Source organism: Eretmochelys imbricata, chromosome 1 (assembly GCF_965152235.1).
Source record: "Eretmochelys imbricata isolate rEreImb1 chromosome 1, rEreImb1.hap1, whole genome shotgun sequence".
In the NCBI taxonomy this organism is placed as follows: Eukaryota; Metazoa; Chordata; order Testudines; family Cheloniidae; genus Eretmochelys; species Eretmochelys imbricata.
This window is the reverse complement of record NC_135572.1, coordinates 257,764,638-258,190,469: the sequence shown is the minus strand read 5'-3', so window position 1 is coordinate 258,190,469 and position 425,832 is coordinate 257,764,638. Positions and strand designations below refer to the sequence as shown.

At 43.2% G+C, this 425,832-nt stretch overlaps 2 protein-coding genes and 1 long non-coding RNA gene across 4 annotated transcripts; 1 reads left to right on the top strand and 2 right to left on the bottom strand.

Annotated features, from left to right (window-relative positions):
- Positions 1-18,400: 18,400 nt before the first annotated feature.
- LOC144259329 (uncharacterized) lies at positions 18,401-21,693 on the bottom strand. The gene is made up of 2 exons (XR_013344835.1): positions 21,291-21,693; positions 18,401-19,475 (listed from the first exon to the last, which is right to left on the bottom strand). It is a non-coding gene; the product is annotated as an uncharacterized LOC144259329 (long non-coding RNA).
- A 184-nt stretch (positions 21,694-21,877) lies between these two features.
- On the top strand, positions 21,878-59,755 carry PARP12 (poly(ADP-ribose) polymerase family member 12). Its single transcript, XM_077828300.1, has 12 exons — positions 21,878-22,383; positions 32,335-32,470; positions 33,822-34,086; positions 36,210-36,311; positions 41,302-41,425; positions 43,107-43,284; positions 43,812-43,932; positions 47,305-47,401; positions 51,732-51,807; positions 54,033-54,163; positions 55,724-55,875; positions 57,167-59,755. Exons 1-12 carry the CDS (start codon positions 22,049-22,051, stop codon positions 57,475-57,477), a joined length of 2,028 nt encoding a protein of 675 aa, XP_077684426.1. The 5' UTR covers positions 21,878-22,048; the 3' UTR covers positions 57,478-59,755.
- A 3,692-nt stretch (positions 59,756-63,447) lies between these two features.
- TBXAS1 (thromboxane A synthase 1) lies at positions 63,448-368,329 on the bottom strand. 2 transcript variants are annotated; one of them, XM_077828280.1, is made up of 13 exons: positions 367,837-368,329; positions 305,122-305,215; positions 269,001-269,053; positions 235,345-235,441; positions 203,210-203,326; positions 191,975-192,063; positions 187,798-187,946; positions 185,982-186,112; positions 161,553-161,867; positions 76,724-76,812; positions 70,266-70,403; positions 66,764-66,926; positions 63,448-66,151 (listed from the first exon to the last, which is right to left on the bottom strand). In XM_077828280.1, exons 1-13 carry the CDS (start codon positions 367,932-367,934, stop codon positions 66,077-66,079), a joined length of 1,608 nt encoding a protein of 535 aa, XP_077684406.1. In that variant the 5' UTR covers positions 367,935-368,329; the 3' UTR covers positions 63,448-66,076. The 2 variants fall into 2 exon arrangements, with proteins under 2 accessions (XP_077684406.1, XP_077684415.1); XM_077828289.1 differs by lacking the exon at positions 367,837-368,329 and adding an exon at positions 314,173-314,252.
- Between the last annotated feature and the right edge of the window lie 57,503 nt (positions 368,330-425,832).

Below are 425,832 nucleotides of genomic sequence, written 5' to 3'. Positions count from 1 at the left end.
CCAGCCCAGAGCCTGCACCCCCAGCCCAGAGCTCTGATCCCCTCCCGCACCCCAACCCTCTGCCCCAGCCCAGAGCCCCTTCCCACAAGCTGAACCCCTCATTCCTGGCCCCACCCCACAGCCCTCACCCCTGGAGCCCAAACCTCCGCCCCAGCGCTGAGCCCCTCCCACATCCCAAACCCCTCATCCCCAGCTCTGTTGGATCACAGGCATCAACAATTTTCTTCAACTGCGTCACCAGAAAAAAAGTTTGAAAACCACTGCCTTAGTCCCTGAGTGGACTCATTGAAGTCAAGGAGACCGTGCATAGAGTAAGTTGCTACTAAATGTGAATAAGGGGTGTCATAATTTGGACCATAGAGAGAGAGGCTATTTAGTATTGTAAAAATTGGAATCTTCTAGGTTGAAAACGATTAGGAGTTTCCCAGGCCTAGTTCTTTTTAAAGAAAAGATGTGTCTTCATTTTGAGTTGGGAATCATTTTAGTGTTACAGTATCTGCACATCAAAATGGAGCTGTGAGGGGGGAAAATAAATAGACGCAGTAAAAAATGACAATCAAATGCTCTGTGTTAAGATAATTAAAAGAACTGAAACTACCTAAATACAAACATCATTAGATCATATGGGACCGTTAGTTGTCTTCTTTACTTGAAAAAGAGATGCCTGTCATTACTGGGAATAGGGTGGCCACAGCAATGAGAAGTGGATGAGCGGAGGTTAGTGACAGAACTGTAGCCAAGAGTTCTGAATTTTGAGGAGGCACTGAAAAGTGCAGGAGGAGCAAAGGTAATAAAAAAATATGGAGTAGGTCTATTTTACCTATCACAGGAAATACTGGTATTTAAAAAAATCTGGCACAAATAATGGGGTTTTATGCTTTGATGATACAAGCATTTGTGTGGTGTGATACAGCAGGGCCAGAGTGGAGTGGGAGAGTGGTCCCGTATTTTGCCAAAGCAGGTGCCAATCCCTGATCAGTTTAACATAAGGCAAGTCGTATCAGATTCTCTAGGGTTGCTTTCAAGGTCTCCAGAAACATTGGAAGCCAGTTTGTCATCCACCATCCGATGGTCGCTTGACGATGTCATTATCATAAGCAGATGCTGCTGAAGTTTCTCGAGGGGAGGTATATAAGCTCTAGGTTGATCAAGGCTTGGTTCCCTCTAAACTAGGGAAAGGTTACTACAGGTCAATTGGAGCACCTGTAGCCAATTAAGGCCCAGTCAGACAAGGGAAAAAAGAGAGATGACTAGAGTTTGGAGGAGTATTGCTGTGAACTGAAAGACCAGAGGACTAGAGAAAGGGAGACCTTGCCCAAGCAGAGCAGGGAGACTCCCCCTAGCATTGAGGACAAAGGGTAACCCTACCCAAGGGGGAAGAGGGTAAGAAGCCTGCGGACCTGAAGAGACTGGGACTGAGTAGGGAGTGGACCCTTACCCGCTACCCTCCTCTCCTGCCTTCCCGGGGCACTAGCGGAGCTCTTGGCACCCAAGAACAGGGGCATGGGGTGGTGCCCCAACCTACCCCACCAAGGAAAAGCATGGGACCCACCACAGTAGCATCAGCTGTTTGCCACAATGGACATAAACTGCTTATGTTTTGCAAATGTTTCCCTTATCATCAGGGAAGTGCTGAGGAAGCATTTAGAGTTGGGGAATTTTTATAAACTGGTGTTAAAGAATGTTCAATTCCATATCTCAATAGCGAAGTAGGAGATGTGTCAGTAATCTCTATACTGATTTCATGTTATTCAACTATATATTTATAGTTATTTGATGGACAACTTTGATTTATGTTTTTTTTTAATTTTATGTGAAATTATTTTCCTGGTTTGGCTTTTGCATGGCCTCACTCACCTCAACTTCATTTTAAGGTGCAAAAAACGCCATAATCAGAAGTTCCCTCATGTAATGGTTGACTGAGAAAAAAGGAATCAGGACAAAAAACTAGGAAGTTTGGGGTGGATGAATTGCCCCCATCTCTTCACTCACCATCCACACAAGATGAAATAGTCAAATATACTTTTAAAAAGTCTAATATTTCCTTAAAGAGAGGGACATAAAATTGTGGGTTTTTTTCACTGAATTAAGCTGTAATGCAAGAAAACTGACAGTTATGCCACACCTTAGGGTTTATACAATGCAAGCATTATGGAATTCCCCAACCCCCATCTAAAAACCGATCTCATAATTTCTCCTTTCACATTCCCAAGGTGGATTTGATAATGCTAGGATTTAATGCTAGGAAATAAATTTTTGACAGTAATGATGAATCAGACAAAAACAAAATAACAACTCATTAGTGAATAATATTTTTGATGTGACCACTTTAAAAGTGTACATTATTGAATATTTTAGTTTTTGTAAGAAAACAGGGAGAGAAGAAAAAATTGTTTAAAATAGGCATTTAGTCATTGTCCGTGGCTGCCCTACAAGATCTTACCAACTGTGCTATTAATCATTAACCAATTCAACTATTTCACTTTATGAAATACAAAAATCTACAGTAAAATCATGAAGTCTAAAGTGACAAAACATGGAATGCCCCAGTGATGTAAAGCCATTAAGCATGTTCATAAGCCCCTTCCTATCCAGGAAAGCACTCTTAACTTTAAATATGTGCTGAAAGTTAAGCTTATGCTTAAGTGCTTTTCTGAATCAGGACCTAATATTGCCATTCTGTAATAAATCATCCCCTTGTACAGCATTATGTATTTAATCACGTACTGTGGTGGCTAATTAGAATTATTTTTTTCAATATTCAAACACCCAAAAGGGTGCCAGGCATCTCACAGAAACAAATATAAATGAGGTCCTTGTGCCAGAGAGCTTGCAATCTAAATTTGACGTGACACAACAAGGAGAGTCATGAATAACAGGCCTGGCAGTCTCCAAACCAGACTGTATGTTTCCTTACTTTTCTCAGTTTAAACCAGACAATTCACATAATTTTGTGCAAGGTCTGTTCTGGGGCTGATCCTGAATCTCTTGTGTTGTGTGTGCAGGAGGAATGCAGGGCCCACCAAGTTAAGTGAAGCAGAACAGAACCACTAGTTTTTTTCCCAGTGCCTCTGATATGGCATTAGATATCAGTCTCCTTTTACACCGCCGCCCCATGCTTTGTCAGTGGATTATAAAATAATTAATTAACAGGCTGATGACCTGTATTTCTTGTTCCATCTCAAAAATCAGTTTTAATAGCTGCATTATATGGATGTTAAAAAGGCTTTTCAGTGGAAATGCCAAAAGACTCTGAAATAATTGTTTGGGCAGAAATTTTCCACACTAAATGATTGTCTCGGGCTGAATAATTTTAGAAAGCTTCAGCCAAAATGGTTCAAACATTTGTAAGAATGAGATTAGGGAAAAATATGGTTTTTTGCCCAGGTTAAAACAAAACAAAACGGTAGGACCATTTCTTTGATTTGTCCCTTGTGTGTAGGTATTATGACACAATCTTTAATTATATGACTACATACTATATTTTCTGCAGGACCCCTGCTTCATTTGATGTACCTGCTCTGAGGATGAATCAGGATGAAGCCTGTTGTCCATAGGACCTTCTAACTCATTGGAAGGTGTGTAGTGAATGAGGCAGGTGACTGCAGATTGAGAAAGGATGGTCTCATGGGTAAGGCAGTTGAATGGAGAAATGGATTCTATCCCTGCCTCTGCCATAGAGTTTCTGTGTGATCCTGGGCAAGTCCCTTTAACCAAATTTTTCACAGGTGGCCACTGACTGTATGTTCCTCATTTTTCTGCTCAACTTGCAACCGTGGAATCTGATTTGCAGAAGTGCATAGCACTCACAGCTGCAACTGAAATCAATGGAGCTGTGCTTTGAACATGTAAAGCGTATACAATGTTGCATAGTCTGAAAAATCAGGTCAAATTAGGCACTCAAAATTAGTGGATACTCTTTACCTTAATCTCTCTGTATCTCAATTCTCCATCTGTAAAATGGGGATAATACCAGCCCTCATCTCATAAGGATGTTGCAAAGAAAAATCAATTGTGAAATTAACTAAATAAATTAAATGTTTGTGAAGCACTGAGATATTGTAGCAAAACACATAGGAAAGCCCAGGAGGAGATTAATAATTCTGCATTCAAAGCAGGGTTTGAGTAACATGCGGTAAATAAGGCTTGGGCCACACATTAAACTGGGGATAAAATAAAACATCGAAGAGCTGCTCAGTAAAATGAGCACTGTCCATCCTGTGCACTGAATGAGGTGGGGTCCTGTGGAACAAATAGTATGTGATGTAATTAAAGATAGTATCATAATACATAAGCACAAGGAGCCAAGTTAAGATTGTGTAGGCAACCTTACTTTTGGCATGTCCTATCTTTTGATTGATTCACTTTGCAAACTTAATGTTCTTTTAGCCTCATTTTTCATGTTTAAATTATGTGTAAAGAAGGCATGAAAGGTTGATGTTTTGGGGGGAGAGTTGATAGAGGGAAGATGGGGTTGTTTTGTTTTAAAGGTTCCTTTCCACTTGTTTTTGACCTTAGAAATACATTGTGGATTAAAGAAAAGGAGTACTTGTGGCACCTTAGAGACGTTAGTCTCTAAGGTGCCACAAGTACTCCTTGTCTTTTTGCGGATACAGACTAACACAGCTGCTACTCTGAAACCTATCATTGTAGATTAAGTCTTATCTTCCCTGTTTTTACTGGAGGACTCCTCAGGAAACTGTCTCACTCCTCAAAAGGAAGAATGTAAGCATGGGTGGTGGGTAGGGGACGCTATGGGATGCTGTGGGTACTAGCCAGCCTGGGGCGGGGGCCGGTGGCCGTGGTTGGGAGGGCTCTGGGTTATGGGGTGCGTGGAAGGAACAGGACCTCGTGTGGAAGGAGCAGGGCTGGAGGCTAGCCTCCCCCAGCCAGTGGTTCACGTGCTGTCTTTGAGTGTAAGCATTTGAATCTTTAACAAAAAGAACTTTTCTCTCTCATGTTTGTTAAGAATAATACGTGTATTAATCAAAACAAACATTAACAAAAATGTCAATAGTTTAATTAAAAATTCCTTCACCTCTCAATTTCTCAGTTTCCCAACTCTTGTCTCTCTTAATTTCATAATTTCACACATTCTCTAATTTCACACATAAAGGGAAAATAAATTAAAAGGGAAATTAAATAGATTAAAAGGGAAAATAAATTAAAAATAAATTTCACTCATTCTCTAGTTTTACTCATGCTCTAGTTTCACACATAAAAGCATAAAGAGAAAATAAATTAAAACAAATGTCATCAACTTTGAGTGAAAATCACCCTTATTGCAACATGCATTTCCCATGAGAATGCTAGAAAACCATTGTAAATATACTTTTGGACGACCTATTTGACTCAGCAAAGTGTTTATTAATAAAGCAAGTTCTTCTTTTTCAATAGGACTTGAAACTTGCTAACATGTAGTACTACTATTTTCACATGCCAAAAGCACCATTGTCACGCCCCACATTTTACAAGGCTGGTCCTCTTTTTATTTTTATTTAAAGATTGTTTTAGAGCAAAAATAAATAAAACCAATTGTACAAAAATATATAATGAATCCTGGACTAAAGATTAGCTCCTGGAAAGAATTCTGAGCCTAGATTGTCCAGTGATTTGTTCCAAATAAACAATCATATATGGGACTAGCAAGCACACCTACCTAGTTGTACTGGGGACAAGGCCACTTCCCTCCTCTTGCCTGAGAACTCATCTTTAGCAACAGGGTGTATGAAACAACATGCTGTTCCCTTTGGCACTGATAGCAGGGTGCATTATACAGTGTGCTCCCTCTGATCCACATACAACATTCTGCCTTAGTACTACTCCCACTACACGAAGATTGTCTGTAAGCATATCTCCGCTTGGCTGCTACTACTCCAGTCATAGATGAATTAAACTACACATTCAAATATTATTATTCCTATTTATTATAATATCTATACTGTTTGACCTTTAGTTAAGGCCTCCTTTTCTAGGCAACTATTTTTGCTTGGTCCCATAGTTAGCTGTTTGAGATACTATGTGTGCAGGGGCGGATTTAGGGGCAGGAGATCCATGTGACATCCTTGGGTACTGGGCTTGTGGGGCGCTGGGCTCAGGGTGCTATTTTTGTTAGTGACAAAAAGGAAAATAGAATGTTTGAAGTAAAATATTTCAGGTATTCCATATGTGGATTCATTTTTCACTAACCTCCTAGAATGTTCTGGACCTTTGTAGAATCTCATGGAATCTTCCAGACTTTGTGAGAATTAAATTTTCCTTGAACCTCCTAAAATGTTGTCAACCATGCACTCGTGGGCATATAAGTGGCGGGGCATCACCAGTCAGTCGGTGAGATATAGGAATGAAGTGAAGTGAGAGCCCAGCTGCAATATTGTGAATCATGTTTTATTGTGTAATTGTGAAAGTGTACTTGTGTTTTAAGATTTGAAGAGTGCAAGTAGCAACAATAAAGGACATTTTTAATGAGATGCCAGAGATATTTATCAAACCCCTATCTACGCAACAATATAAAAGAAATACCAATTGTAATTGTAAATACCAATTTACTTTTTTGTCGTGCTTAGCACTTAAATGTTTGATGACTTTCTAAGACTGCGGAACACAAGACTTTTGCTCTGCCTAATACTTTCTGTTTTCCCCCATAGAAAATAAAAGATACCCCTGAAGAAGCCTTCAGAAGCTTAGTATAGGAAGCGAAAAGCTCATTTCCAATCTAGTTTGCAGCAAGGGGCAAATCTGATGGGAAAATATCTGAAACAGAACAACATAGACCTGGCCTTAGGCAGTAGCGAGCGTCCCAGTGCAGAAGAAATTGAGGAACAAGGCATAAATGATGGAAGTTCAATTACTAAGGAATTAGCAGATTTACCTGAAGATAAGGAATGGGAAATGTGAGGAAAGTGATGGAGAATTATCCAGTTTTCCTGGTGGTGTAAAGGAGAGTGATGATAAAGAAGAATGTAGCTCACATGAAAAGGAGAATAAAGACAAAAAAAATCTGGTTTATGTTAAAAGGAGAGAAATGAAAAGAAGAATTAACCTCTCATGAGGACAGAAACAGCACTGAGAAAAACTGCACACCACAAATTGCTACGTCAGATCCTGCCTTATGGCCGGCGGTCCTAAACTCTGACAATATTTATCATACAATTTTGAACAGGCCAGGCAAAATTGAGGATCTGACATTTCCAGTAAATGAGCAGAAACGACACTTCTCAAAGTCACACCATGAAAGGGTGCTCGAGAACGGTGAGAAACTGAATCGGCAATAGCTAGTTTACTCAAAATTAACTGACAAAGTGATCTGTTTTTGTTGCAAAATATTTGAAAAGAATGCAAAGTCGTTGCTTGTGCTTTCCAGGTACAATTACTGGCATAATTTAGCTGATGCTCTGAAGCAACATGAAAAATCACCTGGCCATTTTACGGCCTACTTCAAATGGATGGCGCTTGAGTCCAGGCTCAAGTTGAATAAATGCATAGATGCAGAAAGCCAGTGCATTACTAATGTAGAAACCAAGCATTGGAGGGACGTGCCTGAGCTTTTGATCTCAATCTCCCTCTTCCTTGCAAAGAATAATTTGGCTTTCCAGAGCTTGTTGGATAAGTTTTTCACTGAATATAATGGTAATTTCCTCAGTTTGGTAGAACTCCTTGGGAAATACGACAATGTCATGTGTGAGCACCTACCTTGAGTAGTTCGTAAAAAAGCTATGGACCATTACTGCAGCAAAACAATTCAAAATGAATTGATTGACCTTACGACAAGGAAGGTGCTTGATAACATATTGATGCGGCTCGGCAAAGCAAGTACTACATGGTAATAATGGACTGCACTCTCGACATTAGTCACAGTGAAAAGATGTCATTTACTGTAAGATTTGTTGACGACGAGGATGGCAGTATCCAAGTGGCACATCATCAGGGTGTTTTTTCTTTTTTTAACGTTGTATTAGAAGAGCTATTTGAAAGCAAACCAAGGTCTTTTGTTTCTGAAGAGTTCATTTGCCCCTGCTGCTTATTTGCCTGAAGCCATAAGCTGTTGTTTATGATCTCAAAATCATTTCCACAGCAACCACTTGTGATACTCCAAATGGAGAATTATGACTTCAAGTGAGGAACAAACAGCAGGAGTAAATTAATTCTTGGAAACCAAGGGCCTAAGTCCTGCACTGAAATACAGTTACTGACACCAGTGGGAGTTACTTGAATCCTGTGGCTGGAGAATAAGGCCCCAAACTTCTGTTTTCATGCTGATGAAGCTCTTCAGGTTTGTCTGGCATTTCAAATGTACAATTAGCTAATATCTCCAAGTGCATTTGGATAAAAACACTGCAAAATCTACCAATTTCATATGAAATCAGAGGCTTTTGCTATTCCCTCCCCACAACAAACATGTTTGATGAGATTCCCTTATCCGTTATGATGATGTTATGTCTTGGTGGTGGGTCAGGAGGCAAGGTATTAGTGTCTGGGGGCAACTTCTATACTGTGCAAAATGTCACCACGCCATGAAACAAAAGTGATTCAAATGTCTCGCAAGCACTGCTTGTCAGATATGAGACTGTCCTGTTAAAATCAGGATGATTGTAGAAAATCCAACTCTGTCCTTTGGTATCTTCAGTAGCCAGCATGGTAGGCCAGTTCCCCAAAGGCCCATTCCTACCTTCCCATCATTCAGAATGTGATTAATGTTGCCTGCTTTCTTTGTTACTTCAGGAGCTGCAGGCAGCCCTTCCCCCCGCCATAATGAGATAAAAAATATCTCCTGCTCTCCTTGTGTCCTTTAAGATATCCATTTCCCCCCACTGAGTGATAGACTCCAAGAGCTCAATTTATTTAGCTTAATAAAGAGAATGTTAAGGGGTAACTTGATTATAGTCTATAAGTATGTACATGGGGAACAAACATTTAATAATGGGCTCTTCTATCTAGCAGAAAAGGTCTAACATGATACAGTGGCTGGAAATTGAAGCTAGACAAATTCAGACTGAAAATAAGGTGTAAATATTTGGCAGTAAGGGTGATTAACGATTGGAAGAATTTACCAACAGGTGTCCATCATTGACAATTTTAAAAACAAGATTGGATGTTTTTTAGAAAATCTTCTCTAGGAATTATTTTTGGGAAGCTCTACGGCCTGAGTTATATGGAGGTCAGACTAGACCAGTGGTTCTCAAACTTCATTGCACTGCGACAATAAAAATTACTATATGACCCCAGGAGTGGGGACTGAAGCCTGAGCCTGCCCAAGCCCCACTGCCTCGTGGGAGGGGGGGCAAAGCCCGAGCCCCATCACCCCAGGTGGAGTGGGGCAAAGCCCAAGCTCAAGAACTTCTGCCCCAGGCTTAGTCTAAACCAGCCCTGGTGACACCATTAAAACGGGGTTGCAACCTACTTTGGGGTCCCGACCCACAGTTTGAGAATCGCTGGACTAGATGATCACAATGGTCCCGTCTGGCCTTGGAATCTATGAGTCAATTCATCTGAAGACAAGAGAATATAGCATGAAATGGATTTCCTTCCTGTATTTTGGCACTTACCATTTTGATTCTTTGTCAGAGGTATAACAGTTTTTCTCATGTTATTCATACTCTTTTGGATTCAGTCCTGAATGGGAACCAGAAGTGAAATAAAAGGTATATGAAAATTACAAAACCTCAGAAAAGGTTTGGGTTGAATTTGGCACTAACAAGAGTTGAAGCCGTGAGCATGGGTGGCAGTGGATTTTTTACTGTATCTAAGTCAGTTCGCTGATCCCTGATTAGCATAGCTATTGTTCGTGATGTAGAGTTTACATAACATACAAATAAAAAGGCACAGTTTTCTGGAACTGACGTGTCTAAACACAATTGGTTATTAATGAGGATAGCAGGATCTTTCTTCCCCTTCTCATAAATATACCCGTTCACACTGTCATTGGGGAAGTTGGAAGCAAATACTATTTAGATGGAAATTTGTATTTTGTTTGACACAGGATAAAACATAATGTGATCAGACCAACTTCTTGATTATTGTAAACAGTGGAACAAAATTAAAATGAACTTTTAGAATTCAATTACTGTATTTATATATTTGACAAAACTCATCTTTTGGTCTTAAGTAGTTCTGCAAGTTGATAAACTTTGCAAAAATAATACAAAAGTTAAAGCTGCTATATAAGCTCCTTACTACTTGAATTGTGTTAATTGACCATTTAAGGGTGTGTAAGGCAAATGGTGCTATATGAAAGATGGTTCTCTGGTAATTTGTGTGTTAAAGAAAACAGAACTGTCATTGACAAATTATCAGCAGGGAGGCAGATGCCATCAGAAGATGGAGGCTTAGCCAATTCATGAAAATGTATATTCTGGGTCAACATACATGCGAGCAGTTGAGTGATTTGGTGATAAATGAAAACAGGGTTGAATAGAACTGTCTTGAGCCAGCAGAGCTGTTCAAAACTTGGGATCTTGATTTGCAGTTGTTTCAACAAACTTGTTGTTCCAATTTGCTTCCTACTGTTTTGCATCCCGTCCTCCCAAGTGTCACCTTGAATTTTGACTTCAAATGAAGAGATACCAAAGTGGTAGAGAAGCTCAGCTGAGACTGCTGTATTTTGTTTGGTTTTTCACCACAATCATGAATTCCTCCTATGGGGAAGGAGGACTTGCTCAGTCCAGGTCTGCTCAAAAAGTTTGTGAACCTCAGTAAACTTGGACTGAGCTGTAATGAAATGGTTTGCTGGGAAAATTTTGTGTTGTTGTAGCAACACATGCTACCAGCCAGGTAAGCTTTTCATGAGTTGACTCAAAACCCTTTTGGGACCAATTCCTGCTTCTCTGTGGACACGTCCACACTTAAAAATTAGATTGACCTAGCTGTGAAAAAGTTCATGCCTGTGTGATGTAGTTAGGTCGGCCTAACCCCCTATGTAGATGCAGCTAGGTTGAAGGAAGAATTCTTCTGTTGACCTACCTACTGCATCTCAGAGAGGTGGTTTAAGTACATCAATGGAAAAAACCCTTTTGTCAGCGTAGACTACTGCCCTACAGTTGCACGGCTGCAGAGCCCTAGCTGTGTTATTGTAGCAACTGTAAACTAGACATACCCTGAGGGTCAGTGTATCCATCATCCTGTAGTCATTAGTTCCATGAGCCTCTGGGACAGAGACATGTCCAGAGATATGCCTCAAAATAGAGCTTTGTGAATAACTGATTTTTTTGGTTTGGTGGCCAAACCAAAAACATTTTTTAAAAAATTGTTTCAGGTCAACCTGAAACAACACTTTTTTGAATTGCTCAGCAAAATGAAAAAGTCAGAAATGTTTTGTGTCTGGGTGAACAAAATGTTTTGACTCAAAATGCTTCATTTTGGTTTTGAGATTTTTTTTTAACCTTTTTAAAAATAAAATAAAATGGATGTAAAATTCAAAAGGAAATGACGGTTTGAAAATGACAAAATGAAGCATTTTGACTTTTTGGGAATTTTTTTCTTTTTTCTTTCAGCAAAACAATTCAGCAAATTCAACATAAATTTGCAAAATGTTCAATTCAACCTGAATATGCATTTTTCAATGCAAAAAAAGTTTTGTCGGACAGATTTTGCCCAGCTTTACCCTAGAGTCCTTATGTTCAGCAAATGCACATAAGGGTTTCTGGGGAATGTCTTCTTGTCATCACAATAACAGAACTGGTGGAGATAGCTCTATGTTGCTCATTTAATGTATAAGGTGTGACTCCTCAGGCATAGGCTTGAGGGAGCAGCCATGCAAGATGCTCCTAGAAAACATTAAGAGTGGGAGCCTGATCCAAAGCCCATGGAAGTCAATGGAAAGACTCCCATTGATGCTAATGGATTTTGGATCATGCCACGGGAGAGAAGTGAAGGGAGCTGTCCCTATAAAAGACATCCAAAGTAAGTGAAGCAAGTTGGGATGGAAAGAATCTACTCTTGAGGGGATTGTAGGCCCGGAATGGTGCTTGTTTTTGAGGATGGGAGAGTCCGGGGGACAAGTGTCATGGGTCTGTATGGGAAGAAGACCTCTATGTGGATATGAGGATGAGTAGGGGGAAGAGAGAAGGCCTGATTGTCTCCTCCCATGCACCTTGTGTGGTTATTTACATCTGTGCAAAATGACTGTAACAATTCTCCAAAATCAGAATGGAACTATATTGATGACAGTTTAAATTACATTAGTAACTACATTATGAGCCACTTACTTCTGAAATTTTTTTTTAGTAGCAAACCCAGTTGTGATTTATGCCAGTGATCAGTGCAAACTGCAGGTATTGATTTTTTTGCATATATGTTGAGTTCATACAGAATCATTATTGCAAAATAAATAATTTTTGAAAGAACGTTCTGGCCTATGTTCTGACACAGTTTATGCTCTGAATTTCTGAAAATGAGTTAAATACGGATGCAGCCTTAGCTAATGTAGCGAACATACTATTATCAAGGTATAAGAGGATGCAAGACCACTGGAAAAGCCAACAGCCCCACAGTCTGGCTCCTCTCAAGTACTGCATCTAATCTCAGGCTGATGCTCTTAACTTCTTCTTTCAGACTATGTGCTTTAAAAACAATAAAGGTGTACCACTGTGAAATTCTTTTAAAATGGTAGGTGGCCTTTTTATATATGGAGGTGCATCTACTAGAGTACACAGAGCTCTGTGTAGCTCAAAAGCTTGTCTCTTTTACCAGTAGAAGTTGGTCCAGTAAAAGATATTATTACCTCACCCATCTTGTTTCTCTCATATCCTTTGCAAAAATCTTCCACATCGATACTCATAAGAATCCATTCTATATCTGTTACTAATTATAGATATTCTGTTTAGGGGAACTTCAAACTTCCATCTAGAAGTAGGTTTAAAAATGTGGGGGAGGGGATGTTGGCACCTTTATTATACTACAATGATGGATGCTTTAAAGATGCATATAAATACTTCAGCTGAAAAACCATTTAGTTGTCACACTTTTAAGGTGGATAAACTCAAGTGAAGATTAAATAGATTAAGTAATAAAGTTTCTGCAATTAAAATTAATGTCACTATTCATAAGTTTATTATTTGTAATGCATAAATATGAATATAGTGATTCAGACCCAAAAATATGTTAAAGATCATTTTTATGGTGCCACATTTCAGTTCTGGAATAAGATGTTAGCAAAGAGTTGCTGATTGAAACTGCTGTAACTAAGGCCCTGATCCTGTTATAAATTCCACGTGGATTAACCACTGCAATCTATACAGAAATCCATGGGGGCTACTTGAATGGACCTCACTGCAGGGTCAGCTCACAAAGTGGTAATTTATCATGGGTGTAATAAATCAAATGTAATTATGTCACAATTAACTTTAATGAAACATGTATGTATCCTTTTTTTTAATTGGGAGATTTAATTGGGGAGAAGGAGTTAGCTGCTTTTTTTCCTCCTTCAACTGGCATATATGCTGAAGAGATTTGATTTTGTAAACAAAAAGAAACTTACTTTCCCTTTCATACAAAATACTCCTAAAGAAGAGAAAAATATAATTTTGTTTATAGATAATTCATAGCTGGGGAAGTTGTATCAAATCTGTCTTCCTGAGGAACATGATGCTAAACAAACAAATAAAACTTCACGTGACCAATTTTATTATAACAGGAACATACTCCGGTTTACTTTTCGTATGAGTATACGGGGAGAAAAAAAAGGCTGCTTCCATTTAAGTGCAACTCTGAAAACTAGAAATCTTCTCTATGCAAAGCTGTATCAATGTTGGTTTATTTTGTGATTTAATTTTAGTGCCTGTGAAGAGTGCCAGATTGACAGCGCTGCTCCTAGAGACGCCCGAGAGCTGGGTCAGCACCCACAGCTGCAGTACAAACTTTCCTCAGCTGCAGTACAAACATGCTCCTGGGACCACCTGTTGTGGTAAGATGACAATTCAGTTTCAGTATTCATTCAAATCCTGATTTTTATGCTGAGTTTTCTGACAAGGGTGCCAGTTTTAATCAAAAATGGCAGTGTTTTGGTGTTGTGGAGATCTGTCCACCAGCACTTTCTCACAGCACAACGAGACAAGGTGCTTGTCCAGATTAGGGAAATTTGCACTGATTTAACTACATTGATTTAATTACACCAGTGAAATGCCCTAAACTAGACACATTACACTGGTACAATGAACGTTGGCAATTTACTAAAGTAAGTCGCAACGGTACAAATCTCATCTGATGCCTGGACCGTGCATCTGCACCTGACATTTGCACTGGTGTAGCTACATCTGGAAAACCTGGGGATGAAAAAAGCATATGTGTGCAAAATGTGTGTTTTGTGGGGGGAAGATGCATACTGAGTGCTTCCTTTGTAACCTTAATAGTGTTCTTTTAACATCATTTTTGTGTGTGTAATTATTATAGCAGAGCAAGAGCTCTGCTACAGTTAAGGTTAAGACCAGCTTTCTGTTTAAAGCTCTAATATTCTGTGTGTTCTAAAATCTACATGGTTTCTTGGATTGCCTTGAAATTTGGTGTGTCTCACTGGGGCATAGGTTTCTGTTGGAGAGCCAATTTGGGGGCTATTAGACCAGAGGGTTCCCAAGATACAGCCCTCAAAATAAATCCAGCTTTTCTAGAAGTTGAGAGATTTTGGCACCCTTTCTTTGCTCACAGATAGAGATCAACTCAGGGCTCAGACCATCGCAGCAGGGTCTCCAATACTTGAGGGTTATCCTCACAGAGTGCATGTCACCCATCAATCAGCCCTTTGGGGGAAATCAAATTAAAACTTTTTTTTAAAAATTGCTTCTCCAGTTAGGTTCCTTACGTGCCTCGTGCTTATTTGTGCATCTAATGGATTATACTGAGCATATGTAAACAGAAGAGTTAACATGATTGTTAGCCTTCAAAGTTTTACAGCAGCTGTAGCTCCAGGGCATTAAATAATAGCCTTTGAACCTGACCCAGCCAGCCAACCTCAGTCTGAGTCTTATCATGGGCAGAGATCTGGGGAAGGTTGGATGGCATGTTGCTTAAAAATCTGTCTTTGTCATGGCTTTGCTTTTTTAAAATTTTTGGGTGAATGTAATCAAAGTATTTTTGTTAAAAAAAATATGTGAATACTTGCTGGCAGGGGAGAGGCATTTTGGGAGTGGAGGAGGGGAGGATAGGGATAAGAGGGGTTTGGGGCTGTATTGAGGGGAAGAAGGATAAATAGGGATGGGTGGTAGAGGAGGTAAGAGGGGTTGTGGGGCTCAGGTGAGGGACGCATGGGGGTGAGTGGCAGCAGAGGTGCTCGGGGAGAGTAGGGGCAGGAGCACCTTTCAGCTCCACATTCTCCCCTTCTGAGTGTGCCAAGAGCTGGGGTGGTCTGAGCCCCACTCCTTACCTCCCTACTTTTGAGCTGGAATGTGGGGGTCCCTGAGTGTGCCTGAGCCCTGCTCCTGGGCTTACTGTGTATATATGCCAGGATCTGGGGCCCTCCGCCCCTTGAGAGGAGTCTGATCCCTCTCCATGTGCCTTCTTAGATGAGCCAGGATCTGGGGGCTTGGGGTGGAGGGAAGCCTGGACAAAATAGCATGGTAGGGGTTGGCCGGCTGGCCTGGAATGAACAGGACTGGTTGGTGGGGCTGAGTGGAGGAAGGGAGAAAGCTATAGAAACATAGAATAGAATAATAGAATATCAGGGTTGGAAGGGACCTCAGGAGGTCATCTAGTCCAACCCCCTGCTCAAAGCAGGACCTAATATAGGGCCAGGATCACTAGTTCACTTGGCTCACAACTGCACCAATGACCACTAATTCTTACCAAGCCTTCTTTCTGTTAAAAATAACTAGAAAATTAGATGGATCCCCCCCCCCCAAAGTTAACACAGAATTAAGGTTCCTTAGTGACTGCTCTTGTCTGTCCACAATGGTGAGTTCAGCAAACCTCAGACTTCAGAAAACCAGGAGGAGCAAGGGTGCAGCAGACTCAGGGGAAGGGGCAGGGACCTTGGGGGAAGGAGTGGAGTGGGACTGGGGCCTAGGGCAGAACCAGGGGTTGAGCAGTGAGCACCCTTTAGCACATTGGAAAGTTGGCGCTCATAGCTCCAGCCCCAGAGTTGGCACCTATGCAAGGAGCCGCATATTAACCTCTGAAGAGCCGCATGTGGCTCCGAAGCCACAGATTGGCCATCCCTGCTATTGTCCCTCTGCAAATTTGTGAACACAGTCAATCCCTTTCCTCTCTCTAAAAGTGCAAAGTTTCAAAAAGTTCGATTAATAGAAGATTATTGGGAGTGGAATAGATCTGGACAAGGAGAAGAAGTCTGGACATAAATGTGAGAAGGGAGGGACGGCAGTGGAAACCAAAGAGAAACTGTTTGAGCAGCAAATTTCAGAAGTCTTGAGGTCTTTCTGAGTGTAGCCTTCATTGATTTGACATCTACCATACCATTCTCTCACTAGAAGGGAAAACCTATAATGGCAGCAGGCCGTAAATGGAACCCAGTTTGGGAATATTTTAATGAAGTTCCCCTACCTGTGGGTAAGACAGGCATGTGTGCAAAATGCAAACAGTGCAACAAAGAAATGCAAGGCCTGGTTGCCTGAATGAAACAACATCATGAGAAGTGTTCCTTCTCAGGAGGAAGCTGCGTTGAAGATGATGAAAGAAACATGTCTGAACATGCAGGATCTTCAGGTTGGTAAACTTTTTTATTTCATACTTCTTCCTTAAGAACTGCCTGTCTTCCTTCTAGACTATTCCTGAATTCTCATGTTTGAGCAAAATATATAGTTGTTACTCTATGGTACTATCATTTTAGATGCAATTGTGATAAAAAATAAATAGCTGAAATAGGCAGATCTTCCTTTTACAATTTCACCTTTAAAGTAGTACTGATTGTCAGTGAATGCAATGAGTAATACTAAATAAGCAGTATGGTAATAATAATTAAATAACTGCATTGACTTATTTTGTTTAGGAGAATCCATCCTCAATATACAGGATTCTGAAGACTATCCACCCTCAAGAACACCATCACTTTCTATAGTTTCAGAGTTATCTGCCAATGATAGTATTTCAGTCACATCATATATGTCACATAGCCACAGTATATCACCTGTAGCAAAAAGAAAAAAAAATCTCCATCATCCAGAAACAACCATAGATAAGTTTGTGATAAGAACCAGCAGATTACAAAAAGAGGTAATTGATGAAAAAATTGCCCAGTTTGTTTATGCAGCAAACTCTGCTTTCCGTATAATTGAGAACCCACACTTCATTAACATGGTTCAGTCATTAAGACCAGGATACAGTCCACCCAACAGAGCAGATGTCGCAGGCAAATTGCTGGATAAAGCGTATGAAAGAGAAATTGAGCAGTGTGCAAAGGTCTAGAGGGTAAAATTGTTAACCTGAGTTTTGATGTGTGGAGCAATGTCCACAATGATCCTGTTGTATGTGCTTGTGTGACAACAGAAGAAGGGATTGCTTTTCTTACAGAAACAATAGATAAATCAGGAAATGCACACACAGCAGAATACTTACAAGAAGTAGCAGTAAAAGCTATAACAAACTGTGAAAAAAAATTCAAATGTCTAGTATGCAGCTTGGTCACAGACAATGTTGCAAATGTATCCAAGATGAGAAGAAATTATTTAGAAGAGAGTCCCAAGCTAACAACATATGGTTGCGGTGCTCATTTGACGCACCTCCTAGCCAAAGACTTCAGTGTCCAGAAATAAAGGCTAATGTTGTTGAAATTGCAAAATACTTCTGTAACAACAACTTTGCAGCAGCTGCTCTGAAAAAAGTGGGAGGAACCAAGCTAACTCTCCCACACGACGTGCAATGGAACTCAGTAGTGGACTGTTTTGAGCACTGTATCAAGAACTGGCCTAATCTGGTGAAAGTTTGTGAACAAACTTGTGAAAAAATAGATGGCATTGTCACAGCCAAAGTTCTCAACACTGGGCTTAAGAGAAATGTTGAACACATGCTGAGTACCCTGAAGCCTATTTCTGTAGCCTTGAACAAAATGCAGGGAAATAGCTGTTTTATTGCTGATGCTGTTGAAATTTGGAAGGAACTGAGTGAGATCTTAAAAAGAGAAATATGCAATGACAGAATTAAATTAGAAACATTAAAAAATGAGTGGGACAAGCACTGACTCCAGCTCATTTTCTTGCAAATATTCTCAATATTTGGTACCAGGGTCAAACCTTAATTGCTGAAGAAAAGGAGTTGGCTATGACATGGACATCCAGCAATCATCCCTCCATAATGCCAACTATAATAAACTTCAGAGCTAAGGGTGAACCATTCAAGAAATATATGTTTGCTGATGATGCTTTAAAGCAGGGGTCTCAAACTCAATTTACCTTAGGTCCAGTGCCTCAAATCCTCCCAGCGGGCCAATAATGTCACTGAAGATGGTGTTCAGAAAAGAAAATGTTTATATTGTATTTTTTATTTGGAATTTCTTAGAAATAATAAAACTGTCATAAAACTTTATACAATTCTTCACCTGCCAGAGAGTTTTTAATGTTTGCCAGTTACCTGGCAACACTTCAGTTCTGTCAGCTTGTTGATGTTTGGCCTCAGTGACTGAGCAGTTGAAACCTTCAGGATTGCAGCAAGGTGGGCATCAGATAGTTGTGTTCGGTATTTTGACTTGTTTATATTCACTGTGGAAAAAAGTGATGTTGCCTCCATGGCTGACTCTGCCTGGTGACCAGTGATGGTATCTCTGTCCCTCTCCCCCAGCCAATGGGAGCTGTGGGGGGCAGCGCCTCCAGCAGACATTGCCGGCAGCGTGTCTACCTGCATCTCTCCTCTGCGGGCCCGCAGTGGGGAGGTTCTTGGGCCGCAGATGGCCCGCAGGCCGGGACTTCGAGATCCCTGCTTTAAAGAAAGTCACACCAGTGAACTGGTGGAAGTCACTTAAGCACTTGGATAATCTCACTTTTAACAGCAGTAGCTTCTTCCGCCGGAGTAGAAAGAATATTTTCTTCCTTTGAACTAATTCATTCCAAATTGAGAAATCGTTTGGGACCTGAAAAAGCAGGAAAGCTTATTTTTCTTTTCCAGATTATGAACAAACAGGAAATTGAAGGTGAAGACGACCGAGTTAGATGCTGAAGCCAATATTTTAAGTTTCTCATGTTGACCTGGCTGACACAGTCAATTTAATTTTTGTTTTTTTTAAAAAAAAATATTTCATTTAACTATTTGAGTTAAAACATTTTTAATAAAAACAAACTTGATTTTAAAAAAACTTGAATGTTTAACTAAATTCAAAAATTCATATGCTTGTTTTGTTAAAATATTATACGTTTGCTGTTGAAGAAAAAAAATTCAGAATACATAACGTTGTTTTAGTTGAATAAAACAATTTAAATGTCTGTTTGGTGATGTTCTCCTCCTAATACAGCATGACAAGAAAATCCTCCAAATATTAATGGTTAACCTGTTGAATTGGAGATAGTTCACCTCCCAATGACTTCATAAATATCTGCTTCAATTACCTGTGGTAAATGAAATAACCAAACAATCATTAATTTTCTGACATAGCTGTAAAACTAATCTGAAAAGTTTTCAAAATAAATCACTTAAAAATGTATAGTGTGTACCTTCTAAAAATGAAACCTACATCTATCTCTGAGTTGTGAAGAATATGTATTAAGGTTTATAACAACCGACAAGAATGCACTTTTATGTAGAAATCCATGATTAAACTGAGTCTTCCTGGCTAGTGATTTAAATCATGATTTGATTTAAATCATATCCACCTTGACCCTAACTCCGCATTTCCTGGTTTTCTGAAATTTTGTTGAACTCTACATTCTGGAAGGACATGAGCAGTCACTGGGAAACCCTAATTTTTCATAAACAAAGTTTTTTTTTTGCCATGCATTTATATTATTTGTATTGCAGTAGTGCTAGAACAGTGTTTCTCAAACTTTTACACTGGTGACCCCTTTCACATGGCAAGCCTCTGAGTGACCCCCCCGCTTATAAATTAAAACAACTTTTAAATATTTTTAACACTATTATAAATGCTGGAGGCAGAGCAGGGTTTGGGATGGAGGCTGACAGCTCGTGACCCCTCATGTAATAACCTCGCAACTGCCTGAGGGGTCCCGACCCCCAGTTTGAGAACCCCTGGCCTAGAAGCCCCCATTAAAGACCAGAGACCCATTGTACTACACACTGTGTACGCACATAATAAAAAGGTGATCTCTGCCCCAATAAGAGTTTCCAAGCCACGTGTGTCACAATGTTGTGCCATGCTTTCATTGCAGTGCAATGAAATGGCATTGACCAACACAGGGGTGAGCAAACTATGGCCCATGGGCTGTATCCAGTCCCTCAGAACTTTGGATCCAGCCCTCCCATTGGCCAGGAATGGGGAACTGCGGCCAATGGGAGCTTTGGGGAATACCTGGAGGCGCAGCAAGGGCAGCGAGCAGAACCCTCTGCCCCCTCTCTCCCAGGGACCGCAGGAACATGGTGCCGGCCACTTCCGGGAGCAGCGTGGGGACAGGGCAGGTTCCCTGCCTGCTTGCCCTGGGCTTGGTGCGCGCTGCTGCCACCCCAGAGCTGCTCCAGGTAAGTAGCACTGGGCTGGAGCCCGAACCCCTCCTGCACCCCGCACCCCAACTCTCTGCTCAGAGCCCCCTGCCACACCCTGCACCCCAACCCCCTGAGCTCCCTGCCGCACTCCTCCTGCACCCAACTCCTTGCCCTGAGCCCCAGTCGCAACCACCCTGCACCCCAACCCCCTGCCCTGAGCCCCTGCCACACCCCGCAGCCCTCCTGCACCCCAACCCCCTGCCCTGAGCTCCCTGCTGCACCTTGCACCCCTCCTGCACACCAACCCCTTGCCCTGAGCCCCCTCCCGCATTCCACACCCCTCCCTGAACCCCTACCCTGAGCCCCCTCCTGTACACCACACCCCTCCTCTGCCCCAACCCCTTGCCCTGAGCCCCTTCCTGCACACCACACTCCCTCCTGCACCCCAACCCCCTGCCCTGGCCCTGCATGCAATTTCCCCATCCAGATGTGGTCCTCCAGCCAAAAAGTTTGCCCACCCCTGGACTAACAAGTAATAAATCTTAGCTCTTATATAGCAGTTTTCATCAGTAGATCACAAGGAGCTGTACAAAGGAGGGAAGTGTCCCCCTTTACAGATAGGGGAAACTGAGGGACAGAGAGGGGCTGTGATGTAAAAAACTTGATATCACACAGGGAAGCCCGTCCTGTGGGTGGGGCAATCATGTAATTTAGGTGACCTGGGTTTCAACCTCACCACCAGGAAAAACCGGACCAACTCTTTGTACCTGGGTACATGCTAATGACACGACTTATTCCATTTAAAGGTGGCTAATCTTTGAGAGCTGCTGTAAACTTCTTGAAGAAGAGCTAAACATGGAGGGCTGTGTGCACTAGACATGGCTCTAGTCAGCATCTCTGCTGGGTTTGTAGGCACGCCCCAGCTTGGGGGGGCGGAAAGGGAGCCAGGCCGCGAGGGATGGGTGAGGCTGGAGAAGCAGCATCAGGAGAGCGGGTGTGATACCAGTGTGGAGGGCAAAGTCAGTGGCAGCAGCGGACTTAGCGCGGGCCGCTGAGGGAGCCTGAGGCCAAGGCGTCAAGATGCTGTTTACGGCGCAGCGTGCTCGCCACCCCCCGGCTGCAGCGGCCCGGGAGGGCAGGCAGGTCCGTGCATTGGCCACCGGGCTGATCTGCAGCGGAACTTCCTGGAGGGGCGACTCCGCCTCCCCGACCCGCGGCGGCAGCTAATACAGCGGTGCCGGGTCACGGGTGCTACATGGGGACGCCCTCAGGCCGGGGGCGGCTCGGGCTCCCGCGGGGCGGGGGGGCGGGTAGGGTAGCTGCGCGAAGATCCGCTTTCAGTTTCGTTTCTCGGCGGGAGGTTCACAACAATAAATAGGCAAAGAGGCTGCAGGGAGCGCCGGGGCGGAGCTGCACTAAGTGGTCGGGGAGAGGGCCTCCTGGCGGGGCCGCCCCAGGCATTCGGAGTCCTCCCGGCGGAGCCGCACCAGGGGGCGGCGGGGCGAGGGGTTGGGAGCTGCCCGGGATGGCCCGCCCCGCGCTGCCCAGCCAGGCGCTGCAGGCGCTGTGCTCCGCCGGCGGCTCCCTGGAGCAGGGCGAGCTGGCGCGGCGGCTCCCGGCCCTGAGTCCCAGCCTGGACAACCTGTTGCTGGCGGAGCCGGAGCGGTTCACGCTGGTGACCCGGCCGGGGCCCGGCTCGCCCGGCGGCCCGCCCCAGGAGCAGCGGGTGGTGGTGGCCACGAGCGCGGTGCGGCTGTGCCCGGAGCACGGCGGGCCGGGACCCGGCTGCGGGGGCCAGTGCGGCCAGCTCCACGTCTGCCGGTACTTCTTGTACGGCAACTGCCGCTACCAGCGCACCAGGTGAGCCGGGGTCACCCCCGGGGTTCTGGGGACCCCCCCTCTGGCCATTCCCCTCTCCTGGGGGAGCCTGGATCCACCCCCTCTGGCCATTCCCCCACACCCCTCCCCTGGGGGATGGGCCCCCTGCCTAGGCTGGGCCCACTACATCCACTTCCATTGTCAGTGAGTGCCACCCAAACTGTTCAAGGGGGCGCCCCCTCTTTTGTGGGACAGACCCTCAGGGCTGCTGGGTCAGGACCGCACACCCAGTGTCTGCTCAGGAGTTGGTGTTCATTTCGTCTCCCCTTCCCACTTGATATATTTCAGTGCAAGATGTGGACATTGGGGGGGGGGGGGCTTTACACCTCAAAGGGAAGAGTGCAAGGGGGTGTGCAAATGGTTTTGTTTTTCTGATTATGGGCCTTGACTTTCAAAAGTTTAGAAAACCAGGAATTGATCATTGTTACTCACCAGGGGATAGATTGTTCCATGGTATGAGGAAATCTTTGCTATTTTTCTTCTGGGATATATGTTTTTTTCTTCCATGTGAAAGACGTGCCATTAGTTGTTAGAGCATTTAGTGCACTGGATGAGGTACACCATAAGTTGTGATAGGCATGTGTAGAACCCATGCATCTTGAAAGGTGTATCGTGGGGGGCACTGATCATCATAGTAGTGTGTCTGTCTGCAGGGTTTGCATCTGTTGTTCTGAATAGAGAAAGTGGATTTATGGCTTATTACAACAATCTGTAACCCACTAACCCCCTCATCCCCAGCTGCCATTTTCCCCCCTTCTGTCCTTTTCCTTCCTATAACTGGAGGGATGTTAATGGGCCCTTCACCTTGAATGGTGCCTTGAAATATCTGTTAACTACTTATGCTAAAAACAGTCTCTTCCACGTTGTATTTAGCTGTGATGCTCTGAGGAGATTCTCAGACTTAAGCCCTGTGTACACCAGCAAGTTTCTGTGCAGTAAAGCAGCTTTCTGCGCTGTAACTCCCGAGGTGTACGCACTGCCAAGCCACCTAGTGCACAGAAATTGTGCAGTTGTATTGCTCTAAAAAAACCAGAGATGTACAGCTTTGTGCGCTGGGGCTACAGTGTTGTGGTGCCAGTGTCGACACGGTGGCGATTACAGCGCTGCGATTGGCCTCCAGGAGGTGTCCCACAATGCCTGTTCCCACCTCTCTCTCGGGTCATCAGTTTGAACTCTACTGCCCTGCCCTCAGGTGACCAACCATGAGCCCCACCCTGTACATTCCTTCCTGTTTGCTCGGTGATGCATGTAGTGGTCTCAGCGCATCTGTCATAAATATAAAGGGAAGGGTAAACCCCTTTGAAATCCCTCCTGGCCAGGGGAAAGCTCCTCTCACCTGTAAAGGGTTAAGAAGCTAAAGGTAACCTCGCTGGCACCTGACCAAAATGACCAATGAGGAGACAAGATACTTTCAAAAGCTGGGAGGAGGGAGAGAAACAAAGGGTCTATGTCTGTCTATATGCTGGTTTTCTGCCGGGGATAGACCAGGAATGGAGTCTTAGAACTTTTAGTAAGTAATCTAGCTAGGTATGTGTTAGATTATGATTTCTTTAAATGGCTGAGAAAAGAATTGTGCTGAATAGAATAACTATTTCTGTCTGTGTATCTTTTTTGTAACTTAAGGTTTTGCCTAGAGGGGTTCTCTATGTTTTTGAATCTAATTACCCTGTAAGATATCTACCATCCTGATTTTACAGGGGGGATTTCTTTATTTCTATTTACTTCTATTTTTATTAAAAGTCTTCTTGTAAGAAAACCGAATGCTTTTTCATTGTTCTCAGATCCAAGGGTTTGGGTCTGTGGTCACCTATGCAAATTGGTGAGGCTTTTTATCCAACATTTCCCAGGAAAGGGGGGTGCAAGTGTTGGGAGGATTGTTCATTGTTCTTAAGATCCAAGGGTCTGGGTCTGTAGTCACCTTGGCAAATTGGTGAGGCTTTTTACCAAACCTTGTCCAGGAAGTGGGGTGCAAGGTTTTGGGAAGTATTTTGGGAGGAAAGACGCGTCCAAACAGCTCTTCCCCAGTAACTAGTATTAGTTTGGTGGTGGTAACGGCCAATCCAAGGACAAAGGGTGGAATATTTTGTACCTTGGGGAAGTTTTGACCTAAGCTGGTAAAGATAAGCTTAGGAGGTTTTTCATGCAGGTCCCCACATCTGTACCCTAGAGTTCAGAGTGGGGGAGGAACCTTGACAGCATCATTCCAGGTGGCCACGCCTGCTCCACGCACCAGGCGATCCCCCGCTTGGAGCAATGTTGAGCTGCTGAACCTCACTGGCATTTGGGGAGAGGAGGCTGCGCAGTCCCAGCTGCGCTCAAGCAGTAGGAATTATGATGCCTGCGAACAGATTTCACGATGCATGATAGAAAGGGGCCATGACCAGGACACATTGCAGCGCAGGGTAAAAGTGAAGGAGCTGCGGAACGCCTAGCGCAAGACGCGGGAGGCAAACCACTACTCCGGTGCTGCACCCACGAGCTGCCGGTTCTGCAAAGAGCTGGACGTGATACTTTGTGGCAACCCCACCTCCACTGTGAAGGCCACTGTGACTATTTCGTTAGCTCGTGTACCAGTTGAGAGTGGACCGAGCCAGGAGGAGGAAATCTTGGATGAAGAGGGGGAGCGGGACCCAGACGCAGAGGATGGCTCGGAGGCCAGAGATGCATGCAGCCAGCAGCTCTTTTCTACCCTGGAGGAGTAGAAAACCAGTCACAGCAGTTGGATCTTGGCGAAGCACAAACAGGAAAGGAGGCCCTTGGTAAGTGGATCTGATTTTGTGGGGGCAGGAGGGTTACAGAAAGCAGGCTTGTCTCCCACTGCATGCCTAGTCTGAGCTGCGGAACAGGCTGTTGATAGACTCCCTCACTTCATGAGAATCTCCCTTAGAGATCTCCAGGAAACACTCATGGAGATACTGGGCAATCTGCTGCTGCAGGTTCTTCAGCAGAGCTGCTTTGTTTCTTGCCCCATTAACGGTAACTTGCCAATGCCACTGTGCCGTCACGGGGGAGGGGAGGCATTGCTGCACACAGGTGAGCTGCATAGGGGCCAGGGCGGAAGCTGCAGGCTTGGAGAAGACCCTCCCTTGATTCCCTGCTCACCCTCAGCACCTCACCCTCAGCAGCGAGATATCTTCCATAATAATCATTCCTGTCCCCACACTTTCCACAGGATGTGATCATCAGGCCCCCCTACAGTGCTGGCTTTCCCCAAGAGCTACGTGCCCAGTGTACAGCAGAGTCCCGGAAGAGTGATTTACCCTGCTCCTGCGGCTACGCACTATTTTGGGGGGGCCTCGTGGCTCATGTATGCTTGCCTGGGGTCAGCCACTTAGTGACAGCTGTATGAGTACTGGCTGTGTTTTAAAGCACTGAGTCAATGTTGCAAACAGTACTGTTTCTGTAAAATGTTGCATTTAAACTTCACAGAGAGAACCTTGGGAGCCCAGCCTCCCTTATTGGCGGCAGAACGGCTGTGCAGAATTAGAAAGCGGCCACGAAGAACTAAGGAGGATTTTCTCCATGAGGTTATGATGCACTCCGCCGCCGAAAAACAGGAATTGAAGGAGTGGCGGGACAGTGAGAAGGGGGACCGAAAGGAGAACGCAGCACACCAGAAAGAAGCCATGGAAGAGCTCTTAAATGTTATGGAGCACTCAGTGGACACATTCCAGGCGATATAAGCTTTTCAAACCTAGCAGCTCTGAGCCCACCCTCCCCTGTAGCCACTGTCACAAAACTCTTTTCCACCCACACCCACCAGCAATACACTATCAACCTCCTGGCTCCATTCTCTACCCGCAGCATTTCACTCCTCCCTCCTCACAGTCCAGCAGTGTGGACTTCCACTACCCACTGCACTCAACACCCATCCCTCTGCAGTTTGGCCCTGTTGAAGTACAGCACCCCCTGCACTGTACTCCGAAGGAGAAGGTTGGATATGATCCCTGGACATACACAAATCTGTAATCATCCTGGGACCCCTCCTCCTCCTCTGGAGACCTTCTCTTCCCCCTCCCTGCTGATGTATTTTTGTCGTTTGACTCTCTCCTCTGTTTGTTGTCTTTTATTAAAAGAATTGTGTTGGTTTGAAAGCAATCTTTATTCTATTAAGTGAAAGCAAAAAGAGTACTGCAAAGCAACATACAATTATGTTAAACCCCCGTATTGAATCATGTGTACCAATCATCTCCTAGCATTACAAGCACTGCAATCCAGAGTATAGCAGCAAATATTAGTGGCTTTCAGCTTCAAATTGCTGCCTCAAGGCATCCCTGATCCTTATGGCCCCATGCTATGGCCCTCTAATAACCCCGGTCTCTGACTGTTCAAACTCAGCTTCCAGGCTCTGAGCCTCTGTGGTCCAGCCCTGAGGGAAGCTTTCACCCTTTCCTTCACAAATATTATGGAGTGTACAGCATGTGGCTATAAGCATAGGAATATTGTCATCAGCCATGTCCAGCTTCCCATACAGGCGTCACCAGTGGGCTTTTAAACGGCCAAAGTCCCTGCTTGCAGCTTCTTGAACAGGCCTGTGTTCCAAAAGATGCATATGTCATGCACCTTTCCAGACCAGCCTGCGTTAACGTCCATGAAACGCCCATGGTGATCCACAAGCACCTGGAGAACCATTGAGAAATACCCCTTGCGATTAATGTATTCTGTGGCTAGGTGGTCTGGTGTCAGAATTGGAATGTGCATGCCATCTGTCACCCTTCTGCAGTTAGGGAAGCCCATTTGTACAAAGCTATGCACAATGTCAGGTATGTTGTCCAGAGTCACGGTCTTTCGGAGCAGGATGCAATTAATGGCCCTGCACACTTCCATCAACATGACTCCAGCAGTCGACTTTCCCACTCCAAACTGGTTAGCGACTGATCAGTAGCAGTCTGCAGTAGCCAGCTTCCACAGTGCAATTGCCACACGCTTCTCCAGCGACAGGGCAGCTCTCATTCTCATGTGCAGGGCTGGGGCGAGCTCATCACAGAGTCTCATGAATGTGGCTTTCCTCATGCGAAAGTTCTGCAGCCACTGCTCATCATCCCAGACATGCATCACAGTGTGATCCCACCACTCAGTGCTTGTTTCCTGAGCCCAAAAGCGGCGTTCCACTGTGGTCAGCACCTCTGTGAATGCCACAAGGAATCTCATGTCGTAGCTACTTCATGTGGCAAGATCAAAGTCACACTCCTCTTGCCTTTGTAGTTTAAGGAATAACTCCACTGCCACTTGTGAGTTGTTGGTCAGAGCGAGCGGCATACTGGTCAGCAGTTTGGGATCCATTCCTGGAGCCTGAAAGAGACAGGGCGCACAGTACGCAAACCGTTGAAAGATGGTGCCAAATGCGGACGGAAGCACAGGGATTCCTGGGATATGAAGCAATGCATCATGGGGCATTGGGACTTGACCCAGGATGCCCTGCGACCCCCTCCGCCTTCCCACAAGTCTTAGCGGCAAAAGAGAAAGAGGTGCTCTGTGGGATAGCTGCCCAGAGTGCACCGCTCCAAATAGCGCTGCAAGTGCCACAAGTGTGAACATGCTATTGCACAGGCAGCTGACCGTGTGAACACAACAGCAATCTTCCTTCTGCGCTCTCTGAGTGGCGCTGCAACTTTGCCAGTGTAGACATGCCCAAAGATGTAAGCAGTTAAATTATTCACTCAACTCACTCATTCCTTTTCAACAAGAGATCTCTCCTTCCACCATCCACAGCCTACTATGTATCCACCCTTCTCCTGAGCAACCAGGAGATGCCTTTGAATTCTGGCCATGTTTATTGGTCTAATTAGGATAGATGTGGCTTTTGTAGATCACTTGTATCTGTTTTTATAGGGGCATGTGCAAGTGAGGGTTAGTGTTCAACTGTGAATGATGGTTGCACTGTGGTTTTTTTTATAATGTTTGAAAAAGTTATGTTAATGGTTGTATTTTTGTGGTTGTTCTAAATTTGATATTATTTTTTTGTAGAAATTATAGAAGTGTGTGTATGTAAATATAGCGGGAGGTAAGGTTACCCCTATTAGTTAATTAGGATGAGAGTGAAAGAACCGAGGAAAGGCGGGAGTTGAGTTGATTAAATAGCGAATAAAGTGTAGATGGAATGAATGACTTAAACATTTCTTTCCTTGTTTGCTAGATGGTGTTGTATCATATTAAAGAAGTTCTGTATTAAAATCACAAATGAGTTTGATTCCCCATAGTTTAAATTCCAAGGTATTACTAATTAAGAGGTCTCTTAGTTTTTGGTACTGTTTCTCTCCCTCTATGTGTGAAACTTGCAAGCTGCTAATTGCGTTAGTACATTCTAAGACAAAGTCTGTTCTCAAAGCAATTCACACAGAGAGAGACTCATAGAATAACAGAGTTGGAAGGGACCTCTGGAGGCCATCCAGTCCAACCCCCTGCCCAGAGCAGGACCAATCCCAACTAAATCATCCCAGCCAGGGCTTTGTCAAGCCTGACCTTAAAAACTTCTAAAGAAGGGGATTCCACCACCTCCCTAGGTAACGCATTCCAGTGTTTCATCACCCTCCTAGTGAAAAAGTTTTCCTAATATCCAACCTAAACCTCCCCCACTGCAACTTGAGACCATTACTCCTTGTCCTGCCATCTGCTATCACTGAGAATAGTCTAGATCCATCCTCTTTGGATCCACCTTTCAGGTAGTTAAAAGCAGCTATCAAATCCCCCCTCATTCTTCTCTTCCGTAGACTAAACAATCCCAGTTCCCTCAGCCTCTCCTCATAACTCATGTGTTCCAGTCCCCTAATCATTTTTGTTGCCCTTCGCTGGACTCTCTCCAATTTCTCCACATCCTTCTTGTAGTGTGGGGCCCAAAACTGAACACAGTACACCAGATGAGGCCTCACCAATGTCGAATAGAGGGGAACGATCATGTCCGTCGATCTGCTGGCAGTGCCCCTACTTATACACCCCAAAATGCCATTGGCCTTGGCAACAAGGGCACACTGTTGACTCATATCCAGCTTCTCGTCCACTGTCACCCCTAGGTCCTTCTCTGCAGAACTGCTGCCTAGCCATTCGGTTCCTAGTCTGTAGCGGTGCATTGGATTCTTCCGTCCTAAGTGCAGGACTCTGCGCTTGTCCTTGTTGAACCTCATCAGATTTCTTTTGGCCCAATCCTCCAATTTGTCTAGGTCCCTCTGTATCCTATCCCTACCCTCCAGCGTATCTACCACTCCTCCCAGTTTAGTGTCATCTGCAAACTTGCTGAGGGTGCAATCCACACCATCCTCCAGATCATTTATGAAGATATTGAACAAAACCGGCCCCAGGACCGACCCTTGGGGCACTCCACTTGACACCGGCTGACAATTAGACATGGAGCCATTGATCACTACCCGTTGAGCCCGACAATCGAGCCAGCTTTCTACCCACCTTGTAGTGCATCCATCCAGCCCATACTTCTTTAACTTGCTGACAAGAATACTGTGGGACTCAAAGCAATACTCTGTAACAACAGAAACAGCACCCAGAGACTCCCTGCCCTTTTGTTGTATTAACAATTGTGATTAAAATAGAGATAGAGGATGTATGTGGATGGATGCTTAGTGTGGATAATAAAGGAATGATCAGGGAGGTGCCAGCCTAAGAATCCAGTGTCCATCGGCTGAAGAAGGCGTCAAGTGGAAATAACCAGAGGACCCCTGGAGGGCAGGCTGGAATCCACCCAACAGCCTCAACAATGGGAGAACCAAAGAACAAGATAACATCTAGCAGCACGGAGCCGTCAGGAATGTGCTATCTGCTGATTGATTCAGCAACAGCATAATGAAGCAATTCCCATAGACTGGCATAGGAAGAAATTCCTATAAAAATGGACTCTAGAAAGTGAGAACTTTGGGGGTCTGATTCTGCAAACCAACTTCCAAGAGCATCAGATGAGCATCTGACAAGGCCCTGCTGCCTCCTCATGTCCAGGCCACCTGGCCAGTGGCTTGGCATGAGCAACTCTAAGGCTGGTAACTATGATAACAACCTTGCAGAACCTGTGTGTGTTTGTATGAATGAATGTGTGAATAAATATGAGATTGAATGGAATGTTATAGCTATAACTAAATGCTTACTATGATTTTTTCTGTATTCACAATAAATGTGGTATTTTGCCTTTTCCTCTTTAATAAGTTCTTGCTGGTTTTTATTTTATTGGTATAACAATGGAAAAACTATAGTAATTTTAACTTTAAGTTATGTGTGAATGCTCCAGTTTTTAAAATAAGCATGTTTCCTCCTCTACATGTGTGTTCTTGCAGAGACCTGATGTCTTATACCCCTTTGAAGAGGTGTGCCTCTCTCGCCCCTTTCCGTCTATTCTTCCCAGTTGTGTTCAGCCTAAATTGTTGCCCATTTTCCTACATGTTGAAGAGAGCGAAGAAGTGATTTAGGACTCTAGGTAGGGCCCTAGAGAGAGTAAGGTTATAAGGGGACAAGATGTGTGGGAAGGGCATGAGAGTTGATTAAGTTTGGGGGGAGAAGACCTCCTCTCAGTCATATACACCCATGCTTAAATTTGTCTCTGATGAGTTAGATTGTGGTCAGAATGGCACCCCCATTTGCAAATGGCTTATGGCTAAGGAAGCTGTGGAGCTGGAAACTCTGCTCATTATACTTCCCCTATGGCAATTGCAGTGCTAGTTGTACTTCTGGCCCCTCTGTGTCTGTGAGTGCATCTACCTCAGGTGTCCAGCCTCATGCCTTTACCGCTCGTGGGGTGGAATTTTGCAGTTCTCTCACTCCTAGTCTGGTCCCTGGCTACAGTATCCTGTGTATCAGTGGTGCTGGGTTTAGCCCCTGTCAGGGCCGTCCCTAGCAATTCTGGGGTCCTATGCATGAGCAGGGGGGGCTGGCCCCAGGCCGCCGCAGGGGTGGGGGGGGCTGGCTTGGGGGGCAGAGAGGAACCACCCACCAGCGGCGCGGCTGGGGGCGGGGTCACTGCACTTCCCGCCGCCAGTGAGTGCAGGCCCAGCCCTGCTGAACTCCTCAGGGGAGCGGGGGCAGGGCTGGGGCAGGAAGAGCTAGAGCAGGGGCGGGAGCAGCACGCAGCTGCCCAGGGCACCAGGAAATTTGGTGCCCCAAATTTCCTGGTGCTCTACGCAGCTGCGTACGGGTGAGGACGGCCCTGGCCCCTGTGCTTCTTCTTTCTTTTTTTTATCATGAGCCATTGTGTCCTTCCTGCTTGTTTTTCCATATTGCTTAGTATAAAAGGGAGGCTCTATGTTCATACAGTAAACATCCCAATAACCCAGGTCAACATACAGTATTACAGAGCAGCTCCATTTTTTCCACACACACCCTTCTGGTAGGAGGTCACTTTTAAAGGCTTGTGCTTACAGCTCCTAAATACTAGCTCACAAATAATTTACCCCAGAGTGATTCAGGATCACTTTTTGTTTAACCCTGAGAATTCGAGATCTGTCTGCAGCCTTACCTAAAGACCCTGATGGTTGCAGCATATGTGTGTGTATGCAGAATGCATTTCAGTCTATTAAGGAAGAACAAATGTTACTAACACAGTAAAATTGTCTACTACAGACAAGACCTCTGTTCAAATTTGAAGACTTTCTTTGCGACCACGAGGATTAGAGGGTTGATTTAAATGGGGGAAAAGTGGGGGACACAAGCACAAACATGCAGGAATTTAAAAGTAATCTTCAATTATGTGATTACATAGTTCACAAGATCCCTTATAGGCAGACTACTTAGAATCATGGAGATCCACAAAGACTAATGCACCATACAAATAATCACTTATATACTGATTGTGAATATTTTATGCTGCTCAAGTTTAGTAGTGTACTTGTGATAGGAGAGCTAGAAATATAAACCCTTATTCCTGCTTTTTCATCCTGGAGTGTAACTACCATGTAATCTAGTTACGTATCCTCCTTTATGTCTGGTTTTCTTAACCTGTAGGAAAGAGTGCAAGTTTGTTCATAACTTTCAGTCAGAGCATAACCTCCGTGTCCTAAAAATACATGGGCTTCAAAACTTAAACGATGATGAGTTGCGCCAGCTCCTGCTTCAGAATGATTCTTCGCTCTTGCCTGAGGTGAGTGCAATATATTATGCCCTTTGCAACTAGTATCATGAAAAGAAAGAATAATGGCACTGGCACACACTGTGATGGTGAGGTGTGTAGGCCCTGATCCTGCAACATTTGTAATTATAGTTAACTTTATTACTGAGAGTAATTTTACTGAAGTAAAATCAACCATGTGCGGAAGCATTTGCAGGATCAGTGTCTTGTTTTTTACATATTTCCTTCATGGCTCAGGCGCGGTACCTCATTACTGACCTGCAACACCCCTGCTGTTCTAATTTTTTTTTTTTAATGGATATTGCAGATCAGATTGAAGTGTATTGACCGAGCTTTATCGGAAATTGAGTCTGGAATATCAGGAGTGTTATGATTTAAGACTGAAGTGCATTAGCAGAGCTAGATGGTAGAAACTAGCTTTTCATGAGACCCAGGTTCATTCAGAATAAAAAATAAATCCCAAACACACAGGACTAATGGCTTTCAAGAAACTAGACATGCTAATTTAATAGCTCTTGTATCTTTTAAAAATGTTCTAATGTAATTTATACAATGATTTTTTGTATTGACTTTCTATAAATCTTTCTGTTCTTTAGTATTTAATCATCCATAATATAAATCTGTAGTACTGGGTGTTACCTGTTCAGAAAGGATTAACAAAAGAGAAACTCAAATGGTCTCAACTTGCATGACTAGAATTTACAAGGAAATTTAAATTCAAAACCTATCTTCTTAAAACACTAAAGATGAGAAATCAAGCACAGCAAAATTAGCAACCTAAAGAGTTGACATTCTTACAGCAAGAGCAACTCAACCATGCCAGATGTATACGAGTTAGAGTAAAATTCAATTTGCCATCATCGAAGTGGGCCTAAATGAGTTTGTTGCAGATGTTTGAGTCTGCCCAAAAGCCCATTCTAAACCAGGGGTACCCAACCAGAGCATTTCATAAGGCCTGTGGCCTGCTTCAACACAATATACTAATGGCCAATTCATTAGTATTTTGTCATCATGTTTACATCATTTTAGTTTACACAAGGGTGTAGAATGTATCTATGTACAGTATTGTCTGTTTATCTAAATACATACAAAACAAGCTGAATTTAAAATATAAATCAATACAGGCGACTTTAAATCTTATTAAAATATGTAGAATCTGTTTGGCCCACACAAGGTTATACTTAGTTTACGTGGCCCTCCTGTGTAATAAGTTGGGCCCCACTGTTCTAAACAGTAGCAGTGGTGCAGAAAAACCCTTATACATTTCTTCATGGCTTTTTGTTTTTGTTTTGAGTGTGTATGAGCAAGAAAGTGGCCAAAATCTACTACTTGCCCTCGAGTTGTTGTTTTTTCTCTTTCCCAGGTATGCATGCATTATAACAAAGGTGATGGACTCTATGGGTCTTGTACCTTCAAGAAGATCTGCACCAAACTCCATATATGCCAGTACTACTTGCAAGGAGAGTGCAGATTTGGCAGTAGTTGCAAGCGATCACATGACATTTTAAATCTGGAGTGTTATGAAAAACTGGAGAGGCGGGGAATGAGCCCGAACCTGATTGCCAAACTGCCTTCTATCTTCAGGAACATGTATGACATCAAAAATGGCGCTTCTTCACCATGCAAAGGTAAAACACTTATTCTTTTTAAAACATAAGGGAAGGAGGTGACAGTGAGCCTAGCATTAGCACAGATCTCTGCTAGATAGGGGAAACTGAAATTGAGACTTAGCTCTAGTTCTTATTAGGGGTTGCCAATTTGGTTGGACGTATTCCTGGAGGTTTCATCACATGACATAATCTTGAATTCCTGGAGACTCCAGGACAATCCTGGAGGGTTGGCAACCCTGCTACCAGGTGAGGGACCTTCTCTCTCTTTATAAACATCCCCCTTGTCAAATTCTTCTCTAGGGAGTAAGGACCATCACAAACCTCACCACTTTCCACTCCAAGTACAAGGTGAAGTTCTTTGACCTTTCCTTCTCTAACATAAACACAGAGTAACAGGTATATGTATATATTAAACAAAAAAGAAAAAGTCACACGGTGCCAAAACAAGAAACTCCATTGCATGTGCTTCTCTCTCTGGGGAGAGGATGAGAGGACAAACAACATGTGAGAGAAGCGTAGTCACATTGCTTAATGCTTTATGGCCAGCGTTCAGATACTGTGGTAATGAGTGTGGTATTAAAAACTTCTATAGAACAGAAGAGTAGGACTGGAAATGGGAAGAAAGGGATTCTTTATTATAGTTCTGGTGGAAGTGGGTTAAGCAGAGAGAGAACGCATTAAAGGAAGGGCAGGCTTTTTGTGTGTGTCTGAGATTTTATATACTTCTCCACCTTTCTCTTATCTAGGTTGTCTAGCATGAGAAGCCATGGAAAGCAGTGTCCTAATTGCTTCTAATAGCTTTAATGTTTTCTATTCCTTTTCCGCTTACATTTTTAAACTATGCTAAATTAATAAAAGGACTGCACAGTAGAAAAACAGAATGTGTAACTGCCATCTGATCACTCAGCTCTCTTGTGTACCTTTGGAACCACGGCAGTTCTAAATTGTGGACTCTGTGTTAAAAGGTGGCAAGGTGAATAGGTGTCTGGGATACCCACATAACTTGTGTGTTTTGAAACAATAAGGCTTTTACTCCACTGGTTGGGGTGATGTAGATATCTTTCTTAGTAAGCCAAGCAAGTCTGATTCATGATATTCTGTAACTGATCTGACTAAGAACTGACTAAGTCTGGAGAAGGGGACTAGGAGGCAAGCTTTCTGGGTTCTGTTTCCAGATGTGCCATTGACTGTCTGTGTAACCTTGGTCAAGTCATTTAACATCTCTCTGCCTTCTTTTCACTGTGTTTGATTCTGTTCTTGTATTGTATTGTTACAATACACCTAAAAACTGAATTCAAGAAACTAAATAGAGACCCAGAAGTCAAATTCAGAGGTGATGGGAAGGCTAAGTTATAGGCAATAAATAAAAATTCATGGTCCGTGACCTGTTCATGACTTTTACCAAAAATACCCCTGACTAAATCTCTACTTCTGAGGCCCTGCTGCTCCAGGCTCTCCCCTGGACTACTGCTTCGGCGGTCTGTGGGACCAGCTGCACCGGCTGCTGCTCCGGCAGTCCCTGGGGCTCTCCAGCAGCAGCTGGTGCGGCTGGCCCTGGGGACCACCGGAACAGGTGGCCCCAGTTCCAGCTGCTTGGGTGGCCCTGAAGTCAGCTGCACCAGGTGTTGCAGAAGTCACGGGGGTCGTGGAAAGTCACGGAATCCGTGACCTCCATGAAAGAATTGCAGCCTTAGTGATGAGTAAAGGTATCTAAGTTACATCTGTAAGGGAATCTAAGTTAGGTATCATTTACATGCTCAGGATCTAAAAATGTAAGTTGGACCAAATTAGGGACTGTCTATATTACAAAACAAAGAACAGGCTTATGTAATTGGACTAATGGCTTGGACAAAATGGCAAAGGCGTTAGTTTTGTTATGGAACATAGTTAAACCCCATCTATGCTGTAAAATGTAAGTATGTTATGACTTTTTGTTATATGTAGTAACTATGTGCCTGAATCTATTTTTGTTGTGGGGAGGCTTCACCTTCAGTCTTCTTGGAATTGGATCAGAGTCGTGTAGTTACCAAGTCTCTTCATGTGTGTCTTCTCTAAACATAAGTGCATTTTTTGGGAGAACTTGTTGAAACTAAGCATACAAGAGCTATTTATAAATGACACCTCTGTTTCTTCCTTTGTAGCAAGAAGAGACAGTCTTAGTCAGGTATCCCTGAATACAAATAGTAATGAAGAATTAGACGAGATCTGCTTGTACTACATAAGGAAAAGTTGTAGCTTTCAAGGTAAGTCGTCATGATACTAGCAAGTCGCATTAATTTTTCCTTTATCTTAGAATGTATGTGGGTCGGTTTTTTGTTTTGTTTTTAATTAGTTACCAAATAGTCCTATGGTATAGCCTGTGTAATGATTTTACTCAGTAAAAATGACTGGAAGCTGGTCTTCGCTTCCAAATAAGACCTTTTTCCTTTCTCCCCACCGTCCCTAGGCTGTACACTTTGCCACAAGGCCATTGTTGCTAGTCTCTTCCTCCATCTACAAAGGCTGAAACAGCACTGCTCCATGAAATCGTGACCCTTCTTCCTTTACCATCTATGCAGCCCTCATTTTGTTTCTAGTATTGGTCTTTTTTTTCCCCTTTACTTATGCTTGACACAGAAAGAATCTCTTGAGAACATCAGTTTGGGCAAACCCACACTGATTCTCTTTCCAGATCCCTAAGGTTGCCCTTGATTCTGTTGACTCTCCCTTCATTTACATCACTGTTATAATGTGGAGTCTATGTGACAGTTCCACCGCCTGCTGCCATGTATCCTTTCTCTTGTCGTATTGCTTGTTCTGGTAACCAGAAAACACCATACAGTACTTTTTATCACAGATGGTGTTGGCAACAGTCTTAACATAGTAGATTTTAGATTTAGTAGTAATCAGACCTGTCTAGTATGTACCCAAGAGTTCTGAAGGCCCTTAAGTATGAAGTATAGTCTCATTTTTAAAAAAGCTACTGTTCCAGAGGATTGAAAGGTAGCAAATGTTGTATCTGTATTTCAGAGAAGATGCTAGGGGTGATATGTGGAATTCCAGGCCAATAAATCTTACATCTGTACCCAGCTAACTGGTTGAAATGATAATTTTAAAATAGATGACTCAAACACCTGGAGGATCATTACATGATGATATGTTTTCTGCAAAGGAAAATGGTATCTCACTAATCTAATAGAATTCTTTGAATGTGTCAAACTGCACCTATATCCAGTAGCTGGCATTTTTTTTAGCTGTTCAAAAGGCCTTTGACAAGGTCCCTTACAAAACACTACTAAAGAAGCAAAATCGTCATGGGGTGAGAGGCAAAGTATTGCCATGGATCAAAAACTAGCTAGGAGTTAGAAAACAGAGTATGATTAAATAGTCAGCTTTCATCCTGGCAAAAGGTTAACACTGAGATACCTCAAGGCTATGTACCGGGTACAGAATTTAATATATTTATGAATGCTCTGGAAAAGGGAGCAAAGTAGCAGAATTTGCATATGACACAAGTTGTTTAGGCCTGGTCTACACTACATGGTTAGGTCAATGTAAGCTGCCATGCGTCAACCTAAGGGTGGAAGTGTCTACACTTAAATTTGGCTCCCGCTGATATAAGTGCCTCTCTACGCCGATTTAGTAACACCTCCCCAATGGCGTAGAACCACGGTTAGTGTAATTAGGTCGACGCAGTGTCAGTTTAGACACTGTTGCTTATGTTGACTGTTGTTGGCTTTCAGAAGCCGTCCCACAATGCCCCACACTGACAGTACAATCAATACAAGCGCTCCTAGTGTGGATGCGCACCACCAATACAAGGAGCCAAGTGCACGTGAACACAAGCAATATAATAACTGTGGTGGCTGTATGCTGGCGTAAGTTAGGTCGACATAATTGTGTAGTGTTAGACATGGCCTTAGATTAGTCAAGACCAGGAGGGATTGAGGAACTTCGGAAAGACCTAACTAAGCTAGGTCAATGGACGATGAGGTGGCAATTAAAGTTCAGTGTCGATAAATGAAAGTTAACGCACATTGGAGGGAAAACTTTTAAACTACTAGCATACTTTTCAAGGTTCTGAATTAACTGTGTTAGCTCCGGGTAGGAACCTGGGTCTCACTGTAGACAGCTCACTGTAGATCTCTGATTGATGCACAGCTGCCATCAGAAAACAAACACTGTTAGGATGGAATGGAGAATAACACGGGAACATTATAATGCCTCATATCAATTGTGTGGCCTCATCTGGAATACTGGGTATGGTACTGGCCATCCCATCTTAAAAAAAGATACGGGAAAGTCAAAGGGAGTTCTGAAAAAGGCAACAAGAATGATCAAGGGCATGGGAAAACTCTCATGAAGAGTAACTGAAAAGATTGAATTTCCTTTTCTTAAAGAGGTGACATGATAAAAGTAGATAAAATTAGCAAACAGTATAGACTAGGGTTAGTATGGTCTAGAGAAGGTAGATTGGGAGCTTGTGTTCTCCTGTTGCATAACACAAGAACAAAGAGATTTTTAATTAAATTAAAAAGTGGCAAAACTGATAAAAGAAATATTTTTCCGCAGTGTGTAATTACACTGTGAAACCTGTTGCTACAGAAAGTCATTGAGACTAGGAGCTTAGCAAGATTCAAAAAGGGATTGGACATTTATATGGATAACAAGAGTATCAAGAGTTGTCATGATTATTGCTAATACATTTTGGAAGGGATATTAAACCTCAAGTTTCAGGGCTTATGCAGTCTCTAATTATATCTCATTCCTATATCTAATGTGGTGACGTGGGGATGAAGCATATTATCCCATATCTGCCTACAGCAGGGTTCTTACACCTTCCTCTGAAGCAGTGGCACTGTCAGAGGCTGGATACTAGATTAGATGGAATGTAGGAATTACTGTACTGATCAGATCTGTGTCCCTAAGACACTAGGATAGTCTTGCTCCCTTTCAGTACTTGAGCTTGTCTACACACTGGCACTTTACAGCGCTGCAACTTTCTTGCTCAGGGGTGTGAAATCCCCCGCCCCCTCCCCCCGAGTGCTGTAAAGTGCCAGTGTAGACAGTGCACCAGCACTGGGAGCTACGCCTCTCATGGAGGTGGTGTTGTTTTTTTAATAGTGCAGGGAGAGCTCTCTCCCAGGGTTGGTGCTGCAACTACACAGCCACGTTAAAGTGCTGCCAGTGAAGACATGCCCCTTGTCTCTTTAAGGCTGTTTGAACTGTTATCTGACCTCAGCCTCCTCTCATTCCGAGCATCCTCCAACTTGTCAGGGTGAAGTAGCTGTTGCTGCTGTCTGTGTGTGGTTGCATGTCTCCTTCTCTGTTTCTATTCCTCGTTGCCATGTTCACCTTTCATCCTTTTCCCTGCTCATGGTCTCAGCCTGCTGCCTCTCTGCTGATGGTGCCTCTCTTCATAATTTTGTGCAGTGTGGTTTCTTTGACTTCAGCTGCTGTTCAAGGTCCTCTGCCTGTTGCTCTAGAATGAAAAACAGCTTGAACTTTGTGCATACAGACTTTTTTTGGTCTTTACTCTTCCTGGTGAGGAGTTTTATGTTGACTCAGTAGCTGTGCATATCTACACTTCTTAGTATGAGCCCTGTCTCAGTCACAAAATGCCTATATTGTCAAGAGGGACAGTGGTAGCTGTCCTGCAGTGGCTTGAATGTGAGTGCAGTCTGGGGCAGACTGTGCAGAAGCGGGGCACAAACCACAAACTAGTTGTGAGTTCTATACTTAGATTTCACCAACCAATTATCAAGTGTGAACTCCTCGGGCACTAAAACAGCGTTAACATAGAGTCACAGACTGTCTCCTTGGGTACTCCAATCTGTCTTGCCACCCAGGTGAGTTTATCTTTGTGATAGGTCGTCCCTTTGAGGATACAGACTAACACGGCTGCTACTCTGAAACAATATTCAGGTTACTCCCAGTCCAAAAGGACTAGTCACTTACTCCAGGGTCAGTTTCATTAGAGAACTCAAACCAGTGACGCTTGTAGCTAATCTATAATAATTTATCTAAAGACTTATTAACTAGGAAGAGGAAATAAGAGAGTAATTTACAAGGTTAAAGCAGGTAAACATAAGTACACAAATGGATTACAATTTTAGGTTCCAAAAGATGATAGAAGCTGTTTGTAATATTCAAGCTCTGTATGTCATTTAGTGCTTCCCCAAGCTAAGCAGCTGGGGATCCCTTGCTTATGCTTAGAAATCTTGCCCTCCAAAAATCCAAACAACATAGAGTTACTGTTTCTTCTTGTTAGGGACTTTTATTACTTCCTCCCCCTCAGAGTTCAAACTGATGGGATGAGTACACGCTTGGATCTCCTCTTCATTTGGTGGGGGGAGGAATGCAATTAACAGAGTCTTTGATGTTTCACAATGGCTCATTTGATTTCAGTGGGCCTTCTTGATGGCAGGTTCTAATACCTTCTGTAGAAAGCCAGAATTTTACATTAATTAATGTTTCTTTTCTGTTTGATAACTGACTGACTTACACAATTAAGTATTTGCATCGCAATCCTCTGTAATATCACCTTATAACATGGGGTGCAGATGTTGTCAGTGACATTAATACATAAAAGCATTTCATAAAGTCTAAACACTAAACACATTTTTATAAATCTAATACCTATTTTAAGAATATTAACACACAGGTTCCAGCATGATATTTGTTGGTGTTCAGTTGAGAGTTAGTGGCTTTGGCAGGAGCTGGCACCTGGTCTGCCAGCATCACAATGGTAAAGAGGACTGGACTGTTCGAACAGCATCAGCTTGGGGAGCGACAGATATTAACTCCGGGAACCTAACTGGGTCTCCCACTCTCATTGTCATTGTTAACAAGGTCACCAGTGTAATCTATTTGGTTGGAAAAAATATTTATTTAATCCACTGAGGGGATTTTAGTTCATAGTAACACATGACCTTATAGATTTAAAGCAAACACACACCCATCACCGCCACCGCAATTCCATCCTTAATAGTAGTTTTTCAACACAAGCAAAGAATGCGGTGGGACTACAGCAGGGGGTCCCTCCTGGTCACAACTGAATCACTTTTGTTGGCCAGTGTATGGAAGCTTGCATTGAGATGTCTGTGCTGTACCTATTCAGTAGGTGGACGCTTTCTAGTGCTGTGTACCTGGAACCTTCACAAGCATTAGATTCCAATACACATACCCAGAAAAATCATCTTGTGTTAGGCCATAGAACTAATACAGCTTCATTTCATTTTTACCTTTTTTTAGATAAGTGTATCAGAGTTCATTTTCATTTGCCATATAGATGGCAGATCTTGGAAGGTGCCCTGTGGAAGGACTTGAAGGATATGGAGAAAATTGAAAAGGCATATTGTGACCCCAGTAATAACAGGTATAAACTGTTAGTAATTTACTAATGTTTATGGTTTTCCTTCTAAAAGTGAAATACTGATCTAGATCCTTAGCTGGCATAAATTGACACAGCTCCATTAAAGCCGATACCTAAACTGCTTCATTTTATTTAGTGAATCAATGGGATTTAGCTGATTTACACCAGCTGACGGATCTAACCCCCTGATTGTTTGTTGTAGCCTGGGATCCATCTTGGGCATTTATGGGTTATGCTATAGACCTGAGTGACTAGCTCACTTGTTTGTTGTTCTGCACTATTGCAAAAAGGGATTATTTACAATGGAGATGGTGGGAAAACTTTTGAAGAAAATAATTTAGACTAAAATATTCTTGAAAATTTGTCCTGTTTTGACTAGCTGTTGTCCTGATTCATCCCTGCCTTTATGACAGAGTGCTTCTCCTTTACCATTGTAGTATCATATTGAGGTAGTGCATGACTCTTCTCTCATTCCAGCAAGGAGTCCTTGCAGGTAGGAAATGTGGGAGGATTAGAGCTGAGAGAGAGAGAGAGAGACAGCTGAGGGGCATAAGTAGCAATTGCAAAGGTGGGAATAACTTCAGAAAGCTTTAGAATTGCTATGGTAGTGCAAAGAAGATATTGGAGGAGACTCGTACTAGGGATGTAAATATCATTTAAAAAGCTAAATGGTTAACCAAGGTCCCTCCGGCCGGCGCAGGGTGGCCGGGGCTGGGGTCCCTCCAGTTGGCGCGGGGCGGCTGGGGCTGAGGTTGCTCCGGCTGGCGTGGGGCGGCCAGGGCTGGGAGTTAATGGTTGCGGTCAGTTAACAGTAAGCCTAATGCTAACCGGTTAACCTTTTACATCCCCAACTCATGCCAATATATGGTATAATGTACTGGAATATGTATATGGGTCACTTACTTAAAAAGGTCTCACATTCCACCTGGTCTCGGCTTCTAATGTCTCATGGTCTGAAAAAAGAAGAGCAGTACTGCTGCTAACAGCCAAGAGAGTCTCTGGCGTCTGTAGTGATGATGAGCTTTTGGAAGAAACCGTTGAAGTTCTGTTTCCCAAGTTGCATGTCTGTGGCTAGTGGCCACTATGTACTGGAAATAATAACGAGAGGATTGGAGCAGCTGATGAACATATCTGTTGATTAGCCCATGCTTATGTTGGATCAAAGCCTATTCAAAGCCTGACTTAAGCTATAAGTGAAAATGAGTTTTGAGGGTCTTATCCATTAATTCATATCACAAAATCACTGCAATATCCACAGTCTTCTGTTCCTGCTTTAGGGGGATCAAAAGACAAGAGGTGTTCCAGGTCAGAATATAAGGAATTAGCAGAAGTGTGTGTGACGTTTACACATACGCATTTTATGTCTGACTCAAGAACCACTATATCATGACTCTAATCTCTATAAGATATGATTTCATATAGATTTACAAAATTGTGTCTTAAACTTTGGCACCATATACAATACAAAATAATACACATGTATGGGCAGTGTAAGGGGTGAATAGTGATTGTTGTAGGAATCATAACTTTACACTTCACCCTTGGGGGCACTTACATTACTTTGACACTGGGCATAATATTTTGCATTATTTTTATGGATCTATGACTCAGAAGTTACAAGTAGGCTCAACTGACTGATGCTAACTTTTTCTTTTTTTTTAAATCCTTTGGCCCTCTCACACAGGTTTTCATACAGTGGCTTGCAGTATATATATTTTCAGAATATGACCTGTAGCTCTGCCAAAGTTAGGCGCCTCTCCACAGCATCATCCGTGACCAAACCCCCTCACTTCATTCTTACAACAGATTGGCTCTGGTACTGGAAGGACGAATATGGTGTGTGGCGTGAATATGGAACAGAAGTAAGTGTGTAGATGAAAGGCAGCTCCCCAACCTGATTGCATTAAATCTGTGGAAACTATTGGAAGCTATATGGGCTGTCTTTTTTATTTTAATAGTCTGTTGATCAAATTTGGGCTCAGAGGATTAATAATGGGATATGGAGACTTTAACTTTTAGGTTCAATGGCCCAGATACAGAGCAGTCAGAAGCGATGAAGTCATTACTGACTGACGTCTGTTCAGTGCGTTGTCTGAAATAGGTGCCAGGTATTTCCACCTGTTTTCATTGCTTGAAATGTAACCTTCTCTTTCCTTCAGTGTTTCTTGACATTCCAGATTAAGCAGCGCACTCTCCCGCTCCCCATTCCCATCTCCATCTTGGGAGTTGGGGAAGGTTTCTCTGTCTACCTGGTGGTGGATGGCCCTTATTTTAAAGGGCAGTAGCACACAGGCCTGTAAGACCACAGCCACCACAGAACAGATACTTATACTTTCTCATTTTGAGAAGATTAAGAAAAATCTTTCTTCTTTTGGTTCTGACCTGACAGGATGATGATCATGATGCTTCCACAGTATACAGCAGTGACCTGGAGCACGCTTATCTAGCAAAAGAACTTCCAACGTTGCAGTTCAAAGCTGGGAGACATGAATATGAACTCAACTTTAAAGGTACGTTGGGATTTTTTTTTTTTCTTCCTTTCAGATATGTTGTGTAAACTATGTTAATAGAGGAGAAGTTAAGATATTAATCTTACTTTGTGGTGGTCAAAGGAAAAGGGAATCCATTAAAGCTCTCAATACAAGAGCTAGGTTTCGGAGTAGCAGCCGTGTTAGTCTGTATTCGCAAAAAGAAAAGGAGTACTTGTGGCACCTTAGAGACTAACACATTTATTTGAGCATAAGCTTTCGTGAGTTACAGCTCATTTCATCGGATGAATTCAAGAGCTAGTCACCCTGAATAAACTGATGTGCCTATTTGGACTGAATTTTTTTTTAAATTAAAAAGCCTCCACTGCAAGATTCAGCTGATTTGTGAAAAGTTGCATTGTTTTTTCACACTAAGAGTGTGAAAGAATCATGGAAGAATCTGTAAACCAGCTTCCAACTTCCTTTTAAAAACAGGTTAACAGCTAGAAGAGAAATACTTAAGCAAAGCTTACTTTTCTTTAGCCACGAGTAAAGAAGCCTGAAAACTAGCTTAGTCTTTTCTCATGGATTTCTCATTCTGGTTATGGAAAGTAATGAGCCCTAAGGAATAGACTGCAAACCAGTTTCCAAGTTCTCTCACTACTGGTTTAAGGAGAAGAAAGCCTTTGCTTTTTTTAGTTTATAAATCTTAAACATTATTTACATATTGCTCCCACCGCTGTTAAATCACTATTAGGCAGGCTGGGCATTTCTTAATCTCTTCCATGTGGCTCTTTCTCTGTTAATGCCACAAATGTCCTTTTAGAGCCAGCCAGCCACCCCGCAGAATTGGGCTTAAACTAAGATGATTGTTTTTTTGTCTTTGTTTTAAATCATGCATCCATTTCCTAGTTGAAGATAGGTTTGGCATAGAGTCCAAACAGTCATTACTTAGTGTTTTACCAGGAGGTTATTGTGGAACCATTGCCACAAATAATAAACTTCCCCCTCTGCTGCTTTCTCCAGGAATCTAGTTTCAGGTGTGAAGTTTTATACACCTGAATCTCTCTCTTGCAGGGCAAAGGACAGAAGCCCCGGCTTCATGCTGATTCTGGCCTGTTCCAGAGGCTAGCATGACATCCAGTATAAATTAGAGCAGTCTTAAGGCCTACCCTAACTTAAAGTAGCTTTCCCACAGCCACCTACGGGCTGCTCTGTAATCCAGAAGAGCTGGAGTGTAGGTTGCTAGCAAGCAGAGTGGCCAGACCATGGCTCTGTCTGCCTGGGAAGGATGAAGTAGCGGGTTAACCATGTCAGGACTTAAAGCAGTGCTTCCAAGGTGACCAGATACTCAAACTTGAAGCTAAGACCACTAATTATCCCCTCTTATGAGAATTTACTCCCCTTCTCACCTCTTCCCCAGACCTGCTATCCATACCCTTGGATAAGCACAAACCACCTGGACTGGTCATCTGGCTCCACTCAGACTCGCTAGTACTAGTGTATGCTTGACTCTCTGCTACTGTTGCCTTCTACCCAGAAAAAGAGGCAAAAGGGAAACATGAACTTTCTACTGGAAGTTATGCTGGAACTCAGTCTATACACCTGTAAGTAGCATGGAGTTCCCATCCTGCTCTGAAGAGAGTATAAAACGCCTACCTAAACTACTTTCTGGTAACTTAATACAATGTAAACTTCACTCTGAGCTTACTCCCCAAGCTTAGCAATTCTAGGGGTTTTCCCTGCGGAGCCTCTTTTTCTCTCTCTCTCTTTCCCTGAAAGAGAGACCCCATCCCTTTTTAAAATCTGGTTGGGGATGATAGTATCCATTTGCTGGTATGACTTGACAACAGTTGCAGTACATGGTCAGGTAGCGTACAAGCCCTGGATAAGAGGATGACTCTGGAAAACCATGTATCCTTATGCAGGCACCAGAAGGAAAGTTTATCACTGTGCTGGCCCTGGACCAGCATGTGGACAAAGGGGAGGTGACTTACAGCTCCCTGTATTAGGGACAGCCAGGGCTTGGTTTGGCCCCAGGCATGGTCTAGGGTAGACCTCCGGCCTGTTCTAATTTGTGTCCCTCTGCTAATGTGGTGAGCAGAATTGCTGGATTAAAAATTCCACAGCCGCATTACCTCTTCCCTGACGTACCTCCTTTCTCTTCCTGGGTTGTCTCCTGCACTCCAAAGGTGTGGGGAGGGAATTTGCGGTGTTGTCATAAAGCTTTGCTAGTTCTGGGTCTTGCAACATTAGACACTTCTTCATTCAGGAAGTGGAGGCTGAGAACTGCCAGCCAAAAAATAAAAGTTTGATCAGGATGGGAAACGCAACTGAAACTTTCTACTTTAAATAAAGAAAGAAAGAAATAGAATAAAAAATTGGGAACTATGACCACCCTTTTAAAAAGTCACTTTATTGTTGGTAAGCATGATGCAGAATGGGTGCAGTTTTCCTTTAAGACCATTTATTAGAAAGCATCCTCATTCTTCCAAGTATCATGAGCAAGTTACTTAGCTTGTAGAGGCTATATCTATGTATTTTTAGTGTGCTAAGAGCATCAGATGAAAGCCAGTTACCTCTGCAAGAAATTAAGCTATTGTAGGTCAGTTCCTTAGAAATACTCGAGTAACCAGTGGGGGTTGTTCCTTCAATCCAGCTCTTTATTTTTTTGAACAAATACAGACATCTTTGCCTGGACAGCCCAAATGGTACAACATTCTGGCTTGTTTTCCAAAAATAAGGTTTCCGTTTTTATTTATATTTAAAAATCTAGGAGACTGGATTTTTTGGGGTTTTGTTTAGGGACAGTAAATGCGATACAAAGGCCTTGTAGACACACACAGTTTAGGTCAATGCAGCTGCATTGCTCAGGGTCTGAAAAATCCACATACCTGAGAGTCATAACTGTGCTGACTTAACCCCAAGTGTAGATGCAGCTAGATTGCTCAAATAAATTGGTTAGTCTCTAAGGTGCCACAAGTCCTCCTTTTCTTTTTGCGAATACAGACTAACACGGCTGTTACTCTGAAACCATTCTATAGAGGTGGTTCTTCCAGGTGAAGGTTGAAGCACACGATCAGAACAGTGTGGGGACACTTCCACAACTGCTACCTATGATACATCCATTCTCTCCATAGCCCTAGAAAGTGAAGTGAAGTATCTGTCATTTCCTCTAGATTTCAGAGCAAACCTATTTAAAAAAAAAATTTGAGTCAGAATTCTCCTATTTGATCTACATGGTAGACCTTGGCTCCTGTAGTCTGTGACGCAAATGGGAGTTTGCTGCATGTAGTAAGAGCGGGACATTGGCATCGTTAGGTGACAGTCTTGGCAGAGTGTCTTAATGGAGAATTTTGCCCCAAATGCGAAGATCGTTGAAAGAGAAATTTGCTGTCTGTGCTGTGTTTTCAGCCATGAATCAGAGAAACCTTCGCTATAAGACACAGAGAGAGGTTTGCAGGAGACCCAAATTCATCTCCCCGCAAGATGTGGAAAAACGGAGAACCAGGTAAACTACAGCTACTCTACTCTGAGGTGGTGGCTACATATGTATTCATGCAGTACTATGCAGTGTCTTGCAGAGAGAGTGTGAGTACTTAGCAAAAGTAAAAAGAGTGTTTTTAAGACAATTTGTAAGAGGAATTCATACTCTTGGAGGGAAAGAGAGGAGTGTATGTGAAGTGGAAAGAGTTTTAGATATGGCTGTACCTATGGGTCCCGAACACCCTACCTGACTGAGAAGAGGCTGGATCAAGATGAAAAAGGTTGCATAAGCAGATGGGAGAGAGGTCAGTTCTTTGGGGGCAGGGTCTTTTGTTGAATATGGCTGTAAAGGAGCTGGCACAATGGGGCCGTGAAATGTCTGAGACATCTAGGCACTACTGCACTATAAATGTTAATTATAATAATAGTGAGGTAGGATGGAATGTGTCTGAAAACTGAGAGCAATTTCAGATAGAATTCAACAAATGTGAAGGTAAGCAAGGATTAATTTCTGTATGTAATAGCCCACATGAGTTGGTTGAGTTCAGGATCCTGACACAGGGAAGAAAGGTAAGCAGCAGGATACGGACCCTGGACTTCAGGAAAGCAGACTTCGACTCCCTCAGGGAATGGATGGGTAGGATCCCCTGGGGGACTAACATGAAGGGGAAAGGAGTCCAGGAGAGCTGGCTGTATTTCAAGGAATCCCTGTTGAGGTTACAGGGACAAACCATTCCGATGAGTTGAAAGAATAGTAAATATGGTAGGCGACCAGCTTGGCTTTACGGTGAAATCCTAGCGGATCTTAAACATAAAAAAAAAGGTTACAAGAAGTGGAAGGTTGGACATATGACCAGGGAAGAGTATAAAAATATTGCTTGGGCATGTAGGAATGAAATCAGGAGGGCCAAATTGCACCTGGAGCTGCAGCTAGCAAGAGATGTCAAGAGTAACAAGAAGGGTTTCTTCAGGTATGTTGGCAACAAGAAGAAAGCCAAGGAAAGTGTGGGCCCCTTACTGAATGAGGGAGGCAACCTAGTGACAGAGGATGTGGAAAAAGCTAATGTGCTCAATGCTTTTTTTGCCTCTGTCTTCACGAACAAGGACAGCTCCCTGACTGCTGCGCTGGGCATCACAACATGGGGAGTAGATGGCCAGCCCTCTGTGGAGAAAGAGGTGGTTAGGGACTATTTAGAAAAGCTGGACGTGCACAAGTCCATGGGGCCGGACGAGTTGCATCCGAGAGTGCTAAAGGAATTGGCGGCTGTGATTGCAGAGCCATTGGCCATTATCTTTGAAAACTCGTGGCAAACGGGGGAAGTCCCAGATGACTGGAAAAAGGCTAATGTAGTGCCAATCTTTAAAAAAGGGAAGGAGGAGGATCCTGGGAACTACAGGCCAGTCAGCCTCACCTCAGTCCCCGGAAAAGTCATGGAGCAGGTCCTCAAGGAATCAATCCTGAAGCACTTACATGAGAGGAAAGTGATCAGGAACAGTCAGCATGGATTCACCAAGGGAAGGTCATGCCTGACTAATCTAATCGCCTTCTATGATGAGATTACTGGTTCTGTGGATGAAGGGAAAGCAGTGGATGTATTGTTTCTTGACTTTAGCAAAGCTTTTGACATGGTCTCCCACAGTATTCTTGTCAGCAAGTTAAAGAAGTATGGGCTGGATGGAAGCACTACAAGGTGGGTAGAAAGCTGGCTCGATTGTCGGGCTCAACGGGTCGTGATCAATGGCTCCATGTCTAGTTGTCAGCCGGTATCTAGCGGAGTGCCCCAAGGCTTCGGTCCTGGGGCCGGTTTTGTTCAATATCTTCATAAATGATCTGGAGGATGGTGTGGATTGCACCCTCAGCAAGTTTGCAGATGACACTAAACTGGGAGGAGTGGTAGATACGCTGGAGGGTAGGGATAGGATACAGAGGGACCTAGACAAATTGGAGGATTGGGCCAAAAGAAAACTGATGAGGTTCAATAAGGATAAGTGCAGGGTCCTGCACTTAGGACGGAAGAACCCAATGCACCGCTACAGACTAGGGACCGAATGGCTAGGCAGCAGTTCTGCGGAAAAGGACCTAGGGGTGACAGTGGACGAGAAGCTGGATATGAGTCAGCAGTGTGTCCTTGTTGCCAAGAAGGCCAATGGCATTTTGGGATGTATAAGTAGGGGTATAGCGAGCAGATCGAGGGACGTGATCGTTCCCCTCTATTCGACATTGGTGAGGCCTCATCTGGAGTACTGTGTCCAGTTTTGGGCCCCACACTACAAGAAGGATGTGGATAAATTGGAGAGAGTCCAGCGAAGGGCAACAAAAATGATTAGGGGTCTGGAACACATGACTTATGAGGAGAGGCTGAGGGAACTGGGATTGTTTAGTCTGCAGAAGAGAAGAATGAGGGGGGATTTGATAGCTGCTTTCAACTACCTGAGAGGTGGTTCCAGAGAGGATGGTTCTAGACTATTCTCAGTGGTAGAAGAGGACAGGACAAGGAGTAATGGTCTCAAGTTGCAGTGGGGGAGGTTTAGGTTGGATATTAGGAAAAACTTTTTCACTAGGAGGGTGGTGAAACACTGGAATGCGTTACCTAGGGAGGTGGTAGAATCTCCTTCCTTAGAAGTTTTTAAGGTCAGGCTTGACAAAGCCCTGGCTGGGATGATTTAATTGGGGATTGGTCCTGCTTTGAGCAGGGCTTGGACTAGATGACCTCCTGAGGTCCCTTCCAACCCTGATATTCTATAATTCTATGATTTCTTTAGATCTCTCTCTCTCTCTATAGTACTTGGTGCCTATAAAACACACAAAATAAACCTTTGAGTCATTGGTAACAGAAACAGCCTTTCTCACTGTTACTTAAGTATCTGTGTCCAGTCCCAACTAAAACTAGTATGGCAGTGTTTTAAAGCTACAGCTATGGGGGGGAAATAATTATCCGGTTGAGTGGGTGGTTTTTTGTTCACACCTTCTAGTTAGACTCTAAATAGAGTCATTCATTGCTGGAGTCAATTGATAATCTGGCAAGCATAGGCCACAAGGAGCTGGTAGGAAGGGGCAGAGCCCATCAGCAGGATTCAGGTCAGTGACTGGATAGGAAGTAATAATTAAATAATGGAGTACAGTATTTGGGAGGATTAGGAGCAAAAATGATGATGGGCATTTGTACCTCCTAAGGTAAAATAGTGTAGTAACTTAGCTAAACATGTTCTTTTGGGTAAATGAGTTTATGATGGTGATACATGGTTTAGTTTTTTGTAAATGAGAACTAAAGCACAATGAATTTGTGATGCTGAAATGTTTCCTAACCACTGTGATGCATACATAATAGGTGCCCCAATCATGCTTTTGTTGCTATCAGCTTCAAGCAGGATTTGAAGACAAACTTGATATTGTGGCTGTTAGGGACTAGAAAATAACGTTTTGGTATTTTGAAGCAGTACAGGAGTTCATGTCGGGGGACGCTTATATGCTCATTATTTCAGTCTTTTCACAGAATGCTCTGATATCAGTATGAAACCCCTATCTCTAACCTGTTATCTTTGGAAATATCATATATAGAATGCCAGAGTTGGAAGGGACCTCAGGAGGTCATCTAGTCCAACCCCCTGCTCAAAGCAGGACCAATCCCCAATTTTTGCCCCAGATCCCAAGTGGCCCCCTCAAGGATGGAACTCACAACCCTGGGTTTAGCAGGCCAATGCTCAAACCACTGAGCTATCCCTCCCCCAAATGGTTGAGTCCTGATTAGGCAGGTGGAATTGGATGTGTAATGGCAGATTGTTTATACTCAGTAGGAGGGAAACCATAAACTCTCACCTAGTGGAGACTGGGATTCAAAATTGCAGAAGGCCCAAGCAAAGTGAGCTTAATGGTAACAAAAGAGACTTAACCCCTAAATATTGGCTTTGTGTGAGAACTGATGACCTACACCAGAACTATTGGTAGTTTGAGCTCAGTTTGGAGATGCAACTCATACCAACAATTGACACTGAGTGCTTTTCTGTCATTTTATGTGCTCAGGCCCCAATTCAGCAAAGCACTTAGGCGCATACCCAACTCTAAGCATGGAAATAGTTCCCATTGAAATCAATAGGGCTCCTCTCATGCTTAAAGTCAGATATGTACCAAAGTGCTTTGATGACTTGGGGCCTCCATTCCTAATTAACTGACATGAGATTTGGAACACTTTTGACAGGATATGTTACGCATGCTGAACTGAAGATAGTTTTGAAGTGTTTAGATATATTGCGTTACCTTTTATTTAGTCTAAATTAGGCAAAACTCTTTCTAATGTAATACTCTTAAATATGATTTTAAAAAACAACAACAACAACAACTCTCTTGTAATATACAGTGGTGTTGAGCATTCGCAGGAAGAATCCATTCCAGCTCACTGGGACAAATCAGCTTTACCAGAATTGGGATACCAGGTACGGAGCTCTTAAGTTTTCCTGTCTGACCACATACAGCTTTCTTAAAAGGTAGGCTCTTCTTCGAGAGACTCGGCATATTCCCGCTTATGGGATATCGCATTACTGTATGGTGATTTCTGATAGAACTTCTTCTAGCGGTATCAGCTAGAGTGTTCTCATGCCCCTCCCCTCGGCGTTGTCACGTTCTGAGGGTGAGGCTTTATAAGGGGCAGAGTGCCCTCATCACCTCGTTTCCTTCCAACTGCGGGCCTGGCCAATGTGAACCTCTTTAGAACCGAAGCTTCTGTTGTGTTAGATAGTTAGTGTTAGTGGCCAGTTTAGTGAGTGATCTTATTTGGTTCTGTGTTATGGTGGAATTGAGGAAACAAAAGAAACTGGAATTTAAGAGGTGTGATTCCTGCTTGGCTGTCTTCATGGCATCTGATGACCGCGTGTGGTGCCTAGAAGAAGAACATTCGCCTTTTGGGTGGATCTTAACTCCCAGAGCATGTGAGGATAGGGCGATTCACCTGCACCTCCTTGTCCTGAAAGAAGCCCTCAAGGCCAGACCCTCTGGATCCAGTCCCTCCAATCTGAGATCCATAAGGCTAGTCTTGGCCCCCGTGGTTCCCAGCAACAAAAGACTGAAGGGTTCCAAGAAGCCGCATCCTCTGTCGGGGCCGTATCTGGTCCCTGCAGCTCCTGTAAGGCTGTATAGGGCTGGATTGAAGGTCGCATGGTCGGATACCACTGCCCCAGTTCTCATGGAAAGAATGAGTGACAGTTCGGTTACTCTTCCCAGTTCCGTACCTTGTGCTATACTGCTTTCCAGCTGTTTCAGAACTCTGCAACTGCAGGAATGGAGTTGGCTTCAATGTCCACTACCGGTTCCAGGAAGATGAATTTCATCAGTCTGTCATAACCGGAGTCGTCAGTGCCTTCAATTACAGCCGTTGTGACACCAAAGGAAATGAGGCACAAGAGCAAAGCAGCCACTGTTAGCAGTGCTGATTTCTATGCATCAGAGCTGTCTGAATCTGATGGATCAGTCAAAGGTTCTGTGTCCGTGATACTGATAGGGGGGTGCTGTAAAAGTGCTCTAGCTGACGCTGCTAGAAGAAGGTTCTACTGCAAGGCACCATGTGGTGGTGCATTATTTCATGTGTGTGAATATGCAGAGCCATCTTGAGCTCCTGTTACAGGTAACCAACCTTCATTTCAGTGTTGCATGTTCCCTTGTAGATGACCATCCCTTACATGATGTACTTACTATATTAGTAATTGCAATCTTGTGCCTGCTATCACACTGACATGGGGGAAGGTGGATCTTTGTACCTGCAAGAGCTTTGCTGAAGTCAGCGGGGCTCGATAGGCGTGCAAGGGCTCACTTGTACGTCCCTTAGTGCTCAGGGCTTTGGCCTAATCAAGAAGCAGTGACTATATTAACCTAGAGACAACAGCTGGTTAACGTCCCGCAATCAAAGAGGCGAGGCAGACCCACAAGGCTTTTCTGTGCCTTTATTTTATTTTATTTGGTTCTGCTGTCTTCTTTTTCCATTTGGTTGTAGTCCAAGGGCTCATGCATTCTTGGGCACTGGCACTAAATTCAGCAATACAAGATAGCTGTGGGTGGTGAGGCAAACTTATTTTACTTCTGTTCTCGGGTGGAGCAGGTGGGAGTGCAGTATTTTGTTTTCACCATAGGGTGTACTGGCAGGCGGTGATAGGCACGTTGTTCCTAAGGCAGGACATTAAAGATGATCTAAAGGGGGGGGGAAGGTTGGGCTTTTTGTTCCTGATTATGAAGCCAAGCAATGGAGAGGAGGAGGTAGTTTCTTAAATTGTGTAGGGGTTTTTGTCTTGCTTTTAAACATCTATTTAGTAGAGTAGGGGGAAAATTTTCACATTTCAAAAATTTGAAATAAAAAAGGAAAAATGTTGACAAATGTTTTGTGACTTCCTCCTCCCCCAGCTCTATTTGGCTACTGTGATTCACATATTGGAGAAAGAAAGTTTTTTGTTGAATCTTCAACTCACAATATTCCCCCACTCAACAAACCCTCAACAAATCTTCCAATAAAAGTAGGAAGGCTCAAGCTGATTTCATGGTGTTTCTAAGGTAAAATACAAGCAGGAACCACTCTCCCCTGACCCGCATTCAGGACTTGAGCAGTAATAATGTGGTGGTTTATGATGGCTCTGTAAAAGATAGGAGATTGGTTTATATATATTTTCTTTTACAGCTGATCAAACTTCTCAGCTCGTCTGATGAATACAAGAAGGTCCAGGCTGACTTTCAGCGCACAATGCCCAAAACAGTCATTCAAGAGATTCAGAGAATTCAGAACCCGACTCTTTGGAAAGTGTATCAGTGGTACGTGTAAAACGTTGCTCTAGTATATTTTCATGGTGTTAGTACGTGCTGCTATTGGTTATGTTCAGAGTCCTGTGTGAGAAGCCAGTATGCAGCCATGTAAACTGCTGCACAGCTGCTTTTTAGGATTTGTTTGACCACTGCTTAGCTGAGATCTGCAGCTGGCTGAGGCAGAACTCAGGCAAGATGGCGGTTACTCGGCTATTCAGAGCCCTCTGTGGGAGTAGCCCATCTCCCTGAGATATTGCTTGCAGATGAGGAGAGGCATTATCTCCCATGAGTTGCATTTCACAAGAACTGAAGTTTGGCAGCCAGTGAAGGAGATCTGCAAGTGCAAATGACAAGAGTGTGACGGGAGGCACTATTTGTCGAGCTGGGCCACCCCTTTGGCCCAGGGAAGGGCTGGTACATCCTATCACCCAGTTGTCGGGCTTCCCTGTTAGATAAGGTAATTGCAATGTGGTGGGCTCTGGACCCTGGGCAGGGCTGAGCGAGCAAACAGTCAGTAGCCCGTGAGACTCCTGACTGGGGTAGGCAGTTGGGATTCTGGCCCTCTGGGCAGGGCAGAACAGCAAGCAGCCTGCAGCCCCTGGGCGGGACAGGACAGAGTCGTAGTCCCTGAGCCTCTGGACTGGGACCGAGAGCAAACAGCAGCCACGCCTACTGGTCTGTCGGGTGTGGTAGGGGACCTCAGTCCCTCCCACTCCACCGGGTTCTGACCCAGGGCCCTATGAAGCTGGGGACTTCCCCGCTAAGGGTTTTGGCATCAGCTTCTACTACATCCCCTGGGTCACTTCCTACCACAAATTGCATCCCAGGCATCTCCTCAGCTGGTGGCGGCTTGGCATCCCCATCAACCTCCACAATTGGCAAGTTGCCTGCAGCATAATCTGGGTCCATGGGCTCTGCAGCTTGGACCGTCACTGGCCCCTCTGGAGGAGCCTGCAGTACACATCCCTCTTCCTCCACAGCCAGCGCTGACTGAGCTGGGCATCCTCCTGTTATCTGGCTCTTCCACTAGCAGCATGTGCAGCAGGGGAAAGAGGGCATGGCCTCCTGGGCCCACAGTGATTGGTCCGTCCCAGTTGGCCCAGTGCAGGGTTGGTACACCCCGTTATACAGAACTTCCACAGTTCTAGTTTAGGGAATTTCTGTAAGTGTTCAGAATGACTTCAAACTCCCCTCTGACTAGGCTTTCCGTCAGTAAGGTGTACATGGGATATTCCACCTCCCACCCCCCCCACAAGATATTTATCCAACTAGCTGGGAAGGAAGACTAATGTTTCTATTCTTGGCTACAGTTAGAGCCTTATAAATTCTTACACAGGTGTATTTGAGTACATGGTGCATCTCGCTTCTGTTTCTGTTTAAAGCAGGCCTTTTTAAAAGCATACTTTTGTGCAATTACTCACATTTAAAAAAGTATTAAAATATTTTGCAAAATCTGAGCACTCTGTAACACTCATCACAAATAATCTGAGTGCCTACCTCATTGGAACCTGTTTGGCTAAAATAATCTGGCTCTGCACTGTGGAATTTTGACGATGCTTTTTATTACAGGCAGAAAGAGCAAATGCTGAAGACTAATGGAGGAAAAGATGTGTGTGAAAGACTCTTATTTCATGGGACCAGTAAAAAGCATATTGATGCCATCTGCCAGCAGAACTTTGACTGGAGAATCTGTGGTCTTCATGGGACAGCTTATGGCAAAGGTAGTTCTCGAGCTTGTGCTCTGCTAACCTTGATTTAGAGAGAACTTTCTCTAGCCCAGCAGTAGTTTGAACTGGAGAATGGCAGAGGGAAGAGGCATTCACCTGAGCTAGGTGTTACCTGTATGCCTAAATGGGTAGTGTTAATGTTAACCACTTCATGTGGCAATGTAACAAACACACTCAGCTGGAGCTCAGGCACTTGTACAGACCTTGGCCTATGTGCTCCACACTGCAGTGTAAACCCACTTGTTTGTGTGGAAAGAAGAGGGGACAGGAATGCTTCCAGTCAACACGTCACCCACCCAAATTTAAGGTATGAATTTTTAACAGTGAGCGTCATTAATTATTGGAACAACTTCCCTAGGGGTTTGATGGAGTCTCTATCACTGGCAATGTTTAAATCAAGATTGGATGTGTTTTTTCTAAAAGATCTGCTTTAGGAATTATTGTGGGGAAGTTCTATGCCCTATGTCATACGTGAGGTCAGACTAGACCAGAGGTCTGCAAACTGTGGGGGGAGGGGCGCCCCACAAGGGCGGGTGCAGAGTAATGTTTGGGGGGGTGCGTCTGGGTGTGGGCCAGCCCCCACAGGGGGAAGGGGTTGCCAGCCAGCTCTATTCCTGGCTCTGGCAGCCAGCCCCAGCTGGGGTGCCACTCTTGGCCCCCTTACGCCTGTCTGTGTTCCTCCCCCCTGGAGCTGCGGCTTGTCTTCTCTGAACCCCAAGAGGAAGTGGTATTTAGTTGGTCTCTGATGCCATGCAAGTAAACTACACTCTGCTTCAGTATTCCTTCCATCCCTGGAAAATGATACAGTCCCTGCCACTGTTTACAGCAAAGGATCCACATATCAAGTGAAACAGAATGGGCTTTAATTTTTTAAACATTTAATCTATCGTTCCAGAGTTTATTCACCCAGTGGTTGTTTATGATGATTAGAACATTTTGGAAGGAAAGATACTTCAATTTCAAGCTTCCAAAAACTTACTATAAGCTTTGTGTGTGTGTGTGTGTGTGTGTGTGGTGGGATGGGTTTGGGGGCAAATAGCATACTCTCGGAAAGAGAAATTAGAAAATAAAAAAACACTAGTAATATCTAACATGTTTTGTGAAAAATCAAATTGTGGTAATACCTAACGATAAATTATGCTGGAAAGGATGCCTAACACACATGAAATTATTTACAAATCTCTCACCAGCTTCTGATTGATTCTCTCGGTAAAGATTAGGGTTGTTTTCTCAGTGTATTCCAGGAAGCCAGCAATCTTACCAACTTTATCTTTGTCTACTGCAGGAAGCTACTTTGCAAGGGATGCCTCGTACTCTGATAACTATAGCAAGACGGCCTCAAACATCAAGACCATGTTTCTGGCTCGGGTCTTGGCGGGGGACTTTACCCTTGGTAGCTCTTCCTATCTTCGTCCTCCCGCCAAGGACAGTGGAAACAATTTCTATGACAGCTGCGTGAATAGCCTTTCGAATCCGTCTATCTTCGTCATCTTTGAGAAACATCAGATTTATCCAGAGTATCTGATCGAATACATGGACCAGGCGGTGGCAGCTGCTCTGTCAATGGCTTCACATGCTGCTTATTTTCGGAATTGACTTAACTGAGGAGAGTTTTTTGTGTACATTTTCTACACATGTAGACTCTCTACCCTCTCCTTGTAACAGTAAGCAGGGCTGAGTATCTTAAGAAATTTTAGAAAAGACATAGTATTTTTATGAGTTTCTAAAATCCAGTCTTTATTCCTAAGTTTCTCTAGTGCGGCTAACTTGTTTTTCCCATTGTTAGTCTGTTCTGGGGGATTTAATAAATCCAGTAGATGTTCATATCATTCTTGCACTGTGAGATGAAGTAATAGAAAAGCAGGTGGTTGCGATGTCATATGAAATGCTTAAAAAAAAAAAAAAAAAAAGGAATTATGTCTTCATTAGTTCTCCCCTAGTGAAGTTAGCTGTGAAACTAGTTTGCCAGGGCAGAATCTGCACAAGGCTTCTTGTGGGCAAGCAATTTTTGTAATAGTTCCCTGGGGACTGTTGCACACATGGCCCTCCTGTGGATCACTGCTACCACATCAGGGTGACCTACATCCCTCTACTTGCCAAGGGTTTCTCCTCCTCATACCTCAGGCCTGCTAAGCCCCAAATGTGGGTTACAAAAAAAATAACACAGGAAGCTTTAAATCTGTGAAGTTACATGAGTTTGACTCAGGCTTTGTGGTGATTTGGTTGGAACAGCGGCAAGCTTAGGTGTGTAAGATGGGACACCGGAGCAGTTGCTGTGTGTTCTTTCTCCTCTCCAGCAGAACTGCTTCAGGCAAAAGATCTAAGAACTTCTCTTTTTCTTACGCTTTTCTCTTTTAGACTTGCCTGTAGGATTGATGTTTTTCTGACATGGTGTGAGAGATGTGGCAGCTACAGCTTTCTGCTCTTATCTGTTCCTAGTTGTCAGAGGTGGTATATAGATACACATTTGCATTTTTTTAAAAGCATGATTCTTCTTTAAGAATCAGTGTGGGGATCATGTTTATTGTCTCTGTAGCTCCAGGTTAAAAGAGTTTTTACAAGGCTGTTTTTCCTTGTTGTCAACCCTGCAAACTCAACTTGGGGATCTAAGCATTGAGTGAGGTTCTTTCCTCCTCCATCAATGCCAGTAATGAAGGTTCCATAGGTCATGTCGTTTGCCTTCAGTGACATCTGTGCAAACCCACTATATTCTGTGGGGGCTATACAGGTTTAAGTGATTGGTCCTGTAATTGGAATATAGAAAACAATTCTGTTGATGTATCAGAAAGGATAGAATCTAGTTCGCTATTTATCTTGGCTCTATTCATTCCTGTATGTTAACATGAGTCAAAAGCAATCAAAACTCTGACACTGAAATCAGCTTTCTAGTTCTTATAGATGCAAGGAACAGATAGACTGAGTAAATGTGCCATTTCACATACAGTAGTTGCATTTCAGAATAGAACTGCACTTCTGAGCTTTCCTCGCTTCTGGGAAGCTTTCCCCTTCCACCTGTTAACTAACGTGTGAATGAAAAGCCTAGATTTTTAATACGTTCCCTTCCAGGGTGTATTTCTGTGCAGGGTAAAGCTCTGTCCAAAAGCCTGCTGCAATATGGGAGAGCAGAAGAAACTTCAAAATCCTAATAATGCCTCTGATTATCACTAGTTACTTACGCTGCCTGGATCTCTTCTGACTTCTCTACCTATCTTCTGGTAAAGATTGGAAGCAAGTGCTAAAGCTGGAAGCATAGCAAGGACTGATTTAAAGGTTGCCCATCCTTGAACGTCAATAAGACTGTCCGTATGTACACAAAATAAACTATAGTGCCTAATGCCCTGCTGTGAACAGCTGAGCTACTTAGTTATGTAATGACGCTGCTGCAACTAACAAATGAATGCGTTAACTAGAGAGCTGTGACAATTCTGGATGAACCACTAAAGCTTTCACTGTCCGTACATGTTTGTCCTGGTAGGGGAGGGTATAATATGACTTTTATTGGTACCTTGAAACGTAAGCAGGTGTATATTTCTCATTTACAATCATGATATTGGTGACTGAAGCTTAACATTTGCATTGCTTGGAGAGAGGAGACTACTACTCAGGATCCTTACTCTCCTTTGTAATGGCTGGGAATGGTGGGCTTACAGCAGCTGTCTTTCAGTTACAGCGAACGTATTGGCTAGTCATATATTCTAAGTGCCTATGAGGAACAAATGTCTAACTGGAAGCAATCGGTAGCCCTATTTCTCGATGTTTTTAATGTTTGAAATTGAATCTTCTTCTTCCCAGCCGTATGTATGCTACCTTCTGTGGCAATATGCATGGCTCCTCTTTTTTAATGCAAATTAAAATATTTTGAACCGAAAACTGATTAAGGTTTGAGTCAAATAGTGGCCTCTTTGTATCCTCTAACCCTCTTTAATGTTTCTACCTAGGTGGATCCTTGTTTCTTACTGTGGTAAGTAGCAACAAAAGATTCACACTGAATGTCTTTCATGCAAAGCAGAGCAGTTTTTATTGTAAGTTTTCAAAGGCTGAGGAAGCTTCTCCCTCCACCCCGGGGAAAAACAGGCTTTGTTGCTTTTTTCATCTTGGGTACTGCAAATAGCAGCATGAGTTGCACTTTTGGGTTCTAGTGAACTTTCATGTTCAAGTTCTTACAAACTAAGGGAGTCTGTAGTGTTCTCTATGTTTACAGTGCAGTTGGAAATTATTGGCTTTTAAAAAAAGGTACCTCGTATGAAACCTAAATTATATGCAAACTTATGTTGACTGTCTCAAGCGATAGCCATAGCTCTTGAGTGTCTGGAACATGCGTGAGTGGTGTTCTAGAGTGGGATAATAGAGAGGTTGGGTTACATGGATTTCTGCCACCAGCCCTGTCCTGTGAAGGCATATGGAGGGTGGGCTGAAAGGAAAACTGGCTTGACAGTAATGCAGTCTGCAGCACAGTAGGGTACCTCAGCATTTTATGACCAACCTGTTGTCTATACTATGGAAACTGAGTCTACCTGTTGACTTAGTATTTCAGGCTTGCAGTGATATTCAGCTTCTGCCTTGATTTATAGGGCTTTGATAACAGCCATATCTTAGCAGTAAGCGAAGAATCATGTGGGGAGTGACAGGAGAGGCGTGAGCATTTTATCTTATGTTATTGCCAAGTCTGATACCTGCAGCCAGGGCCTGATCTGAGGGCTGAGTGGAGGCCAGGTCTGTTTATACATGAGAGGGAGGCAGCTCTGTCTGTGTGGTGTAGAGTTTTGTGAATGTTTGGATTAGAAGTGGGGACTATTAAGAAAAGATTTCCAGAGGAGGTGGTCAAACTCTCACGCAAGGCAGGACCTAGAAGCATGGACACATGGCCACCTTAAGGAGAGGACATCAGCAATCGTGAAAGTGGAGGTAACGGGAGACCTCTGTGGCTCAAGTTAAAGTACTTTATTTTGGGAGGAAGGTCAGGGAAATTTGGAGGTTAGTCAGCTGTTAGGGGGTAGTTAATTAACCATTGGATCAGTGCATGTCATAGAAAATGAACAGTAAATAGGTCAGGCCTCTTGTTCAAAAGTGCCTTGAATGATTTCCAGATGCCTTCTCCATTTTTAAGTGAGTATTGCTGTGGGAGTCAGCTCAGTTTTAAAGATAACTAACAATTGAGGAAATCCTGCGAACTGCTTGAATAGAGGTGGCAAACTGCAGCCAGGCAGAGAGCAAGCATCTCTGAGATCCAACTTGATGTCTGTCTAAAAAAAATTAGCTTGTTTCCTGTTGCCTGCTGCATAACTTTCCTCAATAACAAGGGATGAGAGATTCAGTTTTATGAGTTGACCTCTAACCCTTCCAATACAGGTGCTATTATTAAGGCCCAGGGAACAATAAATATATGCTAAACAAATCAGCATCTATGGTAAAGTTCAGGTGGAAATTCCATTTTACTCATAGAATAGAAAGCAGAAAATGTATATAAAATATTTATTTTGTGAAGTGACTTTGTACTATGCTGCAGAATTTTCCTTAAAATTTCACATGTAATCCAGAGTAAGAGTAATTCCCCCTCCTAAAAAGTGCTTTGTGAACTACTACGATGGCAAGGTTCTCTATCCCAATACAGTTATATAAAAATACACTTTTAAAGTGACAGCTTTTAGCATTGATTGCAAAATGTGAATTCCCTGAAGATGTTTCATTGTTAGTCTTTGCTTTCTGTCATCTGTCTGCAAGTGACTAGGACCTGTTCTAAAGTAGTCTCATGTAACAAACCTGCAGCCTATCAGATGTTTTAATCTAGTCCTCGAGCTTCAACCGGAGACCGGGGTCGAGGTCTTGCTCCGCTCCATGCATGATGTGGCTCCACGCGGCTCCTGGAAGCAGTGGTATGTCCCCAGTCTGGCTCCTACCTGTAGGAGCAGCTAGGGGGCTCCACACGCTGCTCCTGTCCCAAGTGCTGCCCCCACAGCTCCTATTGGCCAGGAACCACTGCCAAGGGAAGCTGTGGGTGTGGTGCCTGCGGACAGGGCAGCACGCAGAGCCGCCTGGCTGCGCCTCCCTGTTGGAGCCGGAGCGGTGGACATGCCGCTGCTTCCTGAAGCTGCTTGAGGTAAGCGCTGCTCGGAGCCTGCTCCCTGACCTCCTCCTGCACTCCAGCCCTGATTCCCCCTCCCACCCTCCAAACCCCTTGATCCCAGCCCAGAGCACCCCAAGCCCCTCATCCCCAGCCAGAACCCGCACCCCAACTTCATGAGCATTCATGGGCCACCGTCCAAAACGTTTGCCCACCCCTGCTCTAGCAGCATGGGAAGCCCCTGCCTCCTGAAGTTCTACCTGCTTCCACAGCAGCAGCCAGTGCAGCTGGGGGGCTTCTCTACTGTGGCACTGTGAGGAAAAGTTCCAAACTACTTCAAATTTCTAACAAATCAGCTCAACAACATGTCCAATTCTAGTTACGTCCCAGCAACGGGTGCACCTGCAGGCTTTGGCAGCCAAGAAGCTGTGTCTCTGCTTCTCCTCCTCTTATCGTGTGTCTTGTTAGGAAGCTCAGCTTTAGGGGCAGGCTGCTGTTTTCCCCTCATCCCCTTTTCCAGAAAAGTGGCAGATGGGATTGGAAAAGCTGCCTTGAGGGAATGACAGCTTCCTGTATCTCATCTCTGTGAGGAGAGGGAGCAACATCAGAAGGGCAGCTTGCAGTGTCATTTATTATCCCTTTTCAGACCCTCAGGGCACAGTTTGATGGCAAAGATGAGTTCATCTCCCCACCCTGTTTCATCAGTTATGATGCAGAACTCTACAAGGACAGCGGTGGAGTGAGGCTCATTAAGTGCTGTTGTATAACGAAGTTAGGGGTTGGCAAGCAAGCAACTACCATTTAAAAGGAAGCAGTAGGGTGCAGGACTCTTCATTTGTCCTGAGCCATCCTCTCTTCCTCTTAACCTTCTGGTTGCTATACTAGTCCAAAGCCACTGACTGCCTCCAAACAGAATTAACAAAACGGTGGCTAACTTTCAGATTCAGAATTCTGGCTTAACCTGCACCTGTGGGGAAAAACTGGCTACCTCAAAATGGACAAGTCACTACAGTTGGCACTTACTTCCTTTGCAATCAGCCCTGTATTCAGGGCTGGGCAAGCTGGTATTAACATAGTGGCTGAAAAGTCTTGCAAGACAGTCACTGTATTGTTAGTTAAGCCACGAACCTGCATTGGAGTGGCAATATACATGTCAGTTATAAGTTTCTGACTACTCAAGTCCCTTCAGTGATGCCTGTTTCCATGCCTTAGAACCCCATGCACCATATCAGTTATGCTGATCTGTTTTCTTACAATAATTTTTAAATTCCAGTGGACATGTGGTAGCTCCAATTCCTTGGATAAATATGGCAATAAATAGACTTAGAGGGTTTAGGCTCCAAAGTGTGTGTTTTAAAATGAAGAAAGGGAGGACCTACAGGCTGCAGGTCGGCGGGAGGAGGGGAAGCAGGAGAACACTGCTGGAAGAAAACTTGGAGGCTGACTTTCTGATGGAGATCGCAAGAACACAGTAAAGGACAAACACTTTTTCTTTAAGACAAATGGATGGGAAAAACCTTTAATGAGACTACCCTATACTATTCCAGTTTACAGGTATAATTTAGAATCACAACCACAAATAATATGCTATTGAAAAAATTGAGGCAAAATTGTGTATAGAGGTGCATGCTGCACCTTTTTAGATTAGACCATTAATTCAACAGCTCATTTCATAGGCACATTGAGTCATTTAAACTCCGGCATGGCAAAGCTGGAGTATGGATGGAGCATTAACTCTCAGGCCTATAATCCACAGTCGCTATGCTAGAACTCAAGCGAGAAGAAAATCTCATCACAGAACTAAACACAAGCCTTGGTAAGGAAGATGAGAGCATGACTTTTAAAAGTGTGGTCACAATGACCAGCAAGAGGTGAAAGCAGCATGCGCCAATCCCACCAGTCTCAACGTGTCACATGCAAGCAAGAAACTGTAGATGGGAATCATGGAGCAGCAGCAGTCTTCTAATCAAGCGCCTTTACTCAATATCATTTGTACCGCAGCTGCAGAGAAATATATTGCAGCTGGTTTTGTGTGTACCGTGCACAAGTGCTGGTGTTTCCTGTAGCATAGCTTTAGAAAAGAAGTGTGACTGGTTCAGCTGAGGCCCAAAGAGCACCAGGCTGGCTCTCCCTCCCTCCCAACTAGCAACAGATGTTATTTTTTAAAGGGCAGTCTGAAGTTACGTTTTATCAAAAGCTCACTGGGCTTTTTTAAAGTACTCATGAGTGCTCAGCTGGCTGGAACGTCAGGAAAATTTAATTTCACAGTGGAGGAAATAACCTATTTTTGGCAAAATGAATAAACTTCACCAACCTCCTCCTTTCTTCTTGTTCATGATCTCAGCCCACAGTGGAAACCAAAGTAGGGCCCTATGTTTAAAGAAAATAATATACATCTCCCCCGAACACTTGGAAGGCTGCCTCTTACCACCCCACACTCCAACTGAGACCTACCTTCTTCAGTGGATGGAACTTCCTCTAGTGATCCGTAATGTCCTCGGTGCTGCTAGTCTGCCTGGGAAGGGACCAGTGCCCACATCCTCAAAGGTGTTTAGGCTCGTTGACTTCCATTGAAATCAGTGGAATATCTCTGAGGATCTGGGCCACAGTTCCTTGAGGCTTAAGAAGCAGTAGAGGCTGCTGAGAATTCTAAACATGCTGCAGCTGTAATTAGTGTGAAGGATGCTCAGTGACGCTCCACTAGCCCACATAGGACCCAGGGGCCTGCAACAGGGACACACACAAAAACTTGGGCCTATGACAACTTTCTTCCTTTTTCTTAATTTTCCACCTAGGGTTGGGTATGGAGTAAACTCTCTGCCTCTATCTAGGTATCATGCGGCCCCCAAAACTGTACTTTGAGCCACTGCTGGGGTGGGCCAGGATGCAGCAGAAGAGACCGTTTGCTCCATGTGTGCAAATATGGAAAAATTCCAAACATGGAAAAATTTGCTTTTAGCTACTGCGGGCAAACGGTCCTGAAGAATCAAATAAGTGCTGTTGTGACTGTGAAGACATGCAGGCAGCCGCTGGGCCTAGCATTCACTCACATTCTTTCCCTATGTGGGTTGAGTGAGGCACACGTTGGTGAAGTGACTTGCTGCACGGTCGCCTAATGAGTTAGTGTAGCTATTGGAACTGATTTTCCTGGCTCCCAATCCTTGACTTTAAGCACTAGTGCATGCAGCCTCCTTCATTTCCTCTGCCCAAGTATAGTGCCAACTGAAATGCATAGAAAGGAAAAGCGTCATGCCATGCTGGGAAAACTCCTGCTGTGCCACCATCTTCAGGTCAACCCTAAAATTCCCCGAGTTCTCCTAAACACTTCAAACTTGTATATTCCAAGGTTCTCTAAATACTATTCAGTAACAGACAAAACTTAATAGCAGTCTACAACATTTTTTGGTCTGGTCCTGCTTATAGGATCTTAAGTGCTGTACAGACATTTACCATTATTTTAAAATCCATTGTAACAAAAGTTAGAGGATAATACGAGCACATTTCATCCAAATGTCTCAGAGTGCTTTACAAAAGGTGAGTAAGCATTATCTTCATTTGACAGGTACCATGAGGTTAGGCTGTCTGCTCAAGATCAGTCAACTGCAGGGTTTGGAGTAGGATCCAGGTGTCCTGATTCCTAGTCCTTGCTGTTACCACCACACATGTTGGCTTTCAGAGTTTGAGACTCAGATTTAAAGGTCTGTTGTTACAACGTGTTAGCTAACAAGTGATTGTTCAACATCTTATAAAAATCTACCGAAGGTGAGGAAGTGCAGACTGCTAAGATTGGAGCCTGGACAAACTCCCATGTAGATAAGTAAAATGAAGTGGGCCCTGTTACGACCACTAAGGCTGATGAAAAGTGGGAGGCTTTTTCAGAGACTATTCACAGTCATGGGCTTGGGTAAAACTTTCCAAAGTACTTAAGTCCCATTTTCAAAAGTGACTTAGGAGCCTGAGTCTCATTGAAAATCAGCAGGATTTTGGCCCACCCATTTAAAGTCCAATTGACTTTCAATGAGATTTAGGCTCCCAAGTCACTTAAGTACTTTTGAAAATGTTACCCCCAATCTATCAGCGAGCCACTGAACAATGGATCACCTCCTTGGAGGCTTTCAGAATGGGGTTTTTGCTCTATCGAGGTACTATCTTAACATAGACTCCGTTTTTTGGTGCTAATGACGATACAGATGTCAACTGCAAAGGAATCTGAAAAAGAAAATAAATTACATATTTTATACGCTTACTCTCTTTCACACAGTGTATGGTGTGGTGCATGCATGTAAAAGTTTCACAAGTACAAATTGATGTTTTCAGTTTCCTTTATGAGATTAACTCATACAGACGTCATGGAAGTTGTAAAGTGTCCATTTTATAGCCAGTTGTTGGCAGTATAATGGTAAAAATAATTTTTTTTTTTAGGTTAGGCAGTGGATGGCCAGGTATCTTACAAATCTAAATAAAATAAACTGCCGTAAGCTCTGGAGCTGCTCAATATACAGTAGGTGCAAACACAGAAGTACCAACGTACTCTGATAAACACACTGGTGTAAATTGACATAGACTATTTACACCAGCAGAGGATCTGGGCTGTAGGCTCTAGGGCTTAGAGAAGTTTGTTTTATTTACTAAATGACAAATCCAGTTATATTTTGATTAAAGTAATGTGATTCAGCACTGCTGCCACTTTTATTATACGCATATGCCTGTTAGTTTTTTTGCATGACTGCACTATGACACATCACCGGCCGCCTATAGAACAGTCTGTCAGTTCCCAAGAGAGTTGACAGGTGTCGTCCAAAAGTTTCCACATATACAAACCTGGGTCTCGGGACTGGTTTCAAATTTGAACTTCTGCAAGATCCGCAGCAGGGTCATCTTTATCTCCAGCAAAGCCATCCTCATGCCAATGCAGCTGCGAGGTCCTGCTCCAAATGGGAGGTATGTGAAGGGATGCTGCTGTAGTTTGGCCTCTGCTGTGAACCTGCAAGGTGGGCAAATTGGAAACCAGCTCAAAAAACGGTTTTCATACTGATGTGATATTTCTGCTCACATCTTGAGAAAGCTGGATTTAAATTGGTCTCAGTAAACAATTCTCAAGGGGACTGTTAGCAAATTCTGCTCTAAACTAAAACGTCCTTTGTCAATGCGTAGTTCTCCCGGCAGGACAAACAGACTTTCTTTGTCATTTTAAAAAGGATGTCTTCAATAAACTGCCCTCACTAAACACTCATTATCTGAGGAAACTACGGAACACTAATTCGGGCGTTATAGCAACCCAGACCCTATGCATAAACTAACGGCGAAATTACTGCCTGCATATGCCAAGAGCAAACTAATGAACTCTGATCTAGAATGAGCAAGAATGCTGCCCCTGCATTGCAAAAGCAATGTAAATTGGTAGAGCCTGCCTGGGATTCTCTTCAGGATGGACAATGAGAAAAACAGGAATATGAAAGCAGGGATCTGATTGGCTGGGGAAGAAGGCTCTTATTGCACAGATGTATCCCACTGTTTTATGTGTGCTCCATCCATAGAGGAAGTAGGGGATTTAGGTTTTTAGCTCAAACTGAAGGCATGCATGCTCTTAATTCTGGAGGTGCCCAGTTCAATTACTAGTGAGGACTAAGGTGGCAGTCATCCAGAAGAGGCCAGGGTAGCTAATTCTTTCAAAATACCTAATAAAAACATTAGAAATACACATTAGAAAAAAGGCACAATTTTTTAACAGCAAGGAAGAGTAACCTTTGGAACAAACTACCAAGGGATGTGGTGGAAACTCTATCCCTTGCAGTCTTACCTTCCAGAAAAGCAGCCAGTCTGGATTTGGAGTTTTAGCCAGACAAGGGGTTGGGCTCAGTGCACTCAGCAATCCATCTGAAATCTAGGGCCTTCTGCCCTTAAAAGCTATGAACATTCTAGAAAAGCAACAACATTTCAAGAGGTGCCATTGTACTAGATATCTGCTCTTACTGGGCTAGGCTCTCCCTTACCGTAGGGAGCCAAAGGCTGATGTGCCAGTACAGAACTGCCCTAATGCCAGCTGAGCCATCCACATACCTTTAAGGGCACTTGTACTGGGAGGGGGGCAATGAGCCTCCCCTCCACTTGCACATCCCTTGGGTCTGGAAAGGTCCAGAGAAAGGCAATGAACACAGCAGGACTTAAATATGATGAGAGCTTTTGAAGGCTATTTCAAGACTGAGATTACCTAGCCTGGAAAGGAAAAATCATCATGTGCTGGTTGTATTAATGGTAGCACCTAAAGGCCTCAAAGAGAGAGTGGGACCCCCTTGTCTTAAGAACTGTACAAACATATAGTGAGAGACACCTCCTGCCTCAGGACTTGGTCGAGGTATTCAGCATTATGGCATGTGTAGTGAAAAAATGTGTCTCCCCATTTTTGGTATGTCCCAAAATACAAGAACAATGGGACTAAAGGTCAGTAAACTTACAGATAACCAATTCTTCTTCATGCAACATAATCAGTCTGAGGATGGTTCACCAACAGAAGGCCAGAGAGAAAAATACCAGGGTTGGATTTTTTTTTTTTTTTAAAGAGAAAGATGCCTAATCTTATGACCGCTAACAATACTGGCAAACTATGCAAGCTAAGGTGAGTCTGGGTAATTGTACCTCCTGCTTCAGGAAGAGGTGAAGAAAGACATTTGCCTCAGCTTCACCACGCACAGCACTGCACATCTGGCCAAGTGCATTATAGTTCCCATCCCCCAAACACTTTCCTTTAAAGCACCGCTTACTGAACACTTCCAGAAGCTGGAGTAGATGATGTGGTCCAGTGGTCAACAGAAGACCCAGACATGACATCTGTCACTAGAAAGATCATTGCCAGACCTCTCATCTGAACCTGAGAATACAATACAAATGCTCCTTTCTCCTAAAAAGAGGTTTAATAGGCAGCAGGTTTAAAACAAAAGGAAGTATTTCTTCACACAATCCACAGTCAACCTGTGGAACTCTTTGCCAGAGGATGCTGTGAAGGCCAAAACTGTAACAGGGTTCAAAAAAGAATTAGATAAATTCATGGAAGATAGGTCCATCAATGGCTATTAGTCAGCAAAGGCATGGGATGGTGTCCCTAGCCTCTTTTTGCCAGAAGCTGGGAATGGGTGACAAGGGATGGATCACTTGATGATCACCTGTTCTGTTCATTCCATCTGGAACACCTGGCATTGGCCACTGTCGGAAGACAGGATACTGGGCTGGATGGACCTTTGGTGTGATCCAGTATGGCCATTCTTATGTTCTGACCCTGGTGCTGCCCCTCTTTATGGGCTAAGACAGAGAAAACAGACAACTAGTATACAGGATGGACTGTTCCAAGAGGATTCCTCTATACAAACCCACTTACATGTGTAGTTACATTAGTCCTTCAGAGCTATTCTTAGAAAGTCTGCATCACACCCAGTGTGTTTGAGAGGCTAGCATTTTGTACTAGAACTTTCACAAGATGGCAACTTGAGATGCAGGTCTTATCAGCCGTGTCCACTAAGCAAACCTGTGCTTCTACATAGTATTGGATCTGCAATAATTCCAAGAACACTTTTTGTCTGCTAACCTCTGCAGCTGCAGGATAGTCTCTTCTCCATGCAGTTGTTATACAAACAGAACTCCATTAAGACCCAGTTTGAAAGTGAGAAAAGCTTTACAGGAAAGTCTGTCCTGCAAGCAGAATGAAGAACTTGGACCCTATCCTGCTCCCACTGAAGACAAAACTCCCACTGGCTTCAGGTACAGGAGTAAGCCCCTAGCAGCACACCCAGACTGTTCCAGGATCTCAGACAGAAAGGCTGCTCTGAAACAGCCATGCGCTGGAGGAGAATTCTGGGTAATTATATGCAAATGAACACAATGGGTAGCCTATTTTTATTCCGAATTTCTATATCCAGGAGTGGCCAAAGTAGCAGCATTTGACCAGGGACAGGTTATACCCATGCCAGGTGGGCAACCACAGACATGGCATTGGTTCCTATTTAAGACTCATCTACCAGTAGCCAACTACTTTGGTGGAGGTAATGCTGGATACGGTGTCTACCTGCTCCACGTTAACAGCTGATTGCTGGGGCTGTGTTGGGTTCAGGAATTATGCAGCAAAGGGGGTTGCCTGGTGTATTCATTTGAATATCCATACACTGAATGCATTTCTAGTGCATGGGATTGGCATCCTGGGAAAAAACTGCTTACACACAGAGCACTCTTTTTTTATTAGCCACACAGGAAACAGCAGTTAAGGCAGGACTTTGTTCTAAATGGTCTAAATAAGGACAATGGTACAAGAGATGTTGAGCAGTATCCCACATACCTCTCAGGGACGAATTTCTCAGGTTCTGGCCAGAGCTCAGGGTTATAATGTAGAGGTCCAACTGCAATTTCTATTATGGCGCCAGCTGGAATATGCTGTCCCATCACTACGCAGTCCTTTGATGTCTCCCGAGTGAACCTGCAACAGTTAAATGTCACCGACCCCAGATGAGTAAGTATAAAAGTACAAAGGCAGGGTGTTGAAAGCAGCCATTGAATAAGTCATCTGTGTTGGTTTTACAATGATTAGGGAAGCAAGATGGTGATCACTAGTAGATAAGCAGAACAGCAGTTGCTTGCCGCACAAAGGGCATCTTCACCATAAAAATAGAGAGCATGGACTTTTCGGGGAACCGCAAATGAAATATGGATCCTTGCAGCACGAGACTAGGAGTTAGAATTCATCCCAAATTGGTAACTGTTGCTGCTCGATGAGGCTCTGGTAGCGCTATTATTAAGGTTGCCTGACACGTCCCATTATTAGACCGTTTTCCTTTGCTTATAACTTTGTCAAACCTTCCATTTGGACTCTGATTTCCCATGCCAGGCGTCTGCCTCAAGCTGAAATGTTTGAAAATTTCAGCCAAAATAGTTCCGTTGTTTCTGAGAACGAGGCTAAGGGGAAAATGTATCGTTTTGCCCGTATTAAAAAATTCTGGAGACATTTTCTTTGGGAAGTGCTAGCATCTCCATGCTCTTGAGCAGGGACTGACATTTGGGAGAGGTTGTCCTTTGTATCAGGGATGTACTGTTGCTGTCTTTGTGAAAATTTGGCCAAGTTATAAGCCTCTGAAAAATTGCAGTTTGCATATGCTCAGTAGAGACTTGCTAGAGTTTAATAGCTAAAGATCTCCAAAGATTGTTTGCACTGGGCATGCTACAGCCCAGGCCTGAGCAGGACTTTTTCTGCAATTGTAGCTCTGCGCTGCTGCAGGCTAGCTATAGACACTGTAATTGAGAACAGGGAGCACGTCTCTCTGGTGCTTTCAATGCCCCCCTGTTGTACTCAGGCAATGAGGGGGAGGAAGCATCCTGATTTGAAAGCAGAGGGGATAAAAACTAGACCAGGGGAAGGGATGCAAAGGTGAGGGGAGCAAATTGAGACAAGGAGCCTGGAGGGGTGGGGATGACTGGTACTGGAGGTTGGTGGACAGGAAAGAGGGCGATGGAAACTTGAACAAGGGGTAGAGAGATAGGGACTGGGAACTGGCTGGGAAAGCAGACTGGTACTGGCAGCAAAATAGGGGAGACAGATCAAATGAAGATTTAGGGACAGAGCTTGGGACTGGCTGTGCAAGGAGACTGGGAATCAGTGGGTTGAAGGGGACAGATCTGATGAGGAGCCAAGATGTGGGGGAAAGAGACTGGGATAAGGAGCTGGTGATGGGACAATGGGACTGGACAAGGATTCTGAGAACACAGACTGAGAACCAGTGGGGATGGCAAATGTGGTTGAAGGGAGAGGGTAGGAATTGGAGGCCAAGGGGGGGTCAGAGACCGAGCAGATAGTGAACTGGTACTGGCTGGGCAAGAAGACTGGGGACTAGGAGATGGGAAGGCATGGGGGGAAGTGGGAATGACTGGGCAAGGAGACTGGAAGGGTGGGGTGGTGGGCGAGTGGGATCGGGACTCTCCAGGGGAAAACTATGATTGGTCAGGCAAGGAGAGTGGGATTTGGATAAGAAACCTGAACTGGCTAGGTAAGGAGAATGGAATTGGGATGAGGAGTCAGGAATGGGGAAGAGAGAGGACTGGGGAGGGAACAGGGCAGAAGGGATCAAGTTTTGGGGGAAATGGGCAGAATAGTCTGTGCCCACAAGAACACACTGCCCTCCAGAGCTTGGGATGGAGCCGAAGATTCCCATTCTGAGCCTCACCATTTCTCTGTTGTCAGCAAAAATCTATGAAACCAACCGGCAAAGTGTCTCACTCTGATCCACAGACAGAATGGCAACCTACTACTGCTATCAACCATTTACTCAGCTCAGGAGGCAGAGGTCTGAGCAGCGGATAGGGTTGCCAACCCTCCCGGTTTTGCCAGGAGTCTCCTGGAATCAGGCCCTATCTCCCAGAGGCTACTGAAGCCAAACCAGGAGATTTTAGGTGCTAAAAGTCCAGTGGCGCAGCAGGGCTAAGGCAGGTTCCCTGCCTACCCTAGCCCCACGCTGCTCCCAGTGGGGGCAGGGGCCTCTGTGCACCCCGAGCACCGACTTCACAGCTCCCAGGGGCCCCAGGGACTTGTCAGCCACTTCTGGGAGCAGTGCAGGGCCAGGGCAGGCAGCCACCCTTAGCCCTGCTGCGCCGCTGACCACGAGCCATCCCAGGTAAGCACCTCCCAGCTGGAGCCTGCACCCCGCACCCTCTCCTGCACCCCAACCCCCTGCCCCAGGCTTAGCCCAGAGCCCCCTCCCACATCCGAACCCCTTGGCCCCATCCCAGAGCCTGCACCCCCTCCCGCACCCCAACCCCCTGCCCTAGCCCGGTGAAAGTGAGGGGGTGGGGGAAGGTGAGCGACAGAGGGAGGGGGATAGAATGAGTGGGGTGGGGCCTCAGAGAAGGGGTGGGGCAGGAGGGTAAGGGTGTTTGGGTTTGTGTGATTAGACAGTTGGCAACCCTAGCAGGGGATCCAAAGGTTCCAGCAATGCTGATGGCCCATGTGGGTATCAGTATGATGCTACATTATGGAATGTCTAGGTTTTTTTTTTCAGTTTGCTTTTTTATAAAGATAGGAAATTACTCACAGAAAAAATTAATGGTGCAAAATCAGAAGTCAGGAAATCCAGCATTAAGGTGCCTGTGCAACCTTAATTCTGCCTCCTTATGCATATGAATTATGATATAGCCTATAGGGGCTGGGACTAGGGGTGTGGAGGGTGCTGCTGCACCCCCTGACTTCAAGTGGTTTCCATCCTATCCAGGGTTTACAGTGTGGTTCAATGGCTCTTAGCACCCCCACTATACAAATTGTTCCAGCGCCCATGATACAGCCTTACATTAATGACGCCACAGTACTTTTGTCACAGGTCCCTCGTCCTCATTCACTGCACAGGATGGACCTTCTCTGGAAATGAATTGGGGTTGTGTGAAGGAGGCTGTTCTCTGTAGGATGCCTCCTTCATTTGCTGCAGTAGCTAGAAGATGTGTAGTGAATGAGACAAAGGATTGCAGGAAGAGAAAGGATGATCTTATGGGTAAGGCAGTTGAATGATGCTCTGGAGAACTGGCTTCTCTCCCTGCCTCTGCCACAGAGTTCCTTCCTGATTCCGGACAAGTCCCATATACCAAACTTTTCAGAGTTGGTCACTAATTGCTGTGTTCCTTATTTTCTGGGTCCCCAACCTGATACCCTGGGGTCTGATATCCAGAAGTGCTGAGCGCTCAGCTGTGACGGCAGTCAATAGGAGCTGGGCTTGGACACAAAGTGCTGTGTAATTCTAAGCATGCTGAAAAATCACGTGCTAGGCCCTTTCACTCAGGCATCCCAAATTAATGGACACTTTTGAGCTTAATCCATTTATGTTTCAGCTCCCCATCTGGAAAATGGAGACAGTACCACTCCCTCACCTCACAGGGGTGTGCGAAAATAAATTAATTAATATCTGTGACTCTCTCAGCTCTGTAGTGATGAGCTCACAGAAAAACCCACGAGGGAATTAATAATTCTGTTTTCAGAGCATAGTTTGAATAGTGTGCAGTAAATGAGACCTGGGGCCACACACTGAACAATGAGGATGAAAGAAAAGATGGAATAGCTGCTCACTAAGTGAGCACCGTCCATCCTGTGCACCAAATGAGGCGGGGTCCTGTGGAAAAAATAGCCATGTGGTCATGTCAGTAGAGACTATCATAATGCATACACGTAAGGGGGCCAGATTAAAGGTTAGCTTTATTCTGGCATTTCCTAACTTCTGAGAGCTTGACTTTGCAACCCTTCATAATGTTCTTTTAAGGGAGGTTTTTATGAGTAATTTCATGTTTCTATTACCATAGCAACTAGAGGCCCCAGCTCCTATTGTGCATTGTTATCTCCTGATGGCTGTTTGGTATCCTACATGTTAAATTAGTTTGATGGTCTCCTCTCATTAGCCACTGAAAATCACAGAAACTGCTACCAGAACTGGCTCCCTTCTTAGAGAGAAAGGATGGTCTTTTAGTTAAAGCGCTAGCCTAGCACTAGAGATCTGGGTTTAATTCCCGGTTTTGTTACAAACTTCTTGCATGACCTTGCACAAGACACTTAGGTGCTTTTGAAATTTTTACCCTAAGTGACTTAGATGCCTAAATCCAATTGAATTTCAAGCAATAAAAGATGAAGGGTAAAAAATTCAAAAGCACCTAGGTGCCTAAATCATGTGTGAAAATGAGACTTAGGTGCTTTTGAAAAATTTATCCTTCATCTTTCAGTGCCTCAATTTCCCAACTGTAAAATGGGGATAATACTTCTTTTCTCTCATCCTTCGTCTGTTTTGTCCACTTAGTGTGTAGGCTTTTCAAATTAAAGACTCTTTCTTACTATATGTGTGAATGGTTTCAAGCAAAATAGGGCCCTGATCTTGATTGGGGCCTGTAAGTGGTACAGTAATACAAATAATAATATATGAACAGTCTCAGCAGAAACCAAAGACTGCATGGACCCTGGAGGCCAAACTGTTATCTCATCCCTAAAAAGTGCTTCCTCCAGATCAGCAGTGACCTCATGACTGGGGTACTATGTGTGATTACTGGTGCCTGCCCTGTACCTATTTAGTGAATAAATAGAAGATTTCAGTCTCTAGGACTGCCACTTTGGCACTATTCACAGCATAATGTTCTCACTCACACAAAATTAAATAAAAATAGATAACTACGAACCAAAGCCTGGAGAAAAATATTGACAAGTCCTCCCTTTTGCTGAAAAGTGAATAGGATGTTGGTGAAAGGTACTGGACCACCAGCTCTGCAGAGTGAAGTTCTCTATTTATTCAGATTGTTTTTAAATATCTCTCACTCATGGTAGTAAAATTATTTTGTTTGCTATTGAATTTTCACTATTTCTTTAAAAAGGAAAGGAGGACTTGTGGCACCTTAGCGACTAACAAATGTATTTGAGCATAAGCTTTCGTGAGCTGCAGCTCACTTCATCGGATGGATTCAGAAGTGAGCTGTAGCTCACGAAAGCTTATGTTCAAATACATTTGTTAGTCGCTAAGGTGCCACAAGTCCTCCTTTTCTTTTTGCGGATACAGACTAACACGGCTGCTACTCTGAAACCTGTCACTATTTCTTTGTATTCTGGAGTACAGCACTATTCTTGTCTTATGTATCTGGCATCTTTGCAATGCACTGGGCCTTAGATAGAGATCAGGAACAACCACAAATGACATCAATGGAAGCTTCAAAATAACTTCCTTCTCTTCTAATTCTGTTTCCCATCTGACAAACATTGATTGTTTCCCAGTGTTTCAGACAGAGTTGAAATTCAAATGTCCCTGATGCTTAACAGGCACAGGAACTTCCATTTATATACCATGGATTTCAGAGTAAAATGTTGTCGTTTATGAGCAAGCATAATTAACCCTTATAACCCTGTGCAACTCCACAGAAAATCTTGGAAGATCCTGCCCTCAGGTCTTGGGGGTAAGTACAAGAGGGGTTAATTTTCAGCTATTTTATTTTAAGGTACTTGTTACCATAGAGTGGGATTTTCCAAAGTGCTCAGCATTGGCCTAACTCTACTCCTACTGAAATCAAGGGGAGCTCTACCATTGACTTTAATAAAAACAGAGTTAGGTTAATGCTGGTTTGCTTTTGAAAATCCCACCCCGAGACCTGAGATTTGTGTTCTGTTACAGTTTTGTGATCTTACACGGTTGGCTAATTTCCCCTCCACTTTTTTGAAATAAACACTTCTAAGCTCCCTGGGAAATTATTTTAATATCAGTTAAGGAAAATTTCGAATAACCACTGGATGGAGGCACTAGAGTTAGCTATAATGGTATAGTACAGTATTAGGGCAGAATGTTATACTACAGAATGAGCTATATATAGCACATAGTACAATTCATGGTTTTGAATACAGCAAGGGACATGCACAAACTTCAGAAGATCAGGGGTTTAATGGGGTGACTGGCCTACTAAGCCAGTAGGCTACGTAAATTCTATACTCTGATCTCTGAAGTGGAGCAAAGAAGAACCATCTGACTTCCTAAGGCTAGTCTGCTTCAAAGATACTGCTTCCCCTGGGCTTGGGGGACCCGAAGAACAGTGAAAAGAGACTCCTGACCAGCTGGCTTTGAAAAGGGTGCATTAAGCAGAGCTGCCTTAGCCAGTCTTCTTCATTCATTTGGCCCCACTGTATCTCTCAAGTGCACGAGCAGTACTGATAGCTACATGGAAGCCAAGAGCATGGGGCTTCCAAACAGATTGCCACTGTATTTATCTAATGATGTACTCTCTAGGCACTAGAGGGAAAAGGCATACCTGAATGCAGGTGGGTACATGCGCAATGTCTCTGCAATCACCATATCCAGGTAAGGGAGCTCTTGGACATTTTGGTAGTCAGGAACATCCTGGGAGAAAGGAAGAAAGAGATAATTACGTGCTGGAAACTGCTGGAGCTGCAGGCAGTGGAGGAGCTACCTTGGAGACTACTGACCAATGCACCCTGGAATGGTGCGCTGTGGTGAGTTTCTCCATGGCAAGGTCATGGCATTTGAGGGTGGGCCCACAGTGTGCCCAGTGGGACCTTTACTACAAAATTCCTCACAGTGGCAACAACTTGTGCTATTCCAATGGACCACAGTAGTGGATAGGGGAGGGGATAATTCTGTTTCCTCCCGTGGTGATCTCTTGTCCAAACCCAGTTTATTTGCTCTTTGTGTAGCAGATCTTGATTTGGGCCTAATTTACATAACCCTGAAAGTATACATTCAATTGATAGAAAGCATCATATAAACAAACACAACTCTGGCTCCAATGAATTTACATTCTAAAAAGGAGCCAACAGGGACAATAACAGAACAAACAAATAACAAAGCTCCAGCCCTACAACAGAGAGAGAGAGAACATTTCTCTCACCATTTCTTGTCTTGGAAAACTCACAGAGATCGTACATGTCATTATTCAGTTCTGTCAGCAGAGGGCAGAGAAAGTACATCTGAAAAGATCCCCAGTAAAGCTGAGTACGGTTTAAATTAAAGGATCTTGTCTCTTCTAAAATCTGACATGGAGCATATTAGGAAGAGACACTTACGCCAGGCTAGACTAAAACTGTGAAGATTTGGGGCCTCTGAGGTTCACACAACAGGGACTGGATTCTGTCCATTCTTCATTTACTACATCAGCTTTCATACATAATGCATATTTTATTGAATTTTCATGTGAAAATGTATGTTACATACTAAAAATACTAAGCAGAGAACAATTCCAGACGGTATGCAGACAATACGTACAATAAAATGAGAATGCCTGGCCGGGTTAGAACATCCCCTTTATTCAGAGCTAAGACAGCATGTGCCACTTCAGATTTTCCAAGGGCTGTACAAACTCTGACAGATCCTTCTATAAGGTAGATAAGTTCTATTACACTCATTCTTCAGAAGGGAAATATAGGCAGAGAGGCTACGTCAGTTATTCAAATCCACACCGGGCCCAAATAGGGCTACCACTCTTCTCTTATGTTAAAGGATGTCTCATCTCTAGTCAACACAATATGCATTTTGTCCCTTACTTCAGCAATAATCATTTATTGTTATTATTTCTATTACTATAGTGCCTACAGCCTTGAAACAAGACTGGGGCCCCATTGTGCTAGGTGCTGTGCAAACAGACAGTAAGGCCTTGTCTACACTACGAAATGAGGTCGAATTTATAGAAGTCGGTTTTGTAGAAAGCATTTTTATACAGTCAATTGTGTGTGTCCCCACGCAAATGCTCTAAGTGCATGTAGTCGGCGGAGTGTGTCCACTGTACCGAGGCAACCGTCGACTTCCGGAGCATTGCACTGTGGGTAGCTATCCCACAGTTTCTGCAGTCTCCGCTGCCCATTTGAATTCTGGGTAGAAATCTCAGTGCCTGATGGGGCTAAAACATTGTCACGGGTGGTTCTGGGTACATATCGTCAGGTCCCCCTTCCCTCCCTCCATCCGTGAAAGCAAGGGCAGACAATCGTTTTGCGCCTTTTTTCTTGAGTTACCTGTGCAGACGCCATACCACGGCAAGCATGGAGCCAGCTCAGGTAACCGTCACCGTATGTCTCCTGGGTGCTGGCAGACGTGGTACTGCATTGGTACACAGCAGCAGTTTATTGCCTTTTGGCAGCAGACCAGGCAGTATGACTGGTATCTGTCATCGACGTAGTCCTGGGTGCTTTTTTAACCAAACTCGATGAGGTCAGGGGCACCTGGGCAAATATGGGAGTGACTCAGCCAGGTCATTTCCCTTTTAAGTTTTGTCTCATGGCGATTCAGTCCTACCGGCAGTGCACTGCCTTTTAATCAGCAGCCAGGAGAAGACGATGGCCAGCAGTCATACTGCACCGTCTTCTGCCGAACACCCAGGAGATGACGATGGCTAGCAGTTGTACTGCACAGTCTGCTGCCAGCAACATGTATAAAGATAGATGAAGTGGATCAAAACAAGAAATAGACGAGATTTGTTTTGTATTCATTTTCTACTCCATCCCTCCGTGAAATCAACGGCCTGCTAAACCCAGTCAGAGCAACGGCAAACCATCGTTTCGCGCTCTTTTCCCTGGATTGCCCGAGCAGGAGCAGACGCCATAGCACAGCAAGCATGGAGTCCGTTCAGCTCACCACAGCAGTTATGACCATTGTAAACACCTCACGCATTATCGTGCAGTTTATGGAGAACCAGCACCTGAAAAACCAGGCAAGGAGGCGACGGAATCACGGTGATGAGGACATGAACACACTTTTCTCTAAAACCGCATTCCCCCCCAATTTGGATATCACGGTGTTAATGGGGCAGACTCATGCAGTGGAATGCCGATTCTGGGCCCAGGAAACAAGCACAGAGTGGTGGGACCGCATAGTGTTGCAGGTCTGGGATGATTCCCAGTGGCTGCGAAACTTTTGCATGCGTAAGGGCACTTTCATGGTACTTTGTGACTTGCTTTCCACTGCCCTGAAGCGCAAGAATACCAAGATGAGAGCAGTCCTCACAGTTCACAAGTGAGTGGCAATAGCCCTGTGGAAGCTTGCAACGCCAGACAGCTACTGGTCAGTCAGTAATCAATTTGGAGTGGGCAAATCTACTGTGGGGGTTGCTGTGATGCAAGTAGCCAACGCAATCATTGGTTGTGTGTCAAAGGTAGTGACTCTGGGAAATGTGCAGGTCATACTAGATGGCTTTGTTGCAATTGGATTCCCTAACTGTGGGGCTATAGACGGAATGCATATCCTATCTTGGGACCGGACCACCAGGGCAGCCAGTACATAAACCGCAAGGGGTACTTTTCAATGGTGCTGCAAGCACTGGTGGATCACAAGGGAAGTTTCAGGAACATCAACGTGGGATGGCCGGGAAAGGTTCATGACACTCACATCTTCAGGAACTCTAGTCTGTTTAAATGGCTGCAGGAAGGGATCTACTTCCCAGACCAGAAAATAACTGTTGGGGATGTTGAAATGCCTATAGTTATCCTTGGGGACCCAGCCTACCCCTTAATGCCCTGGCTCATGAAGCCGTACACAGGCACCCTGGACAGTAGTCAGGAGCTGTTCAACTATCGGCTGAGCAAGTGCAGAATGGTGGTAGAATGTGCATTTGGATGTTTAAAGGGTTGCTGGTGCAGTTTGCTGACTCGCTCAGACCTCAGCGAAACCAATATTCCCATGGTTATTGCTGCTTGCTGTGTGCTCCACAATCTCTGTGAGAGTAAGGGGGAGATGTTTATGGTGGGGTGGGAGGTTGATACAAATTGTCTGGCTGCTGAATACGCGCAGCCAGACACCAGGATGGTTAGAAGAGCACAGCAGGAAGCACTGAGCATCAGAGAAGCTTTGAAAACCAGTTTCATGACTGGCCAGGGTACTGTGTGACACTTCTGTTTGTTTCTCCTTGATGAAAACCCTCCCTCTTGGTTGCCTCTAAATTCCCTGTATGCCACCTGCCCTCCCACCTTCGATCACAGCTTGCTTGCAAAGGAAATAAAGTCACTGTCATTTAAAAAACATGTATTCTTTATTAAGTGATTATAAAAATAGTGAGATAAGTCACAAGTTAGTCCGGGTGGGGTGTGGGAGGAGGGTAGGAGGGAAGGAAAAGGCCACTTTAAAACTTCTTGAATGCCAGCCTTCTGTTGCTTGGGCTGTCCACTGGGGTGGAGTGATTGGGTGCTCGTAGCCTCCCCTTCCGCGTTCTTGGGCATCTGGGTGAGGAGTCTACGGAACTTGGGGAGGAGGGAAGGCGGTTAAACATGGGCTGCAGCAGCAGTCTGTGATCCTGCTGCCATTCATGAACCTCCACCAGATGCTGGAGCATGTCCATTTGATCCTGCAGTAGCCCCAGCGTTTCCTCATGCCTCCTCTGATCTTCCTGCCGCCACCTCTCCTCACGTTCATCGGCCACCGTCCTGTACTCTGCTATTGTGTTCCTCCACACAGCTCTGTCAGTGCCGGACGACTGCATGAGCTCAGAGAACATGTCATCACGCGTGCGTTTTTTTCGCCGCCTTATCTGAAATAGCCTTTGGGATGGAGGAGGGAGGCTTGAAACATTTGCAGCTGCTGGAGGAAAAAAAGGGAGTGAAGTATTTAAAAAGATACATTTTACAGAACAATGGCTATACTCTTTCACGGTGAACAATGCTATTCACATTACATAGCACATGTGATTTTGGTACAAGGTCGCATTTTGCATCTTATATTGAGTGCCTGTGGCTTTGGTGTTAGAGATCACACAAGCAGGGCCGGGCAACAGAATTCAGTTTGCAGGTGGCCATGATAAGCCATAGTCTTTCGGCTTCTGCAACCTTCATAACAGCAGCCCCCTCCTTTCTCATACCAAGCAAAGCCCGTTGAGTTGGCCATTTAGTGCTGCAGTTTTCTTGTTAATGTGCAGCAGCAGAAACCATACTAACCCCCTCCCCCAATCCAATTCTCTGGGATGATTGCTTTTCCCCTCCCCGCACCGCCTGGCTGGTAACAGGGAAGATCCCTGCTAGCCAAATGCGAACAGCTCAGCGCCAATGCCCTCCACCCACCACCACGTGGCTAACTGCAGGGAGGATTTCTTTTCAGGTGCAGGCAAACAGCCAAGTAGGCACGGCCACCTCTGAATGTCCCCTTAATTAAATTCCCCTATTTCACCCAGGTTAACATGAACGATATCACTCTCCTGAGGATAACACAGAGAGATAAAGAACGGATGTTGCTTGAATGCCAGCAAACACCAGAACCATACGCTGCCAGGCTTTGTCATGCAATGATACCAGATTACTTGCTACTAGCATGGCGTGGTAAAGTGTCCTACCACGGAGGACGGAATAAGGCTGCTCTCCCCAGAAACCTTCTGCAAAGGCTTTTAGAGTACCTCCAGGAGAGCTTCATGGAGATGTCCCTGGAGGATTTCCACTCCATCCCCAGATACGTTAACAGACTTTTCCAGTAGCAGTACTGGCCACGAATGCATCCCAAGTCCTCAGGGCTACTTAATCATTAAAAAACACTTGCTTTTATAACATGTATTATATTTTAAAAGGTACACTCACCAGAGGCCCCTTCTCCAGCTTCGTTGGGTTAGGAGGGTATTTCAGTCAGGGTGATAAAAAGATCCTCGCTGTCGGGGAGAACAGTTTGCTGTGTGCTCTCCCTAAGCTCATTCTCCTCCTCCTCATCTTCCCCATCTGCAAAATCCTCAGGCATGGCGGAGAGAACCCCATCAGCGGAGTCCACGGATAGGGGTGCGGTACTGGTGGCGGCCCCCCCTAGAATTGCATGTAGCTCAGCGTAGAAGCCGCATGTCTGGGGCTCTGTCCCAGAGCGTCCGTTTGATTCTTTGGTTTTCTAGTACGCTTGTCTGAGCTCCTTAAGTTTCATGTGGCACTGTGTTGCGTCCCTGATGTAGCCTCTGTCCCTCATGGCCTCTGAGATTTTTTGAAACGCTTTGGATTTCATCCTTTGGAACATAGTTCTGATAGCACAGATTCCTCTCCCCATACAGCGATCAGATCCAATACCTCCCGTTTGGTCCATGCTGGAGCTCTTTTTCGATTCTGGGACTGCATGGTCACCTGTGCTGATGAGCTCACCTGGCCAAACAGGAAATGAGATTCAAAAGTTCCCAGGGCTTTTCCTGTACACCTGGCCAGTGCATCCGAGTTCAGAGTGCTGTCCAGAGCGGTCACAATGGTGCACTGTGGGATAGCTCCTGGAGGCCAATACCTTCGAATTGTGTCCACACTAACCGTAATTCGAAACGGCGATGTCGATTTCAGCGCTAATCCCCTGATTGGGGAGGAGTACAGAAATCAGTTTTAAGAGCTCTTTATGTCAAAAAAATGGCTTCGTTGTGTGGACGGGTACAGGGTTAATTCGGATTTAATGCTGCTAAATCCGACATAAACTCGTAGTGTAGACCAGGCCTAAGTGCTGACAGTTTAAATGGACAAGAGAAACAAAGGATGGGCAGGAAGGAATATTATTAGCCCCATTTTGCAGACAAATAATTGAGGCACAAAGAGATTAAGTGATCTGCCCAAGGTCACACAGGAAGTCTGTGGCAGAGCCTGGAAATGAACTCAGATCTCCTGAGTCCAAATTCAGTGCCTTCCCCGTAATAGCATCCTTCCTCTCTGTGACTATGCAAATAATTCTACACTTTGATACACATATATTTAAGGCCCTTTGTTTTGTTTTTTTTTTTAACCAATTTTTACTGAGAAATTCCCAGGTTTTACAAAAGCTAATATTTGGTTTTTACAGATTATTTCCCAAATTTTGGATGTGGCTCAGTAACCTGGACAGACCCTGGGCTCCCCACTGCAGAAGGAGAGATGGTGGCTTGATAACCTGAGCGACCCAGGTAACCAAGCTGTCGTCTCTCCTTCTGGAGTGGGCCCAGAAGGATAAGCGGTGGAGGAGGCAGCATGAGTAGATGGTGTCTTCATAGCATTAAACCACAGCATTAAACTGCTTTTACTTTCAATACTCTTTTCTCTATTTGTTGTTTTTTTCCCACTGTCCTCCTGTTCCCTGATATTGACCCTGCTATTGACCCAAAAACTGTAAAGTTAATTTCAGCTGTTTTTTAATTTTTGTAATAAACTCTGATAAATTCCAGGGAATTTTTAAACAAAATAAAAACCAAAAACAAAGGGTATTGAATATATTACGTAATGTGTACGATTTTGTGTCTCTGCCCCTTAAAACTAACCTTTCCCCTGTATTTTCCACATAATTCTCTTTTTTTTTTAATTGTAGGTAAGCACACTGGCCCTTTTCCTGTGTTGCTTGTGCACTTAAATCTCCCATTGATTTCAATAGATGTTTTGGGTGAGCAAGGAATTTAGGATCAGGCCCAAAGTGAATAAGTGGCAGAGCTGAGAACAGAATTCAGTTGGTTCTGACTTGTAGAGCCACGCTCAGTCCATGGTGTCCCTCCTGTGAGTGCCTTGCTTACTTCTGTAGTCGCTAATTAACATAATTATAAGGTAATCTGATATAATAAGTAAGTTTTAATCCAAACCTTACATAAAGAAATAGTATTAAATGATGGAAAACATTTTTTTGCTATTTCAAATAGCCTCAGTTCCTTTAGGGAATTAGCAGTTTAGAAAGCAAAATAAAGCAACACAAACAGATGATTTTCCATGGAAGAAAATTGGTTTTGTTTACGTCAGAAAAAAGAGCCAGGCCAATAGCAGTAGAGTGTGAGCTCAACTTTCACTTGCACCTCAGTGAATTCATATGTCAGATGCTACATAATTGTTGGCATTTCCATGCTTCTAACTTTAAAGTAGCTGAACTTACTTCAGCAGCTGTGCACACGGTCTGATCCTGGACTGGGTGTCATCCCCAAAGCCAAACATCCCTATTTAGGAGGGACATTCCTGATATATTTTTAACAAAATAATTTCCATTCGTTTTTCGATTCCCTTTCTCAAAAAACTCTTTTAGCCCACTGTATTTCAAAGGCGTTGAAATTTGCTTTTCTCTCCAAATATCCTTAATTGCAGCTTTCAAATATTGGCAGGTATGCCTGAGAGGGCTGCAAGTTGTCATGCTAAGATGCCACTTGAAGCCCCTGTGTAGCCCATCTATACATTGAATGTCACGCAGTGCTGGGTATGTTTTAGTGCAGAAATAGATTCCTTTTTGGAGAAAGCAGGAATAAAGGAGGCACCACTCTGCATGTAATAAAACACCAGACATTTTAACGTTGTGACCATTGCCTTACACAAAGATTTACCTTACCTTAGTCAATAGTTTTCACAGTGGTTTTATCTCTTTTCCTTACTAATTTAGGAGTATAATCCATTGAGGTATTTTGGGGCATATTTCACTGGCTTATTTTTCAGGTTTATGGGCAACACATTCCTCCATCATCTCTCCCTTTGTTTTTTCAACCCTTTTTCTGTGACCAGAAAGTGCCTAACTCGCCAGATACTGAAGAAGTAAGCAAGATGGTCTTCTGGATAGGGTAGCAGATTAGGCTCAAGAGATCTTAGTGCAGCTTCAGTCTTGGCCACAAGCTTCCTGTATGACCTCAGGACCTCAGGCAAGTCATTTCATCGACACTGTTCTTCAGTTCCCCATCAGTAAAGTGGGGATGGTTCTTCCCTACCTTACAGCGCTATTGTGAGGATAAAGTTCATGAATGACTGCAAAGTGCTCAGACAATACAGTGCTGAGGGCCATGTAAATAGATAACACATTTTGGGCACTAATGCAATCTAAGCTCCGGATGCTGAAAGCTGTTCCACTCACGCAGACTCCTGCATGGAGCTCCACTCTCTGCACCTTCAGTGGAGCTCCATATGGGCACAGGAGTCTGCATGTTCAGATCAGCTTGTGGATCGAGGGTCTTTAACAGCCAAGGACTTATCCCCATAACCTCAGTCTGACTTTAGATAGTAAGATCCTCAGGGTAGGGCTTGAATCTTATTTCTTTTTGGAAAGCAATACTGAGTGCTACTTGAAAAAAGTAAATTCTTCCTAATGGCAATGCAAACATGCAGTAAGCATAGCGGTAGGATTCCTAAATACTAGTGAAAACAAATAGACTCCTTACACATAAATCAGCAGTTCTAGTCCATGGACAAATGGATACAATGCAACCAATAGGATTTGGAAAAAAACAAAATGAAAGGGAATTTAGCACTGGTTTAAGAAACTGGATTAACAGCAGTGGAAACTTAAGTTTTCTCTTTGTCTACAGGAGCACAGCAGATGCAGTACAAATTTTTCTCATACTGCCCTACCAATGTGTGTCCATCATGACTTGGAAGGACCTCTCTAGCAGTAAGAGGGTAATTCAGTCACCAGGATTCATTCAGTATTTGTCCTCTTTGTTGAGATGGCTAATAAGGGGCCAGTTAGTGCCTACTGTGTTTTTATGAGATATATCCATTAGGAACTGTTGGCTAGATCTGGAGCTCATGTAATCACTGTAGCTCCATGACTTACTACATTTGTGTGCACACGCACACCAAATCGCTTTACCATCCCCCCAAAAAGTGGTGGTCAGGAGGGTGACAGAAATTTGGGTACATAAGCAATACACCAGCATCAACCTCAAGGACCTCTCAGAAAAGAAAGAGCAAAATTGCTGAAGAGCAACCCTACCCACCACAGCCAAGGTCCACAAATAATGAGCAACATTTTTTGATCGTATGGCTCAAAGACTGTTAATTGATCAAAGAATCAGCCTGGGCACTTGATCTGGCAGATAGATGATTCTGGTGGTGTTGTGGGATTATCTGCTCCTAGCAGTGAGCAAATAATCCCGCAACACCATAAGAATCATCTGTCTGCCATACCCAGACTGACAGGAGCCAAAGAAACCTGAGAACACCAGATAATGTTAGAGCTGCCCCTCTACAACCTTTTTAATAACCTTATCAAGACAGGCATGACTAGAGATGAGATGGCACTTAGTGTGCATATCAATGAACAAAGATAGCTTCTTGAGCCTAAGCCTAACAACTGCTTGCTTGAAGGAAGCAGCTTTCCCTTTGCTAGATTTTACTAGCTACACTGAAATACTTGAATGTCCTTTAAGTTCTACACCCAAGGCCGGTGCAACCACTAGGCAAACTAGGCGGTCGCCTAGGGCGCCAAGTGGTTGGGGGCGGCCAAAAGCGTGCTCCGGGGAGGCAGTGGAGCGGAGGTGAGCTGGGCCAGAGGGGCGCAGGGAGGGCCGCCTGCAGCAAGTAACGGGGGGGGAGGGGTGGCGCACAGGGGAACCGTTCCCTGCCCCAGCTCACCTCTGCTCTGCCTCCTCCTCTGAGCGCGCTGCCCCGCTCTGCTTCTCTCCCTCCCAGGCTTGCGTGCCAAACAGCTGATTGGTGCTGCAAGCCTGGGAGGTGGAGAAGTGGCAGCGGCAGCATGCTCGGGGAGGAAGCGGAGCAGAGGTGAGCTGGGGCAGGGAGTTGCCGCATGGCTCCCCAGGCCAAGGGGAGAGGGGAGTTGCCACACGGCTCCCCAAGGGGGCGGCGGGGAGCCTCAGGGCGGGGGGCTGCCGCAGGGGGGGCGGCGGGGAGCTGCCCTGGGGGGGCACCTCAGGGCGGAGGGGGGGTGCAAGGTGGAAGTTTTGCCTAGAGTGCAAAACATCCTTGCACCGGCCCTGTCTACACCAAAGCCCTTCTACAACATTCAGTGTCTCAGGGAGTGAAACTGGGGATGACTTGACCAGGGAAGACTGCAAACTCAGATCTGCCATCTTGGAGTTGGCCCGTACAGAAAGAATTCAATCAATAGTGTTGGCTACAGGCAACAGAAACTTCCTCATAGCAAGAGATGTTTGATTTTGTTTCCCAGCGGATACAGTCTGGATTCAACATGCTGTCACCTATCCGGAAAAACTCAGCAGCTCTACATGGATACTATTGTGGGAGGAGAAAAAACAAATCATTTGCCTTCATTACAGCTACAGCATAGGATTAAAAATCTCTATGCAGTAGCCAAAGTGATTCAGAGTGTAATGACTGCCACAAGTATTCTTGCCTCCATCCAATACATTTAATCTGTCAGAGGACATACAATTTCAGGCTGGACTTCTGATTTATGCTATGATTTAGACACAGAGGTGTTAAAGTCAAAATCAGTCACAACAAAATGCAAAGCATTAAAAAAATGAATGAGGACATAAGAATGGCTATACTTGATCAGAGCAATGGTCCATACAGACCAGTATCCTGTCTTTCAACACTGGCCAGTGCCAGATGCTTCAGAGGGAGTGAACAGGCAGTTATCAAGTGATCCATCCCCTGTCATCCAGTCCCAGCTTCTAGCTTTTACCTTTATACATACTTAGACCGTCTTATAGTCAATTACACCTCAGTAAGGGGTAAGTGTGAGCTGGTGTAATTTACATTCCAAGGAGCTAGAAGAAGGTTTAAAAAGGTGTAGATGAAAGTAAGCTGTAGCCTACTGTAACTCACACCTTCTTACACTCTTGTTTTAGTTGCTTTCCTTGCTATGGCCCTCTCTTCTTGTTCATTGTCACACAAGTTACATTGACATAGGCCTACTCAGGTGCAGATTCAGTGGACCAAATTCAGAAGTGATGTGTATGGTTGACATATAAGTTACACACTGACAAGTGAGTGGGTGTCTAAGAGCCAAATTCTCTCAGCTACACAGGTATAAATCCACTGAAGCCCTGCAGTTGCATTGGTATAAGTGTAAGGAAAAACTGGCCCTAAGTAAGTGTTCATATGACAGTACAGTGGGAGTCTCAGTTAGTGTGACAATCCTGAAAAAGAAGCCAGAAGAAGGTGTAAATTTACAGCAGCTTTGACTCCATCTGAAGTCAATTAGGCCTTCCTCAGACTCAAAAACTCCAGTTCTTGATGGAGGATGGACAAGTGTTACCTACAGCAGGCTGCCTTTGTACTGTAAGAAAAGGTCATCACAGCCTGATAGTTCAAAAAGAAATATTCAATGAGATACAGAGATTTTTCTGTAACAGAAAAACAAACACATATGCATGCATCCTTAACCAAAACAGGCAGAAATTCATAAACACCTAGTTTACCATCAATACCTATGGGTGAATGAACGGAGAATAAAGTACAATCTAAAGTAAGCAGGAGAGAGAAGATCTAAAGGCAGATCTAAAGTAAGCAGAAGAGAGAGTCCTTAGGTTGGTTTATTCTACTGCAGGTCAGAGGCAGGTTACAAACCAAAAGAGGAGAAAGAAATTCTATAAACCAGTTCTGGCTTCAACCACACACAAACTCTGGTTTGAAGGACAGATTTTCTTGGGCTTAAGTACTCCCCATATACTAAGCCAGAATAACCAAACGTTGAGAGGGAGAGATAAAGGAAGGTTCTGCTGTTTCTGGATTCTTCCACAGCCATGGAGGAGGTGGCAGGATTTGGCCCTTGTTGTATAAGGACCTTCTTATAAATGGAGAGTGCCCAATCAGGTGGGTTTTAGAATTTGTCCTCTGTCCACTGGCATTTTTTTAACTTAGGGGTTGGGGAGGGAGAATAGTTCTTTTCCATAAACTGTTTCCTTTACTCCTAGAATTCCAGCTAGCTGAACATTTGAGACAATCATTGGCAATTACGTTTGTAGTGGGTCAGAGTGACAGAGTACAGGGATAGCCTATTTCTGGCATCCTTAAAACATTCTCCCATAACCTGGGAAGTCACTTCAATTCTCTCCCTAGGCTTGCCTCAGTCTGCAGAGATTAAGAGTCTCTCGCTAAGCTTGTCTGACACTATCAAAATTTCTACTTGGGTGGCAGAAATTCTGAATGGTGAAGTATCCCAGCAGGAGGGAGGCAGGGAGGAAATAAAACAGGAGAAAGGACTGCCAGAGGTCCAAAAGTCTCAATGAGAGAATTATAAAACTGGAGTAGTCTGTCCGAAGGGCATGTCACTAGTCCAAAGCACATTAAGTACATGCAGGACTTAATCTTTCCTGCCATGGAAGTGTTCCTCGGTGGTTACTAGAATAAAGAGGAGGGTTTTTCTTCCCTTCTCTCAGCAGACATTCATGGCGTCACATAAGAGCCAGATGATTAAATTAAATAATTCCTCCTTCAGCTGCTATTTTCTGTATGGAGGTGACTGTGCTTTAAATTGGGGTCCTGGATGTAAAAGGCCTGTATGTTTAGTTTAATCAAATGTTCATTTCCTCACATTTATGTTTATGTTAAAAGGGATCAGTGTGAATTTCCATGCTACAAATAGAGATCATCACGTGGGTTGGTCCTCCCCAATCTTTCCTCATATTTGTGGCTTTGCATACTATGCAGCCCTATGGACTGAAAGATAACATTGGCCCATGAATGCAGCATGATGAAACGTGCCATAGAGTGAACAGTCCAACTTTTAAGGAGAACTGAAATGCTTTTTTTTTTTTTAAATAAAAAACATTGGTAAATCGCCCTACTGTAGATTCCAAATTATGGGTCTGACCCAGTGACTTCCATGGGAGTCTTTCCATTGCTGCATCAGACTTTTGTGAATTAGTAGGTAGGAAAACACAGTAAAAAACTATTGTAAGGTTCCCCATCACTCAGTGTAATTATGACTCACGCTAACAAAGCTAGGGCAGTTTTCATCCTATGTCACAGGTATGTAGTACCCGATGCCTCCAAAGCCCCTTACAACCATTAAGTGAGGTACAATAACAAATGTCAAATAGTAACATTTGAAAACCACAGGTGGAAGATATTACAGATATTACACAATGTTTAACAAACATTAATTAGTTAATAATCCTCCCTCATTTGTTCGAGGTTCTGCAGCTAAAATCTCCATGTACAGATGGGAAAAAAGTGGGATGCAATAAATTTGAGGCTAATATTTTCCAACTTGACTGTCTAAGTCCATATCTAGACACCTAAATAAGTGGTCTGACTTTCAAAGGCATTAAGCAGCCAGAGCTCCCATTGACTTCAAAGACCTACTTGTGTGACTAAAGCAGGCAGAACTTGGCCATGAATGTGTAGCCTTTAAATGATATAAAATAATAATAGTGCTCAGCACTTACATACATCTGAAATGCAAACAGAAAAGGTCTTTCTTTGTTTTTTAGCTGCAAAGATGCTAAGTCAGGGCTTTGTGTTTGTCTTTCCAGAGGTCTTGATGCCACAAATACCTAGGGCAATGCAGGGAGCTGCATGCTTTTCAGCATTTCAGGCATCTCTTGGTACAGACCCTGAACCCTGTGCCTAGCAGGAATGTTAGGACTTGATCCTGCTCCCATTGAAGTCAATGGAAAAATTCCCAGTAACTTCTACAGTGCAGTGTCAGGGCCCCAAAGAGGAAATGATTTTCAAATATATTGTTTTAAAACACATAATAAATTCAATTACTATTGAGATGTGCACATACCAGAACTGAGTAGTGTATAACCCTTGTCCTTCCTCTTTCCCCTTGCACTGGCCTTAATGCAAGAAAGGGTTCCTATTCAAGTAAGCACTAGTTTGTACTTTCCCGAATAAGGGTAATTTTTAATTACTCTCATTTGTTGCATCATTTCTTAAATGGGACTATTTAGATTTTCAGGGAATGGAACATGTCAGACCTAGAGCTCATCAAAAACTTTTAGACGAAAACAAATTTTTGACAAAATGTGAGAAAATGTCCATTTCTGCTGAAATTTTTCAGGGTTTCATTGAAAATCTGAAAAATCCAATTTTTTTTTTTTAAGTTTGAATGTGGTAAATAAAATTCATTTCCTAATCAGCTCTAGTCAGATCTTTCATTTGCTCTAGAAAGCACCTGCTGTATGTCATATCAATAATAAAACAATTTAGGATTTATCAATATTGACTACAATTTGACTGTACTTAAAGAACTTTTGCATCCTCTTCCTCCATCCCAGAGAGGATCCTTTACACTAATGGTTAACCAGTCCAAAAACCACCCCCAAGTCCCACTCAGAATTCAGTCACACGGTTTGGTGTGACAAGCCCTGCTAGATACTTGTATAAACATGGCTACAGTGCAGCCCAGCAGAGATCTGTTTGAGGAGTTCTTCTCTTTTTCCCCTGCACTGTCTCAGACGCATATGGGTATGGAGAAAGCACTATGATTTCCCTAATCCTCTTCACACTTGGATTTATGGTGCCACATTCAGCGCTTCTTGTGTCTGCGCTTTCCTCAGCCCTGCTCCTTGTTTTCTCTTTCTGTAGAAACATCGAATGGCTGTCCCTCTGTTTATGATTTAACCTGCCCAATATGCCTGTCTGTCCCAACTGCACATCTTACCGATCCATAAGAGGGGAGAAAAGTTGAGAATTGTGTCTTTCTGGAACATACATACATACATAAAAGTGTAGAAAAAGAGATTTTAAAAGATTCAACTAATGGAGCCAGATTCTCAGATGATGTAAATTGGCACAGTGTCATTGAAGTCAATGGAGCAACATCCGACTTATGCCAGCTGAGTATCTGGGGTACTAAGTTCCAGAGTAACAGCTGTGTTAGTCTGTATTCGCAAAAAGAAAAAGAGTACTTCTGGCACCTTAGAGACTAACCAATTTATTTGAGCATAAGCTTTCGTGAGCTACAGCTCACTTCATTGGACGCATACTGTGGAAAGTGTAGAAGATCTTTTTATACACACAAAGCATGAAAAAATACCTCCCCCCACCCCACTCTCCTGCTGGTAATAGCTTATCTAAAGTGACCACTCTCCTTACAATGTGTATGATAATCAAGGTGGGCCATTTCCAGCACAAATCCAGGGTTTAACAAGAACGTCGGGGGGGTGGGGAGAGTAGGAAAAAACAAGGGGAAATAGGTTACCTTGCATAATGACTTAGCCACTCCCAGTCTCTATTCAAGCCTAAGTTAATTGTATCCAATTTGCAAATGAATTCCAATTCAGCAGTCTCTCGCTGGAGTCTGGATTTGAAGTTTTTTTGTTGTAATATCGCAACTTTCATGTCTGTAATCGTGTGACCAGAGAGATTGAAGTGTTCTCCGACTGGTTTATGAATGTTATAATTCTTGACATCTGATTTGTGTCCATTTATTCTTTTACGTGGAGACTGTCCAGTTTGACCAATGTACATGGCAGAGGGGCATTGCTGGCACACGACGACATATATCACTTTGGTGGATGTGCAGGTGAACGAGCCTCTGATAGTGTGGCTGATGTTATTAGGCCCTGTGATGGTGTCCCCTGAATAGATATGTGGGCACAGTTGGCAACGGGCTTTGTTGCAAGGATAGGTTCCTGGGCTAGTGGTTCTGTTGTGTGGTATGTGGTTGCTGGTGAGTATTTGCTTCAGGTTGCGGGGCTGTCTGTAGGCAAGGACTGGCCTGTCTCCCAAGATTTGTGAGAGTGTTGGGTCATCCTTCAGGATAGGTTGTAGATCCTTAATAATGCGTTGGAGGGGTTTTAGTTGGGGGCTGAAGGTGACGGCTAGTGGCGTTCTGTTATTTTCTTTGTTAGGCCTGTCCTGTAGAGGTGACTTCTGGGAACTCTTCTGGCTCTATCAATCTGTTTCTTCACTTCCACAGGTGGGTATTGTAGTTGTAAGAATGCTTGATAGAGATCTTGTAGGTGTTTGTCTCTGTCTGAGGGGTTGGAGCAAATGCGATTGTATCGCAGAGCTTGGCTGTAGACAATGGATCGTGTGGTGTGGTCAGGGTGAAAGCTGGAGGCATGTAAGTAGGAATAGCGGTCAGTAGGTTTCCGGTATAGGGTGGTGTTTATGTGACCATCGTTTATTAGCACTGTAGTGTCCAGGAAGTGGATCTCTTGTGTGGACTGGACCAGGCTGAGGTTGATGGTGGGATGGAAATTGTTGAAATCATGGTGGAATTCCTCAAGGGCTTCTTTTCCATGGGTCCAGATGATGAAGATGTCATCAATATAGCACGAGTAGGGGCGTTAGGGGACGAGAGCTGAGGAAGCGTTGTTCTAAGTCATCCATAAAAATGTTGGCATACTGTGGGGCCATGCGGGTACCCATAGCAGTGCCACTGATTTGAAGGTATACATTGTCCCCAAATGTAAAATAGTTATGGGTAAGGACAAAGTCACAAAGTTCAGCCACCAGGTTAGCCGTGACATTATCGGGGATAGTGTTCTTGATGGCTTGTAGTCCATCTTTGTGTGGAATGTTGGTGTAGAGGGCTTCTACATCCATAGTGGCCAGGATGGTGTTATCAGGAAGATCACTGATGGACTGTAGTTTCCTCAGGATGCCAGTGGTGTCCCGAAGGTAGCTGGGAGTGCTGGGCCTGAGGAGGGAGTCTACATAGCCAGACAATCCTGCTGTCAGGGTGCCAATGCCTGAGATGATAGGGCGCCCAGGATTTCCAGGTTTATGGATCTTGGGTAGTAGATAGAATATCCCAGGTCGGGGTTCCAGGGGTGTGTCTGTGCGGATTTGATCTTGTGCTTTTTCAGGGAGTTTCTTGAGCAAATGCTGTAGTTTCTTTTGGTGACTCTCAGTGGGATCATAGGGTAATGGCTTGTAGAAAGTGGTGTTGGAGAGCTGCTGAGCAGCCTCTTGTTCATATTCCGACCTATTCATGATGACAACAGCACTTCCTTTGTCAGCCTTTTTGATTATGATGTCAGAGTTGTTTCTGAGGCTGTGGATGGCATTGTGTTCCGCACGGCTGAGGTTATGGGGCAAGTGATGCTGCCTTTCCACAATTTCAGCCCGTGCATGTTGGCGGAAGCACTCTATGTAGAAGTCCAGTCTGCTGTCTCGACCTTCAGGAGGAGTCCACCTAGAATCCTTCTTTTTATAGTGTTGGTAGGGAGGTCTCTGTGGATTAGTATGTTGTTCAGAGGTATGTTGGAAATATTCCTTGAGTCAGAGACGTCGAAAATAGGATTCTAGGTCACCACAGAACTGTATCATGTTCGTGGGGATGGAAGGGCAGAAGGAGAGGCCCCAAGATAGGACAGCTGCTTCTGCTGGGCTAAGAGTATAGTTGGATAGGTTAACAATATTGCTGGGTCGGTTGAGGAAACCATTGCTGTGGCCCCTTGTGGCATGTAGTAGTTTAGAAAGTTTAATGTCCTTTTTCTTTTGTAGAGAAGCAAAGTGTGTGTTGTAAATGGCTTGTCTAGTTTTAGTAAAGTCCAGCCACGAGGAAGTTTGTGTGGAAGGTTGGTTTTTTATGAGAGTATCCATTTTTGAGAGCTCATTCTTTATCTTTCCCTGTTTGCTGTAGAGGATGTTGATCAGGTGGTTCCGCAGTTTCTTTGAGAGTGTGTGGCACAAGCTGTCAGCATAGTCTGTGTGGTATGTAGATTGTAATGGATTTTTTACCTTCAGTCCTTTTGGTACGATGTCCATCTGTTTGCATTTGGAAAGGAAGATGATGTTTGTCTGAAAACTTCAAATCCAGACTCCAGGGAGAGACTGCTGAATTGGATTCATTTGCAAATTGGATACAATTAACTTAGGCTTGAATAGAGACTGGGAGTGGCTAAGTCATTATGCAAGGTAACCTATTTCCCCTTGTTTTTTCCTACTCTCCCCACCCCCCCGACGTTCTTGTTAAACCCTGGATTTGTGCTGGAAATGGCCCACCTTGATTATCATACACATTGTAAGGAGAGTGGTCACTTTAGATAAGCTATTACCAACAGGAGAGTGGGTTTGTGTATGTGGGGTGGGGGGGAGAGAAAACCTGGATTTGTGCTGGAAATGGCCCAACTTGATTATCATACACATTGTAAGGAGAGTGATCATTTTAGATAAGCTATTACCAGCAGGAGAGTGGGGTGGGAGGAGGTATTTTTTCATGCTTTGTGTGTATAAAAAGATCTTCTACACTTTCCACAGTATGCAGCCAATGAAGTGAGCTGTAGCTCACGAAAGCTCATGCTCAAATAAATTGGTTAGTCTCTAAGGTGCCACAAGTACTCCTTTTCTTTTTGGAGTACAAAGTGCAGTTCTAATTGAGAAAGTGAGTATGGAAATGGAAACTTTTTACTCAGCAGTTGTTCAATTCAGTCACGGCTGCCGACGAGTTACTAAGAATGAGGTTGCTTTCTTTTTTTGTTTTTTATCCATATAAGTCCAGCAGAGCTAACAAAATTGCAGGAGAGTGAGCTAGATTATATTCTGGCTCATGCATCATACTAACTAGGTTCCAATGGCAGAGCCGCATTTTGGCCCAAGTTACACCTGTGCAAGCCCACCGAAGACAATGGGATGGCACAGGTGTAACAGAGGACAGAATTTGGCACAGGGAATCTTTTTTTTTTTTTTTTACTGGTAACTGTGCAGAAGCAGGAAAGAATTCATCTTAACTCTCAGATCTTAGGGTGGGTTTATATGGCTAGCAGTTAGAAAATATGTAATTTACTTGCACACTGAGCAGGGTCATTTCTAACAGCCTTTGGAATTAGGGACACAGGGTGGGAGGAGACCGCATAGGAAGGCAGAGAGAAAATTTTGAACCTTTACCTCATGGATCCCAAATCATCCAGGCTTGGACAACGGTTTGCAGCTCCTCCTGCTTTACAAGGAGGCCTCTTTCGCTAGTCTCTGGCCCTGTCTTGCCACTTAATGTTACTTGCTGCTTCCTGTCCCTGACCTTTCCCTTTTCCTCCCACAGTCTGTCTCTGTATCTCTCCTCTACCTTTCCAGTGCTACCTGCTTCCACCACTCTCTGTAGCCTATGTCTGCTACTGTCCTATTACCCTCCCCACCAGATTGTCCCTGCACCCAACATTTTGTTCTTTTTCCTTCTTTTTTAAAGCTCTATCCAGCACATAGCTTTAACAGTAAGCTCTGGGACAGAATGGGACATACAATAATGGAGAGGCCTTGAGTGACTCTGTAGTGTTGCCCAGATGTATTTGAACCAGCCCTGAAATGGAGCACATTTGATCTTCAAGCCACTGGGACCCAAACATGGCACCACCCAATGCGATTTTTACCAAGTGATTCTTCAGAGTAAAACTTCACTTTTGGCTATAAACAGGTGCCCAAACTATGCCCACTGGCAACTTGCTCCAACCCCCCTTATTTTCCAAACTCATTGCACTCAGTGTCCGCTGTAATAGCGGACGTGATGTGCAGAGCGTACAGCTCTAATAATGAATGCTCTATCATGATCTGAGGGGTTTTCGGTGAGGAACAAGATGGAGCACCGCCTATTCAGACGGTGTAGTTTCTCTGTACAAAGTCTGTGCAGTAAAGACAAAGGCAGCTACCAATATTTACAGTTCTACCAACCCCAGTTGTTCAAACATCATGAGTCAGGTCCCAAATTTAATGAGACTGCCTTTAAAGTCACAGGATTTTAAAACAATAATTCTGAGTGCTTTCTAGTTCCCTCCTGGCTTTTGAGCCAGCGTTCATGTTTTCAAGTTTATCTCTGAGATCATGACGGCTAGAAATTTTTTTTTTTAATGAAAGGGGGGGATTCTGGTGTATTAACCAGAGCTTATGGGTTTAAGAAAAAACACCAAATATCACAAGACTTATGATAAAATTGCAAGAGATGGCAACACTAGGGTCACATTTGGTCTTCCCTTTGGCCATCTGGTTCTGAAACAGTCAGATAGCATCACATGGGCCTTTTACAATGTGTGAGGGACCTGGAACTTAAAATGAATGACAACAACTACAAAAGTTGATCCCTCATCCTACCCCATCCCTCAAAATAGAGAATGTTTTGTACAACACATTTGGGCCGGGATTTTCAAAGGAGCCCATGGGAGTTAGATGCCAGCTGAGCACCTAGACAAAGTAATTGAGCTGGGGGAAGGAGGTGGGGGATTCTGCTGAGTCTAAAAAGCATATTGCTTCTTCTGGATATGAAAAAAGAAAAGTGAATCCTGGCTGCTGCTATTATACACAGAGCCACTTATCTACGGCTGAAGCCCAGACAGCTGTGTGCCTGCAAGTGAGGAAATTAAATTAAAGAGTCAAAAATGTAAACCAACAAAGGAAAAAACCCCACCCGATGATGTATAAATAGAGCTTATCTGACTGATGAAGGGTGCTTATTATTTCCTTTACTTTCACGTGTCTGGATAAAGGTAGGTTTCTCTTCCATAAGCAAGCAGGATAATCATTTGCCCCGTGTAGGACTATTGCAGAGAGCTGCATAGTATTTTTCGGTTTGGGCTTGTTTTCAAAATGAGGCCAGTGGCACAGTGACATCATGAGACAGTTACTGCCCTTATTTAAATATTGAGATAAATCACACAATATTCTATAGCAATGCTCCAAAACATTGCAACTTACAGTAGGGTAGAGGTCCTCAAGCTGTGGGGCCTGGCTAGCCCCCATGGGGGTGGGGAGGTAGCGCCACCCAGCCCCTCCCTCTGCTCCAGTTCCACCTCCAGCTGCATTCCCAGCCCTGTGCCAGCCCCCAGCCTCGGCCACTGACTGTGGCTCCATTCCCAGCCCACGGCCAAGGCTGGGATCAGAGCCACACCTGGCTGTGCGAGTCTGGCTGCCAGCCCCCACTGCAGCCCGGCTGTGGCTCCGATCCGGGCCTCAACCCCAGCTTTGGCCACTGGCCATGGCCCCGCTCCCAGACCCACACCCAGCTGTGGTCCCAGCCTCGGCCCCCTTATCCCTGTCCATGCCCCTCCACAGGAGCTGTGGCTCTGGGGGGCGGGAATGGGTTTGGGAGGGTGCGATCCTCAAAAGTTTGGGGATTGCTGCCATAGGGGGTTGATCCAGTCTATAGAATACTGTCATAATTTGCAACAAGTACGCTCTATTGAGTTTGGGGTGGTAAAGTATCAAGGAAAAGAAGAAATTTGGGACCATATTCTCTGTTTTTCCTGAGCTCTCCCTGATACAGGAAGAAAGTCAGTAGAGTAGCAAAAGTGGATTTAAGTAACTTTTTCACCACCTGTATTCCTGGCCCTGCCCACTCCAGCATTACAGGAGCCTCAGGTCTTCTCTGATTTAGGCCCACTAAAGGCTGTTCCACAACTTAGACTAGCCCAAGCACAACATGCGCCAGTCGCACCCACTGCTCCCTGGACACATCCTGGCATACCCTCTATCCTAAGGGGGCAGCGATGGAGGCTGCCATAGAGCCATTCTGGCATCTCTACAGTCTTATGCAGCAGAATTCCCCAGGGGAAATTACCAGGCTTACATGGTGTAAAGGGATCAAAGAGGAATGGTGGATGAGGATATTATTATTTAATATTTGTATTTACTGTAGCATCGACAAGCCCTAGTCTGAATCAGGCCCTCCCATTGCACCAGGTGCTATACAAGCACAGAACAAAAAACACAGGCTGTGTCAGTGACTCTGGGTGCTAAAGAGCCAGGGAGGGCTACAGCTTCCCTCCTGTGTCCAGTGGCCTCAATAAAAAAAATTCCCTTTGCGCCCATTATAGCTGAGACCTGTCTTTTCTCTACCACAATAGACTCTAAAGCAACTATATTACAAAAAACACACTGTCACAAAGCATGCGTGTGCGCAAGGTGCTTCTCGGCCTCTGTGCCATATCACTGCTGTGTCTCCTTTAAGCTACAAGAAAAGAGTCTTAAAAACACTAGGCAAATTAACAGAGCACACTAGTAGAAATTACAGTAAAGAACAGAATGATCAGTCACATTGATGAATGTGATATGTTGCGGAAGAGTCAACACAGCATTTGTAAAGGGAAGTAATCCTTCTATCAGAATTCTCTGAGGGAGTGAACAGGCATGTGGACAAGGGTGATCCAGTTAATATAGTGTATTTGGATTTTCGAAAAGCCTAGGTTCCACACCACAGGCTCTTAACGAAACTAAATACCCATGGGATAAAGAGGGAAGGCCCTCTCATGGATCAGTGACTGGCTGAAAGATAGGAAACAAGGGGTAGGAATAAATGGTCACTTTTTCACAATGAAGAGAGGTGAACAGAGGGGTCCTCCAAGGACCTGTTCTAGGACCTGTGCTTTTCAATGTATTCATTAATGATCTAGAAAACATTGTGAACAGTGAAGTGGAAAAGTTTTCAGAAGTCCAAAGCAGGCTGTGAGGCGTTACAGAGGGATCTTACAAAACTGGGTGATTGGGCAACAAAATGGCAGATGAAATTCAATACTGATAAGTGCAAAGTAATGCACATTGGAAAAAATAATACCAACTATACATATACAGTGATGAATTCTAAAGTGGCTGTTATCAACCAAGAAAGAGATCTTGGAATCATCATGGATAGTTCTCTGAAAAACATCAGGTCAATGCGCAGTAGTTGTCAAAAAGGCTAACAGAATATTAGGAACTATTAGCAAAGGGATAGAAAATAAAACAGAAAATATCATGTTGGCACTATATAAATCCCTGCTGCTCCCACACTTTGAATACTGTGACCAGTTCTGATCACCCCAACTCAAAAAAAGGTATGGTGGAACTGGAAAAGATTCTGAGAAGGGCAACAAAGATGATCAACTATCAATGATGGACTATAAGTCGGACAGGAAGCTGGCTAGATCGCCGGGCTCAACAGGTAGTGATCAATGGCTCCATGTCTAGTTGGCAGCCGGTATCAAGCGGAGTGCCCCAAGGGTTGGTCCTGGGTCAGTTTTGTTCAATATCTTCATTAATGATCTGGAGGATGGCGTGGACTGCACCCTCAACAAGTTTGCAGATGACACTAAACTGGGAGGAGTGGTAGTACGCTGGAGGGTAGGGATAGGATACAGAGGGACCTAGACAAATTAGAGGATTGGGCCAAAAAAAATCTGATGAGGTTCAACAAGGACAAGTGCAGAGTCCTGCACTTAGGATGGAAGAATCCCATTCACTGCTACAGACTAGGGACTGAATGGCTAGGCAGCAGTTCTGCAGAAAAGGACCTAGGGGTGACAGTGGATGAGAAGCTGGATATGAGTCCACAGTGTGCCCTTGTTGCCAAGAAGGCTAACGGCATTTTGGGCTGTATAAGTAGGGGCACTGCCAGCAGACCAAGGGACGTGATCGTTCCCCTCTGTTCGACATTGGTGAGGCCTCATCTGGAGTACTGTGTCCAGTTTTGGGCCCCAAACTACAAGAAGGATGTGGAAAAATTGGAAAGAGCCCAGCGGAGGGCAACAAAAATGATTAGGGGGCTGGAGCACATAACTTATGATGAGAGGCTGATGGAACTGGGATTGCTTAGTCTGCAGAAGAGAAGAATGAGGGGGGATTTGATAGCTGCTTTCAACTACCTGAAAGGGGGTTCCAAAGAGGATGGATCTAGACTGTTCTCAGTGGTAGCAGATGACAGAACAAGCAGTAATGGTCTCAAGTTGCAGTGGGGGAGGTTTAGGTTGGACGTTAGGAAAAAAATTTTCACTAGGAGGGTGGTGAAGCACTGGAATGGGTTACCTAGGGAGGTGGCGGAATCTGCTTCCTTAGAGGTTTTCAAGGTCAGGCTTGACAAAGCCCTGGCTGGGATAATTTAATTGGGGATTGGTCCTGCTTTGAGCAGGGGGTTGGACTAGATGACCTCCTGAGGTCCCTTCCAACCCTGATATTCTATGATTCTATGATCAAAGGTATGGAATGGTTTCTAAAAACTAAAAAGACTTAGGGCTGTTCAGCTTAGAAAAGAGATGACAAAGGGGGAAGATGACAGGTCTATAAAATCATGAGTGGTATGGAAAAAAAGTGTTATTTACCTTTCACACAGTACAAAAGCCCAGTGTCACCTGATGAAATTAAGAGGCAGCAGGTTTAATGCAACAAGAGGAAGTACTTTTTTCACACAACTACTACTTATCTGTGGAGCTCATTACCATGGGATGTTGTGATGGCCAAAAGAATAACTGGGTTCCTGGAGAATAGGTCCATTAATGGCTATTAGCCAAGATGGTCAGAAATGCAACCCCATGCTGGGCGCAACCCTACACTTTGACTGCCAGAAGCCAGGAGTGGAAGACAAGAGTGGATCACTCCAAAATTGCCCTGTTCTGTACATTACCCTTGAAGCTCTGGTACGGGCCACTGTCAGAGAAAGGGTCTGATCCAGTGTGGCAGCTCTTATATTCTTAAAGAACTTAATTTATCACCAGCAGTTACTAACGTGACATTGGAAATGTGAGGTCAGATTCTGTTCATGTGTATGTATAAGTTCATACATGTATGATGGCCTTGCAGCTATGGCCTGGAGCTAAAAGGCATTTGATCTGGGTTCAATTCCTGGCACAGCCTGAGTGACTTTAATTTCTTTGTGCTTCATTTTCCCCACCTGTAAAATGGGGATAATAATACTTTTTCCTTCTTAATTCTGAAATTTAGTTAATTTCTTAGTGGTCCCAAAATGCTTCGAGGAACTCAGCTGGGAGGCACTATAAAAATTCAGAGTATTATTATAAAGGATTACTGTTAATTCCACTGACTTCCTTTTTTAAATCACCAGTAAAATATCTATTAACAGCCAGTATTAATATTGAATTGAAGGAAGATTGAGAGGAAAGCTAAATCTTGAAAGGGCTCCAAGATTGTCAGCAGGTTGTTGATGAAGAACTGGTACAGGTTTTCCATATTTATTTTTTAAAAATGAGTAAATTTACCCCCTTCCCAGAGCTTTACTTCATGAGGCTCAGTCGCTGGAAAGAAAACAAGTAACATGGAGACACAAACCCAAGCTATTTCCTGCATCTGCATGAAGAGAATAGTTGTAATTGGAAGTTTAAGGGATCTGCTTTGATCACTTATTATTTATTTTGGACTCCATAGTTCCAAAATAGGATTAGGGATTGTGGGGAGGAAGGTGGATAGGGACTGACTCCAGCCCTACACCTCTAAATTACAAAGATTGAGTACATGAGGGGGGCATTTTTGCTGCGGCTGTTGTTGTGCTATCTTTCAGGGTGGACACAAACAGGGTCCTTTAGATCTCTGAAGCTGTTCCTTCCCCCCTAAAACACCACAATCCCGTCTTCAGATTGTGCTAGGACGGTCATATTCTTCCTCCAGCTGACAAGGCAAACTCAGTTCTTTTTCCCTTTTAGCCAACACTGCTCTCAGGTCAGGTGACAGGAAACACTACTGGAGGCAAGTATATGTCTGCTGTCCTTTCCTCTTCATAATCCAGGCACATCACTCCATCACTCCCTATAAGTGCGAGATAGGAGGATGCTGCCTAGAATGGAGGTCTGCTTCACTGCAACTCACAGTGTTACTAGCAAATATCTGCACCAGTCTGGACAATGCTTTTTTTCCTACCACGTGTTTCTTATTTCATTAAAGGGGAGTTATTAATCAGCTGATACAAGCACTGAACAGGCTTGCAATGAGCCCCGTGTTACCACAGTAACGGATGGAAGCCCAGTGTTCTTTATCAGTGGTGACATACTTGCTACTTGCTCAAACTGAAAGATGGCTTGTATTCACAGACTGCTATGTGAGACCAGGCTCCAGATAGTACACAGCATGCTCAGCTTAATGGGAAATGAAAGGAATAGAGACTTCTTTGTCTGATCTACTTGGTCTTAATATTTAAATATCAGAGGGTTACTAAATTAGAAAGCACAGGAATCTAGCACAAAGGCCTTTGTCTAAAATTATCTGGGTTTACTGAAGTGAGACAACAGAAGAAAATAAAAGAACTAGAGTAAAAACAACCACCACCACTAAGGTATTATTCTTTTCACTAAATCCATAAGCTGAACTTACACAGAAGGCAGCATTTCCTGTCTGTTTCTCTCTGACAATTCAATATGAGGGTATGAATACAGGTCAGTGTCCTTGGTGATATGGTAAACAAAGATAAGAGCTTTAAGTAATGGAATATTTTTTAACCCTCTATACGTCTCGCAGAATAAATACAATTGTGGAGTGCTATATTGCTTACTAAAATCTACCCAAAACACTTCCTTCGGAATACAACCTTCTTCCTATTCCTAGTCACAGAACATGAAACATGCATTTTAGCTAAAAGCCCCAGGTAGACATGGTCTGTGCATTTTTTACTTGCTCACAGAACAGCATGCATATACTCTAAGACATCCCGATAAAATATCGAATCTCTAACACTAGTCCAGCTCTGTTCTGGGTTAGGAACTTTAAACAGGTGTCTTCAATGGGCAACCATTACTATAAAAATATTTAGCCAAAACACCAACAGAAAACAGTGTCTTCCTTTCTTCTCACAAGATGTCTATTACAGAATAAGACACAGTAGGTGAGGTAATATCTTTTATTGGACCAATTTAGAGCTTTATAGAGCTCTTTTTCGGGAGCTTTCACCACCAGAAGTTACCCAATAAAAGGTTTACCTCACCTACTTTTTCACTCTCGTATTCTGGGACCAACAAGGTTACAACAACACTACATCTGACAGAGTGTAACAGAAGTGAAAAATATCTGCTTATCATCTGAGGTTTTTAGTAAAAGAGGGGCCAGTCGAAGGTCACAATTAGTAAGTTTTTTCCCCCCTCTCCAATATAAAAGCCCACGACCAGGAATGCATTGCTCACTTGTAGCTCTAACACAGAGGGACAAGGGTCTTGTGGCTTCAATGGCACTACTCAGTTAACCCCATGCTTAAGTGCTTTGCTGAATCAGGACTTAAGGCATTTGACTGTGACTCAGGACATCTGAGTTCAACTCCTGATTCTGCTACAGACTTGGGCAAACCATTCATATCCTCTGTGCCCCAGTTCCTCATCTGGAAAATGAGTATGATAATATTTCCTTTCTCTCAGATGCTGTCCGGGATCTCTTTGCAGCACTGATTTACAAGCCATTATTTTGTGGACTCCAATTCACCTCAGATTTATCTAGAACTACCAGTCTAGAAACACTAACTTCCATATGAACACAATGTCAGGACAGGTGGCAGATCAAAGGCATTTCTTGATCCACTCTACTTTCCCGCCTCGTGTCAGCAGACGATCACCAGCAGCTTGTTTCACCATAGAGAAAGTGGGGGAGTCTTCTCTGGGGGAGGGCTTTGCAGGCTATGACTAGGTTTAAAAAGTCAGAGTTTAAGGCCAGAAGGTACTACCATATCATCTAGTCTGACCCCTGTATATAACAGCCCACTAAACACCACCAGCCACTCCATACCAAACCCAACATCCAGAATTAGATCATAGTATTACAGATACCTCCAGAGACTAAACTGTTGTGTGCCACATACAGAGAACAGGAGGGACTGAGGTGCATCAATGCCAGAGGCCCCTGCAATGTTGCAATTTTTAAAGTACACTTGATGGTGGCAGCTCAGCTCAAAAGAGTTGCCAGGTCCAGATTTCCCATGACCTTGGGCTGTGTTGTGAAGCTAGTGATGCATTTGTTTTTTTAAAGAGAGCAGTAACTTGGGAGGTTACTATGGTTTCACACAGCATTCTTAACAGATTGTAAACAGGTCATTTGAAATCGTTTCTGTGACCTGATCTTGCCCCCGGAAGCCTGGATTACAGTTCCAATTAGACTACTTTCTGTTTATTTTTCTGAGCAAATAAGAACGCCTATTGGCTTCCAGGGCCCTGAAATACTTGTAGGACATGCATATGCTTACTTCCTTTACGCATGGATGTCACATCTCCTCCTCCCCTTCTCCCTGGTTGCCAGCTATTACATAGGTTGGATCAGGCGACTATTTGATGCCCACTCTTTTAAGTGTTTTTACAGCCTTTCTTTGGCAGGTTTCTTGCCAGAGAATCTGACAACACAGATTCTGCTGCCTGTCAAAAATAAATCAAGTTTTCCCAGGGGCACTCACTGACACCAAGAGCAGTGATGGAATCTCTTAACGAAGGTCAATACATACTTTGTTGGGGTGCCAGCCATTCTTATTCATAGGTTGAGTTCAGTGTAGACATGACTAATATAAATATTAGAATTGCACATTCCCACATTGTAGAGTGGTTATGCCAGAAGCAAGTTAGAACTGGATTTTTTGTGGGGGGCAAGAGTATTGTATTAAATGTATTAAAGTGGTATTAAATGGTATTAAAGTGAACACATACCACACCTGTGTTAGCAGAGGTGGGTCTGTACTATATGATCTGTAACAATATATGAGAGAAGTGTTTCTGTTAATGGCTCCCCCTTCCCTCCCCCCGGGAATGCTTTGGAGGGATCAACCATTGTCTCCCACTTGTCACTTCATCTGTTAATATTAAACAAAGGATTTTTGAGCACAAGTACCTATCTGATGTTTGATTGGTTTGGTGCTGGAATGATGCTAGGGCTGAGCTTTTGTTGTATAACGGAAGGAGAAATTAAGGCCTAATCCACATGAGGAAAGGTTTGCCAATATAACTACACTAGTATAACTCTACTGGCAAACTCACCTAGTGGAGATGCAGCTTATACCAGCAAAAGAGTGCTGGTATAGCTTATACCAGTTACCAAACAAAATAAGCTATCCTGGCAAAAGCACATTTTTGTCAATATAACTGTGTCTACACCATAGGCTTTGCCTATGTAGAAATATCATTAAACGGAAAAAAAAATCAACCTCCTGACTGCTACTGCTACATTGGAAAAAGTTTCTAGTGTGGACCTGGCTTAAGTGAAAGTGTGGCTCCTAGATATGGCAGCTGATTCCCAGCCCTGGATGGATATAGTATAGACAAACACGTAGGGTCAGATCATTAGCTGTTGTCCATGGGTGTAACTCCAAGGAAGTAAATGAAGCCAGGCTGACTGACATCAGCTGGGGGTTTGGCACATGATTTCTATGCAGCTCTTTAAAGATAACCTGCAAAGGAATTTTTAAAAATGCACATGTGCTCAAGGTGCCTCAGAAGCAGTATAAGGCCCCATGCCTTTGAAAGATTCCTGAAGGTTCATAGGTTCTGAAAGCAGAACCCAGCTGTTCAGGGTGAGCGGGGGTGGGCGAGAGGCGCTGGGAGGGGTGGGGGGGAGCTGATAAGGGGGCTGCTCAACACCCACTATATTTTCCCCGTGGTTGTGCCAGCCACAGTGCACCCACAGAGTTGGCACCTATGACTAGCATAGTTTTTGGGGATTGCACAAAGCTAGCTGGGGCATAGAAGTCAGCCCCCTGACTACATGAAGTGGAAGGAGGTGTTCTTCTGGGGTGAGACCTCAATCTCCTTCCTTGAAAGGGGGGCTTCTAAAATCTTATCACTGCCTTCATCAACACTGAAGATGACCAGTTAGACTCTCATTCTCTGACTCTCTCTCTCTCTCTCACACACACACGGAAAAATTCCCCAAGCCATGGAATCTATAATTCCTGTGTCAGAAACACAGCCCTAATCAGCTGAGATCATAGCTGACTCTTGGCTGGCTTAGTAAACTGCATTATTTAGAAATGGTAAACATAATGAATTACTAACATCATGTAACTTCTTGTCTCTAAAGTTATATTTTCACTCTCTGCTCCAGACAATTTAGGTTTTATTCTTTTTGCTGTCGCTTCTAGGGCAGGTTAAGGCATTGATTTCCCATGCATCTTTGGGACAAAAATCAAACTGGTTTGGGAAAGATTAGAATCCCTCCAAAGCCACTACCCATTTATTGTAGAACTAAACAAGAACCACTCCACATTTTGAAGTTCTGCAAAGGTTTGCATACTTTTTTATTTCCAGATTCTGGCTGGGATCAGAATTGGGAGTGCTGGAAATCTCATAAGAAAACCTGGTATTGTCAGATCTCAAAACCTAATTTTTCCAGACTCTGGAGTTTCACAGAATATCTCAATCCATTAAATCTCTTGAGGTTTCTCCCATCACAGATCATTGGGTCTTATTGTGACCTTAGTCAATGTAGCTAGAAAACTGAATAAAAACTCACTGAAAAACCCAGATGTTGCATTTGAGCTGAGCAAACATGGATTAATAAATTACAAAAACAACCCATAACCAGACAACCCCCCCCCCCCAAAAAAAAACCAGAATAGATTCCCCCATTTGTGTTTGATGCCAGAGAGAACATGTGGGGAAGAACTTTTGCAGGTGACTGTACGGAAGAGTGGTTCTTACACTGGCTTTGGGAATATCTCAGAGTAAAAAAGATCACTATCTTTCACGTGGACAGGCTGTGTTTCTTGTTCAGCAGGGAAGTAATCAGGTCTGGTAATTATGGCATTGTTGCTGGACCTGTGATACAATGGACATGAATGATGCTTGGGAATAAACCATTTGGTATGGCAACACTGAAAGAGAATCATTGACATTTGCTTGGGGTTACATGCCATACAGTTTAAGTGGGATCAGGCATTTACATCTCCCACAGGGATACACAGCACTCCCCAATGATACTGGTACTGTACCTATAAGAAAAAAAGCTCAGCAGCATTAGAAAGGAGGCCTGGCTTTCAAGGCAAATTTGCTTAAAGCATAAATAAGTGTCTGTGGGGAAACTGCTGCAGTGAAAGTTAATAACCATACATCCCTCATGGTATGTAAATGCACTGCATATTGTGATGAAGATGTGGCCCATAGCAAAGCAAGAAAGGAGAAAAAAAGTTTTTTTCTGCTTCACTTTATCTATTCAACATCACATTATGAGCTATAGGAGGTCCACTTTCTGATGCCAACAAGCCATCTACATTTGGAGGAATGGTTCAGCTGGATACCACTGGGGTAGTGCTGAAGGGAATGGTGGACATAACACCCACAATATGCTGCAGCAACAGCCGTGTCGATTTGCTAGCAGGCCATTTAAATTTGTCACAATCTAGAGACAGAGCTGGTCTTTGGAGAAAAAGCTGATATTTCTCTCTCTCACCCCCCTGTCCAACATATATATCTTCAGACATGATTTTTGAACCCCTTAAATCTTTGCCCAAGAAGCTGAAGTCCTCTGTCCACTGAATAAGTACAGAATGGGCTCCAGCCATGCAAGCTTCCCCACAACGTCCTGCCAATATACGTGCTTCAGGACCTGACAGGATCGTCTGGTAATGAGGAGAAGATAAATTAGATAGGAACTTCAGTGTCTGGTGGATATGAAGACTGAACTATCTACTGAGATATTGAAAGAAAGCCCCATACTAGTTTCTCTAGTCTGTCATGTTCCCAGTGCCAAATTATCCCTTAAAGGACATTTTCCAGTGTTTTGCGCAGCTTAATTTGAAAGACCTCTCTACTGATGTTGCCAACACTGGTGATTTGTTTGATGTGGACACTTGTCCATAAAGAACAGGTCTGAGACTACTAATTCAGTTCATCCCTGTCACTGAATATCATGAGCTACCTAGTTCTTATACTGCTCCATTACTGTGGTACCTCAGCATTTAATGTTTGTTAAAGTGGACACAAGAAGATCTCTGTCTCGCACTCTCCTTACACCACTGTGCAGGGAGTGAGCTGTTTTTAAGTATGTGTAGAAGTGGTAATCATAGGAAAGCTAGGTTGAAGGAATGGGTTATTTATTTCATTCTGAAGATTCATAATTACTCTGATGTCTTCTGGAAATGAGATCCACAATTGTAGGTCAGTTACTGAGAATGTCTCAGCTCCTGCACACACAAGCCTCAACTCTGGATGTTAATAATCCCATGGTAGCTGCCACAGGGGATCATGGTCACATTATGAGGTGGTCTCTCAGGTAACTTGGATCAGTCTCAGGGATGGCTTTGAAGAGGAGGACCAAACCCTTGAATCTGGCCCAGTATTATATAAGAATCAGTGAGGAGCAATGAGCTAATGTGTCTTGGATGTCTGTGTTGCTGAATAAGTGACTGTTGTGTTTTGAACTGGATGGACTTTAAGCCTCATGGTTTTATTCCTAGATATGGTGCAGTACTCCAATCAAGCCTGGAGATCACTATTGTGTGGACTGCTATGGCAAAAATATATACAGTTCAGACTGAAGTGGTGTGTTTCAAGTTACTACAGGCTTCAAGCTCCTAAAGTCTGTGGTTATATTTGGTCAAACCACTATGAACAGGGCCAAGTAAACAAAATAAATATTACAAGATATTTTATATTTAAGAGAAAAAAATGCATTGCAAATAAAGTGTTGAATGCCTCTAACATTTCAGTATAAAAATAACAGGCTTAGATTGTAAGCACTTGGGTGCAGGGACCATCTTTTTCTTCTGTGTTTGTAAAGTGCCTCGCACAATGACTAGGGAAAGACTGTTTTACAAAATCATGGCAGAAATAATGACGTACATTTTCAGACGTTGATGCTTAAAGTCAGGTACCAAACTGAGGCACCTGCGATAAGTAAGTGGCCTGATATTGGGCTCCTATTTGCTTCAATGGGAATTGCGTGTGCTCATAACCATTGGAAATTAGGCTGCTTTTTGGTGCTTAAATATGGATGTAGTTGCCTAACTTGGGGTACCTGAATCTGAAAATGTAAAAAAAATCATTCTTTTATACTATTGCTGTATCCTGATGCTGGAGTATTGTTTTCAACTTTCCAAAATGCAAAGAAAAGAAAATGAGACATTGAATAAAATTATAATCCAGCTACGTTCTACTCAGTGGCCTTCAACTGAGAATCTCCAATTTCTCTACAATCAATTAATGAAGCCTCAATGCACCTCCGTGAGCTAGGTGGAAATTAGTTTGCTTATCTGCCATGTGGATAAACTGAGGCACAGAGAGAAAGCAGTCAGCAGCAGAGCCAGGAACAGAAACAAGAAGTCCTAACTTCAGGCCCGCTTCTTTTAGCACTAGACAGCATTCCCTCTGTAAATAATAAACACCTGCCTCTCTGTCTTTATTCAGAGGAGAATGCATGGTGAGGAGGGTGATACTACTTTGTCTGAAGCATGGGTTCCCACTTGCCAATGCACAGTTAACCTTTTGAGAAGACCAACAGGATGAAAGCTGGCATATATCAACTATTTTTAAATTATGATGCATACATACATAGTAGTCAAAGTTTAATAAAAAACGAATGAGATTTACAGACGAGAGCAAACTGTTGCTCCTAAAAATGTAAATGGCATAATTTTGTCACTGATTTTGTCCTTCTTAAAACAGCCATAGCATCCAGCACTTTATTTTGCCTAGAAGGATGGTCAGACACATACCTCTGCAGAGGATGTGGATGCCAACCCTAGTTCTGAGCCAGCTGGCACTGGGTATGGAGGGGCAATGATGCATGAAGAGGTTGGCCCTCTTCTTTCCCTGAGTCTGAAAATGTCATTATCTCTGTCACCCACTCAAACTCCCCTGTCCTATGACTAAGACTTGGGATCCTAGGTCCAGTCTTTGACTTCCCACTCCGCAATGCAGTCACGCCACTCTACGGGATTAACTGTTCAGTATCTCACAGTGTATGGTTATCAGGATTAATTTGTTTCAAATTTTCAAAAATAATTAAACTGTACTGTATTATGTGAGCCGAATAAACAAAACCTTGTTGTTCCTTGAGATACCACCAGTATTGGAGAAATATGTGTTCTCATGTGCTGTTAGGGAACAGAGCTATTGAATGCCTCAGGAATTAGTAACTTTACATCTCCATTTACAAGATCTCCTCCTTGCTTCAGAAATTTGAGACCCAGGTCCTTTTCTGGGGCTGCGGGAGTCAGTTTGGCCCCCTACACAAGCTAAGGAAGCCCCAAGGTTCAGCCCTGTGTCAGCGGCCCCTAGGGACCATTGCAGGAGTGTCAAGGTGCATGGCCACCCTTGCTCCACCTCTTCCTCCCCCAGCCCAACACACTCCGGAACACCTCCTGTGGCTATTTCCTGCTGAGCCGGCACCAAGCTGGCAGAGCTGGCTCTGTGCCTGGAGTAAGGACCCCGTGCACTGTAGCTGATTGAGATGGAGTTTATGAGGTCACAGGCACATTCCAAAGAGGGCTACATGTGATGGGGGACTCCTTTCAGGGGTCATCCAGGCTGCTCACAGGTCAGTCAGAAGGGTCACTGAGGAGCTACATGAGGAGCCCCTCCCCCATAGCAAAGCATTTGTACTGCCTTCACAGCAACATAGCCCCTGCTAGTGCAGGGATTGACAGACAGGGCCCATGGATTAAATCCAGAGGGGCTAAGGGCTTTGTTTTTGGTTTTTATTTTGTTTAAAATTTCCTGGGACTTTGTATTTATTATAAAAATAGGCAAAAAATCAGTGCAAAAATTTAACTTCACAGTTTTGAGGTAAATATCGGGGTTAATACTGAGTGATGAGAGGACAAAAAAAAAAGAAAAGAAAAATAGAGAAAAGAGCACTGAATGGAAAAGCAGTTTAACACTGTGAATCATAGACTCAAAGAACTGGAAGGGATCTTGAGAGGTCATCTAGTCCAGTCCCCTGCACTCAAGGCAGGACTAAGTATTATCGAGACTATCTCTTCATGCTGCCTCTTCCACTTCTTCTGCTTCTTAGCCCTCTCCGGAAGGAGAGATGGTGGCTCGGTTACCTCGGCCACTCCAGTTCCCAAGACACCATTTCTCCTTCTGGAGCAGGCAGACAGGTCCGGGGGGGAGTGGGGTGTCCTCCTGCTAGGTTCCCTTGGGGTCTGTCCAGGTTACTGAGCAGCATCCAAATTTCAGGCAAAAAATTGGCACAAATCAAATAGCTTTTGTAAAACTGGGAAATTTTTGGTGAAAGTTGGTCAAACTGAAAACAAAGAGTCTTACCTATGTGGTAGCGTACAGGGCGACCTGGATTAATCAGCCAAAAATTCAGTATTAGGCCAGGTGCATTCCATCCTAACCCTGTATAATGGAACTGGAGTCTGAATCAAATTCAGACAGAGATACAAACTGTTAGCAGCCTGATGACTGACTGAAGCTGAAGGAAGGATCTCAAACAACACACAGAGGATGCCAGAATCCTAAATAGGTACCTAAATAATGTGTCACCTCGATTAAGTCAATAGCAGCTGGGATGAACACATGCCAGTAAAACAGTAAATACATGTCACAGAAATGGTTAACTCCATTCACAGCAGAACGAATGCTGGCTGTTTAAAATACTGATGTTGTGAAAGAAAGAGACAAAAGACCACTCTGCCTTTCCTCCAACTCTTCCTCAGTATTTACCCTGTCACACAATGGCCCTGCTTCTCCTTTGTATAAAATGGAGGATTTTGAATTCTATAATCCCTGCATGTACCCTGAGCAGGACAGAGAACATGCTGCAAAGAGGCACTGCATGGTTCTTCAGGACTACAGAGCTACTGCACATCAGCCTGCTGGATGCATTTAAAATGTGGCAGTTCTGGGTGACAAGGGATTGTGGCGACAAAAGGATTAGTCTAAACTGAAGCATCTCCCCCCTGCCATCTCCAAAACTGTGTATTAAAGTCTCACACACACTGCTCAGTGACAATATGCTGCAGCGAAAAGCCTGAATCAAACAGAGAACCTCTTGGAATTTGTTTTAATAAAACAAATAGCTTGCCTTGCTGAAGCAGCAAAGTGCAGTGTTCAGTGGAATGTCTTCTTTCATTTCACAAAGGAATTAAAAGATCATTGGCACCAGCCTTTGAACAGGCAACTGACTTCTTGTCTACACTGCCGAGACCGGCACTTTGTGGTGCCAGCTGCTTTTCCTTTCACCTCCTGCTCCCACCACTGTGTTTCTAAAGATTCCTTTCTAGGACCTCAATTTGGGACTATGATCACTTGATCCTAATGCCTGGGTCACTTGAACTCCTCCCCACAAACCATCAAGTATTAATAGTCTGGTGAGAATGTGTGCTTTTACTCACTCATACATTAATAAGGGAAGTGTCATAAAGGGCTTGGTTCTCAATTGAGCTTTTCAAGGGTTGAGCTGTTAATAAAGGTATTACTATCCAAGATAACATCTACAACCACACATTTTGTTTTTCAGATGTCTATAATTACCAACGTGCTGACTACATACCAGCTGTCCCTTCAAAGGACCTGCTCCAAACCTCCACAAACAGGCCTAACCCTGACATAGATTCCCCTCCCCCCGATGTAATTTTAGCCATTTTAATTGGAAAGAAGGTGGACACTAAGAGAGTGACCTATTTGCTGTACTTCAGTATCTGTCAATATATTTTGATTTAATTTAGGGGTTATTGAGTATGCATTTTTATTATGCCCTGACCATTTAATGACTCTTGCAATAACAGAAATGATATTGTCGATGATGGAAAAACAATAATTAGTTTAATGATTAATTGATATTTGTTGAAAACAACATGATCTTTAATATAATTTAACAATTGGTTATTGAGGAAAAAGTTGTGATTATTAATCCTAGATCACCTGGCTGAGGTGGGTTCATCAATTAACTATTAATTATTTTATTAATAGTGAAGAGATAAATAAGAGGAAATGTGTAATTGTTTAATCTTACAACTCCAGCTATAAGATTATCAATAACAGGTAACTGACTTAAAGAATGATCAATACCATTAAAGCCAATGTGCTAATTTATACCAGCGGAGAAGCTGGCCCTTTGTCTGTTGTCTAGTTTTCTTCTTAGACTGTGAGCTCTCTGGGGCATCTTCAGTTGGCATAAATCAGCATAACTCCTTTGAAGACAGCTGAGGTTCTGGCCCACTATGTGTGATTGGTGCCTAGCATAACAGGGTGCTACCATGATACAAATCGTAAGGAACAGTGAAGGATCTCTGTAGATCACCCAGATATTTAATTTTGTAAGGGGCTTAGGACCACAGTGGTGGGATTGGTATAAAAACCTAGAAAGATATTTAAAGATAAATGAATAATCAATCAATTATAGTTTGCAGAGGCATGAGTCATTTGACATCACATGGGCAGGGCTTTTGTCTTGACTATGTTAATGGCAATCATGAGGTATATAAGGAAATGAATGGGCTTATTTGTTTACACCCTAAAGAAGGTAGATGTCGCTAAACACTGATCAGGCTTCAGTCCTGCTGATTTCATTAAAACTGCTCAAAAAAGGAGAGTGAAGAGAGACTGATGCCTGCTAAAGAAGTTATTAAGAAATATTTTTCAGGCTTTCAGAAGTTGGCTGCACTTTTCTTTCCTTTGTGGATTTGTTCCCTCAGCTCTGTGTGAAAATCAAAAAGAAAAGGAGTACTTGTGGCACCTCAGAGACTAACCAATTTATTTGAGCATAAGCTTTCGTGAGCTACAGCTCACTTACCTTTGATAAGCTCATAGATCAGGGTGTATATTTCCAGATTAGGGGAAACATTCATCACCACACAATTTCTACCATTTACAGAAGAGCACTTCTGATTTGGGGAAAGGAGGGAGGTGGAACTAATAATTTTTCTACGAGCACCAACAGTTTACGTGGCACTATAAAAAAACAGTCAATAAAATAATCCTTCCCAAAATGTAAGAAAGCGCAACTAGACAGAAAATACAGGGACAAATCCTGAGGTTTTCCAGGAGCACTTAACTTGCCAGACAGAAATAATCCCGAAGCAGCTGATCCAAGGTCCCTCATAAAAGTCTTTTGTTTTGCATCCTTTTGCTGAACACTTTCCCCTCAAAAGGTCTGCATTGCTTCCCTAAGCTAATTGGAAAGGCTTCTATGGCATTCCTTTTGTATTTTTTCCAGCAGTCCCAATTCAAAGACCCATCTTGCTTTTTTTTCTTTCTTTTTTTAGCCAGGGGAGCCTAATAAAAAAAATGTAATTTACAAGGTGGAAGTAATATAACAGATGATGCCTTATGGGAAACCCCTTTGCTCTAATAAAGAGCCACTGGAGTCTTGGGACCATTCCTGGCTGGGGAGGGTTAATGGAAGCCCTGCTTTTTTGGATCACTGTGTTAATCTTGACATTTTTAAAGCAGATAACACTCTCAGTTAAAACATAAAAGGCTTTGCCTGCAGCACTGCCTGTATCACTTCTGTTACTCCATAAAGCTGAGGCATGGGAAGCTATAAACCACCCTGCAGTCACCCACAAGCACATAAAGGGCCTTCTCTAGAGAAAGCAGGCAATGGTAGCAGGAGTTAAAACCAGTTAAGACTATATAGCGCAATCCATTTTCCCAAAACATCCCTTTCATTCTATTTCTCCTCCCCCCCACCCCAAATCAATTTCAATCCACTCATCTGAAAGAGCCATAATAATAATAATAATAAATAATAATAAGGAAAGCATAGTCTAGCTGTGATGTGCTTTATTCCCATCCGAAAACCTTGGAGGTCAAGGCTGCATTGAAAAACCAACAACATTGCTAATATAGCATGGCAGCCTTGAGAAGTTAAACACGAGTTTTTTGCAGCAGCCATCAACAGGAATCCAAAAACAAACCATACAAAAATTGATTGCTTTGGGAAAATACCCCATGCTTATCTATAGGCAAGTTTCACATTTGCCTTGTAGGAGCACAATGAAAAATTCATTTCTCAAAGAAATTGGCACTGTGTAGCAGAATGGACACCCACTCAGGCCGAGAGGGGTTTAAGACAGCCCTGGGAGAGGGCTGGCGCAGAGCAGCCGCAGCTGGGGGCCAAGCCCCAAACAGACCCAGTAGGCCTTATAAAAGCCAGGGAAGCCAGGAGCAGAGAGCTAGCTCTCTTACTCTGAGAGGGAGGGACCTGGCTGCAGAGACCTGAATAGAGGATCTATCTTCTGCCTAGGATTACTTCAAGTCAAAGCTGCAGAAGCTATTGGAAGCCTGCATCCCAAGAAAGGGGGAAAAATTCATAGGCAGGAGTTGTAGACCAAGTTGGATGAGCAAGCACCTCAGAGAGGTGATTAAGAAAAAGCAGAAAGCATACAGGGAGTGGGAGATGGGAGGGATCAAGGAAAGCTACCTTATTGAGGACAGAACATGTAGGGATAAAGTGAGACAGGCTAAAAGTCAAGCAGAGTTGGACCTTGTAAAGGGAATTAAAACCAATAGTAAAAGGTTCTATAGCCATATAAATAAGAAGAAAACAAAGAAAGAAGAAGTGGGGATGCAAAACACTGAGGATGGAGTGGAGGTTAAGGATAATCTAGGCATAGCCCAATATCTAAACACATACTTTGCCTCAGTCTTTAATAAGGCTAATGAGGATCTTAGGGAAAATGGTAGGATGACAAATGGGAATGAGGATATGGAGGTAGATATTACCATATATGAGGTAGAAGCATAACTCTAACAGCTTAATGGGACTAAACTTGCGGGGGGGGCCCAGATAATCTTCATCCAAGAACATTAAAGGAATTGGCACATGAAATTGCAAGCCCATTAGCAAGAATTTTAATGAATCTGTAAACTCAGGGGTTTACCGTATGATTGGAGAATTGTTAACATAGTTCCTATTTTTAAGAAAGGAAAAAAAAAAGTGGTCCAGGTAACTACAGGCCTGTTAGTTTGACATCTGTAGTATGCAAGGTCTTGGAAAAAATTTTGAAAGAGAAAGTAGTTAAGGACATTGAAGTCAATGGTAAATGGGACAAAATACAACATGGTTTTAGAAAAGGTAGATCGTGCCAAACCAACCTGATCTCCTTCTTTGAGAAAGTAACAGATTTTTTAGACAAAGGAAACGCAGTGATCCAGTTTACCTGGAGGCTGGAGGGAGGTTACCAGTGGAGTTCCTCAGGGATCAGTTTTGGGACCAATCTTATTTAATCTTTTTATTACTGACCTCGGCACAAAAAGTGGAAGTGTGATAATAAAGTTTGTGGATGATACTAAGCTGGGAGGTATTGCCAATTTAGAGAAGGACCGGAATATCATAAAGGAGGATCTGGATGACCTTGTAAACTGGAGTAATAGTAATAGGATGAAATTTAATAGTGAGAAGTGTAAGGTCATATATTTAGGGATTAATAACAAGAATTTTAGTTATAAGCTAGGGACGCATCAATTAGATGTAACAGAGAAGGAGAAGGACCTTGGAGTATTGGTTGACCACAAGATGACTATGAGCCTCCAATGTGATATGGCCGTGAAAAAAGCTAATGAGGTCTTGGGATGCATCAGGCGAGGTATTTCCAGTAGAGATAAGGTGGTGTTAGTACCATTATACAAGGCACTGGTGAGACCTCACCTGGAATACTGTGTGCAGTTCTGGTCTCCCATGTTTAAGAAGGATGAATTCAAAAGAACAGGTACAGAGAAGGGCCACTATGATGATCTGAGGAATGGAAAACCTGTCTTATGAAAGGAGACTCAAGGAGCTTGGCTTGTTTAGCCTAACTAAAAGAAGGTTGAGGGGAGATATGATTGTTCTCTATAAATATATCAGAGGGATAAATACCAGAGAGGGAGAGGAATTATTTAAGATCAGTACCAATGTGGACACAAGAACAAATGGATATAAACTGGCCATTGGGAAGTTTAGACTTGAAATTAGACGAAGGTTTCTAATCATCAGAGGAGTGAAGTTCTGGAATAGCCTTCCAAGGGAAGCAGTGGAGGCAAAAGACCTATCTGGCTTCAAGATTAAACTCGATAAGTTTATGGAAGAGATGGTATGATGGGATAACATGAGTTTGCAATTAATTGATCTTTAACTATTCATGGTAAATAGGCCCAGTGGCCTGTGATGGGATGTTAGATGGGGTGGGATCTGAGTTACTACAGAGACTTCTTTCCTGGGTATCTGGCTGGTGAATCTTGCCCATATGCTCAGGGTTCAGCTGCTTGCCATATTTGGGGTTGGGAAGGAATTTTCCTCCAGGGCAGACTGGAAGAGGCCCTGGGGGGGTTTCGCCTTCCTCTGTAGCCTGGGGCATGGGTCGCTTGCTGGAGGATTCTCTGCACCTTGAAGTCTTTAAACCATGATTTAAGGACTTCAGTAAGCTCAGACATAGGTGAGAAGTTTATTGCAGGAGTGGGTGGGTAAGATTCTGTGGCCTGCATTGTGCAGGAGGTCAGACTAGATGATCATAATGGTCCCTTCTGACCTTAATATCTGTGAATTTAGTTTGGAGAAGGGCTGGGGAAAGGCCAAGGGAGCTGGGGAGCTCTGGCATAGGAAAGCCCCAGGCTGTGATCTTGGGAAAACACTTAGGCCCTGACCCTGCTTGAAGAATAGTGTGAGTGGACCCCTGCACCTACATGGAGCCCCATTGAATTCAGTGGGGTTCCACATGGGTGCAGTGATCTACCCACATGGCTATTAGTGGAGAATTGGGACCTCAGCCTTTTTACACTTCACTATCCCATTTGTAAAATGGGGACAATAATATTTCCTTTTCCCCACTCTTTATCTGTCTTGTCTATTTAGATTACTGTCAGCTTTTCAGGGCAGGTGCTTCCTCTTACTGTATTTTTGTACAGTCCCTTCTTCAACAGAGCCCTGATCTTGGTTGGGGACTCACACTGTTGTGACATTATAGGGTTGCCAACCCTCCCGGCAGTGCTGGGGGCATGGGCAACCCAAACACAGGGACATGCCAGCCGCTTCTGGAAGCAGCGCAAGGCCCTGCTGCACTGCCAACCAGGAGCTGCCTTAGGAAAGTGTTGCTCGGTCGGAGCCTGCACCCTGCACCCCCTCCTACACCCCAACCCCAGCCCGGAGCCCCCTCCTGGAGCCAGCACCCCAAACCCCCTCCTGCACCCCAACCCTCTGCCCCAGGCCTGAGCCCCCTCCCACACCCCAAACTCCCTCCCGGAGCCTACACCTCTCACCCCCTAATGCATCCTAACCCCCTGTCCCAGACCTGGGCCTCCTCCAGTACCCAAAATCCCTCCCAGAGCTTGCACCCCACACCCCCTCCTACACCCCAACCCCCTGCTCCAGCCTGGTGAAAGTGACGGAGGGTGGGGGAAAGCCAGCGACAGAGGGAGGGGGAATGAAGTGAGTGGGACGGGGCCTCAGAGAAGGGGTGGGGCAGGCGTAGAGCCTCAGGAAGGGGCAGGCAGGGGGCGGGGCAAGGGTGTTTGGGTTTGTGTGATGAGACAGTTGGCAACCCTATGTGACAATAATAATTCCATCATCAACATGAGTAAGGACTGCAGTGCCATTTTCCCAGAAAAACCTGATTCACTTTCTGTTCCCATGTACGAGCACAATACTACTGTGTTCCAACACTACAAAGGAATGATTAAGTTATGACTCCCTTCATGTGGAAAAAAGAACACAGTGAAAATATATTTAACCATATTAGTTTGTTTTTTGTTTAATGAAAACTAACTTTTGGGGCCAACACTACCAAGAAGGGCCCCTTTAATTTATCCATGAAGCAGCTAACAATGCAAGTGGAATTTGCACACAGTATAATTACTCTGAAAGTCAGTTTTTTATATTTTTAGGTGACATTAGAAACATATGTGGTCTAGCCAGGTGACTGTGATGTTCAAGTTGTAGGACAATGGTTAGCTATTGCAGTAATTTACAACCCCTTTGATCATTTACTAACTGAAAACTCTTTTGACTTAAGCAGTTCATTTTAGTTGAAAGAAACAAAAAAAAAAACAAAATTTTTCAGATATACATTTCTCTGGTCATACTGACACACCAGAGAAAAACAAGGAATTACATTCAAACATGCATACACATTCAACGAGGTTCAGGACTGCGTGGGCTTGCCTTACAAGGCTAATGCTGTGTGACATGGTGAGCGAGTCAAATAAAAGCAAACCAAGAAGTGGAAGTAAATGCTGTGGGAGAATTATGTTTCATCTGAGGAGACAGGACAAAGCTTGAAAGGCTACACTGCAGCCTTGAAAATAATATAAGACAGAAGGGATTGTGTGTGGAAGAAAAAATCTGCTAGTGGCTGCAACACTATGCACTTGAATAGCTACATGGAGAAACCAGGGGCCAAATCCTCAACTGGGATTAACTGTCATAGCTCTGAATGGGGCCAGAATTCAGTGAGCTTTAGCTCAAGCCCCTGGAGTGTGAGGTTTCCACCCTTTTAAAACACCCTCTTTCCGCTTTAAAGCTTACTTCTTCAGTGAAGCCGGCCAATATCCATCTAACAAATAAGAGGAGTGTTGTACTACTTATTGACAAAAGGTAGTAAAAATTCTCCCACTACTTTCTGATAAAACCATCATCTGAATGAGGGTGAGATTCTCACCCCTGAATGCTCTAAAAGCCCCGGAGAATCCCTTGGTGCAAACGCTGTGCGAGATAGACACAGGCTGTCCTCCAGAGACACTCTTGCAAGCAGCTTCTTTGGGGTGTGACCACATCACTTCGCGCTGTGGAGATTCTGGGCGGTGGTGCTGCCCATAGGGGAGGCTGACGTAATTTAGAGAGGCCTCCAGGGCTGTACCATTGTGACTACACAAGGGATGTAACACCCCCTGCTTGCGTACACATACATGTGCTAGCTCTCATCCAGCTAGCAAGAGTATAAATAGCAGCGTAGCCACCGTAGCACAGGGAGCGGCAACGGAAGCATGGCCGAGCAGCGCCGTGCCAAGCCAAGCACATGCCCGCAGGTTTCAGGCGCGGTTGTACTTAGCACAGGCTCAGCCGTGCCTCCGCTGCTGCTCCCTGTGCTGCTGCGGCTACCCTGCTACTTGTACTCATGCTCAGTGATGAGAGCGAGCACGAGTGTGTGTATATCAGCAGGGGAATCACAACCCTTGCTCATAGTGTACATGTAGCCTCGGTTACAACAAGGGCTGCTCCAGGGCACAAAAGGTGGCTTACAGCCACCTTAACTTCCTCCTCCTCCTCTCTTGGGCCAAGAGGCACAGCAGAGAATCTCAACCTAGGGCACAACTCTTTTGTGACTGGGATTTTCAAAAGAGCCTAAGGAAGTTAGATACTCAAATCTCACTGAAATTCAGTGGGAGTTTTCTGCTCAATGCCCTTAGGCTCTTTGGAAAAATCTCGGCCTGTATTGTTTGTCTGTTTAGACTGCAAGACCCAGATCCTCCAAGGTATTTAGGCTCCTCGGGGGCTGTGTGTTTGCATAGACCAAACAATTGCTGTCAGCACTCAACAAATAATATAACTCGCCAGGATAGTGCTTTGTAGAAGTTCTGAAACAGCACCCCTACTTCAAAGCAAAGAAAGTCACACGGCCACCCTCTAGAATAGAGATTAAGGGTATGTCTACACAGGGATTAAAAACCTGCGACTGGCTCACGGGGTTTGGGCTCTAGGACTGAAAAACTGCTAGGTAGACATTCGGGCCCAGGCTGGAGCTGGGCTCTGGGACTCTGTGTGGGTGGAGGGTCCTAGAGCTCAGGCTCCAACCCGAGTCCAAATGTCTACACAGCAATTTTTAGCCCCTTAGCCCGAGCCCTGCAAGCCCGAGTCAGCTGTGGCAGTACCATGGGGCTTTTATCCCTATGTAAGCATACCCTTAGGTGCCTAATTGCCATCTATGATTTTGAAAATCTCCCCCTAAAGCTATTGGCCCAACACTCCACTGCCTGGCATCCTGTGTCGTCATTTACACCTGTGCAAAGTGCGTGTAAAATGCTACCATAGCAGAGTCCTCCACTTACTTTCCTCGTAGATTCACAGATTCCAATGCCACAAGGGACCACTGTGATCATCTAGTCTGATCTTCTGTATAACACGGGCCAGAGAACTTCCCCAAAATAATTCCTAGAGCAGATCTTTTAGAAAAACAGCCAATATTGATTTAAAAATTTTCAGTGATGGAGAATCCACCGCAAGCCTGGGTAAATTGTTCCAGTGGTTAATTACTCTGAGTGGTAAAAATTTACGCCTTATTTCCAATCAGAACACGTCTAGCTGCAGCTTTCCGCCATCGGATCGTGTTATACCTTTCTCTGCTGGATTGAAGAGCCCATTATCAAATATACCTCAGTGGTAGCAAAAGTGGAGATAACTACACAAAGGACAAGGCCACGGAATCAGGATCTCTCTCTCCAGGAGGGCTGAGGGATAACATGAGGTAGTAACTGGACCTTAAAAGGGACCTCAGTCCTCTCAGGGCTACTCTAATAACCTATGCTGGTTGCAATGGCCTCTGAGGGACTATACAGATTGCACGGATTGCTGGAGCGCAGCAACTCCCAGCCACGTCCCTTCCCCTCCCCGACACCATCCCCTCCTCCCCACCATGTTTCAACATTCACCAGACTATGGGGAACATGAGGGGCAGTGGCATAGATCCAGCTGCATGGGGTTGGCACCACTCAGGGATTCCATATACCCTATGGAAATTCTCAGGTGGCAAATTAGCCCAACTTTCAGTCACCACAGCAGGCTTAGCATGGGCCAGTATCTGGTCCATATTTCAAAAATTGACATAAACAACCAGGAAATCTGTGAAAAACTCCAGAAACATCACAGCCGATTGTCAGAGAGTATGAAGTTGTGGGAAATCACCCCTTTAAATGTTTTTTAAAGAGTCATGATAAAGATAATTCTGGCTGCCATCTCACAGCACTGTACGGAACAGTAAACTGCATAAACCTGCCATAAACACAGACAGGGATATAATATTGCTGTAAATACCATTACAGCTCATAGAGTGCAAAATTACAATGACAGCCACACTTGTCTGTTGCAGTTTACAATTGTGTAAAATAGGGGTGTGGGTGTGATATGCTAACAAACAACAGGTATATATTTCAAAACAGTGCACAGAAGAAACCTATTATTTGTAAGAGAGATGCAGGCATGAGAACTGCTGGGAAGGTATTTCAATGTAGTCTCAAATTTCTGAGTTTAGCTCATATCATGGTAAATCAAATACTTTTGTCCCATTTTCCACGATCATATTTGCTTATTAGCCGTTAAAAAGAAAGGCAAATAAGACAGTGATTGAAGCTAATTTTGCACACACAAACAGAGAGTCAAAGCATCCCAGGGGACCTTATCAGTTTAACACAATAACCATCAGGCTGTTTCCTGTATGTAGCAGCTTAAGGTCTGCGGAAGTTTATTAGAGGCAGATGGGAAAGGAAACACAGTATCTTTGACTGACATGGTGTAGATATCTGAAAAGTGCTATTTATGCTTTCAACTTCAGTAGCAGCCAGAAAGAATCACTGTTGTCTTACACTTAATATTTCAATTAGCACTCTTGGAATGTTGTGCACCAATGCCAAAAAATTCATCTTTTTTCTATTATTCTTTACAATAAACATGAAAAACTATTACAAATGTTCAATGGACTTCACTCCCTCATCACTCTCCACTAGTGGCTATTAAAGGTTGCCTGGATTCAGTCAAGTTAAGTCACTCCCCACATCTCAAGACTTTTAAATTATTACTATTTGTTAAGCATTTGTATCATGCCCAGTGGAATTCCAGATGGGGCTTCAGGCCACGCTGTATACAGCTGTTTGATATTCTAGAGACATAGGCATTTCTCTGTTCTAATTCTTCTCCTTTCTGATTTGGCCTCCCTGGAAGCTCGGCAATGACAAAACGAGGTGGGTGGATCATCACACCATTTTGGTCTAATCACCCTAGTACATTACTAAATTAGGGGTTCTGGGAGAACTTGCGTGGGGGAGGGAGTAGCCTTTTTGTTTAACTGTAACCCTACCTACCAGATGATTAAGGGACAGTATTTCCAGGCTCAGCAAAGGAGTCTCTGTCCATTTGTTCTTAGCTGGGTGGTTAGTAGCTGTGATGCAGAACCTTAAGGTGAGGGTGAGGTACCAAAATGGAGAAATTGGGAAACATTCTGAGTTCTAACAGGGATATGGAGGACATCTTCTCCACAGGTGGAAACAAAGATTAAGTTAGCATTGATACGCCAACATGAATTTCTAGAGACGATCCACAGGGCTCAAGTAATCTGATTTAACTCTTCTTTTCTGAAGCCTGAGCACTGTTATCTGCACAACATCAAGACTTGGGACATGCAGCAGCACACACACTGTGATCTGTGTTTCATGGGTAAATCAAGCAGATAGAGAAGCACCTTAGGAAAACGAGACAGCGTGGCTAGTGTTTAGTGCAAAGGAGACTACAGTTCTGCTGCACAATGAGTTGCTGTCTTATCTCCTGGTCAGTTCGCTTCACTACCTTTTTTTGTATCACCTTGAAAACCAGCTTGAAGCCACTTTTAAATAGAAACCACTTTTTACTTTAAGGGAAATGAAGCTGTGTGAATACCCTGAGTAACCACATGCTTCTTCACCCGACTCCAGTATTAGACAATGAGCTCCTTATGATACAAACATGACTTACTTGCTCTGTAGAGCATCTAGCACATTTCTGAGTGCCATATAAAAACAAACAATCCACTTGGGCTCGCTATATGCCTGTGCAGCAGGAGGGGAGAAGATAAGGAGCCCCCTTCTTGCATGGCCCTCAGAAAGGGCAGGACAGAAATCCAGTCTCTGAGCTCAAACACACACAGGAGCTACTTCCTCCCAATACCCCTGGGGACACTCAGGGTACGTCTACACTGCAATTAAACACCCATGGCTGGCCTGTGCCAGCTGACTCGACTTGCGAGGCTCAGGCTATAAGGCTGTAAAATTGCACTGTAGATGCTTGGGCTCAGGCTGAAGCCCAGGCTCTGGGACCCTCCCCCCTTGTGGGGTCCTGGAGCTTGGGCTCTAACCCGAGCCCAAACATATACACCACAATTTTACAGTCCCATAGCCCAGCCCCTGTAAGCCCAAGTCAGCTGACATGGGCTATCACCAGCAGGAGAGTGAATTTGTGTGGGGGGGTGGAAGGTGAGAAAACCTGGATTTGTGCTGGAAATGGCCTAACCTGATGATTACTTTAGATAAGCTATTACCAGCAGGACAGTGGGGTGGGAGGAGGTATTGTTTCATATTCTCTGTGTATATATAAAGTCTGCTGCAGTTTCCACAGTATGCATCTGATGAAGTGAGCTATAGCTCACGAAAGCTCATGCTCAAATAAATTGGTTAGTCTCTAAGGTGCCACAAGTACTCCATTTCTTTCTGACATGGTGTGACACTCTGTACTGCAAAATAACACCCTGGAACCCCCATATTCACCACTGTGATATGATGACGATATGTTTTGTACAAAGTATACCTTGGGAAGTATCATTTAAAAAATTTTGATCTGTAGAACATTCATATCCTGTTGGATTGTATGTACTATCATTGTATGTGAAGCTCTGAAGTATTGCTATATGTGCTACTGAAATATGTTATGGGGTTAGGAGATGCCCACAGCTGGCCGTTCCTTACAACAAAGGAGCAGCTATCACTCGCCAGACAGGTGTTGATGGCCCATCAGGAAGAATCCACTATGCCAGAGAATCCTCAGAGAGAACACATACGCAATGAGGGCGGCCTAACCCCCATGTCACAGCAAGGATCTTTCTAGCAGCTGGAAGAAGTATAAAAGAGGGACAGTGACATCATCACTTGGCCTCTCTCTTCCCCATCTCAATACCAAGAAGATCATCTGGAAGACACAGACTGTGAACTGGGGAGATTGGTCCCAGGCTGGAAGGGAATCCAGCCTGTGAATTAGGAACTGGTGAGCTGCTGTAACATCTATTAGGGTAAGAGACTGCTTGATTGAAATCTGGCTTAGTCTGTTAAAGTTAGAATTGAGACTGCGTGTCTAGTTTTATTTCTTAGGTAACCTATTTTGATCTCTATGCCTGCTACTTATAAATCACTTAAAATCTGTCTTGCTGTAGTTAATACATCTGTTTTATATTTTACCTAAAACAGTGTGGTTTTGGTTGAAGTGCTTGGGGAATCTCCGCTCAGGCTAACAAGGGCAGTTGCACATCCACTACTCTTTTATCGGAGTGGCAAACTAATTAATGAGCTTGCACTGTCCAAGGCCGTCTTGAGCAGCGTAAGATGGTATATTTCTGGGGTGCAAGGCTGGTGCCTCTCACAGTATGAGTCATGAGAGGCTCAGGGAGCATTCATGCAATTTAGCAGGATGTGGATCTCCACATGCTAATGGCTGAGCGATCGGAGTGCCTGGATGGGCTGGCTGTTTGTCACTGGCATAGCTTTGTGAGAGAATGCACAGATTGGAGAGGTAAGGGGGCACAGTGGTCCCACAGTTCCAGGTTGCACACAGGGGATCCCATCACAGTGGTGCAGCGAGCAGGGTGAAATGCACAACTTGTTGTTCTGAGTGAGATTTTCACTTCATACACAGATGTAGAGATTTTAAGTCTGCTGGCTGTGAACAGTCAAAGAGAAGGTTGCAAGTTTGTTATTTTCTGTTTGCTTATTTCAGGAAAGGGAAATAGGAGCAGAAAGGTATAAAAATGAGTGAGAGTGATGCCGTTGCAAAGTTAGAGCTGTACAGACTGCAAGTAGCAGAAAAAGAGAGAGACTATGAGCGTCAGTTGAGAATGAAAGGCCTGGAGATGCAGGAGAAAGAGAAAGAGGCTGCCAGAGAGGAGACAGCACATCAGTGGGCCCTAGAGCTGAAAACCCAGTGAGGCTGAGTGATCACAGCACCTGGAGGGGTTTGCTGCTTGTCACTGACATAGCTTTGTGAGAGACAGTCCAGACTGGAGAGTTAAGAGGGTACAGTGGTCCCACAGTTCCAGGTTTTACGTCAGGGATCCCATCACATCTGGGCCAGGTGCAGGTGTTTAACTGCAGTGTAGACATACCCACAGTGGAGAGAGAGAGGGGCAGAGGGGAGGCGGAGCTACAGCTCTGTGCCCTGCCATGGCTTGTCCAGCAGAGCTGGTAGGCAGAGTGGAGGCAGAAGGGAAGGGGAGTGTGCTACTATAAAGGGGCTGTAGCAGTGTGCGGATGTGATGGACACAATCTTGGCCGACACACTGGGGACGGAACTGGGTGGGACCTCCAGAGTGAAAAGCATGATTTGCTACAGCTTGAGCTAAAACTCCCTAGCTAGCTGGGGCTGTAACGGTCTCATATCGTCTGCAGATCAGCAACAGGAGTGCCTGTAACACGTGCTCACCAGTGGGTTATGCACACATTTCCCCTGTGCACCAGGGTACGCCTATGCTCCCACTGGGGTAGTGCAGCTACACACCACCCTTACCACAGTCGATGTGCAATTTGTACAGACCTAGCCCTAATTAAATAAATCAACATGGAAAACGAGACGCCTCCCTCAGAAAACAGCTGCTGGACACAAACTGAGCTTTCCCAAGTGCACGCACGCATGCACACACGCATTTTTAATCCCCTCCCCCCAAATATTTAAAATAAAACCCTCTCATTAACATTGCCAGTACATTGAATCAAGCAGAATCCTACATGCCCCAAAATAAATACATCCAGTCTACTTAAGGAGGTTAAACATTATTATTACAGCTTGTTTTAATACTGAACACAAGCCGTACTTGGAAGTCAATTTTCAGAAGGGCCCCCACACCCACAGTGGGCTAGAATTTCCAGGGCTTACAAAGGTGCCTCCTACACAGGCAGCATAGAAGAGTGGCCAGATCTTCAAAAGAGCTCAGTATGCTCCATACCATAATGAGAGCTTCTGTTTGCAAAGGACTTTTGAAAATCTGTCCCTTATTCAGCTGCCTAAATGGGAATCAGAGGGGAAGATTTTCAAAGGTACAAATGGCAATTAGGTGCCTAACTTAGACTGGACTGCACTAGGAGCTAGAGAAGTCCGTGGCATAAAATAGACATCCCTGGAGCCTGTCTAACTTAAAAAAAGAACTAGATAAGTTCATGGAGGATAGGTCCATCAATGGCTATTAGCCAGGATGGCCAGGGATGGTGTCCCTAGCCTCTGTTTGCCAGAAGCTGGGAATGGGTGATAGGGGATGGATCACTGGATGATTACCTGTTCTGTTCATTCCCTCTGGGGCATCTGGCATTGGCCACTGTCGGAAGACAGGATATTGGGCTAGATGGACCTTTGGTCTGACCCAGTATGGCTGTTCTTATGTTCTAGGTTACAGCAGCTTTCCCCAGGCTGCCCTGGAGGCAGCAGCACCAGCCAGAATCCCCTCTTCATTGCAATCTGTGGCCTCACTTCAAACCCAGCCACCAAAAAGTCCCTCTTGCTCAGCCCCTTCAACAGGGCTTGTGAGAAAGTCATTGGAGGACAACTTGTGGCTGTGTTCCACAGCTCCTGCACCTCAGAAATTCTCTAGGAATTCAGGGGCCTAACTGCCATTTGCACCTCTGAAAATCTCCCCTAAACTTTCTTGAAAATCTGGCCCAAGTTATGCTGAGCATTTGAATATCTGGAATGCGTTACCTAGGGAGGTGGTAGAATCTCCTTCCTTAGAGGTTTTTAAGGTCAGGCTTGACAAAGCCCTGGCTGGGATGATTTAACTGGGAATTGGTCCTGCTTCGAGCAGGGGGTTGGACTAGATGACCTTCAGGGGTCCCTTCCAACCCTGATATTCTATGATTCTATGATCTGGCCTTGAGCTGAGTGCCCACTGCTGTTCCCACTGACCTCAGTGGCATAGGATGAGGCCTTAAATTACTGGTTAAATTTCAACCTCATGGCCACAGCCTCCCAAGTGGGGGAGAGGAGATGTGTTGCTATAGTGATACATAAACCTCTGAGTTAGGAGTGGTAGAAAATAAGCCAATCCCTCTGCACTTCAATAACATCATTGCACATCTGCCACGCCCTGTCCCGGAACAACCACAGTAGCTACTTTAAAAAACTGGGATGAAATGAGCTGAAATAGTTAAGGCGGGGGGAACACAATGTGAATCATATGGCTAACAAAAGGTGGTATGACACACACATACCCCCCTTTAAGAGGTAAGTGAGGGAAGACAGGTGTCTTGTGAATTATGAGTCAAGTGGGACAATTTAGGGAAAGTTTTAACTTTCAGAAAAAGAGACCAAAACCCATTAGATACATAACCTTGCAGTCTAATATGGCCATAAATTAACAACTGCACTATATTATGTAAATTTATGTTAAATTATTCACTATCTGTCACCATATCCCCATAAAAAATCTACATATGACATTTACGAAAAGTGACATCTTCTGATAATAGTTTTGCTATGTATTTCAATGGCTGCAAGTGCCTTTTAACCATCTTGACGGCTGCTGAGGCAAACACTGTACTTAACCAGAGGCACTTCTGGAGGTTTAATTAATTCATTACTATCCATGGATTCCTTCTCCAGGAGCTCACAGTCCATCTAAACTAGTGTCCTTAGAGCAGTGTCTTCTAATTTCAGTACCTGTTGGAGAGCAGCAAAGGACTGTACTAGTGTAAGGGCTAGACAGGTTGCTCTTTCACTCCAGATGAGGGTTGAAATTCCATAAAAATGTGAAGGCCTTGCCTATGCACCGGAACAGCCCTGATTCAGCAATTGCTGCAGCTTCATCAGTGCTGACGGCTAAATGCAGACAAGGACATACAAGGGTGGCTCAATCAGTGCAAACCCCAGCTCGCCCTTGTCTGCATTTAGGGGACAAGGGCAGCTACCCCAGTTGTCGGCTATTGATTGCTGAATCAGGGCTCATCTTGAGTATAGACTAGGCCAAACCATATGCACACACCACATTTGGCGAGAAATCCGAGGCTCTAAGGCATCATCTACAATGAGCGTTTCCTTAAAATTTCCAGCCCTGTGCCTCCACTGACGTAGCCCTGTGAGCGGTAATGATAAGAAAGCAGCTCCATGGGATCTCTAGAGTAGGCAGGGCACCAGCAGCCACCATCTTTTTACCACCACACCATTTGCATTTGTTCTGAACAGGATTACTGACACGGTGGTTAAGATGCTGGTACTTTGTCTATGCGAGTCTCTCATGGCTGCTATACCAGTAGTAGCGCAAAAGGGGAAATTTGTAAGACACCCAGTGTAGACCTGGCCTAAGGTTTTCTAGCAACGTGGAGACAAAACCTTGTCCCCTCTTTCATGGCCACAGAAGGAATGGAAATGGTGGGAATGGTTCTTCTGTGCAGAGGGAGCAGGGCTGTGAGGAGCCTAAATAGGGGGGTACAAAAGCCTGCATCCTGTGGAGACTCCATCTGTACAGTGGGCACTGTGCTTGCAGGATGAGGAAGAAATGGGGACAGTGGTGATGGATCTATCCTCTACCTGGATTCACCAGCTGCTGCTCCCCTGGAAGCTGGGAGGACAGCAACTTCAGGGGCTGTTGAAGCCTCAGGGTATATTAGGGTTTTCTGTAGCACAGGAGCACCTAAAGCTGAGAATTTCAAAAGTGCCTAAGAGAGTTAGGGACCCAGCTCGCACTGGTAGTCAATAGGAGATGGGGCACTGGCTCCCTTAGAATGAGATTTTCAAAAAGCCCCCAAGTGTAGTAACATTTGCAGAGTGGCCGCTCTGCCACTGTGCATTGTGTCAAAGGGACAACGCTATCCTTCTCAGGCAGGATCCCCCTTGAGATGAGCCAGGCTACCTGGGTTTGACACAGCATGAGAGAGAGGGTGGCGTTGATCTCATGGCTGCGGTCTCTAAAAATCAAGGATATCTGGGCGCTGACCTAAAGTCCACTGAAAAGTCAATGGAAAGACTCCTGTTGACTACAATGGGCTTTGGATTAAGCCTCTGGAGAGGAGAAGCAAAGCTTTATGGCTCACCAAGAAATGGGAAGGAAGCCCTATTTGTCTAGATCTTTCCTGATAAATGACTATAAAGAGATGGGGGAGGGACGAAGGACAAACAGATACAAAGAAAATGCAGATGTGTTTGCATTAATCTAAAAAACAGACAATAAACTCATAAAAATTATAATAGCAGTAATAATACTCAGGGCTGAGTGTCCCTAAATTTGACCTTGCAGTTATGCTTGGAATCATTAAGCTAACATTTCAGAGAAAGGAAAGGGGGAGATTATACATATATATATATATAAATAAAAGAGCAGAGGAATAAACAAGGTTTTGCAACAGCAGGAAGCTCCCTCTTAATTCTGAGATAATGAAATGCTTCTAACCAGACCCGACTGCTGAATATTACAAGAGCCATTATCTCGTGTGGCTTGCATGCAGCTTTATTTTCTGCTCCCCTGCATGCACTGAATATGATTCACAGCACAGTCACAGGAAACAGTCATTACTATTTATTTGGAGAGAGATGAGTGACTGTCCTAAATAGCATCCAACTGCACCTGCAATAGCGCAGAGTATCTTCTTTTATTAAACACATCCCATCACTCCCTCTGTGCAATATTCTCTCCCCAAGACCATTTGTTACTGTGCTGGTAGCATAGTTCAACAGGACAAAAAGAGAGATTTACAGAGGTCATTATAGCAGACCTAAAAACTGGGTAGTGAAATGCAGGCGTCAGTGACCCCTCCCCCCACCACATACAAAATTATTTGACAGAAATGTCAACTATCTGGCTTAGGGTGAGCATTCCCCTCCCTTCCCTTCACCTCCCCAATTCTTACTCTACCTCCACTCTTTTTATTGTGGACTGGGACATACCGGTACACACTGAATCCACTCAGCTCCAGGCAACAAAAGCCTGCTCCCCACTTCTATCCCTGTCCCAAATGCTTTTGCAGATCAGTTTCTCCATTCTCTTTTCAAGAAGCTACTTAGAATATCACTGCAGCAATTAATCTTTGGCTAGATGGAGAGGCGAGCAGCTTGCTCCAAAGCTCACTGCAGCCCCTTCTCTTTCTGCCGTTCAGCAGCCTGCAATGAAGTAGTGAAGCATCATGTCCTGTGAAACACTGCAGTTTCCACCAATGCCTTCTCTATGATATGTCTGGGCCTCAACTAATCCCGTCCCCCCAATCTTTGCTGCTGAAGTTCCATTTTTAGAACAGCAGAATTTGTTTGCGTTACATACATATTTGCAATGATAGAAAATTCAGAATAAATATTTCTATACTGTATACAGAAAATCTCTGTAAACTAAAATGCACTTTAATGCCTGCATATACTTCCCTTCCACACTTGCAGAAATAATCTCACTAGGATGCCCTCTTGGAATAGGACAATATAAGGCTTGCTTTTGAAAACAGAATATCCTAAAGGAAAATACACACGTAGGACTGGGGTGCTTTTCTATAGTGAACCTGGGGTCAGCTGGGCTCATCCTTGTAATTATTTGGCATCTTGTTTAAGCAGGACACAACTGTTATGAGAACTCATTTTCACCTATTTGTTTTGACTCCAAATACGAGGCCAACCAATGCAAAGTAAGCTTCCCTAAAAAGCAGGGAATGGTCCAGAATGTATAATGAAGAGGATGAAGAAGAAAGAGAATAAGAGGAAGTAGGAGTGATGGGGTACGGGAGAGATGGGGGGAAAACAAGCAAACAGCATGGAGAGGCACTGAGTGACAGTCTCTTTGGATAATTTTTAGCGTTGCCTATAATTTGTATATTTGGCACTTAGATCCCACAGTGACTCGCACAGTAAAAACACCATAGATAAACAGCTTCAACAGTGCGAACAAACTAACAAGGTTAATGCACATGATAGTAGCAAGTTCAGTTTCAATCCTGAAAATCACAATTAACAAAAAGGAGATATGAATGATCAGAGCTTTGAATTCTACTTTGACTTTTTTTCCTAATTGGATCCCCCTACATTTCCCCTAGCATCACCACTCTTGAAAAGACCCATATCAAGGCACCTTCCTTTCATGTGAAGTTGGGTTGGATACACTTTGGAGCTTAGCAAGTCCAGTCAACAGCCCAGAGAGGATGGGGATACTTGAAAGCAACAACAGACACTTCTTCCCCATGGGACTGAGCATGCTACCTCCATAATATTCCAGACCTTGGTGTCCCAGAGAACAAAGAAACTAACTATGCAGCAACTTCATTTCATTTTGCTAAAATATGGTCGAAACGGAAGTTTTCAGGAGTGCCTAAGGGATATAGGGGCCTTATCCAAAGTCTCCAGCAGTTATTGGTAACAATATCTTGGCCAGATTCTGTTCTCAGTTACAGCAATGTGCCTCCAGAATTTACAAAGGTAGTCTATACTTACTCCATTGGAACTGAGAACAGGACCACATAATTTTACTATCTAATGGCTGCTGGTAGGCTATGTGGAATGTGGGAGTAGTCCTGGGTTAGCTCTAAGAGGGATGGTGTTTACAGCACAACATGAAAAATTTGCACAACCTGCATCCCTATTGGCAGTCTCAGCCATGAGGACAGGGACTGACTGAGCACGGAGAACAAATTACAGTATCATATCCCTATGGGTTGACCTGCCAGGTCACACAGTTGAGGGACATGGCCACACAGCACGGCAGAAGCTTGAAATGCCATTGCCCATTCTGTACCTGTTCTGTGTGTAAGACATGCCAGCCTTCGTGGCTATCCACCTATCACGGTCCCCCAGCACTAAATTCTCTTTTGAAAAAACAAAAGTCGATTTTCATTTCAAATATACCTGACAGCTTATATATGGTGAAGGTGCTTCCTAACATGTGAACGCTCAGAGACTCTGAGCGGAGCAAGAACGGGTGCAAATTGCTTTTCTCCTCCCCCTTCCCCCCCCCCCAGTGTTTAAATGGCTAATTAACAGTTTCTGGAAACCAATTCTCTAAAGGAAGAGAGGGTACATTTTCAAAGCTACCAGCCTGTAAATGGAGCAGATCTGATTTTCTGGCAACTCTTCTAACAAGGTTTCTTTTTCACAGTATTTGTTTTATGCTTCCTAAAGAGCTGTCCCTAGCCTAAGTCCCAGCAGGGAGAGATGCCAGTGGAGTTTAATTACTTTCCACCTATAGGGAACATTCAAGCAACAGGGCTGCGAAAAAACTATATAATCTGATTAAAACAAATTATATGCATGTGCTACATTTTCCTAAGCAGTAGTTTAAAATGTTCCTTTCTTACAGGTCTCTTCAAGACTCAGGGCTAAATCTCCGCTGGTGTAAACTGGCCCCACTCCATTGGGACTTCAGTGAAGTTGCACCAATGTACACCAACACAAATTCTTGCCTACAATCAAAATAGGTAAATATGAGTGGTGGATATTTTAAAATGTTGGTTTCTACAAATTGGATACACCACAGTGCATGCTGGAAATAGGACTTATGCAGTTTCAACATGGGCATGGGCCCATGTTAATGCTGCAAAAGCAGGGTTAATATGGGGTTTGTGTTCCGGTGGTGTTCCCAGGTATTTGTAAATTCCACATGAACAGCAGCCTATGCCTCTGTAGATTATTTATGTCAGGCGCATGACTGAGTCGAGCAGAGGAGGGTGTGCAAGGGGGTTAAGGTGGTCAATGTTAAATGCAAGAATGAGAAGGGAGATCCTCAGAACTACAGTTACAGCAGAGGAATACACTGCCAACATCATCAGCTAGGCAGAGGAGAAGAAAGACTATCTGTGTAGAAAGAAAAGGAGTACTTGAGGCACCTTAGAGACTAATCAATTTATTTGAGCATGAGCTTTCGTGAGCTACAGCTCACTTCATCGGATGCATACCGTGGAAACTCCAGAAGACATTATATACACACAGAGACCATGAAACAATACCTCCTCCCACCCCACTGTCCTGTTGGTAATAGCTTATCTAAAGTGATCATCAAGTTGGGCCATTTCCAGCACAAATCCAGGTTTTCTCACCCTCCGCCCCCCCCCCCCCCCCCCACACACAAACTCACTCTCCTGCTGGTAATAGCTTATCCAAAGTGACCACTCTCCCTACAATGTGCATGATAATCAAGGTGGGCCATTTCCAGCACAAATCCAGGTTTTCTCACCCCCCCATCCCCATACACACACAAACTCACTCTCCTGCTGGTAATAGCTTATCTAAAGTGATCATCAAGTTGGGCCATTTCCAGCACAAATCCAGGTTTTCTCACCCTTCGCCCCCCCAACAAACAAACTCACTCTCCTGCTGGTAATAGCCCATCCAAAGTGACCATTCTCTTCACAATGTGTATGATAATCAAGGTGGGCCATTTCCTGCACAAATCCAGGTTCTCTCACCCCCTCACCCCCCTCCAAAAACCACACACACAAACTCACTCTCCTGCTGGTAATAGCTTATCCAAAGTGACCACTCTCCCTACAATGTGCATGGTAATCAAGGTGGGCCATTTCCAGCACAAATCCAGGCTTTCTCCCCCCCGGGAACACACACACACACACAAACTCACTCTCCTGCTGGCAATAGCTCATCCAAACTGACCACTCTCCAAGTTTAAATCCAAGTTTAACCAGAACGTCTGGGGGGGGGGATAGGAAAAAACAAGGGGAAATAGGCTACCTTGCATAATGACTTAGCCACTCCCAGTCTCTATTTAAGCCTAAATGAATAGTATCCAATTTGCAAATGAATTCCAATTCAGCAGTTTCTCGCTGGAGTCTGGATTTGAAGTTTTTTTGTTGTAAGATAGCGACCTTCATGTCTGTGATTGCGTGACCAGAGAGATTGAAGTGTTCTCCGACTGGTTTATGAATGTGATAATTCTTGACATCTGATTTGTGTCCATTTATTCTTTTACATAGAGACTGTCCAGTTTGACCAATGTAAATGGCAGAGCGCCACTAGCCGTCACCTTCAGCCCCCAACTAAAACCCCTCCAACGCATTATTAAGGATCTACAACCTATCCTGAAGGATGACCCAACACTCTCACAAATCTTGGGAGACAGGCCAGTCCTTGCCTACAGACAGCCCCGCAACCTGAAGCAAATACTCACCAACAACCACACACCACACAACAGAACCACTAACCCAGGAACCTATCCTTGCAACAAAGCCCGTTGCCAACTGTGCCCACATATCTATTCAGGGGACACCATCACAGGGCCTAATAACATCAGCCACACTATCAGAGACTTGTTCACCTGCACATCCACCAATGTGATATATGCCATCATGTGCCAGCAATGCCCCTCTGCCATTTACATTTTACGTAGAGACTGTCCAGTTTGACCAATGTAAATTTAAATGTAAATGTAAATGGCAGAGGGGCATTGCTGGCACATGATGGTATATATCACATTGGTGGATGTGCAGGTGAACAAGTCTCTGATAGTGTGATAGAGTCTTTGATAGAGTTTGTGTGTGTGTGGGGGTGGGGGGCGGAGGGTGAGAAAACCTGGATTTGTGCTGGAAATGGCCCAACTTGATGATCACTTTAGATAAGCTATTACCAGCAGGACAGTGGGGTGGGAGGAGGTATTGTTTCATGGTCTCTGTGTGTATATAATGTCTTCTGCAGTTTCCACGGTATGCATCCGATGAAGTGAGCTGTAGCTCACGAAAGCTCATGCTCAAATAAATTGATTAGTCTCTAAGGTGCCACAAGTACTCCTTTTCTTTTTGCGAATACAGACTAACACGGCTGTTACTCTGAAACCTATCTGTGTAGAAAGAATCCCAGAAACATTCCTCTTCGGAAATAATTATTTAAATCTGAAAAAGCTATCCATTTGATACAGTACACCTTTTCCCCAATGGTTCCCCATAGGGATGAGAGGGCCCCAAATAATGTGACTCCCATGCATTTGAAACAGGCATCTTAAAGTTGGATGTGACATTGGAGGGGGAAATCACTAATGTTTTGAAAGCTGAGATGAAAAAGACGCCTTTTCTCCACCTCCCCTTCAGGTGATCCATCTTCAGATCTCCACCTTTGCACGCCAAGATGCTGCATCAACAGTCAGTAATAGCTACAAGTTAACTAGCCAGAGAATGAAAAAGAAGTTGTGCACGTGAGCACTCTGCCAACTGGTTCAATCTTGATTGGTAGATGGCATTATATCCTGCATAATTACCTGCTGTATACCACAGAGATAGCCTTCCTACTAAATGAACACTGATATATTTAATAACTTGAAATATTCAAGTGTGACAAAATTATCAACACAACTAATTAAATATCTTGGAATAATAAGTTCTGATGACAAAATGTTCCACTCCAACACCTGCCATCAGACATTCAGGTTTTATAATACATAATAAATAATAACAATATTGGCCACTTATGCAACTTTTATCCCGAAGGATCTCTAAGCACTTTAGAAACATAGGTGCTGACCCTGCAAATACTTATGCATGGGAGGAACTTTGCACAGCTGAATAACTGGAACTACTCTTATGGATAACAGTTGCAGGATCAAACCCTTAAGGCCCAACCCAGCAAACTTTTACACATATGAGTAAATCTTACTCAGATGATTAATCACATAGATTTCAAAGGGACTACTCACATGAGTAAGGGTATGAAGCATCGGGCTCTTAAGCTGATAGACAAAACATGCATGGAGATAATGTCATCCACATTTGAAATGCAGCCAATCCTCCAGCGTACAGTAACAACAGTTTAGGGCATAAGATATTCTTCATTTCCTGCAACTGATACTACAGATGGAATTATAAGCTGCCAGCATGTAGCTGCAATTTGGTCAAGACACCACCGCTAACACCCTATTTTTGTGAAAAGTGCCATGTTTAGCTGCTACAGGAGAAATGTTGCCTTTCTGCCTGCTAGAAACAAGTGTCTTAAAGGAAGGAACTCCTGGGGGAATTCTGCATCACTACACATGCGCATAATTCATCTGCCTTGCATATTTTTATTTTTTTCTGCAGAAAATATATTCTGCCAGAAAGTTGCTGCAGTTCCGCCTTTTGCCCACCAGACGGCACTGTGGTGCTAGAACAGAGCAGCCGCTTCTGGCCAGCCACAGCTACCATATGGAAGAGAAAGATCCTGCCTTCTTCACACCGCCTGTCTGGCCAGGACAGAAGACAGGAGATGTGGGGAGACAGAGTGGGGCACATGGGACTGCTGGGGGGTCACAGGGTTCATAAGGGCTAGTGGGGGAGGACAGGGGCTGAATGGGAGTGGAGGCGCAGTGCCACAAGGGGAGAGGGTGCAGGGCCACATGGGGGAAAGGGGTGGCTGAGTGGGGGCACAGAAACACATGAGTACAGGGGGAGGGGGCGCAGGACCACATCGGGAAAGGGGGGTGGCTGAGTGGGGACACAGAGACACATGGGGACGGGGGGAGGGGTGCAAGGACACATGGGAACAGGGGGGAGTGGGTGTCTGAGTGGGGGTGGAGGGACACATGGGGACAGGGGGTGCAAGGACAAATGGGGGTGCAGGGACACATGGGCACAGGGCAGACTGAACTGAATGTGAGAGGCTAGGGGTCAGCCAGGGTCTGCATGGGGGAATCTCCCTAAAAATCCTCCCCCACCCCGCCCCCCAAAAACCTATTCCATACTTTTCTTACCCATGCCCAACAACCTTCCAATTTCACACCCAGGCTCCTTCTCAGCAATTACTTCCCTCTCCCTCAGTTCCTCCATTTCCCTTGACTCCCCCCCAACTTTGCACTGCATCTGAGAGGTGTTGGAAATACAGTTCTGTATTGAGGTTAAATGAATTATTACTCAGATCTGTATTAATATGCCTAGTAAGGAATTTATTTGTCAAAAAACATTTCCTGAATTTTTGTTGCTGTCTGTATTGTTACAGACATACTTGCTGACAGGTATTTTGAAATAAATTACCAAAACAATTGAAACTGGTTTGATGATCATGTCTTATTTTGAAAAATAAAATATGCAGAATTTTGCAGAATTTTAAAATATTGTGTGCAGAATTTTTAATTTTTTGGCACAGAATATGGTAGGGTTTCCCCAACAGCTGAAAGCTGTTCAAGGTGATTGAATATTTACCTACCCAGCTTCATCTGCAAGTTTCTATAGCAGGCAGACTAAGGTTCCAACTATTTGCACCTGTCTCAGATCACATCTCTGGGCTCACTGTTTAAGCACTGCTTGATTTTTATTTTATTCCTGAACTGAATTCTCCATGCCAGCTTCTAAGCAAGGAAAACTGCAGGCCTCTCTGAGTCACCAATGTGGCTCTTTATGAGCTGCCCACGAGACAGGTACTGCTAATCTGAAATGATGCCTGGTAAGTGCAACATGTAATTTCAGACTCAAGGCACCAATTTCCCAGTCAGTTTGTAGCTACACTATGTTACTGTAACAGGTTCTCAGTACAATTATCACAACATTTAGTAAGCTATTCATTTCGGAGGGAGCAGAGAGATGTTGTAAATGACTTTCATTTTGAGAGAATGAGGCATCTTTTCCCCTGGAAGAAATGAAAGATTGGGGAGCCCTTTTTGTTTACTTTCCACTGTTTTTCAAATAATATGATTCCATTTTTTGTTTTTAAAATATTTTACTTCTTAAAATCACTTAACAGGCAATGTTCTAAATGTAGGTGTGTTCCTTTTTGCAGCAATAGCATATGCTAGGCACAGACAGTTTGAATATTTTATATTTCATTAGATTTTTTTAAATAATTAACTAGTTTTAACTAGCGATACTCTAATTCTGCCTATGCAGCACATTTAACTGTAGATTATTGGACCGAGTATATCCTGTGCAGTTTTCTCTTCTCTGGTGACCCTAATCCTGGATTTGTTACTTCAACAAACCCCACTGGATTCTCTTTGGCTTCAGGCTACACAAAGCCTAAATCATAATGGAGAACAGTGCAAGCTCATTCCCACCCTGGTGCATTTGACATTCTGTATTAAACAGACATCTCCATTTAACATCTGGTGTGTTCATCAGATGGACTGAGAGACAAGGGGAGTGGGATAGTATCTTCTACTGGACCAACTTCTGTTGGTGAGAGAGATAAGCTTTCGAGCTTACACACAGCTCTTGATGGACTAGCTGTTAAGTCAGTAAGATTTCTCTACGTTTAAGAGCAACCATCTAATTTCATTTGACATTCTGACAACATTGGCTCGACTATGATATCCCCATAGAAGAGGTTAAGTTTCACACACCAGGACTTGGCTTATATGCATTACTGACACTAGTATAGAACTGGATAAGTAGGTGGGATGTACTGCCCTTTTAGAGGTACCATCCTTTGGATGATGCATTAAAATTAGACCCCTCATCCACCACCAAGATGGAAATTAAAGTTCCCCAACGCTCTTTTAGAAAAGTATCCATTACCCGAGTGTCCTGGCCCATACTTATTCTCTCAGCAGGTTCCAATATTCAAAGATGTTTGATAACTGAGGGCCAGATTTTTAAAGGTATTTAGGTGCCTACAGATAAGCAACTAGTGAGATTTTCCAAAGCACCTATCTACATCTTTAGGCACCTAAATACTTTTAAAAATCTGGCCCTGAGTGCATAACAGCTGCTGCACTAGCCTACATAGTCACTGTGTTACTCAAATTTAACTCATTACTTCTTCAATCTGAAACAGCACAAGCACAAAAGGCAATATACAAAACCCATTTCTAATTAGGTGGTTAGTTTCAGCTATTAAATTTTGGCTTGGTGAGATTTAAGAGACTGAAAACATCATGCTCCTGCCAGTGGGGCAAAGAAATGTGTTATTTGTCAGTACTCCCCACCTCACTGCAGCTGCTCCACTTACAGAGCTGTGCTGGCAAAGACAAGAAAAGAATACTGTGGCAAAAAGGGCTAACAAGGTTTGGTTGTATTAACAGGGGAACTTTGAGCGGGAGTAGGGTGATGGTATTACATCTTGTGACAAAGTTCCTGCTCTACCTTGGTGGGTCTGGCACTTATTGGCAAATTTGCTTGTCTTGGAGCTTCACGGCAGCCTTCAGCTTGGCTGTTTTTCTGAATTCACAGTCCAGGTCGACTCCTCCTGTGTCTGACCAGGAGTTGGGAGGATTTGGGGGGAACCAGGAGTTGGGAGGATTTGGGGGTTCCAGCCCAGGGCCCTGTGGAAAGCAGCTGTCTAGAGTGCATACTCAAACAGCCGTGCGACAGCTACAACTCCCTGGGCTTCTTCCCCATGGCCTCCTCCCAACACCTTCTTTATCCTCACCATAGGACCTTCCTCCTGGTGTCTGATAATGCTTGTACACCTCAGTCATCCAACAGTCTGCATTCTCACTCTAAGCTCCTAGTGCCTCTTGCTCCCAGCTCCTCATATGCACACCACAAACTGAAGTGAGCTCCTTTTTAAAACCCAGGTGTCCTGATTAGCCTACCTTAATTGATTCTAGCAGCTTCTTGATTGGCTGCAGGTGTTCTAATCAGCCTGTCTTAATTGTCTCCAGAAGGTTCCTGATTGTTCTGGAATCTTCCCTGTTACATTACTCAGGGAAAATGGACCTACTTAGCCTGGGGCTAACATATCTGCCTTCTATAACTCTCCTGTAGCCATCTGGCCCGACCCTGTCACACTCTGTATTTATCATTGGTGAGACTACTACTGGAATAGTGTGTCCAGTTATAGTGTCCACACTCCAAAACAGATGTTGAAAATTGGTGACTCTTCAGAGAAGAGGCACACAAATGATTCAAGTTCAAGAAAAGATGCCTGACAGTGAGAGACTTAAAGAGCTCAGTCTATTTATCTTACCAAAGAGAAGGGTATGGAATAACTAGATTGCAGGCTATAATTACCTCCATAGGGAGAAGATACCTAATGCTAAAGGGCTCTTTAACCTAGCAATCACAGGAATTACAAGATCCACTAACTGGAAGTTGAAACCAGCACAGTTCTAAGTGGAAACAAAATGCAATTATTATTTTTTTTTTTACAATGAAGCTAATTAACCTTTGGACCAGATTATCAAAGAATGTGGTAAATTCTCCATCACTTGGGAGTTTTAAATCAAGACCGGATGTGTTTCTAAAGATATGCCCTAATTCAACCACAAGTTGTTTGGCTTGATGCAGTAGACATCATTGGATGGAATTCTCTGCCCTGTATTATGCAGGTGGTCAGACTAGATAATCACAATGCTCCCTGCTGGATTTAAAATCTATGAAACTTGGCAGCACCAGCTGATATATAAAAACAAGATGGTGAAGAAATTGTTTCCTTGTCCCTAGAGATGGGGACCAAACCAGAACCCAGATTTGAATGCTGCTAAACTTGGGACAATTTCACACCTTCATGGTTCAGACCCATCTATAGTTCTCTCATGAGGAGAGATTGGAAGAATTCAGGATGTTCATTCCATATTGATCTCTTTGCAGCCTTGACTTATTCTCCATTCCAAACACAGTACTAGGACTCTTGGTGATGAATGCCAAAGGAGGAATAAAAGGTTTATTTAAATAAGCAGCCTGTGAACCTGAACACCACCGTATCTGGCCATATCACATCTCCATATCAGTGGGCTTTGCAACTGATCACTAGAGATCCCCTCACTGGCAGCACATATCTTCATCACTGCCCTACAAGTGGTCCAACACAAACTTTCTTCCTGTAGGCTTCAAGTTTTTAACAAGCAATTTGTTTATGCATGTCAGGGCTCTAGCTTCTGTCTGTGTAAGAATATAAAAGGGGGAAATGGAATCAGGGAAGAATATGGGACTTTTTAAATGCCATTTTAACCCATATACAAGGTGTCTTGTTCTGTGTAGGCTGTACTCCTTACATCAGAAACGGTGCATGTTGTTACAAAAAATATCTGTGCATTTGTCCCACATATAAAGCAGGAAGATCTACTAGAATATGTAACACTTTGTCTTTAACGTGGCTTCTCTTTTCCGTATGTGTTTTCTGAATTATTTGTTTGCCTGGAGTTGCATGCCAGATTTTTCTATGAATATTGCTCTCCTTAAAATAGTTGTATTGTAAAGCATTAGACATATATCCTTTGGACCTGGATCTTATTTACACTAAGGTCCCTTTACACTGTTATGGCTGTGTAGAGACCCTTGAAGTGTATGTAAATGTAAAGAATATCAAGCAAGAGTAGGGTGATGATATTACCTCTGTATATGGCATTTTGGTATGGTATGGTATGGTAAATTCCACCCAACCTAAAGAATGCCAATATTGTGACCATTTTTAAGAAAGAGGACAAGTCATGTGCAGGAATTACTAAATCATTGCCCTCCTCTCCATTGTCCAGAAGATCCTTGCTCTCATCCTTTCGAGCCATCTTCTCCCTCTTGCCAAAGATGTCCTTCCAGAATCCCATCTGGTTTCAGACCATTTCAGAACACCACCAACATGATTTTTGTTGCACGACAGATCTAAGAGAAGTGTCATTATTTATGACATTTACTGACCTAATTAAGGCCTTTGATTCCATCAGTCATGAAACATTATGGAAGGTGCTGTCTAGGTTTGGCTGTCCATTGAAGTTCATTCACTTTCTCAGGCTACTTTATGATGGGATGACCGCCACCATTCTCTGTAATGGATTGGAAAGGGACCTGTTCACCATCCATACTGGTGTTAAGCAGGGCTGTGTTATTGCCCCAACCCTTTTTTCCATCTATCTTGCCACGATCTTGATTCTTTTTCATGACTGCCTTTCTTCTGGAATTGGGACTGAGCATTGCATGGATGGCTAGATCTTCAACCTGCAGACTCTTCATTCTAAAACTAAGGTCACCAGGACTGTTATTATTGACCTTCAGTCTGCTGACGACTGTGCTACCCTTGCACACACGGAGGCTGACTTGCAGTCCCCCCTAGATCTTTTCTCAGGTGCATATCGTAGCCTAGGACTTTCCCTCAACATTGGGAAGACTAAGGTGCTCCACCAGCCTGCCCCAGCACAAGTTGCCCCCCTTCTCCCAGAAATTGTCATAGAAAATTCCTGGAAAACATTGAGCATTTCTTTTACCAGGGTAGCCACCTTTCCCAGACAGCTAATCTTCATGTAGAGATTGAACATAGGATCCATTGTGCCAGCACATCCTTTGGCATGTTGCTTCATCGTGTCATTATTGATAGAGATCTGCAGATGGAAACTAAGACCCTGGTCTATAATGCAGTAGTTATCCCCACTCTTCTTTATCGGTGCGAGACATGGGTGACGTACTGAAGCCATCCTAAGCATTTGGAGTGATACCAACTGCGCTGCCTTAGGAAGATTCTTCATATCACCTGAGAAGATCACCACACCAGTGCCAGCGTTCTCTCTGCAGCTAACAACACCAGTGTTGAGGCGAAGATTATGAAACATTAACTTCACTGGGCTGGCTATTGTGTGCTGATGGCTGATACTCGTCTTCTGAAGCAAGTCCTCTTTTCTCAACTTAGTCATGGTAAGAGGACCCACGGGGGACAGAGGAAATGCTACAAGGACATCCTGAAAGTAAATCTTAAGAAGGGAGGCATTGACCCCACGAATTGGGAAGAGCTAGCTGGCAATAAACTGCAATGGCATTGCATCATATACCAAGCCTCAGCTTGGAGGAGGAAAGAAAGTGTACAGCATCCTGGCCAACAGTTTTGCTTTCTCCAAGCAACCACCTGTCATGTATGTGGAAAAACCTGTAAAGCATGAATTGGACTCCTCAGCCATCTTAAGTCTCACCAATGACTTTTTTCCCCTGGCAGACATCATCCTCGAATTTAGGGATAACCACTGCCACCGCCGAATATGTCATACATAAATTTGCACCCACTGTAGGCCCATTCCCACTACCAGAGCAATGTAAAGAGGCATTAGTGAAAATGAGAATCGGGTGCTTGAATTGCAGGTACCCTGTGCACAGTATATATAATTTACAAAATTGAATTTTAAAATAATGAATGCAAAAATCTACAGACAGTTCAACAATCTTATCAATTTAAAAAGCAATATATTAAAGGCTGTTTGGCCAACATTAAGGATTTCTGGAGTAATAGAAAACTGGCAAAAACTTAATAAGTATTTAGAAAGTTAGCAAAGCAGATTTTTTTCTTTTCCTTAGAATATTTTATCTTCAATCATTAATTAATTTTCAAAATTCCACTCAGCATAACCCACAAGGTTGGGAAAGCCATCTTACGCCATTCAATTTTTTCTTAGAAAAGATTTTTAAATTTTTTAAACCTTTTTTGGTGTAGCAAGGGACATAGGGAAGGAAGAATGCTTTTGAGAGAGTAGGCCAGGAGACTGGAAAAGAGGACTCCTAGGGTATAGTCCCAGCTCTGTCACAGATTTATGCTGCAATCCTTCAAACACTTATGTGTGTGCTTAATTCATGCACCTGAATAGTTCTACTGAACTCAATAGGTCAGATCTTTGGCAGGCATAAGTCAGCATAGCTCCATTAAAGTCTATGGACCTATGCCAATTTACACCAACCAAAGATCTCACATGATTAAAGTTAAATATGTGTGTAAATCTTTGCAGGATCAGGACTTCACTCTGTAACATTGGCCAAAATATTTAATCTGTCCTCACCTTTAAAATGGGGATAATTTTACTTACAAGCCTCATAGAGATGTTATAAGGCTTAATATTTATAAGCACTTTGAGGTTACTGGATGAAGCACACTCATAGAAAGAAAAAAGTATTTTAAAAAAGATATTAGCCTTTGCCATTCACAGCCTTTCACTTCCTTGGGCAGGTGTTAGGAGGGATGAAATGGCAGAGCACTTAACACAAAGGGAAGGAAATACCTTGCATTACTCAATAGCCAGCCAATCATGGTGTGGCATCGACTAGCTCAAATGGAGGCTACATCTAGTCTGCTTTGGTCAAAAGGTTGGGAATTGCATGATGAGGTAAGTGTCAAGGGTGAGGGTGTAAAGCAGGAAACACGATGAAATTTTGACAGGGATGCAGAGGGATATCTGCCCTGATCTCTGCCTTGGAAAACAAAGAGAATATTTCCCTTTGAAGGATTGAATTTAGGGGCACTTGAAATGCATAGGGCTACAAGGATTACCAGAGTGAAGGGGCAGCCATGTCTGCCAATGAATAATGAACTTGTTTGTATCTTACAAAATAATAACTGCTCACCTCTGTCCCCTTAATATCTAAACAATATCTACCTGCTGGTGGTGCCTTCATGCTTATGTTTTTCATTCTCAAGGTGAGCTTACATAGGGTGACCATATTTTCCTATGCTGAATATGGGACACCTGGTAAAATTACTGGTATTCAAGTAAGTTCAACAGCAATCAATCAGAACTATGCAATACAAACATTCAAATTAACTGACCCCGTTAAGAAATACTGTGTAGCTGAATTCTTTTTATTTACTTTCTTATCTTTAAGGCTTTAGGGTTCACACGGGGAGGGGTGACACACACACCCCTTCCCTCCCTTCCTCCCCACACAGGGAGAGTTGACACACAAACTCCCATACACCTCTTTCACACAGGGGGGTGACTGACCAACTTGACACCCCTCATCCCCGGCCCAGGGCTTTCCACCCTCCATGCCTGGCTGGGCCTCCAGCACAGACCTGCCTCCCCTGGTACGTGGTGCTGCATCTTCCCAAGGCAACATATGGGAGTCGGGGGGGGAACGCAGGGTCATATGTCCCCCCTCCCCAGATTTCTGCCAGGGTTCACACCAGAATGTGGCCAACAGCAGTCTTTCGGCACTGTGTGGGAGGGAAGGGACGGGAGCTGCTTCCAGCCACGCGAGGGGGAAGGGATGACCTGGCCCATGTCTTTGCAGAGTTCATCTCTTCTGCCTCCCCGCTTCTCCTCCCCACCCCCGTGTGGCTGGAAGCCGCCTGTCCTTTCCTAGTGTTGACAGGCAGCTAACACCTCCAGGCTATTGCATAACCAACATAACCCAGCCGTCTGGCTACAGCACAGGCAGGAAGGGGTTAAGCCCTAAGGATGCATTGTGCACCAGGGCCCAGGGAAGACAGAAAATATGGGACAATTTGCTGTTTTTTAAGAAAAAGTCAGGACACCTGCAGCAGGGTTTAAATATGGGACTGTCCCTTTAAAAACGGGAAATCTGGTCACTCTACACTTACACTGCAATTAATAACCCACGGCTGGCCTGAGTCATCTGGCTGGGGCTCACAGGAGCTGTTTCACTGCAGTTACGGGCTCAGGCTGCAGTCCGAGCTCTGGGAATGTTCCACCTCGCAGGATCCTAGAGCCCAGGCTGGAAGTCTACACAGGAATGAAACAGCCCCACAGCCTGAGCCCCACAACCCCAAGTCAGCTGGCTTTGGCCAGCCATGGGTTTTTAATTGCAGTGTAGATATATGCTCAGAGGCACAGTTTTGGACCTCCTGTTCCCTATGCCAACATGCCCGGCAAACTGACATAATGTCTCAATTAGCTACCAGTGCGACTAAGATGTGCTTCCATTTGGCAATCTTTCCTCTGAAACAAAGTGAAAACTTTAATTTGTTAAGTGAAAATCACCTGGTGGAGGAAAAAATTAAAATCCAGCAACCCACCCCTCCCATCTTGACTCTACATTGGGTGCTTTAATCTTGGCTTGGGGTCTAAGAAGCTCAATGATGACTCTGAAGATCATTGTGATCTGAAAAGTGAAGTGAAAAAAATGACTGGTAAAAAGCTTGCTCTTTAAACTGAGAGACCCTGCTATAATGCATACTGGAAAAAGCACAAAAGTATTGCCCAATCAATGCAACTGCATTTTCACACCCAGTTAGAAGAAATGGAAACCTGTACTAAACAATGCTGCTTTGCATAAGTCCAATTACCCTCAATGATAAATTGCCTAATTATTTCAGCTCTGCAGTCTTTTCCACATACTTTATCCCTTTCTTCATAGTCACCGTCTGCAGAGCAAGAACATTTGACTTTTACTAATTAGTGAGAGGGAAAGATGCAAGACATTTAAAGGAAAGTGAATTTACTAAATCTATCTTATAGTTATTCTTTTCCCATCAAGGAAAAAAAAATCTTAATCATTTATTTAAAAGCCGCTCTGCTGGAAGCAAATTTTCTCCCTGAACACTCCATAACATCAAAATATTTACCTTTTGTTTTTCCATTCCCTGGGCAACTAACGGATTAAAACACAAGGTTAGATTAACACCTTGACATTAGCTGTAAGGTTCTCTATTTCTCAGGCTATTAAATCTTGGCTCCTGACTGCATAAAACCTTCATCATATTGTACCTTCAATGCATACAAAATTGATGCATACAAAAATGGAGCTACTGAGAGGTTTCTTTTTAATATCCCTTCCACACCCCTCCCCCTGTGGTTTATTGAAATCAAGAGCAATGAGGGGCGAGAGATAATGGACCTACAGCTCTGAACTTTTTTGATGATACACAATTTGTCTTTTTGGACTGCAAACATGTCTAACACAAAGAAAGGTGTTAAGCTCATTCAATTCCTGTTCCCAAAGTGATATGTGTGTCAATATCATTTTAACTTCTTCCTTTTTTGACCTAAGGGAATGTTACACATTACTGGAAAATATTACCTTTGTACCTTTTTTCCTATTCATTAACAAAAGTACCCTTGAAATTCAATTTCTCTCTCATTTTCATGTAAACCCAGAAAGTTTTACCTAGAACACAATCTCATTGTTTTCTAGGATATTAAAATGTGAATTTGGTGCTGGTGAAAAGTGCTGGTTCGACAGCCCTGAAGAATTAATTATTCTGTTCACGGAACGCATTCCACATGTGCAGAGACAGCATAAGCTTCCCTTCCCTGTCCTTGTCATATACCTCCATGGTAGCCAGGAGGGATAACCTATAGGAGCGAAATAGAAACCTAACTCCAAGTGCATTCAATCTGTGGCTCCCCTAACAACATTGCCAGTCCTGGTACCAGTTTTAAAATGGATTCAGACACTTGTCCATACATGAAGAGAGACAAACAGCTTGACACATAGCATCGCACCAGAGACGTTGAATAGTAACTACCCTCAATCTCTATTGACCTAGGCCCTTAGGCCCTCTCTCAGCTGCTGATATAGAAGTGATAGTCTTCATATCCTATTAACAATCATCCAAATCACACAGACACATTTTCGGAAAGTGGTCTGAATTTTCAAAAAATAACTAATCTCAGAGTCTCAATTTTTGGTTGCCCAATCTGAGACACCATAAAAGGGCCTAATTTTCTGCCCTCCAAAAATTAGGCCTCTGTTAGGTCTCTCAAATTTGGCCCCCATTAAATCAAGGCATCCAATATCACTAGTCACTTTTTGGCAATTTATGCCATTAATTTTTTTTGTTAGTAACCCTAGTGAAAATCCAATGTTCTTCAATTCTTTGTTCTCATAAACTATTAATCAGCGTGAAACAAAATAGTATTAAACAGCATGCACGCTGAGGGTTTTTTTTCATTTCCCTGACTTCCTCCCAACACCATTCCCTTTTGTCCCATTTTAATGGAGATATGTTTAGCCATATCACAGGAAGAACCCTAAACAGAAGAAAAGAAAATCCTAAACACTGAATCACAATTGTTTCTCTAATCCAACATTAAAAAGGCATCTTAGGATGGAACACGCAATAACAAAGCTTCCTGCTGTGTAGCATTATTGCATGAGTAAACTGTTAGAAATTGAAAATTAGGGTGGGGGCAGGGAGGGCAACATGGGAAGGTCACAGGAAGTTCACCCCATTAAGGTACTGCTTTACATAATCATGAAATGCAAACTAGTTTCCATTCCTTCTGGCAGCCGGTCAGTAGGCCTTCACTTTGTACACGTATTGACAAATAAATGGTCTGGTTGTTTTCTGTTAATATTACCTAATTTATGTACATACCTGGAGGAAAAATTCCACTTTGACCTAACACTCAAACCAGCTCGGATCATTTTTTAAGTTGCTAATACATTAAACAGGAGTTTAATTCCATCATGGTATGCTTCTGGGGATTTAATATTCCTTAACAAAATATCATCATCAGCCCAGCTTTTAGACTCTGGAAGTATAAAATAGGTAATTTAGGATTCTGTGCTGGACTTTTAGATTACAGAGTTCTCCTTTTCTTCCCTATAGCTCATTCACATACAGACACATATTGATTATTTACTGGTTAAATGTGTTACTTGAATTCTCCCCTTCCACTAGGAGAGCCCTTACTGAGAGAAGAGGTACCTGTTTCTCTGGAGTCTCAAAAACCCAAGGTTGTCTTGGTCAGGAAAGGAGCGACTTGTATCAAGATCTCCTCTTAATTTTAATTGCTGAGGCTTGAAGACATCTCAGGATAAGAAGGATTGATGGTAATGCATAAAGCAGACTACAATGCTACACCTGAAGCACTATTGATCCCCTGAGAAATCTTGTGGCTAATTTGGGGAAGAGGAAAGGATGCTGTTGTTCCAAGTAGAAGCAAATTAACATCTAAATTGAGAAGTTACATTTTTGCTGCTATTGTTTAGTTTGGTTACTGCTCCCCAGGAGATATGTGCTATCCTGATGAATTCTATTTCCAGTTAATGTTGAGCTTTTGGGATACAGTCTGGGTTCCATACAAAGAGAGGTATCATACAAAGCTCTTCCTCTCTTGTTGTTTTTGAATACCGCGAGGCCAGATGTTCCAGATTTCTTTGATTTCCTATATTCTAGTTTCTGTAGGTAATAAGTATGGCTGAGCCACTGTTCTTTTGGGTCAGGGCCCTACCCTTTCACCCCAATTTACTTACTTTGCATCACAACTCACATGACCTGCATTGCGGCGTTGAACCTAGTTACTACACATAGGACCTCATGCTTCTGGAAAGACTGCTGTTGGGAGACACTCTGCACCCAGATAAGATAATCCCATTCTGTAGGCATCATACAATATGGACAAAACTACATCTCATCACATATGGCTTCCCTGGCAGGGCTAGTACCTTACAACCATTCCAAGGCCTATGAAAGATGTAGGCGGCACAGTCAGCCAGCCAAGGAAATTTATTGTGGCTCCAGCTTGTCTCCTCATCTCTCTATGGCCCACCTGTCAAGTGAAACTCTGAGCATCCACCTGCCCTGCTCCTTTCCAAATCCTAGTTTATCTGTTCTCAATCTCCCCTAGGCATCAGTGTGGACAAGGGTTTCACTCCAGTCAGGCTCTCCCCTTACTCCACCTGCTGTGATGTCTGCTCTGCAAATAATCTGGTCTATCAGCAGATACAAAAGAGAAACAAAACACTGATATTGTTGTAGGTTTGGCTTACTCAGCCTATGATGGAAGTATATTGATTACCATATATTACCAAAATGGTGGACAAAAGAAATGGGGATCGAGAGTCCAACTCTCGCTTGATGAAACTAATTTTCTTTTAGCCTGAGAGAAAAATACGTCAATTTTCACTCCTCCAAGAAAAAGTCTGAAGTGGGGGAGGATTCCTTCAGTTCCTTCCCTTTTCAGCTAATCTAGGTAATCAAACTTATGAATTCCTAGGGTGTCCATCATCCTGGAGGTTGCATGATTGCAACTGAGCCCATTCTGTCTAAATTCCATGTCACTGGAATAATGTATTATTTAACATCAACGTTGTAGTGATGCTGGTTAACTATTCTGATGTCAAAATGCCAGGAAAATCAAGGGGTCAAAAATTAATCTCTCAACAGCATATATTATCCAAGGCCCTCTTTAGTATACCAAGTCACATGTAGAATTGCAAGCAACAGATAAGATTAGATTTCATAGGAAAGAGACGGATGAGTCTGTGTTAATTAGCTTGGCAAAGAATATACACATTTATTAGAAAAAAATTATACTCTCAAAAGCCTCTGGCCAATAATATAACCTTGAAAAATGAGGGCACTGGTCATGTCAATAGTTTCACTCCAGACTACCCTGCCTATTCATGGTGCTGCCCCAGTGGTCAAGTGAATTTCTCATATGCAGGCTGTCTTTCCTGTAAGGTTCCTAGAACAGTCAAAGAGACAAAAGAATGCATGGCTCCTGCTGGGGATTTAAGGTACTGACTATGTTTATATAAACTAATAATATACTCCTAAAAAACACTTCTAAAATTTCTCCTGATTTAGCAATCAACCAATGTATGTCTTTGCAGTCTAGTCTGAAATATTAAATAGATTGGAGAGTCCCGGAAACAGCAAGGATTTATGGTCCAGGAGTACTTATCTGGAGTGCAGGTTTGGAGGAAGGTGGTAACTACTGACACCTGCCTGTCAAAAATCATTTCATACATGTAACTCCTAACAGAATACATCGTATCTATCTAGGGTACTTATCAGGCCCTCATTACTGTAGTATCTGAGCACCTCGGAAGGTTTTTTAAATTGTATTTATCCTCACAACAGCCTTGTGATGTAGGAAAGTATTATTATCATCATCCTCATTTTACAGATGGGGAACTAAGGCACAGAAAGACTAAGTGATTTGCCCAAGGTCACACTGGTAAGTGAACCTGGATTTCCCCAAAATCCTTCCTCTCTAGAAGCTGACTGTGACAGCAAGTCCACACTCTACACACTGTTGCAATAATCTTTGTACACAGTATGCCTTGTGAGATTTCATCTGAAAACTCATAATTTATTGGTCAATATAGTCCTGGTAAAATGTGTGTGGCAATGTTGTATGTGAAGTTAGAAGATTTCCTTGTATGTTATTAACACATGTTCCAAACCACAGCAGACATTGGCAAACAGGTCTGTCTCAAACAAAGGAATGTGTGCTCTGCTTAATTTGCATTTAAGCAGTAAACAGAGTCATCAAGCAGGAAGGATTGACAAAGAAATCTCAGACAGGTGAGGAAAAAGCACCAGGGTACATCCTTCTTCTTAGACTTTTTGTCTCCAGAATCTCAGCTGGAAATTTTTTCCAAGAGGGGGGCTGATACTATAAAAAGAGGGACAAACACCCCAAGGCATCCCTCTTCCCTCCCCCTCTCTGTCCATCAATTCATTGCACCAGAAGGGACGAAGGTAGCAGCCACTGAGCTGGAGAAGGGGTCCTGGCCTAAGAAGTTTGATCAGTAAGATTGCTAATAGCATACAGTGAGAGAAATTGCTTGAATTTGAAATAGTTTGTTAAGTTAGGCACCAGTACCATTTTAACTTTATTTTCTTGTAACCATTTCTGACTTTTATGCCTCATAACTTGTACACACTTAAAATCTCTCTCGTTGTAGTTAATAAACTTGTTTTTATCTAATCCAGTGTGTTTAAATTGAAGTGTCTGGGAAACTCCATTTGGGGTACCAAGATGTGTGCATATTATTTCTGTTAATAAAACAATCTTTATATAAGCTTGCATTGTCCAGGAGGGGACTGGCCAGTATAGGAAATACATTTTTGTGAAAGATCTTGGATTGTGGGGGGGTGTTGAGGTCACCCTGCAATATAACCAAGCTGCTGAGAGCCAAGATATGACTGGCTGGCTGCAGGACACACACTGTAGGTAAAGTAGGTAGGAGTGCTTGCATGCTGGAGGCTGTCTGTAAGCAGTCGAAACTGGAGGCTACAGCAGCAATGCAGTGTAAAGGGAACCCCAGGTTTAGAGGGCAGGGGTGACACAGCTACTCATTAGCCTGGATTGCCCTGGGTATATCCCACTGACAGAGTGTAGAAACAGCTAGGAAAGATGTATTTTCTTCCCCTGCTCTGGCAATCATCATACAGAAAATATAAAAGTATCTAGAGACACAGATTAACATTTAATTATCCAGTGACCTTACCAGGAATGCAGAAATAGGCTCTTGTTTATTGTGGTCTAAGGATTTTACTGGGTTTTTGTTTTTAAGTAACAAAGCTGCTTACTGGCACCTGATGCTCACGTGAACGAGGTGCTGCTCTGAAACATCCTCTCCTTGCACAAATAACAAAATCAAAGTGGGCCTTTTCTTTGACAAAGTTGACAGCAAAATGATTCTTGCTGGTTGTGCTTATTTTGTGTGCGTTTGTGTATAAAATAGTGTCCCTCATCTGTGGAATTCTTCTTCCAAAGCCTATTTACGATACAGGCTCTCTTGACAAACGCAAGTCTTCACCCTCAGCATATTTGCTCAGCAAAGCTTAGTCTCTGTAGTTGCAAGTTTCGGAGTGTAAAGTGCCTTGAGATACAGCATGAAAGGCACCAGATACATGCAAATTGTTGTGGGTAATTCCCTGACAGTGGCATTTCTGTGACTTTCACCTCTTGTTTTTGCTAATACTCGGAGAAAGCAGCCTGTCTATTAAAGAGATTCACTGAATAAACAGCTTAAAATATAAAGTATTTCATTAGCAAACTGACACCATAATAAATACTTTTTCCTCTCACTGCTCCCTGGAAACTTTATGGAAGGGAAGAATTTTAAGTTGGTAAAGACGCCTTTATAACAAGACAAAAATATAATATCAAGCAGTATTTAGTTACATTACTACAATAGTAGGAAGGGAGTTCAAGGCAAAGGGCACAATCAGCTGGTGCCTATCAGCTTAGCTCCAGTTAAGTCAATGGAGCTATGCTGATTTACACGAGATAAGGATCTGGCCCCAAAGTTTGCAAGTTAAGCAATAAAAGAAAGCCTAGCTTGTGTCCAAATTATTTCATGAATTACTATAGCAAGTTCATGACCTGCAAAGGAGTGGCTATGTATCAATCCAGTCCAGCTCCTGGCTAATTTGCGACTCACCATTCAAAGCAGATTTATAACAACAATTAAGCAGTACCATTTTATAAATGAAATGATGATGTGTAATAATGTAGAGTAGGCACAAATCAATGCCAATGAAAAGCAATAAATGCAATTTAAACATAGGAAAGGCCAACATTTCTTTGTTTGATGTGCCAGAGCAACAGAATAGCAAATGTTTATGGGACAGAGTTTTTTCCTTTAAAAACATTCCTCCAAACTGCCTTTAAGCAGCAAGCTAAAATCCCAAGACCTTGAGTTTTTTTAAGATTTATGGGGTTACAACAGAAATAAACGACTGTTTTGTAGTTAAGACATTGGACTGTGAGTCAGGAGATGTAGATTCAGTTCCTGGCTCTTCTTGTGGGACTCCGGGCAAGTCACTGAAGGTATGTCTACACTGCAGTGAAAAACCCGTGGCTGGCTTGATCCAGTTGACTCGGGCTGACAGCAGGGCTTGGGCTAAGGGGCTGTTTAATGGTGATATAGACTTTGGGCCCAGGCTGGAGCCTGGGGTCTAGGGCCCCGCGATGTGGGAAGGTCCCAGAGCTTGAGCTGCAGCCTGAGCCCAAACTCCTACACAGCAATAAAACAGCCTTGCAGCCCGAGACAGCTGGCACAGGCCAACCGCAGGTGTGTAACTGCAGTTTAGACATACCCACAGTCTCTCTACTTCTCATCCTTAAAATGGGCATATTTCCTTTCTTCCTCCCTTTGTCTGTCTTACCTATTACATTCAAACTATAAGCATTTTGGGGGCAAGGACTGTCTCTTATTATGCGTAAGTACATGCTTAGTGCAATGGGGCCCTAGTTTTGGTTGGAGTTTCTAGGTATGTAAATACATAATAGTAATATACTGTATATTATTTAAAAACTAGAATGGAAGACCCCCAAGGGCTCTGTTTCCATATTTAATATTTTCCATTAATATTTGCTCTTCATTTTTAAAACACATTTACATTTACTTCCTTGTTCCTCCCAACCTCCTGTTCTCCCTCGCGTTTGCCTGGCCCTAACAATCTTCACAGGCAACCAGCGACAAGAATTAATGAGCTGTTATTCAGGTGGAGCTTCACCATAGCTCTCCTAGCTAGTATCAGCCCACTGAGGACTTAATCATTAATACAGTATTCGATTTTTTTCAAATTATTTCAGCATGGTTCCAGGATCAGCATCAGGTCCTTACTTACACTAGCCATACACAGTGCTTTATGTCATCAAAAATGCATACCAACATGTGTCAGTTGATCTCCATAAGAGCTCTGTGAGGCAGGTAGGTACATAATTCTTGTCCATATTTTACATGTTAAACTGAGAATCAGAAAGGTGAAGTGTTTTGGCTGAGGCCGCACAGTGAGCCATTTTTTCAACCAGGATCAGAATTCAGAAGGCTTCTTGCTCCCAGTTCCAGCCCCAATCCACTAGATTATGCTTTCTCCCTAAGATTAAGGTATGGGCACAAAAATACATTCCTAGCACCTCTTCTGGCTCTCTTCACCCTCTGAAGGGTGAACTGTCGAGACTCCAGCTCCTACCCTTCCCCCCGCCCCCAAGTTAGATTAATCACCTGATGATCTGGGTTGGATTTAAAGACTAAAGGGTGAACTGACATTGCTCATTTAAGAAATGTCTTTTGTCTTTTCTACAGATGACTTTATCTGGAGAGGGACAAATGGGAAGTGAAATGAAAGGCAGTAGCAAAACTGCACCTGTACCCCTCTCCCTCAGCTCTTTCCCTCATGTCTTCCTAGACTGTAAGGCCCTCAAGACAGAACTGGCAAAGGATTCTGAATGGCTGACAGGAATGGTTACAGAGCACATGTACAAACCCAGAAGGGGCCCGAGTGTAGCAAAAGAGAAAGAATAGAGTATGCAGCGGAGAGGAGTGGAGGTGAAGGAGGAATTGTTACTCCGACCCACTACATGCACTGTTTTCTGAGGGAAACTGATGGAGCAGCCCCATCCTAAGGCTGTCTTCCCTGGCAAGCTGCTCTGCAAGGCTTACTACAGCCCAGGTTAGTGGTAGCGTCTGCATTCACTGTGCAAGGGGGATAGACAAAGGGCCTACACAGGGGATAGGGAGCTCATGGCACTCTTCAGGTCTGAACCCAGGAGCCAACAAGGAACTGCTCTGTTCCCCTCTTTGTACCAGTCTCATTCTCATTAGCCTAGGTCAGGCTGGCATAAAGCCCCTGAGTGTGGGGGTAAGGGATGTGGGTGCCTCTTACTCCCGGGTCAGAAGGACCAGGATTGAAAGGGCTATATATGACAGGCCCACTCAGCTGGATCCCACAATGCTCTAGAAACACTAGTAAATGACTGTATTAACTACTCCTATCTATGCATAAATCACGTTGTTCACCACTGAAGTGCAGCCATCTCTGGGATGTAATGCAGCAGGTGTTTTAAGATCATACTGCAACTCTACACCACAGTTTAGGGCAATAAAAATATAACTGTACAATGCAACTGAAATTGCTGGGGGAATTGAGTAGGCATACTGCAATTACCTGACTATAAATTTGGCTGGACAGGACACAGCGTAACTGTTTAACATGTGTGCATCTATGAATAAGTACAGTCTTCTATTTATGTACTGGTCAGATACAACCTGGCCAGCTGCACCCATTTTGCCTGTTCTGTCCCACTGATGTTATTCTATCATGATCTTTAAATTGCAAAACACCTTGATTAAAGGTAAAAGCTAAGCTGAAATGTTGAGCATCGTTCAACTGCTATAACCTCTTCAGGTTTCTTAGTGACTTTGAGATCAGCGAGCCTTTGGGTCACATACTCCTTCCCCTTTCCCCCCCTCAACACGATACATTAATACATTCCCAGTTCTAAAAACAGTTTCTTCCCCCGTAACTTTTCAAATCATCTGTGAGGATTTTATTTTTTAGGCTAAATGTGGTTAATTACAGTGCTAATAGGATTGAACTGCTATACCCTCTTCCTGACCCTGAAGTGAATTCCTGGATCAGGGATCCTCTAACACATTAAAAAGATTAATTGTGGTTAATGTGGGTAGTAATAGGAAACCTTATGACAGGGGGCCATGCAGACTGGAAGCATGAACTTCTTGTTATTGAAGAGGACAGCTGAATGACTACAGTTCTGTTCCTCTTCTCCATTGTCATACAGCCATATATATGTTATCGGTAGCTAAAACTGAACATCAGTGAGGTAACAGGGGAAATGCTCTGCAAGGGGGTACTGACAACTGTGCATGTATTGCCTTGGTATCCAGACTGATGTCCACTATGAAATAAAGATAAGGCCATCAATCCCATTACGCGTATGACTGCATATTGAACCAACCATTTATTATGCTGTTAAACCACCCAGTTAATCTGTGTGCCGACCATTCCCATCTCCTTCTTTATATTCGACTCTGCCATTAAAGCCCTAGTGACAGAGCTTTCTCCAAATACCACAAAAGATAGAGCTATCGTGAAAATAAATTTGTAATAGGAACAAAAGTCAAGCATTACTCCTTTGAACCTAACAATAATAGAAGCTCAGAGAACACAGAAAGACAGAAGTGAATCACACACTGTGTCACAATGCCTACATCTACTTACAATTATGTAGAAAAATATAATGCATTTGTGTATGTAGATGTGTATGTGTGAGGAGAGAGAGAGAGTATATGTACACACACACACTCTTACTTGTATATATTTCATTGGATCCTTTTGGATGTCACTTATTTTCTTAGACTGTTAGTTCCTTGGGAGGGCACAGACTATATTTTCTTATGTGTTAATAGAATATCTAGCACAAATAGATTGTAATCCTGAAGTGCTCTGACTGCAACATAAACCAATAAATCATACCCACTGTAGGCCAAAGGGTGCCCTCAGTCACAACTTTGCAACTCCCTAGTGTCATCAATGAAGTAAAATGGTTCTGAGGGCAGAATTTTCCCCTTGTACCTGAGTGAAAGGAGTAAGATGCTCCACTTGGAGTGCAACAGTAGTAATAATAATCTAGAATTATAAACCGAGTCTTATAATTAGAACATAAGATGCCAGTGGCCTCTCACTGGAGTAGCTCAGCTCATATGCATGAAATGCGTGATTTTGCTGAGGAGAAAGCCTTATGGATCAGGTTGATGAATGTTTGTATTTCACTGCTATCACTTATATATACAGCCTTACAGCAAAGGAATCTTTCAAAAACTTGGGAAGGTACTGCTTAGAGGTAGAATTGCCACTCAAAGAATGTTTTGCATACAGGAAAGATGGAGGCAAATTTTCAAAGTATTCTGAGACTGGCCTTTACTTTTGCACAACCAGAGCTGGGTAAAATTGGTAAATTTTAATCATGTACATTTTTGCATATTCTAAAACTTGGATTTGCATATAAATAAGCTGCTCAGACATCTAATTACTCAATTTGCATGCACAAATGGTGCAAAGGTGAGTTTTGGGGTGCATAAGAAGTAAGCAACCCAAAATTGCATGACCAAAGATTTGAGCATGCAAATTCATCAGCTGAAATGAAGAAGGCTGTATCTAGTGTTATTTTTGTCCCACCAAAGTCCTGACTCATTAAAAAGCTCATGAAAAACAATGACGAAGACAAATACAGACACTAGATACTGCACACTATCTTATTAACAACTAGAGCAGAGAATTCAAGAGATCAAAATTTCTGGCGCACTGTGTTTCCATTGACTGTAGCCAAGGAAAAGTGGACTTTGGACTTGGCTTTGCAGGTACTGGAAGTGAAGAAGGTATCGATATAAAATGTTTGTTTTTAAAATAAACAGGTATTTGTAATTTTTAAGTCTATACATAGATTCTCTTACCAATTTGGGATGAATTCAACTTATTAATATTTTAACAAAAGCTTTGAAGATCATTATTGAGGACAAAAATTTTGCTTATGAAAATTCAGAAAATAAAAATCTGCCATAACACTGACAAAACAAAACTATAGGTGTGGGGAGGGAAGAAAACTTAAACTGTATAATTTTAGTGTCTGGCCACATTTGGGGGCTGGGGGACATTGTACAATATTCTGCAAATTTTAAGTGTTCATTGAGAAAAAAGAGTTTGGGGCCAGATCTTCATCTGGTGTAAACTGGAGCAGTTCCAATGGAACCACATCAATTTACATCAGCTGAGAATCTGCCTCTTTCTAGCTATCTTTTTTGGCTGCAAAAATTTATGCTGTAAACAGCTGCTGCTGCCCTGTAAACTCATTTGTCAGACAAATGTCTCTGGACAAACAACAAAATCAGCAAAGGTGGGACATTACTCCCATCAAAACGTTACTGGGCCCATATCACTGCTAAAATTATTAAGCACACAGGCAGTTTCTCTCTCATCTTCTTAAAAGAAAAGAAAAGAAAAGAAAAGAAAAGAAAAGAAAAGAAAAGAAAAGAAAAGAAAAGAAAAGAAAAGAAAACCAAGGTTATGGCATGCAAACAACTATATTAAGGTGTAGCGGGGTGGTCACCCGCTCCGGGCCTGAAATGGTTACAGCCAGCCCTGGGAGAGGGCAGGGGTGGTGAGCCAAAGGCTAGGCTGATGGGGAAGGCAGCCTCAGCTGGGGCCATGCCCCAGTCAGGCCACAGCTGGCCCTATAAAAGACTATGAGCCAGGAGCTCAGGCAGTCTCTCTCTAGCTGTGGAGTGAGACGGGCCTGGCTGCTTGGGAGCTGAGTAAGGAACCTAGAGTGGAGCAGGGCTAGGGAAGGCTAGAGGAGCTGGGGGAGCTCCAGCCTGGAAACCCCGCAGGCTGCAGGCCTTGTTAAAGGCTGGGAATGGTACTGGGGTTGCAGAGGTGCAGCCCAGGGTAGGCAGAGGCATCAGGTCCAACCCCCCCTTTGCCAATGATGAATGGCTTGTACACTGCAGTCTGCCCCAGTGAGTGGGGGCTAGATGGTGACTGGCAGTAGCCATAGACTGAGGTGAGGTGGGGATAGAGGGTTGAGGGTTCCCCTGGGTGGGGAGACCCAGAGAGAGGTGTACTGCCAGGGGGCAGCACCCAAGATAAAGGGGCACTGGGGTCCGTGAGGGAAACGGGGGCCTGAGGCAAGTGGGACACTGGCCTGCAGAGGGCACTCCGGAGGCCAGAGAGCTAATTCCCAGGACGACTAGCGGGAGGGGTCGTGCTGGTGCGTCCCACCTTGCTACACAAGGTTTCACAGTTAAAACCACACACGCACAAAAAAAAAAAAAAAAGAATCAGGAACTTCTGATTCTGGCCCAGTAGCAACTTTCACTCATCCACACTGGATATATTTGGTGTGATAGAATGGGATATGTCTGTGTCACATTCTGAACATTTTATATTGTAATTTCATTTTGTGTCAGGACCTACATCCATTTTGTTATGTGCTGAACACATGTCTAATCTCACCCAAGGCAAGGTTATTGAAATGCATTCCAGATAGCTGCCCTGTCCAGGAAAAGTATTTGACACTGCTGAAGGATCATCACTGAGAAGCAGTCACAGAGCGATCGGGAGCCATCCACTTTGATTGTCTCTCAACTACTGGTCCAAACTCATGGAACAATGGATTTTCTACATAGGGGCACCAGCGCAGCCGGTAGGTCTGCAGTTCCTCAGCCAGGGCACATGGCAAAAGGAAAGAGTCTATATTTACGAAGAGCTGCTGCTTTGAAGTACAGGGGTGCACCACTGCTACATGTAAGCCAGATGTGAAGGAGAGAGAGAAAGCAGGAGGGAATACGCCCAGCATGAATGCTGACAAACTTTGATTCACAAATGGGGTAACATGAGACTGGGTGGAGGGTACGCCTCAAGCCTGTTTCTTGTTTTCAAAGATCTATAATTCACTAATGTTTTCTAGAGTAAAATGACTGTGGTTAAGAAATTCCTAGGCTAAGCCTGTGCTCCTTGCTTGCCTGAGGTCTCAGCCTGATAGTGCACCATAGGGATTCAGAGCTAGAAACAGTGAGTGGACGCTACCTAGTCCCAGTGGGTTTAGAAGCATGTAGGACCCAGTGGTTGGGTTCAGTCGCAACAGTCTGGCATCCATGTCATGTGTTTCAGGCCAGGTGGTGACATTTAACATTTTGTTTTTATTTTTCTTGTTAAATAAGTAACTGAATATAACTAAAACCCAGGAAATGCATACAGGACTGGGGCCGACAAAACTACCACCTGCATTAGAGGCTACAGTGGGAGGATACATTCACAGTGGATTAATAAAGAGAACATGGTTCATTTAAATGTTACTCTTGGGATCTTAATTTTTGCCCTCCCTGACTTTTTTATTTTAATGGTGCAATATTCATGTTGCATTAATGTAGCTTTGTGCATGTAATTTACATTTTTAATATCTGCCTCATGTGTCCAGGTCCATATTTCAAGGCAGGCACTCTGCTCACACTACTTATGTTATGCAAAGAAGTCAATGAATCTACTCACATGTTTTCCAGAGAACTCATCTATTTCCTGCAGCAGTTTCTCCTGGCACTCTGGGTTGGTGGCTAATAAGTAGGTGGCGAAGGAGAGGGCATTGGTGGTGGTCTCATACCCACCAATGAGGAAGATGAAGGCTTGGCCTACAATCTCATCCTCAGACAATGTCTTCTGAACCTTTTTAGGCAGGCCCTTGTCAGCAGGAGGCTTATGGTCCTGAATGGAAACATCAGCTTGGTTGACTATGTCAAAGTGCTCCACACCAATGCAGTTAGTAGAGCTGCGAGCATCGAGTATCAACTGGAGGAAGTCTCTGCGCCTCTGTGAAATGCAAGATAAAAACATACGCTCAGAATGAATCAAAATAATAAACTATGCACATGTGTTCAAAATGATTGTGCGTGACCACGTCAGACACATTGCAAGGACCTAATTTCCAGAGGGTGGGTATTTAGCACTTTCTGGTCGTACCTATAATGGCATGTCCCAGCCGACGCACACCGGCACAGCTGTATTGCCAGTGCGTGTGCATGTGGGGGGTAGGGACGGGGGGATGGAGGCATACTCTCTGCCCATTCCCCACCTATCTACTCTGAGAAGGGAGTAAGCAGGCATGTTGTTCCACTTATTCACATATGCCCAAACCTAAGGTCCAGATAGCCACGCTAGGCATGTACAGGGGAGTTAGCTTATGCAGCCACTCAAGAGCACACGAAGCCACAATCTAGGTCTCAGGGCAGATCTATCCACAGTTTTTGTATCAATTTAACTATGCTGGTTGTGCAGCCCTCTAGGGTGGACTCCATTTTATTGGTATAAAAGTGCTTATATTAGTATAACTTTGGTAATAAGTTGCACCACTATAAGCATCTCTCTACGATATAGTTACATCAGAACAAAACATGTATGTATGTCTTGTTCATGCAAAATGCTTGTTGAACCATCCTCCTTTTACTAAAGCTACTTGCTTATGTCAGTTTGAGCCAGAAAAATGCCACAGGAACAGAACTATGCGCAAGAGCAGGTTGACTCCAAGCCAGTTTGGACAGTTTGGATTGACTTTTGAGAGCAGGATATAATACTGCTGTGCTGAATCTAAGCCATGAGGCCAGGAGATTCATTTGTCAATTCCTCAAATACCAACATAATGTATCATAGCACAGAAAGATCCCAGGGGTGACTGCAGTGCCAGGATCTGACATGCTGCAGCTTGAAAAGGAAAAGCAGGGATCAAGTGTTTCTTCAAAAGGATTAAATCAGCATTTATTTATTAATTAAAGAATAAACAAAAATATTTTGAATTATTTTCTTGCATCAGATGATACAGATAAAGAAGAAGCCAGAGAAAGGACAGGCTAGTGAGATAAGGGTAAGGAAGGAGCAATTAATTATATATATCAACAGACTTAATCAGATAATATTTTTACATGACATGGGAACAAGAAGCAGCGAGAGCCAAGAGGAGAAATATTTTATATCCTGTGCTCTAGCTCTGCTGCCAGCAAACTGCAGAGAGAAACTGAAATTCAGAGCGTTTGGGTAAGGCAAGGGGTTAGCACGGAACCGTTCTAAGTTCTCCTGTGAATCTCACTCCATCAAATGAAAGCTTGTAATTACACATGTGAATTTGGTGCCCCTGAAAGCAAGAGGCTGGATTATAAAGGCCAGTGCCAGTTATGGTATACACAAGAGCTGTGCGTACTGGCCGAGCTGATCTGCATTACACCCAGTGCCCTGCATGCATGGATTTCCCAGGGTGATGAAGCATGCAAAGCCATATTACTGTATATTGCACTCAGAAATGTGTCCCATCATTTACAACACCATCCTATGCCTAAATTTAGAAATGTGTTCCGCAGTCAAAATGAATGTACTGCTAGCAAAAAGCCTCTCATGTCTAACACATGAAGAAATAAAAGAGCTGTGACTGTATTGTAACTGTTACTGGGTAATATACCTTCTTTCCCAGCTGTCCCTGTGAACCAAAGAATCAATATTTCTGCATACTTTAACTCTTTATGGCTAAAGACTGCATTTAACTGCCCTAGGAAGACTTCATTCACGTGAAAAGAAAAGGAGTACTTGTGGCACCTTAGAGACTAACCAATTTATTTGAGCATAAGCTTTCGCGAGCTACAGCTCACTTCGCGGCTGCTACTCTGAAACCGTTCATTCACGTGCTCATTCAACATTTGTTCTGGTAGTCAATGCATTGTGCAATAAACAGTCCAGTTCTTGGTCCTGGTCTACACTTGAAATTTTTTCCTATATACCTATTTCAATTAGGTGTGTGATACTGGTAAATGCCCTACCGTGTATGCAGTTGTACCTGTATAAAGGTGATTTACACCAGTATAGTTAATTCCCTTTCTTGCACAGGAATAGCTAGTTATATGGTATAAATCACCTTTATACCAATATAACTATGTCAACATTAGAGGGGTTGTACTGCTGTGACTCTACCAGTAAATTTAAAGTGGTACAATTTTTCTAGTGTAGACAAGCCCTTAGTTTGAACCAGAGATAGGCAAATATGGTCAAAGATATATTTGTGTGTAGTTTTGCAAAGCAACCCACTGGCTCCTGTTGCCTAGGAATTGTACTTACTTGTGAAGTCTGGACCTCAAATTTAGATTGTAAGTTCTTTGGGGCAGAAATTGTCCCTTACAATATGCTTGCCCACCATTTAGCCATATGAGGCCCTGATCTTGTTTGAGGCCTCTAGGCACTGCCAGAATAGTTGAAGTAATAATAATCATAATAAATAATAGAACAGGGTGAGCAAAGTTCAGTTCACAAGAACATTCGTGCAAAACAAAATGAATTCTAGCACAAGTTAAATATTCACTAGTGTATTGTACTAAAACACTGCCATCACAATTTTGACCTTTTTGCATATAATATGGAAAAGAGACACATCTTCCTGTTTATGAACTGTAGGTCATCCAATCAGAGAGGAGAAGCAAATAACTTCTAACTTATTTATACCATGTGATTGGCCCCGTAGCGCACAGGGACTATTAAAAGCCACCGGTTAGTGAACAATCCATAAAAAACTTAAGTTTATTTGCACACACTATTTGAATAAATGTGAAGAATGAATAACACTGAAAAATCACAACTTGTTCATCGATAATTCACAAAGAGAATAAAGCGGTACATTTTAACAAATCCTCCGCAGTACACAGTTCATCCAGCTCTTCTTTACACATCAATACAGAATGCAACATTAACAATCATCAGCCCAGCAAGAGAAAAGAGATTTCAATTTGGCAGGCTGGTTATTACCTATCACAGTGAGACATGCTTTTTTTTCTGGGATCACAAAGGTAGTAAAATCATCCTTCCCCAAAAAGCACAGTATGGTGACTGGGAAAAAACATTGGCATAGAAACAAAAAAAGTTGGATTATTTGTCAGTTGCTGGAGGTGAGAAGAGGGAGTCTCTCAGGTACATTCACAGGAAAGAAAATGCACATTTTTCAGTTTGACAACAGATCTGATATTGGTAGCATCACCACATGAAAACATTCTCTGGGCATCATATTTAGCTGCTGGCTTACTCTTCCCAATGGGAAGTTTCTTTGATTTTCCTGACAGGCAGCAGAAGCTAACAGAACCTTCTATATTATATTCAATCTTTCTTAGTTACGTTATTCCTGAGTAAGAGGGAGCTGCAATTGCCAGCAGCAAAACAAAGTCACGTCAATGAGATGGACTTCCATTTTTTATTTTTTTCCACACAAGGAAGCATCTATCATTAAACCAATGAAAGCTTCAGATTTAGTTACTGCTTCAAAGACTATAATTTGGATGTGGTTTGCAGGAGAGTAAATGTTCAACTTTGTGGATGACATAGTTACCCCCTTTGAAATATATACTAGGACAAGTCCTGCTTTCAGTCTCTCAGAGAAAGATACTTTATTATATGCTTCCTGACACCACTGATCTGGGCCATATCATCCCTCTCATTAGTCTCCTTAAACATCACCTGGCCATGCAGAAAAATCACTCTGCATGGAACTAACCAGCTTTGTGCTACAGATGTGTAGCAGAAGAACAGATGGGTCCTGTTCTGGGGAAGGCACATCCAGCAGTATTTATCATTCTTTCTTCAGTACTCACTTTTAAGCTTCACAGCTGTCAAAAGAACATAGAAGTCTGTCCCTTGTGCATGCAATGCATCCTAATTCTTCTCCTCACAAGAATCAAGGGTCTTGGGCAGGGTCTCAAGCTCACTCAGCCTTGAACTGGGAAACTGCACTTTTGCATAACTTTTAAGTTAAGCCTATAGAACGACCTTTTAACTACTGAACCCTGGCTTTTGGGACCCAAATGGACCTCTTGGGTTACAGTTTTAGAAGGTGAAAGGGAAAGCTCACAGACAGCGCTATCAGAAACATTTCCCGTGGAATCTTCATTCAGAAGGATGCTTTCAACTGCAAGGATTTCTACAATTTTTTTCTCACACCTGTAATTCAATTTGGGTTTCAGGTTTGAATGAACTAAATAATACCAAAGCAAATTACACATGAAACCGGCAGCCAGGCTGGAAAATATAATTGGTGAAACTCTCCCAAGCTCCTCTCATCAAAGCTCTTGCCAACCCAAGCTCCACACACTCATGATGCCAAAATGAAATGCCACTAACAATAGACTGCACCAGACCTTCACAGTATGATCATACCTCCTCTTTCCTGCATGCTTTGATTGGCAGTGAAATAACAAAATAGGTTGACAGTAAAATCTCATTAGGATTCAAAATTAACCCACTCATAAAATGAAGCAGTTTACACCTCTTTCAGGCTTTCTGCAGACTCAGACACACATAACTATATTAGTCTGCATCCAGTTCACATTTTGAAAGCTAAATTTGGAACCTTGAGGGCCAGCATCTTGGGGCCAGACCTTTGTCTGGAATAGCTTCACTGGTATCAGTAAAGAAGCGGAGAATAAAACTCTTGATTTTTTTTTTAATTGAAAGCTTTACTGTGGAGCACAAAATGAAGCCCTCAAGGAAGAGTATCTGTCAAATTAAAACAGGATGGTCAAATCCAACTTCTGATTAAAAACACTAAGTTTCACATCAAAAACATGCAAACTCCACCCCTCTGGGAAAAAAAATCCATCACCCCAATAAATCAGAGATTCTCTTCTTTCTATATGTTTTAAACCAGAGATTGGAATTAATTGGGATGCTTGAGTTGACAGGTCCTAGATTTGCCCATCTAGGGGTTAAGGCAGGGCACTCTCAGCGGAGGGCTCCCAACTCTGGAATTTAGTCCCCCTCTCAGTCCAAAAGAACCAGAGTTTGTTGAACTTCAAGTCAATTGCAAAGTTTATCTTTTAACACAGGCCATCCTTAAAGGTATTGTTTGAGGGTGGTAGGGAAACTAGTTTGTTTGCATTCACTAACACTGGCTGGATGGCTTATTGTGGTGTTTTTATTGTAAACAAGTTGAGAGATTGATGATAGGCACATCTTATAAAGGAATAAAGCTCCTACTTTTATGAGGTTTTTAATGCAAAAGGATACATATCGGCCCAGGTTTATTTGAAAGATTCAAGAACATTTTGTCAAACCTGGTCTGAGCATAGTGTTTGTCATGAAACTACAGAGCAGGGAAGTTTTGTGTTATTTTGCACTTGGTTCAGATAATTTCATACAGCTCAAAATAAAAAGAGTTTAGTCAATTTCCCTGGCTCCAGAAATGTCATACTGATTATGCTCATTGTACTTAGAGAGTGGTCAAACTAACTATGAATGTCCTTGTTTGTGGAGGGAGAATCCAGACTGATTCCCTTTTCTCTACAGAAAACAGATGCATCATTATGATAACTTGATCAGGATGTTACATTACCCTGAAGTCACAGCTACAGAACACACTGGAAGAAACAGTTAGTGAACAGACAAGACTGTCAAATTCTTGGAGTCACCTGCAGACTTAGAGTCAGAGATGGAATCTCCTTTGCAAGGATGATGACTCTTGCCTTTTTACAAATAAATAAATCAAGTATTAAGCTAATGCCTAATGCCTACTAAGATGCTATTTCATTGGCTGGATTAACCACCCATAAACAACTAGAGAGAGGAGCTATGTTATAGTAGATAGCATTTACCCCATTGTGAGCAAGGACACTTGGGTTCTATTCCAATCTCTGTCTTTGAACTACAATTAGCTTCCGTTCCCCCACTGTAAAAGGGGTATAATAATATACAATATATATTTACAGGGTATTGTGACGCTTAAGTTAACTGAGATTTATAAAAACACTTAAAAAACCTCACATGAAGGGGGAGAGAGAGAGATACATTAGATGGAGTTTAAGGCCATAATGGATCATTAGATCATCTAGTCTGACCTCCTGCATATCACAGACCATGGAATTTCACACAGTTATCCCTGTACTGAGCCCAACAACTTGTGTTTGACTACAGCATAACTTGGGTTTTTAACATCCTATATAGACACACAGAGAGAGAATATACTATTTCCGTGCATCTGGCCATGGAGTCACCCAATAACAGGAAAATCAGGCTGTTGAAAAATACGAAGCAATTTCCCTCTGCTGGGTTCCACTTAAAGACAAAAGAACGGTTCAGAGGGAAGGCGACAGAGAAGAGTGCTCAGGTTTCCCCTCTTCACCTTCTGAAGAACTCTGGATGGATGGGGATCTCTCTTTCCATACAGAGAAATTAAAATACACCTTGTGGTCCACATTGTAAAAGTCCAATGTTTGAAGTTGGGGAAGGAGGGGAGGGGACAGGGAAGGGAAATGGTGCTACTATACTCCCAAGACTCACTCACCATGTCCAATCCCAGAAAGTTCCTCACTTGGTTAACGATCCAGAGATTATTTAGCTGCTCACTTATCGAGCACAGCAGTGAAGCAAAATAAAATATAGAAACATCAGTACAGTATACAGGCAAGTGCCAGCCTGTATTAGAGGTATTAAGAGTCTACAGAGAAAATCATGTCATTCCCAAGATCTTCCACACAGTTCAGAGATGAAAATAAATTTGAATTTTAGATTCAGTTGCTAATGAATGAAGACAATTTAGAGAGTTATTTCAAGCTGAGACAAGTTTAAAACAGGTCCTTCTAGTTCTTCCAGGATGAGCTGTTGCGTATGAACCACAAAGCTCCTAGTTACAGGCTTGTTTGAGGCAACACGTAGAATAAAGAAACAGGACAATTCTAGCTACTGAATTCTGCTCAATACCATGTTTTTTTATTTCTCAATGAAGCTGCTCCACAGTTTTCTAAAGTGTAACCTTAGGTTTAAATTTCTTGACTTTGAGACTTTTTTTTTTTAAAACTGCAACATTCTTTATTTCTCTGCACCACCATCACCACTTAAGTTCTTGATACATATTTACAACCATAATGCACTTAAGCAAGGTTATTTTTTCTGGAAGTCATAAAATGCTCATACTTGCTGTCTGGGCAATTCCAAGAACAGCTCATGCTACAGTTTATGATCTATGGCATCAGGTGGACATCCCAAAAGAGCACTTTATAATTCCAGAAAGGGACAAGCAGGGGAATCCATATAAAAACAGTATAATGGGGAGTAACAAAATATCACAATAGAACTCCCTGTGAATAAATTAGCTACACCCAGGGCTCATCTACACACTACGGCAAAGCACGCCAGAGGGGTGTGATTTGTAAAGCACTCTAACATGTTGGACTCTAACTGCACCCTGTAAACTCTGCTGGCACACTCTAAAAGGTCCTTACTTGGTGTAAACAGTCTACTTGGAGCTTGTCTACACTGTGTCGTCTACATTAACGCTAACTAGACAACTTTTAGAGCTAGTGTTCTACAAATCACACCCCTCTAATGCACTTTGCCAGCACAGTGTAGACAAAACTGAAGTAGCTTACAGTTGGCTAAAGCCACTGTGCTAATCCCTTCTGCAGTTACACAAAGTATTCACTTACGAGAAGGATATTTTTACTTCTTTGGATACACTAACTGCCAGCTAAATACACAGGGAAGGGGAAGAAATAATTTTTAAAGAAGAGATGGTGTCTTATCTTTTGTAACAGTGCCACTTTGAATATATGTTGATAAGTACATGGGTACTGTGGAATAGATAACACCTCTTTTTTGCATCATTAGCTATATATGCGCCAATAGAGATGGCTCTAATGTGTATCCAAAGCTGTAATTCACTCTTGAGGCTTTTTTGTTATCATAAAACCAAGAAAGTGACAGCAGTTTGAGCAGTTTATGAACAGTAGCAAATCCCCAAAAAGGAATTCAGTCACACATTTTCTCTTTGAATACTGAACTGAACAGGAAGGATGTACTGGATGGCTAGGAGGACTGGTAACAGAACATGAAACCTCCCATCTCCAGGTCATCAGATGAAACTCAGCCTGGTAACCAAAAGTCTTCTACTTTCTGACAGCTGGTTGGTGGTTTATCAGTGCTGAGCTGGTGGTCCCAATCCAAAGCATAATGAAGTGATGTAAACATCACAATTCCTTTCCCAACACACACAATTAAGACCATTATTGGCAGCGTCAGAAGACAGGCCAAGAATGCAATGAGGAGAGAGACTATGCTACTCTCCCACATCAACCATTATTCTCTCCAAGTCAGGAATGAGGCACATTGGCTGTAACTGATGTGTCAGGGCAGGGACCACCTCTCTGTTCTGTGTTTGTACAATGCTCTGATCCCTGACTAAATCCCCTGGGCACTACCATAATAAAAATAATAAATAACAGTAAGAATAATTTTGGGGAAAGCTTGAGCTGTTGTTGCCCATACCCCGTCTGTGTATAAAGGGCCTTATCTGGTTTCCGTTGACTTCAGTCAGCTTTCAGAAACCCCCACCCAAATCAACATACAGTACCAAACACATACTGTATTAGTAGGTATAAGATGTCTCCCCTCCCGCCCCCCCCCCCACACACATACACACTAGTATTCTGAAGTTTATTTTGCCTCCCAAATCATTATCTGACATTCTTCCCCTCCTTTTCTCACAGCGTTGTATGTGTGCGCGGGAAGGACGTTGGTATCCGAAGCAGAATCACTGACTGACATGCCAGTTACCGAACACAAGACTAATGATTTGGGTTGCTGTTGCAAGAGCTCAATGCCCCATTTTTTCTCCTTGAGAGATTATAATGGTATTAGCTTAGACTGAATAGTTCTATTTACAGTGTTGGCCTGACATTCAACACCAATGTACATGAATGTACTGTAAGTACTTACTGCCTTGAGGATTGTGAGAGCCACCCCAACATTGCTTTTATTCACCCTTTTTAAAAATGCCTTACAAGTGCCTCAGTCTCCTTTTACTCTCCTCCACATGCTTAGCACACCCTCCCCAAACCTGTCTGCCAATCCACCTCCATTGCCTAGTGGAGCCACCTACATACATGCCATACTGGGTTACCATGTGATTGTACTACTGGCACCCTTTCTCCTTGGTCTAAGACCCTCTTGTGTCACATTGAGATCATGCACACTTTGGGGCAGGGAAGATGGCATTACTTGGGTATGTGAGATGCCTAACTCATTTTGGGGGTGCTCAAAATTAATAATTGTCAAGTATTACAGCTATTGTCATTATTTATATTAATAATAAAAAGCATAGTTATACCATTTATTATTATAATTATTGCTATATGTTAATAAATAATAACAACTGGTATTACTATTTCTTCTTTGAACAACCATGTCTCTTCAGCTGAGGCTCTGTCATGCTACTGGGCTAGTCACCAAACAGGCCTTAGCTCTAAGTTAGGACTTATTCCACATTTTCAGGTCACATTAAACTAACCTCTAACTAAAACACATTAGTAGCTTGCGGGGGGGGGGGGGGAGGGTGAGGGGAGGTATATATGCACAAGGGAGGTAGCTGTTGCCAGGGTTGGGATGGTGGGTAAAACTGGTATTGGGAGGGAAAGATACATTGAACATGCACAGGATAACCAATGATGAATTGTGTTGTTATCTGAAGTTTCCTGAACGTTCAGTTCAGTTATGGTTTTTATCCAGTAGAGGACTCCTTAGTAGCAATAAGCATTCTCCCTTTTCCATTAGAGAGTTTCAATCTGACTTACTAGTATTTACACATCCTTTATATTGCAAACACAGGCATTTTGCACACACTGATAAACACATACAAAAATTATGCATGTGTGAGTTGAGAGAGAGAGAGAGAGAGAGAGAGAGAGAGAGAGAGAGACACACACACACACACACACACACACACACACACAGAAAGAAAAATAAGAGGACTTTGTGTATCTTGCTATGCCCTTTCCACAAAACACAAGAATGCATGAAGAATGGTAGTCTGACATCTCTATTATCTGGAATGTTCTCAAAACTCAAGTCTTCAACTCGACAGCAGAAATACACCAACACTTGAGTTGAAAGTATACAGAATACAAATTGCCTGCCTCCTCAACAATACCTTAATATGTCCTACTTCTTGCAGAGACCCTGACTGATCAATACTCACGAGTTATAGCCAGCATTCTTTAACATACCAATTAAAAATATTTTTCTGAAAAATCATATTGTATGGTAACTATTGACTTGCCAGCCCAGGAGGACTCTACGCATTCCATATACACATTTATACAATGTGCAAATTAAGCATTCTAATGAGTAATACTATAATTCATGTGGTGAGCAGATCTGGGCATTCTTTTGCTATTCAACAACTTTTATTTTCCAGAACAAAATGTAATGACATGTTTCAACTTTGTTAATTATTATTCTGTCAACTGTGTAAATGCAAATGATATATGTCTAATATATGTAATTCCTCCTAACTAGAGCAGTGGTTCTCAGCCTTTTTGTACTGGGATCCTCCCTCTCATCTAGCTAGGATCAAGCCAGGACCTTCTCCCCATTCAGCAGTATTTAAAGGGCAGTGTGGTCGTGACCCCCTGACATCTGTTTGTAATCCCCCTTGAGATTGCAACAACCATGGTGAAAATGGAAGAAAACAGCATATGCAGCAAATGTATTAAATGTTTCTCTAAGAAACTGGACCATAACTGTTTAAATTCCAGCTGCTTAAACTCTGACAGGACCCTATCAAATCAAGCAGATCTGTCAACCCCGTATACCCTTCTGTAACATCTAAAGTTCTCAAAGTTCCTACTGCAATATAAAACTTTTAGATATTGTTTGTTTTGAAAAGAAAAATGGCCTGAGTTTTACGACAGTTAAATCTTTCAGACCCCTAATGTTAATAAATTTGGATCCATAATACCGACTGTGCTCACAATCAGATTAATTCTCACTGATATTTTCATCACATTTCAAAGTTTAATACTGCAAATAAAAGCTTTTTAAAAATTCATTTGAAAAATAGCATTTTAAACCAATCAATACTTTGTTTAATCAATACTAAAATCATGCTTAGGTCAGATCCTGGCAAGTTCTACAGCCCTTTTGCAGCACCCTGGTGGCACAAAAGAGCCATGAAGCTGGCACGACTGGTTCACAGAGGATTCCTCCGGCATACGGAATGTACTGAGGATGTGGCCAAGAGAAAAGTAACAGAGTGCTACTGTGCTCTGGTGAGCCCTCACCTGGCCCTTTTGGGGACCAAAACCACCTGTCATACTGTAAAGCAGTATGATTTCTCTAAATTGTGCTGGGAGCAGTATTGACCCCCTAACTGATCCTAAGATCAGAGGAGCACAAAGGCAGTATTAAAACCACTGTTGTTTCCCTCCCCCTTCAGGACCTGCACCAAGCACAGCTTGGCCAGACTCGAGGATCAGCACCCCTTGTATGCAGAGTTTCACTCTAAGTTTTTTTTTAAACAGCCGAGTTATAAACCATTCCACAACCCCCAGTCACCAACGGCGGATTGTAACTGAAACACTGACAACAGCTTTTGCTATAGAACAGTTTTAATAGGCCATTGTAGTATTCATTAAGTTGTTAATAATGGATTGTGGCACAAACCAATTTATCAAGGTTCCATTGTAATTAAAATCACTGAATATTTGGGCAATCACAAAACACCGACCTAGCCCTATGTGCTTCTGAAATTTTACATTTTGATATGAATTCTGACTCTCTCTCCCTGGAGACCAGCAAAGAGTGGGTTGTAGTTGATAGATTTTTAATTGCCATTACATGACTAAAAGGTGTATATTTCAGTTAAAATAAAAAACGGGACACTCAGCAATCCTCCTTGTCCCTTTATTATTCAATGGAAGGTTTTGCTTTTTAATGCTTTTAAACATAGCTGCGTTATTATTGTTAAAAGGATTGCTGAAGAAGGCGTACTATGAAGAAAGTAGCTACAAACAAGATTTCACAGAATCTGGTGTCACCAGGTTCATAGTCAGAGTCCACATAAAAGTTGATAGTTTTGCCACTGACATCAGTGGAGCCAGGATTTCACTCACAGATATTAAGGCCAGAAGGGACCATTATGATTATCCAGTCCAATGGGTCCCCATTTTTTTTTTTTTTACTAAAGCAACTGCATTTTCTCTTTCCTGGGGACTCCCCATTACCCCACCTCCCCATGCTATCAAAAAATCTTTTTGCCTAGGTTTTTGGTAACCATAAAATTTTGATAACCATTTCTGTAAATTGAAATAAAATTTATAAAAAAGCAGCTAAACTTTTTGACATTGTCAACAACTGCGGGTGAAAAAAAGGCAATTTTTTGATCAAGGAACAAAAAAAGTTTTTGTTTGAAAAATTTCCAGTGGCTCTGGATTTAAAATAACCCATATCCTTTGGTACTGATTGGGAAAGTGGAGCCAGCACTGAGGTCGCAAAATGCACAAAACCTACAAGTGGAAGTGTGTAAGCTCTTTTCCAGGGAGCTCCTCTCCTCCCAGCATTGCTGAAGGTATCTGCTTTCCCCTTTAATACAAAAAGAAAAGGAGTACTTGTGGCACCTTAGAGACTAACCAATTTATTTGAGCATAAGCTTTCGTGAGCTACAGCTCACTTCATTGGATGCATACTGTGGAAAGTGTAGAAGATCTTTTTATATACACACAAAGCATGAAAAAATACCTCCTCCCACCCCACTCTCCTGCTGCTAATAGCTTATCTAAAGTGATCACTCTCCTTATAATGTGTATGATAATCAAGTTGGGCCATTTCCAGCACAGTGTGTGGGGTGGGGGGGTGAGAAAACCTGGATTTGTGCTGGAAATGGCCCAACTTGATTATCATACACATTATAAGGAGAGTGATCACTTTAGATAAGCTATTAGCAGCAGGAGAGTGGGGTGGGAGGAGGTATTTTTTCATGCTTTCTGTGTATATAAAAAGATCTTCATCGGATGCATACTGTGGAAAGTGTAGAAGTGAGCTGTAGCTCACAAAAGCTTATGCTCAAATAAATTGGTTAGTCTCTAAGGTGCCACAAGTACTCCTTTTCTTTTTGCGAATACAGACTAACATGGCTGTTACTCTGAACCCTTTAATACAGAGGCAGTCAGAAGCCTTCATTGACAATTTGCTAAGGGTGAGTACAAAAAAATAGCATAAGCAGGTAGAGACAAAATCAGGGAGGACAAGGCACAAAATGAGTTACACATAGCAAGGGACATAAAGGTAATAATAAGAAGTTCTATAAATATATTTGGAGCAAGTGAAAGACATAGGAAAATGTACGTCTGCTATTTAGTGGGAAATGAGAGCTAATAATGGATGATATCAAGAAGGCTGAGGTGTTTAATAGCTAGTTTGCTTCAATCTTCTCTAAAAAAGTTAGTTGTGACCAGGTACTTAACATGATTAATATTAACAATGCGGGGGAAGGAATAGAAGCCAAAATAGGGGAAAATCAGATTAAAGAATATTTAGATTAATTTGATGTATTCAAATTGGTAGGGCCTGATGAAATTCATCCTGGGGTACTTAAGGAACTAACTGAAGCAATCTCGGAATCTTTGTTAATTATCTTCAAGAATTCATGGAGAATGGAGGAGATCCCACAGGACTGGAGAAGGGCAAACATAGTACTATCTTTAAAAATGGGAACAAAGAAGACACCGGGAATTATAATCCAGTCACCCTAACTTCAATGCCTAGAAAGATACTGGAACAAGTAAGCACCTAGAAGATAACAAGGTAATAAGTAATAGCCAACATGAATTTGTCAAGAACAAATCACACCAAACCAATCTAATTTCCTTCTTTGTCAGATTTACTGGCCTAGTGGTTGGAGGGAAGCAGTATTCATGATATATCTTGATTGTAGTAAGGCTTTTGACACAATCACACATGACATTCTCATAAGCAACCTAGGGAAATGTGGTCTAGATGAAATTGCTAGGAGGTGGGTGCACAACTGGTTGAAAGAGCACACTAAAAGAGTACTTATCAATGGTTCGCTGTCAAACTGGGCGGATATAGCTAGTGGGGTCTAATAGGGGTCCATCACTATTCCATACTTGCATTAATGACTTGAATAATGGAGAGGAGAGTAAACTTATAACATTTACAAATGACACTAAGCCGGGAAGCGCAAACACTTCGGAGGACAGGATTAGAATTCAAAACGACCTTGACAAATTGGAGAACTGGTCTGAAATCAACAAGATGAAATTAAATAAAGACAAGTGGAAAGCATGACACTTAGGAAGGAAAAATCAAATGCACAACTACAAAAAGGGGAATAAATGGTTAGGCAGTACTACTGCTGAAAGGGATCTAGGGGGTTATCATGGATCACAAATTGAATACGAGTCGTCAGTGTGATGCAGTTGTGAAAAGGGCTATTATTCCGGTGTGTATTAACAGGAGTGCCATATGTAAGACATGGGAGCTTAATCCACAGCAAAAGAGATTTAGGTTAGATATTAGCAAAAACCTTCAAATTATAAAGGTAGTTAAGTTCTGGAATAGAATTCCAAGGGAGGTTGTGGAATCTCTGTTATTGGCGGTTTTCAAGAACAGGTTAGACAAATACCTGTCTGGGATGATTTGGGTTTACTTGGTCCTGCCTCAGCCTAGGGTGATGAACTAGATAAGTGTTTCTCAATGACCAGTCCGTGGACTGGCGCTGGTCCCTGAGAACTCTCTGACACAGTTTAGGAAGGCAGCAAGCCGGTACCTGGTTTCAAAAAGATTGAGAAACACTGTACTAGATGACCTCTGGAAGTCCCTTCTAGCCCTACATTTCTGTTATTGTAATGCCTCCTGCCACTGTTGCTGGTGAGGCATCTTTCCAAACCAAGCCCTAATGTACCACAAACTGGTAAAGCTACAATATAGACTTCTGTTTTCACCAAGGCTGAAGACAAGATGTCCTCTGATGTAGCCACATTCAATTCCATTGTAACTTGGACTTTTGGATGAGCTTCAGTCCACTCTGCATGGACATTTACAATGTCATGGCACTTTCCATAAGATAGAGGTCTGCTCAGGTTGGGAGGGGGACACTCAAAAACTGAGGCTTCTCAAAAAACTATGGAAAATCTGGCATCTTAGTGTTGTTTCAGTCCTTCCGCCTGCCCATGCAAATACACACATGCTAACTAAGTATGTGAGCAATCCTACAGAGCGCAATGGTGAGAGTATACATACCTAATAGCAAACAACCCGAATAACTGTTTGCGGCCAGTGGGTAGCTGAGCAGAGATCATTTTTCTGTGAGCACAGTCCTCATGAAAAATGATGGACTGGCAGCAGTGGAGATAGAAGCCTTCTGCCCTCAGGACAGATTTGGTGGCAATGCAAACTTCTCCTGACTGCTCCAGCAATGTGCCTCTAGGGCACAGTGGGTGGGTGAGAAAGTAGCTCATTCTCCACACGTATTTTATCCTGGATTTCTTATGAGACCACCATCTAGTATCAATCATGGAAGTATTTTTCATTGTATCTCAGTACTTGGATCTGGTCTGACACCACCAAACTCATTTCTCACACACCAACAATCAACCCTCATCTGGTTACAATTTTGGTCACTACTGACCTAAGGCTGGATTCAAAGCTGTCCTCTCTGAAATCTCCAGCAATTATGGAAATTGACGAAGTCTTCCAAAAACCATGAGGACTTCACTAAAAGTTAAAAAAGAACGTTGCATATGCTAAAGTAAGCACTACTGGCTTGATTCTGAGAGATACTGAGCACCTGTAACTGCCAGTAATATTGAATGTGATCTTTTGTGCCATCGGATGCATCCTCTGTAGGGGCATTATATATTGCTCATGCATGAGGATCAATCTGATAATCTAAAACGTCTTTATCATCTTCAAGAGGAAAGATGGTCTTGTTGTTCAGGCAGTCGATGGATATACAGGTTCAATTCCCAGACCTGGCACACACTTCCTGTGTAACTTTGAGCAAGTCACTTAACTTTTCTATGTCCCAGCTCTTCAGCTGAAAAATAGGGATAATTATATTTCCCTACACCATAGGCATGTTGCAAGGATAATTCATGAATGATGATGACGTGCTCAGATACTATGGTATGGGGACCATGTAAGTAGATAGAACTGTTATGATCCTATATGTTTAAAAAGCAAAAAAGTCAGCCAATAATTCATCAATAAACGTGGATTATCTATTATTTCCTTGTAATAAGTTTGCCTAGTGTACACCATCCCCCCATCTAATATAAACAAGTTCATAGGTGTCTAATCCTTCCATCTGCTATCTCCTAAGAACAATATTTACTTTTTAACATCTGCACTGCATTTTCCACAGTTCACACAGATATGGCTCCTGGAATGTACACAGAATTTAGCAAATTTTTAACTAAGTTTTCTTAGTAACCATATAGTTTTCCCCTGACAAGGATGGGATCAGACTTTTTCAGTAGGATTTCCTCTGCTCAACTAATTTCAAGCAGCTCTTGAAGCAAATAGTTCATTAGGTCATAAAAAAGAAAAGCTCATGGGAATTGGTGCAGGAGGGCAAGAAGAAATGAATGTGTGCACAGTAATTAGATTTTCAGATGGTCCCTCTCCCCCAGTGCACATGCGCAACCCCCCCCCCCCCCCCAAACACACACATACACCCACACATCTTATCCTTAGTAAACCATTCAGTGGAGCTCTGTGTATTGTTCTCTAAGAATCAGTGTTCCAGAGATTAAAGATGTAATCAGGTCATGATTTCCACAGAAATATATTAAAAGATGCCTGTTTTCTTACAGTGCATTATTATACTTTTAAGGCACTGAAAACTGACATAGAGAGCAATATACTCCTCTGCAAGCTTTTAAACATTTAGTGCCAATTTTCCTCAAAATTCAGTTCTCAATGCCACAGGTTTCACCTGATCTCTCTCTGCTGTTCTGTGGTTGGGGGTGAAAAGTGTGGATCTCCACACTTGGGAATTCCCCCTGCTTGAAGGAATCCTTGGGTGGCAGAGACACAGCATAGCCAACTGCGGAGCTGTCTCCTACGCAGCACCTAGCGTAAGGTGTGTTGCATTTGGGTGCGGGGGGACGGGGAATGGACTTGGTTGCAGCATCATTGTACCCTGGCAATTCCCGGATGATGACTAGCCCCTTGTGGGATAGAGCTAGCACAGTGCGCAGCCATAGGGCTGCTCTAACTTATAGTAAGGGCCACACCATCCCTATTACTGACAGCTGAAAATGGCTTCTGGGGCACCTCATCCTGGAGACTGCCATCCTCCTTTTATACCCAGAACATGTACAGCATAAGTAGAAGTTGTATAAGCTTCCACTATACTTCGATACATCTCCACCCTGGCCTTCAGTTATGGACAATGCATTCAGCATACCTAGTAAGTCCTGGGCCCTCAGCCAGATTGAGACTCAACCACCCAACAAGGGTGCTAAGAAACAAATTCCGGTGATGATTTTGTTACCTGTTCATTAGGACCTGGATTGAGAAGACCACAAGACCCATCAGACAGTAATGATGTTTGGTCACTATCTACCAGGCATGGATTTGACAACCATGAATTATTAATTTTACATTAAACTATGCTGCTAGAAAAGTAGGAGACATTTGGAGAAATGGTAAGAGATGTGCATGGCTCTCATGGACGACTTCAATCATCCTGATATCTGCTGGGAGAGCAATACAGCGGTGCACAGACAATCCAGGAAGTTTTTGGAAACTGTAGGGGACAATTTCCTGGTGCAAGTGCTGGAGGAACCAACTAGGGGCGGAGCTCTTCTTGACCTGCTGCTCACAAACTGGGAAGAATTAGTAGGGGAAGCAAAAGTGGATGGGAACCTGGGAGGCAGTGACCATGAGATGGTCGAGTTCAGGATCCTGACACAAGGAAGAAAGGAAAGCAGCAGAATACTGACCCTGGACTTCAGAAAAGCAGACTTTGACTCCCTCAGGGAACTGATGGGCAGGATCCCCAGGGAGAATAACATGAGGGGGAAAGGAGTCCAGGAGAGCTGGCTGTATTTTAAAGAATCCTTATTGTGGTTACAGGGACAAACCATCCCGATGCGTAGAAAGAACAGCAAATATGGCAGGCGACCAGCTTGGCTTAACAGTGAAATCCTTGCTGATCTTAAACACAAAAAAGAGGCTTACAAGAAGTGGAAGATTGGACAAATGCCCAGGGATGAGTATATAAATATTGCTCGGGCATGTAGGAATGAAATCAGGAAGGCTAAATCACACATGGAGTTGCAGCTAGCAAGGGATGTTAAGAGTAACAAGAAGGGTTTCTTCAGGTATGTTGGCAACAAGAAGAAAGCCAAGGAAAGTGTGGGTCCCTTACTGGATGATGGAGGCAACCTATTGACAGAGGTTGTGGAAAAAGCTAACGTAATCAATGCTTTTTTTGCCTCTGTCTTCACGAACAAGGTCAGCTCCCAGACTACTGCACTGGGCAGCACAGCATGGGGAGGAGGTGGCCAGCCCTCTGTGAAGGAAGAAGTGGTTTGGGACTATTTAGAAAAACTGGACGTGCACAAGTCCATGGGGCCGGATGCGTTGCATCCGAGAGTGCTAAAGGAATTGGCGGATGTGATTGCAGAGCCATTGGTCATTATCTTTGAAAACTCATGGTGATCCGGGGAAGTCCCGGATGACTGGAAAAAGGCTAATGTAGTGCCAATCTTTAAAAAAGGGAAGAAGGAGGATCCTGGGAACTACAGGCTAGTCAGTCTCACCTCAGTCCCCGGAAAAATAATGGAGCATGTCCTCAAGGAATCAATTCTGAAGCACTCAGAGGAGAGGAAAGTGATCAGGAACAGTCAGCATGGATTCACCAATGGAAAGTCATGCCTTACTAACCTAATTGCCTTCTATGATGAGATAACTAGTTCTGTGGATGAAGGGAAAGCAGTGGACGTGTTATTCCTCGACTTTAGCAAAGCTTTTGACACGGTCTCCCACAGCATTCTTGTCAGCAAGTTAAAGAAGTATGGGCTGGATGGATGCACTATAAGGTGGGTAGAAAGTTGGCTAGATTGTCGGGCTCAACGGGTAGTGATCAATGGATCCATGTTTAGCTGGCAGCCGGTATCTAGCGGAGTGCCCCAAGGGTCGGTCCTGGGGCCGGTTTTGTTCAATATCTTCATTAATAATCTGGAGGATGGTGTGGATTGCACCCTCAGCAAGTTTGCGGATGACACTAAACTGGGAGGAGTGGTAGATACGCTGGAGGGTAGGGATAGGATACAGAGGGACCTAGACAAATTGGAGGATTGGGCCAAAAGAAATCTTATGAAGTTCAACAAGGACAAGTGCAGAGTCCTGCACTTAGGAAGGAAGAATCCCATGCACCGCTACAGACTAGGGACCGAATGGCTAGGCAGCAGTTCTGCAGAGAAGGACCTAGCGGTGACAGTGGACGAGAAGCTGGATATCAGTCAACAGTGTGCCCTTGTTGCCAAGAAGGCCAATGGCATTTTGGGGTGCATAAGTAGGGGCATTGCCAGCAGATCGAGGGACGTGATCGTTCCCCTCTATTCAACATTGGTGAGGCCTCATCTGGAGTACTGTGTCCAGTTTTGGGCTCCACGCTACAAGAAGGATGTGGAGAAATTGGAGAGAGTCCAGCGAAGGGCAACAAAAATGATTAGGGGTCTGGAACACATGACTTATGAGGAGAGGCTGAGGGAACGGGGATTGTTTAGGAACTGGGAAAAGAAGAATGATGGGGGATTTGATAGCTGCTTTTAACTACCTGAAAGGTGTATCCAAAGAGGATGGATCCAGACTATTCTCAGTGATAGCAGATGACAGGACAAGGAGTAATGGTCTCAAGTTGCAGTGGGGGAGATTTAGGTTGGATATTAGGAAAAACTTTTTCACTAGGAGGGTGGTGAAACACTGGAATGCGTTACCTAGAGAGGTGGTGGAATCCCTTTCCTTAGAAGTTTTTAAGGTCAGGCTTGACAAAGCCCTGGCTGGGATGATTTAGTTGGGATTGGTCCTGCTCTGGGGAGGGGGTTGGACTAGATGACCTCCAGAGGTCCCTTCCAACTCTGATATTCTATGATTCTATGATTTTAGAAATTCATTTCTTCTGACAGGTTTACTTTTGGTTGTAGCTTCTAAGAAACACTAATTTTCAGTTTAAGGCAGTCCTTGTTTCAAAGGCTGATAATCTTTTAAATTTCTCTGTTGTGAGGATTAACTAGTTAATGTTCATAAATCCTTCAGAAACTTAACATTGTTACATATGAGCTAAGTTTCAGAGTTGTTGTTATTACTAGGGATTATGAGTGAAATGCTTGCCTCACTGAAGTCAATGGGAGCTTTGCCCTTGACTTGACTAAGACTTAGATTTCACCTAGATTGTATTTTAAAAGGGAGTCTCATTTTTGAGGACAGGGAAAGGCATATTTTAGACCTCTCAGCTTGATATCCTCTTAAAATAACAGTTTCCCCCCTCTCTCTCTGTATGAATTTCTATCAGTTCATCTTTTAGACCTTTCCACCAATATCCATCTAGAGTTTTACAATTACACTGCAGAAGTAAAGGACTGGGATACATTTCTTGGAAGGCAAATTGTAATGTGGATATGGATAAGCAATATCAAAACACTAAATGAAAAACCATCATGTATTGAGACAGCCCACCTACCAAGTCTCTGGATATATATATATATATCTTGTTATAAGGATGATACTCAACCCTGTGCAAAGGGCCAGTGCAAGGCAGATATACCACTAGAATCCCTCTTAAGTTCTCAAAACAGGTCATAAGGGTCCATAGGTCTTGTGCTGGTCCTTCTACACAAGGATGAATTTCTTCTGACGTAAATATAAGGAAGCAAGTTTCTTATAATAATTTGCATCCTTGCATGATTTAATGTATTGTAATTAAAATTCCCAACATGTGACCCTAAAATGTTTCTATACACAAGCCAATGAGTATGACCATCCAGGACTGAAATTATTTTACTGACCATGGAAAAATAGTATGTAATTAAAATGACATCTGCAGTACTACCTGATGGGATAAGAAAAAGTGACATCCCAGATCTCATATAAATGGCAAACATATTATTCGCAAAAAGAAATGGAGTACTTGTGGCACCTTAGAGACTAACCAATTTATTTGAGCATGAGCTTTCGTGAGCTATAGCTCAGTTCATCAGATGCATCTGATGCATCTGATGAAGTGAGCTATAGCTCACGAAAGCTCATGCTCAAATAAATTGGTTAGTCTCTAAGGTGCCACAAGTACTCCATTTCTTTTTGCGAATACAGACTAACACGGCTGTTACTCTGAAACATATTATTAGATCTAAACCTGGCTGTAAAATTACTATCTACCCAGTGCGATTATCTTCAAGCATTGTTTCATTTACTGATATAGCACTAGTGAGAACAGGCTGACTTTGCTCATCACGTTATTTTTTAAGTCTTCCTTTCCTTTCCCATTTATTCTTCCTGCATGTTAGTTGCAGGTGGTAGGAAGACGTATTCCAGCTGAATCACTTTTTGGGGGCACTTAGTTGTTTTACAGTTTGTTCCAAATGATGTTTTTCAGCAAAAATTAAACAAACAAAATTTTAAAACGGAGATGAAGAGGATAAAGACAATGCAACATCTAAGAATGGGGCGATCTAAAGGTTACTCACTGGACAAATGCAGCACCGTGAGTTCTATAACATGGCTCATGGCTATCATCCTTAATACAGAGATGCAAACCAGAGACTACAGGTAAAAACCTGGCCTCACTGACGTCAATGGGGCCAGGATTTCATGACAAGTCTTAACATTCAGTGTTCCAGCTGTAGTCTTTGCAGGTCATATTTCCATATTGACATGAAGGGCAGCTACATTCTTCTCCATTTTCTATACAAATTAGCATGAGGCTTTTTGGTTCCTGGAAAGTTATGAATGTTGCCTGTATCTGGCAAAGTTTCATGGCAATCTATTCACAAGTGCCAACATTTTCAGAAGTGCCTAATGATTTTGGGTATGTCTGTTTTTTGGATGACCACTCTGAGACACTTAAAAGGCATTGAGGCACCAAACTCCAGAGTCACTTTTCAAAGTCTTGGCCAAGTTCTTGAATGATAAGAACACGGTTACCAACATTTGTAAAAGTTACCATGGGACAATTTTTCAAAGTTGGCAAGAGCCTGGGTGGCGGTAGAACTACAGCCAGCTGCAGGTTGTGTGTACAAATAAATAAATAAATAACCACTTCCTTCTAGGTTTCAGAGTAGCAGCCGTGTTAGTCTGTATTCGCAAAAAGAAAAGGAGGACTTGTGGCACCTTAGAGACTAACCAATTTATTTGAGCATAAGCTTCGTGAGCTACAGCTCACTTCACTGGATGCATTCAGTTTTTCACTTCCTTCTAGACCTTCCAGAATTTGCAAATATACCCTGTCCTGCTATCCCTATAAGCTCCCCACTCTGCTCCAGCCCTGCCCTGCTCCCCAACCTCCCGCCCTGCTCCATGAATGAGACTCCGAGCCACTACCACAATACAAATAAATAAATAACCACCTTTCACCTTGCTACTAAACCTTCCAGAATTTGCAAATATACCCTGTCCTGCTATCCCTATAAGCTTGCCGCTGTGCATAAATCTTTGAACCAACCCTCATCATATCTACAGTTAGCTCAATACAGAGTCAGAGAGTCACTCAGGCTGTGGTCTGTGCTGGAAGTGGTGACTCTATAGGCAGATCAGCCACACCGCCTGTAAGCAAAAGCACCTATGTAACAGCCTGAGCCAGCAGCCATGTGCCTCATCAGCATGAACCAGACATGGACACTTGATTGTGGTAGGGCACACCTGAGGATAGGGCAGAGTGAAAACAAAGGATGCGGGGTGGGGCGGGAGAGAGAGAGGCATGCAGAGACAGAGATGGACAGGAGGCTGATAGCTAGGGAGAGAAGAGGGAGAAAGAGGAAGAATGGCCAGAGGAGAAAACGAGGAAAAGGAAAATAAGACAAAAGCATAGCAAATATAAGAATATAAGACAGAGTGGGAGCAATAGAGTCAAAAGGAGCAGAGCACAAACCAAAATAGAAAATAGCAATATCTCTGAACACTGATCCGTGTTTTAAATGCATCTCTGATATACTGCTGAGTAGGCTGAAATCCATTATTTTCTCAAAGGTGGCATTGCAGATGTGGGGTTAGGCTGTCTGAGAGGGATGATTGGGAGGGCCTGTTGTTCTTGCATATGTCATAACCCCAAGAGTGGGGTAATGGGTCTCAGTGTGATTTGTTTTCCTCCTATTCAATTGATGTCAAACCTGGATACTGGATAGGGCACCTCCTATACTTCACCATTAACAGCTGGCTGGCATGCATGCTCTATCAAACCTTACAGCCAAATCAAGTTATACGGGAATAAGAAGTCTGTTTCCTCTAAAATAGAAATTTTGTTTACATTCCTCATTTCTGTCTATAAATCTAGAATTAAGGGGTCAATGTATTTGTGAGCCTAAAATGGAGAGCCCATGTTAAAGAACAGTCCAAAAGGAAGAAAGCCTGAAGGGCTGTTACGTCAGGGACTTTAAGTGCATGTCTATGTTCCAAATGTTTTGCAGATTGAGAACTGAGCTGTTCCTTTATTATAATGCCCAGTGTCTACAGATACTCTACAATGCCATAGTATTAGATAATTAGAATAGTCCCTTGTCTAGATGAAAAAGGAACAGTCTGCAAAGTGATGGGTGATAGCTGATTTGTGTGAAATAATAAATACCTCTTGGGTCTAGAAGCTGGACTGGAAATCTCCTGAGATCAGGCTCCTTATGAGTAATTTTGTACTTCATTGTTTTAAACAGGGCAGAAATACGAATCTGCTTTTCTTGTAGTATTTTAGTAGTTCTTCTCTTCTCCCCACCACCCCCTCTGCCATACACACATACAAAGAGGGGCAGAAGCATGTAAAAGTTAGACAAAAAACATCACCAATATTATTTTGAACATTAAAATCAGGTTGAGTTTGTATTTTAGACCAAGGGGTGTGTGAGTTCTGATTTTATCCAAATACACTTGCCCATCCTTACATTTATTACAGAGATGCCTTACCTCATTTGCATCTTGGTGATCTCTCAAGGCAATCATACTTTTAATGGCTTTGATAAAAAATCCATTCATCTCATCACGACTCTTGTTTGGCAAAATCCGGGACAGTGGGATCATTATGAATGGAAATGCAACTGTAAGAGATTATTAAAGAGAACATTGAAGTTGGGTGTAGGAACACTTATCTCCCCCACCCCAACTGTATTTGCGTCCCCATTTAGTAGGCTGTTTTAATTTTATACCACTTATTTCTCTGATTTTATCCCTCTATTACAGACTGATATTGCTTAGCCTCCAACCTATTTTGACATGACTAGGAATTTCTTGTTAGTCACATGCCCTCTAAAGTTTGCCTCAATTTGCAGTTTTGTCCCACAGTACAAAAATTCAGTGCAACTTCATAATGCTGGAGCATCATGGTGAAAGAAGGAGATTTCTTTTCTCCCCTTTCCCTCACCCCCCCCCCCCGATAATTAAATCTGAGATTTTTAGTCCTATAAGCTAGCCTGGCAGGGTATGGAGTGGACCCATGAAACTCTAGATGGATGGTAACCTATCTCCCATTTCTTGCTTCCTGTCCATGTATAGGAAACTGGTTGCCTACTTTACTCTTTCTACTACACAACCTTTTACAGAAGAGACCAAGGCAGAGGGAACCTGGAAGCAGGATGTCACTAAAATGTGACCAGGGCCCAAGTGTGCACTCCTTCCCCTTAGTGTTTATAATCAGTGACAAGAAATCTGAAGTATTGCACTTCAGTACAACTAAGCTGGCAGGTGAACCCACTAGGCTATCAAACAGCTCCCTGTTTAGCTATCAAAACAGTGCACCATGAGCATCTTCAAGCAGCTTTACCAACACTAACTAACTGTCATAACACTCCTGTGAGATCAGCATGTAAGCTAATAAGCTGTTGTGAATCAAATTGTGTGATGCACTAGTGGCAAGGATAATGCTGAAGACCAGCCTTCTCCATGCAGACACCCCACACGATGCAGAAACTTACTTTCTTTAATGGAGGTCTTGGCTCACTAAGGCCTTATTGATACCTGGCCCACTGAAGTCAATGTAAAAACTTCCATCAAGTTCCTAATTATCTAAGTATAGACAAGGCCTTAGTCACATTCAGCCTCAGCTGGACTAGAATTTATGACATAAGGCTTTATATTCCATTACCAGTCCCATAATGCAGTCCCTATTTTTTCACCTCAAAATAAATACATTCTTTTATTGGCCTCCTGTACCAGCATTTATCATCTTCATCGTTTACAGACACCAACCAGACAGTTCCTGTTTAAATGATAATTTTAAGGACTTAAGATATCAGGACACACTTATCCCCTCACCTCATCCCCTTTCTGTATGATTTTGTTTAGGGGTGGGCTCTTTACTCCTACCAAGTAAGCACAGGGCATCCAAACTGCTCAAGCATGGGGCTTATTAAGAATCCGTCAGCAGTCTATGGGCCACACTTAATTCACATAACATGGATTACATTGCAGTGACTCAGTTTTACTATGAAAGTGAAACCCACAGAGACTACAGGTCCTAGAAGACTTCCATTCACATCAAGGTGAAGCATTGCCTTACGGGATATGTAGTTAGTCAGGAAATATGTTCATAATGAAGATGGGGGTGGATGCGGGCCACATTGTAGAAATCTACTGGGTGTATTTGGTGTGTGGGCTGCAGTGTGAATACCTCTAAAACAAAGCCTTCAGTATGCCTTCCTGCTCCCTCTTCACAAGGTTTTGTGACTCAAGAATAATTTAAAAAAACATATATATAAATAAATAGACAAAGATGGGCTATACTTACTTATTAGAATTAGGATTGGCCTAAGCACTGAAAATTCAAAGAACTTTTTGCAGTTCTTAACAAAGGTATCATCAGGATTCTTCTGAGAATCCACGTGGGTACCGAAAGCCACGCTAGCAACGACATCCAAGGTGAAGCAGCCGTAACTCCTGCATTGAATTTAAGAACATGACCTCATTAGCTGCTTGTTTTCATCTCCATAGAATCATAGAAATGTAAGACTGGAATGGACCTCTGTATGTCATCTAGTCAAGTCCCCTGCACTGAGGAAGAACTAAGTACTATCTAGACCAGGGATTGGCAACCTTTGGCACGTGCCCCATCAGGGAAAGTCCCTGGCGGGCTGGGCCGGTTTGTTTACCTGCCGTGTCCGCAGGTTCAGCTGATCACAGCTCCCACTGGCCGCGGTTCGCCGTCCCAGGCCAATGGGGGCTGCGGGAAGGGTGGCCAGCACATCCCTCGGCCCGCACTGCTTCCCGCAGCCCCCATTGGCCTGGAGCAGCGAACCACGACCAGTGGGAGCTGCGATCAGCCAAACCTGAGGATGCGGCAGGTAAACAAACTGGCCCAGCCTGCCAGGGGCTTACCCTGACGGGCCGCGTGCCAAAGGTTGCTGATCCTTGATCTAGACCATCTCTCACAGGTGTTTGTCTAATCTGTTCTTAAAAACCTCCAATGACAGAGATTCCACAGCTTCCCTGGGCAATTTGATTCAGTGTTTAACTACCCTTAAAGTTAGAAAGTTTTCCTAATGTCTAACCTAAACCTCCCATACTACAATTTAAGCCCATTTCTTCTTGTCCTATCTCAGTAGATAAGGAGAACAATTTATCATCCTTTTCTTTATAACAATCTTTTTGGTATTTGAACACTGTTATCATGTTCCCCCCTCAGTCTTCTCTTCTCCAGACTAAACAAAATCAATTTTTTAAATCTTTCCTTGCAGGTCAGATTTTCCAAACCTTTAATCATTTTTATTGCTCTCCTCTGGACTTTCTCCAGTTTATCCACATCTTTCCCAGAGTATGGTGAGCAGAACTAGACACAGAGCTCCTGCTGAGGCCTTATCAGTGCTGAGTAGAGTGGAAGAATTCCTTCTTGAGTCTTGGTTACAACCCTCCTGCTACTACAGCCCATAACGATATTCGCTTTTTTTCCCCAACAGTATTATATTGTTGATTCATATTTAGTTTAAGGTGCACTATGACCCCCAGATCCTTTTCTGCAGTACTCCTTCCTAGGCAGTCATTTTCCACGTTACATTTGTGCAGCTGATTACTCCTTTCTAAGTATTATACTTTCCATTTGTCCTTATTGAATTTCATCCTATTTATTTCAGACCATTTCTCCAGTTTGTCAAGATTATTTTTAATTATGATCTTGTCCTCCATAGCACTTGCAACCCCTCCCAATTTGGTATTGTCTACAGACTTTATAAGTCTACTCTCTGTGCCATTATCCAAATTATTTGTGAAGATATTGACTAGGACCTGACCCAGGGCAGTTCCCTGCAGGACCCCACTCAATATGACCTTCCATCTTGACTGTGAACCGTAACTACTCTCTGAGTATGGTTTTCCTACCATTTCTGCACCCAGTTTACAGCAGGTTTGTCTGGGCTACATTTCCCTAGTTTGTTTATGCGAAGGTCATGTTAGCATCAAAAGCCTTACTAAAGTCAAGATATATCATATCTACTGTTTCCTTCCTACCCACAAGGCTTGTTACCCCCTGTCAAAGAAAAATATTACGTTGATTTGATGTGATTTGTTCTTAATAAATCCATGCCAACTATTACTTATCACCTTATTATAGTCTAGGGGCTTACAAAATTTATTGTTTGAATATTTGCACCATTATCTTTCTGGGTACTGAAGTCAAGTCAGCTGGTCTATAATTCTGTGGGTTGTCCGTATTCCCCTTCGTATAGATAGGTACTATATTTGCCCTTTTCCAGTTTTCTGGGATCTCTCCCGTCCTCCAGGAGTTCTCAAAGATAATCATTAATGGCTCAGAGATCCCTTCAGACAGTTCCTTAAGTATTCTAGGATTTACTTCATCAAGCCCTGCCAACCTGAAGACATCTAACTTGTCTAAGTAATTCTTAACTTGTTCTCTCAATATCTGCTTCACAAATATTACATTATACCTTTTTCCCTTTGTTTTTTAGATTTGGATCAATTTTCATTAGCTTTGAGTTTCACCTCCAGCAAAGTTTTTCCTTATTCTTCTAACAACAAACAACAAAGGCTAACTGCTATTAATAATAGCAGCCTCCAGCCTTCTCTAAAGTTCATGTGAGAAATTTTAATATTGTTTATATAACCCTTTTGGCCAGGAACTGTACTTCTAAATTATAAAAAGAAAAAAAAGTCTCTTTATAAATGGTTATAAATCAAATGCAATACGTCAGGGGTTCGCAAACAACTATCAAATTATCCACGGTCACAGCCCCCATGTCATCTTATGAAAGACTAGTTTGATTCTGGATATCAGATTCTCTGGTGCTTTGACCATGAAAAAGCTGCCTCTTTAGCTCAAAAGGAGATCCCTATCTGTGAGAATGTTTCTTATAACCCTGCCAATAATTTCTATCCATATATTGTACAGCAGCATTTCTCAAACTGTGGTCAATGGACCACTGGTGGTTTGCACATCACGAGGGACTGAAGGGAGCCACAAAGGAACACAAGGACATTGCTGAGAAACTAAATTATTTCTTTGCATCAGTCTTCACTGCAGAGAATATTCCAGAGATACCTACCCTGGACCTGCTCTTCCCTGCTAATAAAGATGAGGTAATATCAGAGATTAAGGTGTCAGAAGAAGAGGTACCGGAACAAAATGATAATTTAAAAAGCAACAGATGGTATACCTCCAAGGATTCTGAAGTTCATCTAAAAAATGACAGTGCAGAATTAAAGGGGGTTCAGAGGAGAGGGATGAGAATAATTATGGGCATGGAAAAACTATCATATGAAGAGAGTCTGCAGAGACTGGGATAATTTACCTTAGAGAGGAGATAAGAGAGGATATGATACAAGTATACAAAATAACTATATACTTGTATATGAAATAGTCTAGAGAAGGCAGATTGGGAGCTTCTCTTCTCCCTCTCTCATAAGAACAATGGGACATTCAATTTAATTAAAAGCTGGCAAATTCAAAACTGATAAAAGGAAATATTTTTTCACTTAATTAGACTGTGGAACTCATTGCTACAGGAAGTTATTGAGGCCAAGAATTTTGCAAGATTCAAAAAGGAATTGGACATTAATATGGATAACAAGAATAACCAGAGTTATAATAGTTAATGCCAACAAAAATTTTGAAAGGGATATTCAACCTCATACTTCAGGGTTTATGCCAATCTCTGACTATTTAGCGATGAGGATGAGAACTAAAATTTGAGACAAATTATCCTACAACTGCCTATCTTGGGGTTTGTTGCCAGCTTTTGGTGCTGGCACTGTTGGAGACAGGATACTGGACTAGATGGGTCTGATCCAGTATTGCAGTTCCTGTGTTCACATGTTTCTAGTGGACTACAGGGAGTTGACTGGACACAGGCTGATGTATCTCTCCTTTTTGTTTCCAGCTGTTATACTTCATTAAAAGATAGCTACAAATACCTTAGATACTTTCCTAAAATTACTTTTCCAAATAAGCAATTGCTGCCACAGGGATGTTAGGGTAAGTCTACACTGCAAAGAAAAACCCCTGGCTCTGCGTCTCGGAGACCAGGTCAATTGACTTGGGCTTCTGAGGTTCGGTTGCAGGGCTAAAAATAGCAGTGTATTCGTTCCTGCTTGGGTTGGAGACCGGGCTCCAAGACCATCAGCTCTCACCAGGTTTCAGAACCAGGGCGCCAGCCCAAGCAGGAACATCTCTGCTGCTATTATTAGCCCTGCAGCTGGAGACCTGTGAGCCCAAGCCTGATTGACCCTGGTTCTGAGACTCAGCACAGTGGTGTTTGATTTGCAGCATAGACATACCTTTAGAGTGAGAATGACTGCAAAGGAGAGGTGTCTCATCAGACACACCCAGCATTAAGCTGTGATCCACCCTCGGAAAAAGACCGAGAACTCCTTTTGTAAAGTAAGCGTGTATTTAGGGGAAGCGTGACTATTCAAGGATTTTGAAAAGGTGATTCTCATTTGTAGTGTGGTGAATGTACCTTTGGATATCAAAAGCCTTGCCAGAATCTGCACACACCTTCAAGTTACTCAGCAGGACATCACATGCTTGGTTTATTAGTGGAGTCATCTGAAAAGGAACACACATGGCATAACAAAAAAAACCAATAATTTCCTCTATATTAGTTACATACAGTAGATGGTACAGTGCTCACAAGATCTTCTGTATCAGTGGATGAGTAATTTTTTCTGAGGCAGAAGGAAGCTTGGAGGAAGGGGCAGACAGACACCTCTAGTTTCTCAGGGCTAGTCTACACACTAGAAGTGCTACCGCTGCACCAATGCCGCGCGTCTAGTGAAGATGTTCTATGTCGACAGGAGAGAGCTCTCCCACGAGCATAATAAAACCACCTCCACGAGAGGCGGTAGCTATGTCAGTGGGAGAAGCTCTCCCGCCAACATCGCTGTCCACACCAGTGCTAAGATCGGTGTGTCATAAAAATAAAGGGAAGGGCAACCACCTTTCTGTATACAGTGCTATAAAATCCCTCCTGCCCAGAGGCAAAACCCTTTCACCTGTAAAGGGTTAAGAAGCGAAGATAACCTCACTGGCACCTGACCAAAATGACCAATGAGGAGACAAGATACTTTCAAAGCTGGAGGGGGGGAAACAAAGGGTCTGTCTGTCTGTGCGATGCTTTTGCCGGGAACAGATCAGGAATGCAGTCTCAGAAACTCTGTTCAGTTAGTAAGTAATCTAGCTAGAAATGCATTAGATTTCCTTTTGTTTAATGGCTGGTAAAATATGCTGTGCTGAATGGAATGTATATTCCTGTTTTGTGTCTTTTTGTAACTTAAGGTTTTGCCTAGAGGGATTCTCTATGTTTTGAATCTGATTACCCTGTAAGGTATTTACCATCCTGATTTTACAGAGGTGATTATTTTACCTTTTCTTTAATTAAAATTCTTCTTTTAAGAACCTGATTGATTTTTCATTGTTCTTAAGAGCCAAGGGTTTGGGTCTGTATTTACCTGTACAAATTGGTGAGGATTTTTTATCAAGCCTTCCCCAGGAAAGGGGTTGTAGGGCTTGGGGCGATATTTTGGGGGAAGACGTCTCCAAGTGGGCTCTTTCCCTGTTCTTTGTTTAACTTGCTTGGTGGTGGCAGCATACGGTTCAAGGACAAGGCAAAGTTTGTACCTTGGGGAAGTTTTTAACCTAAGCTGGTAAGCTTAGGGGGTCTTTCATGCAGGTCCCCACACCTGTACCCTAGAGTTCAGGGTGGGGAAGGAACCTTGACACAGTGTAACTGACGTCACTCTGGGGGTGGCTTATTCACACCCTGGAGTGACCTAAGTTATACTGTCATAAGTGGTAGTGCATACAAGCTCTCCGTTCTGACCACAAACAGTGTGCCAGCTCCACCAACTGGCTGCTGGAACAGCAGTTGCCACTGCCTGGATATACACATAGTTAATGCCCATCAAATACTCTGCTAAGAGTCCTTCGCAGGTGCTGACACATGACGGTCAAGAGAGGATCTAACCATGACAGGGGTGTGGTTAACAGAGGAGTAATCCATCTTTGTTGACTCCTACAAGTCAGGGCAAAAGCAGAGCAATGATCAAAACCCCATTTGGTATTGGTCTATGTACCGCCACACATAAAAAGGGCATCAGTGGGCAGTCATGCCTGTTGGTCAGAGCAGGAGTCAGGCCTAGTGGTCAAAGCAGGCACTGGGAAGTGGCTCCAATCCAAGGGTCAAGGCTGCAGACAGGAATCACTAGCCACAACAGGAGTCAGAGCTGGAGTCAAGAACCAGGGTCAGGGTAAGGAAGTCAGAACTAGGAGCAAACTGAGGTAGCAAGGACTGAGTAGGAGCACGGCTGAGAAACAAGGCAGGAACAGGACTAGGAGCAGTGCTGGAGCAGGACAGGGTAAAAAAGTGAGGAGCAGCAGGCACATGGAGGATTGCAGCTACAGGAGTGAATGCACTGAGCAGCCAGAGAGCTGCCACTGCTGCTCGGCTGAGAGTCATCCAGCTGCCCTTCCTGACTGATCGGGTGGTGCAGTCAATCAGGTAGCCTGCTGCAGACCAGCTGCACTTGTTGGGCTGCCAGGAGACTAACTCTGCTGAGAGCCCTGATCCCTGATAATTAGACACCAAACGCAATTATGTTCCACGAGTGAGTTGACTACTTTGGGTTAATGCACAGCCTGTGATCTGAGTGTATCCCGTGGCAGCACTGTCTGCTATGTCCTTTTCTTCACAGGGACTGTGAATTGTACTTCTCTATAATCCATGATCTGATACCTCATTGTATCCCCAGTGACTATTATACACACCCATTGGAAGACAAGCTGCCTACATTGGCAGCCACATACACCCACAAGCTTCATACCCTCCTTGCCTTCTTATCCAGGTATTCTGCACGGATGTGAACCAGCACGATAAGAGCAAACAGGCTTGTGCTACTCCTGTGACACTCTTACCAAAAAATGACTTACTGCATCCTCTTGCTACAGCAACAGAGCAATGTAGGCTGCCCATCCAAGTCCATGGTTGCTTGGCACCTCTGCCTTCGTGAAACTGGCATAACACTTTGTACACAGGCACAGAGCCATCTGAACACATGGTCTGTAGTACAAACTGCCAAGAGATATGTGGATGAGCAACCAGTATGTTTACTGAAGGCAACATTCCGAGTTAGGAATATTGTTAGTCACATGAGCTTCCATGCTTATAGTCAAAGGAACAGGACATTACTATTTCAGCTCAAAACTGGATTGTTTTGGGCCTCATACTAGAAATCTCAGAATGTGAATTCTGATGAAGCCAGATTGATATTCTGCAAAAGTAGCTGAGAGAGTAGGAGAGTTATAATGCAATCTCCTTTCCCCTTTGGCTTCCCCCTGAAAGTCCCCTGCAAAGAGGTTCTTCTCAAATGGTTCGATGAAATTAACAGAAATCTGTTAAACGGGTTGAAATGGTGTGAAATGTTGTTTTGTAACTGCTGGGTTAAACCCTTCCACGTAACAGAATCATTTAAGGAGAACAAAACAAAAATCAGTATTTTAAACAGCTTTGATTATTAAACATATGGTGATCATTATATATTTTCTTTTTATTGCCTTATTTTCTCCCTCATTCTTCATCACCAGACATGCAGCCACGCAGCCAGTTGTTATAGCTTTCCAACAGCTGATGGGGTGGGGTGAGGGGTAGAGCGGGTTACTCTTGTGGTGGACAGGGCAGCTCACTCTATTGCTCAGAATTTCTATACTCTGCCAGCCCTTGAAATCTCTGAATATTGTTGCACTTTATTTCTACCCCTATGATTTTTTTGTTGGCAAATCTACCCAGGGAAATGGAAGTTAACAAGGATTTGATTTGTTGTGAAGGTGTGCAGGCATTGTTAAAGGGTAAGGACATTGACAAGACAATTATTTGCATAAGAAGACTGTGCAGGATATATATTTAAGCTTTTTTTCTTGGGGGGGGGAGGGGCATAAATAACTTAATGATAAATAAATAAAAAGACCACAGGCTGACACATTTATTGATTCATGAGCAATTTAAGCCCTTTGTTTAATCATTGAGAAAAATAAAATAGTGGTGGTGGGGGAAAAGAAATGACAGAAAACTTTAAAAAATACAGTACAGCTCTGGAGACCACTACCTTACTATACATTGTCATTTGCCAATCAGAATACAAGAGCTCCACAATTTTCTGTTAAGTAAATAAACTCCAGCTGCTGTACATTCCGATTGGCTGGTAGTAACATAATGGAGTAAAATTGAAACAATATGTTCCTTGTAAATATTTGATCTGCCAGTATTTCAGTGTCCAGATTTATTTTTATCTGCCAAAGAAGAGTGCTTGGGGTTGGGTTTTTCTTGTTGCCAGGGGCTTCCTTGCGTAATCTTGCCAATATATGGCTTGGCACAGAACAATTAGTTTCTGGCACTATGTATACACTGTACACAGGGGTGTTTACTTTGCTCAGTAGCATCATAGTCACACTCCTCTGATTAACCACATTTCTGAGTATTTAATTTTATCTGCCTTAATATTAGCCCCCACAATATGCCATAGAAAGACATGTTCCCTGACACACAGAACTTACACTCAAAAGAGTCATGAGAGATGAACAACATATGAGCAAAATGTTCAAGGTAATATTGTTTCCGTATCAGATTATTTTTTTAAACAGTGTTTGATTTTCCCCAACCCCCCTTTACCAACCATCTCTCCCCTCTCTCTTTCCCAACCTGCTCCGCTGGTGCTGCCCCACTGTTCTCTCCTTTCAAACTGCTCCTTCTACAGCATAGAGTCAGGCTCAGAATGAGAATCTGGCGGGTGGAACAAAACCAATCACCCAGTCTAATGGTGCCCATTTTAATGGGAGTGTCTGGAGATCATATGCTGGTGTTCTCTAGGGGCAGAGCGAAGGGTTTGCATGGTATGCTTCCCTTTTGCAATCTTTGGCAGCTCCTGCTGCTTACTCTTGCTCGCTACCACAGAGGTTGGTTGATGGAGGCTGGAGGTTCCTTCCTCAAGACGATAGGCAAACACAGTCTTAAACAGGGTTAGGGAGTACTAAACTCCTGTCTTGATGCATGGGGATGGTCTACAGGACTCACTGAACATCCTTTCCATCGTAAGCGATTATTATTTTCTAACTATATCATGTCATATTAACAATTTTCCATAATAACTATCTCACCGTTCAGCAAAACTGGTTAACCAATTGTCCGGTGCTATAGCATGAAAACCTTGCCTTTATATATTAAAAATAGTAATTAAAATATCAATAAGATTGTGTACAATCATCAGTAATAATCATTTAGATTTTCATACTGTATTGCACAAGAGCAGGGATCACTATCATATGGCACTGTGACAGTATGATATGGGCTGGAGAAAAGTAATTTGTGGATTATAAAACCAGAAATGACCACTGCAATTATCTAGTCCGACTTCCTGCATAACAGGTCATAGGACTTCCCTGAATAAATTCCTGTTTGAACTAGACCATATCTAGATCCTGGGTAACCTTAATTTAGCCCCCTTCTGCTTATGCATTATGATACAGTCTTTAATTGTATGATCATATGCTGTTTTTTTCACAGGAGATTTTAGGTGCAAAGCCCTAGAAAGTCTCTACTGAGCACATGCAAACTGTGGTTTTTTTCAAAGGCTTGTAACTCAGCCAAATTTGAGTGGATTTTCACAGGGACAGAAAAAGGCACATCTCTGAAACAAAGGCCACCCCTTTTTAAATGTCAAGCCCTGCTTCAAAGCATGGAGGCACCATAGAGTCTCAAAAAATGTTGCCAGAATTTTTAACATGGGAAAAACCACCTTCAAGAACACAGACATCTGTGCTGAAGTTTTCTTAAAAAGAAATAAATAACTGAACTGAGGCAAACACCCAGCATACAAAATTTCATCCCGAATGGTTAAAATTTGGGAAAGTTATAAGCAACTGAAATCAGGGCCTTTAAATGGGAAGTTTGGGGCATCCTTAATAATAAATGGTGCTACCAGCTCGCCTGTAAGTAATGGCCATTTGCTAGATGGCACAATGTGCCCAATACATACACACACAAATACTACACCAAAAATACTGTGTTGAAAGAATGTTACTAAGGTTGCAAAGCCAAGCATTCAAAAGTAGGAAATGCCAGAATTAAGGCCTGTGCAACTTTAATTCTACCTCACTGTGCATATGAATTATGACACAGTGTTTAATTAAATTATCACATACCATTTGTTCTACAGACTTCCTGCCTCATTCAATGCACAGGGTGAACCGTGCGCAGTCAATCAGACAGCTGTTAATATTTCTTTTTATCCTCATTATTCATGTGCTGATGTAGCAAAGCACATAAGCAGGTGTTTAAGTACTTTGTTGGATTGGGGCCACAATGCGTGACCCCATGCCTTAATCTCTCTCTCTCTCTCTCTCATACACACACACTTTATATATTCAATGGAGGGGGAAGTGCAGGACTAAACCCAGCGATTATGCCCTGCTGACACTTTTTTGTTGGCCTGACATCCAGTTTGTCTAACTTGCTAGGCAGGGTCCCTGCCCTGGTACTGGTGGTCTCACGGAACATGAGAACATTTGGCACCACCTAGGGACTAAGGGCCTAATCCAAAATCCACTGAAGTAAATGGGACACTTTCCATTAACTTTGAAGGGCATTGGATCAGACCCACAGTGAGAAGCCCTGTGTGAAGAGGGGGAGAAGAGAACTACAAGCTCATGAAGAACTGGTGCTGGAACATAAGCAGCAGGTAGATAAGGCAGCTGTTGCACCAGTAATAGAGAACCCACTCTGGGGACTCCATCTCCCAATCCTGGTGGCAAGTAGACAGGATAGGAAGAACCCCCGCCAGTCCAGATGACTGAAAAAAACAGGAGTTTATCAGAGGCAAGGGAAAAAAGAAGGAAGAGAAATTGTGGGTGACAGCATATAAGAGTCAAGAAAGATCATTTGTGGGGTGGGGGCTCTTGCCAGTGTTCATTACCTCCATACTCAAGCACTAGGGAAGACAAAAAGAAACTGCATCTCTTCATTTGCAGTTAACTGATCAGACCCCAGTGAAGGGTCTAACATTGGGGGCACAAGGGACATTGAGGGTCCCACCCCACAAATGATCTTCTTTGACTCATATATGCAGTCACCCAAAATTTCTCTCCTTTCTTTTAACCTGCCTTTATCGCAATTCTCTGGGTCATTCACACAACAGTGAATGACACAGAGAATTGTACAACATCACCACAAGTTCTGCTTTGCAACCCTCTTCAGGTAGAAAAATGGCATTAACACAAGCTCCATTTCACAGATTGTTTAGGACAATGCTACACTGTGTTGCACACTTGCACTTTTTGTTGGAACGGGTGGCAGTGGCCTAGAGGATTGCAGGTATACTGATAGGATACGGCAAGAGCACTGCAGCACAATCAGAATAAATAAAAATCAATAGAATTCTGCTGGTGTGGGCAGTAACAGAGAGAAGAATTATTTATCAAGTCTGACAAGGGGTTCAGAACAGCAGGATCATCAGAAGTGCATTCTTTACTTTTATCAAGAAATGCTAAATAGGGCACCAAGATCATTACAGCTTGGACAAACATCCTAACATCTTTTCTTGCTTTATTATATCATACCTGGAGGGAACTTTAAAAGAATCTTGGTGTAGCTATGATACTTCTAACACACCTTTTATCCAAGGACCTCAAAGCATGTGACTGACATCATTAATGAAGTAAGTCTTACAACAACCTCGTGAAGCAGGTATTATCATCCCCATTTTACAGAACAGGAGACTGAGGCACAGAGCGCTCAAGTGTCTCTCTCAAGGTCATGCAGGAAGTCACTGGCAGAGCTGGGAAGAGAACCCAGATCTCTTGACTCCCAGTCTTGTGCTGTCTCTCCTAGTCTGATTATTTATTGCTCCTATTGTAATAGCGCCCAGAGGTCTCAATGACAGGCCACATTGGCTATCCACTGGACGATCATAAAGGAAGATATGTGCCTCGCCCCAAAGCATTTATAATCTAAGGCCTTTCCTGCAATCACATTTGCTAGTGACTCCAATGGGGCTCCACATGAGTGCAGTGGTCCATGCAACAAATCTGATTGCAGGATCGAGGCCTGAGAATCAATGTTCTTATACTGCACTCGTCATTAAGATTCCTCAATGCTTCACACTAACAAGCATTAAAACCTCCTCCAATGAGATTGAGCTGTTTTACTAGTTTTACTAGCCTTTTTGTGTTCATTAGAAAAAGAAAAAGAAAAGGGAGAAAAGACAGCCTATGGAACTCCATCAAAACAATGTTTGAATAGCATTCAACTTTTAATGCAAACAAGTTAGGAGATTCAGGGTGAATGAGTTGTGGAAGCCACATAGAAAATTTTGAAACACATTAGAAAAACAATTCTCCTAATATAGGCAGCACTGGTATGGTCACCTAACAATTAACAATGCTCAGCTTTGTTGAAATTTTCCATATTTGGTGTCTGCCTCTGGTTGACTTTTTTCAGAATACCACAGAGTCAGGTGAAAATCCTCAGGTTTGTTTAATGAATTTCTCAATCGCACCACTCCCCAGCTTTGTGGAAAAACAAGGTGAGGTGAGGGCCTTGTAGGTCTGTCAGCCCAGGTCTCCCATCCAGACACAGGAAAAACTGCCCCTACCATAACGTACTAGCTTTCTGTATGTGATGCTGCCCCCTAGTGACTAGCCCACCGAGTGAATAAGGAGCCTACTGTTACTACCAGCTCTGAAGATGTAGCTCAAGTAGTAGAGGCCAGTGTTTTTAAAACTGAAGGACTAGGGTTCCTAGACCCAGTTCTCCAGGTGTGTGTGTAATTTATCTGGCAGCTAAGTTGGTTGTCTTCAGGTTCACTAGAATATTGCCCTATTGCAGGCCTCAATCTCCCTGTTATCCTATAGCATTCGGGTAGACAATGGTTTGCTCAGAATGGAGCGGTAACCTACATTGCTCATGCGCAACTCCCAGCACTCGCTGAGGATTTTTGCAGCCTCTGTAAATGCTGTGGAAGAGCCTGTTAGTGCCCCAGGGAATCAGGGCATAGCAGAACACCAGGGGACATGCCGAGGCAAGTGCTCCAGAAAAAACTGTGAAAGGGGTGCATTTTCTTACTGCCAGGTAGGCCTGTGCTAAGGCCCTAATGATCTGAGAGAGGAGGTGGGCAGATTCCTGGAAAGAAGAACTATTAATTAAGCAGCTGGCCATTTCCTGCCACTCCCACTCTTGGGATAGGATTGCAGATGACAGACCCTGCTGGTAAAGCATCGTAACTTGACAATGACATGGTGCAAACACCATTAAAATGCGATACCACACTGAAGTGTTAGAGACTAATGAACTCCAATCTACGATGTCTGGATTGAGCATGGTAGAAATGAAAAAAGGTGCAGGAGGGAAAAAAATACAAGCAATTCCCAAGACTCTTAGATGCCAAATTTTACACCAAGCAACTGATTTGTAATTTCTTGGAAAACAGGTTTTATAATGGAAACACTAATAGGATTAATATTATAGAAACGGTCTGAGCACCAGGCCTTGCTGTAACATGGCCAAGACTAAAAACTAGTATTTCTGTCATTGCAGTACTTCTGAGGCTCTGTAGGAACTACTAAAGGTGGGAGGCTTCAGAAAAGGAGAGATGGATACCAATGAATGAGTACTGATTTCCTTTGAGAAATTCTAGTATGACTTCTAAATTAAGCTGCGGAGAGGAGCGTGTGTGAGTGAGGAGTTAAATCATGTTAAACTGAAATCCTAGGACAGAATACCACTTTTGATTTAAAATGATATACAAGGATTAGGCGCATATACATTCAAAAGAGTTTATTTAATTGCACAAATAACCAAGAACACCCCTACCACGAAAGAACTGTACCCAGATGTATCATTTTCTGATGGAAAAAAACAAGCATAGTGGCAGACAGAAACAGAATAGGTCTGGAACAATGCTGCTGAAGCAACTGAAAAAAAATGATTTACGTTACTTGTGGGGATCCCCTAAACTGGAGATAACATTTCTCAACGAAGGGGAGTGGGGCATTCCAGACACACAGAGGAACAGAGGTAGCATTGTTTGAAGGAAGCTCTTCCCTGACTGTTTAGACTTGAACACTCCCCTCATCACCTTCTACAACAGAGTAGGAAAAGTCTCCTTTTTCTAATAACTAACAGCGTGTTAACAGTCTCAGCATACACCATTTGGAACAGGGAGCAAAAGGTGGAAGAAGGCGGAAATATAAATGTTGCAGTATGCACATATGAGCTTGCTGTTAGACATTAAGTCAGTACAGGGCTTAACCCTCTAGCTTTAATCTCCTTTGGTGTTGTTCCTTCGCAACCAAGCAGAATGAGATGTAAGTGTGGATTCTTCTTCTCCCACATTAAAAAATTAACTCTGCAAACATGCATCATCACCACAAAGCACAATGTCCAAAGAACCTTTTTTCCCCTAAAGTATACCTGACTGATGCCAGCAGGGGTTGCCCTGTACAAACCAGGTGGTGATCGGTTTCATCTTTTGTTAGTTTAAACAGCAAAAAGCTGAAGCCCTAAACTGCTCTGTGCTGAAGATGTGCAGTAAGAGAGATTAATTTTAGCTCAGGAAATGCAAAAAACTCTCCTCTTCAGCCACACCATTACTGAATAATCATTTGAGTATTTAAAAATCCCGTCTATGAAATTTGCTATCAAGCCAGTGGCAGAGTTAGTGTCTAGATGCATAACCAATGATATTGTCAGTTCTGATTAATCAACGGTCCTTACCAGGCTTATGGCCAATTAGAATTTACCATAATAAGGAGGTGACAGCTGATGTTGCTAAGCAACTGCTGTCTATAGAGCTAAAGAAGCCAGACGCATTTAGATGTTACTGTGGATTTCGACAGCAACATGTCAAAATAACACACGCTTCTGCCCAGTGGAAAATTTTACAACCAAGAACTGGGCACCAGAGTGAGGAATGTGTTTCCTTTTCAGCATAAATGCAAAAAAGGAAGATTTGTTTTAAAGCAGAGTTTAACCAGTCAATTATTACTCTGCATTTAATTAAGAGATATAGTGTCAATGGAATATAACTTTGTCGTAGGATAATGGTCTCCCACTGTAGATAAATGCTGAGAAATTTACAGAAAATTAGCAGAAAAATATTTATTTTCAATCAATAGTATTTATCTTGCAACTACATTCTATTCCAGTGAGCCATTTCTATTATATCCCAGAATTAAAGAATAAAGGGGGGAGGGGGATGAAGAGAGACTGACAGAGGTTCGTGCATTAAAGTGAGAGCTGCTAATTCTACAAATACTGAAAAGCTGTGTTCTGATGGGTAGACAGCATTAACCTTTTTTGTACTTTAGTCCATCAGAGCAGCTTATTTTTAAAAGTTTGTTTATTTATTACATCTACTACACTTTTATGAGCAAGCTGATTTCTTATTGGAGAAAGTTATGAGGCCAGATGCTTATCTGATACAGAACAGCACAGCTGTACTGAAGTCAATAGAGCTACGTTGATTTACACTAGCTGAGGCTCTGACCCACATTGTGTCGATACACACACAACAATGGGGCCTGAACAGTTTGACAATGACATGTTGACAGTCCTTTAAATATCCCTGAAGTGCAGCATACAAGGAAAGTGCTTACAGAAGTCAAAACATCAGCTTCTTTGGATAAAGCGGTGGCACTTACTGCATCTTACCTCTTTCATTTTTGCAGCGCTGAAGGCCGGGGTCAGTATGCTCCGAACTTCTTTCCACCTCTGATCCCGCAGACAGAGAATGCTGTCAATTACTGGCTTGGTAACCAAGCCTGGTGTCTGAATCAAAATAAACGCAAACAGGGGTTAAAACACATGACACTAGAATCATTTTAGTATCCCAAAAAATTACAAGGGACAGATTCTGATACATATTGAACAGTATCTTACTCTACAAATCATCCCACTCAAGTCCATATCAAAATGAGGGAGGAGTATTAGAATGCAGCCCTAAACATATTACACTGAAATACAGGACAAGGCCCAATCCCAGTCTGTTCAACACAAGGCCCAATTCAACACAAAACTCTACTCGTTGGGTATCTCTCACTGATAGTTCTATCTGAGTAAGAAGCTGAAGATTGGGACCATTACTGATCAAACATAATATTAGTTTTAAATGGTCCTTTTCCCTTTGTTAAGTCCCACAGTGTCCAGCCCCACTCCGATTATGGGCTTTTGCACCACGAAGACATCCAGCATCCGCTAAACTTGTAATACCACACCAGCTATGGAATCCCTCTAAAGAAAGTAGTGCCAGCCAAAGTGTTGTTTAGGTAATGGAGGGGATGTTTGGAAGGAGGCTTGTTACACTTAACATATTTTACAAAACTACGCAGTGCATTTTATCTTGCAAAATGTCTAAAGTTCTACTTTAAAAATATTTGGTAACACCACACAGCATAGTAAACTAATGGCACTAATCTGATACTGCACAGACAGCTCTGAGCAATAGTGGGTTGACTGCCAGAAAAAGAGTGCATAGTGGGACACTGTATCAAAAGGGGAGGCTGCAATCCACATAGGAATGAATGTCATAAGACAAAATAGAATGGACATGTGGACCATTCTTTTCATGTGGCAATAGGGGGCATTCAGTACATAGTAAATACTGAGGAAGATGTGGCAGTTCCCTTCAAATCATCTTTAAAGTAATTCTTTAAGAGAACATTATTAAGGTTGCAAAGTCAAGCACTCAGAAGTTAGGAAATGCCAAAATTCAGGCTGGCTTGCAACCTTAATTCAGCCCTCTTGTGTGCATGCATTATGATACAGTCTTAACAACATGAACACATGCTATTTTTTCCACAAGACCCCTGCCTCATTCAGCACACAGGATGGACCCACTCTGGGGATGAAACAAGGCTGTGTAGTGAAGTAAACTTGGCTGTAGAATGCCTGGTTTGTATGTTGCAGACGTTAAACGATGAGTAGTGAATGAGGCGGGGGACTGCAGGAAGAGAAAGGCTGATCTCGTGGTTAAGGCAGTTGACTGCTCCTGTGGAGAACTGGATTCTATCCCCCACCAATGCCACAGAGTCACTTTCTAATGTTAAGCGAGTCCCTTAAATCAAACTTTTCATGCCTTGTTACTAATCGTGTGTTTCTCACTTCCTGGGTGCCTGACTTGAGACCCTTGTGCCTGATTTGCAGAAGTGCTGAACACTCACAGAGGCAACTGAAGTCAATGGGAACTGTGCTCTGAACATATAGAGCACTATATAATGCTAACTACTCTGAAAAAGTCAGGTCCTAGTTGTCTCAAACTGGGTACCTAAAATTAGTGGACATTTTTTAGCTTAATCTCTCTGTGCCTCAGCTCCCCATCTGTACAATGGTATAATACCACCCCCTCACCTCACAGGGTTTTGTGAAGAAAAATGAATTAATATTTGTAAAGCACTCAGATACAATAGTGACAAGCACCACAGAAACCCCATGAGGAAAGTAAGAATTCTGTCTTCAGAGTATGGCTTGCATGGTGTGCAGTAAATAAGGCCTGGGGCCACACATTGAACAATGAGGTTAAGACAAAATATTGAATTGCTGCTTACTGAGTGAGCTCCATCCATTCTATGCACTGAATGAGGTAGGGCCCTTGTGGGAAAAATGGCATATGATCATGTAATTAAAGACTGTATCATAATGCACCAGGGGACTGAATTTAGGTTGCACAGGCAAGCTTAATTCTGACATTTCCAACTTTTGAGCACTTGACTTTGCAACCTTAGTAATGTTCCTTTAATATAGTCATGTGTGTGCATATATATATATATATATATGTATGTATGTATAAATCACATATACACTGAGGCGCTTTGAATAAGGAAGGTCAAATTTGGGGCTCAAATTATTTGACATTGTCTTTAAATTGGGTACTATAGCATGCTCTGTTTAGCAAAGCAGCAGCAGAACTGATACCCTAGAGAGTACTTCATTTGTCAAGTTTTCCTTATCATTCCTGCAAACACTTTCCTGCTAATTGCATAACCTGTTTTACAGCTTCACATAGCAGGAATGAAAATGAGTTTGGTATGACAATGAGCCTGAAGCATCTTGGTGAAGGATGAAGTGTCTTCTCTCTCAAAATGGAAATAGTAGAAGCTGCAACTGAGAATTTTTGATCATATGCAAATCACTACAAATTATTAGACAAAGCTGCTGTAACATTCTCTGGTTTTTGCTTTCCAGTCAAATGCAATCAGACTAATATTGCATCTGTTACAACCTAAAGATTCAGCAACTGTTCTCTACTTTCTTTTCCTAAGTAGTCAATCTCTTCTGACTGTGATACAGTAATACTCTAGAGTGGAAGGAAGACTGTAACTGAAATTCAGAAATGGGTTTTGGGACGGGGCAAAGGGGAAGCTATGGTAATCTGCTGTGGCAGCATATACACAAAATGCCACTATCTTCAATCACGCTTGTGACATTGGGCACAGCCAGAGAGAATGTGAGTGATCTTTGCTTCCAAATAAAGAGATCTCTGCCTTAGCCCCAGGGCTTAAAAAATGTGCTTTAGCATATGGGCATGCAATATCTTTTGGAATGTGTGCAGAAACTTCCTACCTAATACTCTGCAACTCATGCTGCCCTTAAAGAAAAAACCGCTGGCTCCTTCATCTCTGTGTCAATGTTCACCAAGTCTTTTGCTCCTGCTTTCAATCAATTATTAGTGGGCCAGGCTGTACCCCTACCGGGTGGTAACATCAACACAGAACAGGGGGAGGAAAATTCTAGGAGGGTCTCCTCTCAGAGCATCCTCTATGTTCCTCATTCGGGGGGGGGAGGGTGCTAGAGAGAGCAAGAAGGGGATTGGATTTTTACACCCAGCAGAAAAAAGAGAGTCTGACCCATACCCCCTCACATCTGCAGGGTTCTTGTGAAACTGGAAAGCACTTGGGGGCCACATACACAGAAACAATCTCTGGTGTGGACCTCAGAGGGATCTCTGCTGGGATACAGGAGATGCTACATGTCCCCCCAAACCCTACCCCCACTCCCTCTTTGACCCTTCCACTACCCATCCTTTCCACACATGCAGATCCCTAGGCCTGTGGTGAACCCTATACGGAGCTGAGGAAATGTGTGTGTCAAGCGAGGGGGATTCTGCTGTGGAGGTAGCTGACCTTCCCTTCCATACCAGAAGGGGGAGCTCTGTACACAGGTCAAAAAGGCATGGTATTAGTTGTGTAGGGGCCATAATATTCTAGGGGTTTTATAGACATGTAAAAAACACGAATCTAATGAAATTACAATCTAGGCAGACAACATACAAGCATAGCAAAGAGAACAGGAGGCCACATAAAATAGGATGAGCAAGAGGCAGAATCTGGCACACACCTTGTAGTGTATCAGTATTTATTTGCAAAAAGAACAAGGAGTACTATTTGGTGGTCTTATTATTTTTAAAAGGGGCCTGCGTTCCCCTTGATGTGATGGCAGGTGTATGACTAAGTTTTGTAGCATTGTTTGAAGAAGTGCATCACAAGGAGGGACTTAAAGGAGGATAGGCTGAAGGTACATATCCTGACAGAGGGTAGTTCTCTACACTCCTCTCTGAAGCATGAACTATGCTAAAGGCCTGTGAGAAGTTACAGGTTAAGTCCAGCTTGTCCCAGTTAGACCAAAGGGCAGTTCCATTAGCTCAGCCAACAGGGAACCAATATATACATAAACCAATTTGACAATATTTCACCCAGTAGAGGGCAGTGGTACGACATCCACAAATTAGTGCACCATTTCCACATTAAAAAAAAAAAGCTGACAGATCACATATGCGTATTGTTCTTCCTCTCTGACTCTTGACTAAATGGGATATCAATGAAGTATTACAAGTGATATTTAAATGTATTAGAAACCTGTACCCTTAATTGTTAATAAAGCACATTATCCCCCTACTTCCCCAGCATCTTGTGATAAGTGAAACATCATTCACAATTCTCCCCAACCTGAGTGCCTTACGTTCACAGAGAGCTTATGTCGTGGCTTCTGACTGAGCAGAGTAGCACCTCAATGTTACAAACTGTTTTCAAAATACGCAGTCTTTTAGATACACTCTACAGTATAGTACTTCTGCCTTCACACCAAAGTCACTGACAGGCTCTCGCCTAGGCAGCAGGACATTGTCGGTACATCTCTGCAAACTCTCTGTACCATTTTTTCATGGGGAATCAGGATTTTTGAGATTTGAAACAAGACTTGGGAGCCACGCTCCTTATCTGAGAATCACAGCCCTGGTATTAGTGCAAAGTCCTAACACCCATCAGCATTTCCAATCTTTCAACTCTGCTCCTGTATTCTGCTGTGGTAGGGAGAAACACCTTGTCCATAGAACAACCTAATTACAAACTTCCGCATTTCCAGTTATTTCTTTCAAGTTCGTTCCCAAAATAAATCCCTCTCTTGCCTATTTGCTTTCCAAAAACAACAACTCCTCTCCAGCTGCCCAAGTTCTGCCAGGCCATTCAAGCAAGGGATTTCCTTCCCCTTGCTTGATATGGGAATGACTATGCCAATCCCTATTGCTCATTAAAACATAACATGGGTTGCTGATTTCTTCAAACATACAAAAAAATCTTTTGAATTGCTGATGAGCCTGAGCGGAAACAACCAGGAATACTTTTTCCTAAGCAAGTTGGTTTAAATGAAGTTGAAGAATTTCTCTGACAGAAGATGATCTCTGAATTAGAGGTTTCCTTATGGCTGTAGTTTCCACCCAGCTGCCAACTAGTTTCCACCCAGCTGCCAACTCCAACAAGCTTTTGCACTTGACTATTTCACACCTTGCTACTAAAGGTTTCTAGCTTACATTAAAACCACCAACATTCACAAATACAATCCAGTTGTTCAATTAACGGTCATCTCTTCTATTACCTTTCAGGTTTCCATCCCAGTCACAGAGGGTATGTCTACACTGAAATTAAACACCCACAGCCATGTCTGCTGACTTGGACTCACGGGACTCAGGCTACGGGGTGTAACATTGTGGTATAGATGTTTGGACTCGGGCTGGAGCCCAAGCTCTGGGACCCAGTGGGAGGGGAGGGTCCCAGAGCCTGGGCTCCAGGCCAAGCCCAAATATCTACACCGCAATTTTACAGCCCTGCAGCCGAGGTTCAAGTCAGCTGACATGGGCCAGCCACAGGTGTTAAATTGCTGTGTAGACATACCTTAAGTGACTTGGAAAAATGCTACCAAGTAAGATTTGTTATGGTGATTACAGCAATTGTATTCCAGTCTACGGTATAGATTGTACTACACAAAGAGGCAGTTATAAGCTTATTCCCTTCTTGTCAATTCAGGATTTTAAACTACTCACTAATAGCTACTAGTCATCATTATTCATTGGCAAAATGGAACAGCCAACACCAGCTTACAAGTAAACACTAGATTATTTATTTAGTTGGGGGTTTTTTTGCTATGGCAAGCTGCCTGGAAACATCTGTTCTTGTCATCACAAACATTTTCTTAAGTCATGATTTTGTCAATAGAAACCAAATTAAGACACAGCTATGAGATAAATACAACCATTCTTAAACGCTAAAATAAACATATAGGGCCTCCTGTAGCTCTGACTTAGAATGGTGCACATCACCAATGACTCCACATAGTTAGACTGGTGTAAGTAAGATCACAAGCCCATACCTTTTATGAACACACTGTTTAGAATCCACTTTCCATTTTACACACAAGGGGTATAAAACAATCAGGCAACAGAGATAATTATTTGCTGATAATTTGGTTTCAAAAACAACACTTTCGCACTGTCAGTTTGTGCTACAGAAACTGGATCCCACCACACACTATTTCTGCCAGTGTTTAAAACTGGTTTTCAGCTGACACAGTTGTACTGCCCAGTGTTGGTTAAGGTCATAATGTTGTTAAAAGCACATCTATTTATGCATGCTTTTCCTATGGAATGGTTTAGGAGAGGAAGATTCCCTTTGTGTGGGGGGGGGAGGGGGGAAGGAAAGGAAAATAGTTCTTGATCTTTTTTGACAATTTAGATTTATTCATGTGGTTTACATTGTTTGTAAGAACGTGTGGAAATGGTAATCTGTGCATAATATGAATTTGATGCACAAAAAACTGTTCTTCACGTTTTATAACATGGCAAGCAACATAGAGCAGAAGGGATATAGTCTGCTTGTTCAAGGAAAGTTTAACAAATGTTTGCTACACATCAGAGATATTGTGATTATTTCCTGTTATTGAGATCCCTGGATTTAACTAGTTTAAAGGGAGACTGACACGTTGTTTAGGTGAAAATATAGGTTTTATATCAAGGAATTTTTTTATAACATAATAGATAGAGATAATTCAAGATCTGTAATTTTTCAAAATTTCCAATTGAATTTTAGATTTAATCTCTTTTGCTCAGATACTCTGCTATGGAAATAAGTGCCATAAAAATAAAATGATAAACAGGCCAGTCTAGCTTAAAATGTCTAAACTTTGTTGAAATGCAAAAAGTAAACAAGCTGGTTAAATGTTGAATTAGAAATGAGGACCAAGATTTTAAAAAACAAGTGTCTTAGCCTCCTAAGTTCATATCTGGGCACTTAAAAACGTTATCTGCTTTCCCAAAGTGTTCAGCGCCTAGTAGCTCACAACAAATTCAGTGGGAGCCAGAGCACTCAGTACCTTACAGGACTGAGCCTTTAGTGCCCTTGGAAAGTGATGAACATTAAGTTCTGGAGATGAAGTCCTCTGTTTATCCAAAGAAGAGGTACAGTACAACAGTGGAAAGTTCATGCTCCCCCCCTCTACTGTCCTACGTAAGGTTGAAAGTCTCCATGCCAAGTCAATCGTTCACTTCTCTGCTGAGATTGCCAAGATTTGTTGCCAATTGTAATGGACTTACAAATATAGGAAAGTTATTTCAACATTCAAATGTATTTTCCCCTTGTGGTCTATTGCTTTATGGGAGTTGTTGTTTGGGATCCTGATATCCCCAGTCTCCCCAGTGGGTCAGGTTCCCTACCTGGAGTACAATTCCCATGATGCACCCAGTTTTATGTATCACTTCCATGATCCACCATGAAGTGCTTGGTCGAAGGAAATCCTTATTTCATTGTGGGAGCTCTAAAGAGCTCAGTCAACAGGAGAGGGCTCAAACTACAACTCTCGAAAGGCAAAGTGCTGATAAAGAAGCCCATTTTAATGTTTTATTGAACTGATTTGAAATTAAATGTTTTGAGTCAGTTCAACAAAACTAAGTACTCTCATTCAAGACAAACTGACCTGAAACAAAGTATTTAATTTTGCTTCTCATAACAGAAAAATTGATTTTTTTAACGAAATCTAGATTTTCCCAAGGACAAATTGATTTTGCAGAAACAGTATTTTCTGTCAGAAAATCATTCCAAGAGAAAATTCCCAATAAGCGCTTATGGCAACATGACCCAATAGCAATGTTAAATTCATAGTATCAGACTAACTGAAGATTTCAAGTTCCCAGACTGCTATTCTGCAAAACTTTGTGATCACATATATACTCTTACACATTAAAGAAAACTCAAAGGTTTTGTTTTAAGAATATAGTCTATTCTATCCATTGAAAACCTACAGCATTTGCCTGATAGCAGTAGTTTTTATTTCCCTATTTATTTTCACCTCATACAAAGTATCCAATTCACAATGGATAGTAAAATTGGGCTGTAAATCCTGTGAAAACAATTTGATTTTTGTTTTCGGGTACCTTTTGCTTTCAATCAAGTTGAAAACATGGGCTCCGATTTATCAAAACATGTAAGCATATGCTGAAGAACATAAGAATGGCCAGACTGGGTCAGACCCATGATCCATCTAGCCCAGTATCCTGTCTTCCAACAGCGGCCAGTCCAGATGCTTCAGAGGGAGTGAACACAACAGTGCAATTTATCAAGTGATCCATCCCTTGTTGTTCAGCCTCAGCTTCTAGAGTCAGAGGTTTAGGGACACTTAGAGCATGTTGTTGCATCTGTGACCATCTTGGCTAATAGCTATTGATGGACATATCCTCCATGAACTCATCTAATTCTTTTTTGAACCAAGTTACATTTTTGGCATTCACAACATCTCCTGGCAATGAGTTCCACGGGCTGACTGTGCATTGTGTGAAGAAGTACTTTCTTTTGTTCATTTTAAACCTGCCGCCTATTAATATCATTGGGTGACCCTTGCTTCATATGTTATGGGAAAGGGTAAATAATACTTCCTTATTCACTTTCTACACAACATTCATGATTTTATAGATCTCTGTCATATCCCTCCTCAGTTGTCTCTTCTCCAAGCTGAACAGTCTCAGAGGACCTTCCCTCTTATCCCATGACTCCTTACTTTGCTTCCAAGCCTTTAGTGAGGGACCTTCTGATAGGCTGATAGTTCTAGTACACTGTATTTACTGGATCACCCTTGTCCGCGTTTGTTGACCCCCTCAAAGAATTCTGATAGATTGGTTAGGCATGATTTCCCTTTACAACAGCTGTGGTGACTCTTCCCCAACATACTGTGTTCATCTATGTGTCTGATAATTCTGTTCTTTACTATGGATTTTTTGGCCTGCCTAATTATACTTTTACACCTGACTTTCCAGAGTTTATGCTCCTTTCTATCTTCCTCATTAGGATTTGACTTCCAATTTTTAAAGGATGTCTTTTTGTCTCTAACCACCTCTTCTTCTCTGTTGTTTAGCCGTGGGGGCGTTTTTTTGTGGGGGGGGAGTGGTCTTCTTGCTGTTTTTTTTAAATTATTTGGGACATACATATAATTTAAGCTCCATTATGGTGGTTTTAAAAAGTTTCCATGAAGCTTGCTGGCATTTCACTTGTGGCTGTTCCTTTTAATTTCCATTTAACTAGCCTCCTCATTTTTGTGTAGTTCCCCTTTCTGAAATTAAATGCTACTGTGGTGGGTTTCTTTGGTATTTCCCTCCCCCCAACACACAGGGATGTTAAATGTAATTACATTATGGTCGCTATTACCAACTGCTAAGGAAACTGACTAAGGATCCCAATACAATAAAGCATTAAAAACTATTCTTAACTTTAAATGCAGAAACTTTAAATGTCCACTTTAAATGTCCACTGACTTCAATGGACAAATTTATGAGTGTGATTTTATGATGGGGTTGCTTGGATGGTAGGGGACAGAGCTCAGCAGCCCTGGGGCTCTCTTCTGCTTTATGTCTTATGTTCTCAAAAGTTCATGCTTCAGGGTTTCAGCCAGCCACCTGCAGCAGTCAGGAAGGGATTTATCAACCCCTCTTCCCCAAATACATTCGGGGGATGATCTTCCTCTGAAGCTTCAGGGATGGCCACAGCTGGAGACAGAACACTGGGTTAGGTGGGTCAGGGCTCTGAGGTGGCACCGAGCATTCTCTCTTTCTCTCAGGTGCTGGCTGGCTGGTTCTTGCTCACATGCTCAGGGTTTAATTGATTGCAATATGTGGGGTCAGGAAGGAATTTTCCCCAGGTCAGACTGGCAGTGATCTTGGGGGTTTCTGCCTTCCTCTGCAGCATGTGGGGTGCATCACTTGCTTGGATCATCTGGGTACACCTCACTTAATCATTTCCCTGCCATTGTGGGGGCCTCAGGCACTGGTGCACCTGGAACCCTCCAATTCTCTGCCTGTGGCACATATTAATCTAGTCTCCTGTGGGCTGTGATACTTTGGTCTAATTATGGTTGTTGAGTTTAGTGTGTAGGTCCTGGGTGGCAGTGGTGGCCTCTGATATACAGGAGGTCAGGCAAGGTGATCCATGTTGTCCCTTCTGGCCTTAAAGGTCTGTGATTCTGGATCAGGCCCTGACTACACAGGGGAAATAGTGGCAGTAACTACAAAGGGACTGTCAAATACATAAATGGAAGAAATTAAACATTTCTGCCTATACGAGTACCTATAACTGTGTGTGTGGATAAAATAAAAAGATTTCCCCCTTCTCATTTCTTCGTTATAGCAAGTTCCTTGTAATAACAACAGATAAAAAATGTTCCGACGGATGTGCTTTTCAAGTTGGCAGTGACCCTTTATGTATATGAGAAATGGTGAGTAAAAACAATATTTGGAATTTAGGGTTTTTTTGTGCTTAACTCAGGCCTGGCTTGTCTTTAACACTTCACACATGTCATGAACTTAGTCCTAAAGGCAGTTATCTTCACTGGACATGTTGGAAATGGGCATACCAACCTACAGTTCATTCATTTGAATCTTACATGCACTGATCTGAATGCTCGAACAATCAAAGGATTTTTGTTTGTTTGTTTGTTTTAAGCAAGGAAATTCATTGTTAAAAGTGATTATGGCTAAAGCTATAAACAAGCTAAAAAACCAAGAAATTAAAAATTATGGTTTCCACAGTACTAGCACCCCGTTGCATACAGACAGCATGTTCCCTTTGGCCCCTCCTTTACCTCAACAGTCTCAGTGCACAAACAACCAGTAACCAAGCTACTGCTGACATCAGTTTTACTGGATTCCTTCAGGATGCTCCTCAGAAGTACCAGGAAATACCTTGTTTAAATAAATTAACCATATCATCCACTGTTAGTTTCTTGAACATAGTCGCCCTTTAATAGCAAGTATTGTGGAATACAAGGGCCAAAACACAGTCGTATATTTTATTATTTTAAGCATTCTTGAAAAGATATAAACACAAATTAGGTGGATCACAGATGGGATCCCACACAACAACTCATTGGTTCTATTCTTACAAAACAGGATTCCTTTAGATTATATAGCATTCTGAGGGCTCATTTTACCACGGCTTTACTTCAGTTTTATGGCATTGATTTAAATGACGTGAAACAGGAGTAACATGGTGGTAAGTCAGGCCCTGAATCCACATTGTCTAATGCTTGCCTAATTGCTAATTCCTGCAAAAACAATGCTACATCTAGTGTAGCAGGCTGTCACAATAATAAATATACAGCATAAAAGTTATGGACAAACTGACACCAAGTTTTGAGCCCAACAAAAATACAGTAAGACTGAGAGATATTTGGAATTTTGGTTCCCATCTACTGAGATCCCAGATAAGGAATGTTCGCCAGCCATTAAAATGAAACACCTGCAGTCTTTTCTTTGAGTATTAATCCCTGAACAGTCTGATATATAAATAATACAATAGGTAACTTGAGAAGAGGTTGTCCTTGCTGTTCTCACAACAAAGGGCTTTCCCAGGATAATGGATCACTTCCTGCATGAATCAGAAAAAAGGAATGAATTTGTCTAGACTGCTACTGTAAATCTTTGTGAGACTGCTGGGCCTTCCACATAATAAATATACACACTGCATTTACTGTATGTGTCTGTAACTCCTGCTTTTTATCAGCATCTAGCATATATTGAATTACACCTTCTGTTAAAGAAAAGAAAAGGATGGTAAAATTATAAACACAACTCTCAGCATCCTGTCTAGAGGTCTGATGACGCTATTCTGTTACCTCAGGGATGACTTATGAACCCTGGAACATGGAGCTGTGCAGCCCAAGTGGACTCTGGCACAGGTGAAGCCCTTCAGGAGCTAACCTGAGTGGAAAGGAGCCATTCTGCCCTTCCCCAAGCACCAGTTAAGCACTGTCTGAGGAAACTACAGGAACATCTACACTGTGATAGAAGACCTGCCATATGGTTGTGGCTGGCCTGCATCAACAGGCTCGAGCTATGGGGCTATACAATTGCAGTGTAGATGTTCAGGCTTGGGCTGCAGTCTAAGCTCTGAAACCCCATGGGAGGTAAGGAGGGGAGGTCCCAAAGCCCGGGCTCCTTCAGCCCCAACAGCTACACTGCAATTTTTAGACCCGCAGCCTGAGTCCCACAAGTCTGAGTCAACTGAGCCAAGCTCTGGGAATTGGTGCCATGGGTTTTTTACCATAGTTTATACATACCATGTGAGTGAACAAGGTAATGTAGAGAAAACAGGAGGGATGACTTGGGCAGAAAGAGAGAATTTGAGGGTATAGGAGCCTGTGGGAGGAAAGGGAGGGAAAATATGGAACAGGAGACTGTAAGCGTGCACAGAAGGGAAAGTGGGAGAGGGGCATCGGACAGTAAGGAGGGCATGGATGGCAGCAGAAGGCAAGCGACTCATAGGGGAGGGAAAGAACGATGGCTGCCCCACTCCACTAGTGGAGAAAGGAACTCGGTGGCCGTGTCACTTAGCAGCCGGCAGAAACGCTTTCATTTGTGTGTGCATGCGCACAAGCGTTGTGTGTGCACGGAAGGTTGAATTTTTAACCTGAAGTGATTACATGCACACTGGGGAAGGGTGCTGTCAGCCAGAGCAACTAGTCAAAGTTGGAGGCCCTGTGAGCTGAAATTGGTGGCAGTCAGGTATTTCACTGGTGCAATTTTGTTTACTTACAAAGAATGTACAAAGTCCTGTGTCTCTGAACCCAGAAGGAATCAAATAGCAGGTAGCAGCTTATTCTGCTCACACTACCAAAAGCACCCTTTTCAGCCTGCCAGTTTGACCCAAAACCTCTCCTCAGCTATTCCTTCAGGCTCGCTCTCTCTCACTCTGCCTATTCTTGTCTCACCTCAGTTTCTGTGCAATCGCTCTTCTCCTCTCCCCCAATGCAATACTCAGCTAAAAGCTCCCGGGCTGGTTCAAACACATGTTTAGTTTTAGATGGAGTTATGCTTAGTTATGTTAACTGAAGGGTGAGTTCGCACCTCAGTGGGGTTTTAACTCAACCCTTAACAAGGTTTCACCCTGCTCATAACTGAGGCAACATAAAGGCCAGTTTTGATTTATTATTGTTACTGTTAATCTTACAATTTTAAAACCAAATCTACGTCTGAAGGTCTTATTCATGACTTTTGAATCCTTGGTATCAGCAATACACCATACACCTATATTTCTTCCCATTACAGCTAAATAAAATAAAATAAAAGAAGCAGGACCCCATAAATGCTACGTTAAAAGAATATTGAAGTTGCAAAGTCAATGACTCAAAAGTCAGGAAATGCCTGTATTAAGGCAATGCCTTTGGACCTCTTGTGCATATACATCAGGGGTCTCAAACACGCGGCCCAGGGAGTTATTTCCTGCAGCCTGCCACTGGCACCGACTCCACTGGCAGCCAAGCTACCCCACCCTGCTCTCCCATGTGCCCCCCCCGAGCGCACCACGTCCTGGCTCCTCCGCCTACCTCCCATTGCTTCCCGCCACCAAACAACTGTTTGGCAGTGCTTAGGACTTTCCACGAGGGAGGGGGAGGAATGGGGATGCGGCATGCTCAGGGGAGGAGACGGAAAAGAGGCGGGGCCGGGGCAGGGATTTGGTAGGGGTTGGAATAGGGGCAGGAAGGGGGCAGAGTTGGGGTGGGGATTTTGGGGAAGGGGTTGGAATGGGGGCGGGGAATGGATGGGAAGAGGCGGAGCAGGGGTGGGACCTCATGGAAGTGTTGGAGTGGGGGTGGGGCCAGGAGCAGTGTGGGGGCTTTTGTATCTTTGTATGAAAAGGTTTCAGTGATGCGGCCCTCGGGCCAATGTACTAGTCCTCATATGGCACGCATGGTGAGTTGAGTTTGAGATCCCTGAAACACATGATCACATGCTACTTTTCCCATAGGACTTCTTCTTGACTTTGCAACTTTAACGTTCCTTTCACATCGTTTTTAAATGTAATTTCTTAGATTTTTAAAAGAACTTTTCAAAATAGTCACCATATGAAACCACACTGATCTCCTACATGGGTCATCAGCAGAGTCAGGACCTTTAGATCCAGCGTACAGTCCTCTATTACAGTGATTCCCAAACTTCTTACTAAGGTGAGCCACCACCTGCATTTTGTCTTCTTTTACGATCCACCATTTACAAATATGTACCCTCTGCGCCAGTACTACATCCTTATTCCAGCCCCATGCAGAGGGGAGGCCTGGGGGAGAGGGAGGACAGTTTTGGAGAGCGAGCCGGCACTCACCACGCAGTAGTGTCTCCTGTGACTGTCTCATGAGGCTGGGCCCAGCTCCCAGCTCCATGTGTTGCAGTCTGGTGCACAGCACCACTCAGGTCTGGCCCTGCCATGGAGAGCTGGTAGGAACATACATTTGCTGAGGCTAAGGCCCAGAGATGGGTTAATCTGGCCCTGGACATGGCAACTCATGTAGAACCTTCCTGCGACCCACTGGTGGGTCGGGATGTTCCATTTGTGAAACACTGCTTTATCACTTGAGCTAATGGAATAAATGGTAGCAGTAAGAGGCTGTTATCTTCTATGTGGACCTGTGACTAGAGGGAGACGGAGATACACACTTCACCAGTGGGTTTCACAGCTATTTGCTAGATAGCAGAAGAATGGTGAGAATCAGGAATAGTGCATTCAATTCCACATTCCAGAGAGGAGTGTGCTCTAATGATCATAGACGCTTCTGCCTCATCCCCAACACCAGCCTCTCCCTGTCCCCTTCTGCTCCTTCCCTCCCTTCTCAACTCCAGGCTCTTTCCCCTCCTCTGACCTTAACCTCCCCAGCTCCTACTCCCCGCTGCCTGGCCCCTGCCCTCTGCCCTGTCCCCAGCTCCTGCCTTCTCTTCTTTGGCTCCTATTCTCTCCCATCCCAAGCTCCTGCCCCTGTTACCTCCATTTTCTGTTCCCAGTGCTGCCAACTCTCATGATTTTTTCATGAGTCTCATGATAATTATTATTTTCTTTAAAGCCCCAGCTCCTGGAGTCAAGTGGATATGTGATGATTTCAGGCTTCATTCTTAAAGAAAAAGTAAGTTTCTAGCCCTTGTGGCTGTGGAGAAAGCTTCAAAATGTGACCCCAGAGCACCCTAAAGGCTCAAAAAGCAGAGGGCAAATAGAAGGAACACCAAATCTATCATTTTTTACATAATCCTACTGACTCATGATTTTTGAACATCTGGGGTTGCCAATACTGTGTTCTCCAGTGCTCCAGCCTCCATCATCCCTTCTCTCTATACATGTTCTTCCCTCCTCGGCATTTATGAACTAAGATTTTTCAAAGGTTTAGAATTTGGGCAAATTTTCATTGCGATGGCAAAAGGCACATCCCCAATAGCACAGTGACACCTCCCCCTGACCCCGCCATCTAAGTTCAAGCCTCTGCTCCAAAGTATAGGGGCACTAGAAGCTATTCAAAGAAAGGTCCCTAGAATTTGTTTAACATGGGCAAAACAACATATTTTTACCAAGCCTTTCTCTTGGAAATGGCTGAATTGTTTTAGCTGAAACTTCCCACACAAATTCAGCCTGAGACAGACACCTGGCATGCAAAATTTCAGCCTGAACATTTAAAGTTTGGCAAAGACACAAGCAACTGAAAACCTGGTCTTATAATGAAAAGTGTTAGCAATCTTAACTATAGGCATTGCTACCAGCTCTACTTTCAATGAAGGGGAGTTTTGATGAAACAATTCTGGGGACAGGTCTAGAGTAACGTAAAGGAAGAGCTTCTACTGGTTAAACTGGGATTTTTCTGAGCCGCTGTCAAATTATTCAGAATTATTTTAGGAAAGCTGCACTAAAGTGCCAGAGTGCAGTTTTAGCTTCATCTAAATGCGCATACTGAAAATGGAAAAAGGAAGTGGTGAAACTGGCCTTTGCAATTGCCTGGGAAAGAAAGAAAAATAGTCTCCTGTATCTTAAATCTACGATTAATCTACCAGACCACAACAGTGTGAGACACTTCTTGTCTTGACTGCTTATGGCCCCAAGTCCTTTTTCAAATGAGGGGAAGAGGGAGAGAAACAGACACTGGTTCTATAGAAAGCATATTTATTTTAGAATGGGTAATACTTGCTGCAGTCATTTCTGTTGCCATAGATTGGCAGGAGTAAATAATTAATATCGATCAACATCCTTTTTTTTGTGTCCAGGATCAGCTGTTTCCAATCTGTGTGTATCTGTTTCTGCGTGTGTGTGTGTGCGCATGTTTGAAAACCCGAACGGTAGCGATGCAGAGCTGTCAATGAGCTTTCAGAAACAGATGCATCAAAGTGGAAATGAGCAGCGATCAGCAGTGCTCAAAGACCAACAGAAACAGAAGTAAGGGGCACTCGTTTAACACCGCAGAGGAGGGAACAAATGATGGAATATAAAGTGGCAGGTTAAAGAGAGTAGAAGGAGTTCTGGCACAGCACAGGATGTCTGAGGGGATTATGGAATAAGTCTCTTTCAAAGTGTCAGGAATTTAGTGCTCATCAAAGGGCAGGACTGATACCTCGGGGTATTCCACAGCACCAGCAAGTTCTCTGCAACCTTTCTCAGTTCTGACGAGCAGCTCTACCTAACCCTATTCCAAGTCCTGGATCCTCATACATAGCTCTATTGTTCCAGCTCTAGTGTCCCTTGATCCAAAATGACTTGCATGTCAAATGGCGTCACACCGTATATGGTTGCTTGTAATAAATTTCCATCAGGAACTAGAATAATGCTCTAAGCCCGCCTCTCCATCGAGCCTATACTTCTATGAAATTAATGTATGAACACAGACAAATATATGGCAATGGCACAATTTTTCACCTGGGCCAGAAGCCATTCTCTGAGCCAATCGTTAGTCACACCATGATTACCTAATTACTCATTCTTATGTGGAGACAAGAAGCAGCAGTGCCAGTTTCAGGATTTCATTTATACCATACTGTACAGCATCCGTGCTGCTAAGTGAGGATGGGTTAACTGGTTCAGGTGAACAGAAAGTGACTAGAATTTTTGTCCAAAGTTGTACAAAACCACTTTTCAGATTCCAAAAATGTTCATTTAACTTATTTTTTTCTGACGTTCTTGTACTGTTTCAGTTCCCAGTTCTGGCTGAACCATGAAGTGGAAGCAGAAGTGGTAAAATCTCCTGAAAGAAAGACTACTGGCCTGTTGTTACAGAGTTGCCAGCCAAGCTGTGCAGACCACAGAGGTATGGGTAGCTTTAGAAAAGATTTTGATAGGAATGTAAATCTCAGTATGGACAGAACGTGTAACATACATTGAACAATCTACCCCAGGTAATTGTACTTATAGGTCCTAAGCAGAATCTAATATAGTGGTTCCAAATGTTTTCAGGCAACTGTACCAGTTTACAGACCCAGTCTGATATCTCTCATTCAACTATGTGTTCTTGCTCTTTTCCATACTGCAGCACCAACCTCCTGGGGTTAGAGCACAAACAATTAAATGAAAATTTAGCCAGCAGCAGTGCCCTGAGGATCGGCACAGAGACTTATGATTAACATGTGAAGAAGGTGTCTGGAGTACCAGTCATGAAAGTCTGAAATCCACAGATAGCATGAGTAGTACTGATATCCATTGGTTGGGAAGCACTGATTGAATACACTGCAACTAACTGCTCAAAAAATTGCATCTTAAGAGCTTGCTGTCATCACCTCTGCAAATTTAAAAAATAAGGCAACCAAGACTCCTATTTACAAGCTATACTGTAGATCAAACCCACACTCAGAATGTGTGGTTGACCTTCACACAATTCTCAGTGGAGAAAGAGGCAAAGAAATAAACTTGACACACTGTCACACAAGCACCAGTTTGAAAAGTTTCTTGTGGCTGCATCATACACACCAGTTCTTCAGCAAAAACCATGTGCTCATCTGCATACCTAAAACTTAGAACATTCTTCCAGTCCAAACTACACAAACTGTGGGGTGTGAGGTTCTAGGCTGCACTCTATGCACACAGAGATCAGCTCTCCGTACTTTGAAATATCACTGAAAGAAGTTCGGTGCGTTCATCTCTGGCGGGGGTTTCACAGGGTTCTGTGTGGCTGTTCGATCATTAAGAAAGAACTTCAAATGTAGAAATGTGCCTGCACAAAACTCTGGATCCAAACACTTCCTGTCTTAGGATATTCACAATGCAGGTCAGATTTTTGCATCCATCTTAATTAAAGTATCACCTGCCACACCAAGAACTATTGCAAATTCAAGCTCAAGTCAAGAAGACCTCTCTTCTAGGAGGAATGCACCAAGAAAGGCAAGAGTAAAAGGACATGACATAGTGTATGGTGTGGCATGAGTGGAAAAGAGGGTGAAACAATCATAAACAAATTAACCAAACACTGCTATTCACAAAGAATATTTTCAGAAGTCAGTAACTGTGTGGAGTCATGTGTGGAAACAAAGTTTTGCATTTTACTGCAAGTTATTTAGTCTAGTGGGAAGGAGGAGTTATAAATCTTCCCTGAGAAGAAATGAGGCAGTGGAAGAATCTCCAAATGTATATGAATCTCCAAATGTATATGGTGCTGTGTTGGAGAAAATCCAGCTCCCTCCTCTTGCATTTTAATTTTTTGTCACTCAGCAGAAAAATAAATAAAAACAAAACCCCTAAAAGCAATATTCACAAAAGAGAAGCCTGCCCCCAAATAAGCAGGGCAAGGTGGACCTCTTTCCAAAAAGCAATAGAAATCAAAGGCTAATGACAGCAAACCCATAACTGCTACATATCCCACTACCACCACACAGCACTGCCACTTCTAACACAGCTAGACAAAATAAGATTATATATCAGATAAGGAAGCAGTTCCGAATTTAAAACAGAAAAAATTATGATCTTATCGCAGCTTAAGATTTCACATGTTTACTCAGCAATAAAATGTTCTCTTGAAATAAGGAACAGAGACCTGGGAAGAGACAGCTCCTTCCTGTGTGGAACCCTGATTTGTCTTTAGAGCTGAAAGAGAATTATAAACATAAGAATAAAAAAAAATCAATTGCCACAGAAATAATAAATAAACAGCCGATGTGAATTTGATGAAAGATTGGCTCAGAAGACTGCTTTTGGCCTGAATAGAAAGATATGCTTTCATCCTGTTTTGACTATACTCATACATTTACCTAACATAATTGGATGTAGTTAATATTGCAGAAGCCTCCAAGCAGTGCACATTTCTATCATTAGCTAGTTTAAAGCCTTAATGATATCTCTTGTGTTGCAGAAAAGCTAAATATGGGCTTGAAAAGTGATTGGCAAGTTTTCAACAGGAGGCAAAACTGGGAAAAGGAGGAGGAGGCCTAATAAAAATCTGATCTTGCTTTTCTTACCCATTTAAAAATAAAATACCATAGGATCAAAAGAAACGCCAGGAAAAAATCTGTAGATAAAGAATAGCCCAAAAATTAATCCCAGATTGAAAGATAAATGAAGGGAAGAAAGAACTAGGGAGACAGTGAAAGGAGACAGTCGCTCCCTTCCGTTCCCTTTCCCCTTCACATTTTGTGCACGTGCACCATGCACACGCAGGTGAGTGCGTGCCCAAATTAGTGTCTTCCTACACCTGCAGTGCAGTAAAACCACCTTTCTGAACTTTATTGTGCTATGCTCTCTCTTTTTTCCCCTCTCAACTAAGCAGCATTGTGTCACAATACGCTATTAATTAGGTAAATATGAAGCGGTGTCATTGTTGTCATTTTTTTAAATTGACTAATTTAGACCATTTTCCAGGAACAGAAGTTTCACAGGTTGGTTTAGTTTCAAAAGTAGTGTAATTGCGTACAGCTGCATTCAGCTTTCCTAAATTGCCTTGTACAACCTCTGAGAGGGAGATTTACACTAATTGTCAGCCACTATCGTTAGTGCTGCACAGTATGTAATCCAGTTGGTGTTCCCATATTTACTTAGGATCAGGTATTGACCCAGCGACAGCTGAGTTATAATAGCCTAAAAGAAAGTGCTTTATCTTTTAAAATAAAAAACAAACCCTAATGATTTCTTGGTACCTCATTGTATTTATATTCTTGTTTCCTTTAGTTTTTTCATATAGGTTTTACACACACACACACACACACGTACGTACGTGAAGGGCAAAGAATTTATACTTTATCTAATTTCTACTTCAGCTTTATAATCTTTACAGAGGAAGAGATGTCCAGATACCAAGCTGATGAGAGTAGTATAAGAACTTGAATAAAGCAGAAAAAGATTTAGGGCCAGATTCTAATACCCTTACTCATGTTGAAAAGTAACTTACTCCATGACTGGCCCTACTGAACTCAAAGAGACTACTCACATTTTATGGTGCTACTCAGCATGAGTCAAGGCATCAAAGTCTGGCCCATAGAGTCTACCCTATTGTCTTTGATATGGGGACTCAAAAATAAAGGCCTATAAATCATCCAGTCTCCTTACAGTCAACCATAAAAAAAGAAAAAAGGGTCCCATATTGGTGAGGCTACCACACATGTAATCTAAAACTTGTCAGCTTCTGGATCTCTGAGCACTGCCCATTTTCATTCTGTAGAAGGCGCACAACCTAGAAAAATGAAATGGGCTCCTTCTTGCATTCCATCATATCCCACATCCACCAGTCTTCTCATGCTCTGGAAACTGATGCTATTCCATTAGTTCTGCTTCACAGAAGGTGAATGAGTTGTTCTTGTTTAGCCATTTGTAAATGGCACCCAGTGCTGTAACAAATATTGGCCTCCTCCTTCATAAGAAATTAAAAAATCTTAAGCAAACATATCCACAGGATCTGCCTTGACAATAAAAGAGCACCCAATTAAAAGCCTCTTCAAAGAGGTGTGCCTTATATCATGCCAAACCATAGCTGTGCCTGTGGCAGACTGTTGAAAGCAGTAGGTTCCATGTGTGAGGGTGAGGCACAGAAAGTCTGAGGCTCCAATTCAGGAAAGCATCCCTATTCAAGGAGGATGCTTAAGCACATGCTTAACTAGGCATGTGTTAAAGTTCCATCAAAGTCAATAGAATTTAAGGGCATGCTTAATGTTAAGTGTGCACTTAAGTGCTTTCATGAATAGCAATGGACTTAAGCACACGCTTAAATGCGACTAAGTGTTTCCTAAATAACTTCCCCAAGGGTACACAGAAAGTTGGTGGCAGAGCCAAAAACTGAACCCAGATATCCTAAGTCCCAATCTAGTGACTTAATCGCAAGTCAACCATTCATTTCACTGGGGTACAGAACTCCAGTTGACTCCCATGACACCATCCGGTGTGTTGTGATGCAGCTGATATGTCAAGAATTTCTATAAGGGCTATCCCAAGCCAAAGGCCGATCTATTTTACAGCCAAGAGCAGCAATCATTTGACAGCTTTAGTTAAATACCCTAAACTGAAGTAGAGGGGAAAAGCAGGTAACTATTTACTGTGAGTGCATGAAGTGACATCCAATCTGAGAGAAAAATTAATAGTTATTTTATTATTAAATTAATATCACATTTAATATTTATTTTATTATTTTCTAAAGTGCCCATTGCAAACATTTGGCATGAAGTACAATTTCAAAGCAGTTAAACCAAACTGAATTTAACAGCCCAAAAAACTCTGTCAAAAACTTATCAAAGCAAAATCGGCAAAGAAAAAAGTAACCAAAAAATTAAGTTATTTGAAAAAGGGAGGTGGAAAAATAGTCAAGAATTAACTGACCCAACTAGAAAGGCCTTGTAATTTGCCTAGAAAATAGCCACAAAGTGATTCAGGTTACAGACTCTAAGAGAAAGTAGTTTCAACAATGAGGTTCCTGAAAAAAAAAGGTCCTGTCCCCAGCCCCATCTGGTTACAGGCTTGAGACGCAAAGCCAGGACAAACCTAGTTCACCTGCCTTGAAGGGATATAGGCAAAACTCCTCAAATACCAGATTATTTGACGGGGGTTTCTGAATGCTATTACACAATTGACCCAAATTCTCTGCTGGCATAACTCCACTGATTTCAATGGAGTTAGGTCAGCAAGAGATTTGAAACCCAACATTTTAGGATGACATATGATCTAGTGGGGGTAGCAAATAGTTGGGCGCAAGGTAAATCTTGATAAATTCAAAGCTAAAATGCTTTTTTCACTCAATCCTGCAAAGTGGTAAGCAATTTCTGGAGGCACTGAGCACCCCATCTCAACTCACAACTCAGCACTTTGCAAGACTGATCACTACTTTACATGCAGTAGAGTTCCTACTTATTTAAATTTGCCCCCAACAAAGCACAATAATCCCACAGTTACTCTGCATCACAAATGGCTGCAGTTTCAAGCCATCACTTGCTGTCAATAGTGATAAAGTTGTCTCAGGTTGAGATGCAGCATCACCACATACTGACATCATGATGAGAATGTGCATATTTTGTGAAATTGGCATGGTGCTGTGAGGTAGCCATGGTCTAGGGAAAAATCTGGGGGAACAATCTGGATCTTCAGTTTTTCTACAAAATAGGTAGCACGGATCTATTAAAAATCACGGCTGCCCAGCTAATTTTGAGACACAAAGCAACCCATAACTTCATGAGAGTCACTCAAGCTCCTTGTGTCTGAATTAACACAAAGGAAAATTGGATAAAGAAAAAGAAAAGCAAGAACCGAACTAACAAAAAACATTATGATAAATAAGTCTAAAAATATCCTCTAAACCTGGGTGTAGGACTGCAAATTAATTATATGAATACACTCAGGAATGTGGCTGTTACAGTTTATGTAAACATCCACCCTGCTGAAGGGTGGTAGGTGACAGAAATGGCGTTCTCACTGGTTGAACAAAAAGTGTTTTGTTCTGCAATGTTTTAATCCTTTGAATCATTTTCCAAATACTGTATTAGCCATCTTCAAAATATTTGTGACTAGTGTTTCCAAGCCCTAGTGCGTGTGTGCATCAGTCTTTCACACAGTACATAAGTCATCCATTTATAAACTAGGGTTATTATATTTTGCAAAAATAACAACCTGGGAACAAACTCAGAACAAACTCGGAATGTGATGGATGATGAAGCTGACCCAACAGGAAGTGCAAGTCCTAATCATTATGTACAACTACAATGAAGGAAAAATTTGTAAACAGAAAGGGAAGGGGTTAGAGATTAGGCAGCGTGTGCTACATAGTTTTTTCTGGCAACTTGATTAACAGTCTAATTTAGTAAAGAATGTCTCTTCCTCACACAGACAGTGTTGAATCAGGTCCTACATGTTGTACTATGGAGCTCCCTGTTTGTTGATGAAACTGAATCGAATCCAGCCAAGACTTTCAATATGCTGTATGTCCCAGAAATTTAGCACTGTCAGAAGCCAGTTAAATTCATTTTCCAGTTAATATTACCGAGTGGTACAAATCCATTTAATTATTCCCCTCATTGTTGTGGTGAAACACTTTCTTTTTTGTCTGGCACTTAATGAGTCCCACCCCACAACTACAGACAACAACATTTAATTTCCTAATTTTTAAAATCACAAGCCTCCACAAAGATGTTTTAATTATTTTGTTTTTCAAAGCATAAACAACTGTGTTTGATAGAGATGGGCTAGGGAAGCAGAACTTAAACCTGGATTTGGGTTAAGGCTACAGGTATATTATACCTGGCACAAACTAGTGTAGCTCTAGGGAAGTTAAGGGAACTATATTGATTTACACCAGCCAAGGTTCTTGCACAAAATTGGTACTTGAGACTCAACCTGAGCTAGTTTGAAAGTACTGAACTCGCAAAAGCTGCTCCTGTGATGTTTTGTCCCCATACGGCCAAAAAGCTACTAGATCAGCTGATCCTGTAAGACTTCTACAGTCTTGGCCCACAGCTGAACATGATGCAGAAAATTGGGCCCTTGTGGTTTATTGATTATATATTATTTACATAGTGCCATGGGTGGGCTTGCAGCTTTACAGAGTAAAGAATAAAGATGAGACCAATACAAAGATATTACAATCTAATTTATATAGACAAAATGAGTAAATCAAATCCCTCAACACATGGAAGAGTGGGGGGAATAAACAAATACAAAATGAAGCAATTGGGGAAACTATTGGGTGGGTGGGATGAGGCTGTAAGTTGCTGGTATTGCCATGTTATATGAACTTCTTGGAGGGAAGAGGATCATTGTTCTTGCTTTTTCATTGTCAGCAACCATAATAGAAAGGGAAAGGCATCTGAATGGAAATGTTATAGCTCAAACTCAGAACCAAAGCTATAAGAGTAGATTTGGATTCATGGACTTCAATTGTAACCTTCCCCAAATTTGTAGGGATTCAGATTTGAGGTTCTGGATTGGACCTATCATTAGTTTTACCATTTGGTAACAGCATTAATCCTTTTAGAATGTTTGCTCCAGCAGTCAGATAAACATAGATTATCCAGTATTTACCCTTGCTGTAGGGCATACCAATCTGCATTCTCTCTAACTGATCTGGTCTGCAGTACCTTGGATACAATTTGTCATTCAAATTATAGACCAGGTAACCTCTGGATCTCTCTTTTAACAGCTAACTACGAACAACCTGATCGTCCTTTATAAAACTTACACTTTAATGATTTGCAAATATTAATTCCTAAGAAAAGTTTCAATGTGGAAACCGAAAACAATTTCCAAACGCATTATGCATCATTATCCTGCCTAAAATGATTCAACAGACATTATAACCCCATTTCCCAGAGAACACAGTAATGCTGTGCAGCTATAAAGGTTCAAGTACCATGTTAGTGCTCTTATAAGGAAAACTCAATCCAAGCGATTACTTGTAATGGTTGTGAGAAGAAGGTGTCATTTACAACAGCAGAGTCCCCAGCTACAATTCTTACTGAGGTTTCATGAAAAAAAACTAAATTAAAATCAATTTCTTACTTTTTTAGCACAAGTTCTATGCACTAATTCTCACTTTTTCCTCTCCTGCTGTAGCTATAAATGTAGGGAAAAGACTGTGTATTTCAAGGATGAAGACTGTATTCATTAACAGTACAAAATTAAGAAAAAAAAAAGGTCAAAGCACTCATAGTAATCAAGTCTATGTGGAAAAATATGAGGTCATTACCGCCTGCCTGGTGATTACATGGATAAGAATAAAAAGTACCCCAGCCCTGCAGGAAAATAATGTTTAGTTTGTTTACGCTGTTGCCTGTTATAAAGTGGATGCTGACAGTGAGCTTCAATGCAGTTTGAAGCCACAGTCACTCTAGGCTTCTTCAACAAATATAGCATAAAATTACCAATCAGCAATTCAAAAACACCATGAAGAGGGCAAGAGGAAAGGCAGGGGGCGGGAGGGGGGACACCTAAAATGCTCCTTTCAACAACATTCAAAAGAGATTTCCTTGAAGATGCATATATCATCAAAGGGAAACTCAAGCACTCAAAATAAATATTGCTCGCCTTCAGTTCATGTAGGGCGAAACCCACTTTGCTTGCATACACACTAAGTAATCAGGATTGATGTGACAGAAGTGCAGGTGAACTCAGAAGATAAAATCTACCCATTGACCTGGGCACAGGGCATGGGTCTGTACTGCAGCCTTGTCTACAGCTATTAGTCCAGCCTTTAGCTCATGTGGAGTACGAGGGTGATGGGTTGGTGGAAATGCAGCTCCAGGGGCTCTACCCTAGCCTTGGCTCAAGAACTAAGCCTATGCCCAAAGACTTTGGGCCTTTGTCATCCTAACCCTGAGAGATGTTCTGACCAAATCAGGCCAGAGATAGCCAGAGATGACATCACCACCTCGATCTACCAGCTTCAACTGAATCCCAAATGCCACCTGAGATGAAATAGGATCTTACTTTAACAAAACAGCTGTAACAACAACAGCTCCAGTCCATTTCAAATAACTTCTCTTTTCCTCAAAGGACAGTTATTGCCATCTTTGATACCACCTCAGAAACTGTCAAACAAAGGGTTTTTTTTTCCCTTCTAAAACTTTCTCCAGGTAAAGGGAAAGGGAACAAGGGATGTTGTTAAAAAGAACTCCTTACTTAATACTTCACATTTTAATTGTTTTTCCTTATTTTCAGTATCTTTAATAAAATGTTAAAAATGTAATGGTGTGTTTGCCGTGGTACTAAACAGGCTAAGGCCTTGTATACCACATTCTGGACCTTGTTTAATGCCGTTTAATGTTGGTCAGTGACTGGGTTATATTAACACCTTTGACCCATATAGTCCATCTAAATTAATACAACAGGGGCACCAACTGCTTCAATAATACCAATAATAATAATAAAATATATCACATTAAACTACTTAAATCCATTGCCAGTGCCCCTAAAAAATGATGAGATCTGTCCTCAAAACACCCTTGTCATTCCAATGAATAACTCCAGCCCAGCCAATACCAAAGAAAAGAAGAATAAGCTTTGCATTGTACCAGGAAGGATAACAAAGCCAGGCTGTGTCAAACCAAGGGGAGAACCACACCAAGATGCCCTTCTGTACTGAGGGAAATACAACCTAGCAAATACTGACTTCATGGGCATAATCTTAAACAACACTTTGGCCTTTTTTATAGTGGCATCAGTGTTATATGTGGCTACATGCTACTATATGCTGCAGTGAAAGGCAGGCTGCATCCACACTCACTGCAGCATGTAGCTACACATGGCAGTAAAAGGCTCTGGCGGGGGAAGGCAGTAGGGAAAGGTTCTGGCAGCAAGGAGCTGTTCGAGCCTTTCCCCACTGCTGGAGTCTTTCACTGGTTCTGGCAGCTCCCTGAGGCAGGGAAAGGTTCTGAAAGCTCCCTGCAGTGGGGAAAGGCTCTGGCGGTGGGGAGCTGCCGCATCTACACTGCTATTTTTAAGCAGTGTATATGTCCTGCTCCCAGAGCCTTTCCCTCTGCAGTGAAAGACTGGCAGCAGGGAAAGGCTCAGGTGGAGGAAGGCAGCAGGGGAAGGCTCTGTCAGCTCCCCACTGCCAGAGCCTTTCACTGTTGCTACCGGGCTGCTGCTGGAGCTGTTCACTGGCATGTGTAAAGCTACATGTTGCAGTGAGTGTGAGCGTAGCCTACCTTTCACTGCAGTGTTTTGCTAGACTTATCCTACATGCCGCTGCAATTGTAGACAAGGTCTTACAGAGAGGGTTTGTTAACATGTCATAACCACCACTGCCTCTGTGGTATGCTGGGTTAATGTACTAAGATTTTGCCTGTGTTGGACTTGCCTCCTGGTTTTGGTGACGTGTGAAAAAAATGCTTGGTGATTTTGTCCTACTTTCCGTTCAAGTGCATCAGAAAACCACTACAAGACTCACAGCCTCAGCTCAAGAGACTGGAACAGCAGGAATGTTCTATGTCAGGACTGAGCTGGCATTAGCAAAGCTTTGTGCATAGTGCTTACTCAAAAGCCAATGCTTTAGTCTCTAAATTTCATCAGCATAACATTTAGGGGGAAAATAACCCAGAGTAATATTATTTTTGCATTTTAAATTCTACACTAGCAAGTAGAAATTGTTAATAAAGTAGAGAAGGACCTTGCTTTCAGTAATTTTCTAAAGTATAAACAGTAGCACTCCCTTAAAAGCTTTAAAATAACCTCTGTGCAGGCAACGAGAAAAAGGCTTCTATTACTTGGAAAGTGCTTTTGTCCCTCTGCAACCATTATTCACACATACAAAATCACATTTGAATAAAAACTCAAATGACCTGTCTTACATACAATTCAATGCTATTTATTTTTTATATAGAATCCTTAATACACAGCATCACAAAACACTTCACTGAGAGAATCAAGTGTGAGCTAAAGAGGAAACGAAGCTTTCTGGGTGAAATTCCACGAAAAGAAACAGGTAAGACAGAAACAACCAGTTTCAGATAGATGTGGATGAGTAAAGTGTTTGTTTACATGGGGACATGCAGGAAAATTAATCCCAATTAACTAAAGGTCTGAATTTGAAACAGATTAGCTAAACTGCATTAAATTCCTGTATGGATGCTTTGGAAGTGAATTAAGCCAAACAAAATTAAGATCACTTTCATTGTGAATGAGGGTATTCACACAGAGGTTTAATGTGGTTTAAATATCTGCTTCAAATTCACTCCTCTAGTTAATTTGGATTAATTTTCCTGGATGTCCCTGTGTAGCCATGTCCTAAGTAGAAGGCTGACCATCCTACATTGTGAGGAATGATAGATGGAAGAAGGTGGACAGCAGACAAAGTGAAGGGTGGGAGATAGAAACCTCCAAGATTAGAAATGCATGAGCAAGCAGGATAACAGGTAGATAAAAAGCTTAGAAGTAAATGAAGCAAGCCCAAGGAAGGGTATTTTCAATTCGATTCAGTCATCCAACAAACCAGCGATAATGACAAAGGGTAGAGGAAGCATGGTCTTGTGGGCAAGATACTGGAATTTAGGAGACCTGCGTTCTTTCCCTCCTCTGCCATATGCTTCCTGTGTGAGCTTGAGTAAATCACTTCATCTGTGCCTCAATTCCCCATCTGCAGAATGGAAATAGTGATACGTTGGGGTATTGTGAGACTAAATCCATAAATACTTAGGAGATTGCTCAGACACTATAGCAATGGGAGCTATATGTGTACCTAGCCAGACAGGGAACAGCATGGTCCTAAGAGCATAGGCGCCCACTCTGTGGTTGCTTTGGGGGTGGAGCACCCACAGGGAAAAAATGGTGGGTGCTGAACCACCACCACCAGTCCCCATATCAGCTCCCGCACAGGCCCCTCAGCGCCTCCTGCCCGCCAGTGCGCCCCATCTATCAGTGCCTATTCCTCCCTCCCCACACCTCCTGCCTGCCTCTAATAGCTGTTTTGCAACGTGCAGGAAGCTGGGGGAGGGTGGGAGGATGAGTGAGGAAGTGCCCCACTTTGGAGAGGGGGTGGAACAGGAGCAGGAAGAGATGGGGTGGGGTGGAGCGGAGGCAGGAAGAGGCAGGGCAGGGTGGCATCTTGGAGGAAGGGGTAGAGTGGGTGCAGGGCCTGGGGCACAGCTGGGGGTTGAGCGCCCCCCGGCACTTTGGAAAGTCAGCGCCTGTTCCTAAGAGAGTAAATTTACAGTGTTCTGAACCTCCATAAGTTTAGAGAGTTCCACAGATGTTTACAGAGACCATGAAAAAGGGAAATGCAAACTGGAGAGAACTAAAGAATGAATAAGAATTTCTACAGAGATGGGTTTAAAGACAAATTCTGCCAATGTTGGAGAAGTGGCGATAGAAAGACAGACAAGTAAGCTGAGAGAGGGGAGGGAAGTTTACGATTCAAATATCAAGGATGACTAATTAGAAAGGTTTCAGAGTAGCAGCCGTGTTAGTCTATATTTGCAAAAAGCAAAGGAGTACTTGTGGCACCTTAGAGACTAACAAATTTATTTGAGCATAAGCTTTCATGAGCTACAGCTCACTTCATCAGATGCATTCGAAACACAATTAATTAGAAACACAATTAATATCTGTATGAAACCTTCCTGATTTCCAGGTAATCATCAACGGGGAACTGGCTGCATACTGAAAATGGGGTAGAATCTAATTATTGTCAGTTGTCTGGAACTAATATGGGGAAGGGAAGTTGTAGGCAGGAAGAGACAGGTCACTTGTTGTGGGAGAAATAGCAGCGGGTTTCTCAGATAAAAATACAGTGTGGGGAGAACTTTTTACCCACAAGGAGAACTTCAGCCTTTGAAACATTCAGCAGCAGGAGCTTCTAGTGTAGCCAAGAGTTACAGGCAGACACGGAGTAGATAGGAAAATCAGAAGATAAGTTACAGGAGATATAGAAGAGTAAAATATTAGGGTGTCCACAGGTGAACCTAGCAGTATACATGGGCAATGATTAAAACATGCAGATTAGAGAAGAAGAGTGAGCAGAGGGGAGTTGAGATGGATAGTAGATCAAAGATGGAATTTCACCCTTGAGAACATACAGTCCTCCTGAATATCTAACACAGGCATGGCCAAACCGTGGCTTGTGAGCCACATGTGGCTCTTTAACAGTTAAAGTGCGGCTTCTGGAGCCCTCCATGCCCCCCATTTTCCACCTACCAGACTGCGGGGGAGAAGCTTGGGGCTTCTGCCCTGTGGAGGGCGGAGGGGTGTCTCCTGGCCTTAGCCCGGCAGGAGGGTATTGGGGCACAAGACTGTACCCCAGCAGGTGCTGCCCTGCAGAGCAGGTGTGCATGTCTTGCGGCTCTCTAACTTCTGAAGACTATCTTATGCTGTTCGAAGGGTCATTAATTATGACCACCCATCATGTAACATATTTCAACAGGCTTGAGCAGACTTGGTTCAGGCTTATAGTACTTGTGAATGTGTAGAAAGAAGAAGGGAACAGGTTAAGCCAAAAAACAAGTGTGGCCATATTTTCCTGTAAAATGTCTACTGGATACCAGAAATGTTTGCTATCCCTTTGTAGCTTCCTTTTTATTATTTGTTCTAAACAATCCTTAAGAAGAGCATTTTAAAATATTTTTAAAAAATATTTAGAACTGGATCTGAAACAAATAATTAAACATTCCATACAAAGATGTCTTTGTTAAACATATCCTTATTCTTTGTCGTTTGATATTATGGTAGTGCCCAACTGCGATCAGAGCCCCACTGTGCTAAGACCTGAACAGACACATCTTAAGTGACAGCCCTTGTCCCAAAGAATTCAAATTTAAATAGACACGGCAGACAGACAAAGGGTGTGGTAAAGGAGGTTGTGACACCATGTACCTCATATGATACCCTGTACCCCACATTCACCACTTTTGTAACAATCTGATATATTTTGTATGAAGTATGCCTTGTGAGATATCATTTGAAAACTCATAATCTGCAGATTATTATTACCCAGTTGAAATGTGTGTGACAACACTGCATGTAAAATTATGAGATTTTGCTATATGATTGTTACAGAAACACATTGTAGTTCTGGGCAATGCCCAAAAATCAATATCTCAGAGACAAAGATACCCTAGCATGCCAGCAAAGTGCTAAAGAGCCATTACTGGCTTAATTGGACATTCTCCAGTGGGGGAGAGTTGGAAACAAGAAATTTACAGTTCATCTGAAGGACAGTTTGGAGCTCATGTATGCAATGAAACTGCCTGCCCCATGACCCAGCAAGGATTTTCATGGCACAAAGAACCGGGGTATAAGAAGTGGGGGGAAATGTTCGTAGCCACCTTTCTGCTCCTTCCATCTCTCTGCTCATGAGAACAATGACTCTCAAAGAACTGAATAAAGAGGTGAAGTGGTCCGAGGCTGGAAAGGGACGCAGCCTGTGAAATGTATTGCAGCTCATGGTGAGACAAACCTTTTGCTTTTAAGCCGATTAGCCTTGGTAGGGTTTCGGAGTTAGCTTGTATGTTTATGCTTTAATTTCTTTTGTAACCAATCCTGACTTATTTGCATCTATCACTTAAAATCTATCCTTCTCTAGTTAATAAACTTGTTTGATCTAAACCAGTGTGTTTTGGTTGAAGCTCTTGGGAATCTCTACTTAAGTCAACAAGCCTGGTGCAGATTCATTGCCCATTGTTGGAATGATGGACTATCTATGAGTTTATACTGTCCAGGAGGGTCCTGAACAGTATAAGACCCACATTTCTGGGAACCAAGGCTGGAACCAAGGCTGAGGGATATGCGGGTGTCACCCTGTATGTAATTCATGGGTGGCTGGGCATAACATGCATGTATTCATCTGGGAGTGACTTTACATGCTAGTGGTTGTGAATGAGCAGAGCTTAGAGGGGTTTGCTGTTCACAAGCAAAGCAGTGTAAAAAGCATCCCAGGTTGGAGAGCTAAGGGACACAGCAGTCCAGCAGTTCAGGTTGCACCCTGGGGAATGCCACAATAGTATTATTCCCATTTATAAGACACAGAGAGATTAAGTGACTGGACACAAGAAGTCAGTGGCAGAGTGGGAATTTAACCAGCTCTCCTGAGTCTCAGTCCACTGCCTTTCCCAAAAAACAATTATTTCTCTCTTTAACATGTGTGGTCAAATTTGCATTCCTTTAGTTTTATTCAGCAGTTCATCCATCCTTCTCTCTAAAGCTGGTTTTCCTGAAACACTTAGTGCCAGATCTGAAGCTTCTTTTTCAGGAAAACCCCATCAAAATCTATGTGAGCTTTGGCCTGCCTGAGGACTGCAGGATGTGGCCTCCCATGTGTTGAATTTACAGTATGAGGTAGAGTCTTTCTACCAAACTTACCATTCTGTTGGTGAAGTTGCTGAAGTCCTTCACTAAGATATGTTTTATCATCTCTGGCTTGGACACCAACACGTACATTCGCCGACCGATGTAGTATCTACAAAGGAGGTGGAAAACCATTTTAGCAGCCATAGCCAGCCGGAGAACAGCCACCTTCCCTAAGATGCCTCTGTTGGCTAAAATACATTTTTTGTAAATAACTCATATCAGGTTTCCATTCTCTTTGGCAGTTCAGTATCTCTCCACCCCTCTGAAATATTTAAAAAGATTAAGCTGTCAAGTTCTTTGGTATTTAAAGGAACCAATTAAAAACATTTTATCCATTGTCATCACCAATTAAAACACTTGCTGAGAATTAATTAAAGAACCAGTCCATCATCTACTTACGCACAGCTGCTTGTTATATACTGTACTCAATGCATAACATAACATAACACAATATGTTATCCCTAAAGACAGACTGTAAAAGAATGGGAAGAAAACACTGATTAAAAAAAAAGAAAAAAATGCACCCAACCAAACAAGAAAGAATTACGAGAAACTTTGTCCAGTCTAAATCTAATGCCTTTCCACCACTAGGCTGTATCTGCATTGAACATTTCTACCCTAAACATGTTCAGAAACATGTTCAGTCACTGTTGACTGGGCAACAGTGCAGTTCCACTGCTGCTAATAACAATGGCACTGCTGATGTAGACCACCTCAGAGGTGTTTTTATCATTACCACAAACAAATGACAGAGGAAGGGTGGGGTGGGGAGGGAAAAGGACAGTATTGCCTCCAAGAATAAGACCACACTGTCTTCTCTTTACTCTGGATAGCTTTGGGGAGGGAGCTATCGTTTCCTGAATCTGATGCAATGGCTCCTTCTGGCTTCTCAGGCAATGAAGTGAGATTCTTTATCTGCTTCAGATGTAGAAAAAATATAGGCTTGTTTCTACATCATCTGCATCAGTCTAACCAGATACCACAGAATAAGTATGTTTGTTAACACTCACACTTTTCTTCTGAGCCCTGGCATTTGCATTTACAAAGAATGCTTGTGGCCTCACTTGGTACAGCGTTTCAGACCACGCTTCAGCTAGGAAGTACTGAAAATCTCATGATGAAAGACTGATCTCACGATGATAAAACCCTCAGAGGTACAAACAATTGTCTGAATTCTTATCCACGACAAAACGATGAATTTTTCCACTTCTGCCCACCACTAGTCTGAAGTCTCTGGAGACACACCAAAGAACAAATGGCCATGAAAACTTTCATTCCTTCCTAGACATGATTTTCTCCAGATAAAAGGTTAGGCACATTGGCAAAGTAGTAGGGGTAGCTGGCGATTCTGTTGCCTGTACTGTTTAGTAGAGAGGTCCCCTGAGATGCAATTCTAGTATTTTTCACAAAGCTCAAATTTACTTTAACACATAACAAACTTGAATCATAATATGTTTATTTGAACCTAATGTATCTGCACTGGATATAGATGCTTGTAATAGAGTCCCTGTTTCTGGGGCAGTACTCTTCAACTGACTCATTATTTGAAATCACAGCTGTCATTAGCATCTGGCAATGAAGTTTCCAGACATTCTCTCTTATTGTTTGTAACGATTAATCCAGTTACAAAGAAGGGAGGGGCATAGGAGGGAATGGATGGAAAAAATCCACTGATGTACCCAGGGATTAAAAATACTAAAAGGCTAAAATTGCTTTTATGCAAAGTTCAGGGCTGCCTTTGTGCTCTCAACCAGTTTTCAAGAACAATGGTTGTAAGGGAGGATCAGTGTATCATTGCTTTCTTTCACCCCAAAACATAACTGTTCCCCTGATGTCTCCTTTCTGTTTCCCCAATCTGTATGTTTATTAGAAGGTTATTCCTAACTTTTTCTGGGAACTAAAAAAGTGGGAATATGGGAAAGCACTTTGGGAAAACTCAGGTCCAAGAGTCACAGTAATAATCTGCTAACTCTCATCACCTATGTTTCAAAAGAAAAGAAAAGAAAAGGGATGAGGGGACCTAAAGGTCAAGGAAGATCACATGAGCTTTCCTGCTTTACACACGTGGATCCTGATCCTGCAAAAACACAGGCACATGCTTAACGTTAAGGATGAGAGTTAAAATCAAGAATGAGCATAAGTCTCTATAGGATCAGGGCTTTGTTCTCAAAACCAAGAGGATATTTCCCTACCTGTATTTGTTCTTAAATACCCTATTAAGTTAAAAAAACTTCTGAACAATAATCCATTATTTCCAAATAAATAACCGTTTAACCTCTGCCATATAGCTTTATATTCATCTAATATTATTATACAGCAATAGTTAGTTTAGGATTATTATTGGGAAAAAATGCATATTCTTGTCATATTTTACAAAACACTTTGAGAGAAAAGAAACTCATGGATTCACGGTTAATTGAGGATACTCCCTTTTATTAAGTTTCTCCAGGTTAACCTTACTCTTGTGTGGTATTTCTATTTATTTGCCACATTCAGCTTTTCATAATCTCTTCTGTTTAAATGGGAGCCTCCCAACATAAGTAAAACCCGCACATTTTTAGGCCAGCAATTTAAAGACAAAGATCTATTACTTGTCATGGTAGGGAGGTCAAGTATCCTAATTTACCATAGCTTGTGACAGGACTGTGCTTCTCCCATGGGAGAAATGGTACCGTTTCTATAGGAAGCGCAGGGATGTGAGTTATACTGCCCTCTGAGGAGTACTACTGTAAGAAGTTATCCAACAGCTGTTCAACAGAGAACACAGACTTACTTACAAGAATTACAGAAAAGCCAGGCAACCTTTCACTGTCTCCCCCAAACAGTGTGCAGCTCAAGGGGAGTGAAACGATGATATATTAAGAAAAAGAAGTTAATCTGTATCCAGAGCATTTTAATAACTAAAGAGGCTCCCATAGACACATGCAAGCACAAAAACTCATTTATGACTCTCATTTCTTGCTGCAGTTTGGTCTGTAAGAATGAATGAACAAACACATTGCAGTTAATGTAGTACACGGATTATTTTGCCTGTCGTTCAAATTCAACTCTAGATGGTCGAGTCTAGCCAGTTTACAACCAATAATTTATTCAGCAAACTGAGCTCTTCTTTTCTCCTCAGGAATTATCTGCACACAAACAGTTTGGAATTTTTACAGTTTTGCTTGCAACTCCTCCCTGTTTACTCCAGTGCTAGGGCCTAAACTGTCTCACAGACTGCCCTCTAGTCTCCCTAGTGTGATAATGAAGTAGGTTTCAGTGAGAGGGCCGCAGATGTGGCAGCAGAGTGGAGTCAAGCCCAGCAAGCATAGAAGCAGTTGGGTCCAGTTTTCAACCCAGGTAGGGATGGTGAGTTGAAGGGTGTGAATAGAAGATGGAAAGCCACATCGAGGGCGTATTAATGCGGTGGGTGGAGTAGGGAAGGGAGGAAAGGTGGAGGAGTGAATAGCTATCTTTGCCCTATCCCACCCTTACACAAGATACACTTTTATGTAAATGCTAAGTACTATCATTAATATATAACATCTATCATAAGAGGCACCTTACTGGTTCAAAGTATTTACAAAGAGCTGAATAATGATTCCTAGTTTTTAGATGGGGAAACTGAGGCACAAGGATTAAAGTACATACTCCAGGTCACTCAGCGAATCAGCATCAGAGTGGAGAATAGGGCCCAGGTGTCCTGATTGCCAGTCCCCCATTCTAGCTATTAGATCAATGCTACTTATTGGGGGAACAATTTGGCCCTCCCTCTCACCTTTTAATCGCACAAGACCAAAATCCTTCCAAGTACAGCACCATGCCAACGAGGAGCTCCTCCTCCATAGGTTTCCAGAACCCTAGCTGCGCCTACCCTACACCTCCATCTCTCCCGCACTGTCAAAAAAGTTGCCAGTTACTGGCAATCCCTGTTCAGTAGCCTATATGTAACAAGTTGGTGATATCAGTCCAACTCCTAGCGAACAGATATCTACGCACCATTAAAACCACCATCCCATTTGCCTTCCCTTTGAGAGCAGTCTCAGAATAGAGAGCAAGGACTGAATGAGCATGGAATGGAGCCTCAGCGACCTTCTCACCAGAGAAGGGTCCTATGGATCACAGCTGATGAAGGGAATGGGGTTGGGTAAATTTTTAACTACTCTTCTCTGTGCTACACTTGCTCTATAAATAAAGGATTTCAATTACCCAGGCTGTCAATCCAGTACCTTTCCACAGCAGGAAAGGGCTGATCATGGATCCTTCTGGAGCACTATTATGATCATCAACCAGATGGAGGTCCCTTCTGAATCACCTTGCCATGCCATCACCTCTTCTCTGCTGACTTCACAATGATCCCGCATCTGCCAGGTACTGATTTTAGAAGCCAAATTTGGATTTTCACACTACATCATGGCACACCCAACTGACCTTAAAACCTCAGTCTTAGGGCACATTGGAGGACAAATTCTGATCACACCTAGTGCCATCAGTACTGCATTCAAAGTGACACAGACAGTGATCATTCTAGTTCTATTGGACCATCTCCTAGTGTCCCTTATAGCCTCATATTAACTAATAGCTCCTATGCCATTAGAAAACACACACTCTTTTAGCAAGATGGCCACCATTCAAAGTTGCCTTACTTCACAGGACGAGTGGAACGTGTGCATGGTGTATCATGGCTAAAAAGGCACTTTCTGCACATCTGTGTGGGAAACACCTGCACTCCAATCACCCTGATTATAGCTGGGCCATCAACTCTCAGAAGCCTTTGATCTCTCTATCTGTTATCAGGCCCATGCACTTCAGACGCATTACATTTCTCATTAAGAAAAATAATGCTGCTGGGCAATAAACAACAAGGCTCTGTTTTCTAGGCTGTGGTCTCGTAAAGCAGGTGATCATCTGGAGAGCCAAACTAAACAAGAAAATACTATGTCTCTCCTTCCCTTGGGGAGAACAAAGAACACGCTAAGGAGAACAAATAGAAAGAGGAGGAGAAGTAGCAAGCATACAGAAGGAAAGTGTATTTTCTTAGATCATTCCTAGATCATTCCTCCTCTATTATTTTTAGAGAGGCTCATTCACAACAAGCTGAGAAATATGGGAAAGAAAAATATGTGCGTTCATTTAAAAATAAGGTCGATACTGCTGGCTTAATTATTTCAGAGGTCAGCAAATTGATTTGCCATGAGTCCTGCCCTCATCCAACTCCTGTGAGAAGCCCAGTCTATGGGACTGAATGGGATGTGCCTAACAGCCGCACAACCCAGATGCAATCTTCACAAAGATGGCTGCTACTCTGGACTGAGAGGAAAAGAAAGGAGGGGAAGAGTGAGAGACCCTGCTGATTTGTCTCATCATTTGTAGCATACTAGCACCAAGAGGCCTCAAAAGAGAGTGGGGTCTTACCAATGTGCTAGTAAGCATAGTACAGAAGCATAGTAAGAGACTATCCCTGTGCAGAAGAACTTACAATCTAAATAGACAAGACAGACAAAAGGGTGGGGGAAAGGTTAGTATTATCTATTTTGCACATGGGGAATCCAGCACACACAAAGGGGGAGACTTTCAGAAGTATAAATAGTAAAGCAACTCAATTCTATTGACTTTCAATGGGATTTAGGTACCTAATGACCATTTTTGTCTTTGAAAATCTCCACCTAAGTGACTTGCCCAAGATCACATAGGAAGTCTGTGGTAGAGTCAGGAATTGAACCCAAGTCTCCCGAGTCCCAGCCTAGGGCTTTAACCTTTGTTCTCTTCTGTTAACAAAGTTCTGAACTCGAGGCAAACAGCTCAGAAGCCAAGATTCCTTAGATTAGAGAGTTCAAAAATGCATATTACTTCTTAGGATAGTAGTACTAAGTAGTACTCTACACTGCACACTCCTTACAGTGGCATGTAGAGTACATATACTGTTCTCCCCCCTAGCATATGTACAATAGCTGTGTAGATGGTGAGGCACTGCTCGAGTAAAGTCACACCTAAACCCGGTGAGTATGTACCCTACATGGGTCTCTACATGCCCACACAAAGCCTCCCCTGTCTACACTGCTATTTTTAGCAGTGTAGTGCCAACAGCAGGGAAAGGCTCTGGCAGGGGGACACAGCAGGGAAAGGCTCCAGCAGTGGGGAGCCAGAGCCTTTCACTGCTATGTAGAGCTACACATCAAAGTTTGGACACAGCCTACTTTTCACTGTGGCATGTAGCTACACCTACCCTGCATGGCATCGCCAGTGGTAAGCAGTGTAGACGTAGCCTTAAAAAATAGACTTACTAAAAACAGGTGAACTTACTGAATGAGGCATCAAGAGCACTGGTTAGCATCAGGCACAGGGAAAGGAAGCTTCCAACACAGCTCTGCCAATGCACCCACGTCTTGGCCTACACACTAGCTTCGACTGTCTCTTTCCCCTTTCCTCCATGTATTCCCTCCCCAGTCATCCAGTTACACAAAGGTCTCCCAACCCCAAGAAGAAATCCAAGCTACTATGAAGTTGTAAGAGGAGACACAGTCACCATGACTTCTATATAAGATTAAATTGTTCATAAACTCCTTTTTATGAGGAGCTACATTTCTTTTCAGAAAGAGGTTTTAAGTTCTCCTCCCCCCCGAAAAAAAACCCTGCAAATTTCACTTCTTACTAGTTAAATTTCACGTAGTGAGAGGTATGCACTGTTGTTGTAGACATTTTGGTTCCAGGATATTAGCGAGACAAGCTGAGTGAGGTAATATCTTTTATTGGACCAACTTCTGTTGGTGAAAGAGACAAGCTTTTGAGCTATAACAAGTCTTCTTCGGATCTGGGAAAGGTACTAAGAGTGTTACAGCTAAATACCAAGATCGAACAGATAGAATATGTGTTAACTACTGATGCTAAAACATGGGACCATTCAAGATGAAGTGGCCCCTTAAAACCCCTGCAGTCATAGAGTGGGTTATGGGGGGTTAGTGGGTTACAGATTGTTCTAATAAGCCATAAATCCAGTATCTCTGTTCAGTACATGATTTTTAGTGTCTAGCAAAGTCTTTTGAAAGGTTCCCTTTGAGGATGAGGACTGAGAGATCAGCTATAGAGTGAGCACTTTTGTGGAAAAAAATTGAGCAACCACAGGTGATAGGGTGTTTTTGTCTTTTATGATTTTTCCTATGTGAGTTCATTCGAGAGCATAGTGATTGTTTGGTTTCACCACATAATTGTTAGTGGGGCATTTATTGCACTGGATGAGGTTATCTTGCACTGAGGGGGGAGTTGATAACAGCCTTCAACTACCTGAAGGGGGATTCCAAAGAGGATGGAGCTCAGATATTCTCAGTGGTGGCAGATGACAGAACAAGGAGCAGTGGTCTCAAGTTGCAATAGAAGAGGTCTAGGTTGGATATTAGGAAAAACGATTTCACTACGAGGGTGGTGAAGCACTGGAATGGGTTACCTAGGGAGGTCGTGGAATCCCCATCCTTAGAGGTTTTTAAGGCCCGGCTTGACAAAGCCCTGGCTGGGATGATTTGTTCCTGCTTTGAGCAGGGGGTTGGACTAGATGACCTCCTGAGGTCTCTTCCAAGCCTAATCTTCTATGATTCTTTGTACTCCTCTTAAAGTAGCACCAGTCTTGTCAGGTCCCAGTATAGGGCTCTTGTGCTTTAACAGTAAGATTTCCATGGGTAATAGTAAGGAGAGAAAGAGGCTTGTTGGGAGCATTCTGTGGGGGAGGGCATGGTGGTACCCTTCAGGGATCTTATGCCAGAGGTTTAAATTAGAGATACTCTGATGCACCTCTACAGTGGGCTGGGTCTTAGCAGCTCAGAATAAAGGCCACACCTGCTTCCTAGTGCTGCTCCCCACATGTCCACTGTATTCAAGCATGTGCTCGGACAAACTGGAGAACTGGACCTTCCATGACTATGTTAACTCATCTGTAAAATGAGATTAACAACATTTACCTACATACAGGGGAGCTGAGAGGATTAATTTATTTAATGGATGAAAAGTGCAATGGAGAAGAAAAGTATGGTTATGTATTATGACTGCATATAACTGCATTATATGATGGGTATTTGGTGTCCTATGCAAAATTAGTTGCAGTGTCAGTCCAAGTGGAGAGAAGTTCTATAAATACCATCAAAACTGACACCATAGTTGTCAGTCTCAAGAGAGAGGCTCAGAAGTGAATGGGCATGGAGACTGGACTATTTCTTTCCCAGCTGCAGAGGTCGGTCAGCATCATATACGGAAGTATGCAGTTCTGATACTGAACTTGTTCTGCAGTTGGAGGACTTCAGTTTCCCAAAGGTGTTTTAGTTTATCTTTATACTGTCTAATGGGCTAAAATGATTATCACTACTACATCTCTGAGTGTGCGTGTACCACTACTGTTTATTAGCTGTATCAGTATTCTATTTCGTTAATGCAAAACGAAAGCTGTTCATAGGATTGTGCTTTACATTATATTACTGAAAATGAATGACAATATGACTCTAACAAGATACGAGCTCACCTCCCCTGCTTCAGAATACACTGCTTCTGCTGGGTAAAACCGAAAATGCTTGTAGTACTTTAACCTAGCAAGATTGGCAGAAGAAAATTTCTAAAATATTTTCCCATCATGTTTCCCACCAAGCTTGGTTGTATTTGTCTGTGTCTTATTATTCACATGTGGACTGCAACATTTTCACTGAGTTGGGATGAAGTTTGTTTTGTCTGCACTTGTTAAACAGTATGTTTGACTGACCTCCATGTGATGATGTGGCAGATGTTTCCCCGTGTGTTTCAGCACACAACTCAGGAACCAGCTTTCCTGTGACATTGTGACGGACAGAGTGCGAATGGCCTTATTCAAATCTGACCTCCTTGCACATAGTCTAAACCCAAAATATTCCATTTCCATGTGCTGGTGGAAAAACAAAATGTTAGGTAACTATTCTCAAGACATACTGGAAGAAAGCCACAACTGGTAGATTTCAAGGTTTCTTCAAATTTGTTTGACTGCCATTCAGACTTTGTTCATTTGTCTGGATTTGTAGGAGTGTTTTTGATATTTGACAATGTTATCTATTGTTATCAGTGAAGTTAAGAAAGGTGCAAGATGGCTTGGGGAGATAACACAATAATGTTATCCAGGATAAACATAGGCAGCTTTTTCTTCCTTGTTGAAGTGGAGGGGAAAGGATCTGCTTAGGTGTATCATTATTACTAGTCTGAAGCTATGAACAGCTGGACTTGAAAGACAAGTAGGCAATTTCAGTGAAAAAGTAAAAAGACAGATTTCAGTGACAGGGCTATAGCCATTTAATACGGGATAAATGGAGGCAAGCAATGTAACATCAACGAAAAGAAAATTGCTGTTAATGGGATGCCAAAGCGAGAAAGGGTGGCTGTGCACAAAGCTGAGATGCTCTGCATGTTTTCTGTTCTAGAGCATTCTCTTCAAATAGGCCAGAACGAAAAGCAGTAGAGTTAGGAACGTTTCTCTGTGGTCCAGAATGCATGAGAGTGACAGTGTGTGGGCATGCATTCAGGCTAGAGGAGAAGGTCGGAGCGTAAAAGCAGATAGTCTAGTAGTGTGAAGTTATTCTGGGGCAAAAGTGAAGACTACAAATGCCAGAACAGGATTACTAGAACTGCCAGAAAGGAAAATCTAATGTTTATAAACAAGTAGGGAAAATGTTATTGGGCAAAGTTCAGAAGATTCAAATAGCAGTAGGTAATGCTCTGTCATGGAAATATATACCAAACATATGCAAACAGGTGGAATATAATAAAACCATGAGCGTAATAAATAGTTACATCCCCATCATTAAAATAAAATAACACTTCATGATGTCAGATTATATAGGAAATGCTCATGTAGCTTTTGCCGTCTGCCTCACAGTGCAGAACTGCACATCTGGTCATTTGTTATTGTTTTACCAAGACAAAATACCAAGGGATAATAAAATCTATCAGTAACTCATGTGATTTCTAGAACTATTATACACAATCACATGTGCCACTGTATATATCATGGCTTAGGCTGCATGCCTGTCATGGAGGTCATAGCTTCTGCGACTTTCCATGACCTCCGAGACTTCTGCTGAGGCTGGTACTGACTCAGGGGCTGCCCGAGTTGGGCAGCCCCTGGGCCAGCAGCAGCAGTAGTAGTTTGGGTGTGTGGGAGGAGCCTCAGGGCTGGGGCAGAGGTTGGGGCGTGAGGCGGCGCTTACCTGGAGGTGGGACGGGGGGCTCCGTGGCTCCCACCAGCATGTCCCTTGCAGCTCCTAGATGGAGGGGCCAGAGGGAGGCACTCCCCCCCGCCCGGCAGTTCCCATCGGCTGTGGTTCCTAGCCAATGGAAGCTGCGGAGCAGGCGCTTGTGGCGGGAGAAGCACACAGAGCCTCTCTGGCTGCCCCTCCTCCTAGGAGCTTCAGGATCATGCCAGCTGGAGCCAGATAAGGAACCTGTCAGCCCCACCAATGCTCCTCCCCCCCCACCCCCGGAGCACCAGCAGCGGTCCTGAGCCGCACACTCTGGCCCGTGGGCCCCCCCCCCCCCCCGCCAGCACCAGCAGGGGTCCTGGGCTGTGCACCGCCGCCCCCCTCCCCAGTATGGGTCCCAGGGTCGCACGCTGCTGTGCACTCGCCCCCCTCCCCAGCACCAGCAGGGGTCCCGGACCACGTACTGCCACCCCTCTGCCCAGCACAGGTCCTGAGTCGCACCCCGCCTCCTGACGTCCCGCCCCAGTACAGATCCCGGGTCGCACATCGCTGCCCCCCAGCACCAGCAGGGGTCCTGGACCACACACACCCCCAGCACCACCGGCCCACCCCCGACTCCCCTCGAGCACCCCCGGCCCAAGTTTTAGTTAGTGGTATATAGTAAAAGTCATGGACAGGTCATTGGCCATGAATTTTTGTTTACTGTCTGTGACCTGCCCATGACTTACTAAAAATACTCGTTACTAAAATGTAGCCTTAATCATGGCCAACCCTTCCAAAAGTGACTAGTGATTTTGAGCGCCTCAATTTTGGGGTGCCTAACTTGAGATACCATAAAGTGGCATGGTTTTCAGAATATTCTGAGCACCCACCCTCTGAAAAGTGGGCCCCCTTTAAAGCGTTTTAAAATAAGCATCCAAAAATGAGGTACTCAAAAATCACTAGTTTTTTTTAAATCTTGGCGTAGATCTTCCATTGCTTTGGAGACAGCTCATCTGAAACATGTGAATTATCAGCAAAGGTGGGCAGTGCAACATTTTACTTTTACTATATCTGGGAGTAACACATACATATCTTCCTTTCACTCTACCACTTTCTTGTTATGCATTGATATTAATTCAAAACAATGAGACCATTTACAGTACAGCTCACACCATCATCAATTTTATACACAGAAGTTTTGTTTGTCTTTGCTTATGCTATGTTGGTGTAGCACTGTGCACTTCTGGACCACTTCTTTCTATTTTTCATCATTAGACTATTTTAATCATTAGAAACATAACAACAATGCATGGGATGTAACCACGTTATTTGTTATTTCAGTGGAGTAAGCGTGTAGGGCTGAAGTCAATACCAAAGAAAATACACATATCCTGTTTTGTTAAATAAAAAATATGACTATCATGGTTACTATTCTGAAGACATTTAGATATAAGCAGCTGAACGCAGGGTCTTATAACAGACAACCTTAACTACAGGCCACACTTCTAGCTCCACCTATAATAGACAGATCTAGGGCCTGAGTTTGTAAAGTGTCACTCAGGTGAGTTATCCTATTCACATGAGTAATTCCCCAGTGTTTATCTTCGAGGTGGACTCTTGGTCACACTAAAATGAATGGGAGTTTTGCCATTCACTTCAATGGAATCAGGATTTCGTCCCCTATGTAGATCTCTCAAGATGTAAGAGGAACAACAAAGATGCTTTTTTTCTTTTTTGCCTTAGATTATCCATTCCCTTTAGATGTGTTCTTCTAATTAGATTCCTGCAATTCCCACCCCCTATGTCCTCAATGCCACAACACTCTCAGGGCTCACTTTCTTTTTCTCAACTCTAATATATATATATCTCAAGGTAGAAAAAGTATACCAAGCACGTACCATGTTCCTGGGAACAATCTGGATCCCACAGGATACAAAATGAATCACAGGAAAAATGCAGTTTCCAAAAATCCTTAATGGCTATGATAATGTATATTTTCCCTATGTATTTATATTATACATACACACACATGCATAAACAATCATTTAGTTTTGTTAATGCATTATTAAACATGCACCAAGCCAAATAAGAGTCATATCCTAATAGTTTAGATAATCATTCATCATGAAACCACCAGCAGAACTCTTTATAATGAAAATGTTAGATGCATACATGATTAAATTATCTAGAGAAGTGGCTAATGTTCGACCATGTGGGTACATTAAGAAAGCAGGGCTACAACACAGACTCAGAAGAAAAACCATTAAGAATATTTCTATCTCAGAGAAATTGTAAAAGCTAAAAATAATATTTTTAATAATAAAAAGCTGCAGTATATGGTTCCAGGAAATTGTATTGAATCAATCCAATCTGTGTTGTGCTGCACTTTAAAGCCCTATATAAAAGAAAACAAACAAAAACACACAACTATGAAAGAGTCTCTCCAATGCATCAGACAGAAGACAAAGGAAACTGAAATTCAGCTGTGTGTGTCTGATAGAAGAGAATGAAAAGATTGCAAGATTACGTACGAGCAGTCACATCCTCACTAATAACAATGGGTAAAATCTTTGACAAAAAGCATGACAGAAACAGAAACGATAAGCTAACAATGGCACAACGAAACAATGACTGTCAGAAATATCTGGTTTTACCAATGCATAACACAAAATAGTTGACTCACTAGTTTCTTAATAAGAGAGACTATGTGTTAATCTAGAAAAGAGAACTGAATAGTGCTGAAAACCAAAACTTCCAAATCTGCAAGGATTTGGTTGGATATGGGAGTTGCTAACTACAGGGGGGCAAATTCTCAACCAATAGCTTCCCTGAAATCAGTAGACATACACCAGTTTAGATCACTTGAGGGGTTGCCCTAGTAATTTTATGTACTGTCAAAAGAAAACATAAGGTAGGTTTGGAAAAGTAATGTTTGAAGGAGCACTGTTGAGAGTGACCTATTTTTTCATAGAATGTACTGCTTCAGTGTAATTCTTTGTGTGACCGCATGCTCTTCAGGGTCTCAGACAGACCACAGGGAAGGTTGGAGTATGGTGCAAGAAGTTCACAGAGTTTGAGGCAGCTTCCCACACCCATTTAAGGCAGAGGTTCCCTGAAACTATCTTTGTAGGCCCCCTTCAGGTCCCTCCCAGGCAGCCCAACCTGGGCCAATACTCCTTTTATAAACAAGCAAAGAAAAATGGTCCCAAAACAAACTCAGCAGTCCTGAGACAGGCCTACCTTTCTCTGATGGGGCTGTGGTACTCTGCAGTCTCTGAAGAGATCCTGGGCTAGTCCTTTCCCTCAAGGAGCAAAGGATAGAAGATCTGCTCTCTACCCTGGTCAGCCAGGAACTGGGCTGTCCTTACCTCCCTTTTTAACTATCTCTTCATTACCAGACGGCCAGTGAAGGCACAGCAGGGTGGGATTGAGTGGGCCCACAGCAGCTCATTAACCCTTGTTAGCTCAGTGTTGGGTTGGTACACCCCATCACACTGTATACCATTTGTAAGAGAATGCTTCATTGCTCTATTTTCTTTACAATCTATAGAATAAGATTCCAGGATTGTTACCTGTCTGTGTGTCACTGGAAGCCTATTATATGTGTTGAGTCAGTGTGAAGCAATGGAAACAGCTACAAACATGTTTGTGGGCTTTTTTTTTTTGTTTAAAATATCACTACGTTCAAACATCACTGGAATTGCAGCCTGTTATTGTCTAATTTTTAAGTTCTCAGCCATTCTGACTTTATGAATTACACTCATACAGTAGCAAGATATGTAGCTATGCTATGCCAAAAGTTCTAGATCTAAGAGGTAATTCAACCAATCACCACCCTTACTCTACAGCTAATCTACATGCAACAATTTCATTGATTGTAGGAGAGAGACTGCACACGTGGATTACTTGGCCTAACTGCCCAAGTTCTTCAAAAGCACCCACAAAACAACCAGAACATGCAATAACCCCAAACATACAGAGCCCCTCACCTTAGCTCACCCCCTTCATTTGCCACCCACACAAATCAACACAAACATCTCCCAGCACAACACACACACACTTGCCTGCCCTCCCTCATACTTACCATAAAACGATAACTTGAGCAGCAAAGCCATGGGTCATCACTAATTTTATAATAAATATTACATATATACCCTCATCCTGGGGCATCCCTGGGTCCCAGAGGGTGGTGAAGTCCACTCATTCTCCTCCATCAGTGGCTCTGTGACACCTACCTTCCCCCGGACCAATGAGCTCTGGGTTCTTTATATACCTTCTCTCCTTCCCTTGGACGGCAACAGAGATGCTGCATCTCCTACAGCTGCTGGAGCTGACTCCCTGCAGCTAACTCTCTTCCCTAGAATACTGCCTATCCTGGCTCAGCGCATGTGTCTGGGCAGACCCAGCCATGTTAAAGCTATCCTGGGCCTGCATTTTTGTCACTCAAGCATGACTGAGAGTCTCTTGGCCGAGAAATTACTTCCCCTTTTCCTTGGCCCAGGCCCATCCAGTGGGGTCCATGTCTAAGGCACCTGAGTTAGTCAGAATAATGGAGTTCTGGAGGTCAGTCTCCTTTCTGAAGCCTGCTGACAGACTCCCTGCTCCGTGTTGCCAGACAAACGTACTTCATTAATTTTCCCAGTCGCTGCTTATCTAGCTCCTATGTGAGCTATAGCTTGAACATGGCTCAGGACTACACACCTAAAATTCCAGCAGCCCACACACACACACACACGGTGGATGTCACAGGGAGAACATTTCTATCAGGCACCAGTTGCCTTTTGGAGCTTCCAAGATGTTCCTCTAAACCAGAGGTGGGCAAACTACGGCCTGCGGGCCCGTCCTGCCCTGCCCTTGAGCTCCCGGTCAGGGAGGCTAGCCCCTGGCCCCTCCCCTGCTGTCCCCCCGCCCCCGCAGCCTCAGCTCACCGTGCCGCCCCCGCTCTGGATGGTGGGGCTGTGAACTCCTGCTGGGCAGTGTGGCAGTGTGGCTGGCTTTGGCTGGGCGGCGCAGCTGCCAGTCCTGTTAAGGGGGCGGGGAACAGGGGGGTTGGATAGAGGGCAGGAAGGTCCGGGGGGCAGTCAGGGAACAGGGAGCGGTTGGATGGGGCAGAGGTACTGAGGGTGGGGTGGTCAGGGGACAGGGAACGGGGGGGTTGGATAGGTGTGGGAGTCCCGGGGGGCCTGTCGGGGGGGGGGTGGATAGGGGGTCAGAGAAGTCAGGGTACAGGGAGCAGGGAGGGTTGGGTAGGGGGTGGGGTCGGGGGCGGTTAGGGATGAGGGGTCCCAGGAGGGGGCAGTCAGGGGACAAGGACCGGGGGGGTTGGATCGGTGGAGGGTTCTGAGGGAGTCAGTCAGGGGGCAGGAAGTGGGAGGGGGCGGATAGGGGGCAGGGGCCAGGCTGTTTGTGGAGGTACAGCCTTCCCTACCTGGCCCTCCATACGGTTTCGGAACCCCAATGTGGCCCTCAGGCCAACAAGTTTGCCCACCCCTGCTCTAAACAGTGAGAAAAAGACTGATTTTAAAAACCTATGGAAAATGTTCCAGATTCCTTTTAAATATATGAGAAAAAAGTACTGGGACAAGTTCTTCCCTGACAGAACTCCACTGAAGCCAATGGAATGACACCAGAATTTCATTTGGCCCACTGTGTCTATACAAAAAACTCAACAACCGGAGGATGAACAAGGAGTCGCTGAAGTAAATATACTGATCTATCAAGAAGGATCAAAGACAGAAAATAAAAGGGTTATAAATGCTTAGAAGAGGCAGAAAGCAAAAGTAATACCAAGAAAACCCACTCCAAATTCACAGGGGAAAAAAGACAATGGCATGATAAAACACAGCCACAGTGCCTGTCTCCCTTTGATAACCGCTAGGCACTAGCCAGGAGAATGGAGCAGTGCTACCATAAACAGGGGAGATGAAAAACTGAATGGGGGAAAAATCATATCTGGGGGTATGTCTACGCAAGGTGCTAGGAGTGATATTGCCCAGCTCCCTCAGACATACACTAGTGCGCTAAAAATAGCAGTGTCACCAGGACAGCGACAAGCAGCAACATGGGCTAGCTGTACCAAGTTTGTACCCACGGGGTTTGGGAGGGTTTGCCTGTGCCGCTGCTCCCTGTGCTACCTCATTTTCTGGCCTGGGCATGGGTTACAATGGCACAGGGAAACAAAGCAGGAGGAGGTGTCATTTTTCAGACACAGGCAATTATCCATCACGCTGATCTCACTTGGGATCTCCTCAGCTGATAGGGACTTTGCAATTACACAGACAGCTTGAACCTGACAGTACAGTTTGTAGCACGAGACATCAGCACAATCAGCTGGGTTCCACTTCTTCTACAACTGGAAGTAGGTAGGAGCAGCATGAAGATATTGGGTCCGGGGATTGGAATGAATCATCTGAATGACCCTCCTTAAAAATCCACAGGCAGATCATGTGCACAGTGGTTCAATCAAGAGGAGAAGCTAAGAGGTTGTGAAATACATTCAACAGCTCTGCACACATGGCATGATGGTGGGGTGAGGAGTCACGAAGGCTACCAAAAGGCTTACATGGATATACATATACCAATGTTTTTCCTGGGGAGCAATGATTGAGTATGAGAGAGACCATGAGGCTCACAGATTAGATTACCCACTCTGAACATCTGGCCCAATATTTTGACTTCAACAGAGCTACGCCAATTTGCACCAGCTGAGGATCTGGTCCATTATCTTCTGGGCTGGTTTAGATAGGAAAGTTATACTGGTATAAAGTAGTATGTGAATTTAAAGCACTATAGTTAAATGCCTTGTGGCCTATTCAAAGGCCAACCTGCCTCAGTGATGGCAGCTCAAAGTTCATTCCTCACTTCTCAAACCAGCCAAGCTCAGAGAATTACAATAGCAGTGCACATAGCCATGCAGGCACCAACCATCTGATCCAATGCCTGGAATGTTTTTGTCTTGTCCCAGGCCAAACTGCACCCAGCCCTTAGAGGGAGGTTTGCCATAATGTAGAACCGTTGATTTGGAGGGGTGAGAAGAGAGGTAGTGAGCTGCAGAAATGGGGTAATCTTGAAGATGGTCTCAAACCCACAAAGAAAAAGGAGTCGTTCTTTCCCCCTTCCTACTAAATAAAATGTAGTAGAATAAAATTGATCCCAGGACTAATAAGGTAGAGGAAAAAATTAACTTATATATGACAAAACAATACAAAAGCAATGAAGCGATTTATTGAAGTGTATAAAAACCTTGGGATGGCATTAAAAAACATGGATAAAAACTGAGCGTAGGAATAAAAATTGAAGAAGATAAAACACAAAGTGAGAGCAGATGCTAGGGAAGCAATTTTTTTCACTGTAAGAAACAGAAACATGAAGAACAGCCCGCACCATCGCAAGGTTGTCGACGCAAGAGCGTGTAACCTTTTGAGACCGATGGCACAAACGGGAAAGTGTTACATGCACAAAAGGAAAGCTCCTCTCCTAAATACTATGCATCCAGCAATGGCATCCAGCTTTTTCACCCTCAGAGTGGAATATGTTATTTCCCAAAGGTTAAGAGACCACAGTCAATCCTTAGGGGTGGATTCTCAGCACTGTTCTGTTCCCTTCATGGCACCCAGGTGGCACTAAGGGAACAGAACCACCCACAGGCAAGCACTCCCCACCCCCTGCATGCTTGAAGTTGGCATAGCTAATTCCTGTACTTTCCCTCCAAAGCCACTGACACAAGGTATGTGTCAGAGATGAGGAATGGCTGGAGCATGTGCTAAACTGTACTGGGGCTGGGGTAGAGAATCAGGGGGAGCAGTAACTGGTTGTGGGTTCTCATAGGTTTATAGAATCCAAGGCCAGAAGGGACCATTGTGATCATCTGACCCATCAGATTCTCTCCTCTTCCCCTGCCCCCCTCTCCTGGTTGGCTGTTTGTGGGGGCATCCTTTGCTGGGTGTTTCCCTAGGCTCATAGTGCAACCTCCCTATCTGTGATGCAGCAGGCAGCCAGTGGGGGAGCTGGTGAGCAGCTGGAGCAGGGATGGGACAACAGCAGCTCAAACCACAGCCAACTCCTAGCAGAGCTGATCTTGCAGCCGCAGAGGAAAAAGGGGGAAGCGGTAGGGGACGCAGTGCCTCTACCTCATCCCTATAGTGAAGGGGATGATTCAAGCACTTCATTTGAAAACTGCTGCTGTGCACAGCTAAGGGAAACACATTTTCCATTCATAACAAAAAACACATTTGGGAAGGTTCGAGATCAATGATATTCACTCTATGTACATTTATATAATTCATTACACACTGTATGTGCCTTACCTGGATTTATAATAAAGTTTCCATCAATGTCTCTGGGTGCTAGAGTATAAGAGCAATTAAAACATACCATGTCAGTAACACAAATCTACATAATGAAGTGCCTTACAACTCATATAGCACTTGCCTGCTAAAATCATCATCACCACCATACACTGTAACCATCTAAAAACCCTCAGCGCATTTCCTCCCCAAAAGCTCAAAGAGAAAAGATGGACTTACAGCTTGTTAAGAAAATTAAGAGATTCAGTCTTTGGTGGACCAAACTGCAGATTTGAGGGCCCCTTTTAGAAAATGCCCTCCTGGGAATCTCTGTCATTTAAACTATGAAGTCTCCAGCTTGAACGGACCTGCTGCTTGCAACTGCAGTGGTACGACCCAATGAGAAGAGGCAATTTTCTCACGTAACCAGAATCCAAATCACTGAGGGTCTTATAAGTCAAAAGCATCATCTGAAATAATGCACAGGCAGCCAGCGCAGACCATGGAGCACTGATTGGCATTATAGGTGCTCTAGGCGTGACACTCCACTGAACAAGCAGTCTCAGCAGTTTAGCCTTGTGGCAATAAAGACATGGAACCACATAGCCAAGCGAATCTCTCACAATGTACAGATGGTAAGAAAAGTGTTCCTGGCCACAGCTGCTACCTGAGCATCCCAGATCTAGCTAGGTTCCTAAACTGCTAACCAATGTTGCAAATTGCAGCCTCACTCCCTCAGTCAAGGGCACTGGTACAATTCTCACCAACTCTCCTGGGTGCTTCCCTCAAACTAACAGTATTACAGACACCTCAGCCATGACCTAGTCAGCCAGCCCCCGATCTTCTGCAAATACTAAATCACTGATGCTGCAGCAAGAGTCAGGCCACAGAAGACAGAAACGTAGAGATGGGCATCAAGAGCATTCTGCAGACACCACAGACCCCAGGCCCTGTTCTCCATGATCTTGCACCTTGCATATCCATTCACACCTTTGCAAAGCGAGTGCACAATGCCATCATTTGGATTTGGTAGCATTTTATACTCACTTTGCACAGGTGCAAAAGACTGCATCAGATCCAAGGCAGTGGAATATTGGGCCTTGTGTCATCAGTTTAGTAGCTCTCCCAGAGCTCTGAAATACATATTGAATAAGAGGGAAGACAGGACAAAAAACCCATTGTACTCTTCTGACACAGAGGCCCCTTGGCAAAGGGTCCCCTGTTCTTTGCAAACAACTCTCATGTCAGGCCTGACAAACTCATTATACCAAACACGTCTGGAAGGATATTTATCCAGAAGGGATAACATGTATTGTAAAGTATCTACAGAAAGCTCATCTCTTATCAAGACTCAATCATTGTGAGATTCATCCATAGGTAATATTTAAGGAAAAGCATAGCTATATTGAAAGTATGCTTTAAGGTCTGTGACAAAGTTCCTTCTCTGCCTTGGTGGGTTCCTGCACTTATTTGCGGATTTGCTTGCCTCAGAGATTCACAGCAGCCCTCAGTTTGGCCACTTTTGCTAGTGGCTCAAACCTGCCATTCACTCAGCTAACCTCATCACTGGCCAGCATGGGGAAAAGGAAGGAGAACAATCCCCTCAGTCTCTGCTGATCCACCTAGTGGGTGGGGGACAGGCCAGGGACCTTCCCCTCTGGTGGGACCCACAGTCCAGGTCAACTCCTCCTGTATCCAATAGGGAGTTCGGGGGATGGGGGAACCCGGGCCCACCCTCTACTCTGGGTTCCAGCCCAGGGCCCTGTGGATCACAGATGTCTATAGTGTTTTGCGTAACACCTGTGTGACAGCTACAACTCCCTGGGCTACTTCCCCACGGCCTCCTCCCAACCAGGGGCGGCTCTACCAATTTTGCCATCCCAAGCAGTCGCCGCCGAATTGCCGCCACCGCAACAGCAGCGGAGCTGCTGCTGAATTGCTGCCACGGGACGCGGACTGCTGCCCCATTCTAATTGCCACCCCAAGCACCTGCTTGGAAAGCTGGTGCCTGGAGCTGGCCCTGCTCCCAACACCTTCTGTATCCTCACCACAGGACCTTCCTCCTGATGGCAGATAGCGTTTGTACTATTCAGTCCTCCAGCACCACGCCCTCTCACTCTCAGCTCCTTGTGCGCCCCTCACTGACTGAAGTGAGGTCCTTTTTAAACCAGATGCCCTGATTAGCCTGCCTTAATTGATTCTAGCAGTTTCTTAATTGGCTCCAGGTGTCCTAATTAGCCTGTCTGCCTTAATTGGTTCCAGCAAATTCCTGATTGTTCTGGAACTGCCCCTGTTACCTTACCCAGGGAAAAGGGACCAACTTAACCTGGGGCTAATATATCTGCCTTCTATCACTCTCCTGTAGCCATCTGGCCCGACCCTGTCACAGGTCTTAGAGTAAAAGTTAGTCTTCAGGGGCTAATGTCTCGGAGATGGCCCATTGAAGCAGGAGGGACTTGTCACCCTTGCTGCTTATGCGATGCAAGGCTCAGTTGTCTAGCCTTGCTCCATCCCAATACTATCAATGAAAAACCATCGGAGACAACTGCAAACAATTGAAGCCACTTGGAAGTAAAAAGGAACATTACAACAGACGGGGAATCACCCTGTCTTTGAACAAAAACAAGACTGTTTCAGTATAACATGGAGGAGGGACAGGCACTCTGGATCATTTGCTGAGGCGATATATTGTGGAGTGGGGGAAGGAGTGTTTTCATGAACATTTGGATCAAGGTTTCTGTAAACCAGCCAGACTGAACAGACTGAACTTTGGGGGGAAAACCTACTTTATTAAATAGGAAAGGTAACTAATATGTGTAGGCCCTAGTTTGCATTTTATGATTTTGTATTGTACTGTAACCATTTGTTTCCATCACTCTGTCTTGTTTCTAATTGAATCTCTAGTCTTCCTTAAATAAACCTTCTTTTGTTTTATTACAAGTGCTGTTTGTTGTACGGGAGTGGTGGTTTAAGGTAGAACTAGTAAACTGCGGTACACTGCTTCTTTAGAGGCACAAGAGCTGGGATTTCTGTGAGTAGAGTGACCAGATGTCCCATTTTTGGGGACTTTTTCTTATATAGGCGCCTATTATCCCCCACCCTGTCCTGTTTTTCCACAGTTACTATCTGGTCACCCTATCTGTGAGTAGCCAGTGTCAGGGGCTGGGTATCACAGAGCACACTGCAAAGGGACTTGCAACTAGAGCTTACCTATTGCTAACCTGCAAGGCAAAGACAGGACTGGCCTAGCCCGGAGGAGAGAGCTTGGCTAACAGGCGGGTGGCTTTAGGGGGCTAACATCCAGCCACCACGGGCAAGGCTTCCTCTCACTAGAGGCAGGAGGAAACAAGGTGACTCACATTGGTGAATAACCCAAGAATCACCACTACCCCACCATAGAGAGTGTTCATGGAATACGAGCAATTGCACAAAGTTGCCCTCTGAAAACCTCCCACAAAGAAAGGAAAGGAGCCACTCAAGAGCTCCTCATCTCTCCCCACTGGCACATGTCACGTCATGACCAAAAAAGGCAGTTGATAAATTTAAAGGATCAGCATATCTTCAACCCAGGTTTTATATACCACTCTAATCACTTTGGTATTTGAGCCCTTTACAAGAAAATTAGCACAACGTTTGCAATGGAGGAGAAGGCTATCTGGGTTTTTGCAGAGGGATAGGTTGCTTTTGTGTGGAGATGAGTTTTGCATTTGCACCTGACAGCTATGAACAATTCATAAAAGTTGTTTCAGGAATAGTTTGATTAAGCCATTAAAAGTAACAATGATTGAATCTAATTAACTTTGATATCCTGGGTCTGTGTAGGGAATCATACCACAAGGTAGCATTGTTCTGTGACATCAAACTTTTTAGGCTGGAATACTGTTATTTAAAAATGGAAAGACATAATGTTATATTGATTTTTTTAACTGACTGATTTTAACAAATTCCAGTTTCTGATAAAGCTTCTTTACATAGTCATGTCCTGAAAGTTTATATTGTTTTCAACATAGAAAAGATAAATTATTGATGTTTTTCTGTTGCTTGGTTGATATTTGTAAGGTTGATATTTGTAACCATAGAAGAAATTGTCTAATAGACTACAAAGGGCAACAGTCAAGCTGTCTATGCACAAAGTATTGTCAACTGGGGGAAAAAGAGAAATATATTTTTCACCCTATCAATTTCTTTCAGTTGCACTAGGTGTTTACTTGTAGCTGTAGGAGTTACACATTTTTCAGACAGAAAAGCAATTGTTAAGTTGTCCCTTTGATGGCCCTGATTCAGCCAGATACTTAAAGCATATGCCTAACTCAAAGCATGTGAGTTGCCCCATTGACTTTAGTGGGATTACTCAGGTGCTTCAGGTTAGACACATCTTCAAGTACTTTGCTGAATAGGGCCCAAAGTTAGCAACTGTTTAAAGGGAAAAGTTAGATCTTTGCAATCCACAGAAGTAGGTCTAGGACAGATTAAGAACACTATAGGCTTGGTCTACACCTACAACTCAGGTCGACCTAGCTACATTGCTCAGGGTTATGACAAATTTCACACCCTGTGCGATGTAGTTAGGTTGACCCAACCCACATTGTAGGTGCAGCTAGGTCAACAGAAGAATTCTTCAATCAACCTGATTTACTACCTCTTGGGTGGGTGTATTTACTCTAGAGATGAAAGAGCCCCTTCTGCCGCTGTAGTGTCTAAACTGCAGTGCTGCCATAGAGCGTGTAGTGTACATACCTGTAGAGTCAAAGGATCTTATCACAATGCGAGACGGAAGCAACAAAACAGAGCAAAAAAGAGACAGAATGGTAAAAGATTTTATTCAGGCCAAAAAGCATATAATCCTTTTTAAAACATGGAAATCCAGCCCAAGGGAAACTAGCAAAACAAACCTTAATAGGGAAAATGTGAACCAGAGATTAAGAAGGCTGTATATCAGAAACAGAAAGGCTGATTTTTCCCCCCTCTCCATTCCTGCCCAGGCATGTCTTTCTCTAGATGAAATATGGAAAATGACTTGTTTAAAAAATAATAGGAGGCCTACATGGAGTCCATTAAAACCACCAGCAGAAAAGGAGAAAAAAATTACACAAGATAAGGTTATTTCAGAAAATTGTGATTTTTTTGCATTGATTATCAGAAATAATGATGAAACAGCTACTTTGGGATTACCCTTTCCAGGTGAGGAAGAATAAGGCATTGTCAGAGAAACAGGTATAAAAATAATCTTGTAAAATTAAATGACAATAAATACACTATTTCTGTGGGTAAACTAACTACATGATGAGGCCTAAAACTGTTCACTGGGTTGAAATCTTGGCCTTATTGACTTGACTGGGACCAAAATTTTATTGTGGTATTCTGGGGAAGGGAGGGAAGGATAATTTCTGTGCACAGTTCCAGATCGACAGCCCTGAAAACGTATATCCCCTGTTTATCCACAGAATAGGTATAGCATAAGCAGTAGCCACACAAGCCTTCATCACAATGAGTCACCAGCATACCTCATCCCTGATGCAGAGGGACCACAAGCTGGAATGAGAGTTCAGTGTCTACAACAATTTGATCCTTGGTCTACCTACAAAAATGGCTAACAAAGTCAACTAGTGCTATTTGCAATGGCATGTTTGGTGTGGACAGCCACTAAGAAAGCATTAATTCATTCTGCTTAGACTGCTGAAAAGCTCTTAGCTGGCTGTATAAAGTACAATCATATGCAGCCTTAGCCACATTTCAGCTTACTGACTGACTCCATATTCTACTGCTAATTCTTTGAGCCATCCAGCCCCCTAAATGACAAGATATGAATGATGTCTTTTGTTAGACAGATCAGATGTCATGCATTAAGAACATCCATCCTGTTGTTTTACTTCCCAGACATTTCATTAAAATTTGTATAAGTTACTAATTATAAACTAATTATGTTTTATAAGAAAATGTAGCTCCGTTCACATCAAAGATACGACCCAGTTGCTTCTAGTATCCATGCAGATACCCCTAGCTTTCTTCCATACCCTGGGAACTCATTTTGTAGTACTGTGCTGACACCAAAAGGCTTATGTCCTAGGCTCAGCAGAGTTTGCTGCAGCTGCTTTGCTGAAGATGGATAACTTGCTCATAAGAAGTTTATAACAAACAACAAAACGGGATTATGAACAACACTGTGTTGCACATCACATCATTGGTGCTAAAGCTCTTGATTCTTTATACAGAGCCAGAAGTGTTCAGCAGGAGCCTAAAAACGAACTAAAATGTGCTAAACAAAGAACAAAAGCCCTGCCCCAAAGAGCTCACAATGTCATAGCACACAAGGGTGTGAGCAAAGAAGGATATATAGTTGCTAGGCTTCACAGAGCAGGCAGGTGTTCAGAATTTTATTGACGGAGAAGGAATTGGGGGCCTACACTAACTGGGAGCGGTTCCATGCTCTAGGCATATCAAGAAAGAACACTGCAACCACAAATTACAGTGCAGTCTGCTGCAAAAATGCTTTAGAACCTTCATGGTAAGTCCTTCATTCTGACTGGACCCTTGTGCCCACATGGAGTTTACTGTAGGTTCAAGCCCTAGTAGGTGACTCATGCCAGTTGTATCTACCACCTGTCATTCTAATATTGTACTGTATTTTTCTGTAATTCTCCACGCTATGTTCTTCAGGACAGGAAATCTATTACTTATTTTGACACAGCTCTTCTACTATGCACCACCAATGGGCACCTATGGTGCCATATAAATAATGATAATGCAATCACAATGTCCAATCAAATGCACATGGAGCGTATATGTAAAATAGGATTAAGTCATAGCCTCTAAAAACCTGGTAACATTCTACTAGACCAGAGGTTTTCAAACTGTGGGGTGCACCCCCCAGGGGAGTGGGCGAGGAGGAACATTCAGGGGGGCAAGGGGCGATGCCAGGTAGCTCAGACCTCAGCCCCCCAGGGTGGAACTCTGAAAAGTAGCACCACCTCCATCCCGACTGACCTCTTTTTGTCTGGGTTGGGGGCGGGGGAGGTGAGGCACAACCAAAAATTGTAAAATCAAAGGGGGGGCTCAGCTAAAAAACGTTTGAAAAACCACTGTTCTAGACACATTTCTGATTCTGTGTAATATTTTCCCCATACTTCTCTTCATCCACTAAGGCTGAAGTTTCGTGCCACCTCTTTCCCACCAGAAGTCATATCCTTGAATTGAAATGGGACAATCGGATGCAAGGAAAATAAGTAGAAGACTTAGAAATTGGGGGCTCATCTAAGGAATAAGCTACAGAACATAATAAATCCCACAGAAACCAAGATCCTATTTCGCTAGTAAGAAGAAGGGGAACAACAACATAAATAATGTTATTTCTAAATAGAATGTTTGTCGTTGTTTTTGCATGAAAAATCAGCACATTTATTATAAGCATCTTTGTAGGTGGTATTTCAGGATAAAACTGAGTTATATACACATGAACAGCCACTTTATTTGGTGATCCTAGCTCTTGAAAACTGAAGTGGGCAGCATGAATCCATTCATTTCAATGGAATTAGAACATTGCATCTCTCCTTGTGTATTGAACCCAAGAGTAGTTTGTTTTCCCTTTGGTGCCCATTCTGGACCCTCCCTATATGAAAATAGACAGGAGTTTCACATCACACATTCACTGCTGGAGGTTATTTGCATTGTCTCTCTCTGTAAAGGAACAATGACATCACCTCTCCTTTGGTTCTACACACAGGAGCAAAAAAAAAAAAAAAAAGGTATTGTGACCTAGAAAACCTTGCTTGAAACAATTCCCTACGACTTGAGGCCGTTTGGAATGGAAGGGATATATTGTTTTGACTTGATTAAAGCTGAAAAGTTGATTTGACGTCCTGTTGTCAAGGAAACCAATTCACATACGAAAGAAAACAGTTGTGATGGTATCATTCAGACTATTCAAGTGACCTTAGGAGGGGGGCAGGGGAGAATAACGGCTTCCATTCCAAAGATCTGTATTCAACACACTTCACCACTGTGAAAATACATATCATTGCTCTTCATGCTTATTGGGAAGCTGTTTTCAATCTAAAAAGAGCAAAATGCCAGATCTCCTCCAAGGCCATCAGGTCAAATGCCTTGATTCTGGTCATACATGCACAGCTGCCACATAACGTTTGTTACCTTTATTCACAAGAACTGTAAGACTCAAACAGAAGAAGCTGTGGGAATGAGGAAGGAGTTCCATGCATTGGGTAGATCATAATAATACACGTGTGTGCGCATACATACACACACATACACACACACACACACACACAGAGGCAGCCACTAGAGGCCCAAACATTTTCCTAGAACCACTAATTGACCACTTACATCAAGCATGGTAACAGTTGCATCGGATGAAGTGAGCTGTAGCTCACGAAAGCTTATGCTCAAATAAATTGGTTAGTCTCTAAGGTGCCACAAGTCCTCCTTTTCTTTTTGCAGATACAGACCAACAGGGCTGCTACTCTGAAAAGTGTCCCAAAGATTCCTTTTCCTGGAAGATTTCAAGAGTAGCATTTATTCCCTGCCAATCTCCTGGATCCCTGACAAATCAGGTTTCTCTTTAGGACACTGCCCAGAAACTGTCCTGCTATTGAACAACCTTCTCTTGGCCTTGTACAGTGTGACCCAAGAACCTCTTAATGACAACTGGCAAGGGAGTCTCAGGAATGTCCTGATTCTGGAATGTGCATTCTGATTCACCAAAGAATCATAGAATCATAGGTTTAGAAGGGACCACAAGGGTCATCTAGTCAAGCCCCCGCCATGATGCAGGATTTGTTGTGTCTAAACCATCCAAGACAGATGGCTATCCAGATTCCTTTTGAAAACCTCCAGCAAAGGAGCTTCCACAATCTTCCTAGGAGGTCTGTTCCACTGTCCTACTGTTCTTACAGTTAGGAAGTTCTTCCACATTCTATATTTATGTATTTCGTTTTTTTTCCCTAAGTGTTGCACCTTACATTTGTCTTTGCTGAATTTAATTGAATGTCATGTGAGATCTTAAGTGAAAGCGGGGCCACACTGGTCCTTAATATTGTTGTCAAATGTATGTACAGATACTATGTAAAAAATTATATATATATACACTGAAAATATGTTCTTAGATGGAGAAACAGGTCTTCTGTCACACAAGAAGTGTTTGTTCACCTGTCTCTCTGTTGGGATGTTAAGTAAACATTGTAAGCTAACCTAATGGATACCATTTACATTTGAAATTATTGAAGAGATGTGAAGTCAACAAGGCAGCTGCACACAGGAAAAACAAACCAAAGATGGTTATACTGACTCTGGGTACAGATAATGAATTTTGAGGCTATAAGCAGAAGGCAAAGAAAACACTGCCTTATACTACATCCACGAAGTAAATGGACAGTGCATTTACATTCATGAAAACAGGATCTCAGCCAACCTTGGTTGAAATGCTGCAGAGGACTATGGAGGTAAGATAAACTTCTTTAGACAGGAGATTAACCTATTAGTTAAATGTAGCGTCTAGAAAGCGTTTTATGATTTTGTTTGATATGTAACCATTTGTTTCCAATATTCTCACTCATTATCACTTGACTCTTGAATCTCTGTTAATAAACTTATTCTGGTTTGCACTGTAAATGTATCTCAGTGCTGTGATACTAGGCAAGGTGCTGATCCTGAGTTCAGTCATTCAAGCAGGTGTGTACATTCTTCCTTTGGAGACAGCAGACCTGGTATTTCTGTGAGTATTCAGTGGATAAGGGGCTGAACACTACAGGGGAATGCTTCAAAGGGACTCCGGGACTGGGGCACACTTATTGTTAACCTGCAAGGCAAAGTAAGGGCTGGCATAGCCCAGAGAAGAGTGCTTAGGTGGCTAATAGGTTGGTGGTGTCAGGGAGCTGGCACCAGTTAAGCGCAAGCAAGATTCCTTCATGCTGGAGATTGCGGGGAGTGGGGGGAAGAGGAGTTGGTAACAAGGTGACTCACAGTCCTGGATATCCCGCGAACCATCACATCCAGGAAAGAAACCTCTGTGCTGCTAGTGCTAGATGTCTCTGCAGCCTTCAGCACCATTAGTCAGACAGAGCTGAAGATACCTTTACAAGACCTTGCAGGAGTAAACAGCGCAGCAGTGTGCTGGATCCACTCATTCCTATCGGCCAGACCCCAGAGAGACAGGATATATACCTATGTATCATCTTATGTGCAATCTAACAAGGCTTAGTGCTTTCTCTCATCCTCCAACATCTACAAGAGACCACTCGGAGACAGTGTGACTCATATGCTACCAGTTCATTGTTCTACTGACACTGTCCTGCCATCACCAATGCCTGAAGGAATGGGTAAGCAGAGGAGTGAAAACCAGAGAGCTCTAGATCAACTTAGAAAAAACAGATGTGATACTAATTAGAATGCGGAAAACATACTGAGGAACTAATGCCAGTGCTCTATCATCACCATTGTTTAAGGGCACAAGACTACAGATCTTTGGAATAATATGAAGCCTCAGAGTCATGCTCAGTCCATTACTACCCCAGACAAATCCGAAGTGCCACAGTGGTGATGAACATCTTTTTCTATTTCTCACCGGCCAGGACACTATATCATTTCCTCTTAGTCAAGGATCTAGCCACTGACAGCCATGATATCATTACCTCTTGGTTTTATCTCTGCAAGACACTTTCCCTAGAGTTGAATGTGACTGCCACAAGAAGGATGCAATTGGTACAGAAAATACCTCAGACAACAAGGCTGACACAATATTACACCACTGCTCTGCGAATTGCATTCTCCTCCCATTCAATTCAGAGTGTGAGTTTTAAGTCCTGGCCTAGTCTACAAAGCCCTATGGACTATCTTATATTGGTAGGGGAAGTAGAAGTGGGTGGCAACCTGGGCAGCAGTGACCATGAGATGGTTGAGTTCAGGATCCTCACAAAAGGAAGAAAGGAGAGTAGCAAAATACGGACCATGGAATTCAGAAAAGCAGACTTTGACTCCCTTAGGGAAATGATGGGTAGGAACCCCTGGGAGGCTAATATGAGGGGGAAAGGAGTCCAAGAGAGCTGGCTGTATTTTAAAGAAGCCTTACTGAAGGCACAGGAACAAGCCATCCTGATGTGCAGAAAGAATAGCAAATAAGGCAGGTGACCAGCTTGGCTTAACAGTGAAATATTCGGTGGGCTTAAACACAAAAAGGAAGGTTCCACAAGAAGTAGAAACTTGGACAGATGACTAGGGAGGAGTATAAAAATATTGCTCGAGCATGCAGAGGTGTAAGCAGGAAGCCCAAAACACAAGTGGAGTTGCAGCGAGCAAGGGATGTGAAGGGTAACAAGAAGGGTTTCTACAGGTATGTTAGCAACAAGAAAAAGGTCAGGGAAAGTGTGGGACCTTTAATGAATGGGGGAGGTAACCTAGCGACAGATGATGTGGAAAAAGCTGAAGTACTCAATGCTTTTTTGGCCTCAGTCTTCACAGACAAGGTCAGCTCCTGCACTGCTGTCCTGGGCAACACAGTATGAGGAGGAGGTGAGCAGCCCTCAGTGGTGAAAGAACAAGTTAAGGATTATTTAGAAAAGCTGAACATGCACAAATCCATGGGTCCAGATCTAATGCATCCGAGGGTGCTGAGGGAATTGGCTGATGTGATTGCAGAGCCATTGGCCATTATCTTTGAAAACTCGTGGCAACTGGGGGAGGTCCCAGACAATTGGAAAAAGGCAAATACAGTGGGAAGAAGGAGAACCTGGGGAACTACAGACCGGTCAGCCTCACCTCAGTCCTGGAAAAATCACGGAGTAGGTCCTCAAGAAAACCATTTTGAAGCCCTTGAAGGAGAGGAAGGTGATCAGGAAGAGTCAACACGGATTCATCAAGAGCAAGTCACGCCTGACCAACCTGATTGCCTTCTATGATGAGATAACTGGCCCTGTGGATATGGGGAAAGCAGTGGATGTGATAAATCTTTACTTTAGCAAAGATTTTGATACAGTCTCCCACAGCATTCTTGCCAGCAAGTTAAAAAAGTATAGATTGGATGAATGGACTATAAGGTGGATAGAAAGCTGAATAGACTGTCGGGCTCAATGGGTAGTGATCAACGGCTCGATGTCTAGTTGGCAGCCGGTCTCAAGCGGAGCTCCCCAGGGGTTGGTTTTGTTCAACATCTTTATTAATGATCTGGACGATGGGATGGATTGCACCCTCAGCAAGTTCGCAGATGACACTAAGCTGGGGGGAGAGGCAGATATGCTGGAGGGTAGGGATAGGGTCCAAAGTGACCTAGACAAATTGGAGGATTGGGCCAAAAGAAATCTGATGAGGTTCAACAAGGATAAATGCAGAGTCCTGCACTTAAGACGGAAGAATCCCATGCACTGCTACAGGCTGGGGACTGACTGGCTAAGCAGCAGTTCTGCAGAAAAGGACCTGGGGATTACAAGAAGGCTAACAGCATATTGGGCTGCATTAGCAGGAGCATTGCCAGCAGGTTGAGGGAAGTGATTATTCCCCTCTATTTGGCACTGGTGAGGCCACATCTGGAGTATTGCTTCCAGTTTTGGGCCCCTCACTACAGAAAGGATGTGGACAAATTGGACAGAGTCCAGCGGAGGGCAACAGAAATGATCAGAGGGCTGGGGCACATGGCTTATGAGGAGAGGCTGAGGGAACTGGGCTTATTTAGTCTGCAGAAGAGAAGAGTGGGGGGGATTTGACAGCAGCCGTCAACTACCTGAAGGGGGGTTCCAAAGAGGATGGAGCTCGGCTATTCTCAGCGGTGGCAGATGACAGAACAAGGAGCAATGGTCTCAAGTTGCAGTGCGGGAGGTCTAGGTTGGATATTAGGAAACACTATTTCACTAGGAGGGTGGTGAAGCACTGCAATGGGTTACCTAAGGAGGTGGTAGAATCTCCATCCTTAGAAGTTTTTAAGGCCCGGCATGACAAAGCCCTGGCTGGGATGATTTAGTTGGTGTTGGTCCTGCCTTGAGCAGGGGGTTGGATTAGATGACCTCCTGAGGTCTCTTCCAATCCTAATTTTCTACCACTTTATGATTCTATGATTTTGCAAACCACCTCATCCTCTGCTATCTGCACACATAGTTGTGGGATGACACAGCTGCAGAGACCCTGGTTTAGATAGTCAGAAATAGGGAGTGGAGTATTTTTTTTAGCAGTGAGAACTCCATTAGGTCTGAACCTCAACTTGCCTGTCTTCAGATTAATTATAAAACACTGCTCTTTGATAAAGCTTTGCTGCAGGAACAACATCCAAAACATATTTATAATCTACACACACTCACACGCATCTCTGAACTTCTGTGGAACAGGGAAGAAAAAAAACCTTTCAGGACTATTTATGCTTTCTTTGTTTGCACTGTTGTTATAGCCACATTAATTCCGGGATATGAGGGAGATAAAGTGGGTGAGGTAATATCTTTTATTGGACCAATATCTGCTGGTGAGAGAGACAAGCTTTCAATCTCCACAGAGCTCTTCATCAGGTCTCAGAAAGGTAATCAGAGCATCACAGCTACATACAAGGTGAAACAGATTGTTAAGCATAAGAAGTTAAAACATGTTGCAAGAAACCATTCAAAATGAAGTAGGCAACTGAGACCTCAGCAGTCATAGGACAAAAGGGAATTAGTGGGTTACAGATTGTTGTAAGGAGACATAAAAACAGTGTCTCCATTGAGTCTATGCTTTCTTTGTAATTATTGGTCTGTATTTATATATCAAAGTAATAAGCACATTGGAAATACCAAGGATAGAGAGAATCTGGAAGTCATTATTTCCACTTAGGATAGAAAAGAATGGAAGTAAAAGTGCAGTTCCAGCACTATTATAACAATGCAAAACTTGTACTACCAATAAGGGATTCAAAGAAATGGGAAATATTTGACTTTAGGGGAGTCCCTGTGTACTCTTCCTGAGTTGTAGTCCCTCCTCAGCACTAGTAAGTGGTTAACTACAGCTGGAGGACAGGGGAAAGAGGTGTGCAATTTTTACTTTTTATTTCATGATATTTTTAAAATGGATATTTTTGTACAGATATGGAGTGAGAGATTTGAACTCAAATCCACAGTATTTTGCAAAAGTGATTTTTTCTTAAATTAAATTAAATTTTGGTGAATGTTTCATTGTCTCATAGTGAAAACTGAGAATCACATAGGTGACAGGCATGTAAACCAAAGCAACTTTAAAGGCACTTCCTCCCCTCATCAATTCAATGTTCACATGAGAGAAGAGATATATTTTCCTTTGTGCAACGGCTACCAACACCCTTATTTTACCAAGGTGGTAGCTCTGTAAAGGCCTGAGAAAGACTGAGGGCTTGGCTACACTTGCGAGTTAGAGCGCATTAAAGCAGCCCAGTGCGCTCTAACTCACGATGCGTCCACACTGGCAAGGCACGTAGAGCGCTCTGACTCCGCAGCTAGAGCGCTCCTGGTAATCCACTTCGGCGAGTGGAATAACGTTTGATGCGCCCCCGCTGGAGCACCGCGGCAGCAGTGTGGACCCCCGGTCTGTTAATGCACTCTGATCGGCCTCCAGAAGCGTCCCACAATGCCCGTTCTAGCCACTCTGGTCATCACTTTGAACTCTACTGCCCTGCCCTCAGGTGACCAACCGTCAGACCTATCTTTAAATTCTCTAAGAATTTTGAAAATCCCCTTCCTGTTTGCTCAGCCAGGCGTGGAGTGCTCTCAGTGAATCTTTCCAAGTGACCACGCCTCCCCGCGCCAAGCTATCCCCAGTATGGAGCAATGGTGAGGTGCTGGACCTCATCAGCACCAGAATGGGAAGAGGTGCTCTGTGGGATAGCTGCCCACAATGCACTGCTCCCAATGCCGCTGCAAGTGCTGCAAATGTGGACACGTCAGTGCGCTTGCAGCTGTCGGTGTTGACAGACTGCAGCGCTTTCCCTGCTGCGCTCTACGAAGGCTGGTTTAACTCAAAGCGCTCTACATTTGCAAGTGTAGCCATGCCCTTAGGTCTAAGCAGAATTGTCTGTATGTTCAATGTTAGGACTTTTTTATATGGAGACACTCAAGAAAGGGAAGGCAAATCAATTAAAGGCGTGAAGTCTATGCACATCAGTGTGTTAACTTCCATCTGGATGCTTTTATTCAGGAGTAAAGTGGCATTAGTTCACTGTCACTAAGTTGCAAACCAACAAGAAAACAGCAGCAACAACGAACAAAGTAAAGAAAGAGTATTGCTAGCTTACCCACAAACAGGTCCATACTCCTTGATCAGTTTTGTATGGTTTTCCCAAAATCCCTGAGTAAAGAGAAAGAGAGTTACCACAGTATTATCATTGACTATATATGGCATTACCAGAACATTTGAGATCCTAGAATGCAGGGTTACCAACACTCGTGATATCTGGTGTTTTTCTTAAATCCCAGCTCCTGGAGTAATGTTACTATATGAGAACCTCAGCTTTCATTTAAGAAAAAACACCACCACCACAACTTTCTGGTTCTCCAGGTTGCAGAAAGACACTTGAAAATGTGAGCTCTAAAGGCTCAAAATGCAAATACAAGGCCAAAGAAAATTTTTTTAAAAAATTTTAAGCCAATCTTATGATTGTGGGGCCTGACTCATAATCTTTGTATGTTTGTGCTTCGAAATGCAGAATATGGAGAAACTAATAGAGAGTAGGAATATGACTTACTCATTGCACACAAGAGAAATAAAGGGGAAAAAAGTTAAAAAAAACGCACCAATAACACATTATCTCACAAATAAAAAAACCCTGCTTGGTTCGAGTTTAATGCTAAGTAGTCACTGGGGATAAACAGAAAAAATAAACAGCTTTATTTTAACAGACTTATTTTGAATTTTTACTTTTTGTGTTTCACTCTCATACTTGAAGAAAACTGGTATACATTTAGATAAGGAAATTTATTACTATACTAAATTGTTACCTACCACATAAATACAATTTGAGTAGCAGGAGGGGAGGTATAAAGTGCTTCCCCAAAAGTGAATAAACATGATTAAGACAAAACTATAGTATTCAGAAAATCATATGGTATTGTATTTATCACTTAGATAGGGAAAGTAACTGCAGTATGACCTTGCTAATCTGCATTTCTATAATCCATGGGCTATCTCCATTCTCAGCAAAGAGTCACTAGCAAAATGGTGCATTGAGGTCGCAGATGAAGACTTTACTCCTTTTACAACATACTATGGAATATTGGCTAGACCAGTATGAAATATAAATAATTAAAATTAAATCATAGTCAACATAAATGTATGAAACACATTGTAATGCAGTATCTGTGCTTTTGTTGTTGTTGCTTTTTTGCACTGAAATAATTCAAAAAATCTGGCAGTTGACAAGGGCTCTCCCATTTAACAGAGCAAATTAAAAATATTTTTTCTACTTTAGATAAAATTAAATAAAATTCTTTTTTAATAGGCAGTTGTATAGGGTTTTTTGAATTCTTAAAGTAAATCCACGTTGAACTTTTTATTTTTTTAATTGCAGGGTTTTTAACATGTGATTTGTTCCATGGAACTGAGTTACCACCAGTTTCGTAATCGTGTGTTTATTTGTGTTCTAATTATATAACAGAAAGATAGAGTAAAAATATCAGCGAGCATAATGACTTTAGATTTTAGAAAACATAATGATGAGAGGAGATGAAATTTTAAAAGGAACAATTTAGGCTGAATGTCAGGAAAATCTTTCTGAGACACAAGATGAGTGAGGTAATCTTTTTTATTGGACCAACTTCTGTTGGTGAGAAAGACAAGCTTTCAAACCACACAGAAAGAAAAGGAGTACTTGTGGCACCTTAGAGACTAACCAATTTATTTGAGCATAAGCTTTCCTGAGCTACAACTCACTTCTTCTACAGGACTGGGGAAAGAATTTCCAGCCTTACAGCAAAATGCAAAGTGAAACAGATTGTTTAGCATAAGTACTTAGCACATATTGTAAGAGACCATTCAGGATAGAGTTGCTTGAATGTTTGTCTCTCTCATAGCCAGCAGAAGTTGGTCCATTAAAAGCTATTACCTCACCCACCTTGTCTGTCTAATATCCTGGGACCAACACTGCCACAACTATACTACATAGAACAATGGAAGATATAGGAAGGTCTAGAGTTCTATTACCCTGTCAGCTTGTAGTGATTCAGTCTTCACTGGCAGGGCTCCAATAAACACTAAAGCTTATGTCCCCTGGCATAACTCCCAACAAAGGGGTGTGGTGGAAACACCACCTTGTCCTTCCCCTTAAATGAATCCTGCCTGAAGCGCAGCAAGCCTTGCAGGTTAAGGGAGGTGCATTTGCAACTTCTTTGCACCGGCTGAGGTGCATTTGGCCCTATGAGGTATTATTGTAGGGTAGCCCCGGATTGTAACTGCAATAATAGTCTGCACATATACCGTGACTGAGGATCTACAAACCATTGAGCAGCTGTTTTACAAAGAAACTGAGGCAGAGAGCTTTAATTGACTTGCTAAATGCCACACACTGTATCAGTGGCAGAGCTAAAATTAGAATTTAGGAGCTCTACCTCCTAGTCACGTACTCAGTGCATTACCTACTGCTACAGCTTAAGAACAACAGGGGGGGTGGTGGTGATGGAGTGGAGGAAGTGAAATAATTTGTTAGTCTCTAAGGTACCACAAGTAAGCCTTTTCTTTCTGCGAATACAGACTAACACGGCTGCTACTCTGAAACCTATAGTTTTTCAGGAATCAGAAGGAAAATGTAGCATAGACTATGCCATTTGTAATGATACCTAAGTGCATGAGTGTTGACCTTGAAGTTACCACTTTAACTAATGTGTCACAATCTCTAATTGTAAAAAAGTGGGCAGTTATGCTGTTCCAAGTTAGAAAAATCACTTCTCCTTTCTCGTTTTCTGAAAGGCTACAGAATGTGACTGATCACAAACACCACCTCAGGAAAAGGTTTTTAAATTGCACTTGGCCCTCACAATTAGCTGCCATCCTGCTGATGGGCCATTATCAAAGAGATAACACATGCATGCAAGCTGAAGGATTCCTTTCCTGAGGAAGGCATATTTAGCAGCAACTGGTACACCATGGAAACAGCAGCTGAAGTGGTTTAACTGCCTGAAACCCAGAGAGCTTTTTCTTTACATAGTTTGTGCCAGCTTCCTCACAGGATGTTTGCATTCTCTCCTCTCTTTGATTGATTGTAAGTTATCAAATGTATCTGTGTACAGGACAACGCATAGGGCCAAATTCTGCTCTCAGACACACACAGCCCAGGTAGAACTCCTGCTGAAGGAAATGAGAATTACAGCTGTCAGGGAGAGTAGAATTTGGCCACTAGAAACTACCTTAAGCAATTTCATGTTAAGATTTCAGGCTCTGCAGCACATAAATCAGGGAAATCAGAAAAGACAATGTGGACTCAAGTCTCCATTTTTAAAGGTGGATTCTCCCAGAGAAGGATTCCCCACCCCCCACCCCCGCACACACACACTACTGCATTCACCAGGTTACTTCTCCAGACTCTCAAAAGACCTGTGTTGCAGAGACCTTCCCCTCCAGTTGAGAATGGACAGAGGCATCTCTGTCCGGAGTCACTGTATCCAATGTTTTCAGAAATGGCCACTAGTTTTGTATCTCTCAATTTTTGGATGCTAAGCATGGGACATCATGGGCCTGTTCTTCTGAGGTGCTGAGCACCTTCAGTTCTCACAGACTTCAAGTGGAGTCCTGAGGACTCAGCACTTCTAAAAGATAGGGCTCAAGGTGATTCAAGCTGATTACCAGAAAAATGGAAGCATCAAAATTCTGCGGCCACTTTGGAAAATGTTGGGGCTCTGCAATTTGACAACAGATCATATGACTTGTGAAATTAACTAGGGTCCTTGCAGGGATCACAAGAGGCAGGGTACAATGGTTTTAATGAGAGCACATGCGCTGGGATACAATACAGGTCTGTCGTTGCCCACAGCTCAAGAATTTAGTCAACAAAATAATTTCTACAGGAAAAACTTCTTCTAGAACATAGGGTAGCCCAAGGTACTTAAATGGGAACACAAGTGGTATTGGACCACATGGTAATGGAGATATGTCACTCAAGCACCACTGAATGAGCAGCATTCTAATTTAAGAATAACAGAGAACAGATTTATTTTATTACGTGTTTATGAAAAGTATCACCTTGACAGACCTGGAGACAGCATTCCCCTCACCACAGAACAAATGAAGCATGAGCAACAGCAGTGCAAGCTTCCTTGCATTGCCCAGTAAAAAAATGCCTCAACTCTGGCCTGAAATGAACATCTCTGCGGTTTCATGCCCATTCAAATGTTGGCTTGAGAATATCAGTTGTGGTGTTATCTGATGCCAACACCTGTTCATGAGGGACTGGACAGACACCAAGTCTCTTCACCTAGGCCACTCAAAGGTCACTACCAAGATAGTCGGGATTCAGACCTGTAACCTAGAAACCAAAGGCTCCATATCCCATTACTAAACCCATGTGCTGTTCGGTCCCTCAGTCATATGTTGTATTTTGTGTCATGAAGATATTCTTAACTGGAGCATCACTATTTAAATATCCATATCAAATAAAGAGAAAAAATCCATATAGCTATCCACTTACATCAGGTAACAGAAACTAATAGCATTTAGGGCTGGGACTTTTAAAAGGAGCCCAAGGCAACTAGCTGCCAATTCCCATTGAAATCCAATGGGTTTTGTGTGCCTACCACCCAAATGATCATATATATTTCAAAACATGAGCTAGCAACACTTGAATTATAATAAGGCCAGAGCTCACTTTTACGGAATGACTCCCTGGATGGTTCAATCTCCCCAGTAATAATCATAGAGGAAACACTAGGAGGCCAGCAGACAGCAAGGAAGAGAACCAGAGTGAATTTCTATCCAGCACTATTCTAAACCATGTACATAGTTTGTTTCCTTTGATCATCATTCCTAATAGCTGTCCTTTGTGTGTAATTTGGTTTAATTTATGTGTGTGCCATTTCAGATTTTAAAAAACATATATAAGCCTTCCAAATTTATTAAAAACAGCCTTCCTACCCTTTATAGTTATTAAGAGAGGTTAGTGTTATGCAATTATGTTAATCCTCATTTGTAAAGGCTAATTAACTGAATGCTAATTGAATCTGCATATGAAAATTAGGACAATGTGTTCTCATTGTACAATTATAAAAAATTACCTGAACTAAATACCAAGAAAACTGTAAATTATTTTTTACCTTTATTCGCTATAATACTATCTATTAACAATGGCCTTTGCTTTGCAAAGAACTGGCTAGACACAACCCTGAGTTGCTTCTACAAGCCTTTCATTTTGAAATGACTATTTTCCCCCTTTGATGCTCTCTCTCTTAACCAACGCTTTATAGACATGACTCCTTTCCCGGTGCAGAAGCTGTGTTTGTATCTTTCTCTAGGGTCCAAGCCAATGCCACCCAATGTACTAGATGGCATGAGATGATTCAGTCAATAGCTAATACCTTGCCCCAAAAGCTCAAACCCATCACCTCTGCAATTCAGCATACACAAGGCTAGATAACAGATTATCACTGCACTAGCCTTTCACCCCAGGAGACATGGGGTCAAATTCTCATTCAAGTCACAAGGAGAAATGAATCCTGTCTCATTCTAGTCTCTCTATGTGTCTGTTACAAAACAAAGACAGTTAGCAACAACTATCAGCCTTTGCTCCAAAGAGCCAGAGACTGTAATATCAAGAGCTACAAGAAGGAATTAACAAAATCCCATCACACTTACTAGTATTAGTTCAATCTCCCCATTAACCAGGTTAAGACATTCATTCAGAGCATTAGTAATTATAACCTCACTTTCTCCTACCTCCACTTTCAGACATGCACATTATCTTCTGTCTCAAGGTCTTGTTGCACTTTACAAACATTAGGTTAGCCTCACAACACCCCAGAGATAGGTAAGTGTAAAGCCTATTTCACAGATGGGGAAACTGAGGTTCAAGATTAAGTAATTTGCCAAATGTCACACAGAAAGTCAATGGCGGAGCTGGGAACAGGACACAAATTTCTGTTTCCAAGCTCTGTGTCTTACAAGACCATTCTTTCTCCTCCATCTTTCATAGGAACACAGGACACTATACCAGACTGAACCATCAACAGCCCTTCAGGTTTGATGTTCTCTGCCTATGGCTATGTCCTATGTCTGAAACTTAAAAGGAAGTCAGAGTCAAAACCCATATATCCAACCAACTGTGCATTATTTTACATAGAGGGAGATTTCTTTCTGACCCCTGTGTTCAGCACCAGATTCAACTACCCTTATCTTAATATACATGACCACAAATGTAATCAGTCATAAAATTATCCAGACCTTTTAAAAAAATCCAGCTCACTGATTTCCTGCAGTGGTGAATTCTCCAGGCAGACTATACTGTGTGAACTTTTATTTGTTTGGAAGTTAACTGCCATTAACTTAGATCTTGTTCTTATCTGATGTGTGGTTGTAACTGCAATTTCCCTGTTTATTACTTATATCTGTGGTTCCCAAATTTGTTCATACTGCAACTCCCTGACAAATATTTTAAAACATGGTGGCTCCCCACAACCAAATACTGGGTTTCTGGGGAGGGGTTTTGTTTTGTTTTAACAGCTCAGCACCCTAGACTCAAGAGCACTAGAGTTAGGACAGCTTTACAATTTTATTCAACTGTATAGTTTGTTTAATGATATTATCTGATCAAATCTGGGTTTTTAAAACTATAATTTGAAAATATGGATTTATTGGCATTTTCAGACATAGCTGAAGTATGATTTGAGTGAGAAGAATGGGCCTACTTCAAACTGCACAGTGTTTGGTTGAATCTCTGACTGATTTATGTCTGGCACTTTCTCCAAGTTTAAATTTCTATGTTTAGTTTTCACAGAAATCCTTGTTGAAAACTCAGATTTACAGAGATCACGGGACGCAAATGGAAGCAACACTTCCACAGCTTCATCATGGAGTTGCTCATACTCTCCTTTAACAGAAATCCAGAACCCTTGGTTTGTGAGATTTGAAAATTTGGTCTTCAGTATGTGATCACCTGACAATTCTAAGATATTTTCTTGAGCCAAGATAAGGTTGGAACGGAGACAAGTATTACGAAAAACAGATTTTTAATCCAATCGGTATCATCTTCTTCAGCCACACGTTTGCTACCTGCAGGCTGAGCACTTGGTAAAAACTGTTCCATTATACAGACGCAACTTTTTCTCCTTCAGCCCCCTTCCCCTAGGAAATCTCTCAGCTGAAAGCCACCTGCTGGAGTGGAGGACAAAGGAAGTGCAAGCAGCAGCAGCAGCAGCACAAGACAAAGACCCACAGATAAAATGCAGGATTTCCAGGTTTATGGATCTTGGGTGGCAGATAGAACACGCCTGGTCGGGATTCTTGGGGTGTGTCTGTGCAGATTGGTGCCTGTGCTTTTTCAGGGAGTTTCTTGAGTAAATGGTGTAGTTTCTTTTGGTAACCCTCAGTGGGATCAGAGGGTAATGGCCTGTAGAATGTGGTGTTAGAGAACTAGGACCCTGGTGCTATTCACATTTTTTCTTATCATGCAAAACTTGGGGTAGGGTACAGGCTCATCTAACCCTATACGTGAACCAGCACCAGGCCTGGTCATTGCTTGGATGGGAGGCCTCAAAAGAAAACTCAAGCACTGCAGGAAGTGGTGTTATTTATTTAGTAGGGGGTAGTCTCTGGGACTTTTTTGAAGCAATTCCCCAGCATTTTGCTAGGAAACGCTGTGTTGGTGAAATGGGAGACTTAAAATCAAAGCCACTCTATTACCTGTGGTCACTGAAAAGCCCATGTCCAAGACTGTGGAACAAATTGCCCCAGAAACTAAACATCATTACAAACCTCACTACCTTCCGCTGCAAGTGCAAGGGCACTTCTTTGACCTCATCTTCTCTTGCACACACATAGTGCGTACACTTAAGCCTTGTCTACACTACACAATTTGGTGACAAAAGTGTGGAGGTGTACACACTGAAATGCTCCTCCTGCTGAATCAGAACTTCTTTTCCACTCTGGAAAGGTCTAGCCAGTCCCAGCACTCCGGCTCTGCCGTTCAGGATGCAGGAGAGGGGAGCTGCAGTAAGTGATCATTTTGCTTTGATACTGCACAGTGACAGGAGATTGAGCTCTCATGCATTTCCTTATATGGCAGAGGAGGGATAAGGGACAGAAACTAACAACAGAATCTGTCCATCTATGCAGTGGGGCCACAGTGGAAAAGTTTGTTAAGGTCCATGGGGATGTCTCTGGAATCCTCCATAGAGATCTCCAGGAAGCTTTCCTGTAGGTATTCTGCAAACCTCTGCCGAAGGTTCCTTATCAGAGCTGCCTTGTTTCTCCCCCCGCTGTAGGAAACTTTGCCGTGACACACGGCAATTATTCCTGCAGAGACCAGAGCGGTACACAGGTGAGCAGCATATGGAGCCAGTCTGAAACCACCACACATGCAGAAGATGTATCCCTGCATTCTGGGTTACCATTAGGAATAAGATATTTGGCTCAGTTACCCTAGCCTGTGGAAAAGGATACCAATATTCAGAATAGACTCCCTAGCCACTTATAGTAACCCCCTTTGCAAATCACCCTTTGTCCCTTCTTGCCCTTTCCCCCTTGCCCATCCTCTCTCCCCAGTGAACTCCCCATAATTGGGACTCACGGTGACCTGTGTGCTAGCCAAGGGACAGTGAGAAAGAGGTGTGTGTAACTTTTGTGATTCATGGCTGCGAGCACACTCACAATACTGTCTGTGTTCATTGTTTCTTTGCCTTCTGCAGATGTGCCCTTGAGAACACACTCCTCCACACCAGTGGAGCGCCTCTATCAGACCCAGGAGGAGTAAGGAGGATATGTTTCGCAAAGTGCTGCAGTCAACAGATGCAGCACAGAACGAAACAAGAGCGTGGAGGGAGACAATAAATGAAAGACTGAAGCTGGATAGCCAGGAGAGGACACAGGAGCAGGAGCGGATGAAAAAGCTCCAGATATGTTGAAGTCCTCATTAGCCTGCAAGCAGAGCAAATCCACGCCCAACTCCCCTTCCAGCCACTACAGAACTTCGATCCACGCCCTCCCCAAAATCCCCCACCGTACTCATCATGTGTTCCTGGTCCCTCACAGTGCCCCATGCACTCCATGCCTGGGGACTGGTTTTCCAATGAAAACTGGAATTACACCCAGCTGTGAGAGCCCTTACCACGAGGCTGTTCCTTATTTTCATGTCCCCTGTTTGTCCAAAATTTTGTGTTTTATCCTGTTATTAAACATGAGTCTTTGAAATAAAATGAATCTTTATTTGTGACATATATACATACATCGCTCAGAGCTAACACTGAAACACATTGGCTGTACATAGGAATATTTGCTCCTTGCAATTAATGTTCAAGAAGCAAGCACTACAGGGGTAATTCATGGCAGCAAGTAAACATTGCTTTGCCGAATGCATCACATACTGACACGTTACTGGGAATCATTGTCAAAATGCTCCTTCAAAGCCTCTTTGATTTGAATAGCCTCCTACTGCGCCCCTCTAATTGCCCTTGTATCTGGCTGCTCAAAATCAACAGCCAGCCGATCAATCTCAGTGGCTCACCCCTGGGAAAACCTTTCCCCATTTGATTCATAAATATTATGCAGAGTACAGCAGGCTGCAATGACTATCAGAATATTTTCCTCTCTGACGGCTAAACGGCCAAAAAGATAGCACCAGCGACCTTTTAATTGGCCAAAGGCACATTCAACGCTCATTCGGCACCTGCTGAGCCTGTTGTTGAAGCGTTCTCTGCTGCTGTCTAGGTTCCTGGTGTAAGGTTTCATAAGCCACAGAAGCAAGGGGTATCTGGGGTCTCCAAGGATCACTACGGGCATTTGCACATCCCCCATTGGAATCTTCTGGTCTAGAAAGAAAGTCCCAGTGTGCAGCTTTCCATTGAGGCCAGTGTTCCAAAAGATGTGTGCATCATGCACCTTCCCTGACCACCTGCACTGACGTCAGTGAAACGGCCAAGGTGATCTACCAGCACTCGCAAGACCATGGAGAAGTAGCCCTTTCAGTTGACGTACTCCAACCAAAGATGGTTGGGGACCAAAATTGTGATATACGTTCCATCTACCACCCCACCGCAGTTAGGGAATCCCATCACCTCAAAGCCATCAATTTTTTCCTATACACTACCAAGAGTCACAGTCCTTTGTCGCAGGAGGCGATTAATGGCCCTGCACACTTGCAACACCACAGCTCCCAAGGTGGACTTTCCAACTCCAAACTGATTTGTGACTGACCAATAGCTGTCGAGAGTTGCCAGCTTCCACACAGCAATCGCCAGTCACTTTTTCACAGTGAGGGCAGCTCTCATTCTGGTATCCTTGCACCGCAGCTCCACACACAGTTCCAGAAAGATGGCTTTGCGCGTCCGTAAATTCTGCAGTCACTGCTTGTCATTCCATACGTGCATCACAATACAATTCCACCACTCAGCGCTTGTCTTCCAAGCTGAGTACTGTTATTCCACTGTGGTAAGGTGTCCCGTGAATGCCAACAGAAATCTTGAACTATTTGTTTCCATGGCAGACAGCAGGGCAGGCATCACTGATTCACTTTCTGTTTCTCAGCTCATGAAATACTGCAGGACCAGCTGTGTTGTGTTCACAATGCTCATAGCCACTCTGGTCAGCAGTTCAGGATCCACACTGCCAGGTAGAGATGGCAGGTGCACAGTTTATAAGGGCTGTTGAAAAACAGCGTGAAACGAAGTAGAAAGCCCATGGAATGATGGGACGGAAAGAACTGCATCATGGGATGGCAAGCACGTCCCCATGACGCACCGTAATCTGTTCCCAGAGCTCTCAGCAGCAGAGGGTGGTGAGTTGTACAGTGGGATAGCTACCCACAATGAAACACTCTCTCTGTCAATGTAAGAGCAACAACTGTGGGCGCACTCAACTGAAACAAGGAACCTTGTGTGGAAGGGCTCCACCAATGTTATTAAATTGACTTATGATCATCAACAAAACTTAAGTCAGCTTAACTCTGTAGTGTAGACATGACCTTAGTAAATAACTCTCTCCCCAAAAAAACAAAGTACTACCCTGCACCCACAATTCTTCCACTGGCAAGCGGCTGAGAGACAAGTTACTGGAAGCTGATCATATACTACAGTGACGTGAGTGAGGTATAAGAACCTGTGTAGAATAGAACAGATATATTACTTTTTGCAACAAGAGTGTTGGTCCACCATCCTGGCCAAACTTCGACTGGTTAAGTACACTTTTTCAGCTATGAAAAAAAAAACAACCCTGTAGTTTCAGTGGGATAAGTTACTCTTTATGTTCTGTTCTGAACTGCAAGGCAGTGTAATAAGGCTGCTATTTTCCACTCCGTAGGTGGTTCATATGATCCATATATATAAAAAACACAGTCATGTATAAACTAAGACATTCATGCCAAAATTTTAACTCACTAACTATGGACTAGAGAAAGAAAATGCTGAATTATACTCTGACAGGTCTAATGGAACAGCTACAGTATCCCAATTACCACACTGATATTTGAGCAGGATCAAGAGAGAGTTGATAAGAATTGCCAGAAAGAGTTGGAAAAGCATAGGGAGACTGGGAAGAAGGCCACTGAGGTACAAGACAACACTGAGAACTGGAGAAATTACAGGCCACCAGCCAAACTGAAGTTTGGAAAGCACCAAGAAACAACATAGTGGCAACAATGATTAGTGAGAGGGGTATGGGACAAGCTTCTAAGGGGCAAGGAGCTGGGTCTAGAATTGAACTGGCTCATACATCAATCACTCATTTTTGTTTGTTTCTAGATCACCAGTTAGGGCCAACTTCTAGAAGACTATAGGAGACTACCTTGTAAATCAGTTTTAGCGCTTCATGACCTTTGATAAAAGGCACTATGTACTAGGGTTTCCAACCCTCCAGGATTGTCTTGGAGTCTTCAGGAATGAAAGATTAATTTTTAATTAAAGATTATGCCATGGGATGAAACCTCTGGGAATATACTCAACCAAAATTGGCAACCCTACTATGTACCTGCAACATTTGTCAGGGGCTGATGGATGAGGCACACTTTCAGCTGAGTTCATCTGCCCCATGAGAGGGTGGCTTGGAGACTATGTTCAGTACAAATGCTGCACAGAATATGATGCCTGGGCACAATGCATGTAGTCAAGAGGAACTGCTGCTCCCTCGAATTAATGAGATTACTAGGAAATCAGATGTATTACAGAAAGCAACCACTGCCTAGGACAAAATGCTGAACCCACTGATCTTTCCAAACACATAACCTATGGGGCTATAAGAGGGGGAACAGCAGCAGGTAAGCACAGCTCATTAAAATCCCCAGTTATTATTGCTATATAATTATTACACATAAAAACTACATTTAATGAATATTCTCCAAGTTGCCAAGTCAAACACATCTATGTTAGGAAACACCAGAATTCAAACGATAGCCTTTGGAACCTTGGACAGGACAAGGAGTAATGGTCTCAAGCAGTGGGGGCGGTTTAGGTTGGATATTAGGAAAAACTTTTTCACTAGGAGGGTGGTGAAACACTGGAATGCGTTACCTAGGGAGGTGGTAGAATCTCCTTCCTTAGAAGTTTTTAAGGTCAGGCTTGACAAAGCCCTGGCTGGGATGATTTAATTGGGGACTGGTCCTGCTTTGAGCAGGGGGTTGGACTAGATGACCTCCTGAGGTCCCTTCCAACCCTGATATTCTATGATTCTATGATTCTATATGCATTATGGGACAGTCTTTAATTACATGATCACATGCTATTTTTCCACAGGACTCCTACCTCATTCAGTGAACAGGATGGACGGAGCTCACTTAATGAGCAGATATTCAATATTGTGTTTTGCCCTTGTTGTTCAATGTGTGGCCCCAGGCTTTATTTACTGCAGCTATTCAAACCCTGCTCTGACACCTGAATTATTAATTTCCTCATGAATTTTTCTTTGGTGCTCATCACTGTATCAGAGTGTTTCACAAGCAATTTATTTTCACAACACACCTGTGAGATAACAGGGTAGTATCATCTCCATTTTACAAAAGAGGAGCTGAGACACAGATATTTAACCTCAAAAGTTTCCACTAATTTGGGATGCCCAATCTGGACACCTAAAACCAATTTTTTCAGACTACTTAGCATTATATAGCAATGTATATGTTCAAAGCACACCTCCATTGAGACTGTCCTCTCTCTTCCAGCAAGCCCCTGCTTCATTCACTAAACACCTTCCAACTTTTGCAACAAATGAAGTGAGGTCCTACAGACAACAGCTTCTTTTAATGTGACCCTGATTCAATCCCAGAGCAGGGTCCATCCTGTGTACTGAATGCGGCAGGGGTCATGTGGAAAAAATGGAATGTTATTGTGTCATTAAAGACTACGTCATAATGCACATACACAAGGAGGACAAATAAAAGTTGCACAGCCCTTGATACCGGACGAACTATTGTGGGATGTTGCAACTGGAATTTCCCCACATACCAACAAAAGGACAAACAATTTTTGCGGTTCTGCCCTCTTCCCCATGAAGATAAGTCATACAAGTGGATTCTTCCCATCAGCTGAGTTTGCAGCTCAGAGAACATGGCAGGAGGAAGACAAAACCCTTAACAAGAAGGAAGTGATTATCTCTAAGCTGCTTGGACTCCAGGGGGCAAGGATTTCTAGGCATAAGCAAAAGATTACCCCGGGGGGCATTCTGCACCAAAAAAATTAAAACTTCTGCACCAAAAAGTTCAAAATTCTGCAAATTTAATTGTCAAAATAACACTACATAATCACGCCAGTTTCAATTATTTTCGTAATTTATTTCAAAATACCTGTCAGCAAGTATGTCTGTAACAATACAGACACACACAAACATTCCCACAGGAGTAGAGAGTTAAATAAACCCCTATGACAACCCAGTTCCTGTTTCTCTGCTCCCTTTCCCCTGCCCCAGAGCCCAGCCAGGGGGCCAGACACTCACAACCTCCCACACCCCGCCCCGAGCCCACCTGCAGGGTCCCCCCCCAAACCAATACACTCCCCCCCGCAAGAGCCCAGCCGCAGGTACCCCCGGTCCAGATACCTGCAGGCCTCCCTGGCACCAGCTACCCGCACCCCGATACCCAGAGCCCAGCTGCGGGGCCCTCCCTTCCCCAGACACCCATCCCCCTTCACCCGCATCCCAAGCCCAGGGATCCGGAGGGAGAAACAGCCTGATGCTCAGTCCCAGGCTTGCACGGAGTTTCCTGCACACCACCTCCTTCCTTCATGGCACGCTGGGAACTGCAGCTGCCAGGAACCCTCTAGCTCCCTCTCCCTCCCCCCAGCAGTGTCTTCTATGTGCAAGCTGGCTCTGCCGAGTCCAGTTGCCCTTAGTGGCGGCTAGCAGCACTGCAGTCCATTTCACAGAATCATAGGACTGGAACGGACCTCAAGAGGTCATCTAGTCCAGTCTCCTGCTCTCAAGGCAGGACTAAGTATTATCTAGACCGTCCCGGACAGGTGTTTGTCTAACCTGTGGGGGAAGGAAAATTCTTATTAAGTTTATACTTGATAATTGGTTGGTGAAATCTAGGTACAGCACTCACAACTAATTGGGGGTTTGTGCCCTGCTTACTGACATTCTAGCCTGAGGTACAGACTCAGGCTCTTCAGTCACTGCAGGCAGTGTTACATTCCTCTACATTTGAACGAGACAAATTCCTCCTCCACGCTATCTGGGTGCCCGGCGTGGGGGGAGAGGAGGCGGAGGGCGGTCATTGAGAGCACAGGAGACACAGACTTTCTGCTCTGAATTCTGGTGTCTGGCCGTATCCCAACCCACAGCAGCCATTACAGGGAAAGGCTGGCTTTGATCCTGTAGCCATGGGCTGGTGGGAGCATGTCCAGTCACTCTGTAGGAATAGTGCATGCACAGTCCAGTCATACCTATAAGCTGTGAGGGAATGCAACACACTCAATCGCTCTGTGAGGATGGCACTTGAGCTCTTTGGTCACCACTAGGAGCTGTGAGGGACCTACGTGAGCATGCTCAGTGTGACAGAGAATCTGGAGATTTTAGCTGCTAAAATTGAAGACGTTTTTACTGAGCATGTGCAAACCATGATTTTTATAACTTGAACAAATTTGAACAGATTTTCCTGGGAACAGCAAAAGGCACATCCCTGACACGACCCACCCCCCTTCTCCAAAGCATGAGAGAGCTCGAGAGTATTTCAAAGAAAAGGTCACCAGAAGTTTTTAACATGGGCAAAACAACATATTTTCTCTGGTCTCATACTCAGAAACAGCTGACCATTTTGGCTCATAGTTTCCAAAAAAAGTCAGCCTGAGGCAGACACCTACTGTGGGCAATTTCTACCCAAACAGTTTAAGTTTGGCAAAATAATAAACAACTGAAAAAGGGATCTTATTATGGGAAGTCCTGAGCAACCTCAATAATAGGTGGTGCTATCCCCTTATAATACACTAAATATGCAAAGCTTAGTTGAGACTCTTGAGTGGTGAACAAACGAATAAAAATAGGAAATTTGATCTGAAAACAATGTGATTCTATTCTTTCAAACCTTTATCACACTCAGTGTCTAGACAGAGTGAGTGTGTAGGCTGCGTGGCAAAGGGCATGAGACTGGGCTCTGTTATTTTAGAGATGGGTTCTATTCTCAGCTTTGGCAGAAGAGACCTTTTGCAGGTTTTCAGTTCTCTCATCTGTGAAACAGATGAATGATATAGCCATCCCTCAAAGGCTGCAGTACAAGACCCTGGCACAAGGGCTGTGACCAGAAAGATTAACAGCAGTCAGTAGAAAAGCTGGGCATGGAACTCGTGCTCTCTGGCTTGTAGTTTAGCTAACCTTCCGCTAGACTACAGAGCACTGTATGGAGGAGGTCACTCTGTCTGTCTCTCTGATTTTGCTTCCCCAAGATCATGTGACAAATTGAATAACAAATGACTGCCTGCCGCAGGGCCCAAAAATCATATTACTCTCAATAAAATTGCACCAGTTGGCAGCACTGCACTTTCTTTGTGATTTTTTTTTAACATTAGCAGTATAAAACCCTTAGTATGCATTTCTTACAGAGTGGTAGGCATGGGAAGTTCAAATTAGGAACTCTGTATCTGGGAGTAAGACGAAATAATATGATCCCATGCCAAGAAATGTTGGATAACCAACAACAACAGGGCCTAAACCACTCTAATGGTGTAAATTTCCATTCCTAGCTTGCATTGTTGAGCAGAGAGAAGGGGGAACAACAAAGCTGAGCTGAGAAAGGCTCAGATCCTGACCCCAGCTCTGGCAGAACAAAGAAATCATAAAGCTGGCCTACCTGGGAAGTTGCGGATTCTGCCAACATAAGGGACTCTCCAGTTGCTGTAGATCTAGCTCTGCCCCATCCACTCTCTAAGCCCCAACCCTGTATTTGGGCTACGTCAGGGGGAGAGGAAAGGGACATGGCTGGAGGGCTGTTGCACTTGTGATCCATTACTAGGAGATATAATTTAGGTCAGTGGTTCTCAACCTTTCCAGACTACTGTACCCCATGTAGGAGTCTGATTTGTCTTGTGTACCCCCACGTTTCACCTTACTTAAAAACTACTCGCTTACAAAATCAGACATAAAAATACAAAAGTGTCACAGAACACTACTACTGACAAATGTCTTATTTTCTAATTTTTACCATATAATTATAAAAATAAATCAACTGGAAATTATTATTGTACTTACATTTCAGTGCACAGTACACAGAGTAGCATAAACAAGTCATTGTCTGTATGAAATTTTAGTTTGTACTGACTTCTCTAGTGCTTTTTATGTAGCCTGTTGTAAAACTAGGCAAATATCTAGATGAGTTGATGTACCCCCTGGAAGACCTCTGTGTACCCCTAGGGGTACAAGTACTCGTGGTTGAGAACCACTGATTTAGGGCATCCGTGAGGCTCCTTTAACTTCTCCTTGGTGGAATGAATTGGTCCCTGGCAATCCTAGAAACCAGAGGAGCACAAAGGTGGCAGAACAGCCACGTTTTACCCATGATCCTCATTACTAGTCACAGCTCAGAGGATTGGGCTAACATTTCCTCTTTTAGTTCAAGATCAAAAAAAGAAGACTGATCCTTATGTTATTGCCTATAGTAACATCAAAAGCAAGTACAAGATGAAGAGGGGCAGACAAACAACTTTCTAACCCTTGTTAAAATTAGAAAATATATATATACATTTGTAAATTAATCGCTTAACATCCCATAGTTGATCAGATCATCCAGAATGCAGCCAGATTTCTCAGGTCTCCTCTGAAATAAGAGAAATTAGTTCTACAGGACAATAGGTTGGATCCAGAAAAAGAGACTGCCTTGAAACATTTGTTTTGAAGCATCTTCACCCCCCAAATTCCTATCTTTTTGGTTTTCAACTTCCATAACAGACCAATTGGACATTTATTTTGTGCTAAATGCTAAAATCTCTTCATGCCTTCTAAAGAAAGGAGCAGGAGAAATAATTTTTAGCTTGCTCTTTTTACAGTAGCATAGTCAAGGGGGAAAAAACAAACAATTGCTAATCTGTGCTCTTGACCATTTAAAAATGATCCCAAAATAGTCTGCTAAATTGTTTCACGCGGAGCAAAATTACTCATAGATGCATACGCATGCACACAAAAACAGCATCTACTGATGCGGTGCTGTTGGTGACTGCAATCAAGGAAGCAATGTCATTACATTACACATTGTGAAAAGACCACAAAGTTGTAATTATTCTTTGAGATTTCCACAAAGCACAATTATTAAGCTAACATTATCCCAATATTGTTGCAATGGAGATAACATGATCAATATATTTCCTGGATTGACTTTTTTACAAAAAAATATTACTAGCACATTTCACAATGTAACAAGATTTAGACAAATGCATTAACCGATTTTAGTCCATGATCAGCAAAGTCTTGAGGCAATAGATTGCAATCCATCTCATGTATTGAGACACTAAATGTCAAAATCTTTGCTGCAAAAGTACATTTTCCTTGTTGAAAGTCAAGAGAAATTGTAATCATTCTTTTGAGAAGGATTTGACTCTGTTTAGTCACATTTTTCTGATACTTTTAAGACAAACAGCAACATAATAACCAAACTGATTGAGGGAGAGGTGGTGGGTTAGTAGCTTTGTATTTGAACTTTGCATTTTTTTTCTGTTTGTTTATTCCAGTGGAGATGCTATGGCTATTCATATTTCCTATATACGCACACTCCCTGCAACAACAGGAGAGAGTGAAAGGCAAGCAAGTCTTGTGATTAAAGCAGTGAACTGGAATATCTGCTCTATGGGTTCAGTTCTCAGTTTTGCCACGGATTTTCTGTCAGCTTTGGCATGCCATTTACTATCCGATCTTGTGTCCACTAAAGTGAATGGGGAGCTTTGCCATTGATTTCAATAGGCTCAGGATCAGAACTTTAAATCTTTTGTGCCTCAGTTTCCCCATCTGTAAAATGGAAATAATGCTTCCTTTCTCCAACCATGTGGCTGTCTTGTCTATTTAAATTGTAAGATATTGGGGGCAGAAACTATGATATTGTGTGTTTGTGCAATGCCTAGCACAATAGAGCTCCAATTTTGGTTAAGCCTTTAGGTGCTACTGTATTAACAAACATCAGGTTCAAATTCTGGTATCGCTGTTTCAGTCCTTCATCCTCCTCAGGAAGACTCCAGGCTGTTTACTGTGCAAAGTCTCTTGGGGGAGCCTTAGGGTCCTTGCTCATAGAATTTTCCCTTTCAGGGTATTGTGCTGTGATTGGCTGCCATCCACCCAATCCCAGAGGTGGTGGCATTTGGTTGATGTTGTTTGTATTTCAGCCAGAAGTTTCAAATGTGGGTGCCTGAAGTTAGATGACTAAATCAGTGGCTTGATTTTCAAGGGGGCTGAAAATCAAGAGCACCCGTTAACTTCAATGGAATCTGCAGGTGCTCAGTACCTCTGAAAAGATGGCCACAAGCTTAGATGCCTAAATATGGATTTACCTGCGTAGGATTAGGCACCAATATTTTGTTCACAGTTTGTAAAGCACTTTATATAAAAATTATTATTTGTTCCACCCCTCTCCCGCCTAAAGGCCTCCCACTGGTCAGTTCTGTCTCTTTGCATGATACAGGCAGGAGCCTTGGATTGGCTGGAGGAGATCCATCAAGAATGACCCATCAAGGATTAAAAATGTTGCCTGCATAACAGATCCAGCCCTTTTGGCCCAAGGGGTGAGTGACGGAGTTAAGAAGTCAAACTCGAATCCCCACCACACAGTAGTTCTGCTGACACTACTGTGCACCCTACAGCGTCCTAGAGCCCAGGCTCCAGCCTGAACCTGGAAGTCTACACAGCAGTGAAACAGCCCAGCAGCCCAAGCCCCGTGAGCCCGAGTCGTCTTGCACAGGCCAGCCAGGGGTGTTTCTTTGCTGTGTAGACGTCCCCTGAGAGACTAGGGACTCATTTGTGCCACTGAGGGACAGCCCAGGGGCACACTGCCCCTGGAGGAACCCAGTCAAATTCTACCCCAGTGAAACAGAACTCCTCCCTGAACTCCCCACCATGTAGGGGGAGCGTACTGGCTGCTACACCTCTCTGGGCAGTGCAGCTTACACCTGCCACTATACCCAGACCACTCTGCAGGCTGCTGTGAAGGGGGAGAGGAACCATGGCCTTGCCTTCTCGCCTCTCCCTTTGGGAGTAGCCCCTATAGTTCCCTGAGCAAAAAGACTGCAATTGTTTGTAGTCCTTATGTGGGTCACACAAGAGTGGTTGCAAAGGTTTTTGTGTACTCACTCCACTGCACACCCACATGGGATGGGCACTTAGCAATTTGCCCATGGCCACAAGGAAATCTGGAGCAGAGACAGTAATAGAACCTAAGCTTGCACCCCTGTGCTGTAACCACAACATAATCTTTGCAGTCACAGTTACAGTGCTATGGAGACAGGGTAGTACGGGCTGAAAGCACTGCAGAGAACAGAGCCAACATCCAGCATAAAGGATGAAAAGGGACTTTAATGCTACAGGAATTTAAATAAATAGGGTGAAGAGAAAATTAAAGGGGAAGTCTAAAAAGCATACTTTATATAAGAACCTTGCACCAAACTAACTATATCCTAACTAGAGCTATGTATTCTGGCTGTGTAGGAACCCAAAGATCTCAGTGTATTCTTCTTTTGCCTTAGGGAGCCATTATAATTCAAGGTTTGGTCTTCTCACAGTACGTCCTCCATTCAGGAAATGAAATAGCATTAGACAGTGAGATATTGTATTTTGAGGCCTCCTATATGGCTCTGTGGGGCATTAAAAGTATGGAAGTAAAAATGTAAACACAAATATAAATACGAGATCCTGCATACTTCAGGTTTCAGAGTAACAGCCGTGTTAGTCTGTATTCGCAAAAAGAAAAGGAGTACTTGTGGCACCTTAGAGATTAACCAATTTATCTGAGCATGAGCTTTCGTGAGCCACAGCTCACTTCATCAGATGCATACTGTGGAAACTGCAGAAGACATTATATACACACAGACCATGAAACAATACCTCCTCCCACCCCACTCTCCTGCTGGTAATAGCTTATCTAAAGTGATCATCAAGTTGGGCCATTTCCAGCACAAATCCAGGTTTTCTCACCCTCCGCCCCCCTCCCCCCCCCACAAACTCACTCTCCTGCTGCCCATCCAAAGTGACGACTCTCTTTAAAATGTGTATGAAAATCAAGGTGGGCCATTTGAGACAGGCCAGTCCTTGCCTACAGACAGCCCCCCAACCTGAAGCAAATACTCACCAACAACCACATACCACACAACAGAACCACTAACCCAGGAACCTATCCTTGCAACAAAGCCCGTTGCCAACTGTGCCCACATATCTATTCAGGGGACACCATCAAAGGGCCTAATAACATCAGCCACACTATCAGAGGCTCGTTCACCTGCACATCTACCAACGTGATATATGCCATCATGTGCCAGCAATGCCCCTCTGCCATGTACATTGGTCAAACTGGACAGTCTCTACGTAAAAGAATAAATGGACACAAATCAGATATCAAGAATTATAACATTCATAAACCAGTCGGAGAACACTTCAATCTCTCTGGTCACGCAATCACAGACATGAAGGTCGCTATCTTACAACAAAAAAACTTCAAATCCAGACTCCAGCGAGAAACTGCTGAATCGGAATTCATTTGCAAATTGGATACTATTAATTTAGGCTTAAATAGAGACTGGGAGTGGCTAAGTCATTATGCAAGGTAGCCTATTTCCCCTTGTTTTTTTCTTACCCCCCCCCCCCGACGTTCTGGTTAAACTTGGATTTATGCTGGAAATGGCCCACCTTGATTATCATGCACATTGTAAGGAGAGTGGTCAGTTTGGATGAGCTATTACCAGCAGGAGAGTGAGTTTGTGGGGGGGGGGGTGAGAAAACCTGGATTTGTGCTGGAAATGGTCTACCTTGATTATCATGCACATTGTAGGGAGAGTGGTTGCTTTGGATAAGTTATTACCAGCAGGAGAGTGAGTTTTTGTGTGTGTTTTTTTTTAAAAAAGGGGGTGGGGGAGTGAGAAAACCTGTATTTGTGCTGGAAATGGCCCACCTTGATTTTCATACACATTTTAAAGAGAGTGGTCACTTTGGATGGGCTATTACCAGCAGGAGAGTGAGTTGGGGCGGGGGGGGGCGGAGGGTGAGAAAACCTGGATTTGTGCTGGAAATGGCCCAACTTGATGATTACTTTAGATAAGCTATTACCAGCAGGAGAGTGGGGTGGGAGGAGGTATTGTTTCATGGTCTCTGTGTATATAATGTCTTCTGCAGTTTCCACAGTATGCATCCGATGAAGTGAGCTGTGGCTCACGAAAGCTCATGCTCAAATAAATTGGTTAGTCTCTAAGGTGCCACAAGTACTCCTTTTCTTCCTGCATACTCCCTAATTCTATCTGACATGAACTCTGCAAGGCTCTTTATTAAAATGGTGGTCTCCGATATAAGGTCATTTACTGGGAAATAGGCTACAGTTAACTCCATCATGAACAACTTTTCCCTCTTTTTAGTTATGAAGAGTCCTTTCCAATGAACTTTTTCTATAATGCACATCAAGTCTAAGGATGTCTGCAAATCTGGGAAACAGCTGAAAGATAGCTTGGTGACCCTTCTGGTATATTTTCTGACCTTATCAGGTGTGTTCATCCTTTTCCAAGTGGTAAACCTTGTGAGTACTAATAGATGAATCACCAGTTTGTTGGTCATTTCCCATTATGTCCTGTTCAGTCAGGTGCCTCGTCAAGCACCAAGGGGCCTTTTGGCAGGTCACAACCTGTCCTGGCCTTAATTCAATGAAACACTCCTCCTTTCCATGCAAGCAACATATATTGGATAATAGTAAATGTGCCCTGAATCCATCAAAACTTTGGGACTCCCCTCTAATCTTTTATTCTGACTGCTTCCTTCCCTCTCCTTCCCCCTCCCCCCCCCCCCCCATGGACTCTTCCTCCCAGTCCCCATCTTTTCATAAGACCTTTTCCCCTTTCTTTCAATGGAGTCTTTAATCTTCCCTTCCCCAGGCCCACAAACCCTCCTAGACAATTCATTGCTGCCATCAGGCTTCCATGCCATCAAGCCCAAATATCAGGTACACAAGGATCCTGCCGTCATCTTACCTAAGAAATGTTTTCACCTTTGGCTATTCCACAAATTGACTAAGAACCACCAGATACAGTGTGTAAGAAGCAGAGCTAGTCAAAAAATGGGAAAGATGATTTTAATGGGAAAAAAATCTAATTATTCCCATTTTGCAGGATTCAATCTAGAACAATTTTCTTTGTGTTTTGTGGATTTTTTTTTCAAAATTTCAAATGTTCACTTACCTCCCTTTTCTGTTTCTCTTCCCCACCCTCTTTTTGTCACTGAGTGCAACAGAACGAACAATGTCCAGTGGTGAGGAGGATTGTTAATTTTGTTTCCTTTCTCCTTTTTCCACTCTAACTTTTCAAAACTATTTCATCTTGGAAAGTTGCACAGTGACAAAGTTTCAGTGTTTTGTTTTTCCTTTAGCAATCCTGTAACTTTTCCAAAGTTGAGGAAGTTTCAAAAAGTTGCTGAGTGGAAAAAGGAAAAATGGAATAAAACCAAAAGCAAAACGTGTGAGGGGAAAATCCCTAGATGATATTATTAATTCTATTGCCTTCGATGATGAAAAAAGAAAAGAAACAAATCAGAAGTTTAAAAAAAATTGTTTTCAGAAACCAAACCAAAATGAAAATTCCAGTTGCAATAACAAATTTTGTTTTGATTTTGTTTAGAAATTTTCCATTGAAAAATTGACAATTCCCAAAAAAAAATTGCTTTTGATTAAACCCTGTTTTTGGTTGAAAAATTTCAAATGAGCTCTATTAAAATGAGGTCTTCACCTACAAAAGCCCACCAGCACTTGGAATTGCAGTTTTTTGCCTGAGGATTTAAAGAAGTATTTTTATTATTATTATTATTATTTTAATACAAGTCAGACAAGTCAGTCCTTCCTTATTCTTCTGTTTGTCTAGTTAAGTTTCACTTTTGCTACAAAAAGTATAAATAAAAATATTGGCCTCCCAGAATATGTATTTCCACCCACATCGGTGCGATGGCAGCTTTACTCCTATGCAATTTATGCAGCCACACAGGGCCCTACACCACGTCACATGCCCAGAATACTATCCTTAATACCTCCTCTGTTGTCCCATCTGACTCAGTGAGCCATGTCAAAGATTCATTTCCCCACCTGCATTACCCAGCTGCTCCCCTTGTGGAAAACTGCACTTTGTCTTCACTTCCTGACTCATACGGAGTGAGTCATGGAGGCCAAGCAGCCTCATAAACTCATGTTCCTATGGTGGCTAACAAGATCTGAGGTGTGTTACAGATGAGGGTGGAATGTCAACGATATGAGGGTACATGGTTGGAGAGGGAGCTGTACAGAGCCCTCCACTTGTTATTTAGCATAAGGACCTGCAAAACCGGGACCAGCTAGCTGAGAGACTTCCAACCTATACACGGCTACACTTTCCTGCTTCTCATTATCACTCACTCTCCAATCTTTCCAGGCCAAGCTGATGATTGTAGCCCAGCCTTTTATTTTAAGAAACGGCTCATGCTGTAAACATTTTTGATGGAGTTAGGGCTATGCAGCACTTCTAACAAAACCCTAATGAAAATAAATCGGTATGTATTTACCATATGCTGAAGAGCACATGGCTAATGCATTTAGACACTACTAATAAAAGAAAAGGAGTACTTGTGGCACCTTAGAGACTAACCAATTTATTTGAGCATAAGCTTCATCGGATCCGATAAAGTGAGCTATAACTCACGAAAGCTTATGCTCAAATAAATTGGTTAGTCTCTAAGGAGCCACAAGTACTCCTTTTCTTTTTGCGAATACAGACTAACATGGCTGTTACTTTAAAACTGCTAATAAAGTTAAGATTCAGCTAAATGCGCTGGCTCATGGAAAATGCCTGTTATCAGCAGCCATTCTGGGTTGTCTATAATACCAGCACTATAACTGATACCTGGCCATTATTATAAGTAGTTGTATTCATTTGGATGGGGAGTTCTTTGCATTCTAACAAAGGCGGGGAAACAGAGTCTGGACTCACTAAGTTCTAACTTTAAAGCGGGAGGGAATGAATGCAACTTCATTGATGTCAATGGAGATGCACCTATTTAATATAGCAGTGATTCTTTTATGTTCTGTATTAAGTTAAGAATCCAAGAGACTTTTCTTGGCCAATACACATTCTCCCCAGGCCAATAACTCACCAACATGACGACAGCATATATTTAACAGATTGCCATTATTCTATTCAGATTATTTCTCCCTTCTTAAGTGTCTGTGTACAAGGTGTTGGATTCAGAGCCATGGATTCTGAAGTCCTTTATTCATGACGTTGTGTCATTCTTCAAATGAGACACACGGCGAAGGTGCTGACTCCTTACAGTCACCAGACAGAGGAGTTGTTAACCCTGGAGTTCAGGCTAAAGTGTAATTTGGGTGGTTACATTTTGCCTACCTACAGCCCCCTAAAATTACACTTGGATATACTTCACTTGCTGACTTAAACTGTTGTTTAGTGTTGCTGTAAATAACTGCTGCATTTCACCCCAAAGATAGTTGCATTTCAGTGGTACGTGAAGTAATTCCTGCGTACAGGATAGCCTTTGTGATTCTTGGGGATGAAAGAGGCTATGTAAATGTGAGGTATTCTTAGAAAAGTTATAACTAAGGCTACATTTATGTCATGGAGGTCTGTGACTTCCAGAGACCTCCCTGACATTCTCTGCTTCAGCCCCAGGGGCTGCAGGACTCTGGAGCTGACAGACCGTGGGGCCCTGGCAGGGTTCCAGTGACAGGCGACAAGGGGCCCCGTGCAAGGTTCCAGCAACAGGTGACAGACTCCTAAGGGGGCCCTCCTCAGGGTTCCAGCGATGGGCAACAGCCTCGCAGAAGGGGTGGGGGCGGACGCCTCAGGCGACCCACTGTCGATGTCCCATTTTCTCTTCGGGAAATATGGTCACTCTGGAGCCCCCACCCGCCGTAGGCGGAGGGTACCCCCCTGCAGCTTCCAGCTGCTGAGGGTAGAGAGAGAACCCCACAGCTCCCAGCCCCCATGATGAAACCATGGAGCCACAGCAGCAAAAGTCACAGACAGGTCATGGCTTCCATGAATTTTTGTTTATTGCCCATGACCAGTCCATGACTTTTACTAAAAATAACCATGACAAAATCTTAGCCTTAGTTATAGCTCATGGCAACCTCCCATATATCACTGTCCCAGTAATGTATCTCAACCACAGTACCCATCAATAAAGGGTAGATTAATCTCCACATCTATGAAATCTTTAGCCTCTTTGATGAAACTGCTAACAAGAGAGCCAGTTGTGATGGAAACTTTGTGTGATGCATACCTCTTTCCAATGGAAATTGGATGGAGATAATCATTTCACATAAGCCACCAAACAGCTGTTGAATAGCAATGTTTTTTGGCCACTTCTGATCTAGACTGGATTGGAACTGATAAAATATTGTTTATTGCTATTATTACTCATGTAATACTCTTCAATTGTATGTCATCTTTTATCAGAGGATAATTTGTTTTACAAACACAAGATGGGAGACCTGGGTTCTATTCCTGCTCTGCCATTGGCCTAATGGGTGAGCTTGATCAAGTCACCTCACCGAGCCTTAGTTTCTGCATCTGTAACATGGGGATAATGATACTGATCCCTCCTTAGAAAAGTGTTTTGAGTTCTACAAAGAGCTAGGTCATATTATTATTAGAGAATTCTCATCATGCTCCCCTAAGTAAGTATTAATATATTGTATCAGTTATACAGATGGGTAAATCAAGGCACAGAACAGGTAAACCCATGATTCTCAAAGACACCAAGGAGACTTGGATACCCAGTTCCCATTAGTTTTATTGGAAACTGAAAATCTCAGCATAGGTGACTTGCCCTAAGCCACACAGGGAGTTAATGGCAAAGCTGGGAGTACAGAGTGCTGGAAATGGCCCAACTTGATGATCACTTTAGATAAGCTATTACCAGCAGGAGAGTGGGGTGGGAGGAGGTATTGTTTCATGGTCTCTGTGTATATAATGACAGGTTTCAGAGTAACAGCCGTGTTAGTCTGTATTCGCAAAAAGAAAAGGAGTACTTGTGGCACCTTAGAGACTAACCAATTTATGCTCATGCTCAAATAAATTGGTTAGTCTCTAAGGTGCCACAAGTACTCCTTTTCTTTTTGTGTATATAATGTCTTCTGCAGTTTCCACAGTATGCATCCGATGAAGTGAGCTGTAGCTCACGAAAGCTCATGCTCAAATAAATTGGTTAGTCTCTAAGGTGCCACAAGTACTCCTTTTCTTTTTGCGAATACAGACTAACAAGGCTGTTACTCTGAAAAGAGTCCCAATTCTCATTCACCAGTGCTACCACTTAACAAGCTTCTTCCTTCCATTGTAGAGGTGAAGTCCTTCACATCCTATTAGCAATCGCCTGAAGCACCACTCCCCACAGCATTTAATAAGGTAAACTTCTATAGTTACACAAAACCAGCTTGCCAATAAGAGCAGCTAAGGAAAGCATTACACAGCTCACCAGCAAAACTGTGACCACTTTTACATAGCTGTTCTCTGGCGCCAAAGGCAGTCCCCATCCAGTAGTTTTTGACCGGGGGTTATTTCTAGGCTGAAAAAACAAGTGTGTTTTTAGCTCAGGTTAGCTAACATGGGGTAAAATAGCAGGGAAGATAAGACAATTCGGCTTTGAAGTTGGGTTAGTAGTTCAAGTTAAAGCTTATAGGAGAGCCTGGAGTTGAATTCAAGCTGCTAACCTGAGTTAAAAGCCAAGTTTCCATGTATTCACTGCTATTTTAACCCAGAAGATATGGCAACTTGGCTTTTAACTCGGGTTAGCAGTTTGAATTCAACCCCAGGCTCTCCTGTAGACTTTAACTCGAGCTGCTAATGCAAATTCAAAGTGAGCTGTCTCACCTTCACTGATATTTTCATATGAATTAAGAAGAGTCCCCTTTTTGTTTTTGTTTTTTGCAGCATAAACATACACAGAGCATTTGATAGGGTGACAGAGGCTGGGCCAATTGTTAGCAAAATGGCAAACAATGGGGATTTTCTAAGATGCTGGAAGGGATGGCAGAGACGTCCTCCTCCTCCCCTAGAGAGGAAAACTTGTTATTTGGAGAAGCAAGAAAGCATGTAATAATAATACTGCCCAACCAGCTTCAAAACTTGAATCTCTAGCAGCTTCCATTCTCATGATATAGTCACATGTGAGCTGGTCCCATTTGCTTATTGCTTTGTATGTTTTATTTACAGTTTCTAGCTTCTTGCAAGACTGTTATTTTAAAAAGAGAGGGTTCTGGTTTTCATCCAGCAGGCCACCAAGCGCTGCTAACAGAAACGCAGGGCGCCTCAGCACTCAGCATTTCCATAGAAAGGCTTCCACAGAGTGCAGAGAAATATACGCATGCCTCAGCAGTATGAGCATGTCTCTGAACTGAGTACAAGTTAATAAGCTCAAAGGGGATAGATGGATGGAGCTAAGGCATTGGTGCTTAAAACCAATCAAGTGAACCCAAATGATGTTCCTAGGGTGATCACCCATCCTGAATGGGGCGGGACAGTCCCAAAATGCAGAAGTCAAGTCCCAGTCCTGGGCTGAATGACTCCAGGACAGCATTGGTCCCAATTCCCTGCGGCACTGCTCTGCGCCTGTCTAAGGCTCAAGGGCAGCGCCAGCCTCTTCCTGGTGTGTGTGTGTGTGTGGGGCGGGGGGAGCTGAAGTGGGCGGGGGGAGCTGAAGTGGGCCTGAGGCCCCCCTTGCCATGAGGCCCCGCCCTCTTCTCCTCCCCAAGGTCCTGCCCCATGGCCAGGCCAGAAGCTGGAGCCGGGCAGTAGTAAGGGAGCCCAGGCCACTGTGGAGAGCCCCAGACCCTCCACCTGCCCGGGCGACATGTCCCAGAGGGCGGGGACCAATGTTCCCTCTAATTTTTCCCACCCATGTGTGGAATGAATTTTGTTATGTGCACCAATATGGAGGCGATGTGTGGTAGGGGTGGAGCTGAGGGGTTTGTCGTGTGGGAGGGGGCTCAGGGCTGGGGCAGAGAGTAGGGGTGTGAGGGCTCCGACTAGGGGTGTGGGCTCTGGGGTGTGGCCAAGGATGAGGGGCTCAGGGCTGGGGCAGAAGGTTGGGGTGGGGGGTGAGAGCTTCGGCTGTGGGTGCGGGCTTGGGGGTGGAGCCAGGGATGAGGGGTTTGGGGTGCAGTCTGCCCCTGGGCTATGGCATGGAGAGAGGACTCCCGCCAGCTCTCTCTCCCCGCAGCAGCACCTGGGCGGGAGAGGGGAGGGAGAGGTGCCTCTCCCTGTTGCACCAGCTCCGGGGCTGGGGCCGCAGGATAGGCGCCTCTCCCCCGGCCGCAAGAGCTCCAGGGCTGGGTTGGGGCCGGGGAGGGGCGCCCCAGTCACAGCAGGTCCGGGCCAGGGCTGGATTGGTGTCAGGAGAGGGACGCCCCAGCTGCGGCAGGTCTGGGGCTGAGTTGGGGCTGGGGGAGGGGCGCCCCTTCGCCGGCTGTGGCAGGTGCCAGGCAGGTTTCATGACCACCTGCGCGGCGCTTAATAGGCTGCTGTGCACCCGCGCAGCTTACAGGGAACTTCGGTGGGGACATGGGCCAGGGGCTGCTCTCGATCATCCTGGCCCCCCCACCCAGGGCAGGTGGAGGGTCTGGGGTTCCCCAAGCAACTTGGTGGCTCTTACCACGGCCCAGCTCTTGGCTTCCGACCTAGCCGGGGGGTGGGGCCTTGGGAGAGGAAGAGGAGGAGCAGCAGGGGTGGGGCCATGGAGGGGGCGAGGCTCCTGCACGTGTCTCACTTTTGCCTTTTGAAAAGGCGGTCACACTAGATGTGCCCTGTGGCTATATTTATGGTCTCTGCTTACTCTTGTTGCCAGTTAGGGACAGTATCTTACTTGAGTGTGTTAAAGAGCTGCATTTAATAGAAAGTGCGAAGAGGGACGCACATGAGGCCTAGTCAGTGACACAGAAATACTTCCAAAGGTGCCCATGAAACATCACCTCTCGCTGACAGCTGTTGAATGCCTTTATGATGAATATTGGAGACACTGTTTTCTTCCTGGCCCAGCAGCTTTCATAGGGTGACCAGATGAAACGGACAAAATATCGGGAGACATGGGGAAGCAAAAAAAAAAAAAAAGCAGTGTTGCCGAAGCAAGGGAAAAAAAAAAAAAAGCTGCCGGAACAGCCAAAGCCGCAATATCGGGACAAATGGCATTCCGACCGTGCATCGGTCAGGACGCGGGACAAAGAACTAAAAATCGGGACGTCTGCTCACCCTAAGCTTTCAGCTCACTTCCCTCAGATTTCTTCACCTTATTGGATTGTGAGTAACAAAATACTATGCTCAGCATCTTTACTTGGGCCTCATTGATGCTCTCACAATTCTATCACCAACTCCTAAAGTCAGAGGACTCTCAAGGTTTTGTGCTACAAGAAAAAGAATAAAACCACTCCAAATTCTGGGCCTAAAATCATCAACAAGTTCCCTTCAAGTTTTCCACATGTATTCTTCAAAAAGGAGCATCTCTAAATACAATGGCGCAGGCCCCAAAGATTTCCATTTTTATATACATTCTCTTGTCATTGATGTACACACACTCATACTAAAATGTTCTCATGTATGAGAAAGGTATATCAAAGTATATGTGAGTGTGAGAATTTGATGATGGCTAGCCTGAGAACAATAAAGTCCTCTATCTACACAAAAATATTTTATTTTTATTTCATTTCTCTGCAACCTATCCTGAGCATGAAGCACCTCCCAAAACTTAATACTCATAATTCAAAAATCTAACATTCAATACAATTTCTTGATTCATCAATATATCACAGGCAGCAGCAATGCAAACTTTCCCACAATGCCCCATCAACATGCTTTAATCCCAACCTGAATAGGCCACCTCTAGGATTTAGAGGGTGGTTCAGTCTCCACTGCCCACCAGGGTACCACTCTGTGCCAGCTGTGGGGGCATTTCTTTTTATTTCGGTCATGTGTGTATCTATCCAGTAGGAACTAGACTCAGACCACCAAACTCATTTCACTTAGGCCACCAAGCAAGCTGTGGTAACAACTTTCATTACCAGCTGGATCTGGATTTAAACCAGACCACAATCTAGAGTTGAAAAGCAGTATATTACCAAACCTGTGAGATAACTTTTTAAAGTAACCAGAGATGGATGTTACGTTGCATTTCACACCTTTCTGCACTGTATTAAGTCAAAAATAAAGAAACTTAACAAAACCTTGAATTCTTTCTGATGTACAAGGGCATTTGCTAATTCCCTTTCCCTTAAATGGAAATTTACTAATACCATACTGATTCTTAGAAAGTCAAAGCCAGACTAACATCACTGAGAATTGTGAAATAACCTATTTTTATAAATAGATCTATCTTACTAAGACTGCTGAAACATATAGGTTGCACAAAGGGTTATCAACATACTACCCATTCTTCCCTTGGAGACCAGAGTTCAAATTAATATTTAAAGTCACATGTGAAAATTAGGTGGGTCTAAACCTAAACCATTTGTGCGCAGTACAACATTAATACACATTTGAGCACAATTCTGTTCAAGTGAAGCCCAGAACTGTACTAGCAGTTCAACAGATCAGCACTGGAGCACTGCGTAAGGAAGACACACAGAGCTCCTTCTTGGCTCTTGCATTCCTATTAGCCAATATTTGTATTAGAACTTACAGCCCCTTAGTTTCAGGAGCGCTAGGGTTGTATAAAAACAGATTTAAAAATTAAACCTATTAGACCATGTGCAGAACCAAATTGACTGGGTCCTGTACAAGGGAGGCAGTATCAAGTGCAAATCAAAATAAAGGAGATTGACGTAGCTAAGGAGAGAGAATGCATACACAGATATATGCACATCCATACCACGAATCAAAGCCCAGTACAATACAGCACTCTGTGCAGTGGGTAGAGTTGTATCTGTAATGCATGCATGTGTTTCATTCAGTAGAAATATATAAACAGGCCTCTAATGTGAGAAGAATTTTCCCAATGCATTAGAGATGATTAAAACCACCCAGTACATTTTTACAGGATACAGTGTCAGCCCGCAATACATGTCCAAGACCAAATGGGAAAGATAATGAGATATCTGTTCATTATGCCAAGGCCCTGTTTTCCAGTTCCCACTTAAATATCAATCAACTGGCAAACAAACACTCCCCATTCCATTCCTCTCTTCGTGTTTATCTCTACCAAACAACACAAAACCATATGCAAGCTTTTACTGTCAGTGCAAGCTATATTACTTCTGCAATTAACACAGGCCAATAGATTAGTTGTGAGCTCCCTCTTTTTTCCCTCCCATTCTCCTCACCATTTGTCTCTCTAAAACCTTGCTTTGGTTTACGTGCTGTGTCATTAAATTCCTGAACAGTCAATGCTGCAGCTTCTATATCCAAACACTGATGTGCTGCTTTCTAGTTCAAAAATTAGACAGGAATTAATTTCATTATGGCAAGGGCCCTGCATTTTGTTTGACTTGCATATCAAAGGATGCTTTTGGCAGATAAGTAGTGGGAAAGAATCACATTTGATCTCTTGTTTCTCCCCACACCCTTCACTCCATTAAACTGCTCAGCCCAGCCCAATCCAACACTGAAGGAGACAAAGCATCCATACAGTGCCCATTTTCCATTCAGCAGAAGAGGGCTGCTCAGGGGAAGCCCACGAACGACAAGTAGCCCAATCAGGAATAAACAGAGCAAACAAAGAGCATCTTGTCCATGCCAAGAGAGGGGCTAAAAGAGCGATGTCGTTCATTAAAATGCAAGGCAGGGAGGCAGCACACAACCAGTCACAAGCATGATTGAAGCTTTGAATGAATAATGGGAGAAACTAAAATATAAACATGCCAATATACGGACCCAAAGCAGCTCACCCAACAGTCTAGAAGGTGCAACTGGTTATAAAAGTCCCTCCCACCAAAAAACCCCAAGACCATGACATTTTTCAGCTCAGCAAAGATCAACAGCAAGTTGAATAGTACATAGTGCCCACAGGTAAAGTACCCGATCACTCGAACCATTAAAATATCAAGATAATGACATTTTAAAACAGCAGAACTGATAACTGCTTTCTTAGGAAAGGTCGAGGTACAGGGGGAGGGGATACAACACTGTAAGAGCAACAGGTCAAGTGTTCTCTCTGGTTCTTGGGGGAAGGGCCGTGTTATATATGTTAGGTTTTGAACGTATTTGTCACATAATAAAACCATTAATTAAGAGGTGATTTTTGTTCAGTTTTTAAATAGTCTGTGGCTCTAATGCCCTGTTTTGTTTGCGTGCTCTGTGTACGCTTTGTGTATCCGGTTATGCTTCCAAGAGGGGAGGAAACCCCATTGGTTTTCCCACAGATTTGTAAGAAAAATGCAAGATTGTTGCAGGGAGGATGAGAAACACTCAAGTGTTCCTGGTGAAATTGCATTTCTGTTTGCTGCAAATCTCCTGCTCAATTACTGGGAAAATTAAACACAATGTTTTTACAGCATAATCACTTTTACTCCTGCAGCAGATGTTACCCACTGCAAATGGTTCTAATGTAATCGAAGTATTTTTAATCTAATATCTTGGACTCTGAGGTAATTTCCCAGCTGCAGGACTGCAAAAATTCCATATCTTCTTTTCTTTAGCCGATTAACTTGGGTATGTTTTAATTTCAGGGTGTGATTGTCGCTCTCTCCTGTTCTTAAAAGAGAAGTGGGACCTTACGAGTAATGGAACAACTTGCTGTTTACCTTTTTATTCATTTCCCTGCACCTCCCCACAAATTTCTCCCCCCACCATCCACCCTTGCCACTCACCATCTTCCAGCTCTCAAACGACACTTCATAGCAGTGACCCTCATTCCAGCCAACAGCCAGAGATTTCACAAACACTACATTTACTTTTTCAAACTAAACAATACTTACTCTTCAATAAAGCGTTTTTGTTTAAACAGAAGAGATATAGAAAAACATGTTTGAGTTTTGTAACAGAAATTTGATTTGTAGGTTTACAAGAAAAAAGAAGCACTCTGGGCAAAATCCTACTCACATTAGTAATATTTCCCCCTCATTTCAAGGCAATCTGAGAAAGGGAGATAGGGCCTGATACTCCTCTCACTTATATGATGAAATAAAACTGGCATTAACCCCATTAACTTTACTAGAGCTACACCTGATGATTTACATGATTTATACGAGAAAAGAATCAGGCCCATAGATTTTATTCAGCTATATAAGTAAGCATAAGTGTTATCAATTCTTACAATTTTATTGTGAGTCTTGTGGTATTTGGTGTTTTTCTTAAAACCCCAGTTCCTGGATTTATGAGATTATGTGAGAATTTCAGTGTTCATTTTTAAAAGTTTCTAGCCTTCATGGCTGCAGAGAAAAGCTTGAAAATGTGACCTGAGTACAGTCAAAACCCAGAAAGCAAACAGAAAAACCTTAAAATATATATTTTTAAAATCTAATGATTTTTAAACAATTTATGATTTTGGGAGGCCTGCCATGATTTTTGAATGCTGGGGGTTGGCAATGCTGAGTACAGGAGAAGGATTCGGCCTTTCGAAGAGGCTTGGAAGAAAGGCTGTTTACAAGATCGCTTATATACAATCACATTATTGCATCTGATATGTAAGTGCAAAGAGTTCTTACTGTTCTATACATGATGACGGGATGTACAAGCATTTTACTTCTTGCATCTGAGCTGTCCTTAAAAACTAACCCAGCCACCAAACTGCTGCTGTGCCCTCACAACTAGGTCCATAAAATCCAGCCTACTTCCCAGTAAGATGACATATTGCTTCTGTTTATCTCTTACTGGGAGAGGAGGAGATGTCCTTTTTTGAGTTCAGTACAGTACATGTGTATGTGAAAATGTTACCATTAGAAAACAGCCTGCAGCACAAACATGGTCTTCCTGTTACCAGTGTGTTGCTATGGGCACTATTTCTGAGAAAACAATCAAAGAAACAGAACAGGAAAATACAGAAGAACCTATCAGGGGAGAAAAACAAATTACAAAGAGCCTGGACTAAATACAGCATGTGCCTAGCTCCTACTGACAGCGATAGAACTAATCATGCCCACCCACAATAGAACAGAGGCATTTTCAAAAGAACCTAAATGATTTAGGACTGCAAATCCATGGGACTTGTGCTGTTAAGAACTTAAGCACTGTTTAAATCCCATCCAGAATTCTTATTTCTAAGTACTCATGCATGAATATAAAGCTGTAATTGCACATCAGTTTTACATTGTTTTATTTTTAAAAAACCCTGTAAAATAGCATGTGTTTTCTCTTCATTATATTGTTTATGTTAATTTAGTGCATATAAAAGAAACCAGTTTCACTAAAGTTGTCTAAGTACAAGCATAGGTAACAGCAGCGAAAACTTCCCCACATTACTCTCACCAGTGCCTCAACCCTGTTCAAGAGCAACTCCCTCTAGGGGTAAGAGGGTGACTCAGTTCTCTGTCAGCCGGTTGCTGAAAAAGTGCCAGGACAGGGATCAATTGTGCTTTGTCATCAAAGAGACACAAGATTAGTTACTTTCAGTCTCCAGGCTGGTTTCAAGTCGCAGTGCTAAAGCTGACCAGCTCCGTGTCTCATTACTGCCTTCTAGTCCTTGTTAAGGTGATTCAGCCTTTTAAATTATCTCCTGGTTGAAACTGGGTGCACGTGTGAAAACGACTATTTAAATTAGTTTCACCATAGAATTGAATCTGGATTTACATTAATACTCCAGGTATCTCAAAATGCCTTACCAAACAATGAATCAGATACTGGGAGTGTAACCACTTTGACAGCAAAAAGAACTATACTCATTAACATTTCTCAGACAATCTTGGACATTAAGCCTTTTGGGGGGGAATATGGCCTGAACACTGGAGTTATTCCAGATTCCTTTCACAAAGTGCTTTGGAATCTTGAAAACCAACATGGAAAGCCACCAATGTGAATGAGAGAGACTAACACTCCATACCTGAAAAATGACGGTGCTCCACTGTAAACTCAGATTGAGAGACTGGGTCCTTGGCCTTTATTGAAATCAGACCATAAAACAAAAGTTTCTCTCAATGAAACAGTTCTGTTGTTGTACATGAGCAAAAAAACCCAAAACAAAACAAAACTCCCCTCCCTCAAAAAAGACCTTAAAACTGGGGGCAGGGAGCAGTATTAGTTAATGATATCTAACTTCATTTACTTGATTGGGAGTAGACAAAGTTACATGCTTTGAAATAAACATGTACAATCAGCAACAGAGGGCTGTATAAACTGAAGCAGCTCAGAACAAACCAGTCAGAGCTAGTTAATATAATCTGTTCTATTCACATAGCCAAGCTTACTCCACCAAGGTCATGAACTTTCCTGGAAAAGCTCAAGTAATTAGCTTCAGAAACACCCTTTCTTTCCGTCTGGTTCATTTTGTCCTTAAATCAGTGCCTCTTATAGGTAGCTGCTTGCTATGTTTCTTCTGGTCACAAAGGTGAGTTGTGCTTGTTATTTCCACAGGAAGATCCTCAAAGAGCAGTGATCAGTAGCTACAAGTTCACTCTCTCCCGTCCCCTCCTCCCCATCTCCCCTGCTCTTTTAAAACATTTTTGGATAGATACCAACTCAAAGCCTTCTTACCTGGCGAAAGAACAGCAGGTTTCCGATGAAAGGCAAAGGTGCAGGATGCCTGATACCCACCTTCTCCAGCCTGGAAAACGAAGAGGTGGAGTACCTAGGAAAGGGGTTAAATAGACAAGAAGTTAATTTTGGATGTAGTCACGATGTGGCTTTCCAGAGGAATTAGATCAAGTAGAATTCCTGGAGTAAGAGTGGGAGGAGATGCTTTCTGCAATCAGTCAAATGGCACAATCAACACAGAGGCATTGCTCTGTAGCTCCATTTATTAGGCACACTTGCAAAAGCTAGTGGACTGATTCCCCAGGAGCAAGTGGTAGAGAAAAGAGATACCTCAACACAGCATATCTAGGCCTGGAAACTTTTGGGGCACCTGATTCTGCTCTCAGATACACCAGGGTAAATCAGAAGAAACCCCTGAAGTCAGTGAAGGTACACTGCCATAACATAAGTGAGATTAGAACACACATTTCATTTCTGACTGGTGGCACAGGGGAAGGGAGCAAAAGGGAGTGGTCAATTCCCTTCCCCACTACCCATTTCAAGAACTCAAGCTGGAATTAGCAGTACCAGAGACAAGATACTGTCAGTATCTCAGGGAGACGTAGCTACTGTGCCAGATGTACTGATTAACTGATTTGCCAGCTACTAGTCAGCAACTTAAAACATGATAAAATAGGAAGAACCAAAAACCAACGGAAAAACTCCCAGGTACACCTACAGTCAAATGCTGTGGCTGCACATCATCAGACACAACAATTGAAACCTTTATGCCAAAATCAATTTTAAATAGGAGTGGTGTTTTTAGGTACTGAAGTCTGCCAGGGACAAGCACAAACAACAACTGTAGTTAGCCAGATACCCAATAAAGTTTTAACTGAATAGTAACACTACAGGGACAAAGCACACTGAAGTCAATAGAACAACTCCCACTAATTCCAATGAGTTCTGACCCCCTGGACCCCAGCTCTCAGTTTAAGGAGCCTCTGTGGAAGAGTCTGATAGTCACACAACCTTCACACATTCCACTTTAAAAGCCCTAGGTGATATATAGATGCTTTGCTCTGCTCCTAACTAAAGGACAGAAGGTGTGTGCTTCCCCTTCACAAAAAAAAAGATAAAAGGGAGAATAGTTGGACTCTGAAATGACTTGTCAAAGGAAACCATCTTTTGTGTCACATCTGGATTTTTTTTCTCCCAGTCTCAAAGAATTCTGGGTGCTGAAATATTCCATAACTAGAAATGTGAATAGAGAGTTGGATCTCCTGTGACCAGCAAAACAAAGTGAGACTAAAGTATCTAGTTAGTGGTATTTTGTACTTTTTTTATCCCCAAATGATGTCTTATAATAGATCAACTTCTGCTGATTTTCCTCTGTGACGATATTTAAAAAGAAATTATTATAACAGAGTACATGTCTGATCATTTTTAGATACCAACATTTTTTAGATGACAAGACAAACCTGTGGGAGCACAAATTCTGAATAGAAACAAACTATCTTTGGTTCATGCAAGCGCACAATTTCAATGTGACAGGGAATTGTGGAGAAAGAAAAGGGGGGAAGGCATAAAAGTCCACATTTACTATATGTTTTATGTATGGGGGGGCTAATTTATTTAGTATTTATTTAGTATTTATTATTTATTTATTCACCGATTAATTATTATTAAATGATTATTTATGTTTTATTTATTTACGGATTATTTTTATTTTATTTTTAGATTTGCCTAAACTGTGGTTTTCATTTTGGGGACTTTGATATCCTCAGTGTATAAAGTAAGGGGCAAAAACATTTTTTATAGACTAGTGTACTTACTTGTATTTTATTGTTGATGTTTTAATTTGAAAATATAAATAGAATGATCATTAAAACACATTATATGTCACAATGCATCAGATTTTGGTACTCATAGCTATCCAATCGACAATACAATGCATTTTCTCTCAATGGTACCAAAACCACAGATCTTCATGTATTGCAAAATGAAATAAAACTGAGTACACTGCATGAAGGAGATGATGTGATCAACTAATACTTAATAAAAAAAAAGAGCTAAATAGCACAAACGGTGTTCAAAGTTTAGCACTGATTCTCATGAGAGCACAGGAAAGAAAATATACTGCAAGTGTGGAGACCATTCACCCCTTCATTAGCATCTCATCATTGTCAGCCTCAGAATGTTCTGGCAGCTCCACATAATGGCCTTTTTTTCAGGGATGCAGCCGTCTTCTGATGCTCTTTGTTCCAGTTACATTTGAAGTAGATTTTCAAAAGGCATAAAAACATGATTTACAACGAGATGGTAAGCAGAGCACTAACATAGCCATGCTGAGCGCTGGCACACAATGACTCAGAAGGCAGGGGAAAAAAAGAGTGCCATGTTTGAGCACACATTCCGACACCGTACAATTGTGGGGTATTTCTGTTATTTTAGTTGCTTTTCCCCAGTTTTGTGGGGAAAAAACCCACTGTATGTGATTGTTGTTTTCAAACAACCTGGGAAATTACATGGCAAAAAAAAGCTGTATTAAAATAGCATTAAGGTTGCAAAGCCAAGCACTGGAAAGCTAGGAAATCCCGGCATTAAGATGGCCAGGGTCCCCAAGCAGGGTCAGTGTTAGATTCTCTGGCACCCAGGGCAGAAAGCCAAAGCCACGTCTTGCAGGGCTGAAACCTAGGGCCCTGAACCCCGCTACCCAGGGCTCAAGCGAAGCCTGAGCAATTTAAGTTTGTGGGGCCCTAGGCAGTTGCCCTCCTTTCTACCCCCTAATGCCGGCCCTCGTTTTTATATGCAGAAAAACAGTTGTTGTGGCACTGGTGGACCATGGAATTTTTACAGCATGTTGCGGGAGGGAGGGAGAGGGCCTCAGAAAGAAAAAGGTTGAGAACCCCTGAGCTACTGGATGGGAATGTGATACATTTTGCCAGTGATTTACACAGCTCTTTGAGTGACATATTGGAAATCAGGATCCCTGGGTTCTGTTGCTGGCTCTGGGAGGGAAGAGTGGGTTAGTGGTTAGAGCAGTGGTCACAGACAGGATAGCCCAAGCACATAGAATCATCATAGAATAATCGAATCTCAGGGTTGGAAGGGACCTCAGGAGGTCATCTAGTCCAACCCCCTGCTCAAAGCAGGACCAATCCCCAACTAAATCATGCCAGCCAGGGCTTTGTCAAGTTTCCCTCCACAGATCAGAGTGCAAAAGAACAATAGGGAGAACAAAAGATGCATACACAGCAAAGACAAAGAGGAAAATAAATAATAATGATTAATAATAAGTATGATAATTCTTCTGGCCTTTAAGAGATAATAAATTAATAAACAACAGAGGTGGCAATGCCCCATCAACCCCCCACTAAGTGAGTACTTACAATACATCTTCTATCATTTAGTGTAAACAGTTTTACATCAGAAGATACCGTTCAAGAGTCAATATGAAATCATCACGGACTCATGTACCATTGAAATTATCCCACATTTCTCTCTCATTCTTTCTGTGTCTGATCTCCTTCAAAGATGCAATGCATACTTGACAACATCTGAGAGCTATAAATAGAGATGTTTAGAGAGAAAAATTGTGGTACACTTTTTAACTTCACTGAAACTTGGAACTAGAAAAGACTTTTTTGGAAGGCTGGATGGGAAAACAGAAAATACTTTGCTGAAATAGGGCTTATCCCTGGTAAACAGGTAAGTGTTATGATATGTCCCCCAGTTTATTTTACACACACAAACAGAGATATCAATACACACACACATACACCCCAACAAAGGTATCAGTAGCAATTCCATAGTTAGGGTTTTTGCACATAAAACAGGGATTCAAACTCTTTGTTATATATGAAAAACAAATTGTGTGCTCCCCAAAATTACAGCACTTACCCTGGAGTACAGAATGAACTGTCTGAGTATTTACATGTAAATCTCTTAATATGTTTAGGAATTAAAAATGAATTAAAATGGGTCATTTATGAAATTTAGCACCTCGTGTCAGACTTTTTTTTTCTTTGGCATGTAATAACTTCAGTAGAAGAGCAAGAGACGACTCAGACTTCCCATATAGTTGAATCTCACTAAAATCTTATTTATAGGCTACATTTGAATAAGTTTTTAGAATTAATGGTTATTTTACATACATAGTTATTTTTCATAACTGAAGATATCTACTACAGCAAAGACTGAAGGATACAATGTTCTTCTGAAACAAAGAATTTAGGGTGACCAGATAGCAAGTATGAAAAATCAGGACGGGGGTAGGGGGTAATAGACCTCTATATGAGAAAAAGCCCCAAATATCGGGACATCTGGTCATCCTAAGAGAATTCCACAAAGAACTATCTTCCAAAATGGTTGCCCTCTCCCATTATTTAAAGGGACGGAAGCACACTTGCCCTCTGTTGGTGGCCATTTGAGAACGGGTCTCTCATTTTTCCCAGTTAGATTGTGATTCTGCCTCCTCACAGCACAGAGCGCCTTGTGGTTTTAGACTCATTGAGAACAGTTCCATTTTAAAAGAGGGCAGATCTTCATGACAAATAAACTTTAATAAAAAATGGCAAAAAGTGACTTTTAATCCTAAATTTATTTTCAAAAAACTACCAGATCTAGTCAAGGGTTAAGCCAGGAGCAAGAGGAAACTAGGGTGTATGCGTGTGTGTGCACAAGGGAATGTAGAGGGTGAAGGAGGGAGAAGTAGGGGTGTGTGCATGCAGGGTAATGTAGAGAGGTGCAAGAAGCTAGGGAATTTGGAGGACAGGAAGGGGGTGGAAACTGTGATATACACTGACTGTTCTGCTTTACACTGACAAACCAGAGCAACTGTAAACTCAGTTTAACTGGCTTGTATGCTCTGGCCACTTTGAATTGTTCCAGAAATGGATAAAGCAGCCAAAGTGTACCAGCGAATCTGGCCATAAAACTCTGCCATATAGTGTGACAAAGTGAGGGGTGGAAAAGATTTTTTAAAATGTATTGTGTCTTTAAGAATCAGTCAAATCTCATCTGGGTCCACAAACACTAAAATACCTTTATCTAACCTGTATGGTTATCACATCATGCCCCTGCATGACAGAATTAATGTTTCTGATAAAGGAGGTACTTTCAATTATAAAGCACAGTACGGAAAAATAATCAGTAATCCCTCCAAATATGTATTTGAATATACCTTTTGCACAAGATTTCAGTGAGTTTTTTATTATACAGGAAATTTTTTAAGAGTCAGTGAAAGGGCAGACTCAGAAGGCTGTTTGGGTGCCCTAACTCTATATTTCCATATCTGAATAAGCATGGATTTCTTTCAAATGGTTTTTATCCATGAACATATGGGGTTATAAACACTTGATTTGGGGATAATTACAGCATCCCTTTAATATATCTAAATTCTAAATTAGGATATGTACTCTTAACCTTAACTCCATTTTAACATAGTTTCATGTCAGAATAGGATAGACAGTCAGACAGACATACACACACACACACAGACACAATCTACCAGTTTTAGGGACAAAAGTATTTTCCAGCTACAAAGTTTACGTGACCATAGTGTTCCTATTCCAGATGAAATACCTAGTGTTTTAATGATATACAAGGAAGGCAAGGGCAAATTTATATACATTTATACCTCCAGTATCTGGCAGCAATCATCTTTTAATCCACACTGTTCTGGCCTACTGAACAATTCTTTTAACGCATGTTGTCATGAGGGAGCTGGTGGCTCAAGAGATAGGTAATAATAAAACCGCAGGTTTGTTATAGTAATTTTTTTAATATCACTGATGAGTCGCATCCAATTAAAAAAAGAAAGCCAATAACACTTGCACAGACAATCAACAGGCATTATGCTCCAGAGAGAAGCCCCATGGGAGACTGCAGGCCTGTATGGCAGACCCATACAATATTTCATCACTACTCTCGGAGGCCGGGTACTCAGAGTGCAGCCTCTTCCAACAGGGCTATGACTTTTTCAAAACAAATGCTAAAATTCATGTCTGTGATCATTCTACAGTTTTAATAATGGGCTTTCGAGCCTTTCACCAGCGTCATCTCAATGGGCAAATGTGATCCAGTTCTGAAGCAACCAAAAGCCATTGCCGTCTTGTGGCTGTTTGGTATCTTTGCAAAATGAGTTGGTGGCCTCAGTCCAGTTCCTAGGAGACAGGTGCCCTTAGAACCCCTGATAGCCATCTCAGCAGATGAGGCAATGGAAACAAGGCACGAAGAGTTCAAGCGACTTGCTCAGGGCCATACAGCAAGTCTGTGTCAGAGCTATGAACTGCACCAGGCTCTCTGGAGGCTCAGTGTAGCAACTTAACCACAAGACCACCCTACCTCTCACTCTCTAGGACGGTTAACATGGCACCTTTCACATGCACTAATCTCCTTTTCTTTCTTTCTTTTTTGTATACTCATTTGTGCCCGCCTATTGCAGGGCTTACGGCAGAGCACGTTACCGTCGGGGCTCGAACACCCCAGCTTTAGTCAGGAAAGTTGATATTTGTATAAACTGAGGCTTCTTTTAAAAAACATGATTTCCAGTGAGCAGGATAACATTTCATAAAGTTTTGTCGCCCCATAATTACATGTCTTCATTTTGTAATTAGACATCTTAATGGCATAATTAAAAGGACATGAAGTTTCAGCTTAATTAGACATTCTAATTGTTATGCAAATTCATATCCTAGTGATGCAACTCCATTTGCAAATGCACGACATGTGTTTCCACGTACATCTCAACCCTTTCTAAATACCAATAAGAATAAACCTAGATTGACTAGCTGCAGATGCAACGAGTTTAAATGGAGAAGTGGGCCCTGCTCAGGGGCTTAGTGATTGTATCTACGCAAGGCCATGAAGCAAGTGAGTTTGATTCCCAGGCCTGTGGTCTATTATTCCTTGGGGACAGCAAGGATTTCCAACGCTGCAGAGCAACAGGGTTAAAGTTCTTGTACTAAATTCCTCAACAACCCCGACCATGCATACAGCCACTTAAGAACAGATGATGCCAGTAAGGCCATGGTCTAATGCTGGGAGGCAGGGTGGTCTCATATCACACCAGTGGGAGCTCCAGGAGGAGCAAAATTGCCTCAAGTGCCTCACATACCTTCAAAGTTCAGCAAGGGTTCCCTCTCTGCGGTCTGCTAGTTTTGGTGGTTGGAGCACAGGCTGGGAATGGAGCCACTGGCCCCAGCTCCCCCCTCCCAAATTTTTGGGAGCATGGGCAAGGAGCAGTCTCTGTACAAAGGAGAGCACAGGAACTGCAATTGTGGCTGGCCCCTGCATAGGCGCCATAAGGGGTAGTGCAGCGAGCCTCCTTGCATCACCCTTGGTTGTACACTTAGCACCAGGGCCAGTACTGACAGATTTGGGCAAGAGCCCAGTTATCATTGGACAGACAAAAATGACGCATGTAGGAAGGATGGTCTCAGAGTTTTACACGGCTCCAAACTGCCTCCCCTTCTGATCCTCCTGCCACAGGTACAGGTGCAGAAGGGAGGTTGTTTCCTCCTTTCATCCCACCGCCAGCAGGAGACCCAGGGCTGATCCATGAGTTGCAGATCTCGCACAGGGCATGGGGCTCCAAGTAACTACTTGTTTAGCTTTTGGTGCTCATTGCTATAGTATCTGAGTGCTTCACAAGCACTCATTAATATATTTTGACAAAATGTCTGTGAGGTGAGGGGATGGTGTTTTTGTTTTTTTTACATACAGATGGAGAACTGAGGTATTATCCCTTCTTTACAGATTAAGATCAAAAGTACTTACTGTTTTTAGGTGCCCAATTTGAGATGACTAGATTTTTCAGAGTACTTATCACTGTATAGCACTTTATATGTTCAAAGCACCACTCCCATTGACTGCAGTTGCAGCTGTGAAATCATTTCTGCAATTCAGACCCCAGGGTCTCAAGTTGGGCACCTCGAAAATGAGGAGCACACAATTAGTGGCCACCAGTGAAAAGTCTGCTTAAATTGACTTGTCCAGAATCACACAGGAACTCTGTGGCAGAGGCAAGGATAGAATCCAATTCCCCAGGGCAGTACTCAACTGCCTGAACTGTGAGACCACATTTTCTCTTCCTGCAATTCCCTCTCTTTCATTATGCATCTTCCAACTTCTGCAACTAATGAAGGAGGGGTCCTACAGACTACAGCCTCCTTTATTACGCAACCCTGATTCAGCTCCAGGGAAGGTCCATCCTGTGTACCCAATGAGGCAGGGGTCCTGTGAAAAAAATGGCACGTGATCACAGAACTAGAGACTGTATTATAATGCATATGCACAATGACAAATTAAGATCGCACTGGCAAGCTTAATTCTGCAATTGCCTAACTTTTGCATGCTTGGTTTTACAACTTTAATATAATGTTCTTTTAACATAGTTGTGTGCATGTGTGACCCTAACAGATAGACTCACACTAGCTCAGCTTAAGCTGTAAGTAGATAGCGCACACTCAGCGAAACAGAATTTTCAGAGATTTTAGCAGTTTAAAATCAAAGTCTCTACTGAGCATGTGAAAAATGATTTTTTCCAAGGTTTATAACTTGGCCATGGGGACCACAAAAGGCACATCCCTGACACAAAGGCCACTCCCTGCCAAACTTCAAGTTCCTGCTCCAGAGCATGGGGGCGCTAAGTCATTTCCAAGAAAAGATCTCAAGAATTTGTTAATATAGGCAAAACAGCATATTTTCCTTAGCTTTGTTGTGAGAACTGAACTATTTTAATGGATTTTTTTTAACTCAGCCTGAGACAGACATCTGGCATGGAAAATTTCAGCCCAACTGGTTAAAATTTGGCAAGTAAAAACAGGGTCTTATAATCGGAAGTGTTGTGCAACCTTAATCATAGGTGGTGCTACCAGCCCCACCTACAATAAAATACTTCTGGGTAAAAAAAACACCACTTTTGTCTCCTAGGCTGAGAACTTGTATGTCTAATTTCAGCCCATAGCTAAATTATTATATCTGAGTTATAATCTATTATAATAGGGGGTGACGATGGCAACACTGAGACCCTTAATTATAGGAATGCTACCATAATACCATACATACCAGACAGCATATCATAGCCTGAAATCAGCACTGAAGAGCTCTGCGGTTCCCAGAGCTTGAAAGCTGCCATGAGGCTTCAGAGACTCCTCTTCATTCCACCCCCACCCCTCATTTCCTCATTCCATGGCTTACTTTGCACTCCAAGTTTTCTCTTTTCAAACTATTAAAGTACAGAGACCTATTTCCCATAAACAGTCACTCTCCTGGCACGGCCTTATGTCACAGAGATTGCAATGGAGGCACTAATCCTCCTGGAAGAGTGATGCCACACGCTGGTGGGCTGTTGAACCAACAGTAATGGCATGGGAAGAAGGAAAGAATCTGTAAGAGCTGCCACCAGTGTATAGCATGCAGAGTTGTTGTAGCTGTGTTGGTCCCAGGATATCAGACAGACCAGGTGGGTGAAGGAATATCTTTTATTGCAGCAACTTCTGCTGGTGAAAGAGACAAGCTTTCGAGCTTACACAGAGCTCTTCTCGGATGCAGCAACGTTCTCTGAAGCAATCTGCAGTAGCAAAAAAAAAATATAGCACCATCTGGTGGCCGGCTTGGGGGCCCACAGGGATAAGCTGCCAAACATAAAAATAAAGTTCCAGTCCAGGATGCTGTGGTTTGCTGTGCAGGTTAACATACACTGGGAGCAGGCTGCAACCAGGGGGTCCTAAGCTCCAATAGTGAATACAGCAAAGCATGCTGGGTAATGACGGCAAACATTAGAAGAGACTGGTAGGGAGGGCAGTTTAGCACTGCCACCTACAGGACTTCTATAGTGATAGGTACCCATGGAGGGAGAGTGGGTGGCTGGAGAGAGGAATTGACACAAAGCTGGTGAGAAGATGCAGATTAAACCCAGCTCCCTTGTTTCCTATGCCCAGTATTCATGATTTGATCTGGTATCCTCTGGCTAAGAAGGGCTAAGTCTGTAGGGAGGAGCAGTAGTGTTGGACAGGGATCCTCAAATTTTGTCATGCTGTGGATCACTGTAGATACAGAGATTGCTTCATGGGCCATCTCCTCTCCCATCTGCAGTAACATGGACCGCCTCCTTTCCCTATGCAATTCCTTAAATGGAAAAGGAAGTTCAAGAAAGTATTCTTATCATCGTTTAATGCGATTTAGCAGCCAGAAACAAAGAGGAGGAGCCATCATCATGTGACCAGCCAGCTCTCTGTGGACCACTAATAAAGGACCTCTAGTGACAAGAAGTTTGAGAACCACTGCCAAAGAGAACAGAGCTGAACAGCTGCTACATGGGGGGGGGGGGGGGACGACGGACTAGAATTTGTGAAGGATTGGGCCAAAGAATAACAGCAAACAAATTAAACTTTAAGGAGATGGCATTAACCTGAAACATAGACAAAATGAGTTAAAAATACTTTCAAGTGCTGCCGAATCCCTGTGCCAGATTTCTTACTATTTTACGATCCAATTTCCCTATTTCTAAAAAAAAAAAAAAAAACAGTTTTTGCTTTCCTGCTGCTGTGTGAAAGATTCACTCAAAACAACAGGGAAAATGACTGACTATACAAAAGTACAAATGGGAATCAATGAAACTGAATAGATGTATAAAGTGTCAGACTTCACAGGAAACTATTGAAAAGTAGAGACTCCCCTCCTCCCCCTTTAATCGCTATAAATTACGGTAATATTAGGCATCACTTGCAAAAGGTTAAAAGTGTTCAAACAGAAGCATAAGTTTTAAGTTGATGTGTCCCTTTAATAGCCTCTCTCTTGACTGACTGTTATAAAAAGATGCCTGCAGCACTGGACCAACGTATCTCATTTATCAGCTGCGCTGAAGACCATTATGGTCTTTCCTCCAGTGCACAGAAAAAATCCATCCGTTAATTTAAAAAAAATCTTTTTAAAGAAACTCTTGTTCGAGACAGATAGTCACCATGTACAGGCTGACATGGAAACAGCTTTCCTGTAACAGAGTCTATTTTGCATTATTCTATGTCATATCACATGACAGCTTCCTCTTCAGATCATTCATCTGGATGTTCCATACTATACACAGCAACGGTCCCCTTTTTCTGTGAAATGGTTTTGCACATGACAGGAAAAGCTAATTTTAATGAAACAGCTCCACTCTTGCCTCTGTCTTGTTCCTTCTTGCGCTGTTGATAGGCTATTGAATGTCGTTTATAATGCATTGCTCTCTAATTATACAAGAAAGTCAATCATCGCTGTCTGTCCCTTTGGCACCAGTTTTTCTCCACATTAGATGTGCAGTTCTGCACTTAATGTATTGTACATATGTGACGGGGACCCCGGGGTACAACCTGGAACTGCGGGACCACTGTGCCTCCTTTAATTCTGTAGCCTGGCCTGTCTCTCACAAACCTGTGCCAGTGACAGGCAGTAACACCCCTCTGGGCGCTGTGATCACTCAGCCGTCAACAGGTGGGCCCCACACCCAGCTGTATTACATGAATGCTCCCTGAGTCACTCATGAATCATACCAAGAAAGGCACCAGTCAATCACCCCAACCCCCAGACTTGCATCCCCATAATGTACCATCTTACACTGCTCAAGACCCCTTGGGCAATGCAAGCTCATTAATAAGTTCACCACTTCTTCATAGGAAAGTGGACATGCACCAGCCTTTGTAATCTGAGCTGAGGTTTCCCCAGCACTTCAACTAAAACCACAGTTTTAGGTAAAATATAAAACAGATTTATTAAGTACAGAAAGATAGATTTTAAGTGATTATAAATAGCAGGCATAGAGATCAAAATTGGTTACTTAAGAAATAAGAATAGAAATGCAGTCTAAATTCTAACTTTGATTCAAATCTTGCTTGGTCTGTTAAACAGTCTCTCATCCTAACAGATGTTACAGGCACAGTTCCTCAATAGACAGACTGGACTCTCTTCTGGCCTGGGACCAATCTCACTAGTTAAGTCTTTGTTTCCAGATAATCTTCCAGGTGTGGAGATGGGGGGCAGGGTGTGTGTGAAGGGGAAAGAGGCCCAGTGATGACGTCACTGCCACCCATTTATACTTTCTTCCGGCAGCTAGGCCCCCATGGTGAACATGCCTTCTCTGAGAAGTCTCTGGGATAGTGGATTCTTGTAGATGAGCCATTAACACCTGTCTAGCCAGTGATGGGTGCTCATTTGTCCCTACTAAAAGGCCAGCTAGGGGCATCTCCCAACTTCACAGCATATTTCAGTAGCACATATAGCAATACTCCATAGTGTCACATACAATCCAACAGGATAGTAAGGTTCAACAGATCAAGACTTTTTAAATGATACCTCACAAGGCATGCATTGTACCAAACATATCATCATTACAAAATCATAGGGGCCTTGAGAGGTTATCTAGTCCACTCCTCTGCATTCATGGCAGGACTAAGTATTATCGAGACCATCCCTGACAGGTGTTTGTCTAACCTGCTCTTAAAAATCTCCAGTGATGGAGATTCCACAACTTCCCTAGGCAATTTATTCTAGTGCTTAACCACCCTGACAATTAGGAAGTTTTTCCTAATGTCCAACCCAAACTTCCCTTGCTGCAATTTAATCCCATTGCTTCTTGTCCTATCCATAGAGGTTAAGAAGAACAATTTTTCTCCCTCCTCATTGTAACAACCTTTTATGTACTTGAAAACTGTTATCATATCCCCTCTCAGTCTTCTCTTTTCCAGACTAAACAAACCCAATTTTTTCAATCTTCCCTCATGGGTAACATTTTCTAGACCTTTAATCATTTTTGTTGCTCTTCTCTGGACTTTCTCCAATTTGTCCACATTTTTCTGAAATGTGGCACCCAGAACTGGACACAATACTCCAGTTGAGGCTGTATCAGCGTGGAGTAGAGCGGAAGAATTACTTCTCGTGTCTTGCTTGCAACACTCCTGCTAATACATCCCAGAATGATGTTCGCTTTTTTTGTAACAGCATTACACTGTTGACTCATACTTAGCTTGTGGTCCTCTATGACCCCCAGATCCCTTTCCACAGTACTCCTTCCTAGGCAGGCATTTCCCATTTTGTATGTGTGCAACTGATTGTTCCTTCCTAAATGGAGTACTTTGCATTTGTCTTTATTGAATTTCATCCTATTTACTTCAGATCATTTCTCCAGTTTGTCCAGATCATTTTGAATTTTAATACTATCCTCCAAAGCACTTGCAACCCCTCCCAGCTTTGTATCATCCACAAACTTTATAAGTGAACTCTCTATGCCATTATCTAAATCACTGATGAAGATATTGAACAGAACCGGACTGCAGAACTGATCCCTGCGGGACTCCACTCGTTATGCCCTTCCAGCATGACTGTGAACCACAGATAACTACTCTCTGGGAACGGTTTTCCAACCAGTTATGTACTCACCTTATAGTAGTTCCATCTAGGTTGCATTTATCTAGTTTGTTTATGAGAAGGTCACGTGAGACAGTATCAAAAGCTTTACTAAAGTCAAGATATAACCACGTCTATCACTTCCCCCCATCCATAAGGCTTGTTACCCTGTCAAAGAAAGCTATCAGGTTGGTTTGACATGATTTGTTCTCGACAAATCCATGCTGACTGTTACTTATCACCTTATTATCCTCTAGATGTTTGCAACTTGATTGCTTAATTATTTGCTCCGTTATCTTTCCGGGTACAGAAGTTAAGCTGACTGGTCTGTAATTCCCCGGGTTGTCCTTATTTCCTTTTTTTAGATTGGCAGTATATTTGCCCTTTTCCAGTCTTCTGGACTCTTTCCTGTCTTCCATGACTTTTCAAAGATAATCGCTAATGGCTCAGATATCTCCTATGTCAGCTCCTTGAGCATTCTAGGATGCATTTCATCAGGCCCTGGTGACTTGAAGATATCTAACTTTTGTAAGTAATTTTTAACTTGTTCTTTCCCTATTTTAGCCTCTGATCCTACCTCATTTTCAGTGGCATCCACTATGTTATACATCCAATCACTACCAACCTTCTTGGTGAAAACCGAAACAAAGAAGTCATTAAGCACCTCTGCCATTTCCACATTTTCTGTTACTGTTTTTCTCCCCTCATTGAGTAATGGGCCTACCCTGTCCTTGACCTTTCTCTTGCTTCTAATGTATTTGTAGAATGTTTTCTTGTTACCCTTTATGTCTCTAGCTAGTTTGATCTCATTTTGTGCCTTGACCTTTCTAATTTTGTCCCTGCATACCTGTGTTATTTCTTTATATTCATCCTTTGTAATTTGATCTTCTTTCCACTTTTTGATTTTTCAATCATTGAAGTTTCCTGGTTAAGTCAGGGTGGTCTCTTGCCATAATTCCTATCTTTCCTATGCAGTGGGATAGTTTGCTCTTGTGCCCTTACTAATGTCTCTGAAACACTGCCAACTGTCTTCAATTGTGGGATCTTACCTACCAACTCCCTGAGTTTGCTAAAGTCTGCCTTCTTGAAATCCACTGTCTTTCTTTTGCCGTTCTCCCTACTACCATTCCTTAGAATCATTAACTCTACCATTTCATGATCACTTTCATCAAAGCTGCCTTCCACTTTTAAATTCTCAACCAGTTCCTCCCTGTTTGTCAAAATCAAATCTAGAACAGCCTCTCCCCTAGTAGCTATCATAGTGGTGAATATGTGGGGTCCAGGGTGCTATTTTGTGCTATAAGAGAAAGATCCCACTGGTAGTATTTATAAAAGGGTCTCGTGATAGCTCCTTTGTCCTACACCAGCCTCCCTCTCGCAGTGAAACAGTCTAACATTCTTTGCTGTGCATGAACAAAAAGTTTCACCACTTAAATTGCAAGCTCTTTGGAACAGGGACCATCTTTCTGTATTGCATGTACAGCACCTAGCACAGTGGGGCCCAGATCCTTGAGTGGGGCCCCTAGGTGCTACTGCAATTCAAATAATAAATAACTAATCCATCAGCATCAGATCTCACATGACCTAGCATAACTGCACTCAGAAAAGTTTGTATGCATTCATGGCTGACATACTGGACTCACTCAAAGTAAGGGAGAGAGTCCCCTGCTGTCACCTTCCAAGCATTAAGAGCACTGGTTTTAATTTTAAAATGTCTCAAGTGTAAGCAAAACGGTGGCAGTGATGTGAAGTGTCTGGAAAGACTATGAATTCCCTCAGCAGCCCTAGCACACTTTTCAAGTGATTTTTGAGTGCCTAATGGCTGCTCCATTTACCTATCCAGTCACTGCACTAACAATAGCTTGCTCCTTGTAAAGCACTTTCAGATTCTTCAAATACGTAAACTTAAAGGCACCATGTTTTAACAAAAACACACCCCCCTCCAAAAAAAAACAACCAACCTTGTTGTATTCCCCATGAATACAACAACCAAATCCTGCTGTATTCCCCATGAAACAAAATGAATATCTGTTTTACAATGTAATTTATTTTGGTAGCAGCACGGTTATCACAAGGGTTTCTGTACACCACATTTTTATTCATCTTGTGCACTTATCTTTCACTCGTATCTATCCCTTGGGGGATGTATTAGCAGCAGAGGTGAGTTAGTGCCAAACCGAGCAACTGAACATTCACACTGCCACCCTTCAAAAGGGCCATTTTCTTGCCCTCTCTGAAGCTATCCTGCTGAGCGATGCACAGAGTTAATGCTCGATGCAGCAGAGCAGAAGATTTTCTATACTTTAATCCTACTGACTTCAGATAGTGTTGATCCTTCCCATTCTCTGACTTTAAGGTCCAGTTCCCCCACCCCCCCTCAGATCCTTTTGTCCCTGATCAGTGCAAAGGGGCCAGAATCTGGCCATCAGCTGAGAATTCCCAGTGTAGGGATTTTTATTTGGTGCAAAGGCATGGGCAGAGTAGCTGGCCCCTGTGCCAATTTCTCTACCTCAGTGTAGTGGGTGTGTCTGTGTGAGCAGGTGATTAAATGGTTCCCTGCCTTGAAATGGGACCTGTAGGCACTTTAATAAATGGACTGGAAGGTTCTTTGATTCCACTTTAGTTTCTGTAGGTACCTGTTAGCTTCCAAAATGCTGTTTTGGGACTTCCGATAAGTTATGCTTTCGAATGAAACATCATAGCATATAAAAAATAGAACAATGAGTGGGAGAGGGACTATTTTTCGCTCCTTCACCAAGAGTGGATATGCACCACTGACACAAAACTGTAAAGAGTCAGGGAACTGGCCCTTTCTACTCCAGTACCAACAGGGCATGCAGATAAAGGTAAATGAAAAAAAAGGGGGGGTTTATTAGAGGTTGCCCATTGCACATCAGCAAAACGGAATCTGATCTTCGGTACTTGGCCTGTAACAAGAGAAAAGTGAGTCCGAATGTATTTAGATTATTCAATACACCAAGGTGTGTGTGGATCCACTACTTGGATTTTATTGGAACACCTTACACTATTTCACTATTTCATAAACACTTTTCGTAGCGCTGAGTGACACAAAAGAACTTGCCGTTAAAAAGCCGGACCCGTGACTCACAAGGTATCTGTGAGAGGAGCTGTTCCTTGAATGAAGAAATCACCATTGCACTATTGGAGGCGGAGATGCAACTCTGAAAGTAAACAATCCCAAGCCAATACGACAGTCACCAGTCAAGAGTCACCAGTTACCGTAGTACTTCTGACAGCACTGTGGGGGATCGCCGAATGCTTAGTCAGGGGAGTATTACTGGGTGGTAATAGCTGGTAAAGAATGTCTGAAAAGTTTATAGCCACTGTCAAGATACACGAAAAAACAGTGTGGGATATACTACTTCACAGAAGGTACAACCAAACATATACCCAATTAAGTATGGTTACCCTGTAATGAGATGTCCCTTCAAAGGGACCTCTATTCTCTTGTCTGCCCTTCAACATAAACTGGTAACTCCGCTAATCAATCAACTCCCTAGATGCATGACCTCATAGGGTCCATTCTAACCTCAGAACAAGCACATCACTTTTCATAAGTGACCATGTTCTGTGTTTCAGATCTGCAAAGTGAATGATCGCCTGGAGTGATGCTATTGCTATGGTATGAAGAGCCAAAGAGGCTCTGGACATGATAGTCTTGAGAATTAAAATGAATTATTACTCTCCTATCCTCCTCACTCTACACATCAGGACCAGAAGAACAGAAGAACTCTTTCTTTCTGGCTTATAAGAAAGAACGAGGAGTACTTGTGGCACCTTAGAGACAAACAAATGTATAAATTTGTTAGTCTCTAAGGTGCCACAAGTCCTCCTCGTTCTTTCCGCTGATACGGACTAACACGGCTACGACCCTGAAGTCTGGGTTATGACTCTGCAACAGGCCTACATAAAGGGGTTGTATTTCCAAACAGAGCAGAAACCTTCTTTGTGGGCAAGGTTTGGATCCTGTTCCTTGACCACTGGCTCAGCCTGAATGCACAGACTATCGTAGCTTTCATCCCTATGGAGAAGAGTGGTGAAAGATTGTACTGTGATCTTCAAACTGTAGAATTTGTGGGGGAGGGAAAGTTTAAGAAGTGTTTATTTCTCTGAGGGGAGAAATAAGTCAGGGATCAGGCTATCTGAAAAACTCGCTATTGAGATTAGACAAAAATGGTTTTACAGTTACAGCTGTGGGCACGCTGGCAAAAGTGAAGCTGAGCCATCTCTTGCTTAACTGCATGTGGTAAATGCAGCAGTGCAACCAACAGAATGAAGATGATTGCCAGGGGCCCTTATGAAACATCCAGGGCTCCCTCATCTGAACCTGCAGCTGTTCCTGTTGTTCCATTAACAAATTGCAGCTGGTGATAAAGATAGGTTATATGCCTTTAAAACAGTAAAAGTGATGTGTGTTTTATTCAACAATTAAGCTATGAAAGCAGTTAAGAGTGTGAGCATGGGAGACTGAGGTTCCCACTGACTAGGTACAGCACAGACATCAGCACTTCAAGCTTCCTCACCCTGCCAAGACAGCATGCCTCAGTCCTGCTCTCTACCTTCTCTAAGTATAAGAACAGCCATACTGGGTCAGACCAATACCCTGTCTTCCGACAGTGGCCAATGCCACAGGCTTCAGACAGAATGAACAGAGCGGGGCAATTATCTAGTGATCCACCACCTTCCTGTTGTCCAGGCCCCGTTTATGGCAGTCACATGTTTAGGCACACCCAGAGCACGGGCATACATCCTTGACCATTTTGGTTGATAGCCATTGATGGGCCTATCCTCCATGAACTTTCCTAATTCTTTTTTGAACCCACTTATACTTTTGGCCTTCACAATATACCATGGCAATGAGTTCCACAGGGTGACTGTGCATTGTGTGAAGAAGTACTTCCTTTTGTTTGTTTTAAACCTGCTGCCTATTAATTTCATTGGATAACCCCTAGTTCTTGTATTATGTGAAGGGGTAAATAACACTTTCCTATTCACTTTCTTCAGACCAGTCATGATTTTACAGACCTCTATCATATCCCCCCTTTGTCATCTCTTTTCTAAGATGAACAATCCACATCTTTTTGATCTCCCTTCATATGGAAGCTGTTCAATACTCATAATCATTTTCTCTGTACCTTTTCCAATATTAATACATCTTTTTCTAGATGGGGCGACCAGAACTGCGCTCCGTATTCAAGGTGTGGATGTACCATGGATTTATATAGTGGCATTCTGATGTTTTCTGTCTTATCTATCCCTTTCCTAATGGTCCCTAATATTCTGTTAGCTTTTTTGACTATCACTGCACATTGCGTGGATGTTTTCATAGCACTATCATGATGACTCCAAGATCTCTTTCTTGAGTGGTAAATCCCATCATTTCCTAGTTGGAATAGTTGGAATTATTTTTTCCAGTGTGCTTTACTTTGCATTTATCAACACTGAATTTCATCTGCCATTTTGTTGCCCAGTCGCCCAGTTTTGTGAGATCCCTTTGTAACTCTTCGCAGTGTGCTTTGGGCTGAACTATTGTGGGTCATTTAGTATTCTGTACAAACTTTGCCACCTTCCTGTGTATTCCCTTTTCCAGATCATTTATGAATATGTTGAACAGCACAGGTCCCAGTACAGATTGTTGGGGGGACCCTGCTATTTACCTATCTCCGCTGTAAAAGAAAGGCGAAAGGGTTATTCTACATTGAAACTGGTACTTTATAACCAGGAGACCATACCTAACAATTTTAAAAAGGAGTCCAATTTTGCTTGAACCAACCCCACCCCTGGGCATGATTAAAACCAGAAACCAAGAGGTACAATATTCCTCATCACAACAACAATTCGCTGACTGGGTTTTTAATAAAGGAAACTTATTTGCACCTAAAAGGGAAGGGACAGCATATATTCGCCTTGCTGACCGCAGCCACAGTTTTCAAACCCAGATGACAAGAGCTAGGCTCCTAAATCCATATTTAGGCACCTGAATATAAATGGCTTCATCTTCAGACATGACTCTAAAGGGATTTGTGGGCAATTGGCAACAGGAGCTGAACGTGCTCACCCCTTTGAAAATCAGGCTACTATATTTAAGCCCCTAAATATTAGATTTAGGAGCCCAAGCAGGTGGTGGGGGGGGAGAATTGGCCACCTCATGCTAGGCATTGTGGGAGGGGTGGGCAATAGGAGAGAGGTATACAATCAGGTAAGATAAGGTGGACAATAAGGGTATACTGAAATTTAGTTTTGTTCTGTGCATATCTTAAAAGAGAGGACAAGGATTTGAAAGAAGACGGAACAAACTGCCCTTTCTCTCCTACCGGTCAGCACTGAGACACTCAGCAGTCTGTAAAGAGCAAACTGACTCTGCTGTCAGTTTTGCTGTTCCTTCCTACTCAGTGGAAAAAAAGAAGAGTTCAGTTTTCAGCAACTGTAACTTGAAGGGCAAGGACCCAGCTTCCATACAGACTAGGCACACAACTGTGTCTGCCCTTTTACCATGACTGTTCACACACAAACCTCTAACAGAATGCATTGCAGCATATAACTGCTCAGTCTGAATATGCAATGGTGGTAAACAAGTGACCATAAAGCACACATTTCGTACATTCATTTGCCACCCTACGCTATGACAATTATGCTCAAACGCCCAAGTGACACACTCAGGAAGCCTTACAGATCCTATCTTCATGTAGAGACAAAAAAAAAAAAGAGTTCTAATTTAAAAGTGATTTACCACAGGAACTTAAATTAAATCAGAAAATCCTTTTCCACAGTAACTAATTAAGTTCTTTTTAAAAATCATTGGATGCAGCACTCCTGTAACCTGTACTAATAACAGAGAGGTTTCCGTTTGTTATTGCAGACTGCAGTGATCAATTTAAAAAGAACCCGGCACGGACGTTAGACAGCAGTTCCAGTACACACCTTTTAAGATAAGTGAAATGTACAGTGGGATTAGCGTGAAAATGGACAGTGTGTCAGGAGTATAAGTGTGCAAATGGGAAAGAGGGGAGAAGTATCACTACAAACAGAGACCTGTTTAAACAGTTCTTCACTACACTTGAGCTGCATATCTGCAAAAGTCTGGAACTGCTCAAATCCCAGATTTGGCACACAAAGCAGGGTTAGTTTAACCCGAGCATGGAAGAGGTAACTAAACACACAATAACCAGACCTCATTCATCCCCTACTATGGACCTGGGTTTTGGAAAGATTTAAGTGTTAATGGCTGTACTATTGACTTGTTAACCTTACGGGTTTTTCTTTTAAATCAGAATAAAAATAAATCTTGCAAAATCTATTCTTCAGATTAACCACATCTGACTGTAACTGCTTCACCCAAAGAGTCATAATTTTATCAGCGCAGCCCTGGTTTACATTAGACAACATGGTTCCTTCTGTGCCTTTGTCCTTCACTCAATACACATGTAGCTGGGATTTATACATTTCTCTCGCTGGAAAAAGATTGTTGGGTTAACTCAGTAAAATCCACCAGGGGGTGGGGGGGGAGCGGCGAGAGGAGGGGAAGAGAAGCTTCAGAGCCTGATTCTGCCATCCTTATTCACATCAACTAGTTCCTTACTCTGGCTCAGTCTGATCAAAAGTCCATTGAAGCCAGTGGGACTTCTTACCACTGATGTCGCTGGGTGCTTGATCTGACCCTCTGCAAGTAGTTCCCCATGTACATTATGGATTTTAAGGGGAACACTCAAGAAGTAAAGTATTACACAACATAAGTGAGGCTGGCAGGATCTGACCCATAGAAAGCAACAATGTGATTAGTGACCCTGGGGCCAATTCCTCCCTGCCTTGCGCTAGGGTGATCAGACAGCAAATGTGAAAAATTGGGATGGGGGTGGGGGGGTAATAGGAGCCTATATAAGAAAAAGACTCAAAAATCGGGACTGCCCCTATAAAATCAGGACATCTGGTCACCCTACCTTGCGCAGTCATTGATACCTGTATGAAGGAAGTGAAAACGCTACCATTCCAATATGTTAGCCATACTGGGCCACATCTGGAACTGGCATAAATCAGTTCTAGCCCACTTTGTACAGATGAAAGTGACTATGCAAGGTGCACGGCAGTGAAGAATAGGGCCCACTGTTTTAACCAGACCTTATAAAGTGCACTGCCAATTTCATGCACATAACTGATTTCATTACCCTGTTTGCTTAATTTTGTTTTAAGGACCCAGTGGAAGCTTGAAAATGAATTTTTTTCCTTCAGTGACATATGGAAAACTTGATTTCACATACACACACACACACACAGGTTTGATCTTGGATCAGCAGGCTGCTTGCAAGTGCTGGGCTTCACACACTGGTTGCAGAATGGAAGCTTGCTTTGAAGAAATCAAGTTCCGATTTCTTGTCTTTGCTTTCCAGGCCATAAATCAAGCAAACCCTGCCTACCTTTCTGACCTGGGCTTTTTTTTTTTTACATGTTCCTCCCCTCTGCTCTGCCAGTGACAACAGTCTTGACATATTTTATCTCTTCAAGCCTTCTACCATACTGTGTGAAAGACCTCCCCAAACCTGATCACCAAGCCACCTCCTTTGCCTCACTCAAATTACTCCTAAAAATTCACTATCAGAGGCAACAAGAGAAGGGCATGCTTTACTGAGTTGCCACATCATCCTATTAATGTTACCCTCTTCTTTCTCCTCCACAACTTTTTCCTGCTTATCACTCTTTATTACTGGGTCATGTTGCATTTAGATTGTGAACAATCTGGCCCAGGAAGCATGCTTTTGCTTGTTTTGCAAGGCGGCTCGAACATTTCTGGGTTCCACAGATAATAAATACGGAAGGCTAAATTTGGAGCATCATGCAGATTACAGTTTCATTTCAAAGCTAAGCTCTCCATTTCTGCACTTGTTTTCACACTTATTTCTTCCTCGTAAATCAGCCCCTTATGAAAGCCAATTTCAAATTAAGTTCAACAGATGAAATTCACTTTTCTACTACTTAAGCCCATCAAAACAGGGATTAATTGGACCCTAAGTAGGACTTGTGCTGATCCTCTGCATGGGGGTGAATTTTATCTTTTGTGAGTAGTTCGTCTCTGATTGAGTTGCACCCAGTACAAATGCTAACACTTTGAAAATGCACGTGAGCACTTAGACACTACACTAATGGGTGTGGTGAAAACACACCAGAGAGAGTAGATAGGATAATTGCCAACTGATTATGAAGCAACACTATTTTAATGAGGTGTCTACAATCCATTGGCAGAGGGGCATCATATTGGAAAACAACCTGAGATCAGCCAAGAAGATCCAGTTTTGGGGCCCCCGGCATTTAACCACTTGACCTCTTAAAATTTGTCCCCCACTGACTTGTATTCAGTCAGTCAAGGAAATACTTGTCTCCATGTTAGGTCATTGGGAACTCACTGAGTTCTTTATCCCCTGACATCATTCTCAAGCATCGTCCACTATTTCCCTCCCTATACTGTTCATATGTGTTCCTAGTCTCCGTATGGACCACGACACAAGCCCTCCAAATGAATAAGGCCTTTTATAAACTGCACAGGTGCCCCTACGTGTAATAAATATGGCAGTTGTCCAGGAGTTCCAATTTATCGTATATGTCTTCGATGCAGTTAGAAAGGGCGGGAATCCTGCAGTGGCTAACAGCGTCATTAACGGTAACACTACCATAAAACATCACTGAAAATAAAGTTCATTTTGTAAAAACACTTGTGAAGACACACATACACCCACACCCGGGGAGAGAACGCACAGAAGGCTTCTGGATCCTTTCAGCACATAATGTGCTGGACGAGCTTTGACGCTACGGATGGAATGCAAGAAGCTGCAATGCAAGAGCAATTGCACAAAGAGAATATTGCAAAGCAGAACAGTCATGACAGGGATGAGGATAAAGACAGAACTAAGCCATTTCAAATATGTTTTAAAACCACTGAGGATGTTCATGCTGCGGGAATGGATAAAACCATTGAGGTAATTAATGCTGCAGGAAAGGAGTCTTATATTTTGGGGAGGGGAAGTCCATTAAACAAAACTCCAGTGTTCTTTTTTAAAAAGGTGATCTTGTGAAAGTGGACAGTCCCGGAAGGTAAACACTTACCCTTCCCCCCTTTAAAATAATTACATGTTGTTTTTAAATGTCCTCTCGTTGTGTGGGTGGGAGCGGAGGAACACCCAGCAGCCCCAGCAAAGTGAGAGGTGAAGCTGGGTTCAAAGCCCAACTGCCAGTTGTACTACCCACCAACTTTGCACCCAGAGCACTGAGGAGCAGATTTGTTCCTGTGCATGGACTACTTTGTGCTTCTCCTATTTTGTGGCTGCAGGACTCAATTTGGTCCCCAGCACAGGCTAAGGAAGTCCCGAGGTTTAGCCCTGCATCAGCAGCCCCCATAGGCACTGACTCCAAGGGTGCTTTGGAGCTCAAGCACCCATGGAGAAAAAAGGGGGGGTGCTCAGCACCCATGAACTGTGGACCCACCCATGCTGCACCCTGAGGTCCTGCCCCCACTCAGCCTTTTCCCCCATGGCTCCACCCGTGCAGTGTCTCTTCCCGCCCCTGCTCCGCCTCTTCCACCAAGGCCCCTGCCACTCCCTCCTCTCTGTTCCCTTCCCCCATCACTTGCCCTTAAGGGAGGAAGGGGCAGAAAGGAGCGAACGGTGGGGGAGGCGCTTGGGGGCAGAGAGGAGCAAGCAGCGGGCCAGGGAGAGAGCCTCAGGGCAGGGGAGGAGCAGGGGTGGAAAGAGGCAGGGTGGAGGCAGGGCCTCAAGAGAAGAGACCAAGCGGGAGCATGGCCTTGGAGTGGGGTAAATCACCCACCAGCAAAAGCAAAAAAGTCAGCACCTGTGGCGTCCCCTAGGGACTACTGCAGAATCACCAAGGTGCATGGCCACCCTGGCTACACCCTTGATCCACCTCTTCCTTCTCCAGCCCAACACACTCCAGAACACTTTCTGTGGCTATTCCTGGTGAGCCGGCACCGAGCCGGCAGGGAGAGCTCTGCACCTGGAAAAAGGGCCCCTGCACCAGGAGAGTTTCCCGGTGGAACAGTAACCATAGGGCAACAATGAATAAGGCTCAGAGCCTGTTTGTGATCATAGACACCATGCACACGAGACCGTTCTTGTGACCCAGAGGAGTAGTGAAATATAAAAGAACCCTGACCTGTGAAATATGGGGATGCTTTTCCCAAAGAAAGTGCTTTAGCAACTGGCCTGATGACATCAGTTCACAACTTGAAAGACAGCCACAAAGTGGATAATGACCCTCACTTGTGATCAACCTGTGCCTGACCCAAACCAGTGATCTAGAGAGGAAAGGCTCCGCACCCATTCCTATTGCTCATCCCCTGAGCCATCTTGTCTCTTTGCATTCTATATATATTATAGAGCCAACAAAAATGTCACCAGGAAACACCTGCTTTCATACTCAACTGGACAAACCACCAGGTCTCATTAGGTAAGCAGTTGTGTACCCAGTTTACCCCCCAAAATCCCAAACCAAATTCTGGTGCAGGCCAGCCAGCACAATGGACTCGTGGTAGTACAAGGGCTATACAAAATCACATTCTATATTCTATAAGGCTTTAAATTATGATCTCCTCAGTCTGTTACATCATCAAGTCAACCTCCCCGCCTGAACAGGATTAGAAAGCCATCAGACGCTATGAGCTGTCATACGCAACTGGCCTAAGCTGGATTTGAGCCAGTGAACAAGAGATAGAAGCTCTGCTTCCCATTGCCAACCTCTGAGCCACATAGTCCACTTAGGAGACCAAACAAGGGATCAAAGTTAGAAGGACTCCAGCTCAGGCTTTCACAGTCTAGGGCAATCAAGGCTGCGAGCTCATGAGTCTGCACTCCAACACTGACAAGATGTGGCAACAGCAGTCTGCCCCAGTCCCGCAATCATCGGTTGCTGAACAATTAAAAGGGCCCTCAAGTTTACTACAGATTCTTTCATGCACCATCATGACACAATAATTCTGCACCTACTTGTAGCGAGGAGGCAGCATCATAGTGTTTAACCAGAATAATACTAATCTGTTGCACATCAAACCGCATCCTGATTTGAAGACACAAACATTGCAATACTGCCGCTGCATTACAGCTTGAGCATTTTGTACCTCAGAACAAAACACACAATGGCTACAGTCCAAGGCCAGTTTCTGGAAAGCACAAAGTGCCAGTGCTCTTTAGAATCTCTCTCTAGTGAGCTCAGCGTCCTTAATGGGCTCTTGAAGGCAGCCACACGCATCCTACTCAAGCATGTGAATGGCTAGATCTTTGTGGGTGGGACTAGTGAAAGGTAAATATTTAGGAAGAAGGAAGAGATGCTGGGAGACTTAGGAGGATAACTACCTCCGCAGGTCTGAAAACAAGGAGGAGAGAAAGAATCAGGTATCGTGGTTAAAGCACAGAAATGGAGACAAAAAATCTGGGATCTACACGGGTTCTGACACAGGCTTGTGTGATTTTGGCCACTCTCTTTTTCTTCTCTGTCCTCAAATTTCCCCATCTGTAAAACAGGGATAACACCACCTTCCTCACATGGGTGTTGAGGATTCGTTGACTGAATGGTTGAGATCCTCAGATGGAAAGTGCTGTACAACCAAAGTACTACTATTGTTTACATACAAAGCCATTGTTAACAACGTTGCACTGGATTACTGCTCTATAGATCAGAGCTATTCTATAAGGCTTTAAATTATGACCAGTGATAAGGCTTTAGTCCTAATCAGGTTTTCAGAACCAACAAGCCAGAAGCCACTCAGTGTATGGAAATGGTTAGACCTCTTAAACGCATATCCTATGGGCATGTCTCTTAAATGCTTGTTGCATCACCAGATGTTTCCATTGATCAAACATTCCTTCCAGCAGAGGCTTTCCTGAATTTAGCCTTGTGATTAAACAGCACAGTTACTATCAAACTCAAGTCTAATTTTTTGCCCATATACAATAGATTGGTTGGATTTGGGGCTGATGGAGGTTTGTTAATATTTTAAAATATACTCTGAAGCACACTGGGTCCCCATCTTGACCAAGCAAGTCCATTTATCAAAAGCATATGCCACACGTCAACACAGCAAATAGTTCAGTTCCTTGAAAGCAGTATGGCCAAATCTGGATTGATTATGAAGTCACAGGTTGGCAGACTAGATTAAAACACCATGGGAACTTAATCTACCCTTTGGGGTAGGGAGGGGAAGAGAGGTGACTGACACCCCTTTTAAAAACTCCTTCTATTAATAAATAGGATTTCCATTCACTGAACTGATTCCCTCCTAAACCAGGTTTTTAACAAGGTATTATTCAAAAATGTCATGGGCACAGATGTCTAGCTTCCATGTTTATTCTTTTAGTAGGAATATGTTTAAGTGAGCACCTCTTTCATAACATAGCTTGATTTACGCATACCTTTCCCCCGTGAGGAAGAGCATGCGTGATCTTTCCAGAGAATAGGATGAGTTCATGTTTAAAACACAACAACATTTTCAGTCTTGCCAGGCAATGCACAAGGGACCACATTTTGCCCGCAGTTATGGGCTGCAACCCAGAATTTGTTTCACTCTGTTTACGAGACTCAGTGCACTAGAATCCTATTACAAATTCTCATTCCATGTCCCCTGAATTCAAAAACTATCACCATGATCAACACAAAATTTCTTGGGGCCAATCTCAAACACCCCCCACCTCCCACTTGTGGGGCACAGAAGGCCCTGACAACAGCAGAATCAATGGGATGACTCCATTGCGGTGGGAATGGGAAGAAAGAGGAGGCACGGATCCTTTGTTTACTCCTGTGAGAGCGGTAAGCACAGCTCCATGGGCACTCCCTGTGCCCCTTTGCAGAGGATGAGTTTGGGGGCAGGGGTAGAAAAGGGGGATGAGGAGGAGCAGGGCTAGTAGATATCACTTTGTGAAGGGCATCCAAAACTATTTTGGGGAGGGCATAACATTCAAAGATACAGGTATTTGCAGTCATTAGTAGAGCAGAAGTGTGTGGCTGCAGTGGTAATTTTAGAACAGCCTCACACACTGGGAGAGTGAATTTTTCCCATCTCTCTCAGCATACAACACAGTTAGGGCTACGTGCCAAGATAAGGGTTTGCCCCTTGATGCTTAGCAGCAGTCAGAGTTTCTCAAGTCGAAACTGCAGTGTGTCATCTGTCTGTCTGGGCTACACTGTACAGCGTGGCGTCTGCTTGATCCTTCTCAGACTGAAGAAACACTAGAGATAAAAGTATGTGCAAATAAAAATCGTAGTTTGAAAAAGAATGCTGGAGATAATGCTTGGGTAATACCTTGTTGGTTCATGCTTCCAAACATTCTTAAAGAGCAGCTAATGCCTTGCTGAGAAGTTGGGAAAACATTCCATTTAGAAAAACAACAAACCCTCCACTGTTCTCTTCCCAAACTCTGTATTACAGAAGAGATATTGGCATGTAAACAGGACGGTACTTTTAAAGGGCTCTTCAGTTCTTGCCAGATCCTGATCCCAAGGACTTCAGTGTCCCTTAATTCTCTATTGACAAACAGATCTTGGGTGAGGGGAGGAAGGGTAAACAGAGGAAGGGGCTATCGCAATTGGCTGTAGTCAAGATGATTGTAAGGTCACAGAGGGTTCTGAATTCAGGTAGGGAAAATGAACAGGATGTGATTGACAAAAACCAATATGTCCTATATCAGCACAAAATAAAGAGCACAAAACTAAACCCTAAAGGTGCAGTCAGACCCAAACTGGAGGAACAGGCAAAGATCGCACTGCATCAGATGCAACACATGTCTTTTCTGTGCATCTACCGCGGGCAGAAGGGGGAAAGGAACAGGTGAAAAATCATCCTACTGATATGCCTAAGTAGAATCTTAATTTTTTTTAAAAGCCCCCCCCCCCCAAAAAAGAGAGCAAACCCAGGCTGCTCAAAAGCAATAAAAAAATAAATGTATATAAAGAAAGTGTGTCATGCAGCACCCTGAGATCTTGTGCTTTTCTAAAGATAATCCTAGACACTTATTCTGCCACCTGGCTCAGCAAGCTGAATCAGATTGCATTACAGCGGTATAGTCACGTTACAGAATAATAAGGATCACAAGCCAGATTTTCAGCTGGCATAAGTCAGCACAGCCCCCCTGAAGTCAAAGCAGCTACACCAAATGACAGTAGGTGAGGATTGGGCCTCACAGTTCTGAGACATAAGCTGCTCAGGAACAAGGCAACCAATATAGTTAAGGTTGAAACGGCAACATTCATTATCATTATAACCCTGCTTTTTCCAGCTGCTCACAACTTTTTATAGCCCATTTGGGCTGGAATTTTCTATGTTTGTTGTCAGGGGAGTGGTTAATTTCAGCAAAATCTGTTCACATGGTGTTGAGCTCTACAAATGTAAACAAAAAAAATCCAGTATCAGGAGCCACTGAGGCAACTGGAGGAACGAAGAGAGCCTCAACCAGCCCAGGGAGAACACAAAGCACAGGACAGGAAAGGGGGCAAGGGAAAGCTGCATGAGATGTTATATAAGCCACTCTCTCCCATATACCTTTAAATGAGCTCCCTTGAGAGGCGCAGAGGAGCAGACATGTCATTGAAAGCCATTGCTTTGTTACCTCAGTGGCCCCTAATGTGGCTGGCTGTGGGAGCAGCTCAGGAAGAAGCCCTCTAGCTGAAGTTTTCCTTCTCTATTACTGCGGCACTCAGCCCAGCCACAAAAAGCATACGAGACCTGTTCCTGGTGGGCGGTGGACTGATGACTCTATCCCGCTACAGGCAGCACATAGCCCTCTTTTGAGAAGGCAAGGGGTAGGACAAAATAAACAAATAAATAAGAGGAAAACTCAGAAATTCACTGTAAAAGAACACACACACACGAGAGCAAAGGAGAGACTGATGAATGAAAGGAATCAAAAAAAGAGTGTGGCAATTGTGCTAGGCCATAATTGTGAGGGAACGTGGGGGTGACACTCATCTGTCAGCCCACCAAAAGGAGTGCTCCAGTAAGGAGTGGTTGGGAACTGCTCTACCAAGACATTATGGAGAGCAGGTGTAACCCACACACCTCCTGGTTGTGGTGTTCTGTCCCATCCAGTGGCACTGAGAGAGAGAGAGAGAGAGAGAGAGAAACTGAGTCTGCTCTACAGCCTCACCTAACAAGCATGTGGCTTTTAGCTCATGCAGTAGAGTCTCATGCACTAAGCTCCAGAGGTTTGATCCTGCCTGCTGATGACTGGAGTCTGTTGGCGTTACACAAGCTTCATAAATGGGTGAACTAGAACAGCATTATCTGTCTCCTGCCTGCCCTTCCATACAAACGGGTTGAAGCCCTGTCCCTTCAGCGGTGGGCAAACTACCCAAAGGGGGTGGGGGCAGGATCTCAGTCTGATTTAAAGTTAATGGGGAAAAAGCCCATTGATTTAAGTGAATGCAGGAATGAGTTCAAAACAGTCAAGACCTTAATAACAAAGCATCTAGAGTTGTTGGTGCACAGGCTGTCCCCTGAATTGTCATCTGAGAAAATTAGGGTTCGTTCTGTCTGTGGCCACTGGGGAGGGAACAACGTTGGAATCAATGACTGAAGAAGTTCTGGCCAAGGCTCTGGTACCAAGTCAAATGGAATTGGTCCAACATTTCATCAAATACATTGGAAGACGCATTATCCATAGGAACAGAGGGGAGAGGAGAAGCCTGCAGTTAGGGCTCAAGATGGCTGAACAACAGACTTTTCCTATTGCTGTACTTGGTTTTTATTTTAGCTAGAGGGGGCATCTTGATAGATTCAGGAGGGGCTTGTACCTCAATCAATGGCTTGACAGTGCAGAGGAAAAGCAGAGGCAGAGGCAGTGCCTAAAATGGTAAAAATAATTCTAAATTCATTGGGACTCTTGTCTGTTTACTGTGCAGTGCAAAGCAATCATGACTGTGTGTGGACTGGCCTGAAGCAGAGAATGCAGATGACTTTGTTATTTTGCTGTGCAACCCTATCAGTCCTGCCCCAAGCATGAGTGACAACGTCATGGTACCCAGTATCATTGTAAACCTCACATACATGACCAGTGTTGAACTTATGCCCAACCTAAGCCCTGGTCATTCAGAAAGATAGCCAGTACCCAAAGACTTGTCTATAACACTTTTAAGCAGCCGTGCTAATGGCTGCAGAATTAGTCAGCCTCTCTTTCCAGATGCTGTATAGTCTCTTAAATTGTGTCAGAGTGGAGCTCTGCTCTGGCACAATTCAGCAACTCCACACATCAGCCTAAGCTGGTAAAGAGCAGAGCTGTCACCCCCACACAGCTATGAGTCTCACATGACAGTGCCCTTCCCCTCCTGCTCAGCTCCTCAACTACACGGCTGTGTATTGTGCACTTTGCCTGGAAAGCACCGATGAAGACAGAGCCCTGTCTCCTGCTCTCATAAGTTTCACCATTCCAGTTAACAGCATTATTGTCCCTCAGAAACACAGCTGTCATGGGAAGGGATCAGCATGTCGAAAGGGGTGGTCTCTGCGGTATCTTCGGCCAATTCCACAGGCATCACTGAACATTAGAACTGAGAAATTGGATTTAACCTGGTGTTCCATGGGAAGACAGTGTACTAAACAGCACACTGCGGGCGGGGGGGGGTGTACTCTCAGAGGCTGGCACTGCTAAGGGGGCGGACTGCACCATTCTGTCTACAAAGTTTCATTTAGTTCAGAGTGGTCACACCTACGTATCAGGCAATGAAGCAATCCAACCTAGAGGGCACAAAGGTAGGGATCACCGTGTAAGTGGATTCTAAGCCCAGTTCTCCATGGTCTTAAGCAAGTCACCACTTCTCTGCTTCAATTTCCCCAGCTACGTAATGAGATAATAAGACTCACCTACCTCACAGTGAAGTTGTAGTAATTAGTTAACTATTTTTAAAGCACTTTGAATTTAAAAACAGTTTCTGCTACTATTTTTAGTAACGCACTGTATTTAGTAAAGGTATTACTATTGTTCTCCACAGTTATTCATCGCCCAATGCTGCAGCAGACATTGCCATCTCTACATGTGCCCCCGTACAAATGTAGTGCCATACACAGTGCATGCAGGCAGTCTTTAGACCCATCACAAGATCCAAATAGAGTTAAAAAAACTCAAGGTAATAGTTAATGCCAGAAAGTTAACTGACACCCTAAGTAAAAGTTATACAATGTTACAGGAAAGAGAAAAGCTAGCTATTTAAGGGCCTTTACATAATGCTTTTTATCTAGAACAGAGGCTATGTGCACTCCCTTAAAGACACTGCCCTTTGTCTTTATTTTGATAGTTTGAAATGTTTATTCAGGTTCTCTGTCCTAGATGATTGTGCATTGAGAGTGCAACCCAGCAGAAAGCAATGCAAAATTAACAAGAACCTCCTCCCCCTCCTGCCCAAAAAAACAAACCCATGCACATTAATTACATAAACCCTGACAAAGTCACATTCCACATTAGGAATCATGCAATCTGAATACAAGCTGTACAACTACTTTGCTAATGCTCAGCTGATTCCTTACTGATATCAGCAGTACAACAGCTAGTTTGCAATTGTCGCCTCAAGACAAATTTTTATTGTGTTTGGCAATCTTGCTTCGGTATGTGATGGGAAGCCACCGCAAAACACAAATGAAAAAAAAGCAAAAAAGAAAAAAAATCCAAAGCATTTCAATGAGTTAATTCTGTTGCAAAATATTTAAGCTGAAAAATGCATACACTAAAAACCCCAGTTTGTGAGCAGAGGCAAGATGCCCTTGCAAGGGGCAATTTATTTTTCGCAGTTAGGGAACATGTGCTGATGGTGGTGAAGGAATTCCTACTATCTACCCACTTCTCTTTCGGGACCTTAGCTGCACTCTCTAAAAAGTCAACAGTACTCAAAGTGATGGTGCTTATTCCTTACTTTGATCCATGCATAACGCAAAATACTAGACACAGAAACTGTAGGACAACATTTCATTAAACACTAGATGACATAAAAAAAGGCTATTTGGAAAGATTTTTTTTTTAATTTTACAGGGAGGTGGTAGTTTTTAAAATAGTCGGGACTGGTACTTTATCACTATGTTGCAGTCATGAACAAGAAAAAACAACAATGGACCAATTTAATCTCTGGTATATTGTATCAGACTAAGTCCTTCAAGGCATTCTGTGTTTTACAGCACCGAGCATGAGGGGCCCTGACATGTGACTGGGGCTCCTAGATGAAATCACACTACAAATGTCCACGGAAGCTATGGACAGTCAACCGAGGATGAATTTGGCCCATTATCAGCTTGTAAGGTGCTGAGCAACCCCTGAGGGTTGGCATTCCAGGTTTCTTAGGGTCTCTCTCTCTCTCTCTGGAGACACTTAGAACTCTATTACAGATCCAATCCCACAAGGTGTCTGATGAATATTTTATATTCTGTGCATTAGAACAGCTCTGTTTGCAAAGGACATAGGGATCCTCAAATGAAAGGCCAAGGGCTGTTGTACTGCTAGGCAAACACATTGCGCTGTACCTTCAAAAACATTTTGATGCATCGGAGTATAAGTGAAAAACCACGAAGATACAATAACTAACACCCTATGTACTCTGCGTCAAGCTGGACCAAAACTCTGTGACCAAGCCCTTAGATTCTGCAATGTAACTCTGATAGCTCACTATTACCCTCCCCACTTATTTCAGGTCATATCCTTACAACAATTGTGCTTACTTGGTTAAAACTAGCAGCACGAAGCAGCTGCTCTCTACTGCATGATCCCATGGGGGTCCGCATCATGGGTATCCATGCAGGAGACAATACTGCTCTGAGCAGTCTGCTCCATGCCTGTGTCTGCCTGTCGGCCCAGGGAAATATTGTAGAAGCTCCGGCAGAAGAGAGCTGATGATAGCATAGCTCTGGAGGGAACCGTGATGTTATAGGGATGTGGAGACTGGTCAACCCTTCACTGTGGCTAGGGCTATTTTAAGAGTAAGCTCAGCAGGGCAGGGACTGTCTATAATCTGTGGGTATGTCTAAGTTTCAAACTTCTGTTGACGCAAGTTATGTTGACATAAAGCCGCAGCAGTTAGTATATTGCTTGAGCACGTGCATAGTTTGCTTTTGTCAGCTCTGTACATACTCACCAGGACTGCTTGCTTTGATGCACAGTGCAGTGCACCTTGGGTAGGTATCCCAGTGTGCAACTTGCCACCGTCCAGCGCATTGTCTTTTAGGAAGTTTTGGCAGTGCATGGTGGGGCAGAACGGAGTTGTGTAGGGATGACTGGGACAGTGGGGTCAAGTCCCTATCATGCAATTTTCGCCACCCCATAATGCCATCTCTATGCCATAATTTTCATTCCTATTTTGAAAATCCCATGAACCTGCATGGGACTCACCACAGTCTGCCATCTCTGACAGAAGCACGGAGCCTGCACAGCTCTGCACTATTATTATGAACGTTGCACGCATAGGATGCATGATCCTCTAGTAGCTACAGAGCCACGGAGAATATGATGATTTCCTGGAGAGCAGACTGCTGTGGGACATAGCAAAAACCAGTTCAAGCTTCTTGGTGACATTCGTGGAGCAGCTGCAAAATGGTGGAGTGCTGTTTCTGGTCCTGAGAAACAAGCATTGACTGGTGGGATCTCATTGAAATCCAGACTTGGGATGATGAACAGTGGCACAAGGCCACATTCTGGGATCTATCTGCTGAGTTTACCCCAGCCCTCCAGCACAAGGACATCAAAATGAGAACTGCACTTACAGTGGAGAAGTGAGTGGCAATTTCACTATGAGAACTTGTGATGCTGGATTGCTACTGGTCAGTGGGTAATCATTTTTTGGAGCTGGCAAATCCACCGTGAGGGCCATTGTCATGCAAGTATGCAGGACCATTAATCGTCTCCTGCTATGCAGAACTGTGACTCTCGGCAATGTGCAGGACATAATGGATGGATTTGCAGCCATAGGGCTCCTGAACTGCAGTGGAGCGATAGACTGCATGCATAGCTCTATTTGTCACCAGATCACCTTGCCACAAACTACATCAACAGAAAAGGCTATTTTTCTATGGTTATGGAAACACTGGTGGATCACTAGGGATGCTTCACCAACATCAGCGATGGCTGGTCAGGGAAGGTGCATGACATTCACATCTTTAAGAATACCGGACTGCTCAGAAAGCCACAAGCAGGGACTTCCTTTCTTGACCAGATGTTGGCGATGTTGAAATGCCAATCGTGATCGTGGACAACCCAGCCTACCTCTTACTCCCCGGCTCATGAAGCTGTGCACTAGCCATCTCGACAGCACGAAGGAAAGGTTCAACTACTGGCTCAGCAGGTGCAGAATGACAGTCAAATGCGCTTTTGCCAGATTGAAGGTGCGCTGGCATTGTTACTCACAAGATTTTATCTCAGTGAGAAAAACATCCCAACGGTTAGAGCTGCCTGCTGTGTCCTGCAGAATATCTGTGAAGCAAAGGAGGAAAAGATGCAGCCACGGGGAAGGTGGAGCAGCTTTCTGCTGAGTTTGGGCAGACAGACACAAGGATCATCAGAAGAACTCAAAACAGAGCTATGCAGTTCAGTGAGGCTTTGAAAGAGCACTTATACAGCAAGTCACAGTAATATGTTATGGTATCCTGTACTCTACCCGGTCCTGCAGTTTGGGGCACCTGTTAGGAATTGTGCGGTGCTTGGTGCACATCTATGAATGTAACACTGGCAATCCATCTATTAATTTTGTGGTGGTTGCTGTACATTTCTGATTATTACACTGTGTTTATCACTGATCCTACGAGTTGTGTCACAGTGTCCAACACGTAAGTGGGAGCTGTCATTACCGCCAGTCATTCTGCAGCATATGTTGGACACTAATAAAAACAAAATTATTTTCCAAACAATAGAGTTTTATTGAGTAACAAAAACACTTCAAAACAAATTCTGTGCAAGTTAAAAACAAATATATTAAGACCTTAATAAATCTATGGAACAGCGCTTAAAGAAGGGGAAGGTAACATTCATATCCATTTTAGCTACACGTACATTAGCCATGGCTCTCCCAGGCCAGTGTATATGAAGCTGTGGTTGTCTTTAACATCCCCTGGTGTGGAGGAGGAGGGATGCAGTCCCTCATACCACATGGAACGTTGAAGGGGTGGAAATGCACTTCTCCATGGACTGAAAAGGGAAGCGAGCTCATGATTGTTGATCCTCAAGCCCCATTATGTCCTGGTGCATCTCCCTCTCCTTCTGGGACTCCTGGGCCTCTCTCCTGTCCACTCCTTCCTTCTCCAGGCTGTCTGCAATATTCATCCTCCAGGCCCTCTGCTCCCAGTGTGATACAGCCCTGGCTTGCAGGACCAAGGTAAACATGGCATCTCGAGTCCTCTTCTTTCACCTTCTTATCTGGCTCGGGCATTCCACAGGTATGGAGGGGGAACCCCTCAACATTGCAACGGCAGCAGCTGCCTATTAAACACAGAGGTAGAATTGTCAGGATAGTCACAATGGAAAGTGAAACTTAAGATTCAGAACTCCCTTCCTTTGCTCCCTTAAAGTTTTAAACAAGACACGCTTATTGACACTTCTGCTTTGGAATGCTTGTTCGTGGCACCACTCACAGCACCAGCCATGGTGAGTATGGCCCGCCAGGGGTGAGGAAAATTAGGAGGGAATTGCTTGTGTGCATGAAACTATGAGAATGGGGCACTGGCACTGAATACTGGCACCATTTTCCCCAGGCTCTGGGGACTTTAGCAGGTATCTCACTCCTGAGGGTAACAAAGGCAAAGACAGCACAGCTGCTGGTGGTGTCCCAAAGCTGCCCAGGCCAGTATGTTGCTAGCCTGTTTACTACAATGGTGCCTGCTGAAGTTATCACTGACTGGTGTGGGGAAGTGTCCTACTGCAGGAGAAGAAATAAGGCTGCCCCCTCCCTAGAAACTTTCTGGAGAGGATTGCAGAGTACCCCCATGAAAGCTCCACCAAGATCTCGCAGGAGGATTCACTGGACATCTCTGTGTACACAAACAAACTATGCTACCCCCCACACCTCTACAGGGGAATGAAAAGCAGATAATTCTAGCTCTCGTTGTACGGCTGCATCCTGCTAAGTTGGTGGGCACCATCACTGTAATGGGAATTACATTTACACACTTACCCAACATTCCTTCCCTTGCATCGGGCTCTCCCATGCTTGATTGCTAGGACTGCAGTGGAGTCTCAAACAGGTCCTGGCTCGTGGCACAGCTGAACCTCCCAGTCGCACGTCCCCCAGCCTCCTCCTCCTCCGCCTCCTCCTTGTTCCCGTCTGACTCCTCAGAGATATCCACAGTGGCGTCCAGAGTGGTGGTTGGTGGGGTCTCCACCAAACATGGTGTGCAGCTCTTTGAGTCTGGAGTGTGTAGTTGACATGGTCAGCTGGGCAGTTGCAAACAGTTTAAAAAAAAATGTGGGCTTTAAGGAGGTGCTTCTAGTCTTCATGACCGCAAGCCAATGGAGTTCACAATTGTGACCAGAGAGGTCAATGCCAGGCATTGCAGGACAGCTGGAGGACTGTTAGGATTGACATAGGTAACGCAGTGTCTACATTTGTGCTGCGTTGACCTCAGTACATTGACCGCGGCTCAATGCCGCTCAGGGACATGGCATTACTATGTCACCGTATTGGAGAGATGGGTGACAAATTACATTGATGGGAGACAAATTTTAAGTGTAGACTCATGCACAACTAGGTCAACTCAAGGTGGTTTACGTCGACCTAACCTTGTAGTGTAGCCTGCATTTGTACAGTGCCTAGCGCAATGGGGGCCTCATTCTTGGTTGGCCTGTAGATACTCCCATAACAAACATGAACAAACAACAAGAGGGCTTTCTTTCCCCACTAGGTCCCTAGCAATTTGTGAGGATTGCAGACCATGCTCGCAGCCGCCTTTGCAGCATCCCCTGTCCAAACCTCCTGCTCTGAGGCAGTGAGTCAGCAACTCTGTAAGGGACCTCTTGCAGAGCCTATGTGGTCCTCTTCTCCTCTCTCAGGTTATAAGTCAGGAGAGTACAACAAGGCCACAAGTAACGTAGAAGATCGGCCAGGTGGGTGAGTGCTTATTTTTATATTTATTACTCTCGTGTTCAAATACATTTAAATGCCACAAAAGTCAACCTAATGATTAAAGTTGGATACTCATGTACCATCAAGTAAGTAGCAGTGTGGTCAAATGTTTAGAGCAGAGCTCTGAACCAGGAAGAGCATGGTTTTCAAAGTGTCTGAATCACTGAGTCAATGTGTGGCACTGGGCCAATCACGAGACCTCCTTAGTAAGTTCAGGCTAACACTAAAATCCAGATGCTGCTTTGCAGCCAAACTTTCCCAAGTCAATATTTTAGAAGTGATCCAAGTCCTAGAGTACACTGGGAACCTGCCAGAATTGTTTAGGTAATGACAGCAAGACTTCAGAAGAAAGGAAAAGGCAAGTGACCTTTATACCAGCAGCACTTCTCAATAGCCCTAAAAAGGTTACTGTAAGCCCACCAGAGAGGCAGGAGCAAGTTTAATGTTCAGTTGCATGGGAGTCTTTTTCGCAAAACATTTTGGAGACTCCAAATATACAGGGGCTTATTTTTAGAGTTACAGAAATCCGATTAATGCAGCCTTTATTACATTTCTCTGGCCAGTTTGCCGAGAGAACTTACAGTTTCTCTTTCACAATCCTTCGAGAGATGGATGGGAGTAAGTTCTGGTCCCGAAAGTTTCTTTTCACTTTCCCCTCTGTGAATGGGTGTGTGATGGTACTGTAGTGCAAATCACAGCTGATTGACAGCTACACTTTGATTACAGGAACGGACAGCATTACTTGGGAGTTATCACCACATCATCTTTATACATAAATGTAGGTCCATAAATTAGAGCTCTCTGCTAGCAGCATCAGCCGTATCATTCTTCGGGCATGGCTACACTTGCAGATGTAGAGCGCTGTGAGTTAAACCAGCCCTCGGAGACCGCAGCAGGGAAAGTACTGTCAGCTGCAAGTGCAATGGCATGTCCACATTTGTGGCACTTGCAGCGGCACTGGGAGTGGTGCATTATGGGCAGCTATCTCGCAGCGCACTTCTTCCCATTCTGGCACTGTGGCTTGTGGGAAGGGGGTGGGGGAAGGGGGCGCATGGCATCCTGGGTCCTGTCCCAACGCCCTGTGATGCATCGCTTCGCATCCCAGCAATTCCTGTGCTTCCATCCACATTTGGCACCATCTTTCAAAGGTTTTTATACTGCGCGCTCTGTCTTCCCTTTCGGTCTGTGGAAGTGGATCCCAAACTTGTGAGGAATATGCTGATTGGTCTCGCCAGCATGTCACAAATTGCAGTCACATTACTCCTTAAGCTACAGAGTGACAGTGAGGAGTCCGACAATGATGTCAACTCGCATAATGCTTATGACACGAGATTGCTTGTGGCATTCATGGACACGCTCACCACAGTGGAACGCTGCTTTTGGGCTCAGGAAACAAGCACTGAGTGGTGGGATCACATCGTCATGCAAGTCTGGGATGACGAGCAGTGGCTGCAGAACTTTCAGATGAGGAACATCACTTTCATGGGACTGTGTGCTGAGCTTGCCCCCACCCTGCGAAGCAAGGACACGAGATTGAGAGCTGCCCTGCCATGGAGAAGTGTGTGGCTATAGCAATCTAGAAGCTGGAAACTCCAGACAGCTACCGATCGGTTGCTAACCAGTTCGGAGTGGAAAAGTCAAGCGTTGGAATCCTGTTGATGCAAATTCGCAGGGCCATTAATCGCATCCTGTTCAGAAGAACCGTGACTCTGGGCAATGTGCGTGACATTGTTGCTGGCTTTGCACAAGTGGAATTCCCTAACTAACTGTGGAGGGGCGACAGATGGGACGCATATTCCAATTCTGGCACTAAACCACCTAGCCTCTGAGTACATAAATCGGAAGGAGTATTTATCAATGGTTCTCCAGACACTTGTGGATCACCGTAGGCGTTTCATGGACATTAACACAGGCTGGTTCGGAAAGGCGCATGATACATCCATCTTTTGGAACACAGGCCTGTTCAGGAAGCTGCAAGCTGGGATTTTCTTCCCAGACCAGAAGATCACCGTAGGGGAAGTTGAAATGCCAATTGTGATCCTTGGAGACCCCGCTTACCCCTTAATGCCATGGCTCATGAAACCATACACAAGGAGCCTTGACAGCAGCAAGGAGCGGTTCAACAACAGGCTGAATTGTGGCAAAATCACTGTTGAGTGTGCTTTTGGCTGTTTAAAGAGCCGCTGGCGCTGTCTGTATGGGAAGCTGGACCTGGCTGATGACAACATCCCTACAGTTATAGCTGCGTGCTGTACCCTCCATAACATTTGTGAAGGGAATGGTGAAAGCTTCACTCAGGCATGGACCACAGATGTTCAACACCTGGAGGCTGAATTTGAACAGCCAGAGAGCAGGGCTATTAGAGGAGCTCAGCATGGGGCTGTAAGGATTAGGGATGCCTTGAGGGAGCAATTCGATGCTGAAAGCCACCAGTAATGTTTGGTGCCCTCCCTGGGAGTGAAATGCAGTGGTTCCAGTGCTAGTAGGCATCTGTGTTTGCTACATATGATGTACTGACTTGCAGTGCCTGTTGCTTTCCTGGGCTACGCTATCTTTTACTTAATGAAATAAAGAATGTTTGCAAAGCCAAAAAAATCATTTATTGAAAAGAAACACAACTGCTAGGGAAACACACATGGCATGACACAGCTGTGCCCTGTGGGAGGAGGGAAGGGGGTGGGGAACAGGACAATCACAGATTTGCGTATGTCCTGTTATCATATTCAGCCTTCATGTCTGGAGCGCTGTGCAACGAGCGCTGCACTTCAGGCTGACTAAAATGCATGGTGATGGAGGTTGAGTGCAGTGAGTAAGGGTCGTAGTATGCAGTGCTGGGTGGTGAAGCTACAGGTGTTGGAGGCAGCTGATGGCAATAAGAAACCGGATGTTGGGGAAAGTGGATTGGCGGTGGCATGGGGGCATAAGGGAAAGAGTTTTGGGACAAGGGTTGCAGAGGAAGGGACGGGCATGGATCTGCCCTGTCTGGAGTGCTATGAGCGCCTGCATAGAGTCCGCTTAGCGCTTCCTAATGCTTAGAAGCCGCTCCGTGCTTTGGTGCCGGCAATCCGTATTCTGCTGGCAGAGCCTCCTTTTTGTCTCCCGCCACTCCTGTACTTTTTGATTTTCAGTAAGGGATTGCTGCATGACTTCATGCAGAAGGTCCTCCTTGCTTCTTCATGGACACTTCCTGATTCTTTGCAGCCTTTCGGCCATTGATAACAAGGATGGCGGGATCTCAAGGTTGCATCTGTAAAGCCAAAATGCAACACTTAACACAGGCAGCATTGTTCACACTAGACAGAGCAATGATTTGGCCGCACTTGAAGCAAGCACAGTGCACACAATAGTGGAAAGTGCCCGTCCCAAAGCAAGTGCACATAACTCACAAGAACCCTGAAATTGTGAGTAAGCACGGGGCAAGGGGGACTGATTGTTTCACGGCCGTTCTGTCCTCTGCGGTTCTGTGCCTTGGGGAGAGCCAACAGCTGCAGGAGGCCCCTATACTGAACACTGTCCCCACATTTTCCACAGGATGAGTTCATCCTGGAAGATATCTCGCTGCTGAGGGTGACCTGGGAAGCAAGAGAGGATCTTCTACTACAATGGGGCTTCTGCTGTGGCCCTTATGCTGCTTGGCTGTGTGCAGCAATGGTCCCAGCACCCCTCACGGCACAGTGGCATGGACATGTTAGCCTGACTGGGACAAGGAGCACAGTAGCTCTGCGAAGGAACCTGCGCAAGCGGATTGCCCAGCTTCTGCATAAGACCTTCAATGAGATCACTGAGGCGATTACCACGATGTGAGAGAGCACATCAATGCCCTATTCCGCATCTAGGCATGCACGCAGCCCTAACCCTTCTTTCTGCAACCCTCCTTGCCCCAGGAGGCCACACCGAAGAACTCCCTTCCCAAAATGGGTGCTTACCAGGCATCTCCGCTGCTGTTTGTTCTTCCACAAGCACCATCCGCTGTGACTGGCTACCTTCCTCCTGGTTTGAAAACCGCTCCTGGCTGCATGCATCTAGGGATGCCGGGCCGTCCTCTGGCTCTGGGCCCCCCTCCTCCTTAGCACCCTCGCTCCCACTTTCCTCCTCCTGCCTTGTTGAACTCTGGGCTGCTATGGCCTCTGAAGTGTCCATGGTGCTCTTCGGAGTGGAGGTGGGGTCGCCCCCCAAGTATCTTGTCCAGCTCTTTGTAGAAATGGCAGGTCGTGGGCGCAGCACCAGAGCAACAGTTTGCCTCTCACACTTTGTGGTAGGCATTCTGCAGCTCCTTCACTTTAACCCTGCACTGCACTGTATCCCGGTCATGGCCCCTTTCTATCATGGCCCTTGATATCTACCCATAGGTATCGTAATTCATATGGCTGGAGCGCAGCTGGGACAGGACAGCTTCCTCCCCCCAAACACTGATGAGGTCCAGCAGCTCACCATTGCTCCATACTGGGATTCCCTGGCGCGTAGAGGCATGGTCACCTGGAAAGATGCACTGAGAGCACAACATGCTTTGCTGAGCAAACAGGAAGGGGGATTTCAAAATTCCCAGAGAATTTAAAGGGTGGGTCTGCCGGTTGGTCACCTGAGGGCAGGGCAGTAGAGTTCCAAATGATGACCAGAGTGGCTGGAACAGGCATTGTGGGACACTTCTGGAGGCCGATCAGAGCGAAATAACAGACCAGGGAGTTCACACTGGCGCCGGGGCGCAGCAAGCTTTATGCGTCTCGCGGAGGTGGATTATCAGGGGCGCTCCAGCTGCGGAGTCCGGGCGCTCTATGTGCCTTGCCAGTGTGGACACCTCAGGAGATAGTGTGCCTGGGGCTGATTTAATGCGCTCCAACTCGCAAGTGAAGCCAAGGCCTTAGTTATCACACATACAGGGTTTCACAGAAGCCACACCACTGGCATAATGCTTGGGTACTAAATGGAAGGATTAAATAAAAAGGAGGACATAAATTAAACTATACACATCAAGTATAGTTTCACTAGGAGGGTGGTGAAACACTGGAATGCGTTACCTAGTGTGGTGGTGAAATCTCCTTCCTTAGACGACTTTAAGGTCAGGCTTGACAAAGCCCTGGCTGGGATGATTTAGTTGGGAATTGGTCCTGTTTTGAGCAGGGGGCTGGACTAGATGACCTCCTGAGGTCCCTTCCAACCCTGATATTCTACGATTCTATGAAGTAGCAGCAACCTAACCAACACCTCTTCCTTACATGTAGAGACCGAGTGGTGGGTCACACAGGCAGTATCTCAAACATATCATACTGGTGCTGTAGAATATTCTTGTGGTTAATGCACTGGATTGGGGCTTTGGAGATCATAGTTCTGTTTCTAGCTCTGCTGCGGATTTCATATATGACTTTGGGTAAGTCACTTAATCTCTCAACCTGATCCAAAAAAATCTATTGAAGTCAACGGTAATGAGCTTTGGATCAGGCACTGAAAGAGAAGAGGTAGACATTCTAGAAGTCCTAACATTTCCCAGGCCTGCTCATCTCCTGCTCAATCTCCACCACCTCAAGGTGTTCCTCTTTCTTAAAAGCCCACCAGTGGTCCAATGATTTCTTTAGGTACCCCTACTGTCTATAATGGTTAGGTCATACGATCAGAGAACACAAACGATACCATGTGATTTAGGTTTCCCATCCCTGCATTCTAACAACAAGTTCTGAATAGTGGGTACTAAAAAGGAGAATTTTCTTCAGACAATTCACGAACAAGTCCTGGGCCCAAATCTGTTGACAAAAAGCTTTTCCTTCAATAAGGAATATATTTATAAAGATCTTGATTTGTTTTTGGAGAACAGAGGCAAGGGATGTAAGCAATTAACATAATTGTTATGCATAACTAATTCAACCAGTTCTACTCAGGAGATGTTCTTTGACCTGGTTTGTCTCAGAGGTTGCGTGTGAGTTGCTGAAACGGAGCATGCCCTGCATTAACAAAGGGTTATTTAGAAGCTGACAACCTTAACGAAATTTAGACATGCTCTCTTCAAACAAGTGAAGAGATGTAATCTTCTTTCGTCTCAACATGAATCTTCCAGTTCTGTGTTTGCAGGGAGGCATGGGTGCAGAGGAAGCAGGGCTCTTTTGTAGCCTGTACACTGACACTGAGATGGTTTGTTTTCCACGCACCTGACACCTGTTCATCAGCTTCCGGGTCACTGACAATATAGCTGCAAACCCCACATTGGCCTAAAACAAATGCAACTGATTTGCATCTCTATGCTTATATTATTTCTGTTATTAATTAAAACCAAACCTTTCATGTTTCATTGAAAAAAGTGCCCCTTTCTTTAAAATGTGATCAAGCTCCTTAAAGTTTTATTATTCTACATCACAAGAGTATATAAGAAGTGTGTACTCTCAGCATTGCCAATTCTCACAATATTATCGTAATATTTGGTATTTTCTTAAAGCGCCAGCTCCTGGAGTCAGGTGATTACATGCGAATCTCGGGGGGGGTTTTTTCCTACCCCATTTAAAAAAAATGCATCTAGCAGTCAGTGCTAAACAGTACAGAGGGCAAAAGACTCTGAAATTAGACTGTTCTAGTGCTTTGGCTGTTGTAGTAGTATTCCCTGGAAGAGCAGGGACATTTTGCAGTAAGATATTCCTTCCAGGGAGTTTAAATAAAACTAAGACCTGAAATGGTGGTGTGTCTTGGTATGTGCACTGCAAAGCTGGCTTGACACTATTCACCCCATTGGAGCTGCCACAAAGATCTTCTCTCTCTAGAATATGCAAAGCAAATGTGCCTTGGTATATATAGGGGCTGGTGTTGAAATTCAGACCTATCCCATGGACCTCAGCAGAGTTGCTCTGGATTTATAGCAGTGTAAAAGAGATAATAATCCCACTTGTAATGTACCTGAATAGTTTTCAGCAAAGCCAATTTTAAAAAGGCGAATTCTTCCCCTTATTTCAAGGCAGCGTATATATAATTTAACAATTAAACATGGTAGGGGACCATTCCTCCTGATGTGGTTGTCCAGTTCCTGGCAGAATAGGCCCCGCCTCTGACTGAAGCCTTCGGGTGCTGCCACAGAATAGTCTCCATCTAGCGGGGTGGCAAGTTAACTTTAAAGCTTCTATTTCTTCTTCACAGAGCATCTGGCAAAGAGTTAAAGGTATTTTTAAGAAATTGATGATGCCTCACAGAAGACTCTGGAATGTTTTGTTTAGAAACAATTCTGCTGACATAGCATAAATGGTATGGGTTTATTTTTTAATTCCTTTGTTACTATCCTCACTAAGGGCATCTGAGCAGAAACAGGCGGTTTTAAGAGTTCATCCACCTCGGTTGCTTTTTTGTCATGTCTTTGCAACGGCTGGAAGTAGAACTACTCTTACGCTCTCAAACATGGCTTCTCATCTACTGCAATGCTAAGCACTATTTTCTACAAGGGGTTCTTCACCCTACTCAAGAAAAAAAATCCATCAAAAAATCATACTCTTCAGCTTGCGGCCTCATAAATTTGTCTCTGAAGAGTGTGCGGTCAAAGGAAGTTGAACTACAAATGAGGAATAAACAGGGCCAGAGGAATGCACGAGCCAGCAAAGAACATCCTCTTTTCATTCAAGTGTCCTTGGCCCTGTGAGGGTGGAGGCTGTCCTCTACACCATACGGGGTTAGCCCGAGCTACAGCAGTCAGATGATCATTTGCCAGTATGCCACTCTGTGAATTTCTGGGTAAGGCCCTGTCTACATGGGACTTTTTTCATTGATGTAAATACAACTTCACAAACCCCCAGAGCAGATGAGCTGGACTGGTGTAACATGTCTACATTAGGGGTCTGCACTGGTAGAACTACAGCAACATAGTTACCCTACTGCAAAATTCTTTAAGCAACATATAAGCAAGAATATACTTGCCAAGCTAAAAACATGCTACAGAAGAGTGGCTGGCTCCTTTCTCTCTCCTTCCCCATCAGACTCTTAGCCTTTGAAGACATCAGAAAGCGAGTGACTGTGGGTAGTTTGTTAGAAAGCTGCTGCTTCATATGTTTCCTCAACCTAGTGTGAGGGAGTGCCTAAGTAGTAAAATGAAATTTTATTACAAAACAAGTATCTTCATTATGAAATGAAAGCTTCATATAGGAAACAAATTGCATTTCTACAACGAGCAAATAGAATGAAGTACAAGATGCCTAATGATATATGGCTGCTGGATTGAGGAAATTGTCGACAGCATTTGTTTAATCACCTAGTTCTACCTGTAAACCAGATGTAAAGTTAGTGCCAAGTTGGGAGCTTGTGTTTAGATAAATGTTCAGATCAGTTCAATGGCCCAACCCTAAAGTTTCAGGTTGGGGCCAGTTTGTGGGCCTTGACTAGGATTAGAGTTGGACCCTACTTGTAAGTCCCATCTAAATTTTGGACGAGTTCATGAGCCTCAGTTAAGGTTAGAGGTGTCTTCAATTCAGGGAATGAGGTGATAAGCTGACGTGGGAGCTGGGACTTTGGTTCAGGATTATCCTAATTTATTTTCCCCTACTTTGCATAGTCACAGACTGGCTTGTTACTGAAGGGCTCCTCCCCCCTAACTGGACCTCTGCCATACTGTGGAGTAGAGAGAAGAGCCCTGAAGCTTTTGTTTAGACAAAGGGTTATAAGAAGTCTGCACACAGGAAATACGACCAAAATCCTGCTGCTAACAGGAAACCTCCCAACTTCCTTCTAATTATCTTTGTCATGCCATTTCACATCAAGAAAGTCTGGGATTCACAACAAAAACAAACAGAATCGGGTACTGTGCAATACTTGGCTACCATTCCAAGACACCAAGTAACTTCCTGAATGTGGCCCTTTCAACTTCGATCACATTCCTCAGAGAAAGAGAGGCTAAACATGTACAGGGAAATGAATCTGACCCAATGTCAGTGGAGTAACAATGATGGATGTGATCTTTGGTCTTCAGGTTCCATTAATGGTAGCCAGTACTTCAGTGTAATAAACACAAAACAGCCTCATGTGTCATGCCTTTCAATTGGCTTAGAGCACTCAGGACATTGACTACAGTCCAGATCACCAGCTGGTGTAAATTGACATAGGGCTCTTGAGAGCTGTTCTTGTGACTTTAACTGTACTTATGTGACCCGAAGTTAGACATTAAGTGAAGTGCTTTGGTTAGGTAAAAAAAGAATGCAGCACAATTCTTACCTCGTCCCTGTTGTCATTTCAGGCAGAATACCAGGACATTAGCTCCATTTATCAAGGATCAAAGTATTATCACCCAGCTGAAGGGTGCCTTTCCCAGGTTGTAAGGTTTTTTGCGTTTACCGCAATGAGCCAATACTGAGCTGTGCACTTGTAACGTTTAAATTTAAAGGACATTTTGTCCAAGTGACTAGCTCCAGTTCTACCTGAGACAATGGTGACATCAAGTTGTTACTATTTTACAACTGTTTTGATTATCTGTTTGAAATGAGTGGATGATCTCAGTCCACTGTTTAACGGTCAGTCGTGGTTTAGTTTGGCTCACTTGGCAGAAATGCCAAAAATTGAAGGATGATGTACATGGAATTACCCATTCACCTCCCGGCGTGATCTCTCCAGAGCTAGTTTGAGGCACACTCAGTGATAGAGTGGGGAAATTGCATTGATCAGGACTTCCAAATATCTATTAATATCTAACCTATAGGAATTCTGTAACATTTTAAGGCTCCTGTTTGAATTTGGTGCAACAGGTCTCAGCATTGTGTTTTTAGCAAAAAGTATATATACACACACTTCATCCTTACTTGCTTTATTTAAAGTACAAATCAGAAATAGTTGTGTTACACAAATTCTAAAGTATTGTACCTTCACAGCTGCCAAACAGCACATTGCAAAATAGAACAAGGAGAGCTATAATTTCCCTGCTTCATTTTATTATTTGGCCTTCACTTCTTCATTGTCCTTGCGCTAAATATAGTCTTTTCAGTGTTATTTATATCTTTAACCCAAAGTTACGTTTGTGTGTCAAGGGACTAGTGTGTCATAATGTTGTTCCAAGTTGTTTTTAACAGCTTTTTTTTAAAATTGAAAAAAATGTGGCTTTAAAAAAAAAATCATTGTCAGTTCATTAGGATTCCACAAACTTCTACCAAATCTCTTGTGTTTTATAACACAATTTGCTCATAGCCCACAAAGATGAAGATTCTAACTTTCTGAAAGACAGGTTTCAGAGTAGCAGCCGTGTTAGTCTGTATTCGCAAAAAGAAAAAGGAGGACTTGTGACACCTTAGAGACTAACCAATTTATTGGAGCATAAGCTTTCGTGACAACACTGAACTGCCCAACCCCTGCAAAAAGCTGTAATGTTTGTGCAATGATGACAACTTTGCATTCATATATAGCTGGAGGCCAATGTAATTTACAAATATCAGATATATATGAATCAATTCACTCATCACTGAAGTGGAACATGGCAACTGTCAAACAGCATACAGTAATGTCACAGAACAGCTTGGAATGGGACATGAAGATAGCTGCATTCCACTGAAACAACAATATAGTTTAACACAGTCATTCCTCCCAAATTGGCCAACACACTTTCCAGTCAATCAAAAGCCCTTGTATTTCCAGGCAAAGACAAATGCAGGTGCACTTCTTCTTAGCATGTGCACAACGTGCCACAGGTGACCAGGATTCATCACTGAATTTGTTCCGCCGGTTGGATCATTACCTTCCCTGGCTTGGGCCAGGTACTGACAGGGAGTAAGACATGAATGCTGATCCATGCACTAAATAAACACTATCATGATCCTAAAGCATTTGGGAGCAGATCTTCAGCTGGTGTAAACTGTCATAGGCCCACTGAAGTCCATGGATCAAAATTATACCAAATTACACCATTTAAGGATCTATCCAAAAAGGGGAAAGGGTGGACAGCTAGATGGCCACATACAGCCAGTACTCCTCACACAAGAGTGATTTTTGAGGCAGCACATCAATTCTGCAAACAGCCAAAATACCAGGGGCCTCTTATTTACATAACTGGTGCAAAGCACCTCAGAGAAAGAGAGATTTATGGTGCATCTTCTCTATGGATTTACCTCTTATCACACCAATATTATGTTTAAGCACATTTTTTCACAGGAAAAGGTCTGTGTCAAACTGGAGGAGTGAGTGGGGGTGGGGATTTCAAAAGCACTCAGACATAAAACAGCTCATGTTTTGTTTATCACTGATCTAAACAGACTGGGCCAAATTCATCCTCGTGATTTTTAATGGCATTACAACAGAGGTGAATTTGTTCCCCCAATGTTGTTATCTTTTTGATAAACCTGACTAGAGCAGGTTGAAACTGAAATTTTTCAATGAAAAATAGGGATACATTTTCCAGGAAAACTTCCTCTAAAGTTTCTCATCCTCCCAACCAGCTATACAACTGACACAAAAAGTCTCAAAGAAAACCAACCATTCTAAACAACACTTAACCAAGATTTCCATGTGTTCAACACCCGTAACGGAAGCCACGTCTTTTAAAGACAGTTCAGTCCCCAGCATGCTGAGTTCTTTTGAAAAATCTTGACCTTAATGTTTGTGTGTTGACACTCTAATCTCTCTCCTCTAGTCTACATAGACCGGAATTTGAATTCCAAGAGTGGCACAGGACTAGTCTACACTAAGATCTTGACACACTTAATGTAGGTGTTAGCAAACACAGTAAGAGACAAGTTTTCAGCCACAATTTGGGAGGGACCCATTGTTGGCAATGGCCATTGGCAACAGGTCAATTACATAACATAGACAGACCTTTAAAGGTTTGCTGAGTCTGGTGAGTTTCATCCTAATCCTTACTGGCATTCTGTTGATATCACAAAGCTGATGTACCTTGCAGCAGTTTTTATACACAGTGCCACACAAGAAGACTCAGAATGAAGCTAGACACGGCAAAACCAAGATGGTGACAAATGCAGGTATAATTTGAGAACACTACAGTTGGGGTTCCTATTAAAGGAGTTCTAGATGTTTCACTCACCAGATGCTAGTTACGAGGAATTATATGGCAAGCCCTTTGTGCAGTGGGTTTGCCTTAAGGATCCAGTGAGTCTAGATTAGAGCAGAAAGCTCTGACCAGCTCTGTTCTTCCCTCTTTATAAAACTGGCCATTCATAGCAATGTAGTGCAGAAATAAATAGAAATGTATAAGGAGCTTTTTAGGGTCACTGACTGATGTAGCAAGATTTTTCCCCCTCTATTAATAAAGCCAGTGCCAAGTTTGAGAGACCTTCAGATTGACCGTTTGAGACCCCTTAAGTCCCTGAGACTTCATACTAATGCAGAGGGCCAGGGTATATTAATAGAGGGGAAGCATCTAGTGAGAGGGAGTGACATTTAGAGAACTCAGCAGATTTGAACCCAGTCTCACAACTATCACTTTATGCTTGCTGCGGTCACCATCTTGGTTTTGTCTTAAGGAGCCTCATTCTGAGGCGAACCCGACAGTGCGGTGAATAAAGAGAATTCTAGATTGCTGGAGTCCCAGATCTGAGTGGAATCATCAAGTCTCTACTGAAGAAACTGGCAGACCTGCAAGTGTGGGTAAGGGAAGCATATCCAGCAACCACCCACAGGGTAGCTAGCTTTTAGCGAGAGAGCTTGGTCCCACTTCAGTTAAAATGCACCCCAATATTTGCCACCCTCACCCATCCCCATGTATAACCCAAACTATTCACAGTGAAGACAGAGTGCCTGTGATTGCAGTGCTCTTGTTGTCTCTCATTGCTAAACAATAGGCTATTAAATAACCAAACATCTCAGCTCTATTAGTAATCTTATTATTACAGCACTGTAAAAATCAGTGTTTATGATGGAGCCGCAGCGGCTGCTGTCTGGAGGAAACCTGCGTTCCATGCACGCTGGTAGGCACATGCGTATTTCATATGGTGCATTGCAAACTGCATGGAATAGAAAGCAGCTGGAGGAAAATGGCTACAGAGAAATGGTTCTCTGGGGCACCATCCCTTGATTTGTTTTGTTTATAGAAGGAAAGATTTTTATCTCTGCTCAAAATATAAAATGCTGCCATGGCACAGAGCTCACTGCTTGGTGATGCTCTCACTTAGGAACATGAACAAAAAGGGGGTGGGGGGGAAAGAGGTGGCTCTGTAGAATCCCTAAAAATGTCAAAATTAAATGGAGAAGGGTCCTTCAGAGGAAACAGTTTATTAACAAGCCCCTTAAGGAGTTCTCCATTTCCTTAATAGTCAGGGACCCTGTTCCAGTTACAAACCCATCACTAAACACTGAGGAGATAGTTTAGTGGACAAAGCATGCGGTTTGAAATATCACAAACTCCTAGCCCCTCAGGTTTGAATCCCAATAACAGGATCAACTTAGACCTTAATGTTTCCATGGTAAATATGCAAATCTCCATACAGCTTTTTGGTTGTAGGTGCTATGGTGCACTGGATTATTTGACCATCTTGTGCACACAATATATCCCTCTATGGCACTGCTCCAGGAGAAGACCACAGCCTTCTCCCTCCTTTGTGACTCTCATACAGAATCTCACCTTCTCCCTCTCTGCAGGGGGAAGAGTTCTGTTTTATTTGAGAGCATCAGCCAATCATTTCCCCAGATGCCAGTCAACACCAGTTCTATTTAGATTGAGCAAAAGAATTATGTATTAGAAACAAATAGGAGAGAAAGAAGAAATAATGAAAACATCTACATTAAATACCTGGAAAAGGAGACATCTGAACAACACTTGAAACTAGCCCCCTCCCCATTTAGTTTCAGAATAGCTGTATGTTTTTTCCTGAATTACTAAGTGTTTACTCTCCCACAGCTGTGCCTCTGTCTCTCAGCCAGAGCTCTGGGTCCAACATGCCTCTTGAGAAAATGTTTGGTTCAGTTATAGTACCCCAAGACTTTCACAGAAAGGTGTAACAATCCAGAAAAAACTGTATCCCACTGGTCTTTTCAAAATCCACCAGTACACAAAAAAACAGTTTCAATTTTTCCTAATACAAAACTTATACTGTGATCCGATTAGCAAAGATTCCTTTACCTAAGCAAAAAGAAAAGGAGTACTTGTGGCACCATAGAGACTAACAAATTTATTTGAACATAAGCAAGTTCCTGACAATTTGTCACTTTCCTTTTCTTTGAATGCCTCTGGCCAGCTGAATAAACAAAACAAATAGTGTCTTTACAGTGCTCTGAGTGTAGATAGATATAAGGTTGCAAGTTACCCTTGGTGTATGCATTTGGACTGAGATTTGTCAAAGGAACCTAAGAAAGTTAGGCACACAAATTCTTTTGAAATTCAATGGGAGTTGGGTATCTAACTCAGATGCCTTAGAGTTAAAAACTGCGATTTTCATTCTGCTTTCCATTGCTAATTATTCTAGTTCACTGGCACTTCCATTAACATGAAAGTATAGAGGTCACAAGCACAGCTGACCCTTCTAGGATACATAATAAAAAACCATAAATGCAGATATATTGTGTAAAACTCAGTGTGGACTCATTTGTCATAGCTTGACACAAACCTTTCATGCCAAACTGAAGTCCCGTTTGCTCTCTGTAAACTTTAAAGATCACATGAAGTTCTTCCCCCAAGAACAGGAGGAAGGCACCACCATCCTTGGCCACAGTTCTTCCTGTCAACCACTGTCATGCAGCATGCTATTGGCCCCCACTGGCTGCTGCTTCTCCATCCCTCCCTGAGGTGGCTGCATTGCAATTTCTCTCTCACATTCCACACGGTAAATCTCTAGGTAAAGATCGATATCTTGTTACATCTCTATCAATCAAGAGAGTATTTACAAAAAGCTCTTTTGGGATAAGAAGCATCACATGTGTGGACTATATCGGATTGCAGCCACTCCCAGCTGCCCAGTGCTTCCTCCACAACCAGCCACATGACTCACTCCTCCATCCTCAATCAGCATCTTCCCTCTGTTTCTCCTCCCCCACAGCCTTTTGCCTTTTTCCCAAATGATCAATGTCCACACTGCTCTTCCTCCCCAGCCATCTACCTCCTCACCCCATTCAAGAACAATCACCCCATCATTACCAAGCCAACATTTTTAGCCCCAATAACCCTCTTTGTACCCTTCCTGCCTACTGATCATTTCCAAACCTATCCCTTACATTCCTGAATTTTCCAGGGAACTGAGAGAAAGGGGGGACATCAGGGACGGGGAGGTAGTTACCATAGTTATGACCAATGTGGGTACAGTCCACCCGCAAATACCAATGCCTTGGTTCACCATTGTCCTGCACCCTGTATAGTCATTTACATCCACAGAAAGTGGGTGTAAAATGCTACCAGATCCACCTCCAAGGAAGTTTTCACCAGTAATTTTCAAGCAGGTCTATCAAATACTGCACAATTACCTACTTCCACTTCTCTCTGAGAGGGGGACCCAGGCCTGTGGAAAGCATTAGCTAACTACAGTTGAGCCAGCAGAGAAAACAAAAGATAATGAAACATTATTTATGAGGGTCCATAGGTGGATTTTTAAAAAGCTTGAGAGAGCGGAGGGGAAAATAAAAGTTGACCTTGTTAAAACACTATGGAATATATGTGAGGCGAGGACATGGCACAGGGAGAATTTTTATGTTTACCGTTCAACTTCTCAGAAAGTCTGGTCAGTCAAGGCCCGATTGCCTGCTGGATTAAATCCATTTAAAATCAGCGGAGTTAGGCCAGAGGAGAGCTTGGCCCAGAGCATTTCAAATCATTTAAATTGCAAATCTATACCCCTTGAATCAGGGCAACTGAACCAGGGGAAGGGAGGTATTTATCCCAGGGGAGGTAGGGGAGGCAGTGGTGTTGCCAATATCATCCCTTTGGCAGGGGCACCAGAACAATTTTTAGAGTGGCGGAGCAGAAAGCCCTTGAACAAAACTGTAAAGCATTTGGTTGCTATTATTACTTCAAGCTAGGGAGTGCTCTGCACTCCTTCCCACCACCAGAGCCCCTTCCCCCCATGGGGGGTCAGCCAGCGGAAAGCAGCATCTTTAAAACGGCTTATTAGTTGCACTGCAGTAGTGTGTAAAGGCCCCAACCCAGACTCTCTTTATGTTAGGCACTATACAGACACAGACATAGACAGTCCCTGCCCCCAAAATCCCAAATACACAACACAGACAGAGGGCAAACAGGCAAAGAGAGGCAAGTCATTTGCCCAAAGCCACACAGCAAGCCAGGGGCAGAGACAAGAACAGAATCCAGGTCTCCCTACTCCCAGTGCAATCTGGCTTCTCTGGAGCCCCACTAGCAGAAGCTTCCTGAAAAAGGAATTGAGTCAACTTGTCTCTTGCGAAATCTGGCCCTTCCAAAGCTAGACCAGCCCAAATCCAAGCCCACAGTGGAGCAATGGCTGTGGGCAGCTTCTGCAGTCACATCCCTACTTACCAGAAATGAAGGCCAGCAGCCTAGCTGCTGTCAGCTTGTGCCAGGGGTGATCTAACAATTGTGAACTTTTTGTTTGATTTAACTAACTTTACAGCATTGGAGGGCTATTTCCCACCTGGGTTCTAAAAGTTTTCCAGTGGAGTCTCAAGATCTAACATATTCTGCAGGACGACCTCAGTGCGCCATTAGAACCAATCTCCCTACTCTAAATCAAACTTTATGCCAGAATAATTTAAGAGTCCTTTTTATTTACATAGGAATAAACAACCCAAGTATGGATCCCTTGACCTGACACTAATATGGTGCAATTCATTCCTATGCAGCAAATCAACTCAAAGCCTATGTGCTACTTAAGCCCTATTTTGAGGGCTTAAAATGGGGCCTAGGCTTTGTGCTGTTCCTCTGAATGTCACCCTTAAGGAGAGAAATAAGGGTATCAATGTTATACCGCGCTCAAGGAGCACACAGTTTTATCAGAAATAAAAGGGCCTTTATAGTTTATCCTATGAAGATACTAAAAGTATTTTGCTCTGAAGCTACAAAAATGATTTTAAGGAACTCCTTTCCATCTCACCCAAAAATAAAGAGACCTTTGTTTTCAGAAAGAAAACAGTACAAATCAATATTGTGATGGAACTTCATACCAGATAATCAGATCTTCCTTGTTTTCAGAACGAAAGATATTTAGTCATTAGTGTCCTGGCACTCTTCCAAATCAGAATTCATTAGCTTACTCTGCTCCTTTTCAGGCAAAGCTTGGTCTGGCCCACCCAGAGCCAACCGGTTTTCTCAGAGGGGGAATCACACATTGCACAATTCCAATGTCATATTATATTTGACATTTTAGTGGAAACCCCAGATTTGCTTGATGTAAGACTGTATGACGGAAGGAATGAGGAGTTTGAAGATTTTCTGTCATCAGTGGGAATTTGCCCATATTTCCTGTTCAGTCAGATCCTTGCAACCTCACGTGGTGGAACTTTTGAACTAGGCAAAGCATTTCCTCCAACTTAAGGGCCATTCTCTGAAAAGCAGCCAACAGGGCCAGCTGAGGATACAAGGAAGGGTTTCCCACCCAGCCACCACCTGTCAACCTGATTACTAGTATGGGGGTAACCACACTCTCTGAGGCTGCCAAATTATAAAACATGGGTCACTCAGCCCATTAGTAAAAGTAATGGAGAACTGCAGAAAGGATCAGAGTTTTGGGGCCCCAATCCCACAAGGTGCTCAACATCTTCTGTAGTGGGCTAGAAGCGGAGGTCATTCATTGTGAAGCTGGTCATTCATGAATGGAACTGGAGAAAGAGGGTCAGATTTCATAAGAGACATAATTTAGTGAGGGACCAGAATGCAAATTGGGCTCAGGCTGCTACTACACAAACACGAGGGCCTCAGCATGTTACATTAGCCTCTTGGCATATTAAATAGACTTCTATTTCCTGTTGTATCACCTATTACTAGTGAAAACCACTTCCCAGCAGCCCTAAGTTTGGATGCTTAACTGAATGTCTTGAATCTGTGAAGCTGGGCTGGAAGTCTTGAAAAAGCATGCTCTCATAAGGCTCCCAGTTAGCCTGCAAATATTGCAGAAGCTGCTTTCAACACATGTGGTTCAAACAGGAACAAAGAAGCGCAGGGTTATGTCGGGGGGGGGGAGGGGGGGAGGAAATTAATTGAAAGGGGGAAAAGTCAAAAGTCTTTTGATCTTTGGATAAAAAGCCTGATTTGCACAAATTCTTGTTTTATCAAAACTAGTTTTCCCACCCCTACTGATATGAATGGCCAGTAGAACTCTTACTGCTTTGAAGGTTTCAGAGCCAACCCCTTGCCCTAACATCTGATTTGATAAATTTCAGAAAATAATTTTAGTACTTTTTATTTAAGTTGACATAAAGTCACATTTGGCTTATACTTTCAAGAACTTTACCTTGAAACAAACATGCATTTCGAAAACAAAACTTTAGCAAGATCTGAAAGAGAAGCTGTACACCACCATTGCCTCCAAAGAAGATTAACTAAGGAGGAAGCAAACCACCACTAAAACAGTGTAATTATTTTCCCCTTTTATACCATTATGGAAGATAAATTTTACTTACTTCTAAATAAATTCATTTTTATCTGGGTTTTTAGTACCTTTAGTAATGCATAGGGTTTGTTGTATTCAAAGACAAACAGACCGCACAAGTCACTAGATCCTAATTTCATACCATCTGCAAACCAAAATCACACACACACACACACACACACACACAGAGACATCCTTTTAAAATCAGACAAGAAACAGTTTCCTCCCATTAGCATTTTTTTCCTCTCTCCCAGGAATGAAGATTTTTATTTTTAGGCGGAAAATTAAAGTAAGATTTTAATTTCTCTTTTCTCTCTTCTTTTCCTTTGGTTGATCATATTTTCTTGACTTTGTCCAATTCCTACAGCAACTTTCTCTGGGAAGTGTATCATCTTCAAAGTTTCCACGCCCTCTCCCAGTCAGCTATCCATGAGGCAGCTCCCTTATCAAGGACAGTAATTTCACTAGGTCATTAACAGGGACAACTCATACTTTGCCTTTTAAACTGAACATAATGCACCCAGATACAACAGTCACAAACACTGTATGAATACCTTAGCTCACAAAGAGACAGCACACACCCCAGCAATATTACTGAAGGTATACTAGAGGACTTTTTTCGCCCTTCTGGGATACAGCACTGCTGTAACAAAAAAAATGAAACAGGGAATCTCAATACAATTCCTGTGGAAATGGGTGCACATCTCAAAACCATCACATTCAACATTCCTGGCAGTCTCAGCAGAGTAGTTAATCTCCATGCCCATTCAGATCTTAAGGGCTAGACAACAGTTCAGAGATAGGCCTTTCAGCTAATGAGGACTGATGTAGTGAGAAGCTGGCACTGCCCACACAACATCTGCATCCAGTGGGTAAGTATAGTGTAGTACTGTACCCCAGTTTCCAGTCCTCTTGATCTGGTACCTTTCACAAGGCACTACAGTTTTAAAATCAAAGTTATGATACAATTCATTTTTACCCAGCTTTTAGATTACACATGATTGGAGATGGGTGAGAAGATACAGACAATTTTGGTTTAAGTTTTGGAAAGTTTTGTCATCTGGGTTTTGGTTTTGCAAAACTAGGGCTTGGATTTGAGCCTTTTTTTTTTTTTAAATCTGTATTCTCTGGGACCTCACAAAACCCCAGATCTAAACATTCCCAACATTAAGTGGTTGAAATATCTGAAACCAAGCTGTCCCAAAGTCTGAGTGTTCTAAATCGGTCAGTTAGAGATGGGTTTCAGCTGTGAACTCTGATTCAAATACAGACCAAGGTTTAGTTGCTGATCCATCTCTCAACTTTATCCAAACTCCTAAAATTCAGGGGCGGAAAGGGTTTAAAAGAACTGTTCTAGTTCCAATTCTTCTCTAATTTATACAAACTGTAAGCTCTTTGCGGAAGGGATTGTCTTTTTATTACATGTGTGGACATTACCAAGACCAGATCTCTGATGAGCGCCTCTAGGTATCATGCAAGCAATAAACAATTTTAAATGTAAAACTGATGCCTTTTGAATGATTTGGCTTTGCAGCACCAGGCAAGGACATCATAAGTGCCTGTTTCACAATGGGTAAAAGCTAAGCGTGCAATGAGAAATGCGTGTGTGTCTGTCTCTCTCACACACACAAACACACCTCCCCTTCACCTTCCAATTTTCTAAAAAAATCAGGTTTGTTTAGACAAGCAGTTGAAAATCTAGTTTGAACACATGCGTCAGAGAGCTGTGACAGTGTCTTCATAATGTAAAGCTTATGGTACATTAAACTTTCAAAGAAAAAGGAGTTCCTGCTTTCCTTTTATCAACAGTTTCACAGACAGCAAAAGGAAAGCCACAAAATAATGTTTGCACCCACAGCCAAGCATGGGAGACCCAACTCAGCATCTAGTTAAAATGAAAATGAATAATACTACTTTGCACAGCTATAATATAGCATCTTTCACTGTAGCATATCAAAGAGCTCTACAGATACTAATTAAACCTTTGAGATATTATTATCCCCATTTTGAAGATGAGGAAACTCAGCCACAGGAAGTTTAAGTGAATAGACTGCTAGTTTCCACATTGGGAGTTGGAAGAGGAAAGTCTGCTTAGGAGGAACTTTTCTGATAAATTACTAGGATTAATTATTTGAGCCTTTGTCTTAGATCAGGACCCTATTGTGCTAGGTGTTGTGCAAACACAGAACAAAAAAAGACAATAATGCACCAGAGTATTCATTTTGGTTATCAGAGAAATGGAGGGGGAAGATGAGGACAGATTTTTCAAGAGTGGTCAACACCCAGCAGCATTCTGTGACATTTGGCCAGGTTTTCAACAGAATTCAGCACCCAACTTGCTGAATAAACACTGAAAATGTGGCCAAACTAGTCCTTTTTGTATTTTGTAAAACTGTAAAGATTTAATCAGTTTAAAAAGACAGGTTTCTAAATGAAGGACAAAAATAGTAACAGATGATAGCCACTATAAATGTTATCCACTTCATTTAAAAAAAAAAAAAAAAAGCAAAGTACTTTCATAATGAGATAAAGGTTTTACATTGGACCTGTGCATTTTGGGACTCTTCTGTTTAAAACGGGTCGGGGGGAGAGATATGTACCATGTATGGGTAGAGTGTGATTTTCAAAGGGTCATAACTCAGTGAAACCTAAAACAATTTTCTTCAGAAGACTCAAGGCAGTTCCCTTCATTGAGGGTTACTTCCATGCAGCAGCTGTTACAGCAAGGACCACCAGGCACTGGTGAGGTCATCAATCCTTTATCCTAGACAGTCACCCCCATGTGCTGACTGGCTGCTTGCTCCAATCCCTCCTGGCCCTACCTCCCTCACAGTCACTCCACTTCTGCCTGACTCTGCCTGCCCTCCATCCTTTCCTAATAATTTTTCCCCAGTCTCTTCTCCCCTCCCCAGCTGCCTGTTTACTTAGTCCCCTAACAAACCTCCAAAAAGGATTTTTAAAAAGTTGTAGAATGAACATGACATTTGCCAGCATCACATTATTCATTCTACTCATATCCCTTTGCCACACCGGTGCTGACTTTTGTTTTTGCTGGTGGGTGCGCCTCTCTGCCCCCACCCCCACCCCCGATACAAGCAGGGGGCGGAGCCAAGCGGGGGCAGGGGCCTTGGGGGGCAGGGACACGGTCCAGGATCCAGGGCCCACAAAAGATTAATTAGGCCCAGGGAGTGCTCAGCACCCCCCCCCTTTTTTTTTTTCAGTGGATGCTTGAGCCCTTCGGAGTTGACAGCTATGCTTTGCCTGCCTCTCCTCCCCACCTTCTCTTTATCTTGTTTATTTAGATTTAAGCTCTTGGAGGCCAGGATTGTCTCTTAGGCCTGGTCTACATTTAAAAGTTAGGTCGACAGGGGTCAGAGGTATAAAATGTTGATCAGGGGTATGAAACAAACCACCCCCCCGACTGACAGTTACGTTGACCTAACCCCCAGGGTAGATGCAGCTATACTGATGGGAGAGTGCTTTCCATCAACATAGCTGCTGTCACTCGGGGAGGTGGTGTTCTTACAGGGATGGCACAGCCTACTCCAATGGAAGGGAATTTTCTACATTATGGGGCTATACCAGCATAACTTCAGTGACGCTGCTATGCCAGAACAGACATACTCTAACCCTCTCTTTGTATAGTGCCTAGCACAATGGGCCCTGATCTTGGCTGGTCTCTAGGCATTACTATAACATAAATCATACATTTCTGCTGAAGAGGTGTTTGAGATACATTGCAATAATTTCCCACTCCTTACATGCAAAATGGCTGAACAATTTTCACTCAAAATTAAACAAACAAATAAATAAAAAGCAACCTTCAGGCAGAGGCCAGGCCTGAAAAATGAAAATTTCAGAAAGTTACAAGCAAATGAAAATAGGGGGTTAGAATGGAAACATTCATGGCATCTTAACTACTTAATTGCTCATGCCATCAGAGCCATGTGCAGGGACACTACAAAGGAGCTGCACAATGGCATATGCCACATGAATATAGCAAGTAAATGCTCTCTAGAATTATGGACACATTTCTATTAGCAACCATATGCATATTATTTTCAATAATTCCCTGCTTGCAAGGTTTCAGCCCTGAAGGAGTATTTATAACACACAGCAGACCTAACAACTCCTTATAAATAGCAGCTAGGTTGGAAAAGGTTGATAGGCTTCTAACACCAGCAGAAGCCACTTCTCTTCTTACGACTGCAGACGGATTTCAAGCCACTAATGACACAGCTTGAATCATGACATTTTACTGGAATAAACAACAAATGGATGGTGAAAAGATTATATCCACAAGGTGAACTCTCACAGGACAGCTCAGATAGGTTGCCCAACACATTCTACGGGAAGTTTGCAAAACACACTGTCTTTTCATTGAAATAATAGTCCCTAGGCATCTGTATCCTTTAATTATCTCAACTTGTATTAATATATCTCCACAGATCAGCAGCAAGAGTTATAATTGCAACTGGTAGTGAATCCTTTTTCTGCTTCAAACAATTCTAACTACACTCTTTTGATCAAATCTATGCCCAAAAGAAATGAAGCTTGAAAGCTGAAGTTCAGCACAGGCTGGGGGTCAAAGCCATGACTGACAAAACAGGAAACAATTCTATTGACTTCATTAAGTCAATAGAGTTCTGTGGCTACTGATGCCAACAATTAATTTTGCCCAGGACATAGGCCTTGTCTACACTACGGGGGAAATTCGATCTAAGCTACGCAATTTGAGTTACGTGAATAGCGTAACTCAAATAGAAATAGCTTAGACCTACTTACCACAGGGTCCACACTACATGATGTCAATGGGAGACGCTCTCCCGTCGACTCCTCCTACTCTTCTCGATCCAGTGGAGTACAGGAGTCGACGGGAGAGCGATATGCGGTCGGTTTAGCGGGTCTTCACTAGAACCACTAAATCAATCGCTGGTGCATCAATCGCCGCTTGTCAATCCCCCAGGAAGTGTAGACAAGCCCTTAGTATCTTCACTTAATCTGAACAAAATGATTGCTTTTGATTTAACAGAGAGTTATGGACTCCTGAAAAGCACACACCTGACTGGATCTGCATGTGGATTTATTATATTAAGAAATGCACACCTGACGGCAGATGCATGCACTGCTCAGAACTGTGCACTTTTGGAAGCTTGTTAAGAAGCAGTAATTGTGGCTTTGCCTGCAACCTCCCACCGCAATGGGGCTCTCCAGCCCCTTTTCTAGCTCCTGAAATTGTAGGGGGTGGGGGTTCCCCTCCTTGCAGCTGAAAGCGATCTATGGTCTAAACAGCATGAACTAATCTGTGGGCCCGATCCTGGACTCCTGACTCAGGCAAAGATCCCCATTGACGTCAATGGGAGTTTTGCTTTAGTAACGATTATGGGCCAGATCATGGCTTTTAAACCACAATCCACACTGGACATTGGGTGTGCTGCAGCAAGAATCCTCAGTGCGATTTATCCGGATCTCAAAAAACAGACCACAAAACAGATGGGTTGGACTGTAACTTTTCAGAGGTGGTTTGGGTCAATTATTATTTTAAACCAAACTGGATCACCAACATATCTATTCAATACATTCTGCCAAACCACCTATGGTCCAACCTCACTCCCTTTGAAGTCAGCAGGAATTCCCCGCCCCCCGGCCCTTTGACTTAAATGGAAATGGATGAGGCCTTAAGAGACTGAAGAATCAGAGCACATGCAGGCGAGCATCTCTCATTGACACACCTATGGTGTTATTACTGTGTTTTATCTTGATCTTTGCAGGTGGTCTAAAGACTGCATTTAGTTTCGATTTCCTAACATTTTCCAGTAATCTCTTCCTTGGACACAAAGAAACAAAGAACAATGGCTGTTGATGGGGTGAGTGGGGAGGATTTGAGGCACAGCTGTAGTAAAAACAGAGATGGCACGTAAACTATTGCTAATTTGCCTAATAGATAATCAGCACACATAGGCAAGGTTCTCTGTCCACTGTAATCCAGTTCTTTCCTACTTTATGAGCCTCCCTCCCCATCCCCTACTATCAGTCTACTATGTACCCAATGTGAGAAATAAAAAAAAAAATAAGCAAGGGAACTCAAGAAGCGTTTACGGTGTCGGTAGGGTTGAGTTTAAAAGCCAAACAAAGGGTGTGGGTAAGATCAAGAGAGAGAAAGGTCCGAGACCCTGCAAGTGACACTATACTTCAGTGATTCTCAAACTTTTGTACTGGTGACCCCTTTCACATAGCAAGTCCCTGAGTGCAACCCCGCCTTATAAATTAAAAACACTTTTTTATATATTTAACACCATTATAAATGCTGGAGGCAAAGCGGGGTTTAGGTTTGGAGCGGGGTTTGAAGGCTGCCAGCTCGCAACCCCCCCCCATGTAATAACCTTGTGACCCCCCGTTTGAGAACCCCTGCTATACTTCTTTCCTTTTAAAATCTGACCACCTTCAACATCTCTCACATGGAAACTTAATGGGGATGAAACCAGGAGGTATTAAATGAAATTTGATAGGGTTCTACAGAAATTACTCCAAAAACCTAAAGACTTTAATAGGGAAATTTTAAAAAACAAAAAGAAAAAAGAAAAAAAAACCCTATAGAAAAGACAAAATTCTCTCACAAATTTGACAAGACTTTCTAATAAGTGTCTGTTTTATTATTTTAATCTCAGTATCTGCCTCCACTCCAGCCTCTTAAAATGAAACACTAAGACATTTTGATTGAGGGGATACACTGGTGCTGAATTCCTGCTGGGAGAATCTACTCCTGGCGCAAATTTTTTGGCTGGCTTTCAGTATTACATAGATCTCATATTAGTCTGAATACACTTACCAACAGAGTAACATTAGGAGGATCACCAGCAGAGCCACTGTTACTGTTGTTCCATTGATTTCCATGACGGGAAATTTCAAGAGATCTGCAAGGTCCATTTTCCTTCACTACACAATGCTGGCCTTGAGGTTGATGGGGAAGTCTCCTCAATAACAGATAAAACCTGCCAGTTACATGAATGACAGTCTGTAGTGAAACAGGAACCAAGGGAGCAAAGTCTGTCAAACCAGCTCTAATTGTGAACTTTTCCTGTTCTCACTGACGGCACCCTCAGAGAGAGGCAGAAGTTAAGGGTTTCCTGTGTAATGGAATTAAGCAACGTTTTTTCCCCCCTTGATGACTGTCGCATTAATAAATATTTACATAGCTGCTGCTTGAGACATCAGAGTTGGCCCACAGGTTTGCATGAGGAGGGGGGAAAAAAATAAGAGAGGAAATATATCATGTGTATGTGGAATAGATTTGAAAAAAAAAAAAAAAAAACACCCCTCAATGAAGCCACTGTGCTCTGTAAATAGAAATAAAAATAGAAAAGTTTCTTTAAAATGTGAACAATCTGGCAACATACTGCTGATGCACGGGAAAGTTGCTCAGTAGGCAGCCCTGGAAATAGGCTGTCCATAGGAGAGGTGCAACAACAGCGCAAACATCCTCTAGTGTCCCTCTAACACGACTCTCCCCCGACTCGAACGACCATCTCAAGAAGCAAAAGGGTAATTCTGCTTCCCTGCCAGTTCAGTCCTTGGTATCTCAGATTAGACAGCAAGCAGAGTTGAAACTAGGGTGTTATACCAATAAAATAAAAACCAGCAGGATCTTATTAAAGGGGAAAAGGCAAAATACCACATTTATTGTGAATACAGAAAGAATCATGGTAAGCAGTTAGTTATAGCTATAACATTCCATTCAATCTCATATTTATTCACACATTCATTCATACAAACACACACATACAGGTTCTGCAAGGTTGTTATCATAGTTACCAGCCTTAGAGTTGCTCATGCCAAGCCACTGGCCAGGTGGCCTGAACATGAAGAGGGAGCAGGGCCTCGTCAGATGCACATCTGAGGCTCCTGGAAGTTGGTTTGCAGAATCAGACCCCAAAGTTCTCACTTTCTAGAGTCCATTTTTATAGAAATTTCTTCCTATGCCAGTCTATGGGAATTGCTTCATCTTGCTGTTGCTGAATCAATCAGCAGATGGCACATTCCTGACGGCTCCGTGCTGCCAGAAGTTATCTTGTTCTTTGGTTCTCCCATTCTTGAGGCTATTGGGTGGATTCCAGGCTGCCCTCCGGGGGTCCTCTGGTTATTTCCACTTGACGCCTTCTTCAGCCAATGGACACTGGATTCTTAGGCTGGCACCTCCCTGATCATTCAGTTATTATCCACATACATCCTCTATCTCTATTTTAATCACAATTGTTAATACAACAAAAGGGCGGGGAGTCTCTGGGTGCTGTTTCTGTTGTTACAGAGTATTGCTTTGAGTCTCTCTCTGTGTGAATTGCTTTGAGAACAGACTCTGTCTTAGAATGTACTAACGCAATTAGCAGCTTGCAAGTTTCACACATAGAGGAAGAGAAACAGTACCAAAAACCAAGAGACCTCTTAATTAGTAATACCCTGGAATTTAAACTATGGGGAATCAAACTCATTTGTGATTTTAATATAGAACTTCTTTAATATGATCCAACAAGGGGGCCTCTCTATGATGGGCACATAGCTACTTATATATAAGCTATCAAATGCTAGTGAATTTCAAATCACAAATGGTTTGAGCCATAGTTAAAAGTGACTTTCAAGTGAGATACATCCTCCACCACCCATGAAATTCTTGGTTGCTAGGGCCATCCAACATAGTTTGTTGTTATTTAAAGAAAAAAATAGATATTGCACATAACCTATTTGAAAGTTATGCAAATTAAACTATTCCCAAAGAGAATTAGGTTTATAAATATCTAGTAACCTTAAGAGTTAGACATTCTGCTCATCGGATTCCCATAACATACAAGATGAAAAGTAGTTTCTTCTTATTCAGCCCCCTGAGATAACAGCTTAGATGTAATGTGCGAGGCTTCTCCAATATCACTGTATTACATTTCCTTCTCTTATCAGAGAGGTTAATAATATAGGTATCAAAAAAGTAAAAATCTCTAACACAACAGAGTTTAATTTTAAGAAGATTTGGCTCCACTATAACTGAATCACTGCTATTTTAGTTCTCGGTGCTTCACAAGTACATTCATTCCTTTCCAGCGCTGGAGCCTCACAAAATAAGTAAAAGGTGTTAACCAGCTCATCAGCTCCACAGAGTAGCACAATAATTCACAGAAAACTTTGCTTATTGTATTAATAATGCCATTGCTTCCAGATGCTACTCTGGGTCAATAGCAGCTCTGCTGGTTTGCTGTTGCCAAGTTGTCCGAGAACAGTTGCATCACAATTCAAGACTGGCGACGTAAAGGATTAATCACTGGGCACACACTGATCCCAAATAGCACTGATCTCGCTGGACCTTAGTTTATATGGAATATTTCTTAAAAGCTTCTTGAAAAGGGAGGACGATTAGTCACAAATCTTGAGAGTGAGACATTAGATATTTTGACTTTGACTTCTTTGTTAAAGAGAGCATACAGTTGCCCAGAGTAGGCCTGATGCTTCTCCTACTGAAGACAACAGCAAAACTCATGTTGAGTTCAGTCAATACAGAGTTGGACCCAGATCTTGCTTGATTATTTTTAGAAGCTCAATGGAACTTTCCAGGATCATGCAGGATAAGGATGGGATGTACGGGTCTTAAACACACACATAATGAAGGAAAATGGATTTTCAAATCAGCATCCAATTTGGAACACAGTGAATAAACGAATAGTTTGACTGTTGTTGGGCACCGCATTTTTACACCTCTGCACCCATTTCTTGCTAAAGTTTTTAACTTGGGATCTTCACCCAGATAGAGGGGAAATCATACAACAATAATCCCAACACTCACCTGGAACATGCCTCACGTGCCCATTCGCTACGAGGTATTTACAGTGATACCACAGTCAAGTGCCTAATTTCCCAAAAGAGACTTTGTCTCAAAGATCCAGCTGATGCCTTGTGGAAAACTTTGAGAAACATTCTATTTATTGAGCCTGTTTTCAGTATTTCTCTTCCCTCAACTCTTCATTACAAGAGTCATTCGCATGCGAAACATCATCTTTATTGGAGAGTTAATAGGAGACTTTTTCCCCCCCCATCTCTACTCCCAATCCTCTGCTGAGACACACCACATCTGGTTGGTATGAAAAGTACTATGATGTCAGTCAGGAGTATGTGACTTCATAGAGGGGCAAGTTCCATTCCTCTCAGTCAAATGCCTGAGAAGGTTGAGGGGAAGTAGAAGGGGGAAGGAATCCTCTGCACTGAGGGAGCAGAGCTACTCAAGGGCTGCTTATTGCAAGGTCAGGGCACAGCAGGGCTCCACTCAGGTTGCAGCTCCTGTATTCAGGGACAGGCAGGTGAAGTAGACCCACAAGGATCACAATCCATTGACATTTATACTGTGCTCATCACTAAGGCATCTTCTTCCATCCCACATTCCCCTCCACAGCAGGGAGAACCCACAGAGCTCAGATCCGTTCCACACAAACCTATGCTTGGGTGCTTCATATCCAGACCCTTCTCACTCTCAACATGCAGCAGAATCGCATAGTTAGAGGAACCCAGCGGCAGCGGAACTGAAGTAGAGGAAAGGGCAGGATTTGGCCTGAACTGCAGAAGCAGCTGAAATCTTACAGAGCAAGAGAGTCAGTTTACATATATGTGTTTAAAATGAAAAAGAAAAGAAAAAACAAGCAAGTACAGAAATTGCCTGACAAATACTAGAAATTGAACTGTTCCTCAGCTAAAAAATAGTCTAAAGTTTTCCAGGAAGAGTTAATGATTTTAAAGCCTTGTCTACATGACCAGGAATAGTTTTCGAACACAGTTGCAACAGAACTAGTTTCTAAACTGGAATGCAGCATAAATATTCTACCATGATGAAAACCTTCAAAATGCTTGCCACAGATTGGTGTAGTGATGACACAGAAAATATGGAATAAATAATTAACAACAATATTATAGATCTCAAGACATAGGCCAGAGAATCCATGGCCTAATTTAGGCCTAAGCTTTTAAAACATATCAAACAGCACATACTGTTTCTGTTTTTCATAGGCAGGATACTGTATGTAGGTTGAGTAAAAGCTAAACTAGCTTGGTTTAACCATAAACTCTTGCTAAGTTATGAAGTAAATTCCTTCTTTCTATTTTATATGCTTTATGTCTATACATTTGTAATGGACACACTGTAGAACTATCTATGTTATTTTATATAAATTCAGAAGGTATAATTTTGTTGCTAGATATAGGAAATCTAAAAAGGTGTCAACTAACATTTAAAAAGCTTCATTATCTGAGATAACTATCTAAAGCATTCTTTAATAGACCCCCTTCAGTTCAAGGAAATTTTGTAGCATATGCAACCTGACCACAAACCAGTGCAAATACTTCAGCCCATGCAGTTTATTTTAAATAGAAATGTGATCAATAAGATATATACAACTAATCTAACAAAAAGGTGTTTGTGTAGAATACAAAACAAGTACCTAATATATAAAGAAGCTGATGTAGTCAAGTGGAATATTGAGATGCTAATGTGAAGCGCAAATCTTTAAGATGAACCAACCAAAATGTTTTAAGATCATAAAGCTTGATCAACAGTGTGCTTGGAAGTTGCACAGAGTTTCACACTTGAAGCCATCCCACTAACTTTATCACTGAGGTGCAGGGATTATTTAAGTACGGGCAGAGAAGTGTGTGTTTCATATTATTGCATTAATTGTTATCTCCCATTGGTGACTGACCAAGGAAATGAATTTTTGTTTAGTTGTTCATCATACAGCAATATAGACAGGACCATCCACAGCTGTAAAGAGACTTAACATAAAAACTCTTCTTAACTTCAAAATGGACATTTCTGCAAACTCCTAAAAGCACTGTTGGAAAGGTCATGGAGTTATGCAAAGTCAACCAGACGACCACACTGTACAGGGGCCCACAGAAAAGTAATTTGCAGAGGTAGGTCGCTGGCTGGAGCTGAGCCAGCACACGTTCACCATATGACCCAACATGGCTTACACAAACTGGGATGGCACAAGATATCTTGCACAAAGAACCTGGAATTTTGCAGACAATTTAATAAAAGTCATAAAGGGGACTCCTTGTTTTCTCATTGGATGATGGGAAGGAACACAATTTGTGTTCTGGTGGAACATGTAAAAAATCTTTGCCAGCAACATAGGTCACTTTCTGATTGCCATGACCGCCCCCCACCCCCCAACAACCCTCCCTACGCAGGGCCATCCCTAGCCATTTTGGTGCCCTACACAACCCCCCCACAGGGAGGAGAGGGGCTGGCCCCAGGCCTCTTCAGGAGGCAGAAGCAGGCTTGGGGGGCGGGGGGAAACCACCCCCCAGCACAAGCCGGTGGAGCGGAGCGTGTTGGGGCCGGGCCAGGCTGCTCCATTTCCTGCCACCCGGTGAGTGCAGGGCAGGCCCGACCAGGGGCAGGAGCTTTGGAGAAGGGGTGGAGAAGGGTGGGGAGTTGGGGCGGCGCTGAGGTGGGGGCCATGGGGAAGAGGCAGAGCAGGTGCTGGAGCAGCACGCAGCTGCGTAGGATACCAGGAAATTTGGTGCCCCAAATTTTCAGGTGCCCTATGCAGCTGCATACTTTGCATATGGGTAAGGACGGCCCTGCCCCCATGCCCAGTGAGCTTTTCCAAGAAAGGCCATGCCACCCAGCAGAAAATGTAAAAAATGCCCTTTGTTGTTCAACATGTTGCTTCCTGAAGCTGAAATATACAGAAGAGAGAGAGAGCGTGAGCGAGACTGCCATTGCCGGCACAGCAAGAGCTCTCTCTGCTCCGTAACAACTGAAGTCTTGTAGCTAACAAGCACCCTATTAACTCTGGGCTTTTCTACATAAACACTTGGTTTGCAGCAAGCTGGGGTGTAAATCTACCCTCCATTAGCCTGCCACAAACCTGACACACACAACACTTTGAAATAGGAGTAGATCAAAGCACACTAAGGAACTTTCAGTGCCCAGCAGCAGAGTATGTACGGACATTTAGTGCACCCCAGGCTAGTGCAGGGTAGTTTTACACTCCAGCTTGCCAGGAACTAAGTGTTCAACAAGAGCCTCTACCTAGAGAGAGGGCTGAAAAATTCAGAACAAGAATAGAAATACATCTGTCATACCACTTACTTCAGTATAACTTACATCACTCTGGGGTGCAAATAAGCCACCTTCCTGAGCGACACAAGTTACACCAACCTAAGCATTAGTGTGGACAGCGCTATGTTGGTGGGAGAGCTTCTCCCACTGACATAGATACTGCCTCTCATGAAGGTGGATTTATTATGCCAGTGGGAGAGCTCTCTCCCATCTTAAAGTTCATTCAGGTGATTCACTCAATCTTGAGAAACCAGTCACTGCAATTGTGAAGCTGAGCTGGAGAAGCCACTTTCACGCCACTTTCAAAAGTCACTTTTATACATGAATTGTTTACCCAAGTGGTGACCTGCTCACGTTAAACCAAATGCTCCTCAGAAAGTACATATCAGAGTTAAAGCCTTTCGAATGACTAAAGTGTATAATGTGTGCTTATACTTCACTAACAGATTTAGTCTTAGTTGTCTAGAACTTACACTGAATCACTAAGAGAGTCAAGGTGGGTGAGGTAATTTATTGGACAACTTCTGCTGGTGGAAGGGACAGGCTTTTGAGGTTCATAGAGCTCTTCTTCAGATCTGGAGAAGGTAATCAGGGTGTCATATCTATGGTGGGACAAGATAATTAAGCACAAGACGTTCCCACAAGTTGTAGGACACTACTTAAAATGAAGTGGGCCATAACACCTCTGCAGTAGTAGGACAAAGAAGAGTTAGTAGTCAGCATGATGTGTTACAAATTGTTGGAATGAGCCATAAAACTAGTGTCTCTGTAAAGTCCATGGCTTTTTAAAGTATCCAGTGGAGTTATGAATTTAAGTTCTCAGGCTTGTCTTCTGAAGATGCTGTGCAGGTTTCCTTTGAGGATGAGGACTGAGAGGTTAGATATGGAGTGATCACTTTGAGAAAAGTGTTCACCCATGGGCGAGAGTGTGGTTTTGTCCTTTATCATTTTTCTGTGTGAGCAATCCATATAGTGTTATTGGGGCATTTGATACACTGGATGAGATAAGCACATGTTGTGATAGGCATGTGCAAGCTCCATGGATTAAGATAGGTGTGTTGTGAGGGGCAATTGATCATCACAACAGTGGAGATACGTCTAGCAGTTTTTGCTTTGGCAGAGTCTGGTGCTGCTTTGAGTTGATGTGTCCTGGTCTGTGGGGAGCTTGCTTCTGACCAAGAGCTTAACAAGGTTGGGACCTGGCTGTAGGTAACAGATTTCCTGGTGTGTCTGGGGTGGTTACTAGATCTGTGGACGTAGGTGTGGTGATCCATTGGTTTCTTGTAATAGTTGTCTGTAGGATTCCATTATTGAAGCTGATCATGGTGTTCAGGAACCACTCAATCACTAACTCCAATGAAGGCACAGAGTCTGGAGAAACTAACTGTATTAACTAAGCCTAGTACTATTTGAAAGAGGAAACTGCTTCCCTACAAACAAGTTAGCTGTGAGAAATCATGATTATTTCAGAGAGTTCATACCAGAAGCCGTATAGATTTTGTGGCCAAGAGAACGAACGGTGTCTTACACAGAAAGAGGAAGAAACTTTGAATTGGTTTGCAAGCTAAAGATCTTACCACTATTTGAACCTTTGGTTAAAGTAATTTAAGAGCTTACAGTACTGGTGAAATTCCAGAGAAATTAGAATAGCCTCACAATAATTACCTGTATATTATATTTGGTTTAATGTGTGATAGTTTTGAGCATGTATGAGTTGATAAGGTAGATTTGAACTCAGTTGACATTCTTCAATAATTAAGTAAGTTGCCTACATTTCTAAAGTCCTACTTTAGAATTGTTGAACTGACAAAAGCAGTGTCCCATAAACTTGACTAGAGATACATAAGGATCTCTAGTTTCATGTTGATACCAAAAGTCACCTGCCCAGACTAATATAGAACTAGGATAAAAAAGTTTGCCTTTGTAACAAGATTGTGATAAGACCCTGAATTAACTGAACTGATTTATAACTCTTGTGGCAACATCCCATGTTGAGGTCAATTTTTGACAGAGATGATATTATTCACAATATTTATTCTGCTATCTATAGTAAAACCTATAAATTTGTAAGAATTTTCCTGTCTGTACTTCAGCTGAGGAACACAGATCTAAAGAACAGAAAGAAAACCTATGAACCCTTACCTCTGTTTGTGTTTACTAACCTATCTTTCTCACACTGGCAACCCATGTAAAACCTGTGTTTAAAAAAAAAAAAAGCACACACACACAGATCCCAACACCCTTGCTCATGTTGACTAGTGTCTTATAATGGGACAAGTCTCACTGGAGTACATTGAGTTACTAAAGGAGTAAGGCCAGGATCCAGAAAGGAACCTACGCGTCACAGTGCCTAAGTTTTAGGCACCCAGAAAATGATAGGAACAACACTGTGACACACAAAGCCTGAGTTAAGCACCTAGGCTCCCTATACAATGACAGGGGAAAAAAAGATGCCTTAGAATGTGATCCACAAAAAACAGTGTGCTAGGCAGGGAGCCACCTAAGCTGGCCAATGAGAGATGCCAATGAGAAGTGTGTATACTAAGTAAGCATTGCTCCTTTAAGTCAAGGCGGCAGCGAGGTGGCCATCCCTGCTTGTGATCCACAACCAGTAACCCCTTTCTTGGAGTCAGGTGTCTTAGGTACCTAAGTTGTTTCTTGTGAGAATGAGTTAAGAGCCTGCTCCAGTCCCCATAAAATGGTCAAAAAGGAGGAGCTGGGGGTACCCACTTTTAGTCCAGTGGTTAGAGCACTCTCCTGTGATGTTGGAGACGCAGGTTCAATTTCCTTCTGAGGGAGAAAAAGAGGATTTAAACAAGGTTCTTCCTTCTTCCAGGAAAGCGTTCTAACCACTGAGCTGTGGGATATTCTCAAGCAATTTCCCTCAATCATAGAAATGTAGGACTGGAAGGAACCTCGAGAGGTTGTCACAGTTTCACAGTAACAGCACCTGCATTCTCCCTCTGTGGTCCACCACAGGAGTTCCCAGTCAGCTGTCACCTGTCTCTGGGCAGGGACCCAGAACTCAATCTCTTCTGACTGGAGGGTTTAAGGCTGCACAGCTCCCTGCCTTACAATGTGATATCCCCAGCAAGACAGTCTACCTAAAGGCCAATACCTCTGCTTGGTTTTCTCTCAGAGGGCTATGAACAGCAGCTACAAGTTACCACACAGCTTTTTCTAAGGAAGCACATTTATTCTTAAGGAAAAAGCACTACAGAAGCAAACATAATAAAAATAAACAAATTTAAACACACAGCAACATGCCCGGAGTCACCCATAAGTCTTATGGGGCTTTACATGGCCAACCCTTCTGCAAGGGTTGCACTCCCCATCCCCCACCTGGTACAGAAGGTCCTGTCAATTTGTTGGATCAGAAAGAAGGCCTTGCATCAGTTCAAATGCATCCCTTTATACTAAAAGCCCTTTCCTAGTCTCTCAAAAACCCAACTTAAACTAGTATATGCCAACCACTCCGGCAGTGTGGTACCTCTCCATTATTGTTTAGTCTCAGTGACTCACCTTAATCACCCCCCATGGTTTTTACTTCCTGTGGAAGCTGTGGTAACCCTCTAGGTTTGCCAGATGTCTGGTTTTTTACTGAAACGCCCGGTCAAAAAGGGACGCTGGTGACTCCGGTCAGCACTGCTGACTATGCCGTTAAAAGTCCGGTTGGTAGCACAGCAGGGCTAAGGCAGGCTCCCTGACTTCTCTGGCTCCATGCGGCTCACAGAAGCAGTGGCATGTCACCCCCTCTGGCTCCTAGGCGTAGGGGCAGCCAGGGGGCTGTGCACGCTGCCCCTGCTGCAAGCACCGGTTCCACAGCTCCCTTTGGCTGGGAACCATGGCCAATGGGAGCTGTGGATGGGGCAGCACCTGTGGATGGGGCAGCGCGCAGAGCCACCTAACCGTACTTCCAGAGCGGGGACATGCCACAGCTTCCAGGAGCTGCCTGAGAAGTGCCACCTGGAGCCTGCACCCCCGACTCCCTCCCACGTCCCAGCCCCCCTGCCCCAGTACTGATCCCCCTCCTGCCCTCTGAACCCCTCAATCCCAGCCTGAAGCACCCTCCTGCACCCCAAACCCCTGATCCCCCACCCCAGAGTCTGCATGCCAGCCAGAGCCCTCACACCTCTCCCCGACCCCAATCCCCTGCCCCAGCCCAGAGCCCCCTCCCACACCCCAACCCCCTGAGCTAGCCCACTGAAAATGAGTCAGAGAGAGAGTGGAGAGAGCGAGGATGTGGAGAGGGGGGAGAAGATGAAGTGCGCGAGGGCGGGGCCTCAGAGAAGGAATGGGGGCAGGGCAAGGATGTTCAGTTTTGTGCAAGTAGAAAGTTGGCAACCCTATACCCTTCCCCATGAAACAGATCATATATAAACCATTCATCCCCAAAGACATTGGATGTGACTGGATATCTGTCACAGAGGTCATCTAGTCCAGGCCCCTGCGCTGAGGCAGGACCAAGTATAAACCTAGACCACCCCTGACAAGTGTTTGTGTAACCTGTTCTTAAAAACCTCCAACAACAGGGACTCCACAATCTCTCTTGGAAGCCTATTCCAGATCTTAACTGCCCTTTTTGTTGAAAAGTTTTCCTAATATTAACCTAAAATTTCCCTTTCTGCGAATTAAGCCCATTAATTCTTGTCCTGTCTTCAGTGGACTTGGAGACAATTGATCACTGTCTTCTTTAGAATAACAGTTTTCAAATATATAAAGGGCTATCAGGTCCCCCTCAGTCTTCTTTTCTCATGACTAAACATGCCCCATTTTTAACCTTTCCTCACAGGTCAGTTTTCTAATAATTTTTGTTGCTATCCTCTGAACTCTCTCCAATTTGTACATCTCTTTCCTAAAGTGTGGAGACAAGAATTGGATACAGAACTCCAGCTGAGGTCTCACCAGTGCCAAGTAGAACAGGACAGTTACCTCCTGTGTCTTACATACAGCACCCCGGTTAATATACTCCAGAATTTTATTAGCCTTTTTTGCAAGTATATCACATTGATGACTCATATTCAATTTGTGATCCACTATAACCCCAGATCCTTTTCAGCAGTACTACCACCTAGCCAGCTATTTCCCCATTTTGTCTTGTGCATTGGATTTTTCCTTATTAAGCGTTGTACTTTTTGTGTGTCTTTGGTTTGAAATCAACAACATGAAATTCAACAATTTTGAATTATAATCCATTCCTCCAAAGTGCTTGCAACCCCTCCCTGCTTGGTGTCATACACAAATTTTATAATCATACTCTCTACTCCATTATCCAAGTCCATAATAAAAAATATTGACTAGTACTGTATCCAAGACAAATCTGCGCAGGACCCCACTAGTTATGTCCTCCCAGTTTGACTTCAATCATAACTACTCTTTGATTATGGTTTTTCAGTCAGTTGAACATCCACCTTATAGTAATTTCATCAGGATCACACTTCCCTAGTTTGTTTATAAGAATGTCATGTGGGACTGTGTCAAAAGCCTTACTAAAATTAAGATACATCACATCACATCTACTGCTCCTCCTCTGTCCCCTAGGCTAATCCTGTCAAAGAAGGAAGTTAGGCAGGTTTGGCATGATTTGTTCTTGACAAATCCATGTTGGCTTTTACTTATAACCCTATTATCCTCTAAGTACTTACAAACTGATTGTTTAATAGAGTCATAGATATTAAGGTCAGAAGGGACCATTATGATCATCTAGTCCGACCTCCTGCACAATGCAGGCCACAGAATCTCATCCACCCACTCCTGCGATAAACCTCTCACCTATGTCTGAGCTATTGAGGTCCTCAAATCATGGTTTAAAGACTTCAAGAAGCAGAGAATCCTCCAGCAAGTTACCCGTGCCCCATGCTGTTCCAGTATGTTATTAGGTACCGAAGTTAGGTTAACTGATCTATAATGATCTGGGTCCTCTTTGTTCCCCTTTTTAAATGTAGGTGCTATGTTTGCCCTTCTCCAGTCCTCTGGGACCTCACCCGTCCTCCATGAGCTCTCAAAGATAATCACTAACAGTTCTGAGATTGCTTCAGCTAATTCCTCAAGTACCCTAGGATTAATTTCATCAGGCCCTGCCAAATGGAATACATCTAAATATTCTTTACCCTGGTGTTTCCCTGTTCTGGCTTACATTCCTTCCCTCCTTGATGTTAATATTAATTGTGTTCAGTATCTGTTCACAATTAACCTTTTTAGTAAAGACGGAAACAAAATAAGCATTCAACACCTCACTTCTTGATGTCATGTGTTAGCAGGGACAGAGAGCTAATAAGTAGTGGACCTAAACTTTCCCTTTGTCTTTCTCGTGCTCCTAGTGTATTTACAGAATCTCTTCTTATGCCCTTTTACGTCCCTTGCTCGGTGTAACTCATTTTTGTACTTTAGCTTTTCTGATTTTGTCCCTACATGCTTGCGCTATTCTTTTGTACTCAACTCACTCTTTCCTGTTGAAGCTGTTCCACTTTGGATAAATACTTAAAGACTCACCGGGCCAGAGAAAGAGAGAATGAAAGATTCTATAGCCTGGAAGAAGACCCAGGATCCAGATCCCTTTCTGCAGTGACTATTTATACACCATGGAACAGCTTCAACAGGAGAGATTGGATGAATACAAACTATTCCCCAGCTCAGCGATTACAGCACTCTTCTGAGAGGCGTGATAGACTCCATTCAAATCCTCTCCCTCTCAGGCAGAGCAGGGGATTGAATTTGGGTCTCCCACATACCAGGTGAGTGGTCTAACCAGAGCTAAAAGTTAGAAGATGGGCAGTACCATCACTACCTCCTCCTATGGCCAGATTTTGAATAGGATCTCAGCTGGTTGGTAACCCCCCCCCGAGCATGCCTACTGGATCAGGCTTGACAGGCACTCTTCCACTTATTTCCCCCCAATTCATGGATCACTCTAGGACTTAGGCTTCCAGGCAGCTAGAGGGAGGCTGAAGTGTGCATGCCCAGAGGCAGAAACATAGACACTTAGGAAACTTTCATCCTGAAAACTTAGGCACCAAGCGAGCTGAGGCCCCTACAGTGTTCAACAGCAGCTGAGTGGGGGTTTTGTGGATCACAGTGGAGACTAGGAATGGGACTTAGGTGCTTAAACCCCAGTTTTAGGTGCCTAAATACCTTTGTGGATCCAGGCTTAAGGTACATGAGTAAGGCTGGCCCTGAGTTTAAGACATCTCCTACTGGTTGTCCAACAGTTCTGCAGCCAGTGACCAGGGAGCTATAGTGCCCTAATTGTTTTTTTCCCAAATGATTAGCAATACTTAGAGACCTCTCTCATATTTATAGTGACATGATCCCTCCCTTAACTCTCTAGATTACAATTAAAAAACTGACCATCTTCCCCTGTATCAAACAGAAGGGACTCCATTAGAGAGCAACTGCAGACAGCCTACTTAAAAGTAGGACAGTGGGTTCAGAGAGAATTAACCAATAATGATCGCTACTCCACAGACGAAGTACCTGTGTTTTTTGAGTTTGCCAGCAATAGAAATCTAAACTCTTATACAGTTCAGTGCCCCCAACAAAAACAGTTCCATGTGCCTCAACTAAAGGAGTCACAGGAGCGAATAAAAGGGGCGGGGCAAGAGGAATAGATGAGGAAAATCTGATTAGAACAGATTGTCACAGGGCACTGATAGGAAGAAATTTATGTTAGCATCACAATGTGCAGTCATCTGCAAGCAGTTTCTACTTGTGGGGGGCAAAAAAATTGATCAGACCTTGAACTGAAGAACACAATTGCTTATTAGCCCATTGAAAAGAGGAAGAGATTGCAGATACTGGCCTCATGCAGCCTGACACTGACATCCTGGAAATGGGCTGTATCACCAAGGCCTAGGGCAACCAGAAAGTTATTAATAATTGGGAAATAAAAGTGCAGTTACAAAGTACCTGGAAACAGCAAACACACCAACAAAAAACCTCAGTAGCCTATAACTCTGCAAAACACAGAATGAAAAGGAGGGCAGGGAGTCTGGGGCCTTTGATGAATACAAGGACCATTCTTTGGCCCAGTTCTGTCACCCTTCCTTACATCATGTAGTACATACTCACACAAGAAGTTCCATTGATATATATGGGTCTGCTCACATGAGTATTATTATTCAATGTGAATAAGGGCAGCAGAACTGGGCCCAAGAATCTAACCCCAGTGATTCCAACAGCCACAACCGGAGGTAAAGCATAAGTGAAGTGGGGAAAGAATGTATGATTGGCTACATAATGCAAACATGCTGCTATTCACCAGCCAAAGAGGGGGAATGACAACTCTAGAACTTCCATCCAACCAGCACATGCTAAAATGGGTGAGTGGATTGGCAGAGAAAAGAGCAACAGAGAAAGCATCTAACGAAGTCATTGGTCTAATACTATTGCTGCAGGAACTTTTTAAAGATCAAGAAGCATGTAAACCACAGTGGCATGCTGTTATGCTGTTATCCCACATGTATATGTTTAAAGGAAATGCTATTGCAAAAAGATTACATTCAACTGTAAAGTGTAATCAGGAAGCTGTCAATTACTGTTCTTTTTTTAAGCCTTGTTAACAATAGCCAGTTAGAGTCTATACGAGGCCACAAAAGTCACTCCTTATTGCATTAAAAAGTTCTACTGGTGAATAAAAAAAAATATGGTGAGATTTTCAAAGGCAAAGTAGCAGATAGGGACCTAACTCCCCTCAGAAATCAAGGGAAATTAGGCACCTAACTGCTAGTTGTGCCTTTGAAAATCTCCCACACAGTATATACTTCAAAAACAATGAGTGCAATGTGTAGACATCACAAGCTTTTACACATGCATATACAATACAGAATAGTCATAAACGCATAAAAGTACCGTAACTTGGGATGCCCTTACTTAGGCCCTGGTCCTGCCATTCTTATTCTTGTGCTTAACTCAATGAACCTCATACATGTCATGAACATAGAGTTAAGCATTAAGTATTGGCTGGGTGGGACTTAAGACTCCCTGAGGCCTATGGAAACCCGCTTACCAATATGTAATGGAGTCTCAGTTGTGATAGCTTAAACAGTGAGGAGCAGAAGATGTCAAATAAAGTCGGGGTGGCCTACTTTAGCTTATTTGACATACTTTTCTTGCTATAGTCCATTTTTCTGGCTCCTTGGCGTGCCAGCTACACCGAAATAGAACTCCCTTCAGCTCCCTCGCGCTCATTCTAAGTAGACCCAATTCAGAGGCAACGTGCGTGAGTAAGGGATGGGAGGGGGTGGGGGACATGCCAAAAAGAGAAGAAAATATAAATTACACAGTAGTAAATGCAGCATTTCCAACTCTCGGGCTTTTATGGTGAGTCTTGTGATATCTGGGTGGGTTTTTCCTAAAGCCCCAGCTCCTTGACTCATGTAATTATGTGAGACTCTCACTTTTAGTGCACTAGTGCTATCAGAACGAGCACAGGTACGTCTACCTGAGCTGGAAATCACACCTACCAGTTCCATTGTGGACATGCCCAGAGAGTCCTAACCCAGCCCTGCTTCCCAGCAAATAGAAGTCATCCTTCCTCCTGGTGCAGTAGCCATTAGGGATGGGATCCATGAAGGTACTTAGGCACTTGGACCCCCCAGATTTAGGCACCTAAGTCTCAGTTTTGGCTCCACTACAATCCACAAAACTCCCGCCAAACCTTGCAGGTGCCTACACTCACTCAGCACCTAAGAATTCAGAATAAAAGTTCAATAGACCCTTTATTTCTGCCTCTGGGCATGCACACCGCTGCCTCCCTCCAGGCACCCACATGCCTATCTCCCACCTACACCCCAGAGCAAATCACGAATCAGGAAAGACAGACGTTCGGCCACCTTAGTCACATGCAGGACCCAACGTGGTAGGCATGCTTAGAAGCTTCCTACCAGATTGGGCCCTAGTCAGAATCCAGGAGGAGGACATGGTGGTGGTAATACTGTTGCTGCCCACCTTATAACTTTTAGCCCAGAGGTTAGAGCATTCACCTTGGATGTGGGAGACACAGGTTCAATTCCCCCGCCCCTTAGGGTGGGGAATTTAACCTGGGTCTCCTACATCCCTGGTGAGTACTCTAACCTCTAGGATAACAGTTATAAAGGTATGCACCACTACCTGCTCCTCCTGATGTTTTGTGTGGGGCCAGGCAGGCATTTAACTCACTCCTTAGGTGCATAAGCCACTTGACTCCAGGCAGTGGGTTCCCATTCATGGATTGCTAGCGGAAATAGGCACCTTCCTGTAGCCCAGACTTAGGCACCTATCTCAGACAGAGGGGAAAGGCTTAGGGCACACCCCTCTGGTCAGCATCTCCCACTGGCTAGCTTAGACAGTGAGCCACTTAACATGCTGGCTTTTGTGAACCACATTTGTAGACTGCTATCTCTTCCCATTCATTGTACAGGGAGCCGAGGTTTTTCACTCAGCTTTTTGGAATGCAACATTACTCCTGTGATTTTCTAGGTGCGTGAAAGTTAGGCACTGTGATGCTCAGCATTGCAACACCTAAATCCTTTGGTGGATCCCACCTTACCAGCTTCCCTAGTTGCTTCAAAGAGTACTGTTTATTGGTGGTGACCCTTTGCACAGATTTCTGTATTTAGAACCCTCCTGGAGACCATCTTCTGGCCAGCCTGAGTCAGGGATTTACCTATGTTCTTTTATTTACATATGAATATAATCAAAGGTAAAGAAAAGTGGAAAAGAAACATTAGCGGCAAAGGAGCTCCCAGATATAAAAAGAGGAGTGGAACCAGAGAAAGACAGGTTTCAGAAGGGGCATATATTAGTGAGAGACCTGAGGCTCAGGGGTGTAACCAGACGGGCTGCAGCCACATAGAGAGAAAGAGCAGAGCTGGAGTATGGAACACCAGTCTCATGGTATGTTTAATAAAGCCTGTCTCTTTCAGCTCTGCCGCATCAATTATTGCTAACAAAACACTAGGCTCTTCTGCCCCAGTTAAGCTGAATTAATGGTGAATAGTTCTTGGGAGTGGCAATGCGTCTAATGGCTACAGCAAGCGACTGCAAGTATAATTTGCACTGAGCTCTATTCCTAACTGCCACCAGTTTCCTGGTTGATCCAAGGCTAATTATTTAATATCTCTGGGCCAGATTTCCAAAGGTATTTAGTCACCTATTTGTGCCTTAGCTCTGTCAACTGTAAATGGGGCGGGGAGGGGGGGCGGGAAATACCACCACCCACCTTTGTAATGCTCTTTCAGATCTCTGACAGAGGAGCATCATTTCAAGTGTAAAATGCCATTGTCCCCTTAATATGTAAAATGCTAGTTAATTTTATTGGAGCATGTTTGTACACTGAGATTACTCCCCTTCATATGCAGTTACAACTGTTTTCTAAATGCAACACTGTATGTTCTCTGTTAGGATATAAGATTAATGAACTCTTTGTTTTAAAGACAGTTATACACCTCAGAAAACATGGGCTTATAATGGAAATACTGAGACAGTTAACTATAGCAGCACTAGCGGAAAGGGAAAAGAACTATAAATTCAGCTTGTTTTCCAGTGTATACATTGACAAGGTATGAATAATACATCTCTCTACACTTCCAACATACAGATGTATACATTACTCTTTCCTGTGAGGGTTACACTGAGCAAAGTCTTTAAACCAACCATTCCAAATGAGGGAAGGAAAGGGTTCAGAGAGAAACGAGTAACCCTTTGTCTTGTCTCTTACATTACAATCAGGACATAAACAGTGGTTGAAATTTACTAGTGTATGTGTTTGTGCTTAATTTTAAACACACAGGAGGGTGTGGGGAGGGTTGAGGAAGAGGGCTTGTATTTCCATGATCAACAGAAGGCAAGAAGTTATCCTTTATCCTCTTCTTTTATCATAAGAATTAGCTATTTGGATACAGTTCAAGCCCTTCATTTAAAAATGTAATTCAAGTTGCATTAAAAAAATAAATTTAAGCAGATATACACAATAAAATCAACTCACCAGTCACAGCAAACATATTGAACCTCTTGCATATCAGACCTGGTCTCTAGCTACTAACCACCCCCACCCAGACTTCTGAACACAGCTTTGTTAACCAATTACTGTAGTTGCTAAAGCATGTTAATGACAAACAGGCTCCAATCCATTTGTCAAGTGAAAGACAAGCAAGCTAATATATTATCAATTGAACTGTGACAGTGGGACATTTCTCTAGGTAGTAAGAGCAACCCAATACCGGCTTACATAATAAAGTTATCCACATGTTTCATGATTTTTACATGCATTGGCAAAAACATACAGCTGCCTTTTCAGACAAGTATTTTGAGACACTGGGTAACAGAAAACCTGTGTCATTTCAAAAGTTCAGGATTTGCTTAATAATGAGGTGGTGGGGAGAGGACCTAAAGAAGACTGGGTAGCGGCTGATTTAAGCCTTCTCTGCTGCAGTAGGAGACCTAGCCATTGTAGATAATAGGAGTCAACCACAAGTACAGCTAACATGGTTTGTCCTGATCTATACACCCCAATTAAGCCATGTTTTGCTCCAGTTCAGCAACAGGTGATTTTTTTTTTAAAGTATAGACAAAGCTTGAGAATTAGATCCTGCTCTCCTTACCCAAGTAAGGTTCTCACTGGCTTCAGTTTTACCTGAGTAAGGACCGTAGGACCAGGCTCCAAGTTCGTCTGAAGGGCATGTAGTGAAATTTAGTACTCCCAGATGAAAATTTGTTCATGTTCAAGCTATCCAGTTTTTCCGGGAAAAGAGCTTGTTTTAAATCACTGTGACACACGCAAAAGCCTTGCAAGCATGAATAGCTTTTTCCTGGCACCTTAAAAAGGTGCAATAATGAGGGTAAAGGGACTCAGCAAAGTAAGTATCAAAGGAATGCTCTGGCTGCCTCGCTATCTTATTTTGGTGTGTAGCCTGCTGAGCATAGCAGAGCTTCAGGAATTGAAATGGTTTAGCCTTAAAACTGCCATTGATTGGGTGGATAGAATTGGCATACATAGTGTTTGACAATGTACAAGCAGTGAAACACCCAAAACACTGACTTTGTAGACAAACATTACCTGTGTATTTTATTATTAGTGTTGCTTACCTTGGCAATATTTCTTTAATGTATATGAGGCACTTAAAACTCAATCTTACCTACTTCCCACGCCAACCTTATGCTACTTTGCTGTTTAATACAGAAAATAATTTAAGACATCAGAAATGTCAAGACTATGATGTGTACAAAGGACTCTGAACATGAGAAGTACCTCACAAATTCTAAGCATTGGTGTGGCTTCTTTTCGGGTCATGGATTACTTTACACACAGGGAATTAATTTAATCTCACATCATTTTCTATTGACACCTCTGCCAGTTGTCCCTCATTTTAGGTCTGTCAGAGTTTTGCTGGGTCAGAGGGAGAGGCTGGTGTTGGTTCTTTTATTCATGTTGCAGTAATTCAAAGTTCATGAGTGGTGACAGTCCTGAACCCTTGTGCCTTCTGCTTTCTCACAAGACATCTTTGGTAACTGTGTCAAGTATACAAGTCCCAGCCACTTGTGCCTCAATGATCTAGAGGCTCCAATTCTTGGATTGTAATTCATTGTCAAAGCCCCACCAGTATTTGGCACCTCTCTGGAGATTAAGAATGAAGCTGCTTTATCACCCAGTTTAAAAGGATGATAGATAGTAAAGAATACACAGATATTTTGACCTTGGTAGAACTAAGAACTAATAACCTTTACTAATAATCAGAGCCTGTCTTCTCTGCAAGGACATTAATGATCCCATACTATTTTTCACAGGAGTAGGGATTTGCCCCACTAACCCTAGCCAAATCTTCCCTTTTAACCACACTGTTCTGCATAGTTCTGTGTGCCCATTGATTGCTGTTCTTCACCCCAAAGGTGGCTGCACTACAGTGGTGCTGCACTTATGCCTTGTGTAAAGCAATTTGTGATCCTTGAGCATAAACTGTTAACTATGATCAAAGCGTGAAAAATTTCCTAGACACCAACTAGTCAGAGGACTAAGGCCAACATTTTCAGGAACATTCACTAACTGTTCATGCCTCAGTCACTGAGCACCCAGCACCATCCTTTGTCCTCTCTCCATTGACTGCCTCTGCTGCTACCGCTCAGCCTTCCCAAGCAGCATCTGCATAAAACTGACGTGTTTCTGGGGAGTTTCGCTGCCGCCCACAGGATTCTGAACTGCAGCAGTATCGAAGAGCCCTGACAATTTATCTTGGCTACTGCTCAAACTTATCAGAGACCGCGGCAGCACTGGAACCATCAATAGACATAGGCAGACGCTGCTGCATCACTCTACTCCAAGTTCACATTTGGATGTTTCTAGTTCTTATGGTTGGGGTGATAAAGGCTTTTTTAAAAAACAAACACAAAAGCTTAAATTCAGCAAGAGTTCATGGGATCGATCCCTACAACCACAGCAAGCTTTGCCATCACAATAAGGAGTAGACTTTTCCCCTCAAATTCTTATTTCATGACTATCAACCTCTAGGCATATGAGGTACCATGCTACACACCTAACCAGAGCCACAAGGCAGGTGACTCCCCCGGTCCACAGGTGACCTAGCTGCTACGTCTACAGGAATTTTTCCCACCCCAGCAAAATAAGATGATTGCCCAAACTGAATGAAATGTCACAGGCTCTTAGCCAGAAAACACAATACAAAACCCACCAAAGAGAGCTACAACCCCAGCAAAGCCTAGCATGACCTTACCTTTAAATCTCTCCCATGTAGCTCTCATCAATTCCTGTTTGGCTTGTTATCAAGCAACTGCATTGTGACAATTTCGAAGGGAGTGGTGGAGAATGTAGTTCAGCTTCCCTGCAAAGGGACAGGTGCTTGTAAATCTGCCCTCAGCTGAGGACTAAGGGAAGCAGTAATAGAACTACCATTCCCAGAACCCCTGCGGGGGACCACATTCCTCCCCTTTTCTCTGTTCCTTGCACAAATGGATTGTGGGGATTGTAGTTCCCACGCTACAGGCAGCTCTCGTCCGGGTCAGTAAAAGGGCCAGGGGCCGTGACATCTCAGGATTGATTCTAATGCACCTGGAGAGCGGGGTGTCATGGTTTGCTTTGTGGAAGAAATCGAAACATGTTGCAACGTGTTGAATTGGAACTGAACCCCCCCAATGTATAAAAACTATAAGACTACAAAATAATTTCACTCTTAAATTCATTGCAGGAAAATGTTGACATCTTTTTGTGTTTTTTTTTTCTTTAAATGTAAACAGGTTTTGCAAAAAATTTTAAAAAGACAACTGCATCTTTAATGTTCCCATGCATTAATGAGTTAAGTGGTGTCCTCTTAGTTATGCTATCAGGCCCCAGTCCAGGAAACACACACAGGTCCAACTTCAATCTCCCACAAAAATCAATGGGTCTACTGCTCAGCTGTTTAAAATTAGCATGTGCAATAGTGGCAGCCCCATGCATCCAAAAATCATGAGTGAGGACTTCCAAAAATCACAGGATTAGCTTTAAAATCATCATAAAAAATTCTGGGCTGTTATTATTTGCCTTCTGGCTTTTGTGCCTTTAATGATCACATGTTGAAGCTACTTGTCTGCAACCATGGGTCTAAAAACTTCCTTTCTTTGAAAAATAAAAGCTGAGATTCTTATGTGATCACGTGACTCAGAAGCTCAGCCATCAACAAAAATACCAAATAGCATGAGACTCATGATAAAATTGCAAGAGCTAGTAATGCTGCATGGAAGAGGCTGCACTGTTGGGGACTAAATTCTTGCTTTTTTAAACACATGGGGATAGATTATGCAGAGCAGATCATTCTGTGATCTTCAGACATCAAGCATTGCTTCCTAGCATTATGCACAATTGAGGGCTAAAACTCTCCACACAATAATTAGTAATTACAGGCAGGTCATTTTAATGATACAACCTGGTGACTAATCTAAAATTTAGCTTCTGTTCACAGTATACTGAAAGCTCTAAAGTTTTTCCCAGGTTTGGCTGCTTGCATACCTGCCAAAAAATGTGAACAATGAAATAAGCGTACAACCAGTCAGACAAATTCCTTCTACACCAGTAGGCATTGAAGATTATGATGTATGTCACTTCCAAGGTAAATTTCCCTACATTTGCTAGAAAGTCTCAGTTTTGACCTAGGACTTTTCTGCTAAAACATATCAACAATCTGTGTACAACTAATAAAACTCAGGAGTGTGTTCTTTTGGAAAATTACTAGAATTTTAATAATTTACAAAGATTGCTTCAATCAGCACAAGATACATTTATCTCTAAAATATAATTTAAACTGAAAATACTGTTTTTCCTCCTTGCACCTGGAGCTCCAGGATCATTGGACTGGATCATTGGACTTGCTGTAAGCATGGGAGAAGTTGTTTTTAAATGTAAATGTTTTATTTTGTTTTTTGTTGCTACAGTTCAGTAGCATTTGATGACGGACAAAGCAATGTCTTTTATAAAAAATGTAAGAAGGGGTTTTGTGGACATGGTGGATTATCACTTAGGCTCAGATCCACAAAGCTATTTACAGTCCTAACTTTCGCTTACTTCAAGTTAGAAACTGAAATAAATTTGTGGATCTGGGCCTGACTCTTTTATGTATTACATTACGCCCTCGTCCTAGAAAGACTTACACACATGCTTAACTTTTATGCCCTTTAAGCAGTCCTATTGAAGTCAGTGGGGCTACTCACAGTGCAACATGGGGGCCTTATTCTCATGATCTCTTCTTCCTCTTGCTGTTTCCCCAAATAAAATAGTCTCGGTCATCCCCCCACAGCCAGGGATAAACCTGCAGAAATAGGCTCTGGTGGAGGAAATCTGTGTATGGCTCCCCTTAGCAGAACTCTTCCCTTATTGTTCCACTGCTGTAGGGGGTCTATAGGAGGTGAGAGCCATCCACACGGAGACCCTGTCACTACACACTTGTTCTCACCCATGGTGCTCTCTTCCCAGCCCCCTGACACCGTAGTTGACTCCAGGACACCTTGGACCATCTCATTTACATCATTTCCTCTTGCACAGACACCATAAAACCCAAATGCCTTCGGTGAGGACTAGAGGGGGGGAGAAAATGGCGCTGAGAAGGCAGTTGACCCCCACCTTGCACACAGAAAGGAGAAGGGAGATCCATAGTAGAGGCTTTGGAGGTGAAACAACTTAGTGCTAAGTATGCCAGAGCTAAAACCACATCATGCCTTTCACATGGGTGCCTTCTCACCTCTCACGCACAATACAGTGTGACAGGTTTCAGAGTAGCAGCCGTGTTAGTCTGTATCTGCAAAAAGAAAAGGAGTACTTGTGGCACCTTAGAGACTAACAAATACAGTATGGGTCCCTACAGCAGGGAGTCAGGCTGATTAAATGTGATATTCAACTGGGTACATTGTGAAAGCCAGGCCCTGGTACTTCGTTTCCCATTTCTGAAGGGGGAAGGCTCACTCAGATGGCTCCTTTAAAATCCTGGCAGGCAGAAAAAAAATCATGGAAGATAAAGGCAAAACAGTGACCTTACAAACTGCTCCACTTCCTGGTAGAGAGTATTTGTGTGAGTGCTCAGACTTTCTTAAACATGCTGTGGCCCCAAAAGATGCCACTGACTGAGGTAGCACCTAATTCTGCTAGCCTTCCTCACCTTTAATAGTACCCTACTCTCCCAACCAGCCTTATGGATTTCAAGGGGATCACTGATCCAAGGTTCTACTCACCAGGAATGAGGGGAGCCTAAACAGACCTATAATTAGCAGAGCACCTTGGAAGGTAGATATATAAACATTTGATCCTTTTCCACCCGGCCACCTTATCAGGGGGGCTTGTGGGAGGACAGCTCCTCCTCCTCTGCCTAAATGGATAATTCCCTCCCCTGACCTTGGGGAAGCTCAGCTCCTTCTCCTGGCTCTTACTGAGAGGTAGAAGGAAGGCTCAGTCAGTAGGCAGGAGAGTCAGAAGTGGAAATAGCAAGAGGAGGCTTCAAACCTTTCCTAGCAGTAGGTGGAGCAGCACTGGCACTTGATGGGGAGTCTCCTGTCTACATCTACTTCTGCTGTTCTATACACAGAGGGTTCCCTTCCCTTCTAGGAAGGCAGAGGGGCAAAGAGGTGCAGTGGAGTCCATTTCATCTCACTCTCTCTCTTCAGGATAAAAGGGGAAACCTACTACAGGCTTTGTTTCCTTTAGCAGAATCCAGGGGAAACACATGTACCCTCCCAATAATGGTGGGTGTGGTTGGGAACAGGGTGGGGAGGATGCATGCGAGCTCAAGGGTTGACTCTCTCTACACAACTCTATACTCTGTGCCTGCATAGAGACACAAACACACTCTCCCTTTATTTGGCGGGGTATGGGTCTACTTGCAGACAGTTATGTTCATTTCCCTTGACCCCATTCCCACCATGACATGTCCCTTCACACAAGATGAGGCAATGTCCCCACCCATGATGACATATTGCCACCAGACTTGGTGAGCTTACCCTCACCTTAGTTAGATCTACTTTAACCATTGGTGCTTAGCCAACATCCTCACAGACATGGGTGCTTTCACATCCGTTGGGCAAGTTAGTGCTGCTGAGCCTTGGCTGACCAGATTTCCAAAAAGAAAAACCAGGACAACCACATGACATGTCCCTTCACACAAGATGAGGCAATGTCCCCACCCATGATGACATATTGCCACCAGACTTGGTGAGCTTACCCTCACCTTAGTTAGATCTGCTTTAACCATTGGTGCTTAGCCAACATCCTCACAGACATGGGTGCTTTCACATCCGTTGGGCAAGTTAGTGCTGCTGAGCCTTGGCTGACCAGATTTCCAAAAAGAAAAACCAGGACAACCACATGACAGTGGGGAGGGAGCAAGGTAAGAAGAAGCAATCTTTCTCTATTAAGTGTCTTGGACATAGTAACAGTTGATGGAGGAAAAAAACCACAAAACAAATAACCCCCAAGCCTTCAACCCTCCCCACAGCTACTACCCTGGCTCCCTCCGTCCAGTACTGATTCTGACTATCCCAAGCCTTGATACATTAGCTTCTCTGCTAGTCTGTTCCACATAGGTTCTTAAGCCACCCTCATCACCATAGCATGTGAGAGCCTTTCAGTGGCCATTAAGTGACTAATATCTGTCACCTGTGGTTTGTTCCCTCGCTAAGCCTCTCCCTGGGGGAGAATCCCATGTGCAAGCACAGGTGGTGGGTGTGCCTCCCCAAACAGCCTGGTGTGGCTCCGCCCATGTTCCACCCCCCAGGTTCCTTTCTACAGTTCCCTGTGCTCTGCCTTGGCCCAGGGTGGTTGGGGCTGGCTGGCCTGCTTGCCGCAGGGACTTAAGGTGACCAGTGCTGGGACCATGCTGCTCGGTGCACTGGAGCTGGGGACACTACAGCTGTGCTGCTGGCTGGGGTGGGGGTGCTCGGGCTCCTGTGGAGGAAGGGGGGGTGGAGCCTTGGGCACAAGGGGAGGGGCTGGGGGCTAGCCTCTCCCAGCAGCCAGGTCACTGGCCGCCTATGTGTGCAAGTTAGTGTTTTGATTTGGGGTTGGGGTTTTTCTTAATGCGTTTATGTTAGAGTAGACCAGGCTGAACTTGCTCTTGGAGCAGATGGTGTTGTGGTTTTTGATGGTCTTTCATTTCAAGCAGTATTTGTTCCACAGTCTTCATCTGCACTCCCTCCCAAGGAAGTTCTGTCTCCTGCACAGAGGAACTTTGCCCTGGGGGTAGAGAGTTGCATTGTGTCTGCTGAGCAGAGCTGTTAGCCACAGCCCCCATCCTAGAGCTTTAGGCAGTCTTTCAAATGTGCTGTGCCCAAGCCATGGAGTGCCTTAAAGATATGGACTGAGTCTAGAACTTTACTCCGTATTCTATAGAAGGCCAGTGTAGACAGCTCTGATGTGCTCATGAGAGCCCACTACCTCCCTCCTTATGCCTTGACCCTCCCTACTTAGGTTTGAGGTTGAAACTCTACCTTATCTATAGAAGACTTTTAACTGTCGCAGCCCTTAGTCTGGTATAATATTACCCAGCAGACTTCAGCAGTCCTTGAGTGTATAGCTAGGAGGAAGGGGTTCTTTAACCTTACAGGTGGGATGTTCAGAAATGTTTACGTGACATAAGAACCCAACTCCCATTGACTTTCAATAGGGATTGTGTTCCTAAGTCACATGAATGCCTTTTGCAAATCTCAGCCCCATGAATAATGTATGCTTCACAAGTTAAGGGTCTATCCTCTCCTGGATAGCATGTGCCAAACCCATTGTGTAATTCCCACAATGGGAGTGCCAAGGGCACATCTAGATGGACAGGGAATGAGGGTGGGGAGAGAACAGATCCTGTGGTCTGTTTGAGGTTGGATATATCTGATCCACCTACAACGTGACCTTTCTCTGGGTGAGATTCTGCTGCCCTTATTCCTGTGGAGTAGCTTGGCTGTTTTCAGTCAGCCGACTAAGGCACTACCCGGCATAAGTAAGAGTCTGGGCCTCTATGTAGGCATTGTTCCCCGCATGCAGTAGCATTTTTCGCAGCGGAAACCAGTGCTGGGGTTTACAGTCAACCAGAATGTGGTGCAAATACAGTGCTAATTTGTGCCTGGCTTGGAGCAATTGTGAAGACTGACAGAATCAAATACTGTTGCAGCCTCCTTTGCTGTGGGAAGTTTGCAGGTCACTTCAGTATTTATGCCCTCTTCTTTCCCAATTGTTTTCAAGTTGGCTTACGTTATTCTGCCCTTTGGAAAAAGTGCATTAGTTTTTCCCAAAAGAGTGGGATTATTTTCATCTTTTCCCTTAAAAAAACAAACAACCCCCCTGCAAACAGTTCTTTTGTTTGTCAGAAATGTGACTGTCACCATCATTATTTACAGCTCACTTCATCGGATGTAGCTCACGAAAGCTTATGCTCAAATAAATTGGTTAGTCTCTAAGGTGCCACAAGTACTCCTTTTCTTTTTGCGGATACAGACTAAGAAGGCTGCTACTCTGAAACCCATCATTATTTAAGACATCACCCTGTGTTATGGCCACAGGGGTGAATGCAAGCTTTTTAAATGGAAAAGTGCACCACTGTCTCATTTGCTTAATAATGGTCAACACATTTAAAATCAAAATCTAGTTAAGCAGCTCTTTTATGTTCTCAGACTGCTGCACTGGTGTCACTTACTTTCTTTTGTTGTTGAAAAATCAGAGATATAGAAAATCTTAAATGTCATATCTGAAAAAGAGCAGCAAGAAATTGACACACGAGTTACACAGCATCTTTTCCTTTTGTGGGAGAGAGAGAGGCCCTGCAACAAAAAATTGCCATTGGACTGACTTGTCTGACCCATCTGCTAGGTAGGCAGTAAGCAATAGCATTTTACTGGCTTTTTATGGGGTATTAAAAATCTAAAGAAGCCAAATTTTCTCAGGGATAAAGTAAAATATTAAACGGCTAGAACAGAGACACTGTCCGCATTGAAGTGACCCCACGTTAATTGACAGTGTGTGTGTGTGAGAGAGACATTTTTTATTTTAGTTCCATTACAATTCTTTTAAATATTTATTTCTGGAATGTAAATTCTGCTGAAAACTGAGGACTTTGCTCTGGAAAACGCATACAATTACCTACCACTGGTGCCATTGCTTAGTGAATAGCCAAGTCCCTTTTGCAAAAACAAAAGGATTCAGTTCTATAAACAAATCCCTGTGTTGAAATATATATATATTTTTAAAAACCTGGTGACTCCTGGTTGAACTACTGCTCTGCTATGTGTGAGCTGACGTTCTGCAGAACTGGTGAGAAGCAGAAGCACTGGTAAAATTGGTTACAAACAGTGGAAATAGTCTAGCAGTCACATACAAAAATATGTGGCGTTAGGTATGACTTTGTTTTCAGATCAGTTTGTTCTCATTTATCTTTATTTTCAATGTAAACCATTAATAAGCTCCTTAACAAGATTGGAGGGGGAAAAAAAACATTGGTTGATCGCCTTAATCCCAAGAAAATAGAAAAAGTTCTCAAATTGCTGAATGAAATAACAAACACGAATCAGTTTATACCTTTTACATAGCTATGAGAGCTTTTCTTCTTGATTATTTCCAGACAGCAGAAGGTTATTAAATTCCACCAAGGAAAAAAATTCCAGATTTATGGGTTTTATTGAAATGAAATGTATTTTTGGTCCTCAGTACGTTACCAGTATTATAAAAAGTATTGTTGGTCAAGGAGGATGTACCGGAGCCACACAGCCTATCCCCCTGTCATATTGAAAGGGAGTTATCATGCAATCGGTTTGAGGAAACTGCATTCTTGGAGTGTTAAAATGTATGTAGAACAGCATGTATATTTCTAGAGCCCAAATGCAGATACTTGTGTCACTTTAAACTCTATTGTCATTTCAAGGCTATAAATAGGCTTGGCAGGATTAGATTATTGGAAAGATTAGATTAGGATCAGTGTCAGTAGTCATCTGTTCCATCCCCTTGCAAACCAATGTCCAGAGAGAAAGTTTTTTAAATGTTATAAAATGTTGCACAAGATGTTAACAAGAATATAATATAAATAAAGCTCAGGGCTTGGGGAGGATAGATGGAACTGCAGACCTAGATTCACAAAGGTACTTAGGCACCTAACTCCCACTATAGTCAAGGGGAGTTAGGTGCCTAAGTACCTTTGTGAATCTGTGCCTTTGTGCCAGCAGGTTTAAGGGCACTGTCACAAGGCTGATTCAGTGCCCTATGCCTCACGGACTAAATCTCCCCCTTTCTCTTCTAGGGTCATTTAGGTAAGAAGGAACAGGAGTCAGGAAAGGGTTAATAAAATTGAAAGGGTCTGAATTAGAACTGCCTTGCAACACAAGGGAAAGAGGCGTGTCTGGTCTTAATTGGGATTGCTTTGGTACACCTGAAAAAGGGATGTGCCTGCAAGGGCTGGTCTGAAAAGAAGGAAGTCGTCGGAGTACACAGAGGAGCTAGATGTGGTGAAGTATGCCTCTGGTGGCAGGAGGCTGGGTCACCTGGCATAGCAGCAAACCAGGGAGCCCAGGGCAATAACGGAAGGCTGAGCCCAAAAGAGAGCTAGCAAGAAACTGAGAGACTCTTTGTGTAGTGAGCCTGAAACAGGGCTCTGCAAGGGCCCAGCTCCTTAAAGGAATTTTGATGCCTAAATCTAGGGTTTAGGCACTACTGCGATCCACAAAACTCCCACTCAGCTGTCACCTAACCCTGTAGGCACCTAAACTCACTCTGTGCCTAAATTGCCACTGTAGGAGTTCCCTCAGTGCCTAAGTGTCTGCCTCTGGGTACCATCTGCACAGTGCTGTCTCACTCTCGGGGGTTCTCGAGACAAAGCATTTGGCCTCAGAGCGCGGCCACCAACTTGTGCTGGTGGCCACGCTCACGCTTTTACTTAAAATACTTCATTAGCTTTAGGAAAACCAAATAAATATGCACAGCTACATGTCCAAAGCATTGTAATTTATTTAGTGCTAGCTAGTCAGTCTGTTGCGAAAAATAATATTAACAAACATACAAGGATCATTTTTCACAGCAGGCTTACTCAGCCTCTGCGAGTCCAGGGACAAATTAAGCCGTGGCTGGGAGTTAGGGGGAGGCAGCGAAGATCAGGGGTGATGGGGGGGTGGCTGGGGGAGGCAGCAAGGGGCCAGAGCCTGAAGCCCCACTGCTGGGAGAAGAAGCCCAAAGCCGCGCGGCTGGAGCCTGAGCCCGGGGCTGGAGTCCGAGCCCGGGGCTGGAGTCCAAAGCCCCGCAGCCGGAGCCAGCTGCCCTGCCACCCCAGAGCTAAAGCCCAAAGCCCGAGCCCCACTGCCTCTGGGAAGGTGGGGAACTCACTGGCTGCCTGCTCCTCCAGCATTGTGCCCCAGGTGTATCCAGACTGGGGCAGGGCCAAACCCTTGCTGGCAGCCCCAGCAATCAACACCAAGGTAGTGCATCCACGAGCAATAGGCAGGGAGTGTGGCTGCTGCTTCCCTCTCTGCACCCCCCCCCCATCACAGCCCAGGCTGCAAGAAAAGCCCCAGGTGGCCACATGCTGCCACGGTGGCTGTATTTGAGAAACGTTGCAGCACCTGGACACTTATCCCCTACCTAATGCCTAGCACAATCCAAGAATGGGGAGAAGATAGGGGTTTGTCCACCTGTAGGAATACAGGCCCACCTTAGACCTGAGTGAATTTTGGGTTTAAATTGAGTTTAGACGTCACCATGAGCAATGAGCCCCAAGCACGTGACCAAAAACAACGAAATCACGGGAAGCAAGGATTGTTTGTGTTTAACATGCAGTGACCCTTGACATGCCAGTTTTCTCTTATTTAAGGTTTGAGTTGAGAAAACATGGATTATTGGATGCCAAGTACCATATATGATCGGTTCTGGTAGCCCTTTTGTTGCCATCTCTCATACATCTGAATAAATGAGTTTTCTTCTACTTTCCTCTATTGAAAGAAAAGGAGGACTTGTGGCACCTTAGAGACTAACAAATTTATTTAAGCATAAGCTTTCGTGAGCTACAGCTCACTTCACTGGATGTAGCTCACGAAAGCTTATGCTCAAATAAATTTGTTAGTCTCTAAGATGCCACAAGTACTCCTTTTCTTTTTGCAGATACAGACTAACACTGCTGCTACTCTGAAACCTTTCCTCTATTGCATTTTACTTCATCAGGAAGCATCTGAAATGGCCCAGGTTTATAGCACAGAATGCAACAGCCTGCTTACTGAGTGGCACTTCTGACACATCACACCTGTGATCTATGTTGACTTCTGGAAGAAGTTTAAGTAGGGTGACCGTATTTTCCAAAGAGAAAACTGGACACCCCCAGCCGCTCGACCGAGGGGCTCCCCCACATACTGTTGCCCAGTCACCGGGCCCCTGCTGGGGCCCCCTCACATGAGGCTGTTCCCTCCTTGTTGGAATCCTGCGGGGGAGGGGAGCTCTCAGGAAGCTGCAGCCTGGTTGCTGGAACCCAGGCGGGGGCACATGTTGGAACGCTGCTTCTCCTCCCCCCCCTCCCAGTCCTGCCTCTCCCCTGCGGGGGGTTGGCATCTCCATTCACTCCCTCCGCATTGCATCCCACTTTTTTGACAAAAGTTGGCATTTGTCCCGGTTGCTCTTGCCAGCTGAGCAAGTCAGCAAGAGCAACCGGGACAAATGCCTCCTTTTGGGGAAAAAAAAAGTTGGGATGGCCAGGAGGACAGGGCTTAAAAAAGGGACTGTCCTGGCCAAAACGGGACGCATGGTCACCCTAAGTTTAACGGTTTGGGTTTTGACTTAAAAAGCCCTAAATGGTTTTGATCCTGGCTATGTGAAAAGCCACCTCTCTCCTCACCTAATACAGTGACAGCTGCTATGGGGCAGTACTTGTGCCTCCAGCCTCCTGGATAAAATGGGAAGGAAACAGTTACAGGGGTTTTTCAGGGAGGGACTCTGAAACCTCCACTGGACTCTGATCTGACACAGCCTGCATTTGTTGGCTTTCAGGCCTATCCATTTCCCCAGGCTTTCCTGAATGGGGTGGAACTGGGGTGAGGGGGAATCTTAATTGCAGTGGGTGGGGAGGATTTTCCTCTTTGTGGCTATCAGATCCAGCTAAGTTTAGAATGTGTTTACAGTCATGCAGAGTGCCTGGAGTTTAGCTAGGAGCTTTTATCCCATTTAACTGACTACTCTTGGCCATAGGCTAGCCTTGAAAAGAGAGGAATGCCCTATATACTGAATCCAGTAAGCTTGTTTGTAGTAACTTCTTCACCAACGCTCCCCAATGACTGGAGTAAAAAATAACAAGGACAAACAATTCCCAGCACTTTCCTTGGGTGTTTTCCAAAGTTTACTTTCGCTCCGCAGCTGAAGAGAGCTTTCCTACACATATAAGAAAGCAATGCTTATATTTTTGTCCTCACGTCTCCGTTTCCTTTGGGACATTTTTTTGTATTTCTCCCTCACAGACTTTTCTTTTCTTTTTTTTAAAAAAATGTCTCTAGGTTTGCCCTGGTTTTCAGATGCAAGGTTCAGCTCCTCTTGTCCGTAGCTTTGGCTCAGACACCTTCCCCTTCCTCCTCTCCTTCAGTGCTGTTCACTCCTTCCCTCTTGCTGCTCCTCACTTAATGAGTTATTTGCAATTATTTCTCTCTTTATGCGGACGAGTATTTTCCTTAGGAAGCCGCTGCCTGCTCCTTTGGAGTCAGTGTAATCTGATTCCAGCCCCTGTGCAAACCCATTGGCGTCACGCAGCTTGGCGGCTGCAGCCCTGAGCAATCAACTGGTAGAATCATCGGGCCAGCTGAGCCCTGAGCGCTGACTAACTCCGCCGGCTGTGCGCGGTGCAGCTGGACGTCCACAGAAGTTGGTCCGCTAAAGGGTGTTACCTCACCCACCTTGTCTCTCTAACTCCACTTGCTGTCTGCCCCGTGTAGCAACAGTTAAAAGCCACCTGGGGATGCACCTGCCCCGCGCAATTATACAGAAGTTCTTATTTGGCAACGGGCAATTCTTCTCCTCTTTGACCTTATGAGAATGATTGGCCCTTCCAAAATAGTTAGCAAATACAGGCTGAGAGTAGAAAGCCAAATGTTTCAAAAGCACGAAGAGTACAGCCTATTAGTTAGTGCAAGGGTAGGGAGCCCGGGACTCCTGGGTTCTATTCCCAGCTTTGCCATTCATTTGATGTATGGCTCTGGGCAAGTCATTTAATTCCTCTGAGCCTCTGTTTCTCTATCTGTAAAATGGAGCTAATGCCACTTACAGAATCAAGTTCAAAAGGGTGTTGTGAGGCAAATCATTAGTATTTGTAAAGTACTTTGAAATCCTTGGCTGCGTGGTGCTACATAAAGGCAAAGTATTAGTGAAAATGCTGATAAAATGTACTCGATGCTTTTCCTTTCTGGAAAATTTGAGGATAACAAAATAGCTTTAAAGATAAGCAAGGAGATAAGCCGACATTCACAGCACACTCCTTAGCTATGTATTTTCATACTGTGTCTAACACAGCTGCTGTCCTATAAGCAATACCTATCTGTAATTACAACTGGAGATGTCCAGGCCAATCAGGATCATTAGCTTCCACATCTCCAAAGACAGCACTAGGTCACATATGTTGGTGACTCCTTTCCGCCACAGTTTTTTCGTTTTTTTACCATTTCTCCACCCCCTTTGTTTTTGTAAATTCAAAATTTGAAAAGTTTCAACCAGTTATAGAACGAGTCAAAAAAACAGGAGAAAACTTTCACAAGCCTTTTGTCTTAAATTTTCCCTGGTTTTTTTTTTAATTTCAAAATTAAATTAAAAATAATATATTCCCCCCAGCTCTCAGTTGAGGCTCTGATTGGATTCCCTCCTACTTCTCAATAGCCAAGTGGTGACCATAACAGCTCAGGCCTTCTTCTACCTCCAGTTTGCAGAAGGTTACACCCATTTCTTTCAGAGGAGGACCTAGCTACTGCCATGAGCTTCATTTTGTCCTCAAGGTTAGACTCCTCTAACTCTCTCTCTTTCCTGACTGTTGGTCAAGGTCAGTCAGAGGATCTAGTCTGTACGTGTGGCAAATTGCTGTTTCATGGGAGTAGCCTCCAAAAGCTTATCACACTTGTCTTATCTGCACCCTCCACTGGCTCCTTATTCACTTACAGGGCCAGTGCAAGGCTCTGGTTCTAATTGTTAAGGCCTGCAATGGTCTGAGACCAGAACACATTTGGGACTTCATAGGAGGCCTGGGATTTGTGCCAGATTAAATGTTGACTGTGTCATTAGTCTTTTGGGTTTCAAAAAGCATCTCTGCCGCTTCATATTTTTAAAATTGAATTATTTTGCAGTAGGGCTGTGGATTAATTGCAGTTAACTCATGTGATTAACTTGAGTGAACTCCCTGGGGGAGATTTTTATGTCCCCTGCTCTGTTTTACCCACATTCTGCCATATATTTCATGTTATAGCAGTCTCAGATGATGACCCAACACATGTTCGTTTTAAGAACACTTTCACAGCAGATTTGACAAAACGCAAAGAAGGTACCAATGTGAGATTTCTAAAGATAGCTACAGCACTCAACCCAAAGTTTAAGAATCTGAAGTGCCTTCCAAAATCTGAGAGGGACAACATGTGGAGCATGCTTTCAGAAGTCTTAAAAGAGCAACACTCTGAAGTGGAAACTACAGAACCTGAACCACGAAAAATGAAAATCAATCTTCTGCTGGTGGTATCTGACTAAGATAATGAAAATGAACATGAATTGGTTTGCACTGCTTTGGATTGTTATCGAGCAGAATCTGTCATCAGCATGGATGCATGTCCCTTGGAATGGTGGTTGAAGCATGAAGGGACATACGAATCTTTAGTGCATCTGGCACATAAATATCTTGCAATGCCGGCTACAACGGTGCCATGGGAACACCTGTTCTCACTTTCAGGTGACATTGTAAACAAGAAGCGGGCAGCATTATCTCCTGCAAATGTTTGTCTGAGCGATTGGCTGAACAAGAAGTAGGACTGAGTGGACTTGCAAGCTCTAAAGATTTAAATTGTTTTATTTTTGACATAATTTTTTTTAACATAATTCTACATTTGTAAGTTCAACTTTCATGAAAAAGAGATTGCATGACAGTACTTGTAGTAGGTGAATTGAAAAATATTATTTCTTTTGTTTTACAGTGCAAATACTTGTAATAAAAAATACATATAGAGTGAGCACTGTACACTTTGTATTCTGTGTTGTAATTGAAATCAATATATTTGAAAATGTAGAAAACATCCAAAAATATTTAAATAAATATTATTAACAGTGCGATTAATCGTGATTAATTTTTTAATCGTGCAATTAATCGCAATTAATTTTTTTAATCGCTTGACAGCCCTAGTTTGCAGCAAACCAACCCCTAAAGGTCTCAGGGCCTTCCCCAAGTTCTATTCCCAGTGTTTAATGAAAATAATAACCATGGCAAAATGAGAACACAAGCCCTTGGCCTTTGAGTCACCTAGCCAGGTGAGTATTTTTCCCATGTTTCAGAGTAACAGCCGTGTTAGTCTGTATTATGCAAGATAACCTATTTCCCCTTGTTTTTTCCTTCCCCCCCCCCCAGACGTTCTTGTTAAACCCTGGATTTGTGCTGGAAATAGCCCACCTTGATTATCATACACATTGTAAGGAGAGTGATCACTTTAGATAAGCTATTACCAGCAGGAGAGTGGGGTGGGAGAAGGTATTTTTTCATGCTTTGTGTGTATATAAAAAGATCTTCTACACTTTCCACAGTATGCATCCGATGAAGTGAGCTCTAGCTCACGAAAGCTTATGCTCAAATAAATTGGTTAGTCTCTAAGGTGCCACAAGTACTCCTTTTTTTTTTATTTTTCCCATGTCTCTCTTCAACCCCTTCTACTCCCCAGTAGAGACACTTTCATTAGGGAAATAAGATCCAACTGCTCTTAGTGCGTTATGCATTTGCCACAACTACTCTCCTTCCTCTCGCAATCATTGCAGATGGAGGAAAGTAGCTATTTCAGATAATCCCTGCGGACTACTTCCTATTTTCCACTGGGAATGTGGTCCTTAAAAGACCACTTCTCTGTGAGTAACCGAATTAGGCAACTGTGGTCATTGAGGATCAGAGGCCGACTCTGCCTATGGTGAAGCTTTTGGGCCCAGAAGCTGTTGCACTGGGGCCTAGACTGGCATGCCCTGCTGAAAGAGATCACAAGCCTGACTGTTCTGAGAGCACAGTGCAAACAGCACCTTTTCCTCAAAGCCTAGCAACTGTGACAAAGGGTGGCAAATGAAGGTGAAGGGGAGAGAGGAAGAGAAGAAAAAAAATATCCAAGTATAAGGGGCCAAATCCTAGAATGAGAAGAGCAGAGTCCATGTTGAATAACTTTTATGCTTATCTTAATATTGTACCTGGCACCTGGATACTCTAGTAATTGGCACCCCATAAATACCGTAGACAGATAGTGATTGGCACTCCATAAATACTATAAACAGGCAAGTTTGCCTGTAGGAACCATTATGTTTCTCATAATGAACTGGCCAAGCAAGTTTGAAGGTGACAATAACAAGCAGATAGAAAACATACGATTTGGAAAACAGAGTCTTTGCACTTGACACAAACTCATAATGGCAATAAGGCCTAATATAGCAGTCCTGTATTAGCTTTAGGGCCCTAAATATCTGCCCCTGCCAGTCCATATTGGACTGATAAAAGGCAAGCTTATTGACTAATTGCAGGTAAAGGCCTGCCTTGTAGGAATGCAATGGTGTTTCGTTCTCTCCTGGGACTCTTTGACCACTGCCCTGAGGCTGAAAAAAGGGGGCCAATTATGAGGTTTCCTTGGAATCAAACCAAGACCCTTTCACATAGTCCACCAGGCAACCATTATCAAATCCTCAAGCGTGTCCTGGATTCCAAACAGAGGTATAGAACTGAACAAAAAAAATCATAATTTGAAATTTTTACGGAAAAAAAAGGAGGTGGGATTTTTATGAACATTATTGTTGAGATTTTTGCCCCGTTTTTGATAGTTCTGCTGAGATGTCTCCCTCCAAATGAGAGACCGCACAGGGGAATGTATACATTTATCCAAGAGTCAGAGTAGAATTACTTTGGACATGAGTGACCCGTCCTTCTACCATACAACAAAAGGCACTGCCTGAACATTGAGAGGCAAATTATCCCTTCCACATACCTCCCAAGGGAGGGGTAGTAGTGCTCGTGAAAGCGTGGATCAGCCTGTGGGGTTATTTCTGTATTCTCCTCTGAAGGCTGCACAGAACTAAAGGATCCAAGGGCAATGTGATCCCAACCCATTGGATCACAGTGAAGCTGCATGGAGAGCTTGCACATCCACGCTTCTCAGTTTTCAGAGGAGCCGCCGTGTTAGTCTGTATCCGCAAAAAGAAAAGGAGGACTTGTGGCACCTTGCAGACTAACAAATTTATTTGAGCATAAGCTTTCGTGAGCTACAGCTCACTTCATCGGCATCTGATGAAGTGAGCTGTAGCTCATGAAAGCTTATGCTCAAATAAATTGGTTAGTCTCTAAGGTGCCACAAGTCCTCCTTTTCTTTATGCTTCTCAGTTGTTTCCCTTCCCCTGGTAGCCTGCCTCACTCAGGAGTCACATGGCCACTTTCCCTCTGTTGTGTCCGTGTAGCCAAGCCCACTGGGACCAACAGCAAGTTTAAACCCAGGACTTTCAGCACTAAAAGCACGAGTCTCTACCAACTGAGCTAAGGTACTATGAACTCTCTAGTTAGAAGCAGTAGCAGACTCACAAATCTCTGTAGATCAACCCCCTAGTGGGGGCCATGATACCTACATCTTCCTCCAAAGGGGATATAAGAGGAGAGTTAAACAAATAACGGATATTTTCGTTAAGGGGCTAACCTGAAAAATCCAGAAAAAAATTCAGTTTGATACAAACCAAAACAATTTTTTAAATTGGAAAACTCAAGAAAAGAAAAATTGTTCTGAAGTGACCAATATGTTTCAAGTCAAATGCCAAAATATTTCCTTCAGGTTATTTTTTATTCATTTTATGTTGGATGAACTATTTCAATCAATGCAAAGCAAATTTTTTTGAATTGTTCATTTTGATCTTGGCCATTTTGTGTGTGTGTGTGTGTGTTTAAAAAATAACTGCCCAGATTTAAAATTGAAATGCTGATTCAAATTGGAAAGTCAAAACAAAATGTTTCTAAATGGTTGAAAACAAAACATTTTAACTCTTTTGACTTTTTTTGCCAACCAAAACTATTTTCCAAATTTGGCAAATACTTTTGAACCTTCAAAAATGCACTGTTGACAAAAAAAAACACATCAAAAAAGTTACCCAGCTCATCATAAGACACATAGCGGAAATGATTGCTGCTATTTGCAGTGTTAATTCCATTGGCTTTCACAGCAGTATTTCGTCCAGGTTCATAGGGAGGTATACAATATGCAGCATCTGCTTCCTAGCTCCACTCCCTTCATCCATACTCTCAAATGGTAGAGTTGTGTACAATTACAGTGTGTTTACAAGGAGGGTCTTTTTTGGGTTGGGAGCTGTCTGCCAGGCAGGCCGTCCTTCCCTTCCACAAGCTTCAGGTCCTTTCTGCCTCGAATTCTGCTCCTGTGCTCCCATCCATGCCACACACTAAATGAGAGCATCTGGTCCTAAATTATTAGCACTTGGAACTTCATGAAGCCAGACCTGTTACCAAGAATTTGCTGGAGGGTGAGGTGATTACACATAAAGGGTCCTGGTCAACAGAGACTTAATGTGGGAACTGGGAATGCAATCCAGGCAGCTGGCAAGCTCTTTGGCAAAGCAAGTCATGTAAACTTACTAGACAGGAAAGTTGCTTCGGTGCAACACAAATAATCTCCTCTGTAATAATGGAGAAAGGTGGGAAGAATGTGCGATCTTCAGCTATATTTACCTGGCTGTTGTGAAAAATACAAAAAACATGCTTAGCAAAGTAGGAGATTTCAGCATTAATGCATGCTTCTTGGGTCCAAAATCATCAAGGTTACTTCAGTACATGCAGTCCTAGCTCTGCTGAAAGCTTTATGGATCTCCACTGACTTAATTAGCGCGGAATGCGTGAGCTGGAGTCATTCTAACCTGCTTTGCAGTGACATGAACATATGTAAGCCCTATCCAGCTGACAGGAGTGTCCAGATTTTGCATCTGCACCTTTGAAAACAAAGCTGTGTTTGAAGTAGAAAAAAATGCAACAAGTTGCCCAGCTGATACAGCTAAAACAAATGGAAACAGCCACTAAACCTTTCACTGCCTCCAACCCTCCCAATAGTCTCATTACTGTGAACAATGCAGCACTTATTTGAAAAGTCCATTTCACAAAGCAGGATGGATTCTGATAGAAGGTAATACAAGTGGCGCTAAAGGACTCCACTTCCAAATTCTGAACTGAGTAGCTTGTGCCAATGCAACCCTTGTCAGTGTTTGGAGCGGCTTTCAAATAATGGATATAATAATAATTAATAATAGAAAGCATAATAGAAAACTGTAGCATAACAGAACAGATATTCTGATAATTACATCTAAGTATGAAGAAAAGGAACCCAATTTAAGGAAGTTTAGTACCTTAAATATATATATTTTTTAAAACAATCCTCAACCAGGAAACTGCCAACATAACAGTCTGTGTTAGAGCAGGAATCGGTCTCAACATTTGAATGTTGGGAAACCAGAGACCTTCAAAGACATTGTAATGAAAATTGTAGTGTTTAAAATAAGGCCTGGATCTTGCCATCATTTGTGCATGTGAGTAACTTTACAAATGGGAGTAATCCCTTTAAGATCAACGATACTAATCGCTTGTGTAAAATTGCATACTGGCATAAGTGCAGGCAGGGTTGGTTTGGCTAATTTAAAAGTTAATTTAATCACTGTTAAATTACAAAGAAAATTCAAATTTTATTTATTTTTAGAGCTGGCCAAAAGTTGGAATTTTCCTTACAAAGGAAATTCCAAGTTTGAAAAATAATTAATTTTGTTTTGGAATAAAAAGAAGCAATTTGGAAATTTCCTGTTGAAGGGAAATCATTTTAAAGAAAAAGTCTCAAAACAATAGAAAAGCTTTGTTTTGAAAATTTTGAAATGAATTCCACCTGGGTGCACTAGCTCCGAGGCTCCCAACTCAGTCACAGCTTCCAGGCTCCTTGTGCCGTGGCAGGAAGGCTCAAAGGTCTGGTAGCACCCCAGTCTGCCAGGCTGCTGGCTCTGTGGCAGGGAAGTCCTGGGGTCCCTGACTCTGAAGCAATCTGCCAGGCAGGATGCTGAGGAGCTGGGCAGGAGAACTGTCAGGATACTAGATAAGTTGCTAAGCAGGTGATGGCAGTAACACTGTTTGCCCAACCTGGGTAGGAAAGGGCACACATGTCCAAGATAACCCAGGTAGGTGTCATTTATATATCCCAGCACCAGCAACATTGGCTTCTACTCTGCATGATCAATCTCAGTCCCTCACTGGGAAATATCATTAAAATGTCAGCCAGCAATGAAAGACAACACAGCATCACTCACAGCTGGGTTGCTCCTGACAGTGATGGGTTTTTCTAATAAACTGCTTTGACAATCAGTTTACATATATTCTTATTTCAATTAGATGAATTAGTAAACAGTGGTAAAGCCTTTTGCAGAGGGAAATGCTTAAGTGTTATTATCAGAAGCAATAAATATTTATGGAGCTCTCTAGAGAGGGGTGGTGTTGATGGGACTCAAGACAAGGCCCCACCAGAACAATTATCAAAGTTGTGGTCGCAGACTATGACTAAGTTGGGAAGCCAAGCTGTGCAGGACAGGGAACATTACTGGGGAACACCAGCACTGCTTCCTGTGGCAGGTTAGCTATTATTATTTGTATGACATTAGTACCTAGAAGCTATAACTGAGATCTAGGCTCCATTGTACTTGGCCCTGCATGATCACAGTAAGACACAGTCTCTGCCCCAAGATGAGAGGGAAAAGGTGAGAGAAGAAACAGAAGGGAAGTAACTTGCGCAAAGTCACATGGCAGGTCAGTGGTCAAGTTTGAAATAGAACCCATAACTCCTAGTCCTGTGCCCGATCAATTAAGGCTCATGTAACCCTTCTGCCCGTCAGAGTTGGCAGCAACAAGGGCTGGGTTCAATATCTAGGGGATTCATCCCAATAACACAATGCAAACCGGCTTGAGCCCCCAGCCAGTGACCTGGGACAAATATATACCACCCCTGCTGGGCGCCTCCAAGAGGCAATACATCCCCTCTCGCAAGCACATAGTCTGAGTGTGGCAAAAAGCCTTTTAATAACAGAGAGAAACAGTGTGGCATTATGTTGGGGAAACACCACCAACAGGATTCGTAACACAACCTATGAGCAAAAAAACCCACCCCAAGCAAATTGGGGCATGCCCCTTTCCCTTTGGTTCTTGAGTCCAGCATCCCCAAAGTCCCAAAAGTCCAATGACCCAAAAGTCTCTGTCCCTGGTCAGGGCAGCCCCAGAGTTCAAAAGTTTATCTGCAGAGCTTTACCTCCCAACCTGGGTGGAGATTGGGGGGCGGAGAGGAAGAGAGGTAAGGGGCACCTTACATGATCTGAAGCTGACCGCCCCACAGCTCCATAGGCCTTCACTCCACCAGCCGCCCCACGAACTGCTTCGCTCGGCTCCGCTCCGCGGCCCACAAGCAGCTCCCACCATCCCACAAACTGCTCCACCAGCCGGTCCACGAACTGCTCCACTCCACGTCCCACAAGCAGCTCCCGCCGTCCTATGAACTGCTCCACCAGCCTGTCCCCAAGGCACTCCAGCCATCCCACAAACTGCTCCACAATATATCTTCAAGATCCCCCACTACTTAACACAACGCTCAGTGATTTCAGCTCTTAGTCAGCTAAGCTCTTTACTGAATTCAGCTTGTAATAGGGAAGCCTCAGTGCTGGTGCACCATTAGCCCAAAGTGAGCTTAGCAGCCTGTAACTAGACTCCTAATGGAATCAAAATTAGCTCTGATATTCCACAGTGGAGAGAAGAGGAAGTGCAATTAGCACATAAGGCCCTCACTCAGGGGCCCATACCACCAAGTATTAATACTTGTCCCCAGCCTCTCTCAATTCACAGAGTTTTGGAACCCATGACCCTTGCCTAGCAAGTGCTACTTAGTTGATGGTGAGTCCCTCCATCATAACAAAAGGCCAAGTACAGTTCCAAGCACAGTTCCCATAATCAGGGTAATAACAATTTATTCTTCCTGCCCCAATAACAGAGACACTGGGGATCCTACAGTAGCCAAAGTGACCATTTGGGCAGCTATGGCCTTATTCAAGGCGGGGTGGGTGTGCCTATGCAAATGAGATTGGCCCCTGAAGTTCTTTTCCACAACTTGCCACACCTCACCACCAGATGTCAGGGTGGAGCTCATCTTGACACTGCTTACATCCATGTATCTCAACTGGTGGGTCATGACGGAGGGGGTCATGAAAAGCAATAGGGCAGAGAGAAGGTTGCAAGGCAGTAAAAAGTTATTACACTCTAAAGCACAAAAATAATCTCCCTTTCCTATGCTTGCTAGTGCCGCACTATCTCCAGTGGGTACAGTGCTAGCCTGGGCTGTGGAAGACCTGGGTTCAATTCCTGCTCTGCAATAGACTTCCTGTGTAACCTCGGGCAAGTCATTTGGTCTCTGTGCCTATGTTCCCTTTCTATAACCACAGAATAATACCACTTCCCTGCTTCACAGAGCATTTGTGAGGATAAATACATTAGTAATTGTGATAATATGTTGATGGAGACCAAGTATGATAGATAGACCCTTTAAAATCAAGTATTCTCTGTCAACCTCTTGAAAAGTAAATTATATGTTTTTATAATTCATATATAAATGATATGTTTTACTCTTGCTTTTACAGTAAAAAGTCATGCTAATTTTTGACTCTGAAGAAGGGGGCTGTCATCCCGAAAAGCTGGACAAACACTGGTCTAGGTGATACCATCTAGGAGTCACAAGGTTCATGTAACCTCATCATTTGGATGCAGAAGTGGGGCCTGTTCCTGGAAAGAACTGGGTGGCTCAGGTCCAGTACCTAAGGTTTGATAACTAATCATTGCAGTTTTCTTTAGCCAGCATTTTGCCTCAACCTGTATCAGGCTCTTTGTCTTCATCATGGCTTCCACTATAACAAAAATAATGAATGTTACCTTTTAAGTCACTTTCTTTGACCAGGCAGTTTCACAGGCTGCCATGTTGAGAGAGATCCCTTCAGCTATTACAGAAGGAAAGCCATGACTGGAATGAAACACAGTAGCCATTCTGTGCCAATGAAACCACATAGTGGGGCTCTTAAGATGGAAAGTGAAGACTCAAACAGAATTATGTGTGGGGCAGGCTAAAGGGCCAGAGCATAGCTGCCCAGCTGAAATTTGGCTAACACTCCTTGTGAAAAGCCCTATGGAATCATTAATGATTACAAGTGGTCTGGACCTCCTGTAACACCACATCAGAAAGAGGGTGTATCCAGCCGCACAATTGCTCCCCTAGTCACATGTATGTTACGTTTTGTCTTATTGTGCTTTTAATTACAGACTGCTTTGTGTGTCACATTTTTAATTATGTAGCCCTTTTGATCTGAATGGCACTATATTAATCTGTCTCCTTTCTTCACTTAGATTGACTCGCAAGGATAGAATTTAGGAATGGAAGTTAAATCCAGAAATTCAGTTCCAGAAAAGCAGGGGGTAGAGAGCACCTTCCCTTTTTTCCTTATACGCTGCAGGAATTGTTGGAGAGGATATTGATTAAAAATGCTGGGTCAAATTGTACTTTTGGGTGGATATACTTATGAAAGAGCCCAAGCCTTGTCTGTACCTGGGGCTAGATCCTCTCTGCTATGTATCCCTGGGTCCAGATCTAATGCATCCGAGAGTGCTGAGGGAGTTGGCTGATGTGATTGCAGAGCCATTGGACATTATCTTTGAAAACTCATGGCCATCGGGTGAGGTCCTGGATGATTGGGAAAAGGCAAATATAGTGCCCATCTTTAAAAAAGGGAAGAAGGACAATCCAGGGAACTACTGGGGACCAACTGGCTAAGCAGCAGTTCTGCAGAAAAGGACCTGGGGATTACAGTGGACAAGAAGCTGGATATGAGTCAACAGTATCCCCTTGTTGCCAAGAAGACTACTGGCATATTGGGCTGCATTAGTAGGAGCATTGCCAGCAGATTGAGGGAAGTGATTATTCCCCTCTATTCGGCACTGATGAGGCCACACCTAGAGTATTGCATCCAGTTTTGGGCCCACCACTACAGAAAGGATGTGGACAAATTGGAGAGAGTCCAGAGGAGGGCAATGAAAATGATTAGGGGGCTGGGGCATATGACTAATGAGGAGAGGCTGAGGGAACTGGGCTTATTTAATCTGCAGAAGAGAAGAGTGATGTAGGATTTGATAGCAGCCTTCAACTACCTGAAGGGGGTTCCAAAGAGGATGGAGCTCAGCTGTTCTCAGTGGTGGCAGATGACAGAACAAGGAGCAATGGTCTCAAGTTGCAGTGGGGGAGGTCTAGGTTGGGTATTAGGAAACAGTATTTCACTAGGAGGGTGGTGAAGCACTGGAATGTGTTACCTAGGGAGGTGGTAGAATCTCCATCCTTAGAGGTTTTTAAGGCCCAGCATGACAAAGCCCTGGCTGGGATGATTTAGTTGGGGTTGGTCCTGCTTTGAGCCGGCGGTTGGACTAGATGACCTCCTGAGGTCTCTTCCAACCTGATCTTTTATGATTCTATGTAAATTGTCATAGCTCCATTGAAGTCATAGAGCTATTGCCTTCAATGGAGCTATGACAATTTTTCCCAGCTGAAGTTCTGGCCCCTGGGATTCTGCAGTCAGAATCCAACAACCACTGTAGCTGTACCGTTGCAAAACTCATTTATAGTCAAGGATGGCTGCAATTTGTACTGGTTGGTCTTATCCCGGTTACCAGAATGTGTGTAGTATGGAGTTTATGAATGTGTGCAGTGTAGCAGTTCAGCTAGAGGAACCCAAAGAATTGTAAAGGAAAAACAGGTTGAAATTTCAAAAGGAAGCATTTTAAAATGTTTCCTCTGCAAAGGTTAGTAAAATATTGTTCTCCAAAAAATTGCATAGAACATTCAGTTGTCCTCCAGAGAGTTTTTCTGAGTATGGAGACTGAATTCAATCGTTAACATGTGGAACACAGGGATTTTGTGTGTGTGTGTGTGTCCTGCTTTAAGTGTAAATCTTAATGTAAGCTTAACTGTGGAGTTACATTTTGACATAATAAAGCCATCGTTCTCATGAGCTAAGAGCTGCCTTACCTTTCCCCCCTGTTACATAGATGGGAGGTTTTCATTAAGTTTTGAGAAATAGAAATCCCTCAGGAATCTCTCTGTTTGGGTACAAAAACCACACAACTGGGTGCTATTAGCCACCTTTACCCAGAGAATTTTCTGAATTCCCCCTCCCCCAACCAAGGACAAACCTCTGACACTAGCTCACATTATTGTTAGAAGACAAATTAAAATCTTGTGATTCTGACTTCATTTTGTTTTTAATTTCCACACTGTAAACGTCAGGGAAAAAATACCCTATAATTATACTTCAGAAAAGACTATAATTACTTCCAATTAAATCAGGGCCCTGGTTGTTTGAAAGATTTGACCACAGCTAGAATTTCATTAACTGATAACCAATTTTCTTATTTCAAAGTTTCATTGAGAAAGAAAGAAAGAAAGAAAGAAAGAAAGAAAGAAAGAAAGAAAGAAAGAAAGAAAGAAAGAAAGAAAGAAAGAAAGAAAGAAAGAAAGAAAATAATGCTTGAACTGACTGCATAAACTAGAAGATAGGAAATTGTGTTTAAGCCTCAAATAGAGGGACCACATCAGTTTTAGGCTATTTATTTCAGTGATACTGCTAGTAGGAAAGTGAGGTTGAGAAATCTGATCATATATGGCTGTGCACATGTATGAATTGATCTGATCCCTGGCTTCCCTTGGGTGATAATACTTTGCACTTGCATGGATTTCAAAGCATTTTACAAACAATGGGCCTGATTCTTCACTGCCTTACTCCAGATTTATGCTGGGGTAGTGAGTGTAATGTGATGGAGAATCAGTCGTATTAATGTCAATTAAGCCTAATCAATCCTGTATTGCTAGACCTGTGTGTCACATATGTGCTGCCACACAACTTGAAAACATTAGAAATCCACTTCTTATCCGTAAAGGGAGCAGTTTGCATCAAATTTTCTTCAATGCAGAGATGTTAATGAAGTTCAGAGTGATGATAATTTTGACAATTATAATAGTAATAATTATTTACACTACCTGATTCCTGGGATAATTGTGCTGAGGGTTTTAAGGGTTTCTAAACTTTTCATCATTTTTGTTGCTCTCCTGTGGACTTTCTCCAATTTTTTCCACATCTTTCCTAGAATGTGGCACCCAGAATTGGACATGATGCTCCAAATGAGGCCTCACCAGTGTCAAGTAGAGCAGAACAACTACATCCTGTGTCTTACCTATGACACTCCAGTTAATACACTCCCAGAATGATATCCGCCTTTTTCGCAACTGCATCACATTGTTGACTCATATTCAATTTATGATCCACTATGATCCTAAATCCTTTTCAGCAGTACTACCACCTAGCCAGTTATTCCCCATTTTGTATTCATGCCTTTGAATTTTTCACAAGTGAAGTACTTTGGACTTATCTTTATTGATTTCAGACCAATTCTCCAATTTGTTAAGATCATTTTGAATTCTAATCCTGTCCTTCAAAGTGTTTGCAACACCTTCCAGCTTGATGTCATCTGCAGATTTTATAATCAGTGAAATGCCGGCAAACTGCACGGAAACTTTTAAAAAACACCATAATAGAGGCTCAAATTAAATGTATACCCCAAATTAAAAAACATAGTTAGAGGACCAAAAAAGTGCCTCCCTGGTTTAACAACAAAGTAAACAAAACGGTTAGAGGCAAAAAGGCATCCTTTAAAAGTTGGAAATCAAATTCTACTGAGGAAAATATAAAGGAGCATAAACTCTTACAAGTCAAGTGTAAAAGCATAATTAGGCAGGCCAAAAAAGAATTTGAAGAACAACTAGCCAAAGACTCAAAAACTAAAAGCAAATTTTGTTAAGTACATCAGAAGCAGGAAGCCCGCTAAACAATCAGTGGGGCCACTGGATGATCGAGGTGCTCAAGGAAGATAAGATCACTGAGAAGCTAAATGAATTCTTTGCATCCGTCTTCATTTCAGGATGTGAGGGAGATTCCCACACCTGAACCATTCTTTTTAGGTGACAAATCTGAGCAACTGTCCAAGATTGAGGTGTCAGTAGAGGAGGTTTTGGAACTAACTGATAAATTAAACAATAATAAGTCACTCCAAGAATTCTGAAGGAACTCCAATATTAAATTGCAGAACTACTAACTGTAATATGTAACCTATTATTTAAATCAGCTTCTGTAGCAGATGACTGGATGATAGCTAATGTGATGCCAATTTTTTTAAAAAAAAGGCTCCAGAAGCAATCCTGCCAATTACAGGCCAGTAAGCCTAACTTCAGTACCAGGCAAATTGGTTGAAACTATAATAAAGAACAGAACTATCAGGCACATAGATGAATTTACTGGGGAAGAGTCAACATATGGCTTTTGTAAAGGGAAATCATGTCTCAACAATCTAGTAAAATACTTTTAGGGAGGGTCAACAAACATGTGGACAAGGGTGATCCAGTGGATATAGTGTACTTAGACTTTCAGAAAGCCTTTGACAAGGTCTCTCACCAAAGGCTCTTAAACAAAGTAAGCAGTCTTGGGATAAGAGGGAAGGTCCTCTCATGGATCAGTAACTGGTTAAAAGATAGGAAACAAAGGGTCGGAATAAATGGTCAGTTTTCAGAATGGAGAGAGGTAAATAGTGATGTCCCCCTGTGGTCTGTAGTGGGATTGGTACTGTTCAATGTATTCATCAATGATCTGGAAAAAAGGGTAAACAGTGAGTGCAAAATTTGCAGATCATACAAAATTACTTGACTGTTAAGACCAAAGCAGACTGTGAAGAGTTACAAAGGGATCTCACAAAACTGGCTGACTGGACAACAAAATGGCAGATGAAATTCAATGTTGATAAATGCAAAGTAATGCACATTGGAAAATATAATGCCAATTATACATGCAAAATGATGGAATCTAAATTAGCTGTTACCACTCAAGAAAGCGATCTTGGAGTCATAGTGGATAGTTCTCTGAAAACATCCACTCAATGTGCAGCGGCTGTCAAAAAAACTAACAGAATGTTGGGAATTATTAGGAGAGTCATAGATAATAAGACAGAAAATATCATAATGCCTCTCTATATATCTATGGTACACCCACAACTTGAATACTGCGTGCAGATCTGGTCACCCCATTTCAAAAAAGATATATTAGAATTGGCAAAGATACAGAGAAGGGCAACAAAAATGATTAGGGGTATGGAACAGCTTCCGTATGAGGAGAGATTAAAAAGACTGGGACTTTTCAGCTTGGAAAAAAGACAACTAAGAGGGGATATGATAGAGGGTTATAAAATCTTGACTGGTGTGGAGAAAGTGAATAAGGAAATTATTTATTCCTTCACGTAACACAAGAACTAGGGGTCACCAAATGAAATGAATAAGAAGCATGTTTAAAACAAACAAAAAGAAGTATTTCTTCACACAATGCACAGTCAACTTGTGGAATTCATTGCCAGGGGATGTTGTGAAGGCTAAAACTATAACAGGGTTCAAAAAAGAATTAGATAAGTTCCTGTAGGATAAGTCCATCAATGGCTATTACCCAGGATGGTCAGGTATGCAACCCCATGCTCTGAGCATCCCTAGCCTCTGTTTACCAGAAACTGGGAGTGGATGACGGGGGATGGATCACTTGATGATGGCCTGTTCTGTTCATTCCCTCTGAAGCACCTGGTTTTGGTCATTGTTGGAAGACAGCATACTGGGTTAGATGGACCATTGGTCTGACCCAGTATGGCTGTTCTTATGTTATGTAAGCATAATCTCCAGTCCATTATCCGAGTTATTAATGAAAATATTGAATGGTACTGGAGCCAGGACTGACCCCTCTGTGATCTCACTAGATATGCCCTCCCACTGGTAACTACTGTGAGCATGACCTTTCAATCAGCTGTGCACATACCTTACAGTATTTCATCTAGACCCCATTTCTCGAGTTTGCTTATGAAAATGTCATGTGGGACTGTGTCAAAAGCCTCACTAAAATCAAGATATATCATGTCTACAGTTTCCCCCCTATTCCTTAAGCCGGTAATCCTCTAAGGGTATGTCTTCACTACGAAATTAGGTCGAATTTATAGAAGTCGGTTTTTTAGAAATCGGTTTTATATATTCGAGTGTGTGTGTCCCCACACAAAATGCTCTAAGTGCATTAAGTGCATTAACTCGGCGGAGTGCTTCCACAGTACCGAGGCAACCGTCAACTTCCGGAGTGTTGCACTGTGGGTAGCTATCCCACAGTTCCCGCAGTCTCCGCTGCCCATTGGAATTCTGGGTTGAGATCCCAATGCCTGATGGGGCAAAAAACATTGTTGCGGGTGGTTCTGGATACATGTCATCAGTCCCTCCCTCCCGCTGTGAAAGCAACAGCAGACAATTGTTTCGCACCTTTTTTCCTGAGTTACCTGTATAGATGCCATACCACGGCAAGCATGCAGCCCGCTCAGCTCACTGTCACCGTATGTCTCCTGGGTGCTGGCAGATGTGGTACGGCATTGCTACACAGCAGCAGCAACCCATTGCCTTGTGGCAGCAGATGGTACAATAGGCCTGAAAACCATCCTCATCATGTCCGAGGTGCTCCTGGCCGCCTCGGTAAGGTCAGTCAGGAGCGCCTGGGCAGACATGGGTGCAGAGACTACATTAGGAGTGACCTGACCAGATCATTCTCTTTAGTCCTGCAGGCAGTCCTATTGAACCATCTTATGGTCAGCAGGCAGGAGATGTGGATGGCTGGCAGTCCTTCTGCACCATCTGCTGCCAGCCAAAGATGTAAAAGATAGATGGAGTGGATCAAAACAAGAAATAGACCAGATTTGTTTTGTATTCATTTGCTCCCCCCTCCCTCCTTCCCTCCATGAAGTCCTGCCTGAAATACCAGAGGGAGGGATAGCTTAGTGGGTTGAGCATTGGCCTGCTAAACCCAGGGTTTTGAGCTCAATCCTTGAGGGGGCCATTCTGTGTGACAGTTGTTTTTGTTTCTCTTTGATGTAAAGCCACCCCCTTTGTTGATTTTAATTCCCTGTAAGCCAACCCTGTAAGCCATGTCGTCAGTCACCCCTCCCTCCGTCAGAGGAACAGCAGACAATCGTTCCACACCTTTTTTCTGTGCAGACGCCATACCACGGCAAGCATGGAGCCTGCTCAGATCACTTTGGCAATTAGGAGCACATTAAACACCACACGCATTATTCAGCAGTATATGCAGCACCAGAACCTGGCAAAGCGAAACCGGGCGAGTAGGTGACGTCAGCGCGGTGACGAGAGTGATGAGGACATGGACACAGACTTCTCTCAAAGCATGGGCCCTGGCAATGCAGGCATCATGGTGCTAATGGGGCAGGTTCATGCAATGGAATGCCAATTCTGGGCCCGGGAAACAAGCACAGACTGGTGGGACCGCATAGTGTTCCAGGTCTGGGACGATTCCCAGTGGCTGCGAAACTTTCACATGCGTAAGGGCACTTTCATGGAACTTTGTGACTTGCTTTCCCCTGCCCTGAAGTGCATGAATACCAAGATGAGAGCAACCCTCACAGTTGAGAAGCGAGTGGCAATAGCCCTGTGGAAGCTTGCAACACCAGACAGCTACCGGTCAGTCAGGAATCAATTTGGAGTGGGCAAATCTACTGTGGGGGCTGCTGTGATGCAGTAGCCAATGCAATCAAAGATCTGCTGATATCAAGGGTAGTAACCCTGGGAAATGTGCAGGTCATAGTGGATGGCTTTGCTGCAATGGGATTCCCTAACTGTGGTGGGGCGATAGACAGAACCCATATCCCTATCTTGGCACCGGAGCACCAAGCCGGCGAGTACATAAACTGCAAAGGATACTTTTCAATAGTGCTGCAAGCTCTGGTGGATCACAAGGGAAGTTTCACCAACATCAACATGGGATGGCCAGGAAAGGTACATGACGCTTGCATCTTCTGGAACTCTGGTCTGTTTCAAAAGCTGCAGGAAGGGACTTTATTCCCAGACCAGAAAATAACCATTGGGGATGTTGAAATGCCTGTAGTTATCCTTGGGGACCCAGCCTACCCCTTAATTCCATGGCTCATGAAGCCATACACAGGCAGCCTGGACAGCAGTCAGGAGCTGTTCAACTACAGGCTGAGCAAGTGCAGAATGGTGGTAGAATGTGCTTTTGGACATTTAAAAGCGCGCTGGCGCAGTTTACTGACTCGGTTAGACCTCAGCAAAACCAATATTCCCACTGTTATTACTGTTTGCTGTGCGCGCCACAAAATCTGTGAGAGTAAGGGAGAGACGTTTATGGCGGGGTGGGAGGTTGAGGCAAATCGCCTGTCTGCTGGTTACACGCAGCCAGACACCAGGGTGGTTAGAAGAGCACAGGAGGGTGCGGTGTGCATCAGAGAAGCTTTGAAAACCAGTTTCATGACTGGCCAGGCTACGGTGTGAAAGTTCTGTTTGTTTCTCCTTAATGAAACCCCCCGCCCCTTGGGTCACTCTACTTTCCTGTAAGCTAACCAGCCTGCCCTCCTCCCTTCGATCACCACTTGCAGAGGCAATAAAGTCATTGTTGCTTCACATTCATGCATTCTTTATTAATTCATCACACAAATAGGGGGATAACTGCCAAGGTAGCCCAGGAGGGGTGGTGGAGGAGGGAAGGACAAGGCCACACAACACTTTAAAAGTTTAAAACTTTAAAACTTATTGAATGCCAGCCTTCTGTTGCTTGGGCAGTCCTCTGGGGTGGAGTGGCTGGGTGGCTGGAGGCCCCCCCACCGCGTTCTTGGGCATCTGGGTGAGGAGGTTATGGAACTTGGGGAGGAGGGCGGTTGGTTACACAGGGGCTGAAGCGGCGGTCTGTGCTCCAGCTGCCTTTCCTGCAGCTCAACCATATGCTGGAGCATATTAGTTTGATCCTCCAGCAGCCTCACCATTGAATCCTGCCTCCTCTCATCATGCTGCCGCCACCTTTCAGCTTCAGCCCTCTCTTCAGCCCACCACTTACTTACCTCAGCCTGCCACCTCTCCTCCCGGTCATTTTGTGCTTTCCTGCACTCTGACATTGTCTGCCTCCATGCATTCATCTGTGCTCTGTCAGTGTGAGAGGACAGCATGAGCTCAGAGAACATTTCATCGTGAGTGTGTTTTTTTTCGCCTTCTAATCTTCACTAGCCTCTGGGAAGGAGAAGATCCTGTGATCCTTGAAATACATGCAGCTGGTGGAGAAAAAAAAAGGGACAGTGGTATTTAAAAAGACACATTTTATAGAACAATGGGTACACTCTTTCACAGTAAACCTTGCTCTTAACATTACATACATAGCACATGTGCTTTTGTTCCAAGGTCGCATTTTGCCTCCCCCCACCGCATGGCTAGCCCCTCATCCCTCCCCTCTCCCCATGGCTAACAGCGGGGAACATTTCTGTTCAGCAACAGGCAAACAGCACAGCAGGAACGGGCACCTCTGAATGTCCTCTTAAGACAAGTACCCTATTTCAACCAGGTGACTCTGAATGATATCACTCTCCTGAGGATAACACAGAGAGATAAAGAACGGATGTTGTTTGAATGCCAGCAAACATACACTGCAATGCTTTGTTCTACAATGATTCCCGAGTACGTGCTACTGGCCTGGAGTGGTAAAGTGTCCTACCATGGTGGATGGAATAAGGCTGCCCTCCCCAGAAACCTTTTGCAAAGGCTTTGGGAGTACATCCAGGAGAGCCACAAATGCCAGGACAAATTAATCATTAAACATGCTTGCTTTTAAACCATGTATAGTATTTTAAAAAGTACACTCACCAGAGGTCCCTTCTCCACCTGGCAGGTCCGGGAGGCAGCCTTGGGTGGGTTTGGGGGGTACTGGCTCCAGGTCCAAGGTGAGAAACAGTTCCTGGCGTCGGGAAAACTGGTTTCTCTGCTTGTTTGCTGTGAGCTATCTACAACTTCATCATCATCATCTTCCTCGTCCCCAAAACCTGCTTCTGTGTTGCCTCCATCTCCATTGAAGGAGTCAAACAACACGGCTGGGGTAGTGGTGGCTGAACCCCCTGAAATGGCATGCAGCTCATCATAGAAGCGGCATGTTTGGGGTTCGGACCCGGAGCGGCCGTTTGCCTCTCTGGTTTTCTGGTAGGCTTGCCTCAGCTCCTTAAGTTTCACGTGGCACTGCTTCGGGTCCCTGTTATGGCCTCTGTCCTTCATGCCCTGGGAGATTTTGACAAATGTTTTGGCATTTTGAAAACTGGAACGGAGTTCTGATAGCACGGATTCCTCTCCCCATACAGCGATCAGATCCCGTACCTCCCGTCTGGTCCATGCTGGAGCTCTTTTGCGATTCTGGGACTCCATCATGGTCACCTCTGCTGATGAGCTCTGCACTCACCTGCAGCTTGCCACGCTGGCCAAACAGGAAATTGACATTCAAAAGTTCGCAGGCCTTTTCCTGTCTACCTGGCCAGTGCATCTGAGTTGAGAGTGCTGTCCAGAATGGTCACAATGGAGCATTGTGGGATAGCTCCCAGAGGCCAATACCGTCTAATTGCATCCACAGTACCCCAAATTTGACCCAGCAAGGCCGATTTCAGCACTAATCCCCTTGTCTGGGATGGAGTAAGGAAATCAATTTTAAGAGCCCTTTAAGTCGAAAAAAAGGGCTTCGTTGTGTGGACGGGTGCAGGGTTAAATCGATTTAACGCTGCTAAATTCGACCTCAACTCCTAGTGTAGACCAGGGCTGAAAGAAGGAAATTAGGTTGGTTTGGCATGAGTTGTTCTTGACAAACCCATGCTGGCTATTCCTTATAACCCTGTTATCCACTAGGTGCTTACAAATTGATTGTTTACAAATTTGTTCCAGTATCTTTACAGGTATTGAAGTTAGGCTGACTGGTCTATAATTCCCTAGGTCCTTTTTGTTCCCCTTTTAAAAGATGGGCTCCCAATCCTGCAAGGACTTAAGCCTGTGCTCTACTTTTTCAGCATGCCAGTTGTTTGGTAATGCTCAGCAGACCGTAAGTGCAAGGTATTGATGTGCAACAGCTGGGCATGTTGGCACTCACCATCCACCTGAAGAGTAGACATCTTTCTACACATGGAAAAATTACCCTCAGTACATTCCAGGTGGCCGTAGCTCTTCTGTAAGCTGACAGCATTGGGAGGGAAAACATTTAAAACTGCAGTTGATTCACTTTTAAAAAATATGTGACTGTACATCGCAAGTAAAGTAGATTCCCTCAGCACTTACTTAATATTATTTGTAATTAAATTGTCCATTCCCTTACTGGTTTTCAGTTAGAAAGAAAACATCTGTATGTATTTCACAGGAAAACCTTGCCTCATCATTTACAAAATGATTCTGCTTTGTTTAATGCTAAATATTTGGGGCCCAAATCCCATTTACTCTTAGATCCCTTTACACTGCTTTCAGTTCACTTTGCACAGACAGAGCCGTGTAAAAGGTTCTTAGTCCAAGGATATAGCTATACTGCAAAAGAAGGTGTGTACTTAACCAGGGTCAGCTCATACAGCAGTGAAGACACAGCAACTCAGCCATTAACTTGGTTTCGCAGGTTGAATTCAACCCTAGGCTGCTGGAGTAGCTAATGTAACACAGACATTCCCTAGTTGTCAGGGGGAAGGATTAAATCTGGGACCTCAGTGTATGAGCCTCTCCCACATGAGCTGAAAGCCAACTGGCTGTTAGCTAATGCTGTAGAGCAGACTCATTTGATCTCTTTCTCTCTCTCTCTAAGTGGTCTCAGTGCCACTAGATGGGACAGAACACCACACCCAGGAGGTGTGTGGGTTACACTAACCTGAGTTGCCACTTCACTGCTATTTGAACTTCAGTTAGGAAATGTGAGTTAAGAACTCACCTTTTTTTCAGTGTAGACGTATCCTAAATGAGAATCAGATCCTTTTGCTTAAAGCACCTGTCTCATATTATGATTTTACATTGTTTCCATTCCAACAATGGAATGCTTTTTAAAAACTGCAACTTTCCAAAGGAAATAAGAAAATGCCCTGAATGAACTTTGCCCTGATGGTGAGCAGAGAAAGTCAGACCCATTAATGAACGTAAGAATGGCCGTACTGGGTCAGACCAAATGTCCACCTAGCCCAGTATCCTGTCTTCTGACAGTGGCCAGTGCCAAGTGCCCCAGAGGGAACGGACAGAACATATAATCATCAAGTGATCCATTCCCTCTCACCCATTCCCAGTTTCTGGTAAACAGAGGCTAGGGACACCATCCCCACCCATCCTGGCTAATAGCCATTGATGGACCTATCCTCCATGAATTTATCTAGTTCTTTTTTGAACCCTGTTATAGTCCTGGCCTTCACAACATCCTCTGGCAAGGAGTTCCACAGGTTGACTCTACGTTGTGTGAAAAAATACTTCCTTTTGTATGTTTTAAACCTGCTGCCTATTCATTTCATTTGATGGCTCTTAGTTTTTGTGTTATGAGAAGAAGTAAATAACACTTCCTTATTTTCTTTCTCTACACCAGTCATGAATTTATAGACCTCTATCATATCCCCCCTTAGTCATCTCTTTTGCAAGCTGCAAAGTCCCAGTCTTATTAATCTCTATTTGTACGGCAGCCGTTCCTTACCCCTAATATTTTTTGTTGCCCTTTTCTGAACCTTTTCCAATTCCAGTATATCTTTTTTGAGATGGGGCGACCACATCTGCACACAGTATTCAAGATGTGGGCGTACCATGGATTTATATAGAGGCAATATGATATTTTCTGTCTTATTATCTATCCCTTTCTTAATGATTCCCAGCATTCTGTTTGCTTTTTTGGCTGCCACTGCACACTGAATGGATGTTTTCAGAGAACTAGCCACAATGACTCCATGACCTCTTTCTTGAGTGGTTACAGCTAATGTAGACCCCATGGTTGCAGTGCCACAGCCTGAATGAGGGGCAAAGGAAGAGCAGCCCACACCCCAGCAGCATTAATGTTTGAAAGGGGTAGAAGAGGGCCCCGTGTCCACTTGAGCAACACTCCCCTGAGCCGCTGCTCAGAGGCCCTCTAGTTATCCATGTCTGCAGACAATACTCAGTTACTGAACTAGGTAAATTACACACGCACATGTGGAGCCAGGACTAGCACCCTGTTCCTCCAGCTCCAAAAACACAGGCTTCTCCCATAACTCCTCTAGCTAGCAGGTCCCATATCCTCACTGTGGACAGCCCTTAGAGGGCATAAACACTCTCCTTGTCTGACATGGCCCTTCTGCACTTTGTGACAAGCCTCTCCCACTTGACTATGGTCCTCTCTTCATGGCCAAGGAGCCAGTGATGGTAACAGACAGATCTCTGTTGTACCTGAAACAACACCATATCCCAGCCAGCAGTGAGCTTCCACAGTTGCTAGCCCTACTTCTCCTTTGTCACAGGTTGGCACTCACAGTTGTCCTCCTGCCAGGGAGCGTCACTCAACCAGGTGCACACCCTGAGATGAGCTTTGGCGGTGTTTCTCAGATGGCTCCAGACAGCTGAGCTCATACCCCAGTAGGAACAGATTATTGCTGACCACTCCTCCATACACCTTACCAGGGGCCTATTCGTGGTCACCACCTGGCCCCACCAGGAAGTGAGCCCAGAACGCGAAGTGGTGTTGTCTGCCGCCCAGCTACAACACAAACGGCTGCATCCTGCTCTTATTTTACTGCTATGTTTGTGCTATTAGCCTCATCCAAGGGCCATTAAAGTCAGTGAGAATCTTTCCATTGACGTGACCAGGCTTTGCCTCACGCCATGTACCATGTTCTGACCCCATGTATGTGAATGAAACCCTACAACCATGTTTAAAAATGATTATCCCGCCAAAACAACAGACATGTTACAGTAGCTTTTTTGCCATTTCTGGGCAGAAAAACACATTGTATCCATACTTTAGACTAGGAACCTATTATTATTTGTACAATTGTAGTACTCAGAGGCTCCAAGCAGTGCAAAGGCAGAGGAAGAGACAGTCCCTGTTCCTAAGGGCTTACAGTTGAAATAGATAAGTCACATAAATATGATTATCCCCAATATTGGGAAACTTGAGGCATAGAGAGAGATGGAGTGATTTGCCCAAGGTCACCCAGAATTTGCATGGTAGAGCCAGAAACAGAAACAGATCTTCTGAGTCACAGTCCAGTGCCCTAACAAGACCATCTCCCAGACTAAGTATCTCCTGCTATTGCCTGTGAGTCATGCTGGACAAAACTGATGATGCTATTGTCTGGGCAGTTCATGAGGGTCTATGTATATACTATATTTTATTTGTATTATCCATTTGTAATAGTATCCAGAGCACAGGGGTGCTTAGGATAAATTCAAAGCAATCAACAAATGAAAATACGTAATACAACAAATTCAGATGTGCTTTCCTAACACACACTAGATTTCTGCCTCCTGTGGAAGACCTCTGGGAAGGGGCTAAAGAGGAGAAAGACACTAGGAGGTCCTCTCTGGTGGGTAGGGTTCAGGGCCTGCAAATATGAGGGCCGGACCCCTTCCTAAGCCCATGAATCTCAGGCATCCGCAGGGAAGGGCAAACTTTTCCATACAGAGCCTGGAACCATCCCGCAGGGGCCACTGAAGCCACAGTGGCTAGGTCCCTCTGTGGTGTACCCAGTTTGGAAGGAACCCAGAGGAAGGTAAAACAGGTGTGAGCTCTGCTGTCTCCTAAGGGGAGAGCAGGGGAACAATGCAGAAAAGAGTGTTGTGCTCTAGCCCGTCTTGCCCCTGGAAACCACAGAGACACTTCCAGAGGGGGTTCTGTGTGAGGTGGGGAAGGAGATCAATGTTACTACAGAGGTGGCCTACATGTGGTGGGGGACTTTTACAGATGTGGGATAATCTGTATCCCAGGATGGTCTTGTCCTATACCTCAATAGTTAGAAATTGACTTAAGCCTTGAAGCAAGAGGTTTTAAATGCCTGTGTATGCATTTAATATCCACGTCTGCATAGCTGAAACTCTCCATACCTAGCTAGTGACACACAAAGGGAAAGC

What these genes read in the sequence shown, in the direction of transcription:
- TBXAS1 (XM_077828280.1), bottom strand. Translation starts at nt 367,934, where the DNA reads ATGGACCTTGCAGATCTCTTGAAATTTCCCGTCATGGAAATCAATGGA. An exon ending in AAGGCTTTTGATATCCAAAG is followed by an intron (nt 187,947 to 191,974) that starts GTACATTCACCA and finishes AATTCAATGCAG; the next exon opens with GAGTTACGGCTGCTTCACCT. An exon ending in ATGAGTTCTCTGGAAAACAT is followed by an intron (nt 76,813 to 161,552) that starts GTGAGTAGATTC and finishes CCTTTCTCCCAG; the next exon opens with GATGTTCCTGACTACCAAAA.
- PARP12 (XM_077828300.1), top strand. Translation starts at nt 22,049, where the DNA reads ATGGCCCGCCCCGCGCTGCCCAGCCAGGCGCTGCAGGCGCTGTGCTCC. An exon ending in TGCCGCTACCAGCGCACCAG is followed by an intron (nt 22,384 to 32,334) that starts GTGAGCCGGGGT and finishes CTTAACCTGTAG; the next exon opens with GAAAGAGTGCAAGTTTGTTC. An exon ending in TACCAGAATTGGGATACCAG is followed by an intron (nt 51,808 to 54,032) that starts GTACGGAGCTCT and finishes TTTCTTTTACAG; the next exon opens with CTGATCAAACTTCTCAGCTC.